The sequence below is a fragment of the Cyprinus carpio genome, unplaced genomic scaffold (genome assembly GCF_018340385.1).
Source record: "Cyprinus carpio isolate SPL01 unplaced genomic scaffold, ASM1834038v1 S000006696, whole genome shotgun sequence".
NCBI classification, from domain to species: domain Eukaryota; kingdom Metazoa; phylum Chordata; class Actinopteri; order Cypriniformes; family Cyprinidae; genus Cyprinus; species Cyprinus carpio.
In genome coordinates, this window is record NW_024879308.1 from 6,665 (window position 1) to 540,773 (window position 534,109).

General features: G+C 37.4%; 15 protein-coding genes, 2 long non-coding RNA genes, 1 other non-coding gene and 13 pseudogenes across 34 annotated transcripts; 18 read left to right on the plus strand and 13 right to left on the minus strand.

Moving 5' to 3' along the window:
• The first annotated feature begins 18,968 nt into the window (after window positions 1-18,968).
• LOC122144496 lies at window positions 18,969-32,880 on the plus strand (annotated as a pseudogene).
• A 17,980-nt stretch (window positions 32,881-50,860) lies between these two features.
• LOC109060338 (zinc finger DHHC-type palmitoyltransferase 9) lies at window positions 50,861-69,576 on the minus strand. 2 transcript variants are annotated; one of them, XM_042755435.1, is made up of 7 exons: window positions 68,761-69,576; window positions 60,669-60,829; window positions 57,028-57,186; window positions 55,729-55,866; window positions 54,277-54,327; window positions 53,906-54,009; window positions 50,861-50,999 (listed from the first exon to the last, which is right to left on the minus strand). In XM_042755435.1, exons 1-7 carry the CDS (start codon window positions 68,925-68,927, stop codon window positions 50,892-50,894), a joined length of 888 nt encoding a protein of 295 aa, XP_042611369.1. In that variant the 5' UTR covers window positions 68,928-69,576; the 3' UTR covers window positions 50,861-50,891. The 2 variants fall into 2 exon arrangements, with proteins under 2 accessions (XP_042611369.1, XP_042611368.1); XM_042755434.1 differs by lacking the exons at window positions 50,861-50,999; window positions 53,906-54,009 and having other exon boundaries at window positions 54,179-54,327; window positions 68,761-68,950; window positions 69,317-69,574.
• A 3,367-nt stretch (window positions 69,577-72,943) lies between these two features.
• Window positions 72,944-75,057, plus strand: LOC109091523 (C1GALT1-specific chaperone 1-like). The gene is made up of 2 exons (XM_019105293.2): window positions 72,944-73,150; window positions 73,459-75,057. The coding sequence occupies exon 2, from the start codon at window positions 73,467-73,469 to the stop codon at window positions 74,418-74,420; it is 954 nt and encodes a 317-aa protein (XP_018960838.2). The 5' UTR covers window positions 72,944-73,150; window positions 73,459-73,466; the 3' UTR covers window positions 74,421-75,057.
• A 2,971-nt stretch (window positions 75,058-78,028) lies between these two features.
• Window positions 78,029-80,440, minus strand: LOC109060337 (annotated as a pseudogene).
• A 702-nt stretch (window positions 80,441-81,142) lies between these two features.
• LOC109060319 lies at window positions 81,143-92,065 on the minus strand (annotated as a pseudogene).
• Window positions 92,066-105,612: 13,547 nt separating this feature from the next.
• Window positions 105,613-116,856, minus strand: LOC109102241 (annotated as a pseudogene).
• Window positions 116,857-118,192: 1,336 nt separating this feature from the next.
• Window positions 118,193-119,678, plus strand: LOC122144498 (annotated as a pseudogene).
• Window positions 119,679-124,493: 4,815 nt separating this feature from the next.
• Window positions 124,494-127,306, minus strand: LOC109102727 (annotated as a pseudogene).
• A 1,592-nt stretch (window positions 127,307-128,898) lies between these two features.
• On the plus strand, window positions 128,899-132,542 carry LOC109108778 (NF-kappa-B-activating protein-like). 2 transcript variants are annotated; one of them, XM_019121882.2, is made up of 8 exons: window positions 128,899-129,549; window positions 129,670-129,750; window positions 130,833-130,897; window positions 131,015-131,104; window positions 131,188-131,227; window positions 131,311-131,499; window positions 131,592-131,741; window positions 132,050-132,542. In XM_019121882.2, the coding sequence occupies exons 1-8, from the start codon at window positions 129,236-129,238 to the stop codon at window positions 132,222-132,224; spliced, it is 1,104 nt and encodes a 367-aa protein (XP_018977427.2). In that variant the 5' UTR covers window positions 128,899-129,235; the 3' UTR covers window positions 132,225-132,542. The 2 variants fall into 2 exon arrangements, with proteins under 2 accessions (XP_018977427.2, XP_018977428.2); XM_019121883.2 differs by having other exon boundaries at window positions 131,191-131,227.
• A 1,556-nt stretch (window positions 132,543-134,098) lies between these two features.
• LOC109108779 (NADH dehydrogenase [ubiquinone] 1 alpha subcomplex subunit 1-like) lies at window positions 134,099-134,777 on the minus strand. The gene is made up of 3 exons (XM_019121884.2): window positions 134,541-134,777; window positions 134,280-134,369; window positions 134,099-134,188 (listed from the first exon to the last, which is right to left on the minus strand). Exons 1-3 carry the CDS (start codon window positions 134,640-134,642, stop codon window positions 134,168-134,170), a joined length of 213 nt encoding a protein of 70 aa, XP_018977429.1. The 5' UTR covers window positions 134,643-134,777; the 3' UTR covers window positions 134,099-134,167.
• Window positions 134,778-135,214: 437 nt separating this feature from the next.
• LOC109108781 (regulator of nonsense transcripts 3B-like) lies at window positions 135,215-140,648 on the plus strand. Its single transcript, XM_042755441.1, is given in 11 exon segments — window positions 135,215-135,445; window positions 136,007-136,113; window positions 136,205-136,227; window positions 136,230-136,310; window positions 136,452-136,550; window positions 136,635-136,745; window positions 136,832-136,875; window positions 137,011-137,202; window positions 137,739-137,899; window positions 138,009-138,330; window positions 139,656-140,648. Coding segments are annotated over 11 exon segments (1,386 nt in total). The 5' UTR covers window positions 135,215-135,340; the 3' UTR covers window positions 139,797-140,648.
• Window positions 140,649-141,351: 703 nt separating this feature from the next.
• Window positions 141,352-142,605, plus strand: LOC109108780 (60S ribosomal protein L39). Its single transcript, XM_019121885.2, has 3 exons — window positions 141,352-141,504; window positions 141,727-141,830; window positions 142,391-142,605. Exons 1-3 carry the CDS (start codon window positions 141,502-141,504, stop codon window positions 142,437-142,439), a joined length of 156 nt encoding a protein of 51 aa, XP_018977430.1. The 5' UTR covers window positions 141,352-141,501; the 3' UTR covers window positions 142,440-142,605.
• LOC122144503 lies at window positions 141,946-142,080 on the plus strand. Its single transcript, XR_006159733.1, has one exon. It is a non-coding gene; the product is annotated as a small nucleolar RNA SNORA69 (small nucleolar RNA).
• Window positions 142,606-143,295: 690 nt separating the features above from the next.
• On the minus strand, window positions 143,296-145,502 carry LOC109108782 (ankyrin repeat domain-containing protein SOWAHD-like). The gene is made up of 2 exons (XM_019121886.2): window positions 145,313-145,502; window positions 143,296-144,889 (listed from the first exon to the last, which is right to left on the minus strand). Exon 2 carries the CDS (start codon window positions 144,763-144,765, stop codon window positions 143,725-143,727), a length of 1,041 nt encoding a protein of 346 aa, XP_018977431.1. The 5' UTR covers window positions 144,766-144,889; window positions 145,313-145,502; the 3' UTR covers window positions 143,296-143,724.
• A 901-nt stretch (window positions 145,503-146,403) lies between these two features.
• On the plus strand, window positions 146,404-163,953 carry LOC109108784 (septin-6-like). Of its 7 annotated transcripts, none has more exons than XM_019121890.2 (11): window positions 146,405-146,493; window positions 148,162-148,276; window positions 150,552-150,747; window positions 151,645-151,831; window positions 153,343-153,504; window positions 155,624-155,720; window positions 158,160-158,328; window positions 158,676-158,808; window positions 159,017-159,207; window positions 160,578-160,623; window positions 163,837-163,895. In XM_019121890.2, exons 1-10 carry the CDS (start codon window positions 146,464-146,466, stop codon window positions 160,579-160,581), a joined length of 1,284 nt encoding a protein of 427 aa, XP_018977435.2. In that variant the 5' UTR covers window positions 146,405-146,463; the 3' UTR covers window positions 160,582-160,623; window positions 163,837-163,895. The 7 variants fall into 7 exon arrangements, with proteins under 7 accessions (XP_042611358.1, XP_042611359.1, XP_042611363.1 ...); XM_042755426.1 differs by lacking the exon at window positions 163,837-163,895 and adding an exon at window positions 161,282-161,322; XM_042755424.1 differs by lacking the exons at window positions 160,578-160,623; window positions 163,837-163,895 and adding an exon at window positions 162,839-163,049 and having other exon boundaries at window positions 146,404-146,493.
• A 1,683-nt stretch (window positions 163,954-165,636) lies between these two features.
• LOC109109378 (ras-related protein Rab-6B-like) lies at window positions 165,637-176,046 on the plus strand. 5 transcript variants are annotated; one of them, XR_006159730.1, is made up of 9 exons: window positions 165,637-165,850; window positions 166,859-166,917; window positions 167,862-167,915; window positions 169,316-169,421; window positions 169,879-169,990; window positions 170,250-170,343; window positions 172,798-172,891; window positions 173,820-173,886; window positions 174,144-174,227. XR_006159730.1 is itself a non-coding variant. In XM_042755419.1 (8 exons), the coding sequence occupies exons 1-8, from the start codon at window positions 165,772-165,774 to the stop codon at window positions 174,206-174,208; spliced, it is 636 nt and encodes a 211-aa protein (XP_042611353.1). In that variant the 5' UTR covers window positions 165,638-165,771; the 3' UTR covers window positions 174,209-176,046. The 5 variants fall into 5 exon arrangements, 4 of the variants coding, with proteins under 4 accessions (XP_042611353.1, XP_042611352.1, XP_042611356.1 ...); XM_042755419.1 differs by lacking the exon at window positions 172,798-172,891 and having other exon boundaries at window positions 165,638-165,850; window positions 174,144-176,046; XM_042755418.1 differs by lacking the exon at window positions 170,250-170,343 and having other exon boundaries at window positions 165,639-165,850; window positions 174,144-176,046.
• A 763-nt stretch (window positions 176,047-176,809) lies between these two features.
• On the plus strand, window positions 176,810-181,929 carry LOC109060322 (START domain-containing protein 10-like). Of its 2 annotated transcripts, XM_019077482.2 has the most exons (7): window positions 176,810-176,996; window positions 177,185-177,372; window positions 177,706-177,853; window positions 178,139-178,242; window positions 178,547-178,664; window positions 178,769-178,821; window positions 180,788-181,929. In XM_019077482.2, exons 2-7 carry the CDS (start codon window positions 177,187-177,189, stop codon window positions 180,992-180,994), a joined length of 816 nt encoding a protein of 271 aa, XP_018933027.1. In that variant the 5' UTR covers window positions 176,810-176,996; window positions 177,185-177,186; the 3' UTR covers window positions 180,995-181,929. The 2 variants fall into 2 exon arrangements, with proteins under 2 accessions (XP_018933027.1, XP_018933029.1); XM_019077484.2 differs by lacking the exon at window positions 176,810-176,996 and having other exon boundaries at window positions 177,237-177,372; window positions 177,711-177,853.
• Window positions 181,930-185,571: 3,642 nt separating this feature from the next.
• LOC109060321 (PDZ domain-containing protein 11-like) lies at window positions 185,572-187,772 on the minus strand. Of its 2 annotated transcripts, none has more exons than XM_042755430.1 (6): window positions 187,409-187,671; window positions 187,216-187,318; window positions 186,988-187,128; window positions 186,802-186,900; window positions 186,651-186,711; window positions 185,572-186,028 (listed from the first exon to the last, which is right to left on the minus strand). In XM_042755430.1, the coding sequence occupies exons 2-6, from the start codon at window positions 187,306-187,308 to the stop codon at window positions 185,994-185,996; spliced, it is 429 nt and encodes a 142-aa protein (XP_042611364.1). In that variant the 5' UTR covers window positions 187,309-187,318; window positions 187,409-187,671; the 3' UTR covers window positions 185,572-185,993. The 2 variants fall into 2 exon arrangements, with proteins under 2 accessions (XP_042611364.1, XP_018933025.2); XM_019077480.2 differs by lacking the exon at window positions 187,409-187,671 and adding an exon at window positions 187,712-187,772 and having other exon boundaries at window positions 185,573-186,028.
• Window positions 187,773-189,566: 1,794 nt separating this feature from the next.
• LOC122144502 lies at window positions 189,567-194,491 on the plus strand. Its single transcript, XR_006159732.1, has 3 exons — window positions 189,567-189,777; window positions 193,552-193,760; window positions 194,468-194,491. It is a non-coding gene; the product is annotated as an uncharacterized LOC122144502 (long non-coding RNA).
• An 11,728-nt stretch (window positions 194,492-206,219) lies between these two features.
• LOC109101810 (disks large homolog 3-like) lies at window positions 206,220-292,081 on the plus strand. Of its 3 annotated transcripts, XM_042755437.1 has the most exons (25): window positions 206,220-206,319; window positions 213,179-213,264; window positions 216,351-216,461; window positions 253,355-253,408; window positions 253,775-253,825; window positions 255,395-255,519; window positions 256,812-256,981; window positions 257,276-257,412; window positions 258,166-258,310; window positions 259,956-260,130; window positions 261,082-261,228; window positions 268,846-269,002; window positions 269,768-269,870; window positions 276,310-276,424; window positions 281,482-281,658; window positions 281,758-281,833; window positions 282,278-282,307; window positions 283,554-283,599; window positions 285,353-285,394; window positions 285,668-285,718; window positions 287,899-288,000; window positions 288,108-288,280; window positions 288,416-288,525; window positions 288,920-289,011; window positions 289,149-292,081. In XM_042755437.1, exons 2-25 carry the CDS (start codon window positions 213,211-213,213, stop codon window positions 289,253-289,255), a joined length of 2,550 nt encoding a protein of 849 aa, XP_042611371.1. In that variant the 5' UTR covers window positions 206,220-206,319; window positions 213,179-213,210; the 3' UTR covers window positions 289,256-292,081. The 3 variants fall into 3 exon arrangements, with proteins under 3 accessions (XP_042611371.1, XP_042611372.1, XP_042611373.1); XM_042755438.1 differs by lacking the exon at window positions 282,278-282,307; XM_042755439.1 differs by lacking the exons at window positions 261,082-261,228; window positions 282,278-282,307 and having other exon boundaries at window positions 259,974-260,130.
• Window positions 292,082-292,158: 77 nt separating this feature from the next.
• Window positions 292,159-293,890, minus strand: LOC109113330 (annotated as a pseudogene).
• Window positions 293,891-301,753: 7,863 nt separating this feature from the next.
• LOC122144499 lies at window positions 301,754-348,350 on the plus strand (annotated as a pseudogene).
• An 11,433-nt stretch (window positions 348,351-359,783) lies between these two features.
• Window positions 359,784-362,640, plus strand: LOC109052164 (annotated as a pseudogene).
• Window positions 362,641-374,428: 11,788 nt separating this feature from the next.
• LOC122134382 lies at window positions 374,429-388,959 on the minus strand (annotated as a pseudogene).
• A 10,540-nt stretch (window positions 388,960-399,499) lies between these two features.
• Window positions 399,500-404,069, plus strand: LOC109102109 (solute carrier family 25 member 43). Its single transcript, XM_042755433.1, has 5 exons — window positions 399,500-399,920; window positions 401,140-401,381; window positions 402,405-402,577; window positions 403,369-403,503; window positions 403,808-404,069. The coding sequence occupies exons 1-5, from the start codon at window positions 399,649-399,651 to the stop codon at window positions 404,021-404,023; spliced, it is 1,038 nt and encodes a 345-aa protein (XP_042611367.1). The 5' UTR covers window positions 399,500-399,648; the 3' UTR covers window positions 404,024-404,069.
• Window positions 404,070-405,412: 1,343 nt separating this feature from the next.
• On the plus strand, window positions 405,413-407,868 carry LOC122133943 (ADP/ATP translocase 3). The gene is made up of 4 exons (XM_019115430.2): window positions 405,413-405,643; window positions 406,625-407,111; window positions 407,191-407,331; window positions 407,414-407,868. The coding sequence occupies exons 1-4, from the start codon at window positions 405,533-405,535 to the stop codon at window positions 407,569-407,571; spliced, it is 897 nt and encodes a 298-aa protein (XP_018970975.1). The 5' UTR covers window positions 405,413-405,532; the 3' UTR covers window positions 407,572-407,868.
• Window positions 407,869-429,964: 22,096 nt separating this feature from the next.
• On the minus strand, window positions 429,965-433,010 carry LOC122144501 (annotated as a pseudogene).
• A 1,465-nt stretch (window positions 433,011-434,475) lies between these two features.
• Window positions 434,476-435,054, minus strand: LOC122144497. The gene is made up of 3 exons (XR_006159731.1): window positions 435,014-435,054; window positions 434,784-434,787; window positions 434,476-434,656 (listed from the first exon to the last, which is right to left on the minus strand). It is a non-coding gene; the product is annotated as an uncharacterized LOC122144497 (long non-coding RNA).
• A 121-nt stretch (window positions 435,055-435,175) lies between these two features.
• On the minus strand, window positions 435,176-440,637 carry LOC109101488 (annotated as a pseudogene).
• Window positions 440,638-446,100: 5,463 nt separating this feature from the next.
• On the plus strand, window positions 446,101-463,095 carry LOC122144500 (annotated as a pseudogene).
• Window positions 463,096-465,149: 2,054 nt separating this feature from the next.
• LOC109101496 (P2Y purinoceptor 4-like) lies at window positions 465,150-468,005 on the plus strand. Its single transcript, XM_019114857.2, has 2 exons — window positions 465,150-465,609; window positions 466,054-468,005. Exon 2 carries the CDS (start codon window positions 466,058-466,060, stop codon window positions 467,150-467,152), a length of 1,095 nt encoding a protein of 364 aa, XP_018970402.2. The 5' UTR covers window positions 465,150-465,609; window positions 466,054-466,057; the 3' UTR covers window positions 467,153-468,005.
• Window positions 468,006-534,109: the final 66,104 nt, after the last annotated feature.

A 534,109-nucleotide genomic window follows, 5' to 3' on the forward strand; every position in this document is an offset into this window, starting at 1 on the left:
ATTATTATTATTGTGGCTTTATGGACCTAGATTTTTTCCACTGTAAGTTTTTGCTGATTTCTTCAGTTCCAAAAAAAATAAAAAAAATTCAGCTCTCTTGTTTGTGCAAGTGAATGATCCTAAACGCATGAATTAAAACCACACACATAAGACCAGAATACATGTAATTCAAGATTCCCATGACTAAAACTACATTGGGAAAGCTTTATTCCTGCAGGTGTAATCATAGTCTGAAATTGCATTTCAATGATGTATTTTGTTCCTTTGTTGTTAACGAATGAAAAATGACTAGCGTTACAGAGAACTTCCTGTTTAATGCAATGGAGTTTGGGCCTGTTGTGATATGCTGGTAAAAGGCACTGTAAAGTGTTTTAGTTCATTTTCAGTTTTGCTTTACTTGTCTGGTGGCTCCGTGAGTCTTGGCATGTTGATGCCCCCCGTCTCAACCTCTTTTTTTCCATGCCCTTTACTCCTGGACCACCCAAGTGTTTCCTTGGAGTGAAAAAGTTATTGCAGGTTTGGAAATTTTATTATGGCTCCATTTCAGTGGAGATTTGATGGCGTGCTATTGTGTTTTGTCTGTATCCATCCAGCAGCAACCAGCCCTTAACGATTCTCACAAACAGTCCGATGAGGCATCTGACGCACACCTCCTGAAAAAAATCTGATAAATCCCATGGGCCAGACCTCTATGATTTACTGCATGTCAGGAATTGGGCTTCTCTGGAACCAATGGACCCTACCAAACAAGTGAAAAGTTATCATTTCAAACCGCACTAACATGCTACAAATGATCTGTAAAGAGGATTTGTTCTGTATTATAATTCCATCTCAATGTTCATCTCAGTTTCTGGACACACATTGAGATCTAGGAAATTACAAGATCAGCTTGCCAGTTTTGCTCTCAGCCTGTGGACTAAACTTTTTGGATGACCTCCTGTCTGAACCTCTTTTCACTCGTACTCATAACAGCAAAACATATGCCTCTCTGTCCAGTGTAGGAGAGAGACTAGGTGTGGTAAGTGTAGGGAAGTGAACACTTTTCCTTGACATATGTAATTGTATGTATGTACTGTATGTGTATGTATTTATGTATTGCCTGCAACTGTTTTATCAAACTTTAAATATAAATTTCCCACATTTGTCTGATTAAAAAATTTAAAGTTGATTTAAAAGTTATTTAGGAATCTACAACTTATAGATCATTTAGGAATCTATAACTCTATAATCTATGAACTGTCAATTAGTGTCATGTGCAAACACTGCTGTACAAACATTGCAACACTGTCAACATGGATATGCATTAATTTTTATAAAATTACATTGTTCAAAACAGTTTTATAGCAACCCCCATTTATCCTTTTTCTAAACTCCACCACGATTCATTTTAAGAATTTTTAAAGGTAACAGCAAAAAAAGTAAATTATTGAAATGTATCACAGTTTTCACAAAAATATTGCCGCACACTGTTTTCAACACTGATATGGATAATTAGAAAACGTTTCTTTTCAGCTTTGCCATCACGCGAATATTTATCTCTTTTATATATCTACGATATATATATATATATATATATTTATCATATCTTATATATATATAATATATATGAATATATCATTTTAATAAATACTTTTCAACCTGATATAGCGTTACTGCCCCAATATATATATATATATACTATACTTATATCTTTTAATATATAGAATTTTCTTTTATATTAACTGACCCCAATATTTTTCATCCCTGTACTTTCTTAGTAATTATTTCTTAGTAATATAAACTGACTTAACCGTATCTTTAAATGCGTTACAACTCACCCCTTGTTTCTAGACACTCTGTTGGTTTTCTGTGTGTGTGTGTGTCTTTGACCTCAGCTCGTAGACCTCCCCTAAGGCTACACACTGCTTGGGCCCATGTGTTAGCACACCTCTCAGTGCTGGACACACCTGTCATTGATTAGCGTGAGTGTGTAACCAATCCGGTATGTCTTCCCTCATAAAAACAATGCATCCAATTTCAGCTTTGCTACAAGCTGACCCAATGTATACAGTTATTTTAAACATAAGTACCACCATACCGGCTTTTAGCTTTTCTCCCTGAAGCCACGGAAATTCTGTTGGCTGTAATGCAGTTTTCACGTGTGCGAGTGCTTATAGAGGCCCCACTAATGTGGCTCATATAACATGCAGAACAATAATGGTAAACCTTAATTTCCACTAACTATATTTGTTGTTGCAGCTCTGTCTGTGATCCCATCCCTCAACTACAGTACTGTGCATGTGAAACAAAGAACAGCTGCTCCTCTTCACATCATGCTTTGAATGTATGCACCATTCCTCGGACAAAACCTCAGGAAGACGTCTGTCCCACAGGAACCAGGCTGACCACTGCCACCGGCACTTGACGAGCTTGTCACCACATGAAGCAGGCCAGCCTCTTTTCTTATCATCAGGAAGTTGTCAGGTGGGAGATATTTCTGTTTGTTTGTTTTGCAAATGTCTTTGTTTCCGTTACTACTGCAAACAATTAGGTGACATCCTATGACAGAACAAGCACAAGTCCTGGCTGCAGCTGGACATGCTGCATGGAGCTCAGTAATGGGACTCATCAATAACACAGTCTTTTAAAAACAGTGACAACATGGCCGAGGCTGAGGTGACCCTGCTCAAGGTTGACATTTTGGACACAAACAAGAAAGCTGAGATGCTTCAATACTTCAATAGACCCTTTTGTTCCCAATAACATGATGGTAACTAAGCAGCAGAATCACAAATATAGCTAATTAATCTCTCAGGAAGAGGATTATTTAAAAAAAAAGAAAAGAAAAGAGAAAGAATTCTAAAACTTATATATGCTAAAACTAATATATTATTTTTGTTAAATATAGCTAAAATGTTTTCATTTAATATTATTTTATTAATTATATATAAAATACAATAAATATAGTACATGAATTGCTTCCAACATTTGGTATCAGCAAGCCTTTTTGGTAAAGCTTTTGAAAAAGACTGTTCTGCACACTTAACATTATCACATTAATATTAATTTTATTGAATGAATTGAAAACATTTCCTGGATTTGAATATAATTAAACATTGTAATGTATTCCTGTGATAGCAAAGCTGAATTCTCAGCAGTCATTACTCTCAGTCTTTTCTATTGTCCACAGGATCTTTCTGAAATCATTCTGATATGCTGCTCAAGAAACATTTATTATTATTGTAAATGTAAAACCATGAAACTTTTTTCATGATTCTTTGATAAATAGAAAGAACAGCTTTAAAAAAAAAAAAAAAAAAAAAAACATCTCACTGACTCACTGAAGATTTTGACGGGTAGTGTAATCATTAATCTAAGAATTTCAACTAAATTAATATTTTTTCAGCCTATAATATAAAATAAGGCAATGCATTTTATTTAGTGGTAGGAAATTCGTTTGAACCAGATTCATAATGTGCAATGTTGTGGTTTGTCAGCATAACCCTGTAAAAGTTTGAAGTAGTTAAGGGAATCATGCCTCATCTACCGATTATAAGTATATCAAACTCCAAAAGTTCAGTTCCTGTTGGACTGTGGAAAAGTTTGCAGATCCACTGTAGAGAGTTTGTTATTGTTAATCAGCACCTTGTAAGTCCCGATAGAAGTCCAATATTCAAAACCATGCTTGTTTTTCCTGGAGTTTACTTCTTGTCTACCCTCAATACTTTTTCAAACTCCTGGCCCCCGAAAAACACACAGGTGCTCCATTAATAATTATTTTTTTTTTGGTTGGTGTGTTTACATCCTGTGGCATAAAGCTTTTGATTTGAATGAGTTTGCTCTTTCCAAACTCAGAATCACACATATTCAATTACATTTCTACTGAAATGTGCTGTAAATGTAAATTGGCTTTCGAACACAGACAAGCTTCAATCACAGACCCAGTTGTTAGCCACGACCCGGTGAGGCTTATGTTTTTGTTGGCCACACCGCAGGCGTCATTATAAGTCAGAACTTATGAGAGAAAGCATTCATGCGGAAAGAGAAAGAACCAATGATGTGTTATTTCTGATTTAAGCCCATCTTCATAATCACCATGGTGATATTTTTAAATGTGATTAACGCACAGGAGTACTTTCCATGTGCACAATGTTCCTTCATTTCACGGAACTGGACAAGCCAGCATAGCTACTTTGGATGTAGTTATTTATAAACAAAGATTCCAACTCGGCGTTGTAAGCGAGACAACAGGAAGGAACAAGACCAGACCGAAGGGCAAATTGTACTGAGATAGATTTTCCAGCTACTTTTAACTTGACACTCAGTCTAAAAAACCCAGCGTTCATGGCGTGAGACGCTGTAAAACAGTGACATACATCAAAGACATCTATCTAGATGAGCTTTTTATATGTAATAAATTAAATATTAAATTATAATATAAAATAATATATAGACTCTATATGTGTAAATCAAGTCTAATTTATTATCTCTATCCTCCATTGTTTCTCATGGACACCACCATAAGAGCCCTGTTAGACTAATACAGTTATCTGTTTATCTCTAAACAGATGAAAAACTTCCCTGAATGAATATACAATATCTTGGCACACGGTCAGGATCCAGCTCAGAGGACCTATCTTTAAAATCACATGCATGCATGTAAATATGCATCCTCCTGAATTCCAGTCCCTTTGTTTTCAGATGTAAGGGAAGAGCAGTAATGGGTCTTCTGTTGACTTTACATCCTTGAAAAGTCCGCCTGGCTTCCTCACACCTGCTGTCCATCCAGACGTTTGGAATCTCTGCATTGATAGACAGGATGCAAGATCTGGAGTGGAAAGTATGCAGGCGGTAAAAACCTGAAGACCCGTTAAAGGTGCACTCTGTGCGTCGAGGAAATGGTCAGGAATGTCAGCATTGTTTGAATGCCCATGTTGTTAATCATCAATATAAACACCTGTATACGCATTATAATTCATAGTGGCCTTTTATTAAAGGTTTTTTTCCTTTGTTTTCACCGGACACTCAAAGCGGGGAGACCATGAGGTCGCCTCTCCCATGATAACCGGAGTGTAAATACCCATGCGTGGTTTTTGGTTTATGCATTAATTCATTATGGTCAGCTGGACAGTGTGTTCTAAAGGGGTAGTGTCACCGGAAAGTGCACTGGCGAAGCAATTACAAGTGCCCCATCAAATAGAGGCCAGACTGAATGTCCTTGACAGTAGCATGAGCGCTGCCAGGAGTGCTTCCAGTGGCAGAACAATACATAGTTGGTATTAATGATGGGCAAAAGAAGGGACTTTTTGAGCCAGAAGTCCTGGGGCCGGAGAGAGTGAAATGCACACACTATAAGCCTTCACAAAACTCCAAAGGATGTCTGGGCAGCCCATGTGTTGATTGAGACTCGGTCTTGGACTTTCTTGGTTCAAAGTAATAGTTTAATGGCCATCCAGCGATATGCTATAAACCTCCTTAAAGGATTCGTTTGGCTTCCAGCCAAAGCATCGCCATTGCCAGTTTATCAACCCTCCCCATGCCAGTGCAACCGTTATTGCAGCTTTAAGCTTACAAATTGTGTAGGAAACCGAAAGTTATGATGTTTTTAGTCTAGAGCTTGATGGCTTTTTGCTGGTGTTAGAAGGACGCTACATGACACCTTTCTACTTTTTTGGGTCAACACCCGCTTTAAAGAAAAATGCATCAAAATAATTACCAAGAGTTTGCAATCCAATGCAATATTCTATAAATGATATTTACAGTATAACTGATGACTATATTATCAATCATACTTCAGACCCAACATTTTGCCCGCAGCCTTGAAAACAATCAGCTTTAAGCAGTATCAGGAAATCTATTTTATGTGATATGGCAAATATTAAAGTGTTCACCTAGTCCCATACAAACCATGTATACATTTCTGTATCTATTCATACAGTTCTAGGACAGGAAGTTAGTTTTGAAATTGACCTTAATGCTTAGCTTTTGTTTATAAAATTATGCTTCTTTCTATAACCAAACATACTGACACAGAGCCTTAACCTTATAATGCTTTTTTTTGATGAGATGAGGTAAAAATAATAAAAAAAAGAAAAATGTTCAAATTATTTGTGTAGAATAAAATACATAGTTGCTTACATATTCAATTCTTATTTGAATTAATTTAATTATTTTTAATTAATTTTAAACCTGGGTAGTGAAGGAAAAGCAGTCAAAAAGTAGCCAGCATACATTGAAATTCTTTTAATACAGATTAAAAAGCATCCCAGATGGGATCACTGCATATTTTTCATACTTCCATTTTTGTAACTTAATAGAATGAGAAAGTGTGTCCAAAAATTTTTAGTCTGGTAGTGTATACTGTTACAAAATTGTTCTCACATATTTTTCCCTTTCTTGTCACACATTCTTTTCGTCCTTCTTCTTGTGAGTTATTCTGTTCGAGGCCTAGAGTGTTTATCAAACTGTTACTGCGCTTTTAGTTTTTAAGAGCCAGAAGAATCGTATAGTTTTTCCTGCTAATCTGATAGATCTCCTGACCTGTGTTAGCCACATTCAATTCAGCACGTTGATATTGTAGTTATGCCGTGCCAATCTGTTCTTCTGACTGTTCATTTTATGTTTTGAATCTGTAAGTCAACAAACAGCCCCTAGTGATTGATAACAAGTTTAGCCCGATGATGAAGACTGACGCTTGAAGGCAGCTCTCATGGAGAAAGCGATTGAAACATGGATCAATTCCGAAGTGAAAGTTTCAACAACGTCATCTTTGATGATGAACGTAGCTCCATAAGCCGGCTTATAAAGTCCAAGCTGGCAGGATTGGTACATGTACATAAACACACCGGAAGCGTAGTCGCATTGCAGATTAGCTTTCAGTTGCAAAGGCCAGCAAGTGTCTGTCTGACGAACCATTGGATTGAGCCTAAAATATGCCCTCATTCCTAAGCTCTCGTGATGTCTGTAGCAATCGTAGAAGTGTCGACGGATCTTTGGGGGCAAACCAATGATACCTATGCAGTGCTTAAGCCATGAGATCAAATTACCTTGAACGAAAGTCAGTTTGCTAATCTAAGTCAGTAGCATTGTCTCCCACCAGTTTATTACTGTTATTAGAATGCTCGGAAGCCAAGCCAGAATGGTTTATTTGAACTAAAACTTAAAACTAGGACCATTGATCATTTTCCCCTCATATTGTTTCTGTTTCAGGGTTAGTCTCTGTTATTAGGAATAATGAGAAAGTACCGAACAGAATTGTTGATTTAAACTAAAACTGAATTTTCATTTTTTAGCTACTAGCCTTGCATAATTTTGATACTTGCTATTTTTATGTGTTGTCAGCCTTGTTGATAACTTGTATTATTGTCATGAGCATATAGCATATACTAATTTACAGATTGCATTGCTAGCTATTCGTACATCATTAACTGTGGTATAGTCGTTATCTACGAATAAGGTTTTTTAGGTTGTCATGCTATGGGTAAATGTCTTGATTCACAGTGTGTAGCAAAGGTATATGGACGGAAATAGGTTGTGGAAGTTTCGTTGATCAGGTGTATGTTGCAGTAACAGAGAGCTAGAGAGGCGTCATTTCGTGATTGTTTTAGAGGCACAGGTCACCATGTTCGTAGGAGCGCGGACGATCCATGCTCATTCATCCCTGCTTTAGTCTACGGTAAAACTCGACTGGCTACTGGTGATACTCTTGGCGTGCATCTTTGCCTTTACCAGTTGTCAGTCCTGAAAGGTCATAGCCAGAGGTTGCTCAGCTTGTGCGGGGAAATTTTTTTTCAAATATAACTGCAAATTGAGAAATTGCGTATCATGGCTAAATTTATGTTTGTTGTGATATATATATAGCTATGAAGTAATCATTATATATATTAGTATAGTATATTTATAGCTATCTACTTTATAAATAGAGTATATATATAAGGTATTATATATATATGATATATGTAGTCCAGTGTGTGTGAGTCTACTAGTGTTGTGTACTGTGTTGGTGTGTGTGTGTGTGTGTTTGTGTGGTGATGTGTGGTGTGATTGTGGTGTGAGTATATGTAGTGCTAGTAAACCCATGATATGTACGCTTTGAATTGCGACGTCTTGTACAGAACAAATGTGTCTATGTCCATTGCTGATTAACTGTATGTATACCCAGTTATTTATTATTAATGGATTTGATTACAAAACCATAGTCGCTGTTAGCTGTAGGTCACGTTTTGCGCTGGAAGCCATTTGTAGCATCATTTCTTTTTCAAGATATATTTAAATGAAAAAGAAGCGCATCTTGCATGACATTATCTCTGATTGCCTACTGATAAAATAGAAAAAACAGGTACATTTTCATATGAAATTCATATTTTTTTTTATTGCTACACACTAAACCATGTGCGATTTACTTGTTAACATATTAAATATGTATATTCGCTAGCTATCAGATATTATCGCCTGTCTTTTGCGTAACTTTGTCTGAATACAATTAGTCTTAATTGATCACCAGACCGTCAGTATTTTGTACAGTTGACGGACATACCGTTTAATGAATGGGGATCCTAATGTGGATTTTGAATCACCCAGCAAACTAGATCACTAATCCTTCTATGAGAATAAAGTCCTAACTTTTTTTTTTTTTTGGTCATATTTGTACAGCATAATACTGTAAGAAAAGCTGATGTCAGGTTAAATTAATCTAGGACTTTTAGCACCAAGGTTCTTAATTGTATATTTTTGGCAAATTATCAAGCATATTCGCTGTGTCTTATGAGGGTAGTTAGCTGATGCTAATGAAGTAACAAAAAATAGCGTCTTGAATAAAGGTAATCATTAGAAACGGGTTAGCATTGGAGACTGTTTTCATAGTAAGTAAATATAATTTGATTTTAACACATAGCTGATAGTTTCGTCAGCGTGTGTATCCATGCATCACGCCCTATCCCCAACTGGTAACTAGGGTGAAAACTTTATGGCTCAGTACTGAATACCACTACATTTCATAGCCCTGCATCAATGAAACATCTGAACACTAGCTATAAAACAAGGGTTGAGCTTTGTTTATATAGATTGCGTTTGTGTTGCCCATTGGCTTAGTACCATCGTATAAATCTTACATGACCTGTGATAACAAAAACTGCTCGCATTATACGTCTAGATTGCTGCGCAGGCGCGTTACAGTACAAGGAGAGTGATGCCCACTGATTCTCGAAAGTGTGTGTCATGTAACATCAATAGGGACAAAGTTCATCTGTGATTAAAGGCCCATAAGCGCCAATCCCTCAACGTGAGTGTCGCCATACTTGCGAGTCAAATTCCTAATCCGACACATGCTTTCCTTTCCATGCACAGTTCACTCACCAGCGTGAACCCATTACGAGGGGTATGTTTCGGCAACCCGCCATAAAGCACGAAAGTGAAAAAAATACTTACCGCTAGTATTTGTGTGAAAGTGTTTCTCTATGTAATATGAAGTAAGTCTATTAAAATTTTAATAATGGACTATGCAGGGTGCAAAAAACTTCTCTCTGGAATCGATGATTATTCCTGTATCTAAGTCTGTCCAAAAGAGTCAGCAAGGTCACTGGCGATCTGGTAGGGACGCTATACATGTTGATATTCCTGCAATGTCATAAGATGCAAGTTATCAGGCAGGGTGGTATGCTCTGCAAGGATCCATTATCGTTTAGTAATCAGTCTTAAATAAAGTATCTATGATGGGTTATATGGGACTTGTCATGAAGCTAGTTGTGAGTGAGAGAACACTGCCTCCCCTTTAGACTGGACCAGCGGGGTGAGAAGGACTTTGAAAGCTTGTCTTCTCTCCATCCTGCCTATCCACTTAGTAGAAAGTAGCGTTAGGTTAGGATTCTGTAGCACTCCACCTCCTGCAGACTTATTAACACACACTTGTTCGGAATGATGTACACCCAGTGCGACATTGTAAATGGTACATGTCTCCAATGGAACTTTTAGAGTAGCGTATTGGACAATAGACTGTAAAGTCTCTGATATCGACAAGATCGGAGTACTGACCGCCTTAGCAACACCTGTGGGCATGCATTTCAATAACGATCTAATCAATGCGTTTGCTATTTGCACTGACCTGGATCCACACTGAAGCTGAACCAACACGGAGCATCTTCATGGTTAGTATGTCATTTTGCCAATGTCAATTTAAGCAGCTCTGTCAATATATTTAACTCAGCCCAGGGTTACTCTGACCCTTTGCGTGTGTATGGAGCTATCACGATTCTGCCCACAGTGGCAGACTTGTTCTTGAACTCACTTTATAAAGGATGCTTACACGTGAACGCGAATGGTTTGCAAGTTGAGGATAGCCTTTAAGAGACTGCAGTTCTAAGGCACATGAATAGAACTCATGCGGATAAAGAATAGTAAGGTATCAATGAGGGACACATAATGGGTTGAGCGGTTCATCCGGCTTTGACAGTTGTATTTGGCAGGAGACTTAATGGAAGAACTGCCTCCCTTCTGAGTAACCAACAAGGGCTCTCATACAAGGTATTGATAGAGCAGAGTAGGTTAGAACTTACATAGCTTTAATAGACTTACGTGTTCTGAATTTAAACATGATGTGAATGGACGCAGAGCGGTGAGCGGTCTCTGCCTAGAGTCTGGAGAAGCGGAAGGGCTCAATAAACTTTAATCAGTGCGTTTCAGCTCTCCAGAAAGTTGGAGCATGCAAGCAATCTAGCCACGGCGCCCCATTTGCACCTGCAGTGTACTTTAACACCTAGCAAATGTTCTGAGGATCCCTCAATGCCACAAAACCTGAAGAAAACACGCACACACGGGAATGTTACCAATCTGACAGTGACCTTTTCGTCCATGCTTTCAATGTATTTTGAGGAGTTTTAATCTGAAATCAAAAATGCATGTGCATTTGGCGTATCAGATTGTTGAATTAGAAGGCTAGAGTGAAAAGGGAGTGCAACTTTAATGTCGTTAAAATGTTAAATGAGGCAAGTGAAAAAAAATGATAGGGTGAATGCATGTGAGTGGCCAGAATAAATGGCCTAAAAATAGTTTGCCACCAGACGACTGGAACAGAAAGGTGTTAGAAGAGGGTCAGAACTAGCAGTCTGGCACATTGTGTTCGAGAGTGATGTGTTTAGTGTTGTTCAGGGACTGTGCTTTCCATTTCTCTATGGGGTCAAACAGGGATGCGCACTAAGGGTTTGACCGGATGTGTCAGGATGATCCTTTTTGCCTTCATGTCCATCTATCATTTGAATTCTCTCTCTTTTGGCTGTATATTTGGTCATCTTACTTCATTGTGATATTTCCCTGTTGGACGAGCAAAAAATCAATGTGTCACTGTCTGCCAGTTATGCTATTGCCCCGCAGGCCCAGCTTTTCACAAGAGAAAATGAATGCAGTGGATGTGTTTGCTAATTGATGCAACACACCATATAAAATCTGCCTCCTGATTTCTCTCTGTAAAAAAAAAAAAAAAAAAAAAAAAAAAAAAAAATAAACACAGAACATTTTATGCTGTTTATTCTTGCTCTTTTTTTTTGTTCCTAAAGACCCAAAAAGAAAAAGATTTTGAGTATTTCTTTACAAATGATCAAAAGTACAGGCATTTATTAAAACTTAGTAAGGTTTTTGTTTATTTATAATGAATACCTAATGAAAATTTATTTAGGTACACTATCATTTAAAACTGTGCGAAATTCGCGAACAACCCCTTTTTTTTTTAATTAGAACCTATTCTTTTATTCAACAAGGGAAGACATTTTGCCATCACAGAGAAATAACTTAAAATTTGAACAGATATTCCAAATAGAAAAACAAAACTAGTTTATTGTAAATAATATTTCCTTTCTGACATTCTAAAACAATTTACCATCCCAAAACTGCCCGTTGAGTTAGTTAGTGAATGTAGATTTCAACAGACTAATAAAGTCTGAACATTGCAGGTCCCATTCCAAAGAATAGTAACATGCCCCTGTCCAACCTCTTTCCTGTCCTTCTTGTTACCTTCCCAGGTTCGCTGTTGCATTCATGCCGTTTTGTTACCCTGAAACCGCTTGTGGTGAAGGGGCGGTTCTTTCGCTTCTTCTATTCCTAGCCTACGCGCTTATTAAAACTAGCGCCCATCCTGTCGGTACGCCACAGAAGTAATTTTGCGTGTTTCCCAGGTGAGGGTGGGGTGAGTACCCCCAGCTAATGCCTTCAGAAAGCCCTCCAGCCTCCACTAAATGGTCACCACCTACTGCCCTGTTGTTGTGCCTTGGCGCGTTTTTTTTTTTACATCTTGGCCTTGTGAAGTCTCCAACACACACCCACACACACACACACAATACACACACCACACACCACAGCCACACCCCCACACAAACAACAGCTAATTCGCACAGTATCCTGTGTAACATTCTTGGATCCTGGCTGGCCTGGGGTCTTTGTTTCTCTTTTCTGTCCCGTCTGTGGCCCCAATGGTGCTCTCCTCCTTCTCACCAATTGATCCAGGACTTTGCGGGGAGACAAATTCTCAGCATGTTTGTCTGGGCACAGCCGGGTAGTATTTTTTTTGCACTTTGCCAGTTGTTTAGTAGAAGTCGTCAGGCCATTATTCACTAAACGCTGTACACAGGGGGGTACAGTGGTGTACCGGCACGGTATACATAGCATATTATCCCTCTTCCAGTCTATTGATTGTGATGTTTATGTAAATACTTCTAAGAGCCGACGTCCGCACGCCAGGTATGAACTGAGAGACGGTAGTGAACGTGAAAGTTGCTCGCATAATAGATCTCATCTGTCCAGAAGTGAAAATCTCACTCAGCTGAGTGATCTCGCTGCGATGAGGTTAAAACCTCTGGGAGTTTAATGTGCATCCAGACATGGGACCCTCCTTGACACTTATTGATGAGATCATTCATACTCGTACAGGCTCCTAGTGCTATTGGAATATGCACTAACTTATATTACAAGTCGTAGAGCTTTAGGAACAAGGGAGGAAGGAATTTAACAATTCATGTCGAGCCCTGGCGTAGAATCAGAGGCTGTTAGGGTTCCATTTGGCCAGCGTGTTGTAGATGTCCGGCTCATGAACACGGGCCGAAGACGTGTGTTGGAGGTTTGAGCGTGATTGGTCTCTGAATTATAAGGGTGTCCACCTCTGGATTACATTGCCAGGACATTCCCCAGTTGAGACGAATACATGCAGAGTCCTCTTAGTGAATTCAACTGGAAGACACTAGTCCCGTGTTGGCTCCAGAATTAGAGGAGGCAATACATTGACAGGATCATCTACTGTGCAGATGCAGAGAATCGCCAACATAGCAACAAAGGCGCCAAGAGACAAGCGGATTTGCCTGCAGAGAGGGGAAGGGGAAGTTGTTGAGGGGTAATGTTTGCTGACTGGCCACGATAGGAACGCACGAGGGACAGTAGCGGTTGTGGCAGTGACTGTCGCGCCTGTTCCCTGAGAAAGCCTAGCTATTGCACCGATCCCAGGACCTCCTTCATCTCTGGGTTGATTCCTCTGTTTACCAAACCTGCTCGCTCGCTTGTTTGCGATGTTTTACACTTCAGTCACCATTGAGTCCAGACTAATTCTACCTGCTGAGCCGCACCAGGCACTCACACTGACTCCTTACACTCGACTCCCGGTCTGGCTGTCACCGGACCATATCCACATTGAAAACGTGCAGAATAGCGGACTCCCGGGAACAGTCTAGATGGAAGTCTGGTGTGCGGCTATGCATTGTTTAGAAAAAATGCCTCAGGATAATTGCCATTTGTCAGAATTTAGCGAGGCAGCATCTTGCTATCATTATACCATCCCATTCTCTAGCTGACTTCATTTTGTGCAACAGGCTGTGAGTTTTTTCCACACATTGCTGTGTTGAGACTTAATGCTTACTTGAAAGTGCTAAAAGGAAGTTCATTTATTTCTTTTTGCAAACTGACCTGAACCTTAAAAATACACCAGCCTTGGAATGAATGTATAATTTAAACTGTCCAGACTTAAGTGTGAAATATTGAGTGGAAAAGTGAAGTTGAAAGCACAGCTCCCCATGGAATGTGTGGAGACCCCCCCCGCTTTCTGAACACTGTTGGGATGCCAAAATGATCTGTGTTGTTGTACCTTTCGAAGTGATGGCATATACTCCGTTCTTGAGTCTGCTGCGTACAGTCTTTTACTTCTGAGTATCATTTAGATTAGTTTTTCCTCCCATCTCTTATCACCAAATGAGCCTTCCTCGTGACCCTCTGTCTGGAGGAGCTTGCTGAGGGCAGTCGTGGTTTTAAGAATAAGGTATCACACCAGGTCTGAGTTATATGGCATCTGGTAGATGTGATGAGTTGCGCCCTCATATCAGCCCAGTCTCATTTGGTTATGGAGACTGTGATGTTTTTATCATTACAGTCTAGGGATGTGGTTTACGCACAACTACCTCACATGGTTCTCAAAATCTTCTTGGTCAAATGACACACACTTTGATCAAAATCGACACAAAAACGTTTCAAGGGTCCCTTAAAGATGACCTCTTTAAATGAGCTGAGTTAAGCTTAGAACATTCACAAACTGTCTCCCACAGAGATATTGTCATTTTGGCTGATAATTAAGTGGGGATAGAAAACCATGATATGTGCGTTACTGTTTAATTGCATTCTCACTTAGAGGATTTTCAGATGAAGATCTGATTACAATGTAGTCAATTTAGCATAAAATAAAGAAAAAATTAAGGTTTTTGTCATTTGTCTCCATGGTATAAAAAATTTAGCCGAAGCTTGCAAAAACATAAATTGGGTGGTTCTTTGCCAAAGTAGAATGTAAATTGTGCTTTATAGTCTAGAGACTTCAGACATTAGATTTAACTAACATAAACATTACTAAAAAATAAATCTGAACAATAAAAGGTGTAAAAATATTAGAGAGAGAGAGAGAAGAAGGGGATGCTAGGTGTTGGAGTGTGGTGTGTTGTGTTGTGTGTGTGTGTGTGATGCTGTGATCAAATTGTTTTATGGTATCTACAAAAACACCCCACATTACACATTTTTATTTTATTATTTTGAATTGCCTTTTTTATTTTTTCACTTTTACTTTCATTTTAATATTATTTTAGTTGCTTATTTTATGTAAATTTTAGTTTACTAATTTTTGTACTTATTTGTTTTCAGATAGATGTCAGGGCGCAACATTTATAATGCTATTTTTATGTTTTTATTATAATACTTTTATTTCAGTTTTTATTATTACTGAGGGTTACTTTTTTCCAGTAGTTTTAGCTTAGTTAACAATAACAGCATTTGATGTACTGTATATGTATAAGAATATATTAGTATAAGTTTAAATAAAGTATAACACTCCGAGACGAGAAAAGATACCTGTCATCGGCTTTAATGCACAAGCAGGGTCCAGCCATTAACAGTCTTGTCAATATAGCTTCTGCTGACCGTTGGTAGCTACTTGTGAAAAAAAGGGTTTAATAAATGTTCTTGAATGTGTTATCTGTTGCATGTCTTTAAAGTTTCATTTGGCCACAGTGTGGGTTAATATTCAGTGACACACCTCATGGTCCAGTCTAACCACACTGACCGGCATTCATAAACATAATGAGTGCCGAATTCATCCTAGCGGGTACAAAACACACAAACCTGTTGTGACAGGTCAACGCCTACTCTTCTTCTCATCAGCAGCATCGGAAGGTGTACACTCTGGGTGCCGCGGAGACATAAAAGAGATGTTCACTTTTCATGTGCACTTAAGCATCCACTGCAGGGCAAAACGAGGATGAGAGATGGGCTACATTCAGATCGTCTCTAGGTAGTTCACTAGATTTTGAAACAGACATTCAGATGACCACATTTGTGATTTGAAATTATCCCCATTTAGGACGTGTGGGAAAGAGACATTCAGACTGACTCTCATACCACGTAGTTGAATATGCGTTGGACTGCAACTAAAGACAGCAAAATAAAATCATTGTCTTAGTGGTCAACCAGATATTTCGGTTTATCAGTGGACAGACGAGTGATCTGCTTTTATTCTCTTTGTTCCCACTTTCAAATAACACACTGTTAAGACATGATGTCCAAGGCTGTTTCCAATTCTAGTCTATATATCGAGTGAGGGCCTTCTGATGGGGAAAAATTTGAGTTTCAGCATAATATAAGGTTGTTTGGTTTCTTTGTGTTGTCTTGACACACTTGTTTAGTCTCTCCTGTGTGTGAGAGAGAGGAAACAGAGGGCTTGTAGGGTTGTCTTGCAGAGTCTGGAAGGTTATTCTTTGTCATTGTGCTTTCTGGGTACAAAAAAAAGCGACTCTTGACCCATAAATTGTTAACAGAGCAGACTTTATAAGTAGAAACTTCACATTTACACCATTTTCCTCTGCAAAAGGACCTTGGCTGGGATCCCTTTGTTTTCAGCACCCCTCACCCTCTCTTCTCTCCCATAAATATTTTATAAGGAGTGAAGGGATAGAGCAATTTTTATTAGGGGCATATAGTGATTTAATGTGAGGGACCAATGCAGGGGAAGAGAAATAAATATTGCACTCTGCTACAAAGTAATATTAAAATACCCAGCAACCCGAAAATCATCAAAGACACTTGGCACCTTCCATGAATACAGGTGGTGTCCTGATATTTTGGTAAATTCATTTAGAGGCACAATTTTTTTTTGTTTTTTTTTTTGTTGTTGTAAGAAAACTATTAGATGGTTGATAAGCTGAAATTGAAGAAACCTAGCATGAATGGAGTTTGGCCTGTCTCAGCTCAGTGGTCTCAACTTTCTCATAGCTGGTATTCAACAAATCAAAATCATGCGCAAAGTCATAATTTTTTGACACTGCTTAATCTATTCAGTTTATTTTTGTAAAAAAGAGTTTTAAGTTACCTGTTTTTAATGACCAACATACAAATTTCTGTTATACATAGATTTTCTCCCTATTACAAATCGTCATGTAACATTGTTTTAAAATTGACACCAATTAGAAATAAATCACATTAGTGCTTTAAAATATTATTCCGTTTTCCGCATTTTTTAAAATAAAAACTTGTAGTGTTGACTGCATGCATTGAGATCAATTCTTTAACACTTAAATTATTTAAATAAGATAAAATATCAATAGCAAAGTAATATTTTATTGTAAGTGTGAGGCAAGTATATTCATCGTCTTCCAAACTAATATACTCTAGTTGCACATTCTAACTGAGCCTAGCATCATTTGGCCTGTTTTGGCAAACCCTGTTACCCATACCTGCTACTGTATTTATTTTGTTTGCTTTTATGTATTATGGTTTATTCAGTGTTTTTGTTTGGTAACAGGCTTGTGAAAATTGCAAACCTTAGAAAATTAAAACCAACATTTAATTAACTATCTGAGATTCAAGAGTGACATTTTTTCTCCCTACTTTCACTGACATGTTTTTATTTTTGCTTAGGTCATACTTTTTACCTTCTTCGTGGCAAAGACAGTGCCTGCATTTTGTTTTTAAAACAGGACTTCAGGCGCCTATTCTCTTTTTTGAGGGAGCACTGAGCTCAGCGCTCTCTGTTATCAGAAACTAGAGCACTTCCACATACCTTCATTAATTCTGAGGAGTAGACACAGCGTGGGGTCTCTTCCTCTGGTGCGAGCAGCATGGGGTGCATTTGAGTAAGTGTGGAGGAGTGTGTGACTGTGTGTTTGTGTGGTGTGTGTGTGTGTGTGTGGTTGTGTGTTGTGTGGTGTGGTACAGCTCTACTCCTGCAACCCGGAGACCACCCGTTGATTATGGTAAAAACTCCTCCGCCTCTGAGTGTCTAAGCACAGCGAGAGGGAAGTTCAACATCCATCTCTCCTGACCCGTCCTGACCCGTTCTCAGGTTTCTGATTACAAAGATCAGGGACCAGCATCGGATCGAACACCAACCCAATATCAGTCACTCTGACTGGCATCTGACAGCTCCCGTGGCTCTGCGGAAACCTTCTCCACACGTCTTCGCCCCACTCCACATCCACTTCAAGGGTCCCACAATCTGAGGTTATCTCATTTATTTGCAGATTGAGTCCAGGAATATCAGTTAAATTAAGGGGCAGATCCAATGAACAGAATAAAGGTGCATTCGCATTAATAGTTTCTAATATGTCAGTAAGCATTAGCATATATACTTTGCTTGACTTGTCAATGACATCAATCTGATTGACATGCATCTGGTTTTGTGATCGGTCCAATGTGTTGTCCTACGGTCCTGTCTCCTTTCATCACAATCTGGTGTATTGCAGCACATGATGATTTCAAATTTCATTACTTCCATTTGTAGGTTTTGAAAACTGTATACTGCATGATAACATTGTAGATTCCAAGATCACATTCAGAAAGCATGTTCAGTCCCCAGTGACAAAATATGTCCTCGCAAGTGTTTGGCGTTTGGATGGTTTACAAAGCTTTTACTTCAAACATGCTGCCAAACTTCATTAAACCTCCACCTGTTTTTAATCTGGCATACTTAGAAAATGAGTATGCAGCAATTACCATTTTAAAAGGAGAAATTTCTACTTCTATGTAGAATGCCAAGAATTGTCTATGCCAAAAAACACAGTAATCGATCTAATCTAAAGGGAAATTGCTGTGTTCATAGTCTGTGACTTTGGGACGCCCTAAAATTGTCTGTGTTGACAGAAGGGGCTCTGTAGTGCACTGGGTTCTGTTTCCTCTGCTCAGAGACTGAGGACTGAAGTTGATGTATTAGACTGGTTGATTATCTTATGTGACCCGGAACACAACCTTCTGAGTCTTCATACTGTACTATATATGCTACTCCTGAAGGATTTCTTCTGCACACTTCACATTGTTTCTGTAGGCACATTCTTTTCCTCTGTCTCTCTGTTTTCAATGGCCACACGCATAACATATTTTCAAAGTGGAACAACACATGCGTGTGTCCTTGGTCTCTAGCGTTGATATCTATGATTTATGTACCAGCACTTCTAGGCAGTTAACAGTAACTACTGTAGGTCACATCCTAGATAATGATTGACCTGCGTGAGACTTACAGTGAGCAGGTAAGGGACACAGTCAGTATCCATGGGAAACAAATGTAAAAAGCAAAAACAGTCAACAGTTTGCTAAGATATGTACCTTTCTAAAGGAAATATGGCGGTCTAATGGTTGCTAGTGCATTGCTAGGTGGTTTCTTACTAACCCAAGTCAAAATGATCTCATGTCCTTAAGTCTCTGCTCTGCATTAAAAAATGTATTTTTAAAGTTTAAAACCCAAGCTTAGGTTGTGTTTAAACTTTAAAAATAAATTTTTGACTGATTGATGGTCTTTAGTTGGTTTAGCTTTGCAGCCAGATTCAAGTGATAATTACGTTTTGTGAGACAATTTTTTTTTTTAATGGATGGGCGCTTTTTATTTAAAATCTTTTGGGACCTGAAGCAATGCAACACCCACTGACTGCAATGATAGAGCTTGAAGATTGATCAAAAGATATTTTTAATTTTTTTTTGTATGTTTTTGTGTGTTTGGAAAGAGAAAGTCGGGGATGCCTCGGGGGTGAGTTAAACGCAGCCTAATTTTCATTTTTGGGTGAACGTTTACCCTTTTAACAGCATAGATACTTTAGTAGTGATGGACTTAAATGGCACACATATCATATGAGACTGCTGCATTACCTGAGTCAAAGATTACAGTGGGTGTACAGTTTGGATTATGTAGTGTGTGAGTGCATTGGGACTGCTCTCAGAACTGATTGAGATCAATGATATATGGAGTGAGTGCAAGGCTATCTGGGCTCTGCTGCTCTGTGTCAGTGGAGGTATTGCTTGTAGCTCCCTGTGCTGATCCACATTACCAGGGGGAACGGTTTGCCAGGGCTACCATTTATTAATATCTGTCTATAAACTTTGAGCACTGTGCTCATTGAGCAAATAATGAAGACAGCCATGGTTCAGGGGAGGGTTCGCTGGCATGTGAGCACACAAATCTACATACTTAATGTGCACAGGACATAAATGAGTCTGTCTGTGTGTTTACAAGCTTGTAAATAAGGGTGCAATTGAATATATATTTATTGCATAAAGTATGTGCAATCGCATATGCTAGTGTTTATATAAGCAGCAATAGGAAATTGTCAACCAGGCTAATTAAATCTGGTTGAAAAGCAAGTATGAGGCACTTTTAGTATATATGTGAATGTATGATTTATTGAAATCTGGCTTCTTTATATGTTTCCTGTCTTTGAATTGCTTGGATTAATTGAATCAATCATGTATCATATCACTATAATTAATTTATTCCCAGTTGCATTACAAGCTAAAAAAAAAAAAAAAAAAGGAAGTAATGTTCCTGCTCTGATTCAGCTATAAGGGTTCAAAAAAATTGTCAATAATAAAATCAGTGGCATTTATGCTGTATAATATTTCCCTTTATATCAAGTTAGGGCACTACAGACAGAAAAAAATAAAAATGGAAAAAATAATGGAGCAGCCCTGCCCCTGTTGGTTGATTAGTAAACACTTGCATGTGTCGAGTATTTAGCTCTGGATGTACAGTATATTGTGTAACAAAACAGTGTCTTGTCTTTATTCTTATGTAAATTTTACTCAGAAGATGCTCCTGATGATGGAGCTCTGAAATGTTGGGCCTGTGGTTTTATCTTATCATCACTTGATTGTGGGTTCTTGTGTTAATTAGTAACGACCTTTTGCTGGGTTTTATGGTTTTGTTACAGTATTTTTATGTTGTTATTGATGTGTGATGTCAATTGGAAAAGGAAAATATATTTCTGAGGGAAGAGTTTTTTTCTTTTGATAAAAAATGATGTATTCCAACAATTGATTTAAAATGCACATATGAATAATTCGAAATAAGACCCAGCGATGTTCACTATTTAAAGTAAATAGCAACTAATTTTGATTTCAAACTTTTCTGAACACTTTAATAATCTGCTCATAAGAATACAACATCTCAGTAAGGAGATAAATCTCATCCTAGTCTGCAAATGACACTGTTTGCTATGCAGTAATGAGTCTGGTGGCAGAGGAACGGCCAGACGTGCATCTCAGCTGTTCGCTGGGATCTGACTGTGGACGGCACAGTAATTTTCTCTGTCTAGACAATTGTTGTTCATATAACAATCAAGTGACATGGCAGTATTATTTCATTTATCTGAGCTTTTATTGTTTATTAGAGATGAACTCAAAGTTTATTTTCTGTTGGATTGGGTGGGAAGTACATGTCCTGGAACAACCTTCCCATCAACCAATCAGAATTGAGGGATATGTTTTCAAGAGATGTCAGGGTTTTTTTTTTTAGGCTTACAATCAGGGTTTAGAGACTTCTACGCCCTTTTTATTCACTTATCATTTCCCTCTGATATTAGGAATAAAATATGGGCAGGGTTAGGTTTAGGGGGTAGGGATAGGTCTATATTTTTGGACAGTAATGTCGATCCAGAATCAACAAAAAGATGTTAAATCCAGGAAACATGTCTCACTTGGCAAAGTCACGGCGATCGTTGGATTGTTTGAAATCGAAGTAATGTTTTGGTCAAAATGGGCCAAAACGCACACAGTAAACTCATGGATGTCATTTAAAGTGAAGTCAAAATTCAAATGATGTCATTACTTAGTCACATTATTGTGATTCTAAAATCTTGATAGAGCATTTATTCTGTGGTAAAACACAACTGAGAATGCTGTGAAGCTGCTCTTCTGTACACTAAGTAAATGAGGGATGGATGTTATCAAAGTTCTGAAGCCATATGATACCTTAGTGTGAACAACAGGACCAGAAATGTCAGTTGTTATTTGGAGAAAATCATCCCTTCCACTGCTGCTCTTGTGTATATTTTTGCACTTAGAAAACCAATGACAATTTGGATCAACCTGGTCCAACATATATTATATGTTAAATCCTCTGGACTTTTGAAGTCGTGAAACATTTTTTTAAATGAATAATAACTTAAATTTGAAATCTGTTTATCACACTAAGCTACTTCATAAGTCTTGTAATACAGTACTCAAACTGCATAGACTACATTTTTATGGTGCATTTATAATGGATTTAGATAATTTTGGAGCTTAAAGGGTTACTCCAACCGCAAAAAGGAAAATTTTGTCATAAATCACTTACCTCCATTCGTTCCAAACCCTTAAAAGCTTTGTTCATCCTTCGAAACACAATTTAAGATATTTTGGATGAAAACAAGGAGGCTTGAGACTGTCCCATTGACTGCCAAATGAATAACAGTTTCAAGGTCCAGGAAAGTATGAAAAAGCATCGTTAGAATACTCCATCTGCCATCAGTGATTCAACCGTAACGTTATAAAGCGAAGATAATACTTTTGTACACAAAGAAAACAAAAAAAAACTTTATTCAACAATTCCTCTCCTCTGTGTCTCTCCAAATCAGCGTAGCGCCATTTTGGCAATTCAGAGCTTACGCTCTTCTGTGTCAGCTGCGCTGCGCCGATGCGCTGTTTGTTTTCAAAACAAAGCGAAAATACATGTAAAAAAACGTATCCTTGTGGCACAGCTAATATAGAATGGCTTACGCCGCCTGCGTACTGCTCAGATTTGTCAAAATGGCACTACACTGACATCTCTTTTTGTGTTCCAATGGGACAAAGAAAGATATGTAACAGCATCAGGATGAGTAAATGATGACAGAGTTTTCCTTTTTGGTTGAACTATTCCTTTAAGTGTTTGCGCAATAAAAACCTTTCTTGCAAAACTTCTGCATTGAAATGCAGTGTTGTTGTTTTAGAAGAGGGTACTGAAGTGGAGTTTAGGATCATACTAGCCTATAGTACATATGTAACAGGAGACATTGGCTATAATTTACTGTATGACGACTTCAATTGCTTCGCTGTGCCTGGGTAAATGCACTGCACATTAAAGAAGGACATACGGGAGAGAGGGCACTGTGCTTTTATTACAGTAGTAAAGATCAGAGTCACAGACAAAGTTCCTTCCCCTCAGCTATTGCACATGGATCTGGTTAGGATGCCTCTGGTAATACCATGTAGTTTCAGATAGGGACATACACAACCTTGTACACGCACACGCACAGACGTGCACAAGACAGAACACTCGTGCCCCGCTGTCACACTCTGTGTGTGGACTTGCTTGGAGCAGATGGTCTGCAAAAATGAGCTCCTCAGGCTGGATACTGGCTGTGTGTCTTGTGGTTCTTGAAGGTAACAAAAAAATGTGTATATGATGGGGATTTAGTCTTGATGGTGTGGTGTAACTATGTGACAATCATGCACTGTATGAGTAAGGCTTTCATTAAGGCAACATTTCTGTTCACCATCTGTTGTTGTGTCATGTGTATTTGGTTTATGTGTGTTAGAAATATATTTGCCATGTCATTAGCCTAAAAAATGAAATTCTGCTATAAAATGTCATTTGTTTGCTCACTCTAACTGTAAACCACAAATATGTTTACATATGATTCTATGTAGGATTGACCGTGTTTTTTTTTAGTTATTAATTATTATTATTTTGCATAAAATTATGATATATATGGTTTGCTTACTATATTTGGCTTGTTTACATTGTGTTTTTTTTTTTAGATTTTATGCATGTTTGTATGTATGTTTGAGTAGTAACGCAGCTGTTGGGTTGCTTTTACCGTTTCAATCATATTGACATACTAAAACTTTGTCGTCTTGAATTATAAAGGCATAAATTTAACACACAATTGCTGACCTTTGTTCACCACATGTGCTGACAGTCAGTTTTAAAACAGTTACTTGGTGTCCTGGAATGTGTCTCTTCTCGTGTCATCACAGGAGGCAGACATGCTGGTGGGCTGAGGAAGGGTCAGGCAGTGAGAGGAACTGTTCTGCAATTCTTCCGGTACTCGCTATTCTTCTATCCTTACTCTGTTCATGTTTTAAGACTCATTTTTAGCTCAGAGAGCGATGGAAAGGGAAAAATAGTAACCCTGTCTCCAGCACACAAGGCCTAATTCGGCCTCTCAGCGAGGAGAATCTTCTTTTCTGATAAGAAACACAGTTTTTTAGGTCATGCACAGCCCAAATCTGAAACTCAGTGAGGTGTGTGTGTTATCTGTGAACTTTCTATGTCTTGTCTTGCTAACATAGTTTTTTCTTGCCATATCCAGTTGAAGTCGACTCAATCTCTTTTATATGAGCTGAATTTCAGATTATGGGTTGAAATTCAGTGCTTTATTGTAAGGATTGAGTAAATTTATTGAATTTGTGATATTTAACATTTGTGGATTGAGGATAACATTTTAACTATTTTAATGGATACAAAATAATTTTGATGCAATATATTTAAATGATTCCTGTTGCTCCAGTATTTGCCACCAACAGCTGTGAACACGACTCTGAGGCTTCGTGATCTGAGACGCATCCATGATCCCCTTGAACATCTCAGCCTACATCATCCCAGCCACAGATGCTCATCTGGTACTAAACTTCTAAAGAGTGTCAGAAATGAACTTTTATATTAAGGGGCAATACTGATGCCTTGGAATTTATATTTCTTTTCTTTTACATTTTTATTTTTCTAACCATATAAAATCACAAACCGTGCCATACACTGATGTCAAATACGTCTAAATAAATGTATTATATGAATAGACACCACATGCTAAATCCAAAACTAGTTGGCCTAGAATTAATATATTTATATATTAATAAATCAAATGATAGATGGTTTTTTTTATAGATTTTTAGTCCTCGGGTTTTAAATATATGTTGCATTTTTGTCACTTTTGAAGCCATTTTTGACCTAAGCCCTAATTAATTTTTGACCTTCTAAAGCTCCTCTGCTCTTTCAATCTTCTTCATTGTCAGACATTACCTACGTGACAGTAACTGACTGTGGTTTTATTGGCAGAGTGAGTACATTGCCCCCAGAGATGCGAGGTTGGCCTGGATATCTGGCTTCACTGGCTCTGCAGGTGTGTTTCACAGCCAGCTGATCATAGTATTGCTGTATCACCATGCATCATTCTCAGTCACATTATGTTTGTCACTTCTGTTGGTCCTTGACAAACGGCCTACTTCTGTCTTCTGTTATACCGAACAAAAGTCTGTTTTAAGTTTTTCTAGGAACAGCACGTAATTACTGAAAACAAGGCTGTTTTGTGGACCGATAGCCGCTACTGGATTCAGGCAGAGAGACAAATGACTGTAACTGGGAGCTAGAGCGAGATGGTGAGGAGTAAATTATAGAGTGAAATTAATATTTAAAAATTTATTTTTCCATTGTGAAGTGGCAAAGAGGCACAATATCACTTTCTTTAAATTAAATGTTCCCTCCTGGTGGAATGACTTGCCCAACTCAATCCGAGAAGCTGAGTCCTTAGCCATGTTCAAGAATCTGCTAAAAACACATTTCTTCCATCTTTATTTGACCCTCTAACTCTAGCACTCTCTATTCTAATTCTATTCTTTCAAACATTGCCCCTTTTAGCCTTGCACTCTATTCATTTACTAACTGCTTGTTTTCTTTAAAAAAATGTTTTATAAAAAAAATTCTGTTTTCTTTTTATTATATAATTAAAAAAAAAAACTTGTACTGTGTTAAGCTAACTAAGACTTGTTATAGCCCTTGCATATCATTGCTCTCTTGTGGATTTTTGATTTTTCTTCCATTTTTCTCATTTGTAAGTCACTTTGGAAAAAAGCGTCTGCTAAATGCCTAAACATAATGTAAATATAAACTTGTCTAAGTGAAGTTGAACATGTGGGTGAATTAATGTCTTAAAATACATATTCAAAGGATATTAAAAAATGCTATTCCATTGATTGCTTGTGTTAGGAATTATTTATTTTCCCCTAATTTGTCTGTTGTTCATTTGATCTGAGTCTTTAACTCTATTCTGGTCTAACTCTGCTGGATTCGCAGCCTCCCGTTCGCAGCATTACCAACTGGCTAATCCTAGAGATCCCTGAGGGAGGTCAGGTGGCTTTGACCCATGCTCCTCTTCTCTGTAGGTGAGCAAACAGAGCTAACAAAATATTTTCCTACTAATAAAATACTTTCTATTCATCAAATAATTATGAAAAAAAAAAATCTGCTGTTAAAATGTATTAAATTGTATAAATATTTCACAATATTGCTTATATATTTACTATATTTTTCATCGTCAAATAAATGGAGCCTTGGTGAGGTTATTAGAGACTTTATTTTAAAAATATTTTAAAAATCTCACTGAAACAAACTTTTGAATGCATGGTAATGTATCTATAATTTCTTTAAAAAGATCACATGAGGAGAAACAAATCAAGTATCAAAGATTATCCAAATCATTCGTGAATCATTTGGTTACTATTCTTTGCTGCTTCAGACACATTTGACGTCTACAACACCAACCTGGCTCCAGCGGGCCGGATCCTGAAGTCTATTCCTGATAACCTGGTGGATAAAATATGGACAGGTCGACCTCCTCTGCCTCCTGACAACCCCATACGCTTACCTGACAATGTCATCGGTGTGTGCATTTCTTATCAGCTTCACTTGACTGATAAGTAGCAAGCTAATAGGACAGAGGACCATAAGATGATGACAAACAGAGCAATAAAGCTCTGATTTAATCTTTAATGACTAGTGATATAACTTACAGTAATGACAGTTGACAGAGGGGATATTCTAGTTCTTTCTGGTGCCAAGACCAAGTCAACCTAAAAATAGTCAACACCTAAAATAACTGGCTTTTTTTCTGTGGGGACTAAAAGGAGAAATTCTGTGCTTGTTGCTCTTTTCCATACAAAAGAGCTTTCAAGCTTCAAATAAGATACAGGTTAATATAAAAATATAAGATAAGGTCTTCTGTATTCATATGATACCCTTGTGTTGTGAGGAACCTTATCATAACTTTTCAGTATTGTTTACTAATAATCTTTCCTGCTGAGGGACTAATCGTTGAGTCAATGTGGTGAACGTGAGAGCCAAATCAGTCTGATTCATGAATCATTTAAACCAAAAGTCATTCAATCATTTTGGTGAAATGGATAAGTGATTCACTGAACAGAATAGCATCAAAATAGTGGTTCTTTATCAAATCAATCGTCTCAACTTCTATGGTCCCTTTTATTGTAATTGCATAGTTAAAAAGAGGTGACCAAAAGACATAGTGTAAGGGTTAGTAAATGGTGACAGAATTCAGTAGATTTTTTGGGTGAACTGTTTCTTTAATGTTTTGATGTAATTGAAGTTAACATTGTGCCTGTGTGTGTGTTTGTTCGGATGTTCAGAGAGGACCTGGCCAATGAAAGTAGAGCAGATACGAGCTCAGATAAGTTGACAATCCATACAAGCCCACCGCTGTGCTGGCTTTCAGCTCTGGATGAAACTGCATGTAAGCACAAAACTACACAACACAAAGCCATCTCATGCAGGAGATTTTCTCTGAATTGTTCTGTAAAACTCAGGCCAAACAATTGAGTTTGTGTCTCTTTTTTCAGGGCTGTTTAATCTACGAGGCAACGACATCCCTTTTAATCCATTCTTCTATTCTTACACTCTGCTGTCAATGGATGAGATATGGCAAGTTCCTCTGTTTTTTTCATATTAATAGCATTATACTTAGCTGGTGTACTGTACAGTTTTCTAACTAACCTTCTTCGCCAGGACCTCTTGTGCACATTGAAACGAATAACAGAAGAGTTGAAGGTGTACCTGAACTCTTCATGCTACCATTCCTATTGTGTGCAGCTGCTGGCGTACAGCTCTGTGCGCTCATACCTGCAGTTCCTATCTACAGAAACTCAACGTTAGGGTGGTGGGTGGGTACAGAGTACACCAAACCAAGCCCTGTATGAGCTCATCACTCCTGAGGTAAGACCTGGATCCAAAATATAGACTATTAGTATGTGCATGAAAGCTTGGACGCTCAAATAAGGAGTCTCAATCTATCTGTTTGCTGATTATGGCTGAGATCGTTTCAGTCAAGCCCCTCAAGTGTTAAAAACTGATTTTCACTTTTTGATTAAGTGTTAAATAGTAGCCTGGTTTATTTTTTACCATATGGCTTTTTAAAGGCTGAAAACATAAATGTAAATATGTAACTATAATCTAGGAGACAGCAAACAAGTCTGTGTTCTTGCATCTGTCAAAAATGTTTAGTTACGCACATCTACATCATGCACATAACACCATGTGACAAAATGAGGTAGATGCTATAATTGGTGTGGAGCCATTTCTATTTTTTGACACACTACATAGCTATTTTTAGCTACTTTATTTTGCCTTCCAGGTCTCTCTGAAATAAAATTATAATATTGACAAGATATGTAAATAAATATAATGTACCACATTACATTAGAGACAATTTATGATGTTTCAATTAAAATTAAATTAGAAAAGAAATGTGGATGGATGGATGGATGGATGGATAACTAGATGGATGGATGGATGGACGACAGATGGTATGTGAAATGGAGGATGGATGGTAGATAGCTAGATGGATGGTTGGATTGATGGTAGATAGCTAGATGGATGGTTAGGTGGATGGTGATGGATGGATGGATGGATGTATGGATTGATGGATGGATGATGGTGGGATTGATGGTAGATAGCTAGATGAATGGATGGATGGATGGTAGATAGCTAGATGGATGGTTTAGGTGAATGATGGATGGATGGATGGACGGATGGATGGATGGTAGATAGCTAGATGGCTGTTAGGTGGATGGATGTAATGGATGGATGGATGGATGGTAGATAGCTAGATGGATGGTTAGGTGAATGGATGGCTGGATGGATTGATGGACGGAGAATGGATGGATGTAGATAGCTAGCTAGATGGATGTTAGGTGGATGAATGGATGGATATCTGATGGATGGATGGAATGGATGGATGGATGGTAGATATCTAGATGGATGGTAAGGGAATGGATGATGGCTGGATGGCTGGTAGATTGCTAGATGGATGAAAAGACAATATTTTTAACTACAGATTAACTTTTCTTATGTCTTTAAGGACAAACTTCTGACCACCACCTACTCTCCAGTACTGACCACAAAAGCAGTGAAAGATGCGAACTGAGCAGCGTATTCTCAAAGAGGCTCATGTAAGAGGACACACACTCCCCAAATGACCTTTGTAAAGCAGTCATAACCCCGATAGACACTGTTGACTGATACCGTGTTGTATCTTATCGTAATTTTATCGTAAAGATTGAGGGCCACCTTATCACATCATAAAGCCGCATTAGGAGGCCAGACAGACTCCATTCATTGCAGCTCAATGTAGCTGAATCAATGCCTTATCGCCCCTTATCGTAAAACCTCCATCAAACATATTGGGACCTTTATTACTGATGGTGTTTGTTTGTATTCAGTTTTCTATTGACATATTTTGCAGAATGAATTTTTTCAATTGAAAACAACTGCATTTGATAACATGCATGGAAAACATCTTAGTTCTGGTGTTTTATGGCTTAAAGCCAGACCTCAGTTGACTGCTTTCAATTAATCGCCTCCGTCTGCCATCCGTCTGGTTTCAAGCAGGTGATTTTGTTCTTATCAGCTATGATGGGTGAGCATCCTCTCTCCCACAGATTAGAGATGCGTGTCGCAGTCATGCAGCTTCTGGTGTGGCTTGAGAAAAAAGTTCCAGAAGGCACAGAGCTGCCGAGCTTACAGCAGCACATTTTGTCGATCAGTGTCGCATGTACAGAACTGTGGGGCTAAACCCTATATATCCAGTAAATTCCTTCGCTATTTTGAAGTTGTCTTTTGTTTCAAGCTGGTTGTGAATTGTAAAGCTTTGTGTTATTTGTTTATTTTTTTATTCATTTATTTAATGACATACAAATTGGTAGTGTAATTCTTTTACAGTAAATTTGGTCCATTATGGCTAAATATTAGTTTACGTATGGAGAAATGAATGGGATATTTACTTCCAGAAACAGACACTAGCACTCTATATTAGCCATCTTTCTTAGCTTTCATGATTCGAATAACAACACCTTTTCAACAGTTAGAACATGTTAGTGCCATTAAGGATTTAATGACGGAAGATGATTTACTTTTGTGTAACCTTACCTTCCTTTTTCTTGAGAATCACAAAACCCTTTACTGTTGTTTTGACAGCAAACATAAGAACAGCAGAGGGCCGAGTTTTTGAGACTATTTCGCAAGTGGAGCTAATGCTGCTCTTGCTCAGCTACAGGTATTGAATACAATATGCGTTCCTCTTCCTGTCCACTTATGACCATATAGCTTTTCAGTAATTTTCTTTGTTCTCTTTATAATAATGTTCTCTATATTTATTTATAGCTACCTGTAGTCATTTTTTAAATCATTGCACTGTTTTTATTTATTACAGTCCATCTAATGAAACTGCAAGGAAGCTGTCTCAGTGAATGATATGTATCTTGTGGACTCTGGAGGGCAGGAACCTGTGAGGTTCATAGCACTAATAGTGCATAGTTTAATGTTTGTGTGCACAAAACAAAAACAATACAGGGCCAAGCTCATCTTGCATTGCATTCTGCGCTGATTTATGTACCTTAAACCATCTCATTCTATGTTACAGTGACGGCACTACTGATATAACGCGTACTGTGCACTGGGTAAACCCACTGACTTTCAGAAGGTACTGAATGATATTCATAGGGAGTATATTGATGCTGTAGAGTGTAATAGGATTGCTTATGCTGAAAGACAAACTGTTTTCTCCATTTCTTACTCTAATAGGAGGCCCTACACAAGAGAGCTTCATGGGGACATGATGAGATTTCAAGAAAGCGTTCTCCTGCTGGGACTCGCAGGTAGAGGATCTCCTCCTCTTCATTCGCATTTCTCTCTTCAAGCAAGCGTGCCATACTACTTCCACAAGGAGGGCACCATATCCACAGCAGACTTTTCACAGTGAGCCACCACAAAACCTGTCAAGTGTGATAAACTTTCCATGTGTTTTACTTACAACCCTAGGTGTGAACATGGAGATGCTGGGACTAAGAGCACTGTGGGAAGTGTGGTTTTAAATTATGGTCATGGCACAGGTCATGGTTTGGGAAACTACTTTGGGAGTCCATGAATGTAAGTCTATGGACTTTGTTTTTATATTTATTCTATATTTATTTCAGTAATCTTGTAAATTAAAATGCATTTGTGTTTATAAACATCATTTACACGGTAAATACAAATTGTGTTAAAAGTAATTTTTTAATCACAAAGATGTCATTAATACGCTAAATAGGACCAGTGAAAAACATGATAGTTTTACAAAGATAGTTTAATTTTCTAATCTTGTTCTTTTGAACTTTCCTAGATGTTTTCCTCACCTTTTTCTAACATAAAAAAAATGTACCTCATATTCATCAAAAAAAATTGTGCCTAATAAGCAATATTCGTTAGCATTGAAAATATAATAAGAAATTGATAATAAAAAGATTGTTAAAGATTTTTTTGATAGAAAAAACATTTTAATATATTTTTCAATAGTACCGTTTGTACCTTATTTTATTTATTTTATTTATTTATTTAGTTAGTTATTACAAATCAATTGCTAATCCTGGTGGTGCCATAGAAACTTTCGAAAACACCCACATGCAGGATACAGGTATATTTATTCATAAGATATGTTCTGATCTCTTCATCTAACCGTCTTTGTTTTTTCTCTCTGATAGGGCCTGTGGGTTTTCAGTCCAATACTATTCCATTTCAAGAGGGGATGTTCAACATCAATTGGTGAGGAATCATTTATGATAATGATTGTCTTATTTTGATAGATTACAGTTATAAACCGACAAACTCTGCTTCTAGAACCTGGTTATTACAAGGAGAATGACTTTGGTATAAAGATAGAGGACATTGCTGTCACTGTTCCAGCTACTACAGAGGTACATCCAACGAACTGAGGGTCCAAGAACGCTGTAATCCAGTGCAGTTAGCCAAGTGCAGTACATGAAAAAAAAAAAAGTAATAATATGTGCCATTTTTTCTTAAAATAAAAATTCCTTTTTTTCCTGTTTTTCCCTTAAAGCATGGCAACAATTACTTGACATTTGTGAAACCGTCTCAATGGTGCCTTATGACAGCAAACTAATAAACACTTCTCTTCTAAGTCCTGAGCAGGTACTGTAATAGTGCCCATCTAAATTTGTGTGTGTGTGTGTGTGTGTGTGTGTGTGTGTGTGTGTTATTAATATAAATACATCGATATTTACTTTCATATCATTAACCATTTATGTAAGTGAAGTGAAGTGAAAGTGAGAGTCGTGACATTTGCCAAGTATGGTAACTCATACTCGGAATTGGTGCTTTGCATTTAACCATCCAAGTGCACACCACAACAGCAGTGAGATAGGTGAACACACCGTGAACACACACCCGGAGCAGTGGGCAGCTATATCCTTGCTCAAGGGAACTTCAGCCGTGGGTATTGAGGGTGGGAAGAGAGAGCACTGTTCATTCACTCCCCACCCACCTACAACAACTCTGCCAGCACAGATAAGACATCCCTGTGTTGTGAGGTCATGCCATGTTGGGTTCATGTGTAAAATCATGTGTAATAATCATTTAAGAACCACAACTTTGTGTTTAAACATTGTTATTTTATAGTACTGGCTTCCTCTGAAAAATGTTGCCCCACAGGCGGTCTTTGATGGAAATACATCTGGGAGGGGGGGTTTTGTTGGGTTAGCACATGTCTGAAAATGGCCTTGTTCTTTCATTTATGAGAAACAGGAATCACTTACTGATCTCAGCTATGGCGTGGCAGTGCAGATGAACATCTCTGTCTCACAGCATTTTATTTGTTGGTGCTCCTGTAGGTGCACTGGCCTCAACAAATAACTATGAGAGCATCCCGAGCGTGGTGGTCCCGAGCTGGAGGCGGCAGGCGCTGAAGGAGGAGTATGACTGGGATGATGAAGCATACGGCACCCTCCTTTAGTGCTGGAGCTTCAGCTGTCATCCCTCATCAGGTAGTCACACACTCTTAGTAACAATGCTGCCCTCTGTTTTACCTGCATAATCTGCTGTTAAACACCAGCACTGAAGAGCATAACCCACTTCACAGAGTTCAGTACTGCATTCTGCTCTTATTGTGGGCTGAGTTGGGAAAAAATCATTTTCAGGTACAAACAGAAAAGCTCCAATGTGAGTACTTAAATGTAGAGTATGTTGTAATATATTGTTACAGTGTTCTTTCTTTCTCTTCTATTTCTTCTCTTTTTCTGGATGATTATTCCTTTTTTCAAGCCATTTTAGTGGATTTGCCACCTCATTAGGATTTGTCCTATGTTTAGAACTGTGTTAGTATTTTATAATGTATTTTATGACAAAAAGTTTGTACTCGTTTAATTAAGTCAGACGGATATTTAGATTTCAAACTGATACATTGCATGTGTTTGTATGAATATATTATTTTAAGACAATCAATTGTTCATTTATAGTTTATTTAAAGTAAGATTACTACAGTATCTCCACTACTTTGTTTATCTATGACTGCGTCCGAAGCTTAGGCTGGCTATAAGGCAATGACTTTTTCATGTCAGCGTTTGCATGTGAAGTTACCTCACCAAAACAGATTTCAGACCAGCCTTCTCAAGGGCAGAATAACAGTCTAATGATCTCCAAGAAATATGAGAGAACTTTGGTGGATAAATGAATATTTAAAATTTTTGATTTCATATTATTAATGCATGATTCACATACTAAGTAACAGTCATCATTGTAGATTGTCCAAACAGGAGTCACAATCCACTGAGTGGAAATATTATCCAGACACCATCAACATCTCAACATAACACCTTATGACACCAAAAAAAATTATAATGCCAGTTATAAGGACATTCATAGACACTTTTGCATACAATACAATGCACAGCATTGAGTGGTTTATATTCAGCCCATTCTAAATGATGCATCAGAGAAAACTAAATATATAACTATATATAATTATATATAAGTTTGCAAGGCATGAAAGCACATGATGAACATGCATAAAAATGTAGAGGACAATGCAGAACTGGATCTGCATTTTTTGTTCAGCTGATCTAGATCCGAAGATGATTGATTCATCATTCTAAACAGACAGAAAGGCGTCTAGAATAAAACATGACTGCTGATGATTGCTGAAATATTATCAGAGAAAATGATTCTTAGGACAGTATTCACACCACCACAACCCCTTATACGTTCTGTGTACCATTATTGGTGGAAGTCCAGTTACATGCACAAAAAAAAAAGCTGAAAATATTTTTTTGAAGGATTTTGTAAATCAGAGCCTAAAGGTATGTGGAGGTAACAACTTTCAGTAATGAGACTAGCCTACAGTTAAACAATTTGCCACTGAAACTCCAAACTGTAATTTTTCTGCCAACTTTAGAGGCTAAATACATAAATCATCTTTTAGTCATCAATCATTTACCTGAGCTGGAAAATTTGTAATGTAACCTTTTTTCTCGATGTTGGCAGTCTTTATTAAGCCAAACCTGAGATCACAATGTTTTATCACCGCTCATGTGTCATTTGCTTTATCAATTGCCACAAATTCACATTTATCAGCAATTAATCTGTCAGATGGCCATCTTTAATAGCCTACATTTTATTTAGAAAAAAATAAAAAAATAAAAAACATAAATCATGCTTTCCATGAATTCCGTATTTGTTGTGTGTGCCAATGACCCATTGTGAACAACCCTTTTCTTAAAATATTGACCCAATGTGCCATGCCGTTGTTTTGTTTATAGGGTGTTGTTGGTTTTAGGGCCGCCGGACATGGTTTAGGGCAATGCAACGACATGACAGCATAAAACCGAGTCCGATCTCTCACACAGATATCAAAGCAGACGCAATCTTACACAGCGCTCCGAAGGAGAACAGATTACAATCCCTTTAGTTGTCACAAGGCCTGAAGCGAGCTGCGTCAATAGCACTGCTGCATGTCTCATGCCTGCAGAGGTGCTGTTGCTTGGCAACAGTTCTGTCAGAGTTTCCGCAGTAAGGTGTGTGAGTGTGGTTTTCAGAGGCGTCCGCTCACTCACTCATTCTCTCTCTCTCTCTTTGGCTTCTTTGTTTGGCTGTTCTCCTCCAGCTCAAAACAACTTTCAACATTGTTTCTTATCTTTACAAAATAGGACTGATGGGTGTGATTCTGTATATTTGTAAATTTTTTCATTGCTAGCTTGGGATCTGACCTACAATAAGCGGAACTGCCCGCAAACAGGACTTTTTGGGTTTTGAAAACAAATGACCTCATTAAAGTGTCCTTGTACTTTGACGCTGGCTCTGTTCCAACAGAAAATACTGTTGTTAGCTAAACTCATTGTACTATTTGTACTTGCAGCTTGTATGTGCTTGGTAAACACCAGCCTCTTTGACCTCTGATATTCATACACATGCATGCTCATTGTCAGGCATTACCATGTGGTTGTAAAAAAAATTATTAAAAAATAATAACTCTGACAACACCACGCACAGAAAACTTCCTCTATTATCTGTCCCAGCGGTGAAACTTACATGCAAAGGTTAGGACTTTTTTACTTATTAAATCAGCACTCCGCGGCCTCATAATCGTTAATGATAGTCCATGTGATATGGGTAATATATGAAATAATAATAATTCTTAGAGAGAGCTTAGTAATTAGTACTAATGATATATATATTTTTAATTCTGGAATTAAATTATGTATTGACTACAAATACAATATTCCATGTTCTACTTTAAATATTTTTATATTTATTCTTATTTAATATAATAGTGTCTAAGTACTATTTATAGGTATTAGACATTTAATGTTCTCATTAAATAGTTCTTATTGTATTAGTATTATATTAATACTGAATGAAATATTAGTTAAATGTTTAAATTAAATATTTATTTAAAATTTAAATTCAATTTAAACTTATTTATTTCTTGTTTATCTGTTTTTAAAGTAATATTTAAGTATTCGAAAGGGCTACGGCAGGGCCTCTGCCGGGAATTGGCGCATGATGACTGGACATACCACTTCCTGAGTTGAAGAAAGTGGCACAGTGAAAGGTTAGCTAAGAGGGGAGAAAAAAGCAAATTGGAACGAAGCAGATGCACAACAGCCCCCAAAACCTACTGAAGAAAGCATTAATTCAGAAAAGTTGTTTTATTCTTGAATGGACATCTGCTCTGGTTTCTAAGTCACCCTTTTCCATACAGTGTCTTTTAAAGTGGGACAGCATATGAATGTAAGCAGTGCACAAACCAGGGCCGGAAAGGCAAAGTTAGCTCCTGATGGACCTTTGATTTGACTTACTAAATACCATAACAAGAATGAAACTGAATTTTTTAGAAATTATATATTAAATGTTGTTATGCTGAAGTATAATATAGTTGGATCTAATTAGCGTTCAGCCTACTGGCCCTCAATTACCTTTGAGGTTTTTCGGGCCCTTGTAGTAGAAAGATTAGACTGGACACATTGTTATTGTGATCAATTACCATTTGAGAGATTACATTGACATTGGTAGGTAAAAAGTGTCACCAAACAACATTTTTATATCTGTGAAAACCTAGAACGCTTATTTTCATGAACCGTTCAAACGGTTTTTACACCCTACAGAACACTTGAAATAAGTGTATCCATTGTTTATTAATTCATCTAATTTCTCGAGAGAGCTTGATTGTTACTTAGTAATAATGCATATACTATTAATATCTTAATTAGTATTAATTCAAAATACAATATTTAACAGGTTCTACTTAATTTTTTTTTTATTTCTTTTATGAATATTATAACGTTCTAAGTACATTTATAGGTATTTAAGAACATTAAATGTTTACATTAACTAGTTTTTTTTAGTATTTATTTATATAATATGAATTAAATATTTTTTAAAATGGTTTTTATTTATTGTTTATTGTTGTTGTTTTCAACGCGACTTTATTTTTAACGCTAGCATATGCCACATCTTTTTCCTTAACCAATTTCCCCCTCTATTGTATTTTACCTAATATATAAGATGATTTCCCCCATCGAATTAACCAACCTGCTCACTTGATTTCCAATATAAATTATTTACACGATTCCAAACTTCAGGGGACGCGAGCTTCTGTAACTGATATATGCTGGCATTTAGTGGTTTTTTTACCTTTTTCTCTTGGTTTGTTTTTTATCTTGCTATGACCCACTCTCCAACCCCAACCACCACCCTCCTAAAACAAAGAAGTTACGGTATAGTCATGGACTTTCACGCGCTTGTTTACTCAGGCGACACGCCAGAGAGAACTCTGTCTCTCATCAGCAAATTACTCCTTGGTGGTTTTGTCTCTTGTGAGTGGCAACCTTGCCAGTGAGACGACAGTTCGTTTAGCACAACCGAGTATTTATCTGCCACCCAGTTCGCGCCCCGCTCGGTCAATGAGTCATATACGCTCATTACCGTAAATGAAAAAAAAAAAAAAATTCACATCAAAAATGTTGCTGTTTACATCTTTGGTCATGGTTTAGATTATGCGTAATCATTTCAGTCCGAGATCTGTCAAAAATATATTTCACCATCTGATGATGATGCAGAATATTTTTCACTGTGTTGGAGAAATTTGTGTGCAAGGTTTGCAAATAGATAGAAGAATGATTTGTGCAATGATAGTTTGACAGTGGGACTGTTTAGTTAGCTGTCTTAGCAGTTGCAGTCTATTTGTGTGTGTTGTCTAGATGGTGCACAGCTCTGAGGATTGGCTGCATGATGGCTGTGACATACTACTTCCCTGGGAGTTGGAAGAAAATTAAGCTGAGTGAAGGTTTAGATAAGAGAAAAAAAAAAAAAAAAAAAAGTCAAATTCTGGGTTTTCAGAGAGATGCACAGCTTGGCCCCTGGAACCCACACTGAATGGCTAGCATGCCATTCAGAAAAAAGTTGTTTATTCTTGAATGAATCTGCTCTGGTTTTTACTTCAAACAAGTCACCCTTTTCAATACCAGATGTCTTTTTAAATGGAGTGGCAATCATATTCGATAAGCAGTGCACAAACCAGAGCCGGAAAGTCAAAGTTAGCTCCTGATGACTTGATTTGACTTACCATAGCCATAACAGAATGAAACTGAATTTTTAAGTATTATTTAAATGGTTATGTATTATTTTTGTAAAGATAGTTGGGTTAAATTTACGTCAGTCCAATGGTCCCAAAACTTTGATTTTTTGCCCATTGTAGTAGAAAGATTCGACACATTGTTCTTGTGATCCAATACATGAGAAGTTACATTGACATTGTTATGGTAAAGTGTCACCAAAAACATTCCCTCTCTGTGAAACCCTAGGAAAGCTATTTTTATAAAAACAGTTCAAGGTTTTTACACCCTACAAACACTTGAACTAAGTGTTATCCATGGCTTATAAGGTTGTCAGGTCCAAAGCTGGATCTGACAGAAAGGATCATGTGGATTCTTCTGCTCAAATGTTGCTTCGGAGGTCGATATGCCTCCAAATATGATCAGGATATATGCTTGTTGGAATACAATAAAATTAACATGGCCATTATAACATGAGCTGTAAGTTAAGTAAACTGGATTTGTTCATGATGCCTAGAGATTACCTTTAATCAGCCATAATGCTGGAATGACTCTGCATAAACTAAGAAGGCCAATTGGTGCCAGGAATCATGAGCAATTCATCTACTAACGGTTTCTGTCTATTATTCTGAAGCTGTACAGTACGGTAACTTCATAAGTCTCAGATGAGAAACGTTCTGTGTTTACAGTGACTCTGCAAAGGTCCAGAAGCTTCAAAGACTTATGAAGCCAAAGCCGTCGTCAACCCGTTAGTGAGCTCTGAGCCTACACTGTGATGAAACAGTAAGGCAGTAGTTTGATAAAGAGCAGTTTACCAAAAAGAAAAAAATATAATAAAATAAAACGTGCATTTAACACCCCCTACAAGTTCCAAACCTGTGTGAGTTTATTTCAGCTCTTCAAAACAAAAATATTTTTTAAGATGTTGGTTAAAACCTAAACAGTCGACGTAGCCTTTGGGCTTCCAAAGTATGGGAAAAAATAACTATGGAAGTTATATGGATACCATCAAATGTTAGGTTGCCTACATTCTTTCAAAAATAACTTCTTTTGTGTTCAACAGCTGAAATAAACTCATACAGCGTTAGAACCACTGAGGGTGAGTAAATCAAGACAAATTTTCATTTTTTTTCTGGTGAAATCCCTTTAACTATGGAGATTAAATTTGCTTCTAATTCAAGCTCCAACTTACTCTTGTCCTCCTGATTATATTGGATAATAATCCAAAAGAAAAAACACCAGCCAAGGTCATAGTGAACCTAAAACAAAACGGCTAGGATGGTGCTTAATAACAGCTTCATTTGAAAGTTTTAAAAAATATCTAAAACAGGATGTCATCCTTTTCATAAGCCATTCAAGCAGAGAGCCTGCTTTAGCCCTTCTGTCCTGCTTTTCAGAGAATCAGACAACTGTGGTAATTTATGGCAGAGATATATAAGGATTTTCTCTATAAGATTTATTTTATTAATGGACTGCTGAAAATTCTAATAATAAATAATAAATGCTAATTGCCATTTATACAATATAATTTTTTAATAGAAAAGCAGTTATTTTAAATTGTAATAATTTTTCACAATGTTACTGTTTTTACTTTATTTATTGTTGTTAAACTGTGTCCTGTTCGATATCAAAAGTGTATAAATGGTTATGGAATAGTCTTTCTTCTTGTGCTCGGTGTTTAAGTGAAGTTCTGAGGTATAAATATCACAAGGGCACAGTACACAGATTGATGTAAATCCCTTGACGTGCTACAGGTATCTTTGTTTTTTAGTCTGTGCCTTTGATAACAGCACATGTCTAAAAGGAAAGAGTCTGTGGCATGTCTCTTTGAGCTCAGAGAGGGAGGAGCCACACTGACTCATCACGGTAGTGACACAAAAAACCACTGTCACAGACTCTTTACTACCTGGAAATCCCTCTTGAGAACAGGCCCAATGGCCATAGCCAGGGTTTGAAAATTAATGAGGTCTGGGTGGGAATTGTTATAATAACTTACCACATTATAACCCCCACTCATTATACTGTATATACTAAATACTTTTAAAAGAAACAGCTATGTAGAGGAATGAGCATTGTTAAATTATATCACATTGCACCATTACTTTAGGTAAGGGGTAGCCTATAAAATGTTATCAGTTGTTTCTTATTCATTCAACAACAGCCCTATTACTGTTATAGTTTTCATTAATAACCATTGCTCTATATACGATAAACTTTGTCTAGTGCCCTTTTGAACTTTGTCGGCTTGACTTTGTAAAAATTTAACTAGCCTACAATATGAAATAGCATAGAAGGACATACTTGTCCTACAGATGATTGCACTAGTGTTATATGGCTACTGTTTTGATAACGTTGGATAACGTTTCTGACAGATAATACCATGATGATGTGTTTGTTTTTTTTTTTTTTGCAGTTGCGTTACCGAGAAGTGGTATCCTGTAAGCAATAAAAATGTCTGGTGGGCTTCTTTGATTCCGATCAGTTTAAAGGGAAACTCCACCCAAAATATGAAAAATTGTGTTCATTAATCACTTACCCCACAGGTCATTCCAAATCCATTTTTCCGCAGAGCTTATTGTCATACCAACGGCGCTAACTATTCTCTGAAAAACTTCTTCAGACTTAAATTATACTTGTAGACTACTCAATATGGAGAAGATTTAAATAGCAGAGGATTAGTCATTGATAGAACAAAATTTCTTTGTAGAAAAATGATATATGTACCGAGCTACGAACTTCGTGTGGATCTTCAGAGCGGGCTACAGGCCCATGCAAGTTAAAAGGGGTTTATACAGTATATGGTTTAAAACTAACACTGATGATAACGAGGGTATAGCACACAAATACAAGCTGAATTCAGCATTAGCCAGGGCAAAGCCCTCGAAACATAACATTAACAAAAGCGCTATGCAAAAACATCAGCCAAAGATTTCGACAGTAAGGTAATTAAAAACAAAAAGCTTGCATTGAGGTCAACAAAGGCAATACGTTCTTGTTTGCTGTAATTTATGGAGCTCAGGACATATAGCGCACCTGAACAAATCTATGGGGCCAAGCCAGCAAGAATTAGTTCATTTACTGTAGGACCTTTTTAGACAAGGATGGAAGAGTTATGAGTCCAAGTCACGAGGGAAAAAAATTAGCAGAGTCTGAATAACATGTACAGTAAAAAACATTGTGAAATTTCAGTTTCAGGCAGTTGGATGAAGTGCCACCATAGACGGATAAGGAAAACCCCCAAAGTAGTCATACGGGGAAACGGGAAAGAAATGGACGAAGAGAGAGAAATGTCATAACTCGCACAAGGACCCGCTGTTTTCTTAAAACTTCCAAGATGGTTTACAGAAAGCCCTTTGCTGCAGAGTGCGGGGGAAGTAGAAACCAACCAGGTGTAAAGTATAAATAAGACTGTGGTCATTACAATGTGAAATAAAAAAACACTTTTACAGTTTTTTTTAATCTTTGGGTTAATGTTAATTGCCTACCAGTTTTTTAGCATTTTCATAGGCTTTAGTATTTCCACACTCCAACTGTTATAAATTATGTATTAAAAAATGTAAATGTGCATTTATAAAGATACCATTTATATTAAGAATATGCTGTACATTTTTTAGTTACATGATAACCTAATGCATCAATTAATTGTAAATTAATTTTTATTTTATTTATTTATGTCTAATGTTCACTAACATATGAGACATAAGGGAAAGTACTTAAATCTAACAGTATTGAAATTTGTCTCCCAATTGTGGGTGCGAACCCACAGTACATTGATACAGGTCAGCAGCCCTCAGGGATGTTTCACAGTTGGGGTAAGGCTAATGCTACGACATGCATGACATTCATGAGCATATGGAATTCACAACTGAACCTTTAATTGTTAAGTTCCCTGTTGATTTCCAGACATGAGAGTGGGGAGGAGGACAAGCTCTATCGCTCCCATGTCTGTAGATAAACTGGGAGTCCAGATCTCACTGCTGGGAACAGAAACATCTGTGTGCTCCAAACAGCTCAGGAGGACACAATACACAGCCCTCTCTCACGCCAGCTCTATGGCTACGTAAGCAATCTCAGCACCGACACCAGATGACGATGCAGTGAAATCATAAAAAGAAGTTTTGCTGGTTGATTTTTTTGTCTGAGTGCACAGGTGCTGAACTAGGCAAGAGTCTTGGACAGTCGGCTTCAGACATGAAGAGGACAGTATGAGAATGCGAGGACAGCGCTGCATACCACCGGGCCCTTCTGCGGGTGTAGAAGCCATCGTCCACAATGACATTCACCCCCAAAACGTAGGACATGAAGTCCCTCAAAACTTAAGGTCAGGATTTTAAAAATTGCTGTTTTGGAACAAATGTAAAAAAAAAAAAAAAAAAAAAAATATGCGTGTCCTGTTGTTAATTTTATTTCAGTTGTAGTTTATTTGAGTTAAAAACTACAATGAAAAACTGAAAATGTTGCCTTGACAACTAGGCTGAAAATAAACTCGGATAATAATAACTCGTTGAAATAAATGAGTTCATTTGGTTATTTTGGGGATCAAGTAGCAAAACTCTGATTTTATTTTAATAGTTTGTTTGTTTTAGTATAAGTTTAGTTAACTATACTAGCTTCCGATATGAAATGTTGTTATATAAGATAAACTTGCCTTGCTTTTTGTGGAACACAAAAGAGAACTAACAAGACTTTAATAAAATTGTATGTCTTTTTTTGTTTAGTTATGCTGCATAGTATTATTGTATTTAGTGTTACTTGCATTTTTCAAAACACACCAGAACAGGAGACATCATCCACGATCCATTGAAGAAGCCACCCACGCGCACGGCACCTGGAACGGTTAACTCACACCTAACCAAGTCGGGCTCCTTTTAAATTCATCTTACGTCACAATACTACAAGAGGAGGACACACCACCAACAGCGGAATTAGGATGCCAGAGTCAAGGACTAAAGAAACCAACCCAAACCACGCAAACCCTGCGAGGGAGTTCTGGAGGAGCACTAGGCATCAACTGTACGCGCTAACAAGGTCCGTTCTCTTTAAACATGTGGGCCATTACATCACAGAACAATAGGAGTATCGTGCACGGATCGGACTTAATTGTGTGTCCAGGAGCGGGATTATCTCCTGGCTATGCATGCACGATTCCAGAGTTGGGAGGATTTTCAACGGCCCGACCTGACGGATGTCCCACCTGACACTAACCCTGAAGATTAAAGACCCTGAGCCATGTTGGGAAGTACTCGCGAATAGCCGCTAGAATTGCTTCAGGATGTATTCCATCCAAGCAGAGCAATGAGTCTAGACTGTATCCTAATTGTGTTCATTGGACATTATTCATAATGTTGCAGTCTGTCTAATGTACTACACCTTTCTGCTCCCCAGACTCTCGACGGATGAAAATCCGATGCAGAGGAGCAAAAAGATGTGAAATGCACTGGGGACTCTCAGGTTGTACGAGAGTACAGAGAACCTGACAAACACGGAGGTCCGTGAGTGAGCCCAGCGTTGGAATCCCAATCCGGAGCCAGAGACTGGATACGGGATGGAACACGAAGAAACAGAGGCTCAATTGCAATTTCATGAATAACTGGACGGATGAGGAAGGGTGGAGTAGAGGGTCCGGAAAGCCAAACAGACCCGTAGCAAGCCACCAGGAAGTTCTCTTGTGGATCCTGTCTTCGTCGGAAACTGCGGGTGTCATAGCTGGGAGTCAATGTCTATGTGAAAAATGGCTTATTTTCCACATGCACAGCTCCATACAGTGGACCAGTATTTCACGCTGCATTTAAAGGTCTTGGAAGGTACCATCCATCTATTAGCTCTGATATTATTGTTCAGGAAAGACCTGGCGTTCAAAAATTACCTGAAACCAAAGTTGTAGATATTTAAAAAAAAAAAAAATCAGCCTGCATAAAGTGATTTCCCATGGATTAAACACTAACGCGATGTTTTTACATCATAAAAGAAAGAGAAAGATGCTGGCAATCCCCCATTAAGCTGATTTTGTGCTCCACTACGGTTAAAATATGTATGCTATTAATACTGTTGTATTCTGATAAGTTCATGAGAGCTTTGCATCATTAGATATACATTTTAGTTATGAAGTAGCATGTTATATACTACCTATTCTACTGTTTCTGTTCGGAATGGAATGTACAGAGGTTACACCTATGGTGCACTCACAAAAGGTGTTATTTTTCAGGGCAGGAGAGGGATAATATTCTTATTCTTTTTTAAACAACATTGTTTAGGTTTTTGTTCTTTTGCTTCGTATATACAACTGTTTTGGTTAGTGTTTATGGTAATATTTGGTTCTAATATGGTTTGTTTAGTTTTTCAAAGCCAGTGTTGTTGTAATAACTCGTTATCCCCGTTCAAAGCCTTCCATTTGGCATGTAGATTGATTGTACTGTACCTTCCACTGTTTGTGTTGTTTTAAGGAAAAAATAAAAACTATTTTGAAAATATGTGACAGCACTTGTAATCAATACCCTGTTTTATAATTTCTAATGACATACATATACACACAAATTTCATAACGTTGAGATAAGGAAGAGGGTATGAGGATATACATGGATCCCACAGGTTTATTACCAATCCAAGTGACCTAATTAGTCTCGGGGTTGACGAAATATTGTGTACGTATGCATCATATTCAAATATCTAGAGCAGACCATCTTTGGCTAATCATCCAATACTTGACACTTTTTTCCCAGGATTTATGCAATAAAGGTTTTGATTTTGTTGCGCCTCTCATTTATGTTAAACTTTCATGATTAAAAAGTGGGATATTCATTTGTCAGCCACATGGCTGTATACTCAGAGTATAACCATCAGCCTAGCAATTCTATGAATATTCACAATCTTCCATTACACAGTGTAATCAATATCACAAGAGTTCACAATAAAAATTACTCACAAAAATACATTGCTAAAATTAAACGTGATTGATAGAAGCACATTCGGTTGGTATTTTGAAGGACTTCATTTCCTGCAAATAAAGGACTTTTTACCCTCAACAATTTTTCAAACATCAGTAAAGGGAACTTACAATCCAACTAATGAATCTCACAACCATTCCAGCTTATATATTATCAACACTGCTGTAAGGATGGCACTGACGGCAACATAAAAAAACTAACAAGCGGCCTTCTTCCTAAGAATCAGAGGGACCTAAATTCTTTCCACGCAACAATACTGTCCATGTTTACACTCTCTGAAACAAATCGCTGCGAGAATTCATGTAAAAAATATACTAATCCCTTGATGTCTGTAGGTCTGTCCATTATTATGTTTCCCTTACACGCGGGGCAATCAACATTACTACAGTGAAATTAGCAAAGGTGACTACAATATGCATTCGCTTATAAACTGGGGAAGCTTTGCTACCTGAAACAGTGAGAAATGAATGTGTGGAAAAAAAAAAGTAAAAAACAAACAGAATTTAAAGATGGTTCTTAATTAAATGCTAAAGCATGCTTAAATGATGACACTGAAGGAGGATTGGAATTTTTCCACATTACTTACAAAAAAAAAAAAAAAAAAAAAAGACTTTCTCGTGAAAGTTCATTTTCAGGTATAAACCAAACTTTATCTTTTTATTCACTTTCTGTGCGCAAACAAGCACTTAGGTCTTGAGTAGTAATAGCCAACTCTTGGCGGAAAGGAAAAAAAGGAAAGGTTGCTCATATCGTCCAGACAATATGGAGGAATGTAGTAACTTCCAAGATCAAAATAATATTAATAAATCAGACATGTTTTCCACTTCTTAGGGATTTTGCAGCTTCTCAGTTATTTTTACATTATGTACATTTACTCCGATTTTTTTTTTGTTAGTTCGGCTTCATGGTGGTCCGGACTGGGACCCCTCCTGTCCCCCCCGCCCCCCCCCCCCCATTGCATGGCTTCCGATTTGGATTGCAGCGGCCCTGAAGAGTCCCACCTGACGACTGAATATTACAGACCAGGATCATGTGAAGGTATACTGAAGCAACAGGAATGCTTCATGATTTAAAGTCCATCAAGATGCAATTGAGTTCCTCGACTGTTTTCCTAATGTTTCATTGGTACATTCATAATTGCAGTCTGTTTAATGTACGAACAATCCTTCTGCTCTCCCCTGGATGAACCGATGCAGAGGAGCAAAAGACTGATCCCGACTCAGGTTGTTACGTAGGCACAGAAACCTGACACGACGTGGATGAGCCGCCAGGTTTAACCAACCGGAGCCAAGACATCCGGAACAGAAATCAGGAGCTCAGCAATTCATAACAACGTGAGCGGAGCGATGAGGTGGATGAGCGGTCCGTTGAAGCCAACAGAGTGAAGCCACCAAATTTTCTCCTTGATCCTGCTTCTTTGAAACTCTGTTCCAGTGGATTCATTCATGAAACAACTATTCACATGCACAGCCGCATACATTGCCGTAGGGTGCCCCCCCCCCAGATGCCTTAAAGGACTTGGACGTACCATCATCCTATTCTCACTTCGGAGATTATGGTTCAGAAAGACCTGTGGCTGTCAAAATCTAACATGATAACAAAGTTGTAGAATGTAAAAAAATAACAAGCCCTGGCATAAAGGGAGTAATTCCATGGATTAAACAGAGCAGGCTCATGTTTTTACAATCATCAACAGTAACAAATGCGGGCATCCACCAAAATTTATTGATTTTTGCTCCTCACAGAGTAAATATTCTCATAACATACACTGGTGATTCGTAACTAATATCTGCGACTTTCCATCATCATCATACATTTAGTATAAAGTAGCATTTTAAGAGCTACTAGGCTAACTGTTTTCTGGTCGGAAGCGAATGTACAGAGTTACACAACTGGTGCACTCAAAAATGTATTTTTGTCAGGCATGGAAAGAGTAAAAGCACATTGTTTTAGGTGTTTTGTTTGTTGCCTCTCGGACCCTTCTCGCGCCTGTAAGTTTGCAACCTGTCTTTTGGTTTCCTGTTATTGTGTACTTAACTTTTTCTAAATTGTTTTGTCTTTACCATGTTTTCAAACAGCAGTGTTTGTTTAATACGCTCATGCCATTTCAGCCTGTAGCCATGATTGTCATTATAATTGGTGTCTGTACCTTCACAGGTTTTGTGTTTTTTTATAATAAAAAGAAAATATTTTCGTACACTAATCGTGACCGAGAATGGTAATTATCCATATTAATTTAATGAACATACCATAGACACAACACATTCCATAAAGTAGAAATTGAAGAGTATGAGGAATACAATGATCAACAGTGTTATTACCAAGCCAAAGTGAAACACTACTTCGTGTTGCAGAATAAGGTGTACCATTATGCATCCATATATCCCAAATAATGCTAGATCAGACCATACTTATGCTAATAATCCAAACTTACACCTTACATGTATTTGGAAAAAGGTTTGTGATTTTGTGTTGCCTCCTTCTCAGTTTTAAATGTTCCATGATTAAAAAGTGGGATTCATTTTTCAAGCACAACGTTGCTGTATCCTCAGTAATGACCAATCAGCCTAGCAAAGGGAATAGATTCACATCTTTCCATACTCACTTGTAATCAATCATCACATCGTGTCGACAAAAAATTACTCACAAAAATTCCCATTGATTGCTAAAAACATAACGTGATCGGATAGAAGCAACATTCCGTTGGTATTTTAAGGACATATTCAATTTCTGCAATCATTTGGACTCTTTTACACACCCTCCAACACATTTTTCAACATCAGTAACGGACCTTACAATCAACTAAATGAATCTCACAAACATTCCAGCTGTATATACTGTTCAAACATGCTGTTAAGATGGCCACTGAACTGTCAACCATAAAAACCAAATTCACACATAAACTGGCTGCTTCAAATGAATCAGAGACTAATTCTTTCCCACCCCACGCAACAATACGGTCCATTGTTTACATCTCGCTGAAACAATGTCTATGAGAATTCATGTCTAAAATATACGCATCCCGATGTCCCGCTGTAGGTCTGTCATAGTGTGGTGCCCTACAATGGCCATCAACAATACTACAGTGAAATTAGCAACGGTGACTACAATATCATGTCGCGTATAACTGGGGTTCAAGCTATTGCTACCTTAAACAGTGAGACATGAATTTGTGGAAAAAAAGTAAAACCACACAATTTTAAAGATGGTTCTTAATTGTATGCAATGAGCAGATATCGCCTTAAACATGACACTGAAGAGCATTGGGAACTTTTCCATGCCTAGACTCGTGGAAGTTCAGTATTCAGATGTAAACCACACTTTATCTTGTATTTACTTCTTTGCGGCAAACAACACTTAGGCTTGATTATATAGCCGACTCTTAAGCGGCGAAGGACAAAAGGAATGGTTTGCTCAATAAGATCACACATATGGAGGGAATGGTATGTAACTTCAAGATCAAAGATAATATTAATAAATCAGACATGTTTTTCCCACTTCTTAGGTTTACTCAAGCTTCCTCAGTTATTTTTACATTATGTACATTTACTCCGATTTTTTTTTTGTTAGTTTTTTTTGCGTTCTTATAGATCGATAGCATTGTAAAAAAAAAAAAAAAAAAAAAAAAAACAGACAAACTTAAGAGATGCTAGTAGCATTAGGCATTTATGGAGTCCTCTCTAAATGTATAGGTATAGCATAGATAAGGGCACTCTTACTGATGCACTATCAGCCTTTACTCACACAGAGTACAGCCTCTTCTTTGCACCATCAGTGCTGATTATAAAATCAAGTCTGAGCTTAACTTTCTTTTTTGACCAATCCTGAAGTGACTCACATTTCATAACATGACTTACTTACTAACTGACCCAAAAGGCCCCAATCATCAGAATAAAGCAGTTGTGTTGGGTCTAAATGTCCCCGTTATTTGGGCTACGTAAGGCACTTTTCCTTATCACACTTTGAAAACAAGAAGTCTGATCCACAGGGGATTTCGCACAACCCTACTAGCGAAGACTTGTAATGGTTTTCACATGGCACACAAAGGGCTAATGAATAATGGAGGGAAGGCTATACAGAAACGGGTAATGACACGAAAAATCACCAAACATTTCACAAGCTCTTTCGCGGGAAATAATGTCCTCTTACGCTTCAGGGTAGCCCATTCTCATCTCATTCAGCCCTATGGCTCCGCCATTTCCCCCTCAATGTGGAGTTTTCATCATAGCTGGTGATGCAGAGAGCGAAAGGTCCAAACCTGAAACTTTCCTTGAGTGCTAGTGCAGGCTCCGGCCATAGGGGGTCCCGTTCTGTGAAAGAGTATCAGAGTAACATAGGCCACTGCTCTAAACGAAAGCCATCACCAGATTTTTCTGTGTGTGGTGTCCTTTTTTGGTGAGCACATTCAGCGGGTTGAGAGAAGTCTGGAGACTAGGGGTCGACTCTTTGATGACTTGCAAGGGCGACAGCATTGGGGGATGGTTGGTGGGGGGGGTTTCTCTCCGTTATAGGGGGAGCTGGGCTCTTACTGGGTGCCTGCACCACATCGCCAGGTTTGGCTTCATCGGGGGTGTGTTTCATGGGAATCAGGCGGAGCTGAGGATTTCTTCTGCAGGAAAGTACAAACACTAACGTTAGAAATCAAGGAGTGTTGTTTACTTGTATGATAATGTGTGAGTGCTGTCATTCCTAACCAGAGGTATGTGTACGCCAGTGGGTACTTAGCAGAGTTCTAGAGGAACTTGGAAAGGATTTCATTTTGTGTTTGTTTATAAAAAATCGTCCAGCTTGAGTTATCTTTCTTATAAATGAGAGAGAAGATAATAATAATCATGATTAATGATAAGGCAAAATTATCTTCATGTGACAGTAGTTGAACAGAAAAAGGAGTTAAAATAGTGTCTGTGGGAAACAGAAGACAAAAAGTTGGAAAAAATTCTTATCTATTAACTCAATGGAACAGTTTAAAAATCTAAAGCATTTTCACCTTTGACACTGGTTGACCAATTCATATTTTATACCGATTGCACTGAATGCTTCTAGCCATTCATAATTGTATATATATTCACATATTGTTTATTTTTAAAAAATGAATTCTCATTTTGGCTGTCCTAACTTCAATATAATTTACAAATATTTAATAAATTCACCCACTAATGAACATTATGATTATTAGTACTAACAAAAATAAAAATATTAAACATCAAGAAAATACTACTATGGTACTAAATTCTCATTTTTGAGTGAAATACAATTAAGTAAAATAGAAGTATAAAAAGAATTGGTAATTTTACCGTACAATTGGTAAAATAAAATCTTGCCACGTAAGTAAGCTATATTGCCATTGTGTTGTGTATGAATGTGTATATAATATAAATATTTATCTATCGATTAATATAGAACAAAACATAATAATATCCTTCTAGATGACTACATGCGAGTGCTATACAGACTACATCACTATGACTATCGGCCCTGGTGAAAGCCAAATCGTAGCCTAAAGCCACATAATGTATTAATTACACTCCACATGAGTTCTTTTCCTGCCTTCTAAACCTCCCAGCTCTTAGGAGTATTGAATTTAGGATCTTTCTTGCAGACTCTCACTACTCAATGCAGCAGTAAGGCAGCCAGCAACATTTCAGCCAAATGTACACTCAAAAATCATTTTTTTAAAAATGCCATCTTACGGGTGGTTTGTGAAACAGGGTTGGTGCTCTTATGGGTGGAAGCAGCAGACGCATCAGAGTGGGTGGTGCTAATGAGTCTTCCAGGCATCACCCCTCTTCTGTCCCAACACACTAGAAGGAGAGAGAAAGAGTTATATATCCTGTTGTTCAGATGAGCATTTTTCCTGACTTGCCAATAAAATATATCAAACCATGTTGGCATCTGCAAACAAATGCTGGGGTTTTACTGATAAAAGTGTAGGTTTCCATATTTTGGTCCGTCTTAATGCATGCCAGTTTTAATAACCACTGTATGGGGCCACTGTATACAAGCAAAACTACAGTAATGTTCCTACCTAGGGAAAGTAGGACTGCACAGAACCTCACAGCAGTTCTTGATGATGTTCTTATGACTGTATGGGTTCTGCACACGGTTCTTTCCAGACCACGAGCCTTTGATCTGTACAGGAGAGATGAAGGACTTAGAATTCAGAAAATAAACCCAGCACAACTGTCACTGCCAATAACTGTTGGCACGGACCATTACAATCTGATTCATCCTCCAACTTTCTACTGACTCTTCAATGCACTCTGATGTTTTATGTGATAAAGCGTGCAAACGGGAGCTTGATAAAAAAGAATCTCTTATTGTCGTTATCCTTTATTTTAAATGTGCCGTTTCAGTTTCAAAGCCATTCCATCCCCCTATGGATTTAATTGATCTAATCCAGCACTTCAAGGGTCCTCATCTTAAAAGACATGCCTTTACTGCTGCGCGTCTTCGTCTTCTGCTCCTAGATACGAAATGTATGCATGCATCACAGGCAAATTTGGAGGGGAAAATCATCTAAAAGTGTCTAAGTTTCATGGGTGGTATCCACTCTCAAAAATGTTACACCAGGTGTTTGGTTTTCAGTAAAAAGTTTAGTTGTATCTGAATTTGACTGGCATCTATGACTGTGCCTTCAGGTATTGATAAATCTATTATAAGCAGATCCGATTTATGCTAAGGAGAACCACCACCATCTCAACACCACATTACTTGCAGCAACTACATCCTTCCCTCCTCCCTTCCTTCCTTTCTCACCATTCTTCAATCATTTATTAACAAAAAGAAGGGCCAGAAGGCAATGTGGCAAAACAGTTTTAAATTAATCATTAGGGCTAAGGGTGAAAGTGCTACGAACTACAGATTCTGCCAAAACTAAATTCGAAGCATTAATAAACTTAAAACACTGCAGGGAATCTATGCATGTGTGCTAGTTTTGTTTAGATATTACCATATACGGCATTTTCCATGATAGAGGAATATAATTAGAAAAACCCAAAAATAAATAAATAAATAAATAAAAATGCTGTCACCCTTCAGAAATTGTTGATCAGAGTAAAAAAAAAAAAAAAATCAGATATATTTTCTATTATTTTTTAAGGGGTTTGGGATTTTTGCAAAGTATTAAAAGTTTTTATAAAGTGCTTAAACCTTGCGAAAACGTGATAAGAGTTATAATATTATATTATATATATATAGATATTATATATATAATATAAGTATTCAGGTTTGGGATTTTTTGTCAGGTTTGGGTTTACTGTGATATTTTGCAACTAAATATAGATAAACTCTGATTTGTGTAAACTTATAAAATCCAATGCAATTGTGCAATTTTATAGCAAATAAATATTAAATTAATCATCAAAATGAGTAAAATTTTGATAATAAATCAAATAAAATCAAGCCTACAGTATGCATCAAGATTGTAAGGTTTGTATTTAGATTGAATGATTTATATTTTGTATATATGTTTAGATTTTTATATATATATACAGTTATGCAGATATACACACAGTACATACATCTTTTTATGTTTTTTTGAAAGAAGTTTTCTTCTGCTCATCAAGCCCTGCATTTATTTGATCAAAAATACAGACAAAAAAAATAATATTTTGATATAATTATTACAATTTAAAATAAATTGTTTTTAAATTTATTATACTTTAAATTATCATTTATTTCTGTGATGCAAAGCTGATTTTTAGGATCATTCATCACATGATCCTTCAGAAATCATTCTAATATTATGATTCATTTATCAAAGTTGGAAACAGTCCTGCTGCTTAATATTTTTTCAGAACATGTGTACTTGTTTTAGGATACTTTGATGAATAAAAAGTAAAAAGTAAAAAAAAAAAAAAAAAAAAAAAAAAAAAAAAAAAGAAGCTATGTTTTTTAAAATATAAATATTTTGTAATAACAATATACACTACTGGTCAGTAATTTGGGGTCAGTAATTTTTTTTCTTTCTTTTTTTTTTAGATAAAATCAATACTTATACTCAGCAAGGATGTGTTAGATTGATAAAAAGTGATAGTAAAGAAAATATATTATTAGAATATATATTATTAAAAAAAAATTTTATTTTGAATAAATGCACGTTCTTTTTATTAAACCTTTTATTCATCAAATATATTAGACAGCAAACTGTTTTTCCAACACTCATAATAAATCAGAATATTAGAATGATTTCTAAATGATCATGTGAGTAGACTGGATGTTACATGTGACACTGAAGGCTGGAGTAATGATGCAGAAAATTCAGCTTTGCATCACAGGACCATAAATTATTTTTTTTTAAGTATATTCAAATAGAAAACTATTATTTTAAGTTGTAATATTTCACAATATACAGTTTTTTCTGTAAAAAAAAAAAAAAAAAAAAAAAATTTTTGATCAAACCCAAAATGCAGGCTTGATGAGCAAAGAGACTTCTTTCAAAAACATTAAAAATAGTAATGTTTTCCAAACGATCTTTTGACCTCGTTACTGTTGTGTGCATATAATATATAGTATTATAATAGATATATAGATATTATATATATATATATAAGATTATACACACTTTGTCAATTGATTGTGTAGAGATATTTTATGATGATTTTATCGGTTTTGGATACAGTCAAAACCTCTGGTGGCAAAAATCATATATTTTTTTAATGTGTTTAAACATCTGATGCATTTAAAGCTTCTTTTCATGCAAGGTTAATCTTGTTACATAATAGCTTATGTAACATAGTAAATTGTTACTATAAAAACATGAGATTTGTGCCTCTAATACTCCAAACATAATGAGACAGCAATGTGTACCCTGTTCATAAACAGTGCCATAAATACTGTATATACTGTACATAAAACTCATGTTGATATGTTCTCTGTGCTTGCTTGCTGAGGACAACACTGTTGCCAAGGTGACTGCTGGATCTAGTGTGCTGAAATGCTCTAGGGCATGTGTTTATCTTTCCAGCCATGTGACAGCAGCAGGAGTCAAGAACCGACAATAGACTTTGGAACAGACAGGTAAGAAAAAGACTTACGTCCTCATTGGTGGTCTGGTTGAGGAAGATCAAGTAGGTGTGGAAACCAGTCAATCCCACCACAGACCAGATCGTGAAAAAACACACCAGAACCTCCAACCACAGTGCAATGGGGAGTCAAGGAAACAACATGCTCAAAAATATCTACAATACAGCGTAAACAATGTGTTTGAACTTGGATATTTCTTTGTTCAGCAATACAAAGGGTTTTATAAAAGAAAATACATGCTTTTTGCCTATTTAAGTGTTAGAAAACTAGTATGCAAACACTGTGTTTATCATGATAGATCATTTACAGCATGACGGGTTTATCAGGAGCTCATTTGTTTTCATATCTTCAGGAAGTGGTCCTACAGCCCAGGTGAAAGGATATGTTCCGGGAGTTTCTTTAAGGGTATTCACAAATCCAGAGTCTACAGAACCTATAAAACACAAAGATTTTATTTATTTACATTATGTATCTATGCATGCAAGCAGTAACTCACTGCATCAGATTTCTCAGCATCTCCCTTACTCTCTTCCCATCATTACAAGTACAGAAGATTTTCTCACATCCACCCACACTCTGCCAGAGCTGAGAAGTTTGCACTGTTCATTTACAAGCACCTTTTCAACCACAGTAGCTACGTTTGCATTCAGCTTAATAAAAATCTGCTGAAGGAATAGTTTACCCAAAAATGAGAATTTACTAACCATCATTTCCACAGGCTGTCAAACTAAAAAAAAAGGGCAAAAGAAGAACTATAAAAAGGACCTATGTGACTTATATGCACTATATATATATATATATATATATATATATATAAAAATGTCTTCCGAGGCCATACAATAACTGAGAAACAGAACAAATTTTGTCATTTCTCGATTTTCACCTACGTAACAGCTCTCAAATTAAATGAAGCCGATGGTGAAGGTTTGACATGATGAGGTTTGATATGGCTTCATTAGACTTAATAGTGCACATGTTGCATTGGCTAATTTTAGGGTAACCAATGAGTGCGGATACGTATGGTCAGAAAGAATTAGATTATTCGCACAAGATATTTGTGGTGGAAAAGGTTGGTTTTTTTGTGGTTGGTGGGGATAATGGGGTTATTTTTTCTTTTTATTAAGGTATTATATAGATAGATGCATGAATATTATGGTAGTGTTGTCAGATTTCTTTGTTTATTATAATAAGAGAGAGATCTAACTTTGTCGAGTTGCGATGTGCCACATGTATCCAGTGTCAACGGTGTGGGGTAAGTATGTGCTTTATCCGGAAGGACTCATAAGCTTATCATTGCTATGGAAACATTACATTCAGAATCTGTGGCACACATTCAGTATCTGAAGTTTGATTGAATTTATTCAGACTCTGTAAAATCTGTGCATGTAAACAAAAACTGAATAATGGAAAAAAAAAAATCTAAATGAATGACAGTCACGATGTGTTTCACTTTAAACCAAGATCACAGGCTCGGAGCAAACTGTCCAGGCATTCACGTGAATTCTGCTTCTCTCTTCCTTGCTGTCTATAGTGCACTTTGAGAAGAGGAAGATCAAAGGAAGAAAAGAGAGCAGACATTTACGAGCGCATATAGTGGCTTTTCCGATATCCTGAAACACACCTGAGAGAACCGTATTCACATACATATTGAGTGTCGCTTAAAGGCAGATGTTTTCCCAGAAACCACGATCAGTAAACCGGTGGAGCGGCTGTGCATTTTAAATAGTTACCGATAACATGAAAACTTAATTTCCACTTTCAATTAATCCGATTTTGGATGTCAACAGTGAAGACACTCAGGCACTCACAAACATTTTCTTGCTGCGATACTCACGTAGAACCACATGGACGATGTTGAAGGCGAAGATGTAGATGGTAAGCAGAGACAGAGAGAGTGTGAACAAGTAGAAATATCTGTAATTCCTCTTTCCTACGCAGTTTCCGACCCAGGGACAGTGATGGTCAAACCGGTCTGAGAGAGAGAAAGACACAGAATCTTAAGACTCTTATTAAGATTGGTGAAAGTCAGTTTCTACATTCTAACAGTGAGTGTGGATCTTCTGGCAGAGACAGGCATATATTTTTAATTGCTAAAAGGGAGATGGCACTCAAACCAGAGACTGTGTGTGTGTGTGGCAGATGCAGGCCGGCCAAACAAATGGCCCTGTGTTCAGGATGACTGTGCAAAGAGAGCAAAAGTGAGCCCTCGGTGAACTCTAATATCAGCATATCTCACAAACCTTGTTACAATATGTGTGAGTAAGTGTGTGTGCTCTCTGATTCATCTCTCAACAATTCACTATTATAATGGAGTATCAAATGGCACATCATGTGCAACTATGTCAAAGGTAAGAATGCTTGTGAATTTTTTTATGTTGTTGCATTGTAAGTTACAAAATAACATTGGCCTTGTAAGGTTCAAATCATTTGTTGACTTACTAATACTTAATAAAAAATTTTTTTATTTATTTTTTAATTCATGATACCTAATATTAATTCAACAATAATTAATACTATTTAACTAGTGTTTATACATAGTGAAAATATACTTTTAGTATATTTTAAGTAAAATGTATTAATGTTTTTTAAAATATGCCTCATCATAAATATGGATTTATTTGGTCAAAAAAAAAAAAAAAAAAAAAAAAAAAAAACAGTAATGCTGCAATAAAATTATTGCAATATAAAATAACTGTATTCTATCTGAATATATTTTAAAATGTAATTTATTCCTGTGATGGCAAAGCTGAATTTTCAGCATCATTAATCCAGTCTTCAGTGTCACATAATCCTTCAGAAATCATTCTAATATGCTTATTTGATTCTCAAGAAACATTTCTTATTATTATTAATGTTTAAAACAGCTGCTTAATATGTTTGTGGAAACTGGTATTTTTTTTCTAGATTCTTTCGCTAATAGAAAGTTTAAAAGAATAGAATTTATTTGATAAAAAATGTTTTGTAATATCTTTAACGTCACATTAGAACAATTTAATGCATCCTTGCTGAATAAAAGTTAATTTCTTAAAAGAAAAAAAAAAAAAACAACAACAGCACACCTCTCCTTAACAAGCCACACAATTTGAGGTACCATTCATGTTTGTAGTGTAAAATGTTAGGGACATTTACTTACCCACGCAGTTGTCACAGATGCTGCAATGGGAAGCACGAGGGGGTCTGAAGATCTTGCAGGTGTAGCAGTACTTCAGCTTGACGATCTGGTTGTTAATTTGCACATTCTTGATGCGGGGTGGAGGCCGCTGTCCAGCCAAGACGTTCCCATTGGCCGCTTCTATAAGAGATGGGTAGAAACAGTCAACGTGGCAACCAACAGCCACTCAGGTCGATTAAGATCCATATGCATGACACACAGCACAGTCTCTGATGGAGGACTCACTCAAGGCCACTCCAGCTGATGCCATGACTCAATCACAAAAGACATGAAAAACACACCAATAAATCAGAGCCAGAAGAATTTGTGTGGATCTGTGAAAAGAGGTCAAAACCTCAAGTACAAAAAACAGTTATTAATGGTGCTGGTATGACAAGAATAATGATTTTTGCACTAAAGTTGAAGCAGAATGAGCATGACATGAAGCAGAGGGATCTTGTATCATCCTAAAGGGTTTATTTTGCAATAATGACAGACTGAATGCACATTATCCCCCTTAATAAATCAATAAATAAATAAACATTAAATACTAATTTACATTATCGTGATTTGATTTTGTGAAAAGATGGAGCTAGCACAGTAAAGGTAACTGTTTGCCAGTGACAACAGTTAATAAACAGTTTAGTGATTATATTATAAAAATATTTGACCACAGAATGACTCACTTGAACAAAGCAAAAATCAAGTAATAAATTCTGGTGTATATGTATACACTAAAAATGTTGGTAACACTTTATTTTACAGTCTTGTTCTTTCGCGTACATACTATGTACTTATTATAGTTATTACAATAACTATGTAACCACTAGGTACTAATCCTGAGCCTACCCCTAAACCTAACCCTACCTGTATATTACCTTGTATTACCAGAACTTTCTTAGATAAATACACTGTAAGTACACTATAAGTACAAGTACACATACTGTAAAATAAAGTGCAACCAAAATGTTCATATATTTAAATGATAAATTGCTTTCTAAGGAAAATAATTTTCTATTACCACTAATTTCTATTGTTTTTTTGTTTCTTTGAATCTGAATGCAGATCCAGAAAAATAAGCATCTTTTCTATTGCCTTTTCTTTATTTGCACATTTCATTTTTCAAAATGACTCACTTTCATCTGTTTTGATAGCAACAATACTGAAGGCAAAGCACTTCTTTAAAAGATAAGACTTACATTTCAAAAGGTAATTTCTTCACATTTCTCAACTCTGTACTTTTATACTCTAGTAAAATGTATGCATTATCAAGTACTCGGGAGGCAGAACTACACAGCTGCCTCTTAATCCACATGAATTGGTTGGCTAAAACAGCACTTCCAAACTTGCATCTGATCCAGCATCAGCCACTTTTAATCAGCCACACAGACATTCATCTAAAAATAGAATAGAGCAGAGGAAATTTGCAGGAATCAATCTTTGCCCTGCTGCAGTAGTCAAACAAAACTGCCCTGCTTTGAGAGGGTACAGTGGAATCAATACCAAAATTTTTGCTGTTGTTTAGCAATCAAATCGAATTAGTAGGCTAAATGTTGAAATTAGCATTAAATAAGATTATTAAATGCTGTATAAGTTTTGTTCATGCTTAGCTCGTTAACTAATTTAGTTAACGAATGCACCTTATTGTAAAGTGTTACCAACATTGCTGTGGACGTTGGGGAGCCTTGGAGTCAAAAGGTAAGAACCATTGATTTAGGGGCTGTTCATGCAGGTTTTTGACAGATGTTTCTACATTTAAACATTAATTTCAAATGTATTCATTTTTATGTTTCACTTCACACTGCATTATGATGATGATATACTACTGCATGCTGTAGTACCAGTCCAGCATATAACACAACCCTATTAGAGAGAGCTGTAGAACAATTCTAGATGTGAACATGCGCCACAAAATCAGTGAAAATGGGGGCTAGTGGATAGTTAATGACAGCAGAGAATACTGTGGTTTATCAGGGGAATTGCCAAGAGAAATGATGTCCTGGTTTAGTGAACATCAGTAATAACAAATGCTGCACCACCCCTAGGCATGTCTGAGCTTCAGCGGAGGTGCTGATGTGTAACAACTGTGCTCTCGTTTAAAAGAGAAACCAGGGAGGGGAGTAGAGATGAGGGAGGAAGAATGGAGAGAAGTGAGGGTGGGGGGTGTAGGGAGATGAGTTTATCTTTACTCTAGTCCACATCTTGTAATCAGTAAAGTGAATGGCGATGGGCTAGTGACTGAACTAGACAAGGCAATATTCCCACAGAGCTACAACCACACAAATGAATCACTAGAAGCTAAATTAGCAAGATAAGAGCAGCAAGTTAATCTAATTTAATTGCATTTAATTAGTCAGGTGCAGTGATGTTAACCTTTCTGACATTCAAAGTACAGCAAGCTTGCAAAAAACTACACATTAATTCCCTGTTTTCAGTTCTGCATTTTCAACCCACTTAAAATGGATATTTTTTGCTACAGGGTAAATGTGTACAATCAGTAGGGCATTTCAGTTGACTTCCCTCACTATAGATGAGGACAGACAAAGGTCTAAGGCAATCTACTAAGGCAATGTCTTTTACTATTTAACAATGAATGTTTGAGCAGATTCTTTGTGCAAGCAAAATCCTTGCTATTTGAAAAGAAGAAGAAAAAAAGACAAGACAAATGTCTCAGTGAGCCTTAGGATTTGAATGAGCCTCAACAGTTTCTGCCAAACACCCCTGCAAAAGATCAAATTTTCACTTTGAACAGTCATAACACTGAATTCTGTTCAAGTCAGTTGACATATGGCATTGTGTGGGTGTTCACCAGTCATGTGAAGAATATCAATTTTTTATTTTATTTTTTGTGCCTTTAATAGTTGGTAAAGTGAAGAAAAGCAAAAAAGTACAGAAGCAGAGAGGCAGGAATGGGATGGAAATGCATGGATCGGATTCAAAGACTCCTGGAGCAGCTCACGTCCTCTGAAATCTCACTTGTGCATATTCAACATAAGCATGGGATATTTTTTTTTTGGGGGGGGGGGGGGGCGGGGGGGGGTGGGGGGGGGGGGGGGGGGGGGGGGGGGGGGGGGGGGGGGGCAGTTTTTTTGTTAGGGTTTCATAATGTTTTAACTTGAACGAATTTATGCTCCCATGCACTCTTTATTGTATACCAAATGTGTTAAAAATGGCTGTGTTAATGTTTCTTGCCTCATCACATTCGTAATGTTGAGATTTTTGGAAGAGCTTTTCCTTAAATGCATATCTAAAAATTAAGTGCATTACAAGGCAAAATACATATTTTCTTCAATATCTGTGATTTTCCAAAAGAAAAAAAAATTACAAGATAACCATTATATAGAGCCCATCAAACTTGAAGTCAAGAAGAACACAATGTTTCCCAGATGAACTCAAAAGAGCTCATGGGCCAATGCACTCAGCCATTTTAATCGCAAAACAAAACAATAAATTAATAAGCAGGTCTGGGCTAACAGCGCCCCACTTACGCAACATGTATGCTAGACTATTCATGTTCTTCCTCTCGCTCTCAGTCGAAACATCCGCAGGGTGGCACTGATGGTACAAACCATGGCATTAAACCTCAAATCCCCTTCCCTGAACTCAGTCACCTTTACACTCACCGATTTCCATCTCAATGAAGTTGGCCTCCTCCGGCAAGGCCCGTGGCAGCACCCCTGGGTCACTGAAGCTGGTTCGGAGCAGCATGGCCATGACAAAGATGAAGAGCAACACTGCAAACACAGGGATGGCAGGAGACAGGTGCACTGCCAGGTACGGGCACCTGTACAGAACAAGTGAACATGCAGGATTACAAAAGAGGTTACATGATCATGTAAAGTGAAAGAGAAATATATCTCTAAAGGTTAAGCATGGAATTTGTGTGCTATTAAATGGCACGAAATGCATTGAGAAACTGTTTGAGAGACGCAATCCTGTGAGTTTGAGGTTGGGACTATCAGCTTGTCTGATTAATGAAAGATGAGGGTATGTTTGGTAAATTTGATTAATAATATAAATATAATATAATATAATATAATATAATATAATATAATATAATATAATATAATATAATAACAAAAAGAGATGAAAAAAGATGAAAAAATTCTACTGAAATGACAATAGAAATTGCATTAAAAAAAAAAACTTGAATTGCCAATGTTTCGGCTATGACTCTGCATAGGACAAGCGTTTTGGTGAAAGGATGTAAAAAAGTAAAGAAAAATTTAAGTAAAATAATTCTTAGATTTTGTTTGGTGATGCAAGCACCAAAAAAATTACACATTAAACCCATAAACTGCTGAAATGAAAGTTTTTTTTTTTTTATACAATTGACATTAATTTCACTAATGTTGGCAATGGCAACAGAAACAAACAACAACAAAAAAAAAAAACACATTAAAAACAAACATTTCAATTGGAATGCCAGTATTTTTGACTAAAATTTTCCTAAATTCAACACTAAAACATTTTTGTTATCTTTTCGATGAAGCATTAGTTTCTCTCTGAAATAAAACGGGAGGTCATTGATGAAGTGGGTTTGTAATATCTGTCTGGCTCAGCCCTTCCCCTAAAAGACAGTCTTTTCAGACCCAACAATGAAGCAGTCAGGGAGGATGTTTACTATGAATGACTGTGCTTTCTCCATTTCCACAGGCAGACAGCCATACAGCAATGAATTTGGTTGCTCCCATAAACTGCAGATGACTTAGGTCCTGTAAAAGTGCCTTCCTTCTCTCAGTCTGCAGCAGATTGGTCTGCTCCACAGGCTACCGCATTGAGCTATTAATAGGGTCACCCTGGCTCTCCTCCACCACTCTCTCCTGCAATCTAGACCTACTATACTAAGATAATGTATGGCTAATACATTACGATAATGGTACGTCACAGCTCGTCACAGGCAGTGCATCCACTCTCGAGGGGGAAATTTGCTACACTTAGCGTTCTGCATGTGCAAAGGACACCTTTACAACACTAACTACAATACACAGAGAGAGAGAGAGAGAGAGAGAGAGAGAGAGAGAGAGAGAGAGAGAGAGAGAGAGAGAGAGAGAGAGAGAGAGAGAGAGAGGAGAGAGAGAGAGAGAGAGGAGAGAGAGAGAGAGAGGAGAGAGAGATCAACGTGTGGTGAGGGCCCTCTCCCTGGTTGTAGAGGTGGTGTTATAGTTGTGACATGACTAGTCCTGACAACACAATACAAAAAGACTTAGAACTAGATTTTTTAATATAAATGTAAGTAGTGCTTGCTCAAGCAAAAGTTGCCACTATGGTACTGTGGGTGGTTGCTTACATGCAACTGGGGTTGGGGGACCTGTATTATTTATGTACAATTTATTAATGAAAGTGATTTTTCACCGTTTTGTTTAGCAAATAACAACACTTCTAGGGACCACCAGGGGTCTGTTATAGGACCCTGTATGTGTATACATCTAAAAATACTCTGATGGATGAAACTAAATTCAGTGTATGTTTTCCAGATAATAATTATAATAATAATAACAATAATAATAATAGGTACTTCTAGCTCTAAAAATACACAAAATGCATATAGAGTTTTATACGAACTATGACGTGTCAAACGCATACTACAACGCATACTAGAACACTGGTTGAACCAATCCATACGAGAGTGTGGGTTTGTCTCCTCAAATGTCATAGTCATTGCTTTAGGTCCAGCACACAGTACAACAGATCACTTCTGTAAGAAGAATTAGCTTCAGAAAGATCATTTCTAGTCAGACTACATGTACAAGTTCAGCTGTTTCACACACTGGTGTGTCAACATACCAGAGCCATCAGTACACTGGAATTCTACCTGTGGAACAGGCCAGATTAGCTTGATCGGTTTTAAACTGTGAGACTGGAAGACATTAAGATGGAGGGGGGGGGGGGGTGATACAGAACAGAGCGGGTCGATAAAACTTTCCACTGCGCAGATCATGAGTATGCTGCAGGGAAATCCATTTATTATTGTGAAAGCTGTGCTGGGGCAAAGCAGAGCAAAACTGAGGAGAACCGCTTGTGTGTGTGTGTGTGTGTGTGTGTGTGTGTGTGTGTTTGATGTATCTGCTGATGACTTTAAGCATCCTGGACCTGCTCCATCATCAGTTCCTATCACATCCCTAAGCTTCCCGGATGTTACCCATCATGCAATGCTGGATGTGACCTCTTTCCCCATAATCAAGAGAGAAGCAGCTCCAATATAAAAGTGCAGATTCTGTTATCGTCACCACTGATGCACAAGGTTAACCACCATAATTAGCAATTAACTTTCTCCATAAAACAACATGAAAACACAAAAAGTATTGTGCCTCAATATGCATGCATAATCAACACTTTATTGTTGAAAATCAACACAAATTTCCATTTGGCTTCCGTGATGTGACATAGTTCTTGAACAGGATATTCAGCTGTAAAAAATGGAGGGTGGTAATCAACTGGATCACAAAAAACACAATTACCACAATATAACCAGACTGAATGAGAGTTTGCTAAAACAATGCCGAAACAGCCATTTAGTTAACATTATCAATCATTATCAGAACGAATTAGTTAGTTTTGATTCAAGCTTACAAATAAAAACCATTGTTGTCTCTGGAATAATCTACCAAATGAATCATTCACAACAGGACCAGAAACACGCATTACTGAAATTAACAGGGTCAGTTTTGATTTCATATTGACTTGCAAACAAAATTGGGGAAATTTAGCAAAAGACATCAAATGTTTTGGAAAGACACTTTTTCATGATCTCTGGCAACAAGATAATTAATTGTATGCACGTGCACACAGATGTTACAGCATCTCCACCCCTCTGTTTGCTTTCACAGCTTGTCCTTAGTGAATTATCTGCACTCTGTTCCCACAGAGAATTAGGTGAAAAGGACTGTTTTCCTCAGTTAAGACAGCAGGAAGCACAACAGTAGAGTTTTATGGCTGGCTATTAAAAGGCTTAGCTGTGTGTTCGTAAAAGCAATAGAGCTGCTTCACTGGTCTAGCTGGTCTCTAGGTGGAGACTGGTGGGGGCAGGGAGGCCTGACAACTATCGTTACTGATAGTGCTCGGCGCAAACATCCGATACGCCACCGGAAAGGATAATGAGGGGAGAAAAACCATGGATGATGGTTAAAAATAAAATATAATTTTATTATGACAAGTCTTCAGTCTGAAACAAATCTGAAGACAATTTTATATACCTTAAATTTTATATATTAGACAGTCTCTGATGCTGTATACAGTGTTGAATGTGAGAGCTTGTTGTGACATCATACACTACCATTCAATATTTTGCTATACGTAATTTTTTTTTAAAGAAATTAACCCCCAGTTTCACAGACAAGGATTAAGCCTAGTCCAGACTAAAATATAAGTCTGAGCTGTTTCAATTTAAAGAAACTTGCACTGATTGATCTTAAAACTTGTCAGGGCCTTTGTTTTGTCTCAAGATGCACACCAGTAATGTATTTGATACCTTTATAAAAAAAATTACTAAAATGTCCTAATTGAACTATGGCCTAATCCTGTTTTAGTCTAAACCCTTTCTGTGAAACCAGGCCTTTTGTTTCCACAAAAAAATATTATAATAAGGTTTTCAACATTGATGATAATAATAATAAGAAATCTTTCTTGAGCACTGAATCAGCATATAAGAATGATTTCTAAAGGATCTTGTGAGACTGAAGACTGGAGTAATGGCTGCTGAAATCCAGCTTTGTCATCACAGAAATAAGCAGTCATCACATATTTTAAAATATTTTTAAACCGAGAAAGATGTTTTAAATTGTAATAATATTACAAAATATCACTGTGTTTTTGATCAAATAAATGCAGCCTTGGTGAGCATAAGAAACTTTGATGAAGTGCAAACTGAACCATATATATATATATATATATATATATGCTGTGTATAAATATAAAACTCTACTAGCCACATATTACAAATAATAGAATAGTGTCCTCCATAACTCACAATATTACTATACTCTTTATTTTAAACTCGCATAATTACCTGTATTAGTTTTGACTCTGATGCAGAAACAAGCTTCCATATCAGATACACCAAATACTGACAAAGATTTTCTACTTGTTATTCTTTTAAGGATGGAAGCACACGGGATAAAGATGGATATATGTATTAAGTCAAACCAAATAGTAGGTCAAACTCTCAAGGAATGAACACTCCTGCAAGTCCAAGGAAAAGAACATTCAACATGCAAATGCAAATAATCTCATTATTTATTAGTTTTTTTTGTTGATATTGTTTATTATGTGATATTAAAATAGTATGCAATAGTGCTAACAATAAAGTGGGGAAAGATTAGCAAGCGAACAAATAAACTGCAATTGTACATCCGGATGTGACATCAGTTGATTTTCTTCCAGTAAGGGACTCTCAGAAAAGCTTAAAGTACTATACAGGTGTACAAATATGTACTAATAAAGTACAAAAGGATATTTCAGCCGTGTCACACTGATATAAGTTGTTATGCCGGTACATTGCCAAGCCTGAAAATTACATGCACAGCCTCTGTTAATTCTTCATATAGAGTTTCCCAATTGAAGAGCAAGTGAATCACGAAGCAAATTAATTATGCATTACTGCAAAAAAAAAAAAAAAAAAAAGGGTATCCTAATCCCTCATGGAGACAAATTTGCCACAGCTCTATTTTTACAGTCACACAGCACAGGGACAAAAAAATCCAAAAGAATAAACAGTCATGACCCCTGTAGAAGGACAGCAACAGACAGTAGCCCTCTAGCGCTCACTCAGACCGTGACACTGACCACTGACACTGACTCATACACTAGACTTCCTCAGCAACAACATGAGTAACTATCCACCATTCAGCGATGAACATAAAATGTATAGACAAACAAACAAACATACAGGACAAAAGCAGAGTGAAACCATGTACTTCTAAAGTGAAAGAATGAGTGGGCGAACCCACTAAACAACACAATCTGATGACTGTCAACACATCAAGTGCTACTGAATCAGTTTCACTTGTGTGGAACCATTTTAGAGAGAAGTATGTTAAAGATGAAGGGTGTAAGTCAGCAAAAACAATGTCTGTTTTCAAACAGGTTTCCTGAACACTTTGTCTGGCATTGGTCGACAATGCTGTTTTGAAAGTGTCACAGAATTACACTCTTCAGGAATTCAGTCTACAAATGGCTTACTTGTAGTTGTTTCAGCTTATTATGCAGGGATATGAGTTACTTTTTCAGTGTTATTCCATCATAAATTGAAATAAACTTGAAATAAGATAAGTATTGCTTTAAAAAAAATGGCAACAAATAGAAACAAAATAAGATTGCATACTAAAATTATTCAAACTAAAACTGAAATAAAAATAAAGATTTAAAAATAAAAAAGATAATGTTTAAAAAACAAATAAGAATTAAAATATTAGCCAACTAAAAGAAATGCAAACATACAAATAAAAGCTACCTCGAAATATTAATACATACTATTCTAGTATTTAAAAATTATTTCAAAATAACCCTTCTTTTATTTACGTTGAATTCCACACTTCACCTTTAAGTTGAAGATATCGGGCCAAAAGCAAGTTGTTCTTACTTTCAGCCAATGGTGGATCGACAAACCCTTGGCTATAGTGAGTGTAGGATCAGCACTAATTTTTATGGTCTATTTTATTTTGACACACACACAGCAGATTTTTTACAAAATTTCTAGCCTACACAATAAACTCACTATTCTACATCTGATATCTAAAGAGTACAAACATAAATGCAATGCAACTTGCATAATCTTGTTTACACGTACAGCCAAGAGACTTTCAGCAAACAAAGACACATAAGGAGAGTAATGGAAGAGGAGGCAGGATACAAAAATCTTTAGAAAGAGCAATGCAAAGTCCAGCCCTGCTAATCAGTCTTGAGCTTGTAACTCAGTCTGCAGAGGAATAAATTGTCCAGAAACAGGCCCCATGGACAGAGAGGCATATGAGGACACAACAGCGTCAGCATTCAGGCAAAACTCAATAAATAATTCCCTGTAAATATAAAATAACTGGAAGCAATGTGTTTCCATAACCTGTCTGTCTCTTCTGAAATCTCATGCCTCTGTATTAAATAAAAGATAAATTGCACATAAAAATAAATGTGCACTACTGAAACTAAAGATCCAGCAGGGACTATATAAATAACCTTGGGTGATATTTAATAATTGTGGATCTTTTGTGATAGTCATATCCAGGATTTTATCAAAAGTCCCAATGGCAAGTTCGGTCCATAAAGAAAATTGGATACAGACAATGTTTGTGTAGGAAAAATCTTTATACACACTGAAATCGTAAATGCAAAACAAAATCCCAGTTCATCTATTAGCTTCTCATGTAATAAACCATTTGGAATCACACTTTTACACTCAGCCCAGTCTATACATTAATATGTCTGCCTCAAAAGGACTAATTATCAGTAACAGCGATATGGACATGGAGTGCAGTGAAACTCTACAGGAGCCAGTAACTCCATACATGACAGAGTTTCTGACTAGGGACAGGGAATCGTTTCGCTGATGAACAGGACTATGGGAGGATCTGAGATATGGGCAGGACACAACACTCAAGTCTCAGGAAACACCGACCACAGACGTCAAAGTCCACACAAGGGAGCTCATATCCACCCAACGGAGCTCATCTCCAACATGCAGCACATCCAGCTTTTAAAAACAGCTGCTTTTGTGAAAACGTGCTTCAATAACAAAGATGACACAGCTCTTTCCCATCAAATGATCTCATACAATTCGAAAACCTGCCATTAATCTTAATACAACTATGATTTTTCATTGCAAAAATATTTAGTAGGGTATAAGTTATTAGGTTTGTGTTGGGTGTTCTACATGTTTATAGCTCTATAGTGATCTACAGGTCCAAAAACTAACCAATTACATATTTTGTAGCCAAAAAAAAAAAAAAAGGTTGGTTCTTCTGGAGATTTTTAGAGTTGTTCTTGTTCTTCTGGAGAATTGAGTTGATTATGACTGTCATTTAGTGATGGTAAGTCTGACTCATTCCCGCGAATTGGCTCATTTGAACAGTTCGCTTTAAAGAGTCGTTTTAAAAAATGAATTTTTCGTGTCTGATTATAATGTTTTACTATTATAAGGGTGATTATTGTAATCAGTTTTAAGTATATCAATTTAAAAAAATTACTTATTAAAACTTACTGTAGTGTGTAAGCTATGTGTGCTAAAATTGTCATACGACCAAATTGTAAACACATTTTGAATAGATTTTGTGAAATTTAGTATTGTCATTACACGCACGAATATTAAAGTAACATTGGTGATATCCTCAGTTCTCGGTTGAAATCGTTATTGAGTTGTTCACTCAAGAAATGCTCATCATTTCATCAAATCATTGATTAGTTATGACTCAAAAGAACGATTCGTTCACTAATCGGACATTTCTGCTGTTATTAAACACAGCCATGTCAGCAGCGCTGCGGTCCACAATATTTCACACAGTTTTTGTTGTTACATTTGTCATGTGGCTGTAATATGTTTTGACTGCTAGTGCTAATTAAATATAATATTTCATTCTTGCAATGACATTAAACAATGGCCATATACAGTGCAAATTCCCCACTGTGAGGATAAAGCGACGCTGTCCACTGATACCGCGCGTGCACGCTCAGCAGCTCGAGTCTGTAGCGGTGTAGGTCTAATCATCAACAATGACATGCACTTACTCAAAGGAGAAGAACAGAGAGCAGGTTCCAACGATGAGAAATAAGGTCAGGTAAAATACTCCTTTCTGCCGAGCCATCATAACCCGTCCATCGCAGCAGAAGGTGTTTTTCCCAGGTAATTTCTCCCATTTTCGAGTAGGCTTCCGTGTTATCATCACCGCCGACATGATAGCAAAGGTACAAGCCTAACCTGAAATAAACCACAATCGTGTCCACTTAATGATTAACCTGAGATTAACGAACGATGGAGAGCTGTCAGCAATAAAACACAGATGAGCTTCTTTGCAGAACTGTAATTCTTCCTTCACGTGCACGATTTGTATGTAGGATTCTTCCCGTGTTTCCTCACGGATCTTCAGTGTTTCTTAAAATCATCAGTCTGTCGCTCTACATGTCTGCTCTTCTGCGGTTAAATCCATGGTTAAAAGTCCCAGTCAAATACCAAGAAGCAGAATTCCCATTCCCATCCGAAAGCGAAGATTTCCCATAATGGCACTATTTGAAAGTGTTTCCGTTCAAAATGTACACAGGTTTCGAATGAGAAAGCGAAGCTAACCTGAAGTAAGCGTGTAAACGCTAAACGCACATCTGGAGTGTGAGTGGACCTTGACCGACTGACATTTATATCATTGGTTAGGTTGGTTAAAAGCGTCTATCCCGATAGGATTCGCCGTCCCTTTTCTCTTAAAAGAATACAAAATCAATCTGAGTAAAGGCTTTTGTGATCTATGCCGATTATTCAGGAATCATTTGAGCAGCGTGGTAAATAATCTTTCCTCCAATTTCGCGTCGTAGGATGCAAGCAGGCTGGATTCTCTTCGGGAGCAGGAAACACGCCTAGATTTAAATGTCTCTTCTTAAAGGGCCAGTGTCTCACTTTGCAGGGAACAAAGGAATTTTGTCTTCTAATACAAAATGACTAAGTGAAATATTGTTACTTTTGAGCTTTTTAGGCGAATGTGATATTCTGAGTGCACGTTGAAAGGATAATTCATTCAAGTCCATTCGATTTTAGGCTTATTACAGCCATAATTATTTTATTAGCTATTTGATTTTTGCATTGTTGTTGTTATACATTTTGTTAGTTTCTGTAATGTCTTTATATTTATTTTTTAATTTTGTCCCCGTGTTCTATTTACTGTGTGTGTAATTGTGCTGAAATGTTGTTGTTTAATGTTATCAGTGTGCTTCTAAATGGTTTCCTAAGAAACAGCATTTCAGTATTCTCCCTTCCCTTTAGAAAAAAAAATAATAAAAACATATTTTGACTAATTAATAGCGCATTACCGGGGGGTATCGCATTCTTTCTTTTACCTTTTTTTATGGCCTAAAATCTTTTTGAGGTAGCTATTCAGGAAATTACATGTCAGCTGAGAAACCAAAGATGCTTTATTTAGTTGTAGGCTACTGTATTCAGTGACAATTGCAAGAGTATTTTATCTCTTCGGATCTTGCACAAAAAAGAAAGCTTTTGTATTGCCTGTTAATATATAAAATGCTGTAAGCTCATATTCAGCATTAAAGCTTAGCTTGTGAGAGATGGAGTTCAGTCAGTTTATGAGTAGGAGTTCATCAGAAACATTGGGCAGGAAATATGAGCTATAGGAGAGATTATTTCTATAAATAAGAAAGCTATAATTAGCATGAATTGAGAGAGAAAGACTCTCTCTGTCTTTATAAAAATCAAGAAGAGGTAACAGGTTTGGTGACAACAGCCTACAAGGAAAATAAAAGAACAGACAAGCAAGTAGCACGTTTCCTTTACAAATTACACAAGCCAACAAAAAAGGCAAGGAAAAACATATTTTGTCAGAATGCATGGGTCATTTTTTTAAAGACTTTCAGTGGAAAAAGATGTTTTTGGAACAGATGGTGTAGATATTAACGGCATCAGTACGGTGGCCGAGAAGGGCAAAAAAGATTACAATTATGAAGACAAAATAACAAATTACAAACGCAAATACAAATCTAAAAAACAAAATAACAATTCAGAAGACAAAAAAAATTCAGAAAACATTATAACAAATCAGAAAACAAAATGACAAATTCGAGAAACAAAATAACACGTCATAAACACAACGAAAAAATTTGAAAACAAAACAACAAGTCAGATAACACAACGACAAATCAGGGGTGTATTCCAGAAAGCAGGATTAACTTACCGTGAACTAAACCCTGAACTCTCGGTTGATTAACCCCAAACCTTGCTTACTCGACGTATGTGGTTCCAAAAACGCGTCCGGGAGTAAGTTCATTCAACTCAGAGTATTTTCCTGGTTAAGACTCAAGACATTCTCAACAGAGCGACGAATCGACGAGTCACTATGGAAATGGATGCTAAGAATAAGCACGCCATGCTGTTTCTTTCTTCTTCTTTTGTTCATTGGTCATTTACATGCTTAGTGCATATCGCCTCCTAATTGATGGCTGTGCAACCATTTTATTTTGTTTCCGTTTAATCTTTAATCCTTGAGGATATGAATTATAATGTTTGTTTGACGCTAATTATATATTAAGTCATATCAGATATGTATTTTGATTTAGAATTTAGACATTATAGAAAATGCCGCTCCATGTGTGAGATAACATGTAATTAATAAAATAAATATATATATAAGTTAAACATTACCTTGTCATAGTCTTTTATAATTTATACAGATAACTCTTATATTTGCCAATAAAAGAAATAATCATATTAGAATAATATATTACCTTATTTATTACTTATATTAGCGCTTCCTCATTAACATGTCAAATATATATATATATATATATAATAGGCTATATTACATATTGTAATATTATATAATGTTGTGCGCTAACTGTCACGCCCACTGAAGGCTCGCTGAAGTGAAGTAACCCTGGAACATAAACTGCTCTGGAGCAGGTTAAGTTCAGAGAGTGAGTTGCTATGACTACTAACATACCCTGAAAGTTACCTCCGTTTTTGGAACCGAAAGTTGAGGTTATCCGCTTACTTACTCTTAAACATACCCAGGTATGTCACCTAACATGCTTTCTGGAATACCCCCCAGACAAACCGGAAGAGGTAGGTATAGTTTGAGACAGCACCATTGGTTTGGGATTACTCACCACTGACTGGACGAGACATCTGTCAATCAAAGTATACAGAAATAAACAACCGAAAAACAGCAGAGTCGTGGTAGAAAGTTCGGAGATGGTCTTAAAGTAGCTCGGTTTAAATGTATTGTATGAATTGTGCTTGCTATGGAATAAAACATACGGAATGTCTATTTACACTTTGTGCAAATTATCTGCCTTATTGGCATTTTGGCATTAGCATTTTGTCCGCTCCAGTGGTGTGGATGGATAAGTGTCTGCTCTTAGCATTTTGGCTCGATTGACCGGGGTTCGATCCCACCTTTTACCTAACTGTTTTTTTTCTGTTTTGCCCTTCAAGGCCACCGTACATCTGCTATCAGGGGCTAATGCAGAAGTCATCATGCTAACCAATCAAATCTCCTTGACCCCTCGGCCCTGGCCTCTGCTGGAAGACTCTGAAACTGCACCATCTGGCTCCAAAAAATCCATTACATACCACAGTAATTAAGTTAGTAATTTTTGATCAAGAATTACTTCTCTTACAAAGGACAAAACAATGAAGAAAAGCACTTCAGCAAATAGATTAGGAAAAGTGTTTTATAAAATGTTTTAAAAAGCTGCAGTTTAAAAGAGGGATTAATTAATATATTATTTTTACTGTTAGATTTAAATAGCATTTTCAAAATTAATTACATTTTATTTATCTATTTATTTTTAAATTTGAAAGGCTTTTTATTAATGTATTGTTTTACTCTTACATTTACCTACAGTTGTAAACAAAGTAAGTCTATTTATTTGTCAGTTTTTATTTTTGAATTAACTTAATTTATTCCTTCATAAATTAGTTACTTTAATTTAATACGGTCATCTCTTCTTTTATCATTTAGAATTTATTTTTTGTAAAGATGTATTTTTGTTGTAAAAATGTATTTTGTGTATTAACATAATATTAACATAAAGTCTGTAAAAACACGAAAATAATGTCCGCCTTTGCCTATTCAAAGGAAATCGACGTTTTTGTAGTTTTTATCACCGCGTTCGTCACAGCGAGATAACACAAACGAACAACATTTCCCACAGTGCCTTTCGCGCGGATTCAACGTCCGCTTAAAGATCCGTGTTCTAGAAGACAGTACTACTAAGCTAGTGCTGGACTGCGACCAGCTTTCTTACCTTATCCCGTCCAAATGAATTAGATGGAGGGCAGGTGAAACTGACCCCAGAACAGACGCTACTTTTTTGTTGTTGCTGTTTTCCGCTTGTGTGTACGGAAATGAATGCGACGGCATAGCGTCTAAACGTGAGCACTCTTCTGTGTTATTGAAAGGTATGAGTTCATAACTAACTAATTACTGGAATGTGTAGTTTTGGTCAACTGTTTATTGGATTCTTGCAGTCAGATGTAGCCGTTCTCCTTCTGAGAAGGAAGTACAGCAAACCTGACTAACTTAGCTGCTTTGTAAAATAGCTTTTGTATTGTCACCAGGAACAGAAGTGTAAGTTATCGCAACGTATCTCATCATATCCACGATAGGATTCTTGTTGTTATTGCTGAACAAATGTAATTTAGAGCACGGACTGCCATTATAGTTTTGTTCTAATCATAATCTTTATTCTTATTTTAAACTATTACAGGGTTGAGCATGATGTACGAGGGCAGTTCATTTATGAAAGGCATGATCCTAGGGGGCATATTTTGCCTGGTGGTGTCTTTCTTTGAGACCTTTAATTCAGGAACCCACTCAGAAGGTCATGAGCATCTCCACCATCATCTGAAACCTGTCAGCAAAGATGAACTAGAGAAGTTATCAGAGTCTCAGATGTCTGACTGGACCCTGCAGGTTCGAGTGTACTGTCTCATCATGGTCACTCCCAAGCTGCTGGTCCACTGGGCGACAGCCAACGACACTTGGAGCAAGCACTGTGACAAATCTGTGTTCTACACCTCAGAATCGTCCAAAGTTCTAGAGGCGGTTGACCTACAGGAGCAGGACGAGTGGGCTAGGCTGCGCAAAGCCATCAGACACGCCTACGAGAACGCTGGAGACCTGCGCTGGTTCTTCGTGGCCCGGCCCACCACATTCGCAATTATAGAGAACCTCAAGTATTTGGTGTTGGATAAAGATCCAAGCCAGCCGTTTTACATTGGCCACACGGAAAAGTCCGGAGAGCTGGATTATGTGGAGTATGATAGCGGGATTGTGCTGAGCTATGAAACAATGAGGAGGCTGATCGAGATATTCAAAGACGTGGACAGATGTCCAGAGCGGGGAAACGCCTTGTGGAAGACACCTGAAGAAACGCAGCTCGCCACCTGTCTGAAGTACAGCGGGGTGTTCGCTGAAAACGGAGAGGATGCGCAAGGCAAAGGGCTTTTTAACAAGAAGAGCGTCAGCTCCTTGATTTCTGACAGCATGGGCCAAAACCCAGCCGACGTCGTGGAGGCCTGTTGTTCTGACATGGCCATCACGTTCGGAGGCATGTCCTCAGCCAGATACAGGGTTTTGATGTATGGCGTCTACAGACTCCGGCCGTATGGACACGATTTTCATGATTCCTTGACATTTCTGCCTCCTAAAGACTCTGATAATGACTGATTGACTTCATGGTGTCTGTGCTGGAACTGTTACTGTATTGAAATGTTGATCATAACTGGGTGCAGGGCTGAATTAGCTGTGATGTGCAGTTTGTACTGTAATTCTGATCATGTGTTCTGAAAGTTGGTGCGGGTGTGTAAGTTGAAGGTGTTTTCACTGCTTTCTACTACAAATGCATTCTCACAAAAGGATAATTTTTTGCATATGAGTATAAGTTAATAATGAGGGGCCAATATTGGGTAATTTTGTACACTTACAGTATTTTGAACACAAATTACACTAGATATATGAATGGCGCATATTTGGATCAGATAGGCAATGTTATGCATACCCTATAAACTATATAATGCTAAATGTATACTTTATATGATCTGTTTGATGATAACTGTCTACATCACCCTTAAAAATATCAAACTAATGTGGCTTGAAAGGTTAATAAGCTTGAGATCGGAAAATTTCTTTTGCATAGAAAATTATCTATTTATTTACATATCAAAATATTGTTTCTTTCTATAATTCAGATGTACTTCATCATACACTGGTTTGTAATTGTTCTTTACTGTGTTTACTAGGATGTTTGTTTTCACCTGCTTTAAGTAATAGTAAAGGTTACAAATAAAAGAGTGCTATCAACAGATGATACAGTGCAGTGAATAACTTTAAATCCTCTTCATTTCTATGGATACTTGATCTTTCAACAGATTATACGATAAATAAAATGTTGTGTTTTCATCTGATTTGTCTTAAGGCTTAAAAAAACAAAACAATCAGCTTCATTCTTTTCATATTCTCTCTTCTCGGTCTTGTTTTTCTCTCAGCTCTAGTGTTTCTGTTCTGGTTCTTATGCTCTTTCACTCATTCTCTTATCTCTTTTCATTTTCCAATTCTTCAATTCTGTTGTTGATTAATTTCTTTTTGAATCCCTATGCCATTTTTCTCTGTTGTTCTTCTTGTTGATCCTCTATTTCTTCAAAATCTCTTTTAATGCCTTGTTTTATGGCACATATTGCTCAATTTGTATAATTTCTTAATCGTGTTTATATTCATTTTTTTCTCTCTCTGTCTTGTTTCCTTTTGTCACGTCATTTCTTATTCTCAGTCTCTTCTTTCATCTATTTAATTATTTGATGATATTCAGATTTTTCTTCATTTATTCATTTCTGTATCTCCAGCTTTCATTCCCATTCTAGAGAAGGGATTTTTGACTGTACTGGACATTAATTTACTATCTTTTTTCTTCTTGAGCTGATCCATTTCGGTCTCGTATCTGGTTCTTAATTTCTCAATTTGAGCCTCAATTTTTCTCTCCCTCTCTTTCAGGATGTTGTCAACCCACTTCTTAATAGACATCTCCGTGTTTTGGTTGATACTGCACTTTGTTGGATGTAATCAACAATTTTTACTAGCTGAGTAACTTGAGTTTTTCCTCTTCGTTTTTTTTTTTTACCCTCAACCTCACAAACACCCTTCTTACAAACATTTGTCACTGAATGTATGTTGCTTTCGAACTCATTTCATACTAGAATAGTGTTTCCTGTTGAATAGTGTTTCCTGTTGCACTCTTTCCACATCCTGTCCTCCCAATCAGCACAATCCTCAAACCCTCCTCCAGCTCATCTGGTTGATCTTCAGCACCTGGCAATCAAATTGCTCAATGTCAGATAATACTATTAATAATACTATTGATACAGATTTAAGTTTGGTGTTGTTAAACACATGAGTGTCCACAATAAGATTTTAAATGATTTATTTTTGAACATTACTGTGTAGAATGTCTTCCAAATTTCAGGAGAAAAAAAATGTATGGGCGCATATAAATTTATAGGGATATTTCAGCTAATTCAAAGAAGTGCAAGAATTTTCATTTGTGTCCCCTCAAAAAAAGTGCCTTAAATCCATGGCTGTTATTGAAGGATGGAGCAGGTAAAAACTAGATTGGACTTAAGCAAACATACAGCTCATATGTGAGAGCAGCAACTTTACAATAATATGATAAATGACAAATCTATAAAAACAATATGAATGACCCCTTTGTGTACATAAAGTAAGTTATTTCTTTTCAGAGCATTGGTGATGTTTTAAGATGTAAGCATTATAGATAGTTTGTGTTTCTGGTGTAGAACCAAACTTTATTTATCTAAATTTAATGCTATTGAGCAGCGGACGATGCTAACTCCATGTACGAGATACATAACTGAAAAATGGACTGTTGGTCAGCGCCACCTAGCGTGGATTAGCAGAAGGCGAGCAATCGGATAGAAAACAGTATACAACTCACCCTTTACTGTCCTCGTACTTTGCTGAAAAAAACTAATTTGATACTGATTAAATGATGAAACAGGAATTAAGATGGGAAGGTGAACAGTACCTGTTAATTTACTCACTCTGACAAAGGGGCATAGAATTTTATAGACCTAAAAAATTTTATCAGTTCATATTTGATAAATCATCATACCTCTGTGATAACTCTGATGACATCATCACTGTCTATGGTGTAGTTTCTGGACATTTGATCGCATACACTGTTTCTGGTGGAATGATAATGTAGTGAAAGTCTCTGCTGGTTGATAAACTTCTTGGTGTCACTGAGGTACTTGGCTACAATACATGGAGGAGTTCACCTACTCAACTTTAGTCTCCCGTCAATATTTTTCCTCAATGGAGTCTGAAGGTATGACTTTGAAATCTGTATTAATCTGAGGATGAGGAGAACATATTACAATTATTGGCAGCTGTTCTTAATTCCAAAGCTGGATCCCTTTAATAGAAAAAAAGTGTATTCACTCTCAAAGGGGAAATTTAAGGAAAGTGTTATAATATTATGGATTTATGATAGACAATATATTATTGTAGAAACAAATACTAATGTAGATTAATACTGTGTAAGATTTAAAAAAAAAAAGGTTCTGTTTATGAATGCAAAATAAAGCCTTTATATATTCATGGCCATTTCCAGCCTGACTTGACTAAAAACTGTGGCATCAGAAGTAAACTAAGAAAACAACAAGAGGATCAAATAAGTGTAGACTTAGACCCCGTACTATTGGTTTTGATTCTCAGCGAATACACATACTGATAAATTTGAATGCACCGCCCGTACCTTACTTTGGTTTTTCTGATATTACAGTTACCTTAAAAAGAATTTGGGTTTCCTTTTGTGCTGAGATGAGTTTGTCTTTCACAAGCTGGTTGGATTCACTTTCTGTAACAGTAATCAAATCTCCCTTTATTTATTGGGACATGAACATTGGCTTTTGCGGTTTATATTTCCATAAATATGATGTGGATGTAGTGGAGCAGAAGAATCTTTTGTATTTTAACCTCTTGTGGTTTTTTTTTGATTTTTTTTGTATATTGTGTGTTTTTTGCTTTTAGAGCAAACAAAAAGATTCAAAACAATAAAAACATAGGGTCTAGAACTGCATATGATACAGAGTATATAATGGCATGTGTTGTATAACTCATCTTTGGCAAGTAATTTCGTCTAATCAAATACCAAATGATTTCTGTTTCAGGCAACTGAGAATTAAACTCTTGTTTAAACAGGCTTTAAGCTGCCATGACACAATTCAGCTCTCACTGTAGCAACAGACCATTTCAGTTTTGGATGACTTGAATGCAGGTTTTATTTTTGCATTAAAATAGGGTCGCTTTCAAAGCTTTCGGCATGGTATACAGTTGAGTCCATTCATGTAAACAGTAGATGGGCAGCCTGGTGACAAGAGGTCCAAACGATTCCAGCACATCCTCTCATCTGTCATTACTTGTACGTCTTCATGTGCCACAGTCCATCATTCAGATAGTGAACGTTCTCAATTCCAATTCCCTTGTTTACTTTCCCTCTGTTCAGCGATGTGAGACAAGAAAATATTGTTTTCAAATGAAATTCACTGTACTTTTTTTTATATATATTTTAGTTTTCAATAACCAATAAACTGTAGTCACAGATTTAAACGGATGCTGACATATTTAATTGATTTCATTCATTGTTTCCTCTGTTAACAAAAATATTTTTTATACATGATGCATTTACACCACAATCGAGACTATAGACTCTAGAGCAACTAAAAATTCCACTGTGTAATTTTTTTCGCATTTATAAACCAAATGGGATTCAGAGTGCAGGGGATGCATAAAACCACTTACATGTCATCTGCAGACATCTTCATGACTCCCACACAAAGCGCGTGCTGCTTACCTTCTGCCATTATGGCCTGAAAACAAATACTTAAGGACAACAACCTGTGATAATAAATCAACACACACCAGTCAACTGCTTTGGCAACTACCTGAAATAAATGAATTTAAGTTGGAACACTAAAATTACTAAAACTAAAATAAAATGAAATTAAAGCGGAATAGAAATATTAAACGCAGAACAAAACTATTAAAACAAACTGAAGTTAAATAGAAAACTGAAAAGATAAATTTAAAACATGAATAAACTCTATAATCATACATACATAATAATTACATTTATTAATCACAGATGAATGGTGTTTTTTATGTCCTTTTTGGAATTGACAAAAGAAGTAAACTATTTCTTATTGTTTTAGTGAACTAATCCTTCACAATGAATCAATAGGATTAATTCATCACGTGGAGAAAAATGTTTTAGAAAACAGAATATAATGCAACAGTTGGAAAGATACGACTACTGTGTCTGTTGCAGCAGGGAAGAGTTTGGCTCCTGGTGATGTGAGGCCTGGGCACATGATATTGGCTCCGCTCAGAACAAATTTGATGGCTCCTTTATCTACTTGTTGGTATGGCAGAATGAAGGGATCTGAAGAACAGACACGTGAGTACCAGCCATTAGTCTGACCAAAGGAATAATAAGAAGTCTAACTTAGTAGTATAAGCACCCAGCAACCTCTTCTGCAGAGAAACATCTAACTGCTACTCATTAAAAAAATGAAAGCGGTCTTACATTTGTGCAGAAGTCTGAGGGTGGGATAGAAGGGTCCCTCTCTCTGTCTGAAGAAGAGCAGCTCTCAATTTACCGTGAGAATTTCAATATGCTCATGACTGGAAACATATAAAATATCACACCTCTGATGTAAAATGAGTTCCTCTCTTAGTACTGCACATCAGTAAGCACCGACACTATATATAGTGCAACTCTTACCATCTCACAATTTTGACAGGGTCCTTTTTGGGCATTATCTGGTTGAGCCAATCATCGATGTTGGGAAACTGATCTAACAGCTGATTCTTTATACCCTTAATAACAGATGTCTTCAGTTGAATACAGTTTGAAACATTTTCCTTTTCATCAAATCTATGAAGAGAGAGAGAGAGAGAAAAAAATTATTTAGCAAATTAATGTCAAATACATGCAGGTCTCTGTAATATTAGATTTTTGTGGCAAAGTATGGCAAAATAAAGAAATTGGTTTAATATAAAGGTCTCACATGACATAATTACCATCAGTTGTTCAGGTTTTTTATAATTAATATAAACATCCATTGCAATCACAGTCTCTTTTTTTTTTTTTGCAGTTTGCTTATCATCTGTTCAAGTTAGAAATATCTTAGCAAAAAGTAAGTATAAAAAAAAACAGGAATAGAGATGGATCTAATGAACCATGCAGTCAGCTGTGACAGAGCGAGTTAGCGGAGTGCGTTAGCTAAACAGGTTGCTGTCTCGGTTACAGAAATTAAGACACACATATTAAGTTACAATAGCATAAAACTGATAAGCGTATTCATGCAACATTCCTTCTGTTTGTAGTGAGATGCCAAAGCTACTGTTAATGAAACAATACATAACTGCAACAAAGCTAAATTGTGTTCGCTACTATTTATAAGGCTGATAACGGCTCAAGCTTACTTTTTAAACATCCTTGCAGGTCGTTATCCGTCACTCTTGTCTTCTGAACTGTGTGGTCTTACAGCTTGTAACTGGTCAGTTTTTTTTAACCAAAAAAACCTAAACATTCAGTAGATTTAATGAACTAACTCCACGCTTCACGTCAACCGCAGGTGATTCCTGTTTACGACATTTACGACAGTGGTAAGCATTTTACGGCAAGGGATGGAAGTACAGCGCGACAAAATGATGCTATGTATTTTGCAATACATCTATTAAACCTCAGTCGTTAATGATAAAGTCAAAGTGAGTAAAAAATATAACTATTCACATCATATTAAGACAACTGTTCTGCGTTAAAAAAAAATTCACCAGAAATGTTTAAATATGCACAAATTTTGCATACATTTCCAGATCATAAGATAGATAAAGCAAAAACGTCAGAATATAGATTGGATTAAGTTTATGGAGTAAAGTGGAGATTTCTGGTTTAGTGCATGAGGAAAAAAACATTTTTGAGAAAACTGCCTTTAAAGATATATATATATATATATATATATATATATATATATATATATATATATATATATATATATATATATATATATATATATATTATTTTTTTTTTTTTTTTTTAATTTCCCCCCTTGTCAAAGAAAATGTTATGGAAGCAAACCAGTTATATATGTATTTATACATTTATATAAAATACAGCGTCACATTTTATATGGTTATTAGTTAGAATACTTATTACGCTCAATGTATTTTTGATTAAAACAATAATAGACTACCAATTTATGATGTCTGAGGCATCTTTGCTCCATTCACCCACTCATTATCTAGAATTAATTATCCATTTGTCATCAAGTTTGTTTCAGTGAAGATCACACTAATTGATTTGAGGGACAAGATCATGGAAACACATACAGTTGTTTATTCTGAGGCAATAAAAACAAGCATACTTTTTCCAGACACTGGACGACTGTCCACTTAAGTATGATTTCTCAAAACACCATTGCCGAAAATTCCACCGAGCAATCCAGTGATGCCACACAGAGGAGCTTCTCAGTATACGGGCCTAATTCAGAACTTAAGGGATATATAAACTTGGAAACACTAAGAATGATAAAACGGTGCTGCTGTGCTTGTTCTGAGTTTTCGGAGAAGAATGCAGTTGTAATGCAGTCGAAAGTGTCAAACATCAAAGTTGTGTGTAAAATGTATGTACAAAATAAACAAGAGGAGGAGATGTGAGATGATGTAAGCAGGGAGGGAAAAAGAAGGAAGATGTACAAGTTAGTGTTTAGCAGCGTTAACATCCCTACAAACAAAACAAGTGCTTGGTTTTATCTAATCTTGGCACGTACTGTGACATTTCCAATCAGCCTCAATTGTTCTATTCATCAATAAATCATTCACAGAACATAAACTGCTTGTGACCAATCAGCTGAATCTTCTTTTCTTTGTACAAACATTGGCAAAGAGAAAACCTGTTTTCAGTGTTCACGAACCGGTACCCAATGTGACACGACTGAACAAATGAGTCTAATCCGGTGAATCTGGTGTTGGTTTTCTTTGCACAGGTAATGTCTCAATATGTTGTGAGATATCTGCATATGAGTAAACAATGACAAAAAAGAAACACGTGCCAGAGACAACAAACAAAAGCCATGGAACTACGTCTGAAAATAAATACCTTTTCTTTTTAAGCTTGGGATAGTCCAATTCTTAGAAGCATTTTAACAAAATAATCTTGTATTTTCTTTTCTTCTAATTGCGAGAAATCAAACTTACGCTACCCTGTCAAAGCCAGGAAGAGAAAACTGATTCGGTTGTTGGTCACTGGGGAGAAGATGTTAAATTGAACAAAACTTGGAACAAGGGGTTCCATGTGCTAAGGGAAGTAAACAATGTCACTGAGAACAGCTTCCTCCTGTCATTTCTACCATCCCTCATTTCTACCTCTTATTCTCTCTCTCTGTCTAAGCCACATAGTTGTATTGATTGGGATTGTCCTTATCCCTTTCCATGTAGTCCCTGTCAATGAGTGACTCTATCCTCTTCTTCAGATCAGCAGGCTGCAAAAAGATGAAACACAATTTAGTCACAATGGTATATGTTCTCTGCTGTGAGCACAGTGAGTCTTGGGCTAATTTTCAATTGAGAACATTATTCATATTGCTCATATTATATGAAATCTTAAGACTAGAGGGGAAAAATAATGCATTAACTGTGAAGAATTTACGTGAAATCTAAACGATTATGAAAGATCCCTTGACTTTGATCATAATTATTTTTGCTAAACATAATTCACATTAAAAATTTCATATTTGTTATTTAGGCATCCCATTTCACAACCAGCTGAATTTTCAGCATCATTACTCCAGTCTTCCGTTGCACATGATCTTTCAGAAATCATTCTAATATGCTGATTTTGGTGCTCAATAAACATGATCAATATTGTGCTGCTTCACTATTTTTCTGTAACATTACAAATGTCATTACGGTCACTTCTGATCAATTAAATTAATAAATAAATAGATTAATTTCCATAAAAAAAATAGCAAGAAAAATACTTGGACAGATAATGTGATTGTACAACATGCAATTAAAAATGCTCTTATTGTAATGCATAAAAGCTGTCACACTGTACAATAAATCTTAGTTACACTGAGTACACGGCTAGCTGCACAACATCCACAGTGAAACTGCTCCATTAACTGTGAAACCAAAAACGTTTTGGTGACCATGACCTCACCTTGACTGGGAATTTAAGTTGGTTGTACACCTCAGACACCAGAAGATTATGGCTGAGAGTTTTCCTCATCTTCATGATTCGAACAATTGCAGCATCAATTTGGTACTGACGGTCCTGGAATACTCTCTCTGTAGTGCTGGCTTGCTCCTCCACCTGTGAGGTACAGCAAAGAGCATGAGACTTTCACACAACCCCAATCAAATGATAGGTGTGCCGGGACAGTACCGTTTCTTTCATCTGGATCTGGTTGATTTTAATCCTGAAGAGTTTGTGTTTGAAATCATCATTACAAGAGAACTTGTCTCCATCCTCCACGTCTTTACTCTTTGGGATTTTGGTAAGGACAACGCGCCTTCCCACAGGCCAGTGACTGCAGAGTCCGCCTCAGCTCACCGTCCTCTGCAAATTTATTAGTATTTTTATTTACCGGAGGTTCTTGTCATATTTGTTAAACATTTTGGAAGTTTGTAAAAGTCTGAGGTTTACAGGCTTTCTGCAGGTTTGAAGAAGGTTTTCGTACCCCATTGTTCTTGTTCTAGGCATATATTTTTTTAGAATTTTAGAATTTTTAATGCCTTAAAAATGAAGACCCGCAGAAACCCTGGTTTAACATTGAATGCAATAGTATCTCTTAAAAAGCAGGAATAAATTGCAATGCACTTTGCCTGTCACAAGTAACCGTACCAATGCCTGTAGCCAATTTAATATCCTCCAGAGAGAACTCCTCCCCTTCATTAAAACATCAGCAGAACTAACGTCTGAAACAGGGAAACCTGCAGCTCTTTTTTGCCCTGTGGCACAAAAAAAAAAAAAATGTACACATATTATATATATATATATATATATATATATATATATATATATATATATATATATATATTATATATATATATATAATTATATAGAAAATAGCAAATTCCTTATAGCCATTCATTTAATTTTCTGAGATCATAATATATATATATATATATATATATATATATATATATATATATATATATATATATATATATATATATATATATATATAAAGATATATAAAGATGAGCTACTAACAGTCTGGTTTTCAAGCCCAATTGCTTTTTTGAAAAGTGTGTGTGAATTATTTATTTTATGCCTTTAAAACGCAATGTCCTAACGTCGACTGCCACTGTAGTTTCCGTCCACTGTGTTTGCCCAGGTAAAACGTTTTGAAAATCTCTTGCAATCTTACCATCTGGAGAGTGAAGGGTATTGAGAAAAAAAAAAGAAGGTTATTACTGTCATGTTAAAGGACCAGGGAACATCTAATCCAAGATCCCATCTCTCAATATTCATCAGAACAGACCTCTGGAGGCAGATGTACTTCCATGGGGCGTATGTTGGCCAATAACCCATAGTGAGGATGTTCATCGTCAACTCAATGTTCCCAGGAATATTTTGGCATTGCATGTGCTGCGGTCCAGATTCAAAGGGAGAAATTTGAAAGATGTAATTAGACAAAATAAGAAAATGCAAATAATGACATTAAAAGAAGTAAAAGCTATCATTACCTGTTTGAACTGCACCATAATATCTTTTGAGAGTTCCATGTCTTTGAACATTCCTTCCAACTTACTGGTAAATGCAGCTCCACATTCTACAAGAAAAACCCAATTCACCTTTGTTTACTTCACAGTCTGTCGAAACATCTGTGTTAATGAGGATGGGATGTTTTAAAGGAGAAATGTCATTTACCATGCTTCAGTTTTGACAGCATTGATTTCTATTTCTCTGCATCTACAGAGGCACTCTTTCCCACTAGTAACCTCTTAGCCAAGTCTTTCTTGTAGAAAGGCCTCAAAAACATCTTTGCCTTAAGAGAGATGAGAAAGTCTATGAAGCTTAGACAGATGTTTAATAATTGAAAACTTTCTAGGTCTTTGGAACGGAGGATTAAGTTTAAATGTATTACCATAAATGAACCTGAATATGATCATTATCTTGTCCAACATTTTCTCGAGTTCCTCATCAGTTCGCTTCTTTTTGATTTCTTTGCACGGAGCTTTGAATCCACATATTTTGCTATAGAACAAATTCACAATATTAGTGAATATTAATATTTGTCTTGATCTAATCAGCTGCCAGCTCTCAATCAAACAGAAAAACCCTCAAAGATTGCTTTGAAAACAACATTTGTGAACTGACCTATGAGCTCTGCAGGTTTGTTCGGCCGTTTATTGATAAAGGTCTCAAAGGCCTCCTTCATACCATTTACAAACTTCTCATTCTTCATGAAACATACATCAATGATGTAATCGACTTTATCCTTGAAATCCAAAAGCTCCTGAACCATTGTCTTGTCTTTCTCTGGGTTGATGACAATTGTGCTTCCGAAGGCCTGAGACACAACAAACAAGACTTGTGAAATTGAATGTGCACATTCAGAACAGTTATGTCATGTTTTTTCCAGTCATCTAGATGGGTTCCCTGCACACCTTGATGTACTCGATCCAGTGCTGGAGAAGCACCTGCACGCCTCCCTTCACACGACTGAAGAGCTGAAGCTGGTACAGTAGAGACAGATCCTGAATACGGTTCTCATCCAGCAGGTTATTCAAACCTAGAGTGAGGCAAGAAAACAATCACTTACGGATTTTTTTTATTTTTTTGGGTGTTTTTGAATTTGGACACCAAATATAGTATCAATCATCTTGATGAAGGTGATACCTTTCTGAAGTATTGCAGTGAGGTGTTAATTAAGCAGCTGCTTTTTCCACTGAGGCAATGATGGATTTTCTACAAATAAAAAAAGATGTAATAGTGTAATATATAATGTATTTTTGCCAAAATAACTTATAATGCAAATTATATGTTCTCTGCATACGTACTGTGTGCTCTGGTCTAAGTATGTAATGACTCTATCTGCCTCTTCTTCCAGACGTTTGTTGACATGATGGAGATACTCTGGCACCTGAAACGAAATATTTGTAAGGAATAAATAACTGAAATGTTACTATCCTTAATGAGACCGAAAAAGAAAACTAATTTCAATTATAGTTCACAAAAATGTATGTTTGTTTATTTTGTGGAACACATCTTCATTTCAATCATTTTCTCATAGACGAAGCCCAGACACAAAAAAGCACCATAAAAGTGGTCTTTATAACTTGTACTATTTTATCTTCAATTCTGCTACAGTTCTCAAAACATATTAGTATTGAGAGAGAGAGAAAAAAAGAAAAACAAAAACAAAATAGCAGCATATCTTTGTAGGGTGTGTAAATAATTTTGAAACAAAAAAACTAAGAGTGATTACATTATTAAAATAAAAAAATAAAATAAAAAAATACAAATCTAGCCCTGTAGCTAACTTCCACTTAATGAGGCATGCCAATAATTTATTGCTCACAGAATCACAATAACAAAACAATAAATTAAAATTAAATTAAATGTAAAAAAAAATCAATACTTTATGTTCCCCTGATGCAAAACTCACCTCTCTTTCCTGCATGAGCCTCTGGCCCTCTGCAGCATACAGTCGATTTGTCTCCTCCAGAAAGCGCTGCTCAAATGAATCCTGATAAATCTGTCATATAATGAACAAAGGTATGATTACAACAACAATACTAACACTAACAGGTTTGACCACAGTTTAAGGGCTGAATGATATCAGGGATCAAGAGTTTTATGGGGTTTATTTCATCTTTCATTAATGTATTAATGCAGAATTACAGTTTTTGCAACTGAGACTAAATGTAAAGATGCAAATTACAGGATGTGGCATAATGTTGATGCGTAAAATATTTTAGACTCATCCATCAGTTTAAGAACAATAAGTTGCTACAATACAGACATTACCATGGAGATAAACGGGCCATGTGATTTAAGGGGTTTAAAAGCAGAAAACATGAATTATGAACACTGACAATAATACTCACATTTTATTAAATGTGCATTAATATTCATCATTATTCCAAATTAAAAAAAAAAAAAAAAAAAAATCTGCAAAAAGGTTTTCCAGCATTAGCAAATTTTCTTTTCGCAAAAATATAAATAGTTCTAGCAAATATAAATGTTCATGCTTAACTAACCAGACTGTTAAAAATGTTTATGTTGTATTCTTGTCTGTGTAATGTGAGAAAGTTATTGGGTTCACTGACTTTATACAGACATGCTGCCACTTAAGCAAGCAATAAGAAACACAAGTAAAGTCCTTGTGGTAACCATGTTTTTTTTATAGTTTAAAAAAAACTGAACAGCAAGTCAAAATGATTAATATTATTAAATGGTTATGCCATAAATGCAACATAAACCCAGAAACATTGGTTTTGAGTACAAGTGAGAAAGCAGGTAAGGTAACCTGCAGATCTGAGAGCATGCTCAGAAGACTCCTCAGGAGACTGCGGTCTATGGCCTCTCCACTCCGCTCTCTCTCAATAAGAAGCAGAATCCCATCGATTGTCTTACTCTGCACCTTCAGGTCGCTGATGATATAGAAACGAAACAACTCCAAGCCCATGTCCCTGAAGACAGAACACAAGTGTATCTTTAATCACCAGTAAACAGCAAAGCAATGGTAGTAAATAAAGACAGCAAATGTGACGGTGCCAATGTTACAAATTCTTTCGGCAAAGAGTGAAGACATACCAGATTGATGGCAGCATCGAATTTTGTAAAACATATGTGCGATCCAAAAACAAAAATATACTCCTAATCATGATCTAGAAGAAAAGACAGTGTTTTTGTATTAAAAGCAGTTTTTTGCAAAACAAGTAAATAACTAGATATAAGAACGTTTAATAAAAAGGTCAACTTTCAACTTATTCAAAATAAATATAGAGAAAAGAGGTCTAGAGTAGACTAACTTCACTAACCATTTGTCTGCAGTGATCTTGCCAACATTTGTCTATATTTTCTTGAGGAACAGAACACTGTCTAAGGCATCCGTCGAGCAAGAGTTAAGAAATGGTTTCATATGACAGTTATGATTAGCAGACAGTCCTATTTAATTACCAGTGACAACTTCTCAATTTCTGAAAAATGTTCCCTCATATATATAGCTCATCATATGCACTGTCTGCCATAGTTTTTCAGCAAAAGCGTTAATGAGTTTTGTCAAAAGTTCAGCTATTACATAAAATTAAAATCAATCTTGCTATTTTTGTTTTAAGAAATACATGATTAATGAAAAAATGCTATTAATAATAATAATAATAATAATAATATATATATATATATATATATATAATATATATATATATATATATATATATATATATATATAATATATATATATATATATAATATATATATATATATATATATATATATATAACTATATAAAAACTACCATGCAAATATCTGAATTCAGTAAGAGCTTTTGAAGGAAATTTATATTTTTGTTTAGCAAGGATAAAAATTTGATCAAAAGTGACAGTACACACATTTGTAATGTTACAAAAATATTTCTATTTCAAATAAATGCGTTTTATAAACTATACATCAAAGAATCCTCAATTTAATCTGCAAAAATGTTTCTAATAATTAAAGTCATGTTTGATGGGCCATTGTTTTGTGAACAAAAACATTTTTTTTTTTTTTTTTTTTGTTCATGTTGAGCCTTGCTCTTTACTTTAACTCTCAACCTAACAAGACAGCAAGACACAAAATATAAATTTGTAGCAAAGAAAAGGGATATTCTCTGAACTGGTCAATCTGTGCCTTGATATGGTCTTCACAGACCACTCTGAGCTGTTTATAGAGCTTGGCAGATATCTTATGAGAGCACAAGTTTTCAACAGCCTGAAAAAACAAAAGGGAATAAATAGCGTTAGATTCCATGTATAATAATACTAAATGATAAAACAAATATGTACATAAACCTACCTGATAGAGCTCTTCTAGATTGTATCTTATTGAAGTGCTGTTCTGTATGGCCTCTACTGCCTCCTTCAGCTTCTGCCAGGTCTCATTCGTGTAGTAATTCTCCGGTAATTTGGGCTTTTCTGATATAACATTACAAGAAAAAAAGAGGGATGATTACAAACAGTCAGGATGCGTAAGAAACATAAAAACTGGTTAGTGTTTCAATGAAGGTCAGGTTTTGATTTTGTCTATACAAGTGATGTGCCATCATAAACAAAATGTAAGTGACATAAAATCTATCTATCTATCTATCTATCTATCTATCTATATATATATATATATATATATATATTATAATATATGTGTATATAAGTACGTATAGATAAAAAGCTGATCTCACCTGTGACAACAGCACAGCATTTTCTTTTATAAGGCAGTTACTAAAGTTATTTATTTTAAAATAATTAACTTTTGTTAATGCTTTCAAATACACAAAATAATGCTGATTGCAAAATTATGGCTACTAGGACTAAACGTAAAGATGCAAATGACAACATGGCATAATGTTGATCACTGATTAAAATATTTAGAGATTAAGAAAAAGTTAGTACTAATAAGTTACAGTAAGGACATTATCATGGGGTAAACTGGGTTTACATGCACTTTGAGGGTTTAAAAGCAGAAATATTAAGCAGGTATTTTTGCTACAACACATTAATACTTTTTGAGTTTTGATATTCATATTGTTTTGCTTCTTATGTCACTGTTTTGGAGAATATACAGTCGTGGCCAAAAGTTTTGGCAGTGACAATTTTTCTTTTGGAAATTTTGCTGCTTCAGTATTTGTAGATAATTTTTTTCCACATGTTTCTATAGTGTACTGAAAAACAATGCATATAATACGTTTTGAAAGACTTTTTTTAGCAAATATAATACATTTTGTTTAAAGACTTTTATTGGCAATTCAGTTCTGGCTGCTGGATATTAGCTTCTGGGCCAAATCCTGTCTGATGGCGATCCATTCTTGCCTTATTAGTTTTTAGAGTTGATCACAATTTGTGGGCTTCTGCTGGTCCAATCGCCTTTTGAGGACTGACCACAGGTTCACTATGGGATTGAGATCCGAGGAGTTGCCTGGCCAAGGATCCAAAATTGCAATGTAATGATCTCGAGCCACTTCTTTATCACTCTTGCTTTGTGACATGGTGCTCCATCATGCTGGAAAATGCACGGATCATCACCCAAATTGCTCATGTCATTTGGAAGAAGTTGCTCTTGCAGGACGTTTTGATACCATTCTTAACTCATGGCATGTTTTGGGCAGAATTATGAGAGAGCCCACTCCCTTGAGTTGAAAAACGAACCCACACATGGATTGGTCTCAGGATGCCTTCACTGTTGGCACAACACAGGACTCATGGTAGCGTTTACCTTTTCTTCTCCGAACACTCGATTTTCCAGATGTCCCAAACAGTCGGAAGGGAGCTTCATCAGAGAAAATAACTGTGCACCAGATTTCTGCTTTCCAATCCTTATACTTTCCTGCCAGAATTTCAGTTGGTCCTTGACATTTTTTTTTTTCTTGGAGACGGAAGTGGCTTCTTTGCTGTGCCTCTTCTTGACACCAGGCCGTTGTCTGCAAAAGTCTTGGCCTCCACTGTCTACGTCGCAGATGCTCTCACACCTGCTGCTATTCCTGAGCAAGCTCTGCACTGCTGGTGACATGATTCCATGGCTGATCACTCTGGGACGTCCTGAAGACTTTCACTGCAGTTGAACCTCTCCTTCAAGTTCTTGATGATCCGGTAAATGGCTCCTTTAGGTGCAATATTCTTTGTAGCAATTTCCTGTGCATGTGAGGCCAGGCCTTTTGATCCAAAGCGTTGATGGCTGCACATGTTTCTTTGAAGGTAACCAATGCTAAACAAGAACAGAAATCACATTGGAAGCATTTCTTCCCTTCACTCTTTTAAAGCAGTTGCTAATTACTATGATAGCGATTTTACCTGACTAGTACTCATTCACTTTTTTGTGTTTGTTGTTTTTTTTGTTAGTTAATATAAGCTGGTCATTTTGTGTCAGGATCAAGAATCAGTGAAATTTGTTTGTTTGTTTTTACATGCAAAGTTAAAAAAAAAAAATTCTTTTTTTGCATTGGCATTTAGCAATTATTTTAAAATGCATCTGATCACTCTACACACAATAATCTAGAAACAATGTGAATCAACACCACAATAGCTTAAGCCGCAAAACACAAAAAATTTATGTCACTCATAGTCTGCCAAAACTTTTGGCCACGACTGTATTATATACACACACACAATAAAAATTACTTACAAACATTATAACAAAAAGAAAATTATGTTTACAAACATCAGTTAAAAATCAAAAGAAAAACTAAAACCAATTAGTGTTTTCAATTAATCTCAATTAATTGTGTTTTTGATTTGATTTTGTTTATTGTAAGGTAAGTCACTTCATAAACAAAACGCCCAGTTAATAATAAAGTCTATATAGAAGTGCGTACAGATAAAAAGCTGGCCTCAACAACAGACAGCAGCACTTTTTCCTTTAGTTACAACAGTCACTTAAGTTGTGTACTACTGCTTTAGATATACGCATCATTTCTGGACATCGCAGAGGTGCGTTTAGCCAAAAAATGCTGCATAGGCTGGCAGCTCGCTAAGTTTTGAGACACAGCCAAAGATGTTTTCAGACAAGACGAGGGGCGCAAACTCAGACTATTCACCTACCTTTAAAGTTTTTGATAACAAGTTTGGCTTCGCAGCGCCCGGGTTTGCTGTTGGAGAAGGTGGCGGAGCCCGCAGACTTGGTCAGTCCGTTAGACATGATGCCCGACAACCTCCGGGCAGAAAACACATCCTCGCCTTGAAACACGATTCCTGCCAGGGTTACACGACTACTCGGCCATCTCACATCAGACATCCAGTCCGAGTGCTGCTGTGCAAATCCAGCGGGTCCTCGAGGAGGAAACCTCAACTTCTTCTGGATTTGCTTCTGCTGCTGTGAACTGGAAAGACAGTGGACGTTTGTGGAGGGAGGAATTACAAATGGCTTTAGGAGACGAAGATATTGAATCAATGTCGGTCCTTCTCGGAGCTGTTTATTTTCCTCTTCTTAGAAGCCGTTAAGCTAACGTTACTGTCGTTGTGAACATCAGAAGCTGACGGTCTGGGCTCTTGGGCTGGCGGTGGGGGACTAGGGGAAGGTTTAAACCTGTTGGAAACATGAAAAACGAAATACCAAATCAAAATCGCTAATCTACTAATGCTACGATCCCGTTGAGTGGACGCGTTATATTCCTCGGTCTCGGGTCGGGGAAAGGGCAACCTCGCGGCTCCGAGTGTGAATTAAGAGAAGAGAAAAGAGGATAACCCTGAGAAGTGCAGCCCCACTTGGACCCTTCTCTGTTCTTGTTATTGCCAGCAGAGGAAAGATGGTTGAATACTGCTTCCTCTCGCTCGAGCACACTCTGGCGCGCGGCACAAAGTCCGTTGGATTACAAACTGCGTTTCGCCGAGGACTGTCTGCCGTTGAAGCATTCTGTCCGGACGCAGACTTGGTCAAAATTTTCCGCTCGGTAGACAGAGTGGTATTTTTGCTTTGAGGAAAAGTCTGCGGGGAAAATAGTAACTTTTCATAAGAGGCGACGATGACCCGCCGGAGTTACTTTCAAACCGCTGCGCAGCTGCTGTTGAGGCGCTTGGTAGTTAGTTTAAGCGCGAGGCCTGACGTTTCCGAGCCTGCATCCGCCAGGGGGCGACAATACAGGTACGCGCGCAACACTAGGAATATTTTACTCAGAAACTATCTTAAATAAGAATAATGTTGTGAATGATATCCTCCAAGCTATTTTTTTTTTTTGTAACTTTATAATGTTTATTTTTACTAAAAGGTTTCAATTTCTATTATCCATAAATGTCTGGTTAGGTCCATTTGTCACATTTAATGAGGCAGGGATGTCAAATGTGTTTTAATATAATTTAATAGTTAACTCATTACAATTTCGTTTATGGTTTGATTTTGTATGTAAAACTGTGCCATTATATGCCATTTTGAGTTGTTTTGTGATTGAAAAATGTTTTAATTTAATTACATTATGTGTATAATGTGCTGTATAACGATAAAGGCTTTTGCGTTCTTTTAACAGATTTTTTTATTATTATTATTATTATTATTATTATGTCTGATTTTTGGAGAATTGTATTGAATCCAATTAGGGTCAATCTGACTTCGACTATAACCATCATACACAGATTCCCAGTGATGGGATAAAGTACCTGAAATCCACACTTAAGTAAAAATATAGATATCTTACCAGAAAATTACTTTGGTAGAAGTTAAAGTCACCGTTTAGAATAAAATGTTTTGTGACATTTATTGTACTTAAGTATGAAAAGTATTTTTTTTTTTTTAATGTCAAACTTAAGTATTGGAAGTAATAGTACAAGTAAATTCAAAATAGTAAAGGAGCAAATAAATATTAACAATTGTTCTATACACAGTTTGAGCAGCAAGACTGTGTTCAGTTTTAACTCTTTCTTACATTTTGTATCTTTTGGTAAGCACTGACACTTCATCTGGTCACTCTTTCATTCCAACATAAGAAAACAGTTTTTGCAAATATGAAATCTGCATCTGAAGTGGCATTTCGATTCATTTACACAGACTGTTTAATGCAGCTCAGGGTGGGACACTGATTCATTTAACCAGCAGTTATCACAAATGCATAAATAATGTTTTGTTTTAAACATAAAACGTTGAATATTGATATTTGAAAAGATTTAAAAACATGAAAAGTATCCTTGAAATGGGAAATTAAAGCGATTCATTGATATTAAATCTATTAATTCATTCAGGAATGAAACATTTGACTGTTTTAATGAGTGAGTCACTGAACCAATCGTTTCAAAAAAATAAAAAATAAAATATAAAATTCATTCAATAAGGAAACCAGTTCGCTCAGCTGGAACTATTTTCCATTGTAGAAATACAGCAAAAAAAGGCATCTAAAATGTAAGTAACTTAATACTAACTTTATTAAACTTTTATTAAATCAATATTACATTTGTTATCATGCTGATATCTGGAGAAAAAATGGCTATTTTAGTGTGATGTACATTAACTCTCTACATTAAATTATATAAATGAAAAAAAAAACATACAGAGGCATTTTGCCTCTTATCCTGAATCTGATGGGCAATCTAAATGCATTTTAACAGACTAAATCACACAGTGTATGCGTGCACTCGGTGGTTTTTATTTTTTTTTTTTTTTTTTTTTTTTTTTGTGATGTTTTTTTTTTTTTTTTTTTTTTTTTTTTGTGAAGTACAACCCTTACGAGATTAGCGCGCAGACGATATATATACCATATTCCAGCCCTGAATTTAAGTGGAAAATGTAATCAACTGTGCTTGTGCGAGAACTTGTTTGCGCATGCTTCTTCTTCTTCTTTTCGTAGCGTTTATTGGCGGTGGGCAAGCCAACTTTTGGTGCATTACCGCCACCAACTGAACTGGAGTGTGGAGGCTTTATTCAAAAATAAATAAATAAATACAATATTCCTTATATTCGCATGAAGATGCGTAAAGATGTTGTTTTTTATCGGAGTCTTGACCCCTGATTCATCAAACCTGCTTTCTTTCAGTCTGTGTTCTTCCGACTTTATTTTGTAGTAAGTTACGAAAGTATGGGATTAAAAGTATTCATTTTAATTCGGAAATATAGTGGTCGTAAAAGTGAAATATTAAAACTCAAGTAACGTTAGATTTCTCCCAAAAATACTAAAAAAAGTACTGTAACGAAGTATTATTTATTTCGTTTACATTGCACCACTGCAGATTTCAAACCTAATACAAGGTCAAGTACAAAAAAGGTGATAACTAGCCTCAGAAACTGCATATAACATTTAGATAAAGGGTCTTTATTAATATAAAATTTTCACACATAAGATAGTAGTATTTATGCTAACTCTAGTCCTTTAAATTTACGTTTTGGCGTTAATACTTAAGATATGTTATGATCTGATCTACAGTTGTTTTATAAATAGTTTATATGATCAGATAAAACTTTAAAACCTTAACTATAGCAAAGACTTAGTCTGTATATTTCCATTTACTAGACCAGTCGCCTGCTTATTGAATGCGCTCTGAAACAGGAATAAAACTATTCTGTAGCTGAGTTATTTACCCAGCGTTTGACACACGAACAGCGCTCGTAAAAACTCGACGTAACGCTCATGTGCAGGAAAGGAGCTCCTGTCATATGACTTAACGTTATATGAGCTCGGTTAGAGGCTGTTTCACAGCGCTGCTGTCTCACAACCGGGTCTCTCTCACTCGGTCCGGGCGTCACTCACTGAACTCACCGTCTGCCGTCCGCCCTCGCGATGTCTTCCCGCGGTTTGTGTGACCCTGGCTCTTTTATTCTGCTGAGCGGTACGTACGACTTGTGTTGTTTGGGTGCTTTATTTCAGACGGTGTCACATTACAGAAACAGATATTGAGTTATTTTTGGGAGGTTATCGAAGGCCCACAGGCGCGCGAGAGGTTGTTAGCATTAGCATTAGCGTGAATTCTAATCTACGCCAGTAGAAGAAGCGTTAGATAATCAGAGAGACTGTCAGCTTGTTGGATTAAATATCTAACCGTCCCTTGCATTGTTTTAAACACCTAATACAATTCAGGAGGGATCAGAAATTACATAAACTCGTTTAATATAGATAACTTTGTGTACTTACCGTTTCAATTTCTGATGTTTGTCTGCTAGATTGTTAGCGAATATAGAATGCAAAACCAACATCGGCGGAAAATATTTTTTAGGGGGCGTTGAATATAGTGTACCGTAAATTTAGTAAAATAGCACTGAGAGAAAAAAAACCTCTGGTCGTGGTCTTAACTTAGCGCGCTGCCTACATAGACGGCAATAAAGGGTGCAAAAATTTGAAGTTTTTAATGTCAAAAAATGCTGACACTTTTCGTAGTTCACTAGGTTTTTTTAGACATAATCGGTGTGATTCAAAACTAGGCAGTGCTGTAATAAAGCCAGTATATCGTGTACTGATGTATTAACTGCAGTGTGTTAAATAAATCTTATATTATTTATAACGCGCTTTTTTTAGTTGGTGTTGAGACAGACTGATGTTTTCGCGCACTCCCCTCACTTTAACATTTCACATCATTCCCTAAATATTTTCAGCCCCGACGAATGTGAAGTAAGTACGCCATACGAATTTTCTCTGACTTGGACACATTCAGATTTTCACCTGTCAAGCACTGTTGTGACTTTCCTTACAGAAGTGCTTGTTCAGTGTTTTTTTTTTTCTCACCCACCCTCATTCATATATCTCACGTTGAATGATGTGTTGTGTGTGAAGCTCCAGGTTAATGATTTCATCAAACTGCAGGCAGGGGACAGCCACTCACGTGATTGTCTAAAAGGCCGGTGTACTTTACACAGCATTTAAAGTCTGAATGTTTTTAAACATTCATACTCCCTTGATACGACTGCCTCTGCAACTTAGTGGCTTACAAATGGAAAACTGGGCGTTGTTTGTACACTAAAATGACTGAGGATCACGCACGTACCAGGCTTTCAGTCATTCTGAACACCCACAAACTCAAGCAGACAGTAAACATGCACCTTGTTGCTAAGAGATGCGTGATGAATGAGAACAACATGAGTTCTACGTATAACTGTCCCAAGAATACTCAAACATCATACCGTTTGATAACCTCTGACTGGATGGAAAAACATAGCATTGACCACACACACATGAGTCTAGTGCTCATCACACCGTATGTGATTTTCCTGTGACAATCTGTCAACTCTGAATGGCCCCCAAAATTTAATAGACTGCTTTGACTTTTGGGCAGCTACGCCAAACCTCCTGATTGCAAATTGAAATCTTTGTTGTAATTCCAAGCCTTAACTCAGTTAAGTATTAAGGCAAACGCATACAAATAAAAGCAAATCTTTTTTGGTGTTAGCCTTGCTGCCGGTTTTATTTCAGGAAGGAATGTACTGGAATGTTGCTTGGATTGCAGTTTTTATTTACTTATCTAACGAAGGACTCGGCGGAATGAAGGCTGTGGCTTTGTCCAAGTAGTTCTTTCACTTTTGTATAACTGAGGCCTATGGAGGAATTTAACATTAGTGCTTCCACCCTTTTAGGTATTGTGCATGCTGATGATTTTTGTGATGACATCACCAATTACCTGGCAATACAGAGAGTTAACACAAGCCAAACCCTCTCCAGCACGTCTTCTCCAACAACCTCCAAACACTCTCAGGCTGTGCATACAGTTCCCCACCACACGCATCCCCTACACAAACTAATTCGTACTAACGCACCTCCAACTATCCCACATCACAACGCACAACCACGAACTAATTCTACTAGAGCACCTCCAACTACCCCACATCACAACACCACGCAATCTACTACAGCACCTCCAACAACCCACCATCACACACCACGCAAATTCTACTACAGCGCCTCCAACTACCCCACATCACAACACCACAAATTCTACTACAGCGCCTCCAACTACCCCACATCACAACACCACGAATTCCACCACAGAAGTGCCAACTACCGCACACACTAATGCTACAACAGCTCCAACTCCTCCTCCGACCTCTCCTCCTGTCCCCAACCCAACTGTTGGAAACTACAGTGTTTGAAGTCCCAGGACAATGCTCACAGTCCTGCCTTGTCTGGCATAAAAGTATGGGCCTTCAGTTTCCTTTTCAAAATGAGTGGAGGTAGGTACAAAAGATATGTACATAGGAATGCACGAATTGAAAGTTGGTGAGATTTGAACGCAATATACATGTTATGACGAGGCTATTAATGCCACGGGCAAAACTCTTTTATGGAATGTTTCCTTGGTGCTTCGTTAGAATTGCCAGCTGTTCAGACTCTTAAAAATCTGGAGACTAATGTAAACTTGTGAACGGACAGTGAGTGGAACCTGTGGTATTGGTGGCAATGACTCCTCCCTTGTGCTGAAGCTCCAGAAGAAAAATCACAGTTCAACGTTTGGTCTTCACAAATGTAAGTTTCTTTAAAAGAAAAGAGTTCCAAATATACCGTTGCCGAAAAGTCCATTGAGAGGAATAGGCCGTTAATGGTAGTCGTGGGTTGGGTTATTTGTTTTGTTTTGGCCACTATTGGCAATTCTTAATGTGAATTTTTAAATGCATTGTTATCTCGATTGTATACGATCTGCTTAATGCCCCACGTATGGTTAGGTTTTAGGAATGGAACCCTTAGTTGCGTGGACTTGTACTTGTATTTGTTACAACCCACATGATTGTTAAGCGGTCCTAAACGTAGACAAAACTCACCGCCTTAAACTGATAGCTTAAAAGATGTGAAATTTAACTGAGCTACAAATACATGCCCTGTTATGGAACTACTGTCATTATGGCATCTAACCTTATTAAGGTCGGATGGGTTAGCAGTGGGACCATCAATGCTTGTTTTTTGTACATAATTCCTATTAAACTTGCCTGTACTAACAAACAAAACTATTACATTCTCTCCTCATGATATCAGCTCGTGCCCATCTGACTGTTTGTTTTTGACGTGTTTTCACAGAAGTTTCCGTCTACCATGCATTTTGAATGCTTTCTTGTAACCTTGCAAATGGTAAGGATCCATTTTATGTAAAAAACAGTTGAACAATGAAATGCCTGAAATTATTTTCATTCCAAGACGTTAATGACCGTATCAAAATTCCCTAAACGTTTTTCCATATATAGATATCACATCACAACACACACACAAACAAATCTCATGTCATCCATCTCTTTCCCAATTTATAAATCTTCTATCCTCTGATTGTTATGACCCTCCAACAGGTAAATTGTTGCTGGGAGGGTTTTCATGCCTCCAATCAGTACTTTTGTCTCTATGGGAGGCATCTGTCGGAAGCTCCTACATGTTGCAAAAAAAAGTGAGCGATAGTTAACCAACATCACTGAACAAGCTTTCCCATCCACACTGTTCGAGCTAACCAGGGTGCAGGCCCTTCGCAGAACTCCAGAACAACAAGTTTAACCCCCGTTCCGTCTTTGGATGGATGCTACACATATAAAGCGGAGTATACTTATCTCATCAGAGGTAATTATACAGCAGATGTATAACTCATTAACGGGACTTTGTCCCTTTAGTGCTTGTATTTTATATCAGCTACGTTTTCTACTTCCACACTACAGCTCACGAATCATGGCTTTTTCAGAGTGTTGTGTAAAGCCACTTTGCTTTATCCAACTCTTATTAGTGTAATTGTTGAATCTTATGTACTCTCTCAATGCACCAATCTAAATCGTATAAGGCCCATGGGTTTTCCGGGATCATATCAGATTGGACTTTCTACCTACCACCAAGTTTCACTGAAAGTAGAGACAAAGATGAATATGGAAAAATTTATATCCTGAATGACAGAGGGACAATGACTAGGTAGTCTAAAAATGTCCCTGCAAAAATTTATCCTTGATAAATGAATAGGATTTAATTGTTGTAGTCCTAAATGGGAGGTAAAAACATGATGATTTGACCCACGACTTTTATTTATTTTAAGTTTTTTTTTTGGTAACACTAACTTCACAATTAAAATGTCATTGTTGGTAACATTAGCTCTAAACTTACAAGTGAAAAATACTCGTTAAAAAAAAAATGGGGGGGGGACATTCTATCGAATGTTAATTGCAGACCAAGTAATATGTTAATATTGTCTAATCGTCCTGAGCACGAGGGGGGGACACCTAGTCTCGCCTTAGCGCTACTGCATTGGATTTTGATAACACTAAGTTTAACATAAGATGAATGCAAGCTTGTAAAGTCTCATAGAAATGGCTCAGTTTTGTTTTAAACCAGATTAAGTGTCTGTGATATTGTATTATTGTTTGTGAAGTGTGTTTGAGAATAGTCTGACTCTGCAGTGGTGTTAATGAGGATAGATAGCAGCTTCAATCTATTACGTTTCATACCTCAGGTTCTCTTTGTCTGCAGACTCATGAATTTTCAAATGGATGACACCAGCTCTTAATCCCACTCATTGTTTGTGCCGCGCTGGCTGGTTTGATTCTCATTGTTTGTGATTAGTCACATACTTGAAGTGGGTCGACTGAGGCCCAATGTTGGATATCAAACACTGTAATGCAACAAAATCACAGAATCAAATCCTGGGTGGGTTAAAGGGCCACACAAGAGCCTGTTCCTGACCATTGGTCATAGTGTGGGTTTTTGTGCCATCTCAATTGGCGTGACGCTCATGGCCACGGGATTCCCCAAAAAAATGTTTTGGTCCTAATGTGGATCTATTAATCCCCGGCCCTTTAAAACTGCAACATGGAAAACTCTAAAGATACAGTGGGCATTCCAGGACCAGAGCTTCCTATTGTGAACCAAGTTTTTGTTGTTGCACCACAAAATTTGTTTTGTTGTGACGTAATAGCATGGTCTTCTTTTTTTTTTTTTGGGCTTTAAGCTCCTTTTATTTTTATTTCTTACAATGCAAATTACTAACCACCCATTCACATTATACCTTGCTATTTGGTTGTAGAAGTAAGTAAGAACAACAGTTTTTTCCACGGGGTTGGTGGCCAATTGAAAATTTCAATCGCTGCATAATCAGACCATGCACTTGCTTCTTTTTAGACATTCCTTTTAATTTTTATTTTTCAGTTTGTATTCATTTAGCTCATGTACCTTGTGCCCATCAAAATCTATCCTTACTGTAGGTCCACAAAGCTTTAAACTGCCACTGCTTTAATATTCACTTGTCTTGTAGCATTTGGGTTAACTATTTAAAGAAGTCCCCTAAACGAATTTGGTACGCCTCTGCAACATAGGGAGTGACCAGCTAACAATTATTAAAATCCGGTGCTTTTGCAATCCATTTGGGTCGTTCTGTATTCATAGCGGCCGTCTCAACATGCTGGCACGGAGCGACCGTTCTAACACTTGAAATTCGAGAACAGGAAAACAAATGCGTGAATGTTTAAAACTACATGACAATCATTTTAAAAAAAATCTTAGTGTTGGAGAAACTTACCTTTTCTGTAAAGTTGCTTTGCATTGATTTGTATGCGGTAAAAGCAGCAACCTACCAATAAACTTGAATTGAATTAATTAGTTTATTTTTTAAGTGACACATACAGTAAAGCATAATACAACGAAATGCTAACTGGCATTTAAATGGTGTTACAAATATATTTTTAGTAATGTATGGTTACCCTTTATTGGGATTTTGAAAAGGGACCAATTAATTATAATCAGCCATCTTGTCAGCTACTTCTTTTCGCAATTTTGATTTATTTACATCTATTCTAGCCTGAAAGATAAATTCAGCTTTTTACTAACTGAATTGTATGCTGCAAGATGAAGTTTTATGCACCTGTTTGAAACTGTCTTTGATAGTGGCGTTTTTTTTTTTTTTCTTCTTTCTTTCTTTTGTTTACAATTAGACATGACTTTGTGTTTTTGGAGTAGCTGAGCCTTTTCAGCATAAGTTCTTTGCTTTCTCTTATGTAATTAATTTTCTTATCACACATTATGGCTCCTCTAGGAGGTTTCACAGATTTTTTTTTCAGAGTGGAATTTTTTCACTTTATGCAACTATTCTAATAATTTAATCTATGCAGCACCCACCACAGAATCGTTTGTAAATGTTTTTTTGTTGTTTTTAACTACAACCACGAGATATCATGAAACCTTTGTAAAACTGGTCACTGGTAATTTTGTGCCTCGCTTAATGCAGTTTTACTTGTTGCTTGCCAATCCAATAAGTGTACATAAATAACCTGTAAAAAATAAAAGGGTGTTTATTTAATTTTTTTTTTCCCCCTTAACATAACCTGTTTGGACATTTTCCTTTCTTTCTGCTTTTTAGACTTGTGAAAAGCGGATTCCTCCTTATCTGACTTCGCCCTAAATATTAATTTGTGTATCAAGCAATGATGGCTTTTTGTGTTTTTATGGGTCTTTAGCTGCATATAAAAGAGCATAAGGACCAATTGTAATATAACATTAATATCGGTGTGGCCATCTTTTCAGTGAAAAACTGCCATGCAAATGTCAAAAGAAAGTTGTTGATATAGGTTTCAAACTGCAGTTTTGACACATTCTTGCTGTTTGTCTTCTTCTTGTTTGGTTTGTTTTCCCTTCATTCGTTCTCTTTATTTCCAGCTGAGGATTGCGTCGCAGATGAGCCTGGATAACTTCATTGTCCCTATAGCGGGTGGGAGTTTGTGGCCCTGGCTCGTGTCTGATTATTATTGTCGTACTGGCCTATCTGTCGGAAGGAAGAGAGAAGTCAGACCTCTGCGGATCGAGGCAATTTGATTCGTAATATTAATGCTGAGGAATATCAATGCGTCGCATGGCAAATTGTGGCTAAGAATCTAGCATTTATTTTCAGAAATCAAATCATTTCTAGTTTTACTGTGCACAAATTCTTTTGAAACGAAGCTCTACTATTTCAAATATTTTATTTGTATTCCCTTTGCCAGTACATTATTTAACGTGGTTGATTATAAGGAGCGGTATGTACAGCTACTGACAGGTCACTCAAATAACAATGCCTATTCTGGGCATCGATCTGACTGAATTGTGAGTCCTGGTTGTGCATTAAACAAAATCATTTTTTTGTAAAAAAAAGCGCCAGTACTATGTGTACTATGTAACTGTGTTATTGTCCGTAATCAACTCACCCTCCCTGTCGTTCTCTCCCTTATCTCCACAGCGGATGGAATGCTTTCTGGATTCTGGATTGAGTTTTCTTGTAACCCATTGCTGTGGGGTGTGGCTCTCAGCTTCCTATCATCCTAAGGTGGCTTATCTACTTACCTGATTTGCCCGGCCGGAAAGAGTTCGCACGTGGTTACCAGTCTGTTAGTAACAACCCAAGCTGCTACCATCCTTGTCCTCTAAACACCAGCTTGTCCTTTTTAACAACCATTGTATACTTGCTCCTCCTCTCTCTTCCAGGGTCCCCTGGCTTCCCCCGTCCGTTTTTTGGCTCTGACGAATTGCTCGACCCTCCTCAGCCTGCCAGCACTAAAACCACTGATGACACACCCATTCAATTGCATAGCGCTAAATGCATGTACACTGACATAATTATAGTCTCTGAGGTCTGCTATATCATTTTCTGTGTATGATTTAAACGGTTTATGAATGAATATGGCATATTTCTGATTAATATCCCCCCTTGAAGCAATGTCACCGGGTTCGGGAGATGATTTTCACTTGTTTAGTGTACAGGCACAGGCTGTGGCTAAAATCTCACGGGCAGTTGGCGAGGGGGTCAAAAGAAAAGAGTGTATTCACCCCTTTTATGGTAGTTTTGGATTTTCCTTGGCTCTACGGAGCTCAGTTTCTGATTGCTGTGACTTCGTCATGTGAAAACGTCATTATGAATGAATGTATGCAGTTTTAGAATTAGGAATCTTTATTGCGTTTATAACGCATGAATGTAATGCTCAAATTAGTTCTGTAATGTGTTGTCTTGAATCAGTTGTTGTCCTAAACTAGGGGTGGAAAAGTATCATGGGCCAGTTTCTTTCTCGATATTGGCAGAGCGTATTGATAAGTCACACATCTTGCAGCTAGCTTTATTATATTATAAAGGGACACAATTAGTTTTTTTTTTTTTTTATTTTTATTTTATTTTGGTGACATTGACCACCCCAGCATTGAATATGAAGATTTTGTTGATCATGCTTTTGTTCGATTTCATTAGGTCCCTCTCAGGGAATGTTGGAAGGGTGTACAATAGGCCTGTTTAGTACATGGGGGTTGTGGATTAAATTTGTCATTTCTCTGGACCCCCCCCCAACGTGCACATACAAATGTACAAAATACACCATTTCTTAAGACCAAAGCTACAGGTTCCTGTGTTATTTTCGGTCTGTTTTCTGCTCTGCATAAGTTGAAAATTACTCATGTGGTCCGAACAGTTCATTGTGTATAACATTTTTATTTTTCATAAAAAAACCCCAAAGGATTTAGCTTTTAAAACAAACACAATTAAACACAGAATATATTGTCGTACTATAGTTGTGCCTTTTTAGTTACATTTCTTTGTTCTCCTCTATAGGAACCTTAATCTGTCAAGGGTTTAAGGAAGATGGTTCAAGTGGGGAAAAAAAAATCAATAAATGGCTTTTGTTTTTTTGTACAGTAGTCTTGCTCTCCGCTTTGTTTTCCTGCAGGTAGTAGGACCTCTTTTTGTCCTAAGAAATCTCAGTACAAGTTGATTTCTGTTAGAACGAGCGGTGTAAGCAACTGCAGTTTCACAGTTTCACATGATTTCACAATAACCTCTAGCCTCCAACTGATGGACTTAGATCGAGCAGTGTTGCTATAAAAGTTACTGATGTCATAAATTATGCCTCTGTTACTGGAAGCATCTCACTTTTTTAACTGCATTTAAGTTTGAATGTAGTGATTGGTTTTTTCTTGGCAATATCTCAAGGCAATTTATCATTGGAGACAATATCACACATAATCACAGCTCTGATTTGTTACTTTTTAAACAGAATGGAAAACACTGAGCAGAAAGGTTTGATTCCGTTATTCTCATTCCACTGTCTTTATTGTTTATACTAGGGGACAACATCATGGAGTGCGTTTAAAACAATAAGCTGGCAAATGCTTTGTCAGCAAGTGGACTATTGACGTTGCATTATACTGAATAACAAAGACTTGTGCAGTTACCAATTTTTGTTTTTTCCATCTCACTATTACACTTTGTAACTGTTTGTACCATGTCATATATATTCAAATACACATTAATAAATAATACTGTTGAAATCCTCTTACAGGCAACTAAGCAGATAGTTTCACTCAGTGATGAATTATGTGTGAAAACTCTCTTTCGTTTTTACGAGAACGTGTTGGTTGCATGCTTGAAAAAGAAAGATCAACTTGTACTCTATTATGAAGCCTCTCTGAATGAAAATGATGAAATTGGATTTTCTGTCCCGCATTCATTGATATACATTTGCCATCTGGAATCAAATTTAGTGGCACCCGCACATCAAGAAAAAAAAAATAAGGAAAAGAGAATAAAATTTAGTCCAAAAAATGTACAATCACTTATTAATTCTAAACCATATCTGATTGTTATTCAATTAAATAAGCAAGCAAAATGATAATGTTAAGCAGTTTTCGGCCTTTTTCTTCATCCAAGGGGGCTTTTAAAGGAGACCTAAACCGAGGAAGAGGAAGCATCATAAAAAAATATTTTTTGTGTTTATAATTTGTGTTATTTACACTTTTTGACTTGCAAAAGAATGATCAAAAAGGTTTTAATAAATGTTAATTTCTACAGATCTACACAGATCTAGAGAATTGGTTTGCCTACGCGTTCACACTGTAGAATGATTATGCCTCAATAGCTATAATTGCAACCTATGTTACTGTATTTGGACATCTTTTCATATTTTCATGTTATCCTTATGTAATGCAATCCAGACAGGTCAGTCCTCTAGCGGCTGGGTACGTGAATGTTACGTGACTGAATGTGATCTATGAATCTCAGTCTTTGCTTATGGGAAACTTCCTTGTTGTTTCGACAAAGTAGTGTAGAAATGAACAGCTCATGGACGTGAATAGCACAGTGGCTGCCGGAGGTGCATAATCAGAGGGGCTAATGGTAAGAGACAACACCCCAGTGTTGCTATTTTCATTTATTATAACATTACTCTGAGAAGTTTAATTTCAATGTCTCTAGGTCTACTACCACCCTACGCACACCACTTCTAAGTGGAACAGGAAAGGACGACACTACCCAGGAAACGGTCAGTTGCTGTGAATCGTGATGATGCCTTTGCCATTTAGTTTGCATTGAACGTGCAGCTGGGTGTCATACTGGACACTAGAAAAGCGCACAGCCACCAGCGGGGAAGAGTAGTTCACCTGTTTATAGAAATGGTGAAAAATGCTATGAAATGCTATAAAGTCATGAGGAATTCTGGGATAAATGTTAAGTAGGATCACTTACATGTCTCAGTTTCCCATAATAGGGATAGTACCGCAAGTTGAAGATATTTCTGGAAAAAACTGGACTTCTCCAAGAGGCCTTCAGTTGACCCCTTTCTGGAAAAGCATTGGAGGAGATCCAAAATTGTTACTGTTTGGAATACTGCAAAGAAACTGGGTTGTTATACTGTATAATTATTTTATTTAGCTATTTGATATAGTATTAATGGATTGTGCTAGTCATTAATTGTTAACCTTTACTCCACATGTAACATTTACTGGAGTGCCTTGACCAGGCAGATACCCGAGAATCTGTCACAACAGAAAAGGTAGTCAAGTGTTAATTAACCATTGAGACTGGCTTGATTACTTAATGGTTAACTGCAGGATTTGTAATTTGTCGTTTGCTTGTTTTAACCACAAGATGGCACTAGAGCTTCAGAGCTTTATTTATTCTGTTTTGGAGATGATTTTGTTCAGCAAACAAAATGTTATTTGTACAAGTATATGATATTCTCTATTTCAATCTCACCCGATTCATTTTGACGAGGATTGCAGGGTTTCTCCCTTTGAGTTAGCCGAAATCTTGTCCTTCAGGCCGGAAGCATTCACCCAGCCAGGACCTCTTAAACTGACATGCCTTGCGCTCGGCACTCTCTTCTAAGTCTTCTTGCTTGAAATACGTATTTCCCCTCGCAGTTAATGTTCCGCCTATCCTGCACTCCATCGTCATAGGCTGAACACAGCCATGGCGAGGAAACCATAATAAAAGAGATGGAGAGATAGACAGAGAGAGAGAGAGAGATAGACCATAAAATAACCAGACAATGGCTGCTGCCCAGCCTGGGCCTCTACAACTTAGAGGCCCAGCACAAAAAGTGGGGGCCCCTGGCAGCACTGAGTGCACAAAAGGGGTTCCCTCCTTGTCAGTATTTCTATAGACCGCAGGATTTGTTAACAGCGTGCTGGAGCGATTTGAATCTGTGCCCACTGAACAGAAAACGTATCTTCCCTATTAAAGAGTGTAAAACCAAACTCAGTAACCTTAGTTGTTCTCCTCATCCAGAACTTACGTTTCAGATGGCTTCCAGTGCTTTCGCATACTTCTTCCACACGAGCTTCGGTCGGAGGCATTGAAAGCAATGTCAAAAACCCATGAGCTACATCTACATGAGGAAACATAGTCATGACCTGCCGGGGGGGAGAAACAGAAGATTTGAAACTGCAGTGAGAATACAAGAATAACTGTATTAAGCTCAAAGCTTAATTTTAAATCATCCATCCATTTCATTCCCCAAAAACCCTTTTTTTCATACTCTTTGAATGTTATCAAAGTAAAATGCATTTTTTTCCAACCTGGTGGCATCACTCTGTCAGTGTAGGTGGGAGCATATGGACTAATTGACCACATCAGGCAGCACATACCACCAGCAAACATAGCCGCGAGGAAAATGTATTAATGCTGGAGTAAAAGAGCAGAATGAGGCCTGGAAAAAAAGAAGATAAGAAAATAATGATGAATAAAGCAAGATTTAAGTGAGGAAACCTCTTGTAAAATATTTTAGTAGAATAACTGATTCACGTAAAAAGGTATTAGTAAAGTGAATGCTCACAACCCCTGCAATCAGACTGGGACAGTTTATCATATAGGAATTTCTTTCTTATATGTATGTATCTTCATTCAGTTGACCATTCAAATATTAAGCCTTTTCATTTGTTATTAATTATTCTTCATCAACCTTTCCATTGTGGAAGTGTTCAAGACACTAAAGTCAATGAAACTTGGCATATAAGACCCAGCAAAAAAGTGTAGCCATTGTCCTTTAATTTTCAATTAAGAGTCCATTAACAGCTGATCAATGGGATGTGCCGTCAAAACTAAACGGCTTTTGCTTTGCATGCACAGACAATTTCACAGGGACTAGCTGCAGCCTGTCTTGTGTCCCCCAGTTACAAAAAAAGCATTTCTGTTTGAGCCTGGTGAAAATTCTTTCATTCAGGGAACACAGTGAACCTCCGGTTGCCATCACGGGTGACGGACGTTTGCAGCCATACAGAGCCACAGCCAGCTCCAAGGAGCCCGATCACCCCATTCTTGCATTGTGAGGCCTCTGCACTCTCCTTTCATGGGACATGCATCACAGCCCTCCAGCAGCCCCTCCTCTGCGCTAAGGAAGACTACGGCTGTTTATTTAATCCACCTCCGGCACATTCCCTATCATATCATGCCCATGTAAAGCATGGAGATGTTGCATCAAGACAAACGCTCAATTCGGGCCATTGTGGTGTTGAGATTTCCCTCTTTACCCCCAGGAAACATTCATATTGCTGTCTAGAGTAATTGTCCCGATGGGAATTTGCTGTGTTTGCTTAGCAACGGGACGTGTCAGAGGCAGCGATTGGCTGCTCTGTCATCATCGGACGTCTTCAGGAAATGCTCGCTGCCAAAAAAGTTCTGAGCTCGGACAAAAAAACGCTACGTTAAGTTGTGCCGTTGATCTGAGAACATGTTGGAGGAGATCTGGAGGTCAAGGGGGCTTTGGGAAAGAGGGAGAGGAAAGCACGGTAGGGTATATGGAATGTGATCCCAGGCCAGCTAAGGGACTGTGACATTCGCTCTCCCACTGAGGACCATTCCCCAGGCAGTCTGTTTTTGTCAAGATGTCTCTAAGCTATCTGTGCACCTATTGTGTAAACACTAAGACTTGGACATGCACACACACACACACACACACACGGACCGACAGTGACAGCGGTGTAACATTCACACACACTTTGTCTGAGCAAGCAGAAGCACAGTTCATCACCCCTCATCCCCGCAACTCATTCCCATAAAGAATGAGCAAAAACAATAAGCAATAGTCTCACTTGCTTTTGCTTCTATGGTGAGAACTGAACATTCACTAATTTAAAGACTGTACAGGTCCAAGTACAATTTGGATGCGCTCTCTCCACCCACAGACAAATGCCCTTTTTGTTTTGCCATTGAAACGGGTATCCTGTGTTGTGGACATTCAAATATAATTTGTCTTGTACTGCTTCACTCCAGCTCTTCCCGAGAGCGCCCATAAACTCCTTAGTCCCTGTGTGTTCCACAGGTAAGTCGTTAAGTTTAAGGACAAGGGAGGGTCGTCGATTGTCTCATGCAGCGTCCTCTTGGGGTTGGGTGGGGCTTGGGCTTCCATTTCTCAAAGTTAAGGTCATCCTGCTCCAGAGGCTGATGTTCTACCAGTCCTTCCTGTTCCACTTCCATGGCCTCAGCTAGTTCGTGTTTGTGAAGCGATCCTGCACGCTAAAGACACAACGCGGAAAACGGTAATAAGCATGTGTTCTGAATCACAATAGTAAGTAGTGTAAAAAAAAATAAAAGCCCACTGCAATAAGCATTAAAATGGTTAAAACTCACTGTAATGTTGATAATATTGTCTGATGCTCTTAAAAAGAGGAAAGGCTAGGGAGAAGAGTTAGACAAATATTTATCTTCAAAAAAGTGAAAAGCAAGTGCATGAAAGCATGTGAAGATGAAAGACGACGTTTCACAATCCCATTGATCTATGAGAGGCAGAAGAGGACACACACACGCGCTGACCCCTGTTGGGAGATCTAAACTCTCACAGCTGCACAAGATCTGCAGGGTCACTCTTCAGCCAGATGTTACACACTCATTCTCAATATCAAGACACACATAAATGTGCTTTTAAAAAAGGTTATAAGCTGTGGAAACAATAAGGATTCAGTACGGTTAACATTAGTTAATGCATTTATGATCATTAACTAACACATAAAAAATATTGTTTTTAATCTAGGTTAATATTAATTCCGATATAGAAACAAGCCTTTTCAAGTTGTATTAAGATTTACTACTGTGTATTGTGAATGAACATCAAATATAAATTGTTCGTTTTACTTCATGATACCTAATGCATTTACATAATGGTTCATTCAATCGAACGTGTTGCCATAATACTGTAAATAGTTTCGGACTTAAGTTTTACTTTAGTGTTATTTAATATGATGCAATAAATACAAGTCATTTTTAACAAGGCCAGGTAAGGTAGAAACCGCTCCTTAAAGATACCAGAGGGATTTTCAAATGCCTCTTGTGTGATACAGTTGTTACTTGTACCAGTAATGAATTGAAAAAATAATAATAATACAAGAAGGTTGACTTACGCGTTGGGCTAATACCACGGTTTATTCTGCGTTCTGTTTATATTGGTGACCTACTATATATGGCACCGAGCACTTAATCACAGCAAGGAAATGTTCATTACAATGCCCTGATCAAAAGTAACCACCATAAGTCTGGTGCATTATGGTTATGGTCACTTGCCAGCTTTGAAACTTTGTCTTCCAGGAGCAGGTCCTCCGCCCCTCCCCGTGTAGAGTCCGCGCTCCATGATCTCTACCTGAACGATAATAAAGGTACTGTTAAACCAATCACATAGTACGAGCGGTCCAGGCGATTTACTGCCAGATTTTCAGGTCCGCGAATAAAGTCTGCAGCAGTCCAAGAAAGTCAAATCTACGTGTGGAAACAACTGTTTCAGACTTTTTTTTTTTAAAGAAGAAGAATATTTCGATGTTCTTCTGTGAAGAAAATGTGGGGGGAAAAGCTTAGGGGGGGAAAAAGTTAATACCAGAGTGCCCCCCAAATAAAGTCTTGATGAATGCAATGAGGCGATTCTTGCAGGTTTCACGTCACGCTGGCTGCACAAAGGTGTTACTTGTGGTTTTCGGAATTGTTCTTGAATTTCATTTGAGTTTTTCCTCTTAGAAACGGATTGTTGGGTGGCGGAGGAGCTTTTCTCGCTAGGAGTCGAGCGATCACAGTGAATGGAGTTGAATGGAGTTGAGAATGGAGAGGGAAGGGAAAGTGGGGGTTGGGATACGAAGTGGAGTTTTTGTTTGGCAGCAGCTTCGTTTGTTGTTGTGTGGGAATTCTGCACCACGCACAACCACATAGTTTCATTGTCGCCTGCTGAAACAAGCTCTACTCAAAGACCCACAAGCTTTTTATAAGTTTCTTTTCTAATCTACATTTTTGCCGTCGTCATTCACTACAATCGGCAACCGCATCAGAACAGTGCGGTTTAGTATGCAGGAGCCTTCACTAAACAATCCCATTTGACTCGCTGGGCTGTTCAACTGGAGATGAGTATTCACGCGCATTACATAAAGCATTAAAGAGACCGGAAACGCAAAATGTGAAAATGTGTGCCAGCTTTGGTCGGCGGTTGGCCGTCAACAAAGGCGTAATAAATTCAGAAAGTTGTAATCCAAGCTTAATATTTGTACACAGATCACGTTGAGCGAGTTAGGCTTCCGTGAACCCGCTGATTTTTTTAAACCCTGAAAAGAACCCCGCGTCATGGAAAAATTCGGTCTTGTCTGGTTCTTTCTGCTGTCTTTTGGTAGAGAGCAGGTCACGATGATCGCAAAGAAAGACCATCAAGAACTGAAAACGAGCACCCAAATGCATCTTCATGCTTACTTTGTGACAAAGCCTAGGCTGGAGGGGAGAATTGAGATCAATATATGTTAATTTAGTGTTTTAGAATCCTAATTTTGGTACACAAACAAAACACAGAACAAACAAACACTAAGTAGAAGTTGAATGCTTTGATTTTGGTAAAAAGCAAAAGGGCGATGGAGGGAATCCATTCAATAAACATTCTTATTATACACTGGCCGTCGAAACAATCCTACGTCGCAGTGGGTGGCAGAAATTCGCCAGCAGATGTGACACATAAAACTAAAATATTTGTTTTGTTGTGCATTTCTTTGTTGTGCGGGCCTTGTTCTTAAATTTGGTTCAGCGGTGGGGGGGGATTTTAGACTATGGCTTTAACTGCAGACATTTTGACTCTTCTCACCTCAGATATTTTCTTTATGATATGCGTTGTGTGGTGTGTGTGTGTGTGTGTGGGGGTGTGTGAAGATGAGAGAGAAGATAATGAGGGTCGGGTGCATTAGATTTCAAGCTGCACGAGTAAAAAATAATTAACAAACAGCAGAGTTATCAATAAATTTAGTTTTTATTTTCTTACTTTTTGTGGTGTCACAAACTACCTGGATGATGGCGCACTTGCATATTACTTCGATATTGGCTTCTAGGTCTGAGACTTTCAAAAAAAGCCAGTATTGTAGGGGGAGGCGAGGCAAGCCACGGCACAACACTACCATTAAAAGTCGTTTCGTAATTAGCCAATCAAATTGTTACTTATTGATATATTCGCAGGCTATGCATGGCGTAATTATTATATATGTGAAATGTAATCCGGTAAATATGTTGATGCGAGCTTCTCTATAAGCCGTTGTGAATATATGTTAGGACTTTGTAGAAATTTTCTGATGCAGTCACATCAACTGAATACCAGAACTTGTTTATTAGTTGTAGTCGGTTCTTTTGGAATTCTAGTTCTACATGGCATTAGGTTTATAAACTGAATGCATGGCTTCAAATTTCTTGGAAGGGAAGCATGAAAATTATAAACACCCTTAAAGTAAAAACCACAACATTGAATCACCAGTGACTTAAACATGCACTTCACTTGACCTTATAAAAACGTGTTTAGCATGCATTCAAAGGACAACAACACTGATGACCTTAAGAACATATGAATCTATGTTTTGGAACAGGTTGCTTCTGAAAAGGACGGCTAGAAAGAAAAACGATTTCGAAATGACTCTCTTCTTACCGAGCACTTCGGCTCCTGATCCAATCGAGCGGATCTTGTTGCCTTGCGCATGCGCAGTGGCAGTTCACTCCGTGCGGGCGTTCTGCTGAAGGGAAGGGATGAGATCAGCCGATTCATGAGCAACAGGACTCAGACGCTGATGAAGAGCTCGGCTACAACGGGAGACGCCATAGGGGTCAGACAATGCCACGGCAGGAAAGGATTTTTCATTCATTACGTATGAGGGAAAGCCATCTTATTCATTCAGTGACTAGGTTTTTTGTATTTTGACTTGGTGAAAGTCATTAACTGCAGCGAATGGCGGCATAAACCTGAAGGTACAATGCCAGCGGGGCTGAGGCCGCAAGGCCAGCGGTATACATCAGATGCGCATGGGTAAGTACAAGGTCAATGGCAGTCAATGTCGCCCTGCAGAACATTATCGGTCACAAGGAGGACATTTATACGCTCTGTATTTACATTTTTTTAGACTGCGATTAGCAAACGTTTATTCGTAGCATTTTTTAGGAATATACTATCGCAAGAGAAGAAATACGCGTTCCTTAACCTACGTTCCTGCATAGGTCTCAGATGTCCCCAATGAAAAATCGATGTAACAACTGATTGAATATTGTAAACTAAAAAATACACAACACCGTCAAGTGACATTTTAGTGTATAGTTCAAATATGTTTTGTTTAGTTGATGGAAACCCAGCATATTACATCACCGACATTTATCTGTGTTTTCTGGGTTGTTGGCCGTTGTGGACTTTAGCAGCTGTAGATGACTATAAGACCAACAATGAGGCCAAATATACTGAATTTTATGCTTTGCTTATTGCTTTTGCTTTGCTCTTGGCTTTACCCCAAAACCGACACGTGCCTCGACTGAAGCCACTAGTAGCCAAAATGCGGCCTCAAGGAAGGGCGTGTTGTGGCGTTGGCATCTATCTTACATCCACTGTTCTTTTCCAGGATCATTTAAGAGGAGGAAAAGCAAGAAAAAAAGATAGTAGTCATCATAGTAACCGTGATGCTCCTTTTATGGTCTCCCCTACTCTCCTGGTCTTTGGTCTGCCATCTACGACAGGGACTCAAAAACATCACTGTCGCGTGGCTACTATCAAGGAGTCATTGTAAGTGATGCTACTAATGTTCATCGTCGTGCGTAGTTTAAGAAACAGACTGCAACACCATCCTCTGTGTCTATAAATGGGTTTTGTGATGTACAGTACCTGCAGGGAAGGAAAGGCTTCACACTTTTATTTAGTTTTCCGCGTGTCCCACCATTATGGTGACCGGTGATTGTCATGACACTCATTACTGTAAGGTTGAACTGCGTGAATTCATCCATTCATTATTTAACAGCAAGTATCATTTTGATTCAACACTCTAGGATAAAAGGTATAACAAGGATAAGTACCAGTTCATAACGTTTTGTAGCAAGTCAACAGGTTGTTTTTCCCTAGTATTCTGCGGGCCATCGACCTGTTTTGAAACAGTCTATTGGTGGGGACAATGGCCACCGATTTCCATATATTGTTGACCACACCAATTAAATAAAAGATACTGATTGCAGAAAGACAAAGGCTTTTGTGGGAATGAAGAGATGTTATGTTGGTTCTTAATTACTAGGTTTTAGACTTTGAAATTATAGGGGATATTTTACAAACTATATGTTTTTTCAACCCTTTTATATTTACAGCTTGGCTTCGGGTCCTTTTCTGGGAATCTGCGCCCATTCCATATTGATAGCGAATAAGGGGATTGAGGAGATGGGTAAGGGGTCTTTTATTACACTGCATCATTTAGGATTCTGGGATTATGCATTCCATCATCCAATAGGACGATTTCTAACCAAATACGCGCACAGAAACAACCGAGTTTCAATACTCCAACTGTTTGTTTTTAGTGTTGTGTCATAATGGCCAGAAACTGGCTCACACAGGTTTTGGAGCTCGAATTATAACCGGGCATGTTGGCAGCCCCTGTGGTGAGATCGCACCCAGAAATAATCTCAGTTGTAAGGGGATGCTTGGAGTGGATGTCCAGGCAGGAAATTTTCAGCAGCCATTTTTGCAGTGCAAAGGGAATAGGGAGGTTCCACAATCCAAACTAAAGAATGCGATTAAGATGGCACTAGATGGCCGAATCATAGGACATACAGGGACAGGTCACTTGCCGGGGAGAGGTGCAAGGATACACACTTCCACCCCTTGGAGTCGAAGTGGTTAGAGAATATATTGGTGGTCTGGGAGTCTGACGATTTTGTAAACCTGAAAAAAACCTTGAAATATTTGTTAGTTTTCTGAATAAGGTCAAACACGGAACAATGACGGCTTTGCACTATTCCTAGTCCCCTAACTCAAATAAGACAACCTTGGTAGCAAAATTGGAGCATCCCTCGCCTCAATCCTTGTGTACAGATGGTCAGCTGTTCTTGTTTCCAGTGAAAGCACAACAGATTGCTCTTTTTTAGTATATTGTTTTTTAAAATCATGCTGGAGACCATGATACATAAGGTTCAACCAGTTCATGCAGCTTCAACGCTGCTGTGTCATTATAGCAAAAAGTGGAGACAAACTAAAAGCATTAAGGACCATTCTGAAACGTATGATCAGTTTTTTAAAAACCTCCTGTTACTCACTTTTGTACGCCAAATGACATAAGTTGTATTACAGTTAAAAAGAAAATAATATAAAAATATAAATATATTATAATATATAACTTATACTGATTTATATTTATAAGGATAAATCTACAATAAAATATACATATGTTTTAAATTTTATTATATTAAATAATATTAAATATAATTGAACTTATTTATTCACAGTATTTAAATTTATAGAACACTACCATTTCAGAATAGCCGGAAAGATGTTTTTGAAATAAGATTTTTAATGCTCACCGAGCACGCAATATGATTTGATCCAAAATCCATGAATATTGTGACATATCATTTACACCAATTTTCAGAATCATTGATCCAGTCCTTTAGCGTCACAATGAGCTTGCATGAAATAATTCTAATGTGCTGTGTTTGGTGCTTTAACAAACATTTTGGGATTATTATCAACAGTTGAAAACTGTTAAAAAGTTGTGTAAACGGTGATTTCTTTTTTCAAGATTCCTTTTGTAACATTATAAAAGGTCTTTATTCATTATTTTTCATTAATTGGAATGCCATCCTTGCGGAATAACAGTAATAATTTTTGTTCAAAAATTGTTTTAGATAATATTTTTGGCGCCCCCAACATCTGAACATTAAGGGATTGATATTATATTGTATTATTTATAAGAGAAATATTAAAAAACCATAATATACCATTCTTTTCTTAATTTCGACAAAAATATGCAAAACAGAAGCATTTTCAACACCGGTCTCAACCTTTCTTTTTAAGACGGCGAATTACTTATTTTAAGATATGGATTGATTTTAGATTAGATCTTATCAAGAATGACACTCAAAATGAAATTATTGTTTAATCAGCTTTGGGGCAGTTAAATGTTTTCCCTTTTCTCTATCATACAGTGACACTAGACATGCCCTCTGCAAAGTGCCCTTTTTTATTGCCAGGAGAGAATGGAGGTGCCCGGTTTGGTTTGTTGGAATGGCAAGTGAAAGCAGTGCAGTGTTAAGTGGCAATAAGGCAGAATCCCATTTCAGATTCCATCTATCTCCATATCCCATAATAGACACATATACAACGATCTTAGACACAAACCCACTTCAATCGTTCTCTCTAGAAATTCGTGACAAGTAGTTATTGCCCCAGGTGTGGGAATGCACCATGCATGGAGCTACTCCAAGACAGGTGAAATATGCTGGACATTGCTGTCTGCTTACAGCTGGTGGCCTCCATTGTCTCCTCAGCTTCGTGTGGTGGCGTGCCTCCTTGTATGTGTCTATATGCGTATGGCGTTTTTGCTGCCAGACATATAGTAAGTGCTTCCACACCATGTTTATTTCTAAAATGCCTTTCTCGAAAAGTCAATTCGAGTTAAGAGTCATATCAGTACTTTCGTGGTGGTGTTGTTTCAAGGACCTCCGATCCACTATATGCTGGCCTGATGTGAATAGTACGGCCACGGGACCGTGCGTTTGAATTTAGATGTGAGTCGTCAGCCTGAGAGAAGCGCTCGTTCACGCCTCTGCATTTAGGGTTTTTTTGTTACAGTATATTAGATCCAATTAGAAAAACACATCTGTCTTCCAGGTTCACGTCTAACCGCATCTCGGGCTTCCCTGTAGCCTGCCGTGAAGGCACACTGCTACTGCTGTGATCTTTATCAACTGTGGCAAGTATGCTTGGTGTGAGAAAGTCCCATTTGGGATACATCCCTCCCTAGGATACCCTCTGCAAACAACGCAATCTGAGAAAAAAAAAATCGAACCACTATGCTATTTGTTTTTACCTTTTGGTTAAGTTCGGGTTTTATATTTGTGCTTGTAGGCAGTGGGTGCTTTCTAATCCCTGAATTACTCTGTTCGAAGCACTTGTGTTTATTGATGTTTCAGAGAGCATCCGCTTATGGGACTCCAGAATAAAGATTTTTTGGAAAAAATTTAGGAAATCCTCCAGCTGTGTGCATTTTAAGGTAGGTCTTTCCCCTTTTAGTCCCTCAATTGACATGGACCGCCCATTTATCTTTTATTTTTATAATAACACATGCCAATTAACATTAGCTTAATGCAATCATTTATTTTTAAAAATAAATTATATGCAAATAAACAATAAGCACAAAAAGATCATTCCCCTGGAACAAATATATATATATATATATATACAGAGCTGGGTAGTAACGGATTACATCNAATTATTATTACAGTATTTAAATATTATAGACACTACCATTCAGAATAGCCGGTAATATGTTTTTGAAATAAGTATTTTATGCTCACCGAGCACGCATTTATTTGATCAAAAATACATTAATATTGTGAAATATCATTACAATTTTCAGAATCATTGATCCAGTCTTTAGCGTCACATGCTTTCATGAAATAATTCTAATAAAAGCTGTCAGGTGCTTAAAAACCGTTTTTATTATTATCAACATTGAAAAACGGTTAAAAGTTATGTTATAAATGATTCTTTTTCATTAATCCTTTTGCTCCCTTATACTTGTCTGGGTTAGCGTGTTTGGGTGGTTGAATGCATCCTGTGTTGAATAACAGTAATAATTTTGTTCAAAAGTAAATTGTTTTTAGGAAATAGTTTTGGGCCCCAAACATTTTGAACAGTAGGGTATTGCCTATTATATTGTATTATTTATAATCAACAAATATTAAAACCATAATATAACCATTTTTTAAATTAAATTAGAAAAAATGCAAAACGTAAGCATTTTTCACCCGTCTCAAACCTTTCTTTTAAGGGGAGAATTCCTTTTTTAAAGATATGGATTTGGATTTAGATTAGCTATAAGCACAGAATGACACTCAAAATGAAAAGTTATTGGTTTAATTAATCAGATTTGGGCAGTTAAATGTTTTCCATTTTCTCTCATCATACAGTGCCACTAGACAATGAGCCTCCTGCAAAGTGCTTTTTATGGCAGAGAGAATGGAGTGACGGGTAATGGTTGTGAAATGGCAGGGAAATCAGGTGCAGTTAAGTGGCACTAAGGCAGAATCCATTCAGATTCCAGATATCTCCAGATCCCAGTAATAGACACATCTACAAGATCTTAGACAAACTACTTCAATCTGTCTCTATAGAAATCGTACATAGTAGTAGTGCCCAGGTGTGAATGCACATGCATGGAGCTACTCCAGCAGGTGAATATGCTGACATTGCTGTTCTGCTTACAGCTGGTGGCCTCCATTGTCTTCATCAGCTTCGGTGTGGTGGCGGCCTTCACTGTTGTGCTCTAGTGGATGGCGGTTTTTGCTGCAAGACATATAGTCAGTGCGTCCACAGCCATGTTCTTGGTAAAATGCATTTCCTCAGAAAATCATTGCAGTTAAAGTCATAGCATACTGCTGTTGTTGTTTCAAAGGACCTCAGACCACTATATGCTGGCCATGGTGAATATTACTCCAGCGGGAGGACTTTGCGTTTGATTTGATTGTGAGTCCGTCAGCCTGAGAGAGAGAAGCGCTCTCCTCCTCTGAATTTAAGGGTTTTGTTACTAGTATATTAGGATCTCATTTAGAAAATACATCTGTCTTCCAGGTTCACTGTCTAACCGCATCTCGGCGTCTCCTGTAACCCGCTCTGCGCGTGAAGAGCAACACCTGCTACTGCTGTGATCTTTACAACTGTGGCAAAATATGTTTGTGAGGAAAGTCCCATTTGGATACATCCCTCCTAGGATACCCTCTGCAAACAAGCAATCTGAGAAAAAAAAAAACAACAACTATGCTATCTTTGTTTTACCTTGGTTAAGTTCTGGTTTTATATTTGCTTGTATGCAGTAAAAAGCTTCTATGCCGCTGAAATTCAGCTCTGTTCGAAAGAACTTTGTGTTTATTTATGTTTCAGAGAGCATGCCCTCTTATGGCGGGACTTCAGAATAAAGATGTTTTAAAAAATTTTATAGGAAATCCCCTCCATGATTTGGAAGTAGGTCTTTTCCACTTTTAGTCCCTCAATGACATTGACAGCCCATTATTTGTTGGTGTTTAAAATCTTGAGTGTGGCTGTTACAGTCGCTGTACTTTACGTACAGTTACTTACTCGTGAGGGAAAGGAACTAAGAGTTTAGTGTCTCTGGTTCCTGTTTTTCACAGTTGAGGAGTGACCAGCAATTATTTAATTAAAAAGTGACCGTGAGCTTTAAATAAGGAGACTGGATATATTTGCCATTTCATGCTCTTTCTTAAGAGTGAGTGCACTGGTAGGCAGATGGTTTTTTTCTTTCTTTTGCATGAAGCGCTGGGTCAGGTCATGCTTTACCGCTTTCGTTGCTCTGTCTTCAACCTATATTCTTATTCTTTTTATGAGTCTCTTGTGAGAAATACTTTCTCCTCCTCTGATCTCAGTCGAGTGGCAACTTGCGAGGAGGGTACCATGATAAACAGAGGTGCGAGCGCCAGGACGTTTGTGCATCTTGTACCAACCTGCCTGTGTCTGCCTACTATCCTCAACATGTGCTCTTTTCTGGGAATCATCACGCCCGCGGTGCTCTGGGGCTTCAAAGACATGGTGATATTTGAAATGCCTGCAAACACGTATATAGAATCAGTTTGTAGGATTTCCTAAGAACCTTGACTTTCTTGGAGTTTTTTATTAAGATGACCTACAGCGCTAGACACCAGATTACTGTGAGCCAGAACCGCTCCCTGTTCCTCCCGCACAAAGAGGACTCCTGGGACCCCCACAACAGCTTAACAACACTTTTTGTACACCACACTGCCCCCTGCTTACCTCCATGTCAATGGCCTATGACCTTCCGGTAATCATTCACTTTCTGAGGCTGTCCAACCCCACTTTGACTTGTTTCTAAAAATGCTTGTTCATGAGGATGAACAATTACTAAACGTCATAATAAAAGTATTATAAGTATATACAACACAAACATACCATCGACTTTTTTTCTGTTGTAAATTTATTTAATAATATATGAAATATATACATTTATTATAAAGAGTAATATACATAATACAATTAGTATAAGATACTACCATATAGGAAATTTAATGTTTATATTGTATATTCTCTATTTTCTTTTAGTTTTTTAATACCATCATGCAATTAACATTAGCTTTTGCAATCATGTTATTTTTAACAATCAATTATATGCAAATAAACACTAAGCACAAAAAGATCATTCCCCTGGAACAAATCATTATCTATATATACACGAGCTGGGTAGTACCGGATTACATCTAATCTGGATATTACGTATCAGATTCCAAAAAACTCAAGTTACTTGTAATTTAGAGTTAAACTACTTTTTAAATACTGTAATCAAGAGTACACTTACTTTTTTAGGATTACATGAGTACATTTTAATTTACAACAAATGGTAATAAGTTGGTTCACAAATTCATGATTCTCCTAAATTTCCGTTTTTTTTTTAAACCATGTATATTTTTTCCTGTTCAAACCTGCGGTCACATATACCATTCGTGATTCTTCGTAGTTTTTCGGCGGAGAAGGAGGGGAAGGGGGAAGGGGCAGGGAGGTTGTCAGCAACCGGTGCTCAGAAAGACACTCAGCAACAAGGATCAATCGAAAATGGAGGGGAAACATGCTTTAATATTGTTCTTTGATATAATTTTTTGAAATGTTTGATTTTTCGGTCATGTTTACGAACTTATGCACTTCCAGTGTTTTGAGATGAAAATATTTACACTTAGTTATGGGTCTTTAATCTATTCAATATTTGACCTGGCAGTGATATTGCTGTTGAATTTTATGTTTTTCATATATTGTATTTTGTAATGTAGCTGTTTTGCTAACATTTACATTAATTTATAAGTAAACATCCTTTAAAATCCAATTAGAGTGATTTTGTGTTTATTTAGTGTTACTAGCAAAACTAACCAGCAAGGACATTAGTGTGAGTATTTTGTAAGTGTTAACCCTGTCCATGTACATTGCACTTTGAGAAAAAGAAGGTATTGTGGCTCTTGTTGTTGTGAATTAAATATATTTTGTGGAATATATTTTTTCTTTGTATAGGTCACAATAGTTACAATGATTAAGACTAATTCAATATATGACTGATATCAAATAAGGGGTAGCACAAATGTAATACTAAATATATCCAAAATAGTACCTCAGATTATGTTTTACAAAAAATGTGTAATCTTAGAGGATTAATATTACATTGACTACAAATTTTGTCCATGGTAATCTGTAATCAGTAAACTGATTAAATCATAAGTAATCTACCCCAGCTCGGTATCTATAATATATATATATATATATATATATTATATTAGTGAGTGAGCAGTGTTTATTACCACTATCATTGGGTATTCTTCGTATAGTTTTTGTAATATTTTGTTAATTTTAAATTTATTTGTATTTTATTTTTTCCCTTTTATTTTAAAAAGTTCTTATAGTTTTGTTTTACATTTGTTATAACTTTGTTTTAAAAATATCTGTATGTTTATTTCTTAGTTTCACTCGCTTCTTTTCTTTTTTTTATTAACTAAACATATTACTAGGGAAAATATAAAATGTTTGCCTTGTAAGCTTAACACTGTTAAAACTTTTTTATTTATTTTATGTCAAAAACCGTTTATTTATGGTTTTATTTAGTTCAAACATAATAACCCTGATTTGGAGCTTTAGAGATGATACTTTATATATTTTGATGGTGTATGATATGTGTGGTAATGTGTCTTAACAGGGTCCCAGCATGTTTCCTGACTCTTCAGGCCTGTCTGATGACTCCCAGTCTGGAGCCAGTCTCATGTGGCCAAATATGATCCCCCGCAGGGTTATTCTCCGCCTTATTACCCACCTGATGAGATAAGCCCCGCCATACAGCCCCTAAGGGACCAGATCTGAGAAGGACATTTTTCTGTCAAGAGGAAAACTGGCGTTGGACTTTTTGTATATTAGTGGTCTGGAATGAACAACCTTTGAAGAGGAGGTCTCCCCTGGGTGCGGTGTGATGGATAAGTCATAAGAGCGACTACAGCAATACCGCAGTCATTCATCATCATCAGCAGATGTATATGCAGACATCTTAAGGCATTGGAAAAGCTTTCTCTCAAGTTCAAGTCAACCTGAGTGTAAAAAATATTCACATATTGAGCCTCAATCCAAGAGGACTATACCTAATAACAAACTAACCTGACTGTGAGATCAACGACTCTTCACAGAAAAGCCTTAAAATGGGTGTCTGCTTCCAGTACAGCTCCACCTGGCTCGCCTCCCTCTTCCTGTTATAGGTCTCCCACTTGAGATTCCTCCTGCATAATAATGTGGAACTTTCTTCCTTCCAAAGTCGCCCTCTGCTCTCTACTGCAGCGAGGATGAGGTCTCTTATCTAGCCAATTGGGATTTTGCACTTTATTAGTCTTCAGAATTTATTGTATTCACACGTTCTAGATAATTACTTGAGTTTATTTTTAACCTGTTTTTGGGCAGCTAGATTGCAAAGAATTGTTACATATATTTAGGCTGAATCTTACTTTTTGTGCTTCATTAGGATCTATGATCTAACCTGTAAAATATGGTGTTTCTCTCTGCATTACATCAAAGCACACAATCATGTTTCAGAAAATTGGAGATAATCTTTGTGACAAAATATCCTTTGCTTGTTTTATGCAAAGTAATAAGCTCTTACATAGTGGTATGAAGAATGAGAGGACTTTAAAAAACAATACACCTCACATTCGCCTGCTGTTCTGTTGCCGTTGTTTCGGTCTATAATGACAGGACCTGTAAGGGAAAGTAAAAAGGAGGCTTAGCTTTATAAGTACTATATATAAACTTTACACACAATTTAAACACTTTCTTGTTCATACGTAATAACAGGAATGTCCCTCCATATTGCAAATATATCAGGGTGTGCGCAATGCGTCTACATTTCGGTACATATACTGGAACAATCAAACTGGCTTCTCATACACAACAGAATGAGAGTCTTAATGAGTATAGTGTTCTCTTTTCATTCTTTTTGCGTGCTTACTGTGAATGTCAAGTCTATAAACTGTACTTGTCATGTGCTTGATTCATATCAAAGAGCATTGTCCTTTACTGAGTGTGAGTAGAGATTATTAATATGATGATTTATTATTTTATTATTGGTTGAATACATTGGGTGCAAATGGTGGTTGTAGTTACAGTCACATGCTATAAAGAAAACTCGTAAATTGGATCTTTGCATCGATTGTTAATTTTTGACCACATTCATGTCTCATGAAAAGCACTGTGTTGACATTTGATGTTAAAATCTTAAAATTAAAGTATTAGATATGTATACTGGAATAGATTTTTTGCTTCATTTATCCCACGTGCATTTCCAAATATGTTCACTGGCATTTGACCATTGATTGAATCCATTTTATCCCTCATCAAGTGGAACCTTGGAGATTACCTTCATGTATCAGTGCATTATAATATCCACCACTGACAAGATCCACCTCTGATATAGAGCCAGGGATGGTTCATATTGACTGGTGGTTATCATACTGAACAAATGCAAAAATCACTGGAAATAAAAGAAATACGTGTGTACACTTCTTCAAAATTTTATTTCATTCTATATCACACTAAGACCTAATAATAAATATGTTCCATAAGAGAAGAAAACTGTTAAAATGAAGTGTCTTCAGTACTATCATGTACATTGGTATGGTGTTAAAGCACTGAGTCTGAATGAATGGGAATCTCAACGTATTCACAGATTCTTTCTCACGGGCCCACTCTTCTCACGGCCATTGATAAAAACTATGCTGAAAAAATAATTTTAAAAAACGATATATGTACAAAATATTCAACTGTAAAGGAGAGGTCCTCTGTGTACTACCAACAAGATCCTTTGATTACCCTGACAATTCAGCTATCTTGTTTCTCTGACATGAGCAGAGGAGGGAGGAATATTTCTCTTCAGGTCTCAGTTACCGTCTGGGAAACTATATCAGGATATATGGCCAGCATATAAATAAACAACCTCGAAACATAATTACTGGACAGATGACATAAAAAAACTATAAATACAAACATTCCAACTGTTTCTTACCGCAGGACTGAAAACTGCCATTAACACTGAACTATCTAGTGCCAAACAATCATTAATAACTACCATAATAAACAATGTTAGCGTTTCAAAGGAAACTTTGAAAATGAAAGGCATAATTAAGTTTGCTGACTCCTAAGTTACATTTGATTTTTGATAGGATTTATGTAACGCTCTCAAAAGTACAGAATTGTAAAAATAAATGTAACAAACTGCACCAGCCAGTACTTGATCCCTACTAATTACATCCAGCAGGGTTGTAATGTCTGGAATATAAATGGTGAATAGAAAATCTTAAGGATCAGCTCCTACACAGGTCCTAATGTAGCTGTACATAAAGTATGCATTGTCTACTTAGTAATATTATCTGACGAAGCAGTTTTATGATTCAGTAATGGACTGTGAAACTGAACTGTAAACCAACACTAATACATTTTCTAAATATACATTAAAGCACCTTGAAAAAACATTCATGAGTTGATGGATACTTTGATTTTTCAATCAAATGGTCCAGAAGACTAAAAATTAAAACACAAACAAGGCACCTGTGCCAGAGCAGTGCACAAGCATGCTCAGTACGTCTCTGGTATAACAAACTCAAATTCATTCCTGGTTTCGGCATTTATTTGGTCGATAGGTCGTGAAGGTGGACCCAGTCGAACGTGAGCCGCCGGTCGGTTTTGTGCTTCAGATTCTACAAAGATGTCGTCCCAGGTCATTGCTTTGCTTTGGCTAGCGCAAGTGGTGGTTGGTAAAGTGCTCTTTGTCTGGGTTTTACATGTTGGACAGTCCCATCTTTCACTGATGACCGGAATCTCCCCCCGGCTCTTCGGACACAAAGGAATATGGTTTGAACTGCAATGTTTTACAAGGCAGCAGACCGATACAAGTTGTTGCATGAATCATCTTTCTCTTTCCTTCCCGACGGGTCCTGGTTGTGCGTTTGCTTACAGTGGGTGGACAAAATCTGATAATGAGAAAGGTTTCATTGCACAGTAGAACACTGGTAGCGTCTTTCGCCCGTGTGAGTGATTTCATGTTTGGTTCTGTACTCGGCCAGGGCGAAAACCTTGCTGCAGTAATGGCACGGATACTTCCGTTCCCACGAGTGAGTGTTAAAGTGCCGCCTGAGGCTCGTCAGGCACACATAGGGACGCTTGCACACAATACACACGTAAAAGGTCTTTCCATCCATGATAAGTTCATAGTGATCCTCCTGATCCAGCTTGAATTTTTTCTTTCCTCGAGGTGAGTGACTGGTCACACTGGGAACACCGTGTGGGATTTGTGATTTCCTACCAGGAGCCGATCCCTCCACAGGATCCTCTTTTACTGGAACAATGTCGTAGGTGTCTTCACCAATGTTGGCATACACTTTACAACCAGGCGACAGCGAATCGATTTCCGAGGCTTTGTCTAATGTTATCGTCTTTTTCCCCAACACTGTCATGGCCATGTTTATTGCTGGTACTGGACCATTATTGGTGCTATACATCGGCCTTACATCCGACAGTCTGATTTTTCCGGGCTGATCAGGCGAGTGCTCTAGAAGGACCTTTTTCTTTTGGACTCCGAGCACTTCGTTGTTGTCTAGAGGCAGCGAGGTGCTGTGAGGATCCGAAGGAAGGCTGCTCACGCCAGCTGGGGGTGGTGGGTTCGCTGTTTGAGCTCGATCTTACTGGAGAAGTGAGAACACTGCTACTGGCTTCTGGGTTCGAGAGGAGCACAACGTCTGGCTGGGGCTCAAGGTTATTTAGGAGTGACGTATCTCTTTCAGAAGAAATCTTGTTGTTACTCTCTTGGGCTGTTGAATCTTTAGAGGCAATTCCTTCCTCGTTTGTGACTTTTTGTTTTTTAGCCTCTGGTCCTCCTTCTTTATCATTAACATCTGATATCTTGGTCTTTTGAGCTTGAGGTGCCTCTGTTTTTGAGACGAAGAGAACATCATCGCTGTCCGAGTCCACTTCCTTTTCCGTATTACCGCACGCCATGTTGAATTCTTCAGCAGACAGTGAGAACGTCTCAGTGATGATCGGCATATTCTCACCTCCGGTCTCATTCTTCTCAGAGGAACCAATGCTTTTTTTTTATGTTTCTTTGGACAGGCCAGGTAATCCCTTGACTTGTGCGAGCGGCGTTCCTAAATTGGCTATGAACGTCACGCCCAAAGCCTGACCGGCGCTGATGAGATCCTCAAGTCTGTCTGACCGAACTCTGTAGATTTTAGAAGTGTATATGTAATTCAAGACCATATCGAATATGTCTGCCTTGATGAAGTTCAGCTCTATCACTTGTCCAGCAACTGAGAAAAGTTGACGGAAATAGGTACTCGAGGCAGACAGCACGCATTTGTGTGCCTTGAACTTGCGGTCTTGCACGATTATGGTGACATCACAGAATAAACCGCTGTGCCGCTCATCATTGATGGACCTCAACAGAGATGCTGCGTACTGAGTGTCTGCTGCAGATATTAGCTTTAGTTTTGACATGCCTGCGGGGAAAGAGGTATAATAAAGTTTAATACATATTAGTAATCTATTACAAAACGTGTTCAAATGTAATTAACACAGCTCCGTGCAAAGCTTTCTACATTGTGCTTTCATTTCTGCAAGGTATACTCTCACAAACAATGACAAGTCGTATTTGCATGCCATATTTTTCTCTCAATTTGTTATGTCGATCTAAACATTACTTAAAAATGTTATATAGTTTTCTTGTTTCTAAATTAAAAGCAACAGAATGTGGATATGCACGAGAATCGCAGGCATGCAGGCTAGCCGGCTAATTGTACAGCAACAAAAGCCAAGCATAAAAACATATGCTTCTTAAAAAGTGACATAAAACTAATGCCTTTGACTAGTTTGACGTGATCAAACGAAACACAAATACGTGCGAGGCCACAGCTTTTTGATGTTAGCACTCAGAACCGGTAGGAGCCCGGTGTGCAGCGGTCAGCGTGAAGACAAAAACAAATGGCTCAATTCAACTCTCCTTCCTGGTTTGGCGGCAGCGCGCCGGCCTATCTTGACTCTACGATGCACAGCGACGCGTATGTGGTTAAATAAGATGAATTAAAGTTTTAATCTCCCATATTCTTGGAAATGAATTTCCATAATCCTATACCTGCAGAGCGACCCGTTAGAATCCCACGATTCCCTTTGCTGGAAAACAACAATGACAGCGATAACGTGTGTCGGTTGCCGTGGACAACACAACGGAGCGCGCGTTCCTTGTCTGAGATGAGCGAGTCTCTCCTCCAGCAGCCGACAGGAGTCGCGCGCAACAGTCTGCCTCAACCGACGTGTGATGAATGTTAACGAGACAGGACGATTTTATCTTAAACTTTACTTGTATTTGCACCCTTATGAATAGGCGTATAGAAAACAAATGCGAAATGCAATAATACAGAGATTTGTCATTTGAAGTACAAATTGGGGGCAAATTACATACATTTTAAAAGTTTTTAGGAGTTTTTACATTGCTGTTTCACTTTCGTATTAGAAAAACTGTCCATATCATTTTTCAAATCAGTATAATATAAGAAGTTTTTATGGTATTTTGTAAATAAAACAACTAAAGAAATATAGTTAAGGTTTTGAGTCTGTAGAAATGTGCTATATAAATAAACATTATTATTATTAAGATGTAGAAGAAGAAGAATTTTAAAAACTGAAAATTACAACGTGCTTTATTAGCATGACAAGACGTGTCATAGACATGTGTAGAGTGTATAAACGTTTTATTACAGTGTTATCAGTCTCATACATCTCAGTAACTATCAGGTTTTCAAAAGTCCAAATGACAAATCTATAGATGCAAAAGCCTCTATGTGCCGTTTGAAATGTTCTTCTAAAATCAGCATTTTTCTCAGGCTCCTATGTATATATAATCAGTTATTTCACTTTAATGGCAATGAAAGAACCTATTATTTGCCATTAAAGTGAAATTACTGAACTTACACGCAGGAGCCTGAGAAAAATGCTCATTTTAAAAGAAAATTTCAAACGGCACATAGAGGTTTTTGCATGTGAACCCTTCAAATGTGTATTCACCTTTTGTGAATGCTGTATTCAAATGAAATTTCCCAGTAAACACAATAATACATTGATTATCTGCTGATATATAAAGCCATATTGGATTATTTGGCATTTTATCTCTGTTGTTTTATTCAAAGGATTTCGTCTGGCAATTACTCATTACAATTAGTTACAAAACTTGGTGTCTTATAATTATTTAAGGTTTTTACTATGCAATCTAGAGAGCGAGTTAATGGTGTGTAATTGTTTTTAATTAGTTATATGTTGGTATGTTGGTTTTTGTACTGTATGTTGTAACTATGTTGTTTATTTGTATTTGCAAACATGCCTATCTTGGCCAGGACACTCCTGTAAAGAGTCTTTTTTTCCTGGTTAAATAAAGGTAATATATTAGATTTACATTCAGACACTCATGTGGCAAGCTGTCAGGTGCTTAAAAACAAACAAACAATAAATGCAATTTTGGTATTTTGGTATTCATGAATGAAATTTTTTACGACACCTAGCAAAGCTTTCATTATGTCATGTAGCCTATTAGGTTACTCATATATGTCTGTCATAGACTGTCTTTATGCTTACAAGAGCAAATTATAAAATCAGCATGCATTTTCCATATTCAAAAAGTAAATCAAAACTTATCGCGCCTTCCAGGTCTCCAGGGGGCGATATTGCACGCATCTTGGTAAGTTACACAATTCTTCACAATAGAAGAAAAAGGGAAACGTAAAAACAAGGAGGCACTTCAACGACGCTCGTACACATTTTGGTCTCCTGACACGCGTTTAAGTTGTTTACTGCTTTCATGGTGAGTCTCAACACCACCGTGATTTATATAAATTAACTTTTCTTTGTCTCATTAGCTAAAGAAACCGAAATTCGCTAAAATCATTATCTAGCTAGCTTTGCTAGTTCTTAGTGAACTGCGACATGGCCAACAACATATAATTAACAGGACGTTTTATGGCCTAACTAAATAAAATACTATCCAATCGTCATTAAATTACCGTTAAAGTTAATAACACAGTTTATAGTAATGCCCGAGCTGGACGTAAAATATTCCGGTTCTGCGAGCCCGAAGAGACGCCGACGCAGCCGCTCACCGGACCACGGGCTGAAGAACCACAAACACGAGCACGAAGACGATCACAAAGCGAGATACAACGACAAAGAGAGGAACAGAAACCGGTTCCGAGTAGAGAATTCCCGCAGTCGCTCCAGGTCAAGAGAAAGAGATCGATTAAATTGGTCAGATCAGAGAGACAGAGATCACGGCTTCGGATCGAGATCCGATTACTACGAGAAGAGAGATGATGCCCAACGACAGAGACAAGACGCCTTCATCGCGAGGTCAGACACACTTCAGTCTGTGCTGTCTTCATGAGCGAGCGTACACGACACGAGCAGTTACTGAGCATTGTTTTTCGATGCATAATTACATTTATTTGTTTTCTGCTATTCTCTATCAAGGCGTCTGCAGGAACGTGAGAGAATTGGTGAACTGGGATGTCCTGAGGTCTGGGGATATTCTCCAAGAGTCAGAGAACCTGAGTGAGTTCATATTAAAGGGATACTCCACCCCAAAATGAAAGTTTTGTAATTAATCACTTACCCCCATGTTGTTCCAAACCCGTAAATCTCAGTACATCTTCAAAACACAATTTAAGATATTTTGGATGAAAACCTGGAGGCCTGTGACTGTCCAATAGACTGCCAAGTAAATAACAGTGTCAAGGTCAATAAAAGGTATGAAAGGCATCGTCAGGAATACTCCATCTGCCATCAAACGTACAATCTGGGTTATATGAAGTGACGGGAACACATTTTTTAAGCGAAGAAAACAAAAATAATGACTTTATTCAACAATTCATTTGTCAATGGTCTCCTCTGTGTCTCTCCATATCACTGTATGCTGTGTATGCTCTTCTGAGTCATCCACGCCACAAGGATGCGCTGTTTCTACGTGTATTTAGCTTTGATTTGAAATAAAACAGTGCATCCTTGTGGCATGGATGATACAGAAGAGCATACAGTGATATGGAGAGACACAGAGGAGACCACTGACAATGGAATTGTTGAAAAAAATCATTATATTTGTTTTCTTCACTTACAAAAAGTGTTCCTGTCGCTTCATATAACCCAGATTGCACGTCTGATGGCAGATGGAGTATTCTGACGACGACTTTCATACCTTTTATTGACCTTGACACTGTTATTTATTTGGCACTCTATGGGACAGTCACAGGCCTCCAGGTTTTCATCCGAAATATCTTAAATTGTGTTCCAAAGACGAACGGAGCTTTTACGGGTTTGGAGCGACATGGGGGTAAAGTGATTAATGTAGCCTTATCTGGAAATCCACATCGTCTTGGAATTTCTGTATTAATGTAATTTTCCACATTTTGTTGTGTAAATGCTTTATTGCATTTCTCATTGCACAAACCAATGATGAGCTGTCTTTAGATGATTGGTTTCATGTATTTTTTTCTTCTTCGTGGTTTAGGCTGTTTTATCTTTTTTTAAGTTGTGTATTTTTTGTTGTGGATGTCCCAACTGAGAAAACAGTCTATGTACAATAATATATTCATCATATACTCTGTGCTTAAATGCTCTCATCTAATATCTTGTAATAGCTCAGACGAGCACACTCCTGTAGAAGAGGACGTGAAGAACAGCAGCTCTGATTCAAGTTCACAGGGTAAATCATTCATTAACATCTCACTTACACATAATCTGCTTTCTCACAGCATGTTTACCGAATACGAAACAGTTGTTGTTGAATAAATAATCTAAATGTCTGATATCTTATCTACAGAGGAAAAGAAGAAAAAGAAAAAAAAGAAGAAGAAATCAAAGAAGAGAAAGAACAGGAAGCACTCAGAGGACAGTGAGTCCGAAAGTGAAGGTTTGTGGCATTTATTTTTGTTTTAAAACAATAATAAAAAAAAATTATGAGATTAAATTAACAGTTACGTGCTTGTTTGGCAGAAGAGATGAAAAAGAAGAAAAGAAAGAAGAAAAGTAAAAAGTAAGAATCTTGTTTTCATCTGAAGTGTATTGAATCAGCAAGGCTTGATTCGTTTCATATGATGCATGATTTTGTCCTCACAGGAAGAAATCAAAGAAGAAGAAGGCGAAGAAGAATCACAAGGAGTCCAGTAGCTCTAGCAGTGAACATTCGGAGGAAGAAAAAGAGGATGTCAATGAAATCTCATGGGTGGAGAAAGCTGGTGTTGGAGAACATGTTGTTGGACCTGAAGCTCCTCTCACGCACCTGTCCCAAGATGACAAACCTTTGGAGTGAGCAACTGATTCTTCCTCCACTGTTACTTAATGATAATGGTGCTTGTTTTAAAGTCATTTTTAAAACCGAACTGTGTTGTTTCCCATAGTTTTGGCCACGCTTTGCTACCAGGTGAAGGTGCGGCCATGGCAGAGTTTGTCAAAGCAGGAAAGCGTATTCCAAGAAGAGGTGAAATAGGTTTGACAAGTGACGAGATTGTGGAGTTTGAGAAATGTGGTTATGTCATGAGTGGAAGCAGGTATGAAGCTTTTATATTGTATATTTGTGCACATACACTATTGTTCAAAACTTTGCAGTCATTCTTTGAAAGAGTTTAAAACTTTTATTAAACAAGGATGCATTAAATTGATCAAAAGTGTAAATATATTTGTTACATAAGATTTCTATTTTAAATAAAAGTTGTTCTATTCTTGAAAGAATCCTGAAAAAAATTATCATGGTTTGCATAAAAATTAAATAAATGTAGTCTTAAGGAAAAGATGAAACTGTTATAATTGTAGGTGGAGTATCAGACATATTTTTTAATTTTATTGCTTATGCCCTCAGACATCGGCGTATGGAGGCTGTGCGTCTGAGAAAGGAAAACCAGATCTACAGTGCTGATGAGAAGAGAGCTCTTGCTTCCTTTAACCAAGAGGAAAGAAGAAAGAGGGAAAGCAAAATCCTTTCCAGCTTCAGGGAAATGGTGTACAGAAAAACCAAAGGCAAAGACGAGAAGTAGACTGTCCCGCAGAATTATATTTTCAGTTGGGATGTCATTAGTTTTCTTTTTTAAAAGGAAAAAGACAACATGTGATTAAGTCACAGATTTTACACAAATGTGTGTTTGTGTTCATTTTTGTCTGCTTGGTTATCCTACTGTACAGTTCAGTGAGAGGCTTGTGAACTAAAGTTTCTTTTATTACAAACAAGAAATAAACTGTGATCAGTAGAACTCAAACCATTAACCACTGCAATTCCCTTTATGTAATGTGTGTTGCATCTAAATAAAAATGGTCAGGTGACCCACTTGGAGTCATGCTGGAGCTTTTATCAAAAATGAGAATTTGCCTCTTTCTTTAGTAATAACCCTGTATTAACCTTGTGAGGCAATTAAACTATAGAGTCTTTATTTTTTAAGGCATGTTCTATGAATCTCTAGTTGTAGGAATTGTCAACAATATTCATTTGATTTTCTTAAGAATTACTTCATTTTAAATAGAGCATATGCAGTTCCTTTACAAAGTATTAACCACTCATATATAAGAGCTATTCAAAGTCAAGGTAAAGCATATATAAATTTAACTTCGCAACACATTACATAACTCTGTAAAACAGGCATATTTCGGCTTGATACCAACCGGACTGCGAGACATAATGGCAATGGCATTTTACCATTTTTATATAAAGTGAGCAGCGCTTCAAAACAGCGGAGCAGTTCACTCCACAAGCGCTCACAGTCGTATTGTAATGATCTCTCGGTGTTATATGCTCTAATATTTTTTGTATCTAGAGCCCATCGCGCTTCATTCAAGCCTTTCCCTTGTGCGTTGCTTCTCTATAAAGAGTGATGTTAAGAACATTTTAAAAATAAATATATAATTGTTAATATTGGGAAACTTTATATTTATTATAGGGGCCATATATATTTTCCGGACCACCACTGGGAAGGAAATATAGGAACCGGACTTCTTGGAACTTTCATTGAATACCCCCGCTTTAAAATAATGGAATTTTACATTTACAGCAATAGGAAATAGCACTAATGATCTTATTGCACTTACAAAAAGCAAAATATACATAATAAATTCACAATAGTAACTTTCAAGACTTCTCCCAGCCTGAAAAATCACAATTCTATCACAAAGCCTGCTAAAAGCATTATGGTTTGGAATAGAAGTATGTCATGTCTGCATGCTTGCTTCTTCATCATTTCAGTTTTCTCCACTGGATCTCTAAATGGATGTAAAAAGTGCACAAGATTTTTCTCACAAAATAAGAGTGTTAGTACTTTAGTACAATTTGTATACTTATTGCATTGCATTACCACATATTATGTCAACTGACACTCCATTTGAAGCTGTCAGAGGATTCTGTGGAGCCTGTATATTACATAAACATATTACACCGTTTATGCACATTATGTGTACTTTGTATATTTTCAAGCATTTTGTAGATCCACTTAAACTGATCAATAAGAATTATTTTAAGTGCTTAACACATTTTGTAGACTGCAGTGTCATGTGTATTACATACAATGTATTTATATGCATTGCTCTGCCTCTGTAAAAAACTGCAAGGATTAGATCATGCACTCTATATTTTAACCCATCTTTACACTTGAGTGCATGGTGAAGTGACAAAGTGAAAAGATGAAAAGATTTACTCTGCCAACTAAAATCAAAATTAGTCTTAATTACCATTAACTAAAACCTCACTTAAGCGGGTTAAGGAATCATTAACCTAATAAAGTAAACTATGCAAACAAATCATATCCAAATGTATATTCCCACCACAGTGAACCAGCATCAAAACAGTACAATATAACAGCTCTATAACAAAAAATCTAATATGAACACACACACACACAAAAATGAAAACAGCAAGCAAAACTAATAATTTAAAGATAACATTTTAATAGACGTCTGGACAAAATGTGCATTTCAATTGTTGCTTTGTGGCTCTTCATTTGATGTTTTCAAGCCCCTATGAAATAAAGAAGAATATTAAAACACCAGCTATTGGGAGCATATTGTCAGTACTGACAAGTTTTACATAAGAGTATTCAAATTATTACCTTTGCATGGTAATGTGCACCAGTTCCAGACACTCTTCTATCTCTCTCCACCAGATACCAGTGATAGGGAACCCGTACGATCCTCTTTTCCTAAATACAAGAAGAAGTGGATTAAATGCTGTAGACTTTCTATAAGAGATCGTACAGAAAGATCAGAACAATGTCAAGCTGAAACAAAGGTTAATATCTATTTAAGGACTCATTAAAGCATACTCAGTGACTGACAGTGACAAAATATAGCTCATCATCATCATAACTCACCTTTCCACCGTTTGTGAACTTCTGGATTTGAGCAGTTGCGATGCCAGGAATCATCAGACAAACTGTCATAATAGCAAAGCCGGGCAATATCTCATACCACATGATTGTGCTGAAATTTTAGTGTGCACACACAGTGAAATTATTGCAGAGGACACGATTTATTTAATGTTTTTCAAAATTGTCTTCTACATGGGCCAAAATGTCTGCCCTTATGACGGTCACAAAAACAACTTCCGAGATGTGTATAATTCACTTCCGCATCTGAAAACCTCGGCTGTAATACTGCAGCGCCGCATTGTGGCTCTTAGTGTGAGTATTATACTGCTAAACCTATTATAGTATTAACATACTTAAGGACACTTTGTTAATCATGTCGTGCGTAGCATAGAATGACATTTTTAATCATTTTTGAATGATATAGGATAATGATAAAACTCGTTAAAGAATTGTGAGGAGCACAGCAATGTCTAGCCATTAGAAAGTGTGTGAATTTCTTTGTATGTAATATTGTGGCAAATATATTGTAAGTGTCATTAACAGTCACTAATTGTCATCGAGTTTTCTCGATAGCAAGGAGTCAATTTGGCAACGACAAATTAGCAGAGTGGAAGAGTGGACGCTCCTCGCTTTATCGAGAGACTCTTCGCGTCATGAGCTGTAGCCAATCAGAGACGCCTGCTGGTGTCATGGAGAAACAACTGCGGAAAGTTGGTCAGTGGAGAGACAGCAGCACAACACACGGCTTATAACAGCGAGAAACATACGAAGTAAGACCTCGCTACAGAAGCTGGCAAAGGATCATGAAGGAGGACAAGGAAAACACGCGTCCCAGAGAAAAGAAAGTGGAAATAAAATGTGATGAAAATGAAAAGCCAAATAAAGAGAAGAAGGAGGCTTTGACAAAGGTAACGTTAGTTAGTTAGCAGGCTAGCTGGCTACATTCCTGCTACAAATAGATTATAAACAGCGCAGCTAGCCGCTTTCATTTGAAATACTATAAATTATTGTCAGCAGCTGTATTTTTACTAACACTTTTACATATTATTCTCTTTTTGATTTAAACGTTGCAGTTGAATATAACTGAACAGACTGGTTAGCAACCCCCCTGTCAAAGTTAACAATCACTGCTGGGATTTGGCACTTTGTTAGCAAAATAATAAAGAAGAATCACCTAGAAACTTTGACATGGGGGTTTGTGGATACAGCCACAAACAATAATTTATAGTTTTTAAAATGTCAGATCTTATTATTTATTCACATTAATGTTATTATACACAGCAATCATAGTTAATAAACTTTGCGTTGTATATATAGTACATCCACATTAACAACTATTACGCCTCAATCACGTAAACTATAAATATCTCATGTGTCATATTGGTATTACAATGTATAAAACACATAAAGTGTGTGCAAGTAATTCCAGTATTCATTTTTGTTCTTTTTACACTATTGTATTTGTTTAGATTGTGATCCGACGTCTCCCTCCAAGTCTAACTAAAGAAGATTTAGTGGAACAGCTGCAGCCTCTTCCAGAGCTGGATTACCTGGAGTTTTTCTCTAGCGATACTAGGTTTGTAGATGAATTCTTAGAAAAGGAAACAGAAGACTGAAACATAATGAAAGATATTTGATGGCTGATGGAGATGTTTGTTTATTTGCAGTCTTTTCCCTCATCTGTTTGCAAGGCGTATCTGAATTTCAAAAATCAAGATGACGTAATTCTCTTCAGAGATCGGTTTGATGGCTATGTCTTCATTGATAATCGAGGTTTGACTTTTTTTTCTAGCTAATCAGTGGTTTTAGGAGTCAGAATTATGTGCCTTAAATGTCATAGAGACTTCAGACTGAGATTTCTGGTGAACGTCTCTAACAGTGAGGACTGTTTTATCTTCTTTTTTTCCAAATTAGGTCAAGAATATCCAGCAATTGTTGAGTTTGCACCATTCCAGAAAACCGCTAAGAAAAGGAGCAAGAAGAAGGATGCCAAAAGTGGAACAATTGAAGACGGTGAAATATATGTGTGTGTGTTTTACATTTGATTGTTATTGCTGCAAACAATACTTTATTATTTGTCTACCTTTAACTTATTAGATGCTGATTACAAAAAATTTTTGGAGTTCTACAATGGTGATGAGGAAAAATTTCCTTCCAACCCTGAGACTTTACTTGAGGAAATAGAGGCCAAGACTAAGGAACTTAGTGGTGTGTTTCAACACAACATCTCTATAAACAAAACGATTTTAAAAAGTTTGCATTTAAAAGAATTATCTGAAATGTTCTTTACCCAGGTAAAAAAACCACACCTCTGTTGGACTTCCTTAAGAATAAACAGGTAAAGTGAGGGTGCAATATTTACTGACTTAATTGCATACTTCATTAGCCTGACATCGGTTCATATAGTTTCCATATATAATACGCCATACTGTATGTGTAGTGTGTTCATGCTCTCTCATCCTGTCCTCCTCAGAGGATTAGAGAAGAGAAGAAAGAAGAGAGGAGACGGAGAGAACTAGAACGTAAACGCCTGCGAGATGAAGAAAGACGTAAGTGGAGAGAGGAGGACAGGAGAAAAAGAAAAGAGGCAGAGAAATTTAAAAAAGGAGAAAAGGCATCTGATAAGGATAAGGACCAACCTAAAGATGAACAGCCAAAAATTAAGGTACATAACTATCTAAATATTATTGACTACATAAATCCATTATTGAGTTTCATTACTAAATGTTTTTGAATGTTTTTGAAATAATTATGCTAACCAAGACTGCATTTATTTGATCAATAATACAAAACGATAATATTGTAAAAGATATTTACAGTTTAAGCTAACTGTTTTCTATTATAATATATTTTAAAATGTAGTTTATTCCTGTGATGGTAAAGCTGAATTTTCTGCATCATTACTCCAGTCTTCAGTGTCACATGGTCCTTCAGAAATCATTCTAATATGCAGATTTTTTGTTATTATCAGTGTTGAAAACAGTTGTGCTGCCTCAAATTTTTGTGTAAACCATGATATGTATTTTTTTCGGGATCTTTGAAGAATAGAAACTTCAAAAGAACAGTATTTTGAATACGAAAACCTTTGTAACATACAGTAAATGTCCTTACTGTCACTTTTGATCAATCAAATGCATCCTTTTTAAATCTTACTGATCCCAACTTTTGAATGATAATGTTCAACCTGGTTTTGTCTTTCAGCTCTTGAAAAAAACAGAGAAAGCAGATGATGGTGAGACTGAGAAGCCAAAGGACAAGGCCAAGAAACAAGACAGAGAGAAACTAAAGGAAGATCGACCTCCTGGAGGAGGAGACACAAAGAAGCGGCAGAATGGTGAACACAGAGAGGAGAAAGGGGGAAAGTATGTTGGTTACACTCAATAGATTCCCAGCCTTACTCAACACATATTTTACTTTTCAGGTCTTCTCCTCTACTTTCATCTCATGATGTTAATATGCTTTGGTATTCAGGTCAGAGGATAGTGGGCATAAAAATTACAGAGATCGTGATGTGGACCGAGAGCGAGACCGTGACAGAGAGAGAGAGCGAAGACAGAAAGAAAAAGAACGTATCAGAAGGCAGGATGAAGAACGGAGGAAAAGGGAACGTCAGGATAGAGAAAACACCTACAGAAAGAGAGACGAAGAGGGGAAGAAGGACAAGGAGCGTGTTTGGGAGAAAAGAAAGAATGAAAACAGAGATGGAGAGTCCTCCGTTAATGCTCATCCTGAAAAGCCATCAAAGGACAGCAGAAAAGAAGACAATGCCAAAAAAGACCGTCTGAGAAATAAGGTACACGACCGGTCTTACGTTTGGAAGAATTACGATTTTTTCAAATGTTTTTGAAAGAAGCATCTTATGCTCCCCAAGGCTGCATTTATTTGATCAAAAATACAGTGAAAAAAAGTAGTTATGTTAAAGATTATTACAATTTAAGCATTTTTTTCTGATTTTAATATGTGACCCTGGACCACAAAACCAGTCTTAAGTCGCTGGGGTATATTTTTAGCAATAGCCCAAAATACATTTGTATTTAAAAATTATTGATTTTTCTTTTATGCCAAAAATTATTAGGATATTAAGTAAAGATCATGCACAAGATATTTTGTAAAAGTCCTACTGTAAATATATTAAAACTTAATTTTTGATTAGTAATATGCATTGCTAAGAACTTAATTTGGACAACTTTAAAGGTGATTTTCTCAATATTTAAATTTTTTTGCAACCTCAGATTCCAGATTTTCAAATTGTTGTATCTCGGCCAAATATTGTCTGATCCTAACAAACCATACATCAAAGAAAAGCTTGTTTATCAGCTTTCAGAAAAGCCTCTACCAACCCACACGTTTATATATATATATATATATATATATATATATATATATATATAATATATATATATATATTATATATATATATATATATATGTATGATGATTTATATATGATGTATAAATCTCAATTTTGAAAAATTGACTCTTGTGACTGGTTTTGTTGTCCATGGTCACATATACTTTAAAATATAATTTATTTCTGTGACGGCAAAGCTGAATCATTACTCCAGACTTCAGTGTCACATGATCCTTCAGAAATCATTCTAATATGCTGATTTGCTGCTCAAGGTAATACATAATATTAAGAAATATGTCTTAATACAATGTTGATAACATATGTGCTGCTTATTTAAACAACTGCCTTTCAAAACGTTAGGGTTTTTATTTGAAATCACTGCTGTTCTTTTGGTTGTTCTGTTTATCAAAGAATCCTGATTGTTTTCACAAAAGCAAACATTTATAATAATGAGAACCATTATTATTAACTGAGCACCAGTAATAATTTATAATAAAGCACCAAAACAGTATATTAGAATGATTTCTGTAGGACCATGTGACACTGAAGACTGGAGTAATGGCTTTGCCATCACAGGAATAAATTAGATTTTAAAATATATTAAGATTATAGTAATATTCCTCAATATTACTGCTTTTTACTAAATTTTTTATTAAAAAAATGCAGCCTTGATGAGCATTAGAGACTTCTTATAAAAACATTAAAAACTTTGTATGTGTATAACTTGTATTTCACATATTGCTTATAGTTTTTACTTCTCTTTCTTAGGATCGGCCTGCAATTCAGCTGTACCAGCCCGGGGCGAGGAGCCGTAACCGGGGCGGAGGAGGAACAGGAGGAGATGGACAGGCAGCGGAGAAGAGGGCTGAGCGGGAGTCCAAGAACACTCAAGAGAAAGCTGCTGAGTGAACAGCTCTGTGCTGGCATGACATGATGTCTTGAGAGGAGGGGCTCTGTTCTAATCAGGACAAACACCTCAAAAACATGGTGCTGCCATCAAAATAAATCCCCCCGCCTCTCTGTCAGTGACATGAGAACATATACCTGTTGCCCTCCAGTGCCTGAATGAGCCCCCCAAAGTTTGTTCATGAGCAAGCCAAGTCCTAACCGACGGTTAGATTTGAGAAACAGGGCTTAATCACGAGAGAAGCCAAAGCAATTGGACCACAATAATTAAAAAGTGACCTTACTTTTGGTACACAGCCAAACATGTTTTACTTCACACGCTTTTCTGTTTCATAGTTTAACAAAGGTCTGATCCAGCTTGCTCACCATTTCTCACTGCTCCGTTTTAGAAAGATCTTTCACGCCTTACCCAGATCCACTGCATTTCACTTCAGACAATCAGTAATAAATGTGTGTTCTTTGAGCATGGATGTGGCTTGCAGCCGTTTTAAATAGCCTGCTGATTTACAATGTTTCTGTTCTGATTAGGGATTGGTCAGGTGGAAAAAGAGCCATGCTTTATAATGCTGATGCCTTGATCCCTGTCAGTTCTTTTTTTGCAAGTCAGCTAAATTATATGCAAAAACAGATGTGGCCTTTTATAGTTTTGGAATTGAAGCATAAAGAAGCATCAGAAAAATGCAACTTCTTGTTAGCTTGGTTTGAAAACTGTGCTGCCATCCAATTGTATGTTCCATTCTAACTAATCCACAACTCAAAACACAGCTCATTTTCTTTTTATAGTTGCAGCTTTGTCAAAACGTGAAGAGAATTACAAAAAACAATAAATGAACAACCTATGTGTTATTTCTGGTATTTAGTTTTATTTGTCTATTACATTTCTTTGGTCAAAAATTGAATTGTTAAATTTAATTCCATGCCCTTTATGGGTTCCTTTTTATTTATAAAATGTGATTTTTAAAGGAAATTTCTTTGAAATGTTCAAGATATCTTAAAGTGTTGTAATTGTGTTCTCCTTACAATAAATTTACCTTTTTTTATATTTAAGTTTAAATATAGCTAAGACTTTAAAGGTGATAGTTTTATGATTTTAAGTTAATTTAGCCATTAAAAGCCTTGTGCTTGATGTCATTTTATGAGGAAGATAATTAAATGCTGATTATTCACATAGTAAGATTCAATAATTGGTTGTTAGCTTTACAAAAATAAATAAATATATAAAATAAAAATACAACAACAAAGGAATAAAATAAGATAATATATTAATTGTCCGAAAAGGATGTCATTATCCCAATTTTCTTAATTTATGTAATTGTACAAAAAAATTAAAAGTGCCTTAGGAGGGCTTATTTATGATGTTAACATGGTTGACGCATAAACTGAGACAATGTTTTTGTCTATTAAAAACTGAACATACAAAAACTCTCTTTTATTTTCATATATTATTTCTGTTAAATTAGTAACAATATATGTACATGCACAATAAAAGCTATACCTGCAGTAACATATCAAAACGCAAAATTGCATGCAAAATCTAACTTTCAAAAAAGCGAGATATACCCAGGAGCTTGTGATCCGTGGAGCCACTGGGTGTCGCTGTGACGGGAAGGAGCGGCTCGGTTCGTGACTCGGATATACAGCGCTGCATTACCCATGGTTCCTTCTCTTCGACTACCGCCATAGTGGTGAACGGATAGCGATCTCCGAAATGGTAAGTGAAAATCTTAAAACATCCTTAAACAGCCAGTCGTTCCGCTGTACATCGCTTCATTTTTGTATATCAGTGGAAGTTCTCATGTGATGGGATTTAATATTTGAGCGATTAATGTGAGTAATGAAACCATAGCTCGTATTTCCCCGGTGAAGCGTCGCGGGATGATGAACTCCAGCCATCGCAGACTGACTGACGGCGTGCTTCACTTTTGTATTTCAGGCGTCGCATAAGACCTTCAGAATCAAACGCTTCCTCGCCAAGAAGCAGAAGCAGAACAGGCCGATCCCACAGTGGATTAGGATGAAAACTGGCAACAAGATCAGGTATGTTGACATGGAAAGTGCCGCTGTAATGAACTCTGCGAAGTTAAACCCGCAGCGACAGTCTTAAAGTGATAGTAGTCCCTTTTTCTGCTTCTATAGTTCATAGTAGCCAACCAAAGCAGGACGCAATTACAGTGCTAAATTTTGTGGGAGTACTGTCATTATCCTGCTGAGAGCATCCTTCTGCTTTGGAGTCATGAGTACTGTCATCTCTCATATGACATGTGAATGCTCTGTGGTGGAGACACATTTCATTGGATCAGAATTGTGCATTTTTTAAATTGAGGATGTGCACATTAAGCTGGTTTGCTGCTATAGTGTTAATGCATTAAAGTGATGTATGTGGTGTTTATTACACTTCTTTTTGTTGTGACATTAAGCTGACATATGCTTGATGGGATTTGTATTGTTTCAAACCCTCTTACTCTTAGTTTTCTTGGCTGCTCTGTTTGTATTTGTTGCGAAGTGCAGTTTACAACAATAGCCTAAAGAGTGTAGTGTAATTGATTTTAATGGGTGTTTGCCTCTGTGATGCTTTATCTTGGCAAATCTCTTTGCAGATACAACTCCAAGAGGAGACACTGGAGAAGGACCAAGCTGGGCTTGTAAACACAGGGTTTACTTCAGCTTCCGCCTCTGTCTGTTCCCTGCCAGGACCACCAACTCATCCAGAGCTGGAGAGAAGCCATGCTATCAGGAACAGCAGTCTCTCTTTTGTACAGATATTCTGGTTATGTCCTTGCTGAACAATAAAAGATTTGTCATCGAAGCAGAAGTATTTGTATCCTCCTCCTTTTGTGAAAATGTCAAAGTTGATATTTTCCAGTGGCTGGATATGCAACAGTTTGTTGTGCACCAAAAACAGAGCTACTAATAAACACTTTTATTGGCTTCCACTGAGCTTTTATGCTCCTCGTGAAGGATAAACTTAAGTTTTTATTTATCTATCTAGACATATGTATTAGTGTTTCTGCAGTTCCTTAAGTCTTAAGATTACATGAAAAGTCATTAATTTTGAGCAGAAAGTCCTAAATTCATAGTCTAAGAAGCGTGACTGCAAAAAAATAAATTCTTCAGTATTTTGTTTTTCCCATACAAATATCTAAACATCAAATTTTTCGTGAGTATAAAAAATTATTTTCCATATTTATTTTTTGCTCTTTCTGATCCCATTTGCCACATGTTTGGTCTTGTTTTAATAAGTTTTTTTTTTTTTTTTTTTTTAGAAAATGTTTGCTTTACAAGTAAATGTTGATTTAAGAATCTTCAGACGTTTACACTGGAAAAAGAACACTTCTTTTGAAAAGTGGAAGTTACTTCCATATTGTAATGGTTGGACGCAGAAACTTTAAGCCTGAAGTTATTTTTGTAAAACCAATTAAAATGTAATTGAAAACGTTTTTTATTTATATACAGTTGGTAAGGAAAAGAATCACATTTTGTTGCTTTGCAGCCTGAAATGAAGATGGACACAGTTTTTGTTTTATCCAGCTGTATTTAACATCCATGTGAAAGATACAACACCAACAAGAGAGAAATTTTTTATTTTTATTTTTAAAGAAAACAATCACTGAGTTGGAAATAGGATCACCTCCTTTTGCTTTAATTACAACCTTTAGTCCGTTAGTGGTATGTCTCTACTAACTTTAGTTTAAAGCGTGATTATTCTTTTCTATCTGTCTATAACCACTGTGTGTGTGTGTATATATATTAATGAAACATTGGTAATAAGTTCCTTGCAGCTCAGTTAATTGAAAAGATTAAAATTCATCAAATAATACACAGCACTGTTATCAAGTTAAGAGGTGCCACATCATTAACCATACAAATTTTGTTAAAGGAGCAAATTTTAATTGTATAACAATGACCTGAAAAACATGATTTTGGCAAAGTCTCAGATATTTTCAAGCAGACCAGCGTTGTATAACAGCCTCTTGAATGATGAGAATCGCTGGCGTGTGATTCCTCCTGAACCCTCCACCTCGACTCTATCTTCTTGAGTATGGTCTTCATCTGGCTGTGCTTGACTCGCACTGTTATTCACATTTAAGTGCCCTACAGAGTGTTCATCATCCCAAGCTCCCAGAAGCTCCTTCATTTCTCTAGGTGCATTGTCTTTGAGATACTGCCACGCTCTTTTCCCACTGTAGTCCAAGACATCTATATTAGCACTGAATGCACCGACCAAAGCCTTCACAACCATGTATTGGTTATGCATGGCAGCCACATGAAGAGGTGTCAGACCTCCACTCCCTCTCAAGTTCACATTCACCGACAGCCGCTCTTTCTCTGCATGCCTGAGAAGCTGAATCAGCGTCTCGTCCTTTCCATTTTTGGCCAACCAGTGGAGAGCCGTGAAACCACTGATAAAGTCTTTTCTGCTCAATAAACTGGGATCTTCAGCGAGAAATTCCAGCATGGTGTCATAATTTCCATCCACAGCAGAAAGCATCCACGCGTGCTCCATAGGATCCAAAGCCCAGAAGGCACCGCTGTTCAAAGTGTCCTCCTCTGCTTCTGACGATTCGTGTTTGGATGATAAAATGCTTGAAAATCCAGATTTATTATTCAGAAACAGCTCTTTCAAATACTTCTTTCGCATAGAGGGGGTGAGGGAGCCCTTCTCCAGCGCATCAGCTGTTTGTCTGCGGGAGGCGCTGCTGCCCCGCTCCTCCAGCTGTTTGTGAAATCTGGATCTTCTCGAGGAGGCGCTGAACGCAGGAGACACGGGTCGAGCCCCATGTCTTGACAGTCGCTCCTCAAGATTCGAGCGGAACTGGCTCGCTATCCTGCTTTTAGGGGAATCTGAGGTTCTTACATTATTGCCTGAAGCCTCACCGTCTGAATCCTCTGAGGGCAGAGCTGCTTCTCCCACAGGTTCATCTTTACAGTGTTCCTCAGAGCTGATGAGCCCGCTGCTGTTCCCCTCATACATACTGGCGGATCCACGGGAATTTAGGCTATTTACGTTACTTAGATAAGATCGCGATTGAAAAGGCTTGCATAGCCATAGAAAACCATCTTCCTTAGTCACTTCTCTTAACTATAAATATTCAAATCTGGGTGGGGGGAAAGGAATATTATATTAGTAGATTAAACAAGATAACCTATAAATACGTGTCTTAATAATAATAAAAAAAGATTAATAATCTATATATGTTTCTATTTAAGAGGGAAACAACAGGCATGACTAATTTAGTTTTCTCTTGGTAAAGAAACGCGCTTCTTCCTCATTCGTGTTCCTCTTTTTACATTTGCTTTTAAAATAAAACATTCACACTAATGACTAGCCTATTTAACATTATCACTATTTTTTTTTTTTTTTTACTCTTTAAACCCTTTTAAATTTTTATAAATTCAGTGGTTGATTTAGACTACTGATTAATTTCTGAAAAAAAAAAAAAAATTACGTCGAACGTTATCGCTTTATGTTCTCGTAAAGTTTTAGCTGTTTAACTGATGAATGTGAATGAATAGCCTACCTGTCTCTCAGGTAAAGCCTCCTGTGCCGGATCACCTGTTGTCTGCACAGCTCTTCAAAGCGGACTTTTCTTCCCTCGTCCCTCTAGCTCAAGCCGTCTACACTTTGCAGAACATGTTTTCTGTGAGCTAACCGAAACTATTCGACTGTGTTTTTCCTCACAGTGGCCATTTCCGACGACCAATCCCTCCCCTCGATAAAAGTTCAAATACCACTGACTAAATCAACACTTGTCTTCAAACCCACGACACTTGCAGCTATTCATTCACTGATGGAACCGAGAAGAAAGGCAAAAGAGAACTTAAAAAAAGCCTATATATAAAGTCTATATCCTGTATGTATATATATATATATATATATATATATATATATATATATTATATATATATATATATATATATATATATAATGCAAAATCAACCCTCTTAATTCAATATGATTTAATATGAAGGTTTATTTCCTTATTTTTTTAAATGTTACGTCAGTTTCCAAATAAATCACCTTCCAGCAACTTATGACTCTAGTTCATTCATACATATTAAAATGTATAGTATAATCTACGTCATGTGATGTAAATGAGTCAAATGAAGTTAGGAAAGCATAGAGAACCTAAATCTCTATGCTTTCATAATGCTGACGAAAATAATTCCTATTGTTCGCGTGGACATAAAAACTTATGCATTACATCCAAATATGGCGATAATTAAAATAACGTGTTGTTATGATAAAATGTTTTGAAATGGGCTTTGGAATATTACTTTTAAACATTTAACTTTTGTGACATATTTACTTCGTAACTTACTGAAATATTAATTAAAATAAAATGCTTTATGCCATTAAACACTTTACTGTAGTTGTTATTAGACCTAGAAATACAATAGTACGAAGAGGACTATACCATTTAATGAAATGGGGGGCATAGTGTGATGCGATATTTTGATTGTCATGATAATTTTGAGTGTTGTAATTTTCAAGCTATGTGTATTTCGGCTATACGTTCATTCGTATACAATAACAATTAAAAAAAATTGTGCAATTATAAAAATAACAGAAGCTGAATGGTACAGTCCATCGTATCTGAGTTCGTCGCTGTCGCTGCTCTCTGCGTGCGCGCTGCAGTTTCCTGTGAAGCGTTGATGCAGGAGAGAACCCATGGCGGCCACTGAGATAGCGCGACAAGCGGTAAGAGCGCTGTGTTTTATTACAAAGATGTGCTTTGGGTTTACCAAACTGGACTGGCGAATTGGTACCAGCTATTTTAGCGGGTGTGACAATTAGTAGAATCCAGTAGGTTTCGATATTCGTGAACGTACGTTAGTTCATGGCCCATTATCAACAAACTGATCATTATACAATATTTAAACGGCAGTTATTGTTTGCGTACACGATTAGAATATACAATCACATTTTTTTCGCACATTTTACATTATCTCCATGCGGCTGTTTTGAGGGAAATGGCTTAAAGTTGAGGGCCAACAATAACGCACGAACACCACGGTTTGAAGTGAACGCGAATGATGGATTTTCACAAACAACGATTTAAAAAAATACGGTCACGTTGCATTGTATTAAACGGCAGTTTAATATGATTGTATTGTATTGTAAATTCTATTAAATTCGAGCGCGTCTAGTACCGTTATATTTAGTTGCATTAGCATCCTTGTATCCCCTCGGCACGCTGGGCGTTGTCTTTCATGAAGTATTTCGCACATTTAATGTCAGAAACTGGCATATAAAACAATTCCAGATGTATTTTTTATCAACTTGTGTTTTGTTCACTCTGACGTCTCTAATATGAATATGTTACGTAGCTAACGTGAGGCAGCAGGCTCGAGACTGAGCTCAAAGGCTGGTGAGATATCAAAAATGACGTCTATATCAGTCTTTACTACACAAACCAGGGGTTTGAACCAGTATGGTCTGGTTACAGAGCAGCCAGTGGGGTGTTTCAGTCATGATGACCCCCCTTTGGACTCCCTATGGTTGTCTGGTTTGAGAATGTTGCACATGTGGGTCAGATTGTGACTGTTTGTTCAGTCAATAAGATGCTCTTACAGTCTGACTTCTCCTAGTTGCTTGTTTTGAAGTTAATGAAATGTGCATGTTATGGTTAGTGTTATTCCTCAGTGATCCTCATAACAGAACTGATCATTTGTGCTGAAATGGATGCACTTTCATTGACCGTTCATTACAGTTTTAATTTAATGTTTCCATTTGGATGATGGAAACTTTATTACATTAGACCTGTGCTGATTGAATGCTCACTCTTCATTTTTTATTATTTTTAGCAGAAATCGAATGACACATTCGCTCTGCTCATCGCATAGGTCACACATATACAAACACACCAAAGGATATGCTGTAAATGTGGGCAGAAAGTTTTTTGGCTGGCCAGGGTGGCAGACCTGTAGAGGAAGTGTCGAAGTATAATATGGCCTAAATTTGACATCTGTGTTATGTCATTTACAACAACTTTGCTTCATAGGTATCTGTTACTTGGTAACAGTATCATTTATCTACAAAAACGTTTACGTGTCTGTCTGCCTGAATGTGGTTTTCAACAGTTGAGATCAGACAGGAAAGAGGAAGTGCATAGAGCTGAACCTTTGAGATCTGCACCATAGTATTACAGTTTGTCAAAGATCTTACGTAGTGTCCATGAGGTGCATGCTATGTACTTTTACTTACTAAGTTGACAATGTTTCTTTTTTAAAAAAAAAAAAAACATCTTCATAAATGAAAGTGCTTACAAAGACTTCGCATTGCTGAGAAACTGTGTGCAAATGATCTTTTTTGGTGAAAGTCGTCATGCTTGTTTAATTCATATGGTTTGCTTTTGTTTTATTTTAGGGAGAGGGTGCACGTGCCGTCCCACTCTCTGGTCATGTTGGCTTTGACAGCATGCCGGACCAGCTGGTCAACAAGTCCGTCAACCATGGCTTCTGCTTCAATATCCTCTGTGTGGGTGAGTGTGTCATGCAGGAGCTCCTTTTTTCCTTGGGGCGAAACTAACCATTTGCTTCAGTGCGTGTCACACCCCTTCACTGTGAAGGCAAACTGATTCTGTCCTGTGACCCACTTACTAAATACTGATGCACTGATGGAGAGCAGTTGCAGGAACTCACAATTTGGTTTCATTCATACCCTGATTTCATTTGTGGCTTGCTAACTGAAGGTTAGACATTTTCTGTTCTTACTCTCAAAGAACAGTAAAAAAACAGAAGTAATAATCTTTCAAACCAATTATTTAACGTGGTAAGTAAAAAAAATAGTACAAACATATCTTCAAGGGGACTAGCCTGTGTCATCAAATCGGTCCCTGTATGTTATGAAGATGAAAATGTTATGGGAGTCAGTCTTAACAAGGTGCGTGCATGTGTGTTGGTTTGGCAGAGAGACTGCCAGATGAATTCGCCTCTTGAATCCAGGTGGTGTTAACTGTTGTTTTGGCTAGTGCTGCTGTTGTGTGTATTTCAGTTCAGTGTTGTTCATTGTCGAGTTGTAAATTTGTAGTTTTTTTGAAATCTGTGACAAAGAGGGTGATGTTCACACAAAGCAACAATGCATTTTGAGTAATCAAAAGTGGGTAGAGGAGGTCAGACGTATGCTTAACCACCACAAGGCAGAGACTGAAGGACTGTGCAGGTTCACCCTTGTTTTTATTAAACCTAGCCTAAACCATTTAGCCTAAACCTGTATTTTGTGAGTAACAATTCCTAGAATAACTTATTTCTGTAGGTTAAACAGTAGAGCATGGTGCTAACACCACCACTTTGAATCCTAGGGAATTCATGAATTAATAAAGTGTATATTTTAAATGCAGTGCAAATCCTTTGTGTCTGCTTAATAGATAAACACACAAAACATAACTAGTACTGTATGTTTAAAAAATGTAAAATTATTGATTAAAAATCAACAATGTAGTATATTATTTTTGCATGGTTGTTTATAAGTGAATTTACATTTATAGTAGATATAAAGTTAAAGGTGAAAAATTATGTTTGAAGTGGACTGCAAGAGAAAAAAAATATTATTTTCTTAATTAAATTTATTTATCATCGGGTTCTTGATCATCCTGTCTTACAAAAACAAAAGTGTGATGCAGCCTTGGGTCAGTGTTTTAATAATAATATTGAAATTTGTTTGTAAAATCAACAGTATGGTCTTTTTTTAGCAAACTGCGAACTAAGCAAATGATGCTGTCCCCTCACTAAGAAGCAATAAGCCAATAATCCAAGTAAATTTCTAGCTAAATCTTGTGCCTGTGATACTATGATGTCTTTATGCTCTTGGTATTCACTTTGCCTTTTGAATTATTTATACAAAGACATTGTTTCAGATTCTTTGTTAGCGTCCCCTAAAGTTCAGGGCATCTGCCAGGGCTTTCTGCTAAAGCTGTAAGGAAGTAATGACAGAACTCTCTGGAAACTAGTGTAAAGGGAATTTGGCAAATGGCAAGGGACTATTGTCAAGCAGGCCCCTCTCTCCTCTCTTCATTCTTGATCATTTAGGTTCAGCTTCAGTGCTCCAGGTTTAGTGAATGCTGAGTGCTTTGGCATGCTGTAAATATCACGTCATGATTATCTGGAGAAGAAAGGAAATGCTTGTGATTTATATAACCATCAGCTTTGATTGAGTTATGTGAAGTTTAATTCAGTTTCAAAATTTTTGGATGCTTTTTGATAGTCAGTGCTCATCAGGATTTGATCTGGGTTTAAAATTGCTGCTTTATTTATAGGTGTCAGACGAGGCTTTTAGCTCATGCCTGTAGTGAGGGGCCTGTGGGAATGGGATCTGCAGGCTGAGTTTATGAAGAAATGGCAAATGTGAGCCATCCATATAATTAACATTCTGGTGGTGTTGCATGATGTCCATTTCTACTGCGCTTGTGGTTGTCAGGAAAGCAAGAATAGGACCTTTAGGCAGACTGAGCCAGGATTGCTGCATGGCTTTTAGATTTTTACACACCGATTATGTGTGTTAAAATCTGAAGTGTATGCATCAGCTAAATAGTGCACTTATGTATTAAATCTGATGTGTGTAATTTTAATGTTAAAAATCCTTTCTCCTATTCCTGTTTGATATTCTGAATACAGCTATAATACAGCAAATTTTATTTCATTATTTGAAATATCCTAGACACCATTATAGAAGAAAATAATTGAGAATTGTTTGTACATAGTGATATTTTGCATATCTTAAATTAAGAGCCTAGTAGCTTATTGCTGTTTTTCTTTCAGGGGAGACGGGTTTGGGAAAGTCCACCCTCATGGACACCCTGTTCAACACCAAATTTGAGGGTGAACCTACACAGCACAATCAGCCGGGAGTGCAGCTCAAGTCCAACACTTACGAGCTGCAGGAGAGCAACGTTCGCCTCAAGCTCACTGTGGTCAACACTGTAGGCTTTGGAGATCAGATCAACAAAGAGGACAGGTGAGATCTGCTTGTGATCAAATGAGGTTAAGTAAAATGATTCTTTAGCCGCTTTAACCAGAGGCATAATCAGTCCTATAATGATCCATAATGTTAGTTATAAGCTTCCAGCAGTACATTTGTCATTTGATTATTGGTAAAATCTACTTAATTTTTAATTGTTAGTGTGTGTGAAATATATTGTTATAAACATTATTATTATTATAATTATTATAAAAAATATTATAACTTAATATAAATAAGAATAATTTATATATTAAACTCTGTCTAGTATATTTCATAATAGATAATAAACCCTCAGATGAGATACCTTTTTACTGATAAATTAAAAGATTTTACAGAGGTTTCAGTACCCTTTAAAGCCCCTGTTTATTTTGGGACTTCATAGTCTTTGTGGCATTTTTCATAAGAAAAAAACTCACAGTAAAAGGAATTTAGTTGTTCCTGCTTTTCTTGATCTCTGTCATGTCACGTGACACTTTTGTGTGCAGAGCTCAATATAATATAAAGGTTGGATGGCATCAAGAAACTAGATATAACCCCACTTTCAGGGTTCTGATGCTGTGGACTAAGAAAGTGCCAGTTGTAAAGGATTTTCATGTCGTTCAGATTAGACTGAAACAGCATGTTATTAAGCTGAATGGTTGTGACAAGCTTTATTTTGCCTGAAGATGCACTTTTATGAGTCTTGAGCTATCTAACTATTTATAGATACCTGAACCAGTACTTTTCTCATCAAAGCGCACAGGGTTTTATTTTACAGTTCTGTAATAAGCCTGAAGCTTTAAACTCTTTGTACATTAACACTAATCTTACTTATATATGTGTGTCAAGTTTGTGTGTTTCTTTTGGTTGTAAGTAATTATTTCGAATAATTTTTTTTTGTTCAACTTGTAGTTACAAGTCTATTGTGGAGTTCATTGATACTCAGTTTGAAGCATACCTTCAGGAGGAACTGAAGATTAAACGCACCCTACACAGTTATCATGATACACGGATCCACGCCTGTCTGTATTTCATTGCTCCCACTGGACACTCACTAAAGTCCCTTGACCTGGTTACTATGAAGAAGTTGGACAGTAAGGTTAGTTATGTATTTTTTTTTTTTTAACAAATGTCTGAACACACTCATGACTGAGCAGTATGAAAATATATTTAACAGTAGAAATATCTTAATCTGTACAGTATTTAATGCAATGGACTATCAAAAATACATTACTTAATTTTTTTTATTCTAGCAAAAATAACTTATCTTTTAACCAATAATAATAATAATCATGTTTCTATTGAACTATTACAAAAATAGGCTTTTATTTAATTAATGTCTGCTATATATGTGGCTTAACATTATTTACTGTTTTACTGTGCAGAGCAGTTGATGTTTTTAAGATGTGTGTGGGTTATTAAGCATTCAGCTATTCTCTGTCATTGGAGCAGTGAAGGTCAGCTGTGTAATAATGCATTCTATTTCATCTCTTTCTGTGCTGCGCAGATTCCCTGAACAAAGATGCTCTCTTAGATCTGAAGCTGAGGTTTTTTTTTTATGTTTGAGAAGAGATTCCTGTGTAGTTGCACTGTGGCTAAACCTTTATTTAAAGTGCCTTTACAGAAAACAGACAAAGCGTAAAGCTAGTGGCCATGCAACTGAGAATAGTATTTAGATGGTGGTGTGGGTGGCAGGAGTGTAAAAAATTGAGTGAGTGGGATCAGAGCACTCCATATGTGCGCTTGTTGTGTTAGAGAGAGAGAGTCATGAGTGGAGGAGGGGTGTTTATTACCCCCCCCCCCCCCATTAGCATGGTTAGCACCTATCCTGCATAGAGATTTGAGATGTAAAGGAATTATTAATCCCCTAAAAGTCATTTACTCACCTCCATGTTGTTCCAAAACGAAGTCTATGAATTTTTAAAGAACATCCAGGCCATTGTTTCTATATAATGAAAGTGAGGCTCTCAAGACTGAGGCTCTTAAGCTTTAAAGATGCAAATGTTTATTTTTAGCTGAACTAGGCCTTTAAACACCCTCTCTGAATTAGTTTCAAAGTGAATATCAAATAGCTGCATATGCTTAATTCTGTTCCAGTTTGAGGCGCTTTCAGATGTGAGCAGGATGAGCTTATGTAAGCTTTCACAGTGTTCTATGGAGTCCATTTTGATTGCATTAACTGCTCCTAATTAAAGTTTTCCAAAGAGTAGTCTGTTTGTGCAAATACATGTGTCTGCAGCAGCCTCTGCACATGAAGTAAATGCAGTTATTTTTCTGCACTCTGTGTGCCATTTATTCCATTTGCTCAGGCATAACAGGAGAGAAGATGAGTGTCCCATATTTGTCTGGACTGTATTTGTTCTGAGGTTGATTTAAGTTGCTGTATTTATCTGTTTTTAGTATTTTACTGCCTGAGTGGTTGAAAGTTAGCTGTCTGAAAGGGAAATATTTACTCACTAGAGCTGTTTGGAGTTTTATACGCACAGCAATCTTCTGACCACTGCTGTCTTTGGTTGTCATCTTAATTCATGTGTATATAAATTGATTTAATTTCTGATTAATGATTGTTCCCAAATGCCTACAAAAAGTCTTTCTTCTCTAATGTTACAGGTGAATATCATCCCCATCGTTGCCAAATCAGATGCCATCTCAAAGAGTGAACTTGCCAAGTTCAAAATTAAGATCACAAGTGAACTGGTGAGCAATGGTGTCCAGATCTATCAGTTTCCCACTGATGATGAGACTGTGGCAGAGATCAACTCAACCATGAATGTAAGTAACCAAAAACATTTTTGGAGGGACAAAATCATTGAGCAAAAAGTGTGGTTTAATTAGGAGCTTCTCCGATGACACGTTTTGACTGTGTCCTGTGTTCAGATCTGTTCTACTCTCTGAACTGTAACATACATACAACTGAATGCCCAGCAAAGCTGTTCCAATTTACACATTTTCTGTTGTCGTACATAAAACAAGTATAAATAGTGACTTAACACAACCCATTAATACTACATGTTAACCAGGAGTCACTCTCACTATACTCCTGTCTTATAATTGCGACATTGTCTGATTAAATTAGCATGCAACTAGACTAAAGAGCAACTATATGCGGTGGTTTGACTAAATTCATTTTTTTGTCTCATGCATCATGCAGTTCACTGCCTGTGTCTGAGTAACAAACTATGTGCATATTAACAGATGAACTATGTTCATATTTATAAGCCCAAACAGTCAGGAAGCGACAGGTGCTTAGAAACGCTGTTTTGTACTTATTTATTGACGAGTCCGCTGCAGTGCGGCCAACTGAATGAGCAGCTTCTCTGCCGCTCACTGCACAGAATAGACGCTGAGAGAGGTGATACTGTGCCAGAAAAGTCAGTTCTCGTGCTCATGGGACAGTACTGGAGAAATCTAAATAAGTCGCTAGGTGTGTCAGTATGTACCCTTTAAGTTGCTAAAAAGGTCTGAAAGTTGCTAAATATAGTACTAAAAAAATCACGCTTGTGTGTGTGTGTGAGATGCAGGAGCTGATGGGGTGGTGGATATTTGAGGCGGTCAGTGTGGATATTGTGGCGGACCGCCACAAATAAATCAATGTATGGGAAACACTGGTGGATCCAGTTTTCCGCGATCCAGTTTCCCTCTTTCTCTCTCTCTCTCAAAAAAAAAAAAAAGGTTTTCTCAATGTACACGGTTCATCCATCCGAGGTCAGAAAATATAGAAATTCATAAAGTGGAATTCAAATTTTATCTTCCTGGGCAGGTTGCTCAAGTAGAGCTTATGGATGGGAAACGCTGTAAAATGATGTTCTTTTAATCTGTAGGTAATAATTGAGTAATAATTATTAATATTGCTTAATGCTTATACAAAAAACAGACTGCTAACCCTTAAAGTATTAAGCTTTGGTGTGCAAGTCATTCCACATTTTATTTGTTTCTGCTATGAGTGATACCTAAAATTGTGTATATAGTTGAGAAAGGTTTGGGCTTTGTGTTTTTGTCTAAAATCTAGTTACTATGTACTAAATAAGAGAAACAAAATGTACTTGAACTATTTTTATATTATTTGATTACAAAAACGATTAAGAATGATGCGTTCCACTTCCACTTGAAATCCTTTTACATAGAATCAATCACAAACGTACCATGTCATGTTTTGCTTGGAGATAACACAGCCATATTTGATACTTCAGTGCTTGTCCAGTTCTCATTTCACATCACAGTTTAGCAGTTTAAGTGAGAGAGTCCATATGGTGTTCAGCTTTCCTGCTTGTGTTTGCTCAAAGGAAATGACAGCACAAAAGGAGAGGCATTCTTTTTCAGTGTACTCTCACCACATGTTTTTACTGTGGGATAGACACACTCATATATTTTTCTCAGTGATTTTAAAGGCCACTCTTGTCTAGTAAATGTTGTCTTAACAAGGTAATTTCTTTCAGGGTTTCGCCATTGTGAGATGTAGTCCTTACTAGTAGAGAGGAGGATGCTGTGTTTACGCCCATACTGATTGACAGACAAATGTATTTAGTTAAACTACTGTTTTAGTAGTCTTGACGAGATTTTTTTTAAATTGTTTTTTGAAAGTAGTCACTTACTATAAAATTGTGATTGTAAACTGAATTTTCAGCATCATTACTCCAGTCTTTAATGTCACATGATCCTTCAGAAATCTTTTTTTTTTGTAATCATTATTATTAATGTTGAAAACTGGTGCTGCTTAATATTTCTGTTGTACAACCATGATACATTTTTTCAGGATTCACAGAACAGCATTTATTTCTTAATTAAATGGATTTAAATGTTGCATAATTAAGTCTGTTACTGTAAGAACTTAAAATAGACTGGAGTATTTCTGCTAAATTATTTGCTTGTGGCATTGTTTTGTGCTCTGCAGGGTCATTTGCCTTTTGCGGTGGTGGGAAGCACTGAGGAAGTGAAGATTGGGAACAAGATGGTGCGAGCACGCCAGTACCCCTGGGGAACCGTCCAGGGTAAGTGCTGGTCACGTCTTCTAGAGGAAATGACACTGAGCTCTTCCCTCAGTTTTGGCCTTGGCCTCTTTGTTCAGGACATCCAAACCCCATTCCATCCCTCCCTTTCTGCAGTACTGTGCCTGGACACTCCCATTCAACACACCATCCTCTTTCTCACTTGCATTTGTTTCACATCAGGGCAGAATGCTAATGTATTAGGGATGTCAGAATGAGAAACCGAGCTGTAATTTCCATGTGATTTATCATTATGAAGCAGCAGGAAAATTACATCAGTACAGCAATGATTGGTTGATGGCACCACAATCACAATCCTTTAGCGCACCCTATCCCAAACTGTATTATATGTAAACATATATATATATATTTTTATTTATTCCTGTGGCAAAGCTTTTCAGCAGCCGTTATTCTTGTTACGTGATCCTTCAGAAATCATTCTTATATGCCGATTTGCTGCTCAAGAAACATTTATTTGCTGTTAATTTTAAAGAATTTAAATTACATACACATATTGCAATGTCCTTTTGTCTTTTATGAAAAAGAGGATCTACAGTACAATGATGTTCATATGTCACGTTCAATAAGCGGTACAAATCCAGCTCACTTCATTCACAATTTGTCTTGTCAGTCTTTGTTAACGTGTGGTATGCTAGCAGTAATTTAATGCGTAACATTATAGCAGCAGTGCTCTGACTGTCATCAAGCTGTCTGTGACATTACTTTGAATCTCTCTCTCTCTCTCTCTCTATCATGAGGCTACGGGGCAGCTCACGTGCTCTTACTTAATTTTGCCTACTGCAAAGCTGACCAGACTGAGAAAAGAATTGCATATATATGATTCCTGTGTTTTCATGCATCACTGCTGCTGTTTACTTGTGATTCAAGGCACTTAGTTTACTTATTTAAAGGTCAAAGTTAAAACCATGCAGAAAGGGATGCATTTTCTATGCAAATTTATATCAGTGAGCTGAAAACATCCTGTAAACTTAGATTGAGAGAAGGCCACAAGCCATAACTAGAGACTAGAATATCAAAGACAGCTGGGGATGAGCTCCTTCGATGGGACAGTAAGCAACAACATAGTAGTGCACTAAAAATGCTTGGAACACCTTAAAAGGATTGTTCAACCAAAAATGAAAATTCTGTCATAAATTACTCACCCTCATGTTGCTCCAAACATGTAAGACCTTTGTTCATCTTCGGAACACAAATTAAGATATTTTTGATGAAATCCGAGAGCTTTCTGACCCTGCATAGACCGCAATGCAACTACCATGTTCAAGGCCCAGAAAGGTAGTAAGGACATTGTTAAAATAGTCCATGAGACATCAGTGGTTCCACCTTAATATTATGAAGCTACAAGAATACTTTTTGTGTGCAAAAAAACTAAAATAGCGACTTTATTCAACAATTTCTTCTCTTTTCTGTCTGTCTTCGATGTACGTTCACGACAATACCACACATGTTATGCACTATGCACACAAAAAGTATTCTCGTAGCTTCATAAAATTAAGGTTGAACCTCTGATGTCACATGAACCGTTTTAACAAGCCTTCAACGTGGTAGTTGTGTTGCTGTCTATTTAGGGTCTGAAAGCTCTTGGATTTCATCTAAAATATCTTAATTTGTGTTCCGAAGATGAATGAAGGTCTTACGGGTTTGGAACAATATGAGAGTGAGAAATTCATGACAGAATTTTCATTTTAGGGTGAACTGACCCTTTAACAAAGCCCTGGCAACCAACCAGAAAACCCCAGCACTGTGGCGCCTGGTTTTGCACAGACAAGCACCACTCACGATTTCTTAAGCAAATGTAAATAAATCTCTTTGTTTATACTGTTACAATAACAGCTGCAGGGAATGTTGGTAGTGTTAATAATACTAGATCACAGCTGGTCAGTTATACAAACTGACTGTTAAAAAAAGGTCATGTCCTTATATCAGTGGTATGAAATGGAAGAAGGCTATTAAAGTTTGTTGAAATTAATGTACTTTAAGAGTCTATTTTTAAAAGCGTCTATTTTAAGTTCTGTAAATGGTCACCATTTCTTATGAGCATTATTTTTGATCACATTGTCTTTTTTTACAGTCTTGCAAGATTTTTTCTTTAAATTCAAAAATGTAATAAAGTTTCTCAATTACACAATGTCATAAAAACACCTTGTATACCCCTATAAGAATTAAACACGTTCTTAAAAAATTGTCGTACCACTGTTACTTAGGATAGTATATCATGTCAATTACCCATCTGCAGCTTTTTAATAAACTACCCAGATCTTTAACTCTTAGACTAACTCCACCCTTGAAGGCAATGCGGTAATTAATGTGTATGGCATGTCCAGGAGGAAGCTATTCCCTTCTCTTTTCATATCCCTATATGACTGTGGCAGTCATTGGTGGTCATTTTCCATTGAATATCATGTGTTTTGTGTTTTCCAGTGGAGAATGAGAATCACTGTGATTTTGTGAAACTGAGAGAAATGCTGATCAGGGTCAACATGGAGGACCTGCGAGAGCAGACTCACACTCGCCACTATGAGCTATACCGCCGCTGCAAGCTGGAGGAGATGGGATTCAAAGACACCGATCCTGACAGCAAACCCTTCAGGTGAAGAGGGTCACAGTCACACTGAATGATCTGGAAAAAGTTCTCCACCACAACCTATGACAGAAACATTTATAGGGATAAATAAATGGTAAAAGGGATAGTACACTAATGTACGCACCCTCATGTCATTCCAAACCCATAAGGCTTTGGTTCATCTTCAGAACCAACCCAAGAGACCTTTCATTAAAAGTCCAGGCAACCAAAACCTAAAAGATCCAAGAAGATTATAAAGGCATTATGAAACGAATCCATACAAATTGAGCAGCTTAATCTCAGCAGTTTAATTAATTTAAAGTGATCTATCACTTTAAAAAAATCCCTTTTTTCCTGTGGTTTGTTGTGTTCAGCCTCCAGGAAACATACGAGGCCAAGAGGAATGAGTTCATGGGAGAGCTGCAGAAGAAAGAGGAGGAGATGAGGCAGATGTTTGTCCAGAGAGTCAACGAGAAGGAGGCAGAGCTGAAAGAGGCAGAAAAGGAGGTTTGTTTTTTGTTTGTTTGAAGACCATAATTATAGCAGTTTTGTAACAAATGTAGCCAAAGTATTATCCACCGCTCATGCAATGCAGTAGCTGTATAGCTGGTCTGCTTTATACAATCAAATGCATCCAAACATTATTTAAAAAAAGAGACCGTGTTTACTTCTATAAATTCAGTAACACACTGACTCTATGGTGTTCACATCACAGCTTCATGAAAAGTTTGACCGTCTCAAGAAGCTTCACCAGGATGAGAAGAAGAAACTAGAGGACAAGAAGAAGTCTCTCGATGATGAGCTGAACAGCTTCAAGCAGAAGAAGACTGCTGCTGAGCTGCTGCAGGCCCAGACCCAGCAGGCAGGGAGCTCCTCCACACTTAAGAAGGATAAAGAGAGGAAAAAGTAAGTATTGACCTCTACATGGTCCCTAACCCTCACAACCTTGCCTTCCCGAGATACCAGAAGATCGCGATGCAGGAGAACATGTGTGAACGTGTGTGTGTGTATGCATTTCACAGACCGCTCATGTAATATTACAAGGAACGTTAAATATAGATGATGACCAAAACTATAGAGTTTGGATGGAGTTGACAGTGCACTGATATGAAAATGAAAGCTCTAGTTTGAGCATATACACTACTGTTCAAAAGTTTTTCCAAAATTCTTTTTAAAGAAATTATTTTTATTCAGCAAAGATGCATTAAATTAGATGTTAGATTTAGAGTAGGTTTGTTTTAAATAAATCCTGCACATTTTTTATTAAAAACATACAAAACATATTAAGCAGCACAATTGTTTTCAACACTGAAAATAATAATAGATGTTTCTTGAGAATCACATCTGCATATTATAATTATTTCCGAAGAATCTTAATACTGAATTATTAAAACTGATGAATGTAGTAATTGCTGCTGAAAATTCAGCTTTGCCATCACATAAATAAATTTCATTTTCAGAAATGTTAAAATAGAGAAGTCGTTTTAAATTGTAATAATATTTCACAATAGTACTGTTTTTAGTATTTTTTAATTAATGCATCCTTGGTAAGCATAAGAGACTTCTTTCAACATTTTACCCACCCCGAAACTTTGGAACAGCAGTGAAGATACTCATATTGTTGTGCATTTATAATATAAAACATCCAGTTTATTTTTTTAGTATTATTCAGCTGTATTTCAATTATGATATGAAAAGATAGAGCATACATTAATTGTGATCTCTTTACATTACCCAGTCTGGTGTGTGGTAGTCTTGTTAGACAGTTCTGTATAGTTATAATTATATATGCTATATAACTAATTTTCTTGATATTAAATGATTACATTATTAACAGTACAATATTGCATTCCAATCATGCAGATGGTTACTAGTAATCAGAGCTCAAATAAATTGCTTCAGTAATGCTGGTAATCACCCATGGTTGTGTATTCAAGTTGATTTGCTGCATTCACCTGAGAATTATTTGGAAAGAAGACACTTGCACTGACAAGGTTTACTTTTTGTGTTTTTTTTCATATCAATCTCTTCCGTTTTTAACTGTTTCCCCCCTTAAGCTTCTTGTTTGTCCTCACAAGGCAGCACTTTTCTCAGCAACGAGTTACTGAGGAAACACTGTTAACAATTTATTGGAAATCCAGAGAAATGGTACAGTTTTCCTCAGTGCTCTTGCAAGGCAGGACATGTAGAGTATTCATTGTTTGATGTTGCATGTTTAAGGTGTCTTGTCTAGTTTGTGCACGTGTCATGTACGTCTCATCCATGCTGTTTTCCAGTTAACTCCTCACCTGCTCCCAGTCCCGCATGAGACACCTTATGCTGGTAAGGCTTTCAAAGTATCTCTTAAGGCACAAGCCCTCGTTCACACGAGGGAACTAAATTACAAAAACACATGTTATGATGGTGGTCAGTTAGACCGATCCTGTAATTGCTGTATTAAAGCACTGCAGTAGTAATTACAGTTTTTCTTATTCATGCTTAAAAGTGCTGGTAATGTGAAGAATGTCTCTGTGGCAGCAGCAGGGGATATTATGTCACCAGCGCCAGGCGAGAGTTTATTGCTCTCTCTGTGTGATGTGCAGCCATCTGCCATCTGAATCCATAACAATCTGCTGTTGTTTGCACTCCACTGCTCTTCCACGATCTTGCACAAAAGAGCCTTTAATGGCTCGGCTCCTAAAGCTGGGTTACACTAGTCCACCACTTGGCCTTGAAATAATGCTGTTGTTGAGTGGGCTATCCCTTGCTACAGACCTATCAGTAATAGGTAAATAACACAACAGAAGAGACCATATAATGAATTTTAACTGTTACAAAGAGAGAACAATACTAAGCCTTACCACATACACCTCCTGCAACCGCTTTGAAAAAATTTTAACAGATGCACAACTAACATTTTGGATCTTTTTTAATTAATGTGTGAATACAAACAGTGTGTAACCTGTAGGGAACAATAATCTTCCTTCTCTCTCGTTTCCAGTTCAGGATTCCTGTAGAAAGTGCTCCCCCTGCCCGCTGTAGTGATGAGCTCTTCCCTCCTCAGTGTTCCTGAGCCATGCTGTTCCCATCCCTTCCCCCCTCTCTCTCCCGTCCCCTCTGTTTCACGCATAACACACCTGAGGAGGGATATTAACTGTGAATGGAATCCTTCTTTAGATGGTTTAACTCCTTTTTTTAATTTTTTTTTTTACATGCGATTGTTTCTTTTCCTTAGTTTTACTTGCTGTGTTATGATGTCATGATGATATTGCTTTGTTCTGCATGACTAGTGTTTGATTCAACTTTAACATGAGTGGCTACTGTTGTGGGTGTGCAGTAGTTGAGTACACAGGTTAAAATGGGACAAATTATATTAGTAGTACCATAATTGTCATTAGTGTCGTAATAGGAAGATGTATGAGCTGCTTTCATTTTGGTCATGCAGTAAGATTTAAGGCATTTTTATCCTAGTTTCCAACAGAATGGTTAGAATTTAGGAACATTAGTAATGATTTTTTTGTCTCATTTTAGCTCATGCATGTTATACAGATGCTCTCTGGTCATCTGCAGCTATACCTCAATGTTTGTTTATATATTACATACATATAATATACATACATACACACATATATATATATATATATATATATAATATATATATATATATATATATAATATATATATATATATATATATATATATATATATATAACACTTGTCATTGGTATGCTTGTATTAGTTTAGAAAAACTTTGGCACATCTCATCCAAATGTAAGCACCTTTTTATAGCTTTTTATTTTTTGTGACATTTTATTTTTCACAAAGTTAATTAAAAAAATCACTTTCTAATAAATAAATATTGATGGCAAAGGGACTAATATTTGCATCAGTAATAAATGGCATTCTTTCATAAACCTTTCAAACTGTGCACAAGTTATTGTGTATGAATATCAGACAATGTAATTTCTACATTTTATTATTTACACTATTCATAAAATGTTTATGCACTCAGGGTGACATGGCCAGTGTTTGATTTGCTTACTCTGTAGTGAAAAATCTTGAGTTCCTCAATTTATGCTTTGATTTTTTGCTTTAGGGAGAAGCTGGACTAATACCTTTACTAAATCTTTATGCTTAACTGAGCATATATAATAAGACTAATCATACATCTGAATTTATTGTCTAAAGGTTTGGCCTGTGTTCTCAAGGGGTGAAGTGTTTGAGCAAATTAACTGAACCGTTCATTATAAGATCCTTGTATGACCAAATAGTGAGCAAATTTTGTCTAGGCGAGTCAGTTTTCTGAGTCGCTGCAGGAAATGACAATTTTATTTTGAGTTTAAGTTGTAAATTATATTTTCAAAGCTACGATTAGAGATACCAGACTATTCAGCAAAATCAGTTGGTTCTGTGCTGGATGATAGTATTTTGTGTTGTATCTGGATGCTGGTCTTTCAACAGGTGGCATTGATGTGATTGATATTTGTCACCTATTAACGCTTTTGCTCCCTCCAGTGTCCCTGCTCACTGCCGTGTGTGTATTTACTTTCCTTTGCAGTATTCCCTGGCTCTGCACTGAGTAGTATGGCTTTGATAAGGGACCAGGCCCAGACTCTTTGGTTAACCGGTAGCCCAGGGGGAGGCAGTGTGGACCAAGCCCTCTAAGTTTCTCATAAATCACCTCTTGTATTTTGATTTTGGGCTCTTTCTGTAGCTTTTACTAACACTGTAATTATTGTGTTACCCAAAACCTTTGCTTAAGGCTGTGCTTATTTGCGGTGAGTATCTTTTGTGATGCTTTGTGTGACTAATATGCTTAAAGGGAATAGTTCACCCAAAAATTTAATCTGCTGACACTTCAGTCACACCTCTGACCAGCCAAGATGTAGATGAGTTTGTTTCTTCATCAGAACAGATTTGGATAAGTTAGCATTACATCACTTGCTCACCAATGGATCCTCTGCAGTGAATGGGTGCCGTCAGAATGAGCGTTTTAAAACGACTGATAAAAGCATCACAATAATCCACAAGTAAAACACCACAAAAAACTCCAGTTCACCAAAGGTTTTCAAGTAAGCAAGTAATGTAAAGTTAAATTCTTCCAAATCTGTTCCGATGATGAAACAAACTAATCTACATGAGAGAGAAAAGTTTCATATTTGGGGGTGAACGGTTCCTTTAAGATTTGTGCCTCTTCAGAGAGCTGGGGAGGGAAAATGCAATCATTATAATCACTGTCCCAGTTCAACTGTTTTAGATTGAGTTACCTTTGACCATGGTTTTATTAAATAGAGAATCCAAGATTACTGAATCAATGCACGTTTAAATGCAAGTTGTGAAGAGAGGATGCACAATGCATTTGAAGCAGGCCAGAAGGACGTGTGTTCCGTTCCGCCCACATTCTGAATGCTTCATGCTTTTGGGCTGGCAAAAAGAAAAAATCTGAGTGGCCATTCCAATTGACTGTTGTAAACTTGTCTTCCTACTGGTGCTGATGAGTTCAGTGGCCTCCTTATACTTTCTCTAATCTGCATTTGTCTCCTCTCTTCTTTCTAGCTTCTTTTAACTCTGTCTTGGCCACCTGTTGGAAGAGGGGATTACAGCTTCCACGAGAACTAACGCGTCCACTCTTCTTGTCATTTTTCACTCCGTCAGCCTTGTTTGAATATTTAGATTGTTGTTTTTTTTACTTTCATGCTGAATGCCCTGTTGATGGCCTTATGTGGGCTTAACATGGTATTTTTCAACAAATATTAGCTGTGTTTTTCCTAATTAGGGCATGTAAGCAGTGCCCCTCATTAGTAGTTTTTTACCAAACACCGTTTGCTGGTGACACCAGAGCCAAAGCTCTGGTAGAAAGGCTGTGAACTAAAGGAATGCTTTGGAGTTTTTAGTTCATATTTTGTCTATGATATTGCCTTGCAGTTTCAATCTGTTGAATTAAACAATCATTTAGTTTCTTTCATGAGTACATGTGTTTGTGAATGAACCTGCATGTCATCATCAACATTAACAGTGTTAACTGTGAGGAGCAAACGGATACTAACTTATTTGCAAACACTATAATTTAGGTTGTGAATTAAGATGAGTAAGATTATCTTTAAGGACTTTTTGGACATGCTGGCTGTGAGTTTTAAGAAAATCCAAAGAAAATGAGCCCCGAAAAGTTCCCGGTGTTTTTAATGCCAGCAAAATGTGGTTAACCGAGATCTTTATTTGAAAGCATGGAGCTAAATGAAGCAAAACTCTGAGAGTTTTGTATTGTATGTTTTGTAATCCCCTATACATTCGAAGTTCTTAAAAGTGTCCCAGTAATATAGTGGTAATTTATTTAAGATATAATCTTGAAGAAAATGGAAGCACCTATTGAATAACCATTTAGGTCACATTCAGTGCCAATTTTAAATTCTTTATTTCTGTTTCTTTTGCATGCCCTGCTAACATATTTTTGTTCATGGAGTTATTCTTTGCTAAGACATATTTACTCTTTCAAATGCTTACTTTGGACTATTTTATTACATGTATTTATTCCAGGTACAATGTGCAGTTACATTCAGTTTATGAAAATGTCTTTTCCCATTTTGCCAAATATAGCATTTCGATATGTCAAGGGTTTTCAATTTCAAATTTTAATTTCAAATAAGTCAGTTACGAGGTACAGACGGTCATGCATAGGCTTTGTGCAGTACATATAATTTTTAAGGACCTATTTTGCGTATCAATGTCGGGGCATTTTTTTAATGATTAATGACATTATTGACAAGTGACTGTTTTCTGTGTGAAACATTTTGGGTGTCAAGACTGGCCTAGATTTTTCTAGTCATCTCCAATGTTATCCCATTAATTTCAATAACCCCCCACCCCCTGTTCATACCAGAAATTTGTGAAATATTTAACTGTAGTAAGATTCCATGGTGTACATTTTCAAATAAAACATTTTTAAAAATGATACTATGCTATTTCATGATTAAACCTCCAAATAAATGTTTATATATTGTTATTGTACTGCTTTCACCCTTAAACATGAGTTCAGATTTATATAAAATATTTAGATAACATTTAAAATATTATACATAAACTGATATTCTAAATACAATTAGGAATTCTATGAAGAAAATGTACTGTTGGCTATGTTAAGTTGTTTCGCAAGATAAAAGGAAAATTAAGGATTTAAATGCTGCACGATTGTTTGGTATGAAAGCAGACATAGGCTGTGTCTCAAAGCCTAGTCAGCTGGCTATTAGGACAGCATTTTGGCAATCATTGTCGCGCTCAACCACTTGACTGGAACCTAGTCAGCATTGGCAGGCAGCTCTCAATAGAAACACAGCCAAAGCGTGTCCTGCGTTTCCATCTCTGGCCACTAGGAGGCGCTGCCACTCAGGACTCAGCAGCTGTCGGCGCTCCGTCACAGCACTGTACTGTGTGTCCTTCGTCCGCGCACACATATTTAGATATTTAGATAGTTTTTGTTTATTGTACTCGATAAATATGTCTACAACGACCGGTGGCGGAGAGTTTGGCAACCCTCTGCGGAAATTTAAGCTGGTTTTCTTGGGCGAGCAAAGAGGTAGGTGAGTTTTGAGTTAACATGTGGTGAGTCGTGGAGAGAGAAAGGGGAAGTTTTAGGGTGTTATAGAGGGGTATATGTTATTAGATGATACATGTGAATAATTTTATGGCGGTTTGTGTTCTTTTACAGTTTGGGAGTTGGGGTTAAGATGTTGCAATATTTACGTTACAGTAAACGGTTGTCATGAACAATACACGAACAGACGTCATGTGGCATTTAACCTAACATCCTGCAGTATCCAAACTATATATAAAAAAAGATACCAGATAGGATTATAAACTCAATTCTGCTTTAATCGACAAAGTATGTTATTGTTACGTCTGTCTTTCTCCTCTGTGTTTATGTATTCTCGCATGTAGACATCGAAGGCAGTATTAGCACGTTTGTGTTGTCTGTTCTTAGCCACAAAAAAAAGAGATCTCCCGTTTTAAAGGCCTTTTATATGTGATCACATCGATCATTGGTTTTCAACACGTGAAACGCAAACAACATTGTGCTACAATCGTGAATGAACATGTTTCAGTGTATATAACAATACTGTCTGTTGTGAAGATGGTTGCTAGCGGATAGCAGTTAGCACGATTCTAGCTAGCCGGCTGTGACTATCAAGATAATGAGATCATAAATCACATCAGGGATGTTTAACTGCCACATCATCCACGCCTCATCCACTTTTTCTTTTCATAATGGCTGGATCTGACGTAAAAAAAAAAAAAAAAAAAAGAACAGCGTGCTGTCGTAAACGAGAGTTACAGCGTATCTTAGCCTGTATTGAAATGGTATGTTGCTGTGAAAGCAGGACGGCGACACCCATGTTGCCAACACAGCGATCAGAGTTCAGACTCATCCTGCAGACCAGTGCACCCCTTCCCTTCTTGACAGCATAATATGCTTTCAATGCGAACACCAGGCATGCTGTCTGTGTAGGGAGCACACTATGTTTAGAGACGTATTTACTGTGAGGCCCTTATTTCTAATGCTTTATGTTTTTCTCTTTTTCCACAGTCGGCAAAACTTCACTTATCACGAGGTTTATGTATGACAGCTTCGATAATACCTATCAGGTAACACCTGCTTTGACTGTCAGAGCCCATATTGTGTTCACAAATTTTTACCGTGTTACTGTGCATCTTAATATCTGGCCAAAGATTGTAAAATCTGTAACGCAAAGGTTTGGTTCACTGTTGTTCTCTAAAGGAATGGTTCACTTGCTAATAAAAATTGTTTTGTCTTTTAATCATCATCTTGTTGATCCAAACCTTATCTTCCATGGAACACAAAATGAGATACTTTATAGAAAAAATGTTGTTTCCATATTGTCTCTTATGCTCATAAAGATTGCATTTTTTTTAAATAAATGTGCAATAATAAAACCGTAATATTGTGAAATATTATTGCAATTTAAAATAAATGGTTTCTATTTGAAAAATATTTTAAATTGTAATTTATTTCTGTGATGCAAAGCTGAATTTTCAGCATCATTACTCCAGTCTTCAGTGTCACATGATCCTTCAGAAATCATTATAATATGCTGATTTGGTGGTCAAGAAACATTTCTTATTTTAACATTATAAATTTAATTTAATGCATACTTAAATGCTGAATAAAACTATTAATTTCCTTAAAAACAAACTTTTTAATGGCAGTGTATGATGGATTTTAACTTGCATTTGGTACTTTGCAAGTGTTAATTTAGTTCGTAGATCTCAAATCTCATTCATACCACTGAGATCAAGTTTGCTGTTAAATTTGACGCAGAGTGTCTTAAAAAAAGAGCAAATGAGATTTTCTGTGAATAAGGACAATTATATGAGACATTTGTTTTTTAATCGTATCAGACTCTGGTGACTGTATACATTCACCGTAAGGAAAGGAGCAGTATGAACATTGTGCAAAATATCTCCCTTTGTGTTCCACTGAAGATAAAAAGTCTAAAAAGTAAAACAAATATTCCTTTAATGACCGATTTTGCAGTGTGCACTAATATACTCATTGTTTCTCTCTACAGGCAACTATTGGTATAGACTTTCTGTCAAAAACCATGTACTTGGAAGACCGCACGGTAGGACAGAGATCAGCGTTTCTAGAATAATTTCCAAGGAGTCTCTGTGTGTCCAAGCCTTTTGGCTTATTAGAAAGCTAGCATGTTTGTATAAAGTCTAGTTTAGTTTAAATATTGACTAACAATATTAGCACCAGTACAGTAGATGGTTTTGACACACACTGGCTCAAGTCATTCGCCTTGATGTTTTCTAATATCTCCTTTAAAGTCTATAAGACATCTTTATTTATTTATTTATTTGAAGTTCATCAGGTGATATCACTGTCTATGTCACAGATTCATCATGGTTATCATTTGCGTAATTCTTTGTGCATGCTTGTAGCTCATGTCATTAGTTTGTTATTTATTTTGATTTCACCTTTTTAAGTTGGGTTGTGTCTTTGTCCACCTCACCCCACTCTCTTCCATGGCTGGGTGCTGAATGGGTCCCCATGCCTGTTGTGCTGCATGGATGGTCATAGATTCGGCTACAGCTGTGGGACACTGCTGGGCAGGAACGCTTCCGTAGCCTCATTCCCAGTTACATCAGAGACTCAGCAGCCGCAGTGGTGGTCTATGATATAGCAAGTAGGTAGCTAGTGCTCCTGCTTCACCACATGGTGGGGTCAAGTTGGGTACTGCTTGAGTAAATGGCACTCATGGAGCTTTATAGGTGTGCTGGTTTATTTGAGCATTCATGGTAAAGTTAAAATAAAATGAAAAAACACTTAATATGAAGAGAGGTATACATTTTGTTTTCATTTACTCACCCTCATCAGTGTTTCCCACAGACTTACACTCTATATGAGGTGGCACTTCCCCCGGGGGGATATCTATCTATCTATCTATCTATGTGTGTGTGTGTGTGTGTGTGTGTGTGTGTGTGCGCGTGTGTGTATATATATAGTGTGTGTATATATCACTATCTGGAAAGATGAAATGAAAATGACATCGAAGCTTTTCTGAAGACAGTTGGTTCCCTGCAAAGATACATTCATATAAAAAACACCCGCGCCACGTTTTGATTATGAAACGTGGAGTGCTTTTTGTGTGATTAGACTGAAAGCATGTCCAGTTACATGTTGTTACATGTATGGAGTGCCATTTGCAAAGCATCTTGCAGAAAGCAGCGTCATTCAGAGAGCTGGAATGGAGAAATGCCCAAATGCCTTCAGATGGTCTTTAAAATTATTCCTATTCTTATTTAATAAAAACCTGAGGTCATGATCTATAAATACAGAACTTCATAAGAAAAAAATGGTAATTTTTTTTTAGGTGCATTTCTCCATTTCATTCTTGTTTTGTTTCTTTGATGTTGTCCTTTTCACTTACCCTGCTCCCTTGCCCTATCCTCTCTTTATATCTTTTCTTTTCTCTGTTCTACTTTTTTCTGTGCACACCCTGGTTTGCTGGTCCCTCAGGTTCGGCTCCAGCTGTGGGACACTGCAGGGCAGGAGCGCTTCCGCAGCCTCATTCCCAGCTACATCCGAGACTCCACTATTGCTGTGGTGGTCTATGACATCACCAGTGAGTCTGAGCCTCACTCCTTGGGTCAGCAAGGATTTATGCCTCCAGGGCACAGTTAGCACAATTTGGCAGCTGCTTCTAAGTCATGGCAGATCATCTTAGTATGGTTGCTTGGGAACAATATTTTTTATTATTCGGAATAAATAAAAAGTAGATTGTACGTGCTTCTCTTTTAACATCAAACTGCTGATACTGAGCATCGAAATGACCTGTGCTTTAACCTAACCGTCCTTTGATTTGTTAATCTTCATACTAACAGTCTGCTTGCAAACTTTCTACTAAGAAAACGTTGCTTTGAAGTGAATCAAGTTTGATTTGACCACTGCGAAATTTGGATTGTGCAAACTGATTTTTTTAATCGATCTATCAATGAAGTCATTTCCAACACAAGACATTTTTTATTTTTTTTATATGAGTCCTTGCCTGACTTTTTTTTTGTGTTCCCTGTGTTCTTCAGATCTCAACTCTTTCCAGCAAACCTCAAAGTGGATAGATGATGTCAGAACAGAGCGAGGAAGTGATGTCATTATCATGTTGGTTGGCAACAAGACAGACTTGGCTGATAAAAGGTACAGTAATTGGAGGAGTTTGATGAACGCATCCTTTGTTCATCCCTCAGACGTCACGTTTTAAGTTATTTTTTGTGTTCAGTTTTCTCCTTTTCATCGATTTAAATATTATGTTGAGTAATTTGTGCCATTGTTTCTTTTCTGTTTGATCATATTTTCTCTTGTGTTGATTTTATTTTTGATTTCCCATTACAACTTTTGTTTTTCATACCCATTTTAATTTGAACTGTGTCCACACCTCCACTATGGACAATGGCAGGCAAGTGTCAGTAGAGGCAGCAGAGAAAAAAGCTCGGGAACTGGGTGTGATGTACATAGAGACCAGCGCCAAAGCTGGTTATAACGTCAAACAGGTGGGTGAAATTATACAGACGTAGTTCAGACCTAAGGTTTCTAATTTATGTAACCAAATCTGTAGCATATTGTCGATTTCCATGGAAAATAATTTTGACTAAGCCCTCAGGTTGTAAAAATGAGCTAAACACACAATGACAGTAATACAAATACAACTCAAATAAATGTTTAAAGGGGTCATGAACTGAGAAATCAAAATTCCTTTGATCTTTTGACATGTAAGAGGTAATTGTACTATAAAAACATCTTGTAAGTTTTAGAACTCAAAACTTTCTTGTTAGTCTAAAAACAGCTTAAATTGAACCAAATCTGCCAAAATGACAGGTTGTGGAATGTGCCACTTTATGACGTAATAGTGTGGCTAACCACCTCCCCTGCAGAAGAAGATCTATAGAAGATCATCTATAATCCTACTCTCGACCCATGAACATTCAAGCTTGTGTTGGATGCAGGGTTGCAAAGTATGCGTTTTTTTTTTTTTCACAGAATCTGGCTTCTTTTAAACTGATGCCCTGGGGGCATTAAAAAAATACCATTTAAACCATTTAAACTGATAGTATTAATCTGTTTAATCCAATTAAACTTGGTTCTTTCTTCACGTTATTTTACCGTGGATTCGTTTACAAACGAGGCACAATTTGATGCAGGATTTTCAGAAAGATAGAAATGAAAAGTCAGTGCTGTGCTGACTATATTGGATCCGACAGTAATGTCTCAACACAAATGTGTGAGTAGCTTTTTATTATGTGGTCGCTATTGCTTTGTCTGTTATTACAGATTGTTTGATATTTACTGAGTATTTATCTGTTTTTGACCTAAATCACAGCAGCGTCCATCTATGAAGGATGTCAGCAGTCAAACATACACAACTGTTAGCCAATCATAGCAGTGGGCATTTACTTCAGAGTCTACAATCCGCCACGCCTATTCAAACAAAGTGTTCCAATGAGGGGGTTCAAAACAGGACAGAAAATAGCCTATTATTTTTAAGTTATGATGTTTTTATGTAAAAATCTTGCTAATATTGTATGTTGTTTTTAGTTTATGGTGTTTTTTTGTAAAAATTTTGGTTATTTTTTAAGCATTTTTAATAGGGTTCTGTTGCATTTTGCAAGTATTCCATGAGCGATCACATGAGCAAAATTCTGGGAACAAAAAAGGTCCATTGACACTAGTGTAGAAATCCTCACACAGGTAATTTTAAACCAAGCAGCTTTCTGTTGGTTAACGCCGCAAATTTGCTTGATCATCTTGAACCTGATGCACAGTCTACATAGGAACATTACGCCCTCACTCGAAACTCCCATTAGTGCGGATTCCTATTGAGCTGACTCCATTTCAAACAAACATTTTTGTGTGATGGAATCACCAGCCATCAGTTGTGATCTGCCCAAGGAAACCAAAAAGAAATATGTAAGGAATGTGACATTAACACACACAGAGATTCTGCAGCCACAGTATTCAGCAGAACGCTCTGCAGATATCAATTCAAATGAAATGCATGTTATTCACAAAAAAAGTCATTTACATCTCCTACCTCTTGTGTGTCCTTTTATTTAATAGTTTGCTTTATTGATTATGTTTTCAGCTAACAATAAATGTCTAGCTCAGTTAAACAAATTTTACCATATCTAAAACCTTTATGCAAACTTTCCCCTCAAATGCAGAAAATGTCCACAGATTCTGTCTTGGTCTGGGCATAACTATCTGTAAAAGCGCTGTGTACTTGAAGCTATTCTAAAATTTCCTTATACAAAGTCAAAATTATTTCCGGTGGGAAGTTGGTCAAATTTAGGAAATGCCACAGATGCATTGTAGAAACATTAAAGAAGTAGTTTACCCCCAAAAAATGGAAAATTCGGTCATTATTTGTCACCCTTGTGTCGTTAGAAACATGTATAACATTTTCTTCTGTGGAACACAAAAGTAGACATTTAGCAGAATGACCATGCAGCTTTTTACTGTACTATAGAAGTAGATGGAAAGGAGTTTGGACATTCCTCTATTCTTCTATGTTACTCTTTCATGTTTCACAGAAGAATGTAAGTCAAACAGGCTTGAAACAACATGAGGGTGACAGAATATTAATTGCTGGGTGAACTCTCTCTTTAAGCTGAAAATAAACATGGCCAACAACATTATCATCACTTCCCTTGATAGGGTGTTCATTTATTTTTTTGTTGTAGGTTGTCCTCAAATAACAAATGTGTTCTCTGTGAATAGCCTTTCGTTGATCTGCAGTGCAGTGATCTCTCATCAATATTACGATTTCAGCCATTTCTCAACTTTTCAACCTGTGATGGGGTCCTATCAAAACTCTTAATTCCTCTTTTTCCCCAATACTAATGTGAACCTCAGTCAGTCTCTGTCTCTTTCTCTTCTTGATGCAGTTCTTTTGTCTGTCTGTATTTCTTCCCTGAATCCCCCTAACCCCCCCCGCTTCGGTCGAGCAGACAGATTACCACGGAAGGGGGCGAGCAGAGGGCTAAGGAACTGAATGTCATGTTCATTGAAACCAGCGCAAAGACTGGCTACAATGTCAAACAGGTAGAATCACTGAGAAACGAGGACGGCCCAGCCCTACCTTCCCTCCACCACACTTTCTTGTGCTTCCTTTGGTTTCTGTCTTTCTCTGCCTCACCCATTATGAGCCGTTCTGCCCCCGCCTCACATTCACAGGTGTCCTGTGCTTTTGGACTGCTGTTTTGTGTTTTTGTTTAGTTTTGTTTGCTTGATGTACTGTGTCACAGATGTCCTTTGCATGTTAGCCGAGTGTGAGTGTCGCTAGAATGATTCTTCTTTATGTGCTGTGTTGTAGCACCACTTGCTATTCACAGACTGGATGTAGACATTTTATTTGTGCATTGTGCTTTTTATTAGCATATTGTATTGCTTTTTATTGTCAGCATGAGTAGAACATGGAGTCTATTAACTTTGTTTTTTTATAATGGTAGTGTCATAAGAAATACACTCCTTTTTAATCTCTACCCAGTAGGAGTTATGATTTAGTTTAAATAGGGGAGACCGGGGCTATTTGCACATTGGAAAGTTTCCATAAGTGATACACTACTGTTCAAAGCATGGGGTTTTGAAAGAAAATACTTTTTTTATTTTTATTTTTATTTTTTATTTTATTTTTTTTTTTAGCAAGGGCACATTAAATTGATCAAATGAGACGGTAAAGACATTTGCAGTTGTACAAAAGATTTCTATTTCAAATAAATAATTTTCTTTTGAACTTTCTATTCATCAAACAATCCTGAAAAAAAGGATCTCAGTTTCTAAAAAACAAAAAAAATTAAGCATAACAAATGTTTTCAACATAGCCAATAATAAAAGTTTCTTGAGCAGCAAATCAGCAAATTAGAATGGTTTATATTTTATTTTAATCAAACTTTTGAACTGTAATGTATATCTCATTAACTATAAGATTTTAGATTTTTAACTAATTAACTTACTTTTTTTATTTTTCTAGCTGTTTCGTCGTGTTGCTGCTGCTTTGCCTGGAATGGATAGTACACCAGAGAAAAGCAAAGAGGACAGTATCCTTCACATGCACCGTAAAAGCCTTCTGACAAATATGACATCACTCACATTAAAATGTCAGAATCAGTTTGTCCGCATCAGCCTGATAGCAGGAGATCATAAGCCAGGGCTTTTTTTTCATGATTTAAACCAAAACAGAAATAAAAAAAATGACATCTCACAGAAATGAATGTAAGGTAATCCAAGGGTAAAGACATACTTATACAAATTTACATGATCTAGTCACTAACTGATCCTTAACCTGAACTTTCAGTGATCGACATCAAACTGGAGAAGCCTCCGGAGCTGCCTGTTACCGAGAGCAGCTGCTCATGCTAGTAACCCCCCCTCATCCCCCTCACTCGACCCCCTCACACACAAACAGCTTGCCTCTCAGTGGTCACTCGCTCCTCTCACGGCCCCGTTCATGAGCGGAGAACCTTTTCTTTCTTTTCGACCCAAGTGACTTTTCAGAGTAACCGTGTGGATGTGCTATTACTCTGTATTAAAATGGATTCCAAAAATACATATATTAATGGAGAAAAAAGTAAAATCACAGCATAGATTAAATGCTAAAACCATTCAGATTCTCATCTGTTGTGGCTGCATGGCATTATATGGGATTGCAGACTGATATACACTCACGTGCTCTTGAGTTTTCACACATCAGTGCCGTCATAATCGTTGTGAAGTTACCATGTTCAAGAGCTGGGGCTGAAGTCATCATTTTAAGCCTTTTTTTAATTTCACTGGAGGAAGAGCTTGACATTATTGCATTGAGAGGCTGTAGTCTTGTGTTACTGATTCATATGATTTTTTTTACATGAACATTACACACTATTTTGTTAGTGTTTTTTGGTTATTTAAAGAAAGATACAGAAGGGATCTCTTTTGAAACTGTTGTGAAATATCACGGACACAATATTCTGTATAATTGGTATTTGGGACCAGATATCATTTAAAGGTCTTTTTGTTTCAGGAAATACACATGTATGGCCAACAAAAATTAGTGTTTTTTTTTTTTTTTTTGTGAAAAGCCTCATTCTGGACAATTTTATACATGATAATTTTCGGAGGGTTGCATGGATGTAGAATGTATTGAACTATGGGGGAAAAATAGGATTTAATGTTCTTAGAAAAGGGAAATTGCTCTGTAAACATATTTAATTTCATTAAAACTCAAAACCTAAGATATTTAATGACTTATCCACGACTGTAGTAACAAAACCTAAGGTTAATTGTAAAAACGTGTATGTACTAACGAAACTATCGTAACACGTCACTCTGAGCTTGGATATAGAACGCAGTTCACACTAATTCCACTCATTTTCTGTCTTGTTTTTGCTGCGCAAGTGTAGGAACAGCATGCAGTTTAGAGACGGTCTAACACAAAATGCCTTGCTTGTTTTGTTGTCATAATGCAGCAGTTCAGGCCTCATCGCTGTGGTTTGCGCGAGCCTATTAACATTGCATAGCGCTAATGAGGTTTTGTTAAATGGGATATTTAGATTTCTTCCTTCAACACGGCTATTGCTTAGTGTACAGACACGTCTTGGTATTGCTTGTCGTAAGACTGTTGGTTTCATGTGTTTTATTTATTATCTCACTAGTTTGTGAAACAGTGTGTCGTATGCTTGACTGGAATGGCAGTTAGCAATGTGTAAACCTTTAATCAAAGGTTGATGTAAAATTTGCATTGCTAATTTGCTACTGTATCATAAAGACCTAGTCGTGTCCCTATCTTGGTCACATTAAAGACTGTCATGCCCCATCTGTAATGCTGGGTGTCAACAGTTTAACTCGAATGGGATTTTATTTGCTGGAGAGGTATCACCGAAGCCCCCAGCCCAGTCACTTTTCCTCTCATTCAACTGTAAACCGACAAATCCTTTCATCACTAAGACTAAAAAAGGGCATAAAGTGTGTTCGAAACATTAACATTTAATATGGTTTGATATGTAAGAAGAGTGAAACCCTCCTGAACAGCTCTATCACTTGTCCCTGACTGAATACTCAGCTGTGTGCTATTCTGAAGTGTGCTGGTCTGTTTGAAATACGCTGTCTACTAGTGTTTAGCCAAGTTTGTGTGAACAAAATACTATTATTATATGCTGTAAAAAAATGGAAGGTTAAAGAGACACCAAAATGTATCACATGAATAAAGATATTTCACCAAATTTGCTTTTTGTCCTGGTTCTGGTTTCTGTATGCAGGCCTATATGCATATAGTGTTAGATAGTAATAATGAACTACATTGATATATTATGTAGTTAGAATAACTAAATAACGATGAAAGGAGTCTTAATGTACTGTCTAAATCTTGATTTTCATCAAAAAAAAAAAAATTAAAAGCTGGTGAATGTTTAGTTTTATGCAATATGTTCCTTTTTACGTTTTTTGTAATTTTTAAATTAAATATAATTATTAAATAAAGGTTTATTTATAATAAATGTGTCCGTGTATATTATACACTTTTATATTCTATATATTTAAATATATATATATATATATAGATAGATATATATATATATATATATAGATAGATAGATAGATATAGATAGATATATTATACACTTTTATATTCTATATATTTAAATATATATATATATATATAGATAGATATAGAAAAAATAGGTTACATAATGGTTTAATGTTTTTCAACTATTTGGCCCTTTTATTAAAATAAATGTTTTTAATAAATTTAATACGTTTTTAAACTCTAAGTTCTGTTAGTTCTATATAATCCATGCAACACAAAGAACAGAAACGGGTTTAATGATGTTGCCGGTGATTTAAGGGTTTCGGTTGGTGAACACAAAGCGGAGTTCACAGCTCGTCTTAGCGGTTCCTTCATGAATGTATCATGCTAATCAGTGGAACAGTAGCTAGAGACCACTGGACCTGAACACGAATGACCAATCAATACTGGCGGTCCGACACACCCAGTTTGTTCTAGAGTTTCAACAGTCTTACTTGTGAACATAAAAGCCTGTGAATATCAATCAGGATCATGTCAGTGTGCTAAATCACTGTTGTTCAGTGCTGCGCACCTTGCAGTGTTGTAATACACCTGTTCTGCTCCCGGAAGTGGTGACGATATTTTTCCACGCGCAAGAGCTGACGCCAGGTAAGGAATGTGTTAGAAAAATCTTGTCGAGCTTGAAAGGTTGATCTGCGACTATAATAGTTAACACCTCATTCTTTGCGAACAGAACAAAGATACTTAGTCTTGGTAGAAGCACGTTCCCTCCAACGCATCTTGTTTGGGAAGATCTGTATTTCTCGCAGTGTTTTTGATCGGGGAATCTGTTTCAGGTATGTCTCGCGGTACGGGAATAATTCCAGATGAATCCATGTTTAATGAATTCAAAAGACAATGCTTGTCCACGGAGAACTGGCTCAGTAAATATGATAAAAATGACATGGAGGTCTGGGTCGAGGTGGCCCCTTTATCAGCTTCTACAAACAGCAAAGGGAACTTATCCAAAGTGCACAAAATCAAGGTAAGATATTTCCCTGCATCTAACTGTTTATAATTTTGTGTGCTTTATTAAAATGTTATAACTTTTGTTAGGAACATTAATATTACTACATCATAACATGTTTAATGGGTCAGTGGTTATGCATGATTTAATAGTAGTTATGGTAATGTGTGGGTGTGTGGTTATATATTATTTATTTATTTGTTTGTTTATTCATTTTGCATATATTTTCTATGGAGCCCCACAATATCTTTACATTTTCTCTCTATTACATTTCTATTTAATTTACATGACCAGTCCTGTGTGTACTGCTGCCATAACAACACTAATGCAAATGCGTTGTTTCCAATGCAGTGTAGAATGAACATAAAGGATGTATCGGCTGCCACCATGTTTGACGTGCTTCATGACGGCATGTACCGGAAGACATGGGACCCTACAATGCTTGAGAGTTTTGACATCGCTCGTCTGGCTCCTAATGCTGATGTGGGCTACTATTCATGTGAGTCATGTAATCTTTTACATTTGTATCAATTATTGAGCGTTTTTTCTTATCTTACGCTCATTCTAGTTGATCTTTTGGGATTTTATTCGTCTCAGTGGTAGTCACCTAACACTGTTAGTAACATTTTGAAAAATAATTTTGAAGAAAAGCCTCCTGGGACCATGTTTTTGTTTGTAGTTATAGTCAACGTTATTGTCAGTTTGGTTCCTCTTTTAATGTTGTGGCTGTTTATGGTCCTACATGTCATAAAATAAAAAATAAAAATGTATTCTTTATTCACAGGGCTCTGCCCAAACCCATTGAAGAACAGAGATGTGGTGACCCTGCGCTCATGGCAGGTATCTGAAAATGAGTATGTGATCATTAACTTCTCAGTGAAACATCCGGTACGTCTCTTATTTACTTACTCCTTCTGTTATCATACATTTTGTGTTACATACATTGATTTAGAGCTAGTGAAATATCAGATTTACTTAAAGGTAAAATGTGTCGTCTGCTCCACTAGTGGTGCCAAAACAATTGCAAAAATAATGACTGTTTTCGAACAAGTTTGCATCCATCCAAACTCAAATGAGTGTAGGAGAAAATATTTGAACATGAAATATTATGCTCATTAAATAATTATAATGTATTAATACATGCATTTACAAATTAAAAACATCTTTTAATAAAGTCTTGCTATCATTTTAGAAATTTCCCCCACGGAAGGATCTGGTAAGGGCCGTTTCCCTTCTGACAGGTTACCTGATCAGACCAACAGGGCCCAACAGCTGCATTTTCACGTACCTCTCACAAGCTGATCCCAGAGGTATGAACAGATTCCCTGCTACGTTTGAAATGTTCACCCATCATTTATTTACACTGTAAGACATTAATTTGTTGCCGTTTCGTAATGATTTTTTCATCTTTTAGGGTCTCTTCCAAAGTGGGTCGTCAACAAGGGATCTCAGGTCCTGGCTCCAAAAGTAAGTAAACATATTTTGTGTCTTTCTATTGTTTCTGTAGATGTACTCTTTGAGGATGCGATTGTCTTTCTATGTAGGACAGTGTTTAAGGCTTGTGAAATCACAATTGTTACCATGGAAACCTACTGGAATATCTTGTTCTGAAGACGCTCACGCAGCACTTGCTGTGCCAAAGTGAAACTTGTTTATCTTGTTCTGTCTGTAGGCTGCATGACTACAGTCATTCTTTTCATTTACAGAAGAGAGTGTCACTTAGGCTCCTATTAAATACAAATCTCTTTTCTTTATTAATCATTCATGATGATCACTGACACAGCAAGCAGTGGCAATTTACACTTGTTAGAAAGACCTTTAATAATTCTTCAGCCTTCATTGAGTGTTATCCAAAGATAACTATGATGTAGATGTTCTTCTGATTATGAACAGGAACTCAGTCTTACATTGCATCGGGGCTTTTTATTTGTCCATTTCATAGTCTTGTGAATTATTACTGCATATGGTAGGGCTGTTTGCAGTGTTCCCAGAGAGTTTCTCTGTCCAAAGGGCACTGATAACGTGGACTGTACATCACGCTTGGTGTTTATAAATTATTATTGAACAATGAGGTGTTTGTCTTTCCGTTGACCATTGATCAGGGGCCTGTACCATGAAGCCAGATTAGCTGACTAGCCAGGTAAGTTTCAGTTTAGTTTGCACCAATCCTGGGTTTTAGGTACCGTGAAAGTAGCTTGGAATTTTGCGGCATTTTGTTATAGTAATTTATATAGTAATTATTAACTATATAAATTCACGTCACACGTTTCACTTGTGACTGCACTGATAGAGCGAGATAATTTCTTTTATTTGTCCTCTTTTCATGAACAAGTATTTTCTACGATCTCTTAACCTTTAGCAAAAGAGTTTTGAATCTCGCTGGCTCTCTCGCAAGAAGTAAATAATTCTTGCTCTGTGCTGCAAGGCATGTGATTGGCTGTTTGCCACTGATGTCAAACATTCATGCGCATGTGCTCCACAAACTCAGGATCAAAACCTGAGTTGATGAAGAAAGTTGATGACCAGCATCGTGGTACCAACAAAGCCAGATTGGAGTGGTTTGGTTTTGTCAACTCAAAACTAATCTTGTAACTCTGAATTCGTCCAACTACTATCATGGTACAGGCCCCAAGTGTTAAGATTTTATTCATAAGTGTATATATACACTACCATTCAAAAATGTTTTGCATCTCATGCTTACCAAGGATCCATTTATTTGATCAAAAATACAGTAAAAAAGTAATACTGTGAAATATTATTTCAATTTAAATAAACTGTTTTCTGTTTTCATAGAATATGTTTTAAAATGTAATTTATTCCTCTAATTGCAAAGCTGAATTTTCATCATCATTACTTTAGTCTTTAGTGTTATGTGATATTTCAGAAATCATTCTATTTACTGCTCAAGAAACATTCTTTTTTATTATTATTATTATTATTATTATTATTATTATAAGTGTTGAAAATGTTGTGCTGCATAATATTTCTGTGGAAACCGTGATACTGTTTTTTAATCAGAATTTTTTAAATAGAAATTTCAATAGAAAATCATTAATTTGAAATAGAATTTTTATTTATTTGTGGATTAAGTGGATTGTTTCTTGTCTAGTAATACTGCTGTATTAAAACAAAACATAAAAACAGACTCATTAACTTTAGTTCAGAAGTCAGACTTTATAGGCAGTATTTCACCCTATGATACACTGTGCTGCCGGAAATCCAGAAGACCCAGACAGAAACCAGAAACACTGTTTATTTATAGCTATGCTTGAGAAAAAAGACTTGCTGCCATTTGAGTCACTGCACCGCTTAAAAAATGAAGTAAAACTGGATTCCATTTCATTGTCTAGGTTACACAAGAACAAAAAAAAAACAAAGTTCCACTTCCGCTGATACTAGTACCACTCCCTCATTCTCTTGTTTCATTCCACAGGTCTTAAGAAGTGTCCATAAAGCCGGTCAGAACTACCCTGCGTGGAAAGCAGCAAATTCTCCAGATCATAAGCCGTGGCTGTACCCCATACAGAGTGAACTGCCCATGATGGATCCAGCAGAGCTGTCCATCCAGCGTGGAGACTCGCTCGAGAACGTGGATGAGAGCTTGACCAAGGATGCTAAAGAGAGTGAGGATAGTAGTTAAAATGGCTCAAAGAAAGGTTGACTTAAGTGGACAGTCTTTAACTCTGGTCTGTGTGAAAGGGTTAGTCCAGTTACCTCTCACCCCACTTATAGCTCACTGATGCCAACATTCCTTCTTCACACTCACAGAGTAAGTGTTTACAATCACTGGTGCACAGATCTGCACATTCCATTATCCGTGTCTAGAGTTGCTTAGGGCATTGCATATGCGATAGTGGTGCTTACTTGAACAAAAGAAAACATTATGCAGTTCTGCTACTTAATTTAATTTAAAACCCTTTTGAAGGTGGTTCATTGTCTTAAACAAGATCTTTTTTGCTTCTTTAATTTATTACTAAATGATTTTGATAAAGCTACACCTAGATGTTCTTTATTTCTTTATAATAAATATAGTTACACATTTAATCCTTGTTTTAAGTCTTCAAGGTAGGGGAGAGGTTCCTCTCAATGTCATCCTTTTGTGTTTGTGTATTTATGTCTGTGTGCCTTTTCAAAGAGGTGTGTCTGTATTGGCGTGTGTGAAAATGATTGACACCAAGCAACCATAGGAGAAATCCTGTTAAAGGCCCTGTAATACGACCAAAGCAGTCCAAGACACAATGTGGTATTACCTCAAGATTTATTACTTGAAGTGGTATTAGTTGATTTGCCTGTAACAGGCAGAAGAAATCAGAAGGCAGAGGATTGTAATGATAGAGCTTTTCTGTACTTCTGTTATGTGCCCTTGAACATGAAAGAAAATGACATTAGCAATAACATGATAAAAGCGGATCAAAGTGACCCATATTTTTTATGTTTTTCTTTCTGAGGAAGGATGGATATGTAAATTTGTGTGTTTGATAACTTGAATTGTATGTATATGAAGTCCTAACTCACTGAAGGGTAATATTGTTTTATAGCTTTAAAATTGTAAATAAATTTTATGTTCAAAATGCCTTTGAAAACTTTTTTTTTCCTCCTAATAAGAATGTTGCATCTTTTAGTGTGTTTATTAATGGCACTGCACAATACTAGTTTACATGATCATGGTATAATACCTGGTATTTGCATTGTAATTTAGCATTACATCACTTGCTCACCAATGGATCCTCTGCAGTGAATGGGTGCCGTCAGAATGAGAGTCCAAACAGCTGATAAAAACATAATAATCCATGATGAGTAACCAACACTACTCCAGTCCATCTATTAACATCTTGTTAAGTGAAAAGCTGTGTTTGTAAGAAAGAAACCTAGCATAAAGCCTTTTTTGGATTTTGATGTGAGAGGACATCAGAGGATGGGCTTTTTGACTGGAGGAAGCACTATTAAAGATAATGGATAATCGAGTCATGTGGATTATTGTGATGTTTTTATAAGCTTTGAACTCTCATTCTGATGGCACCCACTGAACTGAACTGAATACTTTTTTGTCATTGTACAATGTTTGTATAACAAAATTCAAAATTCACTGCAGAGGATCCATTGGTGACCAAGTCATATTATGCTAACTTAAACTCATCTACATCTTGGATGGCTTGAGGGTGAGTACATTTTCATTTTTGGGTGAACTATTCCTTTAATAGCTTTAATAATAACACTTAGTTTATATAGTACCTCTGCTTAGAACAGTAAATTAACAAAGCCACACTAACATCATAAATGTAAGTGTAACAACGTAACAAGATCTGAGAATATAATATTCCCTTCTTGCATTTTCCCCTCCCCACTTTATACTTCATACAGGTTTATTTTTAAAAAATGAGCACAAGAAGTACTTTGCATGAGCATATTGATTTAATGACAACTAATTAGTCAGCAGAAATGTGTTTGTCAGCAGGGCATCAATCATTAAACAACTGCTTTGCTTTGGAATACAAAATTGAAATGCAATCACAAAAAGAGCTAGTTAATAAAATAAGTATATGATATATTAAACATAATATTAGCTTTATTTAACAAATGCCTCTAAGTGATGATATCAATAGCAGATCATAATTTAATCATGATGTAACCGACTATAGTAATTTCATTTAATAAATAACACATCTGCCATGTTTTCTTTTCATATGCATGACACACTATTGCCAAAAGTTCTGGGACGTCTGCCTTTACATGCACTTGACCTTTAATGACAACCCATTCTTAAAGGGTTATTTCACCGTAGGGAGGCTTGAGACTGTCCCATAGACTGCCAAATAAATAACAGTGTCAAGATCCAGGAAAGTATGAAAAGCATCGTCAGAATAGTCCATCTGCCATCAGTGATTCAACCGAACGTTATGAAGCGACAAGAATACTTTTTGTACACGAAGAAAACAAAAATAATGACTTTATTCAACAATTCCTCTCCTCTGTCTCTCCAAATCAGCGTAGAGCCATTTTGACAAATCTGAGCTGTACGCAGGCCGTGACACTATGAAGGTAAAATGACGTAAAAAAGATTTGCATATGCAGGGTAATATTTGTGGAGGTGTACATAAGCGACTGTAAGCGTAAATTAAATTTGCATGCGCAAGAGAAGCTTTGTAAAGGTGTAAATCGCGTTTCAAGCGTAAGAAGAACATGATTTGCAGCATTTTACTGTTACTTCTAAGTGTAATTCATGTATTGTAAAACTGTAGCTTCATGCTAAAGCAAAATAAATATGATCTGTATGCTTCTGACTTCCATTTTTCTGCACTAACACTTTGGGCACTTTTTTTTTTGCCAAAAGACGGTCAAAAGTACTGCAAGCCTGTGAACGGTGATTTGCAAGTGAAAACAACACTTTAAAGAACTTCAAAACAGCTCGACTGCATAGAACAAATCTGTATGTGTCAAAAAAACAAACTGCTGCAAATGTCTAAATGACCTGTTGTGCATGTGGGGCAAAAAGTTCCAGAAATAATGCGATATGTATATTTCTTTTCTCTGCTCTTACAATTTTGACATGATTCTCTCACTAACTGAGTTTTGCAAGCGTGAGGGGGAGGGCGGGTCCACCTTCTTCTTGTAGACAATCAAACGAGCCTCTCACTGACTCTTCATTTAATCAAGTAACAGTAAAATGCTGCAAATAATTTTTTCTTACGCTTGAAACGATTTACGATTTTTTTTTTACGATTTACACCTTTACAAAGCTTCTCGTGCATGCAAATTTAATTTACCCTTACAGTCTTATGTACACTTAAATATTAACCTGTGTATGCAAATCTTTTTGACGTCATTTTACCTTCATAGCCACAAGGATACATTTTTTACGTGTATTTATGCTTTGGTTTGAATGAAAACAGTGCAGCGCTGCTGGCACGGAAGAGCGTACCCTGCCTGCGTACTGCTCCGAATTGTCAAAATGGCGCTACGCTGATGGAGGAGAGGAGTTGTCACGGAGATGATGATTGTTTGTTTTCTTCATGTACAAAAAGTATTCTCGTCGCTTCATAACGTTACGGTTGAATCACTGATGGCAGATGGACTATTCTGACGATGCTTTTCATACTTTTCTGGACCTTGACACTGTTATTTATTTGGCAGTCTATGGGACAGTCACAAACCTACTGGTTTTCATCCAAAATATCTTGAATTGTGTTCCGAAGACGAACAAAGCTTTTATCGGTTTGGAACGACATGAGGGTAAGTGAATAATGACAAAATTTTCATTTTGCGATGGAGTATCCCTTTAATGCGCAGGGTTTAATATGGAGTTGGCCCGTAATTGCAGCTATAACAGCTTTAACCCTTCTGGGAAGGCTTTCCACAAGGTTTGGCAATCTGTTTAAGGGATTTTTTTTTTACCATTCTTCAATAAGTGCATTTGTGAGTTTCGGCACTGATGTTGGACGAGAAGGCCTGGCTTGCAGTCTCCGCTCTAATTCATCCCAAATGTGTTCTATCAGGTTGAGGTCAGGACTCTGTGCAGGCCAGTCAAGTTCCTCCACACCAAACTTGCTCATCCATGTCTTTATAGACAGTTTCACTGGAACTAAGGGGCTAAGCCCAACCCCTGAAAAACAACCCTACACCATAATCCCCTCTCCACCAAACTTTACACCTGGCACAATACAGTCAGGCGAGAACCGTTCTCCTGGCAACTGCCAAACCCAGACTTGTCCATCGGATTGCCAGACAGAGAAGCGTGATTCGTCACTCCAAAGAACACGTCTCCGCTGCTCTAGAGTCCAGTGGCGGCGTGCTTTACACCACTGCATCTGACACTTTGCATTGCACTTGGTGATATAGGTTTGGATGCAGCTGCTCAGCCATGGAAATCCATTCCATGAAGCTCTCTACGCACTGTTCTTGAGCTAATCTGAAGGCCACATGAAATTTGGAGGTCTGTAGCTACTGACTCTGCAGAAAGTTGGCAACTTCTATGCACTCAGCATGCACTGTCCCCACTCTGTGATTTTACGTAGCCTGCCACTTTGTGGCTGAGTTTCTGTTGTTCCCATTTACTTCCACTTTGTTACAATACCACTAGCAGTTTACTGTGGAATATTTAGTAGTGTGGAAATTTAACAAATGGACTTATTGCACAGGTGGCAACCTGTCACAGTACCATGCTTGAATTCACTGAGCTCCTGAGAGTGACCCATTCTTTCACAAATGTTTGTAGAAGCAGTCTGCATGCTTAGTTGCTTGATGTTATACATCTGTGGCCATGGAAGTGATAGGAACACCTGAATTCAATGATTTGGAGGGGTGTCCCAATACTTTTGGCAATATAGTGTATCTCAAAGAACATGCTTATTTTCCCCAGAGGAAAGGAAATGATGAGAAAACAGAGAAGAGGGAAAGTATTTGAGAATTTCGCCAGCTGCATTCAAAACTGGCACAGCTCAAAACCACCACTATGGGCGAAGCTGTGAATCATCAGGCATGTCGTGAAGTGTTTTGAAGATAATTTCTTTGAGCAGTCTCTTAGTCAGAAAATAGTTAGTGGGAGGAAGATGATGCAGGGCAGCTAAAGGTTTCACAGACACACCAACGCCTCATCAGCTGCGTCACTGCACCGGTGCAGTCATGAAGGTCAGCTCTGCCACCTAGTGTACAGTCCTCTCCTTCTGCCGCTGGTAGTCTAGAAAAACAGTTTTGCACAGCACATTTATGTCAGGTACTCCAACTTAATCAGTTAACTAAAATGCTCACTACTGCCACATACGAGAACAAAACTTGAAATGAGCTGGATTACACCATTGTCTTCAGTAGAGCTACTTTACAGCCTGAATTGAAATTGTTTGCAATGTCAACAGTTACTGAATTGGTTTGAAATTCATATTGAACCGACTTGTGCTAAATAATGACAATAACTGTTAATAGCTGCTTATAGTGGAATTTTCATAAATGATTCATAATTTATGTTTCAGTTAAGTTCAATAACTGTAAATATCAACACTGAATACTTGAACACTACTTACACTTGTCATTTTAGAGATGTTTTACAGCAGAAATTAAATTTGTCTCATATCTGAAGTTCCCTGTTTATTACTGCAAAGCTGGTTTAAAACAATCAGTATTGCATAAAAACACTTTATGAATCAAAAATTGAATTGACTACAGTATCTGAAAGAATAGAAAGAAATACACAACCTGACTAGAATATTATCAAATATATCACAATATAAATGAATCCACTACATATTTGAAACCATCATGTCTGATTTTTTGCATCTCAAGGGAAGGATGAAAATAATACTCACTGTAAGGGAAGTATCGAACCTTTATCAAAATCTCTCTTGCAGTCTTTAAAATCTCCACAGCCTAGAGAGAAATCAAGATCACACCGATACTATTTAGAAGACGAGACATCCAGCGTGTTTCTGTCTTTTGGACTGACATATCAGAACTTACCTTTGAATGCTCAATGTCTTGAAAGTCCACATCATTGACAGAAAGCACCTGATCGCCCTCTTGCAGTCCTGCCCTGTGGGCATCTGAATCTGGCACCACCTGTCAAAACATTTTGAGCAAGACCAAGATGATGAAGTCAGTTCCTTAGCCGAAAGATAAAGAAGGTTTTAGATCTGCAAAACTGACCTTTGAAATAAATATACCAAGCTGTGAGGCCTTTCCTCCACGGATATTGAAGCCCAGTTGTGCACCAGGGGGCTTATTTAACACTATAGTGCGAGGTAGGAACTGAGTGAGTTCATTGTTGTAGTCAGGGTGTTGTATCCTCTGATTATAAGAAAGAAAGAAAGATGTAGATTAGGTCAATGTGATCACAAAAGATGAGCTGGAAACATAGTGTTCAATAACAGCCACCTCTTGTGGAGGGATCCATGCAGGAGGGCTCTCATAGGAAGGAAGAAACACTACTGGCAGTTGATAATCATCGTACGGAATCTTTTGGTCCATGTTTTTCGAGCTAGAATTGAGGGAGAGAGAAAAAATGTGAAATTATGATCCTCAATAATCCTCGATATATTTTAAATGTAAGGTTTCTTTTTTTTCTTACTTTTCAAGACTAAATTATTTACAAAACTGTGAATATACATGCATGAAATGACCAAAGATTTATAATTAATTGGGTGTAAATTCACTCTCTACGGTTCTCATTGTACAGTGAGTACAGCGGGCTAGCTTGCTAACACTCAACAGTAAACACAAGATGCGCTGCACAATGAGCCATAAGCCGTTCAAATTATCAAAACGCTGCGCGAATAAACTGACGTTACAAATATGATCATACTAAAATGAAAGACAAGCACTATATACAGCTGCTTTTGCGCGACAGTTTTGTTTTTGTCTATCAACTCACCAAGCACTCCTCGAGCGAACCATTAGCCACGCCCTCCTACAGATCATGTGACCAGCACTTTTTTTTTCATACTACAAGAACTATGGAGAGTTCAAGAAAATATTGATATTGGGACAGTTTCACACACATTTTTTTTCAAAAGACCTTTCAAACTGTAAATGTGGCCTCTCGGTCACTTTTTGACAAGTCCGCTTCCCGTTGCTCAATTACAAGAGCATCCTAAGATCATGATTCGTTTTTAGTTTCTGGAGCTCAGCTAAGTTTCTTTCCATTTAATAAAAAAAGACTTGAAGGATGTGTTCAGTAGCGTTTAAGGCAAGACTTTCAGGTATGTGACTATCAGAAATTGGCTTTCAAATATTAACTCTGAAAAAAAAAAAAAAAAAGTTTGTTAGCAATAGTCTACCCTTTTGTCCCCTATAGTTGAAGCAGAAATAGTTTATCAGCTTATACTGTAAATGTATCCTACTGAAGAAACGAGAAATAATTAACTAAGTGACCCTGGCAATTACTACATACAGAGAATCGAAATTGCGTCTTGTTCTTTTTGTCCTTACTCTTCCTCTGCTTGGAAAGACTTGACTGTCACATTTTGATAAAACAATACATTAAGAAATATACAATATCTTGTTATACTTTGAAGGTCCATGCTTATTAGAAAACGAAAAATCCAAAATCTAAATATTCACATTCTATAAATATAACATTTAAATTACATGTTGTTTACATTACTTGCCTCAAGAGCTATATGGAAACTATTTCAGTAACACAGAACTTTATCTGTAAATTAGTATGAACTATATAATTTTTTTTTACAATTTCATTCAAAAAATCCATTTATTTAAATATCATTTTTTTTTTTTTTTTTTTTTTTTTTTCCGTTTTTTCGTTTCCCCTCATCACTTCTGATTTTGTATTTGCTCCTTAGACTACACATGTTTATGTATACATTTCTATAATTTTTATGCGAATTAAAAGAAACCCGAAGGAAAGAAGGAAAAAGCCCGATTGTATGGGCAGAGATCTTATTATATAATATTATATTAATTTTCTATAAATGGTAAATTATATACAATGGTTATTATATTTTTTTATTAGACCCATATTGGCTTTATTATTATTACATTCAAATATTGGCAAGATAATACAAATCATGCTCTTTTTCCTTTAACTAAAAACTTAATAGGGGCTCTTTTTTCATTATTAACCACAAAATATACAACAGTATACAGAAATGTACATAAAAACATGCTGGAGTGCACAAGACATTGATTCATTAATCAAAAATTGTAAATTCCTTTTTGCTTTTTTATTAACAATGCTCACCAAACTGGTGCAGTAGTCCTCCTAAAGAGAATGAATGAAATTTGGCTTTGATCCTGGCCAATTCTTCAATGTATGTAAAAATTTTCTCCAAATAATAAAAAATTGTACGAGAAAGGAAAGTTATTATTATTACTTTCATTGGAATAATACATATATCAAAATTATTTCACTTGAAAATAATATTTGTTTTCCTTCAAATTAAATTTCTCATATACACCAAAAAAATAAAAATAAAATAAAAAAAAAAATTAAAAAAAATTCTGGATCAGATCATAATATCAGAAACAGATGGACAATAGACTCCTTTTCCACTAAACAAAAAAAGAAAGAAAGAAAAAAAAACAGGATTAATCAATATCCAAATTATATCTCTCCAGCACATGTAAAATTTTAAATGTAAACGTTTGTGTAAGCAAGATATAATGCATTTATGTGTCAGGCAGCATCTCTTGCTGTTAACAAACTTAGATGGTTACACTTTAAGGTTCCTAATTATTCGAAAACTCTTTGATTGCGTCTCTGTGAGTGCCCTCTGCTGAACACGAGTGGAACCGCATTGGTGCTGGTCCAGACTTACAAAGCTGCAGGGAATGGGAAGCTCATCTTTGTTACCGCCTCATTGATACTCCGTCCACGGGATTTAAGTCTCAGCATGAGTTCGAGTACACAGACTGCAGAAGAGAGCTGCAGTTTGAGAATCTGACTGGGACTTCAATATCAGATGTTACTTTTTAAACAAGGTAAGGTACCATCTCAAAAATCAGTTCGCTCTCTCGGCATGTGTTCTGATCTAATATTACTGAAAGGCGTGCGAACTGAATATCGTCAGGTGTGCGTGTCATTACAGGTGCTAAAAGCATCCTGATAGAAAAAAACGATGATTTAGGGAAACCATGATACCACTAACAATGCACATTTTTTAAAAAACAAAAGTTCTGAATTTTTGCAAATCAAAATTATCACGAGGTTTAACCATGTTTAAGGGAAAAAATTTTTTTGTTTGTTTGTTTTTTTTAGAAATTATAAAATACAAATCAGAAGTTACAGTCTTTTTGCAAATTTGCTGATAAATGTGTCTCTGTGAGATCGTTGTGTTAAACTAAATTTAACCTTAACAATATTTTATTACCCTCGGGTTAAAAAATAACACAAAAATGTCCCATGATGTCACTGAACTGCAGAACAAGATCTGAGGTTGCATGTGAATTAGTTTTAGAATGGGTTGAAATCTCTCGCAGTCAGCATGATGATACTTAAATGCTTTCATAAAGAAAGTGTGACATCAGAAAACTAGACTATCTTATAAGGCAGAGCATGTGTATTTAGTTTGAAATATTGTATGTTCTTATGAAAATGCATGGGCAGATACTTTTGTATCACAGTCTATAGTTTTAAGTTTAGTGAAGAAAATGAAAATTCAGAGGTTCCATGAAAATTATCTTCAACTGGTTACTTTTACTTCACAAGTCACTTGCACAAGGCTCTACTACAACATGTGCATTGGCCGTTTGATTTATGTGCAGTTTTACATACAGTTTAGCATAGGCTGCTTTTATTTTCCCTTCTTTTTCTTTCTTAATAACCATATTCATTTTTTTTTTGATTTTTTTTTTTTTTTTTTTTTTTTTTTTTTTTTTGTTTTTTTTTTTTTTTTTTTCCAAATGAACCATTTCTTGAAATAAAAATATTTCTACACTTATTCTGAAATGCTTCAATAAAAAGTGGTACATGTGTGTTAAATAGCCTATGTACAGTTTTCAAAAGTGTCATGTTTGTTTTTGCGGCACTTTTCATTTGCTTTCTAATAGTATGAACACATACAGTGAAAGCCTGATGAGGAGTGATTTACTAAAGTTGTAATGCTATTGATGTGCTTCTGTGTTTTACTAAGTTCACCTGATTTCTTTTTTGACCCTATTTAAAATGGGACATAAATTCTTTTGGAAGTCTTGTTATACCTGTCTGCACGGGTAAAAAATATTTGCATTGTGTCTTCAGGCTGCCTACTTAAACATTTTTTTCCGTTTTTTTGTGCTCCTATTGCAAAATATTTTAATAGAAAAAAAATCACAATTTGTTCTCGGAAAAGAAGCCTTTCCTGATATTATTTTCTCAACAAAATTCTCTACTGGCAGTTGATTAAGGTAGAATATTTTTTTTTATTTACAGTGTGTAGCACTGTGTGTATTGACCCTGTTAAAGTAGAACAATTTTTTTATGTTATGGCTCAGTTTTTGGAGATAAGACAAATAGCTTCTTTCTGCTGAATCTGGGTGCCAGCTCCTCTGTAACACTTTGTTTGGCTTAGCAGTACTTGTTTCAAATATATTTTAATAATAATTTTGTATAAATGCATTTATAAATGAACATACACCCAAGAGAAAATTAATTAAAAATGCTGCAATAGATGTTTTTAGAAAGTAAGAAAAGTTTTTTGCAAGACCCTTTGAATAATAATAAAAATTCCTAATGATCAATTTAATACTGAAAGAAAAGACCCTTTGAAAACAAATCCAAACTCAGGCTATAAACATGACAAAGGAGCAGTTGTCTTCTCTGAGAAGTGTGGTGTGATGCTGAGAAAATGTCATTCTTTATAAACTCCATCCTGCATTGGACTAATTAGTGTGGACCTGTTGAATAAGGATGATGGCTTAAGGCCAGCAGGTCATTTATTCAGATATATGAGCTGCAGTTGACAAAGAACTGGTTGTTTGACCTGAAATGGTGAGTTAAGTGACTTATTAAAAGTGCTGCCATACCTGTCTGCGGAGCCAGAACTTCCACTAAACACCTTGACAGCTTTCCTTTCTTCTTTGTCAAGTCTGAAGAACACATTTTGCTCCGGGTGTTTGTGAAGCGTGTCACCGTTGACAAAAATGCTATGTTCTTTAAAAGAAGCTGCTGTACACAGCAATGGTTACAACATGTGAGGAACTTTCAGATTTTCAAAATAGACTGTCATGCATTTAGATAGGTGTGTATCCTTCATGCTGGGATATATGGTTTATTATCTAAACTTTTTATCAGTGACTCAGATCTGACAGTCCCCAAGTACTTGCATTGGGGATGTTTAGTTATGGCTTCCACTGCCAGCACAGGCTTTTTGATAATGTAACTTTTATCTGGCTGACATATATAACACATTGAAGAGTGAATATTTGTAACATTTTATACTTTTATATTTATGAATTTATGATAACTGCATTGATTGGTCTGCTAAATGAAGACTTGATAAATCTGGTGACAAGAAGTGTTAATGTCAACTTTCCTTTATCCACACAAGTGTAACTAATTTCTAATTTAATATATTTTAAAATATCATTTATTTCCTGTGATGCAAATCTTAATCTAAATTAAGCATCATTACTCCAGTCTTCAGTGTCCCATGATCCTTCTGTCCTTCAAATCATTCTAATATGCTGATTCGGTGCTCAAGAAAATGTCTTTTTATTATTAATGTTGGCAGTAGTTATGCGGTTTAATATATATATATATTTTTAATGGAAACTGTAATGTTTTTTTCAGGTCTCTTTGAATAGAAAGTTCAAAAGAACAGCATTTATTTGAAATAGAAATCTCATGTAACATCATAAATGTTTTGATAAATTTAACATTCTTGCTTAATAAAATTATTAATTTCTTTCAAAAACATTTTTTTACTGACTCTTTAACTTTATAAATGTTATAACAAATTTAGATTAAAAAGACAGTGAGGTATTCAGCGAGGTTTATCCAAAGGTTAGACTGGCACTGTGCAATTTTTATTTATACAAATGTTAAAATACTTGTACACAAGCACATACAGGTTACTTATATTTTGGCTCTGATATGATTTACTCTTCCTGTTGTGCTTACCCCCATCCTTACAGAGATGCCTTTAGCTCTTTCTTGCTTAGACATGTTTATCTGATCATGAGCTTTACATCCATTAAACATGGAAAACTAAAAAAACAACAACAATTAACCTCCACAGGAAGAAAGTCTTCATAACATTGCGGATTATATGTCATGTTATGCACAACCTGTCAAAACATGGGCAAGGCCTTTTAACTGGTTCAGAATAAGCTTTAATTTCTCCATGTCAGTTTTTCATACAATTTGTTGCCATCAGGCAACGTTTGATTATAGGATGTTAAAAAAAAAGGTTATATTTTAATGCATATTTATCATTTACAAAACAGTAGCAGTTAACCTGAGTTGGGAAATAACATTCTGTCCTTTTATTAGAAATGAGTGATTGATATGAAATCTTTCCCACAGGTTGTCTTGTAGTTTTTCTGCTTCAGGGCTTTTGAAAGCAAAGACACTCCTCAATAATTAAATGTAACCTTTTCAAACCTGCTGTGACTGCCTACTGGAGTCACATTGCTTATATTTTTCTCTCTCTCACCCTAATTCAAGGACTTTTTAACTAACTAAACCAGGCATTGTGAGCTGAGTTCTGTTTTGAGCTAAAGAACAGGTTTCCTTGCATAAACCACCATCTTTTGTATTCTCTTCCCTCCTACTAGTTTCAGTTGTGAAGAAGTGAGTCATTCTATATCAAACACCTGCATTATAAATGAGTTAACCTCACTACATACCGGACGAGACCCCATTCATCTGCATACATTCAGCTGGAATCATTGGATGTGAAAAAAACACAATGCTCTCGATCTCCCGAACCTGCCTCAGAGGAATCTACAGCTGTCATTGGAACGGTCAAACTAAAGACAGAAATGTGAGATTTTTCTTTTTACACTTTGCTTTTTTTATCACATTTTTTCCACATAGGAAAATGAAGTTGAACATCAATGATGTACGCATTATCTCAGAGTCTGCAGACAGGGTTGTCATTTTTATTTTTTATTTTTTTAGCTTGACACAATCAGTTGAGAGAGGCGGAATAGTTTACCATGTATAATAGATGTATAAAAAAAAATTGTTGTCATTGAATGCTCCTTAATGAAACAATTATCATTTTAAGTATGTACAAAGCTCATGACAGGCAGGAAAGTATGTTAATTAGTAGCCTGAATACAAAAGCAAGGCTCAGAATTGTGTTTGATTTGTGTCAGAAACAATTACCGCTGCATTCAGATTTGTGAAATGGACTTGTAATAATCATAATAATTATAGTAACCCCTCAGATTGGAGATTGGCCCCACTTTTGAATATTCGGATCAATAGAGACGAAACTCAACATGAGAAGGCGATGGCTGTGTGCCATCACCTCCACCCATACCCCCCCGGGCTCTTATTTGTGGTTAACCTATGACTTTAAATCATCACAGCACACAGGTGGAGCAGTGAGGAGAATTCTGAATAAACTTTTTCTTCTTTTATTTCTGATGCATTTGTTAGTGTCAGTAAAATGACAAAGAGAAGACCTAACTGAAAAGAAAAGAGATGTTTGAAGTGTGCATTCTTGCTTTTGTTTATAGATAGAGGCCTTGCTGCTGGCTCTCCTTTTCTGTCGTTTTGTGTCCATACTTGCCCTGAGTTGGATGTATGTTTGTTTCATTGCCTTTCAACGACCACAATGATGTAAACTGGTGAGCACATAAACACAATTACACACATGATAATTATATGGCCAGATTGTAAATCCATTGACGCATTGTTTCCAATTTTGCTTGTAATACCCTGGTTTGTGTCGTTCTGCCATATTGCTTTATTTTTCCTCCTGCAGGCAGGCCTTCAAAACCTTAAAAAAAATGGGGTGAAACTGGTACATGATTGTGATGGTCGATGGTCGTTTCTGCCGTGCTGGCCACATACTGCCTCCTCCTACTGGTAAGAAGAGAGAATGTGATCCAGACTGCTCAGCTGGTAGCATATTTGTGTTTGGTTGTATGGCTGGTAGCATGTAATGGTTGTAGCAATGAGATCTTTTTTTTGTACTGTAGGTATTTGGATTGCTACACTTAGCAATCAGAGAGCCCTTGGATTTACAACTGGCTGCATAAGGTACTCTTTACCCTTTCAACTTGAAATTGCATTGAGACTTTTATTTTTAAAATTAATTTATTTTTAAATAATTGTTCAAATGTATTTTTTGCTTTTAACTGCTACTGCTTAAATGCCTTTTATGTATATATTGTTTTATATATAGCAGTGGTATGGTATATAAATTTTATTTTATATTTTTACATTAACATGCCAAGTGTGAATCTACTGTGTTTAATGTTTTTAAGCATTTTACATTTATTCCAAAATAATAACTCAAGGCAAGTAACAATTTAAGCAATATATTTTATTTGGGAACTTATGTTCAGCTATTCTTTTTAATAGTTAACTTATAACTGTTTTTGAATTTTTCGGATCATCAGTCATCAAAGCAAAACACTGAGATTTACTGTAAATTTCACCAAGCCGATTTCTCACTAAAAACTCCCACAGATCATGTTTTCAGGCCATTTAAGTCTTATTGTGACGTAACAAAGTGGTTATATCTAAGTGTCTGAGTTGTTTACTTGTTAAATTAGTCTTCCCGCATAATGCCATTACATTGTTCATTTCAGACTGATTAGTCAAAGTGGAATGTGAGAGGCGAGTTTGTTTATCACATGAACAATCACTTCCGATCATAACCAGTCATATCCAATCATATCGCGATGGAGGTATTGCCCTCCTCTCATGTGACTTTTCCCCAAACTCACCGCATGCCTTTAGTAGGTCTTTTAAGAACTCAATGGACTCAGGGGAGGTGTTGAGAGACCTGCCGTTTGGACAAACTAATGCTGTTTGTTTGAGTGATTTATACACTTTTTAATGTTATATTTTGTAATATTGACATTGTTTTATTTTTGTACTACAAATTTTTTTCTCATTCAATATTTTGAGGAGGCACTGCCTCCCTTTGCCTCCTTCAAGGAAACACCCCTGTCCCAGACACAGGCTGTCCATCTTAAAGTCAATTATAAAAAATTATTTAAATTATTTTAAAACTATGAAAACCCAAAAAGAGTTAATCAAGTTTTTTAATAAATTTCATATAGAAATTGTACATTTTTTGAACACAAGTTCAAAAAAAAGTTACTTGTTAAGCTTAATGTTATGTAAATGTATGCATAAGGATACATTAAAAAGCTGACTATAAAATTAGCTTTAAAAAGATCTCAGTGCTCTTAGTTGAGGAAACGTGTCTCATATTGGTTACCTTTTAAACTTTGGTACAGTTTTAATTTCATTTTTAGTCATAGTGTATAAAGGAAGTTCACAGCTTGTTAATGAATGATCTCGGTATGTTAATAATTCTCTGTTCTCTGTTTCAGGTGTTGTTTCTGTGTTTGGGTCTCCTCATTGTTACTTTAGGCACAGCTGGATTTTGTAAAGAATGGATGGAGGAGTGGAAAACTGTCTATATGTCATTTCAGGTAAGAAGCCGAAACCCAGCCTTCAACCATTCTCATTTCAGTACTGGTACAATTGTCCTGTCCCTCATATGTCCTTTGCAGCTGGTTCTCATTGATATTTCCTGTTTAGCTTTATCTAGTCTAAATGGCAGTGTGATATTTTTACACCAATAGCAAGCATATCCATCAGCATAATGTTATAATTTATATTATATTTATCACAAAAATGTCACTCAGGGGTCCACATCTCCATTACACACACTATTGTTTTACTGTACAATGTATTATAAACCCCCTCTTGGTGGTCCTTCATACATGCCACTGCTCTTCCTGCCAGCTGGGTGCTGTGGTGGCTTTGACCTTGATCAGCTGGCTGAGTGTTCCAGAGTTATCATACAGCTCAAACTGTCATGCCTGCTCAGAGAAAACAAGTGCCTCCAAACAGCTTATAGTACCTTAAAAGTTGAACATTTTCTGACTGCTCATTATTACACTTGCTTTTCAGCCAATAGCTAAAAACTTGGACCCTTCCACCGGGATTACATTCACTCATTTGTCGACATTTTGACCTGTATATTATCTTAAAGGCTTCCCGTATGACTTACACATGAGCACAACACATTCCGATTCTTACCGTCATCTTAATTCTAATATTACTTATTATAATTGTTATCAATACTATATCCTATTACTACTTAAATTCTGTGCATGAATTGGCAGCTCTTCCCTCTTGTGGATGATGTCTCCTATGAGTGAAAACAAATTTTGAAATGAGAAACCATGCAGGTTTTGGGAACTTGCTTTGTTCCTCTAGGAACTGATAAGGATAACAATTAATGGTTTTGATTGAGAATGTACTTTTACAATACCATAAATGAAATATCTTACCAGTCTATGTAAATGGTGAAAGTCAGCCGACGTGACCGCTTTTGCTATGCGTTTTTCTCTACAACTTATGCCAGTGTTTGTACTGAGTTGTTTTTTGTCTTGTCTGGGTCGCTTGTACAAGTTTTTATAATGATGGACCTTCCTGGTACGTGTCCGCTTGTGTTCCTGTGTCCCGCTTGCTATCTGCTCTCCATGCTTACATAATCTTCCGCCCCAACCCTGCCCTCGGTCGACCATCGCGGGTGCTCCATGGTAAGTGTTTACCGCCTTATTGTAACTTTCCTTTTGACATTTCCTTCCCCTTTGTGTAAAATGTGTTTCAACCTGGCGTGGCCATCAAAATCGAGTTTTGCTGTTTGTTCATGTCATCATCGCTGAACTGCTGAGGATTTTAACGTTATTTTATTAGACTAAATTTGACATGCCACAAGATGAATGATCTGCGTAGCTTCTGAATCCGTTTAAGATTATGATGATTATAACATCGTTCCAAGGTTGTAAGCTATCAACTTGTAACATGTAATTCATTAGCATCTTAGTCTGCTCAGATTTTTCAAACAGTAGCAGTTTGAGATACAATAATCACAGTGAAAACATTTACAGTCCTTACAAAACATGTAGTTTCCCATCCAGAAATACCATTTGAAAAACTGACTATCTACAATTCATAGACAACTGTTAAATTCTGATGGCAGGGAGGGTGGAGAGAGGGTGTTTTGACATCTGAAGCTCTGTATGTTTGATCTCCCAGCGCTCACCAGGAGACTCAAGGTTATTTCATTAAAACAACAGAGGCGTGTGAAGAACACAGATGTTACAGCTTTTTGAATTTTGTTTTGTTCACAACCAGTATTGTATAAAGCGCTATACAAATAAAGGTGAATGGACTTGACCTTAATGGAAACTTGAACATATTTTTGTAGTAAAATAGTCTCTGGCAAAAAAAGTAATTTTTTTGCCCTTTTAATGGTGTTTTTTTTGTGGTAACAAGCCCAGAACATATAATTAAGAACACATGTTTGTTATTTAAGTAAAACAATGTTATCATATGCTGTGACAGCACAGAAAATGTCTACTTTTATCTTATTTTGTGTATATACTATGTACTACATTATGTATATAATTGTTTTATAATTGATGTTAATTATGGGGTATTTAGCTAGCACCAGAGAACACCATGAATGTCCTTCAGGAAGAGTATGGAGTGTGGTGTTGTGGCATTGTGAAACAGTGTGGCAACTCAGGTAACATTATGCCGAAACACTAGATGTGAGAGAGTGTGTGTGGTGTGAGCACAGGTAATATATACTATAATTATGCCGTTATATATATATATATAATACACTATGTATAATGGTATGTTTGTGTGTGTGTTGTGTGTATTTGTTTGTTTTGTTTTGTGTGTTAGAGGACCCACACACACACACACACACATATATATATATGTGTGTGTGCGAGACTATATATATATATATCTATATATATATATTATATATATATATATACTTATAATATATATATAAAAATCCCTTGTCTATCATTTTTTTTTCAGTAAGGACATGAAAGCCTTTTTCTTATGCGGACAATGGGTCCAAGTTTTCTGCGTACAGAACAACTGATGTGAAGGAGAATTTCCAGTTCGGATCTCCGACATGCCTAACTTCACTTTGCAAGAGTTTACAGACATTAATGCAGCGAATGGTTTGGAGTGTAGGACAAAGAATTATTTTTGGAATTTGATTTGTAATTAATTTTAATTTTATGTATTTTTTATAGTTTATTAAAATTAAGTTGTTCTATTCCTCTTATCGCTTATATAGTAGGCCACTATCCCCACCAAATCTCGATGCTTGTTGAGCACAATTTTCTGTTATCCAACAAAAATACAGATTGAGAAAGGTAAACCGCCTGAAATTTGACAACAATAGGTATTATATATATTACATTATAATATATTAGATATTCGTAACCATACTGTATTTGTATTTGACCGTAATTCCTTATACTACTGCCCACATCTAAGATAGAAATACAAATGTAAAATGACACGGAAATTTAACAACTGCAATAACACGTTTTATTATATAGTATATATCACTTTTATTTTATATTCTATTATAATTATAATATTATTAATTTCTATATTAATTATTATATTAGATGATTATTATTACTTACTATTATAATTATATATATTATATTATGAAACTTTGGTTCTATTTACACGTATTCGGCATGTTTTTGGAAGAGTTGTTATTCCACAATAACAACCTAGTTCCCAAGCTGCACAAGGTTTTTATTCAAATGGTCGCACAGGCAACCATGATAAGGAGTATTCCTGCTGATTAGAGCCAAAACAACCTTGAAACTAAACTGAATGTTTGCAGCTTTAATCTAGCTAAATAAGCAGATACTGATCAGAAACACCAAAATTTCTTTCCCACGTGCATTTAGATGTTCAGAATGTTCTTAGTCCTATCCAGCACGGGGGGGTGAGTCAAAATAACAAATATGTTGTAAAATAAGATCTTTTGGAATTTTCAAATACAGACCGAGCCATTTGATTTTATCCCCCCCCCCCCCCCCCCAGTCACAATCGCTCCTCAAAGAAAGAGAACGTCGGGAGGGCTGACAACCATACAGTACTGCACTCTTCCTGAGCTCTTAAAGGTCCCCCACCCCCCCCCTGGCCAAAAAAGCATAAATTGCCTCCCTCCAGATTTGACCTAAAAAAGTAGAAACCTGCGACAGGATTCCACAACACACGAGCTGTACTCCTACTTCAGCTGCTGAAGACGATAAAAACAAGCAGGCATGCTTACGGACCAGGTTATCTTGCTATACGCTGGGATCCAAAATCTGTGGAATTTAATAGCAGTCATTTTTCCGAAGGTTTCTTTAGTATGTCCCCTTTTTATTTTTTCTTTGTGTTTTAAATGTTAGACTCCTAGTGCGGTATTTAGGTTTTAGCCGTGTTGTATTTTTAATATAATGTACAGTATTTAATAATTTATAGGATTCCTTACTATGTTTGGAATTAGCTAGTGGTAATTGTTGTATTATTTTCGTTTCCATGTAGTCAAGTTTAGCATATTTATTGTATTTGTGTAACTTGCTTTTGTTCACTTTTTAATAGTATTAGTATTATATAAAGCTATATATATAATATGGAGAGATATATTTAATATATATATAATATATATATATTATATAGATATATCTATAACTATAATCTATTAGTTACCTTTTGTGAAGCAGATTACATTTTGTGAAAGTGTTTTTGGGTTAATGTTATAGGCGCTAGACAAAAGTGAACATGGGCTTGTTCGTAATGTTAGAGGTATTTAAAAAAAGATTTGTTGGCATCATTAAAGATCACTTTTTATATTGATGTGTCACGGGCCAGGATAGGTGGCTTCCTCCAGGAAGATAGACACGATTAAAGAAAAGTTACACCAGGTTCAAGCAGTGGATAATAATTGTTACATAGAAAAGGTTGCGGATGGTTGAAGCTGCCTGAGAACATGAAATATAGTTCTCTACGGGCACACGAAATCAGGTAAAGTGTAGGATAATTGGTGCCTTGTATCTGACATCGAGAGACATGCTTCAGCCTGTCATTTATGTTGGTATGATCTTAACGCCTTGGGAACGTGTCTGCACAGGGTTTCGTGGTTTTCGTACAAAGATACCAGACCGGCAATGAAAAATTATGTGCTGATCGTGTAGCTTAAACCATAAAATAATGTACTTCTAATGGAATTATAGGAAGGCAGGAATGTCTCTGCGAGTGAACAAAATTCAACAAATGATGAATGATGAAACCTTTTCCCAACACAATTGTGTCCGGGTTGGTAGTGCACCTGTCCATTTAAGAATTTTACACGACAGCAAAGAGGAAGAAAGAGTAAAAAAAAAAAAAATTAAACCAGAAAAATCTTGACTGATGAATATCTTCTGCATGTGAAAACGGTCCTGGCCACTCCTGTCTTTTATGCAATAGAATAACGTGGCTTTGTTCGACCTGTCGAAAGTGTTGTGGAATAGGAGCCAAAAACAAGTACATGGACGGAAGATTTGAGTTTTGGGTTTTTAGATTAACTTGTTTTTTATTCCACTGGACCGTGACTTCGGAAAAATAATGTGTCCGTGAATCTGTGGGGTGTTAAGGATCGCCGGGCTCTTCTCAGTACTGTTGTGCGCCGGGCCAGGTTCGAGTGAATACCAACTGCTTGTCACAATCCTTAACAGCATGTCTAAGCCTGACTGTCATCTTTACCAGCTTCAAGCCGATGCTTCTCTCCTATTCCTTTCTATTCTGTCTGCTCTAAATTAGATGTTTTCCATTTCTAAAATCAATCACTTGGACAAAAATCTGGAATATATAACTCCTCTGGGAATCCTTTGTGTGTTTGTGTATCTGTGTTGCACTGTACAATGAAAGGAGCTCTAATAGTGTACAAGGGGAATATAGATCTCGGTTGATGTATATCATCTGATGGTTGATGTTTGGCATGTTTACTTTCTTTGGCAAAGGTAAGCAATGAAACTCTGCCACATACTGTATAATGCGGTTAAATGGATTAAATTATGTTTTATGGAAACTTTTTAATGGTAGATTTATAATGGCTCTAAAAACGTGTTTACTGTAATTTTGTCATTTTTTCTAATATTAATAGGGTTTAACTGAATTTCTCTTTATAACATCCCAGTTATAATGCATTTATAAAATGCATTAAAATTAGGTAAACCAGAAAACTAGATTATTTTATAAATTATTATCGTTTATAGATAAAATTTAACGTTGCTACTACAAATTCACATGCTTGTGGGGACAAGTTTGGAATATATTTTTAGTAGTATAAATATACATTTATTGTATTTTATAAATGGTAGGCTAAGTAAAATGTAAAAAATTGCAAGCAAGCTGTTGTTACCACTTCTAAAGGTCATCAAACTGACATCAAAATATACGGCCACACAAAATCCCCAAAAAATCCAATCCAACTTTGAACTGTTGATCATGGCTATGAATAAGTATTTATTTCAGGACCTATAGTTTTAAGATAGATGACATGTATTCGAATTCATTTAGTAAAAAGTAGTAAAAAAATGCCACTAATTTAAGAGCCACTCAAATAATGTTGATGAGTGAGATTATAATGGACATTTTTCTCTTTGTTTGTGAACAGGAGAAGAAACCCATGTTTTTCGTCAAAATTTAAGCGAGAGAAGTGTCCCCCTGCTTTCTCTCTGAATGATGCCATCTTGATCATGAGAGGACATTTCCTTGTTTCACTTTTTGAAGGACTGTATGTGGGCATCGCTAGAAAATCATGTCATATTAAAAGGGGTCATGCACTAAATTCACATTTGTGCGTTTAATGTAGACTGCATACACAAGACTGTTTGATATGAGAATTTATAGATTTGATATAATGTTCTCATTAGGGCAGCATGTTGTGCAGTGCCTGCCACCCCTGACGACAAAGCTATGTCATTTTCAGCCATTTGGGTGGGAGGCAACCCATAACTGTAACTTTTTTCAATTCATGACTGATGTTGTTTACCTATGAGACACTTTTGTAAGACAAGGTCCTTTTTTTGTAAGAAAGACTTAAAATAGTGGACATACTTGTTTAACTGTCCACTATGTACTACATTCATTTAATCATTTTGATACAATGCACATATGTGTGTTTCTGTAGTTACATCTACGTGTATTTACACTATTGACCTTACTGCTTAACCCCCTGCTAAACCTAACTATACCTCCAAACCCGTCCCAAACTGTATCCATTGTCAAACAGAAGAAAAAAGTGTTTTGCAATACAACATGAAGTCAAGAAAGACACCTATAAAGTTGGACCAAAATGTTTATATAGTATGTAATATACTTTTTTAGTGTTAGGGGTTTTTGTTTTATAGATTTTTTTTTATTATTATTGATAGTTTGGTAAATGGGGCATTCAAGAACAATTCAGAAAAGTTGGTTTAAGTATAACTGTATTATTGGTTTACATTTCGAAACCCATGGGAGATCAGGAAAATAAAAACTGGCTGGTACAAGTTCATTCGTACTTTGGGCTCATACGATTTGGGTGTGCCACAAAACTTAAGGTTAGATTTTTTTTTTTTTGACCCACACTGATTCTATAAAGACATCTATGAAAAGTTATAAAAAATTATTTGGAAAGAACTAGTTTCTTAATGTTAGAGATGGGAGGCATTTTTAATTTGTTGTACAATTTAGATGACTGTGATTAATTATGCTGTCAGACTAACATCATTTAATGCTAATGTAATAATTTATGATGTATTATTAATTTTCACAACTTTTTACCATCTTTTAAGTAACCTAGAGAGATTTTTAGATGTTTTTTTGCTTCGTAAAGTGCCCGTTTATACCCATTATGCCATCCATACATTCAGGACTGGAGAAACCAAATGTAATATTTCATAGAATCAATCACTGAAAATCCCATATCGATTGAACAATTGCTTTGTTCAAGCAATTAACAATTACAAGCCATTGTTACAGATATTACATGTAGTCCTGAATATGTGGATGACATAACAGGTATAAACTGCCACTTTGAGGAGCTAAACAACTAAATGCTCCTTATTGGCTAATTTGTAAAAGATTGTAAAAAGTTGTGAAAATGTAATTAATATATCATACATTTTTATATTAAACAAACAACTCTCTGGCAAATTTGTGGTGTTAGTTTGGTTTAATAAACTTTTCCATCTTTTCTGTTGGTTGCATCCCTCTAAAAACTGTTGTCTTGAGCACAAGTGCACAACATAACTCCAGTCAGTCAAGTCCAGTCAGTTATTATTATTAATAATAATGTTATAATGAAATATTTCTAACATTGAATGTGAGATTTTCATTAAATTCAGCAGCCAACCTTGCACCGGTAGGCTATACCACAGGCCACTTTATACTTATACTTGCTTTTAATGTGAATTCCTTCTATAAAACTGAGAGAAGCTGTTATTGTTTCGTAATCTCTCTGATTGTATGATGAAATGTAATAGAGCAAAAGTTTGAATTAAATTAACCACAGATATTCTACATAATTTTTACTAAACAAATGCAATCTTACATACAGCCAACGTCAAGCTTCGTGCACCAAGCAACGCAAGACTGAACGCAGGTCTGGATCAGCATATGAGTTCACAGACTCTTTCTCCAGTAGGTGGCACGCGACGCTTGTGTTTCGAATAATAATTACCATGGTCGAAATTGCATCACCCGTTTATGGCAATCAGGGTTTTCCGATAGACTGACGAAATAGAATTCAAGTATATTTATTGTGATCAAGCTAATGCATCACATATGATTAGAGTTCGCCGTCATACAATAAATCTGTATGTATTCCCCCATGAAGACAAGCTCATTGAATATAAGCTCTGTTATCATGTATCCACAATTTACATGTGGATGAAAGGATGAGAAAGACCCTGTTACTGCAGACCGCCCTCCAGTTTCACTTGTTTCCCCTCAAAACTTCCCAATGCTGGAGCCGAGTGCAGATAACGGGAAGCCGCGACGCTTCACACTCTCACTATTTCCACAACAAACATCTGCTGCCAACTGGAGTAACTTCTATTCCCGTCTTTAATACTAGAACTTCCCCAAAGAAGCAATTTCGTCACTATGGTGGAAAAACTACGGCAAAACTTTAAATAGTCTGGTCGGAGAAAGTGACTGCTGACCCGAAAGTGATTTTAAAGCGTTATTTATGTGGAGAACTAGTCGAAAGGTTTTAAACTGGATTTACAGGACCAGTTTTCTAACAGTCTTCGCATCATGGTACATAAATATGGTAAGTTTCAGTTAAATAAAATATATTAAGATATAGCATACTATTATAAAGATTTGGCGGTGATTTCATTGTTTTTAGTTCTTTTAAACGTCTCAGTTTCGATATGTGTATTTTCAAGTAGGGATTTCTTGGAAACCCCATGGGAAACAGAAAGAAGTCTGAAGTGAGATTCTGTAACTTTTAATAAAATCGATATTCTTTACAAAAGCTCAATGAATGTCAAGTGTAGCCTAAGCGAACCTATTTAACCCATCACAAGCTGTGATGTTTATGTGGAACCTACTACCTTTACCTTTTCCTTACCTTCTCTTTCCTTAAACAGGCACCTGAAACATTCAGAAACCCTCAAAAAAAAAAAAAAAAAAAAAAACCAATTATACCTTAAACATCTATGAATGCCACTGTGTTAAAGAAGCATCATTTAATTTATGGACAGCACAGTCACTCTTTTTCAATTAAAACTTTTAACAACCAAATGTCTAAATAAACCTCATACACATGGTTACTGGTGTTGTATTGTTTGTATTGGATACAACAGATACATTTGAAAATTCATAGTTAATATGATTAATTAAACTTGTAGTTAGTTACTCTTCTAGAACACCTGTGTTGAAATTGAAGGGCACTGATATCATGACCAGCTACATGTGATGATACTACAATACAAAACTGTAGCATCATTTGTTATCTAATGCATTTTAAATGTGGCCTAAGTGTCTAAATATTTTTTAGGCCACTGTATGGTCCCTTTTATTCCACAAGAGTAATCCACAAAACAACACATAGGCTACCACACAAGACTAAATCATTCATTTATTTTTATCTCCTTGCTTAAAAACTGTTGTTAGACAGCCCTGGTTGAGTTGAACACCTGGCTACACACCCTTTCAGGGGGTTCTTGTAATTATAGGCAAGTAATGTCAGATTTCAAGTGTCTAGCATGGTGCAAATCCTTTTCAGAATTAGCCCATACATTTAAAAATGTCTTCAGACTGTCACAAGGAGAATGTAGGTAATGGAGGACAGGCATTTAAATGAGTAGGAGTTGTACTGAAATAGAAATGATTGTCTTCTATTTTATTTCAGATACTAAAAGAGCAGTTGGGCTACTGAAAACAGTACCAGGCGAGTCTGACCAGCCCAGAAGAGCAGGCCCTGAAGACCAGCGTGGAAAAGGTCTCTTCCATCTTTGGCAGTCATCTTTTTCAGGCTCTGCTGGGTGAGGTTTGTTTCTGTGTAAACTCTAATGGCTCTCAAAACAAATAATGATTAACTGTCATTATTTAGGGCTGTACCACTTGACTTTCCAGTACGTTCTATACTAAGCAAAATGTTCCAAGAATCAGTGTTCCAGTTTGTTCAGCTTTAGTAAGCACTGCTGACATTTTTCTAAATGGTACATTTTGTTTTGTGTACATGGACCAGCTGCCTAAATGCCTAAATGGGATATAATAGTTTCACCTAATAAACTAACATTACTGATACTGCCTTACAAATTAGCTTGCAACTTTCTGTAAGTTTTACAAGTTACTTATTTTGTACAAGAGAAAACTGACCCATTGGAACTTGCTCAGCTGTTACACTTATTTACATTATCCAAGTTTTGATTTATTGGATTAAGCCACATGAATAGGGTCTTTCTTTCGGAATAAAAAACAAAAGATTGCCTGTTTTTAAAATTAAATCTTACTAAATGGGTCCTCACTGCTGTCTCTAATGGCTTGATTCTTGATCCATGGATTTGATACTTATAAAATGTTTACCAAAGTTTGTGCCACTGTTCTCAAGTTACATTATGAGTCAGACTTTCACAACCCCAGCTGATTTATCAGTACTGTGGATGTGCCCTGTCACATTTTAATGATGTCTCACAACAGCCAGAATAAGAATACATATAAGTAATAATAGATATCTCTGTCATGACAAAATGCTAACACTAACAAAAAAAAAAAAAAAGGTTTCTTACGTTATTTTTTGTTTTTGTTTTGTGAAGGTTATGAATTGGTTGAGTGGTTTTCTTAACTACCAGGCCCAGGCTTTAATGAGGCCTGCCTGCTGCAGTTGCTGTGATGCAGAGAGTAGTACCACAGGGGCCGTGATCAAGCCATATGGTTGTGTTTGCCATAGGACTAGTGAGGAGAGGGACAGGATTCCCCTGATCTTAACTCTTGGGTTTTCTCAAATGCCGCTGGGTATGATAGGCTTATGATGTAGTATATGTGATATTGTGCATGTGCATGTGTTGGTCATTCTATAAAGAGTTTGCATAGAAATTACAAAATTGTATATAAAGTTAAGTTTATTTAAACCTGTAAATATATAAAAAGATGTAAAGTTTATATGGTATACATGGTATACATGGTATATATACTGTATGTATGGTAGTTTTATATATATAAAAAGATGTCAGGGTAGTTAATAATATATAAAAAAAACTGTATGTATGGTAGTTTTATATATATATCAAATATAAGTACATTTAGGAATTCTTTGATCACATACACTACCATTCAAAAGTTTGGCAGCAATAAGCTTTTTTTTTTTTTTATGTATATGATTGAAAGAAGTTTTTATGCTCACCAAGGCTGCATTTATTTGATAATACAAAAACAGAGTAAAACAGTAATACTGTGGAATATTAAATTTTAAAATAATTACTTGCATGTATTTTAAAATGTTATTTATTCCTGTGATGGCAAAGCTGAGTTTTCAGCAGCCATTACACCAATCTTCAATGTCACATGGTAACATGCTGATTTGTTGCTCAAAAAACTTTTCTTATGATTTTCAATGTTGAAAACAGATGTGCTGTTTAATATTTTTCTGTAAACTGTGATTTTTTCAGTATTCTTTGATGAACAGGATTTATATGAAACCGACATCTCTCGAAAGAAATTTGCTAAATTTTTAACCATTTAATGCATCCTTGCTGAATAAAATGATTAATTAAAAAAAAAAAAAAAAATCTTACTGACCCTAATCTTTTGAATGGTAGTGTATAAGTTGTTTCCTTTGTTAGTTAAAAGGCATCTGGAGTCTGTTGAAGGCATTTTTCTTTTATTATGAGGCCTGGTGTTACAGTAAATGTCAGTCACTTAAATATTCCTATTTATTTTTTCATAAGTGGTAATCTTTGTGATTTAGGGCTAAAGGGTATTATCCTTTTCTAAAAGAAATATGGCTCCTTCCGCTGGCATTTAGGTATATGTACTTTTCTGTGCCTCTAATAAAACTGTTTTACTACAGCAGGCCAAACAGATGTTGCAAATGCTCTCATTTATCAGACTTTGAATCAGTCATGAGAGTCTCAGCTCGAAACTGGTATAGCACAGTAAGCAGATAAAGATTCCACACATTCCAGAAAGAGGCTGGATTGTTAGTGGGAATGTGGGATGACATGTAGGTAGATTGATAAACAAACAGTTCTTGGCCACAGTGAAGTACTCCCATATGACTCAGGCCAGATTAAGCTGAGAGTATCGCTTTTTGCAGGACGGCCCATTCTCTCTCTCAGGTACAGAGGAGAGGGGTCATGCGAGGCTGAGCTGAGAGCAACATGTGGTTTCAGTCATCTCTCCAGCCTCCTGGGTGTTAGCCAGAGTTAAAAAATGGAATACAGTATGAATTCTAGCAAGATTGAGGATGTATTGTCAGATGGAAAATGTTTAATATTTATATAATTTTTATATTTAAATATTATAGTATTATTTTATATTATATGATATTACATTATAAAGTATATACATACTTTTAATATTGGGGTTTTAAGTAACAAAATATCATGCGCTTATACACATGATGTTTTAATCCTCAGTCGTTAATCTCATTCACATAATTGAAGTGTACTTAGACTCTAAGTTGAAAGCCCTTTGTTTAATTTGGCATCAAAGAAAAAGTGATCATCAAATATATTGGGGACACAATGAGGCTTGTAACAATTCAGTTCTGTGATGCACTGTGGGAGGGAGGAAGATTCGATAGTGGGCTTGTTTGGTTGTCTGCATGATTGCACAATTTCAAACAAAGGTTTTCCTAACTGCACACTCATCCCTTTGTTTCCAAACACACACAAACAGACTAGGGATCACACAGGTTTTGTGCCCAAATATGACCCAATATCAAGGCAGGACTGTTTCATTGCTGGGGAAAAAAGACAGTCCATAATTCCTCAGTTTCTCTTTGTGTCATCATGTTTTTAGTTCCTCCTAGACAGTTTTCAGGTACTATAACAAGTCAGTCTACTTTACTTTCACCTTACATCAAATGCTTCCTAAATCTCACCAAGGCTGCATTTATTTAATCAAAAATACTAGTGAAGAGGAGAGCAACTGTGTAAAAATGATTCTGTGGAGAGGACTGTGTAGTTAAGCAAAAAGACGCTGTGTTTTTTTTTCAGTGGCCAGGAATTTATGTTGTCTTTTAGGATTTACTTGGCTCTGGGAACATTGTGTTGAAATGCTTTTTTGGGGAAAAAAAGTAACATTTCACCAGGACTTTGTCTGAAATAGTGAATGTGCCCATATATCAAAGTATCTTAGCATGTTTTGCAGAACCGGTGTTTAGCATTCAGCTATAAAAATCTTTTTTAGTGCACACGCAATCTGTTACATCCATGACAGTAGCCCTAGATATGAATAATCGTTGATGTTGCCTGCTATGTTTGATATGTTTGAATAATGCATTTGAGGGGAAAGGTCTCTAAGATGAAGACATAATTCATACTCACACATATTCAAAGACATTCAGGACAGCTTTACTAAGCGAGGAGGTGTTTTCTGTCTGACACACTTCTGCATTTCCATTCATCTCACAGCTGCATGTTTTATAATCATGCACCATTTAGTGGAAGACTCTACGCTTAAGTTTACTTTCCCCATACCTCTCTTTCTTTTCTCTGCTCTCTCTCTCTTTCTCATCTGGCTCTGACCAGCCAGGCGATGAAACTGCTTCCCACACACTGTTCTCCTCCCACTCACACAGGCTCACACAGACACAGCCATGATGAGTCACATAGCCCCATTCTTCTACTGTCTTTCCCGCTGCACCCCAGTGGGACTCCATTACTGCCCCTAACAGTCCCCACACATACACCATCCGTATGCGCCGCCAGTCCGAGTTCACTACTTATCTCTCCAAAAAAAAAAGAGTTGCTTTTCTCTCAAGCTCTTTCTTCTTCCATCTTAAAAAAGACTCGCTCGTTTCATCGGGGACCGAGAGTGCATTATGCTTCAAAGGCACAGCAAGGTAACAAGCATCTCATTATGTTATTAGTGCAGGCTGAGGGCCAGTGTGGGAGTGTGGGTGACATCAGCAGTATTGTCTCCCTCTATTCTCATCAGCTGGTCGTCCCTCTGTTGATGACCACGGGCCACGGCAGTTAGTGACCTGAGAGGTAATGAGGTAAGACGCATAGAGACGGTGGGGTGAAGGAAAAAAAGCTTTCTTGTTTGAAGGGGGAAGAGGTGGTTTTGGGACACGACCAGGACAGTAGCAGCCCCATTAGGAGACCAAAAACATCACAGTCTTACTTTGATGTAATGGTCAGAAGTTATTAATATATGTAAGTATTAAAGGGGTCATATGATGCAATTTAAATTTTTCCTTTCTCTTTGGAGTGTTACAAGCTCTTGGTGCATAAAGAAGTCTCAAATCCAAAGAGATATTCTTTATAAAAGTTAAGGGTCAACCACATCCCCCTAAAATGGCTCGTTCTACCACTCCCCTACATCTCTACGTCACTATGTGGGGCGATTTGCATAACTCCACCCAAATGTACACGCAAAGAAAGAAGGCATAACGTTTATTTCTCTGTTGCTGCAGCTGCCTTGTGTGGAGTCGTTGTGTGCTTCGTTGAAGTGAAACTTTGTTTGGCCTTCCAAAAGAGGACATGATTAGAAATCAGTGGTAAAGTTGTATTTCAACATTGTTCCAGAAAAGTCCAACCCAAATATTCCGATGTGTGCTGTGCATTTTATGGAGGATGGGGACTGTTTCCTGGACCAGTAGCCTGCAATGCGTCTGTGGCACAACGGCTGTTTCTATAAAGTTGGGCAGTTCAGACTTTGTAAGGACAGTCTGGCACTTCTGACTCACAACCTGTAGGTAACGTTACGTTTTTTATATTTAAATAATTTGTCAATGATAATTCAAATGCGAGTTTTGAGCAGTAGAGTAGGCTTGTTGTTTCTCAGATCACAAATGCAGACATGGTTTTATGTTTACGCAGCGCGATACGCAACACGTAAAAAGACAGTATAAGTCATTATAATCAGTAATTATGTCCCCACTGGATGCAACAAATGCCTCGTTTGTTTTGTCTCATCTAGTGATGTCCGGATCGCAAACAAATCTTTTTTATTTAACCGGAAATTCTTAGTGAACCGATCAAACCAGTTCACCAAATCGAACTGAATCGTTTGAATTTAAACCGTATCAAATTTGAGTTATTGTATCTGGCATGTCAAATATACATGCAAGGTGCGGTCAGATTAGCTTCGTTTTAGCGAGACTTCGCTGGTAAAACAGGTCCACTGTCCATTGTTACAGAACCAAGCAGCTTTCTGTTGGTCAGCAAGTGAATACGCTTGACCAGTTTGAAGATGAGCAAAATCTGTGTGGGGAACTCCAGATTGTGCAAATTCCTATTAAATGGAATTCACCAGCAAAATTTCTCTGAGCAGCCTTTTATTCACTTGTTTTTGCAACTTGAATAGGCATGTGTGAAAAGAGGAGACAACCACTTGAAGGATTTGATTTATGGTATTTTTTCTCCAAATACCTTTAGATAAGCTCAACAATTTGCTGCAATTACACAGGCAACACCTCTTGTTTGATTCCAGTGGTCCAAGCTAGTTTCTTACTTACTGATTTTATGTGAATAGTTATAATCCCACAGCTCTACTATAGTGTTCACTGAGGATTTAACATGCTATTCCATTTGTCCCAATTTGCACAGTTGTAAACATCTCGTAGCTTCATTCTTGACCCTCAACACCAGAGCCACTGTTAATGTCTTCAGGCACTGTGCTATCATGAGTGAGTCACTTTAAAAGCCTCTGTAATTGAATTTAATTGCTCCGGCTCTCTAAACCCAGTATGGATAGAAATTTTGGAAGAGGCCGCTGGATGATATTTATAGAGACCCACAATAGTGGGAATGATGCTCAAGTTGAGCCAAAAGTTGACACTGCTCTTGACCTTGCTCACTTGACATGGCTTAAAGACTTGCTAATCTATTGATGGGGCCCATTTAATGTTCACAGAAATGAACGTTCTAGCATAATTTACTCACTCTTGCGTCTATGGAACCCCTAAGGGGACATGGTGAAGGAAAAAATTGTATTTCAAAAGGTTTTGCTCTAGAATGCAAGGTTCCTCATGATAGTGCAGAAGGTTTGTGAGAAAACCCCAAAGTATTGAAATATATATATTTTTCTCTTACCTATTAATTCCACCACAAATGTTTTGTGATTGAATGCAAGGTCCTTATATTTCTTTTTTTAAAAAAAAACAATCTTTGTGTCCCTTTAGGGGCTCAATACATATTCTCAAAAGCATGTTACTTTCTTCTGTAAAACACAAAATGAGAAGTTTAAAGTATGTTCAAGCTGCTCTTTGCCAAAGAAGGCAAATTGTGTTCATGGCTGCTGTTAAACAAAAGTGTTTTAAGACATAAAATATAGCACACATACTTTTATGATAGTTTTATGATGATTTATAATGCCCTTTTGGGAGTCCTTGGTTCTCATTCACATTTATTGTATGAAAGAGAGATGTTCACTATTGTGCTAAAATTCTCCTTAAAATGTTTCACTGAAGAAAGTAAAGCATACAAGGTTGTAACAAAGGTGAGTAAATAACCATTGTAAATGGAAATTTTTATTTTTGGGTGAAATAATCCTTTAGCATAAATATTGTGTGCCTCAATATATATTGTATATTATACATTTTTTTAGTTTTATATATATTTTTATTTGTTATATATCTAAAAATGTAAAAGAGGTATTACATTTTCTGCATAAATACCTGCATGATTTAAATAGATGCCCTCAATGACATCGCTATTCCCTTATTCTCAGACATTCAGGAATGCTACGAGATTACTCTGCAAATGAATGCAGCACAAAATGGAGTTAAAGACAGCAGCTCTGTGGACACATGGGAGGTAAGAGTTCCAGAGAAAGGGCAGCTTTATTTTACTACATCATTATTTGCTCACCCTCATGTTTTTCCAAACCCTTATCTCTTTGTTATCGTACATAAATATGGCTGATCTGGTTCTCAAGTTTAGCTCACTGACGGTTGAAGCAGTTAACAGCTCATAGAGGGGAAGGTTATCAGTGAATATGTGAAAAGTGTTGGACAAAGATAGAAAGAAAAGGGAAAGAATGAAAAAGATATTGTGTGTGGAAGTTACAGACACTACAGAACATTAGTCATATCTAGAAAGCACTGCAGTGATAACACCAAGTGCTCCTCAGTGGGCTGTGTGATGATGTCACCAGGACCTTTCGTTACAAGTGTCTGCAATCACGTGACTATGCAAAGTATTTATAGGAAGAGTACAGAAAATAACCTCAACTTCTGTCTGGATTCTGTTAAAAACCACTGCAGTGAGGGAGGATCACTCTGTGGGCTCTCTGAGGGTTCACACAAACATAAACTCGGGTTTGACTAAAATAGTCTCTGTTCATCCAGTAAAGGAGCGCCCTGTGACTGATGTTTTTAAAAGATTATAGAATGAATTTCCCAGCATCTCAATGGTTTGAGACCATCCAAAATTGGGGAGATTCAGTGGGAAATTCTGTGGCATTATTAAATAATTTTTTGTTCTAGCAAACAGCTTACTACACCGGAACATCAAGATAATACTTGTTCAAAACTGTTTTTTATTTTCTTTCACTTTTTTTCCCAACAGGGAATAAAGCAATTTCCTATAGCTTCTTATAATCTGGTTGTTTTTTAGTGATTGTTCATGGAAAATCAGGGTGAAATTCTTACCAATACATCCAAAATATAGTTCTATATCTTGTAATGACTGAAAACACTGCACAACAATCATGTAATGACTATGTGTTTTTTAAGACCCTTGAACCTAGTCTGAGCTAGAATGTGCCATAAAGATGTCAGTAATCACAAGATTGCACTGGATGGATTGGTTAATACTTATTACACTGATAGTGATGAAAGTGGGTTATCCACATTTTTTAATTTTTTTTGCTTGGCTAAAGAATGATTTTATTGAAAAGCTAGACTTTTAGGTAATACATACATATATTGAAGCAAATTTTTTATTTATATTATTAGTAATATAAAGGCAAACATAATACTTTCTCATTTAATGTCAGCATTCCGAATCAAGAAGTTGTCATCTAAAGTATAAGCATGTTTGTTAAATGACATTTATTTTTAAATCCATTTTAGCATTATTCCAAATTTCTTAAATACATATAAGTATATATATAGTATATTGGCTTTTTATCGGACATCAGCCACCCTGCTCTTTATCAGCATTGGCTGGCAAAAAATAATATATCGGTCAAAAAAATAATATCGGTCTACCACTAAAAAAAACACATTAATTAATGAAACAAATGAGGAGCGGACATTTGGACAATCTCTGTGAGCATAATCTACCCCATTTCAAATCCCCAAATGGCAACTTCCAGATGTGTCACATTTTTGACAAAAATACTGCAGGGGTCACTATGTGATGTGTGGTGGAGACGGTCACAGGCCTCAGTTTGAGTGTGTCCTGTTCTCTGGTTCTCTGAGAGTGAGCGAGGCTGAATCTGAGTGAATGTCCAGCTCAGGCTTCATTAGCATTCATAGCATGCGGTCACCTGAGAGACGTTAAATGAAATGAGTCTGCAAATTCCCCGATTTGGTGCAGAAGGAAGGGAAAAAAGACCCTGGAATAATTTACAGAACAATCATTACAAAACCTTTGTGTTAAACAGCAAGGGGCAGCGGGTCTTCCCTTTTGTGTTTTATATTAGCTACAGTTACAGTCATTAATATAACAGTGTTATGTAATTTGGTATCAGTTTTTATATCTGGGAATGTTGACTAAAAATGTTTATTTTAATTGTATCAAGCTGTAAATAATCCAGCCTCAGTATATACAGTGAGCAGTCGTCATGTGTCAGCAGTGATTCAATGGGACTGGACACCAGCAGCGCCTCTATGTTCCTCTCTGGGTTTGAGACTGCAGCAATCCTGCATGTTCTCATCTGCATTGTCCACCTCGTAGCTGAGCTAATGATAATATGACTGCAAACCTGGAGCTTGGCAGCAACTATTTTCAATTCAGTTCATGGTGGTCCAATGAAGGCAATGATAAAAACGGTAAATTTGCATTGTGTTTTATTAAATGTTGCCTGAAGGCATTTTTTTTTACGATTATAGATGTGACTTTATTTGTGCTTTTATTTGCATCAACTTAAATGGGTTTGGCTTGTTCTAATGCTGTAAACCTGCATGCCTCTGTGCATATGAACACACACAGTTATGAGAGCAAGACAGATCCTAAAAGAACATTCTAGAGTTGAGTTTGTTACTATTTGGGAAGGGAAAGTGAGAGAGCCTTTGTTCCATCTGCTGTAATGGCCTTTTCCAAAGGCTGCCCTCTGCTGCCTGTGGCCTGTGAGTGCGGGATACGCTATGATAAACAGGTAAGAACTAATCTCAAGTTCTGGCCCTGGTTGTGCATCTTTTGGTCTAAAATACTGTATATGAAAACGCTGCCAGATTTTGAGAGATTTTATAGATGTGGATAGTGGTCAGTAATTATGTTTTAATGGGCATTTGTTTGTTTTTAAGTATGCTCGCTGGCACTGGTTTTCTCTCTTTTTTTCTATACAGATGTCTGTCCATCCAGACCATCTGTAAATGGTGCTGTTTTGCCTCTCTGCACTACTTTCCGTTCACATAACAAATAACTCTTAGTGCCCATGCTGGAATATTCCACAGCCCAGGAGCAGTCTTTAGTCTGTTTTACCAGATTAAGTTAAATTAATACTAAAATATATATATTGGATCAGGGCATACTTGTTTTTTATATATAATTAATTATTAGATTTTATGCTGTTTTTTGCCTTTTTTTATATATATATATAATTAATTATTCGCTCACTAGATTTGATAAGTTGAATCCCTGATGTTGAATATTTGGTTACATCAATTTAAAGGCTTTTTTTTTTTCTTGTCTATCTGTGCAATCCACTGATCCTGTGTGATTTGTACTTGCAGACCTCGGGTGAAGAGGGTGTGTCACGTGTGCGTGTGACCAGCAGGAGGAGCACTCAGAAGGTGGAGAGAGTGGCTGGAATAGTAAGCCGCTCACATGTAGAGACACCAAAGGTTAGTGGCTGCTAGAACGCTAAAAAAGGGTTTATAATGTAACACCTTCAGAATCGTGCTTTCGAATGTTGCATGAGATATTTCCTCACATAGGGATTTGTTTATACTTTAATGTCTATTTCATCTCCGTGTCAGTGCTAAACAGTTAACGGTTAAGGATTGGCTTATGGTCTAGGATCAGTGTGAGAGAGTGTTTCAGCATCCACATCTCTATACCTTACAATGTCTTTTGCGTGAGTGCTGCATTTTTAGTTAGTAAAATAAAGTGCAGTGCTGTACACAGCAGCAACAAATTAATATCAAAACAGTTTAATGAATGTGCATCATTTTTATGATAATGTGTAAAGGCTCATGCTAGGCTTTTTTCCCTTATGGGCTGTTCACACAGAACTAGATTTTGTTAAATGTTGACACAGGGTTGAATGGAATGAAAATAGGTCTAGTTTTTAGAATGCTGTATCATATGCAAGATGCCTTAAATAACAAACATGTCCATCTAGTGCATGATTACGTGGGGAAACTATGGAAAAGAAATGCAGTGGAATGCAAAAACATTCTGTGTGAATGACCTACCAGTATATAGGTTTTTTGATAATGCATATGATATGATTTGTGTGATATGCTGAACATTGTTGTGGTGAATTCTGATTAAAATAATGATTATCTTATCTTGCTGACTAACAAAGTTGAGGTTTTACATCAGTAAGAATGGGTTGGAAACATGCTTTTCCCAGTGTTTCAATTTTTAGCAGGCACATAATTAAATTGTATCATCATATTTCCTGTAATTATTGCAAATTAAAAACCCTATACTATTATTATATAATTATTATTATTATTATTATTATGTTTTTACTTTTTTTGGAAAGAAAATGTTTAAGGAAAAATGTGTTAATTAAAATATAATGGAATTCTACAGAACATTGTTAAAAAATAAGAAAAAAAATCTGGGCCAGTTAAAATATCAGGATGGCGAATAGAAATTTTGTGTAAATCCTTATTGTTGGGCTCTATGTTATGGAATTTTATACATTTGATTATGATGTAATCATAAAACACATTTCCACTGGTTAGATTTTGATCACAAGCTGATTTAGAGAGGTTTTCATGATACTACATTCATATTAGTGAATACATATGGATGGTTGCAGTTCACATATGTAAAATTGAAGCTAGGCTGCAGTGTAGCTTAAACAGGAAGAAATATGCCACGATGCCACTGTAATCACCCAGTCTTTCAGTAATACTCTGAGCACAGGCACAACAGTAAGGTCCTACTATATCATTGCAGCTCTCATTTTCACGTCCTCCCAATCACAGCACCCCCCAGCGGCATGTGGCGGCACAGTGCCTGCGGGCGCTGGCGTTTCAGATGAGCGAGGATCTAGCATGAGGGATGGGGGCGTGAGGAGGAGATGGCAGCGTGGGTGTGGTCTCGGGTCCTGGCTGAAGAGCGTGGGGACCACTGCGTTGAGAACAGAGAGCCTCCATTGTCTACATCAAAGCGCAGACTCTTTGCAAGGCAGCAGCGTTCTGTTGACAGCAGGGCTGGCTGATGCTGTGCTGAATGTGTTGTCGTGTCTTCCACACATTAGGAAGGGTATTAGGTGGAAGGGAGCGATGAAGAGAGAGCTGCAGAGGGAATGGGAGTGGGGGAGGATGGGGGGAGCGAGGCGAGGTGAGGGCCGGTGCAGTGCAACGCAGTTAGAGCTGGAACGGACACCTAGAGCTCAGCCTTCCGCATGTTGCCATGGAAACCAAATTCCTCCCCCTACTTGCGTCCCTACAGACCTGGCTGCCTCTCTCGCTTTCTGCTCTCTCTGTCGCTGTTTTCCTGTCTCTGTTGCATCTTTTCTGCAGCTCTCATATGCGTTCAGCCACATAACATGGCAAAAATATGTGCGTGGCTTCCGACAGGGTGTTTATGTGATGCTTGAGATGGTTGAATGTGAGATGATGCAGAATTACCAATCTAAATATGTATTTGGCAACACAAAAGAATCACTCTCTGCATTCAGAACCCTCTCTATGATCAGGCTTTCTCACTCCCAGTTGTTCATCAGCAAACATTTTGAGTTACCCCCCCCCTCCCCTCCCCCAGAGTCATTTTCAGTACAGTCATATCTTTCTCATTGTTGCGTTTCCGCTTTACTACATTTTACTTTTGCTCTTTTCTGTTTATTCTTCTCTCCAGGCCCATGCACGATTCTTTTACTCATCCCTCTTCTTCTTCTACTACTACAACACCTTACCATGTACACACTACAGCTAAATATGGACGTTGCTCCTGTTCTGAGAGCGTAATCCTGTTTTGAACACATACAGCTTGTTTAGGTGAGTGACAACCACAGTGTATGACCAAATTCACTTTGAACAAAGTAGTGAGACACAAACTGAACAATGAATAGTTGATGAAGTATTTAAAGACACATCAGAGCACTAAATATAGTTCACACACAGTTTGGATAAACTAAATTGGAAACCACACTTTGCGAAATTGTGATTTTTCTGAAAAAAAAAATTGTTATATAAAAAATAATAAAACCTGTACTTCTTTGCAGGGTTGCAAAATTTGGCCCAAGATTTGTGAGATGTTAATGTGACTATAACATACTACCGCTATTACTAACACCAATAATAATATTGAATAAAAAAAAATAATTATAATATTTTTTTTCTACTAAGTACAAAATGTTAAACAACATAATAATAATAAAAATAGTAATAATGCTAATAAATAATAATTATTTTTTATTTTACAGTACAACCATACAATTTCAGTAGTCTACTAATATCTTCATTTTCAGTCATTAAACTATTAAACTTTTCATTTTGGCGGAAAACCACAGGGAGCCCATAACTTGGTGCAAGATTTTTGATGCATATTGTGTTCCCAAATGCATGTTACAAGCAATTGTGGTAAATTGTCTGGAGCAGCATTTACTGTGAACCGAGCCACTCTGAGAAACTGAAAAAAAACCAGATCTCAAGTTTGCTCACGTGTAAAAGAACACAGTGCCACACTTCACTCTGAAACTTGCAGCACATATATTGCATATATAACCGTTGCTATGGTTTACAGGCATTAATTATGGCTGTCATGAGCAATGAAAAGGGGTTTGATTTTAGTTTATATTATTTGTTCATACAGACATTATCCGATCCACTCCTATTGTGTGAACAGGACAATTCAACACTGTTTCTGTGAACGTAGCCTCAGAGAACGATAATTTAGGGATTCATTCCTGCATTTAAATGCAGCTGTCACTCTCACAGTGTGCGTGGCCCTTATCAGACCCTTTTTTCTCTTCAAGACCTCTCAGTTCTCCAGTGATTTCACAAGCATCTCATATTCCTTTTCTCTCTTTTCCTCTCACTCTCTTTCTTCTCATTTCCCTTATCATTACGCTGTCAGTCGGATGTGCGATGTTTGGTGCAGCAGCTGTTTTCTGTCACCAGGCCTATTAATAGGAGTCACAGCCTTCACAGGCACTTTTAGTTTATTGTGTCAATGTGGAGGAGCAACGACTCAATGAGTTATGAGTGTTTAGGTGAAAACCCAAAACCCTTTCTTGGCCTTGCAGCATGCAGTGCCTCAAAGCCGTGCACATTCATTGCAATTCAAAATGTATTTGCATTTATGTCATGTATTAATAATTATTGTATCATGTTTATGTTGCCTATTTACTAAGAAATTCTCCTGACTATGATCAGTCTTTCAAAGGCTGCTCTGCACCTTTTTCCTACAGGAATTCTTTGCGGTTCATTCAAAGGAAACCTTCAAGAATGTTACTGCCCCTTTAAGAATGCCTGTGTCTCATCTTGCCTTATATGGACATACGTCCTGTCAGGTGACAAGAGTGCAGTCACATGGGCTGCTATGAGAATGCACAGAAATTCCAGAAATTTTCTATAGATACCTTCGATGTGCGAGAGTATGTGGGGGTTGTGAGTCCGGCTGGGGGGGTTTATGTAATGCGGGAATCCAGAAACTGAAAATGAGGCTGTCAGATATGAGATATGCTGTGTGTCATGAAGTAGAATCTACATCCCTTTGTAAAACCATAACAAAATCATTCTCAATTATTTCATAAATCAACAATAGGCTCCCTAACGATTTTTTCAAGAGTGGGTCAGAGGTTGGTTTTCATTCTCCAGGAATTCGTGCAGTGAGTAATACTACCTATAATATATGCAAATATTTTTTTTAAACTATGAATACTCTGATTTTTTTCTTAGTCAAAGAGCAGACTAACCCTTCAAGTAGATAGAAGGTGCATTCGTAAATTGTCTCTCTTTTTTTTAACCATCCATCTGTAGTACTTTTTTTCTGCAAGATCTGTCCCTCGACAAGAAGTTTAAGGTTTAAGTCTGGAAGGATGCATCTGTCTCGACATCACACAGTTTCCCTCTATGTGGTCATCTGCAAGAAAGAATAAGGCTGCAGAAACGAATACAGTTTTGTATGCATATTTCATGGTTTTGCACTGGATTTACATTTGCATATGTAATAATTTTAGCAAGAACATCTTAGATGAGATTTAAAAGGTGCTTAATTGTTACTTGCAACACATGGCCCCTTTACATGCATTAAACTATAAGCTATTTTGGCTGCGGATGTGGTGCAAGGTCCTGAACTTGAGCATCTTGTTTTTAATTTCTCAGGAAAATTTCTGTGTACTGATATTCTAGCTAATATTAACACACTTGGCCATTGATTGGCAGTGACTCATTTTTTTTAAAGATTTGATATTATGTAATTCTTCATGGAGCAGCATTTTTTCCTAGAGGTACTAGAAAAGCCCACATGCACTCACACTCTGGAAGATACCAACACAAACACATGACATAATTCAGGCATGTAATGCATGCACATAAGCACGCTCTACTTCCCTGCCTTCCCCTTTCCCTTTTCATTCTTGGCCAGCTACCTCTGTGGAGACTATGGAAGTCTGCATCCTTTATGAGAATGTGCTGTATAGACAAGGGGAGCAGAGGGAACAGGGTGGTCGTAGCATGAGCCCAGTCATGTGTGCTGTGATAAATATGCTTGCATTGCCTTTTTTCTTTCAGCCACCAAGCACCACCCGTACACTCCCTGTTGGCATTGGTATTGTTTCTTTGTGACTACTCGCACCATTCTTATCTCTGATTGGCCTTTCTCCTGGAAATTGGAAAGTTTGCCGGATAAGTATATTGTGGTAATGAAGTGAGTTACCGTTGCATATAATTAAGTGTGGCTGAGCCTGCTGTTTGTGCCTCCTGGTGGGGTCTGAATAGAATAGTGTGCAATGCCTATTAGAACTGACTCAGCCACAAAAACAAGTGAATTCACACATGCATAAACAGAGAAACACACATATGTTCATGCATGCATATACTCACATCAGTAAACACTCAGTTGATTTCTAATATTTATGCTCTATTATATTTGTAATAGTATTACAGTCTAACAGGCCAACATCTGTTTAGATTCAGCTACAAAATTATGGCATTTCAGTTTAAGTAATCCTGTCAAAGCTCTCAGTAGAGTCGCTTGGGTCACACTTGTTGTAATCAAATTAACATGGATTTTTTAGTGCTGTGGAAGTATTGCCTTTAGTTATGTAGATTTACATCTACAGATGTCAATAAATTCAGTAATGTCTTCCCTTAAATAAAAAGAAATAACAAGAAATTGTGCAACTCAAGCCTGTTATTTGTGGAACTTTCTCAAAACGATGCAGTTTAATTTAATGAATAAATTTGATTACATTGATTATTTCTTACTTTACTGAGCCTTTCCGTGAGCATACTCTGCTCTGATTGGTCAGATGGCCTAGTCTGTTGTGATTGGTCTACCGCATACGGTGCGTATCGGAAACAGTGTGCCCATTGCCATAGTTCCGTATTTTGAATGCTCGATAGAAAATGTAAACATCTATTATTTATTATACTTACAGGTTGTGATTCAGAGGAGCAGCTGGCTCAAATAAATTGGGTACTGAGCCATCTTTCAAGAGCAAGCATTTTGCAAATCCTGCGTTCACTCAAAAAATTATTTTTTGATGCTGTTCACTTTATTTAAACAATTCATTTTGATTTAACACCATGTATCAGGTTTGTCATTCAAACATGACTGTATCTATTAAACTGACCTGAAATGGTTACTTTTGGCACAATATAACTCAATATTTTAATTGTGAAATGATGCTGTTTCAGTCAAGTACCTCAAAAAATAAGTTTTACAATTCCCATCATGTTTTTCACTGGACTGGGCATATGGGGAGAGAAAATTGCTGAAATAAAGTGTCATTTTATGCATTTATTTTTTGTAAAATGAGATAATAGGGAGACTTTTTCCATGTCAAATGCTCTGTTATGTGGGCATTTTTATGTGGGACTTTCTATTAGTGTATTTTGTACTAGTTACCATTGTGGTGAAGTGTGGAGCGTGTGCTGGGTTGAGGAGCTGCTTAAAAAAAGTCTAAAATACTATCATTAAAAAAAAGCAACTTCCATGGGAGTGCAAGTGATGTACACAAAATACCATCCGTAAACTGCCAACAACCGACATCATTTGTTTAAAGAAAAGTTATATCTTACTTGCTAATATGTTATTATAACACTTTGATGAACTTGCATGGACAGTGGTTCTACATGATGTAAACATATTATCTTTACTCAGATATTTCATGTAGATGAATGAACTAAAGCAAAAACTGAGTAAACTCAACTAAAATTACACCTGTCCTAATAAATTGATTTAATCTCATGTCCAAATAACATGATACAAACACGTGGAACCCACTGTCCCTGGTTGAATCATGTTCAGCCAAAGAGTCATTTTTTTGAGTGTTGAACTCCCCGAGATTAGAGAACGCAGTTAAAATGACTGGAACACAAAACAAGATTGGAGTTACTGCTTGAGTTACTACTGGAGTTATTATCATACTTTACAGGTTGTGATTCATTGTATATTTTGTGAATCGCGCGTTGATTATCATACTTTACAGGTTGTGATTCATTGTATATTTTGTGAATCGCGCTACAGTGTTTTGACGGGTGGGTTCAAGTTTGTTCGTGGCTGGCCAACGGAGCACATAGGTGGGCATTTTATGCAAAATGTGTTTACCCCATGACGTGTAGCCCGCACGGGAATGGGATTCCGAATTACTGAAGATCTGTTTAGGCTGTTCAGAGTCAATTCTTTCTTTGGGGATACAATAAACTTTATTATCGTGCACTTTCGGCTTTGCAGATTGTTTACATTCACATTGCAACTACATTACCACATTGCATGAAAAAGCAATATTCGAAATGGCATAATGGGGCCACTTTAAACCAGTCAAAGAGTATATGTTTTACTTTTAAAAGTCACAAACTGAATCACTTGCACATTAAAGACACACTTTTTCTTGGAATTTTATCATCAAGTGTTTTACTTTTTTTCATAGCTAGTTTTTGTAGTGTCTACAAATTGTATAGTTTCGTTTTTTCCCGAAATAGCTTCACAATTTGAACCTACTGTAGTACACAAACAGATTAAAACATGGTCATCCATAGCCCCCGTATGGTTTCCATCTCTAGTATAAACCCTCAAGGTAGGTCTACAGTCTTTCTTACAGTGAAGCCATGGAGCTGAATAAAACACTCCCCTGCATTCTCCATTCGGGCTCTGTGTGCTGCCTGATTTTCAGGTGCGCTGGCCTTTAGCGAGCAGTCACTGAAGCAGTCAGTCCTGTGTGGGGTTGCTGCCCCCCCCTTGCTGATGGCTGTGCTGGCTGAGTTGATTGGCTGTAGCTGTCAGGGCTGAGGTGCTGGAGGGATGCTGCTACGCATCTCCCTTTTTCTCTCTCTCTCCCTCCCTCTCTCTCGCTTGCTTGCATCCCTCCGTATAATCCACATCTAGGGCATGCAGGCTGCAGAGAGTCAATCCACCGGCTCATAGTCTCTTCTCTGCTCTCTGCAGGCTGGGAAAAGAGTGACAGAAAGAAGCAAGAAAACGCTGCCTTCCCAAAAGCAGGAGGAAACGCAGAAGGAAAGACATCTGGCAAGCAGAGACATACAGAGGAAGATTTGATCACGGATATCATTTCTATATATAGAAATTGTTTATATAATCTATATATTAGGCTTATATATATATATATATAATATAATATATATTTGTACACACGACATATTAATATTTATAGAAATATATATGTATACGTATATACCTGTATATAATGTATTTGTGCTTGGCTGTTTATTATCACTATATTTTATATGTATTTGTGTGTGGGTGTAAATATATACATATATTAACAAATGAATAATTAATCTGATGAAATTTATATAGTTATCACGTGATGAACCAACAGGAAGCAAGAAGGGTGAAACTCGACCATCGGGGCTGGTCTCTGATTCCGAGATCATACACCACTATGTTTCAGCATTATTTTTCCAAACTTTTTGCATCGCGACCTGAGGAAGACTGTACCAAGCTTTTTCTATTTTTCATGTCACGCCCTGTTGCTACCGTACTCATCACATCTTTTTCTCGATTCGGGAGGAACAAGAGGAGGAGAACAGGGTTCGTGAAGAGTTCCTGCGCATTCGTTGTGTCTGCCGTTCGTGAGTACACCGAGCTGCACTGCGCTGCTGCGTTTTTGATGACTGAGCAGTGCAGCAGGCAGCAGCAGTGAGATAGAAAGAGAAAGAGGCACCAGGCTAGCCCCGTGCAAAGTGAACAAGCCAGGCATGCACAAACATCCCCACTGCGTGCAGAAGTGGCCAGAATGCTATGAAGTGACCCGCGCCATGGCCGCCGATCTGCGCAGTATGAGACGTCCCCGGCATATGGAGACTGGCAGCCCGATACCCTACGGATACCCGGCCTGGCCTATGGAGGGTGGCCAGACACTTACCCCCCGCCCACAGACCTCAGGCGGATGGAGGGGGAATGGGTGGAACGGGGGTACACTGGGAAGTTAAGTAAAGGAAAAAATGATGGGTCAGCTGGGGGTCACTGAGGTCCCAAACCCGCAAGAGCACCAATTCCAAGGGTGCCCCCAAGGTGCATGGCCCATAAATCAGGTGAGGGCCAAGGAGGCTGGTGGCCCGAGGTGCCACCTGTTCCAACCGGGACGGGTACGATCCAGGGGTAAATGCCGATTTTCTGCCACCGCTGGGGGCTTTGAGAGTAAGGCCAGCAAGGTGGTAGGCCTAAAGTTGGTGTAAATGTGGGCGATAGGGTTGAAAACTGAAAAACAGAATCAGAAGCTCCCCTGTGGCTTCTAGAAGATGCCATTCACTTTTTAATGGGATTCATCCAGTGCTGATCCTTTCATACTGCAGGTGCTGTAATTCTTACAGTATGCTCGTCAAGATTGATTCCTTGCCAGAGACAGGAGTTTAAAATCTTCAAGTATTAACAGCTCCCACCAGTGCTTTTATGGTTCATCAATACCCTACGTACATACTTATCTAAAACTCTCATTCATGACAAGGATTGACAGGGCCGCAGCTCTGTGAGCCCCACGCAACAAGTGCATGTAGCTCCTCCTCAATTTAATGCAAGGAGGTGGCAGTTGATCTGGCCAGCACAGCTTGACTTGGCAAAATACATGATCAAATCTAATGTCAAGCAAGTAATGGATTCTAGATTTGTATGACGGGTGAAAATGTGATGCTTTTATGGCTCTGTGGGTGTGTGCATTTCTTATTAATTTCCAGTCTGTTGTTCTAGTTCACTGATTGAGATACAACTTCATATTTACATTTTCATAAAACTACACTTCTTGTCCGTGATCTGTTTTCTTAGCAACATTTTGTAACGTCATATTCAAACACAAGTGCAGGGAGCAGAAGCTGTTAAATTAAGTGAGGTGTATGTGTGTAAAGTGGCAGCAGGGGTTGGGGGGAGGGCTTTTGCTCCGAATGTATAAAAATGGAGGGAAGCAGGCTCTCATGTGAGAACAAGCGCCGCATACATGTTCTATGGCTTTAGTGTGTGTGCATGTCTACGGTGTGGGGGTGCGTTGTGATCGTGAAACAGGTTTTTTATGGTATTTGTGCATGGACCTGAGCGGAGAGAGGAACGCAGAAGCGTGAGAGCAGCAGAGACGCAGAGAAATGGAGGGTGAGATCTCGGTGGCAGCGAGGGGTGAAATTTCACCAAGCGCAGGGGAGGGAAGGCGTGATGGCAGGTGGCGACTGACTAATTCTGCCTCCGTTCAGAGGATGGGAGAGGCATCAGTCAAAAGCAGTGCGGTTTTTTCACTCATTTGCTTTTTTTTTTTAATCATGAATTATGCATTTGTTCTTGGCAGCATTTGCTGTGTGTAAACCGAATAAACAAACCGTTTTTAAGATGTGACATTTCCTGTTTATTCTCTGTTTCTGTGAAAATTCTCCTTCTCCTTTTGATGTATGGCATCCCAGAGAGGTGAAATAAATCAGCATATATCTTCTCCTGTGCACCAAATGCAATCCCTGATAGGCACGAGCACTCCTAGGGCATATTGATGGGAGTGTATGTTTAATTAATGAGAAGGAAAATTTGTTTAACAGAGGTATATAGAACAATGGACACTATTAAAGCTTCTTGTATTGTGGAGGAGGAGACCATGGATCATCCTGATGGTTTATCCTCTTCTGGCTAGAACTGTTGCCTGTCAAGATTATTAAAGAGGATTTAGTTATCTTTTGAAGGCCTTGTGGATGTGTTTCATTTGCGAAGGCTATCGCTTCTGGGGTACATTTGAATGAATTTCAGCTTAGGATGAGGGTTGAGCAGTAAAAATGGGGCAGATAAAAGGTCCCTCATTTGCGGGGGGGGAGGAGGATTGGCAATCAACACAAAACGACTCCGTTCTTATCTCCTCAGAAAGTGCTGGTCCTAGAAGTGAAAATGCCAATGTGGAAAAGAGAGAAATCCGCCAATAAAGACATGCGGGTTTGAGGTAAACAGAAGTGGGGTAACATAAGAGAAGGGCAGTTGTTTGGCGACGACGCTTTTGAGAGAGAAGCTGTGTATTTGTGTGCTAAGCATTTGCCCCTACTTTCTGTGAGGCCACAATTATTGGTTTTCTAGCGCTCTCAGTGCATATAATATATGCACACATTCATATCTGCAGAAAAACATTACATTCATTGCGGGGGAAATTATGTAGAAGATTCTCATTCGTTTTGTGGCAAATCAAAAGATCAGTTTTTTCCGCGCAGTGTTATTGTGGCCAAATTGCATCACCCCATCGCCTTCAGCTCTGTGTTGTGTTTTAATGGAGAAGTGTGTGTAGTTTCTACACCACCAGCATCACCAACCAGAAAATAATGTCTTTTAACATGTATTCCATTGGGAAACCAAACACCAGCATCCCCCCTAAACAATACAAATATGTTGAATTTGAAAGCGCTGCAGTTTTTAGTTTTTAACCCTTTAATAGCCCCCCAGTGCCTGTATTTTTGAAGAATGTATTTAAATGTTAAAAATATCACACAGTGCGCTTTAAAGCAGTATTGCCTATTCGCCATTTGTTTATGCCATTTTACAACGCATTCCAAATTTTTTTATTATGCAAGTGATATCTCAATAGGATTTTGGTACAATAAAGAGTCAGATTTTTGTTTGTGTTGGTTTTTCCACATCTTTTTAGGTAACTGGTATCAATCTCAGACGGGTGGTTTGTTCAAGTTTGCCAGGTCTTTTTTAGGTCAATGGTAAACCCTACTTAAACGAGGTTGTTCCAAATTCTTAAGCAAGTCACATTTCTCATGAAATATGGGCGAGGAAGATCTTTCTGAAGTGAAAAGTATGAAAAAAACGCAATTTGTCTTGCAAAAGGCATCAAAACAAACAATATTTTCGGCAAAGCTAATAGACAATTACTGAACTGATAAAAGATTTGTGAGTGACTTAGAGCACAGAAGATCTTGGTCAGTACTAAGATTTATTAAGGAAAGTTTCTGTCAAACAAATGAACTGTATTGTAATGCCAGCTGTAAAAAAGCCACTGCTGAGCAGCAGACAGGTGTTTGAATCAAGATCCTCTCCATACAGACTGACAGTTGTGTGTAAAGCTGCGTTTCAGTCAAACTTCACAAAGAGAAACCTGCACAGTGGCTGTAGAAACACATTTTCAAACTGTTTTGCACCATGGTATTTATGCCGCCATGGGATAGTGTGTTATCCTGCATGAAAATTCTTTTATTTCCGAGAGCACTATTCTTCATTTTATACACACAGCAGAAAATGTTCAGTTATAAAAACTCCACATATCTTTCAGAGTAATTTTGAAACCCTAAAATGAACCTTACATCTCACTTCCCCCATATTCCAACCCAAATCATCCCCCACCGTCCTCCCCTTGCTGATGTTGTTGTCTTATTGGAAATAGGATGGCCATTCATCAACTATCAAATCCATTTATCTGGACCATCCATTGTATTGCAGCATTCAATACGTGAATAAAACTACTTTTTAAAAACAAGTCTTCATGTGTTTTCTACAGCCACTGTGCAGGTTTCTCTTTGTGAGGTTTGGTTAGCACGTTTGACTGAGACGCAGCTTTACACACAACTGTCAGTCTGCATGGAGAGGATCTTGAGACTCCAGTAGCTTCAAACACCTGTCTGCTGATCAGCAGTGGCTTTTTTACAGCTGACATTGCAATACAGTTCATTTGTTTGACAGAAACTTTCCTTAATAAACTCTTCATCTGACCAAGATCTTATGTGCTCTAAGTCATCACAAATCTTTTAACAGTTCCGTAATTTCTTTTAGCTTTTCAATGAATATTGTTTTGTTTTGTTGCCATTTTTTTTTTTATACTTTTCATCTTCAGAAAGATCTTTCTTTCCTCCTCCATATTTTCATGAGAACTGTGACATATTTAATAATTTGGAACACAACCTCTTCAAGAAGGGTTTCCCTTTTACCTAAGAAGAAGAAGAAGGCTTTAAAACTATTGAACAAACCTGTCTGGAGATTGATACAAGTTATCTTAAAAAGATGTGAAACAAAAAAACACACAAACAAAAGCTGACTCTTTATTGTACCAAAATCCTATGATATATCACTTGCATAATAATTTGAAACGCTGTGAGAAAAATCAACATTTACATCAGTTTTTGCAACCCACTTGATGTATTTTCTAAGTGAAACTGGATACTGAATGAGAAAACAATTACGGCAAGACTTATTTTTGTTCATCTATAGTTAATTTTATTCATCTGATTTGATTGGATTGGGACAAGTGACCATTAACAGAATGGAGCCAGATGATTATGCAAGAGTGGTTTAAAATTTTTGAGAAACAAGCATTTTTTTCTTTAAAATACTGTGCAATTGTTAATCATGCACAGTCTGACCAATAATTAATAATTGGGTTTATTTTAAAGTGACATGATGTGTAGCCAAGTTTGGTGTCCCATACTCAGAATTTGTGCTCTGCATTTAACCCATCCAAGTGCACACACAGAGCAGTAAGTAGTGAACACACACCCAGAGCAGTGGCAGCCATTTTTTTGCTGTGGCAGCTGAGGGTTCGCTGCCTTGCTCAAGGGCTCATCAGTCGTGGTATTGAAGGTGGGAAGACGCACTGTACCTTCACTCCCCCCACCTACAAATCCCCGTTATTGAGACTCAAACCCACAACCTTTGGGTTACAACTCAGACTCTCTAACCATTAGGCCACACCCACCACTGCCCCCCAATCTGATTTCAAGATAAGATTGGGGTGGTCTCAAAAGACATGGTCATCTGTAGGTGAATGACAACATTTCTTCATCAAATTAATAAGGGACATGTGTTTTGAAAGGCCTGGGTATCTTCAGAATGAAACATCTGTCTCTAGGCACCAATTTATTATTTTGTGCTTTTTATGGCACAATCTAATAGTTTATGATTAGTGTTAAATAAACAAATGGCCTTTACAACATTTAACCCACCATTTTAATATTTTTTAACAAGAATACTTTTTTAATATATGTGCCTGATGTAAGTTAACGAAGATCAGGAGGTCATGCATATGTACTGTTCTTGATAGTTGCTGGATGCTTTTCTGTTATTCTGCTAAAGCTTTTTCCCTCACAAAGTAATCGATTAACCTGTTTTTCTTCTACTTTCTTTATATCAATAATAACTTCTTGATGGGACTAAATACGAAATTACAGTCCATGTCCACGCTCAGTTTCCTGTCTGTCAGTGTACATGTGCTCAGGAACTGCATGCAATCACATATGTTGAAGTGTACTTGAAATCTGTGGGAATGAACGGAGCAGATTTTAAGAGAGACTTCAGTCATCAGATGTCCTCGCCTTTACCCCCAGCTGCGGTACAGGACAGCCTCCATCTTAGAGATGAAGCGTCTGCATCATATCAAGAAGGTGCATTTGTTTTTTGTTTTTTTTTGTGAACCCATCCTTTTAGCTGCACAAAACATTTGGACCAGGCTGAAATGATGATGCAAGCGATGTTTGAAATGAATGTGACATGTATGTCTTCTGGCTGCATTACAATTAGAGAAAGGGAAAGGGGAATTGATGCTGTTTTTTAGCTTCTCATTGTCTCATTCATAAGATCAACCATTACTATAGATGATTCATAGATCATTATCTTCCTCAGTCCTCCAGAGAAATGAAACTTAACAAATAAATCATGTTAATGCTGCATATTTATATTAAATAGCAGGGTAATTATTTTATTTTTATTTTTGTATGTGATTTTTATTGTCTACTACATGCAATATTTTATTGGATAAAAAATGATTGAAGAATTAAAAATGGATATTTAATAGCTCTTACACTTGCGTCATTACATGAGTTAAGTGGTGAATACTATTAATGAGCAACATGCATTTAATATGTTATTATTTCCTGGAGCAAATGACACATTGTTTTTGTTAGTCCTGTTGCTTGTAATTGTCCTAACTTGGGTACTGTGTTAATCTGATCATATGGACACTGTATTTAAAATGCTACTCATTTTATTATCCTATGTAGAATTAGTTTTTTTCCCACATTGCATAAGCAGCATTCTGTAAAGACACAAACCACATAACTAAAAATGTAGGTACAATTATTATTTTAAACCTTTTAAAAAATATTTAGCCTAGTGATTCGGTGTGGAGCATCATTTTCATATGCTCCCATATATTATGTTTTTATTAATACATCTATAAATTCTTATTTTATTTGTAAGATCACTAAATTAAATGACTAGTGCATTGTGTAGAAGCATGTCAGCTTACACTGTTGGCCATATGCAATCAAAACCAGCATTATCCAGTATCCTGGACATTTGCAGTTGGGGGAGATTATAAACTAGAGTGGTTGGGTTAATTTGCTTATATACTATTTAAACTACTGCAATGACATGACCATTAGCTTTATGTCTTTCTCCAAATTGCAATACCGAAAATTTAGAATCTTTGAAGGTAGAATAAGAAGTATTTCATGAATATAAAAAATTTAATTTAAGTTTTTAACATAACATTGTTTCTATCAACAAGTTGTTGTATACCCATTCTGCGTAAATGCTCCTAGCAGTCGAAAGATTAACGGCACATTTGAGAATCACATTTATCCATTTAAGTTACGTGCAGTACAATGCCTTAATTGTTCATCTGGCAGATGTCCAATGTAGCCAATTTATGAGAAATATATCCTGATCAAGTATTTGCAGTTTATTAGAATGAAGCCTGGCATCACAGTGCATTCGATGCAAGAGAATGCAGAAATACATTCAGCCTTTCTTTTTTTTTTTTTTTTCATAAAGCATCTCATTAAATGGTGCACCCTGCTATATCAGAGGTGATATCTGTGCTCTTGTGATCTCAGAGTAAGCCAAGTTCCTCAGTTGATTATGCATGTCATAAATCAGGAGGAGCAGGGCTAGCATATGTGAGTGCTTACGGATGGATCGCTAGTTTGAGACATCAGCATAGACAGTAATGTATCTGAGAGGAGGCTGGGTTTGTGAGATATTTTTAACAAATTGGATTTATCATTTGTAATGTGGGGTTTTTGGGTTGAAGAGAGGAAAATGGGATGGGGGTTGTGGGGGTTATGTTGTGGAGGAAGATAAGGCTTACCTCATCCATTCCAGACGAGACCAGTTTAGGGTTGGTCCCATGAGACACTCTCTTTCCACCAAAACCAATAATATGTCCTTCTGGAGAACTGAGAATTTGATATAAAGCCACACATGCAAAGACAAAATGCTGCAAGATTAAATAAAAAAAGTGTAATGTATATTAATATATAGATTTTTTATTCTTATTTTTTTTGTATTTATGTTTTTTTGGAATACTTTGTTTTCAGTAAAGACTCTTTTTTTTCACCACACAACAGAACACACACACAGAACACACACACAGAACACACACACACACACACACACACACACACACTATATATTTTCTTAGACCCTGTTGCTTAGAAATGCTTACTGTAAAATCAAGCTTTTGTGATCATACTTGATTTATCTTAATAAATCTTAAATATCATATTTGTAAATCCCATTAATATAAGGTACATTCTGTTTCATTGTAAGGTATAATTCTATTGGATGCATCTCATCTGAAAATATTCTAAAATTTACTTTGCAATTATTAGGTATACATACAGTATAGTACATTAAGTGTTGTTAATATTGTCGATAACTGTATTGTTGATATGTATACAGATGAAGTAAAATCCCATCCTTGTTTGACAGGCAAAACATTCTTGACATTGACAGTTCTTGACATTGTCACATGCTTTTGCATTATAGGATAGCACATTTGTTACTGAGATAACCAAGACTTGCCACATTTTTAAACTGTGTTCCTTCAAATGGAAACATGGTCTTGTAGGAGAACAGTGTTTGATTCTACCCAACACTGCATAGGTACCCAGTTAACTTTAGGTGTTACCATAGCGACAAGAAGGCTAGAAATCCTGCTTCCCGAGAGAGAGAGAGCTGAATTCAGTGACATTTTACAGACATGATTGTGCATATTCATGACAACATTTTCATTTGCTGACGCTGCAGTTACCTGACATGCAGAACTTCACAATATGATTTTTTCACTGTGCATGCATTGACCTAGAAATCCCGTGATATTATCTGTGCAGTCTGTTTTGAGAGGACTTGCTATATCACAGTATTCTACTCTACAACATATGCAGCTATTAAAGCAGCTGGCCTTGACAGGAAGATGACCACACTCATATACAGTAGCTCAGTTCATTTGTAGCATTATGTTTATTGATCTAGAGATCTACAAGGCTGAAAAACCTACTACCACATTTGCTCAGTAAGTGATTGTTAGAGTGCGTTGTTTCACAGCCTTCTCACTGCTGTTTAAGGACTTCAGTTGTCAGAAGGCTTAAGGATGCTGAATGCAATCCATCAGTCCATCATCCTACTCAAAAATATTTGCCACACACACACACAAACGCAAGCCTTTATAAACCTGTTTCTAAAACAAAATGTACTCTATAAAAAAACGATGAAGGAGCGCATAGAAAATCAGTGCAAATGCACTATAAAACAGAGGAGAAGGCACACTGCAATATTTATGCATACTGTTTTAGAGTTGGCTTTTATTACATCAAGAAAGGGTAAAGATGTGTCCCTGAGAAAATAAAAAGAGATAGTTGACTGTGTTTTAATGGGAATTTGTGGACATCCCAGCTGGCCCAAAACTGTCTAATGCTGTTCCCAAGCCATTGGGCCACTCTTACATCAAGCTCTGAGTTTGTTTATGATATTTGTAGCATTGGAAAAATTGCTGGTCTGTTAATCTTTGGATCTTGTAATGAAAAAATGAAGCACATTAGTAAGATTCAAGTCATCTGTTGACCTGCAGCAGGATGTTTCTAACCCACTGCGTGAGCTTTACACATTGTGATATTTCCCCATATAAATACGTTTGTGTGGGTGTTAATGTGAGTGACTGTATTGCTCATGGCCATTGACTGTCTGTCAGCCATATGCTCTCAGCTGGCAGCCCTGTTGGAGCGCAGCCCCCCTGCTCCGCTCTGTGCCACACGTGGGGTGGGGAGTCGAGAGGGCTGTTTATTTGTTTGCTCACCTGCTTTGTTCATTTCTTGTTTTTGCTGATCGCATTGGTGACTGTCCTAGAAAACAGAAGAATAACGGGTCAGCTTACTCATCTTATTCAGTTCTGGATGCATCCACCCTGACAAGGAAGGCAGACATGTACACATGCCAACAAGAGCCACGGCACAAGCATCGCTTGCTATAGCAGCATTGTCACAAAGCCCTTCCCGCTGCTTCAGTTTAAGGGCTAACCATCCCAATGAATTTTAGAGCCTAATTTTAGAGAGCTTGCACAGTCATTCCCCTCTTTTGTGCTGTTACTCTTCCCCTCTCCCTGTGTGATGCTTCAAATGCCAGTGGCTGCATTTTGCGCCGGCCGGCGTTAAAACACCCACACAAGATCATAGAATTTGCATGCATCACAATCAATACTGGAGGAGTGCTGATCCACAAGCCTCTGACTCTCTCTCTGGTGTTGTGGGAGTCTGTGGGTGCTTTTAACAGAGTTTTTGAGCTTTCCAGCGCTCATAATTTTAGAACTTTTTGGCTTTTACCTCTGCGTGGACTCACTCATGAGTGGACAGCAATTGCAGACCTAGAATATTTCTATACACAGAATTGCTTGCATTTAGTGCCTTTCATTAAATGCAGGTGGATGTTATTACAGTGTAATTAACTGAACAGATTAGAAAACTATATTTGTGCTGAAATGCCCTTTTATCAAATTTCATTTAGTGATGAGGCATTGGTTAATTATATCTTTAGAGTACTGGCCGTGGCGTTCTGCACAGCATGACCCATGAGGTCCCATTTGTGTACGAATCGTCCTAGTCAAACAGATTCATGAATCACTACTAATCAATAGGATTTATTCTCACTCAATAAACTTTGAGTCATTTTTTAATAATTGTTGATCGTATAATTATTCATATTAAAATGGGGCTGAGAACCATTTCTGTGCAGTGTTGTGAGATTAATTAAAGAAAACATTCAAATATGTGACAAAAATACAATTGGTTAATTTTTAGCATAGTTACTGCATACCCAATTGTAAGGTTGGATTGATTGTTGAACTTTATGTGTTGTTTTGGGAGCAACCACTAAAAAAAGCTCAGTTTAAGGCTAAGATCACATTGAAATAGCTTGCAATTACAGCTTTCCCTTTTAACATTTCATACAGCCACCTTTGACAATTTTTTTTTTCAAACAAGCTGAAATACTTTCACAAAACTGAGGGGATAACAGAGAGATATTTATGTGGCACAAATGCAGTCAGGTTCACCAGAGTGACAGCGTTAATTAGAACACAACTTGCCACTAGAAAAAAAACCTAGTTTATATAACTTAACAGAAAAATCATGAAAAGCAGTATTTCACTTTATATTCACTACAAAAAATATAATGTAAAATGTATGCATGTAATTTCCCAACTTAAATGGTTTATTTGGCTCCTAATTTTTCATTTGTCATTGTAAAATATTTGAGTTGCATCAAATGAGGCTTTTAAAAATAGAAAAACTGTCTGGCATTTTCATCCCACTCAGATAATGTTCATATGAGACTGTCAGTAAAGAGTTTTTCTTGAATGCAGAGATGCTCTGTGTTTTCATCTCTCATTGCTTGCATTATCTAAGTAGCCCTTCAGCCATTTTCTGGACATTTCCAATTTTCATAGTGTTTCCCTATTCTTTTTTCTTTGTTCTTGTTCTCATTCCTTTTCCCCTCAAAAGTTTCTTCACAGCCTACAAAAATAGCATCTTTTTTTTTTTTTTTCAGAGAATGTTTTTGCACATTGCTGTAATGCAAAATAGTCTTTTCGGTCTCATTTCTCCCTAAAAGGATGTGCATAAAAAGCAGCTGTAATTATACTATCACTCTTGCACCTTCAAAATCAGCACAAAAAGCTTGTTTTATCTGTAGTTCATTCTGATACTGTACATTCTGTAAGAGCTTGATTGAAAGTTTTTTTACAATCACTTTTATCATCCAACAGGCTGATAATTGTTTTGAAAAAAAGTGATTGCTTAGTAAAAGTAATAGCACATCTCCTCATTAAACAGCTGCGTGATTTGTAGCATCATTCATGTCCATAGCTGTAAGCGTGTGGGACGAGTTACGCATCAAAGTTTAATTGCGTAGGGTTACTGCTTCTGTGTTGTGTTCCTTTGTGAGTACCACTAATAATGTTATTAGAAAGTGTCACTAATTCATTTTTCATATGCAGCGTTTATTCAGCATTGTCTTATTTGGCTCACAAATTAAGAGTGTTCAGGCTGCATGCATAGTGACTCATGTCAGGGCATTCTAATGTAATCCAGCTTTTTAATCAGATCATTGGCCCTCTAGAGGTTGAAGCTGTTATGTTTTCTAACACATTTCATTGGCTTCATTGGACATTGGCTGAATGGAGTGATAATGGTTTGCATGTATACATCAGCTGGCACGCAACACACAGACTTGCTCACTCACTCTTCATCTCCAGAGAGATACAAATCAAGCAGAACATCCCTTATATCTGAGAGTCCCAGCTGCCTCAGGCCACAGATACAGGAGGGTTGTGCCGAGCCTGTACAGATAACGTGCTGGATTATCGGCCCGCCGTTACATGGTTTTGCAGACAGCAAGTCTGTGTTGATTTAAACACTTGAGTTTGTATGGATGGGTTGTCTTAATTCATTTACAGCTCGGGGTAGAAGCTAAAGGTAGAGCATGATGCATGTAGGTTGATTGCCAATGTATTTTAAAGATAAAATGCTTGTTCGAAAATATAACGTTTTTTTTTTCATGATCCATTACAGTCAGTTTGAGAAATTTTGGTAAAATGTGGAGAAAGACATTTATTACAGTTAATTTAAAATCACATCATTTGAAAATAATTCATTTAATTACATGATCAACAAGACTGCAGTAATTTTAAAGCATTTAACATGCATATTTCTAACCTATCATATATTTGCTTGCAAAACCCACAGAAACTTGTAACATGTTGCAAAGACACAGAGATGCTAAACGCACACACTAGATGCTTCCGCTGTATTTTTGTCTTGCAGACCTAACAAGCTTTATTATTTTATATTAGTCATCACAACTTTGTGCAGTTGGCTATACCAGGAAACAGAAGAGTGAAAACAAAACAAAAAGAAAGAAAACGTAGGCACCCATTAAAGCGTTTGTTAAGGCATATGGCCTTATTTGCTCTATTAGGTCTGATGTTATATTAATCTTGTTTGATTAATATACTGTGATTGATTGTTAATCATGTTAAAATAATAAGTATTTGAATGTATATATACAAGCAATGTATGGGACTGAATTTGTTAGAGGTTTTTATTAAAGAAAAATTGTGTTGCAAACTTCTTTTTCTTTTAGTAAAAGTTTCAGTGGAAGAGGTTGTTATATTTTATAGCAGTTAATGTGTCTAAAGCGACTGGGTTGGATGAAGTGGGAGGGATACTTTCTGATGGTAAAATTGTGACTAATGGGGTTCTGCAGGGTAGCGTACTTGGTCCGCTATTGTTTCTATTAGGCCTTATATGTAAACGATATTCAGGCTGCATGTGTGAGAAAAATATGTTTTATATGATGCTGGTTATCTTTTAGCTGCAGATATGGAGGCCTGAACGAATTCAGGAGAAATTTAGGTGAGGACCTTGTTAAGGCTTGAAGGAATGGCTGACTGAAAAAAAGCTTTTATTACATTAGGTAAATCAGAATCCATTCTTTTGGGGTCAAATTATAAATTTGCATAATGCAAAGGACTTATCTGTCAAAGTTAATAGTTATGTCATAGCAAACAGAACATCGGTTAATTATCTTGGCTGTGTTTTGGATAATAATTTAAATGGAGTAAATATGGCTTGGAAAGTGTTGCGGAAAGTTAATTCTAGAATCAAATACATTGCAAGATATACTAGTTTTAAGATCGGATTTACAGTGTTTTAGGATTACAGTGCTTTAGTCATGTGGAAAATAGACACTTTCAGCAGTTTGGATGGTTAACTATTGAAAATATATTTTTTTCAGTTGTTTTCTTCTAATGTCTAGGATCACAATGGAAATAATTTCTTGTTACTTTATTGTGTTATCCTTGACAAAGAAGTGTAATCCAGATGTATTGTCACTTTTTATGTCTCTGAAAACGCAAACTCAATCTCAAACCAAAAGCCATTTAGCAATTACTTATATCATGGCAGGGACTTTACATATTGATTTTTGACATTTAGATTACTTCATTTTAATGATCATTTAAAGACTGCATTAAACATTGTCATTAAATTTAAATATTTTAAAACATAATAATCTAATAGTGTTGAATTAAATCTTTAGCAGATCTCAAAATAAACATTCTTCTTCATTTTGTTCATTATAACGTGTGTGATATATATATATATATATATATATATATAGATATTAGTGGTTTGCAACTACATGAACATCTGATATCAGCTAGAATTATTTGTGGCATTATTTTACATTATTTCAGTACATTTATTAAGTAATTTTCTTTGTGGGGATGCTTGACTGTACCCAAAATGTAGGTGATTTCAAGTTTATTATTTCAGTGTCCCCACAATGATGGTAAAGCCTGACCCCCACACTCAAAAACGCATACACGTACATTCATGAACGCTTATGTAAGCTCTTTAGTACATTGCAGCATAATCTTGTTACATATTAACCCCCATAATAATATTTGGGAACGGCACTATATTGTGAATTTGCCACTATTTTAGTATATTGGTGTACAGGAGTGTCGCTTGTGTAACACGAGAGAGTCCGCTGCGCTTTGGAATAGGCTGCTGGAGTCGCTCTAGTATCCTGATCAGCCAGCTTATAAAACTGAATGTGGCCCTCAGTGGATTAATATTCCACATTAAAATTCCAATTATATAATCAGCCAAATCCAAGGACTGCATATGCTCAACAGAATCGCTGCAGAGCTCGTGATGGCGAGGCCCAGCGTTTGAACCTGAGAGAATGATGCAATAGAGGTCTGCTTACCTCTAATATCATTTTTGCCAGCGGGTGTTGAGTGACTGTATGTGGTCATTCACAGAAAATTCCTCACTGAAGCAGTGACATCATGCCAAATTTTTTATGCTTTAACCTCAGGGGGACGTGAGGCTGCCATGACATTTTGAACCTCCCTACACCAGCCTTGAAAAAAGAGCAGCACTCTTTGTATTTTCTATGACTGTTCAGTGAAAGGAAAGGTGATTAATGACATGAATTATGTGGAATGTATGAACCTCCCAGGATGTGTCGTTTTGAAAAGGCTGATTGCTTGACAGCTCTAAATACAATTTACATCCTCTGAGCATTCTTTCGTCAAACCGTCCCACTGAGAATATGGAGTAATGAGCAAGAGTCAATTATGTAATTTACTTTTGGTTATGAGTTATTAAATAAAGCTCAAACCCAGTAAAAAGACTTTGAACAATATAGGAGAGTTGGTTAGCTGGAATAAGACTGTTTGACATTAGATCTGTTGAAAAAGTGACCTGGCCTGCACATGTAGAATTTAGTCTGATTCGGTGTGTTGATTGGTCCTTTGAGTTATGTTGATCTCTGATTTTTCTTGTTAACTCATGATGGACAGAATCCAGTCTTCATGGTTGTATAATGCATAAGTTTTCTAGCCATCTTCATAATGTCATTGTCCTTTCAAAGCGTGTAAATATTATGCAGTTTTTATTGCTTTATTTTTTGGGGTTTTATGTGTGAAAGTTTAGAGGGTTGAAAATTTTAATAAATTGTTAAACACTGCTTTGTGTTTATGATTTCATTGAAATACATGCCTGTTTACAAATTAGTTATCAGTAATATTGTATGTAAGTATGTATGTATGTCTCACTAAAATACAAACTGAAATGAAAAAACCAATATATCGCGGTGACTATAGTACATCAGTTTGCATAGCATCTTGACATGATTTAAAATAAAGGATTTTTTTATATATATATTTATTGCCAGATTTCTGTGTTGATTTCAGGCACAAAACTTTGGTCCAAATATTCAGCGATTGCCATGTTAAAGCTTAGTGAAATTAGCCAAAAAAAATGTTTAAAACTAAACACACAAGGGAGGTTTGTGTGGAAATGTCATGGTGGACCCGTGAATGTCGAATGTTCCAATTCTGTGGAAATCTGCAAAACTTTCTGCATGAGTTTTTTGTGCTTTCTCCATATGGACCAGGTTTATTACATAACAGAAATTCTGTAGATGGCGAATACTGTAAATGGCTCCTGAACAAAATAAAATGCATCTCTACATGTATGAAATAGGCTGATATTAGAAGTCCATTTAATTTTAGATCACTATATACTTTGCTTTTACCTAACCATAACACCCGGCCCACATCCTCTCTGATGGACTGAATCATATTCTCAGTACAACAGTTCCTCCACTTCTGATTGCGAAAGGTCTGTGTGTCCTCAAGCTATCAGTGGGTGTGATAGGGTCCTCAAAAATGTGAAAGTCAGTGATGGTCACTCTGATCCCAGTAGAGATCTTCACTATTGGGCTTCAGTTTCTGATATCTCTGTCTCCTGTCCAAGGTGTTGCAAGGGAGACTGCAAATCTGGTCTCTCTGTGGGAGGCAGATCGTTTTTTGGCAATTCCCTGATGTGATACGAACATTTAAAACAAAGCCTCTTTTCACTGCTATTTGGGCAGTAAATACAACAGCATATGGAATAAACGTCCTCATTGAATGTATTCATAATTGCGCACCAGAAAGTAGTGGCACAGCACTTGTTTTTCTGCTGTCGTTCTTGCCGTTGGCCTACTTACTGTAATTCTTCACTTTCGACACCTACACAAATGGGTCAGCCAAACTGAAGGCAGGGCACACAAAGTGAATGGAGCGATGTGGGCTTGATAGAGGTTCAGGGATGTAGCTCTGATCCCATAGTCAGGACTCGGCGGAGAGTGATTAGAGAGAGATGGAGAACGGGAAGAGAGAAAACATGGAGTAGGTCAGAGGTGCCCTTTGGTCATCTCTGTTTGTTGTTTTTACACAGCCCTCAAAGGATTTTTACTGGGTTCTCTGTGACCCCGACAGCACTCCTGTGTGCACGGGTGCCAACTGTGTCTGTGCTCATCTCTGTGCTGCCTTCAGGTGCCCAAGCTGCTTGCAGGAAGAGCTTATTAAAAGACCGTAATGTCTGAGCCTGTTGAATCATGTCTGCTGCACTTTTGCCCTGCTGCACGGGGCAAGCGCGTTATGGTTGCCAGAAGTGACTGTTGGAGATGTAACATGCAGCAAGGTCATGATGTGAGAGGCTAAGGCCTGCCCCAGAGCAAAGCTGATTTGCTATATGGAAATATGGAAATTACAGCTCACTATATTGCAGTTCATAAAAGATATACTTCACTCAAAAATTAAAATATATTCCACTACTCACACTCATTGTCCTTTGCAAACCTGTCGCACTACAAATTCTGTACTTAACTTACTTAATATAAGACGGTTTGTAAAAGAAGGGTTGTGCTGATTCACTATGACCAGGGGGTGCACCTAAGTGAGTGACGCTGCGGAGTGTGCAGGCATGGCCAAAATAAAAAATGCCACTGGGTAAAACCAGTTCAGGGCTGCTCATTTGCAGGCCCAACCTGGTTGTACAGCTAGTAATGCACCATCAACGTCCCTAGGATAAGATAACTGTATAATTGTTCATGATTTCCATGTCGAACGCTGAATGCACAAATCCTGACTATGTGTATGCGGTGGTTTCAAAGCAAATTGCGAAAAACTGTGATCAATTCATTTACTGACGCGCTGCTGTAGAGCTACAGCAGCGCATATACGTACCTGCTGGCAACCTACCAAAATAAAAGAGTTGCTGATTTTATGTTTTTTTGAAGATGTCGAAAATATTCTATTGTAAATATTAACATTGCATTACGGTAAAATAACATTTTATTTTTTTATTTAAAAACTATTTTTTATTTTTAAAATATGTTATCACATATATCATTATTGTTTATTTATTATATTTAGTTTATTATTTTACTATAAAAAAACTAAAGTGGCAATCAATACACTTATTATTTATAATTTTTTTAATAGTTATATTTAATGGGCACCAAATCAAATCTCCTGGTGCTCTCATGAGATCCAGAGTGAAAACTTAAGTGGCACCCACTGATTATGACTGTACATTATAGCTTAAAATACAAAATAATAACATAAAAATAAAACCTCAGTAACTTATGCCGCATTCACCAGCCATTAAATTTAAAATTACTGCCCACGTTAAAGATTTCAACTTGCGTAAAAAAGTGTTTCACGTCTCGTAGACCTCGTAATTACAGCTTGTAGGTTGGTAGTTTTCTGAGAGTTACGACTTGTACAACCTGACTCGCAGCGAGTCATTCAGCGTCTATTCACAGGCTAGTGATCTAGGATGCAGCTTTAATTCCACTTATGGATCTTTAGGAGCTGAATCAGCTAAGTTTAATTTGAATTACAATCTTTCAAACCTTATATAACTAAAGGTCAAGTTTGGATTGGCAATATGTATTTGTCTTTTACACTGTAAATGTATATATAAATAAATAATTTTTAATCATATCTAAATCATTTATCTTTTAAAATGTATGTATATACAGTACATGTATTATGGAGGTATTTTATGAAGTTATTATTTGTCCGATTTTAAAGCAATGGCAGTACCTGGTCACCATTTTCTTTTTCACTGTTTGGAAAAGAGAAGTGGGAACATTCATCAAAACATCCTAATTTTTGTGTTCCTTGAAGGAAAATTAGTTTTTCCCTGGTGTACAATATGAGTAAATGATGACAGAATTTAGCATTTTATTTTTGTGAAACTATCACATTAAAAAGGGCCTGAAGTCACACTTTCTCATAATGACAGCTAGACAACACAGACTTTCAAATGAAAAAAAAAAAAAAAATTTTTTTTCTGATTGTAATATATTCCTTTATTCTTGGCACAGGACAACCACGCAGAGGAGTGGGCACAGCTCTCTCTTTAGCAACAAGGGGTAGCAACCAGCCAGTAGCAGAGAAGAAGTGAGGCATTTCGGCGGTCACTCAAACCAGCACTTGTTATTTCGTTTCATCATTCTATATGACATGTAATAATGTGTAGATACATTTTTAGTATAAATCATAGGCAGGAATGCAATGGCGTATCTACAACGCTGCTCATATCAGATTCTCCCTCTCAAGCCTCTAGTGAATAGAATGCAGAAGCACTCTGACTTCTCATCTCAGTGTTGACCTGAGGCTGTGTTTTCCACCAGTGTATGATGAGAGATGATTACAGCACTGCTGCGGCAGTGGTTCACCGTAACCTGGCAACAGTCGCGTGATCAGACAGGGCAGGGTTAGATTGAATATTAACCGCTATTTTGCATGATGTGTTTCCTTGTCCAACCGCGGCACTCGCTAAGTTAGACTGACGACTGCACAACCGCCCTACATACCGCAGTCGCTTAAAGGCAGACTTGTTTGTACACTCGCGGATAGCTTGGTGTTATTTATAGCCCATGTAATATTTAATATCATCATTTAGCACTAGTTTAAGGTAAGATTGGTAACCTTGCTGAGGCTCTTTTGGAGCTGCCTCACCATGACCAAAACAGAACACGCAGGCCCAGGACCATGCTTCAGTAACTTGACCTTTGAGAAAGGATAGAGACAAAAACTGCTTAACTGTTTAAGGAGCACCCTTTACGAGTGTCATTGTAATTCAGTATGTAAAGGTAGGCCCGAACAATAAAAAATAGCTTGTCACTTTACCACCGCAGGTGTCGCAGGCCAAACGCATATTGCTGTTATGTTTTTGTGTGAAAGGAAATGCAAACACACATTATTGCAAGAAGGATTGACTGTCCCCCGTCTTTGCACCCCATAGAGCATATAGATGAACCCCCCCTAAACAGAGCCAAAAAAAAAAAAACCAAAAATGCCGTAAAATAGTACAAATTTATGTGCCGTTTTTTCTTTCTTTCTTTTGCTTCTCTGTTGATCATTTATAGTACCGTCGATACATTATGTTTTGAAAGCCCTAGGAAAATTTTTGTTTCATGAGAAAACAGGAGCAAAGGAACATCCAACTTATTGCTTCTACCAATCCGGCAATGTATCTATGCCGCAATTTTCGTTGCAATGATAAAAAACAACTTAACTCTGGCTCGCTTCTATGCGGCACTCTACGCTATGTGTAGTATACCTAAGCCGGTTATTATGCACTTTTGGCATTTCTACGATGGATCACTATGTCCTCTTACGACACCGTCAGTCATGTCCATACTATATTCGTGACTCTGTTAGTATGTTCCATCAAAAAACTTACGGCCACGGTCTAGGAGTTTTTCATCCCGCCTGTCTGGTTAGCAATGACAGTGACAGTGACAGATTAAGGTATTCGTTCAGAAATTCCCACTGGCATGACCAGATTTTCATATTTATTTTGCCAAACTATACATTTTTATTATTTATTCAGTTTTTTTGATTTACCCGTTCAGGTGCTGTGGTAACCAAAATGAACTTGCCATTTTGAGACCTTGTCCCGACTTGATTGCACGCATTTTTCCCCGATGTTTAAAATCATGCTCAACATCGTTTGCTGCTTGTGCTTGTTTTAGACAGTACAAACACAAAACACACAACAAAACTCTTTTACACACACCGTCCATGCTCTCCTCGTCTTGATCCCACTGCATTCCTGTCATCCGCTTTGACTTGTCCGCCTTCTGATGTTCCCTGATGCACCTGTACCCTAGGGCGCAATGGTGGGTTGCATGGTAATTAAGACTTGTGTGACTGAATTGCAGCGTGGCTTTTATACACCCCCTTGAGGCCTTACACAAGAGAGGATTCTAAGAGGACAGCTAATCCTCGGTCTTATGTTTACCTCTCTACATATTTCCAGAATAATTTAGATAGAGGGAAAAGTTGTACTTGTTTTGAAATATTTAGCATTAATTTTTATTTCTTTTCTGTTCACGCCTTTCATTGGGTATCTTGACTTCCTTGTCAGGAACAGAACCCAAACATGCCCCGTATTTGTGGGGTTCGACCACTCGAGTGCAGTTACAAGTTTCATGATTCTAGGTACCAGCCATACGCCGTCGGTGGTTGTCCTAGTTTTTTACGCTCGGCGTCATGAAGCCCCCGCATGAGTTATTATCACACTCCAAATGAATTGCTCCCCCGATGAATCCTTGTATCTCCCTCCCGCAGGGATCATCTAAGGGTTACGGTATATGACAGAGCCTGCCTCATGATAGGCCAAGTTAACACTGCTGTTGGATTCAGACTAATGTCAGTATGCTGCTACTATATTGTGCACAGATATATGATTACTATCGTATAGATGTATAATGTAATTTAAAGGATCTGTATGGTAGTTGGAGCAGTGGCATTGCAATTGTGTTATTTATGTTTCACCAACCAGCACAAAATAACAAAAACAGTGTGCACTGCGGGGGTTCAAGCACACATCCCTCTTGTGCTGTGCTGAAAATCCGTTAACTGTACTGTGTATTAAGTGGTACCGGGGCTCTTTAAATAAAATTTGCTTGTAAATATCTCATTATGCACTATTATCACCAATCTTTTTGTCTACTTGTTTTCTGTCAATTAGCACAGTTTTAGCACAATGTTTACATTGATCTGAGCTAATTCTGAGCTAATGCACCTACATTTTGAGTGAAAAAAGTATTATTTGTTGATAATTTTGTCAGTATTCACTCAAAAACTGAGGTGCATAAGCTCAGATTAATTAGGTCTATATTTTAAATTTTTATTATTATTTACATTAAAATGTGTGTAATGAGGTTATATAATTATATAAACCCATTAAAGGTGACATATCTTGAAAATTTTAAGTGCTATAATCAGGTCCCCGGTGCATCTACCAACCAAGGAAATGTGAAAAAGATTAACCCAGTAATTTTGAAAATTTTCTCATCTGAGAAAAGGAGCGCGTCTGATTTAGCTCCCTTGGTGACGTGGCAAAGGGATCTCATTATAATATTACCGCCCCTTAATCTGTAAGTTTATACCCACGGCGCCATCATTTTGATTTTGCAAGCGACAAAACTCTGTAACCAGCTCTAATGCCATGGTGAAAGTTTGAGCAAAACATACTAACTGTTCTGTCTTTGGCTGCACAGACGAGACCAGAACACTTTTTAGTCTCAGCCTCAGAGGAGACAACAGAGCAGTGGATTTATTGATTTATTTACTGTATATTGCTGCTGCAACACAGATCTAAAATAAACATGCGGTTTATTTCCCAGTCAATTTCCTTCACAGACATATCCGACTGTTTTTGTTACTCATGTGGTTTTTAACATAAACTTCTGTGTGAAAGAGAACTTAGTTTAGTACTCACATGCTGTGACAGCCTGTTTTGTGTCCGTGTTGTGCTTCAGATGTGTGCTCTCAGAAAACTGTATATCAAGAAGTTTAAACTCATGTTTTTTTTTAAAACCATGATCTGCGCTAAACATGATAATCAGAACCAAAACAGATGTTTTTAGCAGGTCCGAGCTGTAAGGACACAGCTCTATTGTGGAAAAGGGGGCGGTGAGCAGCAGCTCGTTTGCATTTAAAGAAACATGCCCGAAAAACAGCTTCCACTCAAAATAGGCTTTTTCAAAATTATATAATAAATGATGTGTGGAGTATTTTGAGCTGAAATTTCACAAACACATTCTGGGCACACCAGAGATTTATATTACATATTGTAAAAAGGGGCATAATATGTATCCTTTAAGTGCTGAAAAAAACATGTTTTTTTCCCCCTATAATTATCCTGTCCTGTTTTCCTCTTTATATAAAAAGAGCTCTTCTTTATATAAAGGGTTATGTTTAGAAATTTAAATTGAATTGTTGAGGCTTGAGAAAATGGTGTGATTGACAATAGCCGGCATCTACGCCGTGTGATCCGTGATGAAGAGAAGGTGGGTGGGTGGCCATGTTAATCGCACTTTAGTTTGTGGCTAGAATGGACCACCGTCATGGCGTCATTGCCAGCGTTTGTCCCAAGAGAGATGAATGAGGGAGGGCAGACTCTGCCCGCTCCTTCCAGTCAATGCAGCGGCCAGAGTAGCCCGTTGCCATAGGAACACATTGATTATTTAACAATTTGGGAAGCGCGTGCCCCGGTGCTTGTCTTGATTCAGATGAGAGCCTTTGTCGATTGCGGGTCCCAAGGGTCTCTGGCCAAGTCCAATTAGGAAAGCCTGACACAGGGGCATTGCGCAGGGAGCTAATGCAAATTCTCTCCTCTAATGAGCAAACTGAAGCTACAGCAACAGTTACAATAATTAGCTGCCTATCCAGAGTATTGACTTGAGATACAGAGACATGGTTTATTCATTGACTTTCCTAGTTGCAAGCAGATGGAGACAGATCTGGCAGATGAGCCATCAGTGGACACACATGGAGATATTACAATTTGACAGCAGTTCTGTAGATGTTGCAGAGGTTTGTTAATAGAAAAACACAAAGCCAGTGTGAGAAAACCAAAGACAGAGTTTGAATAAGTAGATGATGAAAGTCAAATTGTGTTTACAGAACTTGGATGTTTAGATGCATTGTGTGTGTGTGTGTGTGCATGTTATTGTGTGTGTGTGTGTGTGTGTGTGTGTGTGTGTGTGGTTGCAGCTGGAGATAACGGTACAGTGACAGCTGGCTCATAAAAAACAGCCTTTAATGATTAGACTTTGAATTAAAAGGAAATTAAGGGGTTTATTGTAATCTAATCCAGATTTGTCTAATCCCTCTCGTACCCTTTAGACTTTCCCTTCTGCCACATCTGGACACTCTCCAGGCTTGTGCTGTTTGTCACTCTTTCTTCTTACTGCTGCTTCTGTATTCCCACCTCTCTTAAGCCAGTCTTATGTGACTGCAAGCTTTTCTAAACATCAGGAATCAGTCTAGATTCTTGTCTGGGGGCATCATCCCCTGAAAATGTCAAATTAAAGTCTTATGCTGATGATACACGGGGCAACTCTTTGAGCAGTTTTGCCGCCAACAGGCAACCAGATGAGACACAGGGCCCAAGACCGATCTTAAGTATCCAGATAAGATTTCACATTGAGAATGGATAACAGATGTCTTATCTGGATACTTAAGATCGGTCTTGGGCCCTGTGTCTCATCTGGTTGCCTGTTGGCGGCTAACACATTGCTCAAAAAAAGTTGCCCCGTGTATCATCAGCCTTATTTCATTCACAAAAAATTTAAGTTTCTGTCATAATTTACTAACCCTCATGTTGATCCAAACCTGTTGTTCCAAGATTCTTCTGTGGAACACAAAAGAAAAAATATGTTTGGAAGAATGTTTTGGTTAGATTTGACTTAAATTGTATGGGCAAAAAAAAAAAAGTTCTTCAGAAGAAAGTAAGTCATACAGTTTTGAAACAATATGAGGGTGAAGAGAGAGAAGAATTGTGTTTTCTTTGTGCACAAAAAGTATTCTCGTTGCTACATAACATTACGGTTGAACCACTGATGTCACATGGACTATTTAATGATGTCCTTACTATGTTTCTGGGCCTGGGAATGTTTCAGTTGCGTTGCTGTCTATGCCAGGGTATGAATGAATGCTCTTGGATTTCATCTTAATTTATGTTCTGAAGATGAATGAAGGTTCTTACGGGTTTGGAATGACATCGGAGGGTGAGTAATTCATGACAGAATTAAAATTTTTGTGTCCTTCCTTTTCCCTTTAAAGGGATAGTTCATGAAATGAAAAATATATTTACTTTTCTCAAAGTCATTCTAAAACCTGTTGTAAGGTTTTTTTTCTCTGCTGTGGACATAAAATAGAAAAAATGTTTCAGTGATTTTTAAGTTTTGAACATTAATTGAAAGCTCAAAAAAAGTATTTATCAAAATACCTCTGAACGTCATACAGGTTTGCAACAACAGGAGGGTGAGTAAATGATGACAGAACTTTCTTTTTGAACTTTAAGGGTGAATGTTAGCTGTATGATTAGCTGTGGCTAGTCTCAGCCAGCTGTGGCACCACTTGCTCACCTGCCCCTGTCACAGCGATTTGGCTGGCTCAGCTGAACCTTCAGACCCGGTCTGCTCAGAGCATTAAGAGACTGTCACTACTGCTGCTCCATCATGCTTCTCATAGTTGTGCTTTTCTTAAACAGAATCACCACTGCAGGTACAAAGCACTGGACTGCATGTTGTTTTTGAATATCTCACTGCATAACAATGGACAGCAGCAGTTGTGTAGGGTGAAAAAAAGATTAGCGAGTCAAAATAAATTCTGGATGACTTTACCCCAGAAGGCCCAGGGCTGGTGACGCCCCTGTGTGACTCCACCACCTCACCTCTCCGTCATCCCTTGCTTTTTTTAATCTGGGATAGAGAGTTATGAGCAGTGATGGTATAAGCCTCTCTTCAGGACATGGACACTTCAGGTCATGTATCGCTGTCACATAGCTCAGTGATACCGCTGCACATTTATCCAACGGCTCCTCCAAAGACAGCAGCAGCAATCCAGATTACTGCATCTGAGATTACCATCCTCTTTATCTTGTTTGCTTGTGTTGTATGATAGAAACAGAGAGATTACTGCCCATATCCTTTAGAACATGATGATGGCTTTTTCTGATGGGTTTAAGGGCTGATAGCGTAGGAGGTCTGTTGTGTCATTACTGCAACACATTTCATGCTTAATTAGCATCTGGAGAGTTAATGGTGCTGTATGGCAGGCTGTATATTCACCTGTTTCCTTGCATCACTTTCTCTGTGCTGGAACATCTCCATGGATGAGAGAAGAAGGTGCCGCTTATTGTAAAATGCTTCGGCCTTGTCTGTGGTGCCTCTGAGCTCAAACGTGCCAATTTGCAGCAGTGTATGGGGTATAATTTATTGTCTAAGAATGTTCTCACATAGTGTACAGTGGCATTATGCAGACATTTTGCACTTATGTTATTCTCTTTTGCAACTATACAAGGGGGTGTATACTTGTCATAAAGGCCTTTTCATTAACATATCAAAATGATGTTTGACTGAAAACACAGTGCTGATGATAAAGTGAGTTAGTTCCTTTTATTATTGTCATTTTGCTCCTGGTTTATACTTTTGATTACAATTTGCACACACCTGATGCACTCAGGTGCTAGTGCACTGTTTCACTGTTGTGTTTATTTTTGTAAAAGGGTTCTCACATCCTTTTTTGAGCCAATTAGCAAGAGCAAACAGTGAGAAACCTGGACTTATATACAGTGTAGTTGTGAGGCAGGATTTTGAATGAGGTTGATGATAATGATAGGAAAGATGTTTTAAAGTGTGAAATTGCTATTTTATTAGCCCACATACCATCATCTGAGACTTTTAAGAATGACAGCTAACACCACTTTAATATTTATCTATCAGATCACAGTGGACACACACACTACCGTTGATAATTTGTCAGGTGAAAATAGAGGGGGTGACGTGGGAAACACTTTTAGAATATGTTCTTGTAACTCAAATGGTCTTTTCAGGTCTTTACTGGCTAAGAGAGGCACAGAAATTATTTAGGGTCTGCAACCGAATCGCAATCAGCTGCAGCTGCTATGACAACCAGAGGGAAAGTTAGGGGGCCTGAATATCTTTGCACTATAGCTGAACATTATATAAAGCTGTCTGCAGTAGTTCTAACCCACTGTTTAAAAGCATCAGTGCACGCAATGTAAATTTAGCTGTCAAAATGATCTTAGAAATGTGTGTTATTTGACATAATGTGTGTATGGATTATGGCAAGGCTACTAAGAGAGGTAAACTGCAAGAGTATGTAGGCTACTACAAAATCAGTGTTTTTGTCCTTCAGTTTTCAGGTAAAAATATCCAAACATCCCTAAAACAAGCTAAATTTGTTCAGAAAGCAAAATTCTGTACAAAAAAGATTTTTATTAGTGTTTTGTTTTAGTGTTATTTAAACACTATAAAAGTATTTATTAATATTTTGAATTCACTTTTATTTTTGTATTTTGAAGTTTAGTTATTTATTAGTTTTTTATATTACAATATAGGTTAAATTTAGTGTTGTAGTACTTTACCTTAAACTTATTTATTTCAGTTTGTTAAATTGTCATTTATTTTTTGAATGATTATAATAAAGTCATTTTTATTTAGTTTCAGCTTTATTTAAATTACTGATTTTGTTTTGTTTTGTTTTTTATATATGTTTTATAATATATCTTAAATTGAGCTTTTTTATGGTTTTTTTTTTGTTTTTTTTTTTATATATTTTTTTTAGTTTTTATTAAAATTATTTGACAGTTGGCTAAAAAATAAACGTACAATATTTTGTTTCTTGAGTGAATTTGTCGTATTTAAAGATGTTATTTACTGGAAAAGACTGTGTGTGGCTTGATTACAAGAGCTCTATGGGATTTAGTGTAAATTGGAGTGATAATCTAGTGCTTCACTCTTCAAGTTACTAAAGTGGGTGGAGAGGTAGTGACCATTTCTTCTCTACTAGTCTCCCGGCGGCCCTGTCAGCATCACCTCACCACAGATCAATCAGATCAATACTCACAAACACAACAAGGCTTGCATGTGAAAGGCCATGAATGTCAGTTGGTCCACTGCCTCAGTTCATCCATATGGTCTGCTAAGAGCATGGACTATTCTATGGACAATACCTAAAATTACAAGAGGGCATGAATTTGTTCATTCCCACTTCCTTTGTTACACACTAAAGGATTGATTTACCAAAAAGTCTGTAATTTCCCCCGTGTCATTTGGCAGTAAGGTTATTTCCTTTCTTTTGTGCAACACAAAATGAGATTATTCTGCAGAATGTTCAAGCTGTTCTTGTGTATTTGAATGTAGATAGTGACTGTCAAACTACCAAAAGTACTTGAGTTTTGGTCTTTTTCCTCAAACAAAGCTATTGTATGACTTGAAATATAGCACACGAGTCATGTGGACTACTCTTATGGTCCTTTTATGGTATTTCTTACCTTTTTAGAGCTTGACAGTCCCTGGTGAATATAGATGCTTTATATAAAAAAGGAATTTCTCCTTTTGTGTTACACTGATGAAAAAAACTGGAGACATTTTCATTACAAGAGCGGGAAAATAATCAAAATAATTGCCACTCTGTATCAGTTGTGTCTAAAATACAAGATTAAATGTTACTAAATGTACACTACTGTTCAAAAGTTTAGGGTTGGTAAGATTTTTTAAATGCTTTTGAAAGAAGTCACTTATGCTGCATTTATTTGTTCAAGAAGACAGTAAACCTGTCTCTTTTTTTATTTCTGCGATAGCAAAGTTTACTTTTCAACCGTCGCTACTTCATTTTGGTACGCAAGAAACATTTCTTATTATCATCCCCTTAATATTTTGTGAAAACCATAATATTTTTTTTTCAGGATTCTTTTATGAATAGAAAGTTCTAAAGAAAAGAATTGATTTGATTTAGAAATCTTTTGTAATGTTATAAATGTCTTTACTGTCACTTTCGATCCATTTAATACATAGTTTCTTAATAAAAGTGTAAATTTCTTAAAAAAAATAAAACTTTTAATGGTAGTGTAATCATAATCTTGCTGATATTCAGGTGATATTGCTTAAACATGAAAAATGAAACTAGCCGGAGGGGAATAACACATGAAGTACTGTCTCTCCTCGGCTCGACTGCAGTTCTCTTTCAGCGGCAGACCACAGGCCGTCTGTAATCTTCACACCTCCAGTCCGGTCCTAACTCTTCCCCCGAAGCGTCACATATCTGGTGATGATGTACCATGCTCTGTTGAGACCCACTGTTTCCCATGGCATGCATTTATTGTCTCCTCATGACAGTGTGTGTGTGTTTGTGTGTGCATACGTGTGAGCCACCAGCCTCACACACTGAGGTAATGTGCATCTCTTCATCTCACAGGCAAACCCTCCCCCCATCATTGTGAACGCAGACTCACTGGATGCAGGCCCTTATGTAAGTATCTGCCTCGTGCTCTCAGCACCTCCAGTAGCGCCTGCCTGCCTGACTGCCTGCCACGTGGAATTATCCCCTTAACCTGGCCAAACCTTTCCCAGAGATAATAACAATACAAATATGTACAGATTAAATGACAGCAGATGTGGACAGTAGCTTTAATGTTGAGTACAATTATTATTGTTACTGTTACAATGAGTTATCTTTGACTGTTTATCGGGCCTATGCCTCATTTTTACTGCGCTGAATTGATAGCTTTTTTGACTAATTGTAGTTGTGACCTTCTTGTGTGTAATTTGTTGGCATTACATCATGTCTAATTACTCTGTTTATGAGTGTGTGTTATTTTTCTTTTGTCTATTACAGGTGAATGGGAGTGATGGCATGTATAAATATGAAGAAATCATTTTGGAGAGGGTAAATATCATTCAGCTGTTTTATATGGCTTTTTTTTATGAGTGTCCATAATTGCTACCTATGGGGACCTGGACACTAGATGGCAGTAAATGTTGACCTAATGCCTGGAATTGATGTAGTTTACAGCTGTGGTACATTTCCAAAACCCTAAACTATATGTTATAAATTATATTAAAAGTAATTTTGTTTAATCACCAAAATAAACTTTCAGTATTGTTAATCTGAACATCAGCTGATTTAGTAGCAAAGATTGGTTCTGCTGAATGAAAAATGTTAAAGTATTGTTATGATCACTTGTCACATTAAGAAATACACTTATGTTGACTAATTAAACAGACATAAAATCACCTATTCAATATGTATTAGTATATAAATTCATTCAATGTGTATATGAAAAGGTGTGATCACTGGAGAATGAGGCTTTCTGTCAATACTTAGTATCAAACAGTTGTCAATACTTTAGAAACATATATAATGATCAATCCATCTATAGATATACCAAATTCTTTGTACATTAAGCATTAAAATCAGTATGATTAAGTAATAGATGGATTAAATTATAGTCAAATGTATTGAAATGAATGAAAACATGCAAATGAAATCTTTTTTATGCTAGTTGCACTATTAACAGCAGTAACCTTCAATAAAAGACATGTTTAGATGTGTGATGATTGTTACTTTGTGATTTTGTTTCTTGAACTAAGTCAGTTGAAGATAATAATAAAAAAAAAAAAACTGCATTTTAACAATATTTTTGGACTACTAAAAGAGTATAGAAAATCTACCACCAGTTAACTAGTACCGTGCGGTTCATCACGTACTGTTGCTGTTCTTATCAAAATGTTCTTAAAAAGAATTATCATATGAACTAGCATGGTATTTTTTTTTTTAAACTTTCATACTTGAAGTCTGTTCAGTGCAAATGAATTTAATCCATCTGCATAGGCCATGCATTAAACAGCAGTGGATTTTGGATTTGGGTGCATCTCTGAGCTTTCAGCATAATTGCAGGGCTGTTCTCTAAGTGCCATTTCTGCACGCTGAGGCCTAAATAAACTATGTTAAGATCTCACACGTTTAAAGGTCAATGGGTGTGTTCGCTTTTTTAGTGGGAGCTCTCCCAGTGGCTCTGGAGCAGGAAAGGTGCACTGGGATGTCTTAGCTTCACTCTGCACTAATTTGCTGTGACCGTTGCTCATTAATTATAGAAAATAATAAAGTGAAGTCTTTTCTCAGCTGTCTGCTTTAGGGCCTGTCTTTTGAGATGTGACTGTCAGACAGACCAGCCTGTTTCAGCTTTTTGGCACTGGAATGAAAACAGCAGTGTACGAAGTGATGAAGTACGGAGGGAGGAAATAGGCGGAAACGGATAAGATTTTTGGATTCTTGAAATGCGCAGCACAAATTACTATATTTAGCAGCAGAAAACTGTCCCTGCCTAGATAATGTTTACAAAGTATTGAGAGCCAGGTGTCTTCCGAAAAGCAGATGCAAACTTTATCCACAAATCTTTATGAAAACTCTGCATTTCCTCGTCTATAATATGCTACTCATGTATGTCGTCAATAGGGCAACTCTGGCCTTGGGTTCAGTATTGCAGGAGGTGTGGATAATCCACACATTCCTGATGATCCAGGAATCTTCATCACCAAGATTATCCCAGGAGGTGCCGCTGCCATGGATTGGAGACTAGGGTGAGTGATCCATCTCTCAGCATCAAATATTTCTTAGTTCAACTCTAGTTTTTTTCCAAAACCTACTGAGCTGCCTATTTTAAAGCATCATAGGCGGCCTCCCCACTGTTTCAAAAGTTAGACATCTTAATTATCCTGCCTAATTTGGCCAAATTCTAAGGCTGGATTGCAAACTGTATATCCTTTGCTGGTGGAGGCAATGCTTTTTGACAAGTTTGGTGAAAAATAAATCCAAGATTGCAGACATGGCGAGAGAAACCTCAATAGTGAAGTATCTATAAAAAGTTATTTGTAATTTAAAAATAACTGTTTTCCTAAGCATTCTTATACTATTAGAGCAGTGGTTCTCAGTTCCAGTCCTCGCCCCCCTTTCTCTGCACATTTTGTATGTTTCTCTTATGGCTTCAGATGTTTGTTCTATTCGAACGTAAGTGCCCTGCGAGGTGGACATCACAGGATATTCCACCATGATTCCAGTTTGTCGCGAACGTATATGTTCCATTCAAAGTACATTGAAGTGTGCGAGACGTGAATTTAAATTGTATTTATTTACAGAGGTATATGATGTCCGTGTGTGAAGATGTTGCGCAGGGCAAATCCGTGAATAAATGTGCCGAAGTGAAGTAAACTTCTACAGATTTCCCCCGCTCAGGAAGTAGGGAGCAATGAACACTGTGTAGGGACCATATTTAATGGGAACACAGTTCATGCATGGAGCTCACTTCTAACGAGCTGATTATCTGAATCAGGTGTGTTAACAAAGAGAGACATACAAAATATGCAGAGCTTGGGGTGGGGGGGGGGGGGGGGGGGGGGGGGGGGCAGAGGACTGGAATTGAGAACCACTGTATTAGAGTATTAGCTTAGCAGCTTACTAACAATGTCAGCTTGACAACATGCTAATGCCAAACTATTGAAATTAAGTTCCCAGTTTTATTTGTTGCATATGGAGTTGCTGTTACTTTTAAAGGTGCTTGGAGAAGTTATAAAGTTTTAAAATCCAGTAATTTCAATCCATTCAATTGGGAATTCTGCATAACATTTTCCCACACGTTCAAATTTTCATGTGAATTTGGCAAGTTTACTAACAGAATTCTGCTTGGACGACGGAAAGTGACTTTGTGAGTGGTGCTTTGTGCATCATTACACTACTGACGATGAACAATGAATTCACACAAACAAATCATTTTGATTTTGTGTGTGGGGATGTTGTATAATGTCGTTGTTTATATTATATTTACATTATATTTACATTGCTTTATTATATTGCTTTATCCCTTCTTGTGTCTCAGGGTAAATGACTGTGTTCTGCGGGTGAATGATGTGGACGTGTCAGAGGTTGTGCACAGCAAGGCAGTAGAGGCTTTGAAGGAGGCCGGCCCAGTGGTCAGGTTGCTGGTGCGCAGAAGACAGGCTCCTCCTGAGACCATTTTGGAGGTCAACCTACTCAAAGGGCCTAAAGGTTAGGGGAGCTAAATGTGCACACCAACTTATTTGGGACAAATGCAATAGAGGGTGCTATTATGTGCGGTATCCTTATTATAGCAGTTCTGAATTAATTTGAAATATTTTTGAATACAGATTGACCTTATTTGCATCAGTGCACATTTTCATATTTTTCTTATTGAATTGCTTGTTTCTCTTGAAAATATTCCACATTAAGAAAATAAAATGCAGTGAAAATAAAATTTTGTGTCGACTTCAACCTTGTAAGAACTGATTTCCTGATTAAAATAACTCCATTCCATTCTTTCAGGTCTTGGCTTCAGTATTGCTGGAGGTATAGGCAACCAGCACATCCCTGGCGACAACAGTATCTACATCACAAAGATCATCGAAGGTGGGGCGGCACAGAAAGATGGACGTCTGCAGACAGGCGATCGCCTACTGGCTGTAAGATTTCACCTGCACACATGCATCTGTGTAGTGTACTGTATGTAAAGCCACACATTGCATTTCTTTGCAGGACTTTTTTTTTCCAGTGAGCTACTTTATGCTTCAATGAACGCAGACACTGTTGTAGGCTATTATGTCGTATTATAGACGATATATCTCATGTGTGAAGGTTTATGGGCCACAGTGTGATTGATGTGAAGCTGAGCGCAAACTCAAACAAGGACACAGCTGTGATAAAGAGAAACACTTGCATGCCAGGGACTAAGCAGGCTATGACATGGTAATAAATGTCATAATTAAAAGGCAGCCATCAGTCATGGCTGCCATAACTGCAGACATGTAAAGTGTGCCTTTACTTCCTTTTCCTTTCTTGAAAATTATGGTTTCAGTCAGTGACTTTGATTTTTTTCTGGACAGAGTGCCTAGAATTGGTCTGCACTTTTATTGTAGTAATCATATTTTGTTTGTTTCTTTCTTTTTTTTACATATTGAGCTTTCTGTAGTGTGTAAAGTAGGTGCCCTTACAAAGGAAAAAGCACTACGCCTTTCCAGCTTCCTCTCATCCTTACTTTTGTGACCGGACGGCTGAGAGCCGGAGAACGGAGCGTCGTCTCCGAGTGTGGGGCCATCCGGCCTCCGCTCCAGTCGCTTCCTTCCCACAACTTCAAATGTGCTGTCATGAACATTCTGAGTCACGCTTCAGAGACCAGCCAATGTAACATGCGTGTGTGTGTTTGTCTGCCTTCGCAGGTGAATAACATTATACTTCAGGATGTGCGTCATGAGGAGGCTGTGGCCGCCCTGAAGAACACTTCAGACATGGTCTATCTGAAAGTGGCCAAGCCGGGACCAGTACATCTCAACGACATGTACGCCCCACCAGACTACTCCAGCAGTACGTACCTGCTTTTGCTGATCTCCATCCACCCTTTGCCCTTACGAGCTTAAAAACGGTCCATTTTATGACTATTTTTACTGCACTGATAAACGTGAAAGGGACTTGCCAGTTATGTCAATATAACCTACGTCCCTATCTGCTTTTATCTTTAACCCTGTAATGAAAGCGAGTGGTGCAGTGCGTGTGAGTGCTGTGGAGTTTTGTAACAGTACTGTGGTGTAGCAGTGGGCGCTGTTTTCAGACACCCACACACACTGCACTGCTGCTCCCATCACAGCACCGATCCCTCCCTCCCACTGAGAGATGAAGCTTTCACACAATCCACCTGCACAAATGCACACAGCGGCCAAAATGTATATTTTGTTATACCTTCTAATGGTGGCTGAATATCTTTTACTGGCCATGAAACTGTATTTGGCATTTTTGTTACAATATTTTACATATTTTTTATTTTATATATTTTGTTCAATTTAATAGATGTGTCAGTCTCTTAATGAAAGTCTCTCAATGAAAGTGCACCTATGATATTGTTCCTCGTACAGAGTTTTTGGTCGCTTAATCCAGGAATACTGTACATACAGTAAATTGCACTCCAAAATGCAAAGTGGAGTTATGGACAATATCAGCATGAATCCTTTTCAGACAGAAATGCATTAAAGTAACCTGCAATTTCCAGTGAAGACCAGCAATAATGATTTTCTCTTCTGATTAGATAATAAAGGACATGCACTACCATTCAATTTGTTTTTGTTTTTTTATGAATACTTTTATTCAGCAAGGACACATTAAATTTATCAAAAGTGACAGTAAAGACATTTATTGTATAATGTTGCAAAATATTTATATTTCAAATAAATGCTGTTCTTTTGATCAAAGAATCTTGAAAGAAATTATTACGGCTTCCTTAAAAATATTAAACAGCACATCTGTTTTCAACACTGATAACAAGAAATGTTTCTTAAGAATGAAATCAGCATATTAGAATGATTTATAAAGGATCATGTGACACTAAAGACTGGAGTAATGGCTACTGAAAATTCAGCTTTCGCATCATAGGAATAAATTACATTTTAACTAGAATTATAAAATAGAAAAGAGATAGAAAATAGAAAATGCTTGAATTAAATAGAACAGTTGTTTTAAATTGTGATAACATTACACAATTTTATTATTTTTGATCAAGTTAGTTTTTTTATATTTTGTATTGATAGTTTTCAGTAATCAATTAAACATAATTCAGAAACATAAAAAAACCCAACCAAAAACTTTTCGGGAGTGTATATGCCCATCACAATCAGACATGCTTTTTGGTAGCTGTGATGCCTGATAACTGGATTAAATTTAACCCAGGTTTCTTAAATATTATATTTGTATCAGTCATCACACAACAAAAAAAGATTTGTGCTGATAATGTCCAAAAACCAAGGCATTATAGATTGAGTTAGAATGCTACATTCTTTAGTAGAATGTTTGTGTGATTTTAAGTTGTGTTTGTCAAATTGTTCTTTTTACAATTTGAATTAAACTATGTATTATGACGCTGTTGTGTTACACACACATCTACAGTCCCAACCACATTTTAAGATGATCTGGTCCTCTGTGACTACCTGGTTAAATCATCTGCCTTTTTTCCCCTTTACTGGTCTCGGCCTCCCTCCAGCCTTCCCCACCATGGTGGACAACCACGTCGGGCACAACTCCAGCATGGCCTACATGGGAGGCATGGAGCCTAAACCAGTGTACCCGCCGCCCCAGGCCACCCCCTCGAGGTACTCCCCAGTCCCGCGCCACATGCTGGGGGAGGAGGACTTCACCAGGTCAGAGTCATAGATTTACTCATCTATTCACTCACAATCACTCAGTTCTTCACTCCAGGGTTCCCACGGCCATGGAAAACCTGCAGATATCAAGGAAGTTTTAACATTTCCAGGCCTGGAAAAGTCATACAAAAGGAAATTTTCACAGCTAATATAGTTTCTTTAATACCTCCAAAATATTAAAATCAGCTAAAAATTGTGAGTGCAATATGTAATTTTATTAATAAAAACATAAACCAAACTTTGAAGGAAAATGACTGGAAAAGTCATAGAAGTGTATTGGTTAAAAAGTGTGGGAACCCTGTCACTCACTCAAATGTCACTTTTCAGATGCACTCATGCACAAATGACAAAAAACAACACATGCATGTCCATATATATATTTGATTAGAAAAATACATTGTTTTCCCACAACCTGTGCTACAGTTCTTCAGCTATAGTTGTTTAATTTCTTTTTGGCGATACTGTTCACATTTTATGATGTAACTGGGCAAAGATAGAACAAATAAAAATGATATTAAGTAGGTGTCGAGAGTGGGCTGAAGAACGTCTACGAGGTGTGTAATGCCTCTCTGTGGTGGTTTGTTTGTGAACATTGCTTTAACGAAACATGACTGGGTGTATAAAGTCTCCAACACGAATCCCAACACTGCAAACAAACACTCTGGATATAAGAGATGCTTCTGGCATGGGGTCAAATGTTTTGAAGTCACGGCCACTGTTGCCTGAACATGAGATGAGTTTCACCTCTCCGAGCATGGACTCTCTGGACCTGTGAGTCAGCCCGGGCCCCTCCAGCTGAATGCATCCTCACTTCTGCATGTGTGTGTTTGTCTCCATCTGTGTGCATGTGTGTGCCAAACATGTCTTCATACAGTATGTCTCTGTGTCTGCTGTCTCTGTGTGTCTGAAAGCGCCCCATTTACTGTGTGATTTCTGTACCTCCAATAGGGCCGAGCCCATTTACAGTGCCATCCACAAACCTCATGGGGACACCAGCCCTCCCTCCCCCCGTCTGTGCAGCAGGGGGTCTGGGGATGTGGGTTGCAGCCCCGCCCCACCTGCTCTGTGTCAAAGCCTGGTCCCGTACACCGGCAGGTACTAACCACTGCTTCTCGCTCTGCCTGGCTTAGTTTAGCACAGCCTAGTTTACCTGACAGTTATTCCCCCGCGCGGCCACCCTCCTTCCCCCTACCTCAGCACAACCTGCAGCGTGACACATGTAAGGCCTTGACGCGAAATGGCTCCCTGCCCTGAGTAGCGTACACCTTTACAGTGAGAAGGAGAGAATGTTGTGGTATTAGAATCCTTAAAGCCTGTTCACACCAACATGAATGTTTGGCACAAAAATTTGGTCAGATTTTCGTATGCGATTTGTCTGTTCAGATCAATGTGTAAAAGACGGCAGATGGGCTAAGTGAAAATGCAGATTCACTTTCACTTTCAACAGTAGGTGGCACACTTAGAAAAGCAGAACTACACTTGTTATCCTGGGACGCAAAGCGCTATGTAACGGTACATGGATTCATCTATTCACTCACGGTGACTTACTTCTTCAGTCGTGGAAAAAAACTTGGAAATACCAGGGGATTTTCTTTTTTTTTCATTTTCATACTTGGAAAATCATGCAAAAAGAAATTTCTACAGCAAATATAGTCTATTTTTTAATACATTGGCTTTAAAATACCAGCTAGAAAAATGATGAGTGCAATCTATAAAATAATCAGCATTTCCTGGAACAGCTGGAAAAGTAATGGAAATTGATTGGTCAAAAAGGAACCCTGTGGGAACCCTGTCACTCTCTCAGATGTAACTTTTCAAATGCACTCATGCACAAATTACAATTGGATGGCCAGTTTTATTCACTGTGAGATGGAAACGAGATTAGAACACCTTTCTGTAAAAAAAAAAATCTGTCACATTGATGGCATGCAAATGTTCATGGTGGTCTGAACAAATACATTAACATTCATTCAATTTAAATGTTTATTGATCCAAATTTTCACACCAAATATTTGTCTTGGTGTAAACAGACCTTTAGGCATCTTTAGAGTCAATAGAGTCTCAAATGAATGAGGATTTTATACTTTCAGTCCCGGTCTAACTATGTCTGTTGTGTTTTCAGTGTGAAAATTATTCAGGAGGGTTTTTTTTTTTTTGTAGACAATCAGTTTTTTTTGTTTTGTTTTTTTTTGTTTTAATTTTTAAATTTGTTAGAAAGTCTTACTCATGAGTCTTACTCGTGACTAAATGAAAACCCATTCTGACTAGCTACACTATTTTTTGTTTTGTTTTTTGGTTGTTGAAACTGCTGTTAAAATATCTTGAAGAAGCCTGCAGGCTTTTTGTTCTGACTTCATTTGAAAAACCAAACTCCCCCCAATTCGTACCCTGCCCATTTTGTACTTATGTATGATCTCAGATAGTATGTAAGTTTCAGCCATCCTCCTTTACCAGCCCATATAATGTCCTGGTGTTTTGTGTGTGCTCTCTGAAGCAGTCTTAGTCTGAGTGATGTACTGTGACTTTACGTACCACTGTGTCAGTACTTGTTGTTTAATCCTTGCATACATACTGTACTGTAGTACAGGCTCTACAATATACCAGGCTAATCATTCAATTTATTTTAACAACCCTCACCCATCATATTAAACGTTAGCACATATCTCGTCAACAGCTCACTTATCGATACTTCAGATCATGCAGTTTATTTAAGAGTGTGTGGAATTAACAGATGGACCTACAATTTTGGGCTGGTAGAATCCAGAGACACTGAAGTACTGGAGCCATAAAGAGACCATCATAGACACTATGCTTTTTTTTGACTCAGAGATCACTACCAGCACCATATAACAACTTAGAACAACAATCAACACAATATGAAGGATTCTTGTTTATATGCAGAGCCATTCTTCCACAAGGTGCCCACAAGCATATGTGTGTGATCATGTATGTATATAACAATACTGTCCTCCCACCTTTTGACATCCTGCACGTGCATGTTTGTATGCTCATCAGTGTGTATAGTAGCATTGGCGTAGGTGTGACAAAGACAGGAGTGGTCACAAAAGATTTATTATTCTCCAAACACATAAATACACACTCATGGAACCTTCCAACACAGGAATGTTCGGCTTCTGTTGCAGTTATGTAAATATAAACAGTAGGGCCTGCTCTTACCATAAATGTATTGGGAAGTGAGAGGCTGATTCTGCAGTCAGACTACAAATGAGTAGTGGCGCACATTCCTGAAGCCGTCATGATTCATTTGAATGGGGAAAGCAGGCCACAAACACACACACACACACACATACACACACACAGGGTGCTCTGCCAATGCCCATCACACACAGATACACTTAGACAGTCTGTCATAATGTGCTGACATGAAAACACACTCCCTTTGACATGCAGCCCAAACACACACACACACACACACACACGTATACAGTATGAAGCACAATATTTAAACCTACACAGGGCTACACCTACCAAAGTACATAAATAGTGTTGTATTATCCCACTTTGCTCTGTACTGTCCCAAACTAAGCTATCAAAGTAAGTCTGAACCTTATCACAATCACCCTGGAGGTCTCCCTAGAGGCTAATATAAGTTGTTTACAGGCATATATACTTTGTGTTGGTGTACAGTGACAGTTCACTCCTGGAGGATTCTGCCAGTGTGTGTGTGTGTGCTTGTGTACATGACTGAGTCACAGGAGAGACTCAGATAGGCCCTCTGCCCATCTGTGCTTCCCCTACACTAGCATGGCAGTTACGGACACATTTAGATCCCTCCATCTGACCCAGTACACACTAACGGCCTCTTGGCTTCTCTACAAGCTTGAATACATTAAGGAGATCTTCCACCCACCATTCGGATTGCAGAAAACAATCAGCCGTGCCGCCAGTCGAACAGGCTAATGACAGTCTGCTCGCACACTCATGTTCACAAATGATGGACACACATGTAGACACTCACAAAGTCAGACAGACATAGATATGTGTAGAAACACACCATTTCAAATTTCAAATAGTTTGGACCATTCCTGACCATTTTTTTTTTTTATTATGGTTTTAAAAAATGGCTTCTTCTGTTTTTTTCTGTTCAGTGCATTACATCAGTGCATTACTTGGTGAGACTTGATGTATTTCATGACTAAAGTGTGCCACATGCACAACAGGGTGAATATTAATCCTAATAAATACAGGTTGGGGATTTTGGGAAAGAAAGAAATGATTAGACAGAACTGTTTGCACAAGAAGCGCTGCAGGGTAGGGGTGCACCAGCTATTTGTATGGTCTTTATTTGGGAGGTAAAGTTCACACTAGGGGCTTAGTAACCTTTATTAGTTACCTTAGTTTACCTCTATTAACAGTTTTTAAATTTGTAAGCAGATGTAGTGTTGAAAAGCTGTGCATTGCAGTTTATCTGGTTATGTTTGAGGTTGCAAACTATAATGGATATATAAATTACATAAAGAAAATAATAATAATAATAATTAAACTTAGAATTTTTTTTAAATCAATTGAAACTTTTATTTAGCAAGGATGCACTGAATGGATCAAATTCATTAAAAAAAAAAAAAAATTCTGTTGAAGGATCCTGAAGGAAATGTGTCATGGTTTCCACAAAAAAATAAAAATAAATTATATACACACACACACACACACACACACACACATATATATATATATATATATATCTATATATATAATATATAGTATATATATATATATACAGTATATATATATAAGCTTATGTATAACCAAATTGTCAAATTATAATGATTTGTGAATGATCACATGGCACTGAAGACTGGAGTAATGATGCTGAATATTCAGCTTTGCCTTCACAGGAATAATTAATTTATTTATTTAACTTTTTCAAAAATATCCAAATATAAAAGTTGTTTTAAATTGTAGTTATATTTGACAATATTGCTGTTTTTACTGTATATCTTTTGATCAAATAATGTTGCAGTGGTGAGCATAAAGTATTTTTCAAAACATTTAGAAAATCATGTAGGGGCCCAGACTTTTGAACGGTAATGTATAAAACTAGAGTATTAGTACATGTCAACACTGTTTATGTCTAGTTAAAACTATAAGCTTCTTTTTCTCAGTACGATTGACAATTCAGAATCTAAATCTTTACAACATCATTGTCAATAAACCAACACAATGCATGTCAAGTCATTTCATCATTTTTCATTAGGTTTAGTTTATACTGTGTAAATAACCGGCGGGAGTCAATATAACTGAAGCAGGGGTACTTTTTGGCAGCTTTACTCAGTGAAGCACCTGATTGTAAACTGTTGACACACTTGGTTTATTCTTAGCTGCTCAGAGAGGCTGGAAATATCTTGAACGTCTCTTGGCATGAAGTCAAATGGGACTGAAGTAGTGTGTTCTGAGGAAGAGATCGGTGGTTTTCACCCAGAGCTTTGAAAGCAGAGAGAGAAAGAGGGAGAGAGAGCAGCCTATAGCAGCCATGGAAGCCATGAACCTGTGATCCTGCCAAAGAGAACATGTTATCCAGGGAGAATTATGTCTCTGCATGTTTCCGGAAAACAGTATCCACTGTGTCCACCATTAATCACCCAACCAGAGCCAATTACTTAGAGCAGAAAGAGAAGCAGACAGACTTCACTGGGGCATTGCAATCCTGTAAACCTCTGAGCCTTGTGGTCATCCTTCAATGAAGTTTTGAAATTTCACTGTGCCTCAAAGGTGGGGTGGTGGTGGTGGGGGTGGCACATATGCCATGGAGATTATTGGAGAAGGAGTGACAACAATAAACACTCTGCAAAAGTTGATATCCGCCATATCTACCTTGTTTTAAACATAAGAACAGACATGGCCATTTGTGACTTGAATGTTTTGAGGCTTCTGGTGTCAATGTCTTTTGTTATTTTTAGCTGAACAAAATAGCTCGCTATGCTGCTTGATATTGCAAACCAGTATTTCTCCTATAATTTTCAGAATACTGAATTTTCAAACACTGGTTTGTAGCACAAGTCGTTTTAACATTTTCTGCACTTTGTTATTTATTATTTACCTACAGCAGCTAATGAATCGGAAATACATTCACAGAAAATAGTTGACCTTCCATGTTGCAAAATAAGGTAGATGAGACAACATATATACAAAACAGACACCTTTTACTTTCTTATTGCACATTTCTGGTCTTATTCTAACTAATTTTTTTTTTGCAAGGTATTGTAAAGAAAAAAAACAGTCTTTCTAATCTTAAATTACAAAATAGTAACTTGCTCTGAAGTGATGCTGGGATCACTTGCATAATAATTAATTATTTCATAATAAATTATCAAACCAAATAAACCAAATATCCAAATAAATAGCTACTTAGACATTGTTATAACAGTCACTTTTCATGATCCAGTCAATTCCTGATCGATAATGTCAACATTGAGGATGTGTTATTGTGGTGGACAGCAGGAGTATGTTGATGTGGCTTGGTAAGAGTTAAGTCTTACCCTGTTTGCTGAAGGGGTGACAGCATGACAGGCGATTTGGTGCTGTTTTCCATCACTCCCCCTACACTTAGTGAAAGTATACATATACACGTACGGCACTTCACAACTGGTCTTGAGTGAGATACAGAGTCCTGGGATAATATTCTTCATAACCCTGCTGGGTAGTTAGCGGCAGGCACCATGTTCACTGTTAACATCTCGTCTTCCTTGCCAATGGTAAAGTCCAAAGTAGAGAGACGAGGCCGGACAAGCATCACCCTCATGAACAGGTACAGTAGGTCCAGGTAATGGTTTGAGTGGGTGACTGTTTGCATCTGATAACTGCTTTATCTTGTTGTGTATCAAGAAGCTTTGACTTGTACAGCTCTGCAATAGCAACATATTCACTGTTCATTTCTTTATTTGCTTGGGTACAATTTTAAATTTTAAATAAATTCTTAGTACTAATCTCCCAGCACGTATTTTTAATAAAAGAATATATTCACTCAATTTAGTACAAATAGTACATTTATTACTAGACATAAGTGTTTGATCTAGACATTAATAATAATTGCCTTTAATTCATGCATTTAACATAAAATCATTTTCATATGCCTCTGTTTTAATTCATTTTAATACTTCTGATTATTATTTATTTAACTTGAACTTAGTGTTTAATAAAGAAAGCATTTGGAATCCAGGTTGTATGCTAGAAATTAAATTGAAATTTAGGAAGCAAATATGGAATTGCAACATGGAATTTATTTATTGTCATTATCAGTGTTTTGTGAAAATGAAATATTGGCTTGACAAAGTTTTGTTTAGTTTTGTGTCATTTCAGTTCAGTTTTCTGTGGAAATTCTTGAACTAAAAGGGAGTAAACATTTTCAGTTCTGAATCATTCACAACCCTGTCTGGTATATCTTCAGGGTTTTAACAGGTTTAATTATAACGTTTGTTTGTGAAGTACAGTATCAACCTCTACACTGCATGCTCAAAATACTTGTTCCAGTATTTCCAGTTAATCAGCCACAGTTGTTTAGCACATGTTCAAAATGAGTGTGCGTGAGCAATTTGTCAACTTACAGCAAGATAGACTGCAATAGAGAGGAAGTAACAAATAACTTTGTGTACTAGAGACCCATCAGAGAGGAAGAAGGCAGGGAGCTGTCGGGCAGGCCATGGTTTTACAGTGTGTCATGTAATAAACAAAGGTAAAAAAAAGAAAGAAAGAAGGTGATTTACCACTTTCTTTAAATTTATGGACATATGGTTCTCAGTAAATTGATTCACACTCCAGTACACCACATTAAGTTTGTATGTTCATTGTGTTTGTTTCATATATGGACAAAACACTTTTCTTAAAGCATAACTTGTCTGCTCACATAAAAGTACTGTTTTCAGCATCATAAAGCTGTACCATGGGCAATGGAGATGGAATGGCTCATGTCGAGAGCCAGCTGAGTTCTGTGGTAGTGCAGAATTCTAATGAGAAACATGCATGCTGCACTGCTGAAAGCTGAGAGCTGTCACTACAAATGTGGATGTGTTGCATTTTTGGGAACTGGTTTTTGTGTGTTATTCTGCAGTACATTAGGAAAAGGTTTTTGACGTCCCCTGAATGTAGTCGAGTCTTGCTGGTGTGTGGGCAGTCTGGAATGCCTCTTTGCCTGCAGATGAATCACGGCTTCTAAAACAGTACCGCAGTCCTGCACGAGGCAGGGGTTGGGCTCAGGTGTGTGAATGCGTTTTGTGCAGAGTGAGAAACTGTGTTAGCTATTGGTGTGTATGTGTTTAGCGCTCATTTCTGGAACAAATCTGGAACACTTGCTGTTTAGCTTTGTTGTGGACGAAAGTTTGCCAGTCTCCTCTAGTCGTGACTAGAGCGTTGTGTGCTCTCATGAATCTGTTCATCTCGATTTCCACTCTCTGTAAATGACAGGAGGAAAACGAAATGCAAAATAATAATTTACCTTCTGGCTAGACTGAAACATTAGCATTGTTCCTTTGACCTCTGAATTCTCATTCTTTCTTGCTGCAGTCTGGGATGAATTAAGCTTTGTGAATATTTTTGAAACATGTCTAAAAACCAACCCACTCTCAAACATTTTACTGTGTTTTTTCCACTATATTTCTATTTTTTAATTGCAAATATATGTCTGTCTTTCATCCTCTCCCTGCTGCTGTGGTGGTCCGAGTCCATCCTGATCTTTGACACTGTCATTCTCCTTGGCAGGGAGCCGCGGAAGATCCTGCTGCACAAGGGTTCCACAGGTTTGGGATTCAACATTGTGGGCGGTGAGGATGGAGAGGGCATCTTCGTGTCTTTCATCTTGGCAGGCGGGCCAGCCGACCTGAGCGGAGAGCTGAGGAGAGGAGACCGCATCCTGTCGGTTAGTAACTGTCCATGAAACTCAAGTTCAAATAGTGAAGATGGACAGCATTTAAATTACAAGAATTATATTATAAAATGTCTTATATGGAAGCCAGTTTCCACCATGGAATATATATATATATTTTTTTTTTTATCCCATGGCGGAAACAAGCTTCCATAGTCTTGTGTTCACCAAGGCTGCATTTATTTAATCAAACATACAGTAAAAACAGAAATATTGTGAAATATTATTGCATTTAAAAACAAACATTTTTAATTTTAAAATATTTTATACATATTTTATAAAATGTCATTTATTCCTGAGATGGCAAAGCTAAATTTTCAGCAGTAACTATTCCAGTGTTGAGTGTCACATGATCCTTCAGAAATGTATCAGATTCTAATATGCTGATTTGCTGTTTAAAGAAACATTTGTTATTATCAATGTTGAAAACAGCTGTGTTGCTTAATATTTTTCTGGAAACCATAATGCATTTTTTTTCAGGATTCATTGATGAATAGAAAGAACTGTATTGATTTACTCGCACGTTCAATCAATAAAATACATACTTGCTGAATATAATTATTAATTTATTTTAAAAAATCGTACTGACCCTGAACATATATTCTTTAGTGTATATTATATGGTTTTGATTTTTTTATGATTCCTAATACAATCTGCTCTTTAAATTGGTATGAAGTCTTAGCGCAGACATTACTTCATGTGATTTGTGTGAGTGTGTGGGGGTTGTTGTTTTAATCTGTTACCATGGTATTGTCCCAGGTGAATGGTGTAAACCTGCGCAATGCTACCCATGAGCAGGCTGCTGCTGCACTGAAGAGGGCTGGACAGACGGTGACCATCATTGCCCAGTACAGACCAGAAGGTAGAGTGGCTCTTTCAGAAATTGTGCTCCCTGGAGGACAATGCATGAGATTAGCAATGAGAGGAGATTTGAGCTGATGAATGCAAGTTAGCTTTGTATAGGGTCTTAAAATATGCAATGATTCATTTAAGAGCAATGAATTAAATTATTTAAACTGTGATTCTTGGAAAAGATCACCTTTGTACTTAGAAATATTATATGGGATTATTGCATCAAGACCCCAAACTACTCTCGCGCTCTTCACACACCCATGTGTGCCTGTTGTGTCTTGCCTTCTTCTGTAATCACTTCATCACAGTGGCATACTACTGCATGTTCCTTTAAGAAAGGTGAACTACTTAGCCTCGCCTAGTTTTATGAGAAGGAATCCTTATTTGAAAATGAAGACATTCATTCATGACTGATAATTGGTTGGCTTTTGTAAAATTGAGGGGGTAGATTTTTGTTTGACATACTCTGCTCAGTGAAATGTTCAATAATAAAACTTCATTCACAACTATGCATGGATAAACAGCATGACTGCCATTGAAGTTTCACTGAATTCACTGGAATGAATCCTTTTTTGAGTCGAATCTTTTTAAAGAATCGTTTGATCCGGTTCACAATAAGCAATTAATTGCAGCAAATGATATTTAGATTCTAAATGTATTTTTATGAGATGAATCATGGCTGTAAACAAACTGAACTAGGAGTCTTGGATTTTGGAAAAGTCTTAACTAACGAAAACTATTTGAAAATATGTGGCTTGATCGGTACGTTTTTAATGTGCCACACCGGGTGTCAGCGGCCGTGCGATGACGTAAAAGAATCACTGAACCCGGTTCTTTGACATGAACTGTCCAAAAGAACCGATTCAATTAAACGAGTCGGACTTCCCAAGTTCTCTCTCTTGAATGAAAGTAAGTACTGGGATGAAACTAGTGGGAGGGATCAACCTGAGAGAAAAAAAAAGAGGGGGAAAGAACTAAATGGACTAACATCCACAGAGTGAAGGAAGAGCCAGACTTCACCGTTTGAAAGCTTCTTTTTTGGCGCAGGGTTAGGTTTCATCTGCTAGTTCACTATGAGAGTGCCTCGACTGGAGATATGGAATAAGCGCGCGCTGGTCGCGTGAGCGGGACGGGTTGAAATCCCGCGTCTCGAGCGCGAGTGAGACTCGGTTTCAAAGAAGAAGGTGCCGCTGTTGGAATGGGAGGAGCGAAGCAAGACAGACCGACACATTTTCATTAAACACTCTTTACTATTTATTTACCTTTCGTGTCGAATAGAAACTAAAGAAAACGGCATTTTTCCTCCTCACGCCGATGTGCAGCATTCGCTAGTTTATTTTCTTTTGTTTGACTCGTTTTTTCTTACGTTAACGTTACCTGAAATGTTTTTTTTCGGGTGAGCTGGACAACGAGAGGTTGAGCTGAACACAGCGCTTTAGCCGCCGGGTAAGATCACCTCAGCTCATATTCATAGAGTATTTTCAGGAAATATCTGCGTGAAGTATGGAAAACACAGCACGGTTTTATTATACGTTAAACTGACAGTAGAGTTGCTTTATGTGCTTCAATAAGCTGTGCTGAAAAGGAAAACGTCGCTGTTTGTTCACGAGGGATTTCTGTAGGCTCCAGTTACATGTTCACCATAGTGTAGTGCGTTTAAAGATGAATAAAAAGTAATGAAAACAACTTATTAAGCTGCTCAGCCGTTGGCCTGACGTCGTGAAGCTTGTTTCTAGCCTATTGTGTTTCATCAGTGAAGGGTTGTGTTGCTGGGCGACACAGGTAACATTAAACTGTTTGCTCGAGGATTGGCCAGAAATGTTTTCAAACCATAAACACGACAAAACACAGCAGCAAGTCATTTGGTGCTTCATATTTTATATTATCATAAGCATATGGTGCTTTCATTCAGTATGAAGAGTAGGGTAGTTCACCTTTGAACTAAACTTCAGTTATGTCATAATAATTGATCCGGGATATTTGCACTTTGAGGCCTGACGCTTCGCCGTCATGTTTGTTTAATGCGTTATTATATGGAGCTTCCTGCAGAGATCAGGAGGACAGGTGCAGGGAAGGGCCCATTCAGGAAGTCACTTTACTGAAATAAATGTTAAACGTCGCTGTCGTTTTGTAGTTCAGTGGAAACTACAACACGAAAGCTTTGTAGTATTTTTTATATGTTATATATATATATTTATGTTAAATGTGTCGCTGCTGCCTGTTATGATTTGACATGTTCGAATAATTTCTCTACACCAATAATATGTGTCAAAGATTGTGTTAGCTAGCTGTAAACACCAATCAGAAAACTTGGATACATTTGTCCCAGAGGATAGGAAATCAATTATAGTCCTTGACAAGATTTGAAGTGCATTAATAGCCACTGTAACTAATCTTTAGTATGTCAGTGTATAGTTCATTCTCTGGTGTCTATGTGAGCAATGACAGGAATGCAGCAGTGTTAGTTATCTGTTTCGGCATGCTCTCCCCCATATTCCTCCTTAGTCAGATGCTCCTGGAGTATTAATGGTCTGCCTCTCCCTCCCAAGGGCTCTTACGTCTACATAGAAATAGAAGTGACACATTAATTTGTGCCAGAATAGCTCATTGAATGAGGTGGGAATCAGCACTATGAGAGACATTATGGCTTCTTTCTTTCTGTGTGTGTGTGTGTGTGTGTGTAAGAAAGGGACAGAGTCTATTTGTAGACTGGCTTCTGTTAAAATTTGATCTCCCCTTGTCATACATTAACTTAGGGGACAGTGATTGAACTTGAACCGTGAAGCATTTGTGTCTAGTAGGGACAAACGTGCACAATACATTCTCTTATTTGGCCTTGCATTCCACAATAATGGACATAAAAGACATGCATTTTAAACCATTAAAAGGAAATTTACCCTTTATATTTTCTAATTTCATGTTATGAACCTATTGTGAATTTAAAGGGGTCATATGATGCTTTTGTAAAGATAAGTATTTTGTGTATTTGGTGTAACCGAATATGTTGACATGCTTTAATGTTCAAAAAACACATTATTTTTCAAATACTGTACATTATTGTTGGTCCTCTATGCCCCGCCTCTCTCAAACGTGTCGTTTTCTACAAAGTCCCTCCTTCTGACAAGCTCAGTCTGCTCTGATTGGCCAACTGACCAAGTGCATTGTGATTGGCTGAACACCGCAAGCACTCCTCGGAAATGTAACGCCCCTTTCCATAATCGTGAACTTCATCTTTCAAAATAAATGTAAAGACAGTTAATAATGTTCTTAGTTTTACCATCAGTTCAAGCCGAAAGGGGAACAGAGTCGCTTGACAGACACAGTGATGAAGCTCCTATGTATTTGCAGTACACAAGTCACGGACGGTTGAGACAGCTGACTCCGTGGTGTGACCCTGTCTCTCTCTCTCACACACACACGCGCGCGCACACATACACACAACGCGCAAAACTCTGCATTTGAACAGTCAATAGCAAATACTCTAATAACAAAACATACTTACAGTAGCTGATTCAGAAGTGCCAGACTGTCGTAGCAAAGTCAGAATTACCTCCTCTGGTTCATGAAACGGTCGTCCACGATACGTTGCTGTTCTGTTGTAAGTAATCTTAAAGCTTCCTAAATGCCTCTACTTTCGGAAGGCCAAATAAAGTGCTTTTGCTTTCCCCTAGATACACACAGCATCTCCTCGACATGGCTGCTTCAACACTAACTGCGGTTACTGAAACCACACCGCCTTTCTTTGCTTGAACATTTGGGACGCATTACGCAAATATTTCCACATAGTGACGTGGAGATGTGGGGGCGTGTTTGAACGAGCCGTTTTAGGGGGGCGTGGCAGAGTCTTAACTTTTATAAAGAATATCTCTTTGGATTTGAGACTTTAGTCTTTGCAACTTTACAGATCTTCTTTATGCACCAAGAGCTTGTAACACTCCAAAGAGGAAAAAGGAAAAATTGAAATCGCATCATATGACCCCTTTAATTTTTTTTGACCGTGTACTTTTTAATGAATATCATAAACCAATATGCCAGTGAAATGAAAGACTTCTCCAATCATTTTTTCCTCTTAAATGCCGCCCCTTTCTTAAAATCAACTGTAAGCTTTCATGCAGATCTGCCTTTATCCAATCAACAACCAAACAAGAAAAAAACAAAGATTTGTCGCTACTTCGGTTATCATCTTTTTTTATCTAATCATTACGTAATAATGCACTGAAACACTTAAGTGCAATCAAAACTTGTTTCTTTGCAAAATAGCTGTTATAGCTCCATGTTGAATGAGTAAATGAATGAATAAATAAAAATGAAAGAATCTGGACACCAAAATAAGGAAGAAAACCCTAAACAAAAAAAAATTACAACAGTCACACTTGCATTATTTTTTTTTAATGTTTTTGGCATAATAAAATAAATGTTTCATGAAGTTGGAGATAGTTTAGTTCTTTTAGGAATATTATTTTTATATTCTAGGGATGTATAATATGTTATTTTTTAAGGATGGCTAGTATGTCTGAACTATAATGGTTACTGGCTGACTTTTTTTTTTATATTGACCAGTAATGCATGTTTAGTTGTGCATGTGTTGTTCTTCATATTTTTATGAGATTGACTTTGCTGTCATCTAATGCTCACTTAAAAGATAATCTTCAAAAATGAATGATTTAATAACACTTAAGACTAGTCTTTAGCAAATCACAAAATGAATATGCATTTTTTTTATATGCTGTACATTATTATAATAAATGTTTTTCTATATGGAATTGTAAGATGCTACACATTCCTCATTAATTCAGAAATCAGATAAAATAATCAGATTTCCACAAAGAAAATCTGTTTGTGGTACATACAAACGTTGTCAATTTATATGTTTATGTGTAGACCAATATACATATGTGTATTTCATTCACATATCTTTATTTTGTATTATCTGTGTGTTGTTCTTGTATCTGTGAACCGGAAGCTTCTGTCACCAGAACAAATTCCTTGTGCAAACATACTTGGCATTAAAGTTCTTTATGATTCTAACTTGCATGCCTGTTGAGAGGGCAGTGCTTATCATAACCTAGTCCCTATACATGCTTTCACGTTGAAAGCACATGGCTGCAATATTATATAACTGCATTGACAAAGAGGCAGCCTGCAGCCAATCCCAACTTCCCAAAAAATAAAAGCCCTGCACATAATGAAGGCAACTGAGGCCATGTGAGTGTGAGGCGGAGCTGGCCCAGATTCTCCCCAGATCTTATGTTGACAGGTCACACTTAACAAAGACCTTGTGCTTTAGCATTAGCTTTTGAATGTTGTGAATTGTGTGTCTGACAGACTGAGAGGACCCAGCTGTGTCATCTGTCATATGTGTTGTATTACCTGTAGAGTGTCTGACCAGTGAGGTGGCTTACTTTCTGCTTTATTCTGTACAAGATGAGTGCAGTGTATTTTGAAGCTACTGATGTCTAATTAGAATACTAAGTTTTATACTGCAAACGAGGTTCTCTAATGCAGTATTTAGCTTTTCTTTTTTGCTATGATTGTTTTTTCAAAAGGTTTGTCGAGCTCTTTCCTTTCACCTCTCTGCTGGGGTGTTCCCCTGGTTACAGGCAGGTGGTGTCAAGTTACTTTACCTTGCCCTGTCATTCCAGCATGTTGTTAACCCATTTGTGACAGACGGGGCATTTACAGAAGAGCTCCCTGCAGGTGCAGTTTCTGCTGACAATGAAGTCCAAGTTTTGACTTTGTGTTGAGCTTTAGATTTGTAGTTACTGCCGTTATGAGTTTAAGTTGTCATATTCTCAGAAAAATTGGAATTCCTGCCTCAGTTTCTGTTTTTTGAAAGCTCAGAAGATTGACTTTTGATCCTTGGATACAAAGGTTATGGAGCAGGTTAAAAATCATAGTCATTGTTATAGATGATCTGTACTCGACTTACAAAGTAAATCCCAGTGCATAAGAAAACAGTAGTATTTCCTTGGCTATGCATTATCCTTGTTTGCCCATGCATTTCAGTGTGTAATTTGGTTGCTAAGCTTATGAGTTGCCCAACCACACTGCAGCAGAGGTGTACATGTTTAATTAAAAGACCGCTGAACAATTGGCCCTCATGTTTCAGTGCTGCTCTCTAAAACGAAAGCTTTGTTCATTGTGAAAAATGATTATGGTCCCGACATTTGTTGGAGGTTTTCATTCCTTTATACTGAATAGTGCATGTTCTGCTTAATTAATATGCATAATTAATTATCTGGAAGGAGATATTAGCGTATAGCTCATGCAGATACATGATTAATATTCATCTGTTCTCCAGGTCATCAATCAGTTCTCAATAAGCTTCTGAGCTTTCCTTCTCTGCCCTGTGCTACAAGCACCTCCACTCATAAAACCTTGAGCAAAGCCTGGAATATCACTGTAAATATAGGTGTTGCTGACGGATTGTGTGACTTGTCTCTTTCCAGAATACAGTCGTTTTGAGTCCAAGATCCACGATTTGAGGGAGCAGATGATGAACAGCAGCATGAGCTCCGGCTCCGGCTCCCTTCGCACCAGTGAGAAACGCTCCCTCTACGTCAGGTATCCGCTATATCCTTGAATTCCTTAATTCAGTTCTACTGATATTTGATAGATATCTCAATAAGTGCTTTTTAAATCAGGAATCCTCATGTCGATTAAAGAGTCAAGTCAAATTCTGGTTAAAATAATCAAGGCATGTTTTCAGCAGTTGAGTATCAGTTCTCTTGCATTTAATACCATTAATGCACCTTTTATTTCTAAAAAGTGTTTTGTCATCAACACATGTAGTTTTGTTTGCAGTGGAACTTAAAGCTGTGAAAAGAACTGAAATAATTTTTCTAGTACATAGATATGCTAAAATGCCTGGATAATATATTTGGTACCCTTTAGGAAATATTTGATTTGATGACTATAACCAGTGTTCCTGGACATGGCAGTGGGAAGAAAATGAATTAAAAATTACGATACATAGATATGCTAAAATGCTAAAAATTAAGGTGAATGTGAAAGAACAATTAGAGTTTGCACAAAATGCAACAGTTTTGAGTTCAACCACCTGTCACCCTCTGAATGAAAATGGTCTCCATGTTAGAAAATACAAGATTGTTTTGTTGTCTTTTTTGCTGCCTTTGGCACTGGATACCTTGAACCTGTGCATGGCATCATAAAAATCAGAGATCTGTCAAATCTATCAAGTTTGGATCAGGATAATGAACCAAAATAGGCCTTAATAAGCACTTAAGAATGGATGAAAATAAAATGCTATGGAGTGTTCTTAAAGGAATAGTTCACCCAAAAATTAAAATTTGATGTTTATCTGCTTACCCCCAGGGCATCCAAGATGTAGGTGACTTTGTTTCTTCAGTAGAACACAAACGAAGATTTTTAACTCAAACCGTTGCAGTCTGTCAGGCATATAATGTCAGTGAATGGGAATCATGGCTTTGAGAGTCAAAAAAACATACAGAAACAAACCAAATTAAACACTGCGGCTCGTGACAATACATTGATGTGTAAAGACATGAAATGATCGGTCTATGCAAGAAACTGTACAGTATTTATATAATTTTTTACCTCTGATTCACTACAAAGTCTGAACCCTCCTGAGCGCATTCGCTTCTTCAGCTTGGATGAAGTATCCCTTTAAGTGGCCTAATATGAGTCTGGGTTTGAATCCAATTGAACATCTGAAACTAACCCTGCGTCTCAATGTTCATACTATCCATCCTAAATAGTATGTGAGATTAGAATAAGTGTGTCCCAAAGCATAGTATGTTGAAAAGACTATGCCGAAAGTCCCTGGATGGTCTACTATTTCAGGTCGATTTTTGAAGTGTGGATCCATGCTCACTCTAATGGCTAAAATTGCCCACAATCCATTGCGCTTTGTCGAAACTACAAACACTAATACAACATGTTAGAAAAACTACAAATGTGGCGAATGCGTACGATCAACGGTTAGAGATGTTTACAAAAAGGGGTTTGAGTTACTAATAATCAACATTTAACCTGGTAAAAAATATTTATTTATTGTTATCTGTGTTATATTTCATCTGCAACAGCAATGTGAACTTTTATAAACATAAACATTCCGTTTGTTCATTAACTTTTAAATGCATCATTATGCAGAAAATATGAGCAGAGTTCTCGCATGAAAGACCCGCGCCTGGCTGCTACTTTTCTCTCCAATACGGTAGGAAGTTAAATTAAATGAAATGTGGAGGATGTTAACCGTGACGAGATGATTGACAGGCCAGTTTACAGTGACAGGGTGCGGGTAACAGGTGCGACAGAGCGGTCCTTTAAAGACGCAATTGTGTGACGTGATAGTATGTCCCAAAGCTTGCCTACTCCTCTACTACACACTCAAAAGTGTGTACTTTATCTTCACCAAAAGAGTACATACTTTAAGGGCATTGTATAAGCAGGCACATTGAGACGCAGGGTAACTGTTGGGAGAAGCACCCATCAAACCTGAGAGAATGGAGCAATTTGCTCACAATGAATGGGCCAAAACTACCAGTTGAATCAAATTCAAATATTTAGTTTAATTAAATATGAAAGAAAATTCTAATTCTAATCTAAATACATTTGTCAGTTTCAAGCTTTTTTTATATGAAAAGAGTGAAAGGGTACCAATATTTTTAAGCATTTATTAGTGCCAATGATGAGGTTTAATGACAAGATCTCATATTAAAATGAAGTTGACATTTAGATTTTTTCTAAAGAAATGTTAACAGTGTCTGACAGTAGTGTTCAATTTTCATATTACATAGTAAGTTTAGTTATAATGAATATATAATCTGCCTAATGAATGTCTGGCCTACTTCTGACAACAGCTTGCACCGAGGATGAGCTGTGCTTAACGCAGTGTTTAGCTGCTGCGGGTTCATGAGTCAGCTGACCACACGTGTCAATGCTAAGTGTGAGATCTCAAGGCGTTTTCACATTCCTATGAATGCAGTGATGAGATAAAAATGTGTCATAATGGTACAGGCATATGTCAGTCAGTGCGAATCCTACCCTGCACTGCTCCATCTTAAAACAGAGGCCTGATGTTGTCCTCAATTTAGCTGTGTAGAAATCTGTGTGTGTCTGTCTCTCGGTGGGCTTATAATTAGTGTGTCCTAGAAAGGTATGTAGAAAAACAGGAAGACCTGCTCTACTGGTTTTCCTCCTTTCTTTTGGATTTACCTGTCTGACAAGATAAAAACATTCAGCTTTGAACACAATGCCTGACTGTGTTTCTCAATTCAACGTCATCTACCATCTGGTTTTTCTCTCATGATGTTACTAGGATCTTCTATCACTATAGTGCCCTTGAGTGCTTAACCACAGGTTGATCCGGGGGACTGACTGTGCAGGGATGTAGCAACGATAAGAAAAATGGATTGGGGGCGATGGGCCAATAGATTTACTTTTATTCAGCAAGGATGCATTCAGTTTATCGAAAGAGATAGCGAAGACATTTATAATTTTACAAAAGATTTTAATTTCAAATAAATGCTGTTTTGTTTTATACTTTCTATTCATCAAAGAATCATATAAAATGTATCATTGTTTCCACAAAAAATATTAAAGGTGCCATAGAATGCATTGATACAATATTTTAAATTGTTCTCTGATGTCCCCAGAGTGTGTATGCGAAGTTTTATCTCAAAATACCCCACAGAGAATTTTTTATAGCTTGTTAAAATTGCCACTTTTAGGGTGTGAGCCAAAACAGCATTATTGCAAACAGGCAGAGACAATGGTAGCTTTAGCAACATTAGCTTTACAGAGAGCCAAAAAGCTTTTTTAGAAAACAAAATATGAGGCGTGATGTTTGCTTTGTCTGGAGTCTGGAAGTTTATGCACGAAGTGTTGGGATCAATCTCTCTTTCAGAAGCAATCATTTGACAGCTCCAGCGCTGAACTGACCCTCATTTGTGAGGCAGTAAAATGTAAGCACAAAGTATAGGACATTCCCTTTTTTTCTGGGACATTTCCTTTGAAAATTAAATTTAACCACCGTGTCCTCAGTGGTCTATGGAGACGCCCATGTTCGTTGGTGCATCCCAACACACGACACTTTTAATGGCTCTCTGGCGCTGACATTGTACCTCCAGCAGCTCCAGCAAGAGAACAGTAATGGAGGACCGCAGCTTCTCACTCAGGGCTGTGTATATGCTAATAGTGCAGAGAGCGTCACAAATGGGCGGGGCTTTCACCGACTATGTCGTCATAGTTTGGAACTGCTTGTGTAGAGAGACTGTTTATGATTTTTTTTTTTTTGAATCACAAAACAATGAGGTTGGTTGTTTTCACACACTGTGGCCACACAACTGTTCAAACACCCTATAAAGGAGATTTTTGCATTCTATGGCACCTTTAAGCATCACAACTGCTTTAAACTTTGACAATAAGAAAAGTTTCTTGAGCTTCAAATCAGTATATTAGAATGATTTCTGAAAGATCATGTGACACTGAAGACTGAGTAATGGCTGCTGAAAATTCAGCTTTGCCATCAGGAATAAATTACATTTTAAACATATTAAAATTAGTTTTTTTTATATATATATATAATATATATATATATATATAAATGCAGCCTTAGTGAGCATAAGAAACTTTCAAAACCATTTAAAAAAAATTGACTCTGAACTTTTGAACAGTGCTTTAAATTTGAAAAAATAAAATAATAATCTTACAAAAAGTGGGAGGTTCTACTTAAAGTTGTCCTATTATGGTCTTTTAAAAAGTCTTGATTTTGTTTTGGGGGTGTACTAGAACAGGCTCTCATACTAGGTTGTTCGAAAAACACATTATTTTTCAAACATTTTACATTATTAAAACACTCTCTTCCCAGTCTGTCATGAACAGCTCGAACAGTTCTTGTATAAAAAGAAGGCCCTCCTTCTGATATACAAAATGTGCTGTGATTGGTTAGCTGGGCCAGTGTGTGTTGTGATTGACAGCACTCGGCGCCTGGTCGGGAAATATCATGCCCCTTACCATAGCTGTCTGAGAGGTTCAGTGTAAATATTGCGTCAAAATCAAATCAATTTGAGATTTAAACCCGGATGATTGTACCCACTCTAAAGTTTGTCTGCCTTGGGAAAGCTAGCATGTCTCTGACATAGTGATAACACTGGTTGCCTTCTCTAGTGCAGCTCAACCAGGTCTCGTCCAATTCATCGGTATTTGTGATGTCAAATCCCGGAAAACGAGTCGTTCGTTGTAGTTTTTGAAAGTGATTTCTGTTAAATAAAATATCTCCTTTTTAAGTGGATGTTGAGCTTTGTAACTTTGCAGATCTTTTATGCTCAAACAACAACATTAAAGACCAACTAAAGTTGAAAATGTGAAAAGGCATAATAGGACCCCTTCAAATATTTCTAAATTGGTTGCTGTGCCTTTGGTAGGAAGAGTATTGTAAGTTGCTTTTAGTGAGAAAGTATCTGCAAAACAAATTTAAACAAAAAGGTGCAGATGTCCAATGATGTACTTTTGTCTCTGTTTGTGTATCCCCACACCCATCCTTTAATCAAACACAACAGATGTTTTACAATGAAACCTGAACACCCACTCCTCTAGTGCATTGTTGATGTATGTGTTGTTTCGTTTGGTTTTCCCAGGGCTCTTTTTGACTACGACAGGACCAGAGACAGTTGCCTTCCTAGCCAGGGCCTGAGCTTCTCCTATGGGGACATCCTGCATGTCATCAATGCCTCTGATGATGAGTGGTGGCAGGCACGGCTGGTTACACCCCATGGGGAGAGTGAGCAAATTGGGGTCATACCAAGCAAGAAAAGGTACAGTACTGCCAACAAGCTCAGATAGAATTACAACATTTCCACTCTAGTAAAAGGGTGTTCATTGCAAATAATACATTTTTATTTTTTGATCTACAGGGTGGAAAAGAAAGAGCGTGCACGGTTAAAAACAGTCAAATTCCACGCAAGGACGGGCATGGTTGAGTCCAACAGGGTGAGTGAGTCGTCCTCCTCCTGTGAGGGACTCATGGGAGCTGCCCCACTTCCCCTGAGTGTGGGAATTGGTGGCTACTCACAGTATCCTGGAGGCTCCTGTTACTGAGCATCTCATTTCTCACAGCGACACACAAACAAAAGTGTAAAATTACAAACATGCACTGTGCCATCATAATCAACTATGATGGTTAGATCAATGCTCCTCAGTTCTGGTCCTGAAGACCCCCCAATACCTAACGTTTCTGATGTTTCCCTCACCACACACCTGATTCAACTACTCTGCTCATTAGTAAAGTGCTGAATTGGCTTTTGGGGGCCCTCCAGAACCAGGATTGAGGAACACTTTAAATGGATAGTTCACCCGAAAATGACAGTTGTCATTTATTTACCTTCATGTTATTCCAAACATGTGTGATTTTCTTTCTTTCATGGAACACAAAAGGAGATGTTTGGCAGAATGAACGACATAATGGTGAGTAAATGATGACCAGATTTTATTTTTGGGTGAACTAAACTTTTAAGTGTGTAAAGGACAGGTCAGGATGCTCAAACAAACAGCAATGTTTTCAATGTGCACAGTGTCAGAAAACCAGTCAACAAATTGTACACTAACATTTAAAATTAATTTTAAGAAATTAATACTTTTTCAACAAGGACACATTTAAATGATCAAAAGTGGCAGTAAAGAAATTAATAATTTTATAAAAGATTTCTGTTTTAAATAAATACTGTTCTTTTAAACTTTCTATTCAAAGAATCCTGAAAAAAAAGATCACGGTTTCCACAACTGATTTTAACATTGATAATAAGAAATGTTTTTATTGAGCACCAAATCAGTATATTAAAAGGATTTTTGAAGTAGCGTGAAAAATCTTTCTGAGACCTATATATAAAAAAGAATTTGGCACTTCACCTTTATTTATTTGCCATTACATTCACAGTTAAAACTTTATTAAAACAAACGTAAAAAAATTTTTTTGAGTGTAGCATCCAAATAGTTAACATTCATTATCCTCCTTGTTTGTTCAACCATGTCATCTTTGGTTATATTTTTCCATGCGTGCTGTGAATTACATTGAAACCCATTCTGTTTTTTTGTTTGTTTCATTCCTCATCCCCATTCCCCCACCATCGACTCATCTCCACGCAGCCAGTCAAAGTGAAGCGCAAAAAAAGCTTCAACCTATCACGCAAGTTCCCGTTTTACAAGAGCAAGGATAATATAGTACAGGAGTTGTGGAGACTGAACGTGAGTATGAGCGTGTGACCAGGGCTGTGACTCTGTCCTTCATGCTTCATCCTGTCACTGTCACTCACCCTGGAGATGGCTTCTGATTGGCTCTTAACCTTTCTGTGAGGAAACAGCCAATCGGGGCCTCTCTGGCCTTTGTCTTGCTCTGAAGGGGAACTTAGCACTTTTCACAGGTGTGAGGCTGCACTAACACTCAAATGCTGTGCTCAAACATCCATCATTGTTAGAGCTGTTCCCTTCAGCATTTCCACATATAATTCTGTTTCAGATGAATATGCATGGGAACCCCCTGTACTTAAATTACAATTGGACAACCCAGATCTTTCATCGCACAGCAAGCTGATGTTAGTATTCCTTCATCCCTCGAGAGTGCAACACCTCTCTTCTCCCAGCCTTTCACTAACCTCTTTCTTCTTCCTTTCTGCTCTCTCTCTTTGTTCTTGCTTTCACCTGTCGGGACGCTCAGGACTTCCCAGGGTTAAGTGATGACTTTTATGGATCAAAGAGTTTGAGTAAGTGTGTGGTTCCTCTTGTCAAGCAGCTGTTCCCTGAGCTAACTGAACCGGCTGTGCCACACACCACACACATTTTATTCTTTCTTTCTGTTCCTTCCTCTCTCTTTCTCACTGAATATCCTCTCTACCTTAAGAGTCATTTGCTTTTTAAAAAAAATACACAAAAATACAAAAATATACAAATAAAACTAGATGTTTAGCAACTAAAAATGTAGGACTTGATTATGTCCTTCAAGTGTTGATTAGAAGGTGAAAAGTGAGTGTAACATACCAGTATGAGGGCAGGACTAATGCGACTTCGCTAAAACTATGCTTAAATGAGTATTATCATTTGCTTAACATTATCCAATCATCTGTATAGCCTGAGTGAAAACAAAGTTATTATGGAGGAAGAACAAGTTGTTACATTTTGATAGATTAAACCTTGTAAACAGTTTGAGACAAAAAAAAAAATCTTAAAAAATAGGCATGTTTTCTTTTTTGTTAAATATCATATTTGATACATCAGGCTTTAATGTCTCATTTCGTGTGATATAGTGAGAATATGGAGCTCACACTCAAGGAGGAAAATATGCAATTTGCCACAAATAAGAAATAACCATACAGTATATGTTATTAGGATGATATCAAAGCTCTTAAGTATTTATTGTGTTGTAAAACATATAATGCAATACAATACAATGTTTGAGAAATATACAAATAAATGTTCCTCAAAAGCCTGATGTATCACATGATACTCACTTTTCAACAGGTTTATTTCTAAAAAAAATGATGTATGGATAATCAAGTAAACTTAAGTTGCTTCTGTCCTGTAAATGTTCATTTTCAATAATTACTATAACAGTTATTCTAATATTTACTTTATAAAAATCTGTAACAATTTCACAGTAAAAATTTAATACAAATGATGACCTGAAGAGGTGTTTAGATGATACTAAAAGGCCTTTTACTTGCTTAAGAAATATCAGTTAGATGATAGAACACATGTACCTGTAGTAGATTGTTTTTTTTTGTTTTTCAGCAAAGTTTTGATCATGTTGATAATTTAGAGGCCTTAGAAATTCTTGTATATTATATGATACAGTAGGCTTAAAGATGTGGTAAATAAATAAATTCAGGCAAGCTCAGTTTTTGATTTCATATTGACTTTAAACACTCAAATCATTCACACATAAATATCCTTAAATCAAAGATCTGATTGACGTATGATACACTGAAGGGCGAGTGAATCCAAGGCAGACCTCTTCGGGTGCCATAGTGTCTTTAGAGCCGGCTCATACTGGGCAGGATTGAGTGCATGTTCAATGTTTTAAGTATCCCAGCACTATCAGGTTGTCACTGTATCTAAGGGATGTTTGTTATTTGATTCCTGTAAGGAACCCAACACTGGCTTGTTTACTTTGGCATGAGGAGCAGTATCACAGTCTGATGAACTGAACACTGGCAAGGTCATAGGAAATGCTCAGCATGGAATCTAAGATCACTAGGGTCATAGGAAAAGGAAATACTTAATTTCCTATTGCTGCCTCATCCTACCATTTCCCTTCTAAGGAAACGGCAGGCTTTTAAGTGACCAAAAGTTCTTTCTGTTTGTTTTCCTCTCTTCAATCACTCATTTCTATTCTTGGCATGATGGTACGGGAGGGTGTATAGTTTCATTCTGAGCTGTGCTGGATATGCTATTAATCTTACACATGGGCAAAAATGTGCATTGTGACATTTCTAAACTTCCCTCCTCTTATATCCACAGAATGCTTGACGTCCAACACCAGTGACAGCGAAAGCAGCTCCAGTAAGTGGCTCTAAACAACACAATTACCTTATGCTTACTGCATTAAATCTGTCCCAGTGTAGTCTGCAAAGGTCTGCAGTATTCCATTTGTTCAGTCATGCTATTAACCTTTAGGTGCTTTAAAAAAAAAAAAAAAAACTGGTCCATAGCTATGGTCTTATCATCTACACGTTCATTCCAGTAGTAATTCAAGTGTATTGTTTTTGTATTAAATGGTGATAATTGATCCCTTCATGTTTCATGTGGATAATTTTATCTTTTCTCATCATGCAGAGGGTCAGGAAGACACAATTCTATCATATGAGCCAGTAATTCGACAAGAGAGTAAGTATTCATGCACACAAACAACTTTTTACAGTTGTTGTTTTTTGTGTTTTTTTTAATTGAAGTCCACTTATACTGCTTGAAATGATAGTAATTTAGTTTTACATCCCAGTCCCACGTCATGTTTTTTGGATTAGTACACGTTGTACATGCTCAGTTATGATCTAGTTTTTGTGTGGTCAAGCTACAGTCCTCATTTCTCTGTTCAAGTCTACATGACACAAGTTGGGTGTGTTTGCTGTAGCAGTGTGAACTAACCTTTACAATTAAACAGGCTGTTTTTGCTGCAGTACCTTCAGGATTTCTACAGTCATGGCCAAATTTTTTGGCAGTGACAAATTTTGTGTTTTGCAAAGTTTGCAGCTTAAGCTGTTGTGTTGTTCATTCACATTGTTTCTAGATTATTGTGTAGTGTGATCATGTATTTTAAATAATTGCCAAAAGCTTAATTGGCCAAAAAAATGAACTCTTCACAAAAAAACAAATTTCACTGTTTTTTGATCCTGACACAAAATGACTAGCTAACATTTATTCACTAATAATATCAGCAACAAATGTGAAAGTGTGAATGAGTACTAGTCAGGTAAAATCACTATCATACTAATTGGATTGTAAGAGCAGGCTGATTGCTATAAAAGGAGGGAAGAATAGCTTCCAGTCCTTGTGTTCTTGTTAGTAATGGTTACCTTCAAAGAAACATGTGCAGCCATCAACGCTTTGGATCAAAATGGCCTCACATGCAAGGAAATTGCTACAAAGAATATTGCACCTAAAGAAACCTAAAGGAGCCATTTACCGGATCATCAAGAACTTGAAGGAGAGGTTCAAGTGTTGTGGAAGTCTTAGGGTGGTCAGAGATGGAATCATGTCACCAGCAGTGCAGAGCTTGCTCAGGAATAGCAGCTGGTGTGAGAGCATCTGCACATACAGTGAGGCCAAGACTTTTGGACAACGGCCTGGTGTCAAGAAGGACAGCAAAGAAGCCACTTCTCTCCAAAAAAAAAAAAAGTCAAGGACCGACTGAAATTCTGCAGGAAGTATAAGGATTGGAAAGCAGATATCTGGTGCACAGTTATTTTCACTGATGAAGCTCCCCTCCGACTGTTTGGGACACCTGGAAAACCGAGTGTTCGGAGAAGAAAAGGTAAACGCTACCATGAGTCCTGTGTTGTGCCAACAGTGAAGCATCCTGAGACCATCCATGTGTGGGTTAGTTTTTCAACCAAGGGAGTGGGCTCTCTCATAATTCTGCCCAAAAACAATGCCATGAGTTAAGAATGGTATCAAAACGTCCTGCAAGAGCTACTTCTTCCAAAGGTACATGAGCAATTTGAGGATGATCCGTGCATTTTCCAGCATGATGGAGCACCATGTCACAAAGCAAGAGTGATAAAGAAGTGGCTCGAAGATCATTACATTGAAATTTTGGATCCGTGGCCAGGCAACTCCTCGGATCTCAATCCCATAGAGAACCTGTGGTCAGTCTTCAAAAGGCGAGTGGACCAGCAGAAGCCCACAAATTGTGATCAACTCTGAGAACTAATAAGGCAAGAATGGATAGCTATCAATCAGGATTTGCCCCAGAAGCTAATATCCAGCATGCCAGACTGAATTGCGGAGGTTATTATGAGAACTGGTAAGGAATGTATGTATTGATTTTTTATATACATTTTTTTTGCCAATAAAAGCCTTTAAAAAAGTCTTTAAAAAATGTATATGCGTATCGTTTTTTTAGTATAACATAGAGACATGGAAAAATAATCCACAAATACTAAAGCAGCAAACAAAACAAAATTTTGCAAAACACAAAATTTATGTCACTGCAAAAACTTTTGGCCATGACTGTATATGTAAATAACCTATTTTATGACGGCTTTACTTCTTAAAGTGAAGTGTATGTGCCATAGTTTAAGCTGTCTTTCTTTAGGGTGGGTCAAGGTGTTGAGTAAACAATAGCTGATATGCAAATATGGACATCCGTTAATGTGACCATTTTTTAATGATTTGTGTTTGCAGTTTAGTTTTTGTAAATGATCTGGGTGCACTGGGGAGGAAGCTTGTATTTAAAAAAAACAAAGAAAAATCCTGTTTTCCATGGTATTTGCTCCATGAGGAAAGCCAAGAAATTATTCTCAAGGCTTGGAAGTTTTTGACCAACATTGATTTGGCTTTCTTTTCAGTCCATTACACAAGGCCTGTGATTATCCTGGGTCCAATGAAGGACAGAGTAAACGATGACTTGATATCAGAGTTCCCTCACAAGTTTGGATCCTGCGTTCCACGTGAGTGTAATAAGAAAAGGCCATGCTGGCTACATGCAGATCATCTTTATCATCAAATGTTTTGGCAGTACTTGTAAAAGTAAAGCAAGACATAAACGTTTCCTCAGATACAACTCGTCCTCGGCGAGAGAATGAGATGGACGGGCAGGACTACCATTTTGTGGCTTCAAGGGAGCAAATGGAGAAGGACATTCAGGACAACAAATTTATCGAGGCCGGCCAGTTCAATGAGAATCTGTATGGGACCAGCATACTGTCTGTCCGGGCAGTGGCTGAAAGGGTCAGTGACTCCCTAGTGTAAACATGCCAGAGGATCTGAACTCCTGTTTAATCCTTAAATATATTTTCCCTGTGGCAATTACTGTGCAGTGAAAGTGTGACACGGGATGTAAGGGTTTCTTTAATCCTCTTGTAGGGGAAACACTGTATCCTGGATGTGTCTGGGAATGCCATAAAGCGACTGCAGCAAGCACAGCTCTATCCAATCGCCATTTTCATCAAACCAAAATCTGCGGAGGCCCTTATGTAAGTTTAAGATTTTGTAAATTAAATGCATACACTACCATTTAAAAGTCTGGTGCCAATTTTTTTTTAATAGTTTATTCAGCAAAGATGTGTTAAATTTAATAGTTATATATTCTATCTCAAGTTCTAAAAAAATCCCAGTTTCCACAAAAATATTAAGCAGCACGACTGTTTTCAGTATTTTAATAAGAAATGTTTCTTGAGCACCAAATCAGCATATTAGATTTCTGAAGGATCATGTGACACTGAAGAGTAATGGCTTCTAAAAATCTGCTTTGCCATCAGCTTTGGAATAAATTACATTTCAAAATATCTTAAAATATCTAGAAAAGTTATTTTAAATTGTAATAATATTTCACAAAAATAATGTTTTTACTGCATTTGTGTTTTTCAGGGAATTGAATAAGAGGCAGACATATGAGCAAGCTAATAAAGTCTTTGATAAGGCAGTGAAGCTTGAACAAGAGTTTGGAGAGTTTTTCACAGGTAACCCCCTACACCACACCACACCATCATGTGATTTTCTCTTAACTGTATCCAGAGGAAATCTTTTAGTCCAGCACATCTGTTACTGTTTGACAGTGTACAGGAGTATGACTGTTCCTCTCTTTGTCTTTCTACAGCCATAGTCCAGGGTGACTCACTAGATGAGATCTATAATAAAATCAAGCTGATCATTGAAGAGCAGTCAGGCCCTTACATCTGGATCCCGTCCACAGAGAAGCTCTGAACTCGCCGCCTCCATGGAGCCCCCCCACCTTACCCTCACTCCCACCTGACACCTTTCCTTCCCTTACACTGACATGTTTCATATCAAGTTTTAGTGTCATCATTATGTTACCCTCAATCGAAAGAAGTCTTATCACCATTACTGTGACTGTGCACACCCCTGCATGAGTTTCTCAGCAATTCCATTCAACATTGGAAATGCCATTCCTAAAGAAATTTTTTTTCAAGTAAAACAAGAAAGGGAAACCTGAGCAAATTCTTTTGTGCGTTTTGGATGGACTTGATGATGAGAACGTCTTAACGACGCGAGAGTGGGGAGCAGGGGAGTTGGAGATGGTGGCACGAGTGGGAACCTTGTATATGTTCATTCGATTTCATGGAAAAAGACATTTGAGGATGCTGTGCAAGGTTTTCTTTGAGGACTAGATACAGTTCAAGCCTGCTGATGGTACCGTCACTGCTCGTGTTTCTAACGGATAAACTTCAAAACTGATGGTGATCTTCAGTAATCATAAACCAGCTCACTTTATTTGATGGGCTGCCTGGCCGTTTGTATGGTAACACGTTCAGAGGCAGAACAAAATGGAGGTTCGAGTCTATACATTTATATTACTGAAATCACATGGAAAATAAAAAATCCTACCGAGAGATTTTACTACATAATATGAAATTATACGGTACACATTTTACACTTCACTAGAATTGTCTACTTGGAGGGCTGTTCGATTTCATTTCTTGTCTTTGGGTTTGTGTTCTTTCTTTCTTGTGGTTTTAGCTGCTCTGGATTAAAGATGGGGGTAAAGAGGTGTAACTGGGCTCTCTGCAGACCACCAAACTGCCTTATGATGAATAAACACTCGATCGTGGGGGAGGGGGGATGAACGACACAATATTCAACCTATCAATGCTTAGAGGACGACTCTATTTTAGTGCTTATTATGAGTTTCCTGTCACCCTATTGGAGGCCTAACTTGTGAGTGCAATAGACTTCAGTGTCTTACCTCTGTGAAATCCTTTTTTGAAAACCTTTTTTTTTTTCCTTTTTCAAAATCCAATTTCGGCCGCCATTGGAGTTGAAAAGCAGACAGCCCACTTGCACTTCCTCTGCCTTCCATGACTATATTCTCTTCAGACTGAACGGTAACACGGTACTGTCCTGTTAGCTGCCCAGGAGCGCAGCCTTAAAACGGGTAGAATCAAGACAATAATTGTGTTGGATGTCCTCCTTGATATTAAAGCGTTAGTGGAGCCTGAAATTGACAGTTTTCCCCAGAACTCGACGATGGTTTGATTAAATCTGTTCTTTGTAATGACAGCTTTTAAAAGATTTTTTCCTTCTACTCCTTTATTTCCGGGCTGATGTTTACTTCACTGTGTTAAGCCTTGTGCCGTGGTGAGCTTGGCGAGCTCAGGAATCTGATGGAAAATTAATTTTTAATTTTTTTTTTTTTTTAATGCAACTAAAGGGCCTCAATCATATTGTGATGGAATAGAGCGAGTATGAACTCAAAAGGAATGATTTTCTCTCCTCTAACTGAACACCCAGACATGCTGATACATTATACTTGTGTATTTTTTAATATTTTTTTATTTTATTTGAAATACTTTGTAAGCACTTCGTCTGTGGTTGTCCTTGGGTTCAGCCGGAGAGAAAAGGATCACAACAGAAGAACAGTACTTCCTTCGATTTCTTCCTTCAAAGATTCTTTGTTTTTGTATTGAGAAGTCTGGATCCCGCAGAAAGCAAGGGAAGTTCCTGGGCCCACTCTCTTCCCCCGCCCCGCAGGCATTCTCTAAACAGGTGCGCTCACCTGCCAAGCGTCTCTGCGAAATCAGCTGTCATACCCTTGTCAAAACCAGAGTTCAGGGATTAATCGAAGGGAACAGAGCCATTTATAAACTGCTTACAGACTGTTTTAATGGGTATGATAGCTGTAAAGTGTAAATATCCCCCTCACTTGTGCTTCATGCATGTGTGATACAACTGGGACAAACATGTTTTATAAATCACAAATGTCAGGTAAGTAAACTTTGAATTTATTCTGAGATTAATTTCCATACAAATGTGCCGTAATGTTGGTATTTCTCTATAGAAAAAAGAAATCTTCAGCTGCCTATCAGAACAATTGTTTTTTAGTGAGTCGGGAACCAGCTTCCCTACAATACGGCCTGTCTACTTGTGATATCTTGTGGAACTTGTCTGAGTGTATAGATGAAAAACTAATGTAAAAATACAAATATATATATATATAAATATCTATAAGACATGCAGACAGCAACCCATGGAGTGATATTGAAGTAAACCAGGAGCATAAATGACTCCTTTTAGCATAGATCTGGTCCTCTGAGGTGACGAGCGGAAAAGCAGCTGACTGTTCGCACCGTTGATGCCAGTCAGCCGTGTTGGTGAAGCCCAAAGAATTTTGAATCATTGTACTATATTTCTAATGAAGTGGACTGAATTGGAGCAGTTCTGGTGTACTAATGAGGGTCTCTGCTCCAGAGGGCATGAGTGTGAAATGGGGAGGGAATGGGTCTGATTTATGTTTTTGAGTGATTGAGTTTTTGATGTGATAGCACACTTGTGCAGTAAGTGCTTGCAAATATGAACCCTTTGATTGTACAGTAGTGTCCTCCCCATGATTACAGGTGGTACAACCCATCAGGACACAAGGAAAACTGCTCTTTTATATCCTGGTCAGGAGAGAACACAGTCTTACCGATTATTATTATTATTACTTTTCTTTTTTTTTGGGTTTGTTTTTTGGACTGGACAAGAGTTTGTTTGGAAATAAACTATGTGACTATATGTTACGATTTCAATGCATGCATTTTTATTTGTTTTGTATTGCAATGCAGATGTTTTGAACTAGTCAACTGAGAAAAGCCCAAACAGATAGCCGGATGACAGGTAATAAAATAATACTGCCAAAAAAATATTTCAGATTAAATGAATACAAGACATTCTATTTTCTGAACCATTTCATAACTCTACGAACAAACCCTCAGATGCATCGTACATCTCTTAAGCTTCTCAAAAAAATGCAAGGAAATTCACACTACATATTAAACACGTGCCATTAGACCTGAGATCTCCATCTGTGACTGAAGCCGCCATCATTCATTCTTCAATAATGAGATGATTCTTTGCTTTATCCAGCCTGTCCAACACCTCACTGTACAGACCTGCCATCTGGGAGACACATTTCATGTATTTTATTCACACCTTGCCACGTACTCTTTTACCAAACAACATGAACAAAATGTTTTAAATGAAAATTATCTTGTGAATTCTTGGAACCCGGGATGCTGAATTAATGCTTGCCAAATGACACATTTAAACTACTAGCTGAACTAAACCTCCCTACTGTATGTTGCTTTAACTACCTACCCACATAGCTGTAACCAACCTGCTGCTCTAATTAAGCCTCCCACTGAGGTGACGAAAGAAGCAGCTTGCGCACCTGACTTGAGGCGAGGAGAATATGAAACATGAAAATGAAATCCGCCGCCTTGGGTCAAGCACTCAAACAGCTGAAGGGCGGCCCATCTGCCTCCTGCAGCATTACCGGAGTCTGATAGCTGTCCTGCAGGGAGCCCAGGTGCTTCAGGAAGCTCATTCCCAGCCTGCACCACCTCTCAGCCTCGGGATACTGGGCCAGACTGTAGAGTAGGATTCCCGTATTCCACGCTCGGGTCAGCAACCACAGGGTCTCCAGTTCTGGAAAGTCCTCTGGCTGTGTGAGAAAGCAAGACGTCCGTGTGATATCATGGAGGAATGGATCAGATATTGGAGCTTAAATGCATTATATAAATTTGCAACTATTATTACAGCAATATTATATCAATGGCAGGGGCGTTGCACAAGATCCCGGGCCCTATGCATAGGCAGTCCTGATGGGCCCCCATGAAAATATCCAGGTAAAATAAAATATATTCCAGACTTTTCAAGGGCCCTCTCTTCATTTGGGGCCCTGGTAATCAGTACTGGTTTTACCCCCAGTCCGACGCCCCTGATCAATGGTGTCATGAAGGTCACAAATTCAGAATAGCATCCTGATGCTTATGCAAGTTTTCTGCAATGCTAGTTCAAGATAAAGAGGCACAGGCGATATTTTCAAATTAGCATCCTAATTGGCAGGAAGAAGCTGGTGAATGGAGCATCTGCTAACTGAGGCATAACTAAAAGCCCATTGACAGAAACAGGAGATTCTTTCAAAGATGGGGATAATTACAGGGCTGAGCTGCAGCAGGTCGTGTAACAGCTGCTGAGTCACCGTAACCAACTCACTGTGGTTGCTATGATGGACAGAGCTTCCTCATAGTACCCCCACACTTCCTCCAACACGCAGGACTGCACCTCAGACATGCCACTCGGCAGGGTCAGCTGAATCAGGCTCTTATCCAAAGCGACTTACAGTGCATTCAGGCTATACATTTTTTTTTTTTTAATTTTTTTGTGATGTGTGTTGCCTGGGAATTGAACCCACAACCGTTTGTGCTGCTAACATAATGCTCTTGAGTATTTGGAACATTTTTTTCTTGTACAGAGACAAGGCGTTCCTCAGTGCTTTCTTACACAGAAATGGGCTGGTGGTTCCATCGCCAGGACTGTAGACACAAAGTACAGGACCATCAGAGCTTATAATGTCATTTCATACACTGCCATTCCAAAGTTTGAGGTCAGTAAGACTTTTTTTTTTATGTTTTATGCTTACCAAGACTGCATTTATTTGATCACAATTCAGTAAAAAATATTGTAAAGCAGTACTACAATTTCTATTATTACAATATTGCTGTGATGGCTGAATTTACAACCATTACTACAGTCTTCAGTGTCACATGATGCTTCAGAAATCATTTTAATATGCTGATTAGTGGTCAAGAATCATTATCAATGTTGAAAACAGTCATGCTGCTTAATATTTTTATAAAAAAAAAAAAAAAAAAATCAGGATTATATGATAAATAAAAAGGTCAAAAGAACAGCATTTACTTGAAATAATCTTTTGTAACATTAAAAGTCCTGTCAATTTTGATCAATATAACACACCCTTGCTGAATTAAAGTATTCGGTTTAATTCTGGGAAAAAAACAAGACTTTGGAATGGTAGTGTATATTCAATCATTCAGTCAGAATTTCACCATCCATAAATTAAAATATGTAATTCTTTAAAATGGGGGTTATGGTTCTAGAAGTTGAACTGCAATAATTTCTAACAGCTTGGTCTCAACATTATCCAGTTCCAAAACCGATTTGAGCACAGATTCAAGCTTTGGATCATTTAATTTGGCCCGGGCTTCAAACTCATAGAGCAGCAATAATGTGTCTGTTTTGTCTTTAGAATAAGTGCCTGATGAGGAAATAATGTGCCAAAAAGGTGCTTACGATCCCTGTCATTCTGGACAAACAGCATTTAAAATGAATTATTTGTAAAAGAATGAAAATAGTCAGTGACACCTGATGCTTTGATGGTCGTCCAGATCTCTTTACAGAGTTGAATGTGCTCAGTCTGAAAGCACAACAGATATTCTACACTGCGCCCTCTGCTGGTTAGTCATGGTAACAAAGAAAAACTGAGATCAGAGTAAATGTGGAGTTAGTGTTTCTCAAATCTTTCCGACTCCAAGGTCTCCCGTTGTCAAAAACAATATTGGAAAACTCCCTACATGGGCTTTGATATTTGCATTTGCACTTCTGCCTGAAATTATGCTTGTTTTCATTTAAATCTAGGGCTGTCAATAATATTAAAATAATCAAGACAATTTTTTGTTGTTAGAATTACAAATAATAAATGTAAATGAATATTAAAAATATTTAAGGTTTATTACCAACATTCTTCAAAACATCTTTTGTGTTCATTTATTTTTGGGTGAACAATCCCTTTAATAATGTTCAACTTCTGGAATCCTGGGACTAGAGACTAGAGAATAGGAGTGGTAGGCCTTCGAACAGTGTTGTGGATGATGGATGGCCTTGAGAAAATGACCAAGGCCCTCTAGTGAGCCACTGTACCTGGTTAAAAAACCACTGATGTGGAAAAAGGAATTTCACTTATAAAGCCCTTGAAATGCCCATGCATTGAAACATACAAATTCAGTCCATATTCAGAATTTGTACAGTGTCAAGTTTCAATCGTGTCTTTAAAAAGCAAACAAAATGCCTCTTGCCTACTTGTCATCGTTTAATCAGGTGGAAATGATGAACTGCTAAAAACGAGTGAGTGATCCACCTGTTGCTCAGTGTGATCAGAGCTCCTGCAGATCTCCAGAGAGGCAGCAGCAGCCATCAGCAGACACGTCTTCTGCCCCATCAACACACCTCGGTCTGACAGCTGCCCAGCCAGACACCACATCACACATCCTGCTTTAACTACACTTGACTACAGCTACAGTATCAGTGTGTGAGTTTGCATTAACATGATTATGAGCTAGCCTACAGCTACTAAGGGGAACTGTGTTTGAACTTACCTGGAAGGAGAGAAGAAAGAAATCGCTCATCCTCACAGAACTGTGCTCACATTGCAGGACCGAGTTCCACGCTAAGAGTTAGAAAAGACAACTTCATCACAATCAATCAAGCACAACCAGTCTTCCGCTTGGCCAGCAGCAGCTCTATATGCATGAGCAGAGCAGAGCCCAGTTCAAGAGATGACTCAAAGTACTGACACACCCTCTTCAGGAAGTCAAAGGCCAGAACCTCCCTGATACAGCAACATGTCAGTGTTTCTGTAATGCCTGGTGCATCATCTGGGCTGCGGCTTTTAACTAGGATACGAATCTTCAGCTAAAGGCCTGACAGCTGCATATGCTCCTAAAAAGAAAAAATGAAATAGCCAAATGTACAAACAGCATGGTGTGTGTGATACAAGCCCAATCTAATGGTCTATTTTGACCAGATCTGGTTTCACTAGGAATGCTATACCTTATTAGCCAAGCACACAGCATGAAGAGCTTTCTCCAGGTACTTCTGACAGTCCCACTCCAAATAAACTGTTCAAAGTCTCAAAACTTTGGCCTGGAGGAATGGGAAATAAGATTACAATGCATTCAGGTATTGCAATAAAGCCACACTGAAAATTTGTAATTTGATTTAAACATGTAAATAAACAGATTTTGGACTTTATGACATTACATGTGATTGTTTTTTCTTTCTGTAGTTTTTATCAAATAAATGTAGCCTTATTGAGCACAAGAGACTTCTTTTAATAAGGTTAAAAAAAATCTTACCAACCCCAAACTTTTGAACAATAATATATCTTACAGGGATCCCTACCTTAGCCAAAATGTGCTCTCTTCATGCTTTCCCTGGCTGAAAGTGCCGACCCCAAAGTTGCACAAAAGAGTGTGGTTTATTTCCTTTTTATTGTTTGAATTTTCTAAATCTATTTCTCAAATAAAGCGATGACATCACTTGACACGGAGACAACAACAGTTTTTCCACGTCTTTAAGGAGACGAAGAAGCTTTTCTTTACATCGCTGTATGCATAACACTGCCTCTAAATGTTGCTATTGAGAAACTTCCTATTGAGACAACAGAAAGTAATTTGAATAATAATAATAATAATAAATAATAAAAACTAAGTAAATATATTAGTGTAAATTGTAAAAAATACTGCGACAATCTACCAACTGTCTCAAAGATTACATTTACATATTAAATATGCACATTTGATACAGTGGTTTTACAGTATTTAAACATTAATTTTAGGCTTCATAATCACTGGATATGCTCAGCAATCTCTGCTCACAGATTCAGCTTGATAAGACAAAACCGGCAGCAAGTCTTTCTCTATGTCTCCCTTTGGTGTGTTTGTATCTTCTGCAGAATCTCCAGGCTCTGTGAAGGCAGCATATTCTTAGTTTCTCATTCTCAGAGTCACTACTGATATGAAAAATAATCATGGGTATTTCCAATGTTCTAATATCCAGCGGCTGCATGTGTAACATTTTTATTTATCTATTTATTTTTGCATGCATGCAAAGTCTTTCTTCCCCTCTTTATAGTGAGATTGCATTCATACTTTACGTACACTGACAGCAAGGCTCAAAAAATCATCAGCAGCTTTGGGTTGTTTACAATCGAGCCATGTTTTTCCCATTTTCCTCGCCATCTGAGGAAGACATTTTAGAGTTACAGTAATAGTGATAAAATATGGCAGGAACAATCGGGAAATGAAGAGATAAAACTGATGAAAATAGTAAGCAAAAACAGATTTCACAAACTAGTATCTGCTTACAAACAATATTCTCTGATGGGTTCTCAGGCCTGCATGAATACAGAAGTCTGCATGCCACATGACACACTAAAACATGTGCAAGAAGTTAAACAAATTTGTAGTTTATAAAATAATTGGCATCTGTGCACACATCTGGAGATAGACTTTATTTTGTTGGTACAGGGGATAAAAAACTATATGACAGAAAACAGACATACTGATTGGCAGATACCTTAATAGACAGATTCAATAATAGACAGACAGAAAAAAAATGACCTTTGTCTTTTGCTCTTCTGTAATAGTTGACCCAACACGTTTGGTCACAGCCCAATTCCACAGCTATATTGCGATTTCCTCCAACTACAAAATACAATTGCAACATTTATTAAATATCAAACCACAATTACCACATTTCTATGAAGCTTTGTGTTACTTACTAAAAATAAAAATAAAAATGATTTATGTGACGATAACGGGAAAATGCGAGGAAAAAGGCATGAACGCGACACAAAACAAGACAGAAAAAATAACATGATCTCTTGTGGCTTCCGTAGAGTTCACACCTGTGAATCCTGTAGGTTTGCTGCTGCATCTAGAGTTGAAATCGCTTTGAAGAGAGTCTCAAATAATCACCTGGAGAAGTTTCTCTGACAGGTCTGTGAAAGACACAGAGTCAGTCTTCAAGTGCTAAATCACTTCATGACAAGGTAAGGTGAAATATTTAAAACAGATTATACTAAAATTACCGCTAATATTCATAAGGGGTCGATTATTTTATAAACGTGCGTAACAGCTAATTCCTGACAGAGTTCCTGACAGCTTTTATTACCACAAAATAGATTCTTACTTTTTACATTGACAACAGACTGCTCCATATTACGGTCAATTTAGTGTATTTTAATACACAAGTCGAGTAAGGTGAATTAAAACGATCTAATATTTTGTCTGTATTTTCTATGTGACAGTTATAGAAACACGACCCCTCGCGAGCGTCCACCGCCAAGAACACGCACGGGGACGCGCGTAGTGCGAATGTAATACTGCTGTATGGCCACAAGGTGGTGTCTCTCACACACGGTTATGTATTTACTCTCATTCCCCTCTCCCTCACATATTTCACATTTAGATTTAAGCAGCTTTACAAAATCTTATCATTGCCAAAACAATAAAAGAAATTATAAAATACAATTATTTTACTAAATATTTAGTAACATAATAGATTAAATTTGACCTGTGCAAAATGGCAATTAATAATAGCCTTCTGATACTATTATATCCCCCCGAGAACCATAAAAAAGTTAAAAGTATATTATATAAATTTTTTTTTTTTTTTTGACAATTTAGGACTAAGTTATTCAAAAAATAAATAAATAAACATGAAAAGGCAAGAATAGGCAAAAACAATATTTAATTTTTTTCATTCACCAATCAGTTTTTAGGTTTCAGGTTATTTTTAGCCAAACTTATTTTACTTTATGCAATATGTGTGTTAAATGTCCATAAATTGGTATTTCCATTCTATACAATGTATCTGTACATTGCACCTAATTTGCATATGAATGTGTTCTTGTGACAAACCATAATGAAAAAAGAAGTTTTATAATGAGAATAATAACGTGGCAACATTTTCATAATAATATCGGATATTTCATAGGAATATTGATCTATAATTTATTTTCCCTATCGACTTCTTGTGTCTCACCAAAATGCCCGATTAACATGATGCTTGTCCTGGTGTCCTCTACAGAAGAAAGACATGTATGAAAATTATACCGTTTCATAACAAAAAGTTATATTCCAATCTGAAACCCCATCGTATTTTTCTGAGATGTTTATTTACGACAAACAATTTGAAAATGAGTCAGATTTAAACAATAATTTAAAAATGTGATCATATTTCCCTAAGAGTGCTAAATTTATCATTCTGTGAAATGTTATCATTCTTATCTAAAGACCAAGAAGAAGGTGTGTGTTAAGATCAAACCTCCAAAAATTTCCTATTCCTAAAAACCCCTGAATGTGCTCTGTACTTGACATCCAGACTTAAAACTGTGGCATGTAGGTGTACTTGACATCCAGACTTAAAACTGTGGCATGTAGGGCATATACTAAAAAAAGTCTCTGCCTGGGTCGCTTCTTCTAATCTATGGGTATCATGAAGCACCTTTATTTTAAGAGTGTAGGTCTAAATTCAGAATTCTTAACTCTGTCCTGTTGAAAGATTTGGGCATTATGGTATAATAGCATTGGTTTAAGCATAATATTCGTCACCTTCTGGTAGTTAGAACCTCATTCACCCCCAAGAAAGTATGTGTTGATAATGCTGGAGTTTTTTGTTTTAACAGGGGGAGGTCATTGTTGAGCTGAAGGGAAACAGCTCAAGCTGCATACACAGAATCGGTAGTGGACTCTCTTATTGTGTTCACTGCACTAGATTCAACAATAAGATGTCTTAAAAGCACACTTCTCCTGGTGCTTGGCTTCCAGCAATTGTTTCTGCCTGAGTCTTATCTAGCCACCGTGCTGGCCTGAGGGAAATGTGATTAGTTCAGAGGGCTTGATTGCACAGGAGAAAGAAAAAACAAACATGATCCCTATGACATGTGGTCAGAGAGATGCACACAAGATTTCCTAAAGTCTGCTACATAAATAATATAAAAAATAATAATAAACAGGCATATTTATAAATTTGTGCCAGATTTAAAAACACTTCACCTCACAGCTCTAAATTGGTATGAAAGGTCAGTTACTAGCCGAAAATTATTGCATAGCAGATTTGAGAAATACCTAAATCAGATCTCTGCTGCCAAACACGAAAACATTACTTGAAACGTAGGTATATGTAGATAAAAAAAAGTATTATAAAATCATAAACAATTAATAATAATAATAATAATAGAGGTATTCATTTTTTTATTTGTTTAATAATCATAATTTCCTTAAAAAGTAGTAAAAAATGTCATGAACATGGATGAGTTATTTTTAAAAATAATACACATTTTTATAACACTGCAGAATAAAAAATGATTTATATACGTAAGATAAATATAAGTGACATCCCATGGAATAACTAAATCCTTAACATTAGCAGCTACCTTCGTAGTTTCTTTGAGTCACAGAAGTAAATAAACAGGTAAACTGTTATCAGTGGCCCTTACATGATCACATTAATTATATCATAATCTAATTAATACTACAGGAAGAAAACTTCATGTCTCTTTAACCGTATACCTCATCAATGACAAACTGTATTAAACGGTACTGTTTCATTTCTGTTTAACAGATTTAACATCCTGTGCATTTGAAATGATAGAAGGACATGAATGGACAATGTCTTGCCCTACATTGAAGGGAGTGTGTCCCCATTTGTAGCATCAAAAGGACAAACCGTCGGTGGTGTATCCACACATCTGGGGGCTTTGGAAGCTGAAAAGAAGCCCCATGATTATTAACTTTGATATAAAATTAGCTGCACATCCTTTTGCTGAAGTTAAAAATAAACCCTGTAAATGTTTTCCCAAGGTATTTTGACTGATATGTTATCAGACAATGCCTGTTTACCTTTGCACTTAGATATTTAAGGGATTTTAGGTTCAAAACAAATGGTGAAATAGCCTACTTTGTGAAGTCCTTCACATTCATAGAGGCATTTGGGAGGGATATGTGTCTTAGAGATAAAATAAATCTTTAATTTAATCAGACAGAAAATAACAAAAACATTTACTTAATCAGATCATTACAAGACAGAGTATCTTAATCGATATCTGCATGGTCAATATCGTAAGTTAAAGGTTGAACAGGAAAGTGCGTTCGCTGCAGGGTTACTATGGTGACGTTGTTTCCCTTCCGTCCCCTGCTTCACTCATATAAAGCCTTCGAGAGGACAAACCCAGCAGAAAAGCCAAAGGCAGTGGGGTGGTTTATCAGTCGGTTGGTATTAGTTATTTTCATTGATATACTGTCGTTAGACCTTCTTCATAGAGTCTAGTTTTTGAAAGTTCATTCACTCAGGTTTTAGGAAGGAAGAGCAAACATCGCACCTGCCCTCGGGAGTAGTTTGGAGCTGCTCAACACCGGCTCAGGTTCAGGACCATGCGACACATTTACATTCACTGAGAGACAGCAAGAGGTGTTTTCACTCTAGAAACAACAATCCCTTTCATATCAACAGGAACTGTACACATTTAACCGTACGCCCAGAGAAATCACAATACCCCGGGCTATTACAGCCACATCCAAATATAAAGTGACAGCTGATTGTGAGGAGTTACCGGACAAAATGACTCCCGTTCAAACCTCAGTCAAAGGCTTCTTCACTTTCCAGCTGCTTCTTAATTTCTTCTCAAGTGGTAAGTTCGCGCTTTTTGTCATTTTACTGCGCTTTAAGTGAAGCGGCACGCGATCTTTCAATGGGCTGCTGTTGTACACAGATGCGGGTTGAAGTTCATATGTTTCAGCTTTATGGGCATTAAACTGATCTGCGTGTAGATGGATACAAACAGATGTGGATGTAATGATGACAAAAATAGTGTGTTAGAATAAGATGACCTCACTTACATCATGCCATTGAATTAATGGTTAGCCGTGTAATTGTTCTGATGTCAGACTATTTTCATTTTAGAAAATAGCTTATATTACAACATGAGAAGTTTCTTCATTAAAATATATTCTGTAGTCTTTAACTTGAAAGTCACTGACGTTCAGTCATGAGTTCACTGCACTTTTTAAACTATTTCGACTTTAATTACTGAAGAAGAGAATGAGAAACTCTCAATGAAGAATGGAAGAAATTACTATTATTGTGAAAAATTAATTGGTAGGGAACAAATTTTATGTCTTTTGATACAGTGATGATTTTTTACAGCGTTTTTGTTCTAGTAATAGTACAGAACTTATCTGAAGGCATTGCATTGATGTGATTTTATAGATGTTCATTGTAGAAAAGTTTGATGTGATTTTTTTGATGTCACTTTTTGATATGTTTCTCAAAACCAAATGAGCTGCCTATACCTTTACACAGATTGTTTGGCTGCAGCATTTTGGGGATCATATGTGCCTAATGGATTGTAAGAACCCATTTGGGGATCCCAGATTTTGTCTAGGTGTGCAGCTCACTGGGTTTTGAGACCCAGTCATCAGCACTCTGTATTCTGGCAATAGGGGGAAAACGTATTAAGCTCACCAAAATCTACACTGAGACATTTTCAGAGCACAAGATATTGGTTTCAGTACAAAAAGTTATGTTTTTCAGAGCACAAGATCTCTCACACAAATTTTTTTTAAATTTTATTTTTAAATGACAAAAGCATTTCAATTAAGATATACATCATTAAATGTACCCAAAAAGTCTGTCTGTGCTTAATGCGGTACATGTTTGTACCCTTTAAGCACACCCCTGTTCCCATTAAGCTCACATCATGTTTTATTAAAAAAATCTTGTTTATTTTTAAACAAACCTTTTTAAAGAACAATTGATTTTTTTTTTTTTGAATGTACAAAGTCAATCACAAAAAAAAAAATAAAAAAATGGAACAAAATCAAGCAACAATATATACAATTTGATCAGTTATTTATTTATTCATAATGAAGTGTCATTTAAGCACATTGCAACATCTAGACCAGTCCATGTTCAGCTAAGTAACACACAATTCAAAAATCAAATAAAACAAACCCAATAAAAACATTTCATTCACGGGGATGAACTCAGAAACTAGCCTCATTTATGAAGCCTCTTTTGATGGATGTTAATTTAGCTATAGTCTCTTAAGGCTGGACTACACTACGGGGGAGACGTTTTGCCCCAAAATTTCCACTGATTTACAGTCTGGAGAAGTTCACAGTAGTTACCGAAGGTCAGAGCCAGTCTGCAGATTTGAGTTGACAGAATCTATAGAAAATCGATTAACTTAAAGTTAAAACCCTCACTTAATATTTTAAAGTTTTTGTTATGAAGTATTTACATAGATGTTCAATGTGGAAGACCCTTAAAGAGAGCACACTGAGCTTATAAGGAGCAGAAACAAATTTCTTTTTTTTTATAAATTTCATGTAATATTTATTAAAATGACAAGATTATGCAAAATAATTCATCTAGGTCATGTATTAAGTTTCATACAATTTTTTGTATTTTAACTACTATTAACAATATCTATGAAATTATATTATACCTTTTTCTTATTGATGTCACACTGACGCTGTGTGATTTTCATAGTAGTGTACCCTTTAACCACACCGTAAAATAATATGTAATCTTTAAAAAATACAGCAGTTTAAAACCACAGACCAGTAATAATCTGTCAATTTGTAATATTTGGATGTAAAATTACTAGGCAGTAATGCCCTGTGAAGTAATATATTAGCGTATCACACAATTTTATACAGCCAGTCAGCTAACTGTTCTGTAGCATCTCTGCGCTATGTTTGCTTAAACTATCTTTTGGATCTAACTGTAATTATTTCCCACATCCAAGTTCCAGGTTATTATCTGCAAAAGTCTAAACAGTAATCTCTTAATTTTACAATAAGTAGTGAATTTACCCAAAATAAAGGCTTAACATATCGTAAAAAAAAAAAAAAAAAAAAAAAAAAAATTCACATTTAAGGAGCTATTCTTTTGGTGAAAGTTTTTCAGACAACTTTCAAAATGGCCTCCAGACACATGGAGTGTGAACACATGGAGACTCATATCTCAGTGTGCAATTATGTGATTGACTTGAAATTACAGGAGATATGTAGTAACAAACACATTAATTGATTAGAGGCATCAAGTATGATAATACATAATTTTTTCTTTTTATAATCTGAGCTCAAATATGGAAGTGTGCTTAATGGGTACTTGAGCTTAATAGGTACGTTTACCCTAAATTAAATGCTCATTTGGAAAGCAGGAGGTGATCTATCCCCGCTGGGGCTTAAATACTTTAACTGACGTTTGCTCATTTTCTAGGGACCCCAATCATTCTGGGGACCAACCAATCATCACAGCTTATGATGGAAGAATAGTAGGGCAGTGGGCACTTCTTGCATTCCTCCATCCTCAGGGGACTAGTTAGTTATTCAGAGTCACTAATTACTAGTTATTTTCAAGAAGGAAACACACATTTTTGTTTGAAATATCAGGTGTGTTTTTGATAACATCCAAAACAGTTTATTGTAGTATGGTCACATCTCCAGGTCCAGTGTTGTTTTTGAGTTTGACAAGAGAATATGTGTTTATAAGAGAATAATATTGTTGACTCTTGGCTGCTTGGACTTCTGGCTGCATCTCCTTATATAACAAGATGGATAGTAAAAGATGGATGCCATTGTTCATTGTGACAGGGCAGGTGTACACTACAGATACAGGTCTTCCTCCTGCTGTCCAAAACAAACAGCAGCTCTTACTCTGATCCAAACAGAGGACAATACTGCTCCCCCCATGACTTTCTGGGTCTTCAAGCTTTGTCTACAAGGTCTCCAAGTAGATTTCCTTCACTGTCCGCACGCTGAGCGTGGGAAAGACACATGAAGGAAGCGGATGGAGAGGCAGGAGGCAACCTGGAATTGTTTCTGGCAGTAGAGGTCACAGAAAATGTGACACGTATACCTGAGAAAAAGATTCTTTCCCCAGACTTCTTGCTTACTCCTCTACTCCAAATGTGTGTCACTCGCCCCACCTCAAGACAATGGTAGAGCGGAAGAACATGCCATTATATTTTATATGCCAGGGGTGTATGGTTAATCCATTAATCAAAAATAGGTTAGCCGTGTGCCACTTTTTCTTCTGTCATCAGATTTTTGGTGATGCATTGTGATTATTACGTTTAAGACAAGTTTTGTTAGCTGAAATTTGTGAATTTATCAATGTAGCGCAACTAAATGTGGGGGGGTGGGTGGGGGGATGAGGTGCAACTTGTGCGGCCGCACCAGGGCCCATGCTTGAGGGGCCCCGTGCCAAATGGACCGAGGGGGAGCCCCCCCAACCCCCCGGAACACGATTGCGAACAGACCGAGAGTTAGATATGTCTTGTGATTTCTCAAGTATTAATAAATCAACTGAAACTGTTACATTAAGAAATACAAAGTGAGTCAGAGCAACTAGTTGAAACTCTGCACTATAGCTCTATAAACTCATATAACACCATTTAGAGAAGTGAAAACACATTTTTACTTGGCTGTTAGAAATTACTTACAGGAATGAGAAAGATTAAAAATGAAGTCTGTTTTAAGTAAGAAAAATCCAAAAATGCTGCTGTGTGGAGAGATATAAGACATCTTGAAAATGATCCAGATATTGCCCAGGGCTCTGTTTTCAAATTTTGCTGGACCATTTAAAGGTTAAAATACTCCAGGAATTTTACACATCTGAGAACCCTCTGCATTGCATTACTTTCCAGAACTCACTGAATACGTGCTAGCCAACTCGTACTTGCTCCTTTACCATCACAACATTGCAGTAATACAACATTTCATTACTGGCTTGACAAATTAGGTCTGTTTCACATTGCATGCATAAGCAGGACGAAAGCAGAGCATAACTGCAGGTTCACTTTGTGCTTTCAGTTCTGGAAGCGTTCATCCTGTATAACAGAAATTTGACTCTATACAGAAAATAAAAATGATGTGTGATACCTTGATAACAGACATACAGTACAGGTCAAAAGTTTGGAAACATTACTATTTTTAATGTTTACAGTACAGGTCAAAAGTTTGGAACAAGCCTGCGATTTATTTGATCAAAAATACAGAAAAAAAATGTAACATTGTGATATATTATTACTATTTAAAATAATTGTTTTTAAATTTATTATACTTTAAATTATCATTTATTCCTGTGATGCAAAGCTGAATTTTTTAGGATCATTATCACATGATCCTTTAGAAATCATTCTAATATGATGATTCATTATCAAGTTGGAAACAGTTCTGCTGCTTAATATTTTTTCAGAACATGTGATACTTTTTTAGGATACTTTGATGAATAAAAAGTAAAAAAAAATAAAAAAACTAAGCTATGCGTTTTTAAAATATAAAATATTTTGTAATAACAATATACACTACTGGTCAATAATTTGGGGGTCAGTAATTTTTTTCTTTCTTTCTTTTTTTTAAATAAAATCAATAGTTGTTATTCAGCAAGGATGTGTCCCGCAAAATTGATAAAAAGTGATAGTAAAGAAAATATATCAATTAGAATATAATATTATTAGAACACTTTTTTTTTTTTTAATAGATGTGCAGTTCTTTTTAACCTTTCATTCATCAAATATATTAGACAGCAGAACTGTTTCCAACACTCATAATTAATCAGAATATTAAAATGATTTCTAATTCATCAAATATTTTAGTAGGTGTTACTTTTTACAATGATGGTTGGAGTAATGATGCTGAAAATTCAGCTTTGCATCACAGGAATAAATTATTTTTTTAAAGTATATTCAAATTAGAAAAACTATTATTTTAAGTTGTAAATAATATTTTCACAAATATTTTTTTTCTGTATTTTTGATCAAATAAATGCAGGCTTGATGAGCAGAAAGAGACTTCTTTCAAAAAACATTAAAAATATAGTAATGTTTCCAAACTTTTGACCTGTACTGTACCGTTTTAAGAAATATTACAAGACTTAAAAGTTGTTAAATTTGATTTGCATGAGGGAAGTTGGAACAGTGCTTAATTTGTAAATGAATCATTGCCGGATCCAAATCAGCAGTTAAAAGGCGCCGTGACCGACACTGACAATACAACTTTTTAGTTTTCCCGGAACATTCAATGATGTCACAAAACGGTGATGACACAGCTAGCCCTATGAGAGCATCGTTCACCAAGTTTTTCTGCATGGACCTAACTATACAGCAAACCCTAGAACCTAGTTTTCAAACCCTGGCCTGGGTCAAAAACAGTGGGGTCGCCAGGATGATTTAAAGGCGTGACAAACTATATGCAAATACCATTAAAAAATATCAAAGATTTGTTTCCATAAAAATAAAATACAATCATAATATATAAATAGAAAAGGTATAATAGTGTGAAATATATCTGACATAAAATAAATAACAGATATAAAACAGAAATGAGGCACAGCGATCCCCAAACAAGTTCACGGAAAGGAAACTAAGAACAGAGATGACAGAACGTGCATCCTGTTTGTTTGCTTAATTACCAAAAACACAATGTTCTTTTTATTGCAATAAAAAATAGTCCTTTTTTGCTTTTGTTAAATTGTATATAAATAAAAAAGAAAATAAATACATAGAATACAAAAAAGAATAGAGAAGCTAGTGTTAGTTTTTTTTTTTTTTCTTTAACACTTTGCGGGTTGTCTTACTCTTATCTGCACTGACCAAAAATGGAGTATTAAATGTGTCAGCTGTTTAATTGCACTGGCGCCTTGCACACCCCCCCCCCTCCACCTTGCAGTATGTACATCAAGCCTGACTGACAGACATTTTTCTCAAACAGTGGAGTAGTTATTTATGTTTGCTTAATAAAAGCCTACTGTACTGCAAGTGACAAAAAATGTTAATAGTGCATTTTAATTAGTATTCTGCTGAGTTCAGTCAAAATAGGTTCAGGACTGAAACTGTACTTGCATCTTGCTACGCAGAACTTCACTCAAGCAGTGTGTAAAATACAGTAAACGATTAAATGGGGTGCCTGATGGGTTAAACGTGCGTAATGCTTTTTTTTTCTGGATTACATTTTATTTTCCAGGCTCAGGAAGAACCGTAAGGTTCCTTCTGAACCAGCCGTTCAACAGCAGTGCATGTTGGGATTAATACAGTAGGTAGGGGTCAGCCAAGTGCAATTCAAGCTCATTCACTCATTCCACAGAGGTGGGGTGGCACAAGTTTATAGACTGTACACAGAACGTCCTTCTTTCTTTCTCTCTTTTCATCTCTGTCTTACTTACTAGCTTGCTTTCTATGCATTTGCAGTCTTCTCCATTTTCTGCCTTCATTTAAACATTAAAACATTAATTAACACTGTATTTCAGCTTCCACACCAACAGAATATTAATGTTCTGTTGTTATAAGCCCACGTCATCTGCTGTTTTTAAATGCTTTTGATTGGCTTGTCAATTGTTTTTAATCAGCTGGGAAAATTTGTCATTACTGATAAAGTTAGGTAGTGTGGTTTTTTAGTGTGCATAGGACTTTAATAAGACATTTATGTATCATGTTTTTGGTCATGGGTTATTACCTCCAAGTTGTCTTTTCTCTTTGACACACTAGTTAGTCTCTGTGCAGGCCATGATGGCTGCTCATGTTGCGTTATATTGCAATTTCAAGCAGAATCTCCCAGCATTAAGAATTAGCACAATCCCCTGAAGCTCCAGATACATATTGTGGAAGCTTATGGGATAAAGATCCACTTATGGAGACTATTTCCAAGGTTCTTCATAGCCATTAATATTTGATCAATATGACCAGAATTACCATTCGAGCCTGTTGCCAGCTGTTGTTTAATTTTAGCATCTTATTTTATTTTTGGTACAAGTTGCTGTGTGTATGTGTGTTGGGGTTTTCGACTCCACCATCCCAAGACCATCCAGGAACTAAAAAATCTGCATTCTCCATTGCTGTTGTCACTTAACCTTGCAGTTGGCAGGGATCAGTAAGTTGTAGCAAAAGGGACTTCAAAACAAGGGAGAGAACACTTCAGTGAATGAGAAGGCACAGCAGGCAGCACAGTTGGAGGTGTAGTAGCGACTTTTTTTGGCGGTGGGGTAGTCTCTTGATGTTTAGTAAGTTTACACGTTCTGTCTTCCACCAGCCTCTTTGAACATCTTATGAATTTTTTTACTGTTGTTGGGTGACAGACTGAACCAATGAGAATTCATCATTAATGCCATTAATTATGTAAAAAAGCTGCATAATTAGAGGCAGAATAACAACCACTGAAACTATCACAGGAATTATAGTAAAATGATAAGCACACATATTATTACATTTTATTATATAAGCGTCTCAGGTAATACTTGATTTTGTCATTTGAATACTTGAGTTTGTCCTTTGTGTATTGTTATATTTTTGACTACATATTACAGGATTTATGATATCAAGTATATGGATAACTTAATGAGGGAAAAAAGGTACCCAATCACAGTATCTTTTACAAAAAAAAATCCTTGTTTTTTGTCATAATATGTCAGCTTATATAGAAAAATATTCACACTAAAATTTCTGTCTTGCAAAATTCCAGTATTTATAGATTTGCCACATGTCCCCATAAAGAAGGGTGGTTTTTGTCCCTTTCTGAAAAAAGACAGGAAAAGAATTACTGCCTGAGGTCTCGTGTGCAAAAACGTTGCCTGAACTTTTGGGTTTTTGGTGGCTCTAATCCCATGGACACGCTTACCTATTGTTTTGGACGTTATTTTTATTTATAAGAAGCCTTCGTGTGCTTGTAAAGCTTTGAAATCACAATTGGATACTGTGGCAAGGATTATAATGATAATTATACATTTTCTATTGTTGTGTAAGCCTCAAAAAAATACACCCCCCCCCAGAGCCTGTTTTACCGGCACTGTGTATCACAATGGGTGGACGGGAAGCAGGCAGGCAGTCCTTGTACCAGCCACAGAGTAGGGAATTCCGCATTATTATCGACCAACACTTACTGGGGCAGCAAAGGACATATCCTCTCTATACAAGACTGCCTAACACAAGTAAATTGAATTATATCTGTAAAAAAAAAAAAAAAAATTCCTAACCCAAGCATAATCTGAACTTCATAAGTGTCCAGGCTTTTTAACATCAAACCGAGTCCAATCTCCAAATGGTAACCATGAACAATACAGGGTGTGTTACAATTTTTTTTATTGGAAATGAAAGTATGTTGATGTAAGCAAAATACCATCCAGTCAATTAGATTTTATTTTGAGGTATGCTCAGAGAATTTGTATACTTTTTTTTCCATCAACAGGTACTTCAAGATCCTAATTGTGTAATATTAGCGAAATGTTTTTGTTCAACCTTTTGACTGTTTCTGCGCGATGTCAGATCACTCTCTCTATTAGGCCAAAACTATCCCCTTTCTTTATCCAGAAGTAGGGGCAGTTTGTGACCTAATGGTTATAGAGTCTGACTTTGTAACCCGAAGGATGTGGGTTTGAGTCTTAGGTCTGGCAGGGATTGTAAGTGGGGGGGAGTGAATATACAGCACTCTCTTCCACCTTCAAAACCACCAACGAGTTCCATGATTTTCCAAGGCACCGACACCCCAACTGCTCCTGTTGTCCGAGTGTGTGCTTCTCTCTACTCCCCCTGTGCATCCTGGTGTGTGAAAGGGTTTTAAATGCAGGAGCATCTAATTGCTGAGTGTGGGACATCGCCTTCTACCTGGCAATAGTCACAACAATGGCAGAACCTCGCAAACTTCTGTGTTAGTGATTCTTGACTCTTACCGTCAGGACATCTTGACAATGATATATTCTGTAATGTCCTTGGACAATGCAAAATGCAAGAAGGAGTGTTGTCAGATGAGTGCCAAAAGTCGGTTTTCAAGTTGACAAGAGTTACTGTGGTTTGAAGGACTACTGTCGGATAATCTCATAAATATCTAGATCAGATCTCAGTTTTTGTTCCAAGTTCACTTTCTTCACAGACCCCAAACATAATCCTATATCAGCTTAAATTGGTTTGTAATCCATTTCTCATGAAGGGAACTTTCCATTTCTCAAGAAGGGCGGGAAAATGAAAGTCCTAAAAAAAAAACGTGAACAGTTCTTTTTTTTTTGGGTTTTTTGGTCTACCCCCCCCCCCCCCCCCCCCTAAATGTGTTTCACACACAATGCTGATATTATTATAGTTCTGCCATAAGTCAACTTAGCAGGAAAAACCCACACATTTCAGCTTAAAGGGTTAGTTCACCCAAAAATGAAAATTATTCTGTCATTAATGACTCACCCTCATGTTGGTCCAAACCCATAGACCCTCCGTTCATCTTCAGAAATACAGTTTAAGGATATTTTAGATTTAGTCGAGAGAGCTTAGAGATTGTCTTCTCTTCCGGGTCCTGTTGTGAACGGCGACTGCTGTGACTGTTGTTCCAGTTGTACGAGGCGCTGCTGTCGTGTTTTCTGGTGCGCCCAATAACAAAGATAACACGTCAGCAGCGTCGTACGCGTCAGCAGCGTCTCTCACTGCAGTGTTTGTGACGCGCAACGCTCACTACACAGACCCGGAAAAAAAACAAAAGAAAGAAAATGCTGAATAAAGTTGTAATATTTTTTCTTTTTGTGAACCAAATGTATTTTTGATGCTTCAACAAATTCTAACGGACCCTCTGATGTCCACATGGACTACTTTGATGATGTTTTTATTACCTTTCGGACAGTGGACAGTATACCGTACATACATTTTAAATGGAGGGTCAGAAAGCTCTCGGACTAAATCTAAAATATACTTAAACTGTGTTTCCGAAGATAGAACGGAGGTCTTACGGGTTTGGAAACGACATGAGGGTGAGTCAGTAAATGACATGAATTTTAATATTTAGGTGAACTAACCCTTTAAGCTGAGAGGTTTTTGTGACCTCCCATCTCAACATTTTAAAACTATCGTCTTTGTTGAGGCTCCTCTGCTCTTCTGACATGAAACTTCTCTTGTTCTTCCTAACAAAACTACAAAAACTACTGGGGCTCCCCACGGGAATCGGTAATCGAGGACACCAGATGATTGATGGATTGCATGATTGTTGAGTGTAAGAGCTCAGGAGGAGCACAACTGTTTGAACAGTTGGACATGTCTTTTAGGTTACTGTTTCCCACAAGAGGAACGTAGGCTAATCATGTGGTAGAATATGGCCAGCCCATATACTAGAGCATCAGCGCTGTGTTTTTTTCCATTCTTCCATGGTTGTCTTTTATTTTTAATAGGTTTTAATGGAAACCAAGTCCCGGCCCCTTGAAACACCACAACAAGCCTCATTTTTGGCATTTTTTAGTCTCTGTGCAGGAGGAATGCAGTACACAGCTGGTGGAAAGGGGAGCAAAGTGCTTGGGCTGAGGTCAGCACTGGACAGACATCAGCCCGGGCAGGTGGGGGGCTATCGTGCTGTGGGAATACGTGTATGTACAGTGACAGAGATGAGGTTTTTATGAGAAGTACTCCTCCTTAGTGGGGTGCTGGGGGCCCTCTGCTGAAAAGGGCAGCTGTGAAGACAGCGAGAGTTGTTTTTTCTGTACATTTCTGCCATATGCAATAAATTGACAGTCACCACTGATAAGCTACTACTACATATTGTAGAAACTTGTTGCTTTGCAACGATTTGTATCATAAAAAGTGATATATACAAATAAACTTGTATTGAATTGTTGGGTTTTATAGAATGTGATTCACTGCTCATGTTTGTGTGCAGGCGTACTTCTGTGAATGAGCTTCGATAAGAATATGTGGATCTCAGCAGGAATCAATGATTCTCATAAAACTCATATTGTCTCAGAAACCGAAGCTTCTGTGTGGTAGACACATTTCAGTGCGGTCAAATCCAGTTTGACTCACTATGACTAATATTCTCTCAGTGTTTACAGTGTGAGCAGCATGTTCTTGTAACTCTGATTGAATGGATTAGATGTACAGTGTTTCTAAAACATCCTCATCAGATTATGAGTGTGATGATGACTCATATAAACATGTGGACAAAATTTACAAACATTTGAGCTTTAGGAAATTTCCCTGATGAAATTGTGTTTTGAGACAGGAGGTCTTTTGACACCATTTTGGTCTGTGGCTTTTTGTGATTCATGAAAGTAATCAACATCACAGCAAAGACATTTTTAATATGGTTTTATTTTTTGTGTAAATGTAAATCTAAAGTCATATCTGTCTAAATATCTACAGAACAGATTTCTAGAGAAATAAGACATTCACCATAGGGGGGAGAGATTTTTTTTTGACTAGTACACGCTGTGGTTATGTCTGGTGTTTGTCTCTTCCAGGCGAGGGTAGTATCAAGCTGATCGAGGTGGTGTACTTTGTGTGAAAAGCTCTGGTTACATTCCCTCCTCATGACGTACTTTGGACTGTGGAAATAACAATGACGTTGAAGCATCACTGAGAGGAAGTTCATAGTAAGTTGCAGTGTTGGTGTAGTAAGTTCATTCTGTGAATGCAGCTGTGACTTTAAATCATGTGAGGGAAAAAACTACATGAGTATTAGAAGATGTCTGTCAGTATTTATTAGTAAGTATTTTTTTATAGAGAGAGGAGAACGTAATATGTTATAAAATGAGATAGTAACTTAAGAATGAGATGCATGAGGCTCTGGAAAAGTGAAACGTGAGTATGTCTGCAAGTACATAGAAAAATAATGAAAAAGTGAACTGTCCACCCCAAAAGATGTTTTTGCATTCCACTTAACTACTTTTGAATTGCTTTTTTTTCATGTAAATGTGCACTAGATGAAGGACGTCTTTCATCTTTGCACCACATCGAGCTGCTTTTTTAGTGTCTTCCCCGCATGGGCATTGTGCTTTTAATTACCAAAAATCAGTACTGCAGTGCTAGTCCACTAGTTAGACCAGCCAGCAAAAACCAGTGTGGACCAGAATGAAAATCGTGCTGATCTAAGATTGTATTCGATTGTATTTTTCGCAGGGGAGATTTCCCAGAAGGCTGCTCTTATATAACAAAAATCAAACAATACCATTGTTTGCCTGGCAACACAAATAACCTGTGTTACAATGCCACAACAGAAAGCGTTTCAGAGAGTAGGTTCAAAAGAAGGAAATCACTTATGAGACAAATGTCACCCGTCCTGGGCAGCAGAGGGAATGATACCGCTTCCTGTCCTGAGCGTACTATGGCTCCTATCATCAGCTTTACCTGGCCCCAGACCAGCAGGGAACCTTCACTAAATAATAGCAAACAGAAGAGATCTCAAGAGATCTGAGTTAAATGAAGATCTCATCAAAGTATAAAAAGGTGGCATTATGCAAGGGCAGAAAATAGGGGACTGACTGATGTGAAGGATGTGTTTAAGGACATCTGATTCATCTGGGTCTGCCTTGTTCTCTCACACACATGCTGACAGAGGTGAATCCTCCATGGGGGGCACAGCTGTACCTCTAGCCTCCCTCCTCTGATCAAGAATGTATACACATGCTCAAAAGCACTTTTTCCACATCTCTACCAGCTTAAACCTGTCCAGCACAGAGTAGACGGCACTGAGATGGTTTCTGGAGTTCCACATGGGAGCGGAAAGGCTATTGCATAACATTCTGAATCAAACTCTCCAAATCAAACTGGAATACTCTCAAAAAGTTGCATCTTGCAATTTCTTAGTGTTCCATTTATGGTTTGCTTAACTACAGTTTTGCATTGTGCTTACAATTCTTCAGAAAGAAATGTAAAGCACATCTTGTATGCTTGAACAAAAAGTTGAAACTTGTACCTGGAAACTTGTTGCAGTGTTATATTACTGTATTGGAGGCTGTCAGTTTGACCACACTGTGGCTTTTGTGGTGCTTTTGTACTTGTGATGTTAGTGTTGTCACTGATTGTTGTGTTGTGTTGTATTATGTTGTGTTTTCTGTAGGGTTGGTAGAGGGATCTCGTAGGCCTGATCCACAGCTGCTTCCTGCCGGAGACACACACACGTTCAGCATGTTGGTGACACACTCCACTCATCTGCAGGTACGTACCCATCTGCTGTCCCATCTCACACAAACACTAAATCTAAAATATGTTTATTTTATTGATATTATACCAAATAGCCCTTTTTAAACCATTTTATGATAAATATATTCTATATTTCACAGAAGAAAGAAAATCAGACAGGTTTGGAACAACTTAGTAAATGAAATAACATAGTAAATGAATAAATTACAACATTTTTTTTTTGGGTAAACTATCCCTTTAATTTCTGTATAAGCACTTGGTGGCAGCTGGTGTGTATCCAAGTACACTAATCTCACACCATCACTCTTCAAAAACATGGGATGAGAGGGCTCTCAGAAGGCAGTATAGTCCAAAAATAGCTATCTCATCCAAATGTAGTGGAAAGAGAAGGGGGACATGGGCTTCTTAAACACACATTTGGAATCTGAGAGAACATTGCATGCTATTGCAGTCATGCCAGGAAATGCTGACCCCAACGAAGCTTAACTAATGTAACGCTTCCTAGAAGGCCGTGTGAGCCAGAAACTGATACTGTCTTGGCTCTGGACAGAGATTTGAGGCTGAAGGGGCATGACCCATCAGTCTAGACGCAGCAGCAGTATGTGAGATATGTCTGATTCTCCACTGGGGTCCTTTTAATGTACTCTTTTAAAACAAACACTGTTTGAAACATGTCATTGGGGCACTTAATCTATTAAATACCTGTTCCCATGTGATAGTGGGACACTTTAAAAGAAACTTTAAAACTTTCCAGTATAAGCCCGTTTGAATATGCTGAGAATATGGATGAGGAATCTGACATGGTCTCAGAGTAAAAACTCATTTTCAGTCATTTGGAAAAGAGCTCTTGTAAACTTTTAAAACAAATGTGATCAGGAACCGCAGAAGCATCAGTGAATGGAGGATTTGTTTTAAACTGATCTTTCTATAAACCCTCCTTACGCTTAATTCTAAAGTTATGCTCAGGATGTCGATCAAAAACGTCTGTGTTACCTTTATGATTATGTTTGTAATGTCAGAGTAAACTAAAAGAGGCTGTAGAACGTGTTTGTATGTGGTTGGTGGTATAATTTTCCTGATTTTTGTTTGTTTTAGTCCTATGGTAATATTATCGTACATAGCTAAAAAATCAAATGGTTATAGTGGCAGATACTCTCTGCAATGCCTATTTAATCTGGCATAGGCCTACTTGCCTTTTGAACTTGTTGCTAATGCTCTGTTTATTTGGTGTGACTTTCATTAGCGGATCAACTTCCATACAATGGAGGCTGGCTAACAGAAATGTGTCATCGGTACGGATGAGCCATGTAAGGAGGGAATGCACAAGCACTGCAGCAAGCTGGTCATACACAACCTGATGCACAATGACACTGGCTTCTACACATGCAGCGGTCACCAAAAAAGTCTAGAGATCATGGAGGTGTCCACATATGTTTTTGTTAAAGGTAAGATAATACAAATACTTACTATAAAACACTTTTTTTTGACATAATATATGTGTATGTCACTTTTTTTGGTTAGAAATGATCCCTAGATAAACTGAGGAACTTGCCACTTTCCTTCCAGTTAATTGGCAGAAGGGATTTTTTGAGGTCTTTCTGTGTGAAACAGGACCTGGAAAAACCCCAAGCCATTAGAAAAAGCTTGCGATTTAAAAAAAGAAATGAAGTAAAGAGTAAAAACTTTCACCTCACTGAAACAACAACAAAGCCATAAACCTGTGAGCCAGGCAGTGGAGCTAGTAACTATGCAGCTAGGACTGCACTCTAAAGTTTTGAATCACTGATTACTGGACCATATCTGCAAGACAGAACTCAGCTGTCAAAAAGACTAGGAAATAGAAAATCATTGACACATAAAACCAAAGACTTAAAGCAAGGCTATTAAGCTGGATGTCTTTAGAGATGGAAACAGAGTTTGATTGTTCTAGAAGCCTGGTCTTTTGATAACTTCCTGTTTGGGCTTCTGCTTAGACTCTTCCTGTGCCTCCCGACAACTGTGTAAGCTGTTAACATTTTAAGCAAGTGCAATAGCATAGATTTTTTTGAATGTCCCAAGAAAGAATGTAATAATGAATTGAATTGTAATAATATTTCACAACACTGCTGTGTTTACTGTGGTGTTTAAAAAATAAATTCAGCCTGGTGAGCATAAGAAACTTCTTTTAAAAATCTCATCAACTGTAACTTTTGAATGGTACTAGTGTATGTCCCAAAGAGCTGATCTACAGTTTAACTTTAGCAAAAGACTATAGTGAAAATGACAACACAGCTCACCAAGTCTCTGGCTCACCAACTGTTTTGTTTAGCAGACCTCTTCCACTGCAGCCTGCTGCATATATAACCTGATAGTCCCCTGGTTCATCTCACTATGTGATTCCACTGTTTATGTGAGATAAGTTTGTTTAAAATATATATTTATTACATGAACACTGTCAGCACACAGAAGATCTTGTTTGTTTAATCACGCCAATTTCACAGCATAGCTGTACAGTAACATCCCCTCCTGCCAAGCTGTTTCTGGTTCTTCTTTATCCAGCAGCCTGTGAGGCAGTTTGCTGTTTAAAGAGAAAAATGATCTGACTTTATCTGGGATATTTAATTGCTCCTCGAGGATGGATGTCTAGGCATTGCCTGAATTCTAAGAATTCACTGATAAAAAGATTAAAACTTACTTTAAAAATGCCATTCAATTCATAAGTGATTTAATGAATTATTGTGTTTGTGGTCAGTAAATTAGAATTAGATTTGTGCTAAGAAAACAAAATTATTTGTATTTACTGTATTATTTAATTCTTGATTTAAAACATCACAGATCACAATCATCCCATTTGTGGAGGCTAATAGTTCACCACACCTGCTTTTTGCATATCGGGATGAACCTTTTCTTGTGATCCCATGCAGAACAACATCCCCAAATCAACATGTTATCCTTGAGACTGTGAGTATTTTTTTAAGTTAATTTTTTGAACCCATGAATGTAAAAATATTCACTTTTAATTTAAGGCCATATACAATAGAGGTTTTTTTTTTCCATGCCCCAGAAGTCTTGAATATGAAAAAAGAGGATGTGTTTTGTATGGTCTGATATTGAAGAATGCCTTGGACCATGGGCATCTCAGAGTTACTTATACCCATCAAACCCCTGAGCATGTGTATTCAGATAAAGACAGTGTGCCATAGGCTCAGGGAAGCTCAAGGAGGCCTAAGGAGTCACTCTGTCTGCTTCCTGTGAGAACAGGGAAGGTAGTGTTATACTATTGTTTTCACTCAAAATAGAAACTCAGGCTATAAAAATCCAATACCTTTTTTTTACACATCATGTCCATGAAGACTAAGTTATGGGAAAAAAAATGGCCCAGCTCACCATAAAAAAACCTTACTTGAGTAGTAAACCTTTGTTCATTTATTTTATTTTATTTTATTTTATTTTATTTTATTTTATTTTATTTTATTTTATTTTATTTTATGTATACTAGAAAGAAGCTTCTTACATAATATGTGAAAGCAGTAAAGTGAAAAGTGAAACTGAAAGTGATGTGACATACAGTCAAGTATGGTGACCCATACTCAGAATTGGTGCTCTGCATTTAACCCATCCAAAAGTGCACACACACAGCAGTGATAGATTCAGTAGATTCAATCCTTCAAACTGAACTAACGATAGTTAAAGTTAAAACTTAAACGATAGTGTTTTTTCCACAATGGCCATGTAGTGGTTCTATGGTCATTTCTCACAGTTCTTTGCTATGGATAAACACTTCTAAGCCAGATGGCACAGATAGTTATGTGACCTTTCTACCATTGGAAGATCTGTGGCATTCGTCCTTCCTGTTTCCTTCCTTCCCTTCTTTACTAGCAGGGCACTTGGACTCCGAACAAACAAAAGAAGTTGAAATGGAGTATACAACTCAACTATGATCAGTTCCTCACAGACAAGTTAATCCCTGTTTTGCTCATTACTGGATGGGCTACTAATCATGTGCCGTAAAAGCTTCACACAACTTGTTTCCTTCTTCACTGAAAGAACCATCACTTATATTTAAAGAAAGCTTAATAAATTCTCTCCTTGCTCTTCAGATGAATCCTATGTCAGATCATGTAAAAAGTCAGTTGGAGTGGGATCCAAAGAGAGGATTCAAGATTCCCTTGAACCCTACTGACAGCTACCAACTGATTCAGTGTATGACCAGTGTGGATAACAAACAGTTTTATCAGACTACATCCTCTTAAGGCAAAGTGAGTCATTTTAATTAAGGAGAAAATACCAGTTACCCAATTACCTTTTGAAATCTGTCATGAAAATTACAAAAGTTTTTCATCATGACATAATCTGGATTCATGTTGGTACCTTGTGTTCTCTGTGCCTAGCGGCGGAGCTGGAAAACATTGCCATCGAACCAGAACGACCAAAATTACTGGTCGGTGACACCCTGTCCTCAACTGCTCTGCAGAGGACCACCTTAACGGCAGAATTGAATTTGAGTGGCAGTTCCATAAGAGTCAGGTGGGTTATCAGGAGATGATAAGATGCTAAAGATGCTGGAGTTTTATTTAAAGACATGCAGTATTAGATTACTAGATTAGTACACATTCAGATCAAATGTAAAAGCTTGGCCTGACTGACATCCTCCGAACTTCCTGTCTATGCTTTTAGATCAATCGCCAAATCACTAAATATCAAGACAAGGGACCAAACCTGGCAAACATCATCATGATGACTTGACTAATGCATTAATCGTGCCTTATGGTGACAATGGAGGACAAGGGCACTTATGCATGCATAGCATCAATTGAAGATAAAAGGCTTCAAGTTTCAACTAAAGTTACTGTGATACAGGTGACCGGATGTGATGTCTTTTCCACTACCTAACACACCTCGTGCTTTGTAGGAAAGGTTTTAATACATTTCTTTACATTTTTTTCTGTTTGTCTCCACAGAGCATCCATCCTTAATGTGACCCATTAATAAACGCAACTTTATCTCTACTGTAGAGGGTAGAAAGGTGCAGTTTGAGCCACGGGTCAATGCCTTGCCCGCACCAGACAGAGTGTTGTGGTAAATTCCTGCTTTTTCATTAAAAAAAAGAAAATGTGACTCGGATGCCATGAGAGGAATTGATGTGTAGTAACCAACTAAAAGTATTCCACTAATATTTAATTTATTGTATGATTATTATATTGATTGGGTCTTAAGTATACTTCAAACGAAGTTCGTTTTCATTCTGTGTTTGGGGGCTAAAAGAAGTTTGAAAAGGCTTTCCGACAATATACTGTTTTCGAACCATTCTGACACCCCCACGCTGCTGGAGGCGGGGTGTAGATTTAATGTAAACATAACTCCCAAAGCTCGCGTGTATCCCCTAAAACACAGCAACGATGAAATGATAAGGTGTAGGGCAATCTAGGTGTGAGACGGGCACCAATGGTGAGAATATTATAGACAAAAGAATAACGATTAGCAGCAGTTCAGAGTCAAGTATCATGTTTGCAATACAAAAGAACCATAATCAGTCCATGGGAAGTGTGAATGTCTCATAGTCTGTAAAACTTTAGCTTGAGTTGAAAAAAAAATTGTTGTCAGTTTGTTACTTTATTTTATTAGGGTTCATTTGTTTTATTAAACTGGATAAATTGTTACACCTTTTTATATTTTTATTTTGTGTCATGATTTACTTTTGATAAAGACAAAGGTTTATTATTGTATGCTCGTTTGGCATTCATTTATTGTATACCCTTTAAATTCGCTTACTGAAAGAACAACAGCAGCAGTATGGTGTAACATTTATTTTAAACACATGTATTTGGTATTTGCTACCTTATATCTTTACTCTTTCCTTTTATTCTTTTCATGGCTTTGGAAAACTTGTCTCGCAGGATGTTTCTCTTCGTTGCTTTTTGCACAACTCCAGGTCGTCGACACCAAGCTTCGCTGCAATTTCTTTTCTAGGAATTAAATGCGTTTTCTCTGAATCTTTTAAGTATGTCCACGAGCGATCGTACAAGTGCGAATATATCTGTGCCAGTTCAGCTATTCGACACATTGTATTTATGTTGCTAGTGATAGGAGATGTTGTTACCAACCGGGAAAAAAAAAAAATCGCACTTCAAAGAAGGTTGAGTTCAGAACACGCCCACCGAATGTGTAACCGTCATGGACCAGTGGAAGCTCAAATGTGTTTAGGAGCCAAATGAACTCCCCCAGAAAGTTCGCTTCGGTCAGCTGTTTCGAACTGCCGAAACGAACTCAAAACGAACTTCGTTTCGGCCTGATTTTGTTCGAAATGATGTCATATCAGTATGTTCTTTGATTTCGTTTGAAGTTTATCAGGGCCTTTATTCTTTTCTGCTGCCTGTTAGGTACAAAGATGGAGTTGCCATTTTAGAAAATTCTACATGTTATGAGACAGCCGGCTACAACCTCATCATAAAACATGTGAGGCAGAAGGATGCTGGGATCTTCACTATCGCTCTGTCAAACCAGGAGAAGGGTCTCTACAGAAACCACAGCTACAAGCTGGAAGTCAGAGGTAATGCAGAAACCTGTATGAACTGCACACGATCAACTGATAGTTTTCTCTGCTGCAAGCAATACTGGACCAAATAAGGCTGCCACAACTAAAGATAAAACACTATTATAAATAGCTAACAGAACAAAATAAAGTAGTTTTAGTTGCATTTTAATTACATGTAAATGAAGCCAAATACATTTTGTTAATGTGTCGGGGAGAAATCAAAGTAAGCGGATGAATTGAAATGTTCTTCTCAAAAAGCTTTTGAATGTGCTTTCAAAACTGAGATTTTGATAATGTGCTGACCAGATTTACCCCAAATTTTTGGAAACCTTCCATCCCACAATGCACACAAGTATGATTACCCCTCTGGCCTAATATAACTATTTATTTTAATGCTTCTCTGTCCTCAACCTGAAATGAAGTATATGACATCATTACAGACCCAAAAGCAAAAACAAGGTCAAAAACAGCGGGAAACAGAATTAAGAGATTTCTGGTTGCAACTATTTTTGGGCATCATTCATTGCAACTTCAATGAGATCTATATAGGGCAATATTTGTTCATATAAGCCTGAATATTCTTACTCTTCCATATCTGAGTTAAGAGGTTGTCGAAGTGTTTTTTAGTGTTAGCCAATGATCTTCAAATGATCTGTATTCTTTTCTCGGACTGACCATTTAAATGACTGATGATCTGTATGTCCATGTGCACACAGTGAAGCCAAAGATCTTTGAAGAGGATGTGGCTCCAGGTAGCCCACAAAGTTACAAATATAATGAGGGGCACCAGCTCAGCTGCACTGCATTTGGGATTCCCATGCCAAACATTACCTGGTTTTGGCAACCTTGTGAAACCCAGACTGATCTTACAGAGTAAGTCAATAATAAAAGATAATTTTTTTTTTTACTGTTCATTTTCAAATTTGCTTTGAATCAACTGGTCTTCTGTATTTCACATCAGATAAATTGCATTACTTCTAATCACATTTCATTGTGTCAAAGCAGAAATATGGTCTTTTTTATAATTTCTACAAATTTTGGTTCTATAAAACAGTTGTCATCCTCTTGCTTGGGAGATCTTTTCTCTTGCTGAGGTGTTAATATCAATGATGAATGTTTGCTCCTTCCTTTCCTTTACCCCACAGCTCACATTATTCAAATGAACTGGATCCGTTTCCTTGACATCAATCCAAAATAAAGTATGCTTATTGATGAAAAAATAGCCCCAGAGCTACATTTTGCAGTCACTGGCTCTGTAAATGTGAAGGACGATTTAGTGTTGCTCATTCCCCAAGCTTGCATTGTGCTGCACTGTGGAATGCCAGCCTTTTAGTGAACCTTTATGGATGCTACAAATGTCCCCTAAACTTAGTTGGTGTGTCATGACAAGGTTTTCTCGTAATTGAGAGTAATATTTGTCAAGGAGTACTGCCAATTTTTGCGACAAAAATACTTTGGGCTTTGTACCCACAGTGCCAAAATACCACTTGGCTGTTTTAAATATAATCAGCGATGGCAGTAAAAACACAACAGCTCATAATATAGATGGTGAGAAGAAACTTCCTGATTTTCAACATCTAATGAGAGAGGTACATTGGAGGGTAATTGCAATGCCCTAGTTGGAAGAAAATAAAGAACCATTCTTTTATTTTCAGTAGAATGAATTTATTTCTTGATAAGTGACCAAAAAGAAAAAGTAGCCACATTCACACTTACAGATTTGGGAGTTGTGGGAGTGAATCCCCTACATGATCATATTTTAGTTGTGATGTGCCATTAAGTATCCATAAAATCAGTGTTTTGTTGGAAGGGTCCAATGTTAGAGATCTCATTATTGTGCTCATGAAGGTGCATCTCTCAGAGGTCTCTCTTAATCAAAGGGCGATGAGAAAGTTATCAGCTGTGCAAATGTTGACCCATGAAGGTCTGGGATCAGCGCTTATCTCAGCTGGCCAGAGAGTGGGGGTGTTTCCTTTTTAAACATGACGCATGACTCTCAGCCCATTCCTGTCACGCTGGGGTTTCCTGCTTCCGACCCCGACCTCTCATTAACTCCGATTGTTCCTCCACTCCAGACTGATGCAAAACGATCTTTGGTCCCCTGTGGCTGCTCAAGGCATAAAAACACACATGGACTTGATAAATGGCCCGCTTCAAATTCAGAACAATGTTTGCATAGCCCCAGCCTCGAAAAGGGTTCAAAAATGATCTGTTTGGGTCTATATAGCTCACTTTTGCCCTAAATGACAACTGTGAGGTAGGGGTGAATTTTTTTTATAACTCATTCGTTTAAATTTATATTAAGCCTAAAAGTTCTGCATCATTAAGGAGCTGTTGGCCACTTGAGGACAGGTGGATGCTGCCGCTGCCCAGTAACCACCGTCGAGATAGGTGGGAAGGTGGTTTTCAGCAAATCAGCGTCCCTGTCTTTTTGCCCATTTTTCGATTATCCTGGGAGTCATGGGGGAACGTCAAAAGAAGGGCGGTTGGCACGCTGCCAAGATGGCGACCGGTCGGCGCTCCGCTTACTTAAGGCTTCAAAAAACACTCTTTTCGGGAAACCTAAAATCATGTGTTTGTTGGAAGGGGTCCCATGTTGAGAGATCTCATTATTGCGCTCATGAAGGTGATCACTCAGAGGGTCTTTTTAATCAAGGGGCGATTAGAAGCGTGCTACACGGATAACTCAATCCGTTTAAATACATATTTAGCCTTAAAGTTCTGCATAATTAAGGGCATGGCCACTTGAGTGACAGGTGGATTGCCGCTACTGTCACCACTGTCAAGATAGGTGGGCGTGGTTTCAGCAACCAGCTCCTGTCTTTTTGCCCAATTTCAATTATCCGGGAGTGATGCGCAGTGGCGCGCTGCCAAGATGGCGACGGTCGGCTCTGCCTACTTAAGGCTTCAAAAACGCTCTTCGGAAAACTTGTACACGGGTGATGTCCACAGACACTACGTCAACACTTTTTTACAGTCTAACACTCTATACGCAAGACACTACGTCAACTTTTTTAACACTCTACAGGTGAGACTCGTGGGGGATGCAGGAGAATAAAATGATTCATGGGTATCTTGAAAAATTGAATTATGTATATATTGAATATATGCAACATAAACACTAATATAAAATATAAACGATAAACAGTTGTGCAAGCGTGGCGGAAAGTATGCAGAGTTTCTAGTTAGGCGATAACACGTTGTTTGCAGCGTTGAGCAATGCAGTGCTGAAATTTGTTTCCGTGCTCACGAAATCCTCTCATTATAACACCAACGAATTTGTAAACATTATGAAAGATTCATTATGCATATATTTATTGTGTTAGAGATTTGTGAGATTGCGATGAACTGAGATGTATTTTAGATGATTATGAAGCAGCGCTCTTTGCTTGCTATTCTGGCCATGCCAAACCATTGCACGCAGAGCCGCGTGCTTTAGTTAAAAATATAACAGTTGTTCTGTGAATGTGTGATGCTTATAACAAAATATTATTGGAGGCGTGTATGCTGGGATTTAATAAATCTTAGGACTGAAGAAAAAAAGTAACGTAACTAGTAATGTAACTACATTACTTTTGAAATAAAGTAATCATGGACGTAAACATGAGATTAACTTTTAAAGGCGAGTAATCAGTACTCACCGGAATTTGGATTACATTTTTCAGAGTAACTTGCCACAACACGTTCATCAGGGTCGTGTGAAACTTTTTTGTTCCATGGCAGAAGATTAAAACGTAATATGAAAGACATTAGTATAAAAAAAAGTTTAATTTGCCCCTGCAGTTTCCTCTTATTTTTAAGGGAAGACCTGTTGTTAAATCTTCTCACAAAAGTAGAGGGCATTCACTGGAAAAGAGCATGTTTCTCGGCTGTACACCTTGGTAATTTCCTTGTGTACATCCTGCTTTGATGTCAAAAGGCAAAAACTTCTTCTCTGTAAACTCCAGAGCTGTAGTATCCGTTGTAATGTATCAGAATTAAATATAATTTCTTACCTACAGATGTGCTGGTTTCAACACTTCTATGATTTTCTCTAAAGTGTGTGTGCTTTTTGGCGGCTGAGGTGCAAACTTTACAGCTGATCCTCTTCCTGTTGAAGATGCCACTTGAATGCACCACTAACCGTGCTATCCTCATAATCGCTGATTAGGATGTCAGCAACAAGGTATGAATTATTAAAAAGTAGAAAAAAGGTAGTATTACAGTCATGTGCAATTTTTGTTATTTATTACAGTACAAATAGTTTTTTTGCCTTCAACAAGTATGCACTTAGTTTTTGGTCCCTTAGTTAAGTTTTTGTGCATATAAGAAAATTAGTATATTCTTGCCAAAAATTTGTTTAAATCATGTAACACTCACATGAGAAAAAAAAAGTAGCTGTTTACTTTTTTATTTTACATGGTGCAGCGTCTCCGATCATTGGAGCTGTCATGTTGAGATGACATGGCCCAGTACAAAAATAGGTTACTTATTTTGTCTTGTTAAAAACTCTAATGTTATTGCTTCTCTCATAGGTCGGCTAACCTGAAAATGCCGGCGCTTGCGTTCATTTGTATTGGTAAATTAAAATTAAGCATGACGCAATAATATCCACATCACATAGTGTCAGCTCAGTATAGGGTGTGTGTCATACTGTGTTGATGACCCTGCATACTGCATTTACAGATAAAAAAATACTGAGCCCTATATACTTTAAAAATGTAAACGATTTGTGAGTTATAAAATATGCAATCTAACAGTTAAATGGAAAACAAATTAAGTGGGAAATGTATTAGTTAAATGTCTGCAAGTCAAACCTTATTTAAAAACTAAAGCTGTTTGCATAATGCTGAAACTGGGTTGCATAATCCAGAATTAATGATCCTTTCAGCTTCATGTTTGGCCCGAAGTAATCCTGACCTCAAAATACTGCAGTTTATGTGCTCATGAAAAAATGCTGAGTTAGGGAAGTGAAAGCGGCGGGAAGAATCCAACATCTGATGTACAGCATACATCTGTCTCCATTTTAAAACTAGTCTATTGGTGCATTCAACATCACCAAATCTGCCCTTTTAGTCAAGCATTTGAGTAGAAATAATAGGTCCTCAATATAAGTCGAAACAACCCACAATAAAAACTATCATGATCGCATCTCATGCACGGTTTGCACTAGACTCAGCTCCGCGGCACTTGCAGTCACCACTTCCTTAGTCTTACTTATTTGGGTGACGTATCTAACAATAGATGAGCTGTGTCTACAGAATGACATTCAGTCCCTGAGTGCAATGTCAGTAGACGGACCACTATGTGATGTGTTCTCCCCTAATGGAACGCCCTCTGTGATAAGTCCTGCCATGGCTCATTTAGCTCCTCTACTGTGAATTATGTTACGCTTCAGTCCACACCTTCAGTGGAGAAAGCAGTAAAGGCCAGTAAAAACACGGGCAGCTGCTGCATTGAGTGGTGCTTCCCACGGGACAGAGTTACTAGGCTGATTATAGTCCAGTCCATCTTTACTGATGCGCACTGAAGCCAGTAAAATCCTCATAAACAGAACTTTTCTCCCAGGACTATTATGCACTGAATGTTGATTGTTTCAGGTCTGTTTTCAAATATATGAGATGACTTCCAATGCTATTTTATGTACAGGGCAGTCAACTATGTGTTGAAATTGTTCCACAGTACCACACACAAATGTTTGAATTACACACACCAGATATCGAAATAAATGATCTGGCAACTCAACAAATAACTAACATCATTCTACTTGCTTGTGCTGCCAAAATGTTACAGGTGAACACTGCAGACATTTTGGGAAACATCCACAAGAGGCCTATTACCAAAACCACTCACCCAACACGTAATAATGAAGCCAGGTTTTCATTTGTAAGCATTCGGCTACAATGCCAGTGTGCACCTTGTACGTGTGAGCTGCTGTAACCTAACCGGTCCAAGACACTGACACATATTCAACTGCAAGCAGCTGAATGATCTTTTAGTCACCACCAAAATATACCAGCTCTACTTAGGCAAAGATTTGTCTTTTTTATTCGTTTGTTTCTGTAAGTCGATTTATGTGACACAGTATATTCTCCACAGTAGGAAGATCATCTTAAACTCCAATCATGCCCAAGTGCCCTCCCCTTGTGCTAGGAGGTGTCGCCTCTCCACTAATAGGGGAATAGGTGTACAATTTTTATGAGTGATACGCTGTATTAAACGCTTTATGTGACCAAATAAAATGATGCCTTTGCAGGATTATGACGACACTCAACAGCAGGTCAAGATGATTAACAAGGCTCCCCATTTAACAGGTGTGGTTGGAGCTTGTTTTCAGAGGTTGACATGCGCTTCTGTCACCTCATTAAAATTTCCCAGCACAGTGAATAACAGCCTGGATAAGAGTTCATCTATGGTGCCTTGTAACCACAGAATAAGAAAGGGCCAATAAAACATGCAGCTAAAAAGACAAACTAGCGAAAGGTCACTCTGCAGTTTCTGACTACACCATTAGATTAAGGAGAAAGAGGAAATGCTAAATGCTCACTCAGGGAAATTTGTCATGTGAGTTTATCCAGTTTGATGAATAATGTGTGCAAGTCTATGATGAATTAAGATTAGCAGGGGCATACTGAAGGTGTGTTTACACTGAAAATTATGACAATTAATTTTAAAAACACCAGAGAGGCTATTTCATGTGCCTACTTTAAACTGGATTTTTTTAGCTAATGGAAATAGAATGAAACCGGCTTGTTTTTCAGGTATATTGTGTAGTGCAGTGTGGCCAATAAAAATCAGCTACTATGTAAGACTACAACAGTTACATGCCAGTGCACTACAACAAGTCCAGCAGAGTTTACATTAAATGATCTCCACACCTCTTTCTGTCTGTCCAGCACCGTTAATGTTGTGTACAAAAAGAAATCCTCAACCTTTGCAAAAAATTTCTTTTGCATTAAATATGAGTGTTTCTACATTCTGTACACAAACTAAAAGAGCAGAAAAAAAAAAATGAAAGTGCGCCTGTTTTGCAGGCCAAAAGGCCATGCTGTCTACATTCAGACTGCCTTATAAACATCTGGTGACCCCAGTAAGTAAGCCTGAAAAGGAAGTACAGGATGGTCCATAAATACACCCAGAGTGTTTTTAACCTAGCCTTTGATGTGAGGGCCAGGAAACAGATGTTGTTTGAAAGCTAAAAATGAGCTCTGGGCAAGTCTGATCGCATTTTGCAAAAATCGGCAATCATTATGATATTTCTACAATAGCCATTTAATGACTTGAATGGGTGACAGTATTACGCCTGGCATGTTAATGTGTATCAGAATGACCCATGGAACACAGGCACACCTTCTGTGCTGTACGCTCTGTGCGGTGTTTCTGGCCCTCACAAAATCCGCAGCTGTATTCTACCTAAGCCTGTGAGGTCCTGAGGGTAAAATCACAAAAAACGGGCCCGTTGTGAACCCTCTACTTATTTTCAAGGAAATTAAACGCCATCCAAGATGTGTGTTATGGAATATAGGTATCTGCCGAACATTGGAGTGTGTATAGTCTGTTAAAGAGTATTGTGTTATATTTCTCGAATTACAGGAGTTTACGTCACCTATGGTCTCTTGTCCCTGACTTTTAGACTGTAGCACGCCTGGTTTGGGCAAACCCGGCTATGGTGTCAGGATTCTAACTCCTGTACAGCAAATAATGAACTTGGGAACCCGACGATGAGAATCCCTTTCTGTTTGTGTATAGTACGTGGACCATTTTCATTTACGAGCTCGTTAAAAAGTCCACGTTTTAAATTATCCATTAAGATCATGGCCATTTGGTTTTTATTGATTTTATTTTCATTGTTAAATAAGTTGATTGTTTGGAGGGGGATTCTACCACAGATGTCCAATGCACACTGCAGACATTGGGAAAAAAAAAAAAAAAAAAAAAAAAAAAAAAAACAAAAAAAAAACATCCAAGAGGCCTTATACCAAAACCACTCACCCAAAACTTAATGAAGGCCACAGGTTTTTTCATTTGTAGCATTCCTCGACAAGCAGTGTTACTGTAGTGAGCTGCGTACCTACCGGTCAATCAATTATTCACTGCAAGATCTGAATGATTTTTAGTCCACCACCAAAATAAAGCTTAAAGCAAGATTTTCACTTACAGCCGATTTATTGACACAGTCTATTCTCACAGTAGGAATGTCTCTACCAACCAATCATGCCCTGCCCTCCCCTTGGCTAGGAGGTTCCTCTCACTATGGAATAGTGTAAATTTTGAGGTTAGCTGTATTTACAGGCTTTTGGACAAATAATATGCTTTGCAGGGATGAAGCACAGCGGTCAGTGATACAGGCCCCATTTAACAGGGATGGTATTTGTTTCTGGTTTCCTTTCTGGCACCTCATAAATTTCCCACACAGGAATAACAGCTGGTAATTCATCTATGGTGCCTTGTAACCACAGAATAATATAAAAGGGCCTCACAGCAGCTAAAAGACAAAATAGAAGGTCACTCTGCATTTCTGACTACACCAATTAACCGCTTAACTGCTAATGTCCTCAGGAATTTGTTCCCCCCAATTGAGTTTATCCCCTTTGTGAATAATGTGCAATCTATATGAGAGTAATTAGCTGGGCATAGAGGTTTGTTTACACTGAACAATTAAGACATTAATTTAAAAACACCAGAGAGCGATTTTCATTGCCTAGTTAAACTGGATTGCTAATGGACATATAATGGAAACGTACTTGGTTTTTCAGGTATATTGTAGTCGCCGTGTGCCACTAAAAATCCGCTACATGTTAAGACTAAACAGTTACATGCCAGTGCACGACAACCAGTCACAGAATTTACATTAAATGGGCCCCACACCTCATGTCTGTCTGTCCAGCACGTGAGTTGTCGTTAACAAAAGAAATCCTAACCTTGGCACAAAAAATTCGTTTTGCATTAAATATGAGTGTTCTACATCTTTACAAACTAAAACAGAAAAAAAAAAATGAAATACCTGTTGTTCAGAGGCCAAAGGCATGTTGCTTAACACATTTTAAAATATCTCTATAAACAGTTCTGTGAACCCCAGTAAAGTAAGCTGAACCAAAGAGTGACATTGCTCACAGAACTTCCCCCAGAGTGTTTTATTTACCTTTGATGTGATGGCCAGCTGACAACCGATGTTGTTTGAAAACTAAAAAAAAGATCACATGGATCATCTCTGATATTTTGCAAGAGTCATCTGGCCATCATGATTATTAATGTTCTACCTAGGCTTATTCATTGAATGGTAATGGTGGACAGTTATTAAGCCTGGCATTTTTAAGAGATGTTGTATCAGGAAATGACCTGGAACACAGGCAGCACACTTCGGTGCTCGTAAGCACTCTGTGCTGTGGTGGGCCTCAACAAAACCCAGATAGTCTGCTACGAAGCATGTGAGGCTGAGTGTAAAAGAGTCCAGTTGTCGACCCATCTAATTATTATGTCGTAGGAGATGAAAATGCCCTCAAAGGAGAGAGTACTTAAATGGCCAGTCGAATGTCGGGTCTAGAGATACATGCGTCACCTGGGTTTATATTTCCTGGCGAGCTAAAACCGAGTAATTAGTGTTATTTTCGAAAAATACGACGGATTTACACATTCCTAATGTTCTGTGTTCCATTACGTTAGACTGTAAAGGCGCAGAGCTTTGGTGGTGGATAATACGGTGGCACGTAGTTGTGGTATCAGGATTCTACTGCCTGTACGATGGCAATTATGAACTGGGAACCGGACTAACTGCAAGTAAATCCAGCTTTCTTAGGTGTATAGAAAGCGAGGAACCATTTTTGCATTTACGCCAGTAAAAATTTCCACTTTGGTAACATTCCCATCAAGAATCGTGGCCCACAATTGTGTTTTATTGATTTATTTCATTGTACCCATACGGGTTATTTTTTTGATTCGACCACAGATGTCCTTTTTTCCCGGGCCGTACCACAGTGCTTTGTTACTCACCTAATACAGTGGTGTATGTGTGTATAGGTGGCTGTTGTTTTAGATATATAAATGGGTGTGTGTAGGTACCTATATATGTAATAAACTGACACACACACACACACACACACACACCTACACACACACACGCACTAATATAGACACAGATATATATAGATATAATATAGAGTGTCGAGATAGTCGAAGAACAAATGTGGTATTTTGAATATTCCCACAAATTCGATCTTGTGTTGGTAGTCTGGCTCTCCCAATGTTGTTATCACATGGGGACTTTTGGCAGATTTGAGCTGAATTCTGGACATTAACACTTGTTACTGCTGGAAAATTTGAACATCTACACTCAAGTTTAAAATTAATACCGTGAAAAATACTCCACGCTTCCACGCACCACCGATTTACCTCCCCTCTCCGTTAAGCTTCTAACACGCTGTAAATACTCTTGAAAAAGCGTGGACGGTGGTACTGGAATTTCAATTCATGGTTTTTTGTAATGTAAATCACTGTTTATATGTAGCTGATCGGGGTATACAAATGTGTTTGAAATGCAGAAGACCCATTCCCTGAGGTACTTAATGAATGCAGTGTGTCGGCTTCAGAAAGAATGTAGTTCAACAGGGTAGGGACACTAATTAATAGATGAAAACTGATGAGAACACTGAGCCGGAACTAAATATCAGACGAGACCTCAAGGCAAAGCTGTGAAATGACGAATAACTGTTGCATAAAAAAGACATAAGAGTTAACAGGTGGGACCGTCCAAGAGATAATGCTATTTCCTCCAGAACGTAAGCAGGCAAACCCGAAGAAGAATATGCTGAGCAGGGTGAAGATGATCTTGTGTACGCCGGAATGCTGGTGAGAGTGGATTAAAAATAGTAAACTACCAGCTGTCTCCTCTGGTTTGGACTTATGATGTGCTGTGAAGACAACAAGCGTTTTGGCCGGTCTACTGGTTGCATGGCCCTTAGTCTGGTTCCTATTGTAATGCTTCATCAGTCATCCCACATGCTGCCATTCGCCAACAACGTGCGTTCCACTTAGTAGCTTGATGAAAAGGCAGGAAATAACTGCAAATTTGACGTCCTGGCATTGGCAGTGTAACAGCATTTGTGTTTAGTGTGGGCCAGAGTACACACTCTCTTTCAACAGTACATCTATATAGCGTAATTTCAGGTTCGGCCTTATGAGCCATATGAGTTTGTTGAGTTAGTCACGGTTTTTCTCTGATGGTCATTTTAAAATCCAAATTATGCATGCAAAGCACACAATAAATGCCTCAGGTTGACTGACATGCTTCAATGAATTGCTCGTTTTTCATCCTGCTATTTAATGTGTCTTTTTTCTTTTAGTCTTCAATAGATCAGACAAAGCCGTTTGCGATTGGGCCCTCGCGACAGCTGTTGCAGGAGATGACGTAAACATTGACCTGCAGGGCACAAGGATACCTGTATGATAGGGTTTGCATGGTATGGCGCACTGGGTCGCAATAGTGCCCCAAGGCGAAACCACTGTCTTCGGATCGAGCCCTACTCCATATCTTTGTCCCATCAAGTTGCCCCGTGTGTCCAGACACCACACACTGGGCTATGAATGCCAGGCTTTTAAACATTAAAACTCCACGAAACCGCGTCAATAACATCTCTTTTGAACTATTTATGGTGAGTTTTTCATCTACCAAGCACCAAAGACTTTTAATCTTTATGAAGAACATTACACCATATTACATACATCATATGATGTAATATAAGACCCAGCTTATGTTACAGATCAGTAAGAAAACAAATGGCACTGGTGCGAGTTGTTGTTGTTATCGTCTTATACTTGGAGTTTTATGATTAGTAGCCTGTATGGTTGCTTACCTAATTAGTGTAATTAAATGCAGTACAATCCAATTAATTCTGAAAATATATAATTATTAGTAATATACTGTAATAATGACAAAATTCATTATAACCAAATATTACATTTATAATAAAAATAACACAATAATAAAACATCCAGCCATTGGTTATATAAATAGCAGGTTATTAAATGTTCATTCCTTATCCAAATACAGTTGTACACAGTTGTGTACTTAACTCAAAGTAATTCTCACAAATCGGTAATCAAGATATTACATTTATTCTATTAAATAAATTGTTTAATCTTTTATCAGCATATCTTTAATTGTTACACGTTACACAGGCCAAGGCTTCCATAGTTAATTTTAGTTAAGGTATTAACTCTAATGACAAAAAACAATACATTTATGACAATATTTATTATCTTTTGTTAATGTGCAATGAAAAAATACAGTCATTCGTTGTTAGTTTATAGAAAATGTGGTATGTTAATGAGAACAAGGTGTAACTATCCATTGTCTGACACTAAGCGAGGCAAAGGCCCACGCTGATGCAGAATCTGAACTGATCAGGATGTGAACAGCAGCAGCACCCTGATTCTGACCTGCTTGGCTGAGAGGTGTGGCAGAAACCAGAATATCAAATGGTACAAAGACAAGAACTATCTGTTACAGAGGGACCAGGTGAGAAAACACTAAATGGGGTTATGTACTGTCACAAGTGATCAGTTTTTTATAGTGACTTTATATGTAGATCCTTGTATCAGGGATCGGGATCGTCCTGGATCTGTTCTGATTTTACTTGGTATACCTGTTCGCTTTAATGCTCTCAGGTATTCACTCTAAAAGATGGCGTTTCTGGTCATTGAGAGGGTGAAGAAAGATGATGAGGGCATTTATGAATGTCCATGCCAGCAATGATGGAGGGGAAGCATAACTCAGTGCTGGGGTCAGATTTCAAGTACTGTTAGTGGGTGAGTACAATAGATGATGACCAACTCTTCACTTGCCTTTTTTACTTCTTTATTCATCATTCATATTATAGGGAAGAATTGTGCAGTTGACGTACACAGTCAATAACTGTGCAAATTGTACTGTTATAGGACTTTCACTTCCATTCAGGCAATGTGAAGATGATTAAAATCTCGTAAGCGCTGCTGCTCTCATATAGTAATTAGTAATAGTCAATATAGTATGTGTAGTAATGTAAACAGGACAAATAGCCTTTTTTGCCCAAACTTTGAATAACTATTGAATGAGAACAACAGACTAAGGCTGCCTGGAATACCATGCAAATTCCAGACTTTTATGATAGAGGGGAGTTAAAGTCAGGGTCCTCTAACAAGGGAGTTGACCTCTTCATAGTCTTTAAGGATATTCAGTAATGACCAATGAGAAATGTCTTTAAAGAAGAAGAGGGTTGAATTTCAGAAGGACCTGCATTTTCCAAAAAAAGTCTTCTTGTCCCTGCACCCCTCAAAGCCAACTCCTGCAACGCTCATCTCAGTAGTGAAATTCAGGTTATTACTCTATATCCTGTTATGAGAAAAAAAAAACTGGCTTGACTTTGATTTTACAAACCCAAGCCAAACAACATTCATTCAAAGAGAACAGAGTGTGTTTTGAATTCTTTCTCCTTTCTCTTTTGGAAATCAAAATATCTTTTGCTGCATATAGTATGTGAACACTGAATGCATGATAAATGAAAGTGAGTGAGTGGAACACTGCACAAACATTGTAGATCAGATCAGACTTAAATTTACTGTAGTGCAAAGGCAGAAAGTAGCATGGCATGACAAATCCAGTTTTTATATTGTGAAATGTGGTTTTGTATTTGGTATACTTGGTGACTATGTAGAAATATCTTAAAAACATGATAGTATCTGTGCAGATAAAAATTTGTTAGACAAAAGCATTGTGTGTGTTTTAATATTTATTAGACAAAATCACTGTGATAAATATGGTACAGATGGTTCTTTAATTGAAAACATGCTGTTTTCGCATTCAGGAGAAGACAGTAAAACCAAATATTGAGGTGATCATTTTAGTGTCTACTGGAGCAGTGGCAACATTTTCTTTGGATAATGCTTATTCTCTTTATCCGTAAACTAAGAAAGGTAAGGACAAGTCTCTTTAAAACAAGTCTCTTTATGATTACAGTATAAAAACTCTTACAGTTTAAAATAACTTTTATGTTCTACAGTGCACACTAATGCTTATGTAACATGCAGTCTTGATTGTGTTTTTGTTTAGTTGTTTACTTAGTAATGGTTTTCTCTAAAACTCATAATGATCTCATACCCAACAGTCATTGCAGTTACATAGGAAGAATTACAGAACCCTGTTTTATTTTGTCTGAATATTCTGATTTAAAAAACAATTTATTTATTTCTACCAGCCAAGTTCAGCAGATTTAAAAGACAGGGTACCTGTCCATCATCATGGATCCTGACCAGAGCCCCTTGATGAACAGTGTGATCGTCTGCCCTATGACAGCAACAAATGGGAGTTTCCCCAGAGACCGCCTCAGACTCGGTGAGTTTTGATCAATCTTTTTCATTCACTTTTACTAAATAACAATTCAGATTTTCCTCTGAGAGCAATGTAAACAAGAATGAACCTTCCTGACTCAAAATATCTTCTTTCATAACTCAGGAGACTCATTAGAGATATTATGCTTTTTATGCATTTAGGTGGTAACTTTTTCTCAGATGTTTCTCTTAAAATGCCTTTGGGAAAAATAAAAATAGCCCACAAGTTAGATAGTTGCTGTCATAAAGTATAGAACTATAAAATCAATATAGATGGCATAGCTCTAATAGACTTAGTTTTGGAAGAATTTGATACAAAATTGTTGAGTTTCATATTGAAGTCTCTTTTCTTGTAGGACTAAACATTAAGGAGCCATAAAATACAAAGGCAAACCTGTTTCATACACAGCTCAACACAACTGGCTTTCTCTGCTCCTTAATTGCTTAAAATTCAGGCCTATTGTTTGAGAACAGTAGGCATCAGGGTTTGTTATGCCATTATATATCAGTCAAGCTGCTTCTGTCGTTCATGAATTCTCAGTGGAGGTCGGTAAAGCAGTCCCAACCCTCAGCAGGCTGTTTTAATTACAGCCTCACACATCTTTTCTGACAGGGCATCCTGCCTGATTTATGAGCCCCCAGGACACGGCTAGCTCATGCAGATTTCTCTCTCTCCTTTCTCTCCATAACAGGTAAAACTGTGGGCCATGGAGCATTTGGAAAAGTTGTAGAGGCCCTCTGCATTTGGCATAGACAAGATTTCTACTTGCAAAACGGTGGCAGTGAAAATGCTGAAAGGTATCTGTGATCTATGTTTTAAGTGCCATTACAAATTACACGTTTGAGTTGAAAGTTAAAGAGAAAAAAGAAATATTGACATGCAGCGTTATGGCAGTGTTGAATACACACTGATCCAGTATACTGAATGCAAATGTAAATCAGATACTGAAAAACAGAAGTCCGTAGTGGATCTTTTTGGTTTTCGTTCACATTTCTTGAGTGTATACGAAGATAATTGGCAGCTCTTCAGGGTATTGCATGTTGCATGTGATAGTCCACAGATAGAAACCTTAGACAACCGTATACGTAAGTGAAGTGAATGTGCAAATACTCACGTAGCATTTAGCAATGACCCTTAAACATAGATGTTTTCTTAAAACACACTGAACCAAACCAGCATGCTTCACGTAATTTGGTCTAGTGGGTTGCTGTTTTATTGCTTATGTGCAAACTGTCCACTGTTATACACACAATATTGAATCAACACAGAGAATTTGTGTTTATGCATTCCAAGTAAAACAAATATTTTGGTCTAGTAGGACTGTATCCTCTTGCGGTTGAATTTGTTTAAACTCTGCCTGTCTGGTCACTGGCTGCAGCGTTTGTTTAGTGATGGTGCTTTCCTTGCAGAGTGTTGAGCGCCGCTCTGGTGGTGGTGTTTTGTCTGTTCTTGATGATGATATTATCTGTCGACTTTTGTGTTTCCACTACAGTTATTATTATCAGTCTTTCCCTGTGCATTAGACATAGAACTAGAGCAAGAATGATAACCTCCCTACACACCACAGGTCACCTCTTAATAAAAAGCAGTTCCCTTCATTTAAATCCCTTCAAATTATTAAATCTAATAAATCTCAGTGTTTTTCATTATTTGCATGTTTTTTTTATCACCCAAAACTTGAAAAATCTAAAATGCAAAAGAAAAATTGTTCTGTCCTTCATGCTGGTTTCATACCTTCTTCTACTTGAAACAAGGGGAGCACCAATATTCCTCTCAGTAAAAGTCACTGTAAGGTGTCTTTGGTATATAAATCACGTACGAATTACTGCTCAACATCGAACATAGCTGTCGCCCGGTGTCAATTTGATGGGTCTAACCACAGGAACCTGACGTGTTTAAAACAACAGCCCACAGTCTGACTTCATTGACCTCAAAAAGGTCACCAGGATAGTGTTCCTGACCACATAATTCCCTAGAATGATGTTACAAACTAACGAGAAACTGCAAAATTGCTGTTTCTGTTTCTCTCCGTTCAAGTCCTTTTGACAGTTTATAACAATGTTAGTGCCCCGCCAGATCTGTACACTATAATTAATGCTTATGATGTGCCCTTAGGTTGTCTGTTTCAAGGTGTGTAAACCCTGATTGTCAAAGTGCTGCTCAAACTGTTTTTGTTGGCATGATTTAATTTTTCCCCATTTTTATTTATAGACAATTATGATATATATATATTGATATAGATAAATTGTATTCTTTGTATACAAAAAAAAAAAAAAAAAGTTTAGTATTTTAAATATCAAGCCACAGTTATGTCAAGAAGATATTGATGGAACATCTTATATCCATTTGAAACAATGGTAACTGTAATTGAAAGGTCACCTTTTTGTCAGGAGTCCTGAAATATAAAGCATGCTTTCCATCGCCACAAAATCATAACATTTTCCTAACATTCCAAACAAAAATCCTTTCTGATCATGTAAGACATTCCATTAATTTGTTTTTTTTTCCTCTTATCCTCTCCACTCAACAGCGGGAGCTACAAATAACGAGTGGAGAGCTTTAATGTCTGAACTGAAGATTCTGATCCATATTGGTCATCATCTCAACGTGGTCAATCTGCTCGGAGCCTGCACAAAGCGTGGAGGTTAGAGGAAGTTGATGGAGAGAATTCAACCATGGTGATATGAGAAAAATTTGCACATTTTTTAAACTTTTTTTCCTCTTTGTTTTACATTTGTTTGGTGTACGCTCAGATCCGCTAATGATCATCGTGGAATAACTGCACAGTATGGAAATCTTTTCCAACTACTTGAGAAGTAGGAGGGGTGACTTTGTGGTTTACAAAGTAAGCAGAAAAATTATCTTGTTCATTTAAGCACTTGATTTGACATGATGCATGATATTGACCCGGAATGTATGCTGATAACATCCACAGTCTCAGGACGTTAAGGCTCTGCGTTCCAGCTCCGGGTGTGATCTGAGCGAGCTCATCAAGCGCAGGTTGGAGAGCGTGGCCAGCACTGGAAGTTCAGCCAGCTCCGGCTTCATTGAAGATAAAAGCTACTGTGTGACTCGGAGGAAGAGGGAGGAAGGTAGTGACTGAGTTTCTTCTTCCTTCTCCTTCTCCCCTCCTCCCCTCTCAACCCCTCACCTCCACCCCACACTCTCTTGCTCTCAAGGCTACGCTGATTGTTTTTTTTTCCCTTCAATCTGATAGGTGACTTCCTCAGTGGGATTCATCGAAAAACAACTGATATATTTTGTACGAGCCACTGTCACCCACTGTGTGCAGAGCTTTTTTTTCTATTTCCTGCCCCAAGACCAGAGCTAGTCCGCTGTTGGTACATTTGGTCATGCTGTCCCATGCCGGTTATTTCTGCGGTTTGATAAACTGTTTACTCAGGTGGATGATGCTCCACCCCACAAGCCTCTCACTTGAGTATCAACGACAAAGTGCACATTGCAGTCTGCATCTAAAAAAAAAAGAAGTCACATTTCATTGTTCCTCCCTATCGTATGTGTCCTGTTGTAAACAGGAGAATTATGAAAGCAAAAAATATTACAACTTTTATTAAGGGATTGAGAGAGGATCCAAATTTCACAGATTTGTAGTAAAAGAGATTCCTTGGAAATTCTGTTTCTTTTTTTTGCTTCTTTTTTTTGCCTGCCAAAACTTGCATAACAAAACAAATTGTTTTGATTTAGCTAATACCCTTTTACAATAAAATAAAAATTAAATTTAAAAAAAAAATTAATATAAAATTTTTCTAAAAAAATAAAAAAAAAAAATAATTTATTAATTTTATATTAATAAAAATTATATAATAATAAAAAATTTAAGAGCAAGAGGATTTAAAATCATAAGAAATAAATTAAAAATAAAATATAAAAAAAAAATTTAATAACAAAATATGATTAATTAAAATGCTCACCTTTAATTAAAAAAATCTAGAAAGACTTGGATAATTGCTACAGCTTTCAATTTTTTGGCCTAAAAGGCATGGAGTTCTTGGCTTCAAGAAAAGGAAGAGTCACACTTTCTCACGATTTCATGAAAAATAGCGTTACCAACCCTTGCAATGAATCATTGTATTCTGAGTTTTTGTAATGGCAGCCCATTATATACCAATTTCCCTTTTTAAATAATTTTCTGGCTCGTAATGTTTTTACATTAGTAATCAGATCTCTGTATTTTGGCCACACTTTGAGAAGCTTGTCTAAAACTCCAGAATATGAAAACCCAAATTACTTTATTAATCCCGACAACACTCATTCACTCCCATCCAGCACAGAATGAGATTAATTGCCACCATACTAAAGAATGCCGGTTTAGAATACGTCATTTAATCTCACCTCAGTCAGATGGCAGTTCACATATGTTTTACATTATCACAGCTTTTTATCATTTCATCTGACAGCGTAATGCCACACATGGTTCAAATAAGACACACAAAACGCATCTTCACTATAGTCCGGTCCCTGGTCAGGGACACGGAGAGTAGAAGAAATATACAATTGATACAATCACTTGCTATTAGCAAATCAACTGATAGATGACGGTATGTAGACCATAATGTAATAGGATCTCTCTCTTTTCTTTTTCTTTTCCCTTCTTCTACAAGTGCATTCACGCGTGAATCTGGCAGCACGTAACATCCTGTTGTCTGAAAACAACGTAGTGTCAAGAAGCTTTGCGATTTTTTTTGGACTTGCAGAGAGATGTATACAAGGATCCAGACTATGTCCGCAAAGGAGACGTAGTGTGGAAGATTCTCCAATTACTTCATATTGGTCATGATACATGGTGCAGTCAAGGCTGTATTATGTGCACAGTGTTTCAAAACTACTTAGTGCTGATGGACACAAATGGACAACGGTCCAAAACCACTGACACTGTCAATATTCATCTACGAAAAAGATCAAATGTTTCTGTTAATGCCAAGAGTCTTTGGGCATTGCTATTAGTCATTTTATAAGCCCTGATAATATTATTCTGGTCAAAGGATGTTTTCTTGTGGTCAGGTGTGAGCCAAGACATCACAACAGCATAGTACTAATCAAATAGAAAGCGTTTTATAGGCGACACGTTGTTTAATGTCAAGATTAATATTGGTGAGTTGTTCCTTTAGTGGGGTGAGAGTAACATGGTGCTTATTTCTTTTTTTTAGGCCAGACTTCCGTTTAAAGTGGATGGCTCCAGAGGCATATTTGACAAGATCTATACACTCAGAGTGACGTGTGGTCTTTTTGGAAGTGCTTATGTGGGAGATCTTCTCTCTTGTAAATATCACATCAGCTGTCTTAAAAGCGTAACTCACATTCTATTTTATTCACCCTATTCACTGGAGACACACACCAGCAATGTTGCAATGCTCAAGGAAACAAGGTTTTGTAGTAATTAAAAAGAGTGTTAAAATACTCTCTAATGTTTTTTATTTATATGACTGTTAACACAAACAGTCTTGACTTTAATATTTTTGGCCGCTAGATTCAGATTATGAAAAGATTCAAAGAATAAAGTTCAAAGCTTTTAGGATTCGCAGGCTTTCATGTTTTTGGAACAATGTTTTCTGCTCTGATTTTTTTCCATGAAACAAGTGTCGCTTTTTCCTACTCCTTTCTTCTATAGAGACTTCTCTTAGAATTTGTTTTGTTTTGCTTTACTAGCTCTTTGCTTTTTACACCAACACAGAAAAACGGAGGCCATACAGGATTCAGCCGACCCATTTCCAAATTAAACGACATGGAGTAGGAAGGCATCTCAGCACATGCTGGTGCGTCATCCACATGGGAACACAAACGAACCCGCGGGTACTCAATCATCAAAGACCACCATTGCACGAAACAAAAAGGCCCACAGGCCACTTTTTTGGGGGGCCCTGCACACATGAGGTTCCCTGCGCTATCACCTCCTCCAGATGTGGATGGGCAATAACTGTCCCTAGCTGCTGTTAAAATTTCCTTTGGGAACAAATAAGGATTGCATTGTCCAGACTTGGGACAAAAAAAATCAGCGATTTTCATTCCACTATTTGTGCAGCAACATCTGTGAAGCTTTAACGATGTGTTTTTTAATCGATAAATAACGGTTGTAAAACAGGAGAAATCAATCTGTCTGTTTGATCAGAGTTTCAAACTGGAAATGTAAACCCACAGTTACCAGGAAGCATTTAATGAAAATGTACTATCACCTGTAATGGTTTATTGTACAGTGGGTCGCGTTGGCACTTTGTCAATAAGGACTCTGACCAAGACAACGTTCATGTGACCATTCATATCTGTAATGTATTTAGTATTGTCTTTCAATACAACATTTCTTTTATGAGTGATTAAAAGGGCCTGGTGAGGGAAGAGGGAAGAACCCAACGCGATTTCTAACCGAGGGGGAAGCCAGTAATAGTAGGTAGACAGAAATCAAAAAGGTTTTTTTTGCATTCTTTTTTTGCATTTGCATCCTTGTGAATTTTGCACTTAAACTTTTTTCAACACATCATAAAACACAGGGCAAAGTTTTTCACAATACTAAGAGACCACTCTAAATTTTATATTTAAATGACTTACATTCTAATCTAATAAAGTGGTTTCAGAACTTTTGCACCCTCATATGAATGCATTTTTAAGAAATCTTCCTTTAAAAAATGCATGTTGGAATGAACTAGACACCACAAGGAAATTACCGCCAAAATAATCTACATTACACGCTGATTCCAAGGAACTCTGGGAAAATAGTAAGCCATCATTTTGCATGGTTAAATAAAGCAACATGTCAGGAAAGCACACGCTAAATAATCCATTATCAGTGATATTGAAGGAATATGCTCTTAACTGATGGCTCTTAGCTGTCACAAACCATGAAAGTCTGCAATGATGATTAAGTTGGTGAGGTTGTGAAAAGTTAATAAAACGTATGATTTTGCTACTTGATCGTATGTTTGCACCTCACCCAAAATAACACGTCTCATGTTTGTGTTGTGGAATGTGAATTTATTGTGGCCCTGTTTTTTCTCATGCACTGGTCACACATATGCTGCACTCTATTCCCAAAGGTGCAGGATATTGTAACGTGCTGTTAATGTATTTGGTTTCAATGAATACCTAATTCTATTGTCAGATGGGGCGGTTTAGATCATAGTTTAACGAAAGATGACCTTTTTTTGATATTTTTCACTGTTATGATACTGCATATTTTAGTGGTGATCAGATATTATTAAACGGAATTTCCAAGTCAAAGACAATGAAAATATTTTTTCATGAATCATGGTTTTTGCAAGTGTGCACCAAAGTCTCAACAGTCTGCAAATTCACGCTTGTTTTGTCTTAATATTTTTTGTTTCCTGAGGAGGGGGAGAAAACAGCTTTGCGTAGAGTTTTCCAAGTACAGTCAGATAGGCCCCACTGTGATGCTGATTGTGTAGAGGTCTTTACATTGATCTCTCTGTGCTCCCAAACCACTTCACAGTTTAGTGAGTTTCTTGTCAGACCCTTTGAAGTGGGCCAGAGCTCTATTTCATGGAAAAGTCTTGATAACCCCATTATTCTCTATTTTCTTCTCCCCAGGTGCCTCCCCTTACCTGGCTTACACATTGATGAGGAATTCTGCTGCCCGACTACATGAAGGAGGGCACCAGGATGAAAGCTCCTGGGAATTCTCCTCCTCTTGAAATGTAAGAGTCGCTCTGGTTGTGTCGTTAATGTCAGTGCAGTCTGATTTGAAAGCGCTTTGTCAAACTATACATGCAATTGTTGTTGTAACAGTTGCCATATTGAGTATTGCAGGCACTAGGGTACTTGTTATAAATACTTTTTAAAGCATTTAGTGTCACAAATCCTTTATTTTGATGTGAGAAATGTGTTAAAAAAATATGTTAAAAATGTAGAAGATAAACTATTATGTAATAGAAAATTAATCTAGCATAAACACATGCCTGTCCACCTCAACTGTATCCAACAATAACAAACATGCAACCAAACATAATAATTTTCACACAATATGTTGAGTTACTAATGTAATTTTTGTAGAAACAAAAAGAAAAAACTTTTTTTTTATTTAAATAAATTATAGTATTGATAGCATTACACCAGTATCAACGTGAAACCTGTTGCTCATTATGTTGTAAGAAAAAACAGTTATTTTTATAAAAGTATAACAATATAAAAGATATATATACCTTATTATATTATTATTAAATATATATTTGCATGCCTGTGTTTTATTCCAGCACATGCCATTGTACCCAAAGTATACATGAAAACTTCTATCTTTAAGGTATTTATTTTTTGAAATGTCTCAAAAGTTCATTCTGTCTGATCCCAAGACTTTTTTAAACAAACTTGAAAAGTAAGCCCACAACAAAACCTCTCTCTTGTTAACCCCTACAAAAATCTCTTGGGGTTATTAGCTGAAATCTGCCACTCTGGGGAAAGAAAATCCTCTCCTATCCATACAGTTGAAATGAGCAGAAATATCTAATTGCATTGCTTTGACACAAAGACTGAAGCCTTAAATGGAACCAGATCAATTATTCGCTGAGTAGTAAAAGGAAAGGAGCAGCTTCTGACTGGCAGCTAGTTTATAGTGCAGCTGATTTGTGTGCTAGGAATCCATTACTGACTACCACCAATTGCAGCTGAACACTCAAGCTCACATTTAAAGGCTTCAGTCTACCTAGGCAGCATGGGGTGGCCAAACACAGAGGCAGGGCCCCTGGGCATCAGACAAGGAAACCCACTGGCAAGATACTCCCATAGTGGTTACAGGGTTAGAGAGCAAGCCAAACCAAAATCTGAAAGTAAAGTTTTCAGATGTAACAAGATATGAGAGAAGGGGTCATGGTATCAGTTTTAAATGTGGAAAGGAAATGAAGCGGACAACTTCAGATTAGTGGTTGCTTTTAAATGGGTGTGGAGGAGAACTGAATCGCCTCAGTTTGAGAGAGAATATTTATTGCCCGTTCTCAGTAACACCCCCTAGTGCTGATACAATGTGCTCTACTCAATCTTCATTTCAAAACTATGGGCTCGTTCAGGGATGGTAATTTTTCATGTCTGATATTCTGTAACTATATCATACCCACTATCTCAAACATTGGGAAACCTGGACAGAGCAGCACTTGTGTTTAAAAAACATTGCATGTAATGCGAGTTGTCTCACATTTGCAATCACACACGCCAACTGAACATAACAAGAGGTCATGAAAGATGGTGATTGGAGATGAGCTACAAAATGCAGTCCAGACCTCAGACCTGAACTGGAATTGAAATCCTCAAAACCCAAAGTGGTTTCTATTCAGCTTCAAAGAAATTGTCAACTAGCATTGCAGATAAGGGTCAATTTAATATAGTCTTATCACCTTTTAGCACTTAATAATGAAAACACTGTTCTTCAAGAGAGCAGAGAATTTGATCACGTTTAATGATGAACTGGTTCCCAGTGTCCCACAGGCTCATAATTACTCAATACAATGAACTACACGCCACAGGCTGTCATAAATGTATTTTGCATTTACATGTCATAAGTGTGAGCACAAATTTGAGAGGATATACAGTATCTCACAAAAGTGAGTACACCCCTCACATTTCAGCAACCATTTTATTGTATGTTGTCAATGGACAATACTATAGAAATGAAAATTGGATATACTTTAGAGTCAATGTGCAGCTTGTATAGCAGTACAGATTTAGGTTGCATAGGTTGTTGCTGGGATCCTCTTCCACTCCTCCATAATGACATCACGGAGCTGGCTGGATGTTAGACACATGGCGCTTCTTCAAAAACTATGCTGACGTCAACAACAGCCGGGAAACTCTGTATATTCATGCAGTGTGCACAGTATATTTTCAGGGGACAGTAAAATCTGTACTACTAAACAAGCAGAACATTTGAGGCTACTGCTAAAATATTATCCAAGTTTCGCTTTCTATAGTATTGTCACCCCTTGAGAAGATTATACTAAAATTTGGTTGCTGAAAAAGTTTTGAGGTGTGTACTCACTTTTTGCTGAGATTCCTGTAGAACATCCTGGTGTATCGTTGATTTCAGAGGAACCAACTATTCACCATTTTTCTGGACTTCCTGTTAGTTTTAAGGAGAGCTCCATCTGGATTTCATTAAAATAACAAGTCCTGCTTCTTCCTGCTAATCTCCTTCACAGCCCATGAGAAAGAATACCTCCCCTCTCTGATCACTAACGTATTTCAAACCCAGATGGATATATTAGTTGATTAGCGTCAAAGGAAGTAATGAGTCATCAGCTAGTACACTAATTTTTCCATACTCCAAACTGCCCAGTGTGTGCTAATCAGACGTGATCAGAGAGATTCATGGGTAACAGGCTTTATGAATATAAGGGACCTGTGAGGGCAAACACCGTAGTTATAAACAGGATACATCTCAATCATCGTCAGTGATCATTTACATGAATGCCTGCTCGGTGCAATTAACACCCCAGTGTTTCACAACTGAAACTTAGCCTTCAGATAAACGAACCATTATAGGCCACTGCAAAGTCCAATAAAGGACCCCAGACGTCCCTTGTGGGGAGAGATGCTGACAGCTTGTGTAAAGCAGGAGGATGAGTTCCTCTCAACACAAACTCTCACCCTGAGAACGGTGCAATGAAAACCCTCAGCCTCACTCCTTGTGTCACGCATCGAATATTATTTGATGACTGTAAATAATTGGATAAGCCGGATTTGCAGGACTAACCTAGAGGTATAAGGCACAGGGTGTAATTCATGAGGGTTTGTGTAGCTGCTGAAGAATTGCAACTTTATGGTTATGGTTTATTAATCACTTTGTATGTTCAAAGGAAGTTCGGTTTAACGTATGCATGTTTCTGTCCATAGATATCAAACCATGTTAGACTGCTGGCAAGGAGAACCTTCCAAGAGGCCCACTTTCACAGTAGCTGTAGGTAGAGAGGCTAGGAGATCTGCTACAGGCTAGTGTACAGCAGGTAAGAGAGTCTCATTCACTTCATCATTACATTGCATGCCTTACTCACAGACTTTATTTAAATGTTTTACTGTTTAAACTCTGACCACAGCAGGAACCACAAAAAATGTATGGGATGATAGACGCACTACCCATTGCACAGGCAAAACCATGTTAGCCTGTCACTGAAAACTGTGTTTAACAACTAGTCATAGATGACAAAGGTGAATATTTTATGAATGTGATGAATGGGGAACGATTTAAAGTGAGTTTGGATGTGACTGTAAAGAAGATCAGCGCAAGACAAGCTAAGTCACTCATGAAGAGAAATACATGTGTACACATGTCAAGAAACTTTAATTTTTTTTTTTTTTTTTTGAAAAAAGTCTGCTCACCAAGGCTGCGTTTATTTGATCAAGAATGCAGTAAAAACAGTAATATTGTGAAATATTATTACAATTTCTAATAACTGTTTTCTATTTGAATATATTTTAGTAGAAACATTAATAGTCATTATTCCTGTCATCACTAAAATTTTCAGCAGTCATTAACTCCAGTGTCACAATGTCAATTCAGTGTACTTCAGTGTCTTATCACTTATTCCTTCAGGAATCATTTTAATATGCTCATGTATTGTTATCAGGGTTGAAAACACAGTTGTTCAGCTTAATATTTGATAATTTTTTTTCAGTATTCTTTGATGGTAATATTTCATTTAAAACTGGAATTTTTTTGTAACATTCTAACTGTATTTATTCAACTGAATGTTGGTAGAATTGTTTTGGTTTAATTTGTATTTTTGTAAATTTTTTATGACACTTTTGATCAATTTCATATATAGAATTATTTTAAATGCTACAGCAAATACAGGCATAGACATAAAAATTTATTTACATAATCAAATCCTTTATTCTCAATTACAAAGTCATTACAAATTCCTCATAGATATCCGAACAAGAGCAAAAGTAGGTAAAAATCTACAATTTGTGTTAAATATTTGATGTTGCAGTATGTTCTTATACATTTCCTTAGGTCAAGAAGAAAGTAAGGGATGGATTCTGATTGTATAATAATGGCTTGAAGAGAAGATATGTGTCTCAGTAAAAGACTACACTAAACATCATAGAGATCAAAACATATTCCCGATGGAAGCCATCTGAATTGGAAGTCATCCAAACTCTCTCTTTCTCACATAAGGAATCAAAGCCAGACTGTGCCCCTGATAACATCATCTCCATAAAAAATATTCACCCATTCCCTTGCAGATTTATGTACAGATTCCTCTCGCCAGAATCCTATAAAACCATACTGCAGGATGATGTCACAGTTTTTAAAATGAGCTGAGTGTTTAAAACACTTTGTCTTTCTCAGGATCTGGGAATCAGCACTACATCCCAAGCTAACACACCCCTAGTGACCAACACAGACCCCTCAAACATGAGCCCACACAGGAGGAGACCTCCACCAGACCTGTGCCTCTCTTAGAGACTCTGGGGACGGCTTGGGTAAGATAGCTTTTATCATATCCATATAAAGAGATTAGGCTCAGACTCGCGCGCGATGTTATTATGTCGTTACTTCAGTTGTTTAAAATCCCTCAGAATGCCATTTATTCATGAGAAATATTTAAAGCTTTTTTAGAAAATGTGTTTTCTGTAGATAAAGTTCTACCACCTATTTTTCTGGTTTCCATATATTTTCCGCCTGTTTCAAACATACACTACATGGCCTTGAGTTGAATGCTTTAAAAGTGTAGGAAAACACTGATTTGGTTCTTGATAAGACAGTCCGGTCCTGTTAGCATTACGGGCCCCTCAAGGAATTTTCTCTTTCGCCACAAATGCAGTGTACAGGATTTATGCATACTTAAGATAATAGTTAGCCAACTCTTGTGTTTCCACAGGTCCTTCAAGGTATATTTGTAGAGAATAGAATCATAAATGCTGACCAATCCCTGTTATCCCGTTAAGCTGAATTTGTTTTACCCTGATGCACAAAATTAAATTAAAAATATTTTTTCCAACAATAGTATTTGAACGTTTTACTTTTGGCAACTGTGATACCATAATGTGCTTTCATTTGTAGTGTCTGTTTGGACTCTGCCAGCCATGACTGTCCCCCCCCAAATGCGAAAACCTGTCCACACTTTTCTGATATGGAGTATTTGATGCTTTCAGGAACGTCAAGATGACCGTCCAACTGAGTGTGGAGACCTTTGATGAAAGTAATCATGGACGAATGGGAACTAACAACATCCATGAGGTGAAGAGCTGTTATTCTCACTCTCTCTCTCATAAGAAAAGGCACATTATAAAATAATGCATCAATATATTGTGTCTATGGTTAAGTCAAGTTTGGTTGTTCACAGTGAAGGGGCAGGTCAGACAGTGGAATTAGCTCTATCTCAGATGACCTGAAGACCACCTGACGCGTTCTTTGGAGTCAATGGCCAGTGACCCCGAGAGTTTTAATGGCCCCGAGCGTTGAGTTACAGTACAATCACTTCCTTGTTTAGATCTTTTGCCTGGCCATTCAGGGACCACAGGGAAATGGGCTAGATCTCTGCCGTTGTATGCCCTGGAGACCCTCCCACTGGACTGGAAATGTACTCTGTACGATTGCCTTACTAATTGTCAGTGATCACAGTTGCCTCCCGGGGGCCCCCTCATAATCCACATCGACCTCCACCTGACCCCCTCCAATCACTCCACATTTTCTTTGAGAGCCGTTGGGCCTGCACGAGAATCTCCTCAGGACAATGGCACACGCTGGAGCCGAGATATTGCCTAAGCGTGACAATCTTCAACAGCCAGCGATGGGTCATGCGGTGAGATGTGCTGTGACTAGTTTAAGCTGGCGGCAAAGGTCCTGGTGACTTGCAATCTTTTGTTTGTAACGCCTGAGTTGTACATGGCTCATCGTTGCAAAACAGCAAGGCTACAGATATGGCATAGGCCATCTCATACAATAAAATGACATTTAATTTATTTTAGGAAGTAATTTTTGATAGAATGAGTGTTTCTTATTGTTAGTGATCGCAAATATATTCCATTTAGGGTTCTAATATTTTTGAGTTACAAAATGTAAGTTGTGAAGATAAAACTTAATATTGAATGACTATAAAAAAAGGACCTGCTTTAAAAACAGGCCGTCAGTTACTTGCCTGAGACCCCTAACTAATAATTTACCTAAAGTGTTCTGGGGTCTGACGATAACATTACTTGTTCATAAATGGGCCCCCAGGGCAAAATGGTGCTTAAAAAATGCTTTTCAAGTGGAAGGTGGGCCTTTTAAGATATTAATGGCAGGCCATTGGGGGGCTTAGCCTTGGTTTTGTTAAAGCATTTGAGGATCTGAGATGGCGTTTAATGGTCTTCACCAGTTCAGCACAAGGCCAGGGCTAATCTACAAAGGTTATCCTCTAAATTGCATTCAAAGCCTGGTGGACTTTACAGCCTCCTCAATATTTGAACGGCGAAGCAGTTTGTACCCATCCAATTGCCGCTAGGACAGAATAGTGAAATCTCTTAATGATGGTAGATTTATGACTCAGACCCCAGGAGAGCAAAAGTGGTTAAAACTCACTATCTTGGCCATAGCAAAAAGGAAGTGTTCAATATAAATATCGTGATTGGCAATTAGATAAGGGGCATCGATTACACCACAACGCCAGAGCTATATTATATGTTATTCATCTATAAACGGATCTTATTGAAGCAGATATGGTGTCCCTTAGTAAAAAAATAAAAATAAACTATATTTCCCCTCACATGTTTGGGGTTGTCCCAATTTTTTTTTTTAAATCAATTGAATAGTTAAATTCAACCAACTGGCCAAATCCATGCACCGATTGCCCCATGGCTCACAGGCATGGGATGAAAGAGCCACTTTGAGCGGTTAGAGAATGGATGGATATATTTTAAAAGAGGCCGGCACCTGCCCGAGGACCCCATTCAATCACATGTCCCCATTGACCTTCTACACGCATTTACTGCTATGTCTACATCCACATTGTTGCCTCTGGATTCCAACTGGTACTCCCACATTTAGTATGCACTATGTGTAAGTGCTTTGTCCTGACCAGGCTCTGCTTCACATTGTGTACAGACTCCCAATACCTGCCAATCTGTTTTGCCTATCGGTATTTACTGTCAAAATTATCGCCTCCTGTATACTAGAATCACAGACATCCCTCCAGGGTGTCCTGACCCTTTGACCCCAGATGAGTTAAAGCAAACACAGGCAGAGCAAAGTCGCAAACAAAATAAATAACTATTTTCAATTTGGTTTCATTAAAATCTGGTTTGCTCCTTCAACAGGATGAAGAACCAGCAAGTTAGTCTTTCCTGTTCTGCTGGAGGTCGAAAAAGGAGAAATACCGCACTACTTGTTCCCTAACTGTACTTGAGTCTGGAGGACTCCTCTCTCGACCCAGAGCTGGAATGTCATAGCCCACCTCCCTACTATAAACTTTGTGTCCCTCCGCCACATCCACACCACCCCGATCTGAGTTTAGATCTCCACATCTTAGTCGCTAGAAAGTCTCACACCAGTTTTAAAGGTTCTGATCGGCTGGGTACCATTTTAATCTCTGCACATTAGATTCTGTTTGATATATTTTCCACACATCTTTCCACATTCCACTTTATCCTGATTAGCTGGAGGTCCCATTCAGAGGTTCAACATTTTTTTCTCTTTCTGTGCACTTTTCAAGGTAGTGTGTGGAGTACGGTAGGGCATGCCACTTAAGTCATCCTGGCATGTTTGATATCATATGGACCCACATCAGCTATTCCTGCTGTCTAGCTGTGAGATTACTACAACAAGGGCACATTTTATTACAATAACGCGGGCCTGTTTATCTCGCAGTGGTGAATATAGCGATTTTGTCATCAGCAGAGCATTGGGTGTGGGGCGAAGTAGGGTGTGAGAATCATGTTTGTTTTCATATCGTAGAGAATGTGTAGGACAAAGGCAAGATTCCTTAGTTGTTAGTTCTAGATAAATATTTTATTGTAATGAAAAAAGCTGGAGATTTTTGGTTTATATGCTATTTTATTTTTTTTTGCGAAAATGATTTTGGAGCTCACTAAAAACGTCTCTTTTTTTTGTAGGAAAATATTTTTCTTTAGAATAAAATTTCACTCATATTTTACTGCTGTCCGACCAAACTGTCAAACAACACCACAGATCATGAATAATTGAATGTGTGGGCTGAAAATTCCTTCCCAGACACTCAGTCTGCAAATTGCAAGGACACATTGATCATCACCACTAAGGTATGCCACATGGTGTTTTCACGTATCTGTCACGCCAGTCTGATGGCCAGTTTCCCTGAGTCCTTGCTCAGTGAAGCTCAAAATGAATCACTTTTGCTCCGCATTTAGTATTTTTTTTATCATCATAGCTTGTTAATTCTGGAGCATTTTTTAAAGAAATACATCACGGCTTAACATCTTGGACTGCTTACATATGGCAGGACAGAATGGTCGTATGGGTGCGGTTACATCCAGTATCACTGTGAAAAAAGTTTCAAAAGCTTTCAGCAAGTAAATTCTTTCATGCAAATTAATCGGAAACACAAATTTGATCCAATTTGGACCACACTTAAACAGCCTTTTTCTACGTTCACATCAGTAGGTACACTTGCATTGTGTACTTTTGCCTGTAGTTATGTTGTTTACCAACTACTCGTATACAGAACAGTCACGTAATATGTTGTTGCAGCTAGTAACCAGAGGACTGTATTCTGTTATACTGATTCAGTAGTCTTTTATGCTGAATACTTACTAAAAGCTTGCAGGGCAGGCCTGTAAATATTGTCAAAAAGTGCACATATATAACATGGTCAATGATAATTATAGTAAACGCATGTGCACACATGTAGGTGCCTATCAGTATTAACTCCTTAAACATTATGGAACGAGTGGGAAATAATTGTATTGGATTTAAATCAGCATCATATATTTGACAGTTATAAAAGCAATTAGGCCCGTTATGTAATTATGTTTCAAGTCCAAGTACTATCATAGCTGAAAGAATAGTCTCCAAATAATGAAAATGTATCTACTGCCAATGATGCTTTTCAATAATGTTGTTATTATTCGCGACTGATATTGTGACGAAATTGTTATGCACTGATTTTTACATACATTATTTTGTATATACTTGTATTTTAATATTACCAAGATAAATATTAAAAGATCATATATTGTATATATAGCCTTTTCAGAGTCATGTTGAATTTGTACAGTACATGCCTGTAGATTTTAGCTACGCTACTAATAAATAAAAAGGCACAGACATAACAAGCCAAGGTTTGCCTGCCAAATTGAATTATCTTCTACAGCATGATTTCCGATAGGTCTAACCTCATTCCAGTAAGTTAGGCTAAGTATTATAAGATTCTTGGGGAGATGGTTGGCTGTGTGTCATCTGTACACTCTTTTTCCTGCTTCTTGGTCACAGAGGACACATTTCCTGAACAGGGCGAGGGTGACGGCATCTCTGTCTGTCACCAGGACAATACCTCTGATGACTATTAGCAAGAAAGGAAGGGCTTCTCCATGATTCCATCAACAACAGGGTTCTAAACCTAAAACTTACCAAGGGCCAACAGTGCCCCCCAGCTTGGCACTAACTGCTAAAAGTGAAAAAAAGGTGCATATTGTTGCGTTTCTGCTTGTCATATTGAAGATAAAACAGTTGTTTACTGTACACTTAAAAGCTCAATCGAATGATGGCGGTGTGTGTATTGGCTTGTTATGAAGGTTATGTAAAACTGATTCAGGAATTTTAAAGCTATAAACAAAACAAGGGAAGTATAGTTGGGAGGGCCATTCACACACACCTCATATATCTTCCAAGCTCACAGGGAAGTACATTTTACAGTCTCAGAGCTCTGAAGCTAATCAAGAGTTTTTCAATTTCCCTGTTGCTCTAAATTACTATGAAACATTACATGATCATGCATAAGGCTTACAGTATTTTTCCCATTTTATTTACCAGGAAAAAGTACAAAATTAACACATTTACAGTTAATCTATCATCTAGATCTATCTATCTACTATACACAATCCAAAAGTCTGCGGGTTCAGTAGGTTGTCTTAAACTTACTTATTATTTATTTATTTATATTTTTTTAAAGAAATTATTACTTTCATTCAGTAAGGAGATCATTGTAATTGATCAAAGTGGACAGTAAAGGCATTTACAATGTCACAAAAAAAAAATTTCTTTTGTACTTTTCTATACATCAAAGAATCCTGGACAAGAAATTTATCATGGTCTTTCACAAAAATATGAAGCTACACAAACTGGTTGTAACATTGATAATAATTAATTAAAAAATGTTTCTTGAGTTATGTTACATTTTAAGTAGTATTTCACAATGTATCCCATTTTTACTGAATTTTATCAAATAAATGTAAACTTTGGTGAGCCACTAAAAATATGTTCTATAGTTCTATCAAAACTTCTTTTTTTGTATCTACTGTGTCCCAAACTTTTTAAATGGCAATGTATATTATAGACATTGGTAAATGTTTTTAAACTGTACCACAGAGGATTCCGGCCCCCTATATGACATGGATTGTAAATTGCAGGCCTTGTCTAACTTTCAATAGCTTTATAATGGAATCTTCTAAAATTATCTCTGAGGAAAAATCACGACGAGATGCATTCGTAATGTTACAAGGCTCTTCTACTATTGGGACTGGTTTTGTTTTTCTTGTTCGACAATGTGTGTACATCCCTGCGTTTGCCACTTCCAGAGTCCCTTCCAAAGAATGGAAAATATGCCCTCCTGGGTTAGCAAGATGCTTCATTAATCACTTAAAAGAGGTGGTATATTCTGGCCTTGGGGGAGTCTGCCAAAAACTCCATTCACCTTCAAATTGGTAGACAAACCAGACATGCCATTGAAAATCCTAACATACACCCATTATCCATTCTCCTGTACACATTCCCATGAAAATGTGCTCTTCCCTCTGCTCGGCACTTCCCACGCTGTGTTCTGGGTGAGGGAGTTTTGGGAATGGCAGGATCGGGTGTTGGGGCGGAACACCACATCTGTACCTCTCACCTAACAGCCTGATGACAATGGGGTGGGACTTCACTCTTCCACATATGGCTTTTGCCACCTGTTTCCAAGAAAAGGGGGAACAAAATACAACATAGCCTCAAATAAGTTAAATAAACTCCCATTGATGCCCAAAGGACTGAGTCAAAGAGCTTCTGGGACTAAAATTAACACCGACCTGTTTGGTCTTTAAAAATAGTTGTCAGTAGTCGTTTTGGCCTTCAGATCAAAGTAAATTCTTTATGCTCCCAGTGGGTTCCAATGACTAAAAAATGTAACTGTTTCATATCTGTCAAGAATTCTGGACACTGAAAACAATTAAGAAATATCTGATCTACAGGTGCTAGGGGAACTCTGGACATCAAAACTGCCCCAAGAATTTGAACCATAAGACTGTCTACAAGATACTGGTATTGCTATTTGACCAGGTAACTTAAATCTTCTTGCCTGGTTCATGTTGTAAAGAAAAACACAGATGGGATTACCTGGATAGAAACTCATAAAATGAGAATGGTAATTCAAACTGTTGCAAATGTTAGTAAAGTGCGAAAAGCTTTCAGAATGAACTCAAGTTTGAGTACGTAGCACTGAACTGATTGGGGGTCTGTGGTTTTATCTGACAGAACCCCCAGAAAAAAGTCAACAGTCAATTTTGGACCAAACAACTAAGATCTGCTCCAGTAAAAATCCATCCCATACTGCCCTCCTATAGTCCGTCTTGCAAGAATATATGACGCATGGTATGCGCCAACTGGCGTCTGTTTCACAGACAAGGCGTCATTTATGGAGGCATCGAACAGAGTTCGGCGGGGGGGTTTTGGGAAAATTCAGTTGGGCTACATTACATTTATAGCCATTGGATATTTCAAAAATAAAAAGTTTGACAGGAAATTCTTCAACAAAACTTCTGACATTTACTCATTCGGATTTCACGACAGGAGAATTAAAACCTAGGGACATTACTTGCATAAAGTTTCTGTGATAAAACCAAACATGTGGTAATGAGTACCTTACATACATTTCTGAAATAGCCCATAAATTCTCAAGAAAAAAAAAAAAAAAAACATGTTTATTTCCTAGTAAATATAAATGTATAGCAATATTCTTATGAACAGTATCATGACCCTAATTCTCATGTGGTAGAAAAAAAGAGATAGTATATAAGTCATAATTAACATCAAACTATTTTGAGTAAAAAAATCTGTCCCCAAAACCACCATACATTTGAGCACACAGGTGTTGTTATTTTGAAGTTTCCAAGAAAGGTATAAATCTGTCATGCTGAGGAGCTTCTCTGTCCTCAGATAAACCATTCTTCCTTAGAAAGAAGAGAACGGAATCCTTTCCGTTATAAAAAACTGTGCACAAACAAAACTTTTCCTTTGTTTAAAATCCATTTCCATCCTGTATTTAAGCCTTTCAACAAGACAAACATAACGTGACCATAATCTACTAACAAATAAAATAAATAAATAATAAAAATAGACCCATTTCATTATTACTACTAAGAGAGTGCTCTCTCGCATCTCTCTCTCCCTCTCTCTCTCTCTCTCTAGCAATTCTTAATGGATGCATAGGCTTAGTCTAAACATTTTACTCATTTGTTTGTGTTTATGTACTAGAACATACAGTCCTACAGTGACATTACCGCTATCTCAATTGTCATATCTAAACAACGGTCAGGCCAATGCCACAGGCTATATCAAATTTTCATACTGATGATGAATAACGAAAAGCAATGTGACAACATTAGGCAACTGTGCAACAGAAATTTATCTGATTATATATGGTCACTCACATACAATCATTGGTTGCAAGTAATTTCACAGAAATGTTGATGCTCAGTGAGCCGTAGAAGCGACGCAAACTAAATGACTTTGGTGAATACTGCCCTCTAGAGGTTGCCTTTCTTCTGTAATTGTGCTGATTAATTTTATAATAATGAAATCTCAAGATCACTCTTAATTTCATTAAAAAATGAAAGGATTTTTTGTAGAAATAACGTGTTGTACCATAAATGTCAGAAAATGTGTCTTAAACTACGTTTTAATTCGCTAGGTTTTAAGTCGCTCTTGCAGCTGATTGACCAGCAGAGGGCCCGTTCGCTGCGCTGCGCTTTGAGTCTCCAAACCAACCTGTCGCTTTCTGTATTGTGTTACCCTGCATCAGCAACGTGTGTGCTCACGGAATGTGTTTCTTGCTTGCATCTAATTGATAGCATGGACTTACACGCTTTTATAAATGAATATCTGTCACCATGTGAAACCTGTTCTTTTTTTTTATTGTTCTGGATCATTCAAGGCAAGCTAACATGAATCATGTCATTACAACAGTTAAAAGCCTGCATATTTTCCAAATAGCTTGATTATAGCTATACACTAGCATAGCACAGACATGAGGTCACTAACTGGTCCAAGCTGGAACATGGATAAGCTGGACTCTGGTGTTGTTGTGATCATAGTTGGTTTTGTTTGGGCTGTATGTCAGTAGACCACCTCAGACTTCTAAAAAAAACAGCTCAAGCTGATATAACATGATTTTTCCAGTAGGGGTATAGATTTAATTTCATATCATCATCTTTATTGTTTTTAATCAGTTTTTATAGAAAGAAAACTATAAATTATGATGTGCTGCAGTATTGAAACTGTAGCAAAACACATTTTGTACTTTATAAACTTTGAAGCACTGATTTGATGATCAGTCTCGCTGTAACTGTAGGACACGTTTAAGGGAGATGCAGTTCCTTGCTATGTTCAAAGGTTAATCATTACACCACACAGAAAATCACATTAAATATCGTTTTGACATATTTATGTTATGAGGGTTGTAGCATAAAAACAAACAGATTGCATAAAGGTTTTATCTGTGCATCATCACAAATCTGCCAAAAACTGTCCTACTTTTTCATAGTTCACTGTATCATACAGACATGTGATGATCTATGATGGAAATCCATGATCAGATGTTTGTTTTTCAAAAGTTTAGTGAACAAACAGTAAACTAAAATGAATTTAGTAATCTGTTACAGTATATCACTTTATAAAGATGAGACATGGGTTTATGCATTGCCTTCTTGAAAATGATTGCAAATGTCTCGTGAATGGTCCCTAAATTGATGAGTTAAAATCATTTTTAAAACATCTTATTAACAATGTGTAAAATTAATATACATGCATTTTATGCCAGTGTATTATTGGAAAAGCTTTACAAAGTAATTGTATTTTTAAAAAAATGCATTTATGAGAGCAAAAGACTTTAAATTAAATAAAAAAAGCTCAAATCACCAGTTTTGGAAAACAGCAGTATATAAAACATATTTTTTAATATTTTCATATATATATATATACTATATATATATATATATTATATATATAGTACGATATATCATATATATATATATATATATATATATAATGCTTTGTATAGTAAACGAATGTAAAATGAATTTAATTTATAAAATCTATAAATTTTAGTCATTTATAGTAAATAAAGTCCAAACACATATATTTTCAGATGAAATGTACTGTCCCTTTCTTAATGTAACATCTGGGACAAGAGAGTCAAGCCTGAACAGGCTACTGTCTGCATATGTTAATGATTAAAATACCCCAGAAACCTCGCAGGTAAAAAAGAATTAACAACTCGTTAAATATTTCGACTACAGGGCCGACACGCACGACACATTGTCGTCGCATGGGTACTGTAGGTGACTACCTCACCTATTTCCATAAACCGGAATTAGCTGTGAAGTGTGACCCGAGAGTGTTATGGTGTGAGGGATACGGAATGTAAAAAGTTCGCCTTACTTCAAGACACCTTCTCCCGCTTTGCACCTCTTTTACAATAGTATCCTTTAACAAATAGCCTACGCATGGACTCTGAAGGCGAGAAAGTGGCATGGGTACTATGCAGATGTGACGTTCCCATATCCACAGGTTGAGCTCCATTAGAGAGAAGAGAGCACAGTAAAACTGTTCAAGCGACCCTTAATCGCCGAATGACGCTGCCTGCCTATAAGCACGTCACAGCTCATTTCACTTTTATGATCAACACTTATTTTTACGATAAAATATATAATAAAAAAAAAGTCATTGCTGTTGTTGTGTTTTCGCGTGTGTAATTAAATAAAATTCAATATAATATACAGCCTAATTTATATTAACAAATAAAAACATTTATAATCAAATATAATGATTGGTATTAAAAAAAATAAAAAACATATATATATAAAATATAATAAGTTATTAGTTAAGTTATACAAGTTATTTGCTTGTTTGGTTAACTTTTTTTTTTCTTTAAAGGACTTTTTTGAAGTCAAACTGAGACAGATCTGACAAAGCTCCTTTGCAAATTGTCTTTTTAAAAAAAGAGAGAAGAATGGTTTTGAACTTAATGTGTTTGACTCCTTAAGTCATCTACAGTCTATAACTAAGCTTATTGAATACTGATGAACATTGAAGAAGTGATTTTAGGTGCATGTAAGTCTGAGGTGATGCAAAAATCTGGCGCTAAGGGAATCTTTGAGGGCTTGGGTGGTGTTATTGGCTGGTCATTTGCATGCAAATCGAGAGGTTTTGAAAGTCGTGGCTGACGTCAGGAGGGCTTGGGTTATCCTTAGCCACCACCACCTTGACAACAGAGTCACATCATGTTTGATTGAAGCACGTCCAAGCCTTCGCTACGTCGCCGTGGGCGGGGGTGTGGAGATCATTTTGGACTAACCACACGTGAGATAAATAGTATTGAGTCAGGCCTTGGTGTTGTGAGTGATATTTGGCTTGATGTAATGCTGGCATGTTGCCTTAAAAAAGTTTTCTTAGGGGTATTTCTTTCGAATCATGTACGTTGGATACCTTTTGGATAAAGAGGGAAGCATGTAGCACCAAGGATCCGTGCGAAGAGCTGGAATCAGTCTTCCACCACAGAATTTTGTCTCCACACCACAGTATTCAGATTTTACAGGATACCATCATGTGCCCAACATGGACACACACGCGCAGTCAGCGGGGAGCATGGGGCCCTCCTTACGGCGCACCGAGAGAGGACTGGGGCGCCTACAGCTGGGACCTCCAAACACTATTTCTGCACCTATGAGCAGGTTCATCCCCCGGGACAAGTTTCCGGGAATAGCTTTGCTCGTCAGATATAATGCCATGCACGGGCCGGGATCAGCGGGTGCTGCCCCTCCACCACCTGAAAACATTTCTGTGGGCCAGCTTTCACCTGAGAGGAGAAAGACGCAATTCCTATCAGTGGATGAGCAAAACCGTTGCAGTCCTCATCAACGCGGTAAGGCCAACAAATGTCTTTCAATAAAATCTAATTCATTGAATATTTATATAATTCAATAAAATAAAATCTAATTCAATAAAGAAATAATAAAAATATAATAAAATAAAAGCTTGCTGAGAATTTAAAATATATGGCATAATACGCATAAAGCAAAACGTTTAAATATTGTCTTTTTTTATGAAGTAATCTTAAAACATGCAAACTGCGCAATAATTTTAAGGTCTTGAAATCAGTGATCGAAACGTACAAAATGACAGTAAGTTCACGCTTATATCCATTTTCTCGATGCAGGCAGAATAAAAAATTACCAAATTTAAATCATGCTCCCCAATTTACATAGGTTATAGCCTACTAGAATGTGTAAAAGTTTATATATATATATATATATATATATTATTATATGATATATATATATAGGATAGGTAGTATAGCCACACACACGCACCACACACACACACACACCACTCATGATTAATCATGATTAGGAAAAAACATGTCTACAAAATCTCACAAGGCTTGCACAAAAACTTAATTTTGGTTTTAATATTAGGACAAAAGAATCTTGCAAAAGGGACAAAATCGCTGTAAGGATAATAAATTACATTGTGTAGGACATAGGGACTACATCTGACCAAAAATATTACGAAATAGTAAGGCTTGCCTTAGAGAAATGGGCAATAGTGTGTTACACACTCACTAACTTAATTCGGTGCGGAAAATTTGTGGCAGTCCTTAAAAAAAAAAAAAACGAATATCGGAGTTATATTCAGTATAATTAGTTCCGTTACGCATGGGCCAAATAGTTGGGGGCAAAAATGAGGTTTGTTGGGATATTTGGCGCCAGGGTCAACGTTGTGATGATAATGTAGCGACTCCCTGTAAAACAACATGTGAGGTCTACTTTTTCCCTGTTACATGGTCTCAGGTTTTGAGGGTTATTTCTGTATATCAGGGCGGCGACTCTTTCCAAAAACAAAACAGCCTTTTTCCACTTTGATATGCGGCATCGCGTCGGTTCCTCTGGGGTCTGCTGCTTACGCTGGAGAGGGTTAGCTATTACCTCAAAGAGTTGACAAATTTCAGCTAGAGCAGCATGATGGGAAAGGAGGGAAAGTTCTCCACCTGTCATCCGTGACGCATGTTTACAAACCACTGCAGCGAAGCAAAGAAAGTGCACGTCCAAAGTTTACCAGACTACCTAGTACTGTGTAATAAAGAGGAACTGTACCTTTTTCATTTCTTAACTAAATTGCTCATGCGCTGAAAAAAACTGACAGTTGTGGGAAAAATGACATGGTGAAAGGTAGTTAATAGGGTCCCAGTATTTTACCATTACGACTCAACATCGGTCTCTAGGGGGTTTCAAGTGTTACAGTCCAGATCTTTTCGTTAAGATTCACAAATGACGACAACCAAAAAGCAATCCAAACTACTGGGTGCTAAAACAAATTTATTTATTAGACAGGTCAGAGCTTCACTATAGTGACCTGTGTTACACAACCGCGGGGGGGGGAAGGGGGGGGGAAAAAAATAAGGAGGGGCAGCCTTATTAAAAAAATAAACATATCCTTCGTTGCGTTCCTTAGTCGCTTCTGCAGGCGGCTACATAAATAATTATTTTTTAGTATAGTCAGGCCCTATATAGCTTGTACTGTCTCAACATTCCATCAAACAATGAGCTCAGTCCAGGACACGCTGGCCTCTTGGTTGTGGAGGAACAGATTAATTTGAGGGTATAAAAGGCGAATATCCCGCACTCGTAAACTTCTTTGTAGAGACTTGTAGTTGTCTCGTTGTTAGATCACCTTCGTGTGCACTTATGTTACTGTCTTTGGGGCGTCCTCTTTCTTCTTGCCAGTTTGTTTCATCAAAATATCTTCTCTCACGAAGATCAGAGAGTTTCAAAGTTGCATATCTAGCAATGTATATAAAAACTTACGAGGTTACTGAGAGGGAACAATGCGATTGTGAGTAGTTAAAGTCCACATTCGCGTCAGTCATCTCCAAATTTAATACACGTTGCAATGAGGGATAAGTAATAGGCCTAATGATTGTAAATGCAACATACATGTAAGAGAAGAACGTCAAGTATGATAAAAATAATTTAAATATAATTTTATGGAAATTTATAATCTCTACAAAGCCACAAGTTTCTTCCTACCTGCTTCAAATATTATTAATAGCAGTATCACACAGTTTACGCACGACGTTTAATTGGTTATTATTTGATTATTATTTTGAATCTCTGGTATCCAGTGTTTTATGACAAATGTCCTTCATTTTATCAACATATATGTTTTTCATACTTGAATTCATGGGGGTATTCATTTCTTATTTCTTAGGCAAACAGAACGAATCGAGAAATATCGAGTGGTGTACACAGGACCATTGGAAACAGCTTGAGCAAGAATTGTCATTTGGAGCTTGAGAAAGAATTATCATTTTAATCGCTACATCACGGAATCATCATACGAAAATCCGGCATTGGCAGTCAAACCTCGGGCTTTTCAGCACAGTGCTCTAAGAACAGGTAACAAATAGACTTCACCTTTAGATGGTGGGGGGGGAGTTACTTAGATATAATTAGTTTTCCTATCTCACGAAATAAGTTGAAAAAATATAGAAGTTTCTTTCTTCTATAAACCGTTTTGTCTCTTGTCTTCACAGGTAAAGATTTGGTTTCATGAACCGCAGAGCTAAAGGAAAGGAAATTAATCAAAAAGAAGCTGGGAGTGTGGTCTGACGGCGCGCAGCGACAGAGGATCAGTTCACAGCGATCCCAAGCACGGTTCTGTGTCAGTCCCCTGAAACCGTACCGGAGGTGCCACGGTTCCACTGAGTCCGTCAGACATACACGGTTCTCGGGGGGGGGGGGGGGAGGGGAGAAGCTGTACCACCCACCCCCAGGAATGAAACGCTTGTAGGTTTTTGATTACTGGCACATCTATGAGGAACACTACAGCAAAGTTACTGTCACCTCAGTGAACTCGAACTTGAAAGATACCAACTTTCACAACTGAAAGCAACTCCAACACGCTGAAAGGACAACAGAACCGCAAGCTGGACCGCTCGCGTGGACAAAACTGACTTACAAACTTATTACACGACAGGCATCAACTCAAGGCGCGCGTTGTGGATTACCCACAGAAGAATCACGTCCTTAAATGCAACGTATAATTCTGGAGGCTCTTCAAATATTGAATTTTAAATAGAATAGCTTTTTTCAAATGAGAAAACGAAAAAAAAAAAACGTCTGGATCGTCTGATCCAGAGACTCAATATTTTAATGGTTTGTTTGGTGTTTTTTGCTCAATTAAGATATAATATCATCAGTTTCCTGTATGTTGGTTACGTGTATTAAATGTTTGGTACATAAAATGAAACTACTACAAGTACATAGCGTTTCTCGGTATGTAGAAATGATCCTTTACCCCCGTGGCCTGTTTAAACTTTGTATTTGTCTGTGTAAAACCCGGATGACGCTGCGAGGGCCGGGGTGCTGTTTTATGCTACAGACGTTTGTGTCCATAGCGACATCCTAAGCGAAAAGGGGGTGTTTGGAAGCCTGCCCTTTTTTTTTCACCTGTTTTATGTTGTCAGGTTTCACATTCCTAACAAACGTTATTAAACTTTGTATTCTCAACTCAGTATGATAGGCCTAGAATAGAAACAAAATTTTGCAATATGATTTTTTTAAATCCTGTCTTGATAAATAAGGCTATTTAAACTAAATGAAATATAGGCCATTAGTATGGTCAATCTGGTTTAGGACATTTACCTTTAATTTCGCCTTTTAAAACCGTGAAACCACCGTAACTCGGTATAGGCCTAGCTACACTGGTATTTTGGGCTTGTTTTTCAATTAAGGCTGAACAATTTAAAATTTGTTAAGTTCTATAGTTCTAGTGTTTCTGTACAAATGGCAGTAGCCTATTGAATTGAAGTTGGATGATTATAACCAACAACAACAACACAGAAAAAGGCTTATTTTGGCGTCACTTATTATGTAGCCTACATTTGTTATAAGCACCCATTTAAGCAATTTTAAGTTTAACGGTTAGCGCGATTTTTTCCAAAAAAAAAAAAAAAAAAGTTACAAATAATGTCTCAAAACTAAATTGTGATCGAACAGGGACTGTGTCATTGAATCTGTTAAAAATGATTTACCAATAAACAAAGTGTCTGTCAGGAACCTTCAATGCGAGTTAATCTTCACAGAATAAGCCTTTTGGGAGGGAAATCTGTATAAATATAAATTTTTATTTCTAACACAACAGGTTTGCAAAGTTGCAGCACTTCAGCTAAACACTGCAGGTCATCAGTGTGACCAAAGTGCTTTTCTGTTGTAACCTGCTTGTTATTTATGGTTTTTAGGTATTTAAAAATTGAAACAAAAAAAATCACACAGTTTGATAATACAAGCAATAAGAAGGACTGGGTTTGCGGTTTCACTGCTTTGCATTTATCTTTAAATGAACACAGTTCCATAAATCCTATGGGTGTCCCATGGACTTTTATTACAATTAATGCATTAGTAGGCACAAATCCCTTTTATTGTGAGGCTTGTTGTTTTATGTTTAATATCACAACAAACTATTAGGCCTACTGTATCTAACATCCAAATTGGCCAGGGAAAATATCAATATCAATAGCCTAATTCAATATTACCACCCAAGAAACGGGAATCAGAACAAATATATTTTCTTTAAATTGTTTGGAAAAAGGCCTATAAATGGAGGCCCCTGTCAAAAAAATCGCAAACCGCATATATTCGGCTTCCACAAAGCCCTAAATGTGCTCCTATGTGTTACGCACTGTGATGTTTTTAAAATTGTTGTCTATTTATTTAGGCCTAAATTTTAAGTAGGCGTATTGTTTCATTGCTAAAAAAAAACTACACAAAATCGCCACGTTATAAAAACCTCATAGGAAGAACAGAAGTTTACATTTCAGTGCAGCTCAAATAGCTACTTTATTTCAGCACCTCTAAATTTAATAAGGCCATCAACACTCCCTCACTTTCTGTGTGAAAACGATAGTACATTGAAGAGTTTCAGGTTGGCCCTTTTGTAATTTATTCGTGCGGAGTGCCCAGTTGATCGCTCCGTCATCGGGGCGCCGTGCCGAAGACGTCATAGAGCGTCCCTACGGATCGCCCAACATGGCGGACCGCTTTGACTACCATTCTTTATGAGTGTTAGAAGAAGAAGATCATCACAGAGAGAATTGTGAGTGAATAGCACCTCGTCAGATACAACTGTCCCGACCCTGTGGTCATAGCGTGGGGCCGGTCACATCACCGTGTAAGCGTATTGAAATGCGTATGAATGTGTCACTGTTAGCTCATGTCTGTGTTTGTAGCCTCCATGGCTAATTCTCACTGCACGATTTTTTGGCGCTAAGTTGTGGTATCAAAAACACACGCAAACGTTACTCCGCAGCTTCTCCAGCTGTGTGCTGACAGTGATTTTTAAAGCGGAAGAATCAGTCCCTCCTAATCCGAAGCCTTTGTTGTTAGCACAGAGATTCTATGGTTTTAGTTTGCTGGCACGTGGATAAAGGCTGCCCCGTAACCACAACTATCATACTCATTAGGACCTTGCTCTTTAATTTTAATAGTTGTTTTGGTAACCTATACTGTAGCTTTTGCAAAGTGAAACTCGAGAGATAGTAATTTTAATTAATGCAATAAACTTTCTTGGGACCAGTAACTAGCTACCCCCTTATAACTGTCATTTTAAGACACACATTTCTGTAAGTTCAGTCACCACCTAAGACTAAGTAAGAGCTACGTTTATGAGACTTGTTTTATTTATTTAATGAGGTAAACAAGTGTGTGATATTTTCTATCATGACAGCAAACCTAGTAAAACTGCAGTGGGATTATAAAAGAAACACTCATACAGCCTTCATATTTTCCTGGCAATTCACGTTCGTAATAATGTAGAAACTGAACTCTTCTTTCACTTCGTTGTGTCTTTGTGTTGGCTCGTCCAATTCAGTCGCTTTAACGGTGTCCATTTACACTCTAACTGAAAACCTGACTAAAATTAGAAGACAAAGAGTTAAAAAGCTTAAATGTGTGGGACATTACCATCATAAATTATGATAATAAAAAGTCATTAATCACATTAGTCAGTTTGACTTTCTTCCTCAGTTTTGAATTTATTTCTCATAATATCTCATAATTTGCCAACTTAGAATGTCATAATTGAAACATTTACCGGCTCATACTATGGACTTAGTGTCTCTATAGTGTATTTTTTATTATGACGTCTATAATTTTTAACTTTCTTTTATCATTATTTCTCGATATCGAAGTATCTCGTCATGAATATTGTGTGTCACCAAATGCATTATGTGTAGTTTGTTTTGTGGCAGAAATGACCTTCAGCATATCTTTTACCCTCCCCCCCCATAATCATTAACCTATACAACAAAAAATAAATAAATAAAAAAAAAATCTTGTGTTTTTGCAGTTTGACTTAAAGCACCACAAATTCTGACAGCCAGAGCTTTTCCTTCTCCAATTCTGTTCCGCACATCGCGTGAACAGTGTAATGATTTCTTTCTGACACTCGCATCTAGTCAATAAATTCATGGTAAAATTGTTGATTTATAGTGTGAATAAAATATCTTTTCCCTGTTGACGCTTCACCTTTACTCATTATTCACCGTAGCGTTGAGTTTTTTCTTGATTTAATACAGAATCCCCTTGATGACGTCTCTAAAATGGTTTTAATCCGAGTGTGCCTGCGTTTTTTGCAACAGAATGCGTGCTGTTCAATAAGTAAACCGTCACAGGGCTCCGAGTCAGCAGGTGATCCCAGCGCTGGGAGGACACAGCTTGCAGAACAAAATGCTCCCGTGACAGTAAAAATGAAAGGAAACACTGTGCCGTCCACAGAATACGGAAGCTTCCCTGGGGTCGGACGCAGAAATACAAAAAAAGGCTTCATGGGGATGATCAAGGCCGAGGGTGGAAGTTGTCGGGGCAATAAAGCAGAGCTCCATTGTAGTGTGCCCAGGGTGACGTGATGAGATTGAGGTCAGGCATTATGCATGACTGAAGGGTGCAGATCAGGCCTGCTGGGCTTTACTTCCGACGTTCTTTTGCTGTTTGCAAAAGAGACCTTTGCATCCTGTCATAAAAGCTTACATACCTCCCGTTTTTATTGGCGTACCTACCCAGAGAAGGAATGGAGCAGCCAGTCATGGTGTTGTTTAGACGGCGCAGCCAACAGGCCACGTGCTTATCTCATTTTTTTTGTCCGCTCCTTTTGCCGCTGATAGTGTCAGAGCTCGGCTGCGCAAGGTTACAAGCGGTGCAATTGCAAAGACTCTCCATAGAGCATTCTTGTCAAAATTTTAAACTTGTTTTGTTTGTCTCAAAAAAAAAAAATTCCAGTGACTTTTTATGGAACTCCTTTTATTGTCTCCCCCTTCTTAGTATTTTTTTTAACTGATTGTCTTGTGTTTTTATTTGACCTTTTATAGTTCTATTAAAATATTTTTCTTTTATTATTAATTTTATTATAATTTTGTACTTTCTATTTTCTTAACTAAGAATGCACAGAGAACCATGTACTGGCTTATTTACCGTCCTGTTTTTGCTCCTGCTCAATCATCGGCTTCTTAGGTTTGCTCCAGAGGAGTTTTCACAGACGAGCATCAATCGAGTCCAAACGCTTGCTTTAAGAAGAACCTGCCCGGTCAATGTGAAATGGCGGCTCGCCTCTCGTACAGGCGCTCTGTACTCCTGTTGCCGTGTTTGCGTGTAGTCAACTGGGGCCTGCAGGCCATGTTTGCCATGTCATATGTCCTTCCAACAAGAGAGTGAGTCATTCTCCCTCAACGGGAACGGTTCCTTTTGCCCCTACATTAATTCTCATATTAATTTACTTATTGCCCGTCCATTTGAGCATCTATAAAAAATAAACCCCTGGTCGAGTGAGGAGGCAAAGTACGAAACCACATCCACTTTTATTTAACTGTGTTGTTTTTAACTGATTTAAGGTCAGATGGCATGGCCTTTCTTGAATTGTGGACAAGGTTGGACTTTTAACAACGACAAATTTTAATTTAGTAGGCCGGCACGAGGGTGCTTTGATCATAAGGTGCTTACGAACGTACGCTCAGGGGGTGTGAGTCTTCACGTCGTACGTTGCACTGGGTATTACACCCTCGAGTTGCAGACTGAAGATGTTCTTATTGGATCATTTGTGTAAAGGGGTGCTGTAAGCTGTAGAGCCCTGTGAAAACATTCTGTGGTGCGTAATCTACCGCTACACGCTCTTTATCGTGGGATTGGTGAATATAATGCTAAGTTCATTTTGAGTGCACAGTCCTCGCACATAGTCTGGGTTGGTTTGGTGGCGATCAGGCAGTTCGAAGTGGCCTACGGCAAAAGTGAAGCAACAACGGCCTTGAGGATCAGGACAGATAATGGGAACATGCCAGGCTGAAGATTATATTACACAAGGAAGCTGCATTGCTGCCAGAGCGCATTCATTCCTCCAGGGGTTTTAGCTGCCATGTTGAGAGTCGTTTAAGTTCTTGGTGTGTGGGTGGAATAGCGATTCCATCTCAATGGAATGGCTACCAGTGTTCACCGCTGGGTCAAATGCGAGTTTCGCCCGAAGGACTCTCGGCGTGTTTACCGCGGTCGAGCCCATGTTTCTTTGGCGCTGTGGGCCTATAGCAGTGATATAGTTTCAGAGTTAGCTCCGGTCTACCGAGCCTGTGGAAAGGGGCAGCATTAACGCCACCAGTTTGAATTCTGTGTTTGTGAGTCTTTGAAGCTTTGACTGACATGTCCAGTACGTGCGCGCTGACACGTGATAACGGAAACTCCGCTTGAGCACTGTGGACCAACTGCCCTGAGACCTCGCTAACCCTTGTGTGTAAAAGTGTGTCGAATGAAGTGTGCGAAGTGCGTGTACTCGCTATATTTTGGCAGATCTACCGTTGACGGGCTCTTTAGTCTACCTGTCTCTTCCCCGTGTCCTCGCCGTTCAGCTGGGGCCCTGCGCTGGAAACTCAGCAAGCGTAAAATGTGAGAGCATAACAATCATTGTCATGGGAATATGTTAAGTTCAATAGATTTTTTTATTTATTTAGTTTTTTCATGAAATGTCGGAGAAATGGTAATTAGAAGTACATTCTTTTTCCTTTTTCTATTTTAGGGCTCTAAGCTGCTACCGTAAATGATGCAAATGCTGCACAAAATTTAAATGTGCAACAATCATTTAACTCTAAGGGACCGGTTTGGAAAACTTTTTGTCAAATTCATCTCATTAGAGAATTGTGTCAGAATTTATGTGCACAGGTAAATTGTGACTGACAAAACATGTCTCCTTATACGTCAGTAATAAATTCAGCCTCTCATTTTTTGTATGATTTCAGATTCACCAGTTTGTTATTGTAAATCAATTATAAATCATTACATAATATTTTAATACAAAATTAAAACAAGATGCCATTTTTTTTTTTGGTTTGAATCAGCTCTGAGGGAATACTTTGTTTGGGTGTTAACTATAATCAAAAATACACGTATTTTTTTACTATAGTTAAAAACATACACTTTTAAAACAACGGTGATATTTATGTGGCACAAATACAAAAACCATATTCATTAAAGTGATCGCATCAAATTTAAAACTTATGGTAAATACAACTAGAAGCACCAACCTATTTATGGTACCTTTCAAAAATGGTTTGAAAGATGTCTTTTATGCTCACACAAGGCGGCTTTTATCAAAAGACAGTAAGACTGTGGAATATTTTTACAAGTTTAATAACACATTTTTTTCTGTGTGAATGTTTTAAAAATGTCATTTATTTTCCTGAAGGGAAAGCTGAATTTTCAGCATCAATACTCCCACTCTTCAGTGTCACATGCTCTTTAAAAAAAATTACTTCTAATATGCTGATTTGCTGAAATGTAAATCTGTTGTAACATTTTTAGTTCCAGTATTATATTCTATCTATATAATTAATAAAAAAAAAAATCTTACTGGTCGGACGCACTCAAAAGAACTTGGAACGACAACACCCGTAATCACAGTACCTTGACTGGTTAATAAAAAAGTCAAAAGTAAGAATCTCTTGGCACTACCGTGAGCTGAAAGCCATTTCTTGAACACAACATGTTTATCGAGCAATTCTGGTAATTTTGTAACTATAAAGAGTAATTTGACACCTAAATGTTTAATTCAGGTTCCCCTCGCATGTTTCTTACAAGTCGTCCGAGCATAATGAGTGTCAATCACGATGTCATGCTGATTTTTAACCTCGAGTCTGCGTGCTCTACGGTGACTATCTTACTGTCTAGAGGTTATTACCATAGAAGTTACCCATTCTAAAGAGCGGCGGTTCAGACCTGAACTAAAGGACTTCTCCTGGATCTCGGTGGGGGTGAGGAAGGCCCATTCATTATCCTCCTTAGTGCCATGTTCTATATGTCTGAATTAGGGTCTTCTTTCATCGGGTTTCTACACTGCACACTTTTCTTTCTCCCAGTACCTTGTACGTAGTGACCTCACCTCGCACCCACACACTTACTGTCCACTTGCTTCTCCCCCCCTACACCCCGTTGTGTCCCTTTTGCCGTGGGTGGCAGAGCAGACTCCACCCGTCGATGGCGCTGGGTGGCGAGCTCAGGCCAGAGAACGAGTGTCCGCACTGCTACACGCTTTTTCGGCGCACTCCCCCGATTGTGTTCTCTGACCGAGAGGTTCGATAATGGGTGACATGGCGCTAGATGTGTAATGTGCCCGCAGAGTTGCCCGACACTAACGTTCTGCCTGGTTGATGCGAACAAGCAGGTGCAATTTACGCGACGACCCCACACGCACACACCTCGGTGAGAGGGGCCGCTATCGAGGTTCCGCTCCCACATACTAATCTTCTGGTATGGTTAAGACCAGAAGGCACCTTAATGCGTGTGAATTTTGCCTTATGGTTAAGGACAAGCTTTTTTTTACATCAGACATGTTAAGGTGGCAGGACGTCAGAAGTGTGTCGTGTTTAAAATGTTTTACCAGAGTGTGGGAAAATCATAGCATTTGGGCTTTTTTGAAGTCTAGATGCAGCAGATGTTTCGAATTCACTTTAGAGGAAAGTCACCGCACCGTGATCTTGCACTTTTGCGATTGGTCTACTACACGGGGAAGTCAGACAAACTTGACCTTTATATAGTCATGTACATTGTTGTATTACCAATGTGTTACAATGTATGTTATGGTTATTAGGGTTTTCGCGCCAAGGATCTATTTGGTTTGAGCATAGTTGTTTAATTAAATAATCAGTCTCTGTACACTTTAAAGTGTAATATGGAACTGTTTCACCCCATAAGTCCATAAAATGTATCGAACAAAATGGCAGCTCGAAGTTAGGGCCTGACAACTTGCAACCAGTGGTAGTCCCTGAGGGAAGTTTGAATATTGAGTTTACAATTGTCAGGAGTGTGTTAACAAAATTATAACAATATGCCAATCCAAGCAAAATTTTTTTACCAAACTTAATGTTGCATGTGTCAAATTTTTGCACCAAAAGTGAGAAAAGTGGGGACCCTATTCCCCACCGTTGTTTGTAGGAAATCACGTAAGATTGTGTACCCTGTATTTATATATTTTGTTTGGCGTTCTTTCGCAGAGTAAACAGCAGCAACTGGAAGTATTTGTTTTAGTTGATGTGTCTGGAAATCGACTGGATGCGCACAGTGTGGTTATGCCTCCATGAGGTAACGTAACACACACACGCATATTGTAATATGTAATGGAATAAAAACTGCTCCCGCCATCGATGTTCCTATAACTGTATGTGCCACATCTTGCTCCAGCATACTGAGGACATTGAATTGCGTCTAGGTGGAAGTGCCATCTGTAGATGGTCTTGGGAGGGAGGGAGCTTTCTCTTAAGAGGATGATCTTTGCCTAGCAATCTAATGAAGAGAAAGGATCTGCTCTCAATACTCTGGTTCTGTTCAAGTACCTGTAAAGGTTTTGTCCCTAACTAATTCAGGGAAAGCCAGTCAATTAAATCCTGTTTTGATGTCTTTGTAACAGCGTTCTCTTTAGATGTATCCGTCAGTTATTTATATTGTTTTTAATTTAACTACAGCATAAACAATAAAAATTTAATTTTCATCATTTATGACGGCATTATATTTAAATAGTGCGTGTTAGCTTATGTAATGTACTGTGAGAATAACATTAACTAACCATGAACAACTGTATTTTCATTAACATTAACAAAGATGAATTACTGTAAGCACTAAAAATGTATCGCTCTTTGTTCATGTTATTTAATACATAACTAGCACGTAACTAATGACACCTTATGTAAAGTGTTTACCTATGGATTTACATATATTAAGGTAATTTGTGAATTTTAAAAAATTTCCCCTAATTCATAATGGAGGTAATGAAGTTGATGGGGTCAACAGATAATTTTGAGATCAAAGTGAAGAGTTTGACTTTTATGCAAACATTTTGTTGAAAGTTTAATATTTTTTAATAAGGATTATTCACGTTGATGGTCTTAGTTACTAACTTTCTGTCAAAGATAGAACTGACCAGTTGGTTTTACATTATGTAGATGAAGGGCTGCAAAGAGGGGGAGTGAAGAATCAAACGTAACCAGCATGAAGATTGATTTTTTTTTTTTCATATACAGTCTTTTTATTTATTCCTTCCTTTTCTAGCTTGTACTTATTTGAACAATGCCTGAAACTTTGTATTACGAGCACTTTCTGTGTCTGTTTGTCCTCTTTAAGAAGAACCCGCTTTATAAGTTCCTAATTGTAAGTCCTGAAAAATGACTAAATGTAAAATGATACAACAGCTGCATTTGTGATAATCTGTTTCATTTTCACTTTGCGCTTTATGTATTTTAAGCTGCTTAAATATTCATCTAGTAACCCGCTTACAGCAAAAAAAATGTTGAGCTTGTATATGGGCTCTAGGGGGCAGACTAAGACACAATGAAGAATGCTGTGCTGTGTGAGTGCATGAAATATAAAATTTGGTCTAAAGTCATGTCTAAGAAAGTCCTGGTCCAGGGACATGTCATCGCTCGCCCTTTAAAAACTGCTTAGATGGTGTGATACTCCACATGGCAAACCTGCAGATATTGCCTGAGAATCCCACAGGGACTCTAATGAATGATCTGGAAAAAGGGAGTGAAACGTGGCTTTTGAGCATTCTCTTGAATAACAGAGAAAAGCATCAACTGTGTAAACCAAACAGGGTTAAAATGGTTGAATCCACTGTTGGTCTGGCAGATGAGATTCTGATCTCATGCACTGTAACATAATTCTCAGCAGATTACATGTATATTTATATGAAAACTAAATCATTAGTTAAAAAACTGTCAGTTAATACAATTATAGAAAAGACCTAATAGAATGCAAATTACAAATATATTATACTACGAATCAGAAGAGTGAACATAAAACAGCCACTGCTTAGAACAAGGGACATAATTAAAATAAACAAATATTTTATTGTGTCATCATAACCCTTTTACATTTGCTGTTCTTGTCTAAAGACCGAACATCATTGAAATTTACTAAAATGCATTAAAAAGTAAAAGGGTTTAACTTACAAATAAAAAGAGGCAAAAAAGCATCCAATTAAACAATCTATAGTTAATGAAAAGGCCAAAGATAACAATTGGCGTTTTTGGTATACAGGCAATTAAGGGCAGGTGTGGATCAGTGTGTTTGTACATATTCATAGCCAAGGCACCTAAAGAGATACTTTCTTAAAAAAAATGTGTCAAACTAGCCAAGCTGTGGTTTTAAAAAACAGGTCCATACTATCACCCACAAACAGCCAACACTACATAGTTTTTCACAAATGTAACTATTTCTCAGAACATATAACCGTGTAAAAAGTGCCCATCAACATGAGAATGTGATGTGGTTCTACAACTCCAGGTAGTCAAAAAAAATTACTCATATTTATTACGTACTTGAACAGTTGTCAATCATGAACCTTCTACAAGATTATTACTGGTTATATATGGAAACAAGAAGTTCCATACTAAAATATACCCAGGACAGTGGCATGATAAATATAACTTCTTTTTAAACAGGAAGTCAAGCTTGTCCAGTGCCCCTCAAGTGCAGTTCACACTTTTTCACCATTACAGCTCAACAAAGTGCACTGCACACTTGTGCAACACTAAATGCCCTACAGTGGATTAAATAATGTCAACCTTTCAGCTTGCTTTTAAATCTTGGGTCAATGATTGTACAGACTTCATCAGCTTTTCACAATGTTCTCTGGAGAGGCCACAATAATGTTCAAGACATCTCTTCTCCAATCACAAGACTTGTGCATCAACTTAAAATCCATCTTGTGGTGGACCTAGTAACAGTGATAGAGGTCAGGCTAGTCTTTAAACCAGGCTGCCAGGCCAGGAGACCACGGTCAATGTGACTTTGTTCTTCTGCAGTTTCAGCATTGGGATCAAGGAGGAGTTATTCATGCCGACTGTAGTGACCCCATTCACAGCCACAATCTCATCGCCGCACCTGCAGGAGAGCAGGAGTCAATAAACAAACTCGCTGCACTCAAGAAAAGTTTGTGGTCAGTTAGATGTTTTTGAAAGAAGTCTCTTTTGCTCACCAAAGCTATTTATTCGATCAAAAATAACCGTAAAACCAGTATTGTGAAATATTAAAATTAAAAAAAAAAAAAAATACTCCATTTTAATATATTTTAAAATGAATTTATTCCTGTGATGGCAAAGTTGAATGTTTCCTTACTCCAATTATCAATGTCACACAATCCTTCAAAAAATTAGCTAATATGCTGAATTGCTGCTCAAGAAGATTTCTTATTATTATAAAATATTTGAAAACATTTGTGCTGCTTCATATTTTTGTGGACTTTTTTACAGTATTCTTTGATGAATAGAAAGTTCAAAAGAACATACTGCATCCTTGCTAAATAAAATGATAAATTGTTTTTTTAAAGCAACAACAAAATAGTCTTACTGACCCCAAACTTTTAACCAGTAATGCTGTAAAGAGGACAAAAGACTCACTTGAGGCGTCCATCAAAGTGAGCTGGTGTTCCAGGCACTATGGTCTTTGATGAAGAAGGGGCTGCTGGCCACGACTCTCCTCATATCCTCCCACGATACTGAAGCCCCAACTTTCACTGTTGGTCTTCATCAGCATAATATCACGACACCAGTGGATGTAACTTGGGATTAAAAGATATGGTCAAATTATAAATTTTGCTCATATTTAAGCCCTTGTGGCCAATATGCTATCCTAAAGTTATAGAATGAGGACATCAAACTTGAATATTGCACTCAACAATTAATATCACAACATGCCCAGTGAGAAAAAAATCGTACCTAGGCAGGCCCAACCAGTGGGTCCAGAGAGGAGCCCAGTTAATGTCATCCTCTTTGGGTCCCTCCAGTGTGTACCATGTCTTCTCTTGTGCTGGATTCTCCAACCTGTTCCCCTCCTCAGAAAAAGTTGGATGACTTGCAGCGTTACTGTGTTTTGAGCAGCCTGAGTCTTTAGGATGGTCACCGCCTCATTGTAGGTCAGATGGGTCAGGTCCATACCATTTATACTCAGCAATACATCACCTGGGAAAACAGCAGCCACGACATCAGTTAACTCAAGCATTGCACATGACGCTCACAGAGAAGAGCATTTTATATGGAGCCACGACTGAGGAGAATAACCTGTTTTGATGGTGCCGTCTCTGTGCAGGCAGCCCACCGGCTGCACGCTAGTGATGTAGACGGGCAAACGGCTGCGGCAGTCTCTCCCACCTGCGATGGTGATGCCTAGAGAGTGTCGAGGTTCCTTCTTCAGACTCACTGTCTTCTCTTGACTGGAGAACCCAAGTGGAGGCTCCTGAATCCAGATAACGCACATTAAACAACTTGCACAACACAAATTTAGTCAAAAGAAATGTTTTAATGTGGATGTAAGTAACAACAACTTTCACCAGCGGCTGAATTAAGTACAAGTATATGCACAAACAGTCATGTAAACACTGTACCAGTCCAGTTTTTTTGCATAGTTGGACTAACAGATAACTTGGTTATATCTACCATGTACAATAACTTTTAAAAAACTTTTTTTCAAATTTTTTTTTGTATCTTTTAATGTTTTTTAATGAATGACTCTTATGCTCACCCAAATTTGTATTCATTTGATCAAAAATACAGTAAAAAAACAGTATTTTTTTCTCTTTAAAAAAATAAATTGTACTGACTCCAAGCTTTTGAACGGTGTACACAAAGTAAACAGACTACAACTGCCCTTGCATTGTGAGCATGCTTTGAAAAACAAATATTTGATTAAGTATGGTTACAGTTGTGTCATGTATACTTAAAAGACTGTACCTCAAATTACTGCAGATCCATAGTAACTGTGCATGTAAGTGTGCTTAATGATTAATGATAATTGAGTGGTTCTGAAAAGGTTTATACTTGGGGGATGGGTGAAAAGTGAAAGCTTAAGACATGTGACTGACTCCTGCGGTGAAAACATTTGTAAAAACAAAACATCCCAGATCCTGCTGCGAAGCAGAGAGATGCGTTAATGTGAGCGGCTCTGACACGCTGCCATCGTAATTCAAAGATTGTGGCAAGACGCTCTTCTTCAGCCATCTTCTCCCAGTCTTACTGGAGTCTCCAGACCTCTAGAGGGGGAGGGGCTGCCTCTTCCTACCCAGCAGGGTGGCCCTTCCTCCCAGCATGAGCTCAAGCTCCATCTCCACAGGTGAAAGCTAACTGTCACCAGCTTTGATCCCCAGCTACAAACAAACACAGTGGCTGCAGCAGCTCAGAGAACAGCACCCCAGCCTTTTGATCAGGGACGAGTCCCAGTGAGAGAGGGGGGCATCTGCTTTCATCTCCCACTACCCAGCCTGTGTTTGCTGCCTCTGCCTTCAGCTGGTGAGGAAGTGTCACAAAAGCAGGGTGTGACTGATCTCTGGGTGAAAAGACACCTCGCGTGCAGGCAGCACAGCCTATGAAACATGCAACCAAGCTTTTGCCACGGAGTCAAACTGTAACTACAAAACACCTTTCTTTTACTTTGTGATCCCCTTTACAAGACAAGGGCATTGCATGACTACATCAAAATACAATAAACTACCTCATAATATGCAAAGCACTACAATACATGTTAATCTAATAAATTGCAATCCATGAAGATTTGTGAAAATGTCAAATGTATGAGACAAATTCATGCTGTCTTACTGATTTGCTGAATCTTTCTTGTATGGTTTTCTTCACTTTTGGCCAGTGTTGTATATATAAATTACTGTTCAGATATAATATTTTTATTCAGCAAGGATGCATTAAATTGATCAAAAGTGACAGCAAAAACAAAAAAGTATTTCAAACAAATGCTGTTCTTTTGAATTTTGGGCAAACATTCCTTAAATGAAGAATCCCCAAAAAAAGGCATTAAAATTTCCACAAAAATAGTAAGCAGCACCGCTATTTTCAACACTGATAATAATAGGAAATGTTTCTTGAGCAGCAAATCAGCATATCAGAATGATTTTTGAAGGCTCATGTGGACAATGAAGACTGGAGTAATTATGCCGAAAAATCAACTTTGCCAACACAGGAATAAATCACATTTTAAAATATATATTAAAATCGAAAACAGTTGTAATTTTTATTTAAATTTTAGTTTGTAAAAATAATAGTATTTCACAATATTATTGTTTTTACTGCCTTTTTGAAGGATTTTTTTTTTTTACTGACCCAAAATGTTTGAATGGTGCATACATTTTATATATATATATGTATGTAGATAAAAGCAAGAAGTAAGAGGGGGAATGGGATTGGGTGTGAGCAAAACTTACACTTGCACCACCTAAGTAAGCATTATGGTAGGCCACAGCTATGACTATTTGTGCCTTTAAATCTACTATATTATGCTTTAGGGCTTGTGAAGCACGCTTTTTACCTTCAGGTATTCGGATCGTCGTCTGAAGTACTGTGGTTCTGGGACCCTCCTGGACCCTCTGCTCTGACCCTCACCACCCTCTTCAGAGAGATCAGGGAAGTCTCATCACTACGAAGTTCACGCGCATTTCACATGCCTGCCACACACATAACAGAGAGCATAACAATCACTTACATTTACTATAAAAACTTAAATCCTATATATATATATATAGTGTTTAAAAGTAACAGATTGTATTAACAGTAATTTGAGACAGTAACAGTAAATTTCCCTTTTTCTCTGTGAAGTGATTCTGTCTGTCTGTACCTGTATGATCTGAGCTGCACTCTCTGGGGTGCCATGTCTCAGGTCCTGTCCGTTGATCCCCAGCACTTTATCATTGTTCCTCAGTTTGCCATCTTTGGCAGCCAGCCCCCCAGGCAGCAGGTCCAGGATGAAGACTCCTGGCTCCTCAGATTTACGGATAAGTTTGATGCCCAGTGGCTCCGAGCGCTCACGCTTTACTAGGGTCACCTGGATGATGGTGCCGTGGTTCTGGTTGGGATGGGTGATTGTGATGGGGGAGAAGCTGAGGGTTGAGCAAGATGTTCAGGCCGGGGCTTGAAGCCCTTCTCCTGCATGACAGTTAGCCTGACGCGGGCGGGAACATGACTGCCGGAGCACAGTGATGGCACGAATGTGGGGGATGGATGCCAAACTGACGTCATTCACCTGAAAAGATCATACTGTTAGCTTGCAGTCACAAAGCAATGAAAGTAACTATCTTTTCTTTCATATTGTGTCATACAGTCAAGTGAAACAAATAAACAAAATAAATAAAAAGAATATAAAGACAGGGACATGGTTCTGTCCATCGTTTATTGTTTGGGTGGAGGCAGATCTAAATGCAAGCTTGATTGTATGAAAGGAATGGGGTTTAAGTCACCAGAGGGAAGTCTGTAGTTTTCACTGGAAGATTGAGTTAACCTTGGGATTTTAAACATTACAAGTTACATTTTTTTTTTGTGGTTGTTTACATTTGGAACATGTATGGATGAATCATTTACAATAAGATAATAAGAAGCCAACTTTACACCCAAACACCTATAAAGATCATTTGGATCATTTTGGTTTTAAGCTTTCATGTTTAAACGCTAAAAAACAACACAATATGGGTATCTCTCACATGTTTCGGAGGTTTTTTAATGTTAAAGTCAATATTTGTACTTACTTGGACACAGTCTTGCCTCACAAAATTAAAGCACTGTCTTAATCACACTCATGTGGGAATTCAAGTTAAAGGTGCACTAAGCGATGATTTTTGAAAAACGCTTTTGACCACAGTGTCGGACCGAGTCCCAAAACACACTCGCAGCCAATAAGCAGTAAGGGCGTGTCTAGTAATGATAAGGAGAAGAAAGCACTCAGCGAGTGCACAGGATGAATTAGCAGATCGACTATAGATAGCAAGAGATGGTAGGTAAAAAAAATAAATGAGGACAATTTCAGAGGAACAAAACATTAAAAAGAAGGGTTAATATACACGTAAATATACAGCTTTCCAGGAGTGGAAGGGAATCGGATGCCAAGGTTGCCTTGTTTCTTCTTGATAGTGTTACGATGATTTTGCTTTTTCACACAACAAAATTGTTGGCTTTTGCTTGAATATGTTGTGGCCGACAGGCATAGCAGATTCCACCATCATCGCTGCCAGGGTGGTGTACTGCTGGGGTATGGACATGTTTGTTTTGGTGCTTACAAATATCATCATCATTTGGCAAAAATCGCTAAGTGCACCTTTAATGTCTAACCTTTATTTTAGATCCAACCAGTTTGTTTTGTTTTCTCTAAAGAACACCATATTAAAATATACTAAAATAATGCTGATATTTATGCTTCTGGACCAAAAAAGAGAGAGAAAATCTTTTTGGAACAGTCCTTTGTTAATCAATGCTGTGTTGAAACCAGAAGAGGGAAAAGAGAGATCCCATTTCAAGAAATTAGATATCTAAGCCATCCACAGATCTCTTTACAAGCTCCCTAAAAAGCCAAAGAAGCTCCGCTCAGGATACAGATCATCCTAGGGCTGACGGCTAACCTCTTTCAGATTCCATATTTATGACCTCAGAGAAGACAAGCTGGAGGCATACATTAAAACTCAAGGTTGAATTTGAATGTGAAGCCAGTCATGCTGGTTTGTTTTACTAAGGCATTGCATTCCAGGACAGCTAGAAGCAGAAATCCTAGGAGAGCACAGGATTGTGGGAACAAGAAAGTAAATTTGTTTAACTGAAACTGAATTGTAATTGAGAAGCATTACTGTGTAACTGAGCTTTTTTAAAGGTGAATTATGAAGTTTAATGCCAAGTTAAATATTTTTACAAATAAACAAATACATTGTGTTTTTGCGAAGAGTCACCTGAATGGTGTTTAGGATGAAGACTGTACACATAATAGCTTTTTATGCAAAGTGTTTTAATTATGTATTTCGTCGTGTTGAAATTACGTGATCCACAGTGTTTCACTAAATGTTGGAGAGCAAAATTAGACAATGAAGCACTCTTATTATTGTGCTTTAATAGATTAAACAAAGAGATACTCAGTACCTTTACCGCCGAAGAAAGCAGAAAAGGTCTTTAGTCAGAAGACCAAAAGACTGACAAAGGCAAAAAATGAGCGCAAGCATCACTACAGCATACACAATGTAGACAGATTTGATGACTGAGACCAAGTTGCTTCGATTTTACTAGGACAGATAAAGTAATTAATTCATTTGTAGACCACACTCTAAGACTCACTAGTGTCGGTGTAATAAAATTCTGATCTCTGTACTTAAAGTACACAAAGAACAGCGAAGCTAATGTTAGCTAAAGAACTAATGAATGCCCCATTAATGTCTAAATTGGTCTTAATGACATCGGAATTTTAAAATTTAACATGTGAATGACTCCCTGCTCCATCTTCCATTATGTAACAAAAAAACCAACTGTAAATCAGCTAAATATGACCATTTAGAACTTGTGAAAAGTGTGTCAGTCCTATATGACTAAACCTATTTTGATACATGACCTATGACAGAATTTGTCAGATGAACTGAAAACTGTTACAATTTTACATGGTCAATAAAGTGCTAGACAGTGGAAATTTCCCGACGTTTAGGAAAGCAGGGTCTTGTGACCTTTATCCAGGGATGTGACTGCAATGTAAACAATGATGCTGGGGTTTGTACACTGACAACATGAGAACTGGATAGAAAGACAGAGATAAAACCGGTAGAAAACATCTAATGGGTTCAAATCGATAGCAATTGATAATTTAAAACAAACATAATGGCATAGTGAGCTGAGATATGACTCACCTCTAGAATATGATCTCCAGGAGCTAGCTTGCCATCCCGCGCAGCCAGTGAATCACGCACAATCTCCTGGATGACAATGTTGCCCAAGGGTGTGTCCTTCCCTCCTACTATACGCAATCCCAGATCCTCGTCTGGATCCTCTCGAAACAGTTCCACCCACAGTCGCCTCTGCCACAAGACTGGACCTCAGAGGGGTGTCTGGGAATCCAAAAGACCATCAGGAACCTGATTTACAAATGCTTAAAAAATACTAAGTAGTTCAACATATGGCAAAAACACAAGCAGTTTGTTTGTGGCAGCACCGGAATGAGTCATTTATTTAAGCAAGCAACTTTATGACTAACAGCATTTCCAATAATCCAGATGACAGGGTCCAGACTCCCCCCAGGTGTTTTAGAGCTTTAATCAGAAAAAGGTTGATGTAAATCTCTCTGTGTTTATACATGTTCTCAGACAGTGACGATAGTTGGTTTTAATGCCATAATTTATTTTGATGCAATATTAATAACATCCAGACACATCCTGGTTATCTACTCACAGGATAAAGGGGCACATTAAAGATTCCCTCGCTTTTGGTTTACCCCAAAGTAAACACAGCTGCAAATCTATTTTCCTCTGCTTTTCACTGTCTGTGCTACACTGTTCTCACCTTTACCGTGACGTCCTGAGGTTACCACAAATCAAAAACGTTACGTAATTCAATATTATTTAACCGTCATCCTAAATTAAAAATAAAACACTAAAAGCAAACATCAGTGATTTTAAATGTTTATAAAATGCTAAATAAAATTAAAAATGTTATATTTGATTGTGTTACTGTTTGTTCGCTGAAAAGAAAGCAAGCAAGCAAAATTGTCTGATAACCATTTTGGTACTGATATTACATAAAATTATGTATATATTCCTGGTTTTTAATTCAATTTGGAACATCATAAATACTTAGACATGGATCAGCTAATGTTCATATGGTTTTGTAATAATATTTGATGGGCAGGTTACTAGAAAAAAGGAAAGTGCTGCTATACCATCTTCACCCTCTTCAAAGGCTGGATTGACCAGTCCAGGTTCTGAGGGTCCACTGAGTTGACCTGTGCGTGTGATCGGGGTAGACTTGGCATCAGCTAAATCTCCATCTGATTTGCTTCCCTTTAACTCATTCCAGGAGGGTCTCTTTTTTCTCTCCGCCTCTTCCCTGAGTCCTGACTGAATGCAGGACATCTGAGAAAGAGAGAATTAGAGCACACTGAGTCAGAGAGAACTTCTGCATCATTACTCAGTGGTCTGCTGTTAATTAACCTACAAGACATTCATTACCAGATGGCAGCAGCAGTAACTAAAAATATCCTAAACATGCACCAAAGCTGCATACTGCTCTGGATCTGACATATCTAGGAGTCAGCAGAAAACAGCAGTGAAAAACAAATCAATGCTTAATCAGTTCAGTGTTGCAAAGCTACATAGCATTTATCTATTAAAGATGAACATGCTCAGGGAGAGTGAATTCTCTGTACAGAAACAAGAGGAGCTATGCAGATGAAGTCACAAACAGGCTTTTCTGCTGCATTGCAGGGATAGAGATGGTACAGGTAAAATGGAAAAAAAGAAAAAAAAAAAAGGAAAGAAAGAAAGAGCAGAATAAGGTCTAGTCTGGGTTTCACCATGTCAACACCTCCCTCCCCATCCCCACAGCTGCTCTTTGTGTTTACATTGGGCTGTTCCTGACCATGTGAACTATCAGCCAAACAACCTTTAGACCATGCTTTTACATCATAGAAGATAAGAATCTGATAAAACACAGGAAAAAAACCCATGTAAGGGAGATGAACGCTGAGGCACAGGGTCATTGTATGCAGTGTTCCAATAGCTCAAACAGTAGAGCAATAACACCAAAGTCATGGGTTTTATTCGCAGGGGCTTTTTTCCTTTTTTGCATACCGTATCACCTAGATCATAAACTATGGCTTTGCATTCAGTGAATCAACAATTTAGAGAATTCTTGTGAGCGGGGTTTGAACTCTTAATACTGCGTAAATACTGTTACTAAATAGGCAAAAATGTGACTTGTCAACAATGTGTTTCTGGCATAGGTGACGAAGCTGAACTATCTGCACACATCCTATAGTAGTCACTCATGTGATTCCTAATTAACTCCATTATATAAAAGAAAGTTCACCCAGTTCTTTTAGTATTCGGTCATACAGTCCACTTATGTCTATTCCTTTAATCCTGCTCAGCTCTCTCAAATCTCTCTGTTCACATGAAACCTGAATAAGTGGAATTCCACAATTTTTTAAGCAGCTCTCTTAATGGCTACATGTGCATGTTTATCCACAGACTGATTTCATTTCTAGATTATGATATCTGCATTATCTATGTCTATATCTCTTTGACTTTATGCTATGTTGCCCTAGTAATATGTAAACATTTCCTTTGTGGCATGCACTAACCTGTTGTGTAGATGGGGCTGCAGCTCGCAGCGTTGCATGCTCTGCTGGCACTCACTGTGGAATGGGCACAGCACGGCCAGTTTGTCCAGCAGGTTGCGCACCAGAAGGCTGGAGTGCACGGCAATTCTGGAGCTGAAGCCTCTGGCGGTCGACAGGACAGAAGTCCTGGTCATGCAGGAAGGTGCTGAGGCATTGGAAGCAGTACGTGTGGCCGCACGGCGTATCCATGGGCTGCAACAGAGGCTGCAGGCAGATGTGGCACACCAGCTCGTCATCCACCTCGTCCTGATATTCAAACAAGTGACTGTCCCGACCATCATGACACTGTCCACATTCCTTACACACCCGCACCCATGTTATGCCACCCGCTGGTGGAAACTCCTTGGGCTCCGTCATGGCCTGAAGAAGTTAAGTTGGACGTCCTCAGGGCTGGAGAGCTTATGCCACTTTCTCAGCTTGTAAACTCTACATCAGCTTCCTCAGATGAGAAGCAATCAAATATTTCCAATCCAAAAAGAGAACGAACTGCTAGCCGCTTCATCTACACCCAAGTTTCTGTTGGAAAAAAGAACAAAGGAAAACGAACTGCTCACGTCAAGCATTCTTTTTTTCGGGCTCATGCTGGCTGGGACACAGGAACTGACATGGATCCACTTAACCACAACAGTATAGGAAGAGGGCTGCCAGCTGTATCCTTTCCACGACTTTCCTTCCTCAACAGCCATCTGAGTTTGGCTAAACTTTTCTCTGTTCAAGTCATTAAACCGGTTAAGCTCTGTGAAATAACAGGAGGGACAGCAGTCAAACTACCTCACTACTAGGGTGAACAAAGAAGCTGCTCAGGAAAAAAAGAGAGCAAGGACTCAAAATGAATAGTGTAGAAATGACAAGCTTGTTGTTAATGACTTCATGCCTGATCAGTAATGGGTCACTTCCCTCTGTGACCTCACATAATCTCTGCTAAATCCATCTACAATGAAACCCTAAACAATGTGTATCGTAACCTTAAATAAAACTACATTATCGATGTCATGTGGTGGGACTCCCTAAAAACTCAAAAAACGTTTATATATGAATTAATAATTCATTATTATTATCATCTTTAATTAATAATAAAATAAAAAACACTTTTAACCTTGGAAATATATTTTACTTTAAAAAAGGAACATATTCGAAGTGTAAAGAATTGGTCACTTTTTGGCCAATACCACAATGCAAAACCCAACTTGAAATTTAGAGCATTTATTTTATTATTAGATTTTTCCTCTTATTTATTGTGGGCACTCATGTCAGTGACCCTCATAATGATACTACAGAAATTCTTGTTTAGAATACCATAAATACATAATGATAACACTACACCAAAAACTACCATTCAATACAAACAATTAATAACACAATGCAATGACACAATTAACAACCAGCATGTCAATGGATGTGCAAAACAAACACACCATCTGCCATGAATGTGGAGGTAGTAAATCTCAATCATTATTCCAACCCACCTCAGATGCTGGCAGTGCAGTCAGACTCCCAGCAGCCACTGCATGTTAAAAAAAACAAGAAACTCAAGCCCAACAGCTGCGCTGGCCGCCTGCAGCCTGAACTGAAACCAGAGCCCCGTCATCTCAACTAGGGACAGAGTGTGTTTGTGCGTGTGAGTGTGTGTGTGTATGCAAGGACATGCAGTTAAAGGGGCAGCTCAACAGACTGGAGAGAAATGTTCAGAGTCCGGCTGTGTCGACTCAGGAGGAGGGGTTGAGAGGCGTGCTGTATGCTGTATGTTTGGTGTGTGTGTGTGTGGTGTGTGTGTCAGGGGACGAGGGGGGAGAGTAGACTGCTGATGTGGTACTAGTACAGGCAGGGCATTCTAAGAACTAAGCTCAACCTCTGGCCAGTTACACAGTGAGTTATGTGTGTGTGTGTTGTCCATGGTTGAGCAGAACATATTATACAGGCAGGGCATTCTAAGAACTAAGCTCAACCTCTGGTCAATTACACAGTTGAGCATATTATTTTGTTATTTTATTCATTAAAGGGGCCAAGTCAAATAGAATTCAATTTATCATTCTAAAACTAAATAAAATATTTAACAGATATTATATATTCAGGGTTTTCAAAATTTTAGATGCAACAGACCCCCAATATTATCAAACGTAATCAAGGGATCCCATCCTAAAATTTAAAAAGCAGCTATATATTTCATGTATAAAAGACCCAGTTTATACTGGGAAAATTATATATAATATAATATTATAAATATTATAAAATAAAATTATTTGGAAAATATTTAGTGTTATATTACATTTTTTTCCTACCGTATAGTACTCTATTGTTAGATGTATTATTTATTTATATAATGTTTGTTTTTCAGAATTTGTGTAATGTTATTTTTTGTTATTTATATTTACATTTTCTAGAATTGTTGTTATGTAAACTTTTCCACTGACCCTCTCATGGTTTTATATATATGTATATAAACTAGTATGTATGTAAATATTTATATTTAATTGTGCTACTTTTACATTTGTTTATCTTTGTTATCCATCATCTAACACCCAAAATTAAGCTTTAAAAAACACTTTAAAAATTTAATAAAAATCATTTAGTCATTTAGTTCACTGTAAAATGTAATCTTTTGGCAATCATCAAAAGATCAAATTTTCATACTGTACATAATGCTCTGATGCATACATTTTTAAAAGTATTTAAAATGCCTGATTTTAAGTTTAATTACAGTTTTGGAGACCAAAACCCCGTATCGAATTTTAATATCGGCCATAACATGAAAATAACTTACCAGAATTTTAATATTGCAGCCCATGCATGTTTAATACTATATAGTGTAGAAAAAATACTGATTAATACGTGCCATTGTAAAATTCATCACCACAATTCTAGGGTGGGCTAGGTCACAAATTGCAACTATGGTCCTGAATGGTAGCAAACTGAATATATATAACAATATTTTCATTCATAAGAATATGGTTTGGGACCCTTTACTGAAAGTAAATATACAGTCTAAACGGGTCGGAAGTGCCTTAGTAAACACCACAAATTAAGAGCAGCCTAGATAAATATTCTAAAACCCTCAGCCTTATGGCTCAGGTGATGTGTTTTGCTAGAATTACTTCTGCACTTGTCCACTGAAGCTGTGACCCTGGCTAAGATAGATGGACTCAACCCATAGCCTCATGGGAGTATCTTACACACTGGAGACAAGCAGCTTGTCAGTCTCTCCTGTCCCGTAATGATGTAGAGTTTGTGAACCTCTCCAAAGTTGAATTCCACTACAAAACCTAACAAATCTAAGTCCACATAACTCACTGAGCACACAATGTATCACCTGTTTGTGTACTAAACAGTCACTGAATGTGGACTGTTACAAAAGTCCATACAGTGTTTCCAGATGTTAGGATTACCAGGATGCTGATGTCATAAATTAGCACTATTCCTGTCCTTTCCACCGCCTACAGAACAAATGGTAAATCAAAGAAAACGTGAACACCCAGTCTGAAATGCTCTCACCTACCCAATTCTAGCAGGGGCCATGAATCATTCCCTCAGACACACCCTTATAGAATGAATGCACAGGCAATGGCACAGCCCCAATAGAATGACTTAATTTGGAAAGTATGAAAATATAACAGTCACCACCCAGAGTTTTTCTTCAAGTCAATAGGAACAAGCAAAAAGGCTGATTAAACACTGTCTACTCTAACCATTAATACTTGCCACTGCCTCTAATCAACATTTTAGGCCTTAAAGATGCAATTCACCCAGAAAAGAAAAACCGTTTCACCATTTATTTCCCCCTTATGTCATTCCAAACCTTTTCTTTTTATGTGGAACACAAAAGGAATAAGTAGGGACATAATGATAGGGAATGACAGCTTCAGTCATCATTTACTTTTCACCGCATCTGTGCGCTGTCAACATCGTTTAGTGTTCCACAGAAGAAAGTCATACCTTACCCGAAGACTGAAATAACACTAGAAGTAAATGACGACAGAATTTCAATTTTCTGGATGAACGATCAATTTAATGTTAGAACAAGTGTGAACAACCAGTAGAACAACACACTTTCTCTTCTACAAGAATAAACAAGCTATCTGAAAAATACACAGCACAAGCAAACAACCAGAACAATGGGACGAAGAAAGTACGTGCATCATATCTGCTTACTTTTGGAAGTCTGTTGCAGTTGTTTTTCTGAAAGGAGGACTCCACCTTCTGGAGGGGGGTACATTCGTCCTTTTTATGGAGTCATAATCTAATTTTAAACAGCATGCTTTTTAAAAAATACAAATGTTTTTACTTTATTACAGCATATCATCTGATAGAAAATATTTGACTTTTCTAACCCTTCTGAATCGGTGTACGTGGTCTGACCCACACGTTGCAGGTAGATGTGACACACGAGAAAGTAGAAGCCATAAATCATTCATCAATCAGCTGACAGGAGATTCTGATGGTAACCTGGACAAACCTAGTGCCCCTTGAATTACATGTTGGGCAAAGAAGCAATACAAAATCACAACATATATTTCTTCGTGTAACTCAACGTAGTTACCTTTATCTTAACAACGTACCCAAACTGCTAAACCCACCTACATATGTGTTCGAGCTCAACTGTTATGAAAGAAGCGGGTAATTAGTGTGTAATGTTCGCTTTTACTGTCCTTTAAACCATCATTCATTCACATTCAATAATAATAAGGCAAACAACAGTAGCTTACAAATGAAGTTAAAGCAAATATTGTGAGATTGTGTCACGTAAGAAAGGAGACGCGCTGGATGTTTCGCGCTCAAGACCGAAACTAGTCTTACCTGTGCGGATTTTCCGGAAGTAATAAAACAAAGACGCGGTCGAAATATAAAACATCATCCGTCTTCACTTCGTCTAAACTCTAAAATATGAGTATCTCATCATTTCCTTTCCCACGTTTTAATAAACTGGACAACACGGCAGGTATATACTCAAAATGGTAGCGACGCAACCAGCATAAGTTTCAGGCAAACAAGTCGGATCTGACGCTTTCACAGGAAAGTTCGCGCAGGTAGAGAAATAAACTCACCTTTGGACTCACGCGGGAAAAATACTGAATTTGGAACATGTTAAAAATACTGAAATGTTGAAGTCCGGGATCATTTTTTTAAACGTTGTTGGCTGGGCTTGTTGTATGTGGGTGTGTGTGTGTCGGCGACATTGAAACTAACATTCCTATAAAACATTATTTATGAAACACAAAAGAAAAAGAAAAGCAGCGATATACGAAAAAAAAAAGAAAACAAAAAGAAGGAAAATATATATATGATATATATTGTAGTATGTATGTAGTATATATGTATATATGGATCATAATATATATATATATGTGTGGGGTGTTATATATGTATATATATAATATATACATATATACATACATAACTACATATACGATACCTACATATAGTATATAGATTATATATATATATATATATATATATATATATATATATATATATATATTAGGCCTATATTTTATAAACTTACTAAATATAAACACAACCCCTCACAAACAGACCCAATAAAAGTGTGACTTGACATTTATGATGAAAACAGTTCAGTTAAAAACTTTCTTCATTATATTGTTGACACTTGTTTGAATGTTTTCCCATTTAGTTTTTATTGTGCTCACTTGTTTCCTAAACTGTTATTACAAAAATGATTCTGATATTTTCATTTTAATGGAGTTTAAAATTTAATTTCCTAATATTATTCTAATTTAAAAGATGTGTGTGACAACTACCCCCAGTCTCCCATGTACACAAAATATCAATAGATTAATTTATGAGTTTTGATTAATCTGCAGGACCATCTTATTTGTCTTCTGAATGACTATAGCTATCGTGCATTCTTCATGATTTGACAATAGTGTTAATGTTTAATGTCAGCTATTCATTAGCGGCTGTGAGATAGCTGAAGTCTGACAACACCTGTATGGGCATAATTCATTTTAGTATAATGCACTTGTCCAACTTTTAAGTGTCCTCATTCAAACAGTTCATGAGTATAATTCTTTTATTATTGCATAATTAACAAATTAATTGCAAGGACCTTTGCAATATTCTCTGAGCAGTTTTTCATCAAGCAGCAACCCAGCAGGAGTCTATTCAAATGAAACTTTTCTTAATAACTATAATTTTAAGAGAATAACTCTTACGTGTTAATTCTTCTCTCTCTCTACTAGAAATTCAGAGTGAGTGCAAAAAAGTCTTTCTAAATGATGATGTCCAATAAAGTAATAATTCTTTGTTTGTGATCCTGCCAGTTAAAAGCACTTTGAACACTTGAACAGTGTGTGGCTTCTACCCCCTGCAGGATGCAAGGGAAGTCTACCCTCATAAAACCACTGTGCTGAGGCTTGTTCCCTCTTTGATTTATACCCCTGTATGTCCAGCACAGACAATTGACTCTTGCTTATCAAACCAATCACTGTTCAAAACATACTTTGTTTCAAAATATTGTCCATTGCTCAAAATACTGTTGTTACTAAGTAGTGTCCATTATAAAATTATACAATCTTTAGAAAAGAATCCCCAGGTCAAATCTACAGGCATTCTGACACAAACAAAAGCTGGTTTTGGTAGTGAATCATATAAATGTTTTTTATATTTGTCATTGTAACTCAATGTTGTGTGAGCTTGTACAGTTGTCCAGAAACCCCTTGTGTAACCCTAAAAACACAGAGTGATGCACAAACATCACGTAAGTTAAATTGATTTATAATTGATTATCAAAAGCAAGCTAAATAAAATTGTTTTCTTATGCAGAGATCAGCTGTGTGAGTGTCACATTTGTGCAGCTGTCCCCCAGATGGTTTACACTCACGATGGATGACTGAGACAGTGAAAGCATGTTATCGTGGATGTGGTAGGTTATGTAACTTGCAAGAAGAAATAATATTTAAAAAAAAAAACCTTCAATGTAGTCTTTATTTTATTTATAAACTGATTGCCAGTTTTATAACTATAGTGGGGATCGGATTGCTATACAACACAATACATCAAATGTGGAATACAACCGAAATGCATTTTCCAGCATTAGTATAGCCACTGTATTCTAAAGCATTCCAACTGTGACCCTGGCTGTTGAGGGGAGAGAAAGTCTGTGTGTATGAAGACACAGCTAACGTGAAAGGAAATGAAAAACAACAATAGCAACAATGAGTAACAGACTGACCCTTTTGCTGAATCAGTCCTATGGGCTCCTCTTTTGGAGCACAACTCCCACAAATAAGAATGAACCTGTTTGTCTTTCCTGGGATCGGTAAACATCCTCAACACAAACGGCAGATGTGAGAGAAGAAAGTCACACTACCAGGGCAGCTGCACATCTCACTGTATGTGTCTTTTGAGGTCTGTAGGAGGGAACTGATAATGAAGGCTCTTACGTCTTAATTCTGTTTTAATTGTCTTTGTCATTGGGCCATGTACAGGAATTAGAACTTAATACTTAAGACTTGAATCTTGATATAAAAATATTTTATTTTATCTACACATTTTCCAAACCTCTTGTCATGGTGGTCCGTCCAACCAAAGATTTGATTGATTCATCCATCCATTCATCTCCAATCCACTTGTCCTGGATGAATGGTCAGTCCATCACAGATTATATTTACTATATCTTGTCACTACTATAACGTGTGCAAGCCAATATACATAATTTATATACATGTGTACTCACAGATCTATCCACTGTAACATCCTGCATCCTTCTCTTAACACGCACACTTACTGACCTGGTGCAGGTGCAGTGAATATTACAGCTCTGTTGCTAGGAGGACCAATCAAAGAACATTAACTCCACAGGCAGTTCCCCACATCTTATTCAACACAAGACCCCCCCTCCTCTCCTGGCCCAACAGCCAGGCATCTGTTTCAGGCTGCAGCTTTGCACCCCCAGACTTCAGGCCTGTCTGGCATCCACATGCAGGCCCTAAATCAGTGCTAGGTAGCAGGCAGACGCAGCCCACCCCCGCTATGCATTAGTTTGACATTCGAGTGTCACTTTAACAATCTTCAGCCATCAAAATTCAGTGTGCTGTTTTGGTGAAGCATGTTCTTACTTTGCCCTTACTTTCTGGCAAAGTTGATTTAGCTAAAAAGGAAGTGTAGATTATTTCCATTAGGTAAATGGAAACATGATCTCCAATGTTTTAAGCTCTCTATCATAATAATGCTCTCTAAACTACTGTTGCTCAGTGAAGGGCAAGTTTTACTGTGTTAACTTTTCACTCCACTTCACTCCAAAGCGAAATGGCTAATTGCCCATCTGCCATTCCTCCTGTAGCTATCTGGCTCTCCTTGCAGACATCACCTCTGGGGCTGTGTTTGCTTGTTTGTACCTGTCATGTGGGCCTGCTTGTCCACCAGCATGCCACTTGGTAACATCTTATCAGTTTCTTAAAGATCAAAGACCCATGGTGATCTTTATCAGCCGATATACCTCCCCTCCTTCTTCACTCGGCCTCCATCAAAGTACTAAAACAGTGTATACCATGCCCTTTAAGCACTTTAGCCTTTCCTCTTCTTATCAACAGAGAAGGGTTTTCATTCTTCAGAGTCCAATAAGGCCTTGGAACATGGAGAAAGAGACCAGACTGACATGTGTGTTCACAGTTACATAGAAGAGCCCATTAGGGTTAACAGGGGGGGGGTTAATTCAACATTGTAAATCTGAGCAGTTATGTAAACTCTCAGTCACTCTGTGAAGTGAATTCATGTAATTTATTATTTTATTATGCTGTAAATCTGATTACTTTCTTGTGATGCTACTCCTTAGCTGATTTTCAATCAATCTTGTATAATTTTTCTACAATTAGAATTTCAGCTGAATAGAACTCATACATTTATGATTGTTTCTTTTTTTACTTTTTCCCTGCTTTTATTCCCCGGTAGGTCCTCAAGTGTATTTCAAAGTCAAACTGACTGAACATTTATGCATTTATTGATGTGCAGACAGCACAGACGGGTCTAGGGGTAAGTTACCAAAAGTCACGACCTTGTCCTGACCTGGGTTAAGGAAGTGGTCATGCAGCTCTGGACAAACAGCTGTGGAGGAGAGAGACTGAAAGGCCAGGCGGTTGTGCTTGAACAATAGCCGCCGCACATTCAGCCTGGGAGTTACACAAAGGCCAGAGCTGCCCCCTTCACCCTAGTCACACCTCACCATAGAGCTGGCATTTCACACTCCTCTGTTAACAGTCATTCAATCAAACTACTGTTTAACATTGTTTTTTGGGTCTTACTTTTTAAAATCAATCCCGGGCACATACTGCTGTGTGTTTTTAGAAATATGGTTTCCTACAATGGTTTTTACAGGGGGGCCTATATTATGTGCTGTTGTTTTAATTATGAAGAAAAGTAGCCTTTGACTCAAATTTAAGTATTCAGATGTAGCCAAGAAAAAGCCAATAACGTTAACCATTTATTAAAGATATTTTTATTATGTGTTAATGTGAAGGTGTTCGATGGGTGTAGTTAATATGTACACTATTAACAAGGTCAGTAAGATTTTTTAATGTTATGCTTACAAAGGCTGAATTTATTTTGACCAAAAATACAGCAATTGTGAAATATTATTACAAGGTAAAATAACTGTTTTCATTTTGAATATATTTTCAAATGTAATTTATTCCTGATAAATTTCAGCATCCATTACCCCAGGCTTCAATGTCACATGATCCTTCAGAAATCATTTTCATATGCTGATTTGCTGCTCAAGAAACATTTCTTGATATCATGAATTTTTTTTTAAAACAGCTGTGTTAACATTTTTTTTGTGGAAACTGTGAGTGCATTTTTTCAGCCTTTTTTTTTTTGGCTGAATAGAACATTCAAAAGAACACCATTTATCTGAAATCTAAATCTTTTGTTATATTATAAAAACCTTTGCTGTAATTTGATCACTTTAATGCTGCTTACTAAATAAGAGTATTCATTTCTTGTTCTTTTTTAAAAATATCTTACTGACCCTAAACTTTGAATGGTAGAGTATGGTGAAATAAATAAATACATAAATACAAATGTACTAGAGTATAGAGTACTATGGTACATGCTGCTCTTGGAAGTACCAAGTACTATGTAAGTAACATGGTACATGAATTTGAGCACCAGGGTATATTACAAAGTGCCACAGTATTATCATGTGATACAAAATATATATATAATTTTAAAAAATTGTTGTCTTATTACTTATTTGTATCCGGACACTGCATACATAAGTCCCATTAGGACCACAGAGAGGCCCATATAACCAGGTCCTGGCACAGGGCCGCAGCCGTGAGCAGTTCATGGGGCCAACTGCTCCGTAGGGAGTCGGAGGCCCTAAAAGATTCTTTGTCTGAGTCGAGTGCCCTACAGCAAGACCTAAGAGGAGGACTCTACAAGCCCCCCCTCTCCTTGATACTCAATGGACTACTCCACCCCATTACCTGTCCCGGCTCTGGATCAAGGTGTGGGGGCTGCATATCAAACAGTCTTGGGCCTTTGATGTTCAGAGAAACACAAACACTGATCTGACCCTAGTCGTAACAGCTTATTTGTCCCCTTTAGTCATTCATAGCCTCCTTGTTGAATGTCTAAGCCTTCAAAGGCTCATCTTTGTTGGTCTGGCTTACAGTAGCCATGCTGGCTTTGAGAGGCCTGTGACCCACTATGTCGAGGGTCTGGAGGGAGGCCATCTGGCTTCCTGCTAGATTTGATATTGATTTATTGGTTGTACATGTGAAGATAGGAGGACACCCAGCTGCTAGGAGCCCAGGTCCATCTAGCACTTGCAAGCCTCTTTAACTAAATGGCTCTCATGAAAGCTTCTCAATGCTCGTAGTAATTATTCTTCATGAGGAAATGTTAACACTGACCTAATTTGCCTGTATCAGAAATTCCCATACTTTTTTTGTCAAACCGAACTCCTTTGATTTCCCCCTCAAATTTAAAGTTAGTATTTCTATAATTTAAAAACACATTTACATGTTCACAGCTCTCTAATGTCAGATAACAGTCATATGACTTGCAGGTAAAACAAATAAAGTATTTAATAGTTATTTTATTTAAATATATTATTAAATATATACATATTACTTTAGTTTATTTTATTAAAGTATATTATATTTTTTTTCTAGTAGTTATATATCTATATATATATATATATAATATATATATATATATATATATATATATATATATACATATATATATATACACACACATGATAGTAAAATGGTGAATGTATTAGCATGTCAAAAAGCATGTCAGAAAATGAATAAAGCATTATTATTATTGTTTTTGTGTGTGTTTATTATAGTGTTTATTATGCTTTATAACTACAAAACCTGACAAAATATATTATGAAAAAATATTCACTTTATAAAAATATTCCCTTTCTGTGGAGTGGATTAGTCAACTATCTGCAGTATTACCAGGTGAAGAGTGTCAGTTCAGCCTTTTCTTCCAGATTATCTCGACATCCCCCTTCCACCTGGCAGTGGGCTGTGATGTGGCTGTGTTCTTGATAATGGGTGAGGAGAACTTTATTGCTCTTGTCTCTGCCCTGGCACCAGTTTGCAAGAGGAGGCCTGTCTCTAGTGTAGCACTGACTGACAAAGAGGCGCCCTCTTTTGACACTTTACATTCCCAACACATTATATCCTGCAGGCCCAGAATTGTGGAGGGCCTCCAAATAGTTTCACATTGGCTTTACATTATTTAAATAAACATATTCTATTGCAAAAACATTTCATCGTTATTTGTGAGCAGAAACTTTTTGTAATAATATAGGCTAAAGAGGGTTTAAAAAGAAATGCTAGTTCAGAAACCTACTGCAGTCGTAGTCAGTATCTCTTCCTCCAGCACTCCCATTTCAAAGTCAGGGATCAAGGGCAGACTTGCGCATGGGCATACAGTGAATGAGACAATAGCTGTCCTCTCCCCCTCGCAGCCCCCCAAAGTATAGAGAAGAGCAAGACAAAGGAGCTCTGGAAGTTCCCGGGTTAATAAGTCCAGGATACAGAGTCAGTGCGGGAGTCAGGAAGGGCACTGTGTGAATTCAAGAGGAAGTCAGTGCCCTATCCACTATAGTAGATGCAGATCACAGAGGAGGCGGGTACAGGGTGAGGATGGTTAGCAGTGAATAAACAAATGTGAGAACATGACTGAGAGAGACACATTAAAGGTGCCCGAGAAGATATTTTCTCTCGGTAGCACACAATGTGTCCATCTTGTCAAGTGGCTCGTCCACTAATTGATAAGATCCAGCACATGCGCACACTTTACACCTGATCTTTCATAAGTATCACTCCATTGTCTTGTAATTGGAGCTGCATACATATGACTGAAAGATCAAAGGAGTCCTTCTTGTCACATACAAAGGAAGTGCCGGGACTTTTACTGCTTATGAGGGCTGAAAATTCACTCATTCTCACTGCGGTCAGATCACAATGACAGTCAGCGTGACTAAATATTGAATGTGTAAATATAGTAACTCCCAGAGAATGCTGTTTACTGTTTCACCATTTATGCTGCAATATGACATATATGCTTAACTTAAACCTGGGTTAATTTGAGTGGTATGACTATCAAATTTTGAATAATACATCAGATAAAACATCTCTTGCACTGCTCTAAGCCATACATGCCCCCCCCCCCCCCCCAGCAGCAGCAATGCTGTGGCTCTTTTGAACAGACTGTCATTTCCTTCTCGGGGCACTGTTATTCCAGTAGCCTTTGTGAAAAAGCCAAGTGGCCCGGCTACAGACAGGAGGTGGGATCTTCACAGGCAGCTGAGGTTGTCGACTCAGCAGGGGAGGGAGGCGCACATCGCAGGGGGATACAGGCTGAAAAACAAACACTAGCCTTAACAGGAAAGGAACTACAAGGCCCTGCTGGGAAATTAGGGTGACTTGTGGGCTCATTTTCATACATAGGGCAACATGCCACAATGTGGCATCCTTTATTGTGTTTGTTGTCATGAAGGGTTTGAAGGTATGACTGGCATGGAGTATAGTTTACATAACTCACATTTTTGTGGATAAGAAGATACTGACACCCACAAAACCAGTGTCTGCTTTTAAGATAAAACCTGACCCCCTTTTACATGTTTTTTAACTGAATTACTCTAAATGATAAAATTAAGCCATAAGAATCATGAACAAGGCGAGTTCCCCACTGAACTGATACAGATGCAGTTAGCATATTCAACATTAAATGCAGTAACCCTAAAGTAGTAAAAAAAAATGCTTCTACTTTTATGTCCGTGAATTACTCTGCTAATAATTATGTGAGGTTATGAATGCACTGAAATAATTACAACATATTATTAACCTAAACAATCTGAATAAAAAGATATTCCACATGTGCTTTCCTTTGGTAATATTAATAGTACTTTACACACATTATTTCATCATTGCTGAGGGTTTACAGCATTTCTCATTTGTAATACATACTATCTGTGGTTTTGAGTAAAGTAAAGACTGGCATCAACTGGCTGTCTGACAAGCAGACTGTGGATCATCCTTAGACTTTGCTTGCTTCAATGCAAAAAATGATTTTTTTTTTTATTTTTTTTTTTTTTTTTTAAAGATGATTTTTTTAATTATTTTTTTTTGTAACAGGATTTTCTAGACAAGTTAAAAGTATTGTCTTGTTTTCAGAAAAAAAAACATGTCAAAATTTAAGTGAGTTTTTGCCTGAAACATAATAATCTGCAATGGGGCAAGCTAAATAATCTTGTTTTTAGTTTGAAACAAGATTATTTTGCTTGTTCTAAGCAAAAACTCACTTAATATTGACTTTTATTTCTGAAAACAAGACAATAATTTGTACTTCCTTTTTGATTTAAGAATTTTTTGATATTTTGGCTGGAAACAAGAAAAAAAATCTAAGTAAGAAACGCATTTTTTTTGCTGTGTTAACACTTGATATATTTTGTCTGTTTGTTGAAAATATATAAATATTTGGCAACATCTTAAGTAAAGCAATATATACAGTTATGAAAATGTATGTATTTTTATACTGAAATACTTTTAAAAATGTTTTTTTAAAGAACTGTGTTATGCTGAATTTATTTTGTATCAGAAATACAGTAAACCAGTAATATTGTAAACTGTAATATTGTGAAATATTATTACAATTGAAAATACAATTGATATTTATTACAATTTCATTTTTGTAAAGCTATATTTTCAGCATCCATTACTCCAGTCCTCAGTGTCACATGATTATTCATAAATTATTCTAATATGTTGATTACCTGCTCAAGAAATACATTTCTTATTATTAATAATGTTGAAAACAGTTGTGCTACATAATATTTTTGTGAAAAATGTGAGTTATGTTTTTCTGGATTATGTGATGAATAAAGTTCAATATAAGAGCATTTATTTGAAACAGCAATATTTTGTAACGTTATAAATGTCTTTACTGTCACTTTTGAATTTAATATATTTACTCAATAAAAGTATTACTTTCTTTATATAAAAAATCTTAGTGACCCCAAAGTTTTGAACTTAGGTGTATGCATGTTATATAGTTGTTTCTGGCAAATATTCTATATAAAGAATGGTGTGAGTTCATTTTGCCTAATTCTAAATACATGTTATAAGTATAATGTGACCATTATACTTGAGAAGAACACTGGCCCAAAGACTACTGGGACTATAAATGTGCAGACAATTGAAAAGACTTTCATCTGTTATTATATTTTTTTATTAATTATTTAAGCTGGATTTTTATTCTAAACTTTATATTTTATGTAGTAGATACCTGATTCATTATTTGTAATTTTGCAATTGGTACAAACAAATAGATTCAACATAATATGAATTCAGTTTTTTTTTTTTTTGGCCAAGACTGCCCATCGGCTGGTCATTTATTGGTACTTTTCTAATGCCACACTACAAAAAAAAAAAAAAAAAAAATACATAAATAAATTACATAAAATAAATAATAAAATGTAAAAATAAATAATTAAATAATATTTGAAAGAACCTGTTATTTGGAAGGAAAAGAGATCGAATGGTTCTTTAAAAAATTTATTTCGATTTAGAATATACTGTTCATAATGAATATTCATCTATCTATTTTATACTATCATATTACACGTTATTCAGATATCAATAGTGAACAGATAATATATATAGGCTACATTATGTGTACAACAAAACACAAAATATGATGTAAACAATTATTATGCTCATAATTCTATCCTGACTGATTAGGTGACAGAGTTCTGTTTTCACACAGTGCACACTGGTGTGTCCATGATCCATTCATTCATCGTTTTTCAGCAGATTTGTATTGGCCACTAAAGCGAAAAAATAAAACACATTAAATTTGTGTGTCTTTCTTAAGAAACACGAGATGGTTTGTGGGATTTCTTTCCATCTATAGATTTTTGGCAGCTGTTATGGCTTGATTTTGCATGCAACCAACCTTGCTTGCACTAACCACACACCCCGCCCTTCACCAGATTATCCACAAACGTGACCCGCCGCTGAATGATGTTGCGCTGCAGCTGGATGACTGTGTGATAAACAGAGCCGTCAGTGTGTTCATTTTCATACGTTTCTTATTTCTGCTTAAACGGCCGGAGAAGAAAATCGTTTTCCTTATGAAGTATGGCCACAGTCAAAAAGGACGACCGACTGACAACTTCTCAAAGTTTACTGTGCGTCGGTTTTGCCGGGGTTTTTAGCAAAACTGTAACGTCACCCCTGGAAGTTGTGAAGATTTTGAGTCAAATAGGAACATTTCACTGCAAACGCGGCTTCCTGCACAGCTTTGTTTTTATTTGTCAGAACGAGGTGCTTCGAGCATTTTGGAAGGGTAACATGGTTTCCTGTCTACGGTTGTTCCCCTACAGTGCCATACATTTAGCAACTTACAAAAAGTAAGTATTAGTCATTTTTACTACTAAATGATGAATAATTGATGATTAGCATTTACGTCTGATGTACGTATTGATGGCTTGTGTAACTCATAAGATATGGGATAAACGTTTCGATCAGCTGTGGTGGTAAACAAAGACAACAGGGAAGTTGACGCTTTGAGTTAGCTTGATAGCCTTTAAAAGTTGAAGAGTAAAAAGAATTGAATTGTAAATTAATTATATACTAACAAGTGAGGACGCATTTAAGTATGCTTAAGAAGTTACATTTACGATAGATCGTTTAAAGAAATTATAATTTAAATTTCCCCTTTTGCCTTATTAGCTTAGCTTGTATCACTTGTATAGCGGGGGTTTTACCTTAGTTCAACGTGATTTAAACACATCACGCCTTCATTTCCTGACCAATCATGTAGCTCAGAAAACTGGCACGACGATGTGGTGCCACCCTGAAGCTGCAGTGGGTGTGGCCTTAATTCTGTGAATTCATAAAATGAATTATGTACTTAGCAACGCCCATCAGAGGGGGCTTTCAGAAGTACTTTATCGTTATACTTGTCACGAGTATTTTCACGTGCTGCAGGGGTTAACGGAGAGACCGGAAACTGTTTTAGAAAGACACGTACATAGTGTTCCAGTGTTCCAGGAAAAAGAGTGGAGGGCGTATTGCGACCTGTTTTGTTCCTATGAAAAGATCATGTGTATAAAAAACAGTTACAGTAACAGTTGAAATGTTAATGAGCAGTTTACTATTTTAATATATTTTAAAATGTAATTTTTTCTGTAAAGCAAAGCTGAATTTTCTGCCGCTATAACTCCTGACTTTACTATCACATATTCTTTCAGAAATCATTCCTATATGCTGATTCTAATATGCTGATAACCTTTTTGGTTGTTAAATAAATAATAGACAATGCACAATTCAAAATATGGGGTAAAAATACCTGTTAAATTGCAATAAAGTAAATTTCTGCATATTAACACATTACACTGGGTCCATATTTTTACACACTTTTTCTTAAAATGTAGCTACATAGCTGTAAAGCGTTTAACCAAATTTTAGCCTTTAGATAATTAAGTTTGACGTATCAGATGTATCTGGTAGATATGACTGGCACTCTAAAATGTGTCAAAAATGCTTTATACGCTAAAAGTTCTTTGGGAATACATATTCTGCTATATTGCAATATCACAACCATTCATTTTGTTCTATTTTTGGCAGTATTGTCCACCTTCACATTGATGAACAGGGTGATATCTCGCAATGGAGAGCCATAGTAGCCGGTGGGCTGGCAGGCATATCTGCCGCTCTAGCAACATATCCACTGGAGGTGGTTGAAACCAGACTTATTGCTCAGAATTGCCAAGAACCAACGTACAGAGGGTTGCTGCATTCTCTTTCCATCATCTACAGAAATGAAGGACTTCAGGCTCTCTACAGAGGCTTTTCACTCACAGTGTTAGGTATGTATTAGCAGAGCCTATTTAGGCCACAGAACCTTTAAATTAAGGTAAACCTGCATTTAATAACATCAAAACCAAGCTAAAACCTTTTAATAAAAGGGGTCCTATGATGCTGCTAAAAAGAACATTATTTTGTGTATTTGGTGTAATGAGATGTGTTTACGCGGTTTAAAGGTTAAAAAAAACACATTTTCCACATACTGTACATTATTGTTTCTCCTCTATGCCCCGCCTTCTGAAACGTGGATTTTCACTAGGCTGGCTCAAATCTCTGAAAAGCGAGGTGTGCTGTGATTGGCCAGCTATCCAGCGCGTTGTGATTGGCCGAAAGCCTCAAGCATGTGACCGAAATGTTACGCCTCTTAACATATTGTGATGCCTTGTCCGGCCGGAGTGACGAGACAAAAACATAAAACCCATTATAAACATGATATAAACATGATTTCTAGTCGTGTCTTTTTTTGGAAGGCAAAAACAAAGTAGTTTCGATTTCTCAACAAAACAACGTCACGCACCACGGCCTTGAGTGAGCCACGGCCGGCTTGAGTGATCAGCCCCATGCATGACGAAGCGGATATCGTCCTCTTTTGGAAGGCCAAACAAAGTAGTTTCGCTTTCTCAACGAAACACACAGCGTCTATACGGCATGGTGACGGTGGCTACAACAATACTACAACAAGAATAAAAGGTACGCCTTCTGTCTTTGTGTGAACATCTGGGCGGTGTTATGCAAATCTTCCCACATACTGACGTAGATATGTGGGGGCGTGTTAGAACGAGCCGTTTCAGGGGGGCGTGGATGAGTGTTAATTTTTATAAGAATATCTCTTTGGATTTATGACTTTAGTCTTTGCAACTTCACAGATCTTCTTTATTCACCAAGAGCTTTTAACACTCTAAAGAGAAAGGAAAATTTGAAATCGCATCATATGACCCTTTTAATAATACTACTTAAATTCTGGATCTCTCACAATTCTGCTTGAAAAGTTAATGAAACTTAATGTTTGGATTACTGTGGAATAGTTGCCGTTCCCTTCTCTGTTGGCTGCTATGCGGTGTATGTCAATTTGGATAAGCTGTGGCAGGAGCGTCATGTTCGCTTCACATCTTTGCAGAACTTCATCAATGGCTGTCTTGCAGCAGGAGTCGCTCAGACTCTCTCCTTCCCCTTTGAAACTGTTAAAAAGAAGATGCAGGTGAGAATACCGCTGTAGTGCTATATCTTAACACAAGGGGGCACAATAATACCAGTGTCACAGACTTGGAGTCTCCCTGAATTTGTTAAAAATTCATACCTTTTTAACTTGGCGGTGGCCCCTTTGTTCATTTATGTTAAGGATGAAACATTAAAATGTTTTAAAGAAACACAAATTTTGAGTTCTAAATAGTCTTTGCAACAGGTCGCACAGAACAAAGCAGTACACCATTCTGAAGGACACAAGGCCCTGAAGCAGCTGAGAATGTACATAGTGTCCAGCGTCTGTCTATGCCAAAGATAAACTGTCTAAAGATAGTTGACCTCTCACATACTATACACACAATGGTGTATCTGATCTGGTTCCTTTATGTTGTGTGTTTTGCTAAACTAGAAAAAAAAAATTCTGCTTTTGCAAGTTAAATTGCAATGTCAGGAATAAACCTTCCAAAGCTGCTAAATGTTCTGAGACTTTCAGTTTGGTGCTAAACAAAGTCTCTATAACCACAGTCAACACAGTACACCGAACACACATCAAGAGGGTTTAAGGGTAGATAAGTGTAGGAAAATGTTGTACAGTACTCAGTTGGTACTGGAAAACAAATGCACATGAATTGAATAAAAACTGAACATTTTTACCATATCTTATTTAGTCTCATCTACACTGTGCATTAATTTGATGTAACTTATTCCTGTTTATAAAAAACAGTGTTAGTATTCTCTTATGGAATCCTATGCAAGTATGCAGTTAAATCTTAATGATCAGGAATATTTCTCCAATCTTTACTCTAGGCCCAGAGTCTTCTTTTGCCCCACTGTGGAGGAGTTGATGTCCATTTTAATGGAATGATTGACTGCTTCAGACAGGTCATAAAGAACAAGAGCGTCTTGGCTCTTTGGAGTGGCCTTACAGCCAACATGGTGAAGGTGATAATTGTTTTATATGTTTACATGATGACCGAGATGAAATTTATTCAAGCACTGCATGTTTTTCTGTGTAAACTGTTCTACAAAGCTTCATTAAAAAACTCACAGGGTGGTATTATAACTTATCTTCAACAACAGTCTGTTCCTTGCACTATATTAAATTATTAAGACAAATTGAGTTTCTTGAGCTGCCTTTGGATGAAATAGCATGCTTAAATGTTTTTATTGGTGTTTGTGTAAACACCTTAAATAATGCATTTCAACATCCTGGTTACTAATATTATATTTTGTTTTGACATTACAGATTGTCCCATATTTCGGCCTGCTTTTCAGTTGCTTTGAGATGTGTAAGCAAGTGTGCCTTTACCGGAATGGCTACATCATTTCTCCACTAAGCTACAAGCCTAAACCAGGTGTGGACCAGAGCCTGGGCCCATATGAACTACAGGAGTTTAAGCGCTACCTGAAAAACAGAAAATCACACAAAGCACAGAGTTCATCCATAGGAAACCGCTGGTAACCAATCCAACAGGAGTTAAAAGTAATAAACAAAACTCTGGGAAGTGCATTGATTTCATTTTCATTTAATTAATTTCATTTTATTTATTTATATAGATAATGATAATGAGTATAAGGTGTTTGTACTGCTGGAAGGCACAATGTATTGTTTACAGATGTACCTCTTGGTGTATTTAACTTCCAATAGGCTATTTTAAGGATTGCATACGCATAATTTAAGCAAGTCCATTACGTACATTCTACAGTACCTTGAACACATCAGACTCAGCCTTAAATGAAAGTAGTGCACCTAAGAGGCGGTGTTAAAGGTGACCTGTCCTTTCAGCGTTATGACATTTATGGCTTTTGGCTTTATGCTCCACTGAAAGAGTATTTTTAAGAACTGCGGAAATATAAAACCTTGTTTTTAATCACTTCTCAGGAAATATGTTGAACGTCATTTCAACAATATAGAGCAATGCCTTTTTGTCAAACAAAGTATTAGTTTTTTTTTTACTGAAATTTAGCTCTTGGGCCTTTTTAAAGGTCTTCTGTTATTTATAAACCACTTGATTTTTAGGTCATATTGTGGTGCAATTTTTCCGATTTTAAATCTGCATTGTAATGTACTGATATCCTACTGATCTGGAAACGTGGTAACTCAGTCACCGTCTTTGATTCAGCTGTGAAAAGGATGAGATTTGTTAAAGATGAAATCTTTAAGCACATTGTAAAAACAGTATGTGAGTATAAGCAATAAACCTATCTTAGTCCTTATTGTCAACTTATTGTGTTATTCGTCATATTTTATTATCCATTCATTGTTATATAATACAAAATTGAATTGCATTAGTAGAGATGGTAGTGATGCAGGCAGTATTGATTTTTTTTATTGCCTTGTGTAATCACATGTTCCCAAATCACTTGCTTTGCCTCAGTCAAAAGTCATGTGAAGGACTTTGTACTGACATGTTGGCCCTTTTTCTCTTGGAGATCATTAACTAAAGACAGTCATGTCAAGCTAGTGACAAACTTGCATGCTATGTCACCTTGGAGAACTGCTTCTTGGCTTGACAGCTGAAACTAAAATCTGGACAATCCTGATCCTCTTGCTCTATTGAATTGTCAATGTGCATCAAAAACAGTGCAAAAATGTATGTTTTTGTTACGTTTTAAACATTATTAGTCATGAATTACTGGCTACATGGAAACGTTTTTCTGTTTTAAAAAACTTCCTGTTGTCATTTACGCTTTCCACCTTGAGAAGGCTTAAGGTTACCTTTCTAACTTTAAGCCATTCATCTCCGTCATCATAAAAGGGTCCCGCCTCCTGGAATGTGTGACGTTTAGTCGACGGTCCAATCGAATCTTAGAAGCCTTGGGTACGTTTCCTCTCGCGAGACAAACCTTTTAAAAATCTCTTCTCAACTTTTCATTCGGCCATTTCGAATCAGCCGGCATTCCACACGTTAGTCCTGCGGCAGAGCGGGGTAGACCTCTTGAAGTTACACCTCTCCAAGAACACCCGATAATGAATGAGACCGCCATCTCTTTCGCCAAGGACTTCTTGGCCGGTGGTATTGCCGCTGCTATCTCTAAAACCGCCGTAGCCCCAATCGAGAGAGTCAAGCTGCTGCTTCAGGTAACGTTACGCGGTTATATCAATGGGATTATACAATTGCATAATTTAAAGAAATTAAATTACAAAGTGAGCTAAAATGTGAATACAACCAGCACAGTGTAATCCTAGAAGACTTTATGGCTAAAATAAAACTCAAGAGCGTTATCAGGTTTTAACATGCTTCTTTTTTTTTTTTTCAATTACCGTTACTTTTAATTGTTCATTGAATGGAGAGTGCCTAACGAAACGGTGAACCTCTTGACTAAATGAGAATCTTGATCTTTGTGTGAGTGAAGTAGACTTTGAGCCTTTTAAAATCAAGCTGATCGTAAAATAATTTGTTAGAAGATCGACTGACTTAGGCCTTAAGTGCTCCCTAACATTTACCAACCCTCCTCGAGAGAACCCGAGAAATGCTTCAAGCACTAACCAATGAGGGTTTTTTTTTTTTTTGTAGAGAGTTGGAAAGACGTATTTTTTTTTATTATTTTTAAAACACTGTAAACCAGCATCCTTATTGATCTTGCCAAGGTCGCGAGAAGGGGAGGCCAGTGAATAGCTAACTTTAGGCCTTTGTTGCTAGCTTGCAAGCTAACGCTCGCGCCCTGGAACGTCGAAGTCCCACAGTTATTGTTTGAGAGGACACGATATTTTATGGGCGTATCATATGGTGACATTGATTTAATGTTGCATATTTATAGTTTTCACACATTTTTACAACATTTTCATTGTTTTTGCGGACAATTTTGACGGAAACCACCTACCGGAAGATAGCGAGTATTTTGCCGGCTTTTTCATTTCGAATAATCACGTGGTGTTCTTTGGTTTTATTCTATAAAGAGGATAATAGTTTTAAACTATTTTCCACCAAATTCACTTTTAGTTGCTTTCAGTTTGGGACATTTGTAATCTTTGAGGCTTCAGCTAGTCTTTCAATCAATCACTCTTCCATTGCATTGCCTTTCATTGTGTGCATTGATTGATTTTCTTCTATGTTTACAGGTGCAACATGCTAGCAAACAGATTACAGTGGATAAGCAATACAAGGGCATTATTGACTGCGTGGTGCGTATTCCCAAGGAGCAGGGCTTTCTGTCGTTCTGGAGAGGAAACTTGGCAAACGTCATCAGATACTTCCCCACCCAGGCCCTCAACTTTGCTTTTAAGGACAAGTACAAGAAGGTCTTCCTCGATGGTGTAGACAAGCACACCCAGTTCTGGAGGTACTTCGCTGGTAACCTGGCTTCAGGTGGTGCTGCTGGTGCCACATCCCTCTGCTTCGTGTACCCCCTCGACTTCGCAAGAACCCGTCTGGCCGCTGACGTCGGCAAGGCTGGAGCAGAAAGAGAGTTCAGCGGCCTGGGTAACTGCTTGGTGAAGATCTCCAAGTCTGATGGCATCAGAGGTCTGTACCAGGGCTTCAATGTGTCCGTCCAGGGTATCATCATTTACAGAGCCGCCTATTTCGGCATCTATGACACAGCCAAGGGTAAGTCACAATGCATTTGAGGTATCATCGTCAAAGTGTGCCATTGCTGCATTCACTACATTTGCTGTCATGTCTTTAGGTATGCTGCCAGATCCCAAAAACACCCACATTGTTGTCAGCTGGATGATCGCTCAGACTGTGACTGCTGTTGCTGGTCTTGCATCCTACCCCTTCGATACAGTCCGTCGTCGTATGATGATGCAGTCTGGACGCAAAGGAGGTCAGTTACCGCTTTAAAGATGTTTCTAATACAAGTTGACAAGTTAAAGCAAGTGGATTGATCACTTTTTCTTTTATTGCAGCTGACATCATGTACAGTGGCACAATTGACTGCTGGAAGAAGATCGCACGTGATGAGGGCGGCAAGGCTTTCTTCAAGGGAGCCTGGTCTAATGTTCTCAGAGGCATGGGTGGTGCCTTTGTGCTGGTCTTGTATGATGAGCTGAAGAAGGTCATTTAAGCGTTTCCGGTCCACCATTCAATGTGAGATGTTTAACTGTAACATATCTTGTACATTTGGAAGAACACTCAAATTCCGCCTTATTTATAGGGACCAACTAGTATGTCCGTACTAGTTGAACTGGGGGAAATTGTTTTTGCAGTTTTCTTTTGCCCCTGTTTCTTATTTTTCTTTTTGTTCCCCTCACCATACTGTCATTCCCAGAGAAAAAGAATCCCAGGTACTAAAATCTACCTGTTTTCCAGCCGGTCTGTTTTTAGTCAATGCATCAATAAAGACCCACTGAATGAACCTACACCATAAATTCCTGTGGCGTTTTGTTTTTGTTTGTTTGTTTCTACCTTTTATATCTTGCGTTACAGGTGTTGTGATTCAGCAATTTGGATGGCTTCCACCCTGTTCCTAAATTCAAACAAACTCCATCCCCATCCTTTAAAAATGTCAGCAAACTGAACTAGCAGAATGATTCACAGGCATGGAGCCTTTTTTTTGCAGCTTGGAGTATTGGATTGTCATAAATTGGTGTGATTTTCCTAAGGCAGTCAGGGTAGTAGGCACAACAAATTTTTTTTTTTTTTTTTTTTTTTTTTTTTTTTTTTTTTTTTTTTTTTTTTTTTTTTTTTTTTTTTTTTTTTTTTTTTTTTTTTGTTTTTTTTTTTTTTTGTTTTTTTTTTTTTTTTTTTTTTTTTTTTTTTTTTTTTTTTTTTTTTTTTTTTTTTTTTTTTTTTTTTTTTTTTTTTTTTTTTTTTTTACATGGTATTAAAACAAATCAAGTCACCTTTATTTATATAGCGCTTTATACAATATAGACTGTCGAAGCAGCTTTACAGTGTTAAACAGAAAAAATGTGTGCTGATAATGCAAGACGACAGTTGAAAACACTCAGTTTATCAGTTAAAGTCTGATCAAATCATTATATAACCTTCAAACTGCACCACAGGGAGTTGTCACTTGGAAGTGTCTAAGTGTTTACTCAGATGCTAGTCTTCTCACATGCCTTTAAGCATGTTCCTGAGTATCAGGCAACATTTATTTTCTTAAGATGCAACCTCATACCCTGTTGTAATTGAGTCTGAGCCAAGGACAGCTGAGGGTACACTTGTGCCCCTCAATGTAATCCAGTCCTGCAAGACTTACGATTTGTTTTGGAGCCCTACATGTTTCTGTATACTTGTATCTCATCTCAAAATTTGTATGAATTTGTGCATCTGCATTTTTACATTTGTGGTGATTTAGATATTCCTTACTCAAGTCCTCACAGACTGAAGTGTCAAATATTTGTGAATCAAGTTGAGCTTAAAGCCAGTAGTGGAATCCCCTTAAAGATATTGAAGGGGAAAAAATGTCTTAAAGCTTGTGCTTCTGTCCATAGGTTTCAGGTGACCTGATAACATTTAAGAGGCATGAATGAAACTGAAAGTTTATAACAGCTGCAAGGCTAATGGCTCTTCTCCAGTCTAATCCAGTATGTTGGAAAAGGCGGCTTGTGTGTGACCTCTTAGTAGACATCAAGCTAGTCGTAAATTACCACACTAATCTGTCCTTGCATCACCTTCACTTCAAGCATGGTGAGTTCCTGAGTAGGGTAATACAGGATGTTCAGCAGGGATAAATAGTAGATGGTGGTGATAATACAAAAAAAGTTTTTATAATTAAATTGTGATGAAGCCCTTTTGATTGCTTGACACTCTATATTATCACAGCTATACATATATCAGGATTAATAAATATCGGCTGATAATTAATGCGCATCTCGTCAGTAAAGCTGGTTCTCTAATCAGCGGTAAATTCCATCACGTGCTTGATTTCACATAGAGCAGCTGTTACTACACAGAGCTGTTGTTAAGTGACAAGCTGCGCAAATCCACGTTCATTATCAGCGTGGATTTGCGCAGCTTGTCAGTTAACATCGGCTCTGTGTAGTAACAGCTGCTCTGTGTGAAATCACTCACCTGATGGAATTTACCGCTGATTCGAGAACCGGCTTTACTGACGAGATACGCATTAATTATCGGCCGATATTAATCGTGCACCCCTAATGAATTGTGCACATCATATGAATTTGCCAGTTGTCCTGCTAACTCTTGTCACTGCTAGGTGAGAAATATGACAAGTTCAGTAGAACAAATTAAAACATTTCTCTAATGGATCGCGTGATATGCGTTTACAGGATGAGCCGATTACACAAGAGTCAGAATCGTTCTGACAGACTGTTGAGCGTGATGTAATCCTGCGAAGGGGGTTTAAATTTGCTGGCTGGCAGCAGGATCTACTCAGAGATCACATGACTTGTACAGTTTCAGTCATAGGGTTCTATTTTTACGTATTTAATCTCTGGCTGGCAGTGGCAGGGTGCTCTGCTCCATCATGTGAGTGTAGAGGTTTAATCATATGCCAGCTGCCTGAATGAACCTCTCCGGGAATCTGACCCTGTGTCCCAATGTTCATACTATCCATCCTAAATAGTATATGAGATTAAAATAAGTGTGTCCAAAAGCATAGTTGAAAAGAGAAGTCCCAGATGTTCTGTTACCCACAATTCATTGCGCTTTGACGAAAGTGAAAGTGACGTGACACACAGCCAAGTATGGTGACCCATACTCAGAATTCATGTTCTGCATTTAACCCATCCAAAGTGCACACACACACAGCAGTCCACACACCATGAACACACACCCGGAGCAGTGGGCAGCCAATTATGCTGCAGCGCCCGGGGAGCAGTTGGGGGTCCGGTGCCTTGCTCAAGGACACCTCAGTCGTGGTATTGCCAGCCCGAGACTCGAACCCACAACCTCAGGGTTAGGAGTCAGACTCTTTAACCTCTAGGCCACAACCTCCCCACAAATCAGAACTACAAAAACGAATAAAAAGCCTCCCAAGGTTCTATGACACATTTAAGTAAACTAATTTAATAGAACATTTTTGAGCACATATTTTAATTATTTACAGTACACACATACATGCATTACGTATTATGTTTTCTGTTTCAAATGGCTAAAATAAATGGTAATGCCTCTTATTCATGCAGTTCATTTACAAACTTTCCTTGTTCTGTGACGTGGCTTGATCTCCCAAACAGCATTGACACTCCCAACTGAGATTGTAGATATAGAGTCCATTTGAGAGATAGGTGGCGGTATAAGTCTGCGATCCACCGTATAGACAGTTTCAACAGCAACAACATAAACAGTGTTGCCAACTAATTTTCAGGGGAAGTTGCTAAAGGCAGATCGTTTTGTTGTTAAAAGTTGCTAAATGACGTTGTGATGTCATTTGCGTGAAGACGTCATTGCATAACCATTGCACAAAAAAAGCATTTTTTTACGTAGAACACATAACAAGATTACTCAAATCTCAGCAAAAGATATTTTTTAAATGTTATTTGTCCATAAAAATAACATAAAACATAAAATATTTTAATTTGTAAAAGTAACATAAGTAACATCTTTACGATACAATTTCTTACAACATTTAATTATTGAACCGTTTACACATTTTATGTATTTTCTTATTAACTAGTAATTAACTTGGTAGTTAGTATGCTACACAAAAGTCTGTAAAAATAGAATACAATGTGCGGTTAAAATGAAGGAACAATCCATATTTATTTTTCACAAGTTTTTTTCCTGTGTTTTAAATTCCACATTGTATTTTGTGTTTTAAGGTTACAACTTACATCCTGGCAGAAAATGACTAATACCTTTTCAGTGCTTCTACATATTTTTTCTTACAGTGTACCTAACTGAACAACAATTATATATACAAGCTAATAACATGCTGTATCATAAATGTGCATATATTATTGGCCAATTAGAACTAGCAACTTAATGCACATTTGATGTTTGTACTGTTAGGCATCTTTCTCCAGTTCTCTCCAGGTTGATGTGCTGCTTGGCTGGCTAGCTGTTCAATGGTTTCCTCTTTTTGTGTAATTTAGATTCATCATTTGAGTCACTTTACAAAAGTTGCTAAAAGTTGCCAAAAACTTTTTAAAAAATAGCTAAGTGAAAGTGAAAGTCGTGACATTTGCCAAGTATGGTAACTTGTACTCGGAATTGGTGCTCTGCATTTAACCCATCCAAGTGCACACACACAGCAGTGAAAGCTTGCCTGTACTCTTCATTCAAAAGTGTGTATTTTTTCTTCACCAAAAGAGTACATACTTTAAGAGTGTAGTATAAGTAGCAACATTGGGACACAGCCATACATTTCTTCCCTGTGAACTGGATCCTGCAAAAGAGCAGTGATGAAGCCTTTAAAGGGTTCGTTCACCCAAAAATGAAAATAATGTCATCATCAGTATTCTCATAGCTTTGCATAATTGCGGATAAACCACTGATGTCACATGGATTAATTTTTACAGATCTCCTTGCTACGTTTCTGGACTTGGGAACATTTCAGTTACCTTGCTGTCTATGCAGGGTCAGACAGCTCTCAGATTCCATCAGAAATATCTTAATTTGTGTTCCGAAGATGAACGCAGGTCTTGAAACGACATAAGAGTGAGTAATTAATGACATTATTTTTCATTTTTGGGTGAACTAACCCTTTAACCTATCTCAGCGACTCGAATCCTTTCACAAAAAGATTAATTTGATTACTTGTCTAAAAGGTTACACTAGTAGATGGCAGACTTTTGTTTTATAAGTGTGTCACTGAGTTATAGGGAGGCAGAAATGTCAGGGAGTTAGTATATATATATAACCGAACCCCGGTTAAAATGCGCCTACCCCCTCCTCCAACACCTGTATTATCAAACTACTGATATAGACAACAGCCTGTATAAATTAAGAGCTGTAATAACTTCCTTACGTAATTTTACTTTTGTATGCCTGTTTTTTTCAGTTCAGCACAAGCGAAATTAAACGACTATTCGTTCTTTGAAATATATGTCACAACATCTGAAAGGCCGATGTGCAACCTGCCTAACTTTACCCGTAATGGCAAGGGGGCGTGACGTTTCCGGACAAAGTGCACTAGGAGGTTAACGACTTACAACTTCAAAGAACCAGTAACTCAGCAGATCCTTTTGACGAAAAACGAAACATAAACACGTTACACTGCACCGCATAAACACAAACAAGCCTTTAAAACACTCCCTCGATGAAATGTAGGATACTCAACATGCACCTCAATTTATAACAGCCACCCTGCGGCGATGGTTGAAGAAAGACAAATGAGTGAAAGTAGGCTACTTCACCATACGCTTGCTGTTATTGCATGGTGAGTGCTTTACTTTCTATAGTAAAGTGAAAATGAACGATAACGATTTGTTCACGAAATTAGCGTTGAGCTGCACCATACATATATTACCTACAGAAAGCAGATTATATTAAAGATTAAGCAGGAGCTCTATGGTCGACAAAACACCTTCAAGTGCACCGATTACATTACAATCGCAAGTTCCTCAAACCATAGACGCCTACCTTCCGGTTCTACATTCAGTATGAGTCTCGTCTGTCTGGATGAAAGTAGAGGAGAGGGATGCTGTGTTGCGTTTAAGTGGACGAATCAAGCAATCGAATGCAAAGGAATTTCTTTCTGAACCTGGACCTTTTTAACAATGCACGCTAGGCGGTACATCGTCGCCATTATATTTGTACTTGTTTGGTACTTCTTAGAGTTTGGACAAATATGGACACTAGCCTTCTGTTGTTTTTTATGCCTTTTTGATTTCACTATCAAAAAGCATGACCGTGAAACAAGCACTCAGACGGATGATACACCTGAAGAAGCAGAACGAAAGGTAACAATCTTACATATTGGTGGTTACTTTAAGAACATTAAGAATAATATTTCTGCCGAACTATTCTTGTTATAATTCATATTTGTATTCTTAATCTTACTTTGAACATGTGTTAATAGAGTGGTTGCCACTGTCCTGTGGCAAAATCTAATTACTATGTTTTGGTACAAAAAGTTTCCATTGGCTGGTTCAAGCTGGTTATTAAATGGTTGACCAACTGTCGTGTTACAAAACCTGTTGAACTGGACTTGACTGACCAGCTGGTAGCTGGTTTCCTGCTTATGGTCTTCCATCTTAAACAATGTAAGAAACATTGCAGACCATTGTCTGTGTCCCAAAAACAAAGCTTCTGCAGTGCAATTGAATACATAGGCTACCTGTAATGGTTATAAAAGTGAAGTGATGTGACATACAGCCAAGTATGGTGACCCATACTCAGAATTCGTGCTCTGCATTTAACCCATTCAAAGTGCACACACACGCAGCAGTGAACACACACACACACACACCGTGAACACACACCTGGAGCAGTGGGCAGCCATTTATGCCGCGGCGCCTGGGGAGCAGTTGGGGGTTCGGTGCCTTGCTCAAGGGCACCTCAGTCGTGGTATTGCTGGCCCGACACTCAAACCCACAACCCTAGGGTTAGGAGTCAAACTTTCTAACCACTAGGCCACGACTTCCCTTATTGTAAATGGATACATAACAATTAAGTCAATTTTTAGGCAGAACTAACTGGGAAGCATTGGACACACCATTACTATAGTAAGCTATATAGCAGAATTTTTTAATGTTTTGATTGAGACTAGTTTTGGTTTCTCACGTCCATAGAAATCATAAGATTACTTTTTGTTCCTTATTTCTGTATGCAGGGTCTTCCAGTAAAAAGCAAAAGCTCTTACTGACCTCATTTCTGTATTCATGACTCTGATATCAGACATAATCAGTGAAATGACTGGAATTTAATCCCTTGACCTTAATCTTCCTGTTTCAGACAAAGAAAAGGTCACCCATGTTGGTGTCACTGATGAGACTGATGCTTCCAGAACTGGACAAACTTTGTCTCAGACAATGCAATATCCAAATGTACAGAGGTCACTTCTCCAGGGTAAATAATAATTTTGTTATTCGCAAGCTTCACCCCCCATTGTGCCTTGGCATAGAACAGGAAGCTGAGGATCAGATAATATGGTTTAGGTTCAATTAGGTTTTCGTTGCGTAAAATTCCCTCACCAAAAGTATTAGAGGGACATACATGGATATAACAAGGGGGATTATTGCAATTTGTGCTTGATTAAATTATATTATTATTATTTTTTAAATGTCTTTTATAGTCTTTAAATGTCGCCTATACTCACCTGGTGCCAGCCGTGGTACACGGGGGTCCCAGAATTGGTGTGACAGTCAGCCCCTTCATAAGGCAAATTACAGAGGGAGTTTAACACTGGTGGTGTCGAGGAGAGTCATTTCCAAGGCACAGTGAAAACTTCGATCTGTCTGTTTACCAGTGTGGGTTGTATTAGGATCTTCACCTCAGCACCTGCATAATGCAAAAACGTCAGATGGGTGCGGTGAGCAAGTTTGTCTGTTGTCATTATTTATGCTTTATTTATTCTGAAGAATATTGTATAATATATGGACGAGGACATCGAATATTCTTTTATTCTTCTTCTTTTTTTGTTGTTTACCTGCTTGGTCTCGTACAGGTCAGTTACAGCGCATGGGCCTTATGATTCTAGAGCTCATGTTTAAAAACCAAATAAATTTTTGTCAAAACTCATGGACTTTCTATCCTAACCTATGACTGATCACCTGATGCAGTTCCAGGAATACCGCTAGTAAAATGAGTCATCATGAAAACTGGCATGTTCATTTGTTTTACCACCTGTTTCAGTTCTCCAGTGTTCGGTTACAAGATTATGCGGATGATGGCAGTCCTCAGGACCTTCTCTACCGCTCTGGTGCGAAATCTTTTTCCTGCGGAGCTTTGGCACAAGCAAAAAAACTCTACCAGTGTGTCATAACTGGGCTAGCTTGCTACCATCAGTTGGTTCGTTACCTACTGACCTTTGTTGCTAAATCATGTCTCATGATCTTTCTTCCCCTGCGCCTGATAATCTCCTTCCTCTTGTCTACTGCTGGTGCGCATTAGAAACAGGTTTAGATGTTATCCCTTCGATTTGTTATGTTTAGAGGACAGTATCTCTCTGAACGACGCCACTTTTCTTGGTACCACTCGCTTCGCTTAAGGTCTTTTGACACTCAACATGTCAGACCTTCATAACTCTACAAAAGCACAGCCTTGTTCATCTAGTTATGGTTATTGTGTGCAGCCCGTCCTCATGGAATCTAATAAGTACAGTGCTGATCTTGAATGCCTTTGTCCCACCAATGGTTATGGCGACACCCCAAAGAGTGAATTATTTTCTCTACACCATGCAATCTGCCTTCCAACATAATATTTATACATCTAAATTCAAACTGAAATTTAGTTTATAGAATTAATTGTAACGCAGTGGACTAAGATTTTTTTACTTTTAGTCAATATTGTTTTTTTTGTTTTGTTTTTTTTGTCTACCAAATCATGATGAGGGGCTGGTGGCTGGTGCTTCCTAAATTGTCTTTCACAACACGGAAAAACCTTTGTCCTGTCATTAACAGTTTCTTACAGAGGCTGCCATTATCTGAATCACAACAAACAGTCCAGTTACAAAAAATAATGTGAGAATACTTATGTTACCATTATACAAAAATCACTGTAACGTAGCAATTTATTCGTATGAAGCAGGTGTTTGCTGGCATGGTTAAAATAATCGCTTATATCGGAAAAGGTGTTTTTTCAGAGAACAACAAGGGGAAGCAAAACGTTGCGTTTTATTATTTCATTAAGAAATAGGACCTAATGCAGACGCAAACAATGTTTACCAAACAGGGCTATCACATAACACACTGTAAACATAGCTCTAGGCTATTTTAGAAGTTCCCCTTATCAGAGGTCTCCAATGTAATCAAGTTGCCCCATTTCATTAACCGTATTTAGACCGGCAGAACAGACGCCCACAGAACAAGCCATCATAACGAAAGCCTACATGCAGACCATTAAAGCAAATGATGCAATGTAACTACTGATAAAACGTCATATGCAATGTAATATGACGACTGTCTATTTTGCCCACACCTAAAAACATAGACACATGAAATTTTAAAGGCTGCAGAAACGAACCTGTGATCAACTGATGTCGGGTCTTCTCGCTGTTCGACACACCCCAAAATCAAATATTTCCATATTTGCGAATTGTGCTTGTATTGCTTGAATGCCCAATTAATCTTTGCTGTATGTACTTCACTCAGGTTCCAATACTCCAAGTAGCTGGAACGAAGAATGTTTTGCATTAACAATCATGGCGCAAGTGTACTGTGAGATAAACACTTAATGGAACATTTATTTACTATGCATATTTTAAACTGAGCAGTGTGTGTTGTGTGTGTGTGGATTTATTTATCCTTTTTTGACTGAGCTGTATTGTTAATTATAGGATAATAACACAAGGCGTTAATTGTGTCAAGCTAAGCAATGCTTAACTGTAGGGTGTGCGCGCATGTCAGCGCCGGGGGCATATTACTGATTCTTTGATGAGCGACAGCCTTTTATTAGTCATAAAGATAATCCGGAAATTGTAAAAGGTTGATTTTTAGTTTGGTACAATTTCGACAAATAAAAACAGATTATTTGTGCTTTTGTAAAATGATAGCCTAAAGAAAACTAGGGATGTCCGGATTTCTGCCTGCGTCTGGGGTATCATTTCGCGCAGCACAAAAATGAACCGCAAATCTTTGATTTACTAAGCTACTTGTTGCACCGTTTTTGTGTTCATATTTTCTTAATTTATGATTTAAGATAAGAAGATAAAATAGCTTTCTTTGTGTACGGGCCTATTTAAGTTTGTTCTATATAGGCCTATATATAGCCATAGCTTTATTATGTTTGTTTTCGGTTAGTTAGTAGGCCGATTTATTAACTGGCCACAGGACACTTAAGTCCTATGTTTCTATAGTGAATTCAGGTTGCTAATTTAAAAATAATCTTTTGCCGGTTAATGGAAAACAGGAGGAACCGAACGGAAATGAGATCAGTATGCCTAGTTATGTCAGTAACAGCAGTCAGCAGCTGCACGCGAAGGGGAGAATACTAGAATAAGTAGTAACGGTATATAAGTAGCCTAGTTAACGCTGTGTATAGGCGTCGAAAAAGTCGGGACTTCATCAAATTTCATTCTAGAGAATTGATTTTGAACTCTAGAGATATTAATATGAAGCAATAAAAGGACTGATCATTCAGACTTCCGCCGAAAATTCGTCGTCTGTTTTCATATGGGCCTATTTCAGGAATGGGACTAATGCTTGCAGAAGCATCCAATAGCAACCCACCTTAATCTGGCCCTGAACATGAACTAAGATAGACCAATACTTCTACAAATCATTTATTTAATCAGTTAACGTTAATTCAACAACCTTTACTAATAGCAGTATTAAAACAAAAAGTTGTTGCGCATTTGTTAAACATTAATTAATGGCACTGTGCATGAACTAACAATGAATGCCTGTATTTTCATTATAAGATATTTTTTTATATATATACTATTTATAATTTTATTTCATATAAATATTAGTTATTTTTCATATAAAAGTTATTTTTTGTGCTGTTCTTTATTTGTACTTGTGTGTTTTCTACTAATACACTGATTTCTTTATTTGTTTGTTCTTTTTTTTCGTCCTGTTGTCCATCTCTTAGCTCTTGATGTGCTTGTGGACATGCCTCTGTAATCCAGACACTTTGAATCAGATGGTAGGTTTTGTACCTGGATAGAGTAACCTCTAAAAGATCAACAGGAGAGCGCAGACTACTGCTAAAGCTCAGATAGGGAAGCACACCCAATCGTCCGGAGGAAGTGAAGAAGAAGAAGAAAGCAAAGAGCGGGACGGACGAAGAAGAAGTGGTAAAGTCATATCAAAAAACAGAGTTAGCTATTAGACCCGTATTTAATCATATGTAATCTCATTGTGGTGGCCATCCCCATCATTCGCGGGTGTTCCACTCAATTCCCAGAAAGATTGACAGATGAAGCAGAGGAGTGGTGCTCGAGTCTTACAAAGGGACAGAAAAAAAAAAAAAGAAAAAGGGTGATGTATCTTTTCTCTTTCATTTTAGTAATTTGATTTAATGAGCCAGTAACAGTGTTAAAATTTAATAATGTAATAAAGTGTAATTAAATGAAGTTTTTTTTCACTATTACATTTAGAGCAGGCAATAGGCAATCATCAAACGAAAAATGTTTTTCTAAGCTTGTTGAATAAGGTCAAGTCAAAGAAAGCCAAAAAGAAAAAAATATAAGGAGCGAAGAGCTTTTTACAGAAGGCTTTTTTATCGATCGGCAAACGAAGAGCTGGCTGTTATTGAAGATGATATGTTGCAAAGCAGCAGAGAGGGCTCCATTAGAAGCGGCATGGACTCGGATTATGTATGGAAAATGTGCATATTAAATTCATTTACAAGCTTTTTCAGTACACAACTAAGGTTTGTCTGTGCTTTCTTTTTAAAAGGACTGTGAAACGGGATGTTTACCTACACACAGCAACAATGTCCAAGGAGGATATGATGGAGTTTTTTAAACTTTCCTATGAGATTGTGGCGGAGTGGGAAGTGGGTGGCAGCTTTCCGTGTTACAAATGTGAGGCATATTTTAAAAACAAAGAAAGCTGAAACAACGTTGCAAGCTAAATTGAGTTGAATAATTTACAAAAAACCACTTGTCTTAGGTTCAGAAGGAAAAATGTAAGAGCTGTGTTTCACAGTTCACCTGGAGGAGAGAAATAACCCTGAGAATCTCAACTGGGATGTCAAAAAGACCCAATCAGATATACTGAATTTTCACAGCCTCTGTCAAGTGAGAGAGGAAATGGTGAGGAATCTTCAATGCATCTGTTCTATCAAAACACAGACTATTTTGTATGATAGTCATTAATATTTTTACCCCCTCATTATTATTGATTAATGTATGTAGCGCTTGCTTTAAAATCTTTTTTTTTCTCTCTTTATTTTGCTGTTGTTTTTAAGGATAGTTTTTCAGCTTTACCCTCTGTATCTGCAATAGTAGAGAAAACAAAGAAGGATCTTGATGCTGCATACACAGAATGAAGAAGTTAGATCTAGTCCCTTGGAGTCCTTTATTATTCTTTTTTTTTTTGCAACCACCTTGTAAGCTGTCACAACAGACTACATATCCTAGAATGAAAGGGTTCATATTATGCTTTTTTAAAAGATCATTTATTTTGCGTATTTGGTGTAACAGAATATGTTGACATGCCTTTAATATAGCCAAAAAAACATATTATTTTTCAAATACTGTCACATTATTGTAGGTCCTCTATGCCCGTCTGTTCTCAAATGCATAGTTTTCTACAAAGTCCCCCTTCTTGGCCCAGTGTATTGTGATTGGCCAAACATCGCAAGCACTTCGTTGGAAAGTAATGCCCCTTTCCATAATCACGTAGCTTCAACTTTCAGAATTAATGTAAAGACTAATGTCCTTAGTTTTACCATCAGTTCAAGCTCCAAAAGGGAACAAGAGTCGTGGGACTCCGCATTTGAACAGTCAGATAGCAAATACTCTAAAAACAAAACATTACTTAAAGTAGCTGATTCAGAAGTGCCAGATTGTCATAGCAAAGTCAGAATTACCTCCTCTTGTTCATGGAAACTTTTTAAAGATTCCTAAATGCCATCTACTTTCGCGAAGGCCAAATAAAGTGCTTTTGCTTTCCTCTAGATACTCACACAACATATCTCCCCTGACATGGCTGCTGATTCAACACTAACTGTGGTTACTGAAACCACAGAAAAACCCCCCTTTCTTTACGTGAACATTTGGGGACGCATTACGCAAATAATATTCCAAATAGTGACATAGAGATGTGGGGGCATGTTTGAATGAACCCGTTTTGATAAAGAATATCTCTTTTGGATTTGACCACCCTCTTTAGTCTTTGCAACTTTACATACGATCTTCTTCATGCACCAAGAGCTTCTAAACAATCCAAAGAGAAAGGAATAATTTAAATCACATCATATGACCCCCTTTAAAACAAGGCGTTCTCCAGTAGAAATAAATACCTGGCAAATGTTTTCCTCTCATTTTTCCCACGCAGGAGTGGTGTTCTGATGCACAACTTGGTCAGATCTCAGCCTGTAGTCATTCCAGTTCTTGTGTTCCCATTGCACAGCTTGCTGAGAATAATAACGGAACGATAAGGGAGGTGTCTGGGAGTTTTCTGAATGGACTGGCAAGCTTTCTTACTCCTGGCCAAGAGAGGATGAGGTAAAAAACTGATTTAGGTCAATTAGCTCATAAATGGAAAATCCCATGATGAAACTAATGAAACACTACTGTTGGGTCAGTAAGGAGATTATTTTAGAAAATTAATTAATTGGGTTTTACTCAATAAAAACAAAAAAATCTTGTATCAGTTTAACTGCTAGTATTTTGGTTTTTCATTTATGAATTTATGTTAACTCTTGTATATATTTCAACTATAAGTTAACTTGTTTGTGACGATAACCTTAGATGACTGTCATGGCAAATAAAAAATAAATAACTACTAAATACTAAGACTTTAACCCTGCAAGGGATGCATTAAATTGAACAAAGATACAAAAAAGAAAATATTAGCCAGCACAACTGTTTTCAACATTAATAATAGTTAGTAGAAAATTAGCATATTAGAATTTTCTGAAAGTGTTCTGTGGACACTGGAGTAATGGCAGCTGAAAATCCAGCTTTGGCAACAAATGATTAAATTAAATGTGAAATAAATTTAAAATAGAAATAGTTCTTTTAAAATGTAAATAATATTTCACAAGGATTACTGTTTTAACTGTATTTTTTGATAAAAAAATAAATTGTGAGCATGAGAGAGACTTCTTTTAAACCATCTTTAAAAATATTTGAACGGTAGTATTGTATCTTTTATATCAATATTTCATATATTTGGATCAATACCAAAATACAGCAAGATTTTCAAATCTTGTCAAAAACGACCAAAAATAGAAGCTAAATCTTAGTTGATTTAGTTACAGCATACACTCACATGGCCAAAGTTAGAAATTAAGATATTTAATATATTTGGACCACTATATATTTACATTTAGTAGGGTTTAGCAGATCGCTTTTATCCAAAGCGACTTACAAATGAGGTTCACATGGAAAACCATAGTATACATCAATTTGATTTGATGTCTTTTCTCAAATAGCTAACAAAAGTTTGTTGATTTTACATTAGACATAGTACCGGTAATTCGCTAATAGAAAACAAAGCACAAGGGTCAATTATTGAGGATACTGCCACCCTCTGGTGATATTATGTTTTTTTCCCAGTCCCCATAACCCCAGAGGAGAGGATAAGCTCGATGAAGCAAGGAGGTGGACCAACAGCACTGTCCAGCCTGCAAATCGACACAGATGAAGAGCCAAGGAGGGCATTGTAGATTAGGAGCCATAGCTACACAACATTAGGTTTTGTAACTCCTCGTGAAGAGACTGAAACCTTCAGAAATATGAGAAACAGATATGGGAAGATCAGACCTCTGCTGAAACAGGATTTGGTGTTGCAGATTGACATTAGAGTCTTGATGAAAGTTTAGATGTGTCTTTGTTAATAGATCAATAATTATGTCAGTCCTTCAGGAAACTCACGTGATTAGTCAACGTATCAGACTGGACCATACTGAAGGCTTCCAGTCGGACCCCCTTCTGTCGATGGCTTTACTAAGTGCTCTGTCTGGGAGGAAAAACAAAAAAACAAAGACAGAGTTAACTCACAAAAAAGTTTGAAATTGAGAAACAAAAGGAGTCCCAAGTAAAAAGATAAAAATGGACCGCTCAAGGAAGAGCTGGCAAATCAGCCAAAGGGCCTCAGAAAGAAAAAGGAGCCCCACGACCAACTGGACAAAAAGTGAGGATACCAAAAGCCCTTTTTGAGTGAATTCTTAACGGAAATTAACTGGCGATAATGATTGTACACTCCCTGTTCCCCTGTTCGGCTTTTATTGATACCAAGAACTGGAACTTAAAAACTTAGCCATTCAAGGTTTTGTCCTTTTAAACCAGCTTCCCGGTGACTCAAGTCCTCGTTAACAATTGTTGATGCCATTCTATAAAGCACCCAGACTTTGGTAGAAAAAGTAGATCCCCCCCATTTCAGTCCCATATCTATTCACACACAACTAATTTAGACAGTAAGAGAAGATAAACGCATAAGCTTTCCCCTCCCATGCGAGTGAAAATAAAACAAACTTTGTTAAAACGGCATGACATCCCACCGAAGCTCAGAGATGCTTCCTCCATTGATAATTTTCCCCCTGAGAATATATGTGCCAGAAGGAACGTGGACCAATCCAGGGCGGCCGCCAACGTTACAGTGAGTGAGAAACAGGAGCCCGACCAAGAGGGAAGGCTTGCAGCTTATAAAATTCAAAAATGTAGGTGTAATATTGTCTCTTACCCATGTGCCTAGGTAAAAGACAAGACATAATAATTCTACGTCAACCCATCCTTACCCAATATGCAAGTAATTGGTTTGTGGTGGTTTTAGATTCAAACTCTTTAATCCTCAAGAAGACTGAAGTTTGAAACTTTGTTCAAGATCTTCCAAGGACACAGAGGAGAACAAGAAAACTTGTTTATGTAAGGACTCAAGAATGAGCAATTATCGCAGTTTAAATTCCCATTTTGAAATGTACATCCAGATTACATTTAATTCTATTGTGTGTGTGTGTCCATAGATGCTGTTGTTCATACGTTTCTAGGGAAGTTCCTACCGGGAGAGCCCCTGCCCTTCAGTGCAGGTATGCTAATCTAACTGTTAAGGATTTTGTTTTCTAATCAAAAAGATTGATTTTTTTTTATTATTGTAATCCATCTAATGTTTTAAAAATGTGCAGTATTGACAAATTTCCTGTGAATATTCTTCAATGAATGCATTGTGATATACCTCTGAGCATCAGACTTTGACTTTGAGCAGCATGATTCATGAACACTCTTTTATAGCATTTAGCATTTTAAAAAACAAATATACTTGTAATTATGTTTCACCCTTCAGTCAATGTTACAACTATCTTACCATATCCATGTTTATCAATATCTGTCAATTTTAAACTCATATTTAAAAAATAACACTGTATAGTGTAAGTTCACCCCACCACCGCCTCTTTTTTTGTACCTTAAAAATTGTACACCATGCATAAGGTGGATTTATATTTTAATAAACAGCACAGGTGTTTACTCAGGGACAAAAGAGATACAGTCGTGTGTGAACTGATCAAAATGTTAAAATTTTGTAAAAACATAGCCTGGGTAGATCTGTGTTGCAATGTATTCGGAAATATGCCAATAATATATTCGTACAGGGCATGCATTAATTTCGAGTCATTGAATTTTTTGTGTGCACCTTAGCCATTCGTCCACTAATATAAGCAAAAAATAATATAAGAGTTAACAGCTTGTTCAAACTATTTTTCCTATACTCGTCTTCAAGTTACAGATATTAAATGTTTGGACCTCTCCCGTCTTAACTAGCCTACCACGTCTCTTGTCAAGAAAAACCATGACGTAACCATGCTGGGGCTGCTTCAACTGTGCGTGTTTGAAGGGGTTTCGCTAAACGGCTTAATAAACCATATCTGCTTTTCTTTATTAATTAAAAACCACTCGAATTAAGATAAAGCGTAGTCATACATATTCTTCGGTCTATGATAAACCACGAATAGGTTTACAGTTTTGTGAAAGAGGCTCACTTTTATTTAATCGCTCAGTTTGCTTCCCCCCACCCCCCCCCCCCCCTTCCGCCCCCCCCCGCTTTGTGTTGGTATGGGGTCCAGGTCCCAGAGAGACGGGATCTGCCTTTTTTTTAAGTAGATGAAAACTGGCAGGGAGGGAGGAAGAAGATCCAAGCGAGCGGCGAACGGCTAGCGTCGATATTTAAACCGAATTCGGACGAAAACCGACGTCCGTTGACCTAAAAGTGAATTTAACCTGATCAAAGTAAACAACCGTCGATACCTTATGTTTTACGTCTTAGGCTATCAAAATTGAACAATGTCAACCCCAGCAAGGACGGCGTCTGATGAGAAATTTTTAAACGGTAAAAGCGACACACCAGAAAAAATGCTAAAGGCCCTCGGTAGCGTTTTGAAAACACCGGCTTTAACATGGCGACTTTTCCCCCCCAGAATAGCCTTTATTAACGTCATTTATCCCTCTCCGATCATGGTATTTTGGATGCCATGTAGTGTTGTCGTACGTGTAGGTGTAGTATATGTACTTTGTGTAACTATTTCCGGGTGACTTGTTTTTACAGTCTCCCAGGAGGATCCACCAGCATGGAGTTAAGCGGAGCAACCGTGCGTCGGAAAACAACATCATGGTCTGGAACGCTGTCATTTGGTTTTGGTATTTTTTTGTGCTTTTTTTTTGACAGCGATGAGCAGTATACAGAACACACTGACAGTGTTTTTTTTTTTTTTTTTTTTTTTTTTGTCTCAGACGATTTTGAGGTCGGACGATGACATCTAGCTTGCTTAGCGTAATATAAACGGCAGTTTTGTAAATAGAGCCAGATTGCCAATGGTGCCCCCATAATGAGGTGCTGGTTATTTGATCTTTGAAGTGACTGTCCTGAATAGAGCTGTGTGTTGTGTTGGAGTAACATGTTATAATGGCTTATTCCGTAGACTGTGTAACTTTGTTATCTTTTGGATTAGTAGTAATGCGCAGGTATGTTGCACTACACTTTGGCCCAGTGCTTTTTTTGGCTTCGTTTCTTGGCTGTCTTGCCAAGTGTGTTCTGTGTGAACCTGACATGTTTGACCCTTTCTTCTGCCTACAAGCCCTGAAGGAACACCCTTTGAAGATGGTAAGTCAAGAAAACACACAAGCTGTTACTATGTGGTATTTTTGAAATTCTCTCTCTATATATTTTTTCAGTTTTTAATGTGATAATTGGAGATAATGGGTTAAAAAGATTTGGTTCATTCTAAAAAAAAAAAATTTTTTTTTTTGCTGCTCTTACTCTCACTAGTCTTGCGATTTATGTTGATAAAATATAGTTAAACACAAGCAAATATGTTTTTACTGTTTAAAGAATGACTTCTCGTTTTATATTTTAACTATATTGTAAAATGTTAATTTTCATTATTTCTGCGATTGGCAATGCTGAATTTTCAAGTTCAAGTCATTGCTCCGGTTTCACCTTGACACGACTCTCTTTAGATGCTGCATCGACAATCATTTTAATGAGGCTGCTGATTTTGGCTGCTCACAGATGCTGATTTGCTGCTCAAGAAGTGCTAACAGTTGTGCTGCTTAAATATATAGTTTTGTTTTTTTTGTTTTTTTTCTTTTTTTTTGTTTTAAAAAAAAAACCAAAAAAAAAAAAAAAAAAAACATAAAAACCTTGGTTCATGTGACAGAGTACAGTTTTAGGTCGTATTTAGTCTTTAAAAAACAATGTGACAAAAAATGGTCAATTATAAATGTGATACTTGCTGAATAAAAGTATCAATTTCTCTTTTAAATAAAAAACTTACTGGCCCCACAACCTTTTTTGTTACAATGCTGTATTTTAAAAATAATAAAATTATAGTATATTTAAAAGATATTTTTAATCTATGTGTGTAACATTATAAATGTCTTCATTGTCACTTTTGATCAGATTAATATGTCATAAAGTAAGCATTAAACCACACTAACTGCTGAATAAGGATTGAGCTTTGGGTTCCAAATAACGACAACCGATTAAATGTGCCACTGTATAATTGTGTACTGGTATTTGGTTTACATGTGGAAAATAGTTTTGCGTCATCATTTTTTTTCTTTTTTTTTTCTGTCTTTTGTTCATAGGAACTTTTTTCAAAACCTAACCCTCACATAGAACGCTTTTACAGCGCGTAAGAAGACTATATCCAAACAAACCTCCTATACCAGTCCGGCTCTATTTTGTCGTCTAAAAATGTTTCACCACAAATCGACTCTAATGGTAAGTTTTTAAATTCATCGCAAAAATCTTATTATTGCAGTTATAAAATATCTTGCATATTAAAGCATTCACATACCAACTATAATCAGTGTTTACACTATATCACATTGCCCACAAAATTAGTTGTGTCAGTGGACCATGAAATATAATTTGTATTTCTTTGTGCTTCAGTTTATGCATATGGTAGGATATGTTTGGATATTCCTCAGAATCGCTGGAGTCCAACACATATGATGTTTTCCCTCAACCCCCTCATTTAAAACCCTCAATACCAGGTTATCTGATATGTCTGCGCAAATTTGATGTCTTCTGCTTTTTTTTTGCACAAAACTACAGGAGTTCCCAACACAGTATGGAAAAGTATAACAGTTTATTTTATTATGTTTTTTAAACTTTTTTAATTAAGTGTGGGAAAAAAGAAAACAATATGGAGAAATGTTTGTTGGAAACTCATTCTGTTTCCTACACGAATACAAATTGAGAATTTCTACAAAAATAAATTAATCATACAGCCAGACTTATTTATTACTTATTTCATTCAGGGGTGTCCATAAATTGCTCTGTATCCGGAGGCTTGGCATAATTTTTTTAAGTCTCGATATTTTTTCTCAGTTTCTCCCTCCATTCCTGTATGATCATTTTTGCAATGAAAAGCACTTTTTTATAATTAAAGAAACAAATATGGTAAGTCCTTATAGTAATTACAACAAACCTTCAAATAAGATAATTTTTCTTCATTCAGGCTTTGTTGTCTTTTAGTAGTGCTGTCCTAATAGGTTGTTGATCCACCTACTTCAGTTACAAATTCAATACCAAAATCTTAAAAATGTAGATGGAATGACCAAAGCCATTATGCAGGGAAAGGTGGTACGTATGAAACCCTCTGGCCACATCAGACGTGTTTATTGTAAGTTAGTGAGAATCCTCTCAAATACTGCTCAGAATTATGGAGTTTTTATTCAGCAAACCACTTTAAAGTTCTGTGTAGTTTATCTTATAACCCACAAAATGTAAACAAATGTTAAATAAAGGATTCATTGTGCAGTGTATATATTCATTGATTATAATTGGAGTTTTTACCAGAATGCAAACTTTTTAAAATGCGGGACTGAATCTGAAATTGCAAATGATTGTCTTGTGATTGATAACCATAGCAGTGGAAGTGGCTGGGGGAACCAATTTTTTTTTGATGTAAAACTTTAAATTGGTAGAATAACTAATAGACTTGTCACTTTGTTTTATATAATAACAGTTCTTTATTCTTAATTTTATTACAGACTTGTCAGTTTGACCTTTTTAAAAAGCAGTGTTTACTTGATTGAAAAAATATTTGGAGGCTACATGCCACAAATATTTTTGCTTTTGTAATGTAAACAAGTGAAATTTTATTGGTACCGACTTACTGAAATTTCGGTACTGTGACAACGCTGGTTTGTAGTAGTTTTGGAGAGTATCAAATTGTTAAATTCATATTGTGGAATTTGACCTTTAATCGGTTACACCCTTAATCATTTGATTTTTTCATAATATTGTCTGAAGATTCTACAGAGCCCCCCCCCCCCCTTTTTTGAGTCTGGAAAAAGTATGAAATTTTGAAATTGGAAAATGTGTAGTAACCTAAAACTAAATGTTTTATTTAGCATGTTTTTTTGCTTGAAACTCTTCTTTAGTGCTTTTTGATTGTACTGTAACAATGTGAGGACATTATTCAGGTTGTTAACATGCCTTTCATTGTCACAGTCTTTACTGGATGAGCCGAACCCAAACAGCCCTGCCAACAGCCAGGCAGCTCAGCTGTATCATGAAAACATGAGAGGAGAGTATGAGAAGCGTGTTGTCGGCCATTGTGGAACAGAGCTGGCGTGTGGACTGTTGACCCTCCTTACAGTTCACATATGAACAATAGTCCGCCGGTTGCCAACAAGAGGAAAACCACCTTGCAAAGAATAAAATAAAACACATCATGTTTTGAATCATTCTCCACGTATTCTGTAGAATTGTCTGTTCTGTAGCTGTTGCAAGATTTAGAGATGTTGTTGTGTTGTGTCTGTCTCCCTCTTCACCCCTCTATGCAGAACCTTATTCCAAGATGAGGATTTAGATAAACCATTTAGTTTTTACAAAATATTGTTGCTAGGGTTACTTGCTTTTATTTGGCCTGCCCTCATATTTGTCATCTTATTTCTTTGGGTTTTATAAGTTGCTCCTAGGACTGTGGGCTGATTTCATTTTGGGTAGTAACATGTTGGTTGCTGTTTTCAGTATGAAAATCCATCAGGAGGAGTTGATTTCTTTGCGTCTCTGCAAAAAAGTGTCATACCGAATGTCGCTTAATGTGTCTTTGAGGAGTTCCAAATTAAACTGCAAGAACATTAAAGATGGATGATATGTTGTGTTGTATGGAAAGCTTAGATGATGTTCAGAAACATGCCTTTATAACTGCACTTGGACAACCTGACCTTTTAAAACCAGTTTGGAAATTATGTACCAAATGTTGGAATTGGCCCTTTTTTTATCAAGTGCAAGTGGTTTTGTTCTTTTTAATTTAAGCAGTTTCATACTGTTCACCTGCGTTTGCCTATTGACACTGTGTGCTAGTTTTTGTCAGCAGTAATTGTTTGAAGGTACACAGTGATCTGTCTGTCCCCACAAAGCCCCATGCCTAAGGCCTGGGATCTTCAGATATATTACAAAAATTGGCATATTTTTTCATAGTTGAGTTGCGTTGCTTTTTTTTTTCCCCCGCCGTATTCATTATTTTGTGTCTGTTGCACCCCAGATGCATGGTTATTTTTGCTTGTTTTTCTTAAGTTCCATTAAAGTGCCGTTTATTTTTATATTAAATTGCTTCTTCAACACATATGGGGGTGTGATGCTGTCATGCAGTATAGTTCCATTTAAGCTAAGCTAATCTTCATTTTTCTAATTTACCAAGAGTGTCGGATTTGCACTAGTAACCCATGTAAGAAACTGTACATTTTCTCAATTCTTATAAATAAACAGTATAATTAACTCTATGGTGTTTGTTCTTGAACAAAGATAAGCATCTACATTTCATTAAATGGACTACAATATGAACAATGACCAGACTACATTTAATGTGTCAGTACAAGCAGACTGGTTGACAGTATTCGCAATCGCAAACTTCATTTGCCAGACAGGGAGTTGAAAGATTTAAGGTTGAGAGAAATATTTAATTCTACAATCAACAACCAAATATGACAAAAAATATATACTGTTTTGTAATTACTTAAAGGATATTTTTATATTTCAAGTGTTTATCTTACAACAGATGAAAGACTGAGTGAATGATATCTTGTCCATTGTGAAAACATAAAATGGAATGTCATTTCAGAGAAGAGCACATGCTGCCATAAGGGCCCCCACTACTAACATCCATATCAATAAATATAATTTCACCAGGATATATGATATGACAAAAAGTTAAGTTAGTAAGATATGTGTTCATCATATAGTCTTGAGCTCACCCTATGACAAATCTGGACAGTTTTCAATAATAATACATGGTAAAGATTGGCAAAAGGGTACACACTGTAGTCATTGAGAACTGACAGATATTACAGGCTTTTTTAAAAAAATATTTTACACTCTTCGGAAACAAATGAACAGGAAAAGTAACACCACTTTGCTTTTATTAATGGTCATCTGTTGGTTTCTCAGAGGCCTGTTGAGCCTAGTCATTGTGAAGGCTGTGGTTTCACCAGTTCATATCGTCCCACCTGCCCCTCCTGCAATAGCTGACCAATCAGCTGTTCCTTCTGAACTCTGCGGCTAACTACGAGGAAGCGCTGTCGGCTCTGTCCATACGATTTGCTGCGCAGCCCGTATCTTTGGGATACTTGGTGTATCTGCCTGCGCTCTTCATTGTTAAGCTCTGTGGAGAAGCGCAGGTCATCTTGACGGTCTGAACTCGCATAATTCCGAATTATTTCCTCAATGTCACGCTTAGTCAGCTGATTACTGTGCCTGTCCATATCCATACCAAGTCCTTCCCTGGTAAACTGCTCTTTGACCTTGATGGGTTCAGCAATACCCTCTCCTTCTCTACCCAAACCACCACCCGTCCAGCCCATCTTACGGAGAAGCTGGTTACCGATGTTGTCCTCCTTGATCTCCTGTCGCATGGATTCCTCGCCAGAATGAGCCATGATTTGATTTCGGGGAAATTGCATCCACGTGGCCCTCTTTCCTGAGGTTGGACTTCACCACAGCTTGTGTGCGCCGAAGTGTGACGAGGGCCTCCTCTGCTGCAATGTGCTTCACTGTCTTTTTGGGTCCAATGCCTTCAGCCACATACTGACCATCGAGGTAAACTTCACACCTCCAGCGATGGTCCGGCAGAACCGTAAACTTGTAGTCAGCAAGCACTTTATTAAATTGAGCAGTGTCATTTATTATGCAAATAGCGTTATCAGAGTTTTCAAGGATGACCAATTCACCTAGCTGCGCTTTCTTGCTGCTTTGCTGGGCGTAGCGACTACCAGGCTGGTCTGAAGTGTGGTTGCCTCCAGAAAAATTCTGGCTGCTGTTGCTGCTCTTGGTTGACGAGCAGCCTGGTTCATTCGCAACTTCCTTACCGCTGCCTCTGCGGCCGCTGCATGTTTTGAGCTCTTCTTGGTCCCTCTGGCTTGTGCCACCAGCTCGCCCTGTAAGTACACACTACAGAGCCAGAAACTGCTGTTGGGGAACGGGTCAAAAGTGTAATCAACTTTCATGCGGTTGAACGCAGCCGAGTTGTTGAGTATACAGATGGCATCATGTGCGTTCTCCATGATAACAAACTCTGTCCAGTGTTTGCTTCGGTCAGGCTCATACTGCCCTTTGGTACTAGGGAGTGGCTTGTCCTCAGGGTTGCGAAGAGGTGGGGGAAGGACTGGGTTTGGAGTGTTAACCTGGCACACCACCATGTCATTAACATAAGTATGCTTGTACAGCCGTTGCAGAACACGAATTTCCACTGGCCTCATGAACAGCTTGACGGCTTGTTCTGACGCTCGGTCTCTGGCACCGTTTTTTTTGCTCCCAGAGTACCCTGTGGCAAGGTACACAGACTGACACCTCAGTTCTTTACATGCATATCCTTCAGAGGGTACTTTTCTGTTTTTAGGAAGGTCAGCGGGTGGAATATCTCTTAAATTAACATAGATGTACTCTGGGTTCGTCTTGCAAGCCTGAATGCTGCGGCTGAGTATGAAATTGTAGTTTGGCATGTCAGGTCCACTCATGAATGCAGGATTCTTCAAGGTAATTAAAACAGCCATGATGATACTCTGGTAATCAGCCTCAGTTTTTCGTCAATTGTTTGATGCAGGGGATAGAAGACGGCAGTGAGGGGTGTTGGGAGAAGGCCAGAAGCCGCCTGCTGCTTGGACCCATCGTTATACCCTGCTGAAAGCCTTGCTGGACGTCGGCCTATCCTGATGTCCAAATCCCAGTCCACGCCGTCCGCTATCCCAGGCTCCAGACCGTCCAGCACTTCCGTATTCATCAGCTCGGCCTGCCTGTGAGAATGAGTCGGAATGTCTGCTGGTATGCCACCTCATATATCTAGCGGTGTACTCCTGTTGCACCTTGCCCATGAAGTTCGGGGTGGACCCTCTGCTGCCATAGCCAAGCCCACTTGTGCCGCCTGAGTCGGCCAACGTCCTCGTTACTTGCTTGTGCTCAGGCCACGAATCATAACCATATCTCCGCATCTCAAGGCAGCCTGAGGAGGGGAAGAGGAGGCCGTTTCCATGTGTTTCCATTATATGGGCTGATGATCTGGTTAACCTTTGTCTTACGTCCATTTATCACACCCCTCCTGCGCTCCCTTCTCGTTTTCTTTTTCGTCAGTTTCTCCAATTTGACTGCCACTGTTTTCGCCACTTACAAAGTGTACAGGTTCAAATCGAGGTCTGGATGTAATTTTTGGCAAAGGCATCTTCCTCATAGGGCTCTTCACCTGAGATTATAAAATAAAATATGATTAAAATAGCAATTTACACGCAAATGATTACTCAATGTTATTTTGTTAAACGCTGAATAAAATATTTACATTTTATATATTTGATGCAAAACACCTACAGATTAACTTTTCAATGCTGTGATATATGCATAGGCAGATGGATAGGGAAGACTGACCAATCGATCGATCAACAGACAGATAAGATTGACTTAAAGCATTGATAGACTTACTTCCATCAGATGAATATAGCCTCTTTTTTGCTTCAAACGTTTGGTACTAGTTCATATGCGGGCATTTTTGCCAACATCAATCCCTTCTGCCATCTCAAGCACCTTGTGCATCAATTGGGAGCCATACCTGCCCCCCCCCCCAAAAAAAGAACAGTCATAATATTAACAACATGCTTTGGTTGACATTACTAATGTATAACTTTGCAATTAAGATGCACAGAAAATAAACTTGACCAGGACATTTGTGATATAATTATTCACTCAAACTCCCGCCAAAAATAGTTCTCACGTCCTATAAAATCAAATTCCCACCTGCATCCCAGGAAAACATGGTTAACCCACACCATCGACAGGGCCAGCAGCTTATCAAGAGCATTTCCCTCGTACTCCCTCAATGTGTTTCACAAGAACTGACGTCTAGCGGACCACTGCTTGTCACTCTCGTACTGCTGACGGTAATCATCAATATTACAGTTCCAATAACGTAAGACCAGCGGGTTGTTACTTAAAAACACGCGGGCCCGTTGAATGAGGTTTTGATCATCCCGGTGTCTGACGGTAGCCAGTAGCTAACCGGAAACAACGTAATGCGCGCAGTGTATGCTGGGAAGTTCACACGGCCCAATAAAATTATAATACAACCCGATGCAGAACAAAATATGTACACAACTAGCTAATGCTTATAACAATCACGCAATTGCTATTTAAGTATAGAGTCAGATGCTGAGTGGTTACGCGGAGTGGTTTGCGTAACAAACTTTAAACAAAACAATACTCTCCTGATCTGTATTGCCCAGCATATTTTACTCATGATAATTTGACCAAACATGAGTAGCCTAATGTCACAGACTTCGCAACAGTCTGTCTTGCAGATTTACAGCAAACACTTTCTCGCACATAATTGTGTTTTCAATAGCACAACCGCAGCAGTTCGGTCCAAACATGCACTTCGGAGCCACGTTTGTTATTTTCCCTTATGGTTAAGCTAACCAGTAGTTTCAATGGGATTTATTAAACTGAAAGTGACGCAGTAACATAACCAGTCTTCATCGCAGCTCGGACATGCTTATGCGCTTTTAAAGTGAACTACGCTACGATGTACATGAATGCATATCATAACACTAAGTGAAGCTTACCTTCGTCATACAGCATGTCTGTTTAGGTGACCTTGAGTGTGAATTTAGACGCACAGGCGAATATGCAGCAAATCGACTCTGCATCTAAAGCTAATTCACTGCTTGCAACCAGGAAAGAGTCATGCATTCAGTTCATGTCATTCATTCATTTCATTCATTCATGCATTGTTATTTCAGGTTATCACCACAACGAGCGCGACACTCACTGCTTTAATCTGTTTAGGAGATATGGGATTTAATATTTTCATAACACCACTTTTTAACAATACTTAAGATTTGATCTGAAATCAGAAGTTTATATAGGCTCTATGTGGTATATATGTGTTTCTAACAATATGTATAATTTACTATTATAGTGCAGTAATACTTTTAGGATGATGATAATAATAATAATAATTAAGTGCTTCACTGCTCCCCTGCATATTTATATAAAGTCATGATAAATGATGAGGAAAGCCTTTGGTAGTGGTCCAAATAACAGTCCAATGTTATTATATTCCACCATCACCACAGAAAGAAAGAAAAAAATCAAAAACAAAATACAATTTAATATAACTATAATACATTTAAAGTTGTTCATTACTCCTTTATATTTTACATTCACACACGAGAAGAAATTGAAACATTATTAATCTGAGATCCCATGATAAGGCAGAAGTAATAAACATTACAACATCAGCATCAGACCAAGCTTGGTTTCAGTGTCAGTGGGGTTCATCTTAGTGTACAACAAGGCTTTTAGCCCATGTTTAACATTATACAGCTAATTTCTTTTACAGATATTTGCAGCTAGGGTCTATAGTCTATGGCTCATGAAATGAGGTTGTTTGGAATCTGCATCTATTCCTGAGTGTCTCTCCTTCTGACTTGCTCCTCTCCATCACTGGCTGTATTCTATTCAAGGCTGATATCAGTCCTGGATGATATGAAAAAAAAAAAAAAAAATTTTAGTTAAAGCCTCAAAGTCTAAGATTCAAAATGAAAACAAAAGTTTAAAAATGTTTCTTTCTCAACATGGGAAACAAGTTTACATTGATACTTACACTTCTGCTCAATTTGCAAATGCACAAGGATGCAGTTAGAAGACAAGAAAAATTATGCTTTTTAGAATGTTTTCATAGCAGTGCCACTTTATAAACCAGGGTATTGTGTATTATTTGAAATTTTAAATAAGTTATGTCACAAATACAGAACTATCCATGTACAACTGATCTGTATATACATTACACAACCAAGGCCCCAAATATAAAAGAACAGAAACCAAAAACCTTACCTGCTGGTTTAGGTGACATCAGAACCAGGGGGAGTTCAGCTGGTAATATCACTGTGTACAGAAGATAAACATGTCTTGAGTCCTTTCACTGCTCACAATGGTAAATCACATCACAGCATGTGCTGCTGGATTTATTTTCACTGTTGTTTAATGACAAGGTAACTAAGCAGACTGTTCTTTGTTAAGTAGTAGTGTCCGGGGCATTATCAAGGGAATGTGTCTTTTAATAGCAGAGGAAATGTCATCAGAGAAAGAAGGAGGTAATGTCTCTTCACTGAGACATTGGGATGAAATGTAAAGATGCTAACCTTAATGTTAGGCTTCCCAAGAGACCACCTCCCATCATGAGGGTAACCTTAATTTTTGTAGGAAACAACAAGGCCTGCATTTGTTTATCCATGTTGGGTAGCAGACGGGCAAAGAGATAGAGAGATTCAGATAAGTACCACATTGTTTATCTGCCTGTGCATTTTTTATATTAGTAAATGTATTTTGAATTTTTTCGTACTCAGATAAAAATACACGAGATGTAAGTGTTGCATGTGCCCCGAAAGATGACTTTTACATTTTCCAACTACCTATTAAAGGATATATATTCATGTTGTAATAAAGATTAACTGACATTGTTGAAGAAGCCAGGTTGGTGTCTTCATCTTCAGCTTTGCCATCCAATGCAAGACCACGTTTTCTCTTTGTTACTGGCAGCAGAGGGTGACTCTATATTCCTTCTCAAGGTGGAGTTTGCATTAATTTGGTCCCTGTTACAAAAGGGGTTTGTTCACCCTCTCAAGAACAATCAAAATCAAACTTGTTTTTTTTTTTAAACATGAAAAAATGTGTACCAATTATTATATTATTTGACTGAACAGTTTGACATTATTTATTAAATGTGCTACAAAAATTATACAAAAAAAAAATTCTCAGTCAAATTCACAACTTTGATGTGATGTTCTTTTGCACTCACCCAAATTCTTCATTCAGGACACATTTGTGGTATTTGTCCGATGAGTACAGCAGTACATCTGTAATTTGGTGAACTGAAACACACAATGAGCTAAAGTTTATTTTGGATCATTGTGGGAAAAACATAAACTTCTTTCTACTTAAAAGCAGTTAATGATCGTTCTTAAAGGTTCTATATACGGGTTTTTAACCACTAGATGTCGCACGGGATCCACTGCATCTCAGACCAAAACAAACACGAGCTTAAAACCGACCCCATTGTCCATCAACAACCCCCTTATGCAACATATTCAAGAAAACGAAATGTATAACGATACTGAGATACATTTGGCTTTGCTAAATAATGTAGTATTAGGCTACACTAATACAGAAACGTGGCATATATAGGCTAAGTTAACCTTAGGCAGAAAGCATTTTGCAGAGCAATAGAAACCATAACAGAACTTCTAATGATTTCCACTACAAATACCACATTACAATCTATAAACTATAAGCCATTAAAATGATGCCAAGTTTGTGGTTTTCCTGTGAAATTGACCTTGGGGCTGGTTTTATTACATTGATCTGTCAGTGTTTTTTGGGTCTTATTCCATTAGGATTTAATAGTCTTAACATGCCATCAATAGAAGGAAACAAATTACTAATAGAGACCAAAAGGGACCATTAAAATTTCCATTAAATCCAATACAATTCCCATTATAACCATTAAAACCATTACAAATTCTATAAGGGTTTCTATATATATTTATTTTTTTGCTGATTGTATATATGTAAAAATTGTATATATCACTTTAACATAGTGTAAGTGGATGAATACTGGCTGTTTTGGTTCATTAAAATGAATAATAAAAAATACTTACTGCTGATTTTGATTTTCTTCACTACTTTACTGGTCTCATTATTCACTTTCACTTTGATGATGGGATCTCCATGATAGTAGAGCTGAAGGGTGAGAAATCAACAGTGAACAGTGAATGCAGAGACATAGAACTGCATATGTTGAAAACATCCCAATTTCATAAATGATCTACAACAGGCATTTAAAACACTGTACCTCTTTCTCCATGGAGGCCTCCACGTGAATTGGTTTGTCTGCAGTGATAAACTGTTTGTTGAGATCGGTTTTGGGTCCTGCTGCTAGCTCATTTGGTGCATATTGGATTTTACGTATAATCAAACGACAAGTGTCCCTATTATTGGTAGAAATATTGTAATTAGAATAAAAATTTACTAATTGTGTCTGAGAGTATCTTTATGTTAAAATGGAGCAGTACATACTTCTTTTCAACTTTTTCATCTGTCTCGTCTTCTTCATTTGCAATATAGGCTTTGACTTCATAGTCACCCCGCAAGGCTGTAAGAGTAAACATGTACATATTAGAAAAAACAATTTTTTGTTGTTTGTGAGTTATTTGTGTATGTGCATGTATTTCTGCTACTGTACCTTCCCGGCATCCTCTGGTGCTGGCTGAAGGGACACTGAGCATGGGAGATGTACTGGAATCTGAGACAGAACAAGAGACACACAAATGAAGGATGTTTTGTGTTTCTTGATTGTTTTCTCAATGCTTAATGCATAATTGTGAATTTACATCAAAAGTGAAGGGATGTCCTTGGTCTCCAACTTTCTTCAAAAGCGCATCCTGGATTGGTGTGTTTGGGGGCTTGGTTCCCTCAAAGGGATACATCTGAATGCGCTTTATCCAGATGTCTTTTCTGAAGGAAACTCCAATCACATCCAGATCCTCTCTGCCATAGCGGAAGGCACATGCAAGCTGTACCCACACTAAAAAATTAAATACATTAGATGAAGTGTCTAAATTAGTGACACATTTTCATAATGACAGTGTATTACATGAAATCATACCTTTCCTTCCGTTAAGAGCTGAAGGATCAATCTTGAGCACCCCATCTGAGAGGGAAATTACAAGTCTTTTGAACTAGAAAAATGAAGTGTGTGTATAGATATACATATATACATTTAATAAAAAAAAACTTAAAAGTAAAAGCTTCCCACAATGTTAGGGAATAATATTTTTTTCATCGTAAAGTAGCCTAGAACGTACCAAACTGGATCAATACGTTCCACATGGTCCACAAAGTCTCTTCTTCCCAAATAAAGGCATAACTGTAATAAATAATTACTGAGATAATTATCATGTGTGCTTGTGTCTTATAAATATGTTGAGAGTAGGGTTGCCAAGTCTGCGGTTTCTGGATCCTGCGGAATGGGGCTATTTTTAAACTGTTGCCGGGGTTGTTGTTTTCCCAGCTTGACATTGCATAAAATGCAAAGGTTCGACATGTTGCATAAATTATATTTGACTGGGAACCACTGAACTACTGTGAGGTCCTTTATGAAAACAGACTGTTTTTTACGATTACTACTAGCCTATATAGTGATTTAAAATTGTGTGTAAATTGTGTGTATTGTAGTCTCATAACAGAGACTGTAAAATATGTATTTTAGGTATTGGAAGTGGCATGTTTTGAGTTGGGCTAGGGTCACTGGGTTAGTTTTATTGCTCAGATCTGGCAATCCTGGTTGAGAGCAGATGACAAGTAATGTGAAGTATAAGAAGTATAAAAGGAGCCTTACCGAACCATTGCCACTAGTCTTCATTGTAAACTCTGTAGAAACATAAAGTCTTGATATTATAATCATTTATGAGAGTTCTATATCTGCTGCTTTTGCATGTTTTTAATATGTTAGTCTCCATGAAGTGATTAGTGATCTGCATATGCTAAGCTTTGTACTGTTACTTTTAAACTCTTGTGGTAATCCTGTAAATCCACTCTAAAAGGGATTTCTTATAATCTGGTAATCCACAAGGATTGAAGACCAAAAAGACTTCTACAGATTTAATACTACTAATGAACAGGGTGTAGGAGCATTACATGAAGGCTGCTTAATCTAGAGAGGTGTCATAGAATCCTAAATAGTCTTTAGGATACAGAGAAATTATGGGCTTAAATGCCTTTTTAATGTTGATTATGATGTTTTAAATGTCTTAATATCTAATATTTCAAGTATTTATACATTTCTTGGAATAAATGAATATGCAAAAACTTACTTTGCCATGGTTATGGAAAGTCAGCTGGGGCTTTCTGAAATGAGAAGTGAAAAGGTTGGAGTGTAAAATGTGCCAATAGAGGGCAGTCGTTTGATTTAGCAACATGAATTGGAAAACCATTCATGTTTGCATGTTGTCCTGCTGAGCTTTCAATCTACTAGGGCTAATCAGAGAAGAGAAGATTAGCATAACGATAGACTGCTTCATAATCCTCCACCGAAGCCACACTCAGGATTAGCTCTTATCTGTTTCTAATGTGTCTCTGTGAATGAGGCCAACAGTTTCAAACCCTCAAGGAGCCAAAACATCAATGATATTTTTACTTGTACATGTACTTTGAATATTAAAGTACTGTGTTTGAAATATGTTTAGTCAACTATGTCATTTATTAAAATGGGTGCAAAAAGAGTGGTACTTTGCTAACTATATTATAAAAATGTGTATAAAATATTTTAACAGAAGCTAAATTATATTCCTTTAAAATGTGGCACTGCATGGCCTTTGGAAATATTTAAAAATAAATATTTCAAAGTCTGAGCATGAGCATCCCAATAAATAAGCTGAATTAATTACTATTAATTTGTAAATGAGTACAAATAAATCACATGAAATATAACCCATTTATATGGCCTGCAAAATGTATCCATCATGCTTTTTTAAAAAATCACACTATATTTAATTTGCTTGTGTGGTTCAAAAGTAATAAAATTAAATGAATATTAAACTTTTTGTTGTGCTATAGAAATTATTACAAAACACAATAATCACAATATTTTCTCAAGTGCAATCAACATGCAAAGTCTAAGTATCATATGTCATATTTAGATGATTATTGTTCTCATGATCAACTATGGATATTCTTGAATATGCAAACAACTGATGCTCCTTGGTCTCTTGTCTGCATGATAGAATCTTGTTATCTTTGGAATTAAGTACACTCTCAGAAAAAAAGGTAGAAAAAAAGCTGTCACTGGGGCAGTACCCTTTTAAATGGTACTAAAATGTACCATTTAGATACTAATATATGCATTTATTCTACAAATGTACTAACATTCACCCTTTGGGTGGTAATAAGGCACACGTGTACCTTTTTGAAAGGGTACCATCCTAGTGACAGCTTTTGTACTTTTTTGCTGAGAGTGTACAAATACTATGCCACATTTCGATCTTCCTATAGCAAACAGAAATGCTAATCTTCACATTGAACAATCTCATATAAACAGAATCCAAATCAACAGCTGTCCTGAACTCTTCACTTGCACCTCAAAGTGTATTCATTTTTTTCAGTGATACAGTCCAGATCTTACCTGGTTTTGGGAAGGTGTCCTCTACTTTGTTCTTGACTGTTGCACGTGAGCACCGTTCTGTAGCTGGTGTTGTTAGTTTCCTATAGTGTGTTTCCCAGTTTGTCTCGTCCGCCTTTATAGTGCAAACTCTCCTCCCTCTCTTTGGCTTACACAGACTACGTTATAAAATGTTCATTTCGCACCCAATCCTATTAGTTGATTAGTAGTCGCCTTTTTCTGGCTACAATAAGTATAAAAATAGACACAGAATTGGACTTGGAGGGATTAGCTATTGAGGAGTACATGTATGAATGAGAGTGTCAGCCTCAGGATCATTTGGTTTGCTGTAAAAATATGCTTGCATCTCTTGTCTGTGTGCAGAGCTCCACCTCCAACATAGCATGCATCCATCTAGGGCATGTCCTGCACCTTGGCATCACTTTCCAAATCATGAGGCCAAAATAACAATAATAACTGCTCCTAAAGCTTCATAACATACAGCATGTTCATCCTAACAGGACGAGCATGGACAGCCATCAAAGTAAACTAAGCTTTAAAACTCCTGCTCACATTGTTCCTGTTGGTGTAATAAATTCATAAATGGTTTTCCTGGCATTAGTCTTCCAGGGTTTTGAGGGAATGAGCTGGGTGTCAAACTTTTTTTAGAACAACGGCTTCTTCAAAAGCAGTTAGAGGGATATTGTCATTGTACTCTCAAGGGGGATTTGTGACCGTGGCATATATAGTACTTCAAACAGCTGGTTGGCTGTTACTACAGTATTTGCACTAACCAATACACTACACTTAACATTCCTTTGTGATAAACAAACATAACTTACCTGAAATTCACAATGAGAAACCCATTTTCTATTCAATAACACCTTTTGCTTGTGGAATAAATTAATCATGACAATAATACATATCTACAATGTTATTGGTAACTGATCATCTTTTTGAAGGACTGCATCCACGCCACTAGGTGTCCCTATTAGTTGTTTTATATGATGTAACTAAAACACAGCTGAAAAGATCTGATTTTAGTGACTATGGTCCCAACTCTTTCCCAGACAACGTAAATTAGAAAAAAGTGTTTGTTAAAACAATATGTAGGTATAATTAATATAAAAATGTAAGCACCATTAAGTTATTATCACTATATGTGATCCTTTGAGGGCTTCATTTAAAGGGTGTTGAATGGGAAACGCAGTGTTGAACATATTGTTATTAATAGAAGTAGTGACTGGTGTAATCCTTTTTTCTGATAATGAAAGAGAGAGGATCAGACTGGGATGTCTGGGCTCTCACCATACCTCACGCCTGCTGTAACAGATGGTTATAGGGCTTGTGCTCTCTTCTCAGATGTCATGTAAAGGTGTTTTGATCACTATTATGCTCTTTTTAAATCTGACACCAAATGGTTAACTGTGAAATCTATGATTACTAAAATACAGGTAGTATCAATACCTTTGCCATAGCTGAATGGACAATAGTAAAGTGATCACAGAACAAAAGAATATTGACATACTGCAACTACTTCATGAATGTAAGGTAAGACCTACTGTCAGACCTTTTTAAGTTTCTGTCACTGCTGTGGTGTGCAGAATTCTAGAAAAAAGACACATTAGTACTGAACAACCACTGAAGTTAGTTGTAGTTGGTCAGTTAGTAAATTAGTTATATTATAAATAAAAATCATACAAAGTTTTGTAATGATGGTGCAGGCCGATAGTTTCTAACTCAGTCTGATATAATCACATCATTATTCACATGGCACAGCTGATTTTATTTTTTCGCATCAGTAGCCAATTAGCTTGTTACTCAACATTCAAATACTCGGCTAGTGCTTACTGTAGCAGTTGCAGCGCATTTCAGAAACCCTCCACCTTCCCCAGCTCCACCTGTATAGACCTGCTATGGGGTAATTTCATGTATGTTATATGTGGGGGTTATTTCATATATGTTATATGTGCAGCAGCAGTGTTTCTTACATGCTCACGGCAGCATGTCTGTGGATGTATTGGCAGTAGCTAGTGTTGATACTTGCTCTGCCGCAGCAGCATAGCAGATCTACACATTATTTTGCACATAAGAAAAAAAAATGAATGATAATTTTTAGAGTGTGAAAAGATATTTTTTAGAGTGTGTTTGTTCAAATGTGCATCAGTTAGAGACAGCTGCTTATGTCTCTAACCCTGCTGGTCTGAACATGCAGATCTTGACTGAGAGGTCACTAACACTTCTCTGACCTCCACATTAGCATACACAGCATACACAAATTAGGTTATTAAATACTTCAAGTATATACAAGCCATTTTTAAGAGTAAGAGACTTAGTTGCTAATTAGACACAACTGGATATAATGTTTTTGTATGGTTTAAAATTCAGTATGTTGTTTTTACTTTTTAAAACTATTTCAGTAAGTCTTAATTTAGGGAAAAATGCAAATATATTATTTTTAGTTTATTTGCCGTAAAAGGAATGTTGAAAATGACATTTAATGATAATTGTTTACTGGGGCTTTCATACATGTTTTTGGTTCAGAGTTATATTCAAAACGGGTGGTCTAGATGACAACACATGACTTTGCTATCTCCAAGCCACAAATGGGTTCACATCTCAGAATTTCCAAACCAAATTCAGTTTTCAACTTTGCGCTAAACATCTTGGTTTAATTTCCTGTGTCCTCGCATGCTCAGTCACTCCCCAGATGACTAATTTAAATGACTTATCTGAAGACTGCAGACATGCATCCTGTTACCTAAAACTCAAGAAGAAATCATGTTTGATTAGAGAAAATTTAAGTTCAATTTAGCTTATTATTATTATTGTTATTATTATTATTATTTTAGTAAAATAAACAAAGTGATTTATCTTGAAGGGGCTGATTGTTAATGCTCATGTGCTTGGGCTTTATTCATAATCCTCTTTCCTAATGTCTTAAGACCTTTTCTTATCTCCCTCACGGTTCTAAGACAGACAAAACACACAAACATTGTTGTAACACTTTCTCTTATGCTAGAAGACTGTCTCTTGAGTTTCTCTCAATATTCAAACATTTTCTTTTAATACTCACTACTCACTCTTTAAAAACTCATATAGAAGGTAGGCCAGTAGACCTATACTGTAAAACTATTTTCAAAAGCGTTTTTAACTTAAGCAATTTAAATAGCCATACATTTCTATTTAAGCATGAAGGTTCTATCTTTAGAGAGGGCAAATCCTCTTCCAACACCTGTTTCTTTCTCATAATACTTTGGAATAAGCAGGTAATGCTCTTTGCTAGTCTGATCTTTGCTGGTCTTAATGGCTCACACTGAATTACCGGCCAATGCAGTCAAAAATTAATGTGATTAAAATAAAGGTCAAGCTCTGCTTGTGCTAGGATTGGGGAGTTTTAGCATGCGGAAGCAAAGCTCTGGAAACAGTTCTTTGCTGTGTTTGGTGCTAAAAAAGGCCAATATTCCCTCAGGTGGAAGAGAAGCAATAGATTCTGTGACTGTATGAATTGCTGGACACTGAGAGCATGTCTTAGATGGCTTAGCCTTAGTCAGAGATGGATGTAATCCATTGTGTGTTGTGTAAACATGACCCAGGGGGTAATAGGATGGACTGTACCTTCAGAAAAGAGCGCAAAAAAACGGGCACGTTCAACCATGTGACCTTCATATCTACAGAATCTGGATCAAAACAAAATAAACTTTTTGTAGGTTGTTGTTCATCCTTTGCTGGCGAAGATGACCACAACTTCTTCGAATCACTTAATGTTGTGGGTGTGAAGATGGAGAGGTGTTAGGACAGGTGTAGCTGCTCTATTTAAAGATGTCTATCAATGCAAGCAAATGTGATTTGGTCAGTAATTGTCTTTTGAATATCAATATCTTGAATATCTTTTGAATGCTCCACGCATTCTGTTTATCATTATTTACAGGCCTCCAACATACTCTCCAGCCTTTGTTGAAGAGTTCACAGAAATGTTATCAATGATTTCCTCAGACTTTGACTGTTTTGCTATTGCAGGGGATTTTAATATTCACATAGATAATGCAGAAAACAAAATTACAAAAGAAATGATAACTGTTTTAAACACTTTTGACCTGATTCAGCATGTGCATGGACCTACACACAAAGGTAGACACACTCTAGATTTAATCATCAGTAGGGGTCTAAACATTTCATTCATTGTTATTAAGGACGTAGCACTATCTGATCACTTCTGTATTTTCTTTGATATATTGATCTTTGCTACCACTGAATCTAGATCTGTCTCTGTGAGAACAGCGTACACTGCTTGCGTTCAGCGGATATTCTAAAAAATGGCGCTACGGTTTGTTGAATAACGAATTGTTGAATAAAGTCGTTATTTTTGTTTTCTTCACAAACAATAGATATTCTTGTCGCTTCATAACGTTACGGTTGAATCACTGATGGCAGATGGAATATTCTGACGATGCTTTTCATACTTTCCTGGACCTTGACAGTGTTACTTACTTGGCAGTCTATGGGACAGTCACAAGCCTCCCTGTTTTCATCCAAAATATCTTAAATTGTGTTCCGAAGATGAACAAAGCTTTTATGGGTTTGGAACGACATGGGGCTAAGTGATTAATGACACAATTTTCATTTTAGGGTGGAGTATCCCTTTAAGCCGGAAGCAACAGTTTGAAAACGTTTAATGATGGATTTGTTTCTAATAAATTTAATTTAATTGAATTTACTTCTTATTTACTTTTTTTTTCAATAATCTTTAAACAAAATCTAATACAGTGCTTATCCTCTAAAGTGACTTTCCTTTTTCTCCTTACATTGCTTACATGGAATTTCCAATGGGCATTATGGGCACAGCCCAGGGGCCCATGCGCACTTGGGACCCAAGCGAGGGGAAGATACTTTTTTTTTTACACTGTTTTTATAGTGCAAATAGTCTTTACACTTGTTGGCAAATGCTATTTACACTAGCTCCACCCACCAATGTCTGGTACACTCTCAAAATTAAAAAAAAGACACTTTTGGTTCAATGTATTTAGTGGAGTAGGCAGTAGAGAGTAAGAATCTCAGAACTGGCTTTTGATGCGATCGACCCAGATTCAAATCTGCCTTCTGCCAAGCTATAAACAATCATTTATTATTGCATCTTGTTAATGTACAAAAATACTGAAATGCAAATAGTATCTGCCAATATAAGTTATACTATTTATAACAATATAGATAGCATAATTACTATTTACACTTATTGCAAAAATTGCTGCTGGGCCCAGGAAAGCATTGTCGCAATCAAGTAGTGTAAATCCTACTTGTGTTGATCAGTGTAAATCCTGTAGAATATCTACAGGTGTTGAGCTTGTCCTTTAGGTTGTGATTATAGACTGTAACCTGTGTAACTCTCTTTTTACCATCCAGTTAATTTGGGATGGATAAAATGCATCACATTATGAAAGTAGGTTGCTAACAGCAATTTAAGTCGACTTTAAATGCAAAATTTAAATGCAAATCAGAGCCAGAAAAGCCACAACAAGAGCAGAGGTGGAAAAGTGTGGATGAACTCTTCAGGTTTACATATTCGGGGGGATAAAAATAAAGAGATTTTTTTACATTCCGTGATCATTTGTCTTTATCAGTGCTTCACAATGGAGTAGCTGTTGGCAGTCTAAATGATGGCACCTTTGAAAGCTCCTGCATGTACAAAAACCTGAACCCTCATACGACCTAGTGTGTTCTATTGCCACAACACTGAACAGACAACACTACGAATGAAGGGTGCGGTAGAAACTTCTAGGGACCGCCTGACTTCCTTCATAGCTACCTAATAGTGGAAAGACTTTTTATAGCCCACTCACAACAAACAGAGATATGTGATGTGTGTCTGGTGGTGAGATTTGCAGAGGGGTTTTTGCTGAGTAGTGAGGGATGGTGTTAATCAAGCAGCTGGAAACAGAAAGAGAGAAGAAAAGGAGGGCAGGAGGAGGAGAAGGACAAAACAAGAGACGCAGAGAAAGGGGGATGATCGTATCCATATGGCAGAGCTTGTGTTCTTCACTTCCTGGACAGACAGAGGGAGATGAGAAGCCAACAAGGAGTGAGAGAAAAACAACTGGAAGCATAGCACAGTAACCCAGATCTTCTGAGCTGTTAGCGTACGAAGGGGAGAGAGACCGATTCAAAGCATGTGACAATGATTTAGCTACAGTGCTACTGTGTGGGTTTTTCTGAAGATCCCTCGGAGGGGTAGAAAGAAAGAATGAGTGAGACTGGAAGTTACTAATACGCTGCGCTCAGGTTCATGAACCACCGATGATGTGAGGTCACTTAGAGGAATTCAGGTTAGTGTTTTCATTTTTTCTGCTCTCTCTTCTTCCTCTGCCATCTGGAGTTGTGAAACACTACCTTACATTTACCAGGGGTCCAGCCAATTTAATTTTACATCTACATGCTGACCCTTATGGTTTTTTCATCTTTGCGAATGGAGTACAGGTCTAGTTCTTACCCTAAGGCTTGTTGGTGAACCTCTATCTGGAGTTAACTGTCTTTTTAGTGGAGTTTCCAGACATCAGCTGAAGTTCTCAGAGGGGTGTTGCTTTGCCCTTATAAGGCAACACCAACTGAGTGGAAAAGTATTTGAATTTGTGGTGGTACTGCTCCACTGCCTTTTCATGTCTGCACAGTCTGGAGCTGATGCTTGGCTTCACTCTTGGTTCCTCTTCTTGGATATTTTTGCTGCCAGACAATAGGAGCTTTTGTCAGTGGGCTGGGCAGCATGTGTATGGATGCTCTGTCATCTTCCTCAGTCTCACTCTGTAATAAGCTCTCACAAGTGGAGTTGTTGCAGATCACGAGAGGAGGAGGCCGGTCCTGGATCTGTCCTCAAGCCAAATATGCATTCTGCCTTTAAAACGCACATGCTCATGGGAAGGCAAACACAATAGACAGTGTAAACAAAAAAGCTTTTGGATGCCGTATTAACGATCTCTGGATCTGATGCTGCATGCTCAGCTCTTGACAGAGAGAGGGGAAGACAGTGTGAACCTCTGGTTTTTGGTATCACTGGAGATCAACAGTATCAATATGTGATCTTTCACCGAAGTTGTGTCAACCATTTTGGTTTTTTGGAAATTAGACTGTATTATATTCTGCTAGGACACTCTTTTGAAAGCACCATGACAACAGCAGCGTGGTACCATCGAGACATCAGCCGTGTTCGAGCTGAAGAGCTGCTGGCCCGTGCGGGGAGAGATGGCAGCTTCTTGGTGAGGGACAGCGAATCTGTGCCTGGAGCCTACGCCTTGTGTCTGCTGTGAGTACAAACACCTTAATAATATAATACACTACACAACATTTGCACAGAATTGCAGATGAATGATGAGGCAATGCTAGATGCCAAAGGGTAGAACCAATTTGCAGATTTTAGGTGGTCAGAATTGACCAATTTCATTAAAAATTAACAGTGTATAATGGTTTCAACCAGTCAGAGGATGTCAAATATGTTTGATATTTTAGCCAGTTTTACAACACATATAGCCATGCATCTTTTTAGCAACAAGGTGCATGTTTCTGCATGAGTTGTTGTGTTCAGAAACGCATGAAAGTCTAGTAGTGTGCGTTTGTTGTATGATGACCGGATTTTCTGTAACCCATTTACAATGATGCCTAGTGTTTTGAAAACTGTTCCGATTTTAAAAATCATATAGTGTACTCCAGCCTTTACAACACACTTGGTTGTGATGTGATAAATTTACCTAGAATGAGTTTGGCACCACACCCAGCTGTCTATTTACAACACTTCCTGGTGATGCACAATGACATTTTAAAGTAAATCACAATAGTAACCAGGTATCTTAAAAAAGTCAACAAACTATTGTAGTCCTTTTCTATAGTCTTTGCCTGTGAGATGGATTTTACAGCCATGTGTCTGCCTTCCCCATCAGGTTTCAGCAGAACTTTGGTAAGACAGTTACTATGGCTACTTTTTTAGTTTAGTACTGTCTATCTCAATGCACATGAGCTCCAGGAGACAACACCCAGTCTACAGCAGTTCCTCTAGGCCCCACTCGGTCAGCTTTGTTCAGGCCTCAGTTTTCCCTGTTTTCCTCCTGTCTCTGGCTCCTGTAAGAGGGAACAGGCTCCAGTGACCGCACTGCTTTCTCTCCACTGTGGCCCACAGCCAGACACATTCCTGAAGGCTGAGCCCTCCAGCTCCAACTGCACTCCCTACTTTCTTTCTTCAGTTCTCTCTCATTCATTCTTTTCCCTTGCCCTCTACCTCGTTTTTTCTTCTCTCTGAAACAGTTCACATGCAAAACATCTACTCACACAGGTCGCACTTTCCTCTCTGTGCTTTGTTTTTTCTTTTTTTAGATTACCTGGAAACACTGAGCTTTCTAATCATGTGTTCACTGGTCTCAGTTGAATACATATTCCAGGTTGTGTGGCCAGATGCAAATGAACACAAATTCTGATATATCTAACCTCCTATGGGCACAGAAATATGATCATGTATGATATGACACATACTGATGGCCTCAGTGACCACATTAACTGGTTGTCTTTTTATTTTACTGTGGACTTTTATATGGTATAAATTAACTTTTAACCTACTTTCAGAATTAAACACTCTGAAAAAAATTTACTTGTAGGATTTACTTGCACTAAATTTTAAAGTAAAATTTCAAGGTTAATTTCACATTAAATTTTACTGCTACTGCTCTGTACAATCTACTTCCTACTGTACTTAACATTCTTAAAGAATTTAAGTAAATATTACATTATTATATAGAAATTCACTGAATTCAGCAAAATCTACTCACCTAAGTTAAGTAAATTTAATGTTTGCTGCCCTGTGGTGACCATGGAAACCATCGATGTCAGGCATGAACACAGTGTTTCATGAAGCCACAAAATGTTCTATTTATGTGATTATTTAAAGGGTTGGTTGGCTTTCTATTTTCTGCTAAACACCAGAGGAGAAGTTTAGCAGAATGTCTGAGCTGATGTCTCGTGTACAAGCTGATGAGATCTTAAAAAGGACAAAAAAAGCACTATGGTACACAGAACATGTGCAGTCTCATGAAGTCATATGTGTTAAAAACTGACAACTGACTGACTGTAGTTTCAGTTGCTCTTCAATGAAAATATTGTTTGACAGTCGTGGTCACCATTCACTTTCATTGTATGGAAAAGAGCAGCATAAACATCCTGCCTTAACATCTCCTCTTGCGCTCCATGGAAGAAAGACAGTCACTACATTTTGATAGACACATTCATTTTTGGGTAAACTTCAGCTTTAAGACTATTTATTTTACTGTATTATCTTAGATTCAACAGTCTGTCTGTCTTGTCCATAGGTTCCAGCGACATGTTCACACATATACCGAATCCTTCCTGATGCAGATGGGTTACTGGCTGTGGAGGTGAGCAGACAAAGGAGCTTCACACAGTCAAATGCACAGTCACAAGTAAGAAAGTAAATGCATGCGAAAATTATGCCTTGTTTAGGCAGGAGACCTTAAATGATGGTTGTATCTTTAAATGAATTTGCAATTTCACATGGAAATTACTTGATACTCATCTAGTTACTTTCAGTTTTTCTTATTCTTCAAAAAAACAAGCAGACTTGTTATTGTCTGCTGTCTGAAGCATGCAGCTGTGTTGGTTTCAAATTGACCTTGGTGGCACCTCGCTGTCAATAAATGTTTCACACAGATTCCTCCTGCACCCAGAATGAAAGAACGGAATGGGTTTGTCTGTCTGTGTGGAGATTAAAATATGTGTGACATAATTGTTTCTATGTCAAAGGTTTTGGCCAGGCAGCAGTACTAGATGCATTTTTGCAAATTCTTTTCTGTGCATGGATGAGATGTGTTGGTGTGTTTTCAGAAACACTCTACCAGTAAGGTTTATATTTTTAAAAGTGGATTTAATGCCCTGTTTCCTATTTAAAAACACAGAATGGATAACATATACACACACAATAAGAGGCTTATTAAGTTAGTGTTGCTTTCTATTGTGAAAAAGAAACATTTTCTGAATATTCTCCCCCTCCCAGTGTCTGATTTCTTTTAATCGCTTTTCAAGAGCTGCACACTTGGAAGGAAAACATGCGGCTATTTGGAGATTTTAGGGGAAATAATTAAACATTTTTGCCAAAATGGTTTTATCGACCATGCTTTCAAAATACAAGCTTCTAAAAAAAGGCATTCAAAGAGTGGGTTTTTTATTTGTCATGATGCCTGATGGTTTAAGTAGAGTATGGTGTGTGTGTGTGTATGCTCTTGTTTGCACAGTGGGTAGCTGGCTAGTGGCTGTTCGTGGTATGTAGAATTTGGCAGACGCAAGATTTGAGGGCATCATAATGTAAATTGTATATTTGGTCCATAAAGCGGAAAAACTAAAATGTTTTTGCGGAGTTACATAGACTATATAGTCCAACTTCTTTTTGTGGCAAACCTAGCAGTTCTGCATTTTCTGCCATTCTTTTTTTAGTTTATGCAGGAGAGTCTCAAATTATTTTTTGGCATGCAAGTTTAATAGGTCTGTCAGAATTCTAAATACTTTGTTATTTAACAAAAAGTCAGCCAATTCTGAAATATAAATCAAAAATAACCCTTAAGCCTAGTCCCAGCCTTGGCTTGGTGTATGGTGTGTTTTTGGTGTGTTTTAATTGAATGAAATTTGTTTTTTGTCTGTTTTAACTGTAGTAATGTTTATTTTTTTCTATATGAGGAATATTTATGTTTATTTTTTTCTCTCTAAGGCATCTTTATATAAGCAGTCTAAACCCTGTCTGTGAAACCAGGCCTGTCATCATACAGATTTTGTAGGAAAGTTTTCACACTTTTGGTAGTATGATTTTTCCTGTTAACCTACACTGATGATCCCTTTCCACCTTCCCATATTAGGACAGAATTTTAAAATCTTGTTTATGCATATTTCAAATACTTATTGTACTGCTGTAACTGATTCCTGAATTTGTTTGCCTGTATGTGTCGGGTCATTCGTGTTTTTGTTACAGGCCACGCAGGGAGTGCAGGTGAATTGTTTCCGTACTCTTAGTGATTTAATTATGGGTTATCAACACCCACAAAAACGTCTGGTGGCCCCATTGCTTTACCCTGTTATGCGTGAATCAGAGCCCAACGATGAAGGCTCAGGTAAGATGATAGAAGCCCAAACTGACAAACAACATTTCTCTCATAAAGATGTTAAGCGCCTTCAGTTCAGTGAGTGCATTGCTTCAAACTATAGCTTTTTAACCAACATTCACTGTGCTGTGAAGAAGGGGGCAATTTTGGTAGGTAGATTATGACGATTTAAACTTATATAAACTATAGTGTTTTGGTTGTTTTAGTATAAATTTATTACAATTAAACAATTAAATACAGGTGTCTTTTTGGTGCAGATGGAGACGATGAGAAGCCAAGTTCACATTTGTCACCCCTCCACCACGTTGCAATGTCCCCTGCAGGCCAGCCTCCACACCTTCCAGTTCAGCAGCTCATTTACTGCTGCAGAGGCTTCAGGAGCTCAGGCCAAATAGGTACATTCATTCACACATGACTTATGGATCACATATCACTGTCTGTAGCTCTGTGCCTTTATATAAAATTGTGTGAAAACAGTGTCGCTCCTTACAGCTCAGTGTACCAATTTTTTACCCTCTGCAGTGCAGGCTGTGAGATTGTACAATTACGAGGGAGTATCTACACAGTAATGTGTGTAAGGACCTGGAGAATGTGAAAGGAGGCACATCAGGGACTGCAAACACTTTCAGTGTCAAAGACACCTCAGCCGTGCATGTGACAGTCTGCACAGGTGCTGTTTCTCTGACATCACATCTCACTTTTCACACAGCTGCAATTATTTTGGAATAAGAACATCTGATAAAAAAAGACACCCAAGTTTCAAGAAAAAGTTATTGCTGATTTGTTTACCACAGTGAGATTGACCAGACTCTGTCCAGTTTGGAAACCTTAGCGAAGTGTTTGATCATCCTTGTGGGCACCTCACCTTCTCCACAATGCAGGTACACGAATACAGGCTGCCTATTATAGTCATTTTTTTCTTTAATAAATGTTAATATAGTTTAATAAAGTGGCTTGGCGTGCAACATTTTCCTGAATTATGAAGCACTTGCACTGTGTGGCTGATATAGGGAACCACAAATTCAAAATGTATCACATGTTTCAAACAGGAAATAGGATCTTTAATGGTCTTTGCCAGGCAAGCATCACTATTACTATTGCTCATTCTTCTTGTTAGGAATTTGAACAAAGCCCTGAGCCCCTGACCCTAAGTATTAATTTAGTGTATAATAGCTAAAATCATGCAGCTTGCTGAGAAAAGGTTTACTGTTACTTTTTTAAGTGATATGACTGACTTATTTTCAAGCCCCCCCCCCCCCCCCCCAAAAAAAAAAAAGTTTTCAAACAAATTTTACTAAACATTTTGATTGTATGTTTTTTAGCATTTCAATACAATGTTGATATTAATTGTATTATTATTATTATTATAACAATAATATATACATTGCAATAATTTAAAGTTGTCTGAGGCCCCCTAGTTGGCTTGAGAACCAGTGCCTTAGAATCCTATCATTAGGGACCAGAATATTATAGAGCCTTGGAGGCAAACTCTTTTAACTTGTGCCAAGAACATAATCGCATAGCAATCACTCAGACAACAACTTTGCAATTTCTCAGAATGCCTTAGCAACAGCATAGTATGTAGCATGCAGAGCGGAGACAAATCAATGTCTCCTTTACCTTATAAATTCCTATTGTCTTATTCAACTCTCTTTTTAATAGAATACAGGAAAGAGCCTGAAGCAAAACATGGATAATTTACTTCACAAGCTACTGCCCTCTATAACCTTGTTGTCATCTCTAGAGAAGAGGGTATGATGCATATGACAAAAACAGCATGCCAATCCACACAAACCCACATACTTGTCATCTTTTTTTGCATTTCTGTCTGTGATGATGATGACAAAATATCATGTCTTTTTCAGGTTCTCAAAGCTTTGCAAGAAGCTGTAACCAATCACAACTTATCTTTGCAACCAGTCACTCCTCCTGCAGTCCATCACAGTCCCCCCAAAATTGGGGAAAACCTTAACACTGTCCACAGCTTTCAGGTAGCACATTAGTGCCTATTGTTTTTGCTTCACTGGTAATATTTTAAACTATGAAAGTGTTTGCATTTATTTATGTGCATGTCAAGGGTCAAGGTGGTCAGGTATTGCAGGCAAACCGTGTCAGTAGACATAGATGCAGGATGCTGCTGTTTGACAATCAAGTACTGGCTCATTCAGTGTGAGACTGTCACACACAACAGGAGTGAGTTTATCTTGCCTTAAAACCTGAGTTACTTCAGTCCTCCATTATTATCATACAAGGCTAGTAATGCCATCTAATGCTTTTTATGTTTTAGTCGTGCAGTTGGTGAAGATTCAGAGAAGCCCTGCCAAGCTGAAAAATGGTCATAGACAGTCATCACAATCCGCCGAGAGAACTTGTGTTTGAAAGCATAAAGGGTGAGGAGAAAGACTTGAATTGGCTTACCTAAATGGTCTAAATCTGATGTACTGATGTGTCCTAGCCCACAGGAAACAGAAGCATTCTGTCGGCTGCTGCAGCTTATGAAAGCTGCTCACGGAGTCCCAGCAGTCTGAGCTTGATGTCGTATCTCTGTGTTTGTGGGCACCTGGAACATGGGTATGGGATATACAGTAATATCATTAATAATAGATATTATGGCCTCAAACAGTTGCTGCAAATATTTTCATTGTTGTTTCTGTATATTTGCCTGCAGGGGGCACTCCACCACACCGTTCACTTCAGGTCCTGGGTTACTTGTCTGTGGTCTTGGGTCTCACCCCAGATGAGTCCATCGCCTCCCTGCCTCATGTATATCTATGCAGTGGGGCACTCCAGGACAACCCGCAGGGGCGAGAAAGAATGGCTGAAACACATCAGAGCCACGCTTCGGGAGTGAAACCAACATCGACTTCAAACAGGTCTGACTTTATGAAATCAAAATGTTCATAGTCAAAAACACAAGTTTCTTTCTTCTTCTTTCTTTTTGATCACGTATCTATATTAATCATTTGATTGGATGACATTAAAGTGTTTAATTGGTGAGAGTAGATTGTGGAGGTGTTCTTGTGTTTCTCCTGTAGGTAGCAGTACAGTCCCTTTGTAATGTCAACTGGCGGTGTTTGTGAAACCAGAACACCAGAAGGATGCATCAGTCAAGTAACTAGACGGCTAGTGTTTTTAAAAACTTGCCTGTGTAGGTAACACACTCGGTACAAATATATCTTGCTCAAAGACAAACCACTAACACACACCCCACTAACGTCTATCTTTTTTCTGTGTTTTTCTCACCTCCCTGTATCATCCTTGTCTTTTACCGCCAAGCAAAACAAATCAAGTGATAAATAAATCATACCTTTTATTATATATATATATATATATATAATATATATATATATATATATAGATAGATTATATATATATATATATTTAGATTTCAATTTGTTTTTTTTTCTTTGTGGTTACAGGAAATAAGGGAGCAGTAGGAGTTTCCTCTATCTCGTTAATGGCACCTCAATGGGTTTTTGTTAACTGTCAGTCTGAACTTCTGGCTAGTGAGTGAAAGCACTCAGGTATTCACACATATCTTTAAAATATAAGAAGTGGCTTTTCAAACGTACGGTGACGGACCCAAAAGTCAAAGACTGCAGACCACATATCAACCCAAATACTCTCTTTTACTTTACAAAAAAATTTAGGGCACAATTATTTCTCCTGGAAATACATTACACAACTTTTTAAAATCTAAACAGATTTTAAAGCAGCTGAACTTCCAGAGAAAATGACATGGTCGATCATACACCATCCCCTTTAATGGCTACACCAGACCAATGACAAAATATTGAAATTATCACAAATTATAATCACAAACCAAATCAGTTATTAATTGCTATGAGTTGATGAATCAGTTGAGTCTTATTTCAATGTGTATGAATTATTGTATTTATATTTTTCAGCTAATAAATCTTAGACCAAGTTTGAGAACCACTGCATTATTTACCCTGCTCAAAGTTTTGTTTGGCTTTCAAGTATGAATATGTTAGTCTTAAGGTTATCTGTAAGCTAATGTTTCTGTAAAACAATGACAGAATTGTTAGCATTCAAAACTTTACAGTCTTTAAATTTGGCAAATATGGATCGATTATTTGTTATGACATCACCCTACACGTCAGACTTCTCATCTGATGTTTCTGTCCCATCAATGCTCTCGAAGAATCTGGAAGTGCCGCCCCCTACACTATAGACGCTGAAAATAAACTGTCAAATGCAGTTCTGCTGAGCTCAACAGCTCTGGTCCAAGTTGTGATAGAAACAAAACACTACTGGATATCTAAAAAGCGTTGGAGCTGCTTGATATGTCCCACCCTGTCTTCCTGTTTCATTTAAAATTGTCGACACATAGGATGAGCTTGTCCAAATACCCCCACTTGTGGTCTTTTCACTTGACCGCTTGTCTACTTGCATCGATGATATTTTCTGTATTTACGCCCAACAAGACCACAAGTGGTGTGGTAGAACTTTTCTATGACCCGATGGTACACAGTATAAGTGTGTTTAAAAATGCAAGTGTATTTACAGAGCTTTAATTTGATTTCAATACTTTTGCATTCAAAAATAAACTTGTCTGTGTCTGTTCAATAGTCTCTATAACCAGATAAACACAATTAGTAATTGTGTTGCTTCTAATTTAAGAGCAGTTAAAAAAGTGCAGTTGCAAATGTTGTACAAAGAAACATACTTCACCTTTGCCACCAATAAAATGTGCAACACATGGTGTGTCTCTTTTGGTACCCAAATTTTATGTAATATCTAATTATTATTCATATTTAACTTGGAAAGGTTTTGAGACATCTCGCATTAATCTCCTGCAAAAGTCTCACTGATTTATTTCCAGAACATGGTGCATTATGAGATACACTTAGCCCTTGAATACGCTGCTCTGCTGAGTGTGGATTTAGTGTGCGTTAAGGGAAATCCACTTTGGTGTATTTTAAGATCTGGAACAGTCTTGTGCACTTTCCTGTGTGGTGTGAACGTGCTCTCAAGTTTTGCTAAGACTGTAAAGTTTGAGTATTTAGACAAGCCCAATAATGCTGTGCAATTCAAGCACACTTGGTTCCCTTGTTTACCTGTTTAAGTGGGAGAAACATGTATGTGATACATTCATGTTACTCAATTGGGTGAGTACACTTGATGTTCAAAAGTGTGGGGGTCAGTTTTTTTTTTTATGCAATAATTTTATTCAGCAAATACACTATTAAAATTGATTCAAAAAGTGACAGTAATGACTTAGATTGATACAAAAGATTTCTTATTTCAAATTAATGGCTGTTCTTTGGATTTTATATTTTTTTTAAAAATCCAAAAAAATACTGGTTTCACAAAAATATTAAGAAGAACGATTTTTTTCAACATTGATGATAATAACAAGGAATGTTTCTTGAGAATCAAGTCAGTATATCAGAATGATTCTAAAAGGATCATGTGACACTTGAAAGACTGGAGAGTAATGATGCTGACATTCACATTCAGCTTTGCCATCACAGGAATAAATTACATTTTAAATATATATTTAAATGGGAAAAACATTTTTGTATATTTTTTTAAACTATCTATTACTTTTTTTTGCTGTATTATAGACCCCAAACTTTTAGAATGGGTTGTGTATAGTGGCGGCTGTCTATTTTGCATTATTCCTCTTTCCGTGTCCTAGGAGGAACCACAACTTCAACAAGCATCCTCAGACTCTTGGTTCTTGGAGAAAAGCAGCTCAGCACATTTGCATGTAGCCTTCGTTTCAATCATCTCTTTTGGTGTGGAGGACCTCAACTTACCGCCTGGACCTTGATGCTGCTGGTCACATAGCTTATAGCTAATTTATTTCTGTCTAGATATTAGTCACTCAGCTTTATTATTCCCGCTCACTGCTTTTTATTACAGTGATCCATTAGTAAGTCAAACATTGCTCTAAAGGAGACCCCATTAAAGCGCATTGAATCGCACTGAGTTGTTCTATGAATCCTTGTGCTCACTTGTATTTTATCTTTTGAAGGTCAGCCTGTCCCTGACTGAGGTCTCCCTATTTGCAGGACATATTGAAGCATGTTTCAAAGCGAGAATTCGAGGGAGCTGATGTTGCAGACCATTGACCAGAGAGCGGCACAGGAAGAAAGGCTTTTTTAACTTTAGTAAGAACTGCGGCCTGCGCCCTTCCTCCCCAGGGGACACTCACAGAAGACATGAACATCAATAGAATGTGATTACACAACAACAGTGGGACAAAAAAAAAATCATAACAGCACACTTTAATATTTCTGTTTGCTTGGTTTTGTTCTTGCTCTGTCTGTGAATAGGAGGAGAAGATTTTGTTTCCACCCACCTATCGGTATGAACGTGGTTCTAGAGACTGTTATCGATGGCAGGGAAATACACTCCAGTCCAGTGGGCGTTAAAAATTTTAATTTCATTTAATCTATCAGCCTTTGTTATGACATCCTAACATCCGTTATAAACTGTATAGTGACCCATGAATAAAATGATGTGATATGATTTGACTCATAATGTGTGGACGACATAGATCTCATACTTTGTGTTGTATTATTTTTGTTTTATAAAAACTCCATTCAAACTTTCCTCAGGCTGCAAGTCAACGGGCCCTCTTGGTGTGATAGAGTCTCTGTGGAAGTCCTACCAGAGTCACACATAATCTGTACATCCATATGGGTATGTTATCCTATCTTCTCCCAATTCTTATTCTCATAGTGCAAAAAGAAAAATGTAGGCTCCCTGCATTACAGTGTCTTTATAATGCATCAAGTGGCTAGGGATTCTCCTTTGTTGGTTTGCACTTCAGCTTGAGGGAAGTAACTAAAAACAGTGGACTGCTATTTTGTAGAATTTTGGAATGAGATGTGTGTAGCTACCCTGCACAACAAAGGTTTACTTTGGGTACGATTGTAGGTCTGCGGTCCATAATCAGAGTCATATCCTGTCTGTCCGTCTGCTCAACAAAACATGTGAATTCAGCCTCCTCAGCAAAGGCCTCCAACATATATTATGCTAGTGTATATAAACACAGCCAACACTGACCACAATGCTTAGTATTTCAGTACTACCTCACATAACGGTGTTTTTAGAATCTTTTTAAATGGCAGCATTCAATGAGATTGGAATGTGATGTTTAATAAATTTGGTTATTATTAATGGGATGGTTGCTAATGTTCAGATGGTTTGTATGTTTTTAGACTCATTAAATAAAAAATTTAACTCCACCCCAATTACAGCTTTAAGAATTGAATTGATTAGCAAATATTTGAACTGATCCTTTGGTTTCTGTTCATCAGGATGCACAGAGATGACATCTTCACCAGTGATCACTCTCCTGTTTTTTGCGACTTTTGAAGTGGGTGTGATATCACAGTTTCCCAGAAACAGGTATGGAGTCTCTGACACTGGAGTTTTTGACATTTGAGTCATTTTATAACACAAAGAGTTATATTAGGGGTTGCTGAACATGCATTTCCTTATTCCTTAACCATTTCCCTTTGCCACCGAACACATTTCTTTTCAAGGCTGGTGCATTTTAACAGCACCAACATGCAAGTAGACAAGCCTAAAATAATTTCAACTTTTAGATCATTCTTAAAGGGTTAGTGCGCACAAAAATTTTAATTGTCATTTACTCACCCTGATGTTGTTCCAAACTCATAATACATTTGTTCATTTTAGAAACTCGAATGAAAAAAATATTGGTTGTTGCATAAGTTGATACGTGAGGACAAACCTCATTGGTTCTCAAACGTCAAGCAAGCACATTTGAGCTTTCATTTTCTGTGTTTGATGTGCTTTATATATGTCCTCTGATCAGTGTTTATATGTGAATAAAGTCATACATTTTCAACACAATTATATCTCTTCAGAAGACTTTGATAAAACAGCTTAATATACATGGATTTCTTTTACAATCTTTTTATGTACTTTTTGATGCATAGAAGTTTTAGTGGAATGGACTTTCAATGGATAGACACTGGAACAAAAATCTTTCAGATTTCATTGAAAATTTCTTCATTTGTGTGTCAAAGATTAACAAAAGTCTTATGGGTTTGGAACAACATGAGGGTGACAGAATTTTAATTTTTGGGTGAACTAACCCCATAAATAAAATCAAAGTGTTTTTATAATTGAGTATTTGTTTTATGCTTCTCTTAGTGTTATAACCATCTCACATTCCTCTTTTTCTGTCTCTGTGGATGTAGAATTGGGTTCAGAGAGAGCCAGCATTGAGCTGGAGGTGATTTGAAGCTGTAGTGAAAACTTCTAGCAAAGGCCAAGTTTTTCATCTGAGTTCCACTCCCGCTATCTAGAAGGTATCTTTTGTGCAATAATTAATCAGGCTAGCGAGCATGCAGTGTTTCATTGCCAATCTGTTCCTTTTGAAATGCCAGGAGGTCATGGATAAATGTGACAGATCTTTTTTTTTTTACTTTATGCTTCTCCTTGTGTGTAGAGTCTCGACGTTCTGCTGAGAATGACTCACAGTACTGTGAGGTACCAGGATTTCTTATAAACTTGGCTGGTCTTCAAAACAGTTCCCCAAGGTTGTGATAGAGGCAATTTGGCTCAATTGATCATTTGGAGCTATGCTATTTTTGATAAGTATTTGGTTGGAACACCCAAATCAAATTTCTCTTTTTTTCAGCTCCACCCAGTGTTCTCAGATCTAGAGCATCTCCGGGATCAGCACTTGTTTGTTGTCTGTGAGTCATGTGATGGCTTTGAGTCATACGGTACATGGTCATGATGAGCTTCATGTCTTTTTGAATGAAGTTTCTCTGAAACAGTGGTTCGGTTTTTAGAAACCATTACATCATAACCAGGAACATACACATAATCTTAATTTCTTAATTTCTATTGAAAGGCACTGTTGAAACATTATGGTCATATTGATTGTATAGTTATGCCATTTCAGGCGAATGCTGTGTGGCTCTTCACTCGGTAACAGGGAAATCATCGGATCCATTTGAGACATGCTTGACTCACAGAGGAGAAGAGATGGGTTCTATTCGAGGTCGAATCAGGGTTTATATACCACCAGACCGCCGAAGGATCCGGGAAAGGGTCTATGGTGTGTCTATCATTTCCTCAAATATTTAGTTCCTCCTCTGCTTTGGCCTTGTTTTCACTTTTCTATCTACCATGGCTTCCTCTTTTGCTGCCGTGCTGCCTGATGTTGTCCAGAAGCATTCTAAGACTTGAACTGAAATATGAAACTTAGCGTACTGCTCATTGAAAACCCAGTGGCTGTGTCACAGATGACTACAATATTTAAACATTTAGACATAAGACATGTCTCCTGCACATTACAGAGTGGCTCTGCATGGAGAAGGATGAGGAAAGGAAACAACGAAGGATCATTTGTCTCGCCCATATTCCTGTGCATTCCCAACCCAGTGAGTCAAAAAATAGACCTAGGTTAATAAATAGTGTTCATTTGTTCTATGGTAAAGTAGTTTTTATTAACATACTTGTTCAGATGATCATGTTCTGCTACCCTTTTCCATTGGACATCACCTTGATTTACACTTCATGTTCCCACTGTAGAGCACCATCATCTTCATATATGGCAGCGCCAAACAGCTACACCAATCCTGCATACTTCATCTTTGAGGGGGTGCCTGTGTTGCGAAAAGTTGAAGAGATTCCCTCACCCAGCAAAGAATCCCAAGAAGAATGGGCCAAAGATGCTGTGATACAGCTCCCTAGAGTGACTGGAGGTCACAGCCATGGCAAAAGGTCTGCTCGGAGGTCCGATTTCACAGAGAGATTGACATTCCTGGATCTTTAGCACCCTATGAATCATCTGTGCGAGACTCAAAGTGAACTGACGTCAACTGCTTCCTCTTATCAGCTTTTCCCAGGTCCAGATGTTCCTAATACATCCCCAAACCAAAGACATACCACCTCCTCCAATGCATCTTTACAGTTACAATCCCATAAGAACAATATGACACAGGATTCAGTATTATCAGTCAAAAAAGTCACAAACTCCTACATGAACAGTTCTGTTTTTTCCCGGGAAACATACAGGCGCCACTCAAAGAAAAAAGACAGAAAGGACTATCACAGGCTACACCAAGGTCGGCCCATGCCAATGCGAAATGGACCAAAGCTCTACCCATATATGTCTACAACTGCTCCCGTTCATGAATCCTCAGTACCCTGGATAGTAGAGCAGTCAACTACAACTTCAGGAGACAACTCACTCACAGCCCTCCAAATTGCAAAATCATTAAGTGAGGTGGATTTTCAGCCAGTAGACAGGAATTACCAATATAATCAAATATCGTCTCAGCAAAGGCATCATGGATATGATTATGATTTAGCTGGTGAGAGAAACTACAGCTGGGAGAAAGAGGTGAGTGCAGTAGTTTTCTGTTATGGATTATGTTGTTTATTGCACTGTGTAAATATGGACTTTAGGATTAGCTTTGGGGTTTAGCTTTAATATTTACAAAAGCAACGTGTGTCCACAGGTGTCAGTCTTACATGGAGCCCCAGAAACAGTGCGGGAGCTTCTCAGCACATTGGGTTTGCAGCGCTACTCGCTGGACCTCAGCCGTAACGGCTGGGATGATCTTGATTACTTCAGGCAGGTTGATGTGATGTAGCCCAAAATCTGACATAGAACTTCATTTTTCTTCTGTTCTCACAGGCATTTGCTTCATTTATTGATTTTAAGCAGCAACGGTGCATTGTGAAACATATATATACAGTACATGCTGCCAAATGTCATTGTGTGTTCTCTTCTCATGCAGTGGTATTACAGAGGAGGAGCTGTGTGCAGCAGGTGTGTCTAACCCGTCTCATCGACGAAGAATCTTAGAGAACCTTCCCAAGATCACTTGGGAAGACTGAACTGAAATAAAATGAGACTATCAGGAAACTATATGACAAGTTCAATATTTGTATTCTTAAGAAATATTTTTTTACTCTTCTTTGTAATTTCTAAAGTTCATTCATTAATAAAGTTCATCACACAATGTGTTCATTCTGTCCCTGTAGTCCTAAACATCCAGCATGGAATAAACTACAGATCAACACCTGCTTCTAACAATTCTAACAAATCATGGCTATCACTAAAACACAGACTCTTCGATTGTTTATTTTATCATTGACCATCTTGATACTCATACGTAGATACTCTGTATATAATAGCACGTCAGCCTTGTCTTATATGAGCATTAGCTGTGAAATGTTCTGGTTCAGTACCTTGTCTGGTGACTGAATCGCAACTTGCCTATATCCCTGTTTTTAGCCTATTGTACTGTTTTTATTTCTAGGAGACCCCTTGATATAAATTACCCTTTTAAAATTGCATAAATCAACTGTGTGCTAAAGGAGTCAGCTGGTCCTTTTTTAAAGAGGAATACATATTTTACTATTTACCCCAGGGATTTAATTACAGTGATGCTGTTCTCCTCTTTACTTAAAAATAAGCTCATGGATTTTTAATGCTTAACGGAACCAACATAATGATTTCCAGTCTTACATCGCTGGCCAACTGTAAATATTACCTGCAAAAAGTAACAGAATAAGCACAGTTCACATTTTTCCTAAACATTAAAGGTGTTATCTGATATTCCACAGGGATTTAATACACATTGTAAAATGTAATTCTATTTTATTTTATTAATATAAAACTATTAAGGCCAACTAGCCTTTAGCCAGCTAGCTTTAATTTATGATGTTACCTTGACGTTAATTGAATTCTCCCACCTTGGCAGTCCTAAAGTCTTTATTCTTGCAATTGTATATCTGTAATTTGATAAATATTCAATATACACTTTGGATTATGTTGATGGTTTTATAAAGTCAGAAAAAAATTGATTAAAGTGTGATTTCTTTATTTTTAAATCTATACTATTGTGTCAATATTTGATTATCATTAAACTTGAACAAATATGAAGGTTGTTTGTATAGAAAAAACAGGATCTTTGAGGACTATGTTTGCACTGGGATAGAGTTATACTGTCAGACATATCAAAAACAATGAGTCTGGAGTGTTTGTAATGACATCAACATGCCCTTATGATGTCCAGAGACATGTCTTACATAAGTGCAGTAATCTCAAAGATATATAGATAGACAGATAGATAGATAGATAGATAGATAGATAGATATATAGATAGATAGATAGAAAGACAGACAGATGATTGATTGATTGATTGATTGATTTGATTGATTGATCTAGACAGACAGACATATATGAATGGAAATATGAATTGGAGAACTGGAGAAAGTTTTCATGTAAATTCATATCCTTGTGTGCTCTCTGCTGAAGAAAGCATCTCAGTGAGTCTGGGTATTACATAATTTTAATGACAGCAGTTTATCAAAAATAAACTTCCTTTCTGCTCTCTCAGAAAATTTGCTTTTTTTTATCACTCCAGTAGTTTGTGGCTAATCTTGATTCTTTATCTACTTTTTTTGTGACACAAATGAAAATGGCTGGAGAGTAGGTGTATATTCTGCACCAGTCTGCTTGACTTCACCTGTCAGTGATTAGTTATTATGTAGGCCAGAGATGATGAGTGAAACTGAACTAGCTGTATTCCCGGCGACCTACAGTTCACATTACAATACTGAGTCAATCACATTCCTGTATAGTTTAGTTTCCCATAACACTTTTTTGGACTAACTATCAGGTCAGCACTGCAGAGGAAGTGGGTCTCGCCATACCAACAATGCAAACTAATCTCCCCAGAATTCACACAGCTTATAATAGTTTTTTTTTTTCATGATACATGACTTAAATTGTAATTTAATGTTTTTTTTTTTTTTGTTTTTTTTATAACATTCTAGATGTCAGTGATGCATAATACTAACATTATAAGTCAATTGAATTTGAAAACTATATTACAGATTATTTAACATCAAACTATGTAGTTTATTACTGCAGCCAACATCATAAAACAACTGTGCAAATATTCAATGTGAACTTTAACTCAGAGAGCCATAGCAGTCATGCAACCTATTATGACACTCAAACTGATCACAAGCAGATAAAGGTTTTTCTTGGTGTAATCATTTGCCTTTTTCATTTAGCGTTCTAGACATTTGCTCTTCCACGTTGTCTGCCATGACCAAACACTGTTCACATTATTTACCTAACAGCACATCTGAGTGGTTTGATATAAACTTGTGATTTTTTTCTTAGTTGCTAAAGAATCAGTTCTAGCACATGAGCATCTGTACTACTAGGCTAATCTCTCATTGGTCAAAGTTTTTTTACTAAAGATTAACTTTAGCCTACTCCAAACAAATATGCTTTATTACCTCTGTTACTGTATATTGAAAACCTTTAATTTCTTCGAAAACAATATTTGTAGGATGCATACGCACAATTCCATATGGGAGCCTGTATAGCCCACACAGTCACATGGTGCTTACTGAAATAACAGTGAAAATGAAATAAAATAAAATAAAGGAAGGTCATTTGGGGATTCTTAACCAACTAAGATAAAATATCCTGGATTTTAAATATAAAGAGGGTCTGCCTGGAGTTGCCAGTAGGCCTATCTTATATAAAACGGAAAGAAAGCAGCACCATGTGTGCGATGGTGTTAAAGTGTTGTATAATCTACCTTCAAGGATTTTATCATAAAAACTGGGCAGTATCATTTACGAGAGCCAACATATAATGTTTAAAGGGCATGTGAGATGAGCTTCTGCTGTAAATTACTGTCTGTGTGATGGGCAATGATGGCAGAAACTGATAAGCGCGATATGATACTGAGACGAGTAAATAAACTCAGAAATAGGAAAAATAGAAGAGCTCCTCTTTAAACATGAAAATTTAATAAAACTGACTTTGACTTTTAATACCTTACCAGTTTCTCGTGGTATTTAAGAAAAATTATGCGATACTGACCAATACCTCACCAAATACTGGTGAATTGTCTCGAGGAGCTGAAGGGAGAAACTGGAAACTCCGTTTGGCTCTGATTCCCCGCCCCTCAGCGCACTTACAGCAGCGGGACCGCATCAGCTCGAGCGCGCCCAGTTCGGTGAATCTGGATGCGTGAATCTCTTAAACAAGTTGAATGGTTTTTGAACCATTAGCGTCAACCATCTAAGCTCATGTTTTGATCTGTGGAGGGACGTGTTTACCTCGTTCAACTGAGTGAACGGTAAGTTATAGCACGTGAAAACAACTCCGCGTGCTCCTCTTTCTCTTACGTCTCGTGTACCCTATATGTGCACGGTTGTGTGCAAAAAAAAAAAAAGTTTTTCTTTTTGTTTTGCGATTTATTATAAAACAGCATAGTTCTCAAACGGGAGATAGTTTCGTATGAGATTATTTGAGTTAAGAGTTATGAGAATAAGTTTTCGTGTTTGGACATGGAGTTTGAATACCTTTTTAGACCTAAACCCTATGAGACGATTTAAAAAAAAAAACTAAATTTTAGGCACACATAATAGTCTATTCTTTATAGACACTTTCAGCCTGTAGTTCATGTTGATTTTACAGCTTGTGACATAATATTTTACACTGAAATCTAATTGATCCTGTGTTTACTTCTAACTCTTTGTTTCTAAAATTGCTTAAATCATTTTTGTTGTTATTTTAACAGAGAAATGAATTCACTCTTAAGGAAAAGTGTCTCAGGGAATTTTTCCCTTCCGTCTGCTACTTTGATACCGAGGTCTGAGAACGAAGTGAATTTCAGCTGTCTCTTCGATGAGGAGTTCAAGTATATTCTGCTACCTGTATCATACTCCCTGGTGTGTTTCCTAGGACTGATACTTAACTCTGTTGCTCTGTGGATGTTTATCACCAAGATGAGGCCCTGGAAACCCAGTACAATTTATATGTTCCATCTGGCCCTGTCGGACACGCTCTATGTGCTCTCCTTGCCTATGCTTATATACTACTATGCAAACCGCAGCCACTGGCCTTTTGGTGTTTTTCTCTGTAAGATTGTGCGATTTCTTTTCTATGCCAACTTGTACTGCAGCATCCTGTTTCTCACTTGCATCAGTGTGCACCGCTACCTTGGAATCTGTCACCCCATTCGTTCTCTGACTTTGGTGAAGCCACGCCATGCCCATGTGGTGTGTGGTTTTGTCTGGATAGCTGTGATAGCCTGCCTGGTGCCCAAGCTGAGTTTCGTCAACACTTCCCAGAGAGGAAATGATACTTTGTGTCATGATACCAGCCGCCCAGATGAATTTCACAACTACGTTACCTACAACTCAGTGGTGATGGTCCTGCTGTTTATCCTGCCATTTCTGGTCATCATGGTTTGCTACTGTTTAATGGCGCGGGCCCTTTGTCAACCTCGAAAGGGCCTGTCCCAAAGTCAACAGAGTTCATCCCGGAAGAAATCCATTAAACTTATTATAGTGGTGCTGGTTGTGTTTGCGATCTGCTTTGTACCCTTCCACATCACCCGTTCGCTCTACTACGGCTACCGTATTCTAGACGCAGATTGCAGGTCCCTTAATATTGTAAACTTTGCTTATAAAATCACTCGCCCACTTGCTAGCATGAACAGCTGTGTGGACCCCATCCTCTACTTCCTGGCAGGTGATCAGTACCGCTCTAAACTCATCAGAGCGTTCACAAGGCAGACTACAAACACTCGTTCTACTGTGTATGTGCATGAAAACAACATCGGGCTGGCCTTTAAAAACCCAGATGCCCAAGCTGGCACTGAGACAAGACTCTAGAGTCACATACCCAGACATTTTGGGTAATCATTTAAAAAACAGTTCTGGAAGACTGCCTCAAATTTTGTAAGACATCCCAAGTGTTCTCTATCAACTGTCAACAGTCTTATACAGCCACAGACATATGCATCCAAAAGAATTCAGGACAGTCTTGTTGTAAACACTACAGCATAGATAAAAGTAAAGGAATCACTTTGGAGAAAGGATGTTGTTTACTTCCTTTGTGCACTCTTAATGATTTTTTTTTTCATTCAGAATGATTGCTGGTAGTGTAGTGCACAGGAACTGCAGCTCGTTTTATAAAAGCTCTGATGGCCAATCACTCCTGGTTACTTGTAATGTTGAAGTTTCTCACTGTTGGTCAAGGACACAACTTGGCAGTGTTTGGGTTCTGTAAACACTGAAAACAAAACCCACTCTATATCCCAGAACTACAGAAATGCCAGTACAAAGCCTTTTGTGTGTTCTGTTATGTTTTAAGGTCCTGTGGTAGGAAATGAAAGTGTGAAATCCTCTTGCAAAAAAAGTATTTGATGCTACAGTTTATGTTGATACTGAAAACATTGTAACTTGTTTTAAAAGAGGACAGATAAAATGCTATTAAAATGTCATTTATTGTACTTAAACAGAAAAGTTGGAAACCTTTTAAGGCACTCTGAGTGAAAAGGTAAATGGTTGTGTAGGAGGCTGAAATTCGAACTGCAGTTGTGCAGATATTGCTTCATTCCTCGTACAGCTGTTTTTGTCTTTTGGCGGAGCAGATCTACAGCTGTGTTGCTGTTCATGTGTTTGTGTGTATTTGTGAGTGATTGCATAGCAGGGCTGAATGAAGGGGAAAAAAGATTGAAGAAATCAGATCGTTTTGGCATATTGCGGAGATTTTTTTTCCTCGCATGTAACCTCTGTGGGAATGTTTGTGAGTTGTGCATTTTATTATTTCAATGTTAGTTTCTTGTAAAGTAATGTAAATGTTTTCTTACAGTTCTCTGGTCTCATGGTATTTGTTTAATTTGAAATTGTGTTTACATAATGTGTTTTGTACTTTGAAGTGAACAATTTTCTGTGTGTATTCCGTCAGTTTTATATGCCCCTCTGATTATCTACTTAGCAATTTCTGTAAATTACACAGTATTTAACTGTAATATGAACTGTTCTTTACTGTAAAACAATTACACAGAATGTTACTGTATTTTAAAGTTGCATTATAGGAAATATCCTCTTGACACCATTAAAATACAGCATTTTTATTTACTGTAAATCCAAATACAGTAAAAAAAAAAAAAAAAAAAAAAAAAAAGAAAAGAAAAGAAAATGAGTGTGAAACCTGACCAGTAACATAAAGGCTTTTTTTTCTGCTTGGAGAAAGAAGAAGAACAAGAAGAAAAGGAAGACGCACACAGCTCACATCTGCAAATGTATGTACAATATTCCTGCTTTTTCATTACATTATGTCAGTGTAATTTTAGGGGTTATTTGTTGGTTTAATTGAAAGCATAATAATAATAATAATAATAATAATAATAATATTTTATTAATTGTGGCATTTTCCTCACGGTGTTATATGGTAGATTTTGTAAACTCATTTGAGACTGAAGAGAAGTACATGAAGTACAAGTACATTAGTACATGATTTAGTGATGTTTAAGGGATGATTTTTAAAAATAAACATTTTGTCACACTTTATGAAATGATGATAGAATTGTCATTTTTGGGTGAACTATCTCTTTGAACTAATGAGAAAGGCTCCAACATCTACATATTTACATATCTACATATTTTTAGTGACACCAAAATCAAATGTGAAATGTTTTTGCAAAGCTATAATAACACAATAAAAAACATGAACATGATAAATAATTTATTTTTTCAGGAGATTCAGTTCTTCGGAGCAAAAAAAAAAAAAAAAAAAAATAAAATGGATGCTGGTGATCCAAGGCAAAGTCGACCTTCTTTCCTGTGATTGATCTACCAGATATGTCCTCTGCATTTGCTGTTCTCTTCTGTTGCACTTATGTGCATCACATCAAGTACCAAATGGAAGCAGCCACTACTTTGGAATTTTTCAGATACGTATGTAAGTACATCTTGCAGTATGCTGTAATGTTAAGTAAACATTAAAGGGAAAAAGAAGAATGAAAGCCATATACATCAGGGATAGCATGAGGGTAAGTGATGAGAGAATTTGCATTTTTGAGTGAACAATACCTTAAATGGGATAGTGCACCTAAAAATGAAAATTGTCATAATTTACTCACCCTCATGTTGTTCCAAACCTGTATGCACTTCTTTCTTTTGTTTAACACAAAATAATATATTTTGAAGAATGCTGGTGACCAAACAGTTTAGGTTCCCATTGGCTTTCATTGTATTTTTTGTCCATGTAATGGAAGTCAACAGGAACTGAAACACCAACACAACAACATTATACAAAATATCTTCTTTTGTGCTCCACAGAAGAAGGAAGTGCATACAGGTTTGGAACGACATGAGGGTGAATAAAGGATGACAGAATTTTCATTTTTCAGGTGAACTATACCTTTTTAACTTACCCTCATGCTATCCCTGATGTATATGGCTTTCATTATTCTGTGGAACACAAAAGAAATCCATCTCTGTAAGTCCATGTAATGCAAGTGGATAGGTCCCTCAAAGTTGACACTTCAAAAACCACAAAAAGAAAGCACAAAACTAATCCCAGTGGATGAATCAATGTCTTCTGAAGCAAAACTATAGATATTTATGAGAAAAACAGTAATATTTTAAACATTTTAAATTATAAACCATTGCTTCCGGCCAACTGTCAAACATCATGAGTTTTTTCATGAGTTCACGATTGACATAAATATCAGTACATTGTGAAGCCTGACAAGCTCGGCTGTGAAGTGAGGAGAATGCACATAGGACTGCCACTTCTTGCACGAGTTTCACAATGTGCTTATATTATGCTTCACAACATGCTGACATTTAAATCCAAACAAACACATGTAGGACACTTGCCCGGAAGAAATGTTTTAAAATTTGCCCATTGTTTTGCTTTAGAGGACTTTTTTTGTCATATACATCTGGGATGACATGAGGGTGAGAAAATGTTGAGAGAATTTCAATTTTTGGGTGGAGTTTCCATCTGTTACTGTTGTGTCTTCTTGGCAAGCAGTAATGACAACTGACAATTTGAGTTAAAATAAAATGAACAGTGTACTATTGTTTATTCTTTTATTTAAATACTGTAGGTGAGTAAATGGAACTTCCTATTAATTCTTATAATTTAATAAATGGAGTCTTTTATGACATGTCAAAGGCTAGACTTTTTTCATACCATGAAACAAAAAAGAAAATTAAAGACTGTTAGTTTTTATTTCACAATAGGCATGTGACATTTCAAATTCTCATATCACAAATTATATCACAAAATAAATTCTGAAGCTTTCATCATGGTATTGAATTATAAGGGGTTCTTCTATAGCTGAAAAAAAAAACAATAAACAAAAAAATTCATAAATTAACAAGTAAAGATTTTATAAACTTATTAAACTCAATAAACAGATTAAAGTGCAAAATAATTCTAAAGAACAATAGGTAACACTTTACAATAAAGACTCATTAGTTAACCTTATAGTAGACCGGTAAATAGATCGGGGAGATAGACCAGTCAAGAGGGGCAGTGTTTGAAATTTTAACCAGTTGATGGAAACAAATTCTTAAAATTTATTCTAAAAATCTAAATTTGTAATAGAGTTATTCACAGTAATTTTGAAGTGCCCATTATAACAATACCATGCATGTTCGTTATTGTGATATAATGTATTACCCAATATCGGTATGTCTTTTTTCCATATATTTACGTTGAATTAAAAAAAAAAAAAAATTTCTTCCCTCTCCTTAAGATAGTTTTTTTCTAAGTTTTAATATAATACAGTTAAAGGGATAGTTCACTCAAAACTGAAACTTCTGTCATCAACCCCCATGTTGTTACAAACACGTAAGACTTTCGTTTATCTTTGGAACACAAATGATATAATCATAAATCACATTTTTGTCCATCCACTGAAAAGTACACACAACCAGAATATTCCAGTTCAAAATATGCATAGACAGAAAATTAATCCTAAAGCTTTTATTCACATACAAACATTAATCCTCCAAATACATAGAGCACATCAAATGTAGTAAACAGAATCTCAAACATGCTTGAGAAGTAATTAGATGTCTTAAACCACTCAAATCATATGGATTATTTTAAACAGTGTCTTTGGCTGCCTGGATAGACAAAAATTAAGAAAAAATATTAATTTTCATTTGTGCTCTGAAAATGAATCAGAGTTTTATGGGTTTTTAACAAAAAATAAGATTTTCATTTCGGCTAAACTAATGCTTTAAAAAAAAACTTTACAAAGAAAATGAAATGATCTAATGAATTATTTCTTTTATGTGAAGGTTCATTGCGAGGATCGATCCTGTCAACAGCAAGAGCTCTGCAAAATTCCAGATCAGCAAAAGAAGTGGGAAGATGGTGTAAAGGAGAACTCTGGCCTGAACCCTCATGTGTCCTCTGTCATTAAGGAGTTTGTGGATTTCAGCTGGCAACTTTGAAAAAAATAATCCATGCTTCTTGTGTGTAACAAAAGTTTGAGTTCTTTTTGAAGATTCATGCATGCACTATCGTCACTATTCACTATTATCATAGTATGTTGTGCTTAGCATAAATTTGAAGAATTTTTTCTTACTATAATAGTTAGAATAGTATGTAATTTATATAAGAGTTTGTAACAGTTTTGTTTGAGTCTTAACTGAATCTGTGAAAATATTAAAATGTTATTGCAAGGATTACAGTTGAACAATTAAAAAAATTAAGTAACAGTTGTCATTGCTTATTTTCATTTAAATTATATATTTTTTTCTTGTTTTTCAATACATTACTGGAGAAAAGACCATAAAATTACTGTATATTTTACAGTAAATCAAAAAGTACATTATACATACTGTAAATACGTTAACAGCCAGTTTAAATGGTACTGTAAATATTAATACAGTATTTTTACTGTAAGTTTAATTAACAGCAAGTTACTGGTGAACTGCTGCCAGTAAGTTACTGTAATTTCTACAGGAAATTTTTACCAGTGCTAAAATAAATCAGAAGGAGAGACCAAACCACATTGTTGCAAAAATACTTGTTTACAAAATACTTAAGTATAATAAAGGGATCTGTTTTATTTAGAACATGCTTGAAAATGTGTTGCAAAGCTGATAATTTATGTCTGCTATGTCCTTTTTAACTGCCAAGCAGAAGACAGAAGTAGACAGAAAATGCATTTATTAGTAATTTTTTTGAAACATGGAAATTACTTAGAGCAAATTGCAAAAATAAAAAAAGACATTTGATATTTTCCTGTGATATGGCATTATCATGATTTGATAATGGTGTATTTGACAATTTGTGTGTGTGTGTGTGTGCTTTTTTTTTTTTGAGATTATGAAGGAGTGATGCTCTCAGGGGAAAGCTCTTCATTTTTTTTCTTTCAGCCAGTAGAGGCCCCCAGAGCTGTTTTAAATGTTTTTAATGAGGAATGAGTGCGTGGACTTAATACCCACATATCCTTGAGCTCCCTGTCCGATGCTTTTGACTGGGATAAATAGACCTGTTGACTGCTGCTTTTGTTGTGGGGTTGTTGAGGTCATGAATAGTTTAATATACACAAGAGATGGAGAGTTAATGTCCCCCTTCTTTTCATGTACTAAAATCACCCTGAATATTTGGAAACAAATGGCATCAAACAAGTCAAGTCCATACCACAATACATGCATATGAATAATGGAAAGTAGCCAAAAAAGATGACTGCAGTTGGGACTAAGTTTACTCTGCTATGGATTTCTGTTTAAAATGGGAAAAACCTCTGTAAATAACCTTTGCGAATAAAAATTAAAAGCAAACAAACAAGCGTTTAAATGTTGCCAATTGTAAGTTTTGTTTTTGAAGTGGTAAGCCTGCTTTTTTATAAGTTGTTGTTAACAAGGAAGGGTGATATGCTAACAGTCTGACATCTATTTCTCTTTAATAGTCCTGATCCCCACCCCCCCCCCACCCCCTGTCTCTCATGTCCTCAACTGTTTTCATTCTCTCATTCTTGGGCACGGCCCAAGGACAAGGGTTGGGAGAAATCAATGTTGTGAGCAACGCAATACAATACTCATAAAAGACATTGAGCAATAAAAAAAATTTTACTGCTGGAAAAGCATGGTTTTCCCCATCAGTTCTAGCAATAAGTAACCTTTATGTGTTTTTGTGTTGTTTCACTGATGTAAAAGAGCTTTTACACAGTCTAAAAGAGAATTGATTTCTTTAGTCACAAAAGCATGTTTTCTGTCAATCTTCATCAATCTTCTACATAGCTCTGTAAAATGATTAATAACAGCTGGGTAGATGTTTCAAAATGAAATATGAAGCATCAACACGAAGTGTGTGTGTATGGAAAAGAATCACCCCCCTTTAAAATAATCTTATTTTGTGCTTTGCAGCCTAAAATGACGACAGATCGTTTTTGTTTAATCCAGGCTGTATTTACTCAGTGCATTTATAACATGCCAAGTGAAAGAGATAACACCAACATGTCCAAAAAGCATCAAAAACAATAAGTTTAATAACAGTTTTATTTTTTCTCTGTACATTAAAATGTGTCCTGAACAATACATAAATAATATTTATATAACAACAAAAAATTACTGTTTTTTTGCCGTATTTTGATATTTTATTTTCACACAAAAGATATTTTGAAACATTGAAATTAGAAACTATACTTGCATTTAATGTGCTTTCTATGTATATGAAATCATCACCAATGTAAATTTTATTTTAATGCGGACACCAAAATATATATACACATGCATACGCGCACACATGGAAGCAATTCGTGTCTTATTTAGTATTTACTTTTTTGGAGAAGAAAGATGACATATGATGCTTTGGCAGCCCATCACATCCATCAGAAAGGTTATGGTGACAACAATTGTCTCTATAGAAGATTTTATATAGATAAGTGGAATTGCCGTTGCGTTTTTTTACATTCCCACATATGTTTGCTTTGTATGCATGCACGTCAACAACAAACATATTTGACAAAATCTTTGCAAAAAATCTAATGTTAGCATTACACCGTGATTTTATAAGGGGAGACGAGGAGTGCTGGTTGTACTATTACAGTCATACAGATGTTCTTTTTTCTACCTACTAAGCCATACTTTTATTAAGCAAACTGTTTCAGCCTGGGATGCGTGAAATCTCTTACCTTTCATGTTCTCCTCTGTTCTGTTTTGTCACATTCTGAGAATAAACGAATGATTTCAATGGATGTGGACAAGGACTGAGATGCTGAGAGTGGAGTAGTGTGTTGAAGTGTGACATAAAGAGGAAAGAAGTTCATTAGCCCAAGCTGAAAAGGAGGCAAAAGGCTTTCATAGTTGCCATGGGTAACAGGGCTTTCTCTCCCTGACAAACCTATAATAAGTGTACTTCACTGGCCTAAAACAACATTATTGCCATGTTAAAAAGGGAAATATTGCCTTTCCAATGTAATAGGTGGTAGATATTGATTCACATGGGTGTTTCAAGCAGACCTTCAGTTATAAATGTTAATTTTGCCTCTTAATTCAGATTTTGGCAAAAAATAAAAAATTTTCTTAAATCCTATTACTAAAAGAAGTCGATGAAGGGAAAAAAAAAATTTCTATATGAGCACTTAAGCCTAACCCAATTTTTGTAGTTGTTTTCATATTCATTCAAGGCTAAAAGGTCAAATGCCAAACAACCATATAATGCTGAAAGAAACGTGGAATTTACCTTTTCGGGTTTTTTTATCCTTTTAGAAAAAATAATAGATTTTTGCTGTCAGAGTTTGTTAAAATTATCAAACATTAAAACACACACACACACACACACCACACACACCCAAACACACACACACACACACACACACCACACACATCACCACACACCACACACACACACACACACACACACACATAAAATAATATTACTGTTTAATATATATATTACTAATAAGCCCTACTGCGACTTTATAGATTAAGTGAAAGTAAAATAGCAGAATGTTTTTATTTATAGTAAGGTTTATTGAAAGGATTAAAGATATGAAGACCTTTTAGAAAATGAAAAATATTAAACAACTGATCCTTAAATAACCATAGCATTTATTCATTTGAAAGAGTTTGATACATGAAATTAATAAAATTAATATATGATTTTTTTATATTTAAAATTGAGACATGATTTTTAACATTTAAGAATCATGAAAGTATTTTCAAAAGGAATTCAACATATTTTGTAATATAGAAATACATATATATATTATAAACTATACTGCCTTCTCCGTTCTGATGGGATGAATTGCTAACAAATTCCAGAGGGTTACTGATCAATCTGCTTCCAGGCTCAGCAGTGGCTGCTGGAGGCTCACGGCTGTGATGTGGCCTGATGATTCACATATATAGAACGGGGAGCCTGTGAGTAAGGGTTTACTGGGGATTAAACAGCCCAAATCAGCTGGGCCAAACCCCACCTGGGCAAATTGTTTCACAACCCCCATTACAGCAGCCACACTATTTCCTTCTTATCAAGCCCCCTGCAGCTTCTCATTAATATTCCAGATATATGGTCCTTGTACTTCTGTATCATTGTCTATTAATGAGGACAGATAATCATTCATTCAGTATCAGGACCGTCACCCCATGACCCGTGCCCACCAGTTTAGCATGGTTTCTGCAGTCGGATGGGTAGGTTGGAACAGAGGGGTGCCAGTCAGGATGTGAGGGGTGTAGCATGGATTACACAATAACTAAAGCCTTAATAATACTACAAACAGCTCATGAGGGTTAATGCGGAGAAGAGAGAACCGATACCAGTTTTTTTTTTTTTTTTTTTTTTTTTTTTTGTGCTTACATAGAGAAGAACTGTTGAACCAAGAAAAAGTCATGATGTAAACAGGAGCAGTCCACACTTAAATGTGATTGTGACTTGTGTATTGACATGCTCAGTATGAATCCTTTCTCATCTGCAGGTTGACCCTGACCCTCTTTTGGTCAGAAATCTGCGTGATGAGATAAAGTACATTAGTTGATTCCTGCTGAGCAGCGCAAGAGTCTGTTCTTCTCTGTAAGGACCAACCACGCTGTGCCATGAGAAACCACTGATGACGGTGATAATCATGTCTCTTAATTGACATACACACACGTTTAGTATACTCAGAGCAGACACCCAAAGCAAGTGCACTCCCTTTTACTTGATATGAACTTTTAACTTCTGTCACCCACTTGAGCTTTTGCTGTAGTAGGAGGCTGGGATGAGACGCAGGTCGAGAGGGCAAATGAGAACGTGTGGAAAAGAGTTAGGAGGTGAAAGTTAACAAAATCATAGAATAATCATGAGGTTTGAAAAGTCCTTCATTTTAAATCAACAGAGGCGGCCGGCCGCGCTTGTCGGAGAGCTTTGTCGCATGGCCCCCATTTTCTCTTCACAAGGCATGCAGTTCCCAGGGTCAGAGAAGTTGATGAAAGTAATTAAAGCAGCTTGATTCACCGCCTGCTGCAGCGGAAAAGGAAAGCAAACTGTTCATTCTGCTTAGAAAAATAAATTACAATTTTAATAAAAGGGGTGTGGGATGGGGGTGCGGCGCTGTCTGGGAGCTTGCTTGCCTGGATGCGGAAAGGCAGCAGGAGGGGGGTGGTCTAAGCGGTTTCTAGCTGCCCTACTTATCAATAGTTGTGCAATTTTTTGAACAAACCACATCGGTTATTACATTGCGGAGGCACAAGTGACCCTTAAAAAAAGAAAACCCATTGGGAACATTAACATACTGGATTCCTGCGCGTGGCAACAGGGTCTGTGCCAATATCAGAGAGGACTCCAGCATCTCCCCCCCCCATTGTCTGCTTAGCAACTCTGGTCTCCTCTGAGTATGAAAAGTCAATTATATTATAAACTAGATCTCACGCTGCCGTTTTTGCACAGTTGGACGGTATGCGTTTTGCCTGCTGCAATCAGTGTGGGGGACCCGAGGTTCCTGATAGGCGCGAGGCAGCCTTATCAGCCATTGACATTTTTTCGGGGGACAAGATTCACTTAAAGTGTTCGCATTTAAGGAGGAGAGTTAATCTCATATGGCCTGTGCCATTATCTGTTCTCAGGTAATCCAATTACAACCACCCAATCTGGCGGTTTACGCACATGCACCATCCTCTCATATTCCCACTTATACTACGCTGGCCCATCAGATTCACCGCTGTCCTCTCTGCCTCAGCCCAATGTGTGTTTATTTGTTTTTTTTATCTCTAGATCATTGCCTTGTAAATAAACATGAAAGTTTGGGCCTGACGGGAATCATTTTCGCAATGGCACGCACTTTTTCAGTGACAAAAGCTTTCATGCTTGCTAAAAAACTCCATAGAGTTTATACAGTCTGAAAGCCCTGAAGAAGTTGAGTTAAGTTTGTCACCCTGAATTGCTTACATTCATTAATTATTTTGCACCAAGAGGTGCAGATGCTGTGGAACTGTACCTTGTTTAAAATGCAATTGATTTGTTAAAATACATGCCCCCCCTTCACCTCATTTACCTTATGCCTTCCGACGAGATGTATTTGTAAGAAAATGTAGAACTCCACAAGCGAGCCTCAAAGAGCAAAACTCCCTGAACTTTGTGCATCAACATTTCTGTCACTATTGACTTTTTTAGTCCTCCTTTCATTTGAAACGATATGCAGATGTACTTAAGGGTTATGTTCATGTCAACGTTAGGCCTTAAAAGTGATAGTTGCACCTTAAAGAAGATATTTTGTGTCCATACAATGAAAGTCATAATTTGTCCATTGTCATTTTGAACCCCACTGACTTCAATTGCATGGCAAAAAACAGTTTTCTATATGTTTTTCCTTTAAACTGTCTTATTTTATGTCGCACCGACTGATAAAGAAAGTCCCATTTTGGCCAACATGAGGTAAATGGATAATAGTTTTCCTTTTTTGGGTGGAACTATCCCGTTAAGTGTGATGGTGATATTTGGAATGTACATATATAGTGTAAGATTAAACTAGAGAAGCACAGAGTGAATGGAGAGTGTAGATTATACTAGGAATTCTTGATGGAGTGTCTTCCTTTCACCGGACTGTTGTCCTCCAGTGTGTGTGTGTGTGGTTCTGTGTGAGAGAGGCCAAGGCACAGGAAACGCCCCCCTCTTCCAGCCCACAGCCCTGAGACCTGAGAGTGGCCCCCCCATGAACCCAGCACAACATACCTGGAATCCCCTCATTAGGCTTTGTGTTGAAGTACATTGCTCACCCAAAAGACGAATAGAAATCCTAATAGTATTCTCTGCAGGGCCACAACCATTAGCACTTTAATTATCACAAGAGAGGCACCCCTCGTCTCGGGTTGTGTGTGGGGTGGGAAGGGGGGTTATGTTGAGTACAATCCACTCGCTGCATATTCGCTGTATGCCTTGGCCATGACAGAGTTTTTGTTTCACTGGCTCTGAAGACTATGACAGTTAAGGATCACATCTAGGTTTTATTGTCATTCACTTCATGGTCTAAAACGTAAGCAAAAAATACACTGGCAATGAATGTAACTGGCTCATGACTTGTCTTTTTTTTGGGCCAATATATGAATTTATTTTGAAATATAATAACAATGCAATTCACATATACAGTGAATTTTATTTATCTGTTTTATAATTTTAATGTTCTGTAATTTTTGGGAGGACATGAAGATTTCATTTTACAAGTTTTTAACAACAGTTCAGACAAGACAAAAAATCTATGACATCTCTTAAAAATATCAGATACTTGTCCTTTATTAATCACAAGGCAAGTTTAAGTTCAGGTGTACAAAATAAAGACATGTTTGCAAAATGTAGACACATGCAAAAATGCGGACACAATTACTCCAAAAAACTGTATATATCATGAATTATTAATTCATGATTTTGAATATCCATGTGTAGATTATTCTTCTCCTTCCCTATTCCTCCTTCAACTGCTTTCAGTCCTCGGTGCGAGGCCCAGGGCGGGTGCCACCTTTTCACTTCAGGAAACTTTTAGAGGTGGAGAGCCATCATTTGACACATTTGGCCTGAGATGAGGCGGCCAGCAGATTTGAATGCTTTTGTTTCCCACCAGGCTTCCCATCCAGCCCAGCTTGAAGGGCGGGTGGACGAGAGGATTGGGTGTAATGTGCAGAGTAAAATTAGCACTGTGAGGGCAGGTAATGGTTTGAGATGAGTGCCACACTGCACGTACTTTTCCCAGGAAGATCTCTCTTTTCTACCCTGCAGCTTGCTCTTCTCTTCCCTTACTATAACGTAAGATCAGGACCAGGCCGGCCTCTGCTGTCACAGACTGTAATTTGTCCCTGATCACTATATATATGCCAATTCTAGTGGCCTCCTCCCGCTCAGATGGACAGTTTTCCGGGTGGACTAAATCCCATAGTTTTAAACCCTGGGAAGTCACTAACAAAGACCAGATGCAGAGCACAACCTCACAGCAGTCCAATTAAGTTCCTTTAAAAGTCTTGATTATAGCATAATTACTGAAAAACAATCATGCAATAAATAAGTCGGCAGCAGCTTAAACTCTACTGTTTGATATAGTGTAACAATGTAATTTTAGTGTGCAAACAAAATGCTCCCTGTGGATGTAGTTAATGTGGGATTTAACAGCGTCTGTGGTCGTTTGGGTGTTGTAAATGTGATGATGGCCTTTAGAACGGGGCTAAGGGATGGGTCCGTAGTAGTGTTGTTCTAAATTTTCTAAGAAATAGCCATTCTTCCCTGGGAAGCTGAATTATGCCGCTTTGATAAGAGAAAAACAAAATTGGCAACCGCACTTTCTTTACCTCAGCATATCCCTATCTAATTATATAATCAAATTAGCTTATCTAAATTCTTCATTTGACCCAGGTTGCATTATTGAACCGATGGGTGTTGAGGGCGCTTGTTGTTTAAAATGTCTTTATTAATCCGGTGCCTGTCATTTGACATTAGGGATGGAAATAAACTACCACATTACTGTCAGAGCCCTCAAGACAATCATAAAACAACAATTTAAAAAGGGCTGAATGGATGTTGCACGGAAGGGTCATCAATTTATATGTGCACTGTATGGAACATTGTTCCATTCGCCAATTTGGCCTGTTGCATGTTAAAGCATTAAAAAATGCTTTTTCGTTCCAATAAGAAAAATGTATTATTTATTTATATTATATAGATGATCTATATCTAGCTGGAACAAACGTATAGCTTGCTCTTTAACGTGAAGACTGGGGCATTTGTCTAAGCTCAAAAGTAAACATTATTAATTGTATTATCAGATAATCTCCGTACTGCTTTTGTGGCATGTCCCCTTACTGGAGTCCAGGTCAGTGTACAACCAAGTTTCATGTCTATCTGAAGACCATGGCTCATCATATCCTAATTGTAGCAATATCAAAATGGCTTTCAAAGGTGCATTGGCATATTTTGTATCCGTTACACCCTGGCTGAATCTCAGTGATTCCCAGTGCAGACACGGGACTCTGCTCAGCGCTGCTCCTGCAAATCTTAGGCTTCCGTTAAAAGTCTCTTAGATTAGCAGCATGGTAACAATTCTGACTGTCTTAATTGATATCTGTAGCCAAAAAGTCTTAAGGACCCTCAGCTGAAGAGGGAAACGCTCACGACTGTGCTCGAGTGCTTGTCTTTTGGCCACACATGCGTGGGCTTGGATACATGTGGGGGGAATGCAGGGGTGTGCTGGTTGGGGTCGGGCTAGGGTGCCCTCAATAACTTGAGGGGACTTGAGGGTGCGCTTTAGACGGGGCTAAGTTATAAAAATTCATTCGTTTGTGAATAATCTGCACCTAGGCTTATGAAAAGATAGTCCTTGCGCTAGAAAACATTAATGCAACCCAGAAATCTTGTCTAACATCCATATGTGACACTTCTTTTTGTTTTTCTTATCAGAATTCAATCTACGTTCCCTCCTACATGGTCCATGGGGCATTTGAACCCAGGAGCTGTGGTCAGGTAACGAAGTCTTTGTGGCGTGCCAGGTCGGTGCCTGTCGGCTGCAAAGATGTAAAAAATGTATATCACCACTTACTGTCAGAGCCAAAGACAACTTTTTGTAGAAAACATTTTGCTGAAGGGGCTGTAAGTGGAGGAGCACAGAAGGGTCATCAGCGCTATATGCGGAATTTAAGGACTGCCCCCGCTCGCATTGCTGTCATTTGGCCTCGGCATGTTGACAACCATTGCAGAATCTTACCCCTGGGTCTCGTTTCAGCTAATAATAAAAAGGACCCTTATTATGCAGAGGGAATATTATATTATTATAATATCTGACGCGGCCCTCTTTCATAACAAACGCCTAGTCCTGCTGTGTAAATCGCAGAAGACTGGGCATGCTTGATCTAAGCTTCAAAAGTACCATTCTTTTTTGTTTTTTATTTCTAGATGCTCTCTCAGTTCAAGCCTGGCTTGTTCCATGGTGGCTTTTCAGGAGCTCTGCACAGTTTCTCCCAACAAGTTTGTGGCTTCCTGCCAGGGTGTCCGATCTATCGGCTCAGCTGTTTTAAAAAAATGCTGGAATATCAACCTGGCTTCTACTGGGGCAATTGTCAACTTTTGTGTATGAATTCATCTTGCTGGAATGCGATGGCTCCTCACGTGCAGGGGAGGGCTCCGGCTTACACGCTGCTGGTGGAATGGAAGACTGCCGCCCACCCACACAGCCTCACCTTCTGTCTCTCCGTCCTCGGCATGGTGAAGAGTCTTACCTTGGTCCTCTCAGCTTGGCCAGTCTTCAGGACGTGACCCTAAAGATGCAGAGGGAAGGATTGCAAGAACGGCCAGCAATGGTGAGGTCTTTCTGGAAAGATGCAGCTGTGGGCTGGAGGCATTTGGGGGGAGGGGGGCTGTCTTAGGGGTGGGGGGTGGGTGGATTTTACAGCATTCTACTTCACCCAGAGGGCTACAGACTGAAACTGTTGGTTGATTTTTCTTCTGATTACAAAAAACATTAGGGTTGTTTGTGAGACTTCATCGAAGCCAACCAAGTCATGAGCTGTCATTCTGTTAAGTCATTGTTTGTTAAAGCAGTCTTCTGCTTCAGTTCTGCATCAAAAACAATCATCTGGATCATATAGGTACTCCCTAAAGAGTATCTATAAATCCACAAGTCCCTAAAGATATGGGAGGAAGCTCTTCTTCAGTGCCATGACACGGCCCATACGTGCTGATGTGTAGCTCTGGAAAGGTAGCTTTCAAACGTCTTTTGTCAGGGCTGTCATAGAGAGGGAAGTAGCATCCGCGTGATGGCGTGTTCCCGCCAGCTGTGTAATCGGTAACAAGCCAGGATTCCGCCATTGATACGCCAAGGTTTTCTGTGGCCTTGAGCTTGCTTGAAGGCCTCCTACTTTCAAGTGCCTCTTCTCTCACCCCCAGCAGAGACGGCAAGAGAGCGTGGAAGAAAGAGGGCGTTTGTGTGCAGGTTGGCAAACCGGCTAAGTATTAGTGGCAAATGAGAATATATGATAAAAAAAATAGAGAAAGGCAGTGATGCACACATTTGCTCTTTTAAGCGATTTTGAGTCATCTGTAAGTACTGTCTTCAGGTAATTACAAAATAATTTGGTCCATCAGGACTTCTTTCCCTCTCCTGCAAGGTCAAACTATAACAATTGCAGAACAAATCTAAAGTAATGAGTCTGGCCAAATAAGTGCAAAAAGATGTTATAAAAATATTAGTTTCTCAGGAGTAGACATTACTGTAAAATATTAGGGGGAAATGCACCATGCAGTGTCCACATATGAGGGTCAGTCCGCCGTGTAGTCCTCTGTGTCTCCTCTCTCTGTGTTCCCTCTCTGCTAAGGTGAAATAGATTCATCCCAGGCACCTAATCCATTATCCTGTCAATACAGCAGGTCCCCCTGCTAGCAAGCAACACTGGCCGTGAATGAAATCAATACCAGTAATCCCAAAACTCTATCTTATCATACCAAGGTAATTAATGAATGGAGGGCGGCTGGCTAACTCTTAATTAAATTATGCTTCAATGAGGCCTTTGGTGTGTAGAATAAATTTATGGCCAGTATCTCCATTATAAAGTGCTCATACCAACAGAGATCTGCCATTTTCACCTCAAATCACCTAGGATTAATGAATGAAGCCTATGATTTAACATTATATCAATTTATACTTTGTTTGTTTCTTTCCTCCAGATTTAATAAATTACTCCCCACAGAATTAGTTCTCTCTAGATTTGCTACAGCCAAAACTCTGGCTCTGGCTAATAATGCATGAAGGCTATCGCTTACGTGATAATTTTTAGAATAATTTGAGATAGCCAACTTGTGGCATTAACTACATTAGCAAAATTGGGCGTATTTTAATTAATTAAAGATATACCTGCAAATTAATTGTGCATTTTCACACATTATCTTAATCTAATGAAGGTCTGATCAAGCTTAATTGTTTCCCATTTTTAAAAGGTAACTAGATTAGTGGATCTAATTATGTTTAAAATAAAGCCATCTGCTTGCTACGCTTTGGTGCAAAGTAAATTAGATAACTCAGTAATTCTCTGCTAAACAATAAAAAAGAGAAAAGTTTCTCATTGTTTCCTGAGAAACTGTAGTATATGGAAATGATTCAAAAGATAAGGGAAATAATGAGGTCTGTAATTAGCCTTGCAGCCACGATGGCATTTCAGTGATGGTGGTAAATCGATCCATTTCTGCAAGTATGACTGACAAAAGATACCATGGAGTTAGCACAAAATGCTTTCTTTCTGTGTATTTTGTCTATAGATGTGATATATATATTTATTTATATGAACTTTAAATATGCAAAATGTGGGGTGTTTCTATCTTACTAATTATTATTCTTTTCTTGTTTTTTTTTTGAAAAAATAAAAAAACAAAAATCAGCTCTAGGCATGGCACCCTAATTGTTTTGCCTGACAGGGCACTTACAGAGACATTATAAACTTGCTTCACCTTGCTGGCGACAGAGATACTTCTTTACCACAACGAGAAAACTCCTTCACAGATACATTTCGCTAACCTTAATATAAACACCTACAAACTCAAAGACAAGTGATTGTGCTGTCAGAATTTGCCCACAGTGATTTCAATCAAAAACCCATAATTTAATAGTAATTGTTTCTGCTAAAATTAATCAGCGGTTTAATGGAAATTAGCTTTTCATTGGGTTAGAATAAATGCAGTTAAAACTATTTTCATTTACGCATTCATGTAATAAATGTTGGCTTTATTGATGTTTCACTTAAAATTTTCCTCCTGAAAGTTAAAGATATCGTAGAAAAATGTGTCATGGGGGAGCAAATCGTTACTGTGTATCAGACATTGTGCTGCAGTCTTCATATCCCTGCAGATGATGCGTGAACATTAGCTTCATGCTGCATGAGATCAGACATCTTATCATCCACTGACTGGGCTAAAGAGATTCTCAAATATACCTTTCTTCTTCTTTTGCAAACATACTTCTCTGTTCTGTGTGCTTTACGGTTGAAAATTGTTGATTCCTTGTAAATATAATATATATAAGTGGCATAAATCTGAGCAATTTAAAAAGTTTGCAAAGAAAACAAAACCACAACAATCTGTTTGTATTTGTTAGCAGTGCACATGCTTAGGCAGTCATGCTTTGCTTCTAGGTAAATTCAGAGTGGATGTAATATGTGCAAAAAGCCTACATATCAAAAGTGCGGTGTGAATAGACAGTTTTGTGTTGTTTGCGAGGGTACTTGATAATATTAGTTCCTGTGACAAACCGGGACTAACCCCCAGGGCAATAATAACACTTAACTTGAGATTATAACAGAGATGGGCCATTTGCATCAGTGGACATTTTCTTATATATTATCCCTTTTAGATCTAGAGTGTGATGGACATGTCATTTCTTTGTTTTCACAGGTTACAAGTTCTTATCTTTCTCGGACTGTATGATAACCATGACAAAAACAGTTAAACAACCGGCTGTGACACCAGTGGTGAAGACACAGGCCGTATTCTTCAACAGTGAATTTACCTGTAGTAAACATTGTGCCTGCGGTAATGGAATAGACTACTTTATTGGTGAAAAACTCAAAGAAATTGATATATGGATTATCAGTGAGAACAACTGTTTCATTTTTAACAAACTGGCAAGGTGCGAACCATTTCATTGTCAGCTCTACTTTTCATTGCCTGTATCAATTTGCTGGGAAATTAAAAACAGAAATCTTTAAAAACAAGAAGCTCATGTTATAATCGTATTGAAATGTGAACTGCGGGAAGATTTTATTATTTATTTTTTATTTTTTTGACAAACACGTAGATTGATTGATTGAGATGCTAACTGGAAATTAATTCGTCGAACGTAGTTGAGTATAGTGGCTTTGAAGGATCCCACTTTTTATTAAATCGTATAGGTATGTCTTCTGTCAGTGATTGAGTAAAAGAGCTTAAGCGCGTTTTACAACTTGCTGAGAATGAACTTGTCTGTAAGATTATCTATTTAATAAATCCGGTGGTATAAGGAAAAAATGTTACGAATGAACTTTTTAATTTTTATTTTTAAGACACCGTTATAAAAGTAGCACCACCAGTTTTTTGCTTACAATTTCTTTCTTCACGTATTAGTAACTCAAAATACCTCAAATAATTTATATGTTAGTTGAGTGTAGATTTGCCCTTTTTAAATAGGCTAAATCAGTTTTAGCACATATGGTTTAATTTTAAAGAGCTAACTCATATGTGCTTCAAATTAAAAAACAGGATATCATTCCAATAGTTCGCAGTGACATCTGAAAGAAGGTCAAACTCAAGCCTCTTTCTTTTAATTGACCAGTGAATATTTTTTTTTTACCAGTGTCAGAAGAACCAGAGGGGGATGCAACCATTCAGCAAAAATACAATAGGAATAACAGACCGTGCTGAAAATGCATCTTCATTTGCATATTCGGTTCAAAAATCATGCAAATCCCAATGAGACGGTCTTTATAGTGCCTGCAATGGATAATCATTCCTGTTATCCATGGTAACTCTGGCCTTATGGTAAGTAGCCAGTGAGTTGAAACAAAAAGTTATTAATTCATATGGCAAGACGTGTAAATGGACTCCGGAGCCATGGTTAATGGTTCGGCGAAATATACCTATTTGATCTCATTAAAAAGGTGATTATTAAAATATTATTATACTATTAGGCTATTTAGTTTCGGTTTGGCTATAGTGTTTAACGTAGGCTATTATAGTTACTGTGCTGTTCATATTTTGTTAGACATAATATGTTAGAACCTAATATTATTCCAGTCCAAGCTTTTCCAAAATGTAGCTATTATTCACTAATTCACTCGCTAAATAATTAGAATGTTTTTTTATACTTAGGTTATCCTTACATATAAGTTTTTACCTTTTTAAGTAAAGTACAAACAGTAAAGAGTATTCCTGTATATGGTAACACAAAATGACAACATGCCTCTTTACGGCTCAGAAAGTAATGTAAAAAATAGTTAAAAGTTTTCCCGCATGCGGTATGTGTGATGCTGTGTAATCCTCAAAGTGGGTGTCTCAGCGTTGCTTGGGATTGATAGGGATAACCTATAACCAAGTTCGCTTATTTTATGTAACTTGTGAAGCGCTGCCCAGCACCTGAGTATACCCTTATTAGACTCGAAAAGGGTCTTTTTTTTAGGCCACTGTGTGCGCTTTGCTATCATTGCGCTGCGCGCTTTAATTGGTTTTTTCGAGACTAATTTACAAGTGAATCCACGGGCTCAAAAAAGGGCTTTAAACGGCGATTAAGTATATTCAGTCCTGTGTTGGTTATTGTTAGGGTAGCCTATTGTTATTCGGCTACATATTCATCACGATAGCACAGTTTGTTCCAACATTAAGCTAATACGAAGCACCCGTCCTACATTTTCAGTAAAAACGTGACCTATAAATCAGTAACGATAGAGCTGATAGGGTATCCTATTAATTTTCCAATCTCATAGGCTTTTTTAAATGGCACGGGATAAATACATTTTAAAATAGGCAAATATTTTTTATATATTTTATTTGCGGTAATTAGCACACTAGTGGCCTCCTTAATGTATGTATCTGCTGCACAGTGACAGTTTTTTAGTTTTCATTCGGTCATTTGAACAGTCCGCTGCTTATTGCCTACTACACTAATGGACACCCTCACTGCTCATATAGGCTACCGATGTGATGATTTTCAAAAGCCCTGTGGCTCCCAGGCCAATGATATTGCACACCGCAGGCTTTCTGGGTGGTCCTCGGCCTTAAGATCACTGTAATTAGGAAATTGAGAACACAGCCAAGGCCCGCATTACCGAGCTCCGGGTACGCTGGGAGTTTTCCTTTTCCCGCTGTCCTTCTACGATTTCCATAAGCCCGATTACAAGAGCATTATTGTTTCCTGAAAACCACTGGTAACGCAACTGTTTTCATGGAATAAGTCTCTAATTAGAACTGTTTATAATAACGCGGCTGGTTGCACGCTTTTTCTATGCTATGTTAATGTGCAAAGTGACTAACTGATGTTGCCCAATTACATTATGGAGTTTTTTTATTTTATTTATATTTTATTTTTTGCCTCCCTGAAAACGAACGGGAAAATTATCCCGTTTTTCTGAGCCTGTTGTTTTGGGGATAGTGTCAGTTACTTATCCTCCATGAAAAATATCATGTCGTCTTTTTCTTTTGTCCTGAAAATTAGGTTGTTTCTAGCCCACAAATGAGGCTTGTAGCCTATATTACCTACTATATTTGACATAACAAATTAACGTGTTGGAGAAATTACTGCCCAAATAAATGTAACCGATGTTTCAATAATTGGGCCAATGATTTATTTATTTTTGTTCCCCTCTATTTTATTCGGTAGCCTGACCAGATCATTCTTCAAAAATTGTGCCCTAGATGAATTCTATGATGGAATAAATTTTTATCGCTCGTACAAGTGGAAAAACCCCTCTGGCACTGAAAGAATGGACATCCTCGAGTGAACAACCCCTGGCACTTGTTTAAGAGTAGGTTTGGAAAAGTAGTCCTAAATAGCGGAGACGTTTTGGGGTCGCTACATGTACCCTCCCTACAAATCGGTCTCACACACGGTGGAAACTTCTCTAAATGGCAGAGTCGTTAAGTGTGTGGTGTTAAAAGACTGCTCTTGAATATGCAGTGCTGTAATCGGTCTTAGAGTTGGTGCGTTGAATGTGTGAAATGACGATGTTCTCGATTACGACGTGGTAATACTGACCCACTGAAAGGTTTGTAAGTTCTTCCCCATGAGACAGAAAAGCTCTCAAAACGGAACCACAGGTTGAGCCCCGAGTGCATCAGTAAAATAACATAAAAAGACGCGGAATGATTGCAATTGCCAGTGATTTGTTGGTGGGAAAAATTCAATAATTAGGCCTATACTCCATTTATTGCGGGGCCATTGTAAAAATTCGTTTTTAGAGGAGTTTTTTTTAGCTATTGTCACCTCAGAGTTTTTTTTTTTTTTTTTTTTTGTTTGTGCGTCAGAACTAATATAAAATTGGTGTCCACAGGGGGGCGTTTACTGTAGTAATTGTTCTATTCACACTATAAGTGTGCGTTGTGGATACTTGACAAAAACGCGAAGTGTATTTTTAAAACAAATCAAAGTTTTTGTTGAAGTTGTGTTTTTTAGTAGTGTAGTTTTAATGTTTATAGTGTCAATTAATATGTTATTGAGCTTGTCAAGTAAAATTTAGAACATAGTAGGAAAAGGACAAAGAAGTCAATTATGAATTGTTAAAATCGTAGGGTAGCCTACTTTTAATTAAAGAATTAAAAGCTAATATTTCCACCGTCTAATTTTGTAGCAGATTATCTTCTTTAAGAATACTACAATAAAAAGCACTATATTAATGGCGAAATAATCCCAAAGCAAAAAGAGTTCAGTTTGATTTAGCCAACCCATCGTAAACCAAGCTGGTTGCATTAGTGGATACAAAGAATTTGTCCCATGTAGCCTATTTTATATTAATTTAATTATTTATTTATGATTTGTTTGAATTAAGATATTGTTGGTGCCATTGCTGCAAATTTTATAGTTTAAATCTTATGGTGATCCATATGTAGGATCTATTCTGATCTGCCTTTAGTTTTAGGCAATAGATTAAACAGCTTTTTTTTCTCTTTAGTTTGTATTACATTGTTCAGTGTTTTTTGCATTATTTCACATTGAAAATATGGCTAATAGCTATGTATGTAACCTCATTCTTTACCGCAAAATCAGGTAAGGCTACATTCTCATGGAGAACGACCGCTTTACACTAAAACATATTTTCAAAGTATTACTTTTTGTCAAAAGTTGCAAAGATACCGGACGTCTTGTTAATCCACTTAAAGTGCATCCCGAAACAACAGTGCACTGGCAGCGCGCTTCTTGGATGGCGGAGTATGTGACGCTACTCTCTGATATGATTCGGCGCGCTGAAGCTCATTATTCTGCATGTCAATCCGAAATCGCATGGCTGGCCTCTATTAACCGCTGAGTTTATCGCACAACTTTGCCGGGTTTCGTGGCAGAGGCAGCAGGCAAACGCAAGTTACACGGGACTAACGGCGGGGGCTGGTTGAAAGGGTTCGCTGCTTTTCACTTTGATCAGAGTTTTTAGCTCTCTTGAACTTTTGACTGACAACAGGCTGCTTCGTTCATTTTGTGAGGCTATTTAAACTTCAGCGTTTTCTTTCGAGTGCTCGGCACCACTTTCAAGTCGTCGTTTGATGTATAACATGCTGGAAACCGAAGGATTAAAAGCCCCTATTTTCCGCAGTCCAACACGGGCTCCGCGGCGAGGCGGCAAAACAACAGTTCCAACGACCAGGACCGGGTGAAGCGGCCTATGAATGCTTTCATGGTGTGGTCCCGCGGCCAGCGTACGGAAGATGGCACAAAGAGAATCCCAAAATGCACAACTCTGAGATCAGCAAGCGCCTCGGTGCTGACTGGAAGAATTCTGACTGACGCCGAAAGAGAGACCCTTCATTGCTATAGGCCATGCGGTTTACGGAGCTGCACATGAAGGAGCACACACCCGGTTACAATACCGTCCCCCGCATAATACCAAGACCCGCTGAAGAAGTGACACGTATGTCCTTTTCCCTGAGGACTTTTTGGCACACGTGCCACCGTCTGTCAACATCCGTGTCAGTGTGCCAGCGGATGGATACACGCACATGAACGGCCTGGACGAACAGCGCGTACTCTCTCCTGTGTCGGACCAGCTGGCCTACCCTAAGCATCCCAGCATGAACAGCCCCCCGATCCCAGCAGATGCACCGGTATACATTGCGGGACTTAGTACCCGATTGATTGTCCAGGCCCAGACCTACATGAACGACCGCGTCCACGTACAGCATTTCACCAGCATACACGCAGCCAAGCTCCAGTGCAATGGGTTTGGGCTTCCATTTGCTTCAGTGTGCACAAGACGGAACCCAGCTCTCCTCCTCGCGGCCGATAACCTCTCACCGTCTCAGCGTGCTTTGTTTGGGAGACCTGAGGGATATGAAGAAGCATGTACCTGGCCCCCCGGAGGAGACAGCGCCGACCACTCCCGCCTACAGAGCAGTCGGTTACACAGCGTTCACTACCGCCACTATCAAAGCGCAGGGACTGGCGTGAACGGGAACGCTACCCCTTACCCAATTTAAAAGAACTCTTCCTAAAAAGACTAAGTAGCTACATCGGATACTTGAACATTTTGATTCGACAAAAAAAGAATCGAAGTTCCAATTTCTATTTTTAATCTCATGAGTTGTCCGTTTTAAGAGCACTTTTATGACGACATATCGGGACTCTTCTGAATAAACTGTAATGCCAGAGGAGCTTTTTATCATAAGACTGTAAGCAAATCAACGGTCTGTAGAAGAATATTGGACTTCTGACTTATTTGCCGTCCAAGTTTGTTTCTATGAAAAAGGCACGTTGGCTTCGTGAAGAGGCTGTAGCCTGTTTCAAAAAACAAAAAAGAAAGAAAAATGGAGCGAATCTATGTTCACTCATATAAATGTTTACACTTATTTTTAGATGCCCGTTTTGGTCCAAATCTGTGTAGTAGTTTTTGTTGCTTCATTTCGGTGAACTAGGTTTTATTATAATTAAAGACTGTGCTGGTCGCAAGCGCCCAAAGTTTGTTTTAATTTATAGTGAGTTGTTTTTTTTAAGCTTGGTGAACCATTGTACGTCTTGTTGAAATGTTCCACTTTTGTTTTGTGAATGTTTCTTTCTGTGATGTTATTGCAGTATCAGTGTTAACCCATTTATGTGGGACGGAAGAGTTTTATTTAAACTGACGTTTCTACTCAAGCAACCATCCTATTCCTAAATGATAAATTTGTTTGTACAAAAAAAGTTTCATGGCTAGAAATGTTTTTTTTTTTTCCAATTACTAGTTTGGTTATTTAAATCGCACGTCTACAGCCAAAAACTAATAGTGACAGGTTTTAGTCGAATTCGCTTTAAGCAGAATGTGGTAATTTGATGGCGATCGGTTTAAATGAAGAGTAGGCTAAATAAGCGAATTCAGACACGCCTCGCTAACCAAGCAGATGTCAACACTCGTGGATTGTTTATTAAACTTTCTCATCAAACAGAAAATATATTTGTGCCTTTCAAATGCCAGTAAATGCAATCGGTCTGTAAATGAATAAAATATCATTCTGAAGCTAATTCATTCATCTCGCTCAAATGCCGGATGCCTTTCTCCCGAAAGTATCAAGTGCTGTCTATAACTTTAGTCATGATAATAGCCTAGGCTATACCAGCCATAAACTTTTTGCAAGATTCGTTGTTTTCTTAAGATATGTAGGCTACACTCTATTGATGAGACAGTTCTCCTTTGCAAGAATATGCAACACACACAAAACAACAACAACAAAACAATAAATCGTAAAATGCTTCAATGTAAAAAATATTTTTTACTTCACACGATCTGTCAATGCATATATTTTTCAAACGGTGTAATTTCCTCCTGCGTTTTCACTTGTTGAGTCGTCTAAGTAGCCTACATACAGTTCCTCAAAATTATTTTGTATAATTATGGTTAATTGTAAATATCTTTAATCCCTTGGATTTGTCAAAACAAGACGATTATCAATTCTGATAATTACGTTCATAATAAGCGATTAATGCATGGATTATTTCATTTGCTCTTTCACTTTGAACTACTAAATTGTAGCCTGGTCAGATGGATGTTAAATATATGCTGTACATTATTTAGTGATTTGAATATCACAGAATATTGTATTTTGGTCTGTGTGTCAAGGGACCATTTTTTACCATATCTTTCTTGTTGGAGTTAGTCAAGCAAAGGAGGCATATACAAGGCCGTTACAGACTGCCTCCCGAATTTAGGGTGTCATTTCCACTACCGAGTTTCTCAATATATATTATGTATAATAGCTTATATGTATTGTGTAACATACACTGTAAAAAATAAGATTCTTTAATGACTCTTTACAACATCATTGGTTCAAACAAAACAAACAAACAAACAAACAAACAACAACAACATCAACAAAACTCCTTCAAATAAAAATGCAAAGATGCACTCTTCTAATAAAGATGCATTTTGGCTTTTTTGTATTTTTTATGTTTTAGAAACATTTAGAATGTTATCTTAATTAATTATATATATATAGATATATATATATTGGTATATATGTATTTATTTTCTAGGTTAACATTCTAACACGTTCCTAAAATCATAGTTTTGTAAATGAAATCATACTTTTTTAAATAACTAGGCTACTAAAAAGCTTTCAATCATAGCTACCTCAAGGTCTCCCTGTGACAACAGACAACAAAACTCTAATTGGAACCTTTACTTTTTTAGAACCTCTGAGGATTTTCCGACATAAGATTTTGAATTGAGCAATTTTCTTTCAGTACAGAAGCTTGATTTAACTTGTTTTTGAAATATCACTTGTTCATCCCACGTTCAACAATTATCCGTTCTGCAAAACACCTCACATTTTTCGGAGACCAAATCAACCCACTTATTTGAATTTTAAATAACTTTAAAACAGCTTGACAGTAAAAACTGTCAGGACGTATTGCATTATAAATACTATATGTATTTTTACAGTTATTTTAAACCCTACTCATTTAAAATGTCAGCCATTTTTTATTTTTTACTTAAATTCTCAAGTAAGAGATTTTTTATTTAGGGAATACTTTAAGAACTCAAATTCTGCTGTCACTAGTAATTTTGGCATGCAGCCAATATGAAACAATATTGTCACACTTATTGTGCAACAGAATTTCACAACATTGGTGCACTTGACAACTTTACAGCATGGGATGATTTTCACGGCATCCCAGGGCATTTATTCCACTGAGCCGTTGAGTGCATGTGGTGGCTGCTGTCTTTCCCACATTCACTGACAGGTTTTGATCCATGCCGATCGTTGGTGTGCTTGGATTAGCCCTGTGCAACTCTATGGATGCCAACAGATTAAACAGACCTCCCTGAAAAGTAGTAGTGTGTTTGAGACAACCTATCAGGTTATCATGCTTCCTAATGCTAAAAACAAAACAAACAAACAAAAAAATATTTATAGCAGCTATTGCAGATGCAGTGGTCAATTTGTTGCATATGTGCCTGCTATGAATGGCATGCTGGGTACCAGATTTTTTTTTTTTTTTGACATCCACATTGACAATATTAATACATTTAATTGCCAGTTAAAAAAAAGAAATTTATTTAAACTTATATGAGTGAAGCTGTACTGATAGCACAATACATTAGGTCCCAGGCACAGAGTGGGCCTCTCTCTCTCTCTCTCTCTCTCTCTCTCTCTCTCTCTCTCTCTCACTCTCTCTCACTTGCTCGCTCAGTCATGTGTTGCACTGTGCCCACTCAGCAAGTGCAGGCATATCCCACTTCCATCTGCTTATGACCTCACTGGAGCTGTTTGTTTAACCCTTTTTCCAAACCAACATAATTGCACGCTACTTCAATCATGCATGCTGTATTCAGAGTTAGCATTAGAGACAGAAATATTTTTCACTTTCTTTCTGTCTATGGGTAATTATTTATTTATTTATTTTTTTTCTGACTTTTTATTATGGATGATTATTCCTGACATATTTGAATACATGTGCAAATCTAAGATTAAAAACGTAGCACTAGTCCTGTATTAATTTCATTCACTGAACCTGCCGGCAACTCTCATTGTGAACTCATCATTCCAAATCTCTAGGTGTTTTTTTTTTCTTCTGTATTCCTGTTCATGAACATAACACAAATTGCAGTACATCAATTAAAAAAAGGGGTGTGTTTGAAAAATAATCTGAACAGGCTCTGTGGTATGCCAGACTGGACTTGCTGTGGCACTGTGTACTAAAACAGAATATCCTAGTATTGATTAGCAGGCTGGCTCAGGGCATTGCTGTTGGGCCTGTCCACTGGAGTGAGACTCATATGGGCTGTGAGTTGAGTTGTGGGGGTTAGTTAATCTCCCTGAACTGGGGCAGATGTTGTTGACGAGCCCCTATTAGATCAGCTCCCGCCGTGGGAAAATGGCATCCAATCCTTACGGGGTCAGGACTTTGAGCTGACCCTCACGGTCTCTTCCTACCTTAAAGAGCTGTCCATTCTCCTGCACTTTATCTAAGAGACAGACTCACCTCTCCTGCCTATGTCCATTGTCTCATGCTACTATTGTATGTTTGGTTTTCTTGTACACGTAAACCTAACCTCTTCCTCTTCTTGCAGCACGTGTCACGATTTTGGTTCCTCTCTGTGTTTTATGTTCATGTATTAAATATGTGTCGATGCCTTGTTCACTTTAGTTTCACTTTTCTCTTTAGTTTACACCAGTCTCAATATCATTTTACTCCAGTATTTGCACCCAGCACTCTTAAAAATAGGTTACAAATTGTTGTGTGTTTGTTTGGTTTTTTTTTGCAGCAATGCCATTTTGGGTTCCCCAAAGAACCTTTCATGGAACTGATCTTAAATTATTTTTTTTCAACTTCTTAATGATCTAAAGAACATTTTTTCACTGTAACAAACCTTTTATACAATGTAAAGTTTCCATAGATGATTAAGATTCCTTATGAAACCATCAATGCCAATAAAGAACCCTCATTTTTTAGTGAAGAAACTCCAAAACAGCCATAAATTTTAGATATGAGCAGTGTCAGTGTTATTTGACATTTAAAGATAATTACAAATCATGTCTAGATGAATGTGCCAACTTGTTTCTCTTCTCCAATGGTTTCTGATGTTTTGTTGGTAATTATAGCCATGGTTGGATCTCCATGGCATTACACAACCACAAAGAATGTAGAGTGGGAGGTTTAAAGGGCGGTTGCCGCTCCAATTCAGGCTTGGCCCTGCAGTCCAGGTGCAAGTGACTTGCATTGAAGTCAGCACAGAGTAAATAATTCTAATTAATAGAGTCCTAACAAAAAGGGTCTGACTCTTATGGAAAGACTGTGGCTATATCGAGGAAAGAGCAGTTTAAACTTTTAGTAGGTGGTGATGTGTTGTAATTTGATCTGTTTAAAAAAACTTTTAAGTAATATTTCACCATGCCAATCTTTAGACCCTCTACCTTCATGTATATGTATGTAAAATATGTAATATCCTGTAGAGTTTTAGGTTGTTTGAGCCAATATCCAGTAATTCCATTTCTATGTTCCATAAATTGCTGTCAGCACAGTTCCCACAGCTAATCAGCAGTTACAATAAAACTTTTAACCTTTCTCTGGTGCAAACAAGTCAAGGCCACCCTTCGTTTATGTTTAAAACCCGGCACATTTGTAGTATTTGGGATAGAGTTTATTTATTGAATGATTTCCTGGAGCTTCTGTTGTCCATCACACTGAGAAGTGGTGGCCTGAAGGGGAATTAGTCATGATGATATTCAGTGAAACCCCTCGTAGAGCCGTGGAGCCTTAACTGAGAGTGTGGAAATTTCCCCTGAATGTGGAACTACCCTGCCCTTAACGTCTGCACTGCTCTCTTGGGTGGAGCAGTGTCAGTGAGTTTCACTGACGCAGGATGGAAACAGGTTTTAGGGTGCCTGTCTTTAACCCAGCCTCTCCAAGATAGAATTGGGTGTAGTATGAGTGACAGGGCAGATGGCACTGTTTTAGGGACATATCAACCAAGAGAAAAATGTCAAAGGTTGTCTTTCAGAGATTTTTTTATATTTAGCCTGATCTCATCAGAAAACTATTTTATGAGCTGGCAATTTCATATGAATTTGTACAATGTGATTCGCTTTGAAATGTGCTATTTTTAAGAAAAAAGTAATGATGAATGTCCCAACCTGTAAGCAGATTGTATGAATTCATATGAATAAGCCACAATTCACAATTCACAATTTCAAAACGCAGTTTTGAATTGCCATGAAAGAGGGTTGGTTTTCTTTCAACTTCTCAACTGTCTCAAATTCATTTAGAGAAATAAATATGGACACACAAGAAGAAAGTTGTTGTTGTACAATAAGAGTATAGAGTATAGTAAACTAACATTAGCATAGTTCAGATAATTTTGGTCATAAAGGAATTTGCTGAAATATATATGACTCTTGCAGTTTTAGCTGACTACCGATGACATGATTTCTTCTGAAAACTCTAAAGGAGACATGTGAGATTATTAGGGTATTTCCCACAGGAAAAAAACCCACCTGAGAAGCAGAAAACTTCAAGAATTAATTTGCTGTCTATTTAAAATAACACTAACATCTCATTTGGACAATTCTCTTTATGGAAACTTTTGAACCAGATCTTTATAGAGTCCACATATTTTGGTAAATAGTTTTTGATGCACAACCTATATATGCAATGACAGTGAAAGCAGTTGGGAAAGTAGAGACAATACATGCAGTACAGAGGTTAAGGGGTTGGGGGCAGGGATGTGAAACTGGGGAGATTAGGTCTCTCTCATCTAGGCCACAGATATGATTAGTGTAGGTTAGGTCATCGAGAAGAAACAGAGATTGACAGATGAAACAATAGTCTTATGCCTGCGTGATGACTCCTTTTCATATCTGTAATGTCAGAGGTTTTGAGGATGCTTGGAAAGTACATACATTAGTCCAACTCACCAGACATTCTCACCAATCCCTCTCTTTTTTAATCCTCTGTGTTATCGGTGAATGTCTTCACTCAGGAGAACATTTTATAGTGCTCCATGTGCATAGAAATAAGCCTCTACGCAGAAGTGCCTCACTTGTTTATTGATTAGTTGCCATTGTCAGTCAGTCAGTTCTCTGAAAGATGTGTATTTGTGTGCCAAAGTCTCATATTAGGGCATGTCAGGAGGGGTCTAAAAACGTAACATTTGTTTCCCTTTTATATGCTTCAATTTCAGTATCTGTGTCCCACTCCAATTCCTTTCACTTCAGTTCCAGTGGGTGAGATATTTCAGTCAATAAAAGAATGATAATGAGCCTCAATGTTTTGTCATTTCTTTTCACTGAAGGGTTTAAAGGGGTCATTTTCCCAAACCTCATTTTTGAACTTTTTTTTTTAGCTGTTTTTTGTCTCTACAGTGACAGCAATGAAGAACAATGTAAGGACCAAAACAATGTAGGACTCCAGCGACTTTCATTACATGGAAAAACACTTTTTTCTAAATATCTTTTTTTTTGTGTTCTTCAGACGAAAGAAAGTCATCAAGGTTTGGAATGACACGAGGATAAATGATGACAGAATTTTTATTTTTGAATGAACTTTCCCTTCAATTTACTCTAGACGTGAAGCACAATAGCATAAGAGCATAAGCATATTCCATTTAGACCGTAATACAATAGAACTGAACAAAAGACAGATGCTTGGTTGTATTTGTTTTGATATTTCATGTCATAGTCAGTCACCCAGCATTGTATCCTGCTTTTAAGTATTGTCCTCTTTGGTTCTCCCAGTCTCAATAACAACTGCAAAATATGATATTTTGAAATGCTTTAAAGACACTTGCATACATCTACAGCCTTATTATTTTATCCACTCCACCCTGTCACTCACAACAGCACTCCAGAGTCTATTAGCATGTGAGTGAGCTTGTAGAAAGATCAGTAGTTGGTGTGACTAGCTGCTTGTGAGGGTGAGAAGGAACACCAATTAATGAGCAGTAGCCAAAGATAACATAAAATAAACAAAACCCAGCATTAAAGCCCAGAATCCCATTTTCCCCTCATTTTGGGCACCTTTCATCTCATTGAGTGTTGTGAACGCCGATGTTGACTGCGCCTACAGGCCTCACTTGTCAAAGTTTTTTAAAGCTCATTAAAACACCCTGTTTCGTGGGAAACCAATCTTGGCTTTTAACTGTGGGTTAAGGTGATATCCTTTTCACCAGTGCCTTGTAAATGCTCTCTGTAGGTCAAATGAGACGTAAAGCTCTGAAATGCGCACTTTGTTCCACGAGTCGAACCCAAAGAAGTTAATTCGCATCCCTCTCTCCAAACCCCCGGCAAATATCACACCTCAGATGCATAAACATGTCTGAGCTCCACACATCAAGCCACGCAGGGGGCCTGGCCGGCTATAGAGCCGCACTGTGACACCAATCAGGAATGATGGCAGCCCCTTTTGTCATGCTAACAGGAATTGCCTGCCTTTCTCTTATTCAAATGCTCTCCTTCTCTTTCTCCCCTCCTTCATCCCTCTCTCCTTTTCTCCTTCCTCATGGACCATGTAAATCCATACTTAGAGAGTTTGAAAAAGAGGGAGAGCGAAGGAGAGAGGGAGTGAGAACCCCCTGTCCCCAGAACCGCTGATCGGTGGGCCTCTCTCCTGGGGGTCAGCGTGGCTCTGCAGCATCGAGCTGTTTCCATGCCCAACCGAGCGCATTTCATATTCAAATGCTCCAATCAGGCCTGTGACCCGCGGGGGGCTTTTTTACAGCCCGGGCCTTGGGTCAGCAGGTCAAGATGGTGATTTAATAGCCAGGGCGATGGGAGAAAAAAGGAAAAGGAGTGATTTAGTGACTGAATGAGTCATAAAAAAAGCATTTTTCTTAAGCTGTCTTGTAAATGCGAGTAGTTTCCCTCATTTTGGCGCGTTTCTCTTTTTTCACCTGACTTAGGCACCTGTTTGTGCCGTTAAAATCGCTGAGGACGTGTCAAGAGTGACAAAGGTTCAAGGTCCTTCTGTGGTGTGGTGTGTTATGGGGCAGTCTTACCTGAGCATCTTGTTATTCATGTCTCGACAGGTGTGTTCGCTGCAAATTACATAGAGCTGGTGTATATGTGTAGGCTTGTTGTCATGTACTAATTATTCTGGAGACTGTCTTGACTGCATGTGAACACTGAATAAAATTTGATGTTAAGTTGTCATTATTTAGTACACTTCTGACATATGGTGGTTTGCCCTCTGGCGTACACTGTGGATACCTATAGAAGCTAATGATACAGCAGTTATAGCTTTAACATAGTATTGAAATATACCAGAATGAATTCACTACACACAGAAACATGTTTACCCAAAAGTACCTGCAGAGTGAATGAATCAGAAACAGAACAGAAAGTTCATAGTCAAGCAGTCAGAAGGTATTTATTTTTTAATAATTCAAACTGTAAGTTTTTTTCCTTTAAAATTAAAATATAAAAAAAATTGAATGAATTGGAAACAGAAAAAAAAATGTTCATAGTCAAGAAACAGAAGTATGTGGTTGTATTATTTTTTTTTAACCATTATAATTAATGTTAACAAACTGTATAATAAAGCAATATTATTATCTAATAATAACATGTTTTTTCTTTTCAGATTATTATTAAAATAATTACATTTTCCAGAGGTTTACACTAGTGTTATTCTTTTTTATTAAATTTGTTTTCTTCAAAAAATAAAAATAAAAATAATTATTCAGAAACTGAGTAAAAATGTTTATAGTCATGAAATCAGAAATGCTTTGGTTAGTATTATTTCATTTTTAATTATTATAATTATTTTAAATTGCTTCAAAATGAATCAGAATAATAGAATTAAAATTTACTGAATTATGTGCTAGTATTATTATCATTATTTTTTTATTTGAACTATTTGTATTTTCCTTTCAAAATGAAAACACTAATTGTGAAAACAAGATTAAAATAATTTAAATAGTAAAACAATTAAATGTTCTTGTGGGGGTAATGGAATCCAGTACTACATGAATAGCAAGTTTCTCTAGGTTTTCTATAATCTTCTACTGTCCTAAATATACTCTAAAATGCGAAGGGCTGATGGTGATGGGTGTTTAGATGTCTCTTGATTGGGAGTCGTTAGTATTTAGCTTAAGTCTGTTGAGATGTAAAAGAGGCCTGTGTGTGAGAGCTGCGCTGCCCGCAGAAGCTCAGTAGCAGCCACCTCAGTGACTGACAGGTGGGTCAAAGTTGCGGATTTAAGGTGGCTCTGGGATTTGTGTGAGGCCCAATAGCCATCCCCTTCTTTTTACCCTGACGCAGTGAAGTTTTCAATGCATGATGATGTGTGTGAGAGGAAGGGAATTAAAGAGAGAGAGAGACTTTGCTTAAAGTTGTGTGTGTGTGTGCATGGGTGAATTTTAGCACAACCTTCAATGAGCACAGCTGTGTCGGTGCCTGGATGTGTTGTTCTCTCTCAGTTTCGCGGGGAGATGAAGACCTAGAATATGGCTGATAATAAAGGGATAATTCCTGTTCTCTTCAATTTATCTAGCTTCTACCAACAGATAAATTTGTGCTAAAACTTTACATGAACAACAAAATATGGCAAAGTGTGTTTTCTAAAACATTTTAAAAGTTTAAAAAACTATTTATTTTGCTATCTATGATTATTATTTGCACTTACGTTATTTGCATTTGTTTTTTTCAGAACAGAACTATGACCCTTTTTTGTGTCCCGACCCACCAGTTGCACAACAGGTACAGGTTTGTCACTGCTCATGTAAAATTTGTTCTTAATAATTACTAGAAGGACTTTCTTAAAATCCTTTAGTACTCCACAAGCAGCATATTGAGGATTTAATGCAGTTTGACAGAGCTCAAGGGATTTGTGCTCTAGACCCTCAAAGGCTTCCCGATGTCATAACCCTTTGTGTAGAGTCTTTTAATGGAAAGGACTGCATTGTAAGGCAGAGGAATCACTGAACACTCAGGGGAGGAGAACCTGATTTTCATTGACTCTAAGCTGAAAACAACCATACAAATATTATTTAGATCATAAATACACTTCTCTCTAAATGCAATGATGATTAGAGAGTTTTTTGGTTTTTAAGTATTATTTTTGTAATAGTCAAGTTTTTATTAATAAAGCTCAAATATAAAGAACAGAATTTGCAAATCTAAATGGCAAACCATACATATACAAGATATGGAAAATGAAAGGCAGTAACACTTTACAATAAGGTCTTAATAATGTATCACTAAATGTTTAAATTAACTTGAATTAAGATTAATAAATGCTTCCGAAGTATCTTAAATTGTTAGTTCATGCTAACTAATGTTAAGTGAAAAAAATTTTTTTTGTAAAGTGTTAGTGGTGAAAATGGTTAGATATATTTCTATTATTTGTTGCTTGGAGAAATTCTGCTAAATGAAAATGTGACTATATTTAAAATGTATACATTATAAATTATATTTAAACATACACTACCATTCAAAATCTTGGGCTCAGTAAGTCTCAAAAGTCTCATAGGCTTACCAAGGCTTCATATATTTGATTAAAATATCAGAAACAGTAATACTGTGAAATATTATTAGTCTTCAGTGTCACATGATCCTTCAGAAATCATTCTATGTTGATTTGCTGCTCAAGAAACATTTATTATTTTCAAAACTGAAACCTGTTTGTGCTGCTCTGTCTAAATTTAATAATGCTGTTATATTAATAATGTGTCCTGAAAAAAAAAAGTTTTAAGGTCAGACTGCAAACACTTCTCTTCAAAATGTTCCCAAAGCACTAGCTCAGTGTAATCCTGTGATCTGTCACATAGATCTTTTTTTTTTTTAGCTCTGTTACATGCTAGACCTCCCACGCAATTAATACAACGTTTTCTCATTGTGTGGTTTTCTCCAGAAAGCCTGTAAAGTCTGAGAAAATCGATCCAAACAAGCCTTAATTCTGTCATTAGGTGAGAGAGAGAGTCGCTTTGTGATTGGCTGCCCTTCTGCTCCATATTCAGAGGTGCTGGATGAGGCAGAGTGCCCGCAGGGAAAATGGCGTTGTAATCAGGAGCCGGCTGTGCTGCCTGATCAGGTATGAAGTCAGCTTCCACCTTCCTCAAAATCCTTCCTCATCTTCCTCCCGTCTCATTCATGTGGAGCCTGCTCTCATGTACTATTACACTATATGACTTTCTCGTGTTGATAGCTGGAGAAATGCGGCTGTGAGAGAGTTTATGTGTGGGGTTTGGGGAGTATTAAATGTTAGTGCTAGTAAGTTGGGTGGGGGTACTTTTTTGTTCCCACATTTGATTATTCAGGTTGGTTGAACTGAATTTCTGAACTCATAAAATTCGGATCCCCTTTGGGGGCTATTTACATATATTTCAATCCCCCCTCCTACAGTCTCCCCAGCTTCTGTCTTCTTCCTCTGTGTGTGTGAAAAGAGGGGGGAGAGAAAAGGGGTGTCTGGTCTTTAAGATGTCACTGTGGTGTGAAATATAGGCGAACAAGCAGGGCTTTGAAACTCAAACTGAACCCACCCTCCAATCCCCCCCCCACACGCCACACACACACAACACACACCCACACACACCACACACACACACACACACACACACACCACACACACACACACACACAAACACACACACACACATTTACCTTCTGTTGCTCACTCAGATACGTACTTGCACACAGAAACAACAGACCACCCCTCTCTCGTCATGCTGCCTAGTTGGTGACGCTGTGCCCACTGAGACAGATCCATCTCTGGGGTCATGTGTATGTCCGTGTGAGCATGTGTGACAGTGTATTTGTGTGTTTTAGTAGGCTGGGTGGGGTACAGGCACCAGACGCAGATGTTTGGGACGGGACTGGTGAGGATGCACCTGTAGTCACTCCATCATGTGCCAAAGATTCTGGCATCTCTTAAAGTATTGGTCAAAACAGGTCATATGGCATTTTATCTTAAAAGGATAGACAAAAAAAAAAAAAAAAAAAAAATTTTTGTTCCAAATCTGTATGGCTTACTTTCTTCTGTGGAACTCAAAAAAAGATATTTAGGCAAAATGTCTCTGTGTATTTCTTTGTCCATATAATATCTGTTGGACCTTATTGACTTTATTTTATGGAAAAAATAAAAAAAAAAATAGTAAATTAGTTTTTGGGGTAGACCCTCATTTGAGTGAGTGTTTTTGTGTTTTTGTTTGTTGTTGTTGGTAATGCCAATGCTTAATTCGAAAGATGCTTCTTAACTCACTGTTAATTTTACATAACACAAACACATGTATGCTTGAATTGATTTATCAAGGGGCGTGAAATAGTTTAATTGTTTCAAATTAAACACACTCGCACCCCTGCATTGTGGATTAATTTTCTGACAAAGTCTCTGAGGGCCAGGACTTAAAATTCCGCTTGGGCCCGGTGCCCGGCAGCCGCGCTGGAGAGATAAAGAGAACACATATGTAGCCAGGCTCAGTCACGCTTCATTTGAGCCATCGCTGCACGGAGAGTTACAGCCGCATGATGGGAAACACTTGTTTGTTTAGGGTTGTGTTTTTCTGCAGAGTGCCATAGTCTGGTTGGATTGGCACTTGTTTTGTACGCTCCATCTGTGCATGTTGTTTCTATGTGTTTTGGTAAGTATGTTTTTAGGAGACATGGTGAGGGTGGTGGGGTATGGCAGGGTGGCATTTAGTCAACGTGTTTGGCCCCTGGCCCCCAGTATCACCCCCCTCCCCCAGTTCCCCCCAGCTCAGCCGTGTCGTCGCTCCTCCCCAGCGCGCAGGCAGAATGCAGCGTCAGGAGCCCAAGCACTGAGCTCCATTGTGTATGCTAAGCAAAGCGGATGGCCGGGTGACAAAAGAGGGAGGAGTGGGGCTCAGGGAATACAAAGCCCCGGGTTGAGGGAAGGGATGGGGGGGGGTGGGGGGGGCATTCTGCCGCTGAGGGCTAAAATAGACCCACTCAGCCCCCCAAACCCCATCCATAACCCCTGGTTCCCCACCTCCGAAAAACACCCCTCTTTCCCATCCCAACCCCTCTGGAGAAATGGGTGCCAACTATACGGGCCCAGAGCGGTAAACTTAAGGAGTCAAGTTTGAGATGAATTTTTGCACTGTTTTGAACAGTAAAATGTTTGGTAATAAAAGAAGTCTGAAATGCCATCAAAAGTTTTTGAATGACTGACATTTGAAGCAGTGGTTGGTTTTGGTGTATAGTTTTGTTTAAAAATTATGTACAATTTATAAACTCACAATTTATTGACTTTTGTATATCCACAATATTACTATTTTTTTCTGTTTTAAATTTATTTATGGTGTTTCTGTTATTGTGTATTTGTTTTTCTTGCAGTGTGTGTAAATATATAATACTGTGTCAAAAGTTGTTCCTTTAGTGGCGGGTCAGTAAGACTTTTTTTTAATGAAAGAAAAAATTAAATGAATTAATTTTTTGTTGTACTCAGCAAGGATACATTAAATTGATCAAACTGTGACAAATAAAATGTATAATATTACAAAAGATTTTTGTTCAATTCAAACAACATGCTTAGTATGTTTATCAAAGACATCCTTGATTGTGTTTTTTGTTTAGCTTGGTTTCCACAAAAAGGTTTTGAACACTGACTAATAATAATGTTTCTTGAGTCAGCCAATCAGCAAGCACATTTGAATGGTGTTGTGAAAGGTTCACGTGACACTGACGAATGAGCACAAGAAGTCTTGCCAAAAAAAAAAAAAATGTACCAACTTCAAACTTTTTATTTCACAGCAGTTTAATTTCCCATGATCGTGGATTTTTTATTCTTTTATAATTATGACTTTTTTTTTTCATGCTGGCAATCATAAATGTGGGAATTACGTAGTATACAATTTTTTTTTTTTGTTGTCAGTGCAGTGTTGTGTGTCACCTATTTGGGTCTGGTTAAAGTTCAAATAGTAGTTGTTGCTAAATTTCCAGCAGGACCTGCTAACAAAGGCAGTTTTACTCTGCCTGGTTTCAAAATATGGTTTCATGAGAATCAGCAAACAGCTGATTTGACGTTTGATATTGTTTGGCCTGCGGATTCTAGGGACCCCAAGCATGCCTTAAGTCACTATACCAGGTGTTTTCGTGAGCCGTTCTCAATGATGATGTTCAAGTTAACATTAGGGTTTCCGAATGGCCTGGTGTCATGGGGAGACTCTGATTTGACCCTGTGGGCTGGAAGTTACACAACAAGCCTGGGGTCTGGTTTTTATGATGAACCCTCTTCTTATTCTTGTTACACATTCCTGTGGACCAGCTCAGATGCAAGGGAAACCTCAGTGTTTTCAAAGGATTGAGCGATCCATACAGAGTCCATTTTGGATGCTTTTACCCCCAAAACACACACTTGCAACCCCAACCTCCTCCTTGATTAACACATACACCAGCAAGTGCATACACTTTATTCATTTGAAAAAAAAATAAATGAAAAAGATTCAATCATATTCCATTTGTTATGGCTAATCTATTGTTCTCTTGACCCTCTATTTGTCATTGGTGTGGTAGGAAGTGGCTAACTGGGTTGATGGTTCCCCATCTTTGTGATGTTACAATGAAAGGGGAGGTTTAAATTTGTTGCTTGTTTAAGACCCTCGGTGGCAACAATTCAGGTGCCCAAGACGATGTACCGACAGAGATGAAGATGCCACCACCCAAAGGTGTGATTTGCTGAGTGGCCATAGGGTAAGCATGAATATTTCTTATTCAGCCTTAGTGTTCTCCCGGCAGGCTCTGACCCGTTGGAAGTAATTAACTTTCACAGGTAAATCACCTCGCAATCAGTGTTTTTTTGAAGCCCCCTGCTGATCCACGATGATTCCCCTGCTGATTGGCCTAACTGGACTGCCTAAGTCTGAGGAACGAATTTTCCTGCCATTGTTTTACTTTATTGCACATAGATTGAAGCTGTTGTTAGCATTCGCTTGCCGGGTGAAGGTCAGCGTGTGTCGAGGATGTGTCTGACGGTCGCTCTCTCTTCGTTAACAGGAAAAGCACAGGCGAGCTTTCATTCTACTGATTTTGAGTTATGATGAGCCCTTGAAATGCGCAAAAAATGATTTCCTTAAAGAGGAAATTGTAGCCAAGTTGGTTGACGGTTACGGCCAGATTCATGTTGTTAACAACTGGAGAAGTGAAAATGATTTCTAGAAATATTTGCGAAACAGGCATTAGTTTTTAGTGAGATTGTATTTGGCGGTTGATGCTAGAAGAGGGCACTATGTTTGACATTTACTTACAAATTGAGCGTTTAGTATAAGCCTGAGTTCCAGTTCCAAGTTCCAGTGGTCAAGCCTTTATTTGTATTGCTGATTACCACTACCATAAACAACAAGGAAGATACATTTTCAATGGGACATTTATAAGCATGTTGGGTTTCTCTTCTGTTTTGGTAAACTGGATATGAATTTTGATCCCTGTATTCATGATATAACGATCAACAGTAGTTAGGTTCTGCTACATCTTCCAAAACATTGCTATTTGCTCTATATAAGATACTACTGTGCTGTTGTATATGTAAAGAAGTAATGTTATATTAAAACAAATAATAATCCTCATCAAAGTATTTTCTTAAGAAACAGTTGATTTATTTATGTATTTATTTATTTTCAATTTTATTTTTAATGCCTCTCCCTGAATTATCAAGAAAACATGCCAGTGGTTTATTTGTAATTTAGGTTTTTCAGTATCAGATGTTTTAAGTTTTATTACCTATTTTCAACCATAAAAAAATGTCTTCACCAACTTATGTCTGGGCGACTAGCTTTTTTTGAAGAGCCCAATAGGATTGATTAGGTTGATTGAGCATTTTTTATGTATATGGGATCCAAAAGCTCTTAGATGATACCTGAAGGATTCCAGTATTCAAAAATCAAATTTAAACATCGGAATACAATGAATCTTTTAGGGACAAACTGAAGAAAAAATAATATTATGACATAAACAATATAAAATAAAAGATTCTGCGACTATTTATAGGTCACTAAGGTAAATAAGTATTTTTTGTAACATGTTATGTTACTGTTTTATCTAGACGGTCACAGTCAGATGTTCTTGTTTCCACTGAATGTTCAAGATGCCTTCACGAGATTTTACATTTTAATGCTGTGTCAAAAAACAAAGACTGTTTTCAAGTCATTTTAGCATTTTTAACCCAAATTTAAAAGCATTGTCACTACTGGTCTAAGACATGTGAACCTATATATATATATAGTAAAAAATACGTTACATGTTTATTTCAAAACAGCCTCCTGTAACTTTCAAAAGCAAGTCGTTGTAATTGTGTGAATTGTAATTATCTGCATTTTTCTGCCAAGTATATACGCCACAGGACAGGGTGTTCCCACGAGAAAGGAACAAACAAGCAAAGAACTGCCTTCAAAAAAGAGGGGTCCCATATTTTTTTTTATAAAGTTTTATGTATACTTTATTGAATGTTTGTTTTGTAGCTCATTCCGTACTCTTCATATGCTCAATGAAAGTGTGGTGTAGAAAGGTCACTGGTTCTCTCTCTATTGTGTTAGGTTGTGTGTGTGTGTGTGTGTGCCGTGTGTGCGTGTGTGTTGTGTGTTTAGTTGTGTTTGTTTGTATGTTTGAGGCAGGGGGTGCGGGAGGCATTAGGCCTGGGCTCGTGTGAGGGAGTGCTGCTGCTTAAGGGCGACGGGACGAACACAATCGATGGCCACCTGTGAAGCAGGTGGAGACAAAGGGGAGATCCACGTTTTGGAAGGGGGGCGGGGGGACCGAGGGGCTGACTCAGGCCAACATGCAAGGGCTTGCGACTTACCCCCCTGCTCACCTGCTCTACCTTCCTCCATGAAACTTTGGCCCTGAGAGCACAACTGCCAGACGCCTCTTGCCACGTGTAGGCAAAACCCTGATCCCCCTCATTTCCTCTCGAGCCCCCCCCATTTCTCCCTCTTCCATTTCTCTCTTCTGACACTCTTTGCTCCTTCTCCATTCAAACCTTCATTCCCAGCCACTTTCTTTCCTCCCTGCGGCTTCTCTCTCACCATCCTATCTGATTGCGTGTTTCTTTGTGTGGGAGTCCGTCTCTCTGTACATACATTCCCTCACTATTCTTCCTCACCTCACAGTCAGTGAACTCTCACACTCTCTCTCTTTCGTAATCCTATTCAGCTCACCTCAGCTTACGGCTTCCTTAACTGTTGCGTTCACCCCACACTGGACTAACCTGACTTTCAGGTCTTGTTCATGGGCAATATCAACTGTAAATGTACTAGAGAGAGAGAGAGAGCGGAGAGAGAGAGAGAGAGAGAGAGAGATGAGACAGAGACAGAGAAATTAAGAGGTTGTGTTGGGTTTGGGCTCCTAGGTGGGGCTAAAATGACCACACAGCTGAGCAAACTGGGCCACCACAAACAACATCTTGTGTTTTCTTTTTTAATCCACACTTTCTTCTCTCGGCTGTCCTTTTTGAGGAAGGAGTAGGAGGAGGAATGTACCAGACCCATTATGGGAAAATAATAGACCCTGATGCTGATGGTTTTCCTCTTTTTGTTAGTCTTCACCTATAATCATTAGGCAGGGTGCAGACATCACAAACACAGAGCTTCTGCCAATCTGGTTCAGGAAAGGGAAGGGGAGGGTGAAGGCCTGTGTACGTTGGCTGATATAAACACGCCAATAATAAAAGACCAGACTGGACGTCATTTCTGCTTTGAAGTATTGATATGGTTTAGTTGGGAAGTTGAGGAAAGTTTAGGATCACCATCCATTCATGAGAGATTATTGCTTTTTGTTAGATTGATAACCTTTCATTTCTTATTTTTTTCTTAAAGAGAGCAAAGGATTTTGAAAATATCAAAGCTTACCCGGCGTCTGTCTGTTTGTATATCTATTTTATAAACAGTGTAACAATTAGAACGTGTGCACATTTGAGACCACAGTGGTTAAACCACACTTAGTGTGTGTCTATCTATCTATCTATCTATCTATCTATCTATCTAGCTATCTATCTATCTATCTATCTATCTATCCTAGATTCATCTGTCTGTCCTGTCTGGTCTGTTCTGCTGTCTGTCTGTCTGTCTGTCTATCTATCTATCTATCTATCTATCTATCTATCTATCTATCTATCTATTGTCTGTCTCTCATCTGTCTCTCTGTCTATCTGCTTGTCTACCTGTCTATAATCAGCCAAAAATAGGAACAAGATCACCATTAACATACAAGCTAAATGCTATAGAGAAAGTTAAACTGGGTTTAGCCAGCATGGTTATTTTAATTTATTTATTTTTTATTTTTTGCAGGTCATCCATGGTATACATTAGCTTCATTTAACAACAAAACATAGTACAAACAGTAGGGTTTCCACAAAATGGTGCCCTGTGAATCTGGCAGTTTTGTGTTTGGAACAGCTCTAAGGCTAACTCTCTGTTATGGTGTGGGTCATTTTCTGATCTTTCTGCAGGTGGAGGCCTGACAGACGTTTGCCAGTCCCTGCTGCCAATTGTCCCCCTTCCGCCTCAGCCTGCAGACTGGGCTTAATTACTCTCACACACAACACACACTCATGCACTTACACATGCATACGCTATTGTCACCTCATCTTTAAAATCACTCAAATCATGGGCAAACCCCGTGCCACAAACACAAATACTCACCCACCTACCAACGCTGCTGAAAAGCACGCATGATTGCCAGCCTGTCATCACATGCATATGTCAACTATCCTCCCATGATTCCCAGGCTGTCACACATGATCTCACACCAGACCTGTTTGTGCATTAAGAACATCAGACAAATAATGCAGATACTCAAAGTCAATACGTAGACGTTAGGTAACTAGTTTTTTTAAACTCTTACTAATCCCTCTCTCTCACTGGCGCGCGACGACACCCACCCCATTTCTATTACATAAACAACCTTACTCAGCCCCCTTTCCTCCCCCACCCCGGTCATGTATGAAAGATGACTTAGAAGCTTACATGTTTTCCTGTCCGAATCTTGATTTATAGAATCACTCTATCCCACAAACTCACACCCTCTGCCTCATACGTCCCAGCATGTACTGAGCAGTGCGTGAGGAGAGCCTCTGTTTGTAAATGCATGTTACATACCTGGTTCAGGGTGTTCTCACAATGAAAAAGACAGAGAGAGTGTAAAGGGGAAGGCTATAGCTAACAGCACTGAGGTGCTTGTTTACTCTTGCTTGTTTACCATTATAATATCTATATGCCTAATAACATATGCATACAGTATGTATATACCAGTAAAAAATGTAGAATAATGAGACTTTTTCATGGTTTTAAATTAATATTCTCGTATTCTCACCAAGGCTGCATTTATTTTGATCAAAATAGTAATATTATGTTACTATTTATTTTTTGCAGTTTAGTTATTTTGAATCATCCATCTATTATTAATTGGTAATTATTATTTATGTTTTATTATTATATAATGTAGTATTACAATTTACCAATGTTTTTCTATTTGAATAGATTTTAAAATGTAATTTATTTATTTCTATTTCCATAAATGCTCTCTGTGAAACTTTCTATCATCAAGAATCCAGAAGAAACAGTTTCCACATAATATTAAGCTGCAAAAAACAGTTTTTTAACATTGATTATATAAGAAGCTTATTACTACTTGAGCACCAATGATAACGGATAATAACTGAGCGCACCAAATCGCATTTATGAATGATTTATGTGTCACTGGCAACTGAAGTACGTGGGTATGCATGAAAATTCGCTTTACCACCACAAGGAATAAATTAAAACATAATATTTTATATAAACAGTTATTTTTAAATTCTAAGTATTATTTCACAATAATCACTTTTTTAGTTTTTGATCAATAAATGCAGCCTTGTTAAAAAATATTAATATGTCATATATTTAAACAAACACAGAGATATACTGTAGTAATAATATCTACTGCAGACTGTAAATAAAAAATGGTGTATTTATTAATAATAATAATATAATGTATTTTTACTTTTTCCCAAACACAGAACCATAAAAAACAACAATGCTAATATATTTGCCCATACATGGTGATGACTACCTCCTGTGGTTTTACCCTTCAGCCACAACACGTGTCCTCATTTTTTATAATATTTCGTTTTGATTTAAGATGTTCGCCGCCCTGATTTTTTCAAATGGCACAGTATCGTGGGGTGTACACCCAATGTGAGTCAATTAAATTTGTTTGCATTTGCTTCAAAACAATTTCTGGATAAAACTGCACGTAACGTTCATGCAGGTCTGCATGTTTGTTTTGGTGTGCATAGCTGCGGTACTAACAAGTTATGTCTATAAGCAACAAGATTTGATTCCATGGGTGGGTAAGCTGTGTGTACTGTATATGTTTGCCTGAGCATGCATCTGTGCGTGTGAGCATGCATGTGTATGTTGTGTTTGAGTGTGTACTGTATGCATTTTGTGGCCTCTGGGTCTTCCTGTTAGTCATTCTCATGAGGTAAACCCCAGTAAAGCTGTCCTAGTCCTCTCTCATTCCTCATGTTTAGCTCACGGTTCAGGGCTGTCTCCGGGTCTTATTTGTGCTGCCTGTGTGAGTGTTTGTGATCTGGGTGTGTGTGAGTTTGAGCCCATGCGTTTCTGAACTGGAGAACCCAGGGCCTCTTTGTGGGAGACCTGCCGTGAGCCAGGTGTGTGTTCGCTAGGCAGGGTACTTGTGTGATCGGGGGGAGGAAGTGTTATTAAACAAGCTCATTGGGTGGTCTGCACAGTGGGGGCGTTAACTAGATCACAGTTTGGGATGTTTCTCCTCGGCTTATACACTGTCAGATGTATCTAACCTTTTTAAACCTCTTCTCTGGGCACTTTCTCATGGCATTTACCCTCACAAAAAATAGTACTGGTTGGTAACAGTCATGGTAGTAGGTGCCATCATACTGGTAGTAACTGAATTATAACATGTTCCTGTATCAGAAAACTTTTTAGCACTTTTTTGTTTGTAAGGCCATTTGTAACCAAAGCAGTTCCACTCAGCCTTGTATGTATATTTTGTTATTGTATCTCGTAATCTTCCCTAAAGTGTTCTCCTTCTATATCTAATCACATAAATGTTTTGAACTTTCAGTGATTTTTAATAAGATGCCTTTACATGGCGCGCTTATACCACCATGATAGGCACATTTACTGGTCCACCCCACTTCTATATTTAAATGGTTGAGGGCTCACAAAACAGGTGAGCCAGACGTGGTATATTCAGTGTTCAGTTGTTGATATCACTCTGTTTGTCTGGTGTGTAAAGGGTTTCTGTTCCTGTTTGCTTTTGTCAGGGACACTAAGCCCCCCTCTAACTGGGATCAACTGTCTGCCTGCATGGTGGACGAGCTGCGTCCTGCCCACTGCACCTAGGGACACTGAGCAGAAATTTACTCAAATACTACAGGTACTTTAGTTAATTTTTGAACATGAACTTAATCTGCTAACCCAAAGGCCTTCATAAAAAGCAAATTCAATGATAATTTTAAGCCTGGCCTATAATACTATGTGTAAACGAGAATATGTTGTTTTTTTTATTATTATTTTATTGGTGATGCTTACCATTTTGAAAAAACAATTATAATTATAAGTCCCATTAGTTAACAATAGTTAATGCATTAACTAACATTAACAATAAGCAACACTTTTTGCAGTATTTATTCATTTTTTGTCAACATTAGTTAATAAAAATGCAACTGTAATAATGCATTAATAAGCACTGAAGTAATTAACAAACTAAGATAGAGTTAGTTCATGTTAACTAATGTAGTTGTCTAATGTTAATAAAGTAAATTTTATTGTAAAGTGTGTACGAAACATGTAAATAACCCTAGATGTACATGGCATATATTTACATTTAAGTAATACATTTAATGTGGGATACATAAACAAAAAACTTTTAGCTGATTTTAAGCGTTGTTGTTATTAAAAACTAATATTTTATACTTACTTGTGTTAAAACATTTTTATTTTTACAAAAAAAGAGTTACATGAGCAACAATAAAAGAATAACTAGGACCCCTAGAGGTAACAGGCACCCTGTTAAAATCACGGTCTAACTGAAAATGGTTTACATTAAAATATAGTTTGGGGTTTTTTGTTTACAACGTATGAGTTTGAATCATTAAGCAAGATGATTTTCTCCATCAGATTCTGCTCTCTATTATTAGCGCTAACCATTGCGTATGAGTGTGAAACACATGATTTGAACTGAGCTCCTTGACAGCATGATAACTAAAATGTGTTTCTGCATCTAGATTTTTTACACTTGATCCTGCCTCTGTAAAATCTGATAACATATTATTATCATTGATGTGTTTCAATTTTTAATGGGTTTGATATTTACATGACACATCTGGTACTTACAGACATTATGACTGGACACTCCTGTTATATTAGGGAAGTGCATTTACTGTAACGGGTGGACTCATTCTTCCCTTAGTTGGCCCAGTCAGTCCACATGAAGTGCTCATATAATGTGTGTCTGTAATGTGTGATGTTTTTTTCAAACCAGTCTTTTCAGCTGCATTGTCTTTTTTCTCAGTCTGTATTGTCATGACGTCTGTGTTTGCTGATAATTGAGTAATTACCTGTATAAATAGCCTCTCATGCCCGGGAAAACACTGCTAATCTCACTGAACTGGCCTTCCCCGCAGAACAGCGTTTAGCTCAGTTAGAGGCTAAATGGTCCATTTAGCTTCACAATTTAGTGTCTTTGTCATGTTGTTTTGAATGATCGCTCTCATTTTTCTGCCTGCATCAAATGAAGGCACGACACAGGAACAGTGTTTTGAACATTTCCTTTTCTTTAAAAATAAGATGTAATGGGGACAATTTAGGGAATCTTTTATTTTCTTCAGTGCTTTTCTTTGGAAGAGGCTAGAAATGCCAGCAAAGTGATTGTAAAGTCCAAGTAAATGTAGTAGACTCTTCTAGAGAAAAGCGGCTTGTATTCAAATGATTTATCACTGATGAAAAAGTTACAGGCAGTCACATAAACTGTGTCTTGTAATTGACCATAGTGGGCATGTCTTTTGGAATGGCAATGTCATCACAAAAAAAATAATTTTTCTTAATTACGCATTATTGTCATTTGTTTTGGAGAAAAACAAATATGTACCTTAAAACAAGATAAGCAAATTTAGAATTTATCTTTATTTAAAGATATATATATATATCAGACAATCTTTTTGCAAATCCCTATTGGATTCTCTTTATTCCAGGGGCTCTCTTTTTTAACACACATTCACAATGTTTTATAAAGAGTGTACTTGCTATTCACATTTCCTAAGTTAATTATACTTTTTACACAATAATCTTAACCATTTGAGATACAAATGAAGAAAACATTTAGTCCCTTTTTTCCTTGTGGGGACACAAGTTTGTTTTTCAGAAAGTCTATCCCCATAAGGACAGCAAACTTCCACACACACAAATCTATGCAGTCCCCTGGTATTTGTAATTTTTTTTTTCTTCTCATGTCACATGTCTGCATTCCCTGCAGGTCCTGAAACAGGACTGAAACCAGAAAAGACCTGAATATTCAGTTACGGATGCATTTTCATGCAATTGTCCAAAAGAAGGGCAAGAAGCTGTAAATGATATGCCATGAGGAGATCATATTAATATAACACACACACAAGCATACACACACAAACAAACACACACAGACACACTCAAAATAATCTCCTAGTACTTCCGTTGCATTCCCACAGGAGTCACACCCAGTCAGAACAGTAATGTGAGAACGTGTTTCACAGGGTCACTGCATGCAGGGAAATGATGGGATGCTCCGAGGTGAAAAACACACTGATCGATATCTCCTCCACCAAACTCAGAGTGTTTCATTCTTGAGTTTGATTCAGAGCGATATGATTCTTCAAATGAATCTGAAGCACACAGTGCATGTCCCTGAGACCGACGGCCTCGGCTTGTCTCTCGGCAGTTCCCCTGAGCGCTGGCACTCTGAAAGGGACAACAATATCCACTGATGTAATGTGAGAGATAGCGATCTTTTATGTGCTGCTTTATAACTTGTGGGCGTAATGTGAGTTTGGGGGGCGTAAGGGGGTGATGAAGCAGTGTCGCTGGAATCAGCAGTGTTGTGAAAGCTTCATACCTTTCAGCTTCATTAAACCAATTTCACGCCGAGGTGAGCTAAGAGAGGAAACTCTGAGTCTCTGCCGCCGTAACAATGGCGCATTGAAGGGACGAGGCGAAAGTAAATTAGGTACCACTTCACAGACGGCAAATTAAAATCTGAAAGTTGGATTGGAAAAGTTGAGGGGGAGATGATTTTGTCTTTATTGTGCTGCTCACAATCTAAAAAAAAAACCCTACCCATCCTTTTAGCAACCACCTTTGCCCCCCCACCCCCCAAGCCTCTCTGCTTAGAAGAAATAATGATATATTTCTTGTGTGGTAATTGGTTTCTAAGATGCCCTTGCCAAAAAAAAGCACAGATTTTAAATTGTGAAGCTACTCTTAGCTTTCCTTTCAGTCACGTAATTTGGTTCTTATCAGTGATATATGATATCCTGAGAGAATCGTATAAATTAAACATTAGTGTGGGTGCTTTTTTTTGTACCGTCATTTTCATGTCCAGAGATGTGATGTCTGTCAGGGGCCTTCGTGTTAGAAACCGCTGAGTGTCACAATCTTCATGTCCCTTAATTTTAAGACACTGTCACTGAATTAAAGAAGCCTGGCATATTAGCAAAAAACTATTTTATGTTGATGGCCCATCTGTGTGTGTAAGCTGTGCTGTGTGCTTTCTCTGAGGCAGTAGTAATGTGACTCTGCAAAGAATAGGCGTAAACTGTAAACAGTGCGCAGTCATTAGCGGTGTGAAATCAGACACTGACAGTAGCAGGAAGAGCGCTGAGCACAGTTCTCTGAACACTGGGCTGGGTGTTGGTCAGTGAGACCTAAAAAAATAAACTTTCACAGTTTGTTAAAATGTGTTTTCGCTTGTAGGTGAGAGTGAGGAAAGATACATCACCACCTTAATCTAGCTAGCTGTATATGTCTTTGTCACATGACCATGCATATAGAAAGACCACATGTCATATAGCTGCATGGTATTGAGAATAGTTTTTTTTAAATGTTTTTTAAATGGTTCAAATAATTTACCTCTTAATATGACACAGATTACCCTAATGCGGGGTAAATTGTGCCACTGGTGTCTCTGGCCTTATGTTACAGCCACATTCCTTGCAATTCTGTTAATATTGGGCATCATCAAATATAATTAGACATAATCATTATACATTTTATTTATCTTGCCTAGAGTTCAACTTAAGTATAAAGTGGCCCAGCTGACCCCTCTAAATGTTAAACCTCTCTTTATATATTGCGGTTCAATGTTGCTTTTATTTGATTGGCTTTAATGAATCTGTATAGTCTGGAAATCCTCTACAGGAGCATAAGTGTTTTTGTCAGTCTATCTGTATTGTGAGATGCTCACTGATGATCTGTCCTGTCTCTCAGGGCCTCACACACACTTTCACACCCTCACACAAAGCTCTGACAGCAGTTAGGCTTTACTGCCCCACAGCCCACTGGCTTTACGAGGCAGACAGATCCCTCTCGCTGTAAACCCATCAGTCGGAAACAAAGAGGGCAGGTGCGAGCCTGCCTCGAGTGCTCACCTGCACCCAGCAGGGGATGAAGCCCATTCAGCACACCCAAGAGGACATGCACTCTTCTCCACTCCTGAACTTCTCTGTTCCCCATCTGAAGGTCCTCACTTTTTTCAGTTATCTACATCTTATCTGTGAAGAAAACAACTGCCATACAAAGGGTCCTGAGGAGATGAGAGGGCTCAGGATTACAGTCTGAAGAAAAAGACAGACATGTGATTCATGCTGTTGTTTATAGAGATGACAGGTGGAAAGACTCTAGATGCTCTCAAGCAACTTTGTTTTAATTTTAATGCATTTGTCAAACCCTTATAATAAGTAACATTCAAAGTATACTTTTCATATGTCTATGCATTCCCTAGGAATCATACTCATGACTATGGTGTTGCCAGCAACATGAAGTTTAAAACACAGGAACAATTTATAATCTGGATTTTTTTTTTTTATTAAATTTGAGCTGTGGCCTAGTGGTTAACACATATAATACTCATGCAAGATAGTTTTTTGTTTCTCAATAATATAAAAAGGTGCAAAAATTGCACGTTTAGAGATACAATTTTATAAATATTGTATTATACAGTATATTATAGATATTAAGATCTTTACATTAATGAACATCAAAACTTCTGAAAAACCTGTTTTACACAATCTTCTACATGCCTTCTGTCATCTGATTGATACTTGATTCATGCTTATTTTAGCAAGTAAAAGTCCATTTAGTAAAAACGTTCACCTTCAGGTCAAGGCTCACATGCCTTTTTGCTTCGAAATAGTACATTAAGCTTTTGAGCAATGTTTATTTGTACAATTTTAATCAACATTGTATTGCATTGCATTACTAAAACTGCAGAACTTTGATCATACAACTATGCATTTAGATGCCATCTTATAAGACATAAAATTATGAAATAGAGAATGACAACTGGTATGTATACAGTGTACATTTTATGCAAGTATGAATTGTCATTGTATGCACCAATGGTACAGAACAACAAGATAGTGTTAGTAGCTCTTTAAGACACAGGATAACAAGTAGAGAGCATAAAATGTAACCTATGATAATAAAAAAATGTAACCTATGATAATAAAAAATACATTACAACCTATAAAAACCTATAAAAAAATTATCTTACTTTCTGGCCATATAAATATCAGCAAATGCACCAAATTGCACATTTTTTGCCCAATTTGAGCCTCTTAGGGTTTTTTTTTTTTTTTTTTTTTTGTCTCCGTGAGTATGAACTCCATATTCTATAACATAAGTTCTAAATCCTGCTATATGAGCCATAAAAGCCTGATGTATCACATATGATACACAACAAAAAAATGTTTTATATACTTGCTTAAAACCTTGAAAACCTCCTCCGAGTCTGTTTGAAAATGTGAGATGGAATTGAATTTGGGTTTTGAAGCACACATTTGTTGAAACAGGCAAAATGAGAGGCAGGTCAAGGCTCTAAATGACTGAAAGAACTAATTATACTGCCCTCCTGATTGAATTAGATTGGTCTTTTTAGCTATAATTAAAACTGAATATAATATAAATGTTCATCCGACTCTTGGCAGGAGACGGTTACCAAAATGCAGGGTTCGTTAGGCGGGTGATTGAAGATACTGTGCGGTTTGAAGATGCACTCGCTCATTAAGAGGGATGAGAACACATGTGTGCAACAGGAAGCAGTTGGTCAGTAAGGCTGACAGTGTGGTGAGCATGCAGAGAAGACACATGCAGGTTAACAGCAAGTCAGTCAAACTCAGAGAGACAGGTGGACAGCATGCAGTCACATATTAAGGGGAGCAGGCAGGAAGACAGACAGACAGACAGACATACCCAGGCAGGCGGGCAAGCTGGCAGACAGCAGGGGTAGGTGCCTGAGAGTCCGCTCTGTGGCAGAGTAACAGATGTGTGGTGAATCTTTAACTTTCCTCACTCCCCACTGTCACTGCATCTGTCCACAGCCTCTCTTGGTTAGTGTAGCCCCCTCCTGTGTGAAAAAAACCCAACAATAAAAACCTATCAGTGCACTTATTGATTAGCCCATGGTGTCATGGATGCTGATATTTAATGATCTGCAGGTCATGCCGTCTTTCTGCAGGTTAAAACGTTCATTAAGTTAAACGTTCATTCAAAAATCTATGCGTATAAAACCAATCTGTTATAAAATCTTTATTATTGCCGATTATCTGGTAAATCAATGGTTTTAAATTAGGCTAGATTTGTTTAATCAAAAATAGAATGAAACAGTGTTATTATTACAATTTTAAATGTTTTCTGTTTTAATATATTTTACTTTGTTTTCTGGTCATTACCCCAGTCTTCAGTGTCACATGATCCTTCAGAAATCATAATTATTTGGTGCTTAGTAAACATTTCTTATTAGCAGTGTTAAAAACAATTGTGATGCTTAATTTTTTGTGGAAGCCATGATACACTTTTCTTTTCTTTCTTTCTTTCTTTCTTTCTTTCTTTCTTTCTTTCTTTCTTTCTTTCTTTCTTTCTTTCTTTCTTTCTTTCTTTCTTTCTTTCTTTTTTTTGAATCTTTGATGAATAGAGAGTTCAAAATAACAGTGTTTGTGTGGAACAGAAATCTTTTGTAACATTATAAATGTCTTTATTGATCAGTTGTAATGACCCCTTACTGACCCCAAATTTTTGAACGGTTGTGTATATATGACTGGTTTTAACAAGCTTTTTTAAAAGATCTTTATTTTGCTTTAAACTTTTGTGGTTTCTCTAGCTTTCTATTCTTGATCTTTATATATATATATATATATATATATTATATATATATATATATATTGAACTGTATTGGTTTTAAATTAGAATATCTATTGATTTTCTGATTATCTCAATTTAAGCAATAGATTAAAAATCCATCACTTAACACTGTATGCCATTTCTTTATGGTTATTATAAAAGGACAGCACATAATACAGACAGAGTTTGGACTCTCAGGCTTATTAATGTGCAAAAGTGATTCAGACATCCCCTGCTGAATGTGACCAAACTGAAACAGTATCACACCTCATTGTCTAACAGTCTACCCCTGATTTAAAATAACAGATATGTCACTGACATAATACTCAATAAGTAATGTTTTGTTGTCATTTATGTGATCAGCCTAATCCCTTTAGACGTCACAGGGTAAATAGTACTGGGACTATCTCTCCCTTGTGCCCTCTTACTCCCCCCTTAGTGCCATGGTTTATTTTAATTGAAAATTAGCAAAACAAAACATGGGCAAGAGGCTCCCTGAATGGGGCCCCTTTCTCTGGGAGCTCCTGGGCCGTTGAATAATGCATATGGGAGAGAGTAAACAGCAGCGGCGGGCCTGGCCCTCGAACAATGGGCAGCTCTGAGCTCAGCCAGGGCGCCTGATTTTATTACTGAACTGTCAATCTTCCCCCAGCCTGGGAAGCGTGGGACCGCAGCCAGGCAGCAGCTGCTGACCGGCCAGTGCTGACCTGTGCGCTTAGGCGAACTGGATTTCACCACACGCCCACCGGCCTGGCCCTGCATACCTCCACAGGCGGACAGCGGTTATGTGTGTCCCAGCATGCCCAGTGTAGCCACGTGGACATGGATGCATGGAAGTGTGCAAACAACAAAAGCAAAAAGGAAAATACAGTCAGATCAGTGTAATTTTTATTGGTGGTCCTAAAAGAGAAGAATAAATCTGCACTAAATATAAAAATTATTGTTTAGTGTTTACATGAACATTTGTATAAAATATAACTGACTAAATACTTACAGTGTACTCTAATTATTTCTTAATGAATTCTGTACTTTATTTCGTTCATTTTCAACAACTTGATTTTTCAACCATTTTTTCATTATTTATCCCTGTATTGTTGTATGAGACAGTAGAAAATATGGGTCATTTTTAAAAAATAGTTTGCAAATGAGTGTAAAACATGGTACATTTAAAAAGAGAGGAGTTTATACACATCTATCTGTCCACCGCTTTTTATTTCCCTACAGCCATTGAGATTCCACTCTTGCCTCTTGGCTTTGGCCCACTGTGGTTGCCATGGCAACCAGTAAATTGGTTAGCAGGATGAGTAATGATATGACGTGGTGGAAATGGAAGGTCCCAACAAAGAACTTATTACAGCTGTACCTTTTTATAACTTTCCATTGTTGTCAAGTGCTCCTGATATTAACCTGCCTCTGCCAGGGTTCCCCGGGCCTGAAACAGTGCGTGTGCATATTGTCAAGTCTCCAGAGAGAAAAAAGAGTGAAAGAGAGAAAGGGCAATGGGAGGAGGGCAGTATCTCTCTCTTCATCCCCCTCTCTCTCTTCTCATCACCTTAACAATTTCTGGGCTATAGGACGTGCAGAATGCTTGTTAATTCACTTTCGGTTTACCACATTTCCACAAAAATATAAAGCAGCACACCTGCTTTAAAATCAGCATATTAGAATGGTTTCTGAAGGATCATGTGACACTGAGTAAGGTCATAGTACTCACTTGTGAAAATCCTTGTGAAGAATCCACACGAGCAGCTTACAAGGTAAAAGAGCACTGAGAGAGAGGTAGATTAGGGGGAAGTGATAGAGCTGGCACAGGATGTTTGAGTGTTTGCTCTTACTTTAACAACATCCTCTGCACAGACACCCATGCAGGTAGTGAGATGGGGTCGGAGATAGAAGACTGCAGTCGGCCTGGTCTGCTGCCTGACCCATTGTTTTACTTATCTCTGTCCTGGTCTATCTGCTGAGCCAGGGGCTATTGAAGAGTGGGCAGGGGGATGGATGACCACTGATAATAAGACAAAGACAAGTGCTCCTGCTTCATTCAGAAACTGCGGGGAAGTACTAGCCCTAATTAGTAGATCATTAGTTGTCCAATTTCAGTTATAATTTTGTTGGTATGTTTGGGTTGGTATGTAGGCCTGCCTGTTGGAAGATGTGCAAGTATGTGCAAGATTTAAACTTGGAGCAGCTCATAGTAAAATCCAAGTTCACTCTTAAAAAAAACAACAACTTAGAACTGAAAGGTTCTTTGGGGAACCATGGTTGTTCTATGGTATTGCTGTGAAAACTCTCTTTTGGAACCTCTATTTTTAAGAATATTTTTGCCATTGATGGTTCCATTAAGAACCTCTGGCAGCAATGCCATTGAAAAAACCCAACATTTTTTTTGGTTCTTCAAAGAATATTTCAATAAACAGTTTCTTAAAAAGAAACTTTTTTTCTTAGTGTGAAAAACATTTTAATAATCTAAATAGCTTTTCCACTATAAAGCACCTTTTGTAGAATGGAAAGGTTCAGTCTTAAAAATAAATAAAGGTTGTTTATTGACATTGATTCCATGAAGAAACTTTAATATCCATGGAAAATTTCCATTGCACAAAAGGTTCTTTATAGTTGAAAAATATTTTTTAGATTATTAAAATGTTGTAGAAAATGGTTATTTTAAGACAGTGGAAGGTTGTTCCTTTAATGTTAAAAGTTCGTCATGCAACCAGAGATGCCGATAAAGAACCTTTAATTTTAAGAGTATGTTGTTGTTTTTTGGATCGAAGAAGTTTGAAATTTTAGATTATTTCTGAACATAATCAGGGGATCAGGTTTCCTTTATCAGTCACTGTGTTTTAGTAGGAAAGAGTTGCAGGGGCTCTCAACACCCATCAGTGTCAGTGTGGGAAATCACATCCATCAAATAAAGGGCAGCATTGCATGTGGTTCAAGTAACATGTTAGGGAAGGGTAGAGCAATGCTGGTCACTGGTAAGAGAGAGAGAGTAACACTGACCCTGAGAAGTCTTTAGGTGAGCTGTTGTCCTGGAGATCTGTCCTCTCTCTCACTGTGGGGTGGGGGGTGCATTGCATCCGGACAATGTGCTCCCTCAATAGGGTCACTAGTCCCGGAGGGACACTTTACCTTCACACATGGTCCCAGGAGAGTGAACATGTTGCATGCTATAAGAATTCCCTTACCATGATTTATTTTTTATTACACACACTATTGTTTGATTACAAAGCAGTTCACATGTCTGCCTATGAGAGAAGAACATATGCACTGTTTTGGGGAAGTCGTGGTCTAGTGGTTAGAGAGTTTGACTCCTAACCCTAAGGTTGTGGGTTCGAGTCTTGGGCTGGCAATACCATGACTGAGGTGCCCTTGAGCAAGGCACTGAACCCCTAACTGCTCCCCGGGCAGCGTAATGGCTGCCCATAAATGTGTGTGTGTGTGTGCTCTGTGTGTGTGTGTGTGTGTGTGGTGTGTGTGTGTCGGGTGTGTGTGTGTGTGTGTTCACTGCTGCGTGTGTGCACTTTGGATGTGTTAAATGCAGAGCACGAATTCTGAGTATGGGTCACCATACTTGGCTGTATGTCACGTCACTTCACTTTCACTTTTTAATTTGAACAAAGGTACTTTGTACTATTTTGTGCTGATGGTTAATTGTCATTCAAATAATTTCAGTAAACGATTTAAATCTATATTTCTTGTACATAAATATTGTAATATAATAATAAAAAATAATAATAAACCAGACACAAATGATTTACTTCAATACTATGAAAATGAATAATATAATATAATATAATATAATATAATATAATATAATATAATATAATTATAATATAATATAATAATTAAACTGAATTATTGTGGTTATCTCAAATACAGTAACTGTGATTAGTTCAAATAACCACAATCAGATAATTATTCAATAATAGTGGCATTAATTTATTTGGCATTTATGTTCAGTAGAAAAACAATTGTCTCAGCTTCATGTTTGTATATTAGATACAAATATTAATGTTTAAGCATAAAACTATATGAAACTATGAATACAAATGTTTTGTAATTAATATAAATATAAGAAAGTATGTAAAATAAATATATAAAATATAAAATAAGTACATGAATAATCAAATTAATAAATACATTTGTAAATTAAAAGACAATCAATAAACAAATTAAACTTCCAATAATAACACACTTCATGGAAATCTACAACTGAATCCAATGAATATGCATTCAGGATTGAAAAAACAAAATATACATTTACATTTAAAAATCTGGATGGATGACATGCCTAATGTTAAGATCATGTAGCTTCAATATAGCAGAAAAAATGAGGTAGGTCCATGCAAGTAAACAAGTTTTCAAGTGTTGATTTCATAAGCAGGTTTCTCAGTATAATCTCTGAGAAAAAGGACTTGTCATTTTAGACTGATACCAGCGTCATTATGGCAGTCAGAAATGCATTTGTACTGAGGCACTGTTGATCATCTTTGTGCATACGGAATCTATCATGATAAGCAGGCTCTTGCCTTACACCTGCTGATATTTAGATAAGATTAAATTTGAGTGGGGGTGGGAGATAGTTTGGGCAGGTGGGGGCAGGGGTGCTCCTGCCAGGGCAGAAAGAACAACATCTTGTCTGCTTGAGCATGAGTGCAAAGGGTCACGAGGTCCTGTTTACCTGTGGCAGGTATTTCCTCTATGGGCTGATAAGAGCCGACCAGGGGAAGTGCTCCGTCACAGGTGAGTGGAGAGAGAGAGCTGGGGAAGCCAGATCTGCTGCTTAGAAGCGCAGACTCTGACACACAAACTCGTTGTGTAACCATGCCTGGGGCACAAAGCAAACCTATATACACATGAGTAACTAACTAATATTGTGACGCTACTACTTTAACTGCATTTTTAATAGTGTGACAATATTTCAGCTATTTTCATAAAAGATAATAGTGTAGCCTAGCTTTTCTTGTAACAAGCTTTATCCAACTGGTAGTGATATAACAGAACCCGACATCACCTCAACAGTCCATTCTCTTTCATACCTAGTGATGGAATGGAATGGTACCCTCTTTTATTATGTAGTGTTGGATAGTCCAATTCATTCTAGTTATTCGGTTCCTAAACAATTCTCTCTATTTCTTATGTAGTGTTGTATAGACCTACTCCGAATCACTGTGGTGATTTGATTCATCCTAAACGGTCTTCTCTGTTATGTAGTGTTGGTTTGTCCTATTCATTAGTGATTCAGTTGATCTCAAAGAGTCCTGTTGGAAAAACTGATTCATTCTAGTGAATCGGTTCGTTTGAATGGTTCATGTAGGGATGAACAATTTCATTATAAAACTACCTACTTGGTTCATTCAAAATGGTCCTCTCTCTTTCTGATGTTATCCTAAAAATCCTAAACTGTTCTGTTGGAAAGTCTGATTCATTTTAGTGAATCAGTTCATCCTAATCGTTTTTCTCTCTCATATTTGTTGGAGTGCCCAATTCATTATGGTGAATTGGTCCGTTCAGACAGTTCATGTAAATGAATAGTTTCACTATAAAGTGACCTATTTCGAGTACCTGCACCTACCTTTTTGGCTTGGTTATGTAAATTAATGTGTTTTTTTGTATTTATGATAAATTTACCAGTTCAAAGTTTGACACTGTCACCCTAATTAAGATCATTCATTCATTCAAAACTTTGTTTGTGTGCAAATTTTACTCTGAATAAATTATAAATACTGTCATTGCCAAAGTTTGCACATTGCCCCAACTTCACTGTCGTCTGCTTTAATTTTCATATTTGTATAGCCTTCATTTTTAATGCTTTTAGGGCTGGAATTTTGTGATATATATGTAGTGTACACAACAGGGTTTTATGACCAAACAAGTTGTAAAACTTCCACAAAAATGCTGGTTGACTAGTATAATCATTGATATGACAATATCTCTGATCACAGCACTCTGCAATAGGTAAGTCCACACACAGACCCCTAATGTGGCCCGTGTCAGAGTTTGAAATGGAGCAAAGCAGGTGAGGCACAACGGATGGACAGAGACTGAGGTTGTTTATTTTCACTCTGTCCTTCCTCTTCCTCCATTACCTGAGCTCTGGTTGCTCCACTTGCCCTCAGGTGCTGAGAGGAGGCGGTGAGCCTGAACATGTTAACAAGGGAGGATCCCACAACCGTATTGAGAGACACGCTGCACTGCTGAATAAAGCTTTCAGTGGGGAGTGTGGGACAGACCACAAGACAACCCTCTTTTTTAACTTCCCTAAAAATAAAGAGTGACATTAATGCCCAGAAAACGATTAGCCAGTGCAGTTTTTATGTGTTTGTTGTACATCCCCATCTGGTCACGGCCCATTTCTTTAATAACACCCAAGTTCACCTTACAAGCAAACAAAAAATAGTCTAAAAGAATAAATAAATGAAAGGGAAAGGTAAACAAATCCCATTAGTATTTCAACAACTTAAAAGCACACATGCATCACAGAAACAGTAAATACAGTACAGGTTATAAAAAAGCCTTAGTAAAAAGATAGGTCTTAAGACGTGATTTAAAAGTATGCAGACTGTTACTGTTACGAATTTCGAGAGGGAGAGAGTTCCATAGGTGAGGGGCCGCATGGCTAAAAGTTCTAGCTCCCATGGTAGTTAAGCGTATACGTGGTGACACCACGGAGAGCGAGTGTGAAGATTTCAGAGTGCGTGGAGGGGTATAAATATGAAGAAGATCAGTAAGGTATGGAGGAGCGAGATTGTGAAGTGCCTTGAATGTGAGAAGCAGAATTTTGAAATCAATGCGGTACTTCACTGGAAGCCAGTGTAGTCGCTGGAGAGCTGGTGAAATGTGCAAGTAAAAGGTGTTCTAGTAAGAACACGAGCCACAGAGTTCTGAACCAACTGAAGTTTATGAAGGAGTTTAGAAGGAAGACCAGTAAGAGCATTGCAGTAATCAACACGTGAAGTAACCAGTGCATGGATGAGAGTTCCAGTGTTGTTCATTGTGAGGGAAGGACGGAGATGATTAATATTACGCAGATGGAACTATGCATTACGCGTAATATTATTAATATGGGCTTCAAACAAAAGTGTGTTATCCAGAATAACACCCAGACTCTTAACCTGTGGAGAAAGACAAATGGCATATTTATCAATATCCACAGAAAAACAGTCAGATTTGGTCAGAGTAGATTTTGTGCCTACAAGTAAGACCTCAGTTTTATTGCTATTAAGTTTTAAAAAGTTAGCTGAAAGCCAGTCTTTGATTTCGGCTAAACAGCTGGACAAAGACGGTGGAGGAAAAGTGTCAGGGGGTTTAGAAGACAGGTAGAGCTGAGTGTCATCTCCATAGTAGTGGAAGTGAATACCATATTTCCTGAAAATGTGACCAAGCGGGAGTAAGTAAATAATAAATAGAATAGGGCCCAAAACAGAACCCTGAGGAACACCAGTAGTAACTCTAGATGATCTCGATCGTAATTGCTTAGGTTGGATGAACTGAGCGTGACCAGAGAGATATGAAATAAACCAGGATGGGGTGTACCAGTGATCACAATAGAAACTAACCTGTCAAGGAGTATCCTATATGTGAAATGGTATCAAAGGCCTCACTTAGGTCAAGAAGGACATGTATAGGTAAGAAACCAGAGTATACTATATTATTTAAAAAGCTTCATAATAATGATTTAGTTTAAGTTTCTCTTTAACTTATTACATAAGATCCATGCAACATTTATTTAGATGATCCCCATTTTTATCTTACTTGTATTACATAACAATTCAGCATCGTAACTGGTCGTGTTCATGGATTGTTTTGGATGTGGCTTGACGCCATTATCAGCAGTAGTCTGTGGAGACAAGGATGCCACAAGTTACTAAGAACAGTTTGATGTGTTAATGACTAAATATAATCGAGAGTAGCATGCCAGAGTTCTACAGTATATATTGTAGTTCATTTACATTTACCATGATCAAAATATACACCACAAACTTGTGGATTTGTTCTGTTTGACTTATTTGCATTATTTCAATCATTTATGGACTTGTATATTAAGGCAAACTGTTATGAAAAAATAATTTTACTTTTATAACACTTACAGTTGCTGTCAGCACAGGTGTGAGAATATTAACTCTGTAGTTAAAATGCTTCATCATAGTTACAGATGCTTTCCGCTAGTGCTTAGAAAAATCACAAGAGCACAAGTTATGAATAAGTCGAGCTGAAATGAACAGAGGTGAGCATTGTTTGTGAGCACTTTCCTTCCTCAGGCTCTCCTTCCTTCTGCAGATCCGCTCATTAAAAGCCAAGAGCAAAGGTAGCGCGCGGCAGCCATTGTGGCCGATCGGAACCCGAAGCACCCTCCAATAAGCAGGAGAGCAGCATCGTAGGCACTGCAGCACCCCACTTCAAACCTACCAAAAACCCCATTTTCAGGCCCCACAGCTGCCCTGGCTCTGCAAGAGCACTTAGCCATGTCATTCTATCTGCCTCTCCGGACCAGAGGACACAGGCGCAGTTTTGTGTGCCGCTGTCTCTGATATGACTCCAGAAATGGAAATGAGGCCATGGATCTTCATTAGAAGAAGCAGGTGTCCTCTGGCCTGCCCAGGTGAAGACGCTGGGAGGAATGGGCAAGGGGGGAAGGGGCTCATCACGATGGCTGGCAGCCCTCGTTTTGGCCCCTTATCCTCATCCCCCTCCCCCCACGACACTTAATTGCCCGTGTAATGAGCTACTGTTGAATGGGCTTACTTGTGTGGAGGTACTTGAGGAGCTATGCATTAGGGGTACCTCCTGCAGCTCCTAATCTCAGAGCCCATATACAGAGAGCGCCGCGAATGAAACGCCAGAGAGAAAGACACTCACCTCTCCTCTGCATCATTCTTGTTTGCATTCGCCCCCACCTCCGTCCCCTCTGCTTTGTTTCCAGGTTCATGCTGGTGAAATTAACAGGGCTTTGAAACCTGTGGAAGCGAGGCAGCCATAAAGGCCCTTCAAGGCATATGAGGATCCTGGAGAGTGAGAAGTTTTCTTGTGACAGGACACCTGTTTCTGGCTCATATCTTGTCTTTCTGTGCTTGAGGATGCAGAACACCTGCACATAGACAATTACATGCTCATTTACTGCAAAAATCATCCGGATCAAACATCATGTGCCATTGAAAATCTCCAATATTATGCTGATTTAAAATACTTGAAATTGTGAAATGTGTTCTGAAAAGTCATTTACATTTTGGCAAATTATTATAATGATAATGCTAAAGTTTTAAAAATTGTTAAACTTTGAAAAATCGGAATCAACTTAACTTTAAGGAGCTTGAGAATTTAAATTGTCAAACAACATAACTGCAGCTTGCGCTTATAATAAACAGAACGTTATCGTCCTTTGGTGTGGATGTTAATAGTTATCGTTATAGTTGTGAACGGGCCTTTATTCATATGAATTCATATGATCTCGTTCATTTGTTTTCATTATCGGCCATTGTGTGCATGCTAATACAGTTATCATTATAGTTATCTGTATGCTTATTATTACTTTTGTGAACAAGTCTATATTCAATATAAATTCTATCATCTTATTTGATCATTCATTTTGTTATCGTCTGTTGGTGTGGACACTAATATAGTTATCATTATAGTTGTCTTTATGATAACTATATTAGAACAAGCCTGTAATTGTATGAATTCATACAATCTCATTTGTTCATTTTCTGCTTATGCCTCATTGGTTACGTTTAGGGGTGGACCTTTTTTTTTTTCTAAAGATCATATGTTTCTGAAGGTATCACATTGCACAAAAGTGAACAAAATTTACATTTCATAAAATAGTAACATTTTCTCATGAGATCAGTAATACTTAAGAATCTCAAGATGTACATTATGTACCTCTAAGAGTACTCATCCAGTTCTTCTCACACTGTTTGCTGCAAAACATTAGTCCCCTCGGTCCCTTTGCAGGGTGCCTGACAAATAAGGTGCTGTTATTGGGCTCCTTCTCAGGGCTGGGGGTTAATGATTAGTGCTGTTGGGGGTTAAAGCCCAGAGATAGGGCCTTTTTCCTGTGCCTCAACAGATGTTGGTGGGCCTTTAATGTGGTTATCAGGTTGGAGGGCCTTCTCAGGCCCGCTCTTCCATTGTGTGCTTCTGCATTCCAGGGCTCAGCCACGGCAACAGGGCATCATGGTAGAACAGCCAGGGCTCCCGCTGGGCCACTGTGGGCTTGAGTTCTGACAGCCAGGGCAGCCCCCTCTCCCACACTGCATCCACACTACTGATCACACAATATTCTTCACACCTCCTGCTTACTCCACACTAACACCCTGTTCCCCTGCCACCCTGCTCTTTCCCACACCACCTTTTATGGGCTAATTCTTGGGCAAAAAGTCTAAAAATGCTCCTTTTACAGTTTACCCTTAGATGAGCTAATTCTCTGTGGGCTGCTTAAAGTGTTTACTTCAAACCCCAATGTCCCTAAAGTCATGCTGTCCATTAGGAAACGTTAATTTAATTTATTTAGTTGTATTTGTTTATCAGTAATGCATAAAAGTTCTTCATTTTCACACATTATATTATCAATTAATTGTAATTATATTAATCATAAATTGTTTTGCATATGAATATATTTTAAAAATTAATAAAATATATATTCCTGTGATGCAAAGCTGTTTTCAGCATCATTACTCCAGTCTTCAGTGTCACATGAGAAATCAGAAATCATTCTAATATGCTGATTTGCTGCTCAAAAAGCATTTCTTATTATTATCATCAGTGTTGAAAACTGATTTTTTTTTTGTGAAAACTGTGATACATTTTTGCTGAATTCTTTTGATGAATAGAAAGTTGAAAACAACAGAATTTATTTGAAATAGAAATATTTTGTAAAATTATAATTGTCACTATTGATGCGTCCCTGCTGATTAAAAGTATTAATTTCTTAATTAAATAAATAAATAAACTATGCTCCAAACTTTGAATGGTAGTCTATATATAATAATTTGAATGAATGAATGAATGAATGAATAAACAAACAATTGAATAAATAAATAAATAAATATTTAAATGTAATCATCTTTTTACCTGTTTACCTTTTTCTGGTTCTGGTTCTTAGTTAAAAAATATGTTGCACAACTGTGCTTTATGTTTTATGTTTTATGTTCACTGTGTGACATTTTGTATCATAAACTTGTTTTATTTTTTCTTCTGAACCAGAAATGGCTTCCATACTTTTTGACCTTCTTTAATTCATTTTAAATGATCTTGCAGTATGACTACTGAAAAATAAAATACAACCATTCCATGTAGTCTTTTCCTATTAATGAGCTCTTTAAAGCCGCACGTGTGTTTGAAATAGTCACAACACAAAACATCAACTTTCCATAAGTATTTAATGTCAACTAACCATGTATGGATGAATACCCAGGCGTGGTGCCATCAATGCCACTCTCATGTGCCATGTATCGTGAGTGTCAGAGAGTTAGCAGCTGTGTGCTTGTTTGTATACAGATGCATGGAGCTCATAATGATAATTACCCTGCAGCTGCACTCCAGGGCCCTGGGCTGCAGTTTCTCACCGCGCCACCATTGTGTCTGTGCGCAGAGCAAGAATGTGGGAAAGTGAAGTAATTAAAGTATTCTGTAACCCAATTAACCAAACTGCCCCCCCCAGCACCATCAGCAGGCCAGGATTACACACTCAGAGAGGCCAACGCTTCACCCAGCCTGCTGCTGCCCTCAGTGTTTAAAGACTAGTTTAGTTAGGGGGTGTTTAACAACTAACTTGTCAAGTAAAGACAGTGTTTGACAGCCATTCTGCTTTGGCTAGAGGGTTTCAGGAGGAAGGATTGCCCCTGTTTTTTAATTGAAAATTTAGTGTTTATATCTATTTAACATTTTACAGGCTATATTTAGTAAATTAATTAATGAATTAATTGGTTTGTGTGTTTATTTGACTGGAAAATAACAATCAGGTTTTAAACTTTATTTACCCTTTGTATTGGTATATGTTGCAAAATTTCAAATCTCATTTAAAATGAATGAAAAAATAATAATAAATAAATAAAACAATTCATTTAAAATCAACTTTGACATCCTAAAGTATATAAACAACATTTTCTTATGTTAAACTCCTTTCACTGACCATCAGTTCAAAAAGAAAAAAAAGTGACACGTTTTTAAGCCTTTCAGGTTTTATTTTGAATGCCTTTTTTTTTTTTTTTTTTACAGAAAAGGAAATAATTTAATTAATCTATCTCTTCTATTCAGATCCAAAAATGAGATCTTGTCTACTTCCTCTGGAATAAATAAGCAATGCATGTACTGGTTTAGTATCTCTTTGTTGAGTTGCTCTATCCTGTGCCCGTTTACTGGGCAGTGTGTTTGAAAAGAGTGAACAATGACAGTCCACAATGAAAGTGCTCAATTAACTGTATAACCCAGCCATCAATTAAGACATCAATTACCAGGTTGATTGATGGGGTTAAATGATGCGATTCATTTTCTCCATCCAGCAGAAAAACACTGGAAGTCGCAGTATGTGAAAATGAGCTGATGAATGTTATATCCAGTCCACCTTGCACCTAATGCAAATACATATATTTTTTAAACTCTTCCTTTTAACTGCATTTAAAATAAATAAATAAAATTAGACATATTTTTAATTGTGAAAAACTGTATAACCTATAAAGTGTAAATTACATTCTTGAACACATTTTACATATGTACGTTGTATCATTCCATTTTAGAAAAAAATTATTCACATTTGATCACATGTGAAATAATAGAGTCGCCGAGGCTATATAATGTTGTATTATTTATTGTATAATATTGTTAAGATGATATTGTATTTTTTTCAAGCAATCCTACTCAAAACTTCATAATCTAACTCAATATGCTTAAGGTTCTGTAATAAAAAAGACCTTTTCCACTTTAGCAGTTACTCAGATGTACAATATACCTTGCACACTGATTTCAAAGGGAATGGCTAGGCTACAAAAATGATTTATGTATTTGTGCATTACATTTTTTTACAATTAGTAGAAAGGTATTTAGATGATAAAGCCAATTGTTGTACGAGCATTTGAAGTGCTTCTATTTTCTATACAGAAAAAAATAGTTTGTTTCTGAAGATTCTTTTGTAACCAACTTGACAATATAATTTCATTATAAATGCAATATAAATTACTTTTTGTTGAATCACACAAGCTGATATAATTCACTTTATTCTTTACATTTATTTTGTATGTCTCTATACAAAATAAACACGCAGGAACAAGATAAAAACATCATCTATAATTGTAGTATTTCCTGTGCTCGCAAACTCACAAAATAATTTGTATACATTATTTTGAACGATAATATATTTTGTGTGTGTCCTAATGTTTTATATTACATTTATAGTTTACATGAAAAACTTTCCTGTTATTCTAATCATCCTATTTGAGCCAAAATTACAACACTTTTTTTTTTTCAATTTGACAAATGCCTCCTTTTTTTAACATCCCCATATCATTCTGCTTGACTTTCCCCCGGTTTTGAATTCGGTTATTGATTGCCTGGTCTGTTTTACTTGGAAAAGGTTGATAAAAAGAGGTTTTCACTTTCTCTATTGGATGTGACAGCTCCCTAACAAGAATAATGGAAAGGCTCCATTCACAGGCAAATCAGCCCAATTCAGCGTGCCCCTACACACTCAATGGAGGAGTCACAGCCCTTCCCTGCCCATTCCATCACAACCATCTCTCTACAGCACCCCTCAAACTTAGCACAACCCTTCCAGCAGACAACATTCCTCTTTGTCAACCCCTCTGCCCGGCCATCAAGCGGATGAATCGGTCAATAAGCACATGATGAATTTTTAAAAAGACAACTAAATAGATGACAACCATCAGCTGATTTTCCGGGCCTGTCTGCAACAGCTGATAATGGTTTGGAAATCTCTCAGGAAAGTTTCTGTTGGGATAAACATTTGGCTTTTTAAAACGGCAAATTGCATGTTTAACCAAATCCTTTCAATCCATTGCAAATCAGCATTTCCCAAACACAGAAATCATACATGCTCTAAAGAAATATGATATCGTCCCTTTCACAATCTAATACCTTGGATTCATTAAGAGAAACCCTAACCTTCAGTCTCACTTGTGCAAAACAGCATCCTTTAAGCTGCATGTAATGACAAGAGGCCAAGCCCCTGGAATTCCTGTGCTCGGCTGTACAGCAGCCAGGTGACAGCAGCACACAGGTGTGAGGATTCAGAAAACCATCACTGGGCTTGTTCACAGGGGATTATAGTATCAGAATTAACCTGGCTGGAGAGAGGTCATGGCTATGGGCTCGGGCTTGTGTGAAGAAGAGCTGTAGAGTGAAACTAAGCTTCCCACGACCTGTTAGCTGGAA

What these genes read in the sequence shown, in the direction of transcription:
- LOC109060338 (XM_042755435.1), bottom strand. Translation starts at nt 68,927, where the DNA reads ATGTCGGCGGTGATGATAACACGGAAGCCTACTCGAAAATGGGAGAAA. An exon ending in CTTCATTGAGATGGAAATCG is followed by an intron (nt 57,187 to 60,668) that starts GTGAGTGTAAAG and finishes CATCTCTTATAG; the next exon opens with AAGCGGCCAATGGGAACGTC. An exon ending in TAAAGAAACTCCCGGAACAT is followed by an intron (nt 54,010 to 54,276) that starts ATCCTTTCACCT and finishes TCCCCATTGCAC; the next exon opens with TGTGGTTGGAGGTTCTGGTG.
- LOC109091523 (XM_019105293.2), top strand. Translation starts at nt 73,467, where the DNA reads ATGATGTACGAGGGCAGTTCATTTATGAAAGGCATGATCCTAGGGGGC.
- LOC109108778 (XM_019121882.2), top strand. Translation starts at nt 129,236, where the DNA reads ATGCCCGAGCTGGACGTAAAATATTCCGGTTCTGCGAGCCCGAAGAGA. An exon ending in CAAGACGCCTTCATCGCGAG is followed by an intron (nt 129,550 to 129,669) that starts GTCAGACACACT and finishes TTCTCTATCAAG; the next exon opens with GCGTCTGCAGGAACGTGAGA. An exon ending in CCAAGAGTCAGAGAACCTGA is followed by an intron (nt 129,751 to 130,832) that starts GTGAGTTCATAT and finishes ATCTTGTAATAG; the next exon opens with CTCAGACGAGCACACTCCTG.
- LOC109108779 (XM_019121884.2), bottom strand. Translation starts at nt 134,642, where the DNA reads ATGTGGTATGAGATATTGCCCGGCTTTGCTATTATGACAGTTTGTCTG. An exon ending in AGTTCACAAACGGTGGAAAG is followed by an intron (nt 134,370 to 134,540) that starts GTGAGTTATGAT and finishes TCTTGTATTTAG; the next exon opens with GAAAAGAGGATCGTACGGGT. An exon ending in GTGCACATTACCATGCAAAG is followed by an intron (nt 134,189 to 134,279) that starts GTAATAATTTGA and finishes TTTATTTCATAG; the next exon opens with GGGCTTGAAAACATCAAATG.
- LOC109108780 (XM_019121885.2), top strand. An exon ending in AAAACTGGCAACAAGATCAG is followed by an intron (nt 141,831 to 142,390) that starts GTATGTTGACAT and finishes ATCTCTTTGCAG; the next exon opens with ATACAACTCCAAGAGGAGAC.
- LOC109108782 (XM_019121886.2), bottom strand. Translation starts at nt 144,765, where the DNA reads ATGTATGAGGGGAACAGCAGCGGGCTCATCAGCTCTGAGGAACACTGT.
- LOC109108784 (XM_042755424.1), top strand. Translation starts at nt 146,464, where the DNA reads ATGGCGGCCACTGAGATAGCGCGACAAGCG. An exon ending in CAGATCAACAAAGAGGACAG is followed by an intron (nt 150,748 to 151,644) that starts GTGAGATCTGCT and finishes TTCAACTTGTAG; the next exon opens with TTACAAGTCTATTGTGGAGT. An exon ending in TGAAAGAGGCAGAAAAGGAG is followed by an intron (nt 158,809 to 159,016) that starts GTTTGTTTTTTG and finishes TTCACATCACAG; the next exon opens with CTTCATGAAAAGTTTGACCG.
- LOC109109378 (XM_042755419.1), top strand. Translation starts at nt 165,772, where the DNA reads ATGTCTACAACGACCGGTGGCGGAGAGTTTGGCAACCCTCTGCGGAAA. An exon ending in GGTGGTCTATGACATCACCA is followed by an intron (nt 169,422 to 169,878) that starts GTGAGTCTGAGC and finishes TGTGTTCTTCAG; the next exon opens with ATCTCAACTCTTTCCAGCAA. An exon ending in CTGGTTATAACGTCAAACAG is followed by an intron (nt 170,344 to 173,819) that starts GTGGGTGAAATT and finishes TTATTTTTCTAG; the next exon opens with CTGTTTCGTCGTGTTGCTGC.
- LOC109060322 (XM_019077482.2), top strand. Translation starts at nt 177,187, where the DNA reads ATGTCTCGCGGTACGGGAATAATTCCAGATGAATCCATGTTTAATGAA. An exon ending in CCAAAGTGCACAAAATCAAG is followed by an intron (nt 177,373 to 177,705) that starts GTAAGATATTTC and finishes TTTCCAATGCAG; the next exon opens with TGTAGAATGAACATAAAGGA. An exon ending in CTCAGGTCCTGGCTCCAAAA is followed by an intron (nt 178,822 to 180,787) that starts GTAAGTAAACAT and finishes TTCATTCCACAG; the next exon opens with GTCTTAAGAAGTGTCCATAA.
- LOC109060321 (XM_019077480.2), bottom strand. Translation starts at nt 187,758, where the DNA reads ATGATCTGTAGGAGGGCGTGGCTAATGGTTCGCTCGAGGAGTGCTTG. An exon ending in GTTCGCTCGAGGAGTGCTTG is followed by an intron (nt 187,319 to 187,711) that starts GTGAGTTGATAG and finishes CCTCAATTCTAG; the next exon opens with CTCGAAAAACATGGACCAAA. An exon ending in CATGGATCCCTCCACAAGAG is followed by an intron (nt 187,129 to 187,215) that starts GTGGCTGTTATT and finishes TCTTATAATCAG; the next exon opens with AGGATACAACACCCTGACTA.
- LOC109101810 (XM_042755437.1), top strand. Translation starts at nt 213,211, where the DNA reads ATGAATGCAGCACAAAATGGAGTTAAAGACAGCAGCTCTGTGGACACA. An exon ending in GCATGGTTGAGTCCAACAGG is followed by an intron (nt 281,834 to 282,277) that starts GTGAGTGAGTCG and finishes GGAACACAAAAG; the next exon opens with GAGATGTTTGGCAGAATGAA. An exon ending in TCCGGGCAGTGGCTGAAAGG is followed by an intron (nt 288,281 to 288,415) that starts GTCAGTGACTCC and finishes ATCCTCTTGTAG; the next exon opens with GGGAAACACTGTATCCTGGA.
- LOC109102109 (XM_042755433.1), top strand. Translation starts at nt 399,649, where the DNA reads ATGGCCACAGTCAAAAAGGACGACCGACTGACAACTTCTCAAAGTTTA. An exon ending in CATTTAGCAACTTACAAAAA is followed by an intron (nt 399,921 to 401,139) that starts GTAAGTATTAGT and finishes TATTTTTGGCAG; the next exon opens with TATTGTCCACCTTCACATTG. An exon ending in CTGTTAAAAAGAAGATGCAG is followed by an intron (nt 402,578 to 403,368) that starts GTGAGAATACCG and finishes TCTTTACTCTAG; the next exon opens with GCCCAGAGTCTTCTTTTGCC.
- LOC122133943 (XM_019115430.2), top strand. Translation starts at nt 405,533, where the DNA reads ATGAATGAGACCGCCATCTCTTTCGCCAAGGACTTCTTGGCCGGTGGT. An exon ending in CATCTATGACACAGCCAAGG is followed by an intron (nt 407,112 to 407,190) that starts GTAAGTCACAAT and finishes TCATGTCTTTAG; the next exon opens with GTATGCTGCCAGATCCCAAA. An exon ending in GCAGTCTGGACGCAAAGGAG is followed by an intron (nt 407,332 to 407,413) that starts GTCAGTTACCGC and finishes CTTTTATTGCAG; the next exon opens with CTGACATCATGTACAGTGGC.
- LOC109101496 (XM_019114857.2), top strand. Translation starts at nt 466,058, where the DNA reads ATGAATTCACTCTTAAGGAAAAGTGTCTCAGGGAATTTTTCCCTTCCG.